Genomic DNA, 576,716 nt, shown 5'->3' with positions numbered 1-576,716 from the left:
ACATGAGCAATAATTACTGTTTCTTTGGATTTGGTTTCTAGCTGGAAAGCATCAGATCATTTTGACACTGTGGTAAAACCTCCAAGAGTTGCTGGGTTTTCGGTATGGTGATGAACAAATCGCCAATACAAACAAATATTGTAAGGCCAGCAGAGTCACAGCAGGGAAACAGCAACTACATTCCGTTTAAATGGATTTATGACAATGTCTAAAAATATATTCAGTGCCTAGGTAAATAACAAAAAGTTGTACACTTTTCCCTCTAAATATGATTTTAACTGGAGAGTGTTGTAACCTACTAAACTTTTGATATGTGGGTTGAAGCAAGATCTGGTAAGGTGTCATTTATATGCTTGTGAAACAATTCAAGCAAGCCAAATAAGGGAGCTTGATTATGCTGCTGGCATATTAAATGGGTTGTGTGCAAACCTGCCTGAGGCTGAGGTAACCTACTGGCCATCCTATCCACACCTATTGACCATAAGGGTATACTTCTGAGTAGAGATGCAAAGGATTGGGCTCTAAGGACCCAATCCTGAATCCTCCCAGCACCAGCTCTGGGTGCTGTAAATGTGCGTAAAGCACGTTTCTGGCACTGGGCAAGCAGGGAGTGCTTGCACTGGGCCTGTGCTAGTCAGGCCCTGGGTCCAGCATCGGCAGGAGAAGGATGTGCCACCGCTGGGGATAAGTGAAATTGTTGGGTGGCAATGTGGCCTCTGGGGGGCGGGGAGAGGGTGGAACGAGGGCGGAGTGAATGAGGAACCTGGGTGGAACTGGCAGGGCATTTCCTGAGTCTCTCAAGTCTGCACCAGTAAAATAGCTGGCACAGACTTGAGAAGCCCCATTGCGGAGCTTGGGGCTTTCCCCAGAGGAAGGGGACAAAAGTCTCCTTCCCCTGAGGAGACTCCCAATGGCTTTCCAGCACCTACTGCATACAGCGGTAGCTGCTTTGGCACCACTGCTCCAGCGGGCGCCAGGAAGCTTAGGATTGGGCTGTTACGTCATCTGACCCAGGGCTGTGCAAGAACCTTTGAGACGTAGTCAATGAAGCTGTGGGTTTGGATTTTTGATTTATTCTTCTGATGACTTAGGGCCCAATTCTGTCCAACTTTTCAGCACCAATGCAGTTGTGCCAACAGGGTGCACATTGCATCCTGAAGTGTGGAGGCAGTCATGGTGGCTCCCTCAAGGTAAAGGAACATTTATTCCTTTACCTTGGGGCTGCAATGTGGCTGCATTAGCTGGAAAATTGGATAGGATTGGGCCCTTAGCTAGTAGCAATGGTTTCATTTGGCACTGAAAACGGAGATGTTGCCTTCTGTTTAATGAGAGACCAACTAGTGAGTGCATCAAGGTTTTATGTGCAGAACACTTGAATAGGAAGTGAATTCACCCTGTTGCATTACAGCATGATTTCTGGAAGAAAGAGCATGGAATGCTGAGAAATAGCTAGTTTCAGAGTTTGCAACAGAGGGTAAAGAATTTAAGGAACACATTGTTTAGGTGGTGCAGGCTATGGACAAAGTAAATGAGAAGAGAAATCTGCTTGTGGTAGTATTGTTGCACTAGTCCTCAATGCTTTGCTGAGATAAGCCTGAAATGAATGCATAGATTTTCCATTTTCCTATCAAATTAAAAAAGATACCTTTTGGGGAATAAAGTGATATGTTTTTCTTGCATTTGTTTACTTTTCTGTAAGCTCCTGAGATGGCTAACATGCTAGTTGTTAACCGTGCCATCTGTTCTAGCGGTTCTTAGCTAAATGAATCAATTCATGCTTCCCCCCCCTTCCTTTTCTAAGCAGCTTTTTCTGAACAATATGTTTGTGTCTATTACCCCCATCATTTGGCAGTGCAATATGAGATATTTTAATTTTCCTATTTTGCAATCTCCAAATATTTTTTTTTAAAGTATGCGTACACCACAGAAAAGCTGTGTGTATTGCTTTCTCTAGCATTGCAAACAGTGGGGAAAATCTGTTCCTTTCTGCTGTTAAAATTTCAACCATCTGATTATATTGAAATGAGTTGTTTTCAATATGTTTCGTCTAAATGACCCTCTGTAGAAGGATTCATGTCTTGCACTGAAGATGGCAGTGGTGTTTAATGTAGCAGAGAAATCTATTCCAGCCCCTTCTCCCAACACTTGCAATGGAATAAATGAAAACAGAAACTCTTCTCCCTGCAACCGGTTTCTGTGTGTGTGTGTGTGTGTGTGTGTGTGTGTGTTTTGAACAGGTTGAAGTTTAATACGAATTGCCTTAAATCTTCTCTTGGAATGCAAGCCAAGCACTCTTGCGAGTCCAAAAGGTTATATGGTTTGTTGTGTTTATTCTTTGCATTCCTCTGTATTCCCTTGCTTCAGCTAAGACCAGCAACATAAATACCACAAGGGAGGTTGCTTCACAACAGGACCCACTATTGCCAAAACCCAGGCGTGTTTGAAACACCCACGAATGCAAGTGGATTATTGTTGGCTGCACACTTAGATAAGCTTGGATAAATATCCTCAGTTCTACAAAGTTGTTTGGAGTCAAAATATTCTTTGACCCATTTTTTTTTTACTGTAACTTAGAGGAGAAAAAAACACTGAATGTCCAGTAGGGGTAATGTGGGGGAGGGGGGAGAAGATTAAGAGCATCCTTACTCAGGCTCAAATCCCTGGCTATTGATCGACTCACTGGGTGGCCTTGGACAAGCTGCAAGTCATGCCAGCTCTTTAGCTGTAGCTGTGAGATGCAGTCTTGGTTTGGAGTCAAAACAGGGTTTGGAGTTTGGGTTGTCTACAGCACAATTCTTTCTAGTTGTTGGCTCCTTCCAGGGCTCGCATATCAGAATTACATCTGAATGTACTTATTTAGATATCTTACTTGTCCCACTCATTTTCAAAGACGGAGGCCAGCCATTGGCAGCAATGCTGTATTTTGGTGCATATTTATTTATGCACCAAAACTATTTTGGTGCATGTTTACGTATGCTGTATTATAGGTTACACTGCCTCATGGGTTTTGCTGTCCTCAGGCTCCATAAAATACTTGCTGTTAGGAAAAGGCTTGGCAAGAAAGGATTAACATTCCTCTTTTTCTTGAACCCCATTACAATCTGTTCCTACTCACTTTCACCTCTGATTGTATGTAGCAACAGTGGCATCACGAGGATTGGTGTCACCCATTGCGGTAACTGACTCTGCTCTGTCCTGGCCCCTCCCCACAGTGTGCAGGCACCCTGCATGGCCCTTCTCCTGAAGTCATATACCAAAAGGGGGGATCACTTTCCATCTGTACCCTTGACAAGGCTGTGGGGAAGTGTTTGCAGTGGTGTACCTGTCTATGCTCCCCCCCCCCCGCAGTGTGGCTTTTTTGGTAAAGAGGACAAGGCAAGGCAGCTTCTTTGCAGAAACCCCTTTGGGAAACTCACCTTGCACTGCTGCTAAGAGCTGGAGCCCAACTGATACCTGGAAGGAGACCACCACCTTTGCTGCTCTCTTGCATCTGCTGCAACAGCACAGAAATTCTGGGGGGGTGTAGCCCCAAGAGTGGCCCGCAAAGTGAGTTATCTACAGGGGCTTCTGCAAAGGGGCTGCCTTGCCTTGTTCTCTTTACCTAGAGAGCCACCCTGCTCTCCTCCTGCCCATTGTGCCCATGGAGGGAGGGGTGGCGGCGGCAGCACAGATGGGTACACCGCTGCTGGCACCCACAGGCTCGGGGCTGTGATTAGAGAGATAGGTCTTGCTAAACTCAGCTGTGGTTTCTTGGGACAGGGATGTAAAAATGGTACCTGGTTCACGTGTTTGGTTATGGGGCTTCCCTCTCCCTGCCCCAGCTTTCTCATTTAAGCCATTGCATATTGGAATGACTGGATAGGAAGGTGTGTAAGACTCAACTACAACCCAGTACAGTCAAGGCCAGAGAACTAGAGTAGACTCAGTGTTTCCAGCTGTCATGCCAGCATATAACTTTCCAGACACTGTCTTGAAAATGTATTCAAGGCTTCAGGTGTGTTTGTATGAAATATGAACACTCATACAGGATTAAACATACTTTTGGTACAAAACATTCTGTGTCTTTACATGACATGTTATAGAAATTATTATTATATTAACAGAACAGCCATAGCTCTTGGAACATACTACATTTCTAAAAGAGGTTTATTCATGTAGCAGTGATAAAATAAGGATTAGTTCTTTTCTGTCCAATTTTTTGTCTCAGCACAAAAAAGTCAGTTTTTTTAGTAGATTTTAACTACACAGCAGTGCAAACGCAACACAAGTGGAAATAAAAATGTGGCTGTGAGATCATTGTATTCCAATGAGCTATAAATAAAGCCCACTAATGTACACTGTATCTGTTAATGAACCCAATCCTGTAATGTTTACTCAGAAGTAAATCCCATTATAGTAAATTGAGATTACTCCCAGGAAAGTGTGGATAGGATTGCAGCCAATGTCTTTTAACGGGCATGCTTCTCACAAGCAAGATTAATCAAGCGGGCCAAATTAATGTGTACCAATCAAACATGCAAGGTGCAAGATTTCAATACAGAGGCAATAAAGTCTAGCCACTGTCATTAAACAAGCAATCCATTTCAAGACATCTTCCAAATCTCAGAAATTCAAACAAAAGTGCTGTTTTTGAAGCATCGGGGATTGAATCACAGGTCATATTCTTTATTTTTTCCAAAATTTCTTCTCTGATTTTTAAAATAATTGGACAGGCAAAAATATGTCAAAAAGACCCACTTTAGGTATATGACACTTCTAGAAACATTTAGCAAGCTGTATATGAGTTTCAAAGCACAATCCTGATGTGATAATAGGCTGGCAAAGGGTGTATCCTAATCCCCACTTGCAGGTCCTGCAGCTTTACATGGGCTGCTTGGATCCGAGTAGCTGCAGATTCAAGTAGCCCCATAGGGGTGGCCAGGGCATTCCTCTGGGTAAGGGGAAAAATATACATTCACCCCAAGTTGTTCTCCAGCAACCTCCTAACCTAACTAAGTAGTGCAGGCTACTTGGCCTGCCTGTTCCAGCACAGGTTAGGATTGGGCTGCTGAAACACCACTGAAATCATTGGCTAGATACCAGTGAAGCTGAAGTTCTAAAAAAGCTCTCTGTAACATTCACTAATATTTTTGCATACTTTGATCTTGGACCAGTCAATGTCTCTCAGTGTCACCTACCTCTCAGGGTTGTTGTGAAGAGAAAAGGGAGAGAAGGAACTAGGTACACCAGCCTGAACTCCTTAGAGCAGGGGTCTCCAAATCCTGGCCAGGGGGCCAGATGCGGCCCGCAGCAAGTCTCTTTCCGGCCCGCGGCCTTCCTCTTGTCCCCTGAAAGTCTCTGGCCCACTCAACTGAACATGAACAGAACTGTGCTCTGATTGTGTCTGGAGGGTGTTCTGAGGGCCAGAGAGGTTGAATGAATGAGCCTATTGATTCATTTATTCACTCATCTAAGTTCTATCTCTAATTTATTTATTTAAATTTTATATTTAAATTGTTTTTCCGGCCCTCCTTACCACGCCAGATATTTGATGCAGCCCTCTGGTCGAAAAGTTTGGAGACTCCTGCCTTAGAGGAAAGGTGGAGTAAAAATGTGAAAAACAATAAAATAAATAATAAATAGCCAGGACCATTCCATCTTGGTAGCAGGAGGGATTTTGTTTTAATAAAGACTATTTATTCAGCAACTAGTATTGACAATGGTGAGTTCTTGTTTGTGAAGTAGCACTGTCCCAATATAATATGCTAGAATTCATTTCTTTTAAGGGATACTAAAAGAACTGTTAATATTAAACTGATGTTCTAATCGACTCTATACACTTTATGTTTGTTTATTTATAAGATTTATACACCGCTTTCCCAGAAGCTTAAAGTGGAGTATCATAAAACAATAAGAATACCTAATACAGGTTGAGCCTCATTATTCCCATGGGTTCCTTTCCAAGCACTGGATGGCAAAAACCGCACTATACAAATCCATTTAAAAAACAAAGTTTCTTTGCTCCAGTGATTGAAAAACAGCCTTGTTGACCTTTGTGATGTAAGATAAGAGTCATTAAGAAGACAATGCAACTATTAGTCCTTCTCCAAGGGTTTCATTCAGTCCCTCCCTTCACCAATGCAAAGGGATCACCTTTCTTTCATGTGCTCAGGGGGAAGGGAGGGGTCCACTGGGGAGAGAAGGATTGATGGATTGTCAGCTACCCCTCTCTCTCTCATTAAGGAGGCTACTGTTAAAGGACTGTTCAGTTTTTTAAACTGATTTTAAACAGGTGTATTTTCCCCTTCTCCAGGGATCAGCACATTCCTTCTCATTTGCAGTAGCCATTCTTTTTAGTCAAATTCGTGTATAAAAAATCATTGTACAACAAGGCTGGACCTGCACCATATAAAAATAAAGATAATAATATAAGAACAATTAAAAAGACAGGAGCAGATAAAAAACATCTAATGACAGTTTACTATAATGTTACTTCAGACTTGCAAATATTGGAACTTCTCATACTAGTGTTCAATTAAGTCGGGCTTGTCATTTGGGTGTGGACTGATTCTGGGGTGTGAATGCTTCAGGAGGAGTTCAGTGTCTTTGCAAGAATGACGATTTTCTTGTTGTGCCTGATTCTTCAGTTGCTGCTGGGTTCCTGGTGATTGACAGCTGTGAGTGCATTCACAGGTTCTTTTCCTGCAAAGATGCCTGGATGTACTTAAGTTTGAGGGAGTATTTTTAACATTGACAAGATAAAAATGTAAAAGTTGTGCTCTGTTCTCATACTCAGTGTTGAGTACTCACTGTTCTCATACTCATACTCAGAGCAGTGGGTGTTACACTCCAGCCAGAACAACAGAGGTATAGATAGAAAAGAAAATGATACAGAGACATGCCCACCTACTTTACTTTCAAAGCAGAGAACCTCACCTTTTCCTACCCATTTCCCTCCTCTCTCACCCAAACATTTCTGCCCACTCTTTGCACCTGGAAACATGAACCTGACTGAACCAGTTTCCTTCAGGCATGGTAGCTCAAGTTTTACCTCTCCTTAGTGTGGTTTCCTCATCACACAACTACTGGCTCTTTCACCTAGTCTTGAAATGAAGGTACAAATGTTGGGGAGATCAGGACAGGGTGCACTGCAATAGCCATACAGATCAGGGGTCAGGAGACTTCAGGGGAGATTATCAGAGGTGTTTATATTGAATTGGTAGGAGAGCATAAGAACTGTAAACTAGAGATATAAATTGATCCTTTATTGGCTAGAGATGTCTTCAGGGAAAGTCAGGTATGTGATTAGGGAAGACCACCCACACTCAAACAGGTAGACTAAAATATTCATTTGCTACACAGTGGCGTCACTAGGTGGGTACAAGGGGTGCAGACCACACCAGGTGACACAATGGGGGGGGGGAATACCAAAATCACTCCACTGGGGAAAGGCAAGGTTCAATGAACTCCTGAAGAGACAGATGGGGAGTGTCTATGATTGCCAGTTTGCCCCCCAAAATTCTGCTTTTTCTGCTTTTCTTAGGACACAACCTTAACATTTTTCTTTTTTATTAGGCAACCCTAATATTATTCCATACTTACTATGAATAAATAAAGAAAACATTACTATGCTATGGAAAAAGTCTCCTTGCCCCTTATACAACTCCTAAACCTGCAGACTGAACTGATCATTTTGGCAAGAGATTTTAATGCCCTCATTGGTGCAGACAGGATTGGGTGGGAAGAAACACTGGACAGATTTGGTCATGGGAGATCAATGACAACAGACTGTGTCTGCTGTACTTTGCCGCCTTGAACAACCTAACAGTAGGTAACAGCCACTTCCAGCACCCTTGCAAACACCAGTGCACATGGTGCAATCCATCTGGCGAAGACTCGGCCGTCCTGGACTACATCCTGATCAACTCCCGGTTTGATCATCAGTTAAAGACGTACAGAGGACCTGACTGTGGATCTGATAACTATCTTGTTCATGCTAAGGTCCAGCTGCAACTACGTTGGGTAAAATGCAAGGCACCCCCACCAATCAAACTGAGCTGGGCACGTCTGAGGAATCCGGAACTCAGCCAAGAATTCCAAATCGCCCTATACAACAAATTTATAACACCTGAACCATTGGATGATGTTGATGCAGAAAAAAAGCAGACGTCAGAGTCCATCCTAGAATGTGCTGCCCCTGCGTGCCCAACCATCTGTCACTGGACACAGCTATGAATGTCAGATAAGTGCCTGAATCTGGTGGACGAACGGAAACAAGCCAAACACATTGACTTCAAACAATACCCGATAGAGGTTAGACAGAAGTTGAAGGTGGAATGGGAAGCCTGTTGGAATAGTGTTGCAGCTGAGCTGGAAAAGGCAGCATCCAGGCATGAGTACCTGATGCTGTATTGGACCCTCAGGAGACTGAATAGTAAAACTAAGAGCGCAATCCAAAGGATGTGCTGGGCCAGTGCAAGTCCCTTTTGCTGGCCCAGGACTGTTGCAAACATGCTGTAAGGCAGCCCCATGGGTGGGAGGTGGGCTAGCAGGGGCAGAGCCAAGATCCAGCACTTATGCCGGATCCTATCCCTGTTCCCAGGCAGCTCGAAGCAGCTCCAGGTTGCTTGGATCTGCACCACTTCTTTAGGTGGAACAGATCTGAGTAGACCCATTGGGGCTGCAGTGGCTCTCCCTGGGAAAGTGATTCTCCTTGACTCGGGCTGAGCTGCTTTCAGCCCCAACTTCACTGGATACAGGGCAGGCCTGCCGGCCTCCCCATTCCAGTGCAAGTTAGGATTGCACTGCTTGTTGATCAGTGACAACACCAAGGAAGTGGATGGCATCTTTGTGAGTTCCCTGTGAACACCTGCCATGGTGGAAAGAATTCTTCCAACAACTATATAATCACACCCCACCCAAGGGACCACCACCAGAGCCACCACCAATTGACCTGTCTGAGAATCCATTCCTCGATGGTGAGCCAATGATTGATGGAGAGTACTATAAGGTCATTGAAGAATGGAAAGGCACCTGGAGTGGACCAAGTCACTGCTGAAATGATCGAAGCTGGGGGAGACATCCTGCTGCAATGTCTCCACATCCTCCTAACATTCATCTGGTGCTCAGAATGCATCCCACTAGCATGGAAACAAGCCATCATTGTGCCAATCCTGAAGAAAGGTGATAACCAAGAATGCAAGAACTTCCATTATGCCTAATAAAGGTTTTGTTTACTTGACTATGAACAGCATACCAACTAGGCTGTAGAAACATCATGAACAGACCAGCTGAGAACAGCAAGCAGGACTCAGGCTGCATCAGGGCTGCAATGATCAAATATGCGTCATTGTGGAGTTCAGTTCATCATAAACAACTTTCTGACTGACTTCACGTTTGCAGACGATCATGCTATATTTGCTGACACAGATGCAGAGGCCACTAATTACCACATCACCCAATCCTACGGCCTAATAATTAATGTGGATAAATCTAAATTTATGACCTCAGATGGATCACAGACCACCTCGCTGGAGCCCAAACTGAGCAGGTTCAAGAATTCAAATTCCTGGGATCGCTAGTATAGGAAAAAAAAGTGGTGTCCATCACCGAAGTCCACAGCAGGATTGGCCAGGCAACAGTAGCATTTGCTTCACTCAAATAATGCCTCTGGAAGAAGACAAATTTCTCCATTGAGACCAAAATTCACCTCTTCTGAACACTGAGCCTGCCAATTCTCCTATGTGGTTCAGAAATATGGACTCTGCTCAAATCAGACATTAACAAGCTCAAGGTCTTCCAAATGTGATGCTTGAGACAGATCCTGGGTGTCTCTCTCTTGAAGACTGACATCATAATGAGGTAGTTCGGATACAGTGCGATCATCAACCATCAGTTGAAGAACAAATCCAAAAACACAGACTGCAATGGTTTGGCCATGACTGCAGAATGAAGGCTAGTCGGCTGCCATACCAGCTCCTCTGGCATGAGCAACCTCCCTATTGGAGGGTTCAACGGGCAGCAGCAAAGAAAACGCGGCTCAAACACATTGAGGAAGACTAAAGGAACCAGTGTGTGACCATTGACGAGACTAGAAACATCGCCAACAATTGCAAAGAGTGGAAGTGTGTCACACACAGATCCTAGTAGCACCTACAGCAGCATATTGGTTGAGAGAACAACCTGCTCCCCAAGCACCAGCTAAGGAATAAAGCAGAATCTTTTGTATGCACATCATGGCTCGCCCAATGTTTAGGAACAGCTTCTGCTCTCCCCTAGCAATTATGGAGTCCCAACTGGAAACATGAGAAATTTGCATTGTCCCAACTGTAATGCAGTATCTTGCTTTGCAGATCATAAGAAAATAAGAACAGCCCCACTGGATCAGGCCATAGGCCCATCTAGGCCAGCTTCCTGTATCTCACAGCGGCCCACCAAATGCCCCAGGGAGCACACCAGATAACAAGAGACGTCATCCTGGTGCCTTCCCTTGCGTCTGGCATTCTGATATAGCCCATTTCTAAAATCAGGAGGTTGCACATACACATCATGGCTTGTACCCCATAATGGATTTTTCCTCCAGAAACTTGTCCAATCCCCTTTTAAAGTCATCCAGGTCAGATGCCATCACCACATCCTGTGGCAAGGAGTTCCACAGACAAACCACACGCTGAGTAAAGAAATATTTTCTTTTGTCTGTCCTAACCCGCCCAACACTCAATTTTAGTGGATGTCCCCTGGTTCTGGTATTATGTGAGAGTGTAAAGAGCATCTCCCTATCCACTCTGTCCATCCCCTGCATAATTTTGTATGACTCAATCATGTCCCCCCTCAGGCGTCTCTTTTCTAGGCTGAAGGGGCCCAGTACTTCAATACTCAGGGGTTACATTGGTACAGCTCCAAGTCCAGGCTTAGTCCTGGAAACTGTTTTCAGTGCCCGTGCTTATTCTTGGAACACATAATATTGTCACAGAAAGTTGGAGTAAGCAGTCCTGATAGGAGTAGTGTGCGTGGAGAGGCTGTCCCTGAAGCCAAAAGAGTTCTGGAAGCCTGCGGGCCTGTGGGGTGGGGAGGGGAGTTTCAAAAGACAACGCCTTTGAAAAGACTTACAGAGATACACAAGCCTGGTATCTTGTGATCGGTGGTTGACAAATAAAACTTCCATTGTTCTGAAACTGGATCTTTGCCATCTCTGAGAAATAATCTCCTTAGATGATCTACTGCAGTAGGCTGCAGAGTTTAGAAAAAAATAAGTATTGAAGTGAATACTTCTGAGCATGTACAAGGTATATCCATTATGGGATGGAAGATGGGGAGGACTTCCAACTCAGAGGGCCCAGTCCTATCCAACTTTCCACTGCCAGTGCAGCTGCGCCAATGGGGCATGGACAGTCACAGAGGCGTCTTCATGGTACGGGAACACTTGTTTGCAGCTGCACCGGTGCTGGAACATTGGATAGGATTGGGCCTCCAGTTATTTTCAGGTGTGTAAATAGTACTATACTTAAAACTGACTGAGAATCCAATGGTTATTCTATCTAATGTTATTTTAAAAAAAGAAACACACCTTTTTTTGGTATTTATTGCATAAATAAATAAATGTGTGTGTGTGTGTATAATATTATTAAAACATGTAATATTGAGTTTGCATTAAAATAATGGTGTATTTACTGTGCAGCTTGGAGATGTTGTGTTCTGTATTAATACAGTGGTTTAATTTTTTGTTTGGAGTGATACTATTTCTTGCCAATTTTCTGTGACAAGGCAACTCTTGGATTTATGGCGGCATGGTAAAGTATGGGGGCTTGGGATAAGCATAGGCCCTCAGTTTGGCTGTACTTGTCCTAAGAGGTGACTAAACAGCTACTGGGTAGATGGAACTCGTTAGCCTGGGAAGGCAGCTCATCTGAGAGAAGGAAAACTCTGATCCCAAAACTCCACTGCCTTGTGGCTACATCCAGTTATGGAAAAGTCTCCAGGAGTCAACCTCGAGGCAAAATCCGGAGCCGGAGTCCCTGAGGCAGTTCATGGCTGAACACAGTCACGTTCTGGCAACTCCTGCGACGCCGCTGGAGCCAACCGTATTGGCCTCTACCTTTCCATTGGACCATTTCAGCGACGTGGAGAGGGGGGATTTGCTGCATGGGAAACAGTCTGTCCTCCATATCTACTTTACCCAGGCTTCGCACACTGAAGAGGGCACTCTGTTTCAGAACCACCATTCAGAGCACGATACCATAGTCTTCTGAGACTGAAGGATGCCAACATTGGCAAAGTAGAGTTTATCTAGTGAGACAGACTCAGGCCAAACTCTGTATTTCTCTTCAAATTTCTGCTCTTGTGGCTGCGTGCTGTTGGTTAGCTCTATAGCTATCATTGCATTCTCTTTCCCCTCTTTTGGGCTACTTGAGAGCGAACTGAGCTTCAAGCATCAGCCAAGAAATGGACTTGTTATATCTGTAATGCAGATAGTGTGTTGTGGAGAGATTAATGACCCCAGACCGAATTCTTTCGTACTCTTGTATGCCAAACCGCATTTCTCAGCAGAATATAGCTATGCAGTGTTCTCTTTTCCAGCATAAGGCAAGGTAGCTTTTATTTATTTTTATTTTTTTAAAGATGGAGTAGAAATACTCAAAAGTTTAACCCAGATCAAAGCACTTTTACATCTTATTGATGTAAACAGAGAAGTTAAGTATTTGTTTAAATTGTCCAGTTCAGTGAGACAGTAATGCTTAACATTGGTTAGAAATAGTATTTTTTGTTTTCTGGGTGTGATCTATTCTGTTGATAAGCTAGTTTAGGAATTAGAGGTGAACCTCTGGAAATTCATTGGAGACCTTTTTTTGGTGCTGAAAGTTTTCATGCACTTTTGTTCCTCCCACCCACCCAGTCTAAGTATTTTGTCTGTCTGCTTGTCATCTGCTACTAGATCCTCACAGCAGCAGGTATGAGAACCTCCTGGTTGTATGAGAACCCTCCTGGGCTGCAAAACAACTCAACAACCCTGGGCTGCAAAAAAAGAGGTGCTTGTCCTGAACTGCCTATGAATCTAGACTAGAGCACTGGTTCCCAACCCGTGATCTGGGGACCACAAGTGGTCTGCGAGACTCTGAAAAGTGGTCCATGAAGTCGCAGGGAAACAATCACTTTTGATCACTTCTAGCATCTCACTGAGTGAGCCACTCTCCCATGGATCACCAGAGAGGGTGGAGAACGGACCTCCTGCAGCTACAGCTGGCAGCAAACCACACATCTTCTCTATAAATAGTAATCTCTAATAAAACTTTTCTCATTTCAGGCAGTCCACATTATATGCGGGTTCAGTACCTGTGGATTTAACCTGAGCTCCGGAGGCTGTTCTGAAGCCTGCAGAGGCCATGCATGTCTGCCAAATGAAGCCCAGAATAATTTAAAGGCAACTTCTGGTTTTTGGTGAAAATGCACAGATGCACGCGGCCTCTGTGGGCTTCAAAAGAGCCTCCAGACCAGTACTTCTCACATGTTTAACACCAGGACCCACTTTTTAGAATGAGAATCTGTCAAGACCCACCAGAAGTGATGTCATGACAGAAAGTGACATCATCTAGAGGAAAAATTTTTAACAATCCTAGGCTACAATTCTATTACACTTACCCAGGAGTAAGTCCATTTACTATCATTGTTAACAATAACAATTAATAATAATAATATACCACTTTTCAACAGAAAGTTCACAAAGCGGTTTACAGAGAAATTAAATAACTAATGGCTCTAATGGCTCCCTGTCCCAAAAGGGCTCAGATCTGTAACATGTCCCCAAATGCAGTCACATACAATAGTAGCATCAAGTCTATTAAAAATTAAATATTGAAATGAATGGGGACCCACCTGAAATTGGCTTGCAACCCATTTAGTGTGTCCCGACCCACAGTTTGAGAAACATTACTCTAGACCATCTGAAGCTCAGTTCCAGTTGGGTTCGGGGAAGGGGGTGGAGAAAACTGCAGAGGGAGTAGAGGGGTTCATCCCATATATCTTTGTACTCTTCTTCTTTTCCATGGTTCTGTCTCTCCCCAAGTTTCTGTAATCACAGGTTATGGGAGCCCTCAGTTGTCTACCTTTTCCCCTCACTGACACTAGTAACTAGGCCTTTAAACCTGCTGGGGCAATTACTGTTTGCCTGGGGCAATGCACCTCCCCTCCCCACCCCAGGAAAAGGACCAGCTGGGATGCCTGGGTTTCTTTGGCAATGTGGACCTACCATTCATGTCGATCAGATTCTCAGACATTTGGAATCCCCATTTGTAGTCATGTGTTTCTCAGTTGATCTTGTTCCCTCCCTGTAGGAGAGCAGGCGCTGGTGGGGATTCCCTACTGCAACCCCTGATGGCAGGGTTCATGCTCCTTGTCCCTGCTGGGCACCATCTTTTTCAATGTATCCTTCCAGAAGGCACCACATGGTATCAATCATGAAGCCATCAGAATGGAACAAAAGCTATGAAGCAACACTTTCTGCGCTCACTCTGATGTCTTCCAGGAAACAGATTGAAAAACAGCATTCACAGGCACTGGGGGGAGGCATGACTGCAACCACCAGAAAGTTTGTGTCATTTACCCCTCAATTTGACCCCTCCAAAGTCACCAAAATCCCTCCCTGTTTTCATAGCCTTTGCATATTGGTTCATTTGAGGTGATATTTTGGTCTAGGCCCAGTTATTCTCGTCACTGTCAATACATAAAACTAGCAAAGAGATTCACTGGGTCTGCCTGTTATTTGTGTTCACAGACTTGATTAACATCTGTGATGTATTTTTAGACTTTGTTATGCTACTTCATGTTGCATTTTAAAACATTGTCTGGGAAAAATTAAGAATGTCTTAGAATTTCAGAAAGAGACAGAGTCAAACCATAAGGAATGATAAGATTTGATCTAGTTGCATATATGCATTGCTTTTGGGGTCTGGTGTCTCTAGACTGGGCCTGTGGCTGGCAAGTTCTGTTGCTAAACAGGCCAGAATGTCTTTATTTATTTAAGTAGAAAACCGATGTTTTCCTGATCTCATCAAGAGTCCTGAGGTAAAGAGGAATTTTCATCAAACCGATCAGAATAATAATGCTACAAGTCTGATTGTAATAGTTATGTCTATCATATGATACGCTCTAGCTCTACAGCGACTGACTTCTCTGTTTCCAGAGTAATTTTATTCTCCTGTAGTCCAGGAATGTATTTTGCCCCTTAAGTTGATCTCCTCAAGTTGATCTCCTCAAAGGTAGACAGATTCTATAATAAGGTTACAGGTTGAGACTAATTATTCACGTGGGTTCCATTCCAAGCACTCACGTGGATTAAAAAAAACGAACTATAGCAAATCAATTTAAAAAACAAAGTTTCTTTGCTCCAGTGATTGAAAAACACCCTTGCTGACCTTTTGACTCTAAGATAAGAGTCATTAAGAAGACAATCCATCAGCACTTCACTCAGCCCCTCCCTTCACCAACGTAAAATGATCACCTTTCTTTCACGTGCTGGGGGAAGGGAGGGGTCTGAAGGAGATTGATGGATTGTTAGCCTGCTGCCTCTCTCTCTCTCTCTCTCTCTCTCTCTCTCTCTCATTAAAGAGGCTGTTGTTAAAGGACTGTTCAGTTTTTAAAACTGATTTTAAAAGGATGCATTTTTCCCCTTCTTCAGGGATCAGCACATTCTTTCTCATTTGCAGGGGCCATTTGTGTTGAGTCAAATTCGTGTATAAAAAATCAGTGTATAAATAGGCTGGACCTGTATTTAGAGATGAAGGCTTCCCCAGTTTAGGTTATGGATAGGTACTCAGGCAAATATACATTGCTTATATTCGATATAATCCAGGTCTACAAAGCTTGCGTCCTGAGTACACTTCTGTACTGCAGTGAGTCATGGACTCTTCGCTCACAACAGGAGAGGAAACTGAACGCTTTCCACATGCGCTGCCTCCGACGCATCCTCAGCATCACCTGGCAGGACAAAGTTCCAAACAACACAGTCCTGGAACGAGCTGGAATCCCCAGCATGTATGCACTGCTGAAACAGAGACGTCTGCGTTGGTTTGGTCATGTCGTGAGAATGGATGATGGCCGGATCCCAAAGGATCTCCTCTATGGAGAACTCGTGCAAGGAAAGCGCCCTACAGGTAGACCACAGCTGCGATACAAGGACATCTGCAAGAGGGATCTGAAGGCCTTAGGAGTGGACCTCAACAGGTGGGAAACCCTGGCCTCTGAGCGGCCCGCTTGGAGGCAGGCTGTGCAGCATGGCCTTTCCCAGTTTGAAGAGACACTTGGCCAACAGTCTGAGCAAAGAGGCAAAGAAGGAAGGCCCGTAGCTAGGGAGACAGACTAGGGACAGACTGCACTTGCTCCTGGTGTGGAAGGGATTGTCACTCCCGAATCAACCTTTTCAGCCACACTAGACGCTGTTCCAGAACCACCATTCAGAGCGCGATACCATAGTCTTTTGAAACTGAAGGTTGCCAACTACTATATTTGATATATTACAGACATATATACAATGTAACATGAAAGGAGGAAGTCTATCTTTTTCTAACAAACAGGAAGTATTTTTGTTTTTCCTACAAGTTGTCCAGGTTTGGACTTGCCCAGGGTTTTGTTTGATGAGCTGGCTCCACCCAGCTTGGTGCCAGGAACTCAAGCTAGGTGCCGGGAATCACTGCGGCCACCACACTGCTGCTGCCTGAGCCGTTGCAGGCACCTGGTGAAGCAAGGGATACTTCCATCCCAAACGTGCCTCCTTTTTTATTGGTGCACCCAGCTCCTGTGCATAAGCTGATGGGTTGGGATCGCTGGCTGCACTCCCAGTACCTTTGGACTCCCTGGTGGCAGTGGGGCCAGCCGCTGTGACAAAGGAGCAGCTGATCCCAGGAGAATTGGAATGGAAGGTAGGTTGTAGTGAGGTGGGGCCCTGCATGGTTTATGAAGCCTGACCAGTAGTGGCTTAAGGCACACAAGCACCTAAGGCCATGATGCGAGACTGGCAGACGGCTCAGGGGTTTTAAAACCAATAGGTCTGAGGAGGGAGCATTGAAGCTGAGCTCCCCGGAGAAAGAAAACTGCCAGCCAGGGCAGAGGAGGACTGTTAGAACTCCCTCCCCATGCATGCTTTGAGGCTATTGTGGAGGCAGCCATAGCACAATCTAAAGGGCAGGAAAAGGAATCATAGAGTGCAACCCACCATTTGATGCAAGGCATGTGAAAGTAGGCAAACACTTCTGCATATTGAATAAAATTTAGTATTATGCAAGACATTTATATCCTGTCTTGCATAATACTAGGAAGACAGGAAGGACAGGAAGGACCTGTCTGTCCTTCCTCCAAGGAGTTCAGAATGGCATGCATGGTTTGCCCCCCATTTTCTCCTCCAAAAAGCTCTGTGAGATAGGTTAGGCCAGGGGTGTCAAACCCGCTTCATATAGTGGATTGTGCCTGCTGAGGGCTGGAAGTGACATCATTAAGCAGAAAGTGATGTCATTAAGCAGATGATGGCCAGAAATAAGCACTTTGTTCTCATATAGAAACTCATTAACTGCAAATGACAGAAGAGAAAACATGCAAATGTTGTTCATATTTTCAGGATATGAGAGAGCCCAATTATCACACAGCATCACTTCGCAGCTGTGGTCTGCAAAGTGACACCACAGCAGAAGTGGTGTTGCTGAAAGAGTGACTTTGGGAGAGCCAATTATGATGAGGGCCAGTTTAAAAGCTTCCAGGGGGCACATCTGGCCTGCGGGCCTTACATTTGGTACCCCTGGGTTAGGCTGAGAGGGAGTGATTGCCCCAAGGCCCTTTGGTGAACTTCATAGCTGTGTTTGAAGCTAGGTATCCCCAGCTCTACTGTGTCACAGTCTAACCATAACTATACAAAACGGGCTCTCTGGTAGTGTCATGCAGGGTCAAATAAAATTTCCTGATGGCCAGATGTGATCCATGAACTGCTAGTGACCATTTCTGCTCTAGACCTCTCTTTTATACAAGAGATCTGTTTCGCTGTCACCTCAGGGTGCAAACAGACTTACACAATTTTTGTGATATTCCAAAAGCTTCCCACATTAGAAGCTTACCATAGTCTTTCAAGACTGAAGGTTGCCAACAATACATAGAAAAATGCTATGGCATTTTTGACACATAGACACACCTTTCCATAAGTTTGCTCAGGAGTACCTCTCCTTCTGGTGGAGGAGAACTTCTACAGCAGAAGCTTTACTTGCAGTGTGCTGATTGATCAGCCCTGTGTCAATTATGAAGCTACTTCTTCCCTTCTCGGAGGATAGTGCACAGCATTGATTCAATCAGCCTAGGATCAATCACAAAGCCACTGCCTCACCTTCTAGATGTTTTGATAGACCATGTTTGAATCCATAACTATGCCAGGTGCTAGAAAGAACATCATAAAACCATGTGGATGTCCTGTGGGGCCTCATACCCCATTTCCTAATGGAGCAATCATACAGTTCTACCACGAGCAATAAGCAGTTATACCCTATTTGTATACTGAAACCCTGATTGCCCAGCTTCCCATACATATGGAGGAGCGCTATGTGCATATAGCTGTATGTTCAGCTTTAAAGGTTTTGAAGGACGAGAGTTATGTTTTCCATTGTTTTCTAAAGCCTGGTGACCCAAGTATTGAATTTCATTATCCCTATTTGCTTCAGTGCATTAATGTTGGCAAAGACAGGGTGTTTTCTTTACCTTTCCTTGTCCAATACATGGTTTACTGCTATATTAATTAACAAATTTAAGAACCACGATAGGCAAATCAACTTCTGCTAACTTCTATGTATGTGGTTTTTGAAACTTCCAGAGGTTTCAAGCTGAATGAAAGGAATGCAGTGTTTTTTCCGAGTTGGTTCCCACTGGTTATTGTGAATTACTTGCTTACACTATGCAGAGATCCAGCTGTTCTCCAGCTGCTTTGCTCAAAAGGCAAATGTTCTGGCTAAACGTACGTTTGATGGAAAACTGACGGCCACTTCACACATTACATTTTTAGGTGCAGATGTGAAATGCAGGATTGGCTGCAGCAGCCTTGCCTTGGATATGGTGATGGTGAGCATGCATTGGCCTCTTGTAGTGGATTATGTAAAGCACCCATAAATGTAGGCTTCATGGCAATTCTTTTGTCTGTTTCAGCAACTGGCATCTTCTGTTCCAAATCCATTCCTTGAGTGTTGCATCTGCTCCCTCTCTAACCACCAATCTCAAAGGGAAAAGGGAGGAGTATGGATGAGCAGTGTCTGAAACAATGGGACTCAACAACAGCCCATTGGGTTGCATGGAGCTCTGGTTCCACCCCATTCTCTTACAATGCCTACGCCTACCTATCTGACAAGAGCTGCAATTCATTTCCACCTCTGTACAGATGCCCATCCCGAACACTACATCTACCAGTTAAGTGGGATGTACTTCTGGCCAGTGTGCCAGTCAGGGGTGCCCCCACAGATGGAGGTTTCTAAGAAATGGAGGAGGACTCACATCTGTTAGCTGGTTCTTGGGCACCATAGAGGGGAAAGCTGATGTGCACACATGCTTTCCAAAGCAAGGGTGGAGTGTGCCGTTGGGGACCTAATAGAGCCTTTGCCCCAGTGTCCCCAAAAGCTAAAGACACCACTGATGCAAGTGCAGTATCATGAAGTATGCCAGCAATGCAGGCAGATATTTCAGCAGAAATATTTAGAAACAGGATATTCCTAGGTGGCTGTTAGGAAAAAAAAAATCGGAGATGCCATTATCTAATCATATTGTGGTTCATTCTTTTGTAGCAGTTTAAAAACAAACAAACAGAAAGCCCTGAAATTCATTAGATGCTTATGAAACACAGAAAATATGAGGATGATCAGAGGGGTGGAGGACAAGTCCATGAAGAGAGATTGGGGAAACTTGGTATGTTCAGCTTGGCGAAGAGAAAGCTGAGAGGGGATATGATAGTGCTTTTCAAATACCTGAAGGGCTGTCAAATGGAAGAAGGGACAAATTTGTTCTCAGCTGCCTCTGAAAGTAGAACTAGAACCAACGGGTACAAACTTCAAGAGAAGAGATTCTGATTGGACATCAGGAAAAAATTCCTGAAGGTAAGGGCAGTTCAGCAGTGGAACAGATTGCCGAGAGAGGTGGTCGACTCGTCCTCACTGGAGATCTTCAAGCAGAGGCCCGACAAGCACCTGTTGGAGATGGTAAGGCCACACCTGGAGTATTGTGTCCAGTTCTGGTCGCCGCATCTCAAAAAAGACATAGTGGAATGGAAAAGGTGCAAAAGAGAGCGACTAAGATGATTACAGGGCTGGGGCACCTTCCTTATGAGGAAAGGCTACGGCGTTTGGGCCTCTTCAGCCTAGAAAAGAGACGCCTGAGAGGGGACATGATTGAGACATACAAAATTATGCAGGGGATGGACAGAGTGGATAGGGAGATGCTCTTTACACTCTCACATAATACCAGAACCAGGGGACATCCACTAAAATTGAGTGTTGGGCGGGTTAGGACAGACAAAAGAAAATATTTCTTTACTCAGCCTGTGGTTGGACTGTAGAACTCCTTGCAGCAGGATGTGGTGCTGGTGTCTAGCCTAGACGCCTTTAAAAGGGGATTGGACAAGTTTCTGGAGGAAAAATCCATTGCGGGGTACAAGCCATGATGTGTATGCACAACCTCCTGATTTTAGAAATGGGTTATGTCAGAATGCCAGATGCAAGGGAGGGCACCAGGATGAGGTCTCTTGTTAACTGGTGTGCTCCCTGGGGCATTTGGTGGGCCACTGTGAGATACAGGAAGCTGGACTAGATGGGCCTATGGCCTGATCCAGTGGGGCTGTTCTTATGTTCTTATGAGATATTGTAGGAGGATTTCCTGCTACAGGCAGTGGGTTGGACTAGATGACCCCCTGATCGGCCCCCTTCCAACTCTATGATTCTATGTTGGTCCTGGAAAAAAAGGTAAGTTATGCAAGTCTACCTTATTGACTTGTGGAGGGAGTAACTGAAAGATAGCCTAGTAGATCCATCTAAGGAAATCTCAAGATTTCACAATGACTTTTCAACTCTTACACAATCCTCTAAGACAGGGACTTGGACTGAACTGGAAACTAAAGCAACAGAATATAGCAAGCAAGGCCCATGCCATTCCCACCTCCACATGGTTTATTATTATTATTAACTTTATTTTTACCCCACCTTTCTCCCCGGAGGGACTCGAGGCGGCTTACAACAAAGGTTAAAAACATACATTAAAAAACATAATTTAAAAACAGATAAAAACATATTTGCAACACATCTTGGTCAGATAAAAGTGTAAAAGAGCATAGAGCAGCAGTTTATAAGATCAAGGCCTGTAACCAGGTGTTTAAAAGGTATTAAAAGATGTTTAAAAGATGTTTAAAAGGCCAGGAACTCAGAAGGCTTGTCTAAACAGAAGAACATAAGAACATAAGAACAGCCCCACTGGATCAGGCCATAGGCCCATCTAGTCCAGCTTCCTGTATCTCACAGCGGCCCACCAAATGCCCCAGGGAGCACACCAGATAACAAGAGACCTCATCCTGCTGCCCTCCCCTACATCTGGCATTCTGACTTAACCCATTTCTAAAATCAGGAGGTTGCACATACACATCATGGCTTGTACCCCATAATGGATTTTTCCTCCAGAAACTCGTCCAATCCCCTTTTAAAGGCATCTAGGCTAGACGCCAGCACCACATCCTGTGGCAAGGAGTTCCACAGACCGACCACGCGCTGAGTAAAGAAATATTTTCTTTTGTCTGTCCTAACCCGCCCAACACTCAATTTTAGTGGATGTCCCCTGGTTCTGGTATTATGTGAGAGTGTAAAGAGCATCTCCCTATCCACTCTGTCCATCCCCTGCATAATTTTGTATGTCTCAATCATGTCCCCCCTCAAGCGTCTCTTTTCTAGGCTGAAGAGGCCCAAACGCCGTAGCCTTTCCTCATAAGGAAGGTGCCCCAGCCCCGTAATCATCTTAGTCGCTCTCTTTTGCACCTTTTCCATTTCCACTATGTCTTTTTTGAGATGCGGTGACCAGAACTGGACACAATACTCCAGGTGTGGCCTTACCATCGATTTGTACAACAGCATTATAATACTAGCCGTTTTGTTCTCAATACCCTTCCTAATGATCCCAAGCATAGAATTGGCCTTCTTCACTGCCGCCGCACATTGGGTCGACACTTTCATCGACCTGTCCACCACCACCCCAAGATCTCTCTCCTGATCTGTCACAGACAGCTCAGAACCCATCAGCCTATATCTAAAGTTTTGATTTTTTGCCCCAATGTGCATGACTTTACACTTACTGACATTGAAGCGCATCTGCCATTTTGCTGCCCATTCTGCCAGTCTGGAGAGATCCTTCTGGAGCTCCTCACAATCACTTCTGGTCTTTACCACTCGGAAAAGTTTGGAAAGAGTCTTCAGGCCTCGCCAGAAAGTTTCAAGATGGATCAGCTTTGCCTCCTGACGGCCCAGTCTTAAAGCTGGTGGCTTCACTGGGTACAGCGGCATCAAAATGGCTGCCACTGCATCCAGTGGCACCACTGAGGCTGCCAGAGGTCTCCTCAGGGGGAAGGGGACCCCCAAGGAAAGCCCCACAATGGGACTTCTCAAGTCTGGGCTGGCTATTTTGCATAGGCCTTCTTCCCCCTTCCCCGGAAGAGCTCCACCAGTCCCACCACCTTCCCACCCCAGTTCCTTCCCCTGTCCTGCCCTCCTCCGCTCTCTTCTGCCCACTACCTGCCCCCCCGCCCCGATACTACTTACTGCCACCCAGCACTGCTGGCACACCGGCCAGCTTTCCAAGCTGTGCTGCGGCTCAATGCCGACTGGCACTGGCCCAACACCAGTGGCCCCTCCTCTCTACCTCCTCTAAACAGACATGCCTTACAGCACGTTTGAGACACCCAGCACCGGTGCTTCTACTGTTTAGGATTGGGCCCTGAGTTAGCAATAAGAAGGCAAAGGCTTCAATGGTCCTGCTCAACAACACTGAAAGTAGGAAATGCCATTTTGTGCTTCTCCCCCTGACTTGTGTTTCCAGGCAGAGTCAGTTTCCTTTGAAAGTTACAAGCATTCTTTGAAAATCTATTTACAAATGAACAGGTTGCAAAGCAGCTCTGTTACAAGATTGCACAAGCAAGCACACCAGCCATGTCCAAGCCATTCATTCTGGCACCCTGAAATCGTGGAAAAACCATCATCTCCCAGGAATCTTCTCAACTCTGCATGCCAACTCAAAACTGTTACTCTTCACTGTTTTCCCACGTACATGCACTACATTAAGACACAACTGGCATTCAGAGACTATTCAGGCAGATAGATGTGACCCATATTTCAGCTGCCTAGAACAGCAAATGTCATGCTTATCAGTGCACGCTCACCATAAGAACATAAGAAGAGCCCTGCTGGATCAGGCCAAAGGCCCATTTATTCCAGCCTCCTGTAGCTCATAGTGGCCCACCAAATGCTTCAAGGAGCACACAAGACAGCAAGATGCTATGTGCATCTTGGTGCCCTCCCCTGCATCTGACATTCTGAGGTAGCCTTTATGCAGAGCAGAAAAGTAGGTGTTACACTACTTCGAAGATTTGCAATTTTCTCCCTTTTCATTGTTTGTGTGGTGCAAAGCAATGATGTGGCATATCTTTTGTTCATAATGTTACTATAAAAGTGTTTACATACTGAAATGTAGGATGAATGTTTTCATTCTTGCAGTCATCACAAGCTTTCCATTTATCTTCTTTCCGCTTGCCCGTCACATCCCTTTCATTTTAGCCTGTCATTCTTTGCAATGGCCTTTTAAATCCTTGTTTTTGCTGCTTTGTTGCATCTTTTAAAAAGCATGCTAAAAATATTGATTTCCTCTTAGAAAGTGAAGCAGGAGTAATAATTTTTGAAGGTGAGCAAGTGATATATTATCTTTTATTTAAAAAAAATTTACAGTCCTGTTTTGTATGCTTTTATTGTCAAGGCATCTCTAGAACAGGAAATAGCATGGCAACGGTACTGAATTATGGCATTTTATCTCACAGTGGCTTGTGACTTACAATTGGAGTGTACTTCCTAATTTGACATGTAAAGTTCAGTTATATCATATCACAAAACAAAGGAAGCCTTGGTTTAGTGAGGCGTGTTCGCTTCTCTCTCTACTGCTCATTATCAGATGATTAGGAGGAGAGTTCCTTGTTTACCAGAGATCTTCTGGCAAAATTTGTGTGTGTGTGTGTGCACAATATCTTCCTAGAATGATATGCTATAAAATACAGGGATAAAACTGAATTCTGAAAACTGAAAAGAAAAACTGTCTGAAGCATTAAAAATAGTTACTGTAGAATTTGCCTAAGTTATTACAGTCCGTTTTTGTCTTACCCTCACAAAATAGAGTAGAAGGAACTAACATCAGTTTCAACTGTTTCAGGAAAGATCAGAGGTGATTATGAATTTCTTTTCTCATGCCTTGACTCCTCTTTACCTGTACTCTATTCTTCTGAATGTTCATAAAATGTCTGAAAGAGAATGAGTTCAGTTTTTACTTCCTACGTTTTTTTTTTTTTGGTGACAAAAAACAAAACCACATTTATGCCCCAGTAACATTTCATCTCCCTGACTCACAGATGGGGGGGGGGGATACATGCTCAGTCCAATCTCCAGAAAACCTTATACTTAAACTTGTATTGCTACATAATTATCCTGTTTACAATGTCCTTTACATCTTTTCTCACAGAAAAATTTAGATTTGGATTCTAATCTCCTCATAAATGCCAGAATGCTTTGGCAAGGAGATGGCCTCTGCATACTTAGGAATATTTCATGGAGAAAAGAAATGTGTTTGTAATTAGGACCACGCAGAAGGTTTCTGACTCCATCTGAGTAAAGCCAACCAGCCTAGCCTTCCAGAGGAATGACTGGATAAGCTAAAGTGGATAAAACACGGCTTAGGTTAGAAGAATCATTCAAAGAAATCACCAGGTCCTCTCAGAATCTTCTTCACTTTCTGGTTTAGTGCCTTTCTTAACTTCTTCAGTGAGTATGAGCATCACTTAATTCCCCCGAGTTTCAAAAAATAAATCTGCAATGAGACTTAAATGCTCAGACACCAGAAGATAAAGAAAGACGGCTGTGTGGCACAACCATCTGTATGTTTACTTAGAAATAATTTTCACCATGTTCAAAGGGGCTCATGCTCAGGTAAGTGTGCAGAGAATTGCAGCCACACTGTATCTACAAACCTCATAAACCAAACTAATTATTTTGTAATTTCTGAAAGGTCCTTATCAAATGGAGAAACTTGTCAATGACTTGCATTTTAGCATCTTTTTTTCCTCCTTTCTTCTTCTCTGTCCTGAAGCACCTCACATTGGGCTGTTCCATACCTTTGAAATTCATTGACCATATACTATCTATCCTAAATACTCAGTTCAAAGCCCCCCTTTCCTCCGCCCCCACTGAGATTGTCTCCTTTTTATATCTTTGCACTAGTTTGTTGACGTTTTCCATACTAATTTTAAGTGCTTTACCCCCTCATTTCAGGCATTCTAGGTTGAAAGTTAGGGTAAAAACATACATTACATGAAAATGTTAGCTTGGCCTCTGAAGTTCCTATTACAATAGTACAGCACCCCCCACCCCAAAAAACAAACAAAGAAAAGACCCTACAACAAGAACTCAAAACCATGGGAATTTGGAGAGAATGTAGCACTTCACTCTGCTGTAATTCTAATCCAATCTTGCTCCCTCTGAGCTGTTTATAAAAACTTCCATTGCAAAGCTATGGAAGCTTCTTTTGAATTAAACTTAGTGTGCAGTGGCACCCTAAAAGGGGGGCAGTGTCAAGTTCCCCCCCCCCTGTGATTTTGTGCCATTTTGGACACATCTTTGTTAGAAAGAACTTTGGCAAAACCAAAGTGTTCATTGTAATGTGAAGTTTGGCCTGGAATTGAAGCCAATTTGGCTCATCGCCCACCCCCACCAATGACATGAGGTTTGGTGATTTGGATTAAAACTGACCACAATTTTATTGACTTTAACAATTAACATCTGAGTTGGGTTCTAATGCTCCTTCCTGCTTAAAGGGGGCTTAAAAGGCTACCTTGGAAGAGATAGCTCAGATGCGGTGCTCCCCTGTCCTTGCCTCTTTTCAAGCAACTCCGCCCACCAGCTGATGTATCTGTTGCCTGGAGTCACAGAACATTTTGGTGCCCCATAAGATGAAATCAAAATTGATTGACTGATTCAAATATATTATTAAGAAGTTTTACTACATCATCAATGCCCAGGCAGCATCAAGGCATATTAAAAATAAAAAGTGTTTTTAAAGACCTTCTAAAAATGTAAACCTTAAAAAGAACCAATTTACAAACAGTATCAGATTTGCTGCCCTTCCAAAGTTCCAATTAACCTTCCTCCTGGCACCTGGGTCCTGATTCCCGGGGTCCTGATCTCCCCTCCAAATCCTCCATTGGAGGATGTCAGACCAAAGCATGACCACTTCAGGTTTCCATTTCTGCATGTCTGCAATTCCCTAAGGGCTGGTAGTTTAAGGAGAAAATTCTCTTCTAAATGGACTACCAGGACAACTCCACTGGTAGACAAGCCATTCATTAACAGCCGCCTCCTAACCATGGACCAGGATTGGTCTCCCATGGTCTCCCATCTTACTGCTGGAACAGGGACACCTCTAGGTCACACCTTAGGGCAGTGGTTCTCAAACATTTCCAGCCAACGCTCCCCTGATCCTTCTGGCCATTGGCCAGGGCTCCCCATTACATCACCTCACCTCAGTTACCCCCAAAATGGGGATGAAGGTGTTATAATTATACACCAGAAACAAAAAAACCAGAAAAGCCAAACCTGCAGCAGAGCTGCCAGCACTCTGAGGCTGCAATCCTAACCTCACTTACCCGAGAGTAAACCCCATTGGACTTACTTCTGAGTAGACCTGGTTAGGATTTTGCCCTGAGTTTGTTAGTAGCACACCTGGAGGGTTTGGAAAGGGATGTTTTTTCTATCTTGTAAGGGGGACGGGGAGAAGTGATGAAATTTGCTGGGGGAGGGGAAGACTGTTTTGTGTGTATCTGCTAACTGCAAACTGATGTGAAACTGAGACCCAGAGACTGTTTGGCTGCAATCCTAACCTCACTTTCCTGGGAGTAAGTCCCATTGAACACAATAGGACTAACTTCTGAGTAGACCTAGCTAGGATTGTGCCCTTTGACTCATAATAGCAGCCAACTTGTGAAGTCCCCCCCCCCCCCCAAAAAAAGGAGGCAGGAGGAGAAAGGGGGATGGCTGAAAAGGAATGGGTATTTTTATTTTTTAATCAATTTTTGGAGACAAAGCCATCAAGAGTGGCTGTTTTTTCTTTTTTGAAGTGGGAGGAAAAAGAGAGCTCCCTCCTTCCCAAGTGGTGGAGCTCTCTCTAGGTCAGGCTTCCCTCCCAGTTTGAAGCCTGGCAGGTGCGTGCCCTACACTGATGAGATGCAGCACTTCTGCGGCTGCCCACTCAGCCTTCTCTTGGTTTGGCTTCCCTCCTGCTTCAGGGAGGACGTGGCCAGCAAGAATGCCCAGCACGAGGCAGCGAGAAGCCCTGTGCTTGCTGGCAGGTCGCCCCTGGAGCACAAGAGAAGCCCGAACCTAGAGAAGGCTGACTGGCAACGAGATTCAGCAGCACTGCGTGCTTTCTAGCCAAGCCTTCTCTGGTGCCAGAGGATGCCGTACAGGGCTCGGCTGGGAAGCACATGCAGCGCCGCCTGGCCAGCTTCTCCTGATCAAGAGGGAAGCCTGGGACATCGGTCACACTCCGCATGGCGCTCAGTGCAATCACTGGAAAGCCTTCTCCAGATAGGGAGGGAAGCCCAAGCACACACAGAGCAGGAAGCTGGAATGGCTGGACTGGCGACCTCTCTCACCGGAGGTAAGCCCGATGCACATGCTGGGGAGGCTCCACCACCTTCCCCCACCATGTTTCACATGCCCTCCCCACCTCACACTGCCCCACCTACCTCATTCACAGCTGCAGAAAAACAGCAAGTAGGGAGGCAGCACGTGCAGCTGAGCAGAGCAGCTATGGCCACCTTTCTCCACAAGATCCCTCGAGACAACCCTGGGGGCTTTCTCTGCCTTCCAAGGGAGTCTGGATGCACAGATTGAATACCTCAGCCTTAGAGGCAGGTACTGTTCCAGAGCTGGAACCAGGCACAGCATGAATGCAGCACCCGGTGCAATTGCACCTTGGGCCCTCTTCCTTTTTGGTTTCTCTTGGACTGCCATGAGCTGATACTGTAATTTCTTCCTGAATAGAAATATTCCCTTTGGCCAACGCATTCCCAGATAAATTCTTCTCAGTCTTGGCCAACAGCTCATTAGCTCTAAAAACACTGAAGAAAGTCATAAGGGCTGTTGCCTTAGATAAAATTGCTTTGTAATATAAGGAGCAAAGCTCCCTGAAAACCTCTGTGATGGCTAAAAGCATCTCAGGTGTAAACAGGCTCTTTGGATCTGTTTTCTTCTATCTTACCTTGCCTACCTTTGACCAGCTCAGTTCCTGAAAAATTGGACAGGTGGCTGGACCCTTGACTCTGTCCCTGGCAAGTGGAATCCCTAGCTGCCTGGTAGTAACACAAATCCATCCAACAAAATTTGACATCCAGGAGTCTTTCAAGGCATCCTTAGAAAACCCTTCTCTCAATTAATATTCCACCTCCCTATCCCAGTACTGCTGCAATAATATTGTCAAGCTCTCCAGTTTTTAATTGAACTGAGTTCCTTTTTCAGCTGTGAGCTCTTCCAGACCAGACCCCACTCTCTTGGCTTCTACTGTCCTTCCCCCCTTCCTTCCCAAACAATCTTCTGAAACATGTGGACCTAGGATGTATGGTTCTACACATTGCACAGAGATGCAAGAAACTGCAAGGATGCCACACACACCTACCCACATTTTGGTACTCCCAACAGATGAGATGGGGTCGAACCCTCTGCTCTGTTGCAGTTCTTGGGAGTTCTTGGAGAAGATGTAATCATTTGCCCATTATGCAGCCTGTCTTTCTGAATAGGCTGACCAGACATCATGATTGGAATCCACAGCTCCTTTTTTTACTTTGCCACTCCAGGAAAGAGTGAAAGTTGGCTCTCATGAAAATTGTAATTGGACATCAGTCAGGCCATTCTGGTTAAATCCATGAATGTCCTGTGAATAATGCGGAGATACTTAAATAAGTAGCTCAGGTACCCTAGCCTGCTGCATCTAGAGAAAAAAAAATCCTAGGTAAATAACTCACAAGGCCAGTGGGCCCAATTCTCTTCCCCTCCCCACAATTCTACAGTGCAGGGTCGCTTGAGATTACCAGTGCAAAACTGAGCAGGTTAGAGATCTCAGGAAGGGACCTGGATGACTGATGTTAAGCAGGTATTATGGTTACCTGTTGATAGGGGTATTGTTGAATGCATATTTTATACAATCAAGAAATTTCTCCTTGTGCCATACTAGATTGTACTCACAATTCCCACTCCCCCAAAATGAACTGAGGCCCCTTGTCAACAAGAGCATATGCTAGAAAGAAATGAAATAGTAGCGCTGCAGTTAACCATGGGGAGAAGAATGAAAATTGTTGGGTTTTTTTTTCCCAAAAGAGATGTTCAAATGCATCTCAAGTGATAGATTTATTGTCCCCCATTCAAATTTATGGTTCAGAATGCCCTAAATGGGTTTTGTACGACATAATGGACAGAGAAGTGATCAACCTTCACTCCTCTTCTTACACCCTAAGGCTACTGGTTCAGCTTGCCGGACAACCCACTTGAATGTCCGTGACTAATACATGCCTATGGAGACTTGGCCTCCATGCAGCTTTGAAGTGCACTCAGCCTGAACGGGGACTGCAGACAAGGAGTCCCTGAGTTATTTTGTCTGGGGAAGAAAGAGTTTGGGATTTTTGGAGCCAGAAGAGAAATGGGACCTTTCAATACATAAAGTTTTATATGCTGTGGTCAATGTTCTCTGATGCTTATACCTTAGCTCCTGCAGTGCTTACTAATTTATGTTCTTCATATAAAAACAAGAGCAATTTCTCAGGACAGAGGAATGGAGGATAAATATCTTTCATGGGTGTAAATCTGTAGAGCTGCTGAAAGTTGAGTGGTTCTTAGGCGGTGATTCAAGCAGCCTTTGCAGTCATTGTGGCGTCATGCGATTCCTACTCATGATCAGCCAGTTCCATACCCCTGCAGGCGCAATAATAAGCATTGTGCACCCTGCCATATCCTGCATATGGCAGCAGCTGTACACGTTTGGTTAGCCATAAGCAGGGAGCCAACTTGCACAGCAATTCCAGGCAGCCAGCATGATTTCAACAGTTGTCTGGACTTAGCAAAGACCACCAGACCTTCACATGCAGCCTTGATTCTTGGAAATGTCTCATTTTGTCATTCTATCCACACTTGTAATTCAATCCACACTTGCTCAGGAGTAAGCCCACTGAATTCAGTAAGACTTATTACCAAATAAACATGCATACGATTGCATATGATTCATAACTACTTTTGTAAGAAGCAGTGCTGGCCAACATGTGGCACAATCAGGTTTCCTCTTGGTTGCTCAGCTGTGATGTATCCAAGGGGAGCAGGAGCTACTGCTTACATATTGTGAACACAGATGAACTGCACACTACCCAAGTAATGGTTCACTGAAAAATCAAACTTCAGAATATCTGTTGCCTCGACAAATACTATGTATATGTCACATTTTTTTGTTTGTGAATGCATCTGTGAACCATTAACACTGTTCATTTATCAATGGTGTGTGTTTAAATGTTCTGTTATTCTGTTAGATTATATTGTGCTATAGGGTTTGCCCCCAAAGGATGTTACGCTCCTGCAAAAATTCCTTAAATTCAGGCAGATGCCTGTGGGATCATATAGAAGAGACTAGAAACATTGTGCTAAATTCCATAGAGTTACGCAAATATGCTGCAGCCTAACACTTCTGGATGAAAGGAAACTAAGGCAACTTTCCTCCCCCTCCCTACCAAGAAATGCCCCAGTCCTTTTACTTCCTCCCCATTCCACAGCCCGCTCCTCCTGCTGACTTACCATTGCTGGGCATCCAGGGTGGTGACTGCTGCATGGCCAGCACCACCTGCTGTTTCTAGCAGCTGCCTGGTCATGTGCTATATAGTAGAGCATCATGTTCTGTAATGCCATAAGTTGGGCTGCACTACCAGAACCTGAACTGCAGCAGAGCAGCCTGATGATATGATTTCTAGGTATGCACAAACTTCCTAATTTCTTTGTGGGTGATAAAGTGTGTGGCCAACCTTGGTCAGTTTTCTTAGTTTTGCATCTAGTTGATCATACAAAATGTTTCTGTAATATAAACTCATCTGCTAGGAGTGATCGGGAGAATCTTGCATTGATGTCTGTGGGCAGATGAGATGAATTTCTAGCCCTTGTTATTTTATCAAACACAGAACTGTTACATAGTAAAATATCTGTTTAGAGACCTATTCCCACCTCATCTTTTCATACAGCGAGAAAATGTGGTCAAGTTCATGAGTAAATATATGAAGTGTTATTTTGCACAACACCATTCAATGAAAGTGGTACTTGAAAACATCCTAAAAATCAATTATAGAGAAAGTAGCTTATTTCTTCTATATTGTTGTATATTGTATACTGCTAACTGGGTAAGAGACACTTTTTAAGTGGGTGCTCTTCTTTTATTTAGCAGGGAGGAGAGTAACTAGCCCTCCTCACCCTAGCACTGTCTTTTCTAGTGGCTGTTTGCTGGTGTTCTTTTGCATCCTTTTAGATTGTGAGCCTTTTGGGATATCCCTTTTGGGATATGGAGCCATTAGTTGTATGTTTTATTTTCTCTGTAAACCGCTTTGTGAACTTTCCATTGAAAAGCGGTATACAAATACTGTTAATCATCATCATCATTATCATCTAATGGCTGAAAAGCTATCAACTTCAGTTTATCTACGGCTGCGATTTTCAACCTTTTTTGTCTCACATCACTTTGACAAAGTGATAAAATTGTCAAGGCATACCATCAGTTTTTTGATAATTGACAAGGCACACCTATGCTGCTGGTGCGAGGCTCACACTCCCAGTGGACCCACTAATAAATGACACTCCCCAAACTCCTGCAGCACATCCGCAGACTATTCGTGGACACCAATATGCAGTGGCACAATAGTTGAAAATTGCTGATTTACAATATACTCCCAGTGAATTTGGACATAGTATTTGTTTGAAGAGTGCTGGAGAATAACTGAAGAATAGCCATATAAGGTCTGGTTAACTAGCACAAACCTAGTTCAGTAGCCTGTTCCTGCTATATAAGTTTTCAGTGGGTCTGTCACACTGGCCTAAAATATTGAACAGCAGCATCTAGTTTCTGTAGTCTGGAAGCCCAGTGTTTAGATACAACTTTCAGTGAAAGTCTGCATGTCCATAAATATTCCAGTCTTTCACAGATTCCACTTAGCAGGGTTTTAAAATCACAGCTCTTGTGGTGAGTCATTGCTTAAGTAGGGGATGGGCTGGCAGTTGAGGGAATGGAATCAGGGAAGAAGACTTGTCAATTTGACCCAAGAGCAACCTATGAGAAATGGGCAGGGATGGGCAGAAACCCCTTGAGAAAATGCATTTCTCTGACAGAAAACTCATTTGGGTTCTCTAGAAAATTCTTAAGTGTTTGGGAGGAACCCTGAAATTTACTTTGAATGTGTGAAATTTGAGTATCAAAGGGGGTCTCTACACATGTTGCGCTGCACAATTCCATCAAGGAAGTGGAGAGAAACACAATAACATTTTTCACTGGTTGCCAGCCAGCTTACAAACACACCTACATTCCTTTTATGCAGAAGGGAGCTTTCAACAGCAAATATTGTTACTTCACTTATTGATATACAGTATATTGAAGCAACCTTTCACTGTAGCTTGACAATAAGTTCCCAGCTATGAGAGACTACGAATTGGTGCAATCATCATATGTAAAAATAGTTGTGGTTAGTTTCAAGAAATGTGGTGAAGCGTTTATTTCTGGAAACAATTAAAAGCTAATTGAGGCTTATCCTTTATAGTAATTACTTGCCACCCATGTCTCCCTTTCTCCTGGTGATTTTATTTCATTCTTCCCCTACAGCCCCCAGTCTTGATTGTAGTGGTTTTGGTCGCGACTTCGCCTTTCTGCTTTTGCGCATGAGGCTTATATGATCCTTCTTGGGGATTGAAAGAATGTTCTTACAGACATTCTATATTTATTTAAACTTCAGGCTTCCTGATTTGGTGCCCCTTTTGTCATGTCACTTCCTCCTCATTAAACATTAGCCATTAACATTGGATGCAATCATAGCTGTAGACATGTGCTCCGATTATGAAGTTACTTTCCCAGTGCCACCAATACTGGGCTGACCCTAATAGCTGTGGTTACTTCTCCATTCTCCTCTCCTGTTTTGCCCACCTAATGTAAGACCTACCAATGCCACTGTCATTCCCCTTGTCTAGCCCGTATGTGAATGTTTTTTGTACTACTTACACTGTCTGTTTAGTCTATTAACACCCCAGTGTTAGTGAGAAGAATGGTTGATAGTTTGTGTTTGTTCAGAAAATGGGGGGGGGAGGCGAATTCCATCCATGGAAGAGGCAAAAGCATATCTACTTCCTTATAAATGCCTTTCTAACTCACAGTACTTGTGTAGTACTGAGTTGGTAGTTATGATATACCTGCAACCCTTAGTTGTTAGCCATTTTAACGATACTGAGCACACATTTAGCTAAGCATCACATATTTACCTTGATCAATAATGACTAAATTTCAATACCATAGGGAAGCATTGATAATAGCAGTATATTGCAAATGTCAGCTCTGATGCTAGATGCTGGGTCTAGAAAGGGCAATAATGTGACTCATTTGCATGATGCGTAGGACAAACAGCTGGGTGACTCTTCACAGTGTAAAAAAAGAGCCATCACAAATGGGGACTGTAAATCTATGGGGCTGATTCTTTCCTCAGCATTGGCATAAGATCCAATGTATACTTACAAGTGCAGGAAAGCCCAGGCACATAGAGCTGCCAGTGGCGCAAAACGCTAATGATCCAGTCCTTGGGTCTATACAGGTATGAAACACCCTATCCCATGCTAAAGCTAGGGGAAGTACATGCCTGAAGAAGCTCCATCATAGCTGCCCAAGACAACCCACTCCATCCAGTCACATATCCAGTGGCCCATCTTTCACTGAGCAATATACCTAGATGGCCCAAAACTTTCCTTAAAGAACTGCTTTGTACTGTGTCAGACTACTGGTTCATTTAGCTCAGTACCATTGATACTGACTGGCAGTGGCTCTCCAGGGTTTCAGATGGGTCTTTTCTACCTGGAGTTTGAAACTACTACTAGTGCCAAACCCACCCTCTTCCCAGGCCTGATCCACCCTCCTCCGCACCCCCTTTGTCTCCCCATTCTGCCCACCTGCCCCGCCTCCTGACTCCTGTGCAGGCTTCCCTGAACAGATGGGTGTCTGTCATTGCGTGGACTCAGCTGCTGGCTGCCTGTAGCAGTGGTCAGGCTGCGTTTGCTGGCACTGTCGCATTTGTGACAACCATAAGGTTGATTACACCATGGGAATATTTGTTCTGGTGGCATAAATGGTCCATAGGATTGGGGTGTAGGTGTAGCATAATTGCTAAGAAAATACACTATGATTCAGAAGTCACATCTCTGCCTGGAACCTACCAGGTAAGGCATGCTCAGGCAGTCTCACATCCAATGTAAACTGAGGATAATAATACTGGCCTACACTACAGGGCTGTTGTAGGCTTATTAAAGCCCAAATCCTAACCAACTTTCCAGTACTGGCATAGCTGTGCCAATGGGACGTGTGCTGCATCCTGCAGTTGGGGGGCACTCATGGAGGCCTCCTCAAGGTAAGGGAATGTTTGTTTCCTAACTTAAGAGCTGCACTGCCCTTATGTCGGTGCTGGAAAGTGGGTTAGGATTGCTCCCTAAGATAATGTATGTACTCTATGCAGATATGTACTTACTTAAAATTGTGTGCCCCGCCATATCCTCATTAAAAAATGTTACCCAGGGCAGCATATGTGAATTGCTTTGAACAAATAAATATTATTTTTTTAAAAACTGACTACTGTTCCTTACTTTTAATAATATCTCTAACTACACAAGGTAGATACTTAGATCAAAGATTTCTTAAAGCTTTGGAGGAGTTGAGGGGCAGGCTTTTTTTCATTCCATCATGACATACTTTGAGAATTATAATGATATTTTGAAAACAGTGATGGGATTGGAAAGTGTAATAATGGGGATGGCACCTAAGCTCATACTTTACTTACTTTACTTTACATACTTTAAATGGCATTTCTGTTTAGAAAGAAACATTAAAAAAAACTGGCCTTTCATACAGAAGTTGCATTATACAAGTTACATTTTTCTATTTTTTTAATACCACTACTGAAAGATGCTTTTCTCACCTGCAAACCAATATTTTATTGATGCATCAAGCATTCCAAACTGCACTTGCTAAAACAAAGCTGCATCATTCCAGTCTTCTTGGTTTCCTGACTGCTATTATATCAATGTAGGCAATAAAAAAAAAGAAAGAACTTTGCCTGTAAATACTTTTCTCTGGCAGTTTTCTGGGACTAATTAAATATTTGCATGGTTCAATTGCAGCCCTGTATGATTAGATTCAAGGTCCAGGAATGCACTGAAGTGCAACTCAACACCATCAGCTGGTAATTTTTCTTTCTTCGTTTGTATGGTAAAAAGAGATGGAACATTTGATAAACACCCCAAAGGTATACCATCAGTACATTAGTGATTGTGTGAGTGTGTATGTATCTCCACATTTTCCTTTCTAAAAATACATTTAAAATACAGTCTCTTTCTGCATATAACTTAATACATTTATTCTAATTAAAATAGTTAAATTACGTGTATTCATTTAGGAACATGTTCATTATTCACGTTCATGACTACATGGTGTTGAATGACTGTTCTTTCTTGAATAGAAAAGAATAAAACAGAAGTTCTATTCAGTAATTCTAAAACTGAATACATTATACTCATATAGAGAAGCAAATGGGAGAATGCTGGCTAGCTCTGTCCACCCCCTCCCCATGCCAATATGCTCCTTAGCTCTGGCCCTGGTCTTCCCAGGTTCCTGCTTGTCTGAAGAAGGCTGCATCGAACCCAGGGCCACTTTCTCCATGTGATTTCAGTACAGCTCAGGTTCAGTGCAGCCCTTCTCAGACAAGCATTGATGCTCATGAGAGTAGGCATGTTGCTGCAGGGCAGAATGGTCCCATGTCCCAGTGGTTCCCTTGAGATGCCCTCTGCCCCATGACCTTGGGGCAGAGGGGGACACAGACACGACAACCTCCCAGAGCCTCAGCAGAAGCAGTGCTGCTGAAAGGGCAGCACTGAGAGACCCCAATTATCATGTGGGCTGGATAAGGACATTCTGTGGATTGGATACAGCCTATGGACCTTATGTTTGACACCCCTGCTTTACGTGTTAATATTTTCCATGAACTTTTTGATCCTTTGTTATAAGAATGTGCATTATCTCTCCTGATGGCAGCATTACAGAAGTCAGCTTTGTGAAGGAATAAAAAGGAGTTTGTATTGAATTTGCTGAGGATATCTATGCAGTGCAATCCTATCTTGCACTGGAACAGACACCCCAGCGCAAGATAGGGACAAGAAGTGGCTCAGCCGAAGGTAAGGGGAAACGCTTCCCCTTACACCCAGGTTAGCCACTGAAACCCTAATGAGTATTCTTGGACTAGCACCACCTCAGGAGGTGGCATAAGTCCGAGGAGAGAGCGGCTACTGCGCTACTTGGGGAATGGGGTTGGGATCCACATAACTGCTGGTTCCCAGCCCTGCCTCCTGCTCCCCACCTGCCCGCCCCTGGGACCGCCCTCCCCCTGCCACAGAATGCCTCTCTCCCACCTCTTCCCTGCCTTCCCTAGACCCTTGCATCAGCTGAGCTCAGGTGACACAACCCCCCCTGCCAGAGTCAGCACGGAGGCTGGATGCAGCCTCCGTGGCCTGGTACACTTCCCTGCGCTGACCCAGCTGACTCTTGAGGAGGGACAAATGTGCTTTTGATCCTTCTCACCGGAGGCACTCAGGATTGTGCGTTTAGTCTAATATAGCATCCAAAGACAAAACAAAAACTCTGTTAAACCCATTTCTGCCCAGCCCACAAAGGTACACTTTTGATCCCTGTTGTATATATGCAATGTTGGGCAGAAGTGGTTTAATGCAGAGCTGAGGCACAAGGTTATGAAAATGTCAGTGCCACAAATGTCAGAGCCAAAGACTACAGAGCCAAAAAGTTTAGTTGCATCCCTAACTAAGGATGCAATCCTGGTAGAAAGACTCATTGAACACATTGAGACTTGGTTCTGAGTAGACATGCATAGGGTTGTGCTGTAAGCCTCACACTGAAACATCCCAGGATGATCTGTCAAGTGAATAATGTCATGAATGATCAGCTGCTATACGATGAAAGCATCACAAAGTGAAACATTTCGTAATCAGGCTTTTGCCTTGCCTACATAGGAAAAAGACACCCAAGTCGTCTCAGTGAAGAGCACAGCTTGTTGGCATCCTTCAGTCTCAGAAGACTATTGTGTCACGCTCTGAATGGTGGTTCTGGAACACAGTGTCCTCTCCAGTGCGCGAAGCCTGGGTAAAGTAGGTATGGAGGATAGGCTGTTACCCATGCAGCAAATCCCCCCTCTCCACGTCGCTGAAATGGTCCAATGGAAAGGCAGAAGCCAATACAGTTGGTTCCAGCGGCATCGCAGGAGTTGCCAGAACGTGACTGTTCAGCCATGAACTGCCTCAGGGACTCCGGCTCTGGATTTTGCCTCGAGGTTGACTCCTGAAGCCTTTTCCATAACTGGATGTAGCCACAAGGCAGTGGAGGTTTGGGATCAGAATTTTCCTTCTCTCCGATGAGCTGCCTTCCCAGGCTGACAAGTCCCATCTACCCGGTGGCTGTTTAGTCACCTCTTACGACAAGTACAGCCAAACTGAGGGCCTATTCTTAGGGGGCTGGGGAAGAGCACATAAGGAAGATGAAAGGCCTAAGAGACAAGGCATGAAAGATTGAATAGTTTTATACTTTTCAACTTCATTTTAGCAAGCTTTTCCTTCAGTTTCAGCCATGACTCTGTTTTGCCCACATGGGTCAGATGATAAGGATTAATTTACTGTGACCTATTTGTTTTAACCTTAATGTGACCTTTAAGCTTTTTTATCCCCTTCTCTTACACTCTTGGCCATTTATATTTATTTATACAGGTATTTATATACCTGTATATAATCGTCAGATTTCCAGTAATCGTCAGATTTCTCCTCAGACTTTAATCCAAGGCAGTTTACATAGGCAGGCTGTTCTAAACCCCCATAGGGATTTTTACAATGGAATAGCTCTACTCTTTCATAGAACTCCTCGTTCCAGCTGGATTCCTTCCTGGTCTGGCCTCTTTCTGGCCCTTCGCCTCCCACGCTCCACTTGACGGCAACTCCTCTCTGCTACCAAGGGTCAGCTCATCAGTATATCAGCGTGTCGTCAGTTCTTGGGTACTTCCGGTTGTTTCGAACTGGCAGCCTCAGATCTTCAGGCATACAAGGCGGCAGCTCTACCAACTAAGCCAGACCTCCTGCCATGACCTCCATGGCTGCCATGCAGCCCAAGTATAATTTCAAAACAAAATTCTCTGATACTTACTTCTGTGACACAGCCATTGACTGCATGACTACATAAAACCTTCCTTTCTCGTGAAACTTGTCACTCATCAGGAGGACCATTATGACATTTCAAGGTCACATAAGATTCAAAATGTGTTCTTCATTTTGGCCAGGATCCTCAAATTGTATGCATTTCATAATGCATAGACCATTTCAGATGATACTATAGTTCAGTTTTTCAACTAGTTCCACACTATGTCCACACTAAGACATACACACTTACAGTGGATACACTTCCTTACCCCTTCCCGCCTTCCAGTAAGTGTCCTTAATTAATTTGGAAAGTCAGTTGAGCATTAGAGGTAGAGAGTGAGTCAGACAACCTATTTTCTACCCTTCTCCCCACCAAAATTAAGGAAACTTGTTAGGAGCAGTGGTTGGCTGGGAGGATATACATGCACTGTGAGCGAGTGTGTCCTTAATTGCACGGGACTTGTTGGATAGAAAAGTAATGTCCAAACTGGCCCATCATTTGGTATACAGTACGTAGGATGGGCAAAAAATGTTTATTCTAAATTTCACTTCATTGCTCCCTTCGATGGCCTGATTAGTTTTATTGGCAAAGTAATTTGCTTTGCTTCATGCCTGACTCAGGGTGCAATCCTATGCTTGTCTTCTCAGAAGTAAGTCCCATTGTAGTCAATGGAGCTTACTCCCAGGAAAGTGGGGATAGGATTTATTTCAGTTTTGATTCCTTTCTTAACTGTTTTCCAGCAATCTCAACTGGCAACATTTAATTCTGAACAATTTTTAATTACTTTTCAGAATTCAATTAAATTTGGAGGGGTGGAAACGCTCCTAAGCCAGTTAAATTTTAACCAAAAAGATCGAGATTTTCATTCTAGGGCCCATCAATGTTTGATCAATTTGAACGGTTTCTGCTGATCCTGTCACACATTTTTTGTGGTCAGTCTGCATGACACATACTAAATGCAGCAATACCCCGAGGTAAAATCCATGCTAACTCTCAAAATGGCAAGTGCAGGGGTTATCCATAGCAATAGCATTGGAGGTTTTAGCTTATAATTATTTCTTTTAGTGCCCAATTTGCATCCAAGTCACTGGGAATGCCAAGCTGTCCCTTGGAAAGTTCCTTGGAAAATTTCAGAATGATAGATCCACGAGTTCGCAAGGAAATGTAATACTTTTGTGTATTATAGTTTAAATGCTGAGTCAAAAGTTAAATGAATACAGACACAGAAATGGGGAATAGGCTAGGATAGATGGCTTGAACTAGTTATTGAGAGAATGGATCTGTGGTCCCCGGAACACATTCAAAAGCTCCTGGAAACACTCATTCCAAGACAGAAGTCATATAAGGTACAGAAAGCAGCCCAAGACTTATATGGTTTCTCATTTTCATAGATCACACTGATTGAAAAAAAGGAAGGAAAGAAAGCCACAATTAGCACTTTTGCTCAGAGCTGTCAATCACATTGACCTCCCTGTCAGTCCTGAGCAGTCCTCTACTGCTCAGAAGCCACCTGTATGGAAGAGCAGGCTCCAGAATGTGCAAGACAGGCAAAGAACAGTCAAACAAAGCAGCCAACCCATCTGTTCTTTTTTTTTTTTCACCTTTCCAGCCACACACACAATGAGAGGGAAACTCACATAGCTGAGTGATTGCTCCCTTATCATCTCCTTCTGCCCTCTGCAACTGTGAGTGGTCTTTCTAGAGGCCTCTTCTGAGGAAGTCCATTTGTGGATGGGAATGGTAGAACAAGGTTGTGATGGAGGCAGGGATGCAACTGATTCTGCCACATATACATGGATGCTAAGGAGGGGGCTTTGGGGGTTGGTCAGTTATGGCTCCAGAGGTGAAAGGCCCACGCCCAGCTTGACCAAACCCTGATATCAGTCCACAGTGTGTGACACCCTGAGTCAATGCTGCATACTCTGTGGGTTCATTTGGATAAAGTTGTGTGAGGCACCGCCTTTCAAATTCCATGTACCACCTTTACATTGTTTGTTTTAAAATTATTTTTCAATTGTTTTTAATCTCTGTTTATGTTAGGTGCCTTGACTGATTGTTTAAACATTATTTGAACTAGAAAGGTCAAGTATGACTATCTAAAATAAAAAAAGAATTGAGAAATACACAAATGCATACAAATGTGAATCACCACATCAAAGTGTGACGTACACAGCCAGTCAGTGGTGTAGCTAATGAACGTGTAGCCCAGTACAGATCTCAAAATGATGCCCCAGAAGTGATGTCACAACCGGAAGTGACATCATACCTGGGCTTTTTAAAAGCACAAATTGGGGGAAACTTGCCGCCTCCCCCTAGCAGTTCACCACTCACTTGATCTGCCACCTCCCCCCAGCCAGTGGCGTAGCTAAGGCCCAATCCTATCCAATTTTCCAGTGCCGGTGCAGCTGTGCCAATGGGGCATGCACTGCATCTTGTGGTGGAGCAGCAGTCACAGAGATCTCCTTCAGGTATGGGAATATTTGTTCCCTTACCTGGGGGCTGCATTGCGGCTGCACTGGTGCTGGAAAATTGGATAGGATTAGGCCCTGGCATCTATATGCTACCTGGGATCAAAGAAGATTTTGTAGCCCCTCCATGACAAAATCAGATTTAATTAAGTAAATAAATAAACAGTGTGCCCCTTATTGGTTAGAGGCACTGTGCTGGGGTGAAGAGGGACAGTTATTCTCTCCATGCTAAATATAAGAGGAGCCCCACTTGAAAAAGTGCCTCCTTACCAGTTTGCAGGAGTAGCTGTATTATGATACATAGAAATATGAGAGCTGACTCATATTAACACCTTATTGGTTCTACGCAGTGTCATAATAACATCTCATTGGCTCCAAGAACAATCAGTCTCATAGGTCAGTTTTGAGTTAAAGAAATCCACTTTTTGTTCTAGGCAAACAAAGGCAGTTGCGCTTGTTTTCTGGTTAATTGGCCATAACTTTTGATAGAATACGAATATTCCAATGAGGTTTGTTTTGTTGCATTCTGCATTAAATTACCTTTCCGATGACTTATAACATGATGGTATTATTTGTATATAGCAATTTTTTCACAATTTTGGCCACTAGTGTCAAGCTCAGCTTGTTGCCCCCCTAAAGCTTGTTGCCCGGTGCGACTGCTACCCCCTGCACCCCGTTAGCTACACCACTGCAGCCAGTCTCATTATGAGCTGGAGGTGCTGCTCCAGCTTTCCACGTTACAAAGTCGAATGAGGTTTTCAGGAGTTAAGGTCTGTAACTTTGTTCTGATTGGTTTAGGTTTTTCAGGTACTTGCAATGTTGAAATGTGAATAGTACATATATCTGTCACATACACACACATATGCATACATGCAAGCACACACACATGCATGCACAAATGCATACATAGCCTTTTTTTCATGGGGAAAAATGTGTTTCTCATGCTCCTCTGGTCACCTCACCTGCACTCTGTTCATTAATCCATTTTATCTAACCCAACAAATGCCACTTAAAAAAATTTAGGCTCTCACAAAAATGCAGTGGTACCCAGATAACAGAGCACCTGATAAGAATTCGTTCCACACTGTAAAACTTCTCTGTGAAAGAACAGAACTTTCCTATTAACATACCTACACTTAAAAGGATATGTTTTCTGTGAAAGAGAACCCTGTTTTCATTCCTGTTTCTTCCTGTTAAGATGGTTCTGTTTTGTGTATTGCTATCACCTAATTCACACTCATGGGGTCACTTTTAAGTCCTCTTTGTCACAAGAACTTCTGCTGAACTACTATTATTTGATTTTCATATTCCGTTTCACTACTGAAATACCCTAGCTAAACAAGTATGTCTTTTAATGACAACGCATTATTGCTAGAGGTGTTTGTTTTTGTTAAAAACACATAACACCACATTTTGTGTTTCAAATGTCTGAATAAAGACAAGAAACAGTGCATTTTGGTGTTTAAGCTATTTTCCAGAAATTAAAATAGATTTCTTTTCTAGTTAGAAATAATGCTGTGGCTGCATTTGCTGCCACTATATCACTTTCCTAGTACACTTTTAAATTGTTTAAAATTAATAAAAATGAGAACGTGGAATAAAAACATGTGACACTGCTTTCTGCCTTTTTCACTTTTTTCAAATCACAAAATCTGCAACTAAACAAAACACCATTTTCAAACATGCCTAGTTATTGCAATAGTAAGTGATTAGCTCACAAGAGTTATGTACATAAAAGGGCAATAACCCCAGCTTGGTTCCTGGTAGATAATCTTCAATTCAGAGCGTAACCCTTGCGCTCAGGAGGCTTGCACTGTATCCAGCACAGAATTGTGGCCAGAAGCGGCTTAGCAAGAGGCAAGGAGAAACATTTCCTCTTACCCCTGGATAAGGGCTGGTGTCCCCAATGGGTCACCTCCTCTAGAGGTGGCGCAAGTCCAAGGAGAGCGGAGTGGCTTGAAGCTGCTCCGTTCTCCCCAGGAACAGGGGTTGAGATCCAGCAGATACCGCTGCCCGAACAGTCCCTCCTGACCAAGGAATTAAGTCAGATAGAGGTTAAAAGAGAAGATGTTTCAGACCTAATTGATAAGTTAAAGATCAATAAGTCACCGGGCCCTGATGGCATCCACCCAAGAGTTATTAAGGAATTGAAGAATGAAGTTGCTGATCTCTTGACTAAAATATGCAACTTGTCCCTCAAAACGGCCAGGTGCCAGAGGATTGGAGGATAGCAAATGTTACACCAATCTTTAAAAAGGGAAGGAAGGGAGACCCGGGAAACTATAGGCCGGTCAGCCTAACATCTATACCGGGTAAGATGGTGGAATACTTCATCAAAGATAAAATCTCAATCCACATAGACGAACAAGCCTTGCTGAGGGAGAATCAGCATGGCTTCTGTAAGGGTAAGTCTTGCCTCATGAACCTTATAGAATTCTTTGAAAAGGTCAACAGGCATGTGGATGCGGGAGAACCCATGGACATTATATATCTGGACTTTCAGAAGGCGTTTGACATGGTCTCTCAAAGGCTGCTGAAAAAACTCCATAGGGAATTAAAGGGCATGTCCTCTCATGGATTGAGAACTGGTTGAAGACCAGAAAACAGAGAGTGGGTGTCAACAGGCAATTTTCACAATGGAGAAAGGTGAAAAGCGGTGTACCCCAAGGATCTGTCCTGGGACCAGTGCTTTTCAACCTCTTCATAAATGACCTGGACACAGGGGTGAGCAGTGAGGTGGCTACGTTTGCAGACGACACCAAACTTTTCTGAGTGGTGAAGACCAGAAGTGAGAAGTTCTAGAAGGATCTCTCCAAAATGGCAGAATGGGCAGCAAAATGGCAGATGCGTTTCAATGTAAGTAAGTGTAAAGTCATGCACATTGGGGTAAAAAATCAAAACTTCACATATAGGCCGATGGGTTCCGAGCTGTCTGTGACAGATCAGGAGAGAGATCTTGGGGTGGTGGTGGACAAGTCGATGAAAGTGTCGACCCAATGTGCGGCGGAAGTAAAGAAGGCCAATTCTATGCTGGGGATCATTAGAAAAGAAATTGAGAACAAAACGGCTAATATTATAATGCCGTTGTACAAATCAATGGTAAGGCCACACCTGGAGTATTGTGTTCTGTTCTGGTCGCCACATTTCAAAAAGGACATAAAGTGTTGGCAACCTTCAGTCTCGAAAGACTATGGTATCGCGCTCTGAATGGTGGTTCTGGAACAGTGTCTAGTGTAGCTGAAAAGGTTGATTCGGGAGTGACAATCCCTTCCACACCGTGGAAGCAAGTGCAGTCTGTCCCTGGTCTGTCTCCCTGGCTATGGGCCTTTCTTCTTTGCCTCTTTGCCTCAGACTGTTGGCCAAGTGTCTCTTCAAACTAGGAAAGGCCATGCTGCACAGCCTGCCTCCAGGCGGGCCGCACATAGGCCAGACTTTCCCACCTGTTGAGGTCCACTCTTAAGGCCTTTAGATCCCTCTTGCAGAAGTCCTTGTATCGCAGCTGTGGTCTACCTGTAGGGCGCTTTCCTTGCACGAATTCTCCATAGAGGAGATCCTTTGGGATCCGGCCATCATCCATTCTCACAACATGACCGAGCCAACGCAGGCATCTCTGTTTCAGCAGTGCGTACATGCTAGGGATTCCAGCTCGTTCCAGGACTGTGTTGTTTGGAACTTTGTCCTGACAGGTGATGCCAAGGATGCATCGGAGGCAGCTCATGTGGAAAGCGTTCAGTTTCCTCTCCTGTTGTGAGCGGAGAGTCCATGACTCGCTGCAGTACAGAAGTGTACTCAGGACGCAAGCTCTGTAGACCTGGATCTTGGTATGTTCCGTCAGCTTCTTGTTGGACCAGACTCTCTTTGTGAGTCTGGAAAACGTGGTAGCTGCTTTACCAACGCGTTTGTTTAGCTCGGTATCAAGAGAAAGAGTGTCAGAGATCGTTGAGCCAAGGTACACAAAGTCATGGACAACCTCCAGTTCATGCGCAGAGATTGTAATGCAGGGAGGTGAGTCCACATCCTGAACCATGACCTGTGTTTTCTTTAGGCTGATCGTCAGTCCAAAATCTTGGCAGGCCTTGCTAAAACGATCCATGAGCTGCTGGAGATCTTTGGCAGAGTGGGTAGTGACAGCTGCATCGTTGGCAAAGAGGAAGTCACGCAGACATTTCAGCTGGACTTTGGACTTTGCTCTCAGTCTGGAGAGGTTGAAGAGCTTTCCGTCTGATCTGGTCCGGAGATAGAAGCCTTCTGTTGCAGTTCCAAGGACAGCGAAGAAAATCCCAAGCAAGGTTGGCACAAGAACACAGCCCTGCTTCACTTCGCTTTGGATGTCAAAGGGGTCTGATGTGGAGCCATCAAAGACAACAGTGCCCTTCATGTCCTTGTGGAAAGATCTGATGATGCTGAGGAGCCTGGGTGGACATCCACCCAGGACATAGTGGAAATGGAAAAGGTGCAAAAGAGAGCGACTAGGATAATTACTGGGCTGGGGCTCCTTCCTTATGAGGAAAGGCTACGGCGTTTGAGCCTCTTCAGCCTAGAAAAGAGGCGCCTGAGGGGGGACATGATTGAGACATGCAAAATTATGCATGGGAAGGATAAAGTGGATAGAGAGATGCTCTTTACACTCTCACATAACACCAGAACCAGGGGACAGCCACTAAAATTGAGTGTTGGGAGAGTTAGGACAGACAAAATATTTCTTTACTCAGCATGTGGTTGGTCTGTGGAACTCCTTACCACAGGATGTGGTGATGGCATCTGGCCTGCATGCCTTTAAAAGGGGATCGGACAAGTTTCTGGAGGAAAAATCCATTACGGGTTACAAGCCATGATGTGTATGTGCAACCTCCTGATTTTAGAAATGGGCTATGTCAGAAGGCCAGATGCAAGGGAGGGCAGCAGGATGAGGTCTCTTGTTATCTGGTGTGCTCCCTGGGGCATTTGGTGGGCCGCTGTGAGATACAGGAAGCTGGACTAGATGGGCCTATGGCCTGATCCAGTGGGGCTGTTCTTATGTTATTATTGCATAACCACCGGATCCCAGCCCTGCCTCCCTCTCCCTGCCCTGGGGGCCACCATCTGCCCACCCTCCCCCCACCCAGGAATACCTCCTTCCCTCCTCCTCCGCACCTCCCCCACGCCTACCTTTCATCCGAGCTGACGCAAGGAGCTGGGGGGAAGCCTGCACGGAGGCTTATGTCAGACTCTGCAGGCCGGAGCTTCTCAGAGCACTGGCTTGGCTTCCCCTCGAGGAGGCACAAACGTGCTTTACAGCATGTTTGCGACCCTCCCAGGCTGGACCAAGGGACTTGGGCCGGCATAGGGCGCAGTTAGGATTACACCCTCAGGCGCACCTTTTTCTCACCAGGAAAAAAGCCTCAGCTTCCCTTGGCCTCTGTTCAAAAAAAGACCTTCATTTTATATAAGGTTTTTAAAAAGGAACTGAGGCTCTCCTCAGGTTACATTCTTTAAAGGTGAAATAATTAATCTGGGGTGACATTTCCTGACGTAACAAATTAATACTTCTGGTTACACTCTCTAGTGTCATTTAGAAACAAACTTCACCCTCAGGCTTAGGGGGAGAAATATACATCATGCCGTCATCTTGCAATCACTCTGGGTGCAAGTTCAAAAGAGAGGTTGAATGAATATCCTCATCTTAAATATGTTTACTTGGAGGTCCTACAAGTTCTGCTGGACCGTCTGCTGAATATGTTAAATTCTGTAGCCTCTGTATGTTGAGAGATAATTAATAAGTCATGGAATTCCAAAATTTTGTTTCTTTACAAAATTTCTAAACTGCCCTTTACCAATGCACACAAGGCAGTGACCAGTTTAAAAAAAAAAAAAAAACCTGTACAAATGCAGTACTCTAAAAATTTACATACAACCGTTAAAATCATTACAAAACACTGCAAGATTACAAATTAACAATACTTCTGTAATAGAGAATCTATATTCTGCCTTTCCCCTTTCAAAATGGAAGTGCTCAGCATCACAGTATTGTATCAGCTGATGCTTATACAGGGAGAAAAAGTGCTTTTATTTGTTGTCTAACACAGTGCCTCCTAAACATTTTAGCACCATGACCCACTTCAGGAAAAGAGCTCCTTTCTAATATTAGTAGAAAACAATATTTAGCATTGGTATATTTAGTATTGTATACTCAGAACTTTTTGAGCATACAAAGTGGTTCACATGTATTATCTCTTTGCTATAATTATAACAATGCTGTAGGGTAAGCATTATTATTGCCATATTGCAGCGGCCGGGGGTGAGGGGGGCTGAGGCTGAGAGAGTGGTTTGCTTAAGGCCAGCTGGTGAGTTCATGGCAAAGAATTTGATCTGAACCAGGGAAGTCCTGATTCACATATATGTTATATTAGATAGATACAGTACAGATATAATGAATAGTGATAATGGAGAAATACATCCTGAGAATATGAAAAGTGTCTTTCCTTCCAGTTTCACCTAGGGGTCTACCAGTGGGAACAGTGGGGGAGGGGGTGGTGAGCTATGTGTCTGAAAATGCTTGCCATTCTCTCTTTCTTCCACCCCCTCCCCCAAGCTGCTTTGCATTTTTAGAAGAAGTCAAGAAAAATAATAATGGAATTACACATACTATGTAATTTTGCCCTTTGGCAGTTATGTGACTTTTAATAAACCTATAGAAGGCTTTTAGAAATAAAATAGTCATATTTCTTCATGCATATTTGTGTCAGAGGCTATTGTGATTCAAAAAGTTCTGTTATCTGTAGTAGTATCTAGACAGAGGAAGGGCTTCTTTTATGTTGGTTGCTCAGGTAAAGCAGCTCTTTGTAAAGCTGGGTAGATGCATCATGCAAGGAATGAAAGAACAAATCTTTTGGTCTCGCAACACACCGCACGACGACGATGGGCTGGAGATGGTCCAGTGGAAGGCGGGTGCATTAACAGCCACCAATGCCTTAATTGAGGGGTTTTGTGAGAATAAAACTTTTCTAGAAATACTATGTAGAAACACATATGCACACACAACCAGTCTGAAAGCTGTGGGCATGCATAATTAGAACAATCTGTAAGGGCTTCCTGTCTGTGGCTAATGGGATGTTTCACCAAGCTTTGTCACCATGGCAAATACTTCATAATACATAAACATTTGCTGCGCTGAAAATCCACCCACTCTTGCTGAAAGATGGCCAGGTTTTGTAAGGCTGCATTCCAGCTACCCTGCTGACTTTTAAGATAAGCCCTTTCAGTCAACATTCCGTGAGTTTAAGAAAAATGTGTGAAGAGTACCGTTTAGAAGAACATACATGATTTTTTTTACAGCTCAAGTTTTATGTTTTCATGCGAGAACCTAGTTTTAAAACACACACTCACTTTCTCTCTCTCTCTCACACTACACACACACACGACTTTTCTTCACGGAGTCCTTTATTTTTCCTTTTTCTAGGGACAAGCCAGAAACTCTTTGCCAAGTTTCCAGTTTCAAATTTTTAGCTTTGGCAGGTGTTATAGGCCTTCTCCAGCTTTTAATGAGATCCTCTTGCTTAGGGTTTTGACTGTGCCTCTATTGATATACTCAAAGGCCAGGTCCTTCAGTTTTCAATAATCTGGTCTAGCAGCAGAGCTGGAAAGCTATTTCTAAGTAAGTTTTATTTTTATTTATAAGCGGAAAAGGATCAAGAATATGCAAACACTGTATAATTTTAAATCTCAAATAAAATTAAAACTCAGATTACTTCTGTAATCTCCTATTCCACCTACTGATTAAGAGCCACTAGGTAGAATGAAATGATGATGTGTAGCTTCCTTTTCACATGCCATGTGGGTGTTTGGTGCTGGGGGTGAGAATGAAAACAATCTAGTGGCAGAATGAGACCGTAATTAATGGGAGGCAACTTCAGAGAACAGTTGAAGGATAAAAGTGCCTTACAACAAGAACCCTCAGAGTCCAATAACTTGCATGCTTGCAAATTGTAGATATTTTAAATATCATTTTAACTTTGTCGGTCATGGAAAAAATCAAACAAGATCTGTGCCTCTTTATCATATGGCAAGCCTCCCAATTCAGACTTACTGGCCACATAATGCACTCATGAATCAGTGGCCCATAAATACATTATTCACAATAAAGTATTGTTTTTCTTTGCTGTTTTAGTTTCTCAAGTAGGCGCCACGCTGTGAAGGGTTGTTATTTCTTTAAGCGCCGCAATCCTTTCCCAGTTCATTTTTTAAAATGAGTTTGTCCCTAGAAGGCCCTGGTAGAAAAAGGGAGAGGGGGAGGAGAAGGACCAAGGGAGAGGAGGAATGGAAAAGAGAAAGGAGCAAAAGTTATAACAGCCATCTAAACCAGGAGCCTCAAATTCATTTCATCCAGCAGGCTGAATAACATTCATGGCACCTGCCGGGGACAGGAAGTCAAATCATTAAGCAGGAAGTGATGTTATTATGCAGGCGATGACCAGAAATAAGCACTTGGTTTTCACTTAGGAACTGCTCCTTCCCAATAGCCAAACTATTGACCAGTATGTCTCCCACTTAATATATTGCCTTCCTCTGAACAAAGATGCCTATACAGCAGTGATTCTCACACATTTAGCACCAGGACCCACTTTTTAGAATGAGAATCTGTCAGCACCCACCGGAACTGACGTCATGACCGGAAGTGACATCATCAAGCAGGAAAATTTTTAACAATCCTAGGGTGCAATCCTACCCACACTTACCCAGGAGTAAGTCCCATTTACTATCATTGTTAAAAGAATATACATAGTAGCTTGTTAAAAGTACAGATCTGTAACATTTCCCCAAATGCAGTCACATGCCATGGTAGCATCAAGTCTAATATATTAAAAACAAAATATTGAATTGAATGGGGACCCACCTGAAATTGGCTTGTGACCCACCTAATGAATCCCAACCCACCGTTTGAGAAACACTGTTATAGAGCAATACCTTGCACTTTTGTCTGGTTAGGGACCAGAGCATGGATGAAAGTAAAAAAGGGATAGAAGCCAAAGCATAGCGTTATTTAGGTTGCAAATTTATTTTGGCCTGCAAAAAAAGTCCATAACTACTGTAACTATATAACACATGTAAATGCATGCAAAACCTAAATAAAATCTAAAAAAGCCTAAATAGAAATAAAAGAAAAATAAACATAACAATGTCAGAGAATGTTGTGGAAGGTTGGATGAAATCGGAAGAAAGAGGAAGGCCCGTGGACAAAATTTGTAATGTGGTTATAATTGAAAACAGCTGAAAGAGCAAAGTGATAAAATTAAAGAGGGTGAGAGTCAAGGTATTGCTATATGAAAGTACAGACATATTTCAATATTTGTCTGTTAATATGTAGTAATGAGTTTGGATTAGGAGGATTTACTCCAAAGAGCCCCTGGTTATGGGATCTCTCTCTCTCTCTCTCTCTCTCTCTCTCTCTCTCACACACACACACACACACACACACACACACACACAAAGACACACAGAATTTTACTAAAGCTCTGGAACTTACTGGCTGGGTCGGGCCTTCCTACCTGTTTGAGAAGTCTCAGGCATCATTCAGTCTCCCAAGCAAGTGCTCCAGCCCTAAGCTTACACCAATCTGCTGACATATATCCAGTCCACCAACAGAGAAATACAAGAAAACATTACAAGGCACTAGGTAGCCACAACACACACACACACACACACACACACACACACACACAGAGCGCATTCCATGTGTGGCACATCTCCCAAGAGTGGTGGGATGTGGGCACCTCTTCGCCAGTTATAGAAGTATTGCCCAATTTGTCTTTGGGTCTACAGCTGGGTTACATAGTTAATAACATAGTAATTAAGGGTGCAATCCTAACACGATGTTAGGCCAGGAGTGTCGCAAAAGTGCCGTAAAGTACCTCCAAACTCTGGAGGCAGTTAGGCCTTCAGCCTCCCCAAGCTGTCGCGGGTTGCAGTGACTCTCCCCGGGGTTAGGGGAAGCAACTCCTCTTGTCCCGGGATGAACCACTAAGCACCCAAACCTTGCACTGGCCACAGCGCAGGTCCGCTGGCCTGCCTGTTCCAGTGTAAGTTAGGATTGCGCTGTAACAGTGAAAATAAGACACCGATAAGAGAAACTTATGGTAGAATGTAGAGAATAGAGAGGGGGAATCTTAGGGTTAAACTACACATTACACTAAATACAGAATTTGATCTTGCTTGCTTCTTTTCTGACTGAAACAGCAGTGAGGTCAGGATATGGCATGAACAGAGGTGTGCTTCCCCCACTATCATGCTAATCCCAACTATCCCCTTTCCCCTGACAGCTTTGCTCTTGTTAGATAAAGAAACAATCTTTATTTCCAAATAAAGGGCCAAGATATGTGTTTTAACATAACCTGTAGTTTGTCTTTAGTAAAAATGAATGTTTTTATTTTTTGTGGGATCAACATGGCAACATGGACTCTGATAGTCTGTTCCTGCAGTTCCATATGCACAAATCTGAGAGAAAACCTTCAGGCTTATTTCTGAGTAAACATGTGTAGGATTGTACTCTAAGCCTGCAGTCCTAACTACACTTTCCTGAGAGTAAGCCCCATTGAGCAAAATAGGACTTACTTCTGAGTAGACCTGGTTAGGATTGTGCCCTAAGTTGCTTAAAAGCTACATTCTGAACTAAAATGTGTTATGCAATCCTGATGCTTTTTTTTTTTTTTAATGCAGCGAATGTACACTGATAGCAACAATGCCATGAGTGCCAACTAGATGAAAGAAAATCACATTCAGTTAAAGTCAGCGGATGGGTTTTGGTCTGTTTGCCATCATTGGGTTAGGGAGAATGTGTTTTTCCTCTTGAATCTAGTGCAGAAAACTTCTGTAAGGCACTGAAAGGTCATACAAACTAGCCCTCAGCTTTTTTTAAAAAATGGATCCCACAGTCATTAGGTGTCAATAGAAGGAATCCTAAATCTATCACAAAATCCATTTTCCCTTTTCTTTCAGTGTGAAGAAGATACATGCACCAGATGGCACCATTACAATTTACTGTTCAGCTTTGGCCAAAAATTCCCTGCACAGGAATTTCTAATGATAAATTGCTTGTGGGAGCAAGAGACACTCGAAACTAGGCCATTCTGAGTCATATCTTACAAACCTTCCCTGTGAATTTGAATTTCGGAAGCACGCTACCAGTGCACCAGCAATAACACATGGGCTTGTTAGCTGTTCCAAATAAAGTCTTCTACTAAGCTTGAGAGGCATGAATACACCCTGTGTGGCACTGTGATTTCTTCCTAGAACAAGATTACTGAAGTACAACAGGCAACAAGAAACCTTTGTGCAGAACACTTAGATCATCTTTAGATATTTTTTAAAAATATGATCACTATTGAAATATTCATTTCCTAATTGCGTAACACATGAAATCCGGGGTCCACTCGTATTTTCCAATAAACAGCACGCTAAAAGCTTTCATGGAAAGCACATCTGGTGATTTGTTACCTCTTTTCAATACTAATTTTAACAACTCCCAAATGTGGGTAGAAATACTACTTTATACTTTTTTTAAAGTTCATTTCCTGTCCCTAGGATATTTATTGACCCTTTAATGCTGGCCATTTCCACTTTTCACTTTTCCTGTGAGTCTTATAGTAGTTTTCAGTGAGTTCATTCCATTCTTGACCTCTCTTCCCCTCAAGAAAATTAAACACAGCCCAAGACATGTTGGACACCAATTAGTTTTACAGCTCTTCTTACCTCCCCTCCAACTGCATTCTTGAGTTCATTGAGTCCACTCATAATGTTACACTTCAAACCATTAGGAAAAAAAAAAATACAGCCACACTGCAAAATACGGGTAATTAAAAAGGTTTGAGGCAGTGAAACAAAATTCCGTCTGGGAAAAAAAAAAACCACAAAGCAAAATCATGAGACAAACAGTAGCATCCATCAATAAAATTTGGAAAAATAATGATTTTCCAGATTCTTTCCTTTCTTTTAAAAATGTACACTGTAGCAAAAAGCTGTGCATAATAGAAAGCACTACTACAGCTATTGATGCAAAAATAGAATAACTACTTTTAAAAGGGAGGATTTTTATATTTTCAAGAATAAACCACAATATTGGTTTATTCCTGAAAATGAAGTACTTCTATAAAGTAGACCCCCTTTTTTAAAACTGCACTGAATAGTTCACAGTGATAAATACTAGTAATATTTTAGACTGGACACTCCTTGGGCAACTTTTTTGTCTAATGCTCTCTAAAGTATCTTCGGCATACTTACTTGGAACAAACAGTGCACGCTTGTGCGCATCTACTCAAAAGTAAGTCACTGAGTTCAATAGGACTTACTCCCAGGTCAATGTGGATAGGAGTGCAGCAGAACAGTGCACGCTATGCATGCCTACTCAGAAGTAAGTTCTATTATGTTCAATAAGGCTTACTCTTAGGAAACTGTATATGATTGCAGCCTAAGGGCCCAATCCTACCGGGCTCACACCAGTCCAGCGCAGGCGCTCCATGTCACAAATGTGCTATAAGGCATACCTGAGACACTCTGTGCAGGTCCAGCGCAGGCGAGCCCGTACTGAGCGAGCCCGTACTGAGCCAGCACCAGGCGGAAGACGGAGGACCGCAACCTGGAGCTCCAGGTGAGCACCGGGTGGTGGAACTGTAAGTCAGGGTGGGAGCCTGAGCTCGCTCAGGGTGGGAGGAAGCATTCTGGGGTGAGGGAATGTGGGAGGAAGGAAGGGTGGGGGTAGGAGGGGGCAGAAATGGTGGCAGGCCCTGCTGCCATATCCTAACCCTGCTGCCATATCTGTGCCCAGGAGACCCGACATGGGTTTCTTTGAATCTGTGCCTGCTCAATAGTGAGCACAAATCTGAGGAGACCCATTGGGGCTGCCTGGCCACTACACAGGGTAAAAGAGCATAAGCTGCCTTACCTCAAGTAGCCCCAGCTCTGCTTCCCAGTCCCATCGGATGTAGCGGTAGCCACTTCCGTGTTGCTACAGCCCTAGGGTCCAGGAAGCATAGGATTGGCTATAAGTCTCATTCAACTCACTAGGGCTTACTTCTGAATAGATATGCATAGGATTGTGCTGTAGATAGGTATAACCATGCCATTCTTGGCTTCAGTCTCCTTCCATCTGCAATATGGAAATTCTTGCTTACTTTATAGCATTGTTGCAAGGATTACAACAAACTAATGTGTATGACAGATTTTGATCACCCAAAGCATGATACAAATACAAATATTACAGTCGGCCTGCATCTTATGCAAGGGGCACATTCCAGCCAGTACATAAAGCTAAATTCACATATACTCCAAACTATCTTGAAAATCTCACATCAAAAAAGTAAGTATTGTCTCTTTAAAAATTACAAAATGTAGGCAGGAACTGAGACCATCTGAGGGATCACCAGCTTCATTCTCTGATCTCAGACTCATTCGGGGACATGTATTTAATAAGTGGAATGTCTGGCAGAATTGCCTATGTTATTTAAACCTTTGTTTTTATTTTTTTGTTTGTTTGCCAAGTGCATGTGGTTGAATTTGTGCGAGTAGAGTGCACATAAGATGCATGCCGATTGAATTATGTGCCCTAATATTTCAGATCAGTATTATGAACTTTAGTGCTCTAAAATAAGGAGCTTGTATTACCAAAGGGAATGGAAGAAAGAGTGCCTATACCTTTAACCATTGTATAGAAAGGGGAATTTTGGCAGATGCAGCTCAACATGAAAGGGTTTAGAAAGCTGCAGCTTCCCAAATTCTTTCCTCTCTACAATGGTTAAAGGCAGTGGTTCTCACATTTTTAGCACTAGGACCCACTTTTTAGAATGAGAATCTGTCAGAACCCACTGGAAGTGATGTCATGACCAGAAGTGGCATCATCAAGCAGGAAAATTTTTAACAATCCTAGGCTGCAGTCCTACCCACACATACCCAGCAGTAAGTCCCACTGACTATCTTTGTTAAAAGCATATAAATAGTAGGCTGTTCAAGGTACAGATCTGTAACATTTCCCCAAATGCAGTCACATACCATGACAGCATCAAGTCTAATATATTAAAAATAAAATATTGAAATGAATGGGAACCCACCTCAAATTGGCTCATGACCCACCTTGTAGGTCCGACCCACAGTTTGAGAAACACTGATTAAAGGTATAGGCACTCTATCCTCCATTATATTTGGTCACTCTGTGTATTACATTATAGGGGATTGTGCTTCAAAACAAACAAAAACCCTTCTTCCTACTTGGGACATTTAGCATCTAGTTTTGAATAGCTGAAGAATAACAAAAAATGTTATTGTGGGGGAAAAGATTTAGTCTCTGGAGATATTCTAAGTTCAAAGAAACAAGCATGTATGCTAGCAATATTAAAGCAGTTCAAATGTCTTTAATTCACATTAAGATCTATATAGTCCATTACTGCTTCCAGAAGGGGTTGTAGTTCCATAGTAAATCATCTGCTTTGCATGCATAAGTTCCCAGCTTCAGTACATAACAGAAAGAGTGTGGAAAGCAGTGTTCCCTCTAAGGTGTGTGGCCAAGTGCTTGCACACCTCTCATTCAAGCTTGGTACAGTGCTGAGCTTGGCAACCTGGAAGTTCAGTGATGATGTCATTGCTGAATGTGGAGGGGGACAGTGCCCCCTGATGCTGAGCTGCCCAGCTGCAAGAAGGGATCTGCAGGCTCACTTAAGAAACTAGGAAGGTATTTGGCATTAATTTTTGCCATGTTGAAAGGCTCCCATTTGAACTGCAGGAAAGCTCTGCTTGTCACTATAGAGAATACTGGGCTAGATGGACCAAAGGTTTGACTCACTATAAGGCCATTTCCTGTGTCCCATTGTGAAAATTTAGGAATGAAAATTAGTCTGGGGAACTTTTAAGAACATGAGCAAGAACTTTTAAGAACATGAACTTTTAAGAATAGTAAAGAAAGGGCCAGCTGGCCCAATAATATGAAGCAGGGTGGAGTCACTTCATGAGACACAATTTGCAAAGTAGACAGAAAATTAAGATAGTGGTAATTGTGCCAGAATAAGCCATCAAGTATCAATTGAATATTATTATGCAACGAGATTGCTTTTCTCTGGATATGAAAACTCTTATGAGCATGAAGATCCCAGTGGAGTTATATGTGCAGCATAATAAGAAACCACCTACTGTAAGCAGTAGAGTGAATATCAGAGACAAGGTTAGTGGAGCATGACTGGCTCTTAAAATTCTAACTCAGAATTTCATCTAGAAAGTTGAAACCTAAAAACACAATCAAATGTTTTGACTGCAAGGGGTTTGGAGGAAGGCAGCCCTTGAACCTATACCAGCTATTTAACTGGCTTGAGTCTGAAGAGAGTCAGGGGGTATGTCAAGCCAGGAAAAGGGGAATAGGTTCTTGGCTTGCTCTACTGCTGCTGAGAGTCTCCTGCTCCTACCAGTGGTTTGGACTGCTCCCTGCCCTGATCCAGCCCTGCTGTCACCTTACCTTCTGTGGAACTGGTGAACCAATGATGCGCAAGTGGGGCCTCCAGCTGTTTACACTGGTGGCCTGGACCGCACACCACTGGAATGGCTTTTGCGCCACCAGACCAGGTGTTATGACAGTAGAATGCAAGCTCTGCTGCCAGAAGCCCTGGATAGGATTAGGACCTCAATATGCTAGCACAGCTCTCTTTAACAGTGCTGTACGTGACCTAATCTCATCCATATGAAGGAAATTGGGAAACATGACAAGAATTAATGCCAAATATCTTCCTAGTTTCATAAGAGTACAACCCTTACCTGGAGTTCAGGTGGTGCAAGTCTCAGGAGTGTCGTGAACATACTGTAATGCACATTCGCAGTGGCATTGCTAGGAGAGTGCAGGGGGTGCGGGCCACACCGGGTGATGCGCACGGGCAGGGGAGTGATGCGCACTAGTGACCAAAATTGTTAAAATTGTGATTTGTAGGAATAATACCATCATGTTATATACCATTAGAGGGCTGGCAGGCTTGGATAATTTAGTGGGTCCCAGTGATTACTCCTGATGTCAGGCAGGAAGTTTCACCCCCTTTTAAAAGTGCTGGAGGCTAGTGTGCCCCGTGCTACAGTTGCCCATGATTCTCACCCAGGATGACTTGCATTGGCCATTGCTACTCCTAGTCTCTGGTCACCAGCCAAATTTCTGTCCTGCCAGTGTCCTACACTTTCTAATCACCTCATCATGCTATTAAATGTTTATTTCTTATGTTATTTTTAGGGTCTTTTTTTGTTTTGGGATCCTAGATCCATATCCCCCTCCCTCTTCCCCCTCCCCAACCAACACCCTATGAATCTCCTTCATTAAGCCTCACATGCCTCTCTCACACCTTCTTTGGAACTTCTTTGGAAAGTTGACTTTAAGAAAGCATGCTTCAAACTCCCCATGTTAATTTGAATAAGGTGAGGCTTTGAATAAGGTAACGTTAGCTCTGCAGCAGTTACTTATCATTAAGGTGGAATCATTCACCTTTTCTGGACTGGGGGGGGGGGCGTTCCTTCAGTTAATATTTTTCTGAATGTCTGCACAATGTGCTGTTTCATTTAAGCCGTAAACCAAGTTTATTCAATGTCTTAGCACTGCATCCACACAGAACATTACAGCTTATTTGCCCAGCTAAGAAAATGAGGTTCACCCTCTTTTGAGATACTGTGGTTCTACAGTATGTGATGTTGCTGTTTGTTTCCCATTGAAACATGAAGTCAGTGGCCATCTTCCTTTACACCCATTTCCAGAGGTTTCCATAAATAGTCCAAGAGACCGCAGTGACCCCTGGTTCTGTCAACACTTGTCTTCTTGGCAGGATCCTGTTCCAGGGCCTCAAGAGTTTTCACTGCCGGATGATCTTCAGTCCTAGCAATTCTAATTCTTGAAGCCAGAAAGTCAGCTTGTCTGCTCTTGGCTACATTGGGGCTGCCAGTGTCTCACGATTGTCACACAGTATGGAAGATTTAGGGGAAGGTGAATATAATCTCCTTGGGCAGCAAATGCTTAATCAAAAAACAGCATTTGTGATGTGGGGCTCAATCCTATAGAATTTTTTAAAGACGATTTTCCATAAAACGGCACATTGCTGCTCCCCTGATTTTCACAATCAGTTCTTCAAAAGATGATCTCCCTGCTAAAAGGCCATGTGAAATAAATGGAGATTCACCATATAGATCAGGAGTGTCAAACATAAGGCCCGGGGGCCAGATGCGGCCCGCAGACGCTTTTTATCTGGCCTTCAGGCTCTCGGCTGCTGATCAGTGCTGAGATGTTACTGCTGAAAGGGCAGCCCACGTGAAAATTGTGCTCCTATCTCTTGAAATATAATCAAGGTTTGCGTAATTCCTCTTCTGTCATTTGAAGCTAATGATTTCCTAAGTGAGAAGAGGTTCTTATTTTTGGTTATGATCTGTTTAACGACGTCACTTCCTGCCTGATGACATCACTTCCGGCCCTCAGAAGGCATCTTGAATGCTACTTGGCCCTCTGTATGAAATGAGTTTGACACCCCTGATATAGATAGTTTACAGATGATTGCATTAGTTGCCCGTTTGACTAGAGCAGGGGTGTCCAAACTTTTTGGCAGGAGGGCCACATCATCTCTCTGAGACTGTGTTGGGGGCTGGGAAAAAAAGTTTATATTTCAAATTTGAATAAATGAATACATTAGATAGAACTTATATGAATGAATGAATAGCTCGTGACTGCACAAAGCAAGGCCAGCCTTTCCTTTGCTGCCACTGCTGCATCACAGACAAGCAGTAGAAGGAGACTTCGTCCCACAGTTCACATGAGAGGTTGAACAGTTGGCCGTCATGCTGAGAGCAGTTGCGTCGGGCCAGCACGGGCTCCAGCAAGTCTCCGAAGGGCCAGAGCTCATTGGAGACTGGGGCTCCCAGCGGGCCAGATTGGGAGTCCTCGAGGGCTGCAAGTGGCCCCAGGGCCGGGGTTTGGGCACCCCTGGATTAGAGGATAACCAGAATTCTGGGCTGCCTAGAGATTGTAAGGGACAACCACACAGAATTTGCAGGGGAAGGAAAGGTCTGAGGAAAGGGAACCATGATGACTGATTCTGAGGAGGAGTATTGGAAACAAGAAAAACTACTATCACTGAAGTTTTCTTTCTCTAGTCAAGCACAAAATTTATTACATACACTCATCCCTGTGCTAACGAGTCCAACACAGCATCCAAATGATTATGGGGAAACATGATTACTCGATCCTCTGCAGTGTAATATGTAAGGTTCCATCTCAAATGACTTTTTATACTCCACGTTCCTGGTCACAACATCACGTTTTAACTCTGGGTAGCATGAATAATTGTTGTTATTGCTTGTGCTTAATTATTGTTGTAAGGCATTGGTTGAGGATTGTGCACTAAAGGGCAGGTTTTCAATAAAACAAAAACTTCTATACCTGTAGTCCCAGTTTGTCCACCTAATCATTTAGATACAATACAGTGGCAATTCTATACGTTGAAAGAAAATGCACCATGCCTGTGTGCGTTAGAGAGTATTATGATGGTTTTGTCATCTCACCGTCATTCTATGAAGTGCTGCAGATTCCCACAGCAGCACATGAGCCTCACCTTGAACAGTCCTGCTGGAGACACCTGACAATGACATAATTGTTGAGAGCCTCCCAGGCAGGTGTAATTGACAGCTCCTCAGCTGTTCATCAGTTGAAACTCAAAAAGGGCTGCAACATACAGAGGGGAGAAGGGAAAGGAGAAGGGGGACTAAAAGGCGAGGCAAAGAGAAAGGGAAGAAAAAGAGCAAGAGTGGGTGAAAGAGGAAGGGAACAGGAAGAAGGGAAAGGGGGAAACCAACCAGCTAAAGGTTGGGTAAGGACTAAAGCAGCAGGTGCCAAACCCCTGCCCATGGGCCCAATCAGGCATCCCAAAAATGTCTTTCCTACATGGCATGGCACTTACCATTCCATGCTGCAGCTGCTTCTTTCCAGTTGATCACTCCAGAAACTTGCACTGGGCTGCCACTTCCACCCGGAAATCCAGGCACATAGCCAGCTGGGGTGATGGGCAGTAGATGTGACTGCCCTGTGCAAGTTTCTGGAGTGACTGGCGGGAAAGATATGTGGCTTTGGCATGGAACAATAAGCACTGTGCCATGTGGGGAAGGCATTTTCTAGATGCAGTGGTTCCACTGTTTGGAGACAGCTTGACTAAAGAATCAAAAGTCCCCAGTAAGGCAGCCCTGAAGGCAGAAGGAAGTTTCCTGGAAGGGAACCAGGAGGGGAGAGACCAATTGCCAGCAGCTCAGCTGACCCTCTGAGGTTCACCTACTAGAGGTGGAGGCAAGGCAGGGTCACATACCTGGCTGACAAACTCAGGCTTTTTCAAAATAAGAGCACATCTGAAGCAGGTAAAAGCCTGCAGTGCAGAGGAAGGCCCTGGGACACATTTAGCCAGGCATGTTGTGTGGACTTTGCAATATTCCTGTTCTGTTTGGGGCCCCTGGCTGTGCAAAGCCTCCACTTAACAAGACAGGGAGCTGGTTAACCTAAAGAAAGAGAGTGATTACAGTGGGGTTGCATATCAGTTATAAAAGTAATATAATCTCTGTCTGTATTTATTACCCTGACTTGGATTTTATCATCCATCTGTCTCACTCCTTTCCAGACTTTGTCTATCAATATGGTATACCATCTAGAAAAGATTAAGTCCTGAACAACTGATCATGCATGTTCCTTCACAAGACCTAGTTCCATGTGAACCTCCATAGCAAAATAATGGAGGAAAGTATGTGGAAAAAAAATAAATCCTCTGAATTTGTATCTTACTTTAGTTTGAACTAAAGCATCACTAAAAGGTAATAATAAGCTTCCTTTTGGACCGAGAAGGTAAGCATGAGCAAAATGTATACTAATTAATGTTTATGTAGATACAATTGGAATTGCTTCAGGAAGGATATGACTAATGGTGGCTATTTGCCATGATAACAGTGGAATCTCCATGGAAATAGGCAAGTCCCAGAGTACGATCTGAAGGGACATGATGCAGCAACCTTGTTGAAGCTAAGTAGGTTTAGCTCTGGTTTGTGACTGGCTGGGTGACCACAACAGACTCCCACATATACCACCTAGACAGTAAACTTCAGAGATGCTGGTGCTAGAGACATGCCACAGATAAGGTTCTCTCTTTACCCCTGCTAACTGGGTAAGAGGCACTTTTTCAAGTGGGTGCTCCTTGTTTATTTAGCAGGGGAAGAGTAACTGGCCCTCCTCACCCCAGCAGTGTCTAGTGGCTGCTGGTGTTCTTTTGCATCTTTTTAGATTGTGAGCCCTTTTGGGACAGGGAGCCATTAGTTATTTGATTTTCTCTGTAAACCACTTTGTGAACTTTTAGTTGAAAAGTGGTATATAAATACTGTTAATAATAATTAATAATAATCTCAATCATGTGTGGATGAGCTTTTAGAAACATCTGGGTGGCTGTTTGGGGGAAACAAAATGCTAGACTAGATGAATCCTGGTCTGATCCCTCAAGGCAAGTTGTATTCTTCAACAGAGCACTGAATACGAATGAAGATGATGGATACAATAATCACAGCTTCTTTATTGACAAAAGGAAGAAATGAACAACCCAATCCTATTAGGACCTTCTGCAACCCAAACAAGCATTCTGACAGCAGGAGGCCTTTCACAACTGTTGCAAAACATGGCACTCCATTTAGTGCAATCTGGCCATTGCTGTAAGCAACAAGCATTTGGGACTGTGTACCACTAGCTAGAAGACACAAGCCTGCATTGGTGAGTCAGTGCAGGGGGTGGGAGGAAGGCGGGTCAGGGGGCAGAACAGGACAGGGAGGGGGAGATGATGGGGTTGGAAGGGTGGATTGAGGCCAGCAAGGGAGTGATAACAGCAGCACTACCTATATCCTATCCCCCTCTAGCCTCAATCCTCATCCTGATTCCCCAATCCTCATCCCTGTGGATGTGTGCCAGTAAAATTGTTGGTGCAGGTCCAAGTAGACCCAGCAGGCTGGCACAGACTTACACAGAGAAGAGGCCTACAGGACCCAAAACTCCCCTGTAGGATACAGCACACACGCCATCAGCACTGCTACATTGTTGCATGGGGTATTGTGTAGGATTGGGCTGCCTGAAAGCATTATTCATTCAAGATAAGCAAAAAGTCTTTAAATCCTCATATCCTGCACTGTAATAACTGGACGAAAATGATGTGACAATGACTGGGTGATCTTAGTCTAAGATCTAAGGCATGAAACATTATGCATATTAACATTCACTTTTTTCAGGGGAAAAAATAATTTCAATGCATGAAACATTAGTAAAACATTAGTAACACTTCTCTATGCTTCTGATGTTAGAGACAACCAGAGCCATTTCATTTGTATTTTGTCAACTCAAAGAATAAATGAGTGACAAGAAGGTGACTGTAAAACCACTCCATAATTTCTAAAGAATGGCTTTCCTCCATAAAATGTGGTTACAGAAATCTCTTTTGAATTACAGTTCATTCTCTGAATGACTCAGGGTTTGGGGCTTTTGTTCAATTGGTTTGTGCTAGATTTTGTGTACTCCAAATTCCACACAAGCATACTTTGAATAATCAGGAAGCCTTCCAACAGCCTGTAGTCTAGTGCATTAATCAGAAGTGGAGCAGCCAGATGGCCACTACCCGATGACTCTCAAGCCCTGTGCAGATGGCCAAGCTCTGCCAAAATTAATTCACGAAGTCGAGCAATGGAATCGCACCTGCTGGCCCCACCTGCGACCGCTGACATTGATCATCACTTGGGCACAACAGCCTGCTTGTGAACACTGCAGTGTATGTGGGCACCAAATGCGGGATACAGAGCATACATTACGAGCCTGTGTGTGTTGGGAGGCATTCACACAAGTTCTGATCAAGACAAAGAGGGCTGAGGGAGCGAGGCCAACAGAAGCTATCCTGTTCCGTCCCTTACTCATGCGTTCTTTTCCATGTTGTTTTATTTGATGCAAAGGTTTCAGGGTTATTTCTGATTTTTGGTCAGTATAAGAATTAAGAAACATGTAGTTGCTTTTCAAAAGCACTGGTTTTACTGAAAGGTGAAAGAGGTTAACTTGTATAGGTTTATATATGTACAACACACGGTGGCAGACCTCCCCAGTCCTGTGCCCTGAGGCAAAGGTCCACGACGGCGCCCCCCCATGGGCTGTTACCACCATCCCCTGCACAAATCCGCCCCCCCCCCCATTCACCTGAGGCTCATGGAGCCTGCAGGCTACCTTGGAGAAGCTTCCTAAGGCTTCCCCGAGGCTTTAAACTGTGCTTCCGCTTTTCCAGAAGCACAGTTTCTGACCCTGTTGGGAGCCTCAGAGAAGCTTCCGTGGGGTCCTAAAGACTCACGCCCGGGGGATTTGCCCCATCAATATGATGGGAGATCTGCCACTGACAACACAATACTCAGTTCTAGTAGTAGGAAATATACCCGCCTGGAAATAAGGGCTAAACTATGTGATATGCTCAGATTTGTATAGGTTGCCCCAAGTATTTTTTTTACATGGAATAGAGCCACAGAGATGGCAGTTTAAAGTGAAAGGCCTGTGCAAAGGGTTGAGGATCTTAGTGCTTTCCCCTTCCACAGTTATTCTTCTAAACATCAATTCTCCAAGTTGTTGTTTTTTTCCTCATGGAGGGAAAAATATGGCTATTGGAGTTATTTTTAAGTCATTTCTGCCCAACGTTGCATATACTCAATAGGGATCAAATGTGTTACATCTGTGGGCTGGGCAGAAATGGGTTAAACACAAACCATAACTGGGGGGAAAATTAATAAGCCCCCGTCTCCTTTCCAGTCCCCATGTCAGCATGCATTTTCGACCACTGCCTTTTGTAAAACAAACCAACCCAAAAACAACATGTGGCCAAGTGCTACCAGTTTGACCTTGAGCCAGACAGAAGTCAAGAGGCTTTCATCCATTTGGGCTGTAACAGAGTTTTCATAATTCCCCACTCTTACTCTGGATGAGTTCATCTGAAATAAACGCTATCATCCACCCTGATTTGAATCACGACTCTGTGAGAGAAGGTATATTTCAAGGTAATATGACAATATAGCATTGCCCATCCATCTGCCTGTTGATTAATGGATCCATGCAGATAGAATGAGCTCTCAAACCTGAAGTACATAAATGAGGTTAACCCCGCCAACTCCTGCTTGAATTATTTTCTAGTTTTCCTTAACTAACAAACTTTTCATCTTAGAAATGCAACAGAATATGAGATATTCTTGTGACTGGGACTCTCATTACACTTACAGTCAAGGTCATTCTTCCTGAAGGTTACAGCATTGTAAGTAACTAACAGCTCGCAAACATGCAAATAGAGACATTGCATTCTGAAACCTGAAAAGTGGGACTTTCAGAGCTTAGATGAACACCTCTCAGCCTTACCATGATTCAGGGGATCCCATTTCTCACTGCAACCTTCTTCCACACTGCAGGGATTTAGGTGGGCCACTACCTCCGTTTTAATGAGTGCTAATAGGATTTACCTATACTGTGTAAATCCTTCTTGTATCAGTACGGCCTATTTGAAGAATGTGCTCCTGTGACCCCAAACTATATTCATACAGTTGCTGGAGGCCACACATTCATGTTTAATTCAAACAACAGATGATCCAAAGAATTGTCTTCATCTTTTGCACCATTTGGAATCCTTTCTTTAAAAAGGTTAGTTTCTTCTCAAGCTACCATTGTTATCAGAGTTGTTTTTTTTTAAAGAAACCTATTATTTTTTATATATTTATTTACAAATTTGTGCCCTACTTTATTTCCCTGACCAGCATTCAAAGCGGCTTACAAATATCAATCTCACATACTCTGTGTCTAAACACACAATTTTCATAGCCAGCAGTACCCATACATTCACATATTTTAAAGAACAAAATACGCTACAGACTCTCTCTCTCTCTCTCTCTCTCTCTCTCTCTCCACCAATTGCAAAAGATGAACTATCTCCATTGCCTTGGTCTCTAACCTAATGGACAAGAGCATAGGGTGATCTTCACACCCACCACACTTATAAATGGAAAGACACCAATTACATTTCTCAGGGTGCAATTCTAATTTGTGCTGGAACAGGCAGGCTGACTGGCCTGTGCTGTATCCAGTGCAAAGTAGGCATAGGCTGGAGCGCAACTCAGAATTTTTTACCCCTTACCCCCTGTTGCATGCCATCCACCCTATGGGGCTCCTCAAATTTGCACCATGAATTCACTGACGCAAATCTGAGTGACCCATGTAAGGGCTGGGAGTAAGGGGTTAGGATTTGGCCTATGGTGCCTTATCTGATCTTGCCCTCCTCCCAGGCTCAATCTGCCCACCTTCATCCAATAATACCCGCTCTCCATTTCAGTTCTGCCTTCCTGCCACCCTCTCCAACCCCGTATACCGGCCTACTTCGGCTGGCACAGACTCATCTTGGCTGGGTATGGATATGGCACAGGGAGGCTGGCTTGCTTCCTCAAGGCCTATGTGACTCCAAGGTGGTGTGAACATTCTTTATGGCATATTTGCAACACCCAGAAGGCGATGCAAGTCTGTTGAGCCAGCCTAAGTGCTGGATTGTGCTATCATGTTTAAACATCATGAAGATGTATGCCATTGATTGTCATGCATATCCTCAAAAGGTGCTCCTTCAAACAATATTTTTTCCTCAAATGAAGAAACTTTGACTGCTAAAATAAATATTTTTAGTGTGAATCTAATTTGAAAACCATACTGAGTTATAGATTAACACAGTAGCAAAAGCCTTTCTGAGATGTTATTTCTTGAATTAGCATCAGTATGAAAATGTTACAGAGTATCATTTTTATAAGTTGGGGTTAGGGACCAGATAGCATGGACTGATAGTGAAATAACTTATAAAGGACAGTTTTCCTCTATAAGAAATTAAAGTAAAACAAGGTAATTGGGGCCCTACATATATCCATGTTCTTCATTGGACTTAAAAGAGGTGAATTTTATCCACAAGAAACAATGAAATAAGGTAGGGATAGGGACTGTAGAGAGTGGTGTGCCAAAGGTATAAACTAATGGCTGGTGGAGGGTATACTGAGAGCCCACAATTCCCAATGTGGCCAGAGGAGGAAATGGCAGTATTACTCAATACTGAGGAAGAAAGGGAAATATGGGCTTACCTCTAAACAGGGTAGGGGGGCTTCTTTCCCTCAGCAGCCAGCACCACTGCCACCACTGCTGCTTCCTCTGATGGCTGCTGAGATAATGTTGGGCTCCTAGCATTCCTTCCATCAGACATCAGAACAGGAGGCAGTGGCAGCTCTGGATACTGAGAGGAAGATGAGGAGGGCTTACCTTCCTCACCATCCAGCTCCGCTGCTGCTGCTGCTGCTGCCTCCTCCTCCTCCTCCTTCAATGGCCGGCAGGAAGAATTCTGGGAGCCCAGTATGTCCTCTATGGCCAGTCGAGGAAGTAATGACAGTGGTGCTGGATGCTGAGAGAGAGAGAGAGGGAAACCCCCAACACTTCCCTGCTTCACTTACATCTCTCCCTAAGTGTCCAATGATGATGATGATTCTTCTAATGGTGACAATGGGGGTCTCCCTTTGGAGGAGGCCGCTGTGGCACTGGAGTCTGAGGGAGAGAAGTAAGCCTCCTCATCTTCACCTGTGTTCAGTGTTCACTGCAGCCTCCTCCTCCTCAAAGGAACCCAGCATTCCCTCTACGGTCATTAAAGGAAGTGGCAGTGGCACTAGATTCCAAGGGCGAGAGAGAAGTGAAGAGAGCAGATGCCGGCAGTTACTCTTTTTGTTATTCCAGTTAATGGCAACAATAATGTCAAAATTGACAATACTATAATCAATAATGTCCCTTAAGAATTTGGAGGGTATGGGGAAGAGAAAGAAGAGTATGCAGGCCCAGCAGTAGCAAAATCTAAATATCAGGGATGTTCCTTTAAGAGTTTGAAAGGGTAAGAAGATATGCAGGCAGGGTTGCAGCAGTAAAGGATGTAAAGATGGAAATGTTTACATATGTTCTTCAAAAAACTGAGGACTGAAATGCAGGAAATGTAGACTTGGGAGACTTATAACAGGCACATCTTATATCTCTCTCTATATCTCTAATAACCCAGTCATTTTGGGACTTTCATTTAACTGATACCAACTTGCTAAAGTCTAAATCCAAGGCACTCCATACTATAAAATGTATCCATATAATACCACCATTTATTTACCTATTGGGAGTAGTTTCAAGTAGTAGATCACCAGGTTGTGTTGCTCAGGTGTTAAAATAAACATTCTGGATAGTGTTGCAGAAGTATTTGCAAATTTGGTGGAACCTTGCATGTGAAATTCTACAGGAAGGTAGTTACATTAAATTTAGGAAGGTAGTTACATTAAATTTGATCTAGCTCAAATTCCTGTATGTATTAGCTTAAGAAACAACCAGCCAGCCAGCCAACCAACCAACTAAGTGCATGATAGAAGTTTATAAAATTAAAAATTGCTTGGAGAGAGTAGATTCTCATTCTCTTTTTAATAACTCAGGATCACCCAGTGAGGCTGATTTGAAATAGATTCAGAACAGGCATGATAAAGTAGTGGTTTTTAGCTTAGATGACTATTTAAAATGGTTTAAATTCCTGGAAGACTAGCAATGGTTAAACAGAACCCCTGTGTCCAGAGACAATATACCACTGAATAGCCATGGTAGAGACATCCAAAAGGAAAGTGGTTTTGCTGTTATGGAAAACAGGATGCTGGACTAGACAGGCTGTCAGGCCGATCTGGCATGGCTCTCTTCTTGTGCCTGTTCAGCATCCAAAATAAATGGAAGTGGAAAACTGGTCCTCTATCCCTTGCTCCACATGGTTATATGCTATGGATAATAATCCTATTTCGTAGTCTTGTGATGAAAGGTGTTCACTATCCAAACAGCGAAAGGAAGGGAAAATGTCCCTTTCCAGCTGTTTCCATGAAAATGAATACTTATATTATGCTTGCAATGAATACTCCCTGTTGGCTATATGGTTGTGCAACAACAAAGCACCTAAGCAAGGCACAAGACCATCGCTCAGCCTGCAGAATCCCATAGGAGAAGCAGAAACAGCAGCAACTCCTATGGTTCAAGTCTGCAAATCACTTCCCCCAGCAAAAGCTCTTTGGGATTATTCTTGAGTGAGTGGTTTGTGGACTAAAGCCTATGTAAAGTTTCTGTCTTTTATAAAGCATTTAAAGACTTGGGTCAAGTGACTTGTGGCTTAATCTTTTAATTCTATTGCTTGATAAGATTCTTTGTAGGTTCATTGAACAAGGAATGCAGACTTTTTCTTGTCCCCTAAAAGGAATTACCCACTGGAACCACTGGAAAAAGAGTTGTACTCATAGAAGGGACTTCAACCGATTCGTTTCAATAGCAAGTTTTGGGGGCTGAAAAAACTTTCATGCCTCCATTCATGACCTTTTGAATAAAATGAAGACAATACATGGGGAAGGGAAGCCTGCAGGAGGCCCCAAATGCTTCTTGTGATTACAGTCCTGAATAATCACAGCAAAACCATCACTTCATTTGGAATCTTCCCTATAAATCTGTGCTCTCATCTTTCTCTCTTGCTTCATTTTGTGCCAAGTCTTCTCAGTTGTCTGATTTAATAGCCATCACTGCCCCATCCATCCCTGTCCTCCAAAAGTTCTTTCCTCCTCCACCTCTTTTATTCCCCTTCCATCTTTCTCTTATTTTGTTTCTATTTTGCTTGAAGTGGTTTAAAGTGGATATAAATTCCATTCTTTCTCATCTGAAACCTACTAGCTTCTTTGATCCTTTTCTTTCCTTCCTTCTTTCCTTCCTTGTGTATACAATACATGCAGAAGGAAAGCCTGCAGAAGGCCGCAAATGCTTCTTGTGATTACAGTCCTGAATAATCACAGCAAACCATCACTTTATTTGGAGTCAGTCTGTCTGTCTGTCTGTCTGTCTCTTTTTTAAAAATTTTATTTATTTATTTCAGATACGGGGTAGGGATATCAGAAAAACTAAGGTATAGGGTTACACAGGTTACATAACACAACAGGATATTGGCTACTGGGCCACAAAATGCATTTTAAAACAAAATTTATACATCAAAATAAAACTAAATACAAACTCATCTATATAAATCATCACTGCATATAACATTTAAAATGCTTAACTTAGGGCCCAATCCTATTCAATTTTCCAGTACTGGTGCAGTTGTGCTAGTGGGATGTGTGCTGCATCCAGTAGTGAAGGGGCAGTCACTAGGACTTTCTTAAGGTATGGGAACATGTGTTCCCTTATCATAGGGCTGCATTGTGGCTACACCGGGGCTGGGAAGTTGGATAGGATTGGGCCTTTAATCTACTTGACCTATAATATTTATTCAGTACTATCTATCCAATCATAAAATGGCTTCCAGTATCTTCTTACTTTATCTAAATCTTTATCTTTCATTCTTTCTGTTAATACAACCATTTCTGCAATTTCATAAATCTTATCTATTAATTTTTCTCTATTAGGAATATCTAGATTTCCATAATTGTGCATACAATATTCTTGCTGCTGCATTCAGTGGCGTCACTAGGGGTGTGTGGGCTGCACTGGGTGACGCACACAGGGGGGGTGACGTGCTAAAATCATGGTGGTTTGGGTAATACTGTCATGTTATATACTGTTGGATGCAGAATTTCCAGTGGAATGCAATGCAAAAAACCAGAGTGAAATATCTCCTTTCTATCAAAAGTTATGGACAAAAAACTGGAGAACAAAAAATGCACGGAGCCCTATGGAAAGTGAGCTGTATCATGTGCTTACTCACAAGTAGGTGAACATGCCTTAGTCTGTCGGAAAGGGCAGGCTAAGAGGAATTCAACCACACCAGAATAGTCCTGATTCAATGAATGCAGCCCCCCCCAAAAAAAAACACCTGAGAAGGAAGTCCCTCCCTCCAAGCAGATGACTGTATTGAGCCCTATGGAAAGCGAAACTAAGCATCACTGTTGCATTTACTCACAAGTAAGCAAATGTGCCTTAGCTGGTGTGGAAGATCAGGTGAAGGAGATTGCAAGGCTACCAGAATAGTCCTGAACCTATGCACCTGGAGCTAAACAAGTGCTCCAGAAGGCAGCCTCCCCCCACTAAAAACGATCAAAACAGGTTTCAGCTGAGAAGGTGAACCTTTTTGAGACTTGCAAAGCCAGGTGGATCCTGACAGTGATCTGATTTAAACAGAAGATCTTAAATTGAACTGGACACTGGGTAGGGCTGAAAACCTTACTGGTTTTGGAGGGTGGGATATTATTGCTGGCAGGCTACAGAGCAAATTCACTTGGTGGACCAGGGTTGGCTTCTGCTTATTTAATTATTTGTTTAATTATTTATACTTATTTATTTTGATTTGCCTGATGATGTCACTTCCACCATAACATCACTTCTGGTGGGTCTTGGACAGATTGTCATTCTAAAAAGTGGGTCCCAGTGCTAGAAGTTTGAGAACTGCTGCAATAAGGTGTTAGTAAGTTGACACCCTGGGGGGTGTGACACCACTAGTGACCAAAAACACTAAAATCAGAGTTTGGAAGAATCATACCATCATGTTACATATCAATCAATATGTAATTTCATGCTGTGTGTGTTCTATCTTTGTTCTATCAAAAGGTACAGCCAAAAAACCAGTGGGGGCAGAGTGATGGTACATTACCATGCCCACCACCTGGGGTATTGCCCCACCCACTGCATGGGGGGGGTGATGCACTGGCATCCTGCACTGGGTGAAGGAACCCTAGTGATGCCACTGGCTGTATTAATCTGTATAATACGATATTTCTTTTGTGAGTCTTTAATTTCTGACATTATATTCAGGAGAAATATTTCCGGTTTGAATGGTATAACATTAAATATCTCTTGAAAATTTTTTGTATCATTTTCCAGTATATCTTGGCTTTTTCACAAGTCCACCACATATGATAAAAACAGACAGCCGTCTGTCTGTTTCTACTTGGTGGATACCTAGGCAGTTTTACTCAGAAGTGAGTTCCTTGAGTTGAATAGGATCTACTCCCAGATAAGTGTGTATAGCATTGCAGCCTTAGGCCCAAATCCTAACCAACTTTCCAGCATTGGCATAGCTGTACCAATGGGGCATATGCTGTCTCTTGCAGTTGGATGGCACTCACAGAGGCCAAGTACGGAAATGTTTGTTCCCTTACCTCGGAGCTGCATTGCCCTTATGTCAGTGCTGGAAAGTGAGTTAGGATTTTGTCCTTAATTACTTACTGAATTTATGTCCCACTTATGTAGATAAACCAAAGCAGCTTACAGGACATAGGATAATACAACAATAAGAACAGTAAAAATTATGTATAACAACTAATCAGTAAAGCATACAGGATATAAATGAAAATCAAACCAAGCTTTGGTTTGCTTAAAAGCTCTCTCCAAAAAACTGTCTCCAGCCAGCAATTGAATACTAGCAAGGAGAGAGTCTTGCTGGGTTCTGATTAACTTCTTTCTATCAGCTGGCTCATATCCTTCCCAGTTTAAGAGTTCTGGCATCCAACTATCAATGCAGGGATGAGAATGTTTAGGCTGCTGTCAGTTCCACCTTTATTCCTCAGTATGTTAGATGTTTTAGGATCCTACCATAGTTTTAATGGAGAACTTCTCAGGCCTTTCCATAGAAATTCTTACTCTGGAACAATTGGCAAGGAAACCCACAAACCAGCTTCTCTAATTGCATCTGGCAGCCTTCTGCCCTTGGTGCTAATGAAACTATGTAGCCTACGTGAATTGTGGAGGATGGCCAAAAAGTGGAGCCTTAGATCCAAAGGCTTGTGGAGGTAAGCGCTGTGCTGTAAGCAAACAATTCTTCAGGTAGACCTTGACTAACAAAGGCTTTCCTAAGAATTTTCCAATGAGGTTATTGTCAGTACAATAGCTGATTGCCAAGAGGTCCAAATGAACCAAATAGTGTTTAGCCACAGAACATGCTCCAAACACTAGTTTAATGTTTGCACACTAACCACTCACTTGCCATCATCATCATCAAGCAATGAGTTCAGTTCTAATGCATGCCCCCTTCTGCAAAAAGCAAGCCACATCTTCTTGATACATTATGCTTTCAGTGTTGATGGTTGCTTGTTTCCTCACTGAAGCAGAACTAAGAAATTTCTGAACATATTAGAGGGATTATCCTATTACTGTTTTCTTGGCAGTGCCTACAACGGCACTTGTAAGCATAAAGGAGAAAGATGAACAAACAACAAACCATGGGGTCATCATCTTCCATTAACAAACAAATTACCAAGAGCCATGACTGTAATGGAAATGTGCAAGATCCCTCGAGGAGATAGGATGTGGTGTCAACAGTGGCCCCTTGCTCTGGCAGGTCTGGGAAGCATGGGGTTAAAACCAGAGCCTTAGATTGCAGTGAAGGTGCTACATAGCTGCAGTCACTTAGAGGCAACAAGCCCCTCAGGGATAAAAGGAGCACCTGGAGGAGGGAGAGTTTGTGGGTAGTAGAAGGAACAGAAGGTTGGAGGAAGGACTGATTGACCTGGCTAATGAACTGACCAACAGGCCTGCTAACTATTTAACAGGCTAACTGAGTGGCTGATGGACTGATCTGACTGGTGGCTGATAGACTGACAGACTGGTGAATGGGCAACTGTGGACTACTGGAACTGTGATGGCTGGAGACTGCTGGTTGGTGGAGAACTGGGAGGAGCTAATTAGTTTAAAAGCAAACCTAACTTCTTTGGGAAGTTTGGAGAGGGGACTTGGGCAAAACAGTGATATCCCACCATGATGCACTGTAGCAAGGTAGGGACCGGCATGTTGGTGAACAGTGAAGGGTTTTCTGGTTGCCCAGCTTCCGCACAGTTGCTCAAGAGAATATGAGAAGGGATGGCTGTGGCAGTAAGCTGGAAGCTTACTGTCTGACAATGAGACAGCAAATTTCTAAGACTAGTAGGATGCAGTAGCATAGCTAAGGGGATGCAGGGGGTAGCAAATGCACTGGGCTACAGGGTGGGAGGGGCTACAGTGCACAGGCTACGGGGGGGGGCTACAACACACAGGCAACAATGCCCATGTGACTATCAGGCTACTGCAAGGCATACACAGGAGGAGAGAGGCTGCTGCAGGCACGCAATAGGAGATTCTGAGTAAATCGTTGACTCACTCACTCACTCACTCCTCACTGCCATCCCCTACCCCAGTGACTTAGATTGAGCTGGGGTGGGGCAGCTAGCCCAGCAGCTGAGATGGTGGTGGCAGCAGGTGGGGACTGTGTGGTCCGCTGCTGCTTGCCCTTAGCGAATGCTGTGATGTCCATCAAGAAGATTGATCTCCCCTGCCTGCAGGAGCAGGGGGTGGGGCAACAATTTAACTCCAGAAAAGCCCACAGGAGAGAGGAGAGGCTTAGAAGCCCAGCCCTATGCATGTCTACTCAGAAGTAAGTCCCATTATAGTCAATGGGGCTTACTCCCAGGAAAGTGGGGCTAGGAAAGGATCCTGAGAGCCCAACCCAGGCATGTCTACTCACAAGTAAGTCCCATTATAGTCAATAGGGCTTACTCCCAGGAAACTGCATAGGACTGTAGCCTAGGTTCTGCTGCAGGTGCAGACTGCCAGCCAAGAGAGAACTGCTTGATGTTGCTTCTCTTCTGTTCTCCCCTTGCCTTCTCTCCTCTCTGTCTTCCTGGCTGCTCTCTCGCAGTGCCAGTTACAGTGGGCTTGGGTGCTACAATCTTCCCCTCCAAATGTTGTCAGGTGGGAGGGAGGAGCTGGCAACCAGACACTCTGCACTGGGACAAGTGCGAGGGAAGGGGGCAAAATTTTAGCCAGTGTGTGCCTACAACTGTAGCCCAATCTAAGTTGCTCACTGGGGTTGCAGTCGTATGCACACTTTCCTGGGAGCAAGCCCCATTGACTATAATGGGACTGACTTCCAAGTAGGCATGTATAGGCTTGGGCTCTCAGTTGGCTGGCTAGCTGTGATGAGTTCCCTGCACAGGAACCTGAAGAGGAGAGCACACAAGGCAAGGCAAGACAAGGCATGCAAGGCAAGCTGCAGGAGCACTGAGCACTCAGCACTCAGAGCAGGCCTGGCCTGGCTGTTGCAAGGTCAAAAGCAAAGTTCAAAAGCAAACTCAGTAAGCAAGAGTGGTGACTGTCTGCAAGCTTTATTTCATTGCCAGCAATGGGCTTCTCAGGGACTCCTGTCCAAAGCAATGAGAGCCATGTGGGAACTCTCAGAGCCCTCAGAGAAAGCAATTTTCCAGTGTGAACCTCTCACTTATATTTGATTCTGGCTCCTTTGTTTGAGGAGTCTTACACTTCCCATTGGCTGGTGTGTGACATCAGAAATGGGGGCTTTCTTAGGATTGGCCACAGATAACTTTACAAGCATTTGATTGGTTGGTTTCAAGTTACAACTCCAAAAAAGCAAAATGTACATTTGAGACATATAGAAAATGTTGTTTCCAACAACCACTAGAAGGCACTCTTTGCTCATTTATTACTGGCCTTTAGTATGCCTTGTGCTTATTTCTGACTTTGACAGAGTTACTAGTGTTATCTTTCCAAATTCCTTTCTGTCTGGTCTCATCAATCACTGTGGGTTTTCTGCTAACCTCTGTTTAAACTAAGCCTTTTGGTCTTTCCTTTATATTCCATGTGTAATTCTCTTTATGTGATCTGTATAGTGGTGTAATTTCATTTATTTAATACAGGACAAACTAAACTCTTATTGTACAAAAGGATTCTCTTTTAGAACTCTTTTCTTATTTAAAACAAATCTCATTTCCCTCTGTGTCAGCTTAAAGGCTCTCATTATGTTTTGGCTTATTTAGGGGACTTTCTCTGGAATGTTCCTGCTTATCTGTTCCTGCCAAACAAGAGACTGTCTGCTTAGATCTCCTCATTAAAATGCTTCTAACCTGTGTATAACCTTTAGTTTTATCATTTCTTGGTGCCAAGAGATATAATTTATTATTGCACGTGCATCCTGGCTACTCCTTATCTGTCTTTCTTTGAGTTGTAAATCTGTCTCTGAGTTGTAATCTAATCTCTCTTTGAGTTGTAAATCTGTCACTTTGAGTCTACAGAGTTCTTATCTGTGGGGAGTAACTTTTCTGAGTCTTTGTTAGACTCTTCTGATTAACTTTGCCAGACATCTGCCTCCTCAAGGTTACATTTGAATTATATTTTCAGACTTGTGGCTTTAAGCCTCTTTAATAGTTTTCCCCTTTTCTTTGTATTTCATGCTTTGATCTAACTATTCTGACAGCTAAAAATTCACTACTATGCCTTTATATATTGATTACATTTTTAAAAACAATCTCTATAACTATTGAGGCATTAAGGAACTATTGGCATGCAAGCATGCTAACTTAGTAATTTATTTGCCACTTCTATGCTACTCTGGTGTAAATAACTCTCTCATTATTCATTTAAAATGGCAAAACTGTTTTTGTTTTCCTTTTTGATTTAAGGAAACTAATAGAATAATAGGTTTAAAAGGGAAAGCCTGTTTGAATTGCATTTTAAAATCCAAAAAGCCTTTTCTTGCCATGGGTATCATCTGTTCAGTTTCGTATCATACTACTAATTAAGCTTGACAGATGGAAATTCCAGCCTCTTACTCCCTTTTTTCATGAAGCGGATCACCTTATCTGATGTCCTTGACAGTTTACCAAGAAACATTCCTTGAGACTAATTTACAGCCTTTCTGCTGTTTGCAAAAATGCTTTCTTTGTTCCAAACATATAAGCATGCTAAACATAACATTTTTTTCCTATTTCTTAAACATAGAAACAACTACTTTAGCTATAAACACCCATAACATAGCATAAACATTTGCCTTCATTAAACTTGTAAACATTTGAACATTTTTCCTCTTAAACTGCTAAGCATTTGCTCTGTTTAAATGATTTGTTTTAACATAACTGGCTGGCTTTCATTAGCCTGTATCATGGCCTCTTAGTAATCATCATCATCTCATCATTTATTTGTAATTCATCTATCCCTATTCTATTCCAATTCTTAAAGGTCAGCTGCTGGCTCTTATGATTGTCTCCAGCTCCCTGCACCTCTCAAACTGTATATGCACACTTTCCTGGGAGTAAGCTCCATTGACTATAATGGAACTTACTTCTGAGTAGACAGGCACAGGTTTGGGCCCTAAATTAGATATGCCTTTTAGATTTTTGGAAGTGAGAGGGGTGGTGGTTTGAAAGAGGGCCCTTTGGTTTCCTCCCTTTTTAGAAGTCTCCAGTGATCTCTAAAAACTTTTCTATTTCAGCAAGCCTCCTAATTTTAGTCTTCTCTAGTACCTGACACCTGCTACTTTTATTGATGGTTTTATGATATATCATATTTTATGTGCTTAAGTGTTCATCCTTTATGCCTGTGATTGTTTGCTGCTTTTTTTATATTGCATTTTACAGTTTTATTTTAGATGTATGTATGTTCAAATTGTTGTAAGCCACTTTGGATGCCCCTCAGAAGAGAGTGGGATGAAAAATTAAATAGAGAGATAAATAAATAACTCAGCTTAGTTTTAAATCATACTACTTATGGCCCAATCCTGGTTGGCAACCTTCAGTCTTGAAAGACTATGGTATAAGCCTACAGCACCCGGTATTCCCAGGAAGTCTCCCATCCAAATACTAACCAGGCCTGACCCTGCTTGGCTTCTGAGAACAGACAGGATCGGGCACTAACTTTCAACAAATGCTTGCTTTTTCAAAATATTAACTAACATTTCTCACTCACTTTAATTAAATAAAAAAGACCCAATTTAATTAAATTTGATTTTGTTGTGGGGGGGGGGGCGCTACAAAATGTTCTTTGCACTGGGCAGCAAATGGCTTAGCTACAGCACTGGTAGGATGTAGTTGAATGTGTAAGAAGGATTACACATAGTGATTATGTGTTACCTCCAGATTCAGAAGCAACATGCCTTTCAATACCAGTTGTAGGGGAGCAGGGCTGATCCAAGACCTCCTGACACCTGAGGCAGCATACCAAATGCTGCCCCCTTACCTGATGATGTGCCAGCCTCTTTTCTTTTCACTTTTCAGTGTTTTAGCTCAGCTCTCCCCTCCACATTTCTCTTACCTCTCTGTCCTCCTCTTCCAGTTCAGGGAGTGGAAGGAGAAGCAAAGGGAGTAAGTGGGTGGACAGAGATGGGGGCCCTCCCCAGCAATTTGCTGTTTGAGGCAACTACTTCAGTTGGCCTCACGAGTGGGCTGGCCCTGCAGGGGAGCAAAGATGGAAGAGTGGGCCACTCAGACACAACTGAGTTGTGAGCTACTGTAGACACAAGGAACTTGAGGGGACTTTGATTTAATACAGCTGGGCTCTTCTTTGTTCTATTTCATATGCTCTTTTGCTGATTCCTCTGGACCATGTATTTTTAGCCCTCCACTGATGGGACTTCCACTTGCATCTACACAAGTCCAACCAGTTTAGTTGGAAGTGCTGTGTTGAACTATATTCGATTAGTAAAAGGCTTTTTTGCAACTTGGTCTACAGGGGAAGCAGGTGCAACCCTTAGAAGCTCACTGTGAGCAATTTGCTGGGCACTTTGCTGATAGAATCCCAAGCATCTGTTCCAGCCTGGATTTCAATGGTGCAGTGGTTGCCTTTGAGGCTTTCAGAGTACCCCATTTCAGGTCTGATGGGCTTCTTTTCAGTTTGCTCATTCAGGGCAGGGGTAGGATGGCTCATGGAAGGTTAGGCAGGCAGGGTTGGGGGGGGGGGTCAGGGACAGGAGCAGAGGCTGCTGCTGGATTCTATCCCCCTTTCCAGGCCCATTCCACTGACATGGGGTTGCACGTTCCTACACCAGTGATTTTGCTGGTGCAGGACCCAGTAGCCCAATAGTAGCTGCTGGGGCTTTCCTTGGGGCAAGAGGATAAACATCCCTTACCTTGGGAAGACCTCCAGTAACCTTTTTACTCATGAAGGATACAATGGCGGCCATTTTGGCGCTGCTGCATCACGGCATGAGCAGTGCGGTTAGGGTTGAGCTGGCCGAGTGAGTTAACTATATAGATGCTGCTGCTGCCTTCAGAAGCAAGGCGCATGGCAACTGTAGATAGGAGCTTTTTTGTTTTTGCACCCCAGTGTGGATATTGGCACCTGTCTTATTAGCTTTTTGGTATCAAGGTCTGACATTCTTATTTTCCTGAGCTTTTAATTATTTTATTCTTTTACTTCCTGTGTTTGCTATTTTGTGGTTTGTAATTTTTTTTAATTTAATTTTAATTGCTAAATTAAAAAAAATTATATTAGCTACTTTGGCAACTTTTCCACATTCACTCTTTCACTACAACTTAGGCCCAAATCCTAATCAACTTTTCAGGACTGGCATAGCTGTCTCAATGGGATGTGTGCTGCATCCTGCAGCTAGGTGTCACTCACAGAGGCCTCCTCAAAGTAAGGAAACGTTTGTTCCCTTACCTCCGAGCTGCATTGCCCTTATGTCAGTGCTGGAAAGTGGATTGCGCCCTTAGGCAAACAATTCTAGTCCACACTTACAAAGAATGAATCAAGATGAGTGATGTCAAGGATAGAAATCTTTTGAATAAATAAATTGAAACAATAAAATTATTCCTAGCAATGGAATAGCTGAATGCCCTCTGGGGTAGAAGAAGAATTAGAAGAAATAAACTGATTTGGCTCCATAATAGGGAATCAGAATAAGGCACAATTGCCAATCTCTTTTCTGGTAGCGCTCCTGCATCTTCAGTGCCTTTATAACAGGTGAACGTTGTAGCAAGTAAAACTTTCCCTTGGCAAAGTGATGAGTATCCCTTTAACAGCTAAAATGTCCTTTGTGCAGCTGTTAAAGGTATGGAACCCTGCTGGAGAAATGCCAGACCTACATACTGAGCATCACTTGACCCTCCAAATGGCTCCAAGAGTTGCTTGGAAGGCAGAATTTCACTGGGTGCAACTTTGTCCATCACAGTGATGCATGCTGGGTCAGTGATCAAATGTTATCATCTTTTGAAGGTACTAAATCTTCCAGGATGTGAATCTGGGAATGCTATCTCGCCCTTAGTAATGCACTCTATGTGGCGCTGTGCTTGAAGACGGTTCGGAAGCTGCAATTAATGCAGAATGCCACAGCCCAGATGGTTACTGTAGATAGGTAGTTTGAATCGGTTGGACTGCTGTTTCAGTGACTGCACTGGCTGCCCATTCATTTCCAAGCCCAATTCAAGGTGCTGGTATTGAACTTTAAAGCCCTTCATGGTTTGGGTTCAGGTTATCTGAGGGACCGCCTTCTTCCGTACATTCCAGCCCAATCCCTAAGATCATCTGAGGGAGCTCTCCAAATGCCATGTTAATCCCAAATTAGAGGGATGGAAGCACAGACTGCCCTGTAGTGGCACCACAACTGTGGAATTCCCTACTGGGGGAGCTATCCCCTCCCGCATGGTTTTACGGCAAGGGCTCAAAACGTTCCTTTTTAGTCTTGGGTGGTGTGATGTGTGGTCTGTCTACCTCCTGTGCCTCTGTATGCCCTTATTTTGTTTTTATTTAATGTTTTATTGTTGATTATATTTTGCTGTTTATTTGTTTTAAAGTCTAAAATTGTAAGCTGCCTTGGGCATCTGCTCTGACAGAGGAAATTCAGGGTATAAATCTATTAAATAAATAAATAATAAAACTGTCATGTATCAAACCTGGGGAGAGGGGAACAGAGAAATCACCAGTCTCTCCAGGTTTCTGTGGAATGAATCATATGATAGTGAAACATTTTTGCATACTTGGGATACTATGAAAATCATAAACAGCCAGGTTAATCAACAGGCCTTTTTAGTAATAGCTGATATGCGATGAATTTTGTCTGACAGCTTTTGAATCATCTAGATTCTCATACTGAGTTTCCAGATGTGTCTTACTTGAAAGTAATTTGTCTTTTATTCCAAAATATGTCAGCAACATGGGAAATAAAGAATGTCCCTTGTTCTGATGTTATCTGGATCCAGAACATGCATTACAGTACTTATTTTTGGAACTTTTATAATAATTGCAGCTGGTGTGATAGACATAGCATAGCAGTTGTGGGAAAGAGGAATCCAGTTAGGCTATGGCATTAGGGCAAGGAGAGTTCACCTTTTCCCCTGAGCTGTTTTCCCACTACAAATCATTGCCCTCAACCTACTATTTGCCTGAAGGGGATAAACATATTGGTATCAGTTGGGTTGCTATGTGTTTTCCCCAATGAGTTTTCTTAAGTGCATGACTGTCCAAACTGCTCCTTTTATACAAGCTTGTGAGGAGCATATGTTCAAAGCTCCTTTAAACACTCAGAGGAGAGGGATCAGGACACGCACATGCTATGAGCTCATGTAGAGTCATTTAGATTATTTACAGCACAATCCTATCCTTTTCCCCAGTCATGCCAAAAACAGGCATACTGTATCAGGGGAAGGGGAGGACTGAGAGTTGTAATGGAAGGGTGCAAGATCCCTTCAGGAGGTAAGGTGTTGTATGGTGTCAACAGTGGCCCCTTTCTCTGACAGGTCTGGGAAGCATGGGGTTAAAAACCTGACTTTTAGCAATAAGTGTGCTGCATCGACTAAAGGCAACAAGGTCCTCAGGGATATCATCAGCACATGGAGCAGGGAGAGTTGGTGGGTGTAGAAGGAAGGAGGTTGGAGAGAAGTTGGAAGTTGGAGAGACTGGGAGAGAGGAAGGAAGGAAATTGGAGGAAAAAGGATGGACTGACTGATGGGCTAAATGAACAGGGACTGTTAGAACAGAGACTGGTATGTGGCTGTCATATCCAGGAGCTGCTAGGAATTGAGGTGTTCTTGCAGTGGCCAGAGAAGCTGCTGGTAGGAGAGGGAAGGAAGGGGGATCTCTGCAGGTTGAACAGGTGAGCCACCCTGGTGGTGGGGTCCAGCAGTACTTTCTGCAGAATTAGGGCTATTTCTAGTGAAGAGGGGCACTAATTAGCTTAAAGTGGGCATAAGTTCTCAAGGCCACATTTAGAAAGGAAATTTGATGAAACAGGAATCTTCTGAGGTGAAAGGGGATTTAAATCCCCTTACACTTCTGTCAGCCTCCCACTATGTAATTGGTCTCCTCAGACCTGTGCTAGCAATTTTGCTGGTATAAGTCCAATGAGAGAAAGGGGATGGGAAGGCTGAAGAAAAGGGGGACCATGATCTGGTGAGTGCCATGGCTGTCATATCCACCCCCTCCAACAGCCTCTCTGCCCCATTCTGTCCTCCCTCACCTGCCTCCTCCACCATTCCCAGGCAGCTGGGGATTTGCTGGCACGTACAAGAAGGCTCTTATCTTCCCGACAACACTCGCCTTCCTGATAATACACTACTAGGCATGCTTCAGGGGTGCACTTTATGGCCATTTTCCATCAGCCTCCACCAGTGGAATGTGCTTTCCACTGGCAGTGAGCCCATAAAAGGCCGTAAAAGTATTGCCCAAACCAGACCCATATCATGTGTTTTAATACGTGTTACTGGGAGAGAAAAGAAGAAACAGAGCTGCTATTTTCCCAGGCAGCCACACAGCTCTTGTAATGCATTGTACCACCAAAGTGTCCAATGCTCTTTGTCTTATAAAAGGGCAGCAGTACAAACATTGACCATTCGTAGTCATAGTGCTCCATCCCAGCACCCAGATATTCTGTGAAAGGATAAGGTTCAGGCGTCGCACATGTTGTTGGCATCCTTTAGTCTCAGAAGACTATGATATCGCGCTCTGAATGGTGGTTCTGGAACAGTGTCCTCTCCAGTGCGCGAAGCCTGGGTAAAGTAGATATGGAGGATAGACTGTTATCCATGCAGCAAATCCCCCCTCTCCACGTCGCTGAAATGGTCCAATGGAAAGGCAGAAGCCAATACGGTTGGTTCCAGCGGCGTTGCAGGAGTTGCCAGAACGTGACTGTGTTCAGCCACGAACTGCCTCAGGGACTCCGGCTCTGGATTTTGCCTCGAGGTTCACTCCTGAAGCCTTTTCCATAACTGGATGTAGCCACAAGGCAGTGGAGGTTTGGGATCAGAGTTTTCCTTCTCTCAGATGAGCTGCCTTCCCAGGCTGATGAGTCCCATCTACCCGGTGGCTGTTTAGTCGCCTCTTACGACAAGTACAGCCAAACTGAGGGCCTATTCTTATCCCCAGGCCCCAGGGGATATAGGTATTGCACATATAGGTAGTCATAGTAGTAGTAGAGGAAAAGCATGACTGTGCAGTGTTATATGTGACATGTAGAAGTGGCAAGAAGAGGGTTATGTGGTGAAGTCTAGGTTAAGCGTTCTCAGGGCCCAATCCTATCCAACCTTTCAGCACAGTGCAGCCCTGAGGGAATGGAACAAATGTTCCCTTATCTTGAGGAGGCCTCCATGACTGTCTCCCCACCACAGGATGCAGGACACACCACATTGGCTTGGTTGCATCAGTGCTTGAAAGTTGGATAGGACTGGGCCTTCAGTGAGGCAGGTTGTCATGACAGTTCACCAAAATTAGACCCCAGCCAGCACAGTTAAGGATCAACTGGGATGTGTTTTTCAACTCTGTTCAGCATTCATTATCTGTTACCATTTGGAAATCCATATTCATGTTAATGTTGGTAATTATAGTCCTGCTGCTGCTATTTATTTTGCTGTAGTATCCAAGCTGTGATGAACTCTACCCAGCTAGGCATTTAATCAAAAAGCATGTCTCCTCATAATGATTTGAAATTGGTGCAACACTGTCTGGATACAAGGTCACGTTACTTAATTCTAGAGATGAGAGTTCAGGATTTGTAAGAGATGGTTAGTGCTAAGTACAGGCTAATGAGAAAGCTGCTAGCGTATTATGCCTTCATGTTTTGTCCTTTGAGAAGTCCTCATATCGTTATTATGGGTCAGCAGAAAGGAAATCTCAATCTTCATTTCAGAATTCTTCTCAGTCTTAATGTTGAGATGATCTGCAGCTTTGAGGATTCTCCAAACAGGGAATATTTAGGCAGGGCCTTCTCAGGACACCAAATGATGCCCCTCCCTAGGGCCTATAAGAGGAATTTTAGCAAGGTTTCTTCTGGGCCCCTTCCCAAAGAGGAAGGGGAGCAATGGGGGGGCAAAATAGGGCAGGGGAGGGTGCTGACAGCCACAATAGCCTTTGGAGCTCAGGCCTACTAGGCTTCTTGATGCAGAGTCCAGGTTCTACCCAACCATGCAGCATTAGCAGCTAAAGTAATATGGAAAACAAAACATACTCCTAAGTCTCTCTAAAATTTTTGAAATACAGAAAAATGGATTGCAGGATATTAGCATTATTGTATTTAGGCACACACAAGAATGGATCAAAATGAACTTTTGCAGCAGCTGTAACCCCACAGCTGGGTCCCTGAGCTTCTATACACTCCTTCATGGTTATGGGAGCCACAAGCCAAACAGCTACTGTGGCAGGCCAGTTTCCTCCCAGATTTGACACTGTGTTAAGGAGGGTCATGGATACTTTCCTGGGCCTGATGTGTATGGCTTGCAGCAGCAGTTAACACTTCATGCACATGGTTGTACCCCAGCATTATGCTCTGGCAGTTAGTTCAGGTAAGATAAGAAAATGTCAGGTCTCAGGAACTTTCTGGGCCCCCTCCTTTGGCCCCTGGGCCCCCTTTCTGACCCTGGGCCTGGGTACAAATTACCCCCTTCACCCCCCTCTCCTATGCCCTGCCCCTCCCTTACCAGGTGGTGCAGCAGCCAGCACCTCCACTGTTTCTCCTTGACCTCTTACTGCTCCTGGCTTTGAAAAGGAAGAGGGTAATGATGCGAAAGGAACATGGTGCTCCCACCTGTGGAGGACAGGAAACTGGTGGGACACTCTTGTTTACCACGCTCCTCTCCTCCATACTTCCTCTTTCATTCAGTTCTCGGGATGGCAACGGGGGTGAGGAGGAGGAGGAGGAGGAGGGTGCATCAGGTCTGGGAAGTGGACAGTGGCGTCTACCGAATCTGGAACCCCTTCATTGGCCTGATCTGCCTTCACTGGTCAATGCAGACTTGCACCACTGATGTCACTAGTGCAGGTCTGAGTTGGCCCACCAAGCCTGTAGGGGCTTACCCTGGGGTAAGGGAACAAATGTTCTTTTACCCTGGAGAGGCCTCTGGAGGCCAATATGTCCCTACAGGATTTAGCAGATGCCACATTGGCACTGCTACATGACTGTGCAGGGCATTCAGGTGGCCTGGGCTGCACCAGGGACAGTGAGACCTTTTGAGACTTTGTAGGGAAGGGAACTCAAAATGCAAACGTCCCTGTTTGAAAATGATTTAGCTGCTTTACCCATAGCTGACATAGAGCATCAAATGGTGCTCGTTCCTTTCTCTTGTTTCCTATAACTCGATTCTTTCCTTCCTTCGATTTCTTTTACCTTTTTCTATTAGGAAAGCAAGAGGAAATGCACAAAAGCTGCCAGGGCACCTTCATTCTCATGCTATCTGTGCCAGAAGGACTAACCTTTGGTATCTGAAAACTGGCTCAAATCTGCTGCCGTTTCATCCTTCTCCATAGTAAGTCTGTCCAAGGTTACAGTAAGTTTCATCCTTCTCCACAGTAAGTCTGTCCAAGTCTGTCCAAGGTTGCTATATCTCTGTACTGATTTTCTTCACTGCCTCAGAGTACTCATATGCACAGGATGTCAATCTTAGTTCATTTTGAAGAACACCCATTAGTTTCTGTCTTGTCTCTCCCACCTTGAATCATAATGCATTTGTGGAATCATTTGAATATTTTCTGTAAGTCTTTTGGGTCTTAAAAAATGGTAATAGGGCAGCTGTAATTCTTTAAAAATTGTAAGCCATTTATCTTACACTGATGTCATTTTGTCTGGGACTGCAGATATTTAAGGTCTGTGAACATGCATGTACACCCTACTGCTATCCCAGTTTACTCTGCTGAAAAAACAATATCTTGACAAAAGAGCGCTGGGGAGTCTTCCAGAGGCTATGGCTGTGTTCAAATCCATGGAATTTCCTGCCAAAATCAAAACCATTTTAAGAAAGCCAGGTTTTAGAACAAAGCTACTTAATGTCATGCTGTTAGAAGTGACGGTTTTGTGGACAATATATGCATCTACAAAATACAATTCTTTGACATTAAAAGTGTGATTGTTGGAGTTGTTTTTTTTAAACAGATTCTTTTTAATTCTCATTGTGTTGGAGCTACAAAAACTTGTTACATGCCAGCAAATCCCTGAATTTCTCACGAGCCCTTTGTTAGGTTTTGGGTGTTGGTAACGTAAACAAACTGCTGTAGGTCTTTTCTGATGAAGGAGCAGTCAAATGACACTGTCCTGAATGCTGAATGGGAAACCCCTTGGAAAGCATTTGCAAAGCTCTTGATATCGTTTTACCATGACCTGAGAAACAGGAATGAACTGGCTAAATAAACAAGTAGTAAATTTAACCTCTCTTCAGCTGCAAGCAGAATGCGATTCAGTGTCTCTTTCAGCCTTGTTGTAATCCTGTGTCTTCTACTAAATACATTCCCTACTGTAGGAAAAGCTCACCTTTATATCTGAAGAGGAAAAAAAAATCTCAAAAGGAACTTAAAGACAAATAGAAGTTTATATCAATAAATGCTAAGCTGTGTGCATTAAGTGCATGAAGCTAACTAGTATTGAAAAAAATGTCTGGGATGTGATAATGGAAAATAGATAACTCTTGAGAGTAACGTGGTTACTTTTACTCTGATTAGCAAAGAACAAGTAAGAGTCTGACATTTAAGAACAAATACAACCAAGATTAGTACTTTCTGCATTTCTTAAAATTTTTAAACTTCCAATAGAAAACATTTTGCATAGCACTGATTTGCACATGAACCCTCCCCAATATGTTGATATGACAGGCGAACAAAGCAAAGCAGCAAGTTACATGAATAGATTAAAATTACTTGACAAAGGAACATTGGATAGTAATTTTAATACTATTCTAGGGCACCTGGTGTTACAGACTGCAATCCTAGCATGCTTTCCTGAGAGTAAACCCCATTGATTGCAAAGTGACAGTTTTTAGAGATCCTTACTCAACCCTTCTGGGACAAACAGTTTGTAGGCTTCCGTAATTAGCCATACAAAATTGACAAAATTCCAACCAAGAATGTTCTTTTAGTCCCATTCTTTTACCTGAACCCATGCTGCTCATTTCTAGTTATACTTCCATCTCAAGTTTCATGTCATGGTCATAACTTTCCTTTCAGAGAACGTTTCCAAAGTCAGTTCCCTGTCGAGCACATTGCAGTAATCCAGATAAGATGCAATTATGACAGGGGTCATCTTAATCTGCATTCTAGAGGAATGGATTCAACTGGTGTACCAAGACTGGCGAAGGCACCACCTGAACTTCAAGTTCACAGTGATGTCCAAAAACATCCCCAGACAATGAACTTTTCAAAAGTAGTACTACCCCATTCAAAATGGAACCCCTCTCCCGGATCAGCAGTTTTACTGGAGAAAGAGAAAAGATTAAGCTTCAGTTTGTTTGCCACAATCAAGTCCTTTACAATCTTCAGGCACCTCAATAGGTTCAATGGAATATGACGGAAAAGTGAGCTAGATTTGGGTGCTATCTGCATATCAATGACAGCGTGCTTAAATCTATCCCTCAGCAATTTTCCTTAGATATTAAGCAGCTTGAACATATAAGATGGAACCCTGTGAGACCAATAGCCAAGGCACTGTGGATTAGTCTCTAGCGTCATTGATTTGAAATTGACTCTCCAGGATCAAAACCAATGAAAAACAATTCCCATCCTGACCAGGTGGTCGAGAAAGGTTTGATAGTTTAAGAAGCTGCTTAGCAGTCCAGCAGAACCGACAGAGACATAGTGACCAGTTTCCAGGATAATTATTTACCCTGTTGACCAAGACCTGTTCAGTCAGGCAGTGGCAGACCTCCCCAGCCCACACCCCAGGCAAAGGTCCATGATGGCACCCCCATGGGATGTCATTGGCCCTGTGTGCAAGTCTGCCTCTGGTAAGTTCCACTTACCTGGAGCTCATACAGCCTCGCATGACTCCAGGACATGTCAGGGAAGCCTCTCTGAGGTTCCCCGACGCTTTAAACTGTTTTTCCGGAAGCACAGCTTCCAACCCTGTCGGGAGCCTCAGAGAGACTTCCGCGGGGTCCTAAAGGCACGCAAGGCTCCATGCCCAGAGCATTTGCCCCATAGCTTCAATGGAGGTCTGCCATTGCAGCCAGGCATGAACTGAGATTAAAAATGATCTGGAGCTATATTTGACCACAAATCTTGTCCTTTTCAGAGAAGAGTGAATGAAATGATATAAAAATCTTTAAAAAAATCCAGTTATATAACACCACCAAAAAGGTCTCCCTTATCTGCAGGCCTGGGGCAAATAATTAGGATGTTTAAATTCTACAAAGCCTATAAATATGAAACAATTCTTGCTACTAGGAAGTGACCAGGATGGACATCTTCACTCTGCACTGGACCAGGAAGGGATGAAAAAAAATTAAGCATAGGCGCTCCATTATCCCAAATTGTGTAACTCATACACAGCTATTCTCAGGAAGCTTGATCCTTACCTAACCAAGGACCCAATATTAACTGCATGCTGTGTCGGCAGAATGTTACTATCATAACACTTTTTCCCTTCCTGGTGTATCCTGGACATTAGTGTGCATCAGTACGATTCTATGCATGTCTACTCAGAATTAAGCCCCATTCAGTTCAATAGGCCTTACTCCCAAATAGAGATGTTTATGATTGTACCCCTTTTTGCTTAATGTGCCGTACAATCCTATGCATGTTTACTTGGAAGTAAGTCCCACTGTGCTCCCATGTAAGAGTGTATAGGCTAGCAGCCCTGGAGTATTTAACTTGCTTCAGTCTATCCTCAAGGGAGAGTTATGCTGACCTGCCCTTGGTTGGTTTTTGAGAGATAGAGATCAAGGAAAAAAAAAAATCAGTACCATAGATCCCAATTAATAGTGGGATTAATTAGTCCTTTGCACATCTCCTTTCACCTTACACAGAGAAAAGAATTATTTCTGTCACAACATTTAGATAGACTGCCCCAAATACTATATTCAAAATTAATGTATGCGGGGTGTGTGCATATCTCTTGTCCACTGGTCTCAGAGCTCATGAGAAGATTCCAGAGAGAACAATTTCTTCTCTTTCTCAATAATGAATTACCTGAAACAACATAAAGTCATTTGTGCATACCGTAGCATATTTTATAAGTATAACCTTTTTCAAATATATGCCATCCCAGTAGTAACATATACTGTGTTGCTATTTTTATCTCCTTTATGGTTACAAAAGAAAATAGAGCACTTAATTCCCGCTTGTTGTTGCTCATGCTCCTTTCATTTCCAAACAAATTGGAAATAAGTGCTGAAAAGAATTCTGTCAGAAGGGCATGCCACACATAATAAAAGTGACAGATTCTGGAATCAAGGTGAAACTGATATTTTCTTCTAAGTCACAATTTTCCCTAGACAGTTTTATGAAACTTTGCTGCATCAAGGTTAGTTGAACCATAATAGCCAGAAATACAAAATGGAGAACTTGTATGGAAGTGTAAAAAAAAAAAAAAAATCAGGAATTTCTCGGATTGTAGTCGACTGCAGGTAATCACTTTAACATTATTGTTGTTGTATGGAGCTCACCAAGAAAATACTTTAAACAATCACTGAACCATATTATTCCAAAAACGAAAGTTCCTTTCTGAAACCAGAAACGCCATCCCTCTGGAAAGTCTCAAAAGATGACTTTTTTTTTTTCCAAATGCAGCATAGCTGCCTTTAATTGAAGCAAAATTTTGAGCATCACAGAGAATGTGGAATGTGAAGCAAACAAATTAAGGGACACACTTTTTTAAAGGAATGTTCAGAAAAAGCCTTTGCCCAAATCCTTCAGGAAACACTTGCTACCTGCAGGAACCCATCACCCTTTGAGTCATGATATGGAGCCCAACTTTATGCTCCTTTGTTTAAGAAATTAGACTGCAACAGAACAGTGCAGGGGTGCTCTTTTGGCTGTTGCTCAGCAAATGTGGAATGCCCTGCCAAGGAAGATTAACCTCTTACCATCCTTCTATTGTTTTAGGATGGCAATAAACATGTATTTTCACCAAGACTTTAGTAGTGCTTGTTAAATAAAGAGTGGTAAGTTACACTCAAATTAAACATAAAGGCTTGGTGTTTGGCTCTGACTTCTGATAAGTGGGTCCTGCATTTTGTATTTCAACTGATTAGTTCTGATTTTTTTAATTGATTATACAATTTCCTATGTTAGAGTTTTCTGGTGAATTTGTAAATCGCCTTGAAAGCTGCCTGAAAATGTGGGGCTTTTAAGAAGAAGAAGCAATTTGATTTACAGTGCAATTCTAGGCATGTCTACTCAGAAGTAAATCTCATTATGTTCAAAGGGTCTTACTTCCAGGTGAGTGTGTATAGGATTGCAGCCTTAGATATGATGGAAGTTTACACTGCAATTCTCTGCATGTCTGCGCAGAAGTAAGTGCCACTGAGTTAAAGAGAGCTTACTACCAAGTAAGCGTGCCTAGGATTGCAGTCTTGTACTCCAGTTCTATCCTTGGCTGGCCCACAGCATGCAGCAGTGGAATTCAGCCTCTGCTGCATGCTATGGGCTGGCTGGGAACCAGCCAGTGATGGTGAGTAAAAACACTTTTTTACCTGCCTACCCTGCTGCTGCTTGGTCCCCAATGGGACTACTCTGATCTGCACCAGCTCTTTGGTTGCTGTAAATCTGAAAGGGTCGAAGGGGGTATGTCAAGGCCAGGCCTTGATATTGGATATTGATATTGATCCTTGATATAGGATATCCTATATCCACTACCAGCCCATCCTCAACATGTTCCCATCTAGTCCCAATCCCTGCTCTGATCTTCCCCCAGAACACCCTCTCCACTGACCAGTCTGCTGTAGTGGGGGGTTGGTATCCTTTTGGTGCAAGTGAATTCCCTCAGTGCATGTCCTGGTTAGGATTGGAGCTCCCTGGCATCTGGCCTTATTTTTGCTGCACTATAACAGTGTCCCAGATGAGAGCCAGAAAGACTAGGTGATCTGGAGACCAATAGGAGTGTAGCTGGCCCTAGTCCACTATTACTTCAGTCTGAGCTTTATGAGTAGCCGCACAGATTGCCTTGCCTAAGCCTCTCACTCCCCTGGACTGCTACCTTTGGGAAAAGGACTGTCTACGTGGCCTGACTATGGATTTATGTATGCCTCCAGAACATTACTTGTGCCTCACAACTAATCCGTGAACCTGGCTGTAGCATGAGAGCAGCACATTAAGACTTCCTTTTTTGGGTTTGCTTTTTGTAAAGAGGTTGTTCAGAACCCATGATTAATTTTAAATCTGTTGAATATTTTAATATTTTAATGGATGTTTCTATCAGTGTTATTGAACCAGACAGTAACAATTGAATAAGTATGCTTAAAAAAGAGATCAGGATCCATCCGTAAACCAGTCTCAGTTCTTCTTAAAAAAACCCAATTTTGGTTGCCCCCGCCCCAAAGAAAGGTCTTTGATTCAAAATACATTGGCCTTAAACTGTATTTTTTTTTGTCCACTTTGAGAGTTTCTCTTCTCAAACCACCATCTTCTGATTCTGACGTTTATTAATCTAAAAAATTGCCTGTGATCAAATTAAAAGAACTACCAACTGGCAATATTTACCTGTACACTTACATGGTACTTTGCATGTTCTATCATAAATCTGGAATGCTGAAAGTAAGAAGAGATTCAAAGTTGAATCAAATGCCATTATTAAATATATATACTGAAAAGGACAAAGATTTCTATAAAACATCAGCACCCAAGGCTCGTGTGTGTGTGTTTAAAGGATCCAGTGAGAAGGGTTTACTTAGCCGAAGGTGAATTTACAGTCAGCATTTTTCATGGATCAAATATCATTTGAAAAGAACAGTAGGGGAAAAGGTTATTTTAAGGGTTTTCTATTTAAACTAAATAAAATATTTATGCAGGCAGGCTTCTGCACAGAACATAGAAGCGAGTATTCATGGAGGGATGCTGTCTGTTTCTCTAAGCTTAGTACTACAGCAGCAAAGTGATGACTCATAGACCAAGAGCTCTCTTTTTACCTATGGATTTAGGTCCAATTCCACACTTTATATGGCAAATAGGTTTGCCACTTGTCCACAATATATGCCTCTGACAATGCTATAATGCTGGAAGGGGAGCCCCCTCATGGAAATAGGTCACATATAGTAGATTGACATGGAGTTATTGAGATTGTCAAGACTTTCCAGCAGGAGTGGCAAACTCATATGCCACACAAAGTGTGAATTGATCTTTGGTTACACATACACCTTCACATATGTTCCACATTTATACTGGCTGATTGTGACCAAGTGATGGCCGCTGTATGCACATGCTATAGCAGCCATTTTCAACCACTGTGCCGTGGCACATTGGTGTGTCGTGATAGGTTCACAGGTATGCCACAGGAATTTGGGGGAAGGTCATTTATTAGTAAGACCAATGGGGGATGTGAGCCCCCCACTGGCAGCATGGTGTGCCTTGCCAATTATCAAAACCTGATGGTGTGCCTTGAGAATTTTAATGCCTTCTCAGTATGCTGTGAGATGAGAAAGGTTGTAAATGGCTGTGCTGTGGAGTAGCTGCACAGGAGCTTGGCACACGCAGTGGAATATTCAAGGGATTCATGCCTTTTCCAATCCAAAAGTGTGATCCTTGCCAGAAAATCATGTATGTGGTCAGTCAGGGCCATTGCATACACTGTACAGAAGCAAATCCATGTTTGCCAACAAATGTACACTGAACTGGCAAATTGTAGTTCTTTGATAATAATAGTAATAAATAATAATAATAATAAAACTTTATTTCTATCCCGCCCTTCTCCCCAAAGGGACCCAGGGCGGCTAACAACATATAAAACAGATTAAAACATAATTTCACAAACAGATAAAAACACATTAAAAAACACATTAGCAGAACCCATAAAAACAGTAGTCAGATAAAATAAATGCCTATAAATGACATGCCTATTTGCAAAAATCATATGTGTTTGTTGAATCCATTCTTTATATTTTTAGATGTTCCCTTAAAATATCTCAGTGTATTCCTAAAAATGTAATGTATGAAGTGTTTCTGATAGTGATGTGTTGACAGGCTATATATCTGCACATGGATAGATGCATGAACATCTTACTAAATGCAGTAGGAAGAATCTGATTTTTACAGCTACAAAAAGGAACTATGTACCAAATTCTTGGAAGGTGTGGGTCTTAAGAGTTATTGTGTAGCCCTCAGAAAGAAATCAAGGCCAGTGGATATTCCCATCTATACATCTAAATGTAACTGTGCATGTGTGCAACAAGCCTGAATTTTGACGGTGTTGAAAAGTCCAACTGGCATGCAAAAGAGAGAGGCCAGGAGAACCAAAATGTTATTGCCTTATTCCAAATTTCTTGTCTGGTACAAAGTGGGCATAGAGTGTTCAAGGAGGAGCAGGAGAAAGACTGGAAGGAAAGAAGAGGTTAAATTTAGAAACCAAGAATATTTTTGTTTTTCTTCTCATTCGGTGCTCCTAGGAAGTGAAAATGGAATGAGTGCTGTATGTAAATAGTATGCTTGCTCCACCTTCCTTATTGAGTTCTAGGTATCCAAGATAGGAATTATTGACTAATAGTTCAGCTTGAATCAGTGGCCATTTCATAGTAGCAAGCAGTGTTTCTACATGTTTGTCTGTTTGTCCCTTGGAATACACATGGTTTCTGTTCATGAAAGCAATACACTTGAAAATGTAGATGTCAGGAATGGGTCCAACAGATATGCCCCAACTTGCGCTCCATACAGGCATGGCATCAGAAGTTGATCAGGTCAGGGACTGGCCAAGGGCTCAAACCCATCAGAGGGCACACCTGTCTGGGCTTACCCTAAATTCTCTGGACTGCAGCAATGGTAGTACTCAGTGTGCCATCTAGGAGGGCAGGTCCTATAGGCTTTGGGACCTGGGGTTTGTCCCGGGATTTCCAACAACTTGGGGCTGGCATGCCTCCATGTGTTCATCTAGGCATGCCTAGATTAATGCACATGAAGCTAAAGTGTATTGGAAGCGGGGCATTCAGGCACTGGTGATGAAGGTAGGAATGATGTAAGGATATTAGACTGTGAGTATTTTCATCTCAGAAATGCTGGAAGGTATGTAAAGCCCCAACAGAAGATCTACTCTGAAAGAAACTTACCCTGGAAAGGAGGCCCTGAATATGTCACTAGTTAAAGATTATGTTGAAGGTAGATGTTAAAGAGAAGGCTTCTAGTGAAATTATACTCTGCCTTTCTGGTAAAGGAGACCTATATTGAGTATCATGCTTATCTGGATGCTGAGAGACGTGTTCTGTTTCAAAAGGGAGGGGGAATGCTCACCCTGTGACACAACCCAGAACAGGTCATGTTTTCCTTTTAAAAAAGGCTTTTGACAACTGAACTTTGCATGGAATTTAAGGTCGAAAAGAAAAGCAGGCCTTCATGTGCCACAGGGCAAACGAGGTTGTACAGGTCGTGGAAAACTGTTGTTGGGGAAAATCACATTTGCTTGAACAACTAGAAAATTAGTGGGCTCTAAAAAAGGAAAAATTGCAATTACCCACAAAGTGTTGCTTTTCCCCCCTTTGGTTTTTTGGTAGCTTATGTAAAGAATTCTCAAAAAGAAAAAAGAAAAAGCCCTATAAGCAGCGCATTCACAATCCATGCATTCCTGACCTTCGGGTTTTCTTATTACAACTCATTTTATCTGACAAAAAACCACATGCCCTGAAAAGCTTCCAGCTAGTACAAAGTGCAGCCGCTCCTTTCGTTAGCAAAATATGTCATCAATTCTGCCTCTCCCCCAACAAGCACATTCCCCAGCTACTTTGTGCTGGTTGTGTCTCAATCAGTTCTGATGAGCCCTTGCTTGCTTCAGCAAATGCGTGAAGACTACCAGGCAACTGTGGAGCAATATTTTTGCCTCGGCGGCAGCTGATAGAAGAGTCCTACCAGCTGGGAGTCCTGATTGTGAACTCTCCAAAGGCAGCTGGTGGGCCACTGTGGGAAACAGGATGCTGGACTAGACGGGCCTTTGGCCTGATTCAGCTGGACTCTTCTTAGGTTCTTCAGCTCTGCACTTTTGCTACAGACTGGTCACTCTGAAGGAAAAGAAGAAAATGATTTTCCACCAGACAAGGCTTGGTATCTGAGAATGTATTTGATTAGGACATCAAATATGGTCGGCTGTGAAAATCACAGTGTGGCTGTGCAAGCTACCACTAGCTACCAGGTAAAAAAGGACCGGGCCTCTGACAACGGGGATACAAGGAGAAAGTGTCCCAAGTTTACAGTAGTGCACAGGCAAGTTGGTGTGGGAGCAAGTACTTTCTCTAGCCAGGTCTCAAGCCATGTAGGGTTTCAAAGGCAATTCAGAGTATCCAGCAATACTCTGATTAGTGTTTGGCAATGAACTGTGAGCCAATGCCGCGGCTTAAGTTTTGGTGAGATATATTCCCAGAAAAAGGGCCACCTTGGGGGTTGTCAGGCACAAGCATTATGGGAGCCCCATTTATATGCATATGTCCCAGAACCTGACAAGAGACAGAGGAGAGGTCTTCTCTCCCCCCCCCCCCAGAACATGACAAGATACAGAAGAGAAGTCTCCTAGGTGCTGCTGCATTTGTGGTGACCTGAAGGAAAATTCTATCTGTCGTTACTGGTACCCCCCTCACAACCTGACTTAGCATCCCTGACTTATTAGGTGTTGGTGGGGAGCAGTAGCCTCAGCAGTCCATCCCCCCAAATTCCTGGGCACCATTTAAAAATTCCCAGATGACCTACCCCAAAACTGTATTGGAGGCAGGACATCCAGAAATGTTAAAAATGATACCTGGAAAGAAGGACAATGGACTGCCATCACCCTGTAAGCAATAGGGGTGAGTACAGGTGAGCTCCCTTATCCACAGGGGTTCTGTTCTGGAACCCCCTGCGGATAGCTGAAACTGCAGATATGGGTGAGCGTCCATCCCACGGTCCCAGGGGGCTGCCCCCCACCCCCCGGAGGTGAGGAGAGTTGTGCTCCCCTTGCCTCTGGAGAAGCCTCTGAGCTCAGCAGAGGCTGGGACATAAAAAACGCAACTACTGGTTTCACATCCAGAAACACAACTTTTGGTTTAATGCCTCATAAGGCATTTAAAAATGTCACTTCCGGTTTCTCCATGAAACCAGAAGTTGCCATTTTTTTTTACCTCAGAGCTCAGAGTCCACTCTGGAACCAAGGGTAGTAGAGTTGCCCTTGCCTCTGAAGGGGTTGCATGCGTGGGGAGCCCCAGACCCAATCCACGGTTAAGTGAATCTGCGGATATAGGATCCACAGATATGGGGCCCCCCCCATACTGTGCAACGAAAGGGAGCAGAAATAACAATGGGTCTGCCACCAGGGACAGGTGAGCATAGGCCAGCATGGATGGACTCTTAGGTGTGGGCTCTTAGCAGGTGTGGGCTCTTAGCATGTTCCCAGTCAGGCCCAACCTGTGATACTGGCCCTGGGATTCCCATCCCCTGTCCTACTTAGCAGCCTAGTGGTAGCACTTGGAACTGTGTCTCCAAACAGCTGCAAAGGAAGCCTCGAGTACAATGCATTGCAATAGTCTGTTCTGGATTTTAATTGATTTCAGAACAAGGAAGATTTGGCTATTACCCCCAAATAGGTAGTAAAGAATAATTAGCCTCACATAAACCAGCCTGTAGAGATCTATCAGCAGAGCTCAACTATAAAACAGTCGCACTGATTTCAATGGCCCAACTCCAGCCCAGTGTTTTTGAGACAGGCCATATGGCTCTTGGGAGGCAAGTTTACCCTCACAGTTGCACAGGTTTCCTGTAAACAATCACTTATGTGCCTGTTCTATGTAAATGAGATTTTAAAAAATAATAATATACTTAAGTCCTGCTGATACGGTTTGCAAGTTTAGTGTTGCAGGTCTGCTTCCGCTTTCACAGAGCAATAATGAATTCTGTACAAGAGCTGCTATATATTACCAGAGTGGGAGCCACATGACTTTTTAAGGATCATGGCCAAGAATACTATTATTTTTTTTTTCCTGTCAACATTGAGCATTCCCAGGCAATTACCACTCATGCATATTTTACAGTGTTAGCTTTATGAGAATGCAGATTCTTCTGAAACGGCTCCCTGGCCTGTAATGTTGCCCAAAGATGCACATGGTCCCAGACACCGCAGCCTAGTTTTAGATTAGCTATCTTCATTTTAATTGTAACAGGTTTTTTTATTTCTTTTATTTGTTTACTCATTTTAGCAAAGTCTAGCAGAGTGATCCTAAACTAAAGTTATGTCCACTGAATTCTCTTCAGGAGAATCTCTACTAAATTATCTTGCATAATATAATGAAATGCCAAGCATGGCTAAACTATGCTTCCACTTTGCCAGCACATTTTGCTTCCATTTCACCCCTGGAGGTTGGGGGATAAGAATAGGCCCTCAGTTTGGCTGTACTTGTCCTAAGAGGCGACTAAACAGCCACCAGGTAGATGGGACTCGTTAGCCTGGGAAGGCAGCTCATCTGAGAGAAGGAAAACTCTGATCCCAAACCTCCACTGCCTTGTGGCTACATCCAGTTATCAGGAGTCAACCTCGAGGCAAAATCCGGAGCCAGAGTCCCTGAAGCAGTTCATGGCTGAACACAGTCACATTCTGGCAACCAACTGTATTGGCTTCTGCCTTTCTATTGGACCATTCCAGCAATGTGGAGAGGGGGGATTTGCTGCATGGGTAACAGTCTATCCTCCATACCTACTTTACCCAGGCTTCGCGCACTGGAAAGGACACACTGTTCCAGAACTACCATTCAGAGCGCGATACCATAGTCTTCCGAGACTGAAGGATGCCAACATGCAACATTTTGCCAGTAGTATGCTATCCCTGGTGACACTTTGACCTTGCTAGGACAACCTCAGTACAAAGGAGGAAAGGGGATGGAATTTGGGGCATGGCAGGGAAAGAGAGGAGGTTAGGCACAATCTGGTCTTTGCACAGGACTCATTCCTACCCTCCCCCCATGCCAACATAACTTTATGCCTACAAAAAGTGGCTGAACTCTCCCACTGAAATCAATGAAATTTCCCACTGTTCGTCAATGGACTGAGGACCTTTTAACTCTTATCAACATTTGAATCTATGGCTTAGACTACTGTGAATGGATATATTTGTGGACATTTGGAAGCCCTTTTTAGAAGCTTTTGCATAGACTGTTTATCAGTATCCCTTTTATAGATGGATATGCTTCTATAAAACTGATAATAATATTGAATATAAGTATGTATTGAGCATATTATGAATTTTTAAACCCCTTTTTTCTCTTTTCCTTTATTTTTTCTGCACTTATTATAATGTTATTTTCACTAATAAAGGAGTAAAAAATAAAAAGAACTTAAGGGTGCAATCCTATGCATGCTTTCCTGGAGTAAGCCCCACTGAACTCAATGGGGCTTACTTCTGAGTAGTCATGAATAGGATTGGGATGCAAATGGTGTTACATTGGACTGGTTCACATATTGGTCACATAACTGTATTCTGGCAACTTAATTAGCATTATCCAGTGATTCACTGCCCAACAAAAAACATTTTTTTTTTGTTGGGATGCTTCAGAAGTTAGACCAGGGGTGTCAAACATAAGGCCCGGGGGCCAGATGTGGCCTGCGGAAGCTTTCTATCTGGCCCGCAGGCTCTCAGCTACTGAGCCATGCTTAGGTGTTACTGCTGAAAGGGCAGCCCACTTTGAACTCTCCCATTGAAAATTGAACTCTCCCATATCTTGAATATGATCAAGATATGTATATTTTATCTTCTGTCATTTGCAGCTAATGAGTTCCCAAGTGAGAGAAAGTGCTTATTTTTGGTCCTAAACTGTTTAATGACACCACTTCCTGCCTAATTACATCACTTTCAGCCCTCAGCAGGAATCATGAATGCTATTCGGCCCGTTGTATGAAATGAGTTTGACACCCCTGAGTTAGACCTAATCTTGGATATATTTGGGGCTCTGGTTCCAAAAATGGCATCAATTTAGCCATATCAGCTCTAGTACTGGAGATATGTCATACCCACCTTAGATGCTGATGTGCAGACAACTGGTTGAATCATCATATAAGGTGGCTGTGCTGTATCTTCAAAACTAGAAATGAAAGAGCAAACTGATGTCATTTTTGGAATCAGTGCCCCAAATATATCCAAGAATAGGTCTAACTTTTAAGGCACCAAAATGTGTTTTGGGCAGTGTTATATTGAATCTTTTAAAAAATAAACCTCCCCCCCACCCGGAGCTAATGTCCTTTTCATTACGTGCATCATTCCTATCTGAAGCTGGCTTTTTAAGAGTACAGAATAAATGAAGAATCATCATGAGTAAAACTTACTGGTTTATGTCATGGTCACACCCTCTTATTTTCAGACACATTTTTTCCATAGGTTCACAGCCGGGCAAGCGAAATTCAGTGCAGCTGCAACTGCTCGATAGCATGTATATTCCATGGTCCTCCTGGATGTTTTGTTGTCTGTTGTTTGTAATACAAACTTGGAAGTTTCAGTGACACCAGATGAAATGTGCACAGTTTATAGGTTCCAATGTACAAATCAGATTCTGTGTATCTGTTCCCATGGAACATGCTAAGGCAGAGGTTCTCACACATTCAGCACTGGGACCCACTTTTTTACAATGAGAATCAGTCAGGACCCGCCGGAAGTGACGTCATGACTGGAAGTGACATCATCAAGCAGGAACATTTTTAACAATTCTAGGCTGCAACCCTACCCACTCTTACCCAGGAGTAAGTCCCACTGGCTATTATTGTTAAAAGATTATACATATTAGCTTGTTAAAAGTACATGTCTGTACAGGTTCCCAAATGCAGTCACATACCATGGTAGCATCAAGTCTAATATATTAAAAATAAAATATTGAAATGAATGGGGACCCACCTGAAATTGGCTCGCAACCCACCTAGTGGGTCCCAACCCACAGTTTGAGAAACACTGTGCTAAGGTGCCTGTACCCATTGAGTTTCTACAAGAAGACTGTTTCTTGTAATAACAGCTATATTAACTTCCTTTTTAAAAAAAAAACAGCATTTATCAAAATAATGTATGTCCATGCCCTCTACATCTGGGAAAAATGTTAGTTATGGCTTTGGGTGACAGCTTAAAAACATCAGTAAAGACATTAGTCAGCCTCCACAGTAAAGCAGGACTGGTCTTTCATGTTCATTGTTTGGGTTTATTAAAAAAAACAAAAACCTTCTTAACACTCATATTGCTCTGAATGATATATATAGGGCACAATGCAGGTAAAGCTAAACTTCCTGAATTCCATTGAACATGGGAGATAATTAAACATGTACTTGGAAGTCCATGGGACATGCAGCTCAATTCTATGTCATTACTCCCTCATAAGTATGTGCAAAGATGCTGCTGTGCTCCTCTGCAACTCCAAACTAATTAGTAACCCATGGCTTATAAACTGGGCCTTTGGTTTGAGGTTTTGCTACACAGTTCCTACATGCTAATTCATCTGATAATCTCATGATCTGTCTGGACTCTTATGTTATACAGTAATCAGTGTTATCGCTAGGGGAGTGTGGGGGATGCGGGCAGTGGGGGGTGACGTGCACTGGGGGAGTCACGCAGTAAAATCATGGTTTTTAAGAATAATACCATCATATACCGATGGATGCGGAATTTGCAGTGAATAAAACCAGAGTTAAATATCTCCTTTCTATCAAAAGTTATGGCCAAAAAACAAAAAATGCATGGTGCCCTATGGAAAGTGAATCTGAGCCCTATTGTGCGTTTACTCGCAAGTAGGCAAAATTGCCTTAGTCATAAGACTAAGAAAGAGCATAAGAAAGGGCAGGCTGAGGGAAATCCAACAACACCAGAATGGTCCTGATCCAATGAACGCAGCCCCTCAAAAACACCCAAGAAGGAAGTCCCTCCCTCCAAGCTGACAATGTATGGAGCCCTATGGAAAGAGAAATTGTTCACTTGTGAGTATGTGTTTACTCATGAGTAAGCAAACGTGCCTTTGCTCTGCTCAGGCCAGGCAACGGGGATTGTGAGGCCACCAGAGTGATCCTAATATGATGAAACAGGAGCTCCACAAATGCTCCAGAAGGCAGCCCCCTCACACAAAGAATAAAACAGAGGCTTCAGCTGGTAAGGTGAATTTTTTTATCTTTTAGATTTGCAGAGCCAGGTGGATCCTGACAGTGATTTGGTTTAAATATAAGTACTTAAATTGGACTGGGCACTGGGCTGAAAAGCTTACTGATGGGGGAGGGGGGGTATTGCAGTCAGGATGCAGAGAAAATTCATTTGGTGGAATAGGGTTGGCTTCCCCTTTTGTATTTGTTTTACTTTAATTTCCCTTGCAGGGTATAAACAATAATAATAATAATAATATATCAATCAATGTGCAATTTCATGCAGAGTGCAATGAAACAAACCACATTGAAATATCTGTGTTCTATCAAGCCAAAAAACCAGCAGGGGTGTGGCAATGGTACATCACCATGCCCACCACCCAGGGTGTTGCCCCACCCACTGCATGGGAGGAATTCCATCATGGGGGTGACGCACTGGTCTCCCGCGCCGGGTAATGCGAACCCCAGTGACACCACTAACGGTAATCCATTATTATTACGAAATGATCAACTTTTGTATAAGCAAGAATACATTTGAGCTGCAACCCCCTCCCCGGAGAGGAGCAGGGTTTACTCATGTGCAAGCAGACGCAGGATTGTTGTTTGCAGATCTGGTGTGTTTGATGGTGGCATCTGACTTTAACCCTGGTATTTCCAACTGATATACATCTATAGCTCTCTCCTGATATCTATTCATCATGACAACAATCAGAAATCCTTGGTGTCTTTTATGACTCTGATGTACAGCAGGAGAAATGAACGAGGAACTACATGCCAAGAAGTTATTGTATTTAAAGCGTAACTTACTGTCCCTTGTGAATAGCTAAAGAACGTGGTTCAGTGTGAGGTCACTTTGGAACCCGGACTGTAACAGGCATACATAACAGCTTGAAAGGCAGCAAAAGGAGACTTTATTCGGGAATGGTGAGCATCGTTGCCAGAGTAACAGAAACCTTGTGTGTTTTCACAAGGAAATGAGTCACTTGTTTCTGTTGGCCAAAACTCTGTTTTCTTTTCATTTCATATTTGAGCTGCCTAATATATTCTGAAAGAGCCCAAGCTTTTCAGTCTCCTGACTGAGATAACTTGTTTAATTAAATGCTCAGCAGAAGGTTTGCATAGTAATAACACAAAACCAAATAAAAGCAAGAGTAAATAAAGCACTCTTCCATGTCGCAGGCAAAGAAATGGAGCAGCTGAACTTGTCATTACTTACTAATACTTGGTATAATTATAAGAACGTCTTAGAAAGATGAGGCATAATTCTGCCAAGGTTAAGTGCTTTCAAGTCACACTGTTTCCAGGGGGAATGATTTAAGCATATGCTTAACTCTTCAATGAAAACAAATGGCACTTAAAAGTATTCACTTTGACTCGATCACACCCATGGATTTCAATACATGTTCCTCATTTCTGCTTTCTGCTTCCTTCAAAATAAAACTTTCTCTAAACTACAGTCAGTTGTTTTTATATGCAAATTCACTATCTGCAAATTGGCTGATCCATGATGGGCAGAATTACTACCTTCTGTTGCTCTTTTCTTGTTATCTGCTATGCAAAGACCTTCAGGAGGCTGCATGGGCCATCAGAATGGTGTCTGTGACCTGCGGACACATTTAAAATGGCCAGTGGGAGCATCTGCTGGTCATTTTAAAGGAGTCTGCACTGGTTGTGGGAGCCATTCTGAAAGACCCTGCAGTCTCTGGAAGGTCTCTGCTGCATTCAGAGATATTTTGGTACTTCCAGCTGCACTCTGCTGGCTTCCTGAGGGTCTCTGCTGGATTCTTCTGATGGCAAGGGTACCCCTTGTACCTAACCCCATTAATCCCATAGGATCAATGGTTCATTATCAGCGAATTTACTATCCGCTAACCCTAGCAGATAACAAGAACTGACTGTATGTAAATCTTTGCATTCATGATCGCACGTACCTAATCAAGGAACATATTTTATTTTATTTTATTTTATTTTATTTATGCTTCCATTTCTATCCCACCTTTCACTAATAAGACTTAAGGTAATGAAGAATATAAAAACGATTTACAATAAAATAGCTTTAAATTTTGAAAGGAATCAAAATATAATAATACAATACTCCAGAAACATATATAGTCAGACAGTTCTCTTTAAGGGAAAAACCACTTGCAGTACCCAAGGAAGATAGAAGGGGAAGGAGGAAGGAACCTGTATTGAAATCCAGAGGGTGTGATCTAGCTATGAAATAAAGGTTAAGTTCAACTAACTGTTTCAATTAACTTCAAAAGATGTGATACCATTGCAAAAGCAATTTGTGATTCTTTTATGTATTGAAATTGAATACATTTTGGCCTGGTACTGTTTGTGAGCAAAGGACCATTGACTCCTGTGTTTTTTGTGAGCCTGGAACACCAACAGCACAAGACTACACAAGTTTACTCAGAAATAAATCTCACTGAGCTCAATGAAAATTATAGCCGTGTCTCACCTAACTCCCCATGCTGTGATGCAGCATAAATTACTGAAGGCTTCACAGGAAAAGAAATGGACAGTGGAGGACAATAAAGCTAGAATTCTGAGACATGTTCTATGGAGATTGAGGAAGAAGAGAAAAAAGAAGAATTGTCAAGGCAAGGTGCGGAGACCGGCTGGTGGACGCGCCTATAATTAGATTCAAGATTTGGGAGAGACAAATAAGAAGGTTTCTGTATGGAATAGACACCATCTGATAGACTATTGTTAGAAACAAAAGAAAAATATATTAAAAAATGTATATGTTTTTATTGGATTTTGAGATGTAAGAAAAAATAATGTAAGATAAAATGGGGATAAAATATAGACCATAATATCACAACAGATCAATGGGAACAGATCTAGAAGCATGATATAAAACTTATTAGAGCAACAAATTTTAAAGAAAAAATATATGTTTTATAGATGGTACATGACACCAAAAAACTGATAAAAATGAAACAGAATATATCAAGTAGTTGTTGGAAGTGTAAATGTGTGGAAGGAACATGTGGTGGATATGTTAAAAAATGCAAATCTATTGGAGAATGGTAAGAAATGTAATATAAGAGATTGTTAAATTTATGACATCGCTGAAACCTGAATTATTTTTGTTTATTATTATTTTAGATCAGGGATGTCCAAAGTTTTTGGCAGGAGGGCCACATCATCTCTCTGACACTGTGTCAGGGGCCGGGGAAAAAAAGAATTAATTTACATTTAAAATTTGAATAAATTTACATAAGTTTACATAAATGAATATATTAAATATGAAGTTATATGAATGAATGAAGGTCTTGCAATAGCTAAGGCCTATAAAAGGTCTTGCACAAAGCAAGGCTGGCCTCTCCTTTGCTGCTGCTACTGCATCACAGACGTGAAACAGCAAGCAGTGGAGGAAGCCCTCATCCCACAGCTCATCCCACAGACTCATCCCACAGCTCATCCCACAGACTGTTTGAGAGGTCAAACAGTCGCCCTCATGCTGAGAGCAGTTGTGTCGGGCCAGTGCAGGCTCCAACAAATCTCTGGAGGGCCAGAGGCTCAGTGGAGACTGGGGGCTCCCTGAGGGCCACATTGAGAGGCCTCGAGGGTCGCATGGGGCCCCAGGGCTGGGGTTTGGGCACCCCTGTTTTAGATGTTATAGATAAAGAAAACGATGTGTATTTAGTTATTATGATTTAACTGTAGTGAGGATTTTATATGTTAGATTTTGGAAGGATTTTAAAATATTAATGAAAGATGAATTAATAGAGAAAATAATGAGGCAATGGACAGGCATTCAGAAATTTTGGATTAACAAAAACCGACACAAATTGTGTAATGGAAATCTTTTCATTCTTGGTTGAAAATGAAGTTTTAGAAATATATGATAGGGCATTTAGATGATTGTATTATATATATTATATTTGATATGATACAATAGACGAAGGATAAATGAAAAATGATAAATTTAATATACTGATAAATTATTTAATATAAATGATAAAGAGGTAAATTTAGAAGAGGAAATTGATTAAGATATGTAATGATTTATTAGTTGTAGTGATATATGATAATGATATATGATTTCCTGCACCCCTTTTTTTGGTGTGTGTAGTGGTGTTATGTTTTTTTGTGTTATGTGTTATGTGTGTTTGTTTATATTTTTTTTTGGGGGGGGGGAAAGGTTAAAAAAAAAGAAAGCATTATGCAACCAGGTAGCCCGCAGCAGCTCCTCAGGGGAAGGGAACTTTTGTTCACTTCCCCTGGGTAAGGGAAGTAGCCCCACAACGACTCTTCTTGGGTCAGGCTGTGCAGCCCAACATGGGCGTCAAGATCTGGTGGAGTCAAGCTCCACTGGTCCTGCCCTCCTACCGCCCCACTCCCTCCCCCCCAGTGAGTGGTGGGTATGGGGGGAGGTAAGGAGGAGATGTTCTGGAGTGAGGGGGACGGAGGGTGTAGAGGAGGTATGGCAGGGGGAGGGAGCAGAGTGGGAGGAGGGCAGGACTGGTGGAGTTTGGCTCCACTGAATCCTGAGCCCCATGTCAGACTTCGTGGTCAGACACGGGACTCTCTGAGTCTGTAGCAGCTCCAGAGCTGCCATAGAATCAAGTAGCCCCATTGCAGACAAAAGTCTCCTTTCCCCGAGGAGCCACCGCAAGCTGTCTGGTTGCACGCAGGATACCACAGCAGCCAGTCCTGCACGCCGGGCAGGTCAGGATTGGGCTGTTAATCTGACCTCCACCAAGTGGCAGAGCGGGATACTACTATCAAACTAGGGTAGAGAACTTTCTTGGGTGTCTTATTTTTCCAGAAATAATCCCACACCACACATTCCCATAAGACCTTAGGTGCAATTCACAATTTGGGAATAAAACAAAATCACTAAAACAATTTAACAACTTCATCAACAATCAGCTCCTAACAACAACAAAAAAGCCAAAACAGCAACCAGGTCAACAAATCAGAGCAGCCAATGTTAGTAAGCAGTTCAGATACACACCTAAAAAACGCCTTGGCCAGGAGCCCAAATGGAACTGGGAAACTGGGTCTCCCAAGGCAGTGAGTCCCACAAGCTTAAAGGAGAAGCATTGTTGGCCATCTTCCCCTCTGTTCCTCATTCTGCATATGATTGCTCATTTGGAGTACCTATGTGTCTGATGACCTTCAGTTAGTTCGGCACATTGGCAGACACTGAACATTGGCAGACACTTTTCATACACACACACAGAGAGAGAGAGAGAGAGAGAGAGAGAGAGACTACGCTGCCTGCAGCACTTCCTCACCTTCTTTGATGACTACTTTGTCACTGAGAGACATCTCTGAAATGGTTCCTCCCTGCTGGGTTTTCTCTGGTTCCCAATGTATCACAAACATGGCTTCCTTCCACCACATACACCCCCTTCTTCCATCTTGGTTGCTCAGTACTAAACAGAGGAGAGGGATTTCTCCAAATCAAACAAGACAGGATGAGTTTCCATCCTGACACAAATCTGATGAGACAAGACACCTGAATTTCCCTTGGGATTCAAAGCCTGTGAAATTTTGCTCCAAGCCTACTAATGAGAACAATTATTGTAAATATATTCCACAACATCGTTGTGAATGTGAAATTGCAAGCACTTAATAGCTATGAGTGAATATTTTAGCCTACAAAGTCTTTCACTACAGGAATTTTAAGTAGATTATAATATAGTATATATGCACAACTGTCAAAGGACTATATAGACAGTACGTAATCACTTGTCAAAAATATATTGTTACAGTGTTAGATACTCCTATATCTCAGTGTGCAAATATACAGAGATCAGAAGTTCACATAGTCAATGCCAGAGTGCAGGAAGATTTGCAACTACAGTGTCACCAAAATATAATTTTCCTATGGTTCATACCGTATCATCTTATATTCAAAGGAGACAGCCTTATGATTCTCAGTGGCTGGTTTCAGAGATATCTCGAAGCCAAAGTTTATTTAGCTAAACCATGGTTTATTTTCAATTCTGAACCCAAGCCTACCCACAACCTGTGGTTTGTTTGGGACCAACAAACCAGGATCAGAAAACATGAATTGAAGCTGGTTTGCAAATCACAGTTTGTACTAACTGATACACCTGAATTCATAGATGGTTGAAAACCACAGTTAGAGCCATTCCTTTGTCTCATGAGGACTGCTACACCATGGAAACAAAGTTGCTCTACCTTAAGAGGCTATTACATCACCATGGAGATGGGAGTGAATTTACGAGACTGAGTCCTGACCAGATGGGGCAAAAAAAAGGTCAGAAGCTCTATGCCATGAGTTGGCCATTGTTCATCTGGAAGCTTGAACCATGGTGTGGGTTCTTAACTATGGTTCACAAAAACCAAGTTAAAATGAAGTACAGTAAATGTAACATATATAGAATATGTTAATCACTAGAAATTGTGCAAACATCAGGACACAGCTAAATCTAACGAACTTTTTGAAATATAGTAATGCTGATCATGAAAGTCTTACAAGCCTATAGAAATAATTGTTGAGCAATATGTGCTACGGACACTCAAAAATACTATATCAGCACGCAGTAATATTATGTCCATGTAGGCCTGGATCCTAAGTATTTTTTTTTCAAAAGTTTTTCTAGTTTGAAACAGATCATAATCTATGACATGTTTACTCTTGTATAAACTTTTTAATTTGAGAGGAATTGATTTAAAATTAGAGTAGATTAAAATTCACCCTTGTACATTTTTCATATAATACTATTGCCAGGGCATGTGAACCAGCTACCATGGGTTGTTTCTATCATGCAAAGTAATTACCTAAAATGGGAAGGAGGACAAGGAGGAGATGAAATGATTAAATTAACAGATGTGTCACAATGAAACAGTAGCCAACCATACCAAGTTTAGCTCCTCCCAGCTCATTTTCATTTCTTTGGTAGTTACCTAACATGATTAGAGGTAATTATTTCTCTAATTTTGTGCTAACTGGTGATAATAGTTTTATATGCTCAGGCCATCAAGTGACACCTTCAGTTTATCTATTTATAATATTACTATTCTGCCTTTTCCCTGCTAATATGGGCACTCAAGGCAGTGAACATAAAATATATATAGGAAATGTATACAACAATAAAATTGCATGTAAAATAACCAACCAAAGCAGTAGATGATATTGAGACAATATACAGAATTATCATTCTAGTAACTGCTGATACTACTGTGGTTTGTGAATACCAGCTTCTTATCCCAAATCCCCCAAATGCTCTATTTCATTGATGAAATTTTTGATATCCCCTTGCTCGCCATGTTTCAGGACTAGTATTGCTCAACAAATGGATATGGCCCACAAGCCAATAATAACATAGATTAATCATCTTGCCATAGAAGATGCTGGTAAACATTAGATACCTGGGAGATGGAGATGATTGTCAAGGACTCAAGAACTTCCAAAGGTATAGTCTTGTTTGCAGAAAAAGCAGCACTTTAAGAGCTCTGTCCCATACTTACTGGCCATAAGGATTCTCTGCTGTTGCTGAATGTTGTGAAGTAGTCAGTGACAGTCATATAAAGAGCTTCAACAGCACACTACTCAGTGCGCTACTGTGAGTGCCATAGGAAGGGTAGCACCTTTCCCCCCAGCAGTGTTAGCTTTTCCATCACTTGCATAGCAGGGAAAGGCAGGAGGGGGAGGGCAAACCAGGGGCAGGGGGTGAAACCGAGTGGGAAGAGGTGGTGAGATGAGAATATTGGGTCAGGGAAGGGAGTAGGTTTGGAGGCAGTGGCGGCTGCCAAATCCGAACCTCCTTCCCAGACCTGATCCCACAGCATGGACCTGCACCAGCTATTTAGCTAGCACAGGTCTGAGTAGACACCCCCCCCCATTGCACTATGGAGGCTTACCTCTGGATAAGGGAACAAGAGACCTCTGCTGTCCCCCGCCACAGGATGCAGCAGTAGCCATTTTGGCACCGCAGCATTGGCAAGGGGGAAGGATGGGATTGGGCTGTAAGTCTAACAAGTTTATTGTGGCATAGGTTTTTGTGGACTAGAGCACAGTTCATCAGATGCTGCAATGCCACATGAACAGTAGCCCTTATATACTTCTGTATATAAACCTCTTGGTCGCTGCTGAATTCAGCATCCTGTTTCTATAGTAACCCACAAGCTTCCTCTGGAAAACCCACAAGCAGGGTAGGAAGGTATAGCTGTCTCTCACCATTGCTCCCCTGCAATTGAAATGATGTGGTTCAACCCAGTATTGCTGTCCTTTCATGATTGCCCAGAAATCTGATGAGTCAGAGGGATGGTAGTGCTGGAATTAACCTCATGGTTGGAGATGACACCATCCTCTCAGTCTGGTAGCAGGCACCAAAGATGAAGCTTTTTACTGTATGAGTGAAGCTTTTTACTGTATGAGTCTCCCCAACTGGTTCAGGATGTGGACTCACCTCCCTGCATTACAATCTCTGAGCATGAACTGGAGGTTGTCCATGACTTTGTGTACCTTGGCTCAACGATCTCCGACACTCTTTCTCTCGATACTGAGCTAAACAAGCGCATCGGTAAAGCAGCTACCACGTTTTCCAGACTCACAAAGAGAGTCTGGTCCAGCAAGAAGCTGACGGAACATACCAAGATCCAGGTCTACAGAGCTTGCGTCCTGAGTACACTTCTGTACTGCAGCGAGTCATGGACTCTTCGCTCACAACAGGAGAGGAAACTGAGCGCTTTCCACATGCGCTGCCTCCGACGCATCCTCGGCATCACCTGGCAGGACAAAGTTCCAAACAACACAGTCCTGGAACGTGCTGGAATCCCTAGCATGTATTCACTGCTGAAACAGAGACGCCTGCGTTGGCTTGGTCATGTCGTGAGAATGGATGATGGCCGGATCCCAAAGGATCTCCTCTATGGAGAACTCGTGCAAGGAAAGCGCCCTACAGGTAGACCACAGCTTCGATACAAGGACATCTGCAAGAGGGATCTGAAGGCCTTAGTGATGGACCTCAACAAGTGGGAAACCCTGGCCTCTGAGCGGCCCGCTTGGAGGCAGGCTGTGCAGCATGGCCTTTCCCAGTTTGAAGAGACACTTTGCCAACAGTCTGAGGCTAAGAGGCAAAGAAGGAAGGCCCATAGCCAGGGAGACAGACCAGGGACAGACTGCACTTGCTCCCGGTGTGGAAGGGATTGTCACTCCCGGATTGGCCTTTTCAGCCACACTAGATGCTGTGCCAGAACCACCTTTCAGAGCGCGATACCATAGTCTTTCGAGACTGAAGGTTGCCAATGCCAAGACTATATAAACTTAGAATATCATCAAAGGGTCTTGAAAGAGCTTATGTGAAGTTCTGAACAAGAGATTGAGCAAACTTCTCTAGATTGGGGAGCCACTTTACACACACAATGCACTTTTGTTGGGTTGAAAATAACCTTCGATGAGCAGTCCTCTGTTGAGAAGGGAGCCGTTGGATCCAAGCTAGTACTTACAGAATTCTACTGGTTACCTGGCAACTGTAAAACCAGCCCGTTTTGATCATCCACTCTTGCTCTTTACTTTCTCCCTTTATAGCTGAAGTACCAGAAGTTCCCTGTGTTTTTCGCACTGTTTCGCTTCTCATAGAGCATAATTGGAAGTCATTCATATGCAGTAGGGATCCTAATGCAAACGCCAAGGAAAAGGTCCACATGGCTTTTGACAGAAGATGATGAAGTCTAAGCAGCACAAATACACAAAATTTTCCTTTATTTTTACTACAGTTGGGGCATGCACAAAATTTGCCTGTTAATATGCAAGATCAAGATGTGGATGATAAATATGCAACAGTGAGACAAAAGCTCTGAGTTGCTTCACAAAACAGGCATGGTTATCCTCAAATGTTTTATTTCTTGCATTTGCACGCAACAAATAAATCATGTGTGTTCCTGTTGTTTGCAAAGTGCTGAAGTTACACATTATGGACGCCAATAGAGCATGTTTTATGATTGGGCCAAAAGATTTCTTTGCAGATTTCACCATGGGTTGAAAAGCAGGTAGCAAAAATATGCTTTACAAATTGCCCAAAAGCCACATTGCATCAAAAACAGCCAGTTCAGCTTCTTGCAAATTTACAAAGTAGAAGAGAGAGGGAAAGGCATCATCAAATCCCCAGTATTGGTGTTAATAGGCTCCCTGATGTTGTAGATGAAAAGTCTTAGATGTTACATTGTCTGTTTTGTGGTGGTGCCTACCCAAAGACACAAGGAAATAATATTCATATTTATTATCTTTGGATCCTTGTTTCAACCTAGATTGGAAATATCAATATAGTTTTCTTTTTCTATGCAATTTCTAGTCATCTGTTTCAGACTGTTTCTGACCACACAACCGTTTCCCAAAGTCTTCACAGTTTTCTCATTGCTAATCATATTCCTGATTGCATTTAGCATTCACTCCACTGGGTTTACCATGCATGGGTGAGGAAAAATGAGAACATTATGAGAACACAGATACAAACAGAAAAATGAGAATTCCATGACATTTAACTGTGCTGGGGGAAAAAAAAAAAACTACACCTCTTGCAAGGGTTCCCCTGATGGATACATAAAAGTTAGATGGCCAGGAGTCAAGAAGGGAGAAAGCCAGGAGGTGGAGGCAAATGCTGCTAGCTGTAGTAAGTAAAGGGAAATGAGCCAAAGTTAGCTTCAACAACCAGGCAAGTCTAAACAAAGCACAAAGCTTGAAGATGAGTCTGACTTCTTTCATACTACTACTACTACTACTACTACTACTACTAATACTACTACTAATAATAATAATAATAATTAATAATAAAACTTTATTTCTATCCTGCCATTCTCCCAAAAGGAACCCAGGGCGGCTAACAACATATAAAACAGATTAAAACATAATTTCACAAACAGATAAAAACACATTAAAAAACACATTAGCAGAACCCATAAAAACAGTAGTCAGATAAAAGTCAGAATAAAAGAGCATAAAACAGCAGTACTTAGAGGAATCAAGCCTGTAAAAAGCAACTAAAAGATGTATAAAAGATGTTAAAAAGGCCATGAAGTCAGAAGGCTTGAGTAAACAACAAGGTCTTCAGGCCTCACAGAAAAGTCTCCACAGAGGGAGCCATTCTCAAGTCAAGGGGAAGGGAGTTCCACAACATTGGTGCCACTACTGAGAAGGCCCTATTTCTTGCCGCCGCCCCACGTACCTCCTTAGGTGGCGGCACTTGTAAAAAGGCCTTCTCTGATGACCTGAGAGGACGAGCCGGATTGTACGGGAGTAGGCGATCTCTAAGATAGCCTGGCCCAGAGCAGGGCTTTAAAGGTCAAAACCAGCACCTTGAATTGGGCCCGGAAACGAATGGGCAGCCAATGTAGCCCCCGGAGAAGCGGACTGACAGAGTCAAACCGCCTAGCTCCAGTGACCACACGGGCCGCCGCATTCTGCACTAATTGCAGTTTCCGAACCGTCTTCAGGGGCGTCTTTCATGAGAGATTTGCAGATTCCACACTGACTCACTGTACATTTTCAATCTGTGTATCAATGGGAGAAACATTGATGAAGCCTAGGATATTTGTCCCTGTTGCAGTTAATATGAATTGATACTTCCACTTGTTTTGAACCTGCTGTACTTTGAAATGAAAAAGTCCCTCATTTACGGAGATAAAAAAGTGTAAAAGGCTTTTAAAGCAATACGAGGGATCTGTATACATACACATGCAACTGCTTATTACAAAGCAATTCTATGCATGCCTACTCAGAAGTAAGCCTTGTTGAATTCAACAGGACTTACTTCCAGGAAAGTGTATAAGATTGCAACCCTAGTAGATCTTGTTCACTATTTTTTACACTCATTTCAGCAGCTTTCTGAAGCTTCAAAAAAGGATCTTTCCCAGTCCTGACTGGAAATGTCAGGGATTGAACCAGAGACTCTCTGCATGCAGTGTTTCCAGCAGATGGACTCAACTACCTAGAGATGTTCCACATGTATTCATGCAGATCTCCTTCAAAACATCTATAGAAAGCCGAATGATATAATATAATATAATATAATATAATATTATATATAATATAGCTTATGTTGTAAGCTAAATATATCATGACATCCTCGTAGGGCAGACTGCTAAAATCAATAAACCTGGTTGTGCTACCTGCCTGGAACGGCAAGGATGGGGTACTGGAGGCTCTGTTTGGCTGGGTGGACCACCAGTTGCACAGGTATGATTTGCAGGAAGTCTCCTTATCTAAATCGCTGGGGAAATCACCTGTGTATTTCCATGAACACAACAAAAAATTTCCTCTGTTTTAAGCATGTTTCCCTCCACTTTGCCCTTCATCCCACTCCTGAGGATTCATATTTCTGGAACAGAGCTGCTGCTGCCATAGCCTGAAATGAGCGCATGCATTTTTTATGACATAATCTCTTGTATAAATGCATCTTCTGGAACACTGACAACCCAATAAAAAGATCTGGCTGTGCAAGAGGAACAAATAACTTTTGATATCTGGAAGCCCAAGAGAAATGTCATTAAATAAGACCTGAGATTTTTGCTAATTCAATTTCTTTTTTTTAAAGGAGCATTCCTAAGGCTATCAGTCAGACATGATATTACATGAGAAGAAGGTAGGCTGTTCTGAAATCTAAAAGCTGTGAAATAAAATGGAAATGCTCAATGGAATTGAGAAATAGGCTCTGAAATCTCTTCAGTGCAGAACACACGGAGGAGTCAACGTTTTTCTTCTGCAACATTGACGTGCATATAGATTAAGTTACCTTGTACTCTGTGGAGTTATGATGGGAGAGGTCTGTACAATCTCAGCATTATTCCTTTCCTAGGTCTGTTCCTAGGTTAGGTTACAATTTAAACACACAGGAGAACACTTCTGAACCCCAATTCTGGCACTGAAATGGCCCCTTTGTGGAATGGACCTGTCACTTTAAGTCATGTAGAACCCTATCCCAGCAATTTATTTCTCTGGAAAAAGGAGGGAGAGCCATATGAGCAGGGCCTCCTTGTGAACACACATTGGCATGGACTATACTGCTTGTATTTCTCCTGTATGGCTATGGCCACAGGGATGCTCTTGTTATCTGGTGTGCTCCCTGGGGCATTTGGTGGGCCGCTGTGAGATACAGGAAGCTGGACTAGATGGGCCTATGGCCTGATCCAGTGGGGCTGTTCTTATGTTCTTATGTTCCTATGCTCCATTTTAAATATACGAGCAAAGCCTTAGTCATTGCTGTAGGTGATTCAGGTTGGGGAGACTCATACAGTAAAAAGCTTCACTCATACAGTAAAAAGCTTCATCTTTGGTGCCTGCTACCAGACTGAGAGGATGGTGTCATCTCCAACCATGAGGTTAATTCCAGCACTACCATCCCTCTGACTCATCAGATTTCTGGGCAATCATGAAAGGACAGCAATACTGGGTTGAACCACATCATTTCAATTGCAGGGGAGCAATGGTGAGAGACAGCTATACCTTCCTACCCTGCTTGTGGGTTTTCCAGAGGAAGCTTGTGGGTTACTATAGAAACAGGATGCTGAATTCAGCAGCGACCAAGAGGTTTATATACAGAAGTATATAAGGGCTACTGTTCATGTGGCATTGCAGCATCTGATGAACTGTGCTCTAGTCCACAAAAACCTATGCCACAATAAACTTGTTAGACTTACAGCCCAATCCCATCCTTCCCCCTTGCCAATGCTGCGGTGCCAAAATGGCTACTGCTGCATCCTGTGGCGGGGGACAGCAGAGGTCTCTTGTTCCCTTATCCAGAGGTAAGCCTCCATAGTGCAATGGGGGGGGGGTGTCTACTCAGACCTGTGCTAGCTAAATAGCTGGTGCAGGTCCATGCTGTGGGATCAGGTCTGGGAAGGAGGTTCGGATTTGGCAGCCGCCACTGCCTCCAAACCTACTCCCTTCCCTGACCCAATATTCTCATCTCACCACCTCTTCCCACTCGGTTTCACCCCCTGCCCCTGGTTTGCCCTCCCCCTCCTGCCTTTCCCTGCTATGCAAGTGATGGAAAAGCTAACACTGCTGGGGGGAAAGGTGCTACCCTTCCTATGGCACTCACAGTAGCGCACTGAGTAGTGTGCTGTTGAAGCTCTTTATATGACTGTCACTGACTACTTCACAACATTCAGCAACAGCAGAGAATCCTTATGGCCAGTAAGTATGGGACAGAGCTCTTAAAGTGCTGCTTTTTCTGCAAACAAGACTATACCTTTGGAAGTTCTTGAGTCCTTGACAATCATCTCCATCTCCCAGGTATCTAATGTTTACCAGCATCTTCTATGGCAAGATGATTAATCTATGTTATTATTGGCTTGTGGGCCATATCCATTTGTTGAGCAATACTAGTCCTGAAACATGGCGAGCAAGGGGATATCAAAAATTTCATCAATGAAATAGAGCATTTGGGGGATTTGGGATAAGAAGCTGGTATTCACAAACCACAGTAGTATCAGCAGTTACTAGAATGATAATTCTGTATATTGTCTCAATATCATCTACTGCTTTGGTTGGTTATTTTACATGCAATTTTATTGTTGTATACATTTCCTATATATATTTTATGTTCACTGCCTTGAGTGCCCATATTAGCAGGGAAAAGGCAGAATAGTAATATTATAAATAGATAAACTGAAGGTGTCACTTGATGGCCTGAGCATATAAAACTATTATCACCAGTTAGCACAAAATTAGAGAAATAATTACCTCTAATCATGTTAGGTAACTACCAAAGAAATGAAAATGAGCTGGGAGGAGCTAAACTTGGTATGGTTGGCTACTGTTTCATTGTGACACATCTGTTAATTTAATCATTTCATCTCCTCCTTGTCCTCCTTCCCATTTTAGGTAATTACTTTGCATGATAGAAACAACCCATGGTAGCTGGTTCACATGCCCTGGCAATAGTATTATATGAAAAATGTACAAGGGTGAATTTTAATCTACTCTAATTTTAAATCAATTCCTCTCAAATTAAAAAGTTTATACAAGAGTAAACATGTCATAGATTATGATCTGTTTCAAACTAGAAAAACTTTTGAAAAAAAAATACTTAGGATCCAGGCCTACATGGACATAATATTACTGCGTGCTGATATAGTATTTTTGAGTGTCCGTAGCACATATTGCTCAACAATTATTTCTATAGGCTTGTAAGACTTTCATGATCAGCATTACTATATTTCAAAAAGTTCGTTAGATTTAGCTGTGTCCTGATGTTTGCACAATTTCTAGTGATTAACATATTCTATATATGTTACATTTACTGTACTTCATTTTAACTTGGTTTTTGTGAACCATAGTTAAGAACCCACACCATGGTTCAAGCTTCCAGATGAACAATGGCCAACTCATGGCATAGAGCTTCTGACCTTTTTTTTGCCCCATCTGGTCAGGACTCAGTCTCGTAAATTCACTCCCATCTCCATGGTGATGTAATAGCCTCTTAAGGTAGAGCAACTTTGTTTCCATGGTGTAGCAGTCCTCATGAGACAAAGGAATGGCTCTAACTGTGGTTTTCAACCATCTATGAATTCAGGTGTATCAGTTAGTACAAACTGTGATTTGCAAACCAGCTTCAATTCATGTTTTCTGATCCTGGTTTGTTGGTCCCAAACAAACCACAGGTTGTGGGTAGGCTTGGGTTCAGAATTGAAAATAAACCATGGTTTAGCTAAATAAACTTTGGCTTCGAGATATCTCTGAAACCAGCCACTGAGAATCATAAGGCTGTCTCCTTTGAATATAAGATGATACGGTATGAACCATAGGAAAATTATATTTTGGTGACACTGTAGTTGCAAATCTTCCTGCACTCTGGCATTGACTATGTGAACTTCTGATCTCTGTATATTTGCACACTGAGATATAGGAGTATCTAACACTGTAACAATATATTTTTGACAAGTGATTACGTACTGTCTATATAGTCCTTTGACAGTTGTGCATATATACTATATTATAATCTACTTAAAATTCCTGTAGTGAAAGACTTTGTAGGCTAAAATATTCACTCATAGCTATTAGCATATTGGCAACCTTCAGTCTCGAAAGACTATGGTATCGCGCTCTGAAAGGTGGTTCTGGCACAGCGTCTAGTGTGGCTGAAAAGGCCAATCCGGGAGTGACAATCCCTTCCACACCGGGAGCAAGTGCAGTCTGTCCCTGGTCTGTCTCCCTGGCTATGGGCCTTCCTTCTTTGCCTCTTAGCCTCAGACTGTTGGCAAAGTGTCTCTTCAAACTGGGAAAGGCCATGCTGCACAGCCTGCCTCCAAGCGGGCCGCTCAGAGGCCAGGGTTTCCCACTTGTTGAGGTCCATCCCTAAGGCCTTCAGATCCCTCTTGCAGATGTCCTTGTATCGCAGCTGTGGTCTACCTGTAGGGCGCTTTCCTTGCACGAGTTCTCCATAGAGGAGATCCTTTGGGATCCGGCCATCATCCATTCTCACGACATGACCAAGCCAACGCAGGCGTCTCTGTTTCAGCAGTGAATACATGCTAGGGATTCCAGCACGTTCCAGGACTGTGTTGTTTGGAACTTTGTCCTGCCAGGTGATGCCGAGGATGCGTCGGAGGCAGCGCATGTGGAATGCGTTCAGTTTACTCTCCTGTTGTGAGCGAAGAGTCCATGACTCACTGCAGTACAGAAGTGTACTCAGGACGCAAGCTCTGTAGACCTGGATCTTGGTATGTTCCGTCAGCTTCTTGTTGGACCAGACTCTCTTTGTGAGTCTGGAAAACGTGGTAGCTGCTTTACCGATGCGCTTGTTTAGCTCGGTGTCGAGAGAATGAGTGTCGGAGATCGTTGAGCCAAGGTACACAAAGTCATGGACAACCTCCAGTTCATGCTCAGAGATTGTAATGCAGGGAGGTGAGTCCACATCCTGAACCACGACCTGTGTTTTCTTCAGGCTGATTGTCAGTCCAAAATCTTGGCAGGCCTTGCTAAAACGATCCATGAGCTGCTGGAGATCTTTGGCAGAGTGGGTAGTGACAGCTGCATCGTCGGCAAAGAGGAAGTCACGCAGACATTTCAGCTGGACTTTGGATTTTGCTCTCAGTCTGGAGAGGTTGAAGAGCTTTCCGTCTGATCTGGTCCGGAGATAGATGCCTTCTGTTGCAGTTCCAAAGGCCTGCTTCAGCAGGACAGCGAAGAAAATCCCAAACAAGGTTGGTGCAAGAACACAGCCCTGCTTCACTCCGCTTCGGATGTCAAAAGGGTCTGATGTGGAGCCATCGAAGACAACAGTGCCCTTCATGTCCTTGTGGAAAGATCTGATGATGCTGAGGAGCCTGGGTGGACATCCAATCTTGGGGAGAATCTTGAAGAGGCCGTCTCTGCTGACCAGGTCGAAAGCCTTTGTGAGATCTATGAAGGCTATAAAGAGTGGCTGTCGTTGTTCCCTGCATTTCTCCTGCAGTTGTCTAAGGGAGAATACCATATCAGTGGTGGACCTGTTGGCTCGGAATCCACACTGCGATTCTGGATAGATGCTCTCTGCAAGTACCTGGAGCCTCTTTAGTACAACTCGGGCAAACAGCTTTCCTACAACGCTAAGGAGAGAGATGCCGCGGTAGTTGTTGCAGTCACCCCTGTCACCTTTGTTCTTGTACAGCGTGATGATGTTTGCATCCCTCATGTCTTGAGGTACTCCACCTTCTCTCCAGCAGAGACAGAGGATTTCATGCAGCTCAGTGACGATGATCTCTTTGCAGCATTTTAGGACTTCAGCAGGGATGCTGTCTTTTCCAGGTGCCTTGCCAAAGGCAAGGGAGTCCAGGGCCACGTGAAGTTCTTCTAGGGTTGGTTCACTGTCAAGCTCTTCCAGCACAGGCAGGCACTCAATGTTGTTCAGTGCTTCTTCTGTGACTACATTTTCTCTGGAATATAGCTCAGAGTAGTGCTGCACCCAGCGTTCCATCTGCTGCGCCCGATCCTGGATGACCTCGCCTGTGGCAGACTTCAGAGGGGCAATTTTCTTCTGTGTTGGACCTAGGGCCTGCTTGATACCATCATACATCCCCTTGATGTTGCCCGTGTCAGCTGCTATCTGTATCTCGGAACAGAGCTGGAGCCAGTAGTCGTTAGCACATCTCCTGGCAGTCTGTTGGACTTTGCTGCGAGCAGTTCGGAGGACCTGCAGGTTGCGCTCACTGGGACAGGCCTTGTATGCTGCTTGAGCTCTCCTCTTTTCCTCAATGACTGGTGTCAACTCCTCAGAGTGGGCTTCAAACCAGTCTGCCGCCTTGTTGGTCTTCTTGCCGAATATGGACAAGGCGGTGTTGTAAACGGTATTCTTGAAATGTTCCCATCTGTTGGATGCGTTTGCGTCGGCCGGGCCTGGAAGAGATTCCTCAAGCGCTTGTGCAAATTCCTCCACTTTTCTCTGATCCCGGGTCTTGCTGGTATCAATGCGAGGTCTTCCTTCCTTTTTCGTGTGATACAGTCGCTTTGTTTGCAGTTTCACTCTGCTGCACACCAGGGAGTGGTCAGTGTCGCAGGCAGCACCATGATAACTGCGTGTGATCTTGATGCTGGGAAGGCCGGAGCGTCTGGTGAGGATCAGGTCGAGCTGGTGCCAGTGCTTTGATCTTGGATGTCTCCAAGAGACTCTATGTTGGGGCTTTGTGTTGAAGAACGTGTTGCTGACACAGAGACCGTGATGACAGCAAAACTCTAGCAGGCGTTGGCCATTTTCGTTCATCCTCCCAGTGCCAAACTGACCTAAGCAAGTGGGCCATGAACTGTTATCAGCACCAACTCTAGCATTGAAATCGCCGAGGATGAACAATGGCTCTTTTACAGGGATTTTCTTGACAGTGGTGGCCAGGTCATCATAGAATTTGTCTTTGGCTTCTGCTGGAGACGACAGAGTTGGTGCATAAGCACTGATGAGAGTGATAGGTCCTGCTGATGACTGGAGCTGCAGGGACAAAATTCTTTCACTTCCCACAGTAGGTGGGATGATGGATTTCAGCAGGGTATTTCTGACCGCAAAGCCAACGCCATGTTCCCTGGTTTCGTTTGGTGGTTTTCCCTGCCAGAAAAATGAGAAATTTCTCTCCTTGACAGATCCGGAATCTGGCAGCCTAGTCTCTTGAAGGGCGACGATGTCCATCTGCAGTCTGCTCAGCTCCATGTCGATGACAGCTGTTTTGCGTGCGTCGTCTATTTCTTGCAGGTCATCAGAGAAGCCAGGTGTCATCGTCCTAACGTTCCAGGTGCCCAGCTTTAGGGCAGTAGTTTTCTGTTTTCTGTTGCATGGTGCAGAGTTGTCGATCCGCTTGTCGGTTTTCACCCTAAACCCCACGCACCCCATGAGGTTAACGGACCGTGGCGAGGCAACACCTTACTGGCTGGGGACTGCCCAGCTTAAGGCGGGCGGTAGCTGCCCAATGAGATGCAATGATCTCTCCCACCGTCGGAAGCAGCCCCTGGCGTCATGCTCTACGCCAATCGAGCAAAGACTTATAACCGGTAAACTGCTGCTTCCCGTGTTGTGCCGACGCCGTATGGCGAAGTTGGAGTGTCCTCTCCAGTGCGCGAAGCCTGGGTAAAGAAGGTATGGAGGATAGGCTGTTACCCATGCAGCAAATCCCCCCTCTCCACGTCGCTGGAATGGTCCAATGGAAAGGCAGAAGCCAATACGGTTGGTTCCAGCGGCGTCGCAGGAGTTGCCAGAACGTGACTGTGTTCAGCCATGAACTGCCTAAGGGACTCCGGCTCCTGATTTTGCCTCGAGGTTGACTCCTGAAGCCTTTTCCACAACTGGATGTAGCCACAAGGCAGTGGAGGTTTGAGGTCAGAGTTTCCTTCTCTTAGATGAGCTGCCTTCCTAGGCTGACGAGTCCCATCTACCCGGATGGTATATATATAGTCTACCTTATATCATTCCTGTTTGCTGTGTGCCAGGATTCAGCAACAGCCTACACTGTGAAGTGAAGGGGAAGACAAACAAAAGCAACTTGCCCAATTCCTTTCCAACTCCTTCCCTTCTGTGGTCTTCCCCACAGGATGGGGAAGACATCCCCACATCTCCCCAAGTGGATGTTCTGCTTTAGGCTTCCTCCACTAAAGCAACCCAACACTTGGGAAAATTCTAACATTTAGGTCCATCCACTTCACCTATACTAGACAGGGTGGGACTGCCTATTAGGTGCAGGGGGGGGGAATAAATAAGAATCTGAGTTTGCAATCGATTTTGACAAAGCAACTGCCAATCAGAATAAACACAGCTTCACAAGCCAATGGTCTGATCTCATAAGGCAACATTACATATTCATATTATGTTCAGTACTGGTCCTGTGCTTTGCAACACAACACTTCCAGATTGCACAATCATTTCCTTTTTTTGAAATCTGTCTTCTTAATGAGTTGCAGGTGCCACAACTTTTGCATTCCCTAAAGCGCAATACTGCTTCTGAGATGTACGGTGGAGCAGTTGGCACTCCATAAATTATAAAGTGATAATTATATTTGTGCCCTTGAAACGAAGAAAATCCTCTGCTAACAACAGATTCCTTCCAAAATGTGGTAATGAGATGTGCTACACCTCTTGAAAAGAAACCTGCAGGATGACTCTTTGGCTTCAAGCTTACAGATCTATTTTTGACTCAAAGCTCTATGGTCAGAGTGATTGTTTAACTAGCCAATCCAATAAATGCTTATTGTCCATCAAATATAATACCTTGATATAAAGTCACATGAGCCCAACAGAGCTATATAATGCTATTGAAGGTAGATGCTGGAAGCAAGAAGAGGTAAATATTTACAGACTATATAGAACCACTTTCTAATTAGAACTGAACCAATGTATTCTGGTATTTTTAATTGTTACATTTTGTTTAATCCCACTTTTCTTCCAAACAGCTCCAGTGTGTAAATATTTCCTTTCCCTTTTTTATCTTCATAAGAAGTCTGTGACTTAACTTTACCTGAGAGGCAGTGACTGACCCAAAGTTACCGTAGCTGCAACCCTGCACACACTTTCCTGGGAATAAGCCCTACTGAGCAGAATAGGACTTCCTCCTGAGTAGACATGCATGGGATTGTGGTCCCAGCAAGTTTCATAACCAAGTGAGAATTTGTACCAGGGAGGCAAGGAAACCCTGTCTATTTCACCACTGGTGCTGCTTTACAAATGTCTCCTGTGTGTAAACAACCCTGTGAAAGCTTGTGTAAAAGAGTAGTATCCTTGAAGGCTTAGGATGCTTCTTAATTCTAATAAGCTCCTTTAATACACTGTTTTCATCTAATAGCTCTCATCAAACAAGTACCATTCAAGGTCAAGCAAAGTTAATGTGTTTTCAGCGACTGAAACTTGAAGAAATAACTTAAGCTTCCTTTGCTGATTACCTTTAATTTCTTCTGAAGAAAATAGACACTTCTAGGTCATGATCGTTATGAAGAATTGCATCTGCCAGAAAGGCTACAGTTTTTCTGATCAGTATAAATCAATACAAAATTCACTCACAATTGTTAAAAATGCCTTATGTGTGATGGTCATCCTCAAATTTATTTATTTATTTATTTGTTGGGAAATGTACATTTGGCCTTTTAGCTCTCTCAGAGCCCAATCCTGAGCTCGGTGCAATGGCTTTGTGCCACCGTGCACTGTCTGCATCTCCTACTGCCGGGCTACCACCCATGCTAACCCAGCGCTGGCCGGTGCTGGGTTAGCACCGGGCAGGCGCCTGGCCTCCGCTGCTCGGCAGTCTCAAGACTGCCAAGCCGCGGCACGGTAAGCAAGGGCGGGAATAGGGGCAGGAGGAGGCGTTCCTGGGAGTTTAGCATTTGGTAGTTACAACTAAGATGTGCTTTGGAGGTATGAAACAGTTGCACAAACCTGCTACCATGGACAGAGCTTTCATTTAATGAGAACACAGTATCTACCAATGGAAACAAGATTCTCTCTGATCATTGCCATCTCAATGGATGACAGGTGATTCTAAAAGTGCTGTGGATCTGGCACGGCATTCCCTCCACTTGGAAAAAGCTTCCTAGTGCCCAAGACTTTTGTAACTGGCCTGCAAAATTATATTGAAGCCAATCTGCTCTCTAAGCATAATTTCTGTGACCCTGTCTAAGTGTGTGTCTTAGAATTCATTATCTCACAGTAGACCTGGGAGTTCACATCTCCATTTTCTCCCATCCCATAGCATCCTATTGCTACTCTATTGTGCAGTCCATTATTGCTCAATAAATGCATTTACATGTTATTCTTAAGTGAATCAGCTAAATAATAAAATGATAATTTACTGCACAATTCTTTCCTGCACTGGAACAGGCAAGCCAGGAGGCTTGCACTACATCCAGCGCAGGATAGGGGCTAGAAGCAGCTTAGCCAGAAGCAAGGGGAAACATTTCCCCTTACTCCTTGGTAAGGGTTGCTGGCCCCTATGGGTCTCCTTGGACATGCGCCACCTCTGGAGGTGGCACAAGTCTGAGGAGAGCAGAGTGGCTTGAAGCCTCCGTCTCCCTGCCTGCCTACCCCCGGGGCCGCCCACTGCCCATCCTCCCTCCCCCCGCCCAGGAATGCCTTTCTTCCTCTTGCTCCCCGCCTCCCCTACGCCTACTTTTCATCCTTCCGCCGGCTCATCCGAGCCAATGCAAGGAAATGGGAGGAAGCTGGTGCAGAGGCTTCCGTCAGCCTCCGTAGGCTGGTGCTTCTGGGAGTGCCGGCCTGGCTTCCTCCCGAGGAGTCGCAAGCGTGCCTTACAGCATGTTATGTTAGGCACTCCATCTTAGAATTGCGCCCATAAATAATGTATTGAATTTTTAAATTCTTTAATAACCTGAATGGGAGTAAGGCAGAAATGGCAACAGACCAGTACATCTACAACTCCCCCCATTTAAATATATTTTTAAGATGTCAGTACCTAATTAATTTTTCTAATAGCTATAAAGGATGAACTAGCCAAAGTTAAATGCTTGTGAAGTTCCACTTTTTTAAATAGGAGAATTCTGCATGTGCTTAGTAGCATGATCTTATGCATGCTTACTCAGAAATAAGCCCCACTGAGTCCAGTGGAGCCTACTCTCAAGTAAGTGTGCACAGGATTGCCACTTAAAACCTCTCCCATTGAAATCAATGACCTAAAAACTTGCTTAGCTTTGCCTGTCATATTGTAGGAAGACAATGCAGTTGCCACTGGAAGATGAAAAGGCATTCTTCCAGTACTATGTTTTGTTTCTCACTATGGATTTCATATAGACAAATGACCTGCAGATATTTTCACAACTGTAATGAATGGCCTCAGATGCACAGAGGGTAGAAGGGAAAGGTATTATTTAAAGGCACATATTGTCCTGCGGAATGTCTTCTGGGAAGACTCTATGCAGAAATGCATGCAAGCCACCTAGAGGCTGAGGAAAGTGACACGAAGTGAGCGAACACAAGTTCAATATAGATGTATGATTTATCAAGGTAGAGTTATTCTAACTCATGCTATTTACTGAGCTCAATAGTTTTCTTTGTGTGCCAGGGCTGATTGGAAGCACTAGAACATACTGAATATCGTTGGGTGGTAATGTGTTATTGAGGAGGCCTGTTAATGGTTTCTCAAGATAATATTAACTACTTCCCTTGGAACTGTTCCATCATGTGGGTCATAGTATCTAGAAAACATTACATATTGGTGAAGTACAACCAAAATGTGAAAATGTTTCCATCACTAGTTGTTTTAGAAAGGCCGGCCATTATCAACATTTTGAAGCAGGGCATAGCTCAGGTGTTGTTTGCAGTTTGTGGGCACTATCAGTGGCATCACTAGGGTTCGCGTCACCCGGTGTGGGAGGCTTGTGCGTCACCCCATGTAGTGGGCAGGGCAACGCCCCGGTGGTGGGCGTGGTGATGTACCATCACCCTGCCCGCACTGATTTTTCAGCTGTACCTTTTGTTAGAACATGGATATTTCAATGTGGTTTGTTTCATTGCATTCTGCATGAAATTACGCATTGATTGATATATAACAAGATGGTATTATTCCTCCAAATTCTGATTTTAGTGATTTTGAAAACTTGTAGAGTCACACACACACACACACACACACACACACACACACACACACACACACACACTCCCTGTCAACTTACTAACATCCTAATGCAGCAGTTCTCAAACTTTTAGCACTGGGACCCACTTTTTAGAATGACAATCTGTCCAGGACACATTGGAAGTGATGTCATGGCCAGAAGTGACATCATCAAGCAAATTAAAATAAATAATTGTAAATAATTACAGTAAAATAAAAGAAATAATTAAATAAGGGGGAGCCAGTCCTGTTCCACCAATTGAATCTACTCTGAAGTAAGTCCTACAGTGGTCAATGGAGCTTACTCTCAGGAAAGCATGGGTAGGATTGCAGCCTGTGAGCCCAATCCTATGCATGTCTACTCTGAAGTAAGTCCCATAGTGGTCAATGGAGCTTACTCTGTAGTCTGCCTGCAATAACCCCCCCCCCCAAAGAATCAGTGAGATTTCCAGCCCTCCCCAGTGCCCAGTTTAAAGTTCTTCTGAAGACCCACCTGGTTTTACAAGTGCAAAATAGTAAACATGCCCCTTACCAATTCAAGCCTCTTTTTTGTCCTTTTTAGTGGGGGAGGTGAGGCATTTGTTTCTCCAGCTCCATCTGATCAGGACCATTCTGGTGTCTTCACATTCCCCTTTGCCTGGCCTGACCACCAGCCAAGACACATTTGCCTACTCATGAGTAAACGTGACATGAGGCTGCTTCACTTTCCATAGGGCTCCATAGACTAGTAGCTGGGAGGGGGGACCTCCTTCTCCAGTGTTTTGGTGGGCTGCATTCATAGTATGAGGACCATTCTGATGTCCTTGGAGCCTCTCAGCCTGCCTTGACTAAGGCAAGTCCACCTACCTGCGAGTAAATGTGGCCACCTGGCTTCCTTTTGGCTCAGACTCGCAGCTGGGGGAAGCTTCTCGGGTGTTTTGGGGGGGCTGCATTCATTGGATCGGGACCATTCAGGTGTCATTGGATTCCTCTCCGCCTGCCCTTTCTGATGGACTATGGGAAGTACACCTACTCATGAGTAAACACACGATACGGCTCACTTTCACTTTCCATAGGGCTCCATCCATTTTTTCCTTCCAGTTTTTTGGCCATAACTTTTGAAGGAAAGGAGCTGTTTCAATTTTGTTTATTCCATTGCACTCCGCTGGCCATTCTGCATTGAACAGTGTATGGCACGACGTGGTAGCTCCTAATGCCGCGGTTTTAGAGCATCACCCCCCCAGGGCATGTCACCCCCCCAGGCGTGTCACCCGGTGCAGCCCGCACCCCCCTAGTGATGCCACTGGGCACTATACAGAAATACACTGTACACTATACACTATATACTATACACTATATCGCTGTGAAAGCTGAACCATAAGGAGGGCTGAGCACCGAAGAATAGACGGTTTTGAATTATGGTGTTGGAGAAGACTTTTGAGAGTCCCCTGGACTGCAAGGAGATCAAATCAGCCAATCCTACAGGAAATCAACCCTGACTGTTCATTGGAAGGACAGATGATAAAGCTGAAGCTTAAATACTTTGGTCATCTCATGAGAAGGGAAAACTCTTTAGAAAAGACCCTGATATTGGGAAAAATTGAAGGCAAAAGGAGAAGGGGACAGCAGAGGATGAGATGGTTAGATAGTGTGACGGAGGCAATGAACATTAATTTGGGCACACTCCAGAAGTTAGTGGTAGACAGGGGGGTCTGGCATGCTGTGTTCCATGGAGTCACAAAGAGTTGGACATGACATAATGACTGAACAACAACAATACACAACAAACATTGGGCAGTGACTCACCCAAAAATGGCATCACTCAAAAATGGTCCAGTTTCAATGTTGTACTGTAAATATTCACTGACTTCTGATATATGTCTGGTTGTGAGAGGCAGGTAGGTAGATTGTTTTGCAAAAGATTTCAATGACTGTCTGCAACCATCTGGGATTTAGTCATGATTTTGAAACAAGTTGTCAAGATCCAGGTCTACAGAGCTTGCGTCCTGAGTACACTTCTGTACTGCAGCGAGTCATGGACTCTTCACTCACAACAGGAGAGGAAACTGAATGCTTTCCACATGCACTGCCTCCGACGTATTCTCGGCATCACCTGGCAGGACAAAGTTCCAAACAACACAGTCCTGGAACGTGCTGGAATCCCTAGCATGTATGCACTACTGAAACAGAGACGCCTGCGTTGGCTCGGTCATGTCGTGAGAATGGATGATGGCCGGATCCCAAAGGATCTCCTCTATGGAAAACTCGTGCAAGGAAAGCGCCCTACAGGTAGACCACAGCTGCGATACAAGGACATCTGCAAGAGGGATCTGAAGGCCTTAGGAGTGGACCTCAACAAGTGGGAAACCCTGGTCTCTGAGCAGCCCGCTTGGAGGCAGGCTGTGCAACATGGCCTTTCCCAGTTTGAAGAGACAATTGGCCAACAGTCTGAGGCTAAGAGGCAAAGAAGGAAGGCCCATAGCCAGGGAGACAGACCAGGGACAGACTGCACTTGCTCCCAGTGTGGAAGGGATTGTCACTCCCGAATCGGCCTTTTCAGCCACACTAGACGCTGTTCCAGAACCACCTTTCAGAGCGCGATACCATAGTCTTTCGAGACTGAAGGTTGCCAACTAACTGTCATATATATGTAATTAGGGGACACATGCAGATAAAAATGGAGAATTCCTGTGCTGAGTAAATGCATGGGCAAGTTGGCCACAGTAAATGTTTCAAGCAAGAAGGGTTCAGCTAAAAGTTCTCAGTGAAGAAATTTTGGCTTGAATTTTGGGAGGGACCACAAACTCCCCTCCCACAAATACACCAGTTTCAGGTCATGTGGTGAAATTTGCCCAAAGGTTTCTATGGGGTTTATGGTAGTGGTGGCAGCAGGGGTTATTTATTTTACTTTCTCTCAGTTGCAATCTCCTGGCAGGTATCATAGCACAGTGTTATTCTGAAATATTCTGGGGGGAAAAGATGCCCAAAAAATGGGAGCCACTGCTGAGAGGGATTCTTTGCCATCTCTTGTGCTGGCAGAAACTGAAGCATGAAGAAAGAGAAAAGAGTGATGATTACTGTGCTTGCCATTTCTGTGGTAAGCCTCACCAAAACATGTCTGCAAATTTTGCAACATCCTCCATCCCAAATCACTGTAATGGTCATGTAAAATTGGAGAGGGGAGAGTATTTTCACTGAACGCTTGGTTCATCTGATGATTAGGTAGCTATTTCATTTTTTTACGTGGAGTAGATAGTCATACTCAGTGCTTTTTTTGTAAAAAAAAAAAAAAATAGGTGCAGGAACTCACAACTTGTTAATCTTTTATTTATTTATTTTTAAACCATTTTTATTGGCGAAATAAAATATTTTTAATGTGCTTCCCCCCTAAAGACAAACTTACTTCTGAGTAGTTATCTGTTGGCAACCTTCAGTCTAGGTATCGCGCTCTGGATGGTGGTTCTGGCACAGCGTCTAGTGTGGCTGAAAAGGCCGATTTGGGAGTGACAATCCCTTCCACGGTGCAGAGTTGTTGATCCACTTGTCGGTTTTCACCCTAAACCCCATGCACCCCATGAGGTTAACGGACCGTGGCGAGGCAACACCTTACTGGCTGGGGACTGCCCAGCTTAAGGCGGGCAGTAGCTTCCCAATGAGATGCAATTATCTCTCCCACCATCGGAAGCAGCCCCTGGCATCATGCTCTATGCCAATCAAGCAAAGACTTATAAACTGCTGCTTCCTGTGTTGTGCCGATGCCGTATGGCGAAGTTGGAGTGTCCTCTCCAGTGTGCGAAGCCTGGGTAAAGAAGACATGCATAGGATTGGGCTGTCAATCTCCACATCCCCTTCCCCCTAGCTACGTTTTCTACACATGGGGAAAAATATTGTACAGGTGCACTTGTAGTGTGTAGTATGTAGTGTGGCACTACTTCGAGGAAAGGAAGCAGTGAATGGATTCCAGAAAATGGCTTACATGAGTTCCCCATAGTAAAATTACTCTAAGCAACTGTGGGAGTAAGAACAAAAAAGGAATTCTTACACGAGAGGGGTCCTTCGGTGCACATAGAAACAGCTACGTTTGTAAACAAGCGATTAAATATGGTTTAATTCAGGTATCAGAATACTCTGTGTCTTTGGGAAGTCGCGTGGCATGCAATTGTATGTTCTCTGCTGCCCTGAGCAGCTGCTGTGCATTGCTGGAGAGGAGCTGCAAACACTGGCTGGTGGAGGGCATGCTTGTGGGGGAAGGATGAGGAGGATCTCTGGCAAGACTGGACAGCACGTTGTACACACGTAGAATCCCTTTCCACCTGCCCTTAGCATGTGAAAACGGGTGCAGATATATATCTCTGCCAGGATTAAGAGCCCAATCCTAGTTATGTCTACTCTGAAGTAAGTCTCATTCTAGTCAATGGAGCTTACTCCCAGGAAAGTGCCTAGGATTGCAGCCTAAGAGCCCAATCCTATGCATGTCTACTCAGAAGTCCACTTTAGTGAATGGGGTTTACTGTGGATAGGATGGCAGCCTTAAAGTCCAATCCTGTACCTGTCTACTTAGAAGTAAGTTCCATTATAGTGAATGGGGCTTACTGTGGATAGGATGGCAGCCTCAGGGCCCAATCCTGTGCCTGTCTACTCAAGAAGTCAGTCCCACTAGAGGCAGTGGGGCTTCCTCCCAGGAAAGTGTGGAGAGGACTGCAGCCTCAGAGCCCCTCCTCTGCCTCTCTCCTCAGAAGTCAGTCCCACTAGAGGCAGTGGGGCTTCCTCCCAGGAAGGTGTGGAGAGGACTACAGCCTCAGAGCCCCTCCTCTGCCTCTCTCCTCAGGAGTAAATCCCAGTAGAGTCAACAGGGCTCACTGCGCCCTGCATTTTTGAAGGTTCAGAGCACTTCACATACATTCTCAGCAATCCTTAGTACAGTAATGTGGGTCAATGTGATCCACATTTTGCAGATGAGGAACTGAAGCTGAGAGAACAGTGGTTTGCCAAAACCCACTGAGGTCATATTGATTCATTCTCCAGCAAATCCAGTCCCATAATCTGGAAGAGGAGTTTGATTCTGCACATCTTCAACATCCAGCCATGCAACATCTGAACATTGCCTAACCATGGGGGCTAGATTGTTCAAACCACTTCTCTTTCTGCAATCTGCATAAACTATACCTGCGACAGCAGCAGTGTACTGGGTGATGTACACTCATACTTGTCCTTCATTTGACTGGACTGGACCAGGCATATCATCCAAGCTGGCCCACTGTGGTAAATAAAGGATTTCCCACTCTTAGCCACTATACTGCATTTGAATTAGGCTGCTCCCAGTAAAGCATCACTTGAAGCCAGAACATCTTGTGAGGCTGGAAAGGAGGACTGAACACCATGGGGACTGCCTAACATTTCTCTTTTGTTGCTGTCAGTGCCTCCTTGGAGGCAGTGGTATAGCTAAGGCATCCTACACTTGGGCGCACAAAAATTTTTTAACACCCTCCCACATGGCCTCTCCAGGCCTTGTAAGTCCATTTTTTTTTTTTGTCTCAGGTGCCATCAAGGGTGCATGTTGGCATCCTCTCAAGGCATGGTACCTTAGGCAATGTACACCCTGATACCCTCCCTTAGCTACACCACTGTTTGGAGGATAGATAAGTTCATGTTACAATACATTCATTGCATTGTTGGCTTTGTTTTATTGGACTCTGTTGACAATGAATTGTTAGCAGAGGTGTTTCTAAGTGTAATGTTGTAGTGTTTGATTATTAGGGGAAAGCAGTAAATAATAATAATAATAATACAGGTATTTATATACCGCCTTTCTAGGTCCTCAGATTTCTCCTCAGACTTTATTCAAGGCGGTTTACATAGGCAGGCTAATTTAAATCCCTGTAGGGATTTTTAGAATTGAAAGAAGGCTCTATCTTTCAAGAGCTACAACAATTCCGATGTTTCGTTCTGATCTGGCCTCCATCCTGGCCTCCATCCTCCCATTAGTATACAACTAATTGAAACAAATAACACTACCCACCCCAGTTCTGGCATAGAATGCAGAAATGGTGACTGTTTACAATCCAAGAACAGTGAAAAAAAGCTTAAAAGGAATGACAGAAAGTCGTGATTTGAATGTCCTGAGACTTTATACTGTAATGCATTTTGAGTACGAGAGTTCAGGTTTTCTTCTGAAATAATAGCTCACTTGGAGAAATACCTCCTACTATATATCATGGCTATTACTCTGCTTTGCCTTCAGAACAAACTTCACATCAAGGTTCTTAGAACAGTTTTAGCTGCTTTTACAATCCTGATCCTATCATAAACAAGGTGCTTACAGTCTGCTTTTCTGAGGAAATGCTCCCTCCCCTCAAAAATCATCCACGTTAAAGAGATGGTACATGTACCGCAGCTGAAAAAGTAACTTATTTTGCTTTTTTCCCCCCTGTAGAACCAAAATGGGGAATTATGGGTGTTATTTCATTGACTTGTTAACATCTCCGTATTCTGCAGGTCAAAATGGAGATGTGTCAACTGCTTTTCAGGGTTAATACTGCCCAAAGATAGCTGCAATCAATATCTTATTGTGCCTCTATTGTAGTATGGCTCTTGCTTCTATCATGTGTACTGTCAATTTATGGGGAATGGCGTACACAGTATTAACTTAAGCAGAATCTTACCATGCTGAGAAAAGTACCAGTTTGTAAAGTGATAGCCACAGTTCAACATTTTTAGCAGTAAAAACAGGCTATACGGGCACAATTTACTCTTCTTGTAGGTCAAATGTGAAGAATGGAACTATTTCTAGTGGGTGAGCACATGTTTTGCATACAGAATGTGCAAAATCTGTAGTTTATTGGAGATTCATAGTTTAAAAATCTAGAGTTTTAGATTAAACTCTTTTTAAAAATTAAATTTCTAGTTGAAAAAAACTAGTTAAATCTCTAGTTTTTTTTAAAAAAGGATCTCAAGTCAGTAGTCTTTCTCTGCCTTACAAAAGCCTTGGAGAACCACCATGAAGTCTGGGTTAGAGGACACCTAACTTTGTTTGTTTGACTCAGCATAAAGCAGCTCCACATGCTGACTATTATTTTTTATTATTAGCTCAATTACTCAGATTCAAGTTGCAATCCTGTACATTTACCTGGGAGTGCCATTAAATGGAATGGGGTTATCTTATGAATAGACATGCATAGGATTGTCCTACCAGTCTCTTACGATCTCCCCAGTTTTAAAGAAAGGTATCAAAGAAACAAGCAGTCATTCTTGTCCAGCAATACACAGTGGTCAACCGCTTTCTGACAATTGCTACCATCACTTGGCTGTATCCTCTGCGAAGCATAGCAGCTTCTGAACAGGTAAGATTCTGCAGTGTCTGTCAGTTAGATGTCCAGAGCTGGTCTCTATCCATACTATATTGTCTCCTCTGGATTTAAATCATGGCAGAGAGATAGAGCAAGCATCCTAATCCTCCTAAAAAGACATGTTGCATGGGACTTTTCATATTACCAAAGATAAAGATTACCAAAGATAAATACAGGTACTGTATTCTTGATCTTGAAAGAGATTACTTCTTCAAGGCCATGAAGATTTAAATGATCCCTGGAAACTTGCTGCATCCACTGCAGTGGTGTTCCCGATTGGGGGGGGGGCAGCACTGTATTTTGTAGGGTGCCTCAAGGTGCCATGTAAGCTGCTCCTCCTGTTTGCCTTTGGAGCCATTCCGGGTAGCGAGACTAATGTGGAGGAGATGCCACATTATGCTTTTCTGTTATAGAAAAGGGGATTTTGGCAGGTGTCGCATGTTGAGCTGCACCTGCCAAAAGTTCCTCTTCTATACACTGGTTAAAGGTATAGGCATTCTGTCCTCCATTGTATCTGGTCACGCTGAACATGTTGGCGAAAGATCAGGTGATCACAGTAAAGCTCTACTCTTCAGTGGAGAAAGTGGGTTGTTGGATATATGGCAGAATCCCAGAAACCAGCAGAGGTTTATGGTGGATACTACAGCTGTGTTATTTATATTCAAATGATATTCCTACCTGGTGCATTTCCAGCTTTAATGAGGTTAAATGGGAAATGCCCCAGAAGGCAATTTCTTGGGATGAGAATTCCAACTGTAGAGCTGGAAGTTGCATCATACAAGGACCCTGGACTCTGTGGTGTCTGATAGGAGGCACTGACTAGAAAAATATAAAGCAAGTCCCTGCTGACCCTACTGACTTGCAGGTACTTCAAAAGTATATCCGTACACAGGACTACTTGCAGAATTGGTGTGAGGATATGAGATAATTATTGTAAAGGAAGCAGAGGAAACATGCTAGAACATGATGAAAATATTGTTGGAATAGACAAAGATTGGAAGAAGAAAGAAGTGGACAATGAGAAAAGGACAGAAAAGGTTAGAAGAAGAAAAATGCTAAATAGAGGAAAAACAAAGATATAAAAGAAAACAAAGAGAAGAATAATTGAGAAAATAATAGTTAATGGGCAGACCGAAAATTACCCAGGCCAGCAAATTTGAGGATCAGAAAAACATTTTTCAAAAGTTTTGATGGTTTTATATGAATGTGGGATGCTGCTTCAAAAAATGGCATCGGTTTTGTCCTATCACATTGGAGATACAACATAGTCTCGTTAGTGAATCCACATCCTGAACCATGACCTGCGTTTTCTGAAGGATGATCGTCAGTCCAAAATCTTGGCAGGCCTTGCTAAAATGATCCATAAGCTGCTGGAGATCTTTGGCAGAGTGAGTAGTGACAGCTGCATCGTCGGCAAAGAGGAAGTCACGCAGACATTTCAGCTGAACTTTGGACTTTGGTCTCAGTCTGGAGAGGTTGAAGAGCTTTCTGTCTGATCTGGTCTTGAGATAGATGCCTTCTATTGCAGTTCCAAAGGCATGCTTCAACAGGACAGCGAAGAAAATCCCAAACAAGGTTGGCACAAGAACACAGCCCTGCTTCACTCCGCTTCGGATGTCAAAGGATCCCTGCATTACAATCTCTGCACATGAACTGGAGGTTGTCCATGACTTTGTGTACCTTGGCTCAACAATCTCCGACACTCTTTCTCTCGATACCAAGCTAAACAAATGCATCGGTAAAGCAGCTACCACGTTTTCCAGACTCACAAAGAGAGTCTGGTCCAACAAGAAGCTGACGGAACATACCAAGATCTAGGTCTACAGAGCTTGCGTCCTGAGTACACTTCTGTACTGCAGCGAGCCATGGATTCTTCGCTCACAAGAGGAAACTGAACGCATTCCACATGTGCTGCCTCCGACGCATCCTCGGCATCACCTGGCAGGACAAAGTTCCAAACAACACAGTCCTGGAATGAGCTGGAATCCCTAGCATGTATGCACTGCTGAAACAGAGACGCCTGCGTTGGCTTGGTCATGTCGTGAGAATGGATGATGGCCGGATCCCAAAGGATCTCCTCTATGGAGAACTCATGCAAGGAAAGTGCCCTACAGGTAGACCACAGCTGCGATACAAGGACATCTGCAAGAGGGATCTGAAGGCCTTAGGAGTGGACCTCAACAGGTGGGAAACCCTGGCCTCTGAGCGGCCCGCTTGGAGGCAGGCTGTGCAGCATGGCCTTTCCCAGTTTGAAGGGACACTTGGCCAACAGTCTGAGGCAAAGAGGCAAAGAAGGAAGGCCCACAGCCAGGGAGACAGACCAGGGACACACTACACTTGCTCCCAGTGTGGAAGGTATTGTCACTCCCGAATCGGCTTTTTCAGCCACACTAGACGCTGTGCCAGAACCACCATCCAGAGCGCAATACCATAGTCTTCAGAGACTGAAGGTTGCCAACAGGGGGGCGTTAGTGAATGGTTCAGGCAGCTTCCTCATGAGAAAGCCATGGTGAAGGCTTTCTCACGAGGAAGTTGCTTGAACCATTCACTAATGAGGCCATACTGTTCTCTGAAGCTAGAAGGGCAAAACTGATGCCATTTTTGGAAGTAGCACACCCCCCCCCCAATATACTCAGGTATAAGTCTAACTTTTAAGGCACCAAAATGTGTGTTGGCCTGTGTCATTAAACTGACTTGCTCTTTTATCAACCACCAGATATGCAAGTTGTGTTTTTGACTTGTCACTTTGGGAAGATGATATTAAAACTGCAAACCAAATCTATGGTACCCCTCAAAAGTCTTTTAGTATACTAGTGAAAACAAGAGGGTTTTTGTTTTGTTTTGCTAAATGGGACATTAATTAAACAAGGACAAACCCTTTTAGCATAACCCTATGCATGCCTACTCAGAAGTAATTTCTGTTGAATTCAATAGAGCTTACTTCCAGATAAGTCTGCATAGCATAGGATTGCAGCTTTTATTTGGCTGCCTGTGGTAACTTAAAGATTTCGGGCCCAATCCTAGCCAATTTTCCAACGCCGGTGCAACTGTGCCAATGGGGCATGCACTGCATCTTGTGGTGGGGCAGCAGTCACAGAGGCCTCCTTGAGGTATGGGAACATTTGTTCCCTTACCTTGGGGCTGCATTGTGGATGCACCGGTGCTGGAAAATTGGATAGGATTGGGCCCTCAGGCTGCAATCCTAACCACACTTTCCTGAGAATAAGCCCCATTGGACAAAATAGAACTGACCAGTGGCATAGCTAAGGGGTGCAGGGGGTAGCAGTTGCACCAGGCATCAAGCTTTAGGGGGGCAACAAGCTGAGCTTGACAGTAGTGACCAAAATTGTAAAAATCTTGGTATGTGTGAATAATACCATCATGTTATATATCACTGGAAAGGAAATTTAATGCTGAATTCAGTGCAACAAACCGCACTGGAATATCTGTATTCTATCAAAAGTTATGGCCAATTAACCAGAAAATGAAAACACAACTGGCTTGTAGAACAAAAAGTGGATTTGCTTAACTCCAAACTGACCTATGATTGTTCTGAGTGCCAATGAGATATTATGATACAGCATGGAACCAATAACTTTTTATTTACTTAATTAAATTTGATTTTATCATGCAGGGGGGCTACAAAATCTTCTTTGACCCCGGGTAGCAGATAGATGCCTTAGCTATGCTACTGACTGGGGAGAGGCAGCAGAGCAAGTGGGTGGTGAGCTGCTGGGGGAAGGAGGTGGGTTCCTCCCAATTTTCACTTTTTAAAAAGCCCAGGCGTGATGTCACTTCCAGTTGTGACATCACTTCCAGGGCAACATTTTGAACTTGGCACTGGGCTTACACAATCATTAGCTATGCCAATGGGACTTACTTCTGAGTAGACCTGGTTAGGATTGTGCCCTCAGTTTATTTTAGATAACTATTTCTTCTTCATTCTGGTTATTAAAAATATTTATTAGAAATGTAAGATTTCATTCTCAGTTGTTGACTTTAAGTAGTAAATCATTATTTCATCATGTGCTTTTGCCCCTGTGATCTCAGGGCAGATAAAAGCAATTTTAAATGAGGACATGGATTCCTGTTGTGGAGTGAGTCACACACTGAACTGTGAAAAGTATACCCATGATAGGAAAGTACTGGGTATAAGTCTTTTAGAAGTTTTCATGATTTCTTGGTAGAAATAAATTGTTTAATAGCCTCGAGCAAAACAATTACATTATTGTACTTATGAATTGTGTAGGTAAAACAGAAAGTAGTTCATTGCATTACCTGTGTTATCAGTTCAATTTTGTTTTAAATGTGTGTACTGTTTTCTAATTGCAACAGTATACAGGCTGGGTAAGGTATTCCACCACTGGGCTGCTGTCAAGATATGCCTGTTATGGAAATATGCATGAGAAACTCTTTTGCTGATAACCTAGGGACAGGGAGCCAGTTCATACAAAAAAACAACCAGTGCAGAACTGAAGCATTTTGCAAGTACATGGAGACCTCATTGTTTTGTGGGCTTACTTGCTTTAGTTTTGCAAATGGAATGTCTTTGCTTCTCTTAATACCGGAATTGCACTCACCAAAATATCATGAAAAACCAGCCCATTTTTGAGCATTCTGGACTATGCCAAAATCAGGAAGTGCTAAAAATATTTTTGTCAGGTTTGCAATGTTCCCAGCCTAAAAGCTCGTGAATGAAGCATCTGAACTGGATGTCCCTGCAAACCCCTTTTCGTTATTGTTGTCCATCAAGCACCCTGAAAGAGAACTTTAAAAACAAATTGAACTTATTCCATATAATAAGCTTATTCCACTCAAGCTTATTCTCTTCATAAAAGCAGTCCCACTGCTAATTTGCAAGTTTGGATCTCTTTCTTCTTTTTGTAGATTCAAATGTTACAGTTACACTGCAGTGATTCCTAGACTGTGCAAGAAAACTGTTGTGTTGTACATTACATGTACTAACTGTTGTGCAGTACATTAATTCAGTCATCAGAGGCTTGTGTGAGCAGGGTCTCCTTTTCCAAAGGAGGCTGCCCACTGCACTATGTGATTTTGCCCTTTTTGCTTTCCAGTCAGTCTCCACTTGGGCTGGGTGGTCATTCTGCTACATCATCCATCACTCCTGATATGCATAAAAGAATGTCCTGCTCCCAGGGGAGGCTGTTGTGTAGTGCTTCTTTAAAACAAGCCAGGAAAGCCTCTGGATGAAAACACAATGTGAAAGAACTGGAGAAATAGTTTCACTTTTTCAGCAGAAGCCTGTGTGAGGGTTGGGTCTGCAGACTCTCCTCAAAGGCAGAGCAGCCCTACAGCCCGATGGGCTAGAAACTAGAAATATCTGTAGACAAGCTGCTGTTTTGTTGTTTTTCTTTTCACAAACCTAAGTTTTTCTGCTCTGGGCTTTTCCAACTGTTAGCAATTGGGTGTGTTCTATTTTTCTTGCATATTCAATAAAAGTATAGGCCCCAAACAGTTACTAATACAGAAACACAGGGGGCGAGCTCTTACACATTCTAAAAGTATACCTCTGGGGATGTAAGAGTGAAGGCTGCCTCCAGTTTCAATTCAGGAAAAAAAGCGAACCTGTCATGTTCTTTATGTGTTACAGCAGTGCCTGTGCTTTTCCATGGGCTGAGCCCAAAGGGCTGCTGTAACATTTAAAGGCTCACAATCATGTGGGTGGAGCTGATCACATGGGCCTTAAAGTTTATAAAACACATAATCCCAAAGACATTTTAACAGAAACATTAAACCACCTCCTCGAGTATAAAAGGAAAATAATTTCAACTGCTTGTATAACATTACAGTATAACTCCTTTCACTCTTCCTTTTCTCAATTCCTTAGTACAGTCAGTTTTCTTTATATGCAAAATCGCTATCTGTGAATTCACTTATCTTTGAGGGACAGAATTACCACCTACCTCTTGTTATCTGTGACTCTGTTCTCATTAGCCCCCTACCTGAAATGCACTGGCACAGCATTTGTGGATAATTGGGGGGGGGGGTGTTGCAATAATTGTGTCCAGCCAATTATACTCATTTTTTTAGAAAGTTGCCTGGACTGGGTCAATTTTCTGTATCAGACTTGCCCATGGAGAATCACTGGGCACATTTGTATCCACTTGCAGACTTGTTCTACCATCATGGGCACCTGGTCAGCTGAACAGCCTGATGAGAGGCTGATGATGAAAAATATCTGGAAGGCTACCTGAGGGTTGCTCAGGGGCTGGGTCAAGCACAGGGAAGGAACCAAGCAAACAGTGGAGAATGGGGATGGGTGAAGCAACTCCCACCCCACTGCTGAACTCTGAGGTCTTATTGTTGGGCCAGCAACCGTGAACACTGAGGGATATCCAGCATGGAGGAGGAGGAAGTATCAGATGTTGATGAGGCCTTATTATCATCAAGCCCCATAAAGTTAAAATTCAGATTCGTAAAGTGTATGGTCAAGAGGGTGCCGTGCAACCTCATTTTCCCCATAAGCTCAATGATTCAGTTTCTGCTAATTTGGTGTCCACTAGGTTTTCCAGGAACCTATCCCTAATGAATAATGAGAACTAACTATTAAGTTGAAAAGCATATTCCCAGTTCCTCTCAACCCTCTTTTAGTTGTTAGGTCCTCAACAAGTTTCCATTAAAAAACAAGAAAGGAAGTTGTTACAGTGAAAAGCCTAATCCTATACGGGCAGTATTTGCTTTGAAACCTAGTCTCCTTCCAGTTTTTATAGAGGAGTGTCATCAGGAGTTGTTCAGGTCAGGCACTGGTCCATGGTCCATGTACATAAGAGAGCCCAGCTGGTTAGCTTGACCCCTGAACCCTGAGTACAGGTGGCAGCAGAACCATCAATGCACCATTATGGAGTGGGCAGGGAGAGTGTGGACCTTTTACGCCAGGGCCTCAGAACCTTGGTACCAACATCTCTTCAGAGACTTATTGTAGTTAGGAGATAGAAAACATGTCCAATCCTATCCCCCACCACTGTACACGATGCAGCCATGCTGATAGAGCACAAGTTGCATCCAGTCGTGGGAGGGGCAACCAGAAGCTCAACCAGTGGCAAGTAAACAACTTTTCACTTACCTCTGGGTAGGCCTTCTGGGTCTCCTTGGACTCACATCAGCTATACAGCAGGTGTAAGTCTGCTCAGAGAAAGAGGGTGGGGCAGGTTGGAAAATGGGGGACAGCATCTGGTATGCACTTTTCCTACCCAAATCTACCCCCTCCAGCCTACTTCCCATTTTCTGCCCTTCCCCTTCCCACCCTGAACCTCCCCGTCCTGTCAAACTGTCCCTTTCCATGAACCGTCCCCTCTGCCAACATACCTGGGTCGGTGGGGACTGGACTCTCAGTGGCAAGCACGTGGAGCTGCCAACCAGCTCCATTGGCAGTTCTGAATTGCCTGGCAGCAGTGCACCATTTGCAGCAGTGCTGCTGCATTTATGCCAGTGGAAGGTGACTTCCACTATCGTAACTGGCCTGTAGGATTGGGTGATTAAGGGCACAACCTGAACCCACTTTTCAGCACATAACAGTAATGCAGCACATAAGGGCAATGCAGCTCCAAGGTAAGGGAACAAACATCCCCTTACTTTGAAGAGGCTTCTGTGAGTGCCACCCAACTGCAGGATGTAGCACACACCCACTGGCACAGCTATGCCAGTGCTGGAAAGTTGGTTAGGATTTGGGCCTAAATCAATTCTTTATGTTCCATTGGGTTCCCAACCTTATTTCCACATGTTGTCATCTTCCTCCTCCCGAAAAATCTTACAAATTGAGGGGGACAGATATTAATAATTTAAGTAATGTATTACTTTAAATATCTCTGCAGTGAGTCTCACTGTGTTTAATGGAACAAACTCACAAATAAGTTTGCCTAGAAATTCAATCTTAGTCTGACATTTAAGCATTTTGCTGTTCTACTCTTGTATGAAATTGAAACCACACGATTACGGGGGGGGGGGAGGATCAAGCAGAGAATGGAAGATTGCAAATGGGAATAGGAGGGTGAGGCTTTAAAAAAAAAGACAAAAAACACAGGCGTGCCCATATGAGATGGTGATAATATCTGATTTGTGGGAATTCTATTCACACACATTCCTGCTATAACCATCATGCAAGCCAAATCAGGAAAAATAAAGCCTCTCAAATAATTCTAGTTTTCAAAAGAATCCAATCACATAAGATGATTGAATAACAGATGCCCAGTTATTTTTAGTCCTGATGTCCCATGTCAGATGCACATTACTAAGATAGTAACTCACAGAAAAGACCTTCCTGGTCCTGGTTCACACACGTGAGTGTATCACTTGACTTCTTCCTCTTCATTAGGGGTGTCCAAACATTTTGGCAGGAGGGCCACATCATCTCTCCGACACTGTGTCAGGGGCAGGAGAAAAAAGAATTAATTTAGATTTAAAATTTGAATAAATGTGCATAAATGAGTTTATTAGAGATGGAACTTATATGAATGAATGAAGGTCTTGCAGTAGTTCAAGGCCTCTAAAAGGCCTTGCACAAAGCAAGGCTGGCCTTTCCTTCACTGCCAATGCTGCATCACAGACATGAAACAGCAAATAGTAGAGGGAGCCCTCATCCCACAGCTCACGTTGTGAACGAAGTTGAACTGTCACCCTCATGCTGAGAGTGGTTGCATAGGGCCAGCACGAGCTCCAACAAGTCTCCAGAGGGCCAGAGGCTCATTGGAGACTGAGGGCTCCCTGAGGGTTGGATTGGGAGTCCCCAAGGGCTGCAAGTGACCCCAGGGCCAGGGCTTGGGCACCCCTGCTCTTGATTATAGTTCTCAGAGCCCTTTTCAAGCCATCAGCAGGAGAGGGATCCTGCCTTCTGTTTCTGCTCTTCAATTTTGCACTCATCCAAAGATCTAAGTAGACCCTGCTCCCCATGTAAATGTGAACAGTGTAAAAAGGCAGTCTTGTACACATGTGGATACTATTCAAACCTTCAGATGAATGCATGGAGATCAGCAGAGAAGGGGTGATCCAGCTCTCTCAGCACTCATTCACTAAACATTGGAAATAGGCTTAGATGAATGGTTCCCAACCCGGGGTTCTTGCCAGGACCTTTAGGAGTACTTGAAAAAGAACCGGATAATGGCAGGAAAAAGCAGGTCTGTATTAGAATGCTTTGCAGGGCTGGCAAAGTGGCAAGGAAGGCAGCTAGCTGGCTGCAAAAGCCCCGGCTACTGATAGTTTCTGGTCATCAGTGTGTATATCATCAGACATGGATCAGTAGTTGAAAAAACATAAATTTGAAATAACAGCAACTACATATATTAATTACAAACATTTTGCTAATATGAGGGGTACAGTTTATTGAAATGGGTTGTCAAGGGGTTGTTCTGCCAGATTCCCAGTCCAAGCTCCACCTGGAGAATTATGCCCACTTTAAGCAAATTGGCTCCCCTTCTTCACTCAAAAAATGACTCTGGTTCTGCCCTGCAGTCCTGCTGGATTCCACCTCCAGGGTAGCTTGCCTGTTCAACCTGCAGAGGTCCTCTCTCCTGCCAGCAGCCTCCAGCCACTACAGCAGCCCCTTGGTCCTCAGCAGGTCTTGGGCACAGCAGTCGCACACCAGTGTCTCCAGCAGTCTCCAAAGGCCATTCACCAATCAGTCCATTAGCCATCAATTCCTTAGTCCAGTCTGCCCTTGCTCAAGCTTTCCTCCTTCTGTTACCCACACCAAACAATCCCTTCATTAGGTGCTTTTATGCCTGACAGCCCTATTGCCTTCAAGTGGCTGCAGCTGTGCAGCACACTCTGCTGGATGCCCAGACCTTACCCTTAAAGGGGCCACTGGTGACACCACATCTACCTCCTCGCCAGATCTTCCTCAATTCCAATACGGGGTAAGCAGTTGGGAAACACCGGCTTAGATGACAGCCAGCTCAACTGACAAGATTGAAAGCATTGGGTTTGAGGTGAACATTCAATTCCATTGCAGCAGCTTCAAATATTTTTGCAGCAATATCAACCTGGGTAAGTTGAAGTGAGGGAAGCCTGGTAAGGAATAGAACATTCCATTCCATTCCAACAGCTTCAAGTATGTCTGCAGCAACACCAACCTGGGTAAAGTGGAAGGAACAGAAGCGTCACTTGGGTTTGCACCACCTGGTGCAAGAACTCATAAGAACAGCCCCACTGGATCAGGCCATAGGCCCATCTAGTCCAGCTTCCTGTATCTCACAGCGGCCCACCAAATGCCCCAAGGAGCACACCAGATAACAAGAGACCTGCATCCTGGTACCCTGACATAACCCATTTCTAAAATCAGGAGGTTGCGCATACACATCATGGCTTGTAACTCATTGCATCACCCCCATGTTGGACCTCCTCCCATACCAGACCATACAGAATAAATTACAATATCATGCTCACAACCTAAATGCAAAGGCATCACTAGGGTTAGTGTCACCCCCATTACCTTTATTTATTTATTTTAATATATAACAGTGTAGGTCACACAACAAATCAGTAACCAACTCAAAACCAGTGGCCAACTTGATGACACTCACAAAACTGAATAAGAGGCAGGAGGTCTGGTCTAGAGGGTAGAGCCTCCGTTTGCCTGAAGATAACATCCGAAGGTCACCAGTTCGAGGCCACCGGCACGGTGAACAGCGAGACCTTGAAGCAGCTGACAAGCCTAGCTGAGTTATGCCGAGTTATTCCACCTGCTCTTTGACTGCTGTCAGCCTGTGTCGGAGGAAAATGGAGGCCAGAATGTGATACCAGATCATAAAAGATCCATCTGGAATGTTGTGGTTCTTGAAAGACAGAACCTTCTTCAATTGTAAAAATCCCTATTGGGATTTAGTATAGCTTGCCCATGTAAACCGCCTTGAATTAAAGTCTGAGAAGAAATCTGATGACCAAGAAAGGCGTTATATAAATACCTGTATTATTATTATTATTATTATTATTATTATTATTATTATTATTATTATTATTATTAGTTTTAATATTTGCTGTGATACATGGAAATGAAAGCTGACTCATACTAACGTCCTGCTGTGCCATAATAGTACCTCATTGGCTCTCAGAACAATCAGTCTCATTGGTCAGTTTTGAGTTACAGAAATCCACTTTTTGTTAGATAAGGCAGTTGTGTTTTCCTTTTATGGTTTTTTTTGGTTTAACGTTTGATAGTTAAAAGCGGGTTGTTTCAGCAATTGTTTCTTTCTTTCAGCATCGAATGATATATAACATGATGGTATTATTCAAAAATACCAAGATTTTCACAATTTCGGCAGAGGTAGTGTCACCGGTCCCCCCCAAGTGCATCACCCAATGTGATCTACATCCTCCTAGCAACGCTACTGGAAGGGAGGGAAGCCCAGTATGGAATGGAATGTTCCATTCCATTGCAGCAGCTTCAAATGTGTGGCATGACCATAAAACGCTGCTTGGGTATTTCATAGATTCAGTTACCAGGGCTCCCCATACACCCTCAGAATCCCCCCTTCTCACAGTTTTCAGTCTGTGTCTCCCTTCAAATGTGCCAGGGCTTCCCAGGGACCATATGGCCCTTATTGAGAGTGGCTGAACTAAACTCTAGTTTGAGAACCGTAAAACCTGATTTGGAGTAGTCTTCTAGTTCAGACATATGTTCTTGCATGTAGCATGTAATTCCCCTGAACGAATGCAAGTCAGTGACCCTGGAATACATCTCCCCAGTGCTTTCTTCCTCTTCCATCGTATGTGATATGTTCTATTGTGTACATTGATATGTTCTATGTGTACTAAGGGCGCAATCCTAACCCCTTATGTCAGTGCCAATGGGATATGTGCTGTATCCTGCAGTTGGGTGTCACTCACAGAGGCCTCCTCAAAGTAAGGGAATGTTTGTTCCCTTACCTCAGAGCTGCATTACCCTTATGACAGTGCTGGAAAACACTGACATAAGGGGTTAGGATTGTGCACTTTGTCACACAAATATCTGGCTTCGTAGCCTATTATCAGAAGAGGGTGTGAATGGGTGAGAAGCTGGCTATCTTCCTGTGAACCCACATCTGATGACTCAGTAGTTCATAGATCTTTAATATCAGCTTATTTTAAGGGAATCAACAAGTCCCTGATTAAGTCATACCCAAAGTGGGGTGGGGAAGAATTGCCTCTTCCCTGACCAATTAAACAGGTTATGACTGTTAAAAGGATGGCAGTAGTGTTTCAAGGGAAGCCTATGCCTATGTAGACATGTAAGTTACACCAGCTCCAAAGGTGGCATCAAGGGCCAGCCAAGTCAGGCACTGGCCAAGGACCCAGGACCAGCAGCTTGCCCACACCCCAGCCCTGAGGCACTGCCAAGAGATCAACTTTGAGCATTGATGGTTGCAGTATGAGTTTGTCCAGAGTGCTTTGCAGTGGCCAAATTGGCTGTCACCATCTTTTTTAACAATGCAGAGCATGCCTCCCGTTGCCATGTTTCTGTGGGGTCCAGTGCACATTCGTGTACACCATCAAGAGAGGGAGTGAGGGCCCAGCATTCCAGTGGGGAGCTGAGGATAAGGCTTTGTTCTAGGATCCACAGCCTACTGCTGATCCTGTAAACTCTCCTTCCTCAAACCAGTGTATTGGCTTGTACAGTGTACAGATGTATGGCAGTGCTGGTAACAGGTTTCTTAGGGCCAAGGAGCAAAGTCCTACAAGGTGGCTCTCAAGTCATCTCACATGCCCTATGATGGCATATTGGATGCTGCCACTGCTAGTGATGGCTCAGGTATTGGCCTGGCCATGTGAACCCTATGATAGATATGAGTCCTTGGCCAGTGTCCAACCTGACTAACCTCTGACACTACTCCCTAGTGCAGTAGTTTCCAAATGTTTTTGACCAGTGACTCCTTTGACCTACTGGGCCATTGGCCATGGTTCCCCATTAGAGCTACAATCCTACACATTGTATAGGGTGGAGGTCTGGTCTAGAGGGTAGAGTGTCCGTTAGCCCAAAGATAACATCTGAAGGTTGCCAGTTCGAGGCCGCCGGCAGCTCCATGAATGGTGAGACCTTGAAGCAGCTGACAAGCTCAGCTGAGTTATTTCACCTGCTCTTTGGTGTGAGCGAAGTGTCTTGGCTGCCCTTCAAGTGAGAGATGAAGGAGCTGCTTGTCAGCCAGCGTAGGAGGCAACTGGGGGCCAGAAGTGATACCAGACCATGAAAGATCCATCTGAAATGTTGTGCAGTTCTTGAAAGACAGAACCTTTCTGTTATTGTAAAAATCCCCTTGGGGGTTTAGAGATAGCCTGCCTATGTGAACCGCCTTAAACAAAGTCAGAGGAGTAATCCGATGACCAGAAAGGTGGTGGTGGTGGTTTTTCATGAGGATTTTGCGACACCCCTCACTGCTTTCCTTGGTTTCCCAAGGAGCCACAATTTACAGTTTGGGAACCATTGCCCTAGTGTGTGTTCATCATGAAGGGCCTTCTTCCTCTTCTTCGTCTTTTGTCTGTAACATGTGCCCTTCTTTGAACAGGAAGAACAGTGAACTTTTTCCCTGCAGCAAGGAAGTAAAGTTCTCCTGACCTGACCAATATTATTGAGTAAGAAAGGCCTGCGTTGACATTTGTTTTTTAAAAAAAATTTCTTATCTTTTTCCAACTTTTAACCACGTAAATACTATTTTTATTTCTGGGGAGTCAAACTCCATATTTCTCCTACATCACTGCTGGGCCTATGCTGCTAGGATGGTTTGAACCACTTCCTAAAAGAGGGGATCTTTTAAAAGGATTCTGGATTCTTCCTTAATTATTGGGGTCCTGTGTGGTTCTGTTATAAAAGATGTTCTGGCAGCCTTAGTAGAAAGTGTTGGGTGGTGGCACTGATAAGGGCTAAATTTGCCCTTACATAAAAGACACCATCTTATGTGTTTCTCCAGCAATTGGTGGTCCCTTGTATCCTACCTTTGACACTCACTGTGTATTAGAGGGGGAAATGTAGCAGAAAACTCTATGTGCTGAGCATAACTTCTGCTCTTTGGGGAATTCTGCATTTGGATGGTCTCTTTGGCTCTGGTTTTAACTCATTACAACAGCTGTGTTGTCAGACTCCCTGGGGAAACTGTCGAGAAGAAAATTTCAGTTTCCCTTACCCATTTAGAAAGTGTTTTTCAAGTGAACCTGAAGACAACATTATTATTTGTTTTCCTTACTGAGTCCACTTTGCTGATTTGGGATTTTAACAAACGTAATGTTTGTTATTTCTGGTTTGGTTGCAAGAGTGTGGAACAACTGAGGAGTTTTTAATAAATGAGCAATCTGATTTCCCACTTAGAATGAATTTTATTCAGTATTCAATCATAAATGTTTAGGGGTTTCTTTATGACTCACTCTAAAAGGAATGTCACTGCCTGGGTGATTGTTTAAAAAAGCAGCTTTATAGTTCTGAAAGAGAAATATTATCTAAAGGGCTGGTAACCTTTTGAGGGTTTCATGCAAAGTAGTGTGCATATTGGAGGCATAATGATGTTTACAATGTCTACAAATTAGAGGACCTACAAGGCAAGAGAAAGAGCTAGCTACAACTATATAAATCATGTAACAGAGAAAAAAATGTAGAAATTCACATTAATCTGAAGGCAGAAAAGAGTGGAGAGTTAAGAGAAACCAATCTACAGATTGAGGGCCCAATCCTAAACACCGTGAGCACCAGTGCTGAGCTCCAGTGCCGGCACAGGGTTCACAAATGTGTGGTGCTGCTGGGCCTCTGGGCTCTAGACCTCAGCACCAGGTGGAGACGATGTGGGAGTGCCCATAGGTAATTCGCATTCCTGGGCAGCAGTGTGGGTTTTTGTGGCAGGGGGAGGCATTCTGGGTGGGGGAGGGGGAGGGGGAGGGAGTGACTGATGCAGGATGGGAGGTGGGACCAATGGAGCAGGGCAATCCTATCTTCCATGTTGGGCTGCAAAGCCTTACATGGAGGTTCTGTCATCTGCGCTGGCAGAATAGCTGGTGCAGACATGAGAAACCCCATTGCGGGGCCTGCGGCTTTCCTCAGGGGAAGGGGATGAAAGTCGTCTTCCCCCAAGGAGATCTCAGGCTCCTTCCCAGTGCCTGCGGGAAACAGTGTTACCATTTTGGTGCTGCTGTTCCTCTGGGCACTGGGAAGCTCAGGATAGGGCTGTGGATCACAGGAAATACAGAACTTACAGAAGGTGCTATGCCATCTTCACTTACGTATTTTTGAATCAATTGGCATGAAACATTTTTAGTAATTTTAATTTAATAAAGGTATTTATATACCGCCTTTCTTGGTCTTTATTCAAGACGGTTTACATAGGCAGGCTATTTAAATCTCCATAGGGATTTCTTTCTCCATAGAGAAAGAAGGTTCTATCTTTCAAGAACCACAACATTCAGATGTTTCCTTCTGATCTGGTTTCACATTCTGGCCTCCATCCTCCCATGCTCAGAGCAGATGGAATAACCTGCTCAGCTTGTCAGCTGCTTCAAGGTCACATGGTGCCAGTGGCCTCGAAACGGCGACCTTGTGGATGTTATCTTCAGGCAAATGGAGGCTCTACCCTCTAGACCAGACCTCCTGCCCAGGAGGATTCAGGGATTCTTCTATGTTTCCCAAAGATCTGGCCTACCAAATTTCAGACAGAATAGGAAAAAGATGCCCTGTTTTATAGGAAGTTAAAAAGGCATACAGATGCACACCAAAACTTCCATCTAAATCAGTGGTTCCCAACCCTTTTCACTTAAGTACCCCTTGGCAGCCTATTTCCATAAATTGTACCCCTCACATTAGCAAAATATTAGCAATATTTTGTAATTAATATAGTTGCTGTTATTTCAAATTTATATGTTTTCAATTAGTGATCCATATCTGAAAATACACAAATTGATTACCAAAAACTAGCACTTGGTGGGACTTTCATAACCAGCTAGCTGCCTTGCTTCCTGCCTTGCCAGCCCCGCAAGTCATTCTAATGCAAGTCTGCCTTTTTCTGCCATAATTCTTTTCAAGTACCCCTAAAGGACCTGGCAAGTATCCATGTGGGTATATGTACCCCAGATTGGGAACTACTGACTTAGATCAGTGCTTCCCGAACTTTTTAGCATCAGAACCCACTTCTTAAAATGACAATCTATCACAACCCACTAGACAAAAAAAAAAAAAGATATAGAAAGAAATAATATTTTTATTTATTAATCATAATAAATAGTACAGGGTGCTCCCAAGGCTGCTATATATAGCATGTGTGCATAAACATTTGTTAGACTCTGTTGAGTACGCAGCCGGAACCGCAGCTCCAGAGACTCAAGGTCAGGCAGATACTCCCGGAAAATAATGAGGCACAGACACGGCAGTGCTCCACCAACAGATGTCCTTTACCTGAAGTTATATACAGTATTTACAGTGCAAAGGCAGCACAGCAAGCAAACAGCAAAGATAGCACTTTTCTCAACTCCAATCACCGACTCCACCGACATAGACACTCCACATAACATCTCCCACATGGCAGCTTGCACAGGCTGCAATATATATAGGCACTGGCCAATGGGAAGCAGGGTATGATGACTCATTACAATATGACTCATGGTCTTGTGACAGAGCATTGCAGGGTGTTGCATCATCCCTGCTGTGCCCTGTTGCATCAGTCAATCCCATGGTGCACCTGGGCTACACTGCATGTATGCAGGCCAAGACATCAGGGCCTAGCCTTGTCCTATCCAGCCTGTAAATTCACTGTAGGCCTGGGGCTCATATCATAACAGAGTCTCTCTAGAAATTGAGTTCAAGGACTATTGCCTCAAACCTTTACATTCATTCCAGGGTACCCGGAAGGCTGAACTGGAGAGCAAGATGTGAAATTAGGGACTTCCAGGCCAAACAAAAGGCTGAAACCGGGTTCCCACATGATCAATGGCATGCCAATTACTACTGAAAATTGGAAAATGTGACATTTTAATTTGGGGGTATGAAGATTATCTCATACCACAAGTTAGCATTTTAGCAAACAATTTTCTTCTGTAAAGCTTGCGAAGTTGTTGTTTCTTAATGTTTCAAAAACTTTCCACAACCCACCAAAACTCAGTTTGCAACCCACAGTTTGGGAAATATTCATCTAGATTAACTGAATTGGATCCAAAGAACTGTACACAGAAGGAGAATAATCACTGGCGCTGTTCTGCAAATCCTTGCACAAGAGCTTGGGCTATATGCAATGCTCTATGTAAGTTGTGCAGTAATTTTCATGATTCTGCTTGTGCAACAGTTTGACCAACCTTTTTGTGCAAGTGGAAGAGAATCTTTGGACTTTGTTTCACTTTTCTGGTGCAACATTCTAGCGCTAAGTGGAAGCCGCCCTTCCATAAGTGGAAGATACCTTCCACCTGCTGAATCATGTATTTGGACCAACCCCATGTGAAGAGAGCCAAGAACGGTAGATCTGCACATCAGACTTCAGCAGCAGGCACTCACTGAGGCAGTCCCAACAACCAGGAAGAGAGAAGAGAGTTTGCAGAAGGGGGTTCATTGTACTGACAGCCATAGATTCAGAGATTTGGAACAATGTCTTGTGAAGAGCTATGGGGAATTTAGAAAGAATAGCCAATTTCACCATTGTTTTGGAGAATATACAAGGCTAAGAAATGAGCTTACTTGTCAGATCAGAAATGGGAAGTTCTTAAATGTTGGACCTTAGCACTGGATACATACAGGTTGAGTCTCATTATTCGAGTGGGTTCCATTCCCAGAACTCACCTGGATGGCAAAAATCAAACTATAGCAAATCAATTTAAAAAACAAAGTGCCTTTGCTCAGGTGATTTTAAGACAGCCTTGCTGACCTTTGTGATGTTAAGACAGAGTCATTAAGATGACAATCCAACAATCTCGCTCCAGGCACTTAGATAGTATTATCTTTCTTTCAGGTGTTCAGGAGGAAGGGAGGGGGTAGCTTGGAGAGAGAATGATTGATGGATTGTCAGCTGGCTGCCCTCTAACTGTTGTAAAGGACTATTTTCTTTTAATGTAAAGGCCTTTCTCATCATGTTCTGATAAAAATTTCTACAACAGTAAGAAAAGCTTTTTAAAGGGGTATATTTTTCCCCTTCTCCAGGGATCAGCACATTCTTTCTCATTTGCAGTGGCCATTCCTGCTGAGTCAAATTCGTGTATAAAAAATATGTGTATAACAAGGTTGGTCCTGTATATGAAAAATTAGCTCTCTCATGGTCCAGTCCTATTGAAAGCCTGTGCCAGTGGAATGCATGTTCACCAGTGCACACTGTTGCAAAACTGCTGTAAAGTGCTTTGCAACAGCACAAGACCCAGGCTAGCTGGTAGGAAAGCCAGAGCCTTCCTGTGCACACTAGTGGAGCAATGGAGGTCTGCCTGAGCTGGTGAGTCCAGTGCAGGGGCAAGGGAGGGCACAGCGGCGAGGAATTAAACAGGGCAGGGCTAGAAGTTGGCAGCTTCAGAATGCCTGATACAACAGGATGCCAGCATTTAGTTGTCTTGTGTGCTCCCTGACGCATCTGGTGGGCCACTGTGAGATAGAGGAAGCTGGACTAGATGGGCATTTGGCCTGATCAGCACGGGTCTTCTTATCTTCTTATGGGGGAGGGCAGAATGAGGTGAAAATGGGGCCGGGGTGGCTAGATCAGATGCAGGAGGGAGCAGGATCAGTTGCACTGGTGTGCACCATTTCCAAACCTCCTTCCCAGACCTGATCCACCTGCATGGATCAACCCAAACTTGAGCCAGCAACATTGCTGGCTGATCTGAGTTGACCTGTTTAGGCTGCTGCAGCTTGTACCAGGGCAAGGGTGCAAATGTCTCCTTACCCTGAGGAGACCTCCAGAAGCCAAAAATCCCCCATTAGATACAGCAGAATCTGTGATACTGCATTGCTGTGTGGGAATTTGAATAGAATTGGACTGTCAAATTTTCCCTTTATGAAAATCAAGAAAATTTTTTAGAGTTAATGTGAGATTTTTTTAAATATATGAGAAAGGAAATATCTGATTTTTGCAAGCTGAATCATTGTTTCAAATGTTGATATTGTGGCTCTCCGAGAGCTTAAGGGATAAACATGTTGCCAATAAAAAGAGAACAGAGGTTAAATTATTTTTGGCCTTATTAAAAACTGCATCCTAGAAAAAAACTGCAAAGGCTGGAAATTGTGGGAGGAAAATAGTGAGAAATGGAAAATCAGTAAATGTTGATGTTAACTAATACCAGTAAGATTTTAGGAGATTCTGGCTGTATAGCAGAACATCTCAAAAATGACTGGGTTTTAAGATTTGTCTTGGACTTTTCACGAGGTGACTTAAATGTCATTCTTTTCTGGTAAATGGCAGCAATGAGAAAGGAATTGGATCCTTTATTTTTTAAAAATTCGTTGGTCTTGAGATTTACCCACAAATGTCAGAGTTTAGCACCAGCCTCATCATCATAAAAATTAATGGAAAGCATAACCAAGATAGCTGCAGCGTTTCTAACACTGCCCATATCATATTTGGAAATGGCTTTCAAGCTGCCTTTTGCACAGAACATCCTTTCCTCAGACATAGGGAAAAACATCTGTACAAGCCCCCGTTAGAATCAATGGCAGTTCTTCAAAACTTCTGCTCATTTCAAAAAAGCTGAAAGAAGGAATCTTGGAATATGTCCTTAATCTCTTGATGACTTAGTGGAGATGATGAATTTATTTTATGAATTCCACAGGGGTTTCACAGTCAAATTATCACATCAAAAGAACTTGGCAGCTCTTTGGTTTGTTTGTTTTGCAAAAAGAGATCTCTGTAAACTTCCAAGGAAGTATATCATTTTATCAAATTATGAGTTTATGCAGTGTCAAACTGTATGAATTGCCTTTCTACTTTTCAAAGTGTCCCCAAATCTTAAAATTGGAGTAAAAAATATGTTGACCAGTGCCTGTTTTAATCTTTTTAAAGTAAATATATGGTATTTTAAAGTCCTGAACAGAAAACATAGAGGCTGTGGCTGAAATCCTACACACACTTTCCTGAGAGGACACCCCACTGAGGACAGTGGGACTTACCTCGGAGTAGACAAGCATAGGATTGTGCCCTGTGTTAATTAGATGGGTTGGGGGGTAACCCCTTCCTACATGTTCTACATTTCCAGTTTCACAAAAGCCACTTTCTATCTTTAGTTGTCATACTGAACACAGAATGTTGCCTGCTCCCCAGCTGAAATCTGAAATATCATTCCTATTGCCACATCTTAAGTGGTTTTCAAAAACTTATTTTGGCTGTAATTCTGCGTACATTTAAGCACTTGAAATTCTACAACTTCATTTGAATTTAGGCATCATCCTGCATGCCAGGATTGCAACTTCTGACATTAATTGTAATTAAGCTTTAATTAAGTAATTAATTAAACAAATTAATATTTGTTTAACTCATTTTAAACAACAAATAAACAAGTTGGCATAGTAGAGAGAAAGATTCAGTTCCAAAAGGGTTCAGAAACTTAACATCTGTTAATATCACCTCAATGTTTCCAGTAATTCAAAACTCTTTTATAATGTTAAGGATATTCCATTGTTCTCCTTTCTTGATAAAGAAACAAAAGGATTGACTCATTCAAAATGGGGAGTTTGTAGTGAAATCAAATTCTGTAGTGAAGTGGTGGGTGGGGAGAGGGAGGCGGGGCTGGGATCCAGCAGTTATGCTGGATCCCAACCCCTGTTCCCCGGTAGTTCGGAGCAGCTTGAAGCTGCTCTGCTCTCCTTGGACTTGCGCCACCTCAGGAGGTGGCACATGTTCGAGGAAACCCATTGGGGCCAGGGTGCCTTACCCAAAGGTAAGGGGAAAAGTTTCCCCATACCTCTGGCTGAGCCACTTTGGGTTCCTAACCTCTTGGCTTGCCTGTTCCAGTGCAGGATAAGATTGCGCTCAAAGACAGACAAAGACAGGGGAAGAATACACAGTTATTTCAGTTACATGAGTTAAAATGTGGTTATAGTAGAAATGCAGGCTAAGGCATGTTGTCAAATTCTTCACTGAAAAGAAGGATGTTCAACAGAGTTTTTAAACAAGTGAATAAAGAAGTTTAAACATAACGGAAATCCATCTTTAAACTTTAAATCTAAAGTTTTCACTGTTAACTTTAAATCCCTCCCATCTCACCACTTTGTAGGAAAGTAGTGATAGCTGCAATTGTTTCCACAGGCCTTCCATGTCTAATTTGGATCTTGGATTAGCTTTCGGTCACAAGACAATCTTGAATGAATTGGGCATCTTGTACATTCTTAACCACATTCCCAAGTTCCTTGGTCAACATTTGTAAACTGTTGAAGTCATTGTACTTTATGTTTAACGAGGAAAAATAGTTAACCTTTTTCATTTGGCAGATGCTTTGATTTTTATTCCAGACAGATGTTGATTATACCTCATATTTTAGATGACAAGCAGCCCAATTCTACCCTTTTCCTCACCATAGCATGCAATCAGGCTCCAAAACAGTTTCCGCAACATGCTACAGTGGTGTATGTGTGTGTGTGTGTGTGTGTGTGTGTGAGGCTTGGGAGAAGTGAGGGAAAGTATTTTCCTTTATCCCTCCATTTGCCCCTCAATCGCCAATGGGGCTCCTCAGACCTGTGCCAACTCTTTAGCTGGTGCAAGTCCAAGAAGACAAAGTGAGCATGCCAGCAAGCATGTCCAGAGGAGATAGCATCTGGCACAAGTCACTTGTGCTGGGTGTCATCCGTTTCCACCACTGACACACTCCTGTCTTCTCCTTAATCCATCCTGATCATACTACCCCCCACCCTGTTCCACCCACCCCATGGTGGTGTTCCTCCTCACTGTGGCTTTGCATGGGGTCCTTTCCACTGGCTGTGGCAACAGCCTGGAAGTGCGTGGCTAAGTGCACTTCCGGAACAGCATTTGTGATGCTGTAAAGTGCACTCCACCATTGGAACGCCAGTTCCTGTGGTGGAACTTGCAGATAAGATTGGGCAGTTATTCAGTGCAACAGTTAGTACCTTGAGAAACCACCTTTTCATTTCAGTGCCTTCATTCTCTCCTTTGTACATGCAGGACACCTGCCACACCATATTTGGAAGTCAAAGTATTTCAGTCAAGACTCCTGGCACAGTCCAGCCAATGATATGCTTTCAAGGGACACTGACTTCTATGGAAGAGATTTAAACATATGATTAAACCTCCCCTTGAACTCTGTGAGACATAAACTTTGGCCAGATTGTTTCTTTTATCATACAAAACAGACCCAATTTTTGTGAAATTATAAAAGATACCCTGACAGTATCTAATCCATTTAGGGGGAGGAAAATCCTGTACAACTTAAATTGTAAGGGGAGGATTAATCATGTTTAAATCTCTTCCATAGAAGTCAGTGTCCCTTGAAATGGACCAGCAGAGACCATTTTTGCTGCAAAAGGTCTTTAGCATTATACTTAATGTTCTAGCTGTCCATGTTAGGATGACATGCAAAGATCTGAAAAGCAAGCAACTCAAGGAAAAGGAGCTTTTAAAGGAGCTGTTGCTGTCATTGTGATCAAAATCATCTATACTGGCCAGATTAATCTAATCCACTCTATGTTTCTAAGGCCAAAACCTCCATTCTCAAACAGAGATTTTGCAGGTTATGTGCATGTGTTTAATTGTTGATCACTTTCTTTCATTTAGTAGACCCTTAAATCTCTTCCCCTGCCATCCCATCCTATTACAGTAGTTAAGTTTTGATCTTAAGTTTTGAGTAACTTGTAAATATTTTTTAAAAATTGTCCCATTTTTGTTAGAAATTTCCTAATTTCTGCCAGCTGCAATGTGAAGGATCTCTGTATTTTTCTTCTGACTAATTGCTCCACACATTGCTACTTAGTTCAAATTCCCCTTCCTTTGAATGAGGAGCAGAGATCTTTGACTGACACGTTCCTTGATTGGCTGCCTGTTACAAGTCTGGTGTTGCACAATCTTGTTTGATACATATTAGTTCAATTTCAGAAAGTGGACTGATAATCTCTTTTCCTTATAAAGCTCCTTCTATTAAAGCAGAGCATTTGGGATATTTAAAGAAGATTTTGCATGTGGGACTGGCTTATTTGGAGTAAACATCCTGCTTGTTTCTTGCTTAACAAAACCTGTGAAATGATTTAAAAACAAATAACTTTTGGAACCATGTAAATTGGGGGCCATGCTTGGAGTTGTACCTTTTATCAGGCTATGTAGCAAGGAATTTGGCAATTTTGTACAAGTAGTTTTCTCCTTACACTTTCTTCCAGTTTTAATAAGTACCCCATTAAATCTGATTCCCATTAAAAGAAAGTCAGTTTTACTTTTTAATGACAATATAGTGCCTGGATTTTTCATTCAATCTACTTAACATTATTCCTTTATCTAATTTCAATAAGCTTTAAATAAGATATTTCTGGGGACCTGGTAAATGATGGCAGATGATTGTGGTTCATATTAGGGCTGAACCATAGGCAGCTCCTGAGTGGGAGTCAGAGACTACTCCTGGGGTCAGGCCAGAAGGCCAAGCTGGGAGATTTCTATGCACATTTCCTTGGGAGTAAATCCCACTGAACTCAGGAAGAGCTTACTTCTGAGTAAACATGCAAAGGGTTGTGCTGTCAGAGAATACATCCAGGATCAGAAAGAGCCAGGAAAGACTATCATTCTTTGATGTATTCATCAGTCCCAGCCTGAACTGGAAGCCTTTATAATTGAACAATGCCAGTGACCAGTCTAGGTGGGCAGAATCACCTGGGAGCCCTTGATAATTTGGGGAGATGCAGCAACCTGTAGGTTTAGTGGCTTACCACATGTAGGTTTAGTGGCTCACCACAAGTTGTACTTAGAGCCTGTTCAGGGATTCCTGGTTCTAAGTTCTGACAATTTATGTGGAATCTTTGTGAGAACATACATGGATGTAAAGGCAGGAGACTAAGAAAAAAAACACTGCATGTTCATTTCAATGACTTGCATATGCCCATATTAATTCCCATCTGCTAAGGCAGATTTTTGATTCCATGATTGTAACATTCAATGATTGTTATCCATAGTACTTATTGAGCATTATTTTAAACCAAGTACTGTAGTCACAAAAGATGTTTAACCCATAGAAAGAAATAATCTCTTGGGTAAACACATGCTCTTGGTATCGCTTGGACGAGACCAGAGCAGATTCATGTTCTGCCAGGATGCAAGCATCAAGTGTGCCTGCAGAGTCAGAAATGCTATGTGCGTTGACAGTTCACTAAAAATCCTTGCGTGTGTCTTTTACACTTTGGGTTTCATTTGAGAGAGGAAAACATGGCAAAGCAGCACGTTATCCAGCGTTATCCAGCAAATATTTAATTTGTGGGAATATGCTCATTTTGATTTTTTTTCCCCCCAGTGGTCTCAGTTGGTTGAAAAGAAGAAGCAGACAGTTGGAACGCAAAGCATTACACTGCATGGGAGAGAAGTGCCACAGCACAACAGAAGAACAGACAACTGGTTGTGTCTTGGCTAAAAAAGGAAATGAAAAGGAGCGTGGATATGCAGATGCCTGAATTGTGAAGAATTACCAACATTCCACTCGCGGTCTCTTGCAGAAACAGTAGCAGTTGCGCTATTTGAAATTGTACACATGGGTCATTTTGATAAGACAGTAGCAGTAAGAGGTAACTATCATGGTAAAGGGTGAGGAGACAGGGGACAGCAGTCATCCTATAAAAGGGCTTGTGGAAGACATTCTTGCCTGTCTTAGGGCCCGATCCTGAACAAAGCATGCCGGCACTGTTGCAAATGTGCTGTAAGGCACACCTGTGACAGTCTCTGCTGGTCCAGTGCTGGAGCAGGCTCAGTGTGAGCCCACGCTGAGCCAGTGCTGGCCAGCGGACGGAAGACCGCCACCCTGAGCTCCAGGCGAGCTCCAGGCAGCAGAGAGGTGAGTGGGAGTGTGGGGGAGGCGTTCTGGGGTGGGGGAAGGCAGGACAGGGCAGGGGAGGGAGCAGGACGGGGGTGGGACCAGCACAACTCAGCTCCGCTGGATCCATAGCCCTGTGTTGGGCATCCCAGCTCTACTCTGCGCTAAATAGCCTGTGCAGAATTGAGTAACCCCATTGCCGGGTCACTTCACTTCCCTAACTCAGAGGAAGGGGACAAATGTCCCCTTCCCCCAAGAAGGCATTGGGAGCCGCCTGCAGCTGCCCAATACCCATAGAATGCAGCGGCAACCATTTGAGCACCGCTGCAGCCTTGGGCACCGGCAGCTCAGGATGGGACTGTTAGTTTTGCTGTTTTTCCATTGCAATGTTTTGCAGCACCACATTAGATTCACCAATAATTATGTTCAGTGGTAAATAGAATTCCACACATCCTCAGTTACGTAAGACTGAACCTCAGCAGATTTTACAGGAAATATATTTGCATTACATTACATTAAATACATCAAAAGTTTGGGATTAGTTTATCCTGACCTTGCCATCTTTGATCCTTCTCATTCTGGGCATGCTTCATGTCCTACACATACTCCTTTCAAAAAGCTCCATGGTGCCAGTTCAGACATAGCATTGTACATCTGCTGACCTTTGTAAATGCCAGTCACAGAGACATGCTGTTCTAATGCTGTGAATCTCAGGATGGTGGTGAGAATTTGAGGAGGGATCAGCATACCTTCTTACTCAGAACTCTTGATAAAGCACATCTCAGTAGTGTGGCTGTACTCTTTAACTGATTAGATTTGTTTTTAATCAACTCAAAAACCATTCCTGATTATTCAGGCAACACATTTTTGTTTTTTTTTAATGTAGTTATTTTTTGATACAAGTGTTTGTAAACATCGTAGATGGCAAAAGCACCACCATGCAGGAAGAAATGGAAGAAAAGCTCCCATTGGTGTCCCATGTATATTAATTAATTTATTTGGTATGTACTTCAATTTCTGCATTAGGGCCAGGACCAGGAAGTAACTCTTTCAGAAAAATTCAATACTAGCCTCAAGTTTGGAGTGTGTGCCAAGAAGAGCCTCTCTTCTCTCAGGGTCTGCAGCATTCCATGACTCCTTAGGCTCCAGGGAGGCTATTCCTCTGCGGTCACAACCCCACAGTTCTCTGCTGCTATGGTGAACAGCAGACAGTTGCAGGGTGATGGGGAGGCCCATGTACTGTAGCCTCCCAGGCAGGTGTGCTTGCTTGCAATGATGCAAGGTGTTAAATACAGGATGAGGTGTTCTTTGCTTGTCTCCTGCGGTGGCTGGGTGATTAGTAAGCAGCTTTGTGGAGGAGGTGATGTGAATTCTAGACCTGCTTCTTCCCCTTCTTTTGTCCTTGCCATGAGTGTTTCTGGCCAGTCATGCAAAAGGTGAGTGCCTTGGCAGAGTTCAAATCCACCTTAATCCATCTTGCCCAACTTGCCTGTGTCTTTATGCAGTGAATGACCAGCAATCTGTTTTCCCTGAATGCTGCTGAGGCTCCCCTTGTGTCACATACCAGTCCTTCCCTTGCCCCCCCCGCCCCCACCCCCTGCTTGGTTCACCCTGGTGGCAAATCTCTGACCACTGGTGTTTAATGGATGTAGTGACTATGTGAGTCAGTATGTGATGGCATACTGACTCTGCAATGATGGTAGACGGCATCAGTGGTCAGAATACTGCTTCATAGATGATGGGCTATTCTGGGGGTTTCCATGGGCCCTGTTGATGTTACTGGGAGGGCATGGACGGGCTTAAGATACTGTGGTTGTCATATTGGCATTTGTGTCCATTAGCATGGCTTCTGAATAGGATTGGGCAATTAATCTGATATTAAATTGTCATTTTATAACACATTTTGGGGTTTTACATTTGGTTTCCTGCCCTCATTCTTTGGAATGGGGCAGGGTTTAAATAAGCCAATAAATCAATCAGTACACTAGACAAACACTGGCAATTATTTCTCATTGATGGCAATGACACACCCATTGGTCAAGCAGTCTGTTTTGCACTGATCAAAGCAAGTCTGTCCCAAAGCATTTTATATAAAAGGAAGCCATTATATAATCTGTATCTTAAATCCATTTCTGTGCAGTTTAGCACAGACTTTCTGGCTTTAGTCTTGTGCACTTAATCATGCTTAAGTCACATAAGTCACATTGTCTTGGATGGCACTTCTGTGCAATTGCGTATATGATCCAAACCACAATCTTTTATCTCTTCAGTGGAAGCTGAAGAAAGCCTTTACAGCCTTTACATCTCTTAGATATGTTCTCTCTCTTACAGAGACATATAACCTGCCTTTCAACTATATCACTATTTTCTTGGCTAGCCTTTTTGTCCAGTCATTCCCCACATGCTATATATTCTAAATCCTTCATCGTTTTTGGTCTTTTCCAAAGCTTTGAACAGTGTGATTCTCTGCACAAATTCTTAGAAGTAAGCCCCTAGAATTAAATAGAGCTTATTCCCATGTAGGTATACATGGAATTGCATCCTAAACGTGCCTGCATCATCATCTTTCTGTTGTGGTACCCAAAACTGTGACAATGTGACAGCTGAGGCTTTCCATGTGCTCAGCAAAGAAAGGCCATTACATTACATCCTACCTTAACGCCAAATGAATTCTCTTGAAATGATACCAAGAGATGCTGCACCTAGGCATATTTTATTATCACTTAATCCTCTCCCTGCTCGTTCATTCCAGGCAAATATTACTGTCATTACAGTAGCTGAATAGAAAGTGATGAGAATGAACTCTGAAACAATGAGCTGTACCGGAAGTTGGTAAGAGATTGTGGTAGTAGATGATTACAGATAGTCATCAGGAAAAACTGAGGAGTGCAACAGCAGGAGCCAATTTTCAAAATCATGAACACTTCAGAATGGTAAAGGATCTCTGTTTTGATGATGTTTGTAATAGGATTTTACTACATCTAAAGGTAAAGTAGCAAGCATAACAGGTGGACACACACGTGCTGAGCAGGAAGTCAAATCAGAGAAAAATATATTGTATTGCAAAATATGGACTACAGGCAGTATTAATAGTCATTCTTCAGTTCTGTCCAATTGCAGTTAGCTTGGGGAAAGTGCTGAAAGAATGACCATGTAACACAGTGATTTTTTTGTCTCATGGCACACTGACAAGGGACTAAAATTGTCAAGGCACACCATCGGTTTTTGGACAATTGACAAGGCACTCCTTGCTGCTGGGGGGGGGGCTCATATCCCCCAATGGTCCTATTAATAAAGGACCCTCCACCAAAGTCCCACAGCACACCTGGGGACCACTCGCGGCACACCAGTGTGCCACCAGTGTGCACAGTGGTTGAAAATGGCTGAACAACTATAGGAGAATGGAAGTGGGGGCTCTCCAGTGGCATTTGTGACCCACGCATGTTCGATAAGGAACATTTTAGATACCCCCCCAATGAAAGAATGAAGTGGAAAAACAAACCCCAAAGTCACTTTGAACATGTCAGCTCAACCCTATGCCTGTCTGCTCCAAAGCCAGTCCCAGTGCAGTCAATGGTGCTTGCTCCCAGGGAAGTGGGGCTAGGATGGCAGCCTCGCCTCCACTTGCTTCTGGCCAAACAAATGAAACTGAAAGGGAGAGAGAGACTTCCAGGAGGCCTTCTTCAGTCCCACAGGAAGAAGCCCACGAAGGAGCAACCCCAGCAAGCAGGTGTCTTCGGGCTCCTGCTTAAAAATGTGCAAGGCGCGCGGCAGAATTTTCCCTGCAAGCGGAGCTCCAGGGACGCCACCACCTGCAAGCTCCACCGCCCCAACCTTGAGGCGAGTCCCAGCCTGCCTGCCTGGTTTCCCCACGACCTGCGCGTCGCCTGCTGGCCGCCTCCTGCGCTGGGTCTCCTCGCAGCGCTCCAGTGCTGCTTTTCCTGGACCTGCTGCTGCCGCTGCTTCCACCGCCCCCCCGTCAGTAGTAGTGGAAGCCCAGCCCGCCCCTCCAGCCCTGGCTGGGCTTAGCGCCGCCTCTTTGCCCTCCCCCCCCCCGGCCCTGGCACAGCCGCAGTTCACACTTGTTTTGACCGCTTTCCAGGCAGCGCGTGCAGGGCTCTTGGAACTGTCCGGGCGCCGGCGGCTGTGCCCGGGCTGTGGGGAAACTCCTGGCGCGCGCGCGCGCGCGCGCACGCACGAGGGAGGGAGAGCGCTCTTGTCCTTGGTGCCCTCTGCAGCTTCTCCCCGTCTCCGCCGAGTGGGGCGGTTCAGCTGAGGAAGGAGGAGCAGAGCAGCAGCTGCCGCCGCCAGGAGAAAAGCAGCCTCGCCAGGGACATTCGGAGAGCGAGCGAGTGAGCGAGAGCCCCCTCCCTTTCTTCTCTCTCCCCCCTCCCCTTGCCAAGCGCCCTCCCTCGTCGCTGCTCTGCGCTGCGGGCTCTCTTATTCCAGCTTCATGGGCAAAGTGTGGAAACAGCAGATGTACCCCCAGTACACCACCTACTACTACCCCCAGTATCTGCAGGCGAAGGTACGGTACCGCCCGGCGGGCTGCTTTTGCTTTCCTTGCCAGGGGAAGGACGCAGGGCTGGGCTGCAGTTTGCAGGCTTGCTAACTATAGCTTGGGAGGAGGAGGAAGGGGGCTCCTGGGGGCGGGGTGGACGGGGGCTCTGGGGGGGGCATCAGGTTACAGGCGCGCGTTCTCGCGGGCGCGCACACGCGTTCTCTCTCTGACACACGCACAGAGGAAAGCGCCTGCAGCCCTTTGCTGACTCTGCCTCCTCTCCTACTCCCTCTCAGGATAGATCTGAGTGTTGGGAGCGTCGGGAAGAGTGGGGCAGGCTCCCCTGCTGAAACTAGCTGGGACTGAGCTCCACAGCCGCCTCTTGGACCCCCCTGTCTTACGTTGCTGTCATCTCCCAGCCTTCCCTTTCTTGTGCACGCCTCTGACTCTGGAACCTTTTCCTTCTGCCCTCCCCTCCCTTTTCTGGCTTCCACCATCCTCTTTATCCCTCCCCTCTCCACACTCTTCTCCAGAGAACATTTGATTTTCCTCCTCCTTCTGAGGTATCCTCCTTCACAACCCTCCCCCCCCTCCTCCATCCCCGCAATGTTAAATAGAGATCAGTGCAGCAAGGGGCTTTTCACTGCCTTGGATTTTTTAAAAACTTATTTGGGAAATTTAGCCAAGCTCTCCTACTTTCACTCATTACATCAGAAATAAAATGGGATCAGGTTTAATCAGCCCTCACCCACATTTTATTACCTTTTCCCATTATAAATGCATTGTAACTTCCCAAAAATCTAAGGATACTTTTAGCTCCTAAAGCAGCTAGATCTTAATAGAAAATGAGTTAAAAATCAATAAATGCATATTTTCAATAAATGTTTTTAATAAATGTTATATATTAACTAGAGTGTTTAATATCAAATTGGTTGTCACTGTCTTGGTCTTACATCTTCAGGAAACTCAGATTTATCTGTCTTTTCCCCTTAAATTCCTGAATGATTAATGAGGAAATAGTGATGATGATAGTCAGTCAAAACTCTTTCCAGTATCACTCTTTTCAGTATCATTCTTTTCATGGTATCATTTTCAATACCATTCTTGCTAGTTTGTTTGCAGACAGGTTTGTTGTTCAGTTTGTTCTTGTCTAAGTGCATTTGTATTTCTTGTCTCCGGGTCTCAAAAGCCAACCAGTATCTCTGCTTTGGAAGCATCACTCTGCAAACTGGCAAATGCATATCTGATTGCGTTGACTGCTTGGGATATTTAGCATCCAAAATACTCTCCAGCCACCAGGATGACACAGGACACACAATTCATTTATAATTGTTATAATTATGGTTTTCTAGGTGATATATTTTAAATTACAGTGATGGCCAATGTGAGTGTGATTCACATGCGAATGCTGATGATCTCAGACAAATTGGAAGAATGTCCAAAATCTTAGATGTACACTGGTGAAACCGGACCCTCACCTACATGTGACTGTCAGCATTAACTGGCCTGCATAAAAAAAATGGAGATACTGTATTCACAAGAGTCATCTTTGGTTGACAGTATTTACATGTGAAAGTTAACAGTCATCAAATTAGGGCATTTATTGCACTCATACACACACACACATTGTTAAGTTTTTAAAACCATTCTGGGTTATGTACTGCATGAGTGTGTGCACACACCTGTGAATGAGAGAGAGAGAGAGAGAGAGAGAGAGAGAGAATCTTGATTCTAACAGAATAGGTGCAACATACACCTTTCCCTCTTATTAAATTATAAAATGGAGTGACCAGACAGAAAAAAGTAAGCATGAGTACTATGATAAGAGGAAGCAGGAAGGAGTGCTAGCATCCTAGCTTGCATCCTAGCAACTGTGTGTGGCTCCTTAGGAAACCCTTGGCCTCCCACTTGGAGAAGCATGGAGTTGAAATATCTTTATTGTGGTGTCAGTGGCAGTAGGGAACTTTGAAAATTCCTATCTACTGTATTATTAGAAATAATACTGTTCTGGTTGTGTTTTAGAAATCAGCTGGTGTTGTGAATTGCAATATTTCGTCAGAAGGAAAATTACATTTTTAAATGTATCAGCATTTTTACACTTCAAAATGAAGTTATAGTATTTAGGTATTTAGACGTTCTATATGAATTGTATCAGTTCTCTCCTTTTAAAGATAACATGCATATGTGGCGTGTACATTGATTTCAGTGGAATTTACTTCCAATTAAAAAGCTTTACAATTGCAGTGTTCATGGATTAAAGACTTTACTCTTTCAGTAATTTGGAATGGGTGCCTAAAGAGTATTGCTTTGTACTGTTCAACACATAAGTTTGTGAATAATAAATACATTCAAGTGGGAAAAAAAAAAACATTTGCATGAAAATATTTGCCTGAATTATTTTTTGTATGCCATTAATAACAGAGAAACCAAGCACATAATAATTTAATATAGCTAATACAGTTCTTCTTGCCTTTTTGCCCTGTAAATAATTGAAAAGGGAGATAAACTGTAATAAGGTTGCACTTGTAATTAGGGTATCATCTAGAGAAAAGCCTTAAGGACCATCTTCTGAAAGTGTGCTTCCTGTATAAAGTATTTAATATTGATTTATGCTATGATCACTGACATCTTCAAAACATGTCTTGCAGTCATTCCTATAAAATTATAGTCCAAAATCACATTAGTCTTCATCTCTTTGCTTCATAAGAGAGACACGCACATCCATTTGACCTACGTATATGAACTCTGAGATTTGATGATTGTATCCAAATTTCCTGTTTCAGTGACATCCTGTTGTTGTTTTTGGAAGAAAAGGAAAATTATAGACAGTTGCAGTTGGGAAAGGGCAGACAGCTACTTTATATAATTCAGTAAGCAATTTCTCGTCTCTACATAAATCTGGTCTGAACATGTAGGCAAATTGCTTTCAACTACAAAAGCTCATTTGCACTGTAATTTAACTTAAAAAGCACGCTCTCACCCAAATAGGTTTAAATTCTCTAATAGTTCATTTGAATTTTATCAGACAACAGCAATGGTGCTGCAGAAGTTTCATGCAGTACCTTAAAATAATGTCTAATAATAACTTTTTATTGCATCCAAATAAAAATTAAACAACTATGAAAGCAAATGGTTGAACAACCTGTAGTCAATAGGTGTCTGGAATTAGTTTGATTACTGTTTTAGTAGAATTGTATCAAAAATAATCATTAAAAACTGAAACACACACACACACTCATACTGTCAAATATTCTTATACGATAGTTTAAATGACTGTAAATGAGTTCACTCAGTTTAAAATGTATGAAGCAATTGAAGCAACCCTATCTCCATTTTTAATGTGTTTGTTGCAGTTAGTCATGAAACAGCTCATTATTTGTGCAAGTTGGTTATGATATTGGAGCAAGGGGTAGTATTTATTATTACTATTATTATTAACTTTTTTTTACCCCGCCTTTCTCCCCGGAGGGACTCAAGGTGGCTTACAAACAAGGTTAAAACAAATTTAAAAACATAATTTAAAAACAGATAAAAACATAAGGACATATAATAAAAACAGTAGTCAGGGAAAAGAGCATAGCACAGCAAATTAGAAAAGGATCAGGCCTGTAATTAGATGTTTAAAAAGATATTAAAAGATGTTAAAAAGATGTTAAAAAGGCCAGGAACTCAGAAGGCTTGTCTAAACAGAAGGGTTTTCAGGCCTCGCCGAAAAGTTTCAAGAGAGGGAGCAGTTCTTAAGTCAAGGGGAAAGGAATTCCAAGGCCCTATTTCTTGCCGCTGTCCCACGTACCTCCCTAGGTGGTGGCACTTGTTAAAAGGTCTTCTCTGATGAACCAGATTGTATGGGAGTAGGCGATCTCTAAGATACCCTGGCCCAGAGCAGTATAGGGCTTTAAAGGTCAAAACCAGCACCTTGAATTGGGCCCAGAAACAAATGGGCAGCCAGTGCAGCTGCTGGAGAAGTGGACTGACGGAGTCAAACTGCCTACCTCCAGTAACTACACGGGCCGCCGCATTCTGCACTATTTGCAGTTTCTGAACCGTCTTCAAGGGCAGCCCCACATAGAGCGTGTTACAGTAATCTAACCTCGATGTCACCGTGGCATGGATCACCGTGGCCAGGTCTGCATGATCCAAGTACGGCCGCAGCCGGCGCACCAGCCGAAGCTGAGCAAAGGCCCCCCTAGCCACAGACCCCCAAGCTGCAGACCTGCTCCTTCAGGGGGAGTGCAACCCCATTCAGTGCAAGCCAATACTCCATCACCTGCATTGAGGATTTCCGAACCAGGAGAGCATCTGTCTTATCCAGATTTAATTTCAGCTTGTAAACCCCCATCCAAATTCTCACTGCCTCCAGTCAGCGCTCCAGGACCTCAACAGCCACCCTGGAGGAAAGGAGAGATAGAGCTGGGTGTCATCAGCATATTGATGGCACCCCACTTCAAATCCCCGGATGACCTCTCCCAGTGGTTTCATGTAGATGTTAAATAGCATGGGGGACAGAATTGAACCCTGTGGCACCCTGCACCGCAAGGGCAGGCATTTAGATCGAACAGGCATTCCCCAGCACCACCATCTGGGACCAATCCTCCAAGTAGGAGAGGAACTACTGCAAAACAGTGCTTCCAACTCCCAACTCGGCCCAACTCGGCCCTGAAGGATACCATGGTTGATGGTATCGAAAGCCGCTGAGAGGTCCAGCAGGACCAACAGGGATGCACTCCCCCTGTCCAGTCCCTGGCGTAGATCATCCACCAAGGCAGTTTCTGTCCCAAAGCCCGGCCTGAAACCAGATTGAAAAGGATCCAGATAATCCGCTTCATCCAAGACCCTCTGGAGTTGATATGCCACCACCTGCTCAATTACCCTGCCCAGAAACGGGATGTTGGAGACTGGCCGGTAGTTGTCTAATACAGTGGAATCCAGGGAGGGCCTCTTCAGGAGGGGACGAAACACTGCCCATTTCAAAGTGTGTGGTAACGTCCCCTCCATCAAGGAAGAGTTGACCACCCTCCCTGTCCACTCAGCCAGTCCACCCCGGGCAGCTCTTATCAGCCAAGCTGGGCAAGGGTCAAGCAGGCAGGCAGATGGCCTCACACTCCAAAGGAATCTGTCCACATCCTCAGGCTGTACAAGCTGAAAAGAATTCCACAACACCGGACAAGCAGTTGCCAAGGGGACATCATCAGACATTGTCAATGTGGCATCCAAGTCGTGACGAATACAATTGATTTTATCTGCGAAATGTTGTGCAAATACGTCACAGCGGCTGACCGTGTGTTCCTCCTGGTCTACTGGAGGGGCCTGATGGAGGAGGCCCCATACCACATGGAACAGCTCTGCCGGACGGTTCTCAGCAGACGCAATGATAGCAGAGAAGAAAGATCTCTTCACTGCTACCACCGCCACGGAATAGGCTCTGTAATGAGCTCTACTCCATGTCCGATCGGATTCATCACAAGTTTTCTGCCACCGTCGCTCTAGATGTCTGCCCTGCTGCTCCATCATTCGCAGCTCCTCAGTGAACCAAGGAGACACTCCGAGTTTGCGACGTGGCAGAGGTCGCTCCCGAGCAATCTCATCCACTGTCCTGGTTGTTTCCCCATTCCAGAGGTCAACCAGGGCCACAGATGAGACACCAGTCTTGGCAGTGGGAAAATCCCCCAGAGCCCTCAGGAAACCTTCAGGATCCATTAGCCTCCAAGGGCAGAGCATAGAATGCGGTCCCCTGCCTCTGCAAAGGTAAAAAGCCGCAACAAGCCTAAACTTTACCAGAAAGTGATCTGTCCATGACAACAGAGTGATCTTAACCTCTTCTACATCCAGATCACTACCCCCGTGCCCAGCTGTAAACACCAGGTCCAGCACGTGTCCTGCAGTATGTGTTGGGGCCAAGATCTTCTGGGACAGGCCCATGGTTGTCATGGCAGCTATGAAATCCTGAGCTGCACCTGCTGCAGGGGCCTCGGCATGAACATTGAAGTCCCCCAGCACTAATAGGTGGAGGGACTCCAATGCTACCCCCGAGATCACCCCGGTCAGTTCAGGCAGGGAGACTGTTGGGCAGCAGGGCGGGCGGTACACCAACAGAATCCCAATCCTGTCCAGCCTTCTTAACACAACATGCAGGCACTCGGACCCAGCAAACTGCTGAATAGGGCACCTGGTAAGGGAGATGGGGTCACGATAGACCATTGCAACTCCCTCTCCCCGTCCCTGCAATCTTGGCTGCTGCAACACCTGGAAACCTTGTGGACAAAGTTCGGAGAGACTAACTCCTCCTGCCATGTCCAACCAGGTCTCCGTAATACATACCAGGTCGGCTTTCTCATCCAGGATTAAATCCCGGATGATGCAGGTTTTGTTATTCATTGACCTGGCATTCAAAAGCAGCAGCTTCAGATTCAGGGACTCACTGCCAAGACCACCAGGCATCCGAGAATTGGGGGAAGGACCAGAAGGAGAGATGATCTGCCTATGATGGATTCTCCTACTGTAATGGCCTTTCCAACCCCCACCACCATATCTCCCCTGGCCCGTCACTCTCTTGATAGTGGCACCCCTCCCTTCCCCTGAGCTCCCTCCTAAGAAAAAGCACGTGGCGAGGCCCACCTTCTGAGACTGGCCTGTACAGACAGAGACAACCAGCAGAGCTGCTTATAAAAAGATAAAAGCAGGCCAAGCCTAATACTAGATGTCTCACAGGCCACTCCTCTGCTGGAAAAAGACTATGCTGCCCTAAGGATTTACAGTATGTTGCTCCTCTCTCTGCCTTTAAACAGAAGGGGAGGAATAATCCGACCGCTGTTTCAGTTCTCCAGGAAGGAAGGAACCTCGGTCCTCTGGGCACGATCCCTGTGCTAAGAGCCCTTTGGCTTGCGCCAGAGGCTTTAACAGGTTACCTGCAGAGAGAAGGAGCCAATCATCAGTCTCAAGAGTCCAACACAGGTGTAAGTAATAACAAGCTCCTTCCTCCACCCTCCTGGCAGCTGGCCCCTAGCTCACTGAGCCCTGCTCAGTACAATCACAACCAGTACAAGTTGCTGTGTTTCAGTATCCTCCCTGCTCTCCTTTTCAGATTTAGATACTAAATGTTGTAGATCAAGAACACAACAATCCCTCCCAAAACAGAAAGAGAGATATATATGAGTTTTGAATAAAAATTATCCACGGTTGTTAATAATAATAATAATAATAATAATAATAATAATAATACAGGTATTTATATACCGCCTTTCTTGGTCATCAGATTTCTCCTCAGACTTTATTCAAGGCGGTTTACATAGGCAGGCTGTTCTAAATCCCCGTAGGGATTTTTAAAATTGAAGAAAGGTTCTATCTTTCAAGAACCACAACATTTCAGATGGATCTTTCTGATCTGGTATCACATTCTGGCCTCCAGTTTCCTCCCACGCAAGCTGACAAGCAGCTCCTTCATCTCTCACATGGAGGGCAGCCAAGACGCTTCCTTGCTCACACCAAAGAGCAGGTGGAATAACTTGGCTTGGCTTGTCAGCTGCTTCAAGGTCTCACCATTCACGGCACCGGTGGCCTCGAACTGGCGACCTTCGGATGTTATCTTCAGGCAAACGGAGGCTCTACCCTCTAGACCAGACCTCCTGCCCTATTAAATAGGAAGTTATTAGAAAGTGAATTTTGCTGGGCACTCTCCAATCAGAGTTAAACAAAAGTCCTATTTAGGACAACTAAGCATGTGATTAAGTGATTTCTACCCAACATTGCATATGCACAAAAGTGATCAAATGTTTACACCTGTGGGCTGGGCAGAAATGGGTTAAATCTTGCCCATTAAACTCAATGGAATTTAATTTTGGATGGATTATGCCCATAATGTGTATATTGTATTGTAGGACTTTTGTTACTCTGCCTAACATCTGATCCCCAAAATAAGCAGGAATAATGGAATGGAGTATCTTCCTGTACATACAGAGTAGATAATTATTTACACTTTATTTTCCATGCCAAAACTTCTGGACTTTTGAAACAAGGACAGATTTTGTTGTAGAATTCCCATAGGAATATATGTACTTGTTCCTGCTACATGTTGCAACGAAAGTACAGTTTTTAATGTAGTTTTGTGCATTTGATGTCAGATCCATTCCTTGGACCCCAATCTTATCATTTCCCTCCCCTGCCTATGCAGCCATTCCTCCGGACCGCATGCTACATCCTGTAGGAGGGCAGTCCTCTTACCGGGGACTCCTCTTACTGGTGGGCAAGTCTCCAGTGTCAGAATAGTCTACTTAGACCTGCACCAGTGATTTAGCTAAGTGGCTTTGGGAAGGTGGATCAAGTCCTGGATATCAGAGATGCTGCTGCCACCCACAACACCTCCTTCCAGTCCTTGTTCTGCCCTCTATTCAGCCTCATCTCTTCCTGGGTCTACCCGTCCCTACCCCATTCTGCTCCCTCCCCACCTCACTCCCACTCCCCACTCCCACACTGACTTACTGACTTACTGACACAGGGAGATGTGGAGGATCTGCTTGCAGGCCATTGTCGTTGCTCACCACTTGTAGTGGTTCCCCAACTGCTTCAGATGCTGTGTTGTGTCTGCAACATCTGTAAAGAATCTTACTCCACCGAATGCTAGTTCTAATGGTGTATGATTGGGTTGCCAATTAACATTTTTCAGGGTCCACTTTCAACAATTGATTTTAGCTATATATAGCTAGTAATATATATAATGTTATATAATATAATGTAGGACTACAAACCAGACTTTATACCTATATAAGCATAGAGCTAACTGCAGTAATGCGAACAATATTTGAGAGCAATAAAAAGCAGATATCCTAGAGCTGGTTGAAAAGATAACCCTATATATTTTCTTCTCCTATACTGTATTGGAGATGGAGGTGGGATAAGGCTGCACGAAGATATTCTTAGAGAAAAAACCATTGATCTAGCCCAGAGATGGTCAACTTATCTATGCTCAGGGGCCACTATGTTCTCCAGACAGTAATTTGGAAAATAAAAAATAAACCCAATTTCTCCCCTACCCCAATAGTCAGAATATAGTAACATAATATTTATGTAACATATTTGCATACAGGAGTAATAGGTCGACTGATGATGCCATCTCTTTTGTTTTACATACAGTCCTGCGTCATTTGGAACAACGGGGTACATATGCACGGCTGTTATTTGTGGATTATAGTTCTGCTTTTAACACCATTCTACCTAGCAGGCTGTTTTTTAAAATGACTAGTTTGGGCATCCAGCAAGACATTTGTCTGTGGATAAAGGACTTTTTGACAAATAGGCCACAGTCAGTTAGGATGGGCTCTTATCATTCTTCCACTCTGATATTAAATACAGGAGCTCCCCAAGGCCGTGTGCTGAGCCTTTCCTCCATTTCTGTATACACATGATTGTACCCCATCACATAACACCAATGAAATTAAAATTTGCAGACGATACTACAGTGGTGGGGCTTGTTAGCGGGAATGATGAGTCTGCTTATAGGAAGGAGGTACAGGAGTTGTTATTGTGGTGCAAAGAAAATAATCTCTCACTTAACATCAAAAAAACTAAAGAACTTATAATTGACATCTGGAAAAAGAGGGATGTACACACACCATTATACATAAATGGTGAGGAGGTGGAGAGGGTTGCTAGTTTCAAATTCCTAGGTATTTACATCACAGAGGACCTCTCATGGACTATTAACACCAGCATATTGATAAAAAAGGCACAAAAGCGGTTATATTTTCCGAGGAAGCTTGGGAGGTTAAATTTGTCACAGCAGCTGCTTGTGTCTTACTATCGTTGCACCACTGAGAGTGTCCTAACCTATGATATCTTGGTGTGGTACAGAAATTGCTCTGCAGGGGACAAAAAAGCTCAGCAGATAATTATTAAGATCACACAGCACATCATCAACCTTCATCTTCCAGCTTTGGAGGACATCTATATATCTCGCTGTCTGCAGAAGTCACATAGTATTCTGAGAGACCCCCTCCATCCGGCTCATAAGTTCTTTGAACTGTTGTCTTCGGGTAGACGATACAGAACTATTAGAGCATGCACCACACGATTCCTGAACGGTTTTTAATCCCACAGCCATAATTACGTTGAATAAGGTGATATAGTTGTTACCATGCTGCTGGGCATTATGGTCTGTTATACTGTTTTTATATTATGATGCATGTTGTATAGAATGTGTGGGTGAGTGTGTTGAGTATGATTGTTGGAATTGTAGTATATATTTATGCTTGTATCTCTAAGGTGCATAAATTTCGTGGTGCTGTAGCACAATGACAATCAAGTTACTGCTACTACTACTACTACTACTACTACTACTACTACTACTACTACTACTACTAATTGAGTAACTATGAATTAAGTAATTTCATACAAAACTCAGGAAGGGTACATGCAACTAAATTCTTGCAATACTTTTTCCTTCTGAATCGAACGGATCCGGATTTTTACCCAACCTTGATTAAAATTGATAGGGCAACCAACAGCCAGATAAAAGTATTCTCCTTACTGGACTTACCATTCTGTTCTACACTTTCCAGACATCAATGTTTTATCCATATAGTTTGTGTTGTTCATACCATGACTTGATGCATGTCAGACTTGGTTTCTAGCAACAATTGCTATATGTGTGTTGACCTTTTCACCTACCCTAAGTAGAAGCAGTGGCTAGGGCTTTAAACTTCCTACAATTACAACAGCAGTCAAACTGCATAGTATTATCTTAGTAGTCTGTGGCCCCAGTTCAAATGAAGTGGCGTGCCAGCGGAGCATGTGTGTCACAGGCCATCGTACTGTCACAAAAGTCTAGTAAAGTGCTTTGCAACTGCATAAAGGATAGGTGCACTGGCAGGAAGGCCAGAACCTTCCTACCAGTGCCAGCGGCCACATGGATGCCCACTGGAATAGGTAGGTCTGGCACAGGGGCGGAGGAGATGGGTGATGAAAGCAGGTTGTGGGCAGATCAGGCACAGGATTAGGGTGGACTGGCTTTGCTACCTCTCACTGTATCCTGTCCCCGTTCCCAGGCATGATCCTTCAACGTGGATCAACACAGACTTGCACCAGCAATATCGCTGGATCCAGGTTGGCCCATTGTGGCTGCTGGGGCTTACCCTGGAGCAAGGGGACAAATGTCCCATCATCTCAAGGGGACTACCAGCAGCCAAAATTCCTCTGTGGGATTCAGTGCAGCTGGAATCAGTGCTGCTGTATCGGCGCAGAGGAATTTAGTTAGGATTGGGCTGTGTATTTATATTGAAAAAGCTACAGTCACACCAATGATGTACAAACACACGTTCAGCAAATGATAATGAGACCGGCTATATTATTGAAATTTTTCTTTCACATATGACTTGCTTTTTCTGACTCCAAAATCAGTTGTGTCCCTAACTAGCTCCCTTGACAGAAGACAAAAAAGTACTTCACCCAATATATCATTGATTAATGGAACTCACTGCCACAAGATGTTGTGATGGACATAGTTTACCTGGCTTTGAAATGGGATTAGGCAAATTTGTGGGGGGTCTTTCAGTGGCTACTAGTCATGAAGGCTGTATGGAATCTCCTGGCTCTGAGGCAGTGCCCAACTAAATGCCAGATGCTGGGGCATAACAATTTCAGGAAAGGGCCATCACCTTTATGGCCTATTGGATCTTCCCAGAGACACCTGATTGGCTGTTGTGGGAAACAGAATGCTGTAATTGATGGACATTCTGTCTGATCCAGCAAAGCTCTTCTTATGTTCTGTGTACCTACCCGTAGTTACCTGCAGGTTCTGTTGAACCCTAAGAATCACGTGCATCAAATTGTTATCTTGCAAATGGCAAATGTAATGCCAGACATGATACTTAAGGTGCTTCTATTCTGGCATTTAATATTTGCAAATCTGATTTCTAACAATGTTGTTAAATCTTTTGCATAACATCCAAATGCCAGCTTCTTATTTAAAATGACTCCCGAACTTTATAAAATGTGAATAAAAACTACCAAATATTCTCTAGGTTATAATTTGCATAGCAAGCTGGCTTTGTGTTTTCATAATTGCCATTATAGTGCAGATTGACTTTACCTTATAATAAGCTACTTTTTGTCATAAGAACTGTAAAACCTAATTAACATTCATATTGAACTATTTAGCTGCTGTCAAATCCATCTTTTGTTTTTATCTTCTTCAGCAATCTCCAAGTCTTCTGTGCTTAGGTAGAGAACTATGTAGGACAGGGGTGTCCAAACTTTTTAACAAGAGGGCCACATCATCTCTCTGACACTGTGTCGAGGGCCGGGGGGGGGGAGAATTAATTTACATTTCAAATTTGAATAAATTTACATAAATGAATATATTAGAGATGGAACTTATATGAATGAATTAAGGTCTTGCAATAGTTCAATGCCTATAAAAGGCCTTGCACAAAGCAAGGCCAGCCTTTCCTTTGTTGCTGCTGCTACATCACATATGTGAAACATCAAGCTGTGGAGGGAGCCATCGTCCCACAGCTCACGTGAGAGGTTGAACAGTCGGCTGTCACGCTGAGAACAGTTGCATTAGGCCAGTGCGGGCTCCAGCAAGTCTCCAGAGGGCCAGAGGCTCATTGGAGACTGGGGGCTCCCTGAGGGCCAGATTGGGAGTCCTTGGGGGCCACAAGTGGGCCCAGAGCCAGGGTTTGGGCACCCCTGATGTAAGATATAAATAAAGCCTATAGATTCAAATGTTTTAAGGTCTTTTCACAATCTGGGCATCTGTTTCTGATAAAGTTTTAAAGAATCTTATATAATAGTTTTGAAAATCTTGCTATAGCATTTGGAGTCAATATTATTTAACAATGGGAAACCAGTGTCCCTTCCTTTCTATAGCTCAGGGGTGCCCAAACCCCGGCCCTGGAGCCACTTCCAGCCCTCAAGGACTCCCAGTCTGGCCTTCAGGGAGCCCCCAGTCTCCAATGAACCTCTGGCCCTCCGGAGACTTGCTGGAGCCTGCACTGGCCCTACATGACTGCTCTCAGCATGAGGGTGACTTTTCGACCTCTAGTGTGAGTGTGAGGAGTGCTTCCTCCACTCCTTGCTGTTTCACATCTGTGATGCAGCAGTGGCAGTGAAGGAAAGGCTGGCCTTGCTTTGTAAGGCCTTTTATAGGCCTTGAGCTATTGCAAGACCTTCATTCATTCATATAAGTTCCATCTCTAGTATATTCATTTATGTAAATTTATTCAAATTTGAAATGTAAATTAATCTCCCCCCCCCGGCCCTCGACACAGTGTCAGAGAGATGATGTGGCGCTCCTGCCAAAAAGTTTGGACACCCCTGCTATAGATGAAGTCAGTGGTTCAGAGGCCACTATATGAACAAGCACTGGTTATTTTTCAGTTACTAAACAAAGATGAGTTACAGAGGCAACTCTGTAAGATAGATCTATATTTTACCTTGCATTTTTTTAATTTTTAGAAGTGAGGCATGTTCTAACCATATGTTATTTTAGAATGCAACAGTAGATTTTAGAATACTTTATGCTTTCAGAATGGCTACAGCATTCTCTTGTAAGTAAAGCATTGCTGTGTTTGCATAATGGTTTCTCCCAGTGATTACAAAGTTTGTATTGTATCATGGAGATACTTTTCCTCCTTGTAAATTATGCCACCATGTTTACAGTTTGAAGCTGCAAATCACCACTCTGGTATCTTGTGTAACTCAATTTTATTTTTCCATGATTGAAGGATGTTAATGTAATTAGAGCCTCCACCCCCCATCTTAGGTGCAGTTGACTTGCACAAATTCAATTTTTCACAGTTGGCAGACTAAAACAAAGAAAAAGGGAAACACCAGTTTAAATAGTGAAGGTGATTCCACATGCTATTCCACTAAATGCATACCCCTGGGACTGAAGAATGAGCTCCTGTTCCCTCAGTTCCTGCCTGCCTCGCATAACTTTTAAAGAGACAATACATATTTTCCAGATGTCAGGGATTTTCAAGGTAATTTTGAATATACACAATTTTAACTTTACATGCTGACTCTGGAATGTAACCCTTGCATAAACCTTGCATACTTACATTAAACCATGAACAGCAAGGATAAATATCAGATTATCAGGAATCCACAAATTTTGGCTAGCCTTGGTGGCAAAGCCAAAATCTGTGTGCCAAGTCATTGTCCCTCCACTAGCTGCAATCCAAGTTCATGTTTACTCAGAAGTAAATTCCATAGCCTTGTGGCTATATCCAATTCCATAGTGTTCAATGGTATTTAGACCCAAGTAAATGTACAATGGACTGCAGAATTCATTCTTGATTTTGTGCTGCATTTCTGGGTGAAATCAAGGACAGTCTCCTGCTTCCCTCCCAGTTCCCGGTTTGAAACTGGGAAGAGGTAATGGGCAGATGGAAGTCCCTGTAGTTGTGTGGGTGAAACCTCCAGAACTGATGAAACTATCTCTGCCCTCCACCCTTCCCAAGTCCAAACTTGGGTTACTACCCAAACCTATCCCCCGCCACTCCATAGTATGCAGCAGCGCCAACAGAATATATGCTTCATACTGTGAGGGGGCAATCAGATGGCCAGAAAGAAGTAAGTAAAAACACTTTTTTAAAAACTTACCTCCTGGTAGACTGTCTAATTACCTTCTTGGACCCATGCCAGCTATTTTTGCTGGCGTATGCCCTAGGAGAGGAAGGGGGCAGGGCAGTTGGAAAACCAGGGATAGGATCCAGCATGTGCTTTTGCTGCTGAGATCCACTCCCTCCAGCTCACTGTCCCTGCCCTGAACCTCCCACTAATTCCCACCAACCCATTTCCTTGGACCAGCAGAAGGTCCAAACAGTTCTCCCATGTGTGTGGAGTCACTGTCTGTTTCCATCTGCTGCTCCTTTGCATGCAACAGCAGAGTGACATTTGTACAATTGCAAGACCGTTTACAACAGTGTATCAATAGAGTGACCATTTCAGTGATGACTGAAAAGTCATGCCTGAATCCATAGGAAGGTCATGGTAAAGCTGAGATTTTGGAATGCAGTTTCTGTCTCATAGCTCAGGCTTTTAACCATATGCTATACCAGTTTCAGCTTGTGTATCTTTTATACACTGCCTAATGTCATATGGTAAGTTGCAGTTAATGATTTATTTGTAAAATCCTGCTTTTCCACCCAACTCTACTGTGTAAGAAGTGGAGAAAATTGACTGAGAATCAAGTTTTTCTTTTGTAATTGTCCTTACCTTATCTGTAGTGATGGATAAGAATAGGCCCTCAGTTTGGCTGTACTTGTCATAAGAGGCGACTAAACAGCCACCGGGTAGGTGGGACTTGTTAGCCTGGGAAGGCAGCTCATCTGAGAGAAGGAAAACTCTGATCCCAAACCTCCACTGCCTTGTGGCTATATCTAATTATGGAAAAGGCTTCAGGAGTCAACCTTGAGACAAATTTTGGAGCCCCTGAGGCAGTTCATGGCTGTGTACAGTCACACTCTGGCAACTCCTGAAACGTCGCTGGAACCAACCTTATTGGATTCTACCTTTCCATTGAACCATTTCAGCGATGTGGAGAAGGGGGATTTGCTGCATGGGTAACAGTCTATTCTCCATACCTACTTTACCCAGGCTTCGTGCACTGGAGAGGACACTGCAACTTCTTCACCACCATTCAGAGTGTGATACCATAGTCTTCTGAGACTGAAGGATGCCAACACTTCGGTGACATTTTTTGTTTTGTGTTTCAGAAAAGGATAAAGCACAGTTGCTGAGGAAATGCAGCTTTTAAAATTATCTGTTCCAGAAACAACCTAGGATATAAAATATACTGAGCCCCAAGCCAGCCAGAACATAAAATTTAGAAATCCTGCTCAGCTGTCAGATCTTCAGTGTCTAGACCACCAAGTTTAGCTAAATGCTTTGATTCTGGGAAGTTTTGGAATAGTAAATTCTAAAAAAGTTACTAGGTTTTACTATAGCAGAATGAAGTTGCCTAGCTCAGTGTTGTGGTGCATATGAGAGAGAGAGAGAGAGAGAGAGAGAGAGAGAGAGAGAGAGAGAGAGAGAGAGAGAGCTGAAAAGCTGAAAGGAAGGTGGAAGTAATAGGCTTTATTTATGGAACTTAAGATCTTTCACTTAGGAGAGTAGCCCTCCTCCAAGGCTGTTCCACTTAGGAACTTTTCAGAGGAAAACCACTTCAAGACAACAAAGAGAGCAGATGTTAGTATCTTTTTTACATTACCTGCCAATGCACAGTCCCACTGTCTTCTTGCTTCAATTGTCTGCATCTTGAAATTTACTTTCCTTCTTGCTTCAGTCCTCTGTAATAGTTTACATTCTATAGCTTCCCATGAACTAGCTTCCCACAGCCCAATCCTATTGGGTGCTTATGGCAGTGGATTGCGTGATCCACCATTGTAAGATCCACCATTGTAATTTGCAGTGTGGCACTGCAAATGCCACACCGTCATTGCTCACTATGGAGCCACCGGCATAAATGGTCAGAGAATTCATACGCATGCCAGTGACTACCAGACACCCTGTCAGAGCAGTTAAGGTAGTGGAGGGAGTAATTTGGAGAGTGGCAGAGTGTGGGCCAAACTGAGAGTGGGAAGGGAAGGATTTTGATGTGGTAGTGCACACCAAGATCTGCCCCCCATTTCCTGACCTGGACCTGCCCCCAGGAGTTAAACCAGCAAAAGAGTTGGTGCAGGTCTGAGTAGATTCATTGGAAGCCAGGTGGCCTATGCAGAGGCTGTCTGACGCCCCCTCCGTAACATGTTGTATGCTTTCCATCAAGATACCAACATCAGTGGAAAGGAATGCTGTGTGCTAGCAGAGGATAGGATTGGCATTGAATCTTGTTGAAAGATTCAAAGTTTCAACAGATCAGTTGAATCTGCAATATAGTAAAAGTAGATCATTCTAGCAGCTAGCCTGTTCAAGGCAAAGTAACCATCTCCAAAAGGATTGGGCTCATTGGTAGCTCTGATCTCTGGTGAATTTTTTACTTTTGAAAGAAAGGTTTGTTTGGATAGCCTTCTTTGTCTGGCTGGAATAGCAGCAGAATTTCTGAGTTATAGGAGCCCATTTCATCCATCCTCAAAGAAGGAAATATTATCTGGCATGTGGAATATTTTGGGAGTTTTATGGATGAGGTGAATGACTGCAGCCATCCTGTGAGATCTTATCTTTGGGTAGAGTTCAGTCATGAGCTAATGTCTTGCTCAGAGTTGATGGCTCCTTTTCTGTTTGTTAATTGTGACATATTTAGGATTTCCTTGCTTGTTTCTTTTGCCTCTGAGTAGGAAGGAATCTTGCATTGATTTTGAATGCCAGGTAGGGCTGTCATCATCCAGCCTGGAACTTGCTATCTGTTTCTGCCAATTGTATAGATCTGTGGTTCCCAAACTGTGCCCTGTTGCAAATTGCACCTTTGCAAATTCACAAGGTCACTGCTGGATGTCCCCAGTCAACTCTTCCAGCTCTCCTGGGTACTGTCATCTGGGATTGTGTGAAATCTTGCAAGAATTGTGTGAGATCTCACACAGTTCAATATGGTGGTGACAGTCTTCCCTGCTCTCCTGGGAAGATCCTGTAGTGCCCCTGTGAGGTCACGGTTTGTGGCTCAAGAGAGCAAGGAAGAAGAGGCCACCTTGAAAGAAGGGCACTGCAACCACTGATTGTTTGGAGATCACCTTTATATACCCTTACCAGGGAGTAAATGTCATTGAACTAAATGGGCTTACTTCTGAATAGACATGCATAGGATTGGACAGTTAGTTTTCAGGAGTGCATGACAGTGAAAATGCATTCCTGGTGGGAAAACACACCCTATTTTCCCACTGATTTTTTTGTCCTGCATCCACTATACTTGTACTCTTGGTGTCCTGTTAGCTTCAGTGTACAGGAGTTCTTTATGGATTAGAATAGTCTGATTTAGTGCATTGAAGTTGGAGTTTTTGAGTTGATTGAGGAATCTGTTGGAACCAATTCCTTCATTTGGCAGCATGACTGATTTTGCCTCTTTATCCATTATTTCTCTCCATGGATCCTAACTATGCTTCTAGATTTTTCTAAAAAGACTAGCCAGTTGTCCTCATGACCTGTCTGCAAGTCAACAACCTTCCTTTTAGCTCCTTTGGATGAATTTCTCACAGTACAATTGGAATTAATCTGGCATGTGTACCCACCCACAAAGCTGTTGTACTCTGTGATGAATCACTGATTATATCCAAAAGACTTTCACTACCTTAATAGGATGATTTATAGATTGCTTACACTGGGTAAATCTCACTGAAGTCTACACTACAGAGTGTCTTATTGCTCTCTGTATGAAAACTCTGGTATTATTAAGTTTATTTGGGCAAAGTCACATAATAAGAAATGTAAGCAAGATAAAAAAAATGAATCCCTTCATGAATCCCCTAACCAAGGTGTTAAAGCTTATATCTACCAGTGATAACTTTAAATGCAAATCTATTCATAAGAAAGAAGTATGTGGAGTACCGTTCAATGGAATAGTCCCTTGAACATTGCTAAATTAAATGAGTATGTGCAAGGGTCAAATTTTATCCACATATGAACAATATGTCATTGAATCATTTCAATGGAGAGGAAGAATTCATTCTATTCTAGGAAGCATACATTTTCTTAGGTAAGCATTCATAAGAATGGAATGTATCTTATGACTAACATGTTGCAAGGAATTTAGAATCAAAGGTTGCCATTGAAATGATTTAAACACAATCTTTTGCAGGGAAACATACTTTGCTAAATAAATAATGAATGTTCTCCAGTCATTTCTTCAGAAACCCATGTTTTAAAAAGTGAATGGAAAATTTAGAGCATAATCCTATGCTTGTCTAGTCAGAAGTAAGTTTCATCATCTTCACTGGAGCTTACTCTCAAGAAACTGTGCATAGGAGTGTAGCTTAGTGTAGTGTTCTATTCCAGTCGCATCTGGGAGGTGTTCTGTGGCTTGGGGAGGCGTCTGAAAGGAACTTCTGATGAAAGACTTTTCACAGATTTAATTATCCACAGAAATCTGTATCTGTGAGAGTGGTGGTGGATACCAAGGGCCCACTGTACAGCTTTTCAATTCTATGACATTAACAGCCCAATCTGCTGACAGATTCTGCTGACAGACTTACTGTTCTGTCAGTGGGAGGCTTTCCCATCAGTACCGTGGTTGCAGTGACAACATTTGCACTGGAGCCGCCAGCACAGAAGGATGGCAACTGTGCTTGCTTCCTGGAGCACCCAACCGCTGCTGGAGGAGACGGGTTGGTATGGTGGGTGGGCTGGCATTGGGGGCAGAGAGAGGAAGGATTGAGGTGGACACGTGAGGAAAATGTTAAGATTGGGGCCACTGGGAGTTGTGTCAGGGAGAGCAGGGGATGGTTATTAGCTGCAGCATCGCTGTCAGTTTTCTATGCCCCTGCCCAGCCTTGCCACTCTCCTTGGATCCACTCGGTCTTGTGCTAGTAGTCAAAGTCCTGGCACAGATCCTTGTAGACCACTGTTACCCAAACTGTGGGTCAGGACCCACCAGTGGGTCTTGAGCCAGTTTTGGGGGAGTTGCAAAAAATTTTGAAACATTAAAAAAAATTGCAAGAACCCTTGCCTAGTTTGCAAACAAAAATTGTTAGCTGGAATGCTAACATGTGTTATGAGGTAATCTTCATACCCTCAAATTAAAATGTCACATTTTCCAATTTTCTCTAGTAATTGGTGTGCCATGGATCATGTATGTATGTATGTATGTATGTATGTATGTATGTATGTATGTATGTATGTATGTATGTATTTAAAATTCACTCAAATATTTTATTTATAGAAATATCTTTTAATTATTGCAAGTAAAAAAACAAAGTCCTGTGCTGATTGGATAGTAAGTATTTGAGAGGAAATTTCACAGCTCTACTGGAATTTTTTGTTTTCTGCAGTTATTGGAGCAACTATACATTTGACATTTTGACTGCATACGTGATATCTTCTCAACAATAAACAAATGTTTTTGTTTCTGAATTGTACTGTTCTTTGTCCTAAAACTCTCCACCTACACACCCAGTCTGCAGTTATTAATAACAACTCCTTTACTAGGCCTGTGTCTCTCCTTGCATTTTTGGCCACAAACTGGTATATATCAGAATAAGAAGTTTTTAGATTTGCCATTGTGGTTCATAGCTGTAATGTAGATTAATACTGTTTAGAATATGCATGATGTGCAAATATGCCTGCATGTGACAGCAACTGAAATATGTACAAAATATATAGGCTTACTTTTTAACAATTTCATAAAGTCAGGCATTAACTTGTAAATAAATATCTCTGCCAGGATAAAGAGACAGGACAAGATAACTTATGGGGGCCTCTATTCAAAAGAAAATTGTCAGTACATGAGAGCATGTTGTGGAGCTGTATATGGCAGGTTTTAATTGTGTCCATGGAAAAGGTCATCAGAGGTATAAAGTCACAATATGTAATCCAGGGTAAAAGAAATGTAATTCCGAAAGAAGTAACTGTCATTTTTGGTTAAACCCATTATTGTGCTGTTCCTGACATTCAGTGTTTACAATAAGATTTTGGAGATTTTCTCACACTGGAGAATATACAATTAAACATAGTTACACAGTTTTCTTGGATCAGGACACAGCTAAAAGGCCTCCATTATGCTCATATGATAGTCATTATATTTCACATAAACAGGAGTATAAATCAGTCATCTGTAAGTATTTCCTCAGCTTTCTGAGTACATGGAGAATAAACTTTTACATCTGAACTATAGAAACCAGAAATTAAGCAATTTGTAATAATTAACTGATTAATATATGTCCCAGAGTTGTGTTTGTATACTTTGATTTGTTAGCTACAGAGTTGGTAGTCAGTACTCATCCCCTATGTATCTATTGTAAAAATAATTTTTATTCCATTGCTCTATCTGCCCCACCAAGTGCAATTAAACGTCAACACATCTGTCCTTCCCTCTTATGAGTTACTCAATAATATAAAATATGATATCCCTGGAAGCCAGTATTCATGTTTTATTGAAGCCATTTTAATTAAGTTATATTTCAGCACTGTTGACAGCTGACTATTCTGTTGATATCTATTTTGTGAAGTGCTGGTTTTCTTGTTTAAAAAAAAAATTCCAGAAACAGAATATAAATCAAAAGTAGATATGAGTATGCCCAGCCTTACATCCATAAGCCACTAGCATTAGATAATGAGGAAAAAGCAGATCCTCCACAAAACCTAGAAACTTGTTTCTAGTTTTCATTAGCGTGAACAGAGCTTAATGAAGAATTTTGTGTGTACTGCTCACAGGACTGTGACCTTAAAGTTGTGTGTTATGTAATTCAGACCTTTGGAGAATTGAATTCTCATGGGCAAGTGAGTTTATCTGAAGGAGTGAAATGAGATTCAGTAGTATCTAAAAAGGATAAATGTGTACTTTACAAACCAGAGAATAATTAATTTTGTATTAATTAAACTGCATTAATACAAGATAGTGCCAAACATTGTGGACTGTTTGATCCTGGAGATCAAAAGGGAGAGCATTAATACAATGTAATTTTAGATAATTGTACATTTTTCCCAATTATATGTTAAGTAGACTAGAGCCATGTTTAATTGAATGAAAGCGTAAACAGAAAGTGATGTGCTTGAGCTATGTATACTCTTCAGTTGAAATTATATAAGATAAGATTTTAAAAAACTGCAGATGCAAATCAATATAATTGTCATAATATCTGTCTAAGTTAATAATAGAACTTTCTGCCCTGAACCATAGCTGTCACAATGAGAAATAATAATCAGTTTAGGCCGTGCTGTTAGGCTCCTGTTGTTGTGGAACAGACCACATAAATGTAGGATTGTTTCTTTCACATCATTACAAAATCTAATTTCGAACTAATCCTGTAGTTCAAACAAACATAAAATACCATTCAAGTTGACACAGACTTCGTTACTGTTATTTCTTAATGGCAAACTAAGAATACATTATTCATGCTCTGAAATAATATATATGTATATGCAAGAAAGAGTGCACGTGCAGGAGTTCTCAAAATATATCATTGTAAGCATTGCTCATTTTTTTCTGGAGATTCTTAGTAATCTTTATTATAACAGATGGACCCAAACAAACCCCATTGAAGTGAATATTACAGTTACAGATACATACACAGCGTGCTTTACAGCTGTCACAAAAGATGAAACACTATAGGGCACAGCCAGGCTGCTGCTACAAGCAGTGAGGAGCCGAAGCTGTGCACTAGTGGACCCATGAAAAGCCCCAGCACCAGTAAGTCAGTGCAAGGGAAGGGGGAGCGAGGAGGCAGAGGAGGAGTAGGGAGGAGTCTGGGGCAGGGAGGAGAATATGTCAAGGCCAGTAAGGGGGTGGTATTGGCAGCTGCAGTGCCATCGATATCCAATCCCTTCCCAGGGATATCCTATCCCTTCCCTATCCCTCTCCCTTGATCCATCTTCCACTCAGATTTGCGCCAGCAAAATCACTGCTGCAAGTCTTGGTAGACCAGGCAGTGGAGGCTTACCCCTGGGCAAGGGAACAAATGTTCCCTTACCTGGAACAGACCTCTGGGACTGCACCTCCTGCAGGATGCAGCACACGCTCAGGTGGCATAGCTGCATTGTCCAAGGGGGGCTTTAGATAGGACTGGGCTATCAGTTACATAAACTGATCATAATATGGATGCTGCAGAATTACAATCAGAGGTTCATTTCTAAAAAAAAGATGGGGTAGGGCTCTTCCATCCTTGCCACAGGATACATTCTCTCAACCTTACCTGATAATCCCTGATGAATGAGGACCGGCAGTAGTTATGTAGTGTTAATGGAATGGCTTTATGCGCTTGTTTAGAAGTGCTCTCTTCTTCTATTCCATATGTCCTGGGTCTGAAACCTGGCTTTCAACACAAAACATTGTTTTGATTTCTAGTGAAATCTGCTCAAATTAAGACCTAATAATTCCAGTTTGATTATGACACACGTCATATGAAATAAAAGTACTAGAAATTTCTGTGTTTGCTTCATAATTTAATAATCTAAAACAGCTGTATTATGAGAAAGTATAACTATAGTAATGCCTTCAATAACATGGGGAATATGTTCCAGGACAGCTGAGTGCTGTGCGAAACAGCAATATAAGAGATGTCACTGACAATAAGGTTGAAAATTAGTGCTGGTTGGCCAGAATATTCTGTTGTAATTGGATGCAGTAGCTATCAATCAACCCAGAATGAAAAATGCAGTAGTGAACAGCACTCAAAGAAGCGACATTATTGGAGGTATTGCTGTATTTACCACCTTACATCTATCTTAATGAATTCTATATTATGTGAACATTCTTTTTATTTTATTCTCTATCTCTTGCCAGGGACCTTCAAAAAGACTTAATAACACTCACTGGTAGCTACACAACACAACCCTTTTGTTCTAGAATCATTCATCCTGTGAAGATAAGAGGTTGTCATTGTTTGTCCAATAAATTGTTATTTGCAAGGTGAGAAGTGGATGCTTGTGAGGTTTGCAACTTAGGAAAAGAGATATGACTGAAGAATGAGTTACAAAGGCAGGGAAAATGTTTTGTGGTGTGTTCATGAATTGGATTAGGGCCACCATAATGATTTTCAGAATCTGCTTTTGGAGGGGGAATTATCACAATTTTAAAAAATTACTCATTTTAACCTTTGCTCCCAAAGTGTTAGAGAACAACATTACAGTAGAAGTGTTTTTTTTTTAGCTCAATCCTAAGTAGCTTTCTAGCACTGATGCAGCCTTGACAATGGAGCAGGAGCCGCATCCTGTGGTGGTACGGTTTTCTCGGAGGCCTTCTCAAGGTAAGGGAAATTTTGTTCCCTTACCTTGGGGTTGCATTGCAGCTGCCTTGGTGCTGGAAAGTTGGTTAGGACTAAGCTGTTAGCGGGGAACTCATAACTTGCTGAACTCTGCCTGCTAGCCTCTGCAGTTCTTTCTTGTGGATCCACATGCCACTATGCAGAAAATATGGAAATTATTCACTGTTGTGGCAAGATGTGTAGAATCTGTCATTCATAACAAAGCCTTCCATTGGTTCAACACGGTAGCTGAATGCCAATACTGAATGCCCAATCCTATCCAACTTTCGAGTGCTGATACAGTCATGCCAGTGGGACATGCACTGCATCCTGCAAGGGAGGGGGAGTCACAGAGGCCTCCTCAAGGTAAGGAAATGTTTGTTGCCTTACCTTGGGGCTGCATTGCGGCTGTATCAGTACTGGAAAGTTGGATTGGATTGGGCGCTAATAGATATTGGGGACAGCACTCAGCATCTTTCATTGCTTTGATATGCAGTTTACCCATGAGAATAGTGAACTGTCAAATTTTCAGTGATTTAAATCAAACTTGATATCGAGACTACTTACACGGTTTGTTCGCAGCATGTACAATACTGGTGGAAATGAGCTCTCACTTGGACTTCATTAGTTGCTCCAAGCTTCAGGCAAGCTTCTGCTGGGCTTTTACTGGGCTTCTCTATCTCTTAGGGATCTATAGATCTTCTGAAAGGCAGTATATAAATCATCTGAATATATAAATGAACTCTGAAACCACTGAGGTAGTTAAGAGATAGAAAAGTGTATCATTGTCTCTGCCCACACTGAAGTTGATGGTTACTCCAGTGCCCTATGTGATATCCACAAAGCTTCTCCTCTCTGTTCTCTAAGACCATTACACAGGCCTACAAAATTGAGGGTCAGAAAAGTTTTTCCCAAACTTTATGGTGGTTTGATATGAATTTGGGGTGCTGATTCCAAGAATGGCATCCATTTTGCCCTATTGTTACCAAAAGGGCTGTTTTGTTTAGGGGAATTTGTATACTACCCTTTTTGGAACTTCAAGACCACATGCTGGATAAACAAGATGGCGTAATGCAGAGAAATTCCTTATTTAGCTTAAGGAGGAGACTGGGAGAAAGATGACTTCTAATAAAAGATTATAATTTTATTACAAAAGCACGAAGGTAAACATAATGCACATGGAAAAATGATAAGTATATGTTTCTAGTACTTGTATCTAGTGTACCTAACTTATGGTGGTTGCATGTGAGCAGTATTTGGTGCATCCGAGGAAATCAGGAAAAGGGAAATTTGTAGGGGAGGATTTTAGGAGTCCCTGGTCTGCCGAACCCAATTGCTAACTAGAGAAGGGGAGAAATAGGTGGGAAAGAAAGAAGGGAAAGAGTTCCAGAACGCAAGATAGTTACCTGTCCTGAGGAGCAGATGGATGGGGGGGGGAAGAGTCCTGGGAGGAGGACCTTCTGCCTTGGGTGAAGAGTCAGAGAGAGAGAGCACATGGCCGGAGCCCTCTCTTAAAAGGGTTTTTGCTGCGACCGAAATGGGCTGGGTGCTGAGCTGGGGGGAAACTGCCACCCACCAGGGTGTTTGGGGTCAAGATGTCCCTTATCAGCAAGATCCAGTGTGTCTAATGGCTGGTTTCCTAGCTAGGGGAACTTACACAATAAGCAGTGATTGAGTTAACAATACAACAATAGGAGACACTTAAGCAACGATTTACTATTCCAGCCTAGAGAGGTAAAAGTTGTGTTGTAGCTTGACCAGGGATTTTTGGAAGTTTGGCCTGTGAGAAGTTTAATGTGTTTGCATAACCAGTGCTTGGATTAGGAGACACAGTGAGTGGGTTAAACAAATGATTTGCTCTTCCAGACTTGTTTACCCTTGGGAGGGGGATGTTGTCACCAGGAGCTTGACTTGACTCCTTTTGTGGCCTGTATGGGAAGTTTGGCCTCCATAATAACATAACCAGATTTAAAATCACAAAAGGAAAAAGGGGATTTTCAAGTAAGACTATCATGTCTAGTTTTGGAGATACAGTATAGCCTCATTAGTGAATGGTTCAAGCAGCTTCCTCATGAGGAAGCTGCTTGAACCATTCACTCAAGAGGCTATGCTGTGTCTCCAAAACTAGACGTGATAGGGCAAAATGGATGCCATTTTTGGAATCGGCACCCCAAATATATCCAGGAATTGGTATACCGTTTAAGGAAGAAAAATGTGTGTTGGCCTGTGTTATCAGAGGCCCTGCTATTGATGTTCCTGCTGTCAGTGATCAGGTCAGTGGTGATCACTGGACTTGGTGGTCGTGGTGGTGATATCCCAGTTCTGGGGTATCCTCTCCAAGTCTGCATGCCTAGTGCCATCTTAATTGAGTTTCAGGTGGTGTGACAATGGGGGAAACAAACACCCTGTGCATCATACGTCATATGCATTCTGAAGTTCATCTAAGGTAGGTCCAAGGGACACCATGGCAACCTGACCTGACTGGCGGCAGAACAGGGGTGAAATTGAATGGGGAAGGGGAAGGAAGTCCAAGGAGAGAAGGGTGGGGAGGCTGCGGGAAGAGTAGATCTGATAGCAATGGTGTGTGCTGGATCCTGTCTCCTCCAGTAGCAACCTCTCCACCCCTTTCTCTCCTTGGACTTGTATCATTGAAATTGCTGGCACAGGTCTGAGAAGACCCATTACAGAGGTGAAAGAGGATTTAAATAGAAATATGAATACACCACCACCCCTGGATACAGTGTGTGCCTTTTTGGTACAGCTGCACCAGTGGGTAGGGGCGGAATAGGATTGGGCCAACAGTCTCTATATCATTCAATTGCTTTTTAGTGAAACTAGCATGTAAGGCTACAATGCTACACACTTTCTTTAGAGTAAGATCTGCTGAACACAATGGAACTTCATTCTGAATAGACATGCATAGGATTGCCCTGTAAGTGTTGTTACCGTTTGAGGCAAGGTGTACAAAAGCAAAATTCAAATTAATTGAGAATCCACATCTGAAGAAGTTGAAAATTGTTCTCTTGATTAATGGAAACAGAGCTAGAATGCTGAGCTTCATATCTGCGGTTAGTATGTTTAAAAGGCTGTGACAGGGTGTGTGGCTATTAGATATTGGCATGCTTTGGGTACATAGTGAGGCACTGTGCCAAAGGGAGAGTTCCTTTCCTCCTACACTTGAGTTGCTGTTTGCCTGCCTTCCCTGCAGTGGAGCATTCTGTTGAAGCTTTAAAAAGATACTTTTAAAAACAATATAAGATAGATCTTAACAACAAGCCTGAAGTTTCCTTTGAGTTGATGGAATTTGCATCTTAATACATTTGTTAACATTTAACATTTGCATTCTTGATATATAAAGAAAACAGTGAAAGATATCATTTAGCTCAATGTATTCATGCAATTACATCAATTCAACCAATTTGTTTTCCCACTCTTTTTGTTGCTGTGGATTATGGAATAGGAAGGATTCTTATAGGAATAGTAATAGGAAAATGCCAAATAAGGGACTGGGCACATAATAGCAAGTCTTCAGGGGGAATCCCAAATTTTTTTTTTTTCTTAAGAGTTGAATCCTCAGAACACAGCTCCTGATTAGGAATACTTTCAGCCAGGGCTTTTCAAATTGGGCAGCAACTGTTACCCTGCAGATGCCTGATCTTGTCTGATCTCAGAAGCTAAGCAGGGTCAGGCCTGGTTAGTACTTGGATGGGAGACCGCCTGGGAATACCGGGTGCTGCAGGCTTCTACCATAGTCTTTCGAGACTGAAGGTTGCCAACCCATTTCCAACTGGGGCGTTGTGATGCCCCAGCCTGAGGACCCTGGCCTCTGCCTCCTTAATGGACGGAGGCAGGGAGGAGGCAGGGAGGAGGCAGCAATGCAATCCCCAGGATTGCATTGCTTAGGGGGCTGCAGGGGCTTGGCTGTACTTACCAGAGCCTCCTGCAGCCCCTGGGGGTGCGGGGAGGCCTGCACAATCATCTGCAGGGCTCCCTGAAGCTTAAGAAGTGAAAGTGCTGCTAATTGGGTAAGAGGCACTTTTTCAAGTGGGTGCTCCTTTTTTTAGCAAGGGGAGAGTAATTGGCCCACCTCACCCCAGCACTGTCTGTTCTAGTGGCTGTCTGCTGGTATTCATTTGCATCATTTTAGATTGTGAGCCCTTTTGGGACAGGGAGCCATTTAGTTATTTGATTTTTCTTTGTAAACCGCTTTGTGAACTTTTAGTTGAAAAGCGGTATATAAATACTGTTAATAATAATAATAATAAAGTGGAGTGATTGTGCTCCACTTCTGGTTTTGTGGAGGTGGAGCACGATCGCTCCACTTTCACTTTTGAAGCTTCGGGGAGCCCTGCAGATGGTCATGCAGGGCTCCCTGCACCCCTGGGAGGCTGCAGGAGGCTCTGGTAAGTACAGCCAAGCCCCTGCAGCCCCCTGAGTGATGCGATCCTGGGGATCATGTAGCTGCCTTCCCCCCGCCCCCATAAGAACTTAGAGTGGCTCAAACTCTCCCAGAGTTTGAAAACTGCTGCTTTTTAGCTGTGACCACATATCTAAGTTCAGTGTGAGGGATATAATGTACCTCTTTGTGATTCTAAAGAGTCCTAATTATGGGAGTTTAGTATTATTGAAAGTACAGTGTATTGCACTCCAGCGAACATCATATAATTTCAGCCATTATTTGAAGTTTCTCAGGTAAGAAAAGAAAGAAAAATTATTTCTATGTGTCTTTGGATGGCACAAGTAGTACTGCTGATGGCTGCTTCTAATGTTACTATTTTTGTTCATGGAAGTGCACGTGCCAGTGACTACTGTTACAAAAATAGTAATATTAAAGCTTGTACTCATGCCTTTCAAAAGCCACAAGAAGAGGGTCCTCATTCCCTGTGTCAGAGGTCATGTTCCCATGAACATTTAAGTAAGTTTAGCAAACCCTTAACACTGGCTGTCACTGATGTTAGAGGGAATGAAATTTTCCTGAGTTGTTACAATTCACACACACACACACACACACACACACACACACCATTACAAAAGCAGGGTACGTTACCATTCTTTTCATGGTGCTTCTGCCCATGAAGAAAGGCTATTAAGGGCAAGGAAGATTCCTGCAAAAAATGGAAGCCTTGTCCTAATGAGGAAAATAAAATGGAACACAAACTCTGGTAAAAGAAATTTAAAAAGACCATATGGGAGGCCAGGAAAGACTTTGAGGAGTGTATGGCCAGCAGCATTAAAGGGAATAATGTGTCAAATATGTTAGAAGCAAGAAACCTGCCAGAAAAGTGGTTGGCCTGCTAGATGGTCAGGGAGGGGAAATCATCTGTGGAACTCCATGCCACAGGATGTGGTAGTGACATCTGACCTAGATACCTTTAAAAGGGGATTGGACAGATTTATGGAGGAAAAGTACATCACAGGTTACAAACCATAATGATTATATGCAACCTCTGGGTGCTGGATTCATAGGAGTGGCAACAGGATACAGTTATCTTGTTGTCTATGTGCTGGGTCACTGTGAGGAAGCTGACTAGATTGACCTGATCCACAAGGGCTTTTTTTTTGCTTCTTATGAAGGCCCTCTTTAGGAAGCTGAGCAATCTATTTCTTGGCATGACTTCAGTGAACATGACCCTCCTCCTGAGTGCAAAAATAAACCTTGCTTTTCTGAGTGAACCCTATAGAAGTAGTTGTTGTTTGATTTTGGATTAAGGTGAACATAGATTGAATAGCTAATAGACAATGGTGTAAATCAGTGATTTTTCAACCTTTTTCGCCTCATGGCACACTGACAAAGTACTAAAATTGTCAAGGCACACCTTCAGTTTTTGGACAACTGACAAGCAACACCATGTTGTTGGTGCGGGGCTCATATTCCCCAATGGTCCTATTAACAAATGACCCTCCACCAAACTCCCGCGGCACACCTGGGAACCATTCACAGCACACCAGTGTGCCACGGCAGAGTGGTTGAAAATGGCTGGTATAGATTCTGATATTTCACTTTTCTGTTAGCAAAGTAACAGTTGCACACTACGATACAAAAAATTCTAAAGTCTAGATTACACATAACCATTACCTATAAAATAACAAATGTTTTAGCTCCCTTTCTCTTGTTTTGTCTCTTTTCTCTCCCCAGAGAGAGGAGCAAAGTCTGTATAGCAAAAAAAGAAGCTCTTCACAACCTCTATGATTCCCAAATAAAGCTGATGCTTCTTGCTTCATTAGGAGGATATGTATACTTGAGTCTACTCCTAAATTTAAGTGAACGTGTCACTCTCAAACACATTTTTCCTTTTAAAGTTCTAGTGTTATGAAAAATATTGTCTTGTCTTGTGTCTTGCCTAACTGTTGCTGTTCTTGATTAAAAATAGAATAGCTGCATCCTACTAAACATAAGTTCAGTTTGGGTGCAATCCAGATACATTCAAATGTGGACATCTTGCCATAAATTTCCAGGGCATGTGAATTGCACTCTGTTCTTCTTTCTAAGGGGGGAAAAAAGAAGATAATTCACCAAAGAAAAAAAATGCAACTAGAATTTTATCTCAAAGGGGCTAAAGTTCAGGCTAAATGTGCAGATATTCCATATGAGAACACATCCATGAGTTTCCAACTCATGTGGGATTTGCAATCATTGGAAACTAGTGAGTCTCTCCTCCAGCACTGCCAATCATCCTTTTGCAGACTTCCTGCATCTGCAGGTATTCCTTCAGCACTTGCCAGCTGAAATGGAACTTCCCCCAAGGCTTTGCCCTTCTGAGGGCAGTAGATGGCCTGCTCTTGCCAGTGACAGCAAGATTCATGTGCTGTTTGTCTTCTCTGCCTCTATCTGAGTAGGCATGCATAGAATTGTGACAGAAAGCACCTTTCCTTGCCTGTGGAGAAAAAAGTGTGACTCTCTCTTGCTCTGTAAATCAGTTGGAATATTGGTTAGGGAGGAGGGTTGGAGGAAGCTTCAATCATTTCCTTCTGGACAGAGAGAACAAGAAGTAGTCATGGCACACACACACGCAGACACGGGAAGGGGAGATGGATAAGAGCAAATGGAAAACATGGGAGAAGAAAGGTGCCATCACCTCCTCTTAATTCTTTCTGCCTGGGCTACCATCCTGTACACACTTTCCTTGGAGTCAGTCCCATTGAATAAAATGAAATGTACTTTTGAGTAGGGCAGGGTATAGGTATATCCTATACATATTGTAATATAACCAGGTGGTATCTCCCCCCTCTCTTGCCAGGGGAAGAGGATCAACTACTATTGACCTTCTCATTCTGCCTCCCCCCCAAAGCAGATAGAGCAAAAAATCAAGCCTAAGCTGCTTTTGTTGCTGTCTCTCTTACATGTCACAAGCAGGGACGATAGATCATTTTCTTTTAAATACGAAAACGAGAAAGCAAGCTGTGACAAGAAAGTTCAAACTTTTGCTACAAATCAGTGGAACTGTCCAACAACCACAGTAGCTTTGGTTAAGTAGTTACCTTCTTGCTAATGTTCTTCTTGGCTGTGTCTGGCCATGCCAGAGAGGTTCTATGATCCATACAGTAGTTCAAGCAGCAACCTGAGTTGCATGCAGTAATTTATTTTTCCGATTTCAGTACTGAGTGGTTTTCCCTTGGAGTTCCTCAGTTGTGTCTAGTGTGATGGCACAACCAAACAGGCCAGAGAATATCAGGCTTGCTCCACCCTGAAACATATTGAAACTTCTGACCTAGTGTTGAGAAGTTTATCTGGATGATCTTTAATTATCTTGTAACCTTACAATTTCAAGAATGTATACTTTGTTTTCTTGAGCTGACTTAGCATTGTGGTTAACGGCCCAATCCTATAAGGCAGTGGTTCTCACACATTTAGTACCGGGACCCACTTTTTAAAATGAGAATCTGTCAGAACCCACCAGAAGTGATGTCATGACTGGAAGATACATCATCAAGCAGGAAAATTTTTAAATTCTAGACTACAATTCCTACCCACACTTACCCAGGAGTAAGTCCCATTTACTATCCTTGTTAAGAGCATACACATAGTAGCCTGTTAAAAGTACAGATCTGTAACATTTTACCAAATGCAGTCATGTACCATGATAGCAACAAGTCTAATATATTAAAAATAAAATATTGAAATGAATGGGGACCCACCTGAAATTGGCTCGTGAACCACCTAGTGGGTCCCAACTCACAGTTTGAGAAACACTGCTATAAGGGTCCTATATATGAACACTCATTCTGCTGCTGGCTACTTCTAGGAAAGACGGGGGGGGGTAGGATTGTGCCTTAAGGCAACAATCCTATACACATCTGGGAGTGGTTGGTTGGCAACCTTCAGTCTTGAAAGACTATGGTATAAGCCTTCAGCACCCGGTATTCCCAGTTTTATCAAACACAATGTGATTTATTTCTGAGTAAATCTCAATAGGATTGTGATGCAAGAGACTGAACTGTGAATTTGGATTTTCCTGGTTAGATTTTTACCTCTGCGATGAATTCACTAGGTAGGACCTTAGGCAAGTCACTCCTTCCTAGCCTCAGCTACAATGAGTATGAGAATAATAATATTTACTTCCTTTGCAGGGTGACATAAGAATTGCATCAAGATAAGTCATGTGAAACACTTTGCACACTCAGAAATTACTATACAAATGTTAAGTATTATTACTGATCCATATGCCAAATTAGCCAATAAATTAAGGAGTACTTTACTTCTATGCTTAAAGAATGAGAGAAATTTGCTTTAAAAATGACCTTTGAAACACAGTCAGACATTTGCTTTTATTTTTAGGTTTAAGAAAGCCAGGTTAAACAGAAACATATCTCAACAATTGAGGCACAGGCATACCTCTACTAAGGCAGTACAATATGCTTAACGCTCTTGTGTCATTTGATAAGAGCACTCATAATCTTTTTAATCATACATTTTATGGCCTTTGCTTAAAGTCAATATTTTAATTAGCATGATTGCTATGTGCCAGATTCAAAGCAAATCTTTGGCTAACAGAGTTTATGTTTAACTTCTTCCACTCAAATAAAACACTGGATTGCCACAGTATGACAATATTTTCTAACTGTTGAAAATATATGAATTGAAAACAGTACTACCTTGATATAACAAAAAGAAAATTGGCTAAAGTTATGCTGAAAGATAATTCATCTGTGACACTGTCATGAAAACATGGGGGAAATTAAAGAAGAAACTGACTTCTCTAATTTCATTATCTTTTCTTAAATAATGAAAAATTTTACTTATGAACCAGTCCTATCCCTCCTCCCCCACTGGTGCAGCCACCATTTGGGGGAGATGTCAGAAGGGAAAGGGGATTTAAATCCCCTTTAAAAGGGATTTAAATTGGAGTAGGCCCATTAAGCAGTAGAAGACTTACAGGAGGAAAAGGGACTTAAATGGTCTACTCTGACCTACCCCAATGATTTCATTTTCACAAGTCCAGTGAGAGAAAGAGGGTGGGGAGCCTGCGGATAAGGATGAAAGAATCAACAATGTGTCATTGCTGCTAGATCCACCCCCTCTCACAGTCTCCCTGCCTCCCTTTCCTCTCCTTACCCAGTTTTGCTCCCTCCTTGGTCTGTTCTGCCCTCTAACCACCCCTTTCGTCCTCCATGCTGGCTTTTCTACTCTGGGGGGGAGCCAGTGCAGCAGCAATACACACAGGAAGGCTATGATCATTGATTGGGGCATTTGGTGGGCCACTGTAAGATTCAGGAAGCTGGACTAGATGGGCCTATGGCCTGATCCAGAGGGGATGTTCTTAGGTTCTTATGATAGATTTCAGCTATAAAATTCAGAAATATGTCTACTGTTTTTATAAATACTTAGGTCTGTATATTTTGCAGATTTATAAAATAAATAGTAAATTATGACCAACATTTATATCATTAAAAAAATGAAATGCCCAGTCCAGCATGTGCCCGCTTTTTTAAAGGTGGCACACAGTGCCCCTACACCAGCGGTTCTCAAACATCTTACCTTTGCGACCCACTGTGTTGTCTGCAGTGGGTCCCAGGTCCACCATGACCAGGAAGCTGCAAGGCATGAACCTGAAGCCACTTCCGAATCACACCAGCCTGTAATGTGCGTCACTGGCTGCATTGCGCCATGTCACACTCTGGAATGCCTTGTAGGCAGCTTCCACAAGGCATTCTGGGACATGATGTGGTGTGACGTGGCCAATGACATGGGTTGCAGGACTGCACAACCCAGAAGAGGCTTCCAATCACAGAGAGCTCATGATCCACCAAAAATTGGGTCACAACCCACCAGCGGGTCATGACCCACAGTTTGAAAAACACTGCTCTACCCATTTCAATAATAGTTCTCATATAAACATATTATTCATAATATGAATATAAATATGAACACATAAAAATATGTGATTATTTTTGGCCCTGTACAAGTGGGTCTTCCATTCACCATATATACTGCAGTTGTAATTTTATTGTGGCTATGGCACTGCATGGAAATATAATCTAAGATTAATTATATTTATTTTGTTAGCTGCCTTGGATACTTGTTCAAATGGAAAGGCAAGACAAAAATAATCTTTTAACTAAAGGTCAACCAGATGTGTTGTGTGAATGCCTCAAGGCTGTCCTGTCCTGCTCTACATTTTTGCTGGTTTCACTGGTTTGCTTTTCTCTTCGGTTTTTACACAGAGATAATATGCTACATTCTACTCTTGTAGTACTCTAATGCTCTTGTTTACTTAATAATAGATTCAGGGCCCGATCCCATACAACTTTCCAACAACAATGCAAGCACAATGCAGCCTCAAGGTAAAAGAAAAATGTTCCCTTATCTAGAGGAGGACTCTATTAACTGCCCCTACACTGCAGGATGCAGTGCATGCCATGTTGGCAAGGCTGCATCACTGCTAGAAAGTTGGATAGAATAATCCTCAGTTATCAAGCTGATGTGTTTAAATATGAGGAACTACATGTATCATATCAGTAATGAGTAAATGTGAGCAGGATAGATTTGAGGAACATTGCATTCTGCTTTGTATTTGATACCCTTGTATTGACCTAATGTAATGAGATCTGAAATTATTCTTTTTTTTGTACCTCTAAACATGAGCAATAACCTTATTTAGAATGTTCATAAACTGCTTTCCCTATTGGCTCAGGATGGGTTAGAAAGGCCTAAAAGCAACAGGACAAAAGAAGAAGAAAAAACACAAATCAGCATGGTTAAAAATAAGACTAGCAATGGAATTATTAACAGTATTTATATACCGCTTTTCAACTAAAAGTTCACAAAGCGGTTTACAGAGAAAAATCAAATAACTAAATGGCTCCCTGTCCCAAAAGCGCTCACAATCTAAAAAGATGCAAAAGAATACCAGCAGACAGCCACTAGAACAGACACTGCTGGGGTGAGATGGGCCAGTGGGAATAGTGTGCAGGGTCTCTGATCTGATCAGAGTGGTGTACAGGCTGATTGTGGGAAGTTAGTCCTTTAGGTGTGTGAGCCTGAAGCCCCTTAGAACCACTCATTAAGATTAGAACCAATCCATAAGCCAGTGTAGTTGACCCAAAACAAACTGTATATGATTGTTTCTGTCCACTCCATTAGAAGAAGTGTAACATTCTGCACTACCTATAACTTCAAAGTCATTGTTAAGGAGAGCTCATTGCAGACCAATTATAGTAGGTAAGCCTGGAAATTAGGAAAGTGTGGATCAGTATGGCAAACTCAGCCTTGTCTAAAATGGGAAAAAAAATCTTCATACACAGTACAGATGGTAAAAACAGCTCTAGGTTATTCTTCAACCCTGGATCCAACAGTTAATGTAGTTGGATTTTTAAAAATTTATTTAATGCATTTTAACTCTGTCTTCTCTCCAGTTGCATAGCTGAGGGGGCACAGGGATACTATGAGCCAATGCTGCCTCTGCTGCAGCTCTGCAATCTTGCCCCCCTCACCCATATATGAGCCACTCAGAGAAAGTCTGACTACTTCAGCAGGCCTCATTCTGAGCAGCACACAGCGGAGGCTAGGGAGGCTGCACGTGACTTCTCTGGCCCTCAGGAGGCCTTCTAATGTGTCACTCGAGGTTTTTACTAAAAAAATCAGAAGTGATGTTTTAAGGCCTTCCAGAGGCTTCAGAAGGCATTCAGAACACCCTCTGGCCTTCAGAACTCCTTGGCCCACAGAACACTCTCTGGATGCGTCCGGAGCATGTGACCGGTCACGTTTGGAGGGGTACAGGTAAGGGGGCAGCCCTGGAAGGTGTGCCCTGGGGCAGCACTATTTCCGGCTATGCTGCTTCCGCCCTCCCCCCACAAAGGATGCCCAAAGCGGCTTACATAAAATTAAACATTATTATAAAACTATTATTATAGAACAATATAAAAACAATGCAGCAACAAAATAGCAAAAAGCCAGAGTTGGACAATAGACCTAGACCTGTCTACTGTATGCATGTTAAGTTCTTCTGTTGCAGTGGTTCTCAAAGTATGCATCGTGATGCCCTGGAGCATCTCAAAACACTTGCAGGGGCATTGCGGGTTGCCAAAAGAGAGACCACAGCATGAACCTCCAAACAGCAGAGGGAGACTCAGCACAGTAGGCAGAGCTGCAGCTCACAAAAACCACACACTGGGAAAAGCCTCCCACCCATCCTGACCATCTTACCGCTGTTTGGAGGCTTTAGATGCCCTTCAAGCCCAGAGGTGGTGGTGACATTACTGTATGATACATTTTACGTCATCATCACTTCCTTCCTTCTGGATTCCAAGGGCATTGCAAGCCGGGGAAGTTTGGGAAGTGTTGTACTATTGGACAGGCAGAAACTCCACAAAGAGTGCTTTCTAAAATGGTACCCTCTTATATTTAGCAGTGAGAGTGTCTCTGTCCATGCCAGCATAACATGGCAGCTTACTGGTGTTTTTATAATGCCTTTTTTAGATTGTGATCCTGTATGGAACAGTAGACCATTTATGTATGCATTTATTTATTATGTAAATAGCTTTGTGGACTTTTTGGTTGAAGACTGGTATATGAATATTCTTAATAGTAATAATTAATTGCAAAAAACAAAAAGGCCTGGGGCTTTTGGCACAAATACAGCCTGTAAACTCATAATAATTTAGGCACCTAGACATTCACTGTGCATCTTTAAAATTGCTAAAGAAGCAGTAAGTGAAACAGGCATGGTTTCTTCCCGTGGGTCCTTTCCTTGTTATTTTGCCTCTTACCTCCCACTTGGACTGAACAGGCCTCCAAGTGTGCAACTCAGGTAGTAGGGGACTATGACAAATGGAATAGGCAGTAGGAGCAACAGTTGTTTCATTTCCTTATTTTTCCCAGTAATTTTAAAGGAGCGAATGAGTTTCAGGGTTGCATCCTAGTGACCTTATCATAGACCGCTGCTACAATGCACTTGGCTATGTTGGCAGTCTTGGCTATATTACCTCATTATCAATGATGCATGCTGTTCCACCAGTGCAACCAGCATAATGCCACAAGTTGAGACTTTCTGGTAAAGCCATAATCCCTTATTTGCTTGTACAGCAATTCACAGGAATGGTCAAGTAAGTCATCTTAACTGGCTTATGGATCATTGCCATAATGATTTAATGTCAACATTCTCATTTTATTCATTCATTCATTAAATGGTCCACCGTTGACTGACCTGTCAACATAAAAATCAATTCTTGCTCTTCTATTATATGTGGATAAGAGTGTTTAGATGAAATAGTCAGAACAAGTATTGCTTAAGTAAAGATGTTGATGTAGTGGAAAGGCTTCCTCAAAGCCTTCCTCACGGAGGCTTCCTCAAAGTAAGGGAATGTTTGTTCCCTTACCTCAGAGCTGCATTGCCCTTATGTCAGTGCTGGAAAGCACTGACATAAGGGGTTAGGATTGCGCCCTTAGGGATGCAACCTTTGGTGGGATCTATAAAATTTAGCAAATAAATCTTTCTAGCTGTTTCACCCTAGCTTTTTCCCCCAGTTGCTCTTAATACTAAGATTTTGAATCTTCAGCTCCTTTGTCGTCATAATAATTCTGAGGCAGCATCAACTACTATTAACAGATAAGGAACTAAAACAGATATTTGAGCAGATCCCCAGAAATCCTCTCCAATGTCCTTGCTTCCCACTTCTGTCAAGTTCAGGAAGCCTGGGGGAAGGGTCAGTTTCTCTGTGCTGCTGTTGAAGTGAATCATGCTGCTTTGGCAAAAGCCCCCTGCACAGTGAAACAAGACCCACTCCTTTCCTGCACTATCTGCATGTGCCAGAGAACTCCAGGGGAGTGGCTGGGTCTTGTTTCACTTTGCACAGACCTACTGCAAAAGGCAAAAGTGCTGAGAATCTCTTACACTTCTGCAAAGTCAACACAAAGTTGAGAATCTGACTTTATTCCCCCAAATTCTTGGGAATTCACAGAGAACTTGAGGGAGGGATGTGGGACTTTGTAGAAGGTAAAAGAACTGTCTTTCATGCTTCTGCAAACCCAACATGAAGCAAGACATATATCCCTCGGCAGTTCCCTCTGTTTTGTCGGACTGAATAACTCCGGAATAACCTACAATTCTTACTGTTTAGATAGGAGACAGCTTGTTTTTTTTCTAGCTTTTCCAATAAATGCCTATAAGTAAAGTGCAGATTCTAATCCATGTTGAATGCAATCACTGAGGGGAAAAGCAACAGGCAGCAGCTAATTCTAATTAAAACATACAAGTGTATGGTCTTATGTATGGGCTGAAAGAGTACTGTTTTATACTATCCACTTTTTATACCAGCCATGGTGATTTTATATAGTAATGACCCATAATATTTAGGTCACTGCCCTTATAACAACACCCCACACCAAGACATACAGCCCAATCTTACCCAAAGGCAGTGCCAGTATTGCACGTGCTGCCCAGGAGTCAGCCATTGTGGAAGTAAAGCACTTCACAGCTGCCAAAAAGAGAGAGCCATTGGTGTGAAGGCTAATAGAGGAAGGCACTGGTCCTTCCTGCCAGTTTTAGGAGCCCTGGGAGCCGTTGGCAGTAAGTCTGCCATGGTGTTCTGGGTCAGGGAGAAACTGGGCAGGGGAAGGCAGCGAGGAGGAAGATTCAGGCCTGGGAGAAGGCAGGGATGGCAAAGGAGGCCTCTACTAGATCTTAACCCCCCTCCTGGGCCTGAAAGTCCTACATGAGGTTACTCGCCAGTGATTGAGCTGGTCCAGATTCAGTAGTCCCATTGGGCAGTCTAGGGCTTGACACGATAACGTTCCCTTATCTCAAGGTAACCTCAAGATTCCTCTGGCTGCCTCCCTGCCCATGCAGGATACAGCGCTGGCCGATCAGCACTAATGTATTGTGTCAGGGGAGTCCCATTAGGATTGGGTTGTTAAACAGGATAACAGCCAGACTGGCCTTACCATAAAGCAAGGGGAAATACAGTAGTCACTTTGGGCACCAGATTTTACAAGGGTGGGGACAGTATACTATTTGCAGTCTATCTGGCATTTTACAAATAATAATAATAATAAAAAATTAAATTTTAATTAAATAAATTAATATATATATATATTTTAATCCACACCCCAGTCAAGAGAAGGGTGGGGAATGTAACAATGTCTACTTTCTTTTCTACTGAACGGTAGAAGTCACACAGATTACAGTGTGAATTTGCACTTTGTGCTTTTAAACACTTGATTGAAGAGTGTGAGATTGTTTCATTGAAACAATTAACCAGAGGTCTGAGCTTTTTTCCCATACTTCCAGCTCAACAGTTAAAACAGAGTATGTTGTCTTTTGTGGTCTCAATTACATCCTGTGTTAGTAGCCGGCAGTATTTCCTCTGTAAAGGCCCCACTCTCCTTGCCCGGGCACATTTCTGTACACATTAAGAGAACAGCAAGGGGAAGATAAAAAGCTTAGGAGCATGATTTCAGTACTAGGCAAAGCAAGAAATGTTCCAGATACACTCCATTATTCTGGATTTCTTTTGAGTTCTATAGTAACATGAAAAATAGCTAGTACAAACTGTTAAAAATATTTTATGACAGTTATTTTATTTGTTTGTGAAGACAATGTATTTACCTGCAGCCGTGTGAAGAATAAGATTCAAGTTTTTATTTTTTAATTTGTTTTTACAAAAGCAAAACATGAACTTGAGGTTTTTGAAACTTTTTTGTTTTATGGCTTTATTTCTTGATAATGGTGAACCCGTTTATAGCTGAGTTCAATCTGGACTAAACTTGTTTCCAAGAAATAGTGAAATTCAACTAGGAGTTTGTTGATGTGAAACATCTTCCCAGATCAAATCTGGAAAGATCCTTTCTATCCTCCCACATTGTTTATGAATAGAACATATAATGACCTATTCCAGAGAAAGTCAATCATTTTTAAATTTCATAAATGGGACAAATTAGTTGCAGCTAACAACCCTCCTTCATTTCAATAAGCACAACTAGCTTTTATTCTAGATGAAGAGTTAATTTGATTGGTTACTTGTATAAAAGTATTTTATAATATATTTGTAATCCTCATAGGCTAAGAAAAAAGTCACTTATATGAGGAACAAACAATTCCTGTACATATTCATACAGCTAAATCAATTTGATCCCATTCCTACCTCTTTCTCTTTTTTCAGAATTGCACTTTTTTGTTTTCTTATACTTCTTTACAGTCCAGAATAAAAGTTTTGCAACATGTTTTCCATTCCTTACCTAAACTAAGTTGCCTTGAGGAGCTTTGTTCATAATTTGGCACGTTCTCTTCCCTCTTCTCTTCAACAGTCAGGTGCTAAGTAATGAGAGGGCATTCAAGACTTGTGATTCTTAGAAGGTGCAAGGAGGGAGTTATGGCACACTGACCTACCCATTGTGGCACAATGGCATCATACTTCAGTACTAATATCTTTCACTGCCTAGGAATCGCTTTCACTTTCATTCTAATCTCTTAAGGGGAGATCAGCAAAAATTTCCTTTCCCCTTGTGCAAACAGAGCTTCTTCCCCAAATTCAAGAAGTTCTTGGCATGCAACTCATACTGTATAACTCCATAATTAAAACTATGGACTACATCTTTCATTCAGCACTAACATTATGCAAGTCTCCCACCATGAAATGAAACATACAGGTATTTATTTTTGCTCACTGATTAACAATGTTAGCATTACTCTGGACTTCAATAGGAAAAAAGAATCATGATTAATTTTATTCTAAAGCAGGGGTCTCCAAACTTTTTGACCAGAGGGCCGCATGAAATATCTGGCATAGTGCTGAGGGCCAGAAAAAAATTTAAATAGATAAATTAGAGATGGAATTTAGATGAATGAATAAATGAATGAGTGGGCTCATTCACTCAGCCTCTCCGGCCCTCAGAACACCCTCCAGATGCAGTCAGAGCACAGCTCTGGTCATGTTCAGTCGAGTGGGCCAGAGGCTTTCAGGGGACTAGAGGCTGGCCGCAGGCCAGATATAGGTTTACTGCGTGCCGCATCTGGTCCCCGGGCCGAGGTTTGGAGACCCCTGTTCTAAAGTGATAGACAAGTACTAAGAAATTCAACAAGTCAAGTGTTTCCTTATAATTTTATCTTCCGGTCACAAATTTATCTGGTTAATTTCTATGTATAAGGTGGATGTTAAAAGACACAGGAGCAGGGTGAGAAAAAAAAGTTGTGAACCTTAGCAGAAAACCACTTTTTCTTTTCTTTATTTGATCTGTTTGTTGAGGACTTGAAATACTGAAGTACAGTTCTGAAACAGTATTCTCTATTCATTGAACTAGCTCACATTTCTTGCATGCAATGTGTATTTTTCACTTTGTAAACAAAGTGGCTTTGTAAAACTCTGCTGACATGATCCAACATGATTTTTATTAATTTCTTTTCGAGTTAAAAATGCCTGTGTAGTGTAATTTACAGCAGTGAAATGTAGTTACTTGAAATAACATATATAAGACATGGAATTTAAAGCACACTTGTGGCAAGTAAAATAATACTTCAGAAGTGTTCAGGTCTCACCCACATCAATCATTTTAACTAATAGTGTGCCTGGATGATACTTGGTGCTAAATGTCCCAACTAGTTTGATATCTTGACTATGAAAGCCACAACGGGCCCAGTTTTGACAATTCAATAAACTGAGCCTTGTTGGATCACTCAGGAATACAGTAGGAATGGGCTTGAAATCCATGTTCTCCTCACCTCTGGCACAGAGACATGATAAAGAAAGAATCCTAGTTACTTAGGTCTTAGAAAGTAATCCTAGTTACTTAGGTTGGGTCAGGGCCAAGCTTGGAGTTTACCACAAGGCCAAAACCATGCAAAGAGAGACTGTCTTTGAAAGCCTCCCTCCTAGTTATGTGGCAAACTCCCCACAAATCTGTAGTATATAGCCCATGGTCTATGAGGCCTAGCAATACTCTCAGACTGTGGGCGCAATCCTAACCCCTTACATGCACTGACATAAGGGCAATGCAGCTCTGAGGTAAGGGAACAAACATTCCCTGACTTTGAGGAGGCCTGCATGAGTGACACCCAACTGCAGGATGCAGCACATGTCCCACTGGCACATGTCCCACAGTGCTGACATAAGGGGTTAGGATTGCGCTCTGCATTCCTATCCACACATACCTGGGAGTAAGCCCCATTGACTATAATGGGGCTGACTTCTGATTAGACATGCATAGGATTCTCAGTGAGTTCAGTAATCACAGACAGGCAGCAAGTTAGCATAAGCAAACTTTATCAAAACAACAAATGGGGGGGGGGGAGGATAATGCAAGGAGCAAAGAATTAACCAATTGAACCAGAAAATAGCTTGGACATTGGTAGTGCCTGGGGGTCGGTTTTAAGCAAAGAAACACATACAATTACAGGCGAACTCAAAAGCAAAGTAATTCCCTATTACATTGAAATAACAATAGGCTTTCCTGTAGCCCAATGGAGAGAGTGCTGGGCTGTGGAACACAAGGTTGGAGGTTCGAATCCCTCCCTAGCCAGCAGTGCGGGGTGGTCTAGGCAGGGAAAAAAGGTGGGGGCAGGGAGCAGGGTAAAAAAGGGGACGGGGCGGTCCAGGCAGGGAAAAAAGGTGGGGACAGGGAGGAGGGGAAAAAAAGGTGCAGGAACGCCGTTCCGGTGCGTTCCATTACAAAAAAAGCCCTGTGTGTATATGTATATGTGTGTGTGTGTATATATATATATATATATATGTATGTATGTATGTATGTATATGTGTGTATATATATATATATATATATATATATATATATATATATATATATATATATATATATATGCCTTTTGAGATTTTGCAAGTAAACTTTTGTCACATCCACTGATAATAACAAAAAAATCACACGAAACTCAACTTAGGGCGCATTCCTACCCCCTTATGTTGGTGCTTTCCAGCACCAACATAAGGGCAACACAGCTCTGAGGTAAGGGAACAAACATTCCCTGACTTTGAGGAGGCCTCTGTGAGTGACACCCAACTGCAGGATGCAGCACATGTCCCATTGGCACCACTATGCCAGTGCTGGAAAGCACTGACATAAGGGGTTAGGATTGCGCCCTTAGTATGATTAGAACAAACAAAGAGACCTACTGGACCAGGCCAAGGACCCATTGAGTCCAGCTTCCTATATCTCACACAGTAGCCCACCAGATGCCACAGACAACAAGATACCTGTTCCCTGTTGCCACTCCCTTGTACCTGTCATTCAGAGATAGTTTTTATTACTCTCTTTTGCATCCTTTCCAGATTTCCAGTCCAGAAATCTATAGATTATAGAATCTACTATAGATTATAGAAGGGAAGTGCCTCAGCAAACTGATCATTCATTAGTTCCTATCATCTAAGGCTCCTCTTGTTCTGTGGACTACATGAAGTGAGGCAGGCCATCTGGGATGCAGCTATTATCTGCATTATTGTCTCTCATCGGGGTTTATATGCTGATGTGGGGGTGTGCTGCAACTGGATGCTGAGGTAATCTGAATCCTTTGCTCCATCATAGCAGAGTGGAATGCAGTGTCCTTTCACTCTCCACTGAGTTGAATACTCTTAACACACTCACACCACCACCCTAGCTGCACCAGCAGTAGCGATATATCAGTATTCCACTGTATCCCCAATCTTATGCTGGTGTATTGTCCTCTGCATTGGTGTATCTCCAAAATTGGTGTATCACCAGAGCAGGGAATTTGGCTGGCATAATTTTGAGATTGGATTGTGCACGAAGTAGCTTTCTGGATTGTAGCCAGTATTAATTGAACAAGGCTTTCATAAAGAAATAGCATGAGTTTTAGAATTTGAGTTGAGCACTTCTGAATCTCTAAATGGATTTGGATTTCACAGAGCACAGACATGGTAAAACTAAAAAGTGCAATTACACTATTTTACTGCTTACTGATCATCTGCTTATCCTATTACACTCTCTGAACACAGATTTCTATAAGGTAGTCCTAAGAGTGGCCACCAAGAAATAATATGGGTTTAGATACATTTCTAGTATAATACAAGAATTAACATCATGAGTTCAATTATAGTTTAAGGATGTCCTAGCCCAAAACTTCTGAGTTTCTTTGGCTGTTTTCACATGTAAAGGTAAGATGTTGTGTCATGAATTGTGTTTATCCAATTTCTCAGTAAAATGTTTTCTCTAATGGGCTTTAATTAGTGTCATCTACTGACCTAATGTTTTCTCAGATTTAAGGCCCCAGAATGTGCATATACAGAGAAATTTACTTCATGAAGGCTGCAATCCTATATACACTTTGCTGGGAATAAATCCCATTGAACTCATTGGGTCTTTCTTCTGAGTACATCCATATAAGATTGCAGTGAAAGAGAATATTTTAAAGGAATCATTCACTGAAAATAAATTTCATATTAATGATCGCTACATAAGTGTTCCTTCCTGTAGTGAGCAAAAGCAGCAGAATTAGGATGAAACTTCCTGAAGGGGAATAACTGAAATACTGAAAAATGGTGTTCTGTGAAAGTGAACGACGTTTGGTACTTTAGATTCAGGGAATATGATTCAGAACTGTTAATCTATGGTTATTACCACAAGTCAGCAACCCCAACTTGTTAGATATCCTGCAGCTCATAACTTTTCTAAATTATTGCATACATTGCTATTTTTGATTCATTTTAACATTTTCTCTCAGCTTCTGCTCATAAGTTGTCTCAAGATACGAAATAGGGGTGGGGCTTCTCTTAAATCCTAGCTTTTATTCTTGACACAGATAACAGCATTCAACAATTTCTTTGCGTATGTGAAGAACACCAGCACACTGATAGACAGCATTAAAAGAGATGGGTACCTAAACACTATTGGGAGCAAAAATGAAGAAACACATCTCTCACATGTATATCTTCACACAAAACTGTAGTTTGGGCACAAGGTGGGATCTTGACTGGAGTTTTTGGTATGAAGTCAAAGCAAGTGACATAGATCATAGCTAAGTGGCTCTCAAACATTTTTGACTGGCAACTCCCTTGACCTACTGGGCCATTGACCGCAGCTCCTCATTACGGCCAAAAAGAGTGGTGGATTTTTGTGAACCACTGCCATAGTGTGATAATGTTGCTGCACTGAACGATAGGAGAGGCAATTTGAAGTCTTAAATGCAAATTTTGGATGGTATACTATAGTTCATTGGTTCATGGTCTTCCACTGAATAAATTTTTATATGTATTAACTTTTTGGTCACTATTTAGAGGGTTCTTTCTTGTTTCCCTAAATCCCCTGGCTATTCTTTAGTATTCTTTATTTTTCAACAAGAAATGTGTTCATATTGTTTTCTCATGTAGGCATTATTCCTGTTTACTTGCTACCTCAAAGCAATTTAAAGAATTAAAGTTTAATCAAGGATAATGGTTTCAAAAACACTTCTCCAAGGACTTCCATTGCTGTTCTTGTCCGTATTGCATTTTATTATTTTTCATGTTTCTCATTTTTTTCGTGTGTGTAAGAACTTGATTACTACTAATTTGCCTTTTCGTGTCATCTATAACATATAGTTTCAGTACTCATGAACCAAAATCTTCAATGAAATCTTCTTGTAATTTATTTCACTTTTGTTCCATTAAATCTGTTCTTGTTTCTATATTTTGAGAAGGGAGTTATGTGCCAATACTGAACTGCTATTTGTTCCACTACCTCTGTGGATAGCATTTTTTCATGAGATATGCCATATCTTATATGTTAAATATTTGCTAAACTAGATCAACAAGGCCATCTCTAAATGCACCTTTGTAGACTCTTGATAAATAGCATACATTACATTGAGATATTACTAACAAATAGCTAAACAATTAACAATGTCAAGAGCCCAATGGACAGAAGTTGTTCAAAGGCAAACTATACATTAATTTTAAATAGCAAAAATTATTTTTGTTTTTAGAAATTCATATCCTACCTCACTCCCAAAGAACTCTCAGCCCAAGCCTATCCACACTTTCCTGGGAGTAAGCCCTGTTGACACTAATGGGACTTCTGAGTAGACATGCATAGGATTGGGCTGTTAAACTGCTAGCCTGATTGGAATATGCTTTCATAAACTGAATCACAGCCCTAGTCCTATGCACATTTATTTAAAAGTCCCAATAAATACCTCTGATGACTTACTATGCAAGTGTACACACAGAAGCCTGAGGTTGCAGTCCTGTGCACATATATTTAGGAACAGATTCCTCTGTAATCACTGAGGCTTACTTTGAAGAAAACATGAATAGGATCTGACTGATTTAATTTTTTTTCTGTGTTTTTTTTTACTGGCATCACTGAAACTCTTAAAAAACTAAAAGGAAAATCCTTTTTGGCAGACAAGGAAGTTTTTTTGCAAGATGCCCACTAATCTAGCAGCTCATTTTTATGGGGGTGTTTGAAGATCAGTGCTGTACACCTGTTGACCTTACTTGGGAGTAAGCTCCATTGAACACTGTGTCTTGCTTCTCAATAAACATGTGTAGTGTCAAGCAGGTGGGCTGCAGTTTGGACTCTCCTGAAGTCCATGGATTTCTAGTTCACCACTATTACACTATTAGTGTCCATATTAGAAAAGTCACCTTGTCACTCTGGAACCAAAGTTGCCATGCATGGCATTCTTGCTTAGCAGTGATTCCTGCAGTAATCTTATCTACATTAGGGGTTGTTTTGCAAGAATCCCATTTTGTTTTCATTACCAACGTATATGTCTGTTCTTTTCTTGTTTTTAAAGGAAAGGTATGGAGAATGGAGATAATAGTTTTAATCCTTCTGTCCCCAATTTTAACTTAATCAGGCCTAGATTTTGGGGGTGAACCAGGGTTTTTGTAACCCCCCCATCATTTATTTTACTTAACAAGTGAAACATATGTTTAAAAAAAACAAAGCAAAAACGACAACAACAAAGCAAAATAACATTCTTTGATCTTCCTTGATTTGCTTGTTTTGAGTGGTGATGGCTCTAGGCGAGTTATAAATCTAAATGAGGTCATTATTATTATTATTATTATTGCTTTAGTAAGGAGCCTATTTACTTGAAGGAGCGGGGTTTGGAGCTTCAGTAGCAGTTTCGCAATCCCAGTGTGTAAGGATCATATTACTGGCAATCACAAGGGGTTAGCACCAGCTCAGTCAAGAGTTTCTACGCACCGCACATTCGCTTTTCTGCCACTAGAGTAGCGCGCAGTTTCCACGTTGTGCGAGGCTGGGTGGGGGAGGAGAAAGAACAGAGGTTTCGGTTTGTCTCCTAATGGGGCACTACTCCAAAAATTTAGCCCCAGGTGAATCAAAGGCCCAAGTGAAAGGAGCAGGTGATTTAGGCTGCAACCCTGTACACACTTTCCTGAGAGTAAGCCCCACTGAACACAATGGGGCTTACTTCTGAGGAGACATGCATAGGATTGCACTGTCAGCGCCCAATCCTACCCAACTTCGCAGCTCCGGTGCAGCTACAATGCAGCCCCGAGGTAAGGGAACAAATGTTTCCATACCTGAGGAGCCCTCAGTGACTGCCTCCCCACAGGATGCAGTGCACGCCCCACTGGCACCACTACACCAGCACTGGAAAACTGGATAGGGTTGGCCCCTCAGGCTGCAATCCTGTCCACACTGACCTAGGAGTAAGCCCCTTGACTATAATGGGAGTTACTTCTGAGTAGACATGCCTAGGTTAGCTCCTCCAAAGCTCTCCCACTTGTCTAGAAGTGGTTCTTTTCCAGCAGTGTAACTCAAAATGCCTTCTCCTCACCTACCCTCCCCTTCTCCAGGCTGAAGTCAGCAGAGTTTCTGCAGCTATACTAATAAACCCCCAACGAAGGGACGCTTTGCGCTCAAATACTTTGCCCCCCCCTACTCTCTCTCCAGTGCCTCGCCACTAGTTGGCTGCCCCCCTCGTCCTGTTGCAGCCTGCAGATCTGGAAGGTCTGCTCTTGCTCCTTTGTTCTATCTAGAACGAAGCGGGGGGGGGGCAGACTCGCCGCGTGCCCCCCCTTCACTCAATGCCCCGTGCGCGCGCCTCTGGCTGTCCTTCCCCGTCTACCCATCCCTCGCCAGGGAGCTCTTGGCGCAGCAGTGCTGCCGCCGCTGGTTGCACACCGAGAGCCAGGGAGAGCGCGCTGAGTGACTGACTGGCTGCCCCGAGGAATGCACGGTATGCAAGAGGCAGAAGCAACCATTCGGAGGCACGGCGAGGGGGGAAGAGGAAGGGAGCGGCCGCCGCCTGCTGCAGGCAGAGCCCCGCGCACTTGGGGAGCAAGCCGCCCGCGCGCGCCCCGGCGACAAAGGCGAGCGCGCCCAGTGCCCAGCCGAGGCTCGCCTGTCTGCGCTGCAGCCAAGTGGCGCGTAGGCGGAGTGGTGCCTGCTCTGGGTTGCTCCCCCACCCCTCCTCTCCCGGTTGCGCGCTCTCTGTCTGTGTCTCGCTCTCTGGGCGGTGGTTGAGGCCGCCAGTAGGAGGGACGGCTCTGCTGCTCCTGGGGAAGTCGCCACTGCCACCAGCAGCAGCCGCCAGATCAATGAAGTGACTTTTGAGGGCAGGCTGGGTGGCTGGCTCCAGTGGTCCAGCCCTGCTCCGCTGCTGATCCCTGGAGAGGGAAGGAGGTGGAGGGCTCCAGGCGCATTGCATGAGAGATCCAGCCAGCGGAGAGGGAGGAGGCGCCGCCGCCACCAGCGCCGAGCCAACCAGCGGGAGAAGCAGCAGAGGAGCCCAGTCCCAGCAGCCGGGGAGAGGCAGCTTCCCTGCCTGGCCGCCTCCCTGCCTCGCGCGCCAGCCAAGTTGCCTCCAAAGTTGCTTCCCATCCGGAGGGGAGGCTCGGGCTTCGGCTGGGCGATGATTTTCCCCAACAGTAGCAGCAGCAACTCTGCGGGCGGAGGCAGGGCTCCCTATAGGAAGCAGCAGGTAAACACAATGGCAAAGTTGCAGGGTTGGTGCGTGGGTGGGAGCGAGGGAGGAGGGCAGGGGAAGCGTCAAGTCAGAGCGAGTGTGGGGGGAGAGGGGTGGGGACTCGCGTGACTTGGGACTTGCTCTTGAGGAGCCACTGGACGGAGGCTTTTCGACCCGCGTCCGCCCCTCCTTCCCTCCCGCCTTCTTTTTCTCCAAGGTGGCGTCACGTGTGGCCTCCCTTTTAAAAGCGCCTGAGAAGGGAGAGCTGGGCTTCAGAGTAGCAGTTCAGCTCGGAGGCTTCCTCTTGAGTAACTAGCAAGAGCTGGTGTGCAACAATGTTGTTGCTGCCTGCCTGCCTGCCTGCCGTCAAGGGCATCGAGATCGGGCTGCTGAGTTCCCTCCACAAGTGTGTTGAAGAGGGTGACTCGGCTTGGTGACGACGCGAATTGGAAAATGAAACTTTAGGCGGCGGTTTCCGCTTCTACCCGAGCAGCCGGAGGGTGCGAGCCCACCTCCCAAGCCAGGCAAAACGCTGGTCCTCCAAAAAAGATGTTGTCCGGGCATTGGACCCCTGCCCAGAAGGGAAAACAAAACCCTCCCCCTAATCAAAACTGATTTGAGATGTCACCCTTTCTTTGCTTTAGTATACAAATCCACAAGTGAGCATACAAGTAATTTCACATGATCTTTACACTTTTAATCTCGAAGAACAAAAAGCAGGGTTAAAATATGCTAAGGGGGGAATCTGTATGAAATTATCTTGAGCATGTTTTCCTTCTCTTCCCTCCCTTCTGTCCCCCTGCAAGACTGCAGGAAAATCTGATTCTAATAAATGTTCATTTTGTTGTCTCAGCTTCACATGTTGATTTAATTGTACTCGAAATGGAGTATCCTAGTAGGCTGAGCTCCTAGAATGGGTTGGCCCAATATCATGTCCTGAAAAGGGGATATCGAATGCAAAGAGAACTTCTGACTACCTTCTGAATTCCACATGATTCCTTATTTTGAAAGCCATTCACTTTCAAATGATTTTGACTTTGTTCCTTGTCCACAAAATTAGTTTGCTTGATTTCTCTTTAAAATTCTTTTAGAGGAGATTTGGCAAGAAACTTAGCTGAAAACAGCTAAAAATTTTTTCTGGAGGGTGGAATTCAACCTTTGTCTATTGCTTAAATTAGAGGGAGTGAATCAGTGACTGTGATGAATTGCTTGAGTGAGATTAAACTAGTGTATGGCTTCGATCCTATCCTCACTTTCCTGGGAGTAAACCCTTTTGACTATTATGGGGCTTACTTCTGTAATGCATAGGATTTGGACTTTCAGCAGTAAAAGTAGCTTAACTATGCTAAGTAACATTACAACCATAGTATAATGTTTATTTCATTAATTTGGATTCCTTGTAAATGAATTGGAGAATCCCTGGTGATAATACACAATATATGCCTCTGCTAAAGGGTTTCATGTACTGAAGTTGTGATTTAATATTTAAAAATGTTTTTTTTCCCTTCGACTATTTTTGAAGATATTATGAATTCTAGAAAGCAGTGTGATATTTGAGCACTGAGCAATGCAAAGGTTATTTTTAGTGAACTACTAAGTGTTAGAAACTTTCATGGTTTGAGACTGATGGATTAGTTTGGATAGATTAGTTAGTGTGGGCTCCTCCTCCTATTCTTAGAGAGAATAGTTCTCTGTGGCTGATACAGTAAGGATAATATTATTGCTCACCATTCTGCAAATAGTATGTAAACAAATACTTGTTGAAGTCTGAAGAGCTGGTTAATTAAGTCAGGCACCTTTTAGAGTCTTGTGTGTTCATTGATTTGTCAGTGGCACCATGGGGTGCTAGTGATGAAAAGGGGGGAAAGCACAGAGGGCGAGCCTTTTACTGGAAGGGCTGTATGTTTTGCATGCGGATGTGAGTCGGCCTGCTGGTCTGGAACACACCGATAAGATGCTCTTCTTTTCACAGTGCACTCCTTGAATTCAAAGAGCTAAAAGGGCTCACTGAATCAGAAAAACAAACAGACTTCTCTTTCAATGGAGAGAGGAAAAAATGAATGTGTGGTCATTATGTGGTCCTAAGACCCCGGGTACCAAAGGTTCCTTTTATTGGCAACAAGCCATTCTTTAGAGAAACACTTCCCACACAGGGGGCAGGGAAAGGATGAGTGTGCCTGCATTCTAGTCTGCATAAACTCCTGTTGACTTTAATTGGGGCAAACTGTGGCCAGTAGTCACTCAAAAAGTATTTCTTATGATCTCATTTTTTGCAGCAATTTCTCTCATGCCATGTTGCAAAATGTTATATGAAGATAGGTTCATCAGAGTTGATAACAAGTAAAACAAAATCTGGTTTTCTGTGTTAGCATACTGTTAGTGGTGCTTTTTAATTTTTAAAAAAAGAAAATTCAATGACCTGGGCTTAGTTTGTAGATATATTTCTCTACTTAGTTTACTAGGTTGTTTTTAGTTTTAAAAATGACGTAGAACTATACATTAAATTTCATACATTGCATACAACTTTTTTTTTAAAAAGGATATAGTGTAGTAAGAATTCAGATATTCCATTTTAAAGTGTGTTTCTATACGACAGCATTTTTTTATATTATAAATGCAATCCTGAAGTTGAATCAACAACAAGAAAAATATATGGTCTTGCACTAACATTCGAAAACAGTTCACAGATTTTTGTGACCTTTGTTTACTATTTTAGAAGCAAGTTTTGACTTGCTTCTATAAAATATAAAATAAATAATTTTATTAAGGTGTGTGAAGATGGTAAAGTAGCTGTCCCAGGTGGTAGAGCTGGCCTAAATTGTAGTTGCTGACAATCTGATGCAGTGTAAAAGCCATAGGCAAGATGTATTTGATCAGCTATAGTGGATACAAATTTCAGTGTAATTCTGTGTTTGGAACTATGTCCATGTGCTTTCCATATGCCTATTTACATATTGCTGCTTAAATAACCTGTTCATGTTACAGAGGAATGTGTAATTACAGGATTTTGAATAAAGACCTGCTATGCTGCTTTCAGTTTTTCTCTGTCCCATGTTAGTCATAGAAGACAGTTACCTCTTTTTTCCCCCTCCTATAGATCAGAAAGAGGTAGGTTGTGCCTAATCTTTTCCTGTGCTCTAGAATGTTATGGTGAGCACTGATCTCTGAAGTCATCTGTTAAACAGGATTTTCCTGCATCATGGGCAGAGGAAAGCACGCTAAACTACTTTGCTTGAGCTCAGGTCACAGTTGCTTTAGAGCTGTTAGGGCAATGGAGTACAGTCGACGTGTGCATATATTCTGCCTCTTCCTATTAGGGCTTATATTTTAATAATAGTGATGTGAACCTGTAAACTGCTCATTCCAACCAATAACATAAATAAAAAGAACATTTTAACCAATAATGAAGGAGCTTGCATGTGAGTAATATTGGCTCTTAAACTTTTTCTCAGAGATGCCTTTTAGCAAATAGTTCTTTTTACACAGTCCAACTTCTTTGTTCACTTTCTGAAAATCAGAGCTGCTTCAATGGGCAAATCTGATAAGGCATTTTTACAAGCATTGCAAATAATATTTTTTTAGCCCAAACTTTTATCTCTTGTGAGATGGAGGTAATTTTTCAATTGATTCACATGAAAGTTGCACATTTGAATTGCAGATGCAAGAACTGATTTAAATATTACTTTCGATAACAAGGTTTGTTGCCAATTCTGTATTCAGTTGGTGTTCGTCAAGCTGGTGGAGAAATTTGATTAAGGGTTTCTAAGTCATTGCAGGTGCTGAAGTTACAGTTTTCTCAGAGTTCTCAAAAAGGAAGGCTGATGAGAGCATGTGCCTATGATAGTCCAATGGATCCCTTTTATTTTGGCCTGAAAATGCTACTGGAGATTAAGATGGTTATAAGTTAGATGTTTCTTTTTATTTTTTCATATTGTTAGCTTTGCCAGGTAACAGTCATTGCTGCATCTTCTTATGTTTTGATGAGCGTAATGTTTATCTTACTGGTGTAAGTAGATTTACATAGTTTGCTACTTTCAGGCAGATTAACTGGGTGTAGCTGCATGTGAGGAATTTAACACTGATTCGGTACTTGACCTTGTTTAGAAACTGATGTGCAAAGCTGTTGATTAATCTTTGCATGGTCTGTTCACAGTGTTCATACCTGTGTGATACGAACACCGATACTGTGCCTAAAAATCCAGATATTGATTTCATGATGTCATCTAGATTTTAGAATCCAGGTTTCGAAATGTGTGCTGATTGATTCTCAAAATTTTGAGTTTCAATCATGGCATCAAAGTGCCACATCTGTTTGCTATTCTTATCCACACAAAGTTTCTTCTTCAGTTTGATTTTTCTAAAGCATTTAGATGCAGTGTCCAGTAATCACATTTCGCTTTAGGGTGGGATACTTAGTAAAATTTGAAACGTAAAACTCTCCTATACAAGGGATAACAAATCACCTGGTGATGCATTTTCACTTAATTATGTACAGGAAGTTACAATCGAAAAGCCCTCACATACCCATTTTGATCTTGAAAACTTAGATTTTTAGATATTAGATTTTTGTAATCTCAATAAAACCTGTAGAAGTATATGTAGATTATACAATTATTTTCTGGGTTAGCATTTTAGGTTTCATCCACAAATGATTTACTCAGGAATATTTCTATTAAAAAGAGTATTCCTTCAATCATCAGTCTCCTGCACAGCTAGTAATTTCAGGTTGGGAAGGAAGGCAGGCAGTCATTGTATGGTATTTACACAAGCCTCTGTTTTGATCCATGCAGAGTGCTGACGCAGTGCCCAGGTGTATATGCTTCCCAGCCAGGTGTATATGCAAGATTATTTACATGCAATTCTTTCCATATCCTCTCTTTCTGTGTAGGCCATTTGCAGTGTCTAAAGTCACGTAACTCTGTTATGATCTGTGTTTGTTTCTTGTTCTAAGGAGCAGAACTAGTTATCATTCTAAATCAGTATGAATTGAACATTGTGAAGCTGCTGTATATCATCAGACTGTTTTGTCCATCTACCCCAGTATTGTCTGCACTTGATTGTCATTGTCTCTTTGGAACTCAAGCAGACCTGATACTCTTTTAAAAAGGAGTTGCTGGACTTTGAACCAGGGACTTTAAACATGCAAAAATGTTTTTAGGCAAGGACCACAGAGCTGTGGCCCTTGCCAAATTACTTGCCTGCTATGCAGGGCTTTTCAAACCTGGGCATCATGATGCCCCAGCCATAGGGCTCTGGCCTCTTTCCCCTTAAGGCAGTGGTTCTCAAACTTTTCCAGCTCGTGCCTCCCCTGATGCTTGTGGCCATTGGCCACAGCTCCCCATTACAACACCTCACCTCAGTTACCCCCAAAATGGGGATGAACGTGTTATAATTATACACTAGAAACAAGGCTGCCAGCACTCTGAGGCTGCAATCCTAACCACACTTACCTGAGAGTAAGCCCCATTGAACAAAATATGACTTACTTCTGAGTAGACCTGGTTAGGATTGTGCCCTGAGTTTGTTAGCAGCACACCTGGAGGGTTTTGGAAAGGGAAGGGGAAGTGATGAATCTGTTGGGGGAGGGGAAGACTTTGTTTTGTGTGCATCTGCTAATTGCAAACTGATGCAAACTGAGATCCAGAGACTGTTTGACTGGAATCCTAACCCCACTTTCCTGGGAGTAAGTGCCATTGAACACAATAGGACTTACTTCTGAGTAGACCTAGCCAGGGTTGTGCCTTTTGTCTTACAATAGCAGCCAACAGAGTACCCCCCCCCCCAAAAGGAGGCAGGAGGAAAAAGGGGAATGGCTAAAAAGGAACGGGGATTTTAATTTTTAATCAATTTTTGGAGACAAAGCCATCAAGAGTGGCTTTTTTTCTTTTTTGAAGGGGGGAAGAGAACGGTGAAGATCCTGGGTTAAGCTGACACAGACCCCAAGCCTATGTAGGTCTACTCAGAAGTAAGCCCCATTTGAGTCAATGGGGCTTACTCCCAGGAAAGTGTGGAAAGGATTGCAGCCACATACAGCAAGATTACAACTCACCCCAAAGTAGGCTTACACACATACACCCAGCATGCAGATGCCACCCCTGTTTTCCCAGGGAAGATGGGGGGATGCAGGCTGAGGCATTTGCGCCCCCCCCACTAGGAGCAGAGGAAAGCACTGCACTGCCTGTACTTAACTCTTCCCTCCCATTTTGAAGCCTGCCAGGAGCGCCCCTGTGCTGATGAGATGTAGCACCTCTGCACTCTTCTCTCCTCCAGCCTTCACTAATCCCAGGATGCCCAGGGCATAAGAACAGCCCCACTGGATCAGGCCATAGGCCCATCTAGTCCAGTTTCCTGTATCTCACAGCAGCCCACCAAATGCCCAAGGGAGCACACCTGATAACAAAAGACCTCATCCTGGTGCCCTCCCTTGCATCTGGCATTCTGACACAGCCCATTTCTAAAATCAGGAGGTTGTACATACACATCATGGCTTGTAACCCGTAATGGATTTTTCCTCCAGAAACTTTTCCAATCCCCTTTTAAAGGTGTCCAGGCCAGACGCCATCACCACATCCTGTGGCAAGGAGTTCCACAGACCAACCACACGCTGAGTAAAGAAATATTTTCTTTTGTCTGTTTTAACTCTCCCAACACTCAATTTTAGTGGATGTCCCCTGGTTCTGATGTTATGTGAGAGTGTAAAGAGCATCTCTCTATCCACTTTTTCCTTCCCATGTATAATTTTGTATGTCGTATATGTAGTTCTTGAGGAGTTACTCAGAAGTCAAATGTCTCCATCCTGCAAGAGGAACTTATTACTGTCCCTGTAGGAAATGGACAGAGTTATCCTATTTGAGTTAAACAAAAAGGGTTTGATATTCAAAGTAATTGACTGTGAGACTGGTGGTGAGTGTCAGTGGAATATGAACTCCTCTTGTACTGAACAGGCTTATATACCACAATGCAGTTAAGAGCTCCTGCTTTGTCTAGTCAGTTAAATGTTCCTGACAGGGGTGAGTCCTGGTGAAATACCCCCAAAGTTGCAACTGTCAAAAAAATGTTCATGTGTATAAAGTCCTTGCTTTGCTGTCTTAAGCAGCTGTTTTCAGTTTATGAAGGGAGAATACGTGGGAGAGTCTCGAACAAAAGAGCATATTTCAGAAATATTCTTTTTCAAAATAATGGAAATTTTCTGCATAAGGAAGGATTCTTGGTGACTACTTGACTGAATGAAAAGAAAGGTTTGAAGCAATTGCCACAGGGGAAGGGTAAGTTTGATTATTGCATTGCACAGTGGTAAATTTAGCTGCGCCTTGCAGAAGCCTCTCTATTTGCAGTTTCCTGATGCAACAGGAAAGGGAAGGGATGTGCTGCAGACAGAACAGAGAAGTGGGTGGAGAACAATTTGTTAATTCAGCAGGGAATATAAAACTTGCACTGTCTCTAACTAGAATACTGCAAGCCTCCTTGTACCTCCTTAATTACAATCATACTAGAGCTGGATTCATGTAGATGCCATCTCCTTCTTCTAAACTTACCGGATCAGTTTTGATCACATAAGATCTGAAGAGGGGGGAGAGAGAACTGACAGGGGATCACATTACAATATATGGTTTAAGTATGTTTAAGAGCATCCAAAGAATTTGGCACTATGCAAAACCCAGCATTTTAGTTTATACTGGTTGTAAGCGTTGGCTGATCCTGATTTGGGAGTGAGCTTATTCGGACTTTGTTCTGTTCTATCCTATATTGTAGTTAACAAATTTTAAATACACAACTTTGTTAGAAAAAAAGTTTAACATTAATTTCATTGTCTTAAAAAGAGACCTGCTACTTGCCAATACTCAACTGTATTCATAAAAACCCACAAATTAGAATGCTTTGCTCACGTATTGAAAAATTACAAAGGCAGTAATTTTTTTTAGCTAAACTGTCAGTATTTGCAGACACAAAGCTATGTTAGTACAGGTTGAGCATCTCTTATCTGAAGTGCTTGGGACCAGAAGCATTTTAGATATAGGTTTTTCTGTATTTTGGAATACTTGCGTATACATAATGAGAGATCTTGGAGATGGAACCCCATTCATTTATGTTTCATATACCCCTTATACACATTGCCTGAAGGAAATTTTATACAATATTTTATACAATATTTTAAAATAATTTTGTGCATGAAACATGGTTTGTGCATGAAATACAGTTTGTGATTTTATTTCTTTAGGCAAAAAAGGAAAAAAATCTCATGTTGGTGTTTTTAAAAAGTTCCATATTTCAGAATACGGTATTTTGGAATTCCAGATAAAGGTTGCCCTTATTCAGATGCGATCTGTCTGGAGGGATGTAATAGGTGGCGTGTTCATGGCCTCATTTGGGTTATGGAAAGAGGCCTAGGTTTTTTCCAAGTTGCATAGACTTCCTGATGAAGTGTTACCTTGTAACAGTTCTTCCTTTCCATTGTTTGCCTCTTTTCAAGTCAGCATTCATTATGTGGCATTGGTGAAAAAATTGAAATCAGCCACTAATAACTTGTATCATTCGCTTCAATTCCATGAGTTTTAATGGAAATTAGAAATTCTAACTTTCTTAGGAAACAACCCTAACTTTCTTAGGATACAATGTTCTTGATGCACAAATTTTAAGTTATCTCTTCCGCTCCTGTCTTTTTTAGAATACCAACACTGAATACATTAGCACCTGATTAAATATGTGGTTGAATGAATATATGTGATATAAAATTATCTGCCCTTCCCTTCATATTTTAAATAATTATACCAAACGTTCTGGGATAGTGAGAGATGGAAAATAAATGTCTTGGGCAGGGGTGTCAAACTCATTTCATACAGAGGGCCGAATAGCATTCATGATGCCTGCTGGGGGCTGGAAGTGATGTCATTAGTCAGGAAGTGATGTCATTAAACAGTTCATGACTAAAAATAAGCACTTTTTCCTCACTTGGGAACTCATTAGCTACAAATGACAGAAGAGTAAATATACATATCTTGATCATATTCAAGAAATGGGAGAGCTCAATTTTCAAGTGGGCTGCCCTTTCAGCAGTAACACCTCAGCATGGCTCAGCAGCTGAGAGACTGAGGGCCTTATAAAAAGCTTCCGTGGGCCGCATCCGGCCCCCGGGCCTTATGTTTGACACCCCTGGTCTTGGGGGTGAGGGGGAGAGAACTTGACTAGTTCTTTGTTGTACAGCATAGAAATACTTTCAAGTCTTTTATGCAATTACATTTTTGCTTTAAAAATCCTTTACCTGATGCCTGAATTTTTCCTATTCCACACACAACTCCTCTCAGATATTTGTATCTGCAAAGAGGTGACCTGCCTGCTGATATTCTGGTTGAAAAAAAAGAAAGGAGCAGGGCAGAGCTGGTCCATAAACACAAGGAAACTTGAAGTTCACAAGTCTTTGTTCCCTTTTCTTCAAGTCCTATGTATACTCTCTCTTTCAAAAGATAAAAGGGGAAAAAACAGCAGAGGGTTATACCTGCTGGTAGCAAATGCTTCTCTCCTGCCTGGAGTATAAAACAGGTGGCAACATTTGTTCTGAGAACATATTACCTGAGGTGTGCATTCTATAGAGCAGGGGTGCCCAAACCCCGGCCCTGAGGCCACTTGCGGCCCTCAAGGCCTCTCAATGCGGCCCGCAGGGAACCCCCAGTCTCCAATGAGCCTCTGGTCCATCCTCAGATTTGATGGAGCCCACACTGGCTCAATGCAACTACTCTCAGCATGAGAGTAACTAACGTCTTGTATGAGCTATGGGATGAGGACTCCCTCCACTGCTTGTTGTTTTACGTCTGTGATGCAGCAGTGGCAGTGAAGGAAAGGCCAGCCTTGCTTTGTACAAGGTCTTTTATAGGCCTTGATCTATTGCAAGACCTCCATTCATTCATATAAGTTCATCTTTAATATATTCATTTATGTAAATTTATTCAAATTTGAAATGTAAAATTTGAATTTTACATAAATTCCTTCCTTTCTGGAGCTCAGGGGTGCCCAAACCCCGGCCCTGGAGCCACTTCTGGCCCTCAAGGACTCCCAGTCTGGCCCTCAGGGAGCCCCCAGTCTCCAGTGAACCTCTGGCCCTCCGGAGACTTGCTGGAGCCTGCACTGGCCCTACACGACTGCTCTCAGCATGAGGGTGACTGTTTGACCTTTCATGTGAGTGTGAGGAAGGCTTCCTCCACTCCTTGCTGTTTCACTGCAGCAGTGGCAGTGAAGGAAAGGCTGGCCTTGCTTTGTAAGGCCTTTTATAGGCCTTGAGCTATTGCAAGACCTTCATTCATTCATATAAGTTCCATCTCTAATATATTCATTTATGTAAATTTATTCAAATTTGAAATGTAAAATTTGAATTTTACATAAATTCCTTCCTTTCTGGAGCTCAGGGGTGCCCAAACCCCGGCCCTGGAGCCACTTCTGGCCCTCAAGGACTCCCAGTCTGGCCCTCAGGGAGCCCCCAGTCTCCAGTGAACCTCTGGCCCTCCGGAGACTTGCTGGAGCCTGCACTGGCCCTACACAACTGCTCTCAGCATGAGGGTGACTGTTTGACCTTTCGTGTGAGTGTGAGGAAGGCTTCCTCCACTCCTTGCTGTTTCACTGCAGCAGTGGCAGTGAAGGAAAGGCTGGCCTTGCTTTGTAAGGCCTTTTATAGGCCTTGAGCTATTGCAAGACCTTCATTCATTCATATAAGTTCCATCTCTAATATATTCATTTATGTAAATTTATTCAAATTTGAAATGTAAATTAATTCTTTTTTCCCCCCGGCCCCCAGCACAGTGTCAGAGAGATGATGTGACCCTCCTGCCAAAAACTTTGGACATCCCTGCTCTAGAGTCTAGACCTTTCTACTCATACTCAAGGATCCTTAAATGAAGACTGCCCAGTGTTGCATATATGCAGTAGGGACCAAATGTGTACACCTGTAGGCTGGACAGAAATGGGTTAAGGAAAAAGGAAGATCTGTCCTTTCAGCAGAGTGCTTGTTTGGGTGCTTGTTAAATTGCATGTCCCCATCTGCATGAGTTAGGGCGCAATCTTAACCCCTTATGTCAGTGCTTTCCAGCACTGTCATAAGGGTAATGCAGATCTGAGGTAAGGGAACAAGCATTCCCTTACTTTGAGGAGGCCTCTGTGAGTGACACCCAACTGCAGAATGCAGCACATTGGCACTGCTATGCCAGTGCTGGAAAGCACTGACTTAAAGGGTTAGGATTGCGCTCTTAGTTGATCATCGGAGTATGTTCTGTTGGAAGCAGTGCAGTACAAATAGGCAGGTTGCTGTTTCATGTGGATTGTATCTGGATTAAGCATAAAAGTATGTGAAGCAGGAAGGTGAAAGGACACTGGTTCTCTTCTTTGCCCTTTACTCCTCCCAAATTATTTTTTGTGGTTTTTTTCCTCTCCCCCCCCCCCAATTATTTTTCATGGATTTTTCCTCTTCCCCCGCCTCATTTGTTGACCATATTGATCAACTGATGCTGTGTGTTAACCCTTGGTTCTGGCAATACAGTCTGTGTTCTCTGTTGGCTAATGACAGTGTCTTAAAAGCATTATTCACAGTCTCATCCTTGCAGTGATCTACTGTAGCAGCCCTGGCTTCATGGCCATTATTTGTTCATTATTAAAGGCCCACAGCTTTCTTCATAACTGGAATTGCTACATGAAATTCCAACTGGATGATGCTTGATGTGCAAGAAACATGTATTGAGAAACCAATAAATATCTACAGTTGAAAAGTTAGAATGAAAAACATTTTGTTAATGGTGTGACTTTGAGCCCTCTTATGCAGGTCTTTCGTATAGAAAGTGTCCCCTGCCAAGTATGCTTTCATGTCTTACTCAGAGGTAAAGCTCTTGTCACTTCCATCCTACATATATGCTTTTATTCTTTAAGTATCCTCTGCACTTCTTAAAGGGAAAGGTCCTATCAACATTAGAGTAACATTGTTCTTTTTAACAGGCATCTTAAAGTAGGCCAGTATTTTGTAGACAGAGTTCAGCTAGTTTCTTTGCAGTGCTGCTTCCTTATGTTTACTGTAAAAAGGTTTTTAATCACTTTGAGATAACTTGGCTTCATCATTGCCATGGTTCTACCTCTGTTTGACACTAACAATTTGTAAGGGCGTATATAACATATAATTAATCTAATGCAACCATTATGAAATATTATAGGGATTATATGCTATGGTCAAGTTACCTGCTGATAAATATGTTCGGGATTACAGCAGCACCAATCACTGTTGTGATATAATGAGAATGCCTTCGATTCAAAGTGTGGATGCATCAGAGGTTCTGTGGGGAGAAGATAAACTGGATCTGCTCGTAGATCTGTGAAGAATGGCATTTAGTTTAACAATAGTAACAAAATGGCTTTACCCCATTAAATTAGGCTTGTTGGAATGAAGAAGGCTTGAGAGAAAACTAGGAGTGTGTGAATTTCTGTGTGAAATGAGACTGTGACTTCAGCTCTGGTATTGAAAACAAATTCCTAGTATGAGCATGTACTCGGAGAGGTCCTGTTCATTAATCCTGTGTATTCCTAAAAAAGTATACATGAAAGAAGCATGTACAGGTATATACCACTTAATGACAGAGATACGTTCTCCATTTCCTGTTGCTATGCAGTTAGGTTGTTAAGCAAACATTCAGCCCAATGTAGTGCCTTTGTGGTGTAAACAGACACTCCCTGTCAGACACTAGTTGACTGCACAGGCTACTGGAGATAGATTGCCTCTTCTTTGCATTCAGAGCCTCTTTGTTGTGTAAACGGTCACTGCTGCAGGCTGTGGGAGTCCTAACTGCCTCATTAAGTGCCTCTTTGTTGTGCTTTTACCACCGCTGTATATGCGGTCAGTTGTTAAGCGGAAGGTTGTTAAACGGTGGACGTCTATATCAGAAGTGGTCAAACTCGCTTAATATAAGCCACATACAATAAACTTCAGATGTTTGAGAGCCACAATATTTACTCCCAACTTGTAGTTTCGCCACTCCTGCTGTATTTAATACTTGTACGCACTAAAGTCCCAGAATTGGCTGTAGCTTCCTTTCACGTGTACAGTATGTGGCAAATGTGAATTTGTGCCAGTGTGCCAAATGGGCCTAATAAATAGTCACAGTGATTAACTATTATTATTATTATTATTATTATTATTATTATTATTATTATTATTGAATGGAGTTCTGTGCATTGAGGAATATTCATGCATAAATTGCATGAATGTTTAATACTCAAAACTACACTATGCAGCACCCAATATTGTCTTGTGTTCTTCATTACAAAAGTACAAAATAGGTAAAACGAAGCAGCATAGCAGGCTGATGCAGAGTCCACTACTTGTGGGGACGCCAGTGTGCACATTACTGTGTTTACAGTGATAATGTAGTTGCTACATCACTGCTTTTCTGAATACGCTTGAGAATTGCAATTGCAACCATGTATACTTCACTGTGGTGTACAAGACCTGTTTGGTGCTAACAAGAGCACAATATCCCTATCCGCTTCTAACCCAATGGAATTATAGCAGTTCATGCCAGCTGATAATTTAGTATGTAATTGCTTCAAGTGATGTGTCTTCAGATAATCACACATAAAGGTCTGTTAGTCTTTTCATTTTTAAAGATAATATCAATTGTAAAGAAGATAATACTCCATAGCTGACTGCTCAGATGTTTGCTATAATACATTTTGAGTGTCACTCAGCTTGGTTGAATAATGCACCAATAAAAACTCTATAACTTGCCTGATATGCTTTTTTCCTCCTCAATATCTTCACCCTAATTTTTCAGTTAATGATGCAATTTAGGTTACTTTGTGCTTAGTTGCATGCCACTTTGAGAAATGGTTACCTGAACAATTCCGTTAAATAGCTAAAGAATTATCTAAAAATAAAATACAATAAAATAAAAAATAAAATAAAATAAATAAATATAAAATAAAAAAATAAAATAAAAATAAAATAATATAGCCAAGATCAGTGGTTCCCAAACTGTTTAGTACTGGGACCCACTTTTCAAAATGACAGTTCTATCAGGAGCCGCTTGGGTTTATGAGACTTTTAAAAAAAGTTTCACTTTACCAGCAGCTCAAATTTCTGTTTTTATCCTTTTTATTTTGGTTAGGGAGGGATCCATGTTCTGAAACATTTGAGGTCCGTGTTCATTGTATTGGGAGTATTCTGGTGGTGTTGTGTTCCCCCTTGGCCTGCCCTTCTAAATGGACCGAGGCCACAGTCACTTATTAGATAGTAAATGTGTATGTGCTGCTCTGTTTCAGCTTCCCCAGGGCACAATATATTTTCCTTGTTAGCTAACAGCTTTTTGCTTTTGTGACCCACCCAAAATCTGGTTGTGACCCATTGGTGGGTCCCAACCCACTATTTGGCAACCACTGACCTGGATAATAATTATTGAATATTTACTCAGATAATGACATTTGGGGGTGATTTTATGACTATATATTGGGGTTTGTTGTTTTTTTTAAGTTTCTAGGCTTAAGTTCATATTATTGTTGGGTAAGTGTTTAACTCTACCAGGAATAATGCTGTTGCCAGCAAAGTTCATTTCAAAGGAATTGACACAGGCCTGGTGCTCTTTATATCCTTATGTTGAATTTCCAGCTCTTCTGCTGCTGTGCTGTGATTCATAATTTCAAAGTAAGGAGGAAGTGTTGCAATGTCTTCAAAGAAATTACTAATGCCAGAGAATTCTCAAAGTTAAGGCACTTGGCTGATACCCAGAAAGAGAGGTCGGCCCCAAGCTAAACATCTGAAATTGATGAGTGCTCTAGCACAATTTTTTGATACAAGTACCTAACTAGGCTTGGTGTAAACTGAGGGTATTTGACACATGTAATCTCTAGGGGTTTAATCCTCATTAAACTCTATACCCTCATTTCTCTTTAATACGAAGTAGGCATGTAGTTGTGATTGGTCTACTTGTCAAACTTACTAAACAAAGGACAAGTGACCCTTCAAATTACAATGCAATGAAAACCAATACCCTTCCCTCACTTGCCCTGTATCTTTTTAGTATGTATTCTATAATGTCTGTCTCATACTTTGGCTTACAATTTTGCTGTTTTGCAAACAACATGCAGGCATGCCCTGGTATCCACGGGGAATTCTGTTCTGGAACCCCCTATGGATAGCTGAATGAGTGGATACTGGGGATGCCCCCCCCAGGGGCAAGGGGAGCACTCCTCCATGGTTAACTGAAACAGCGGATACAGGATCTGCAGATACAGGAAGGACTCTGTACTTACTTCTAGTTAAGAATCTGCTGTTCTGCATAGACTAGATGTACTCTTTCACTCATGAACCCTACCAATTTCCATGTAATAAAATGCGGACCTCTATGAGTGGATCTGCCGGGAGCCCAAACAAGTGAAGGATAATATTTCTATAGGTAATTTTAGAAGAAAATATAATTAACAAGTGTTATCTAACCCCTTTATGTACATTTAGAGCAGGTGGGGTATAGGACCATTACATACAGGCGTGTGTCACTTAACGATGGGGATATGTTTTCCAATCCCTGTTGTTATGTGATTAGGTCATTAAGTGAACATTCAGCCCAGTCAGGTGTGTTTGTTGTGTAGACATACACTCCCTGCCAGACACTAGCTGACTGCACAGGTTAATAAACATACACTGCCTCTTCTTTGCATTAAGAGCCTCTTTGTTGTGTAAACAGACACTCTGCTGCAGGCTATGGAAGATCTGACTGCCTCATTAAGAACTTCTTCATTGTGCTTTGACCACCATTGTATATGCAATCTGTCGTTAAGCGGACGGTTGTTAAGTGGCACATGCTTGTGTATGTAAATGATTTGGGTTTTTTTTTTCTGAAAATCTAGATAAATAATAGTTGCAATGATAATGGATGTTAGGTTAGGGGAAAAGGGCCAAAATACTGTCACTTATAGAATTCTGAACTCAGATCTGTGTTCAGAGCCCCACTTATTTGGGAAATGAACTGAGTGACTATAGCTGGTCGCTATCTCTTTGATTGACCTAACAAGGTTCTTATGAAGGAAAAAAATGAGAATGCCCAGTGTATGCTACCATGAACTCTGTAGCAGTCATATGACATTCAAAAAGGCTAGGAAACAGGGTTTCTTTATTCCAGTTTCTTGTTTCATAGTGCTACAAGTTTTAGAAACTTAAAAGATTCCAGTTCAAGGCCCATTGATGCATAGTGTGTGGTTCATATGTCTGCAGTGCACTTCAGGTGTGTAACAGAACAATCCTATGCAGATACTATGCTAGTTCACACTGATGCCAGCACGGTGTCCATCATTGTGCCAGTGCCAGCACTAACAGCGCACTGATGATGGCATAGCGAAATACCAAGCATATCTTGGCAAAGCATTGCTGGTGCAGCCCTTCCCAGTAACACCCCCAGCATCCATGGAAACACTGGCACAACCTGGAGTTGTGCCTGGAGCAGTGTCCTGACATTGGTGCATCATCGCCATGTGCAACATCTGTGTGTCAGTAGTATGACGTCCAAAGAATAAGTCACTGCATCCAATCAGCCCCAACACTGGCAGCTGGATAAGTGCCCCCAGGGTGAATTGAGCAAGGGGAAGGAGAAGGTGCAATGCCAGTGAGTGGTCAACATTGGGGAGATAGCCCCCTGCCAGCTTCTAGGAATGAGCAACAAAGCAACAGACACCACCTCCAACCATGGGAAGGTGCCCCAGGGACGAATGCACATACACACATGCAACATGACACGGTGATGCCATAGTACCCCCACCTCCTACAGGAGTTATGGTGGCATTGGCAGCAAAGGGGCAAAAGCAAAGAACTGTAGGAACCCCTGGACCCACGCATCCAAGAAATACTTTTTTGAGCAGAGCAAGGGTGGAGAGATAGTGCCTTTGGAACAGGACAGGTATGCATGCACACTGCATAGCAATGTGTCTGTGTGGAGACATTCCTCAGCTGGAAGGAGTCCTTATGCTCAGGAAGTAAAGGGAAGGAATAGAACGTGTTCCAAGGGAAGCCTCAAGAGCACTTGGGCAAAGCAGGGTGCTGGTAGCCCACTGTACAAAGGTATAGACTGCAAGCCAGACAAGCAAAGTGAGACCAGCAAAGTGACTTGCCCTCAGGAGCAAGGCACTCACCGTTTGCATGGCTGGAAACTCTCATGACAGGCACAAAAAGGAGAAGGCGGGTGGAGAATCCTACCGGTTACTCCACAAAGCTGCCCCTAAAACCCGGCCACAGCAGGAGACAGGCAAAGAGCACCTCATTTGGCATTTAGCACCTTGTATCGCGGCAAACAGGCACATCTGACTGAGAGGCTGTAGCACACGGACCTATTGGAGAGAAGACTACATGGTAGTGACAAGGCACCTTTGCAGCTGTCTACCTAGCTAGCTATATCCACGCATACCCTATGCACTTTGCTTCAATGCTGGCACAGTTGCCAGCACGGCTGTTGGTATGCTGTCCCTCCTGTCCCTGCCCGTCATATACCATGGCAGCAGAGAACAGGGGACTAATGATCAGTGAGAAACCTTCCTTCTCCCCCTCGCCCCCAAGAATCCAATAAGTCATAGAGAGAGTGCTGCAATCTCTGAGGGCAGAGAATCCTCTCCCCCTCTCCCCCACCACAGAGTCCAACCCTCAGGCTTTCTGAGGTAAGAAGCAGCTAGGGTGGGAAAAAAGAATTCTTATCTGCTAATGAAGAGACAATATGTGTGATCCCGTCAAAGCTCTTATTGAGCTTTATCAGTAAGACTGTTGTGCCATTGCAAGGTATGCATCAGATAGTTAAGTAGCAAGTGCCTGTGAGAGCTGACTGCAGCAGTTGGTTCATTGTCTGCTATGGAGTTTGCAAAACCACAGGGGCCTGACTGGAAGGAGTAGGTCAGCAACCTTGCCAAGCAGCAGCTGGGCTCACACTGGGCTGTATTGCCTGCCTGCCTGCCTGCCTGCTTGTAGGCATTTTTGGGGGTCTGCATGATGTCTTCATCAGTAGAGAGCAAGGAGAAATGGAGAGAGCATAATAAGGAATCACCAAAGGAGTCAGTCAGATCTGTTTTCTGACTTGACTTGCATACTTGAAATTTGTGAGGGAATGTGGTGTCACCAGGGTGTACATGGAGTTGTGCCCTATAGGGGGAGAGATCATGGTGGCTTGGGACATTACCTTTCTGCCTCTGGGCTGGGGGGGATAGACACTGCAGTGATGTTCTACCTAGGACCACCATTCATTCCCTTATGGCAGGAGCGTCAAATTAGTTACGTATAATGGGCCGAATAGCTTTCATGGTGGCTACTGAGGGCCAGAAGTGACATCATTAAGTAGGTGATCACCAGAAAGAGGCACTTTGTTTTCATGTAGAATCTCATTATCTCCAAATGACGGAAAAGAAAATGTGCAAATGTTGCTCATAGTTTCAAGATATTAGAAAGCCCAATTATGCTGGGAGAGCCCAATTATAACAGGGGGCAGGAAAAACTGCTTTTGGTCTGCGGGCCTTATGTTTGACACCCTTGCCCAATGGCAGTGGTGAAGTCCTGAAAAATGAAGGAGATTCTGATGAGTGTTTGTTCAACAGTAGCAGTGGTTGCAGGTTTTGGTATTTGCCAAAAGAGAGAATACACTCTTGGCTCTTAGCAAAAGGAAGGTTTTTCCTTTTGCTAAGAGTGAAAAACCTTTTGCTAAGAGTGGTTGGGCAACACAGTTGATAGCAGAAATACATGGGATAATCCTGAGTGCTCAAGAGGCATGGGGGGTAGGGTATGGGGTGTGTTGTCTTTCCCCCCTTGGAGTGGTGAGATTAAGGTTCTAATTGAGTGCTTGTGTGTGGAGACCTCCTGGGGCAGAATATCTGCAATAAGATTTCTGAAGAGATGCATTTTAACAAGCTGTTTTGTCATACGTATAGTGAGGGACAAGAAGTTGTTTGTGCTACATATTCACTTTGTGATCTAAGTGCCCTTTCACCATAGTTTCCATTTGAGAAGCCAGAGAAAGTATATCCCCATGCTGCACATCTGATATGATCTATACTGTAGTCTTCCTGCCAGTGGCTTTAGTACTGGAGTTGGTGTACTATGATTGGCTGCCAAATGTAGTCTCTATCCTATGCTTCATCATAGGAAAGTGGGTGGGGCAGGAGTTGACTGGAGGTGCAATTTTTAACTGTTTTTCTCGTCTTCGTTTTTCCTTATGAGTTTGCTTCTACTTACATCAGCTCTGTTGTTGGACTAACTTTTTCTGGCATCAGGGCCATGCCTTTTATCTGAATGGGGGGTATGTACATCATGTACATTGATGCACATTGATGGCTCCATGTCCCGTCCCCCCCATCACACCCCAGGTGCCTCCCTATTTTGGCCCTTCTGCTGGTGGAGTTGTGAATAGTACTCATGACTCACATCATTAAGTAGGAAGTGATGTCATTAAGCAGGTCATTACTGGAAATAAGCACTTTTTCTCATCTAGGAACTCCTTAGCTGCAAGTCAGAAGAGAAAATACACAAATCTTAATAATATTTTCAAGATATGGGGGAGCCCAATTATTATGCAGGCTGCCCTTTCAGCAGTGACACCTTGGCATAGCTTGGCAGTAGCTGATGGTGGTGCTGGGAGAGGACAAGGGCCAAATAAAGAGCTTCTGTGGGCTACATCCTACCCCCAGGTCTTATGTTTGACACCTCTGGTTTAGGGGCTTAGCTGAAACTCCAAATCATTAAATTCATCACAGGCATCTGGCATGAAATTCAGCACAAATGTTTAACAAACTCTGGTTGTCATGTTTTACTGTGATAAACTTGTATTCAGACAAAAATTGTAGAAGCATAATAGTTACTTCTGAGTCTACCAGGAAGAGGATGCGAAGGTTTTGTGTTAAATGGAAGCAAACACAATGGCTTCGGTTTAGCCTATCACTGGTGCTTGCATTGAATTGTGTCCGAAAGAATTCAGGCAGAAGCCATGAAATTGTCCATGGGAGGCTCCATGATGACAAGTACAGATAACCCTGTATTAGTGTCCAGATAATTTTTAGTACATTTTTAATGAGCAACTAGCTTGGTCAAACTCTATTCACATCCTCTTTCCTTTGAAATGGTCTTTGTGATGTAAATCTACCACCGGGAAAATGGGGCTCATTAGCCTGGGAAGGCAGCTCATCTAAGAGAAGGAAAACTCTGATCCCAAACCTCCACTGCCTTGTGGCTACATCCAGTTATGGAAAAGGCTTCAGGAGTCAACCTCGAAGCAAAATCTGGAGCTGGAGTCCCTGAGGCAGTTCATGGCTGAGCACAGTCACGTTCTGGCAACTCCTGCGACGCCGCTGGAGCCAACCGTATTGGCTTCTGCCTTTGCATTGGACCATTTCAGTAACATGGAGAGGGGGGATTTGCTGCATGGAAAACAGTCTGTCCTCCATATCTACTTTACCAAGGCTTCACGCACTGGAGAGAGCACTCTGTTCCAGAACCACTATTCAGAGCGCGATACCATAGTCTTCTGAGACTGAAGATGTAAATCACAAAGATAGCTATTATAAGATGTATCTGCCTCTTTAGCAAATTCCACAGTGTTGGTTGCATTGGGATTGTTGCTAGGTTGTTTGTCTCAGGATTAGACCATAGGATTCTGGCTGCCACAGGATCTGCTATGTTGACTTATTTGTGTTGGAGGGGGAGGTCTGTGCTTGAACACATGGGGATGAAGTTTTATCTGCACAATAACATTGCTAATTTCCTTATTCCTGTCGTTCCTTCAGTGATGGTACAGTGACATACTGTTCCTTAAAATTTTTGGAACTGCTACAGTGATGCTGGATACAGCTCTACTCTCCACTACCTGGTTGTTCCCATACAGTAACAAGTCATTCTTTGTACACACACTGTCTTGTGTGGGGGCTAGTTCACACATAACACCTTTTGGCAGTTTTAATTTGCTCCCAATGGTAACTGTTTCCACTTAGTAAGCACCAGGGAAGATCAGGAGCATTTTCTTCATACCATTGTAGGACTTTGGAATGGTTCTCGAATTGTGGCAAAGTGTTGTATCTGAATGACTTGCTGCATGGACCAGCTATATCAGGTGTCAAAGCAGGCTCAATATGGTGGCTATTTCTGTGTATACTAGCTTATAGGTGCCCCTCTTACCTCCCTATTACTACTTCCTTCTACGTCTCATTCACCTGCCTGCTCTTATTTTAAAACTAGAGTGGAAATTTTTTTCCTCCACAGTACAGGCACATATTAAATTATGTTCCTGCGCCTACCCATGCAGTAGGTTTCCCTTGATGAAAATTACTACCAACATGACACTTGAAACACAGTAATTCATTGCTATTCAAGCACAAGCATTTCAATTTGGTTTTATAGAATTGGAAACTAAAAACAACATAACATTTAAAGACCCACACAGCTTATTTCTGGGTTTATACTTGCATTAAAAAAAAAAGTCAGTGGTGTTTAGCAGTTTTACTCTCTTAGAGTTTTTGTTTTTAAGCATATTATGGAATAGCTTCAAAATGCTTTCTTAAAAAAAAATGCCCATATAGAAGCAAACATAGTTTGTTATGCTGTACTGTCTTACAAATAAGTCCACAGTATTTTAATGAGATTTTCTGCCTATGCATCTTAGGGCGCAATCTTAACTTCCCGTTAGGCCTGTGCAAGTCCCTTGCGCCAGCTCAGGAATGTCGCAAACATGCCATAAAGCACATTCGTGCCTCCTTGGGAATCAGTTGGGCCGGTGCAGGGACACATGCCAGCCCACAGAGGCTGCATCCAGCCTTTGCGTCGACCTGGGGAGGGAGGGTTGCATTGGTTAACCTTGGCCAATGCAGGGGTCTTGGGAGGAGACAGGAGGGAGGTGTTCTGGAGCGGGGGAGGGTGGGCGGAGGGTGTTCCAGGGGCAGGGGAGCAGGAGGCAGGCCTGGTACCCAGCTGTTATGCCAGATCCCAACCCTGTTCCCCAAGCAGCATGGAGCGACTTGAAGCCATTCTCCTCAAACTTGTGCCATCTCCTGAGGTGGCACAAGTCCAAGGAGATCCATTGGGGCCATGGTGGCTTAGCCCAGGGGTAAGGGGAAGAGTTTCCCTTTACCTCTGGCTCAGCCACTTCTGGCCCCAATCTTGCGCTGCATAGAGCGCAGGCCTCCTTGCCTGCCTGTTCCAGCACAAGATAGGATTGTGATGTTAGTGACTTATTGACCCCTTCCATCTCCACTCTGAAAACAAAGAAAGTAGGGTTACTGAAGATTTTCTGTTTTACCACATGGAGAAGGGGGCATGGAGTAGGTGGGAGGTGGGGAGGAGGTGGTGCCTCCCTCCATGGTGGGAGGTGGGCAGTTCAGTCCCAGGAGGGAGCTGGGACATATAGGGCTACTTCTGTACCAGCAATTGAGCTGATGCAGTTGCAGTAGAGCCATAGAGGCTCCTGGGACTTGACAATCCTTACCCAGGAGTTCCTAGGAATGTCGGTTTGGAGCTTTCCAAAGATACCTGGTTGACTGCTGATGAGGTCAGAAAGGCAGCCTGCATGGACCTTTACTTCGGCCCAGCAGGTCTTGTTCCAAGGTTCTTTTAAGGTGTGTTCATTGCCCTTCTGCACAACCCAACCCATCTCTGCCTGCCCGCCTTTTTGTCCTCAAAGATGTTCTTAGCCGGGATCTGTTTGCGGATGATTTTTCTGAAGCTGGTATCTCCTCCTAGTTGGGCTACCTGGGTTTTGCAGATCTCATTGATTATCTGTGCACTGTTCCACTCAGCCACTGCCACCTTCCACAGCCTGTCTCTTTCCTTTTCAGCACTCTTCTTGGGTAAGCAAGTGACGCACAAGTGCAGCTCTCTAGCAGCAATAGAGCTCCCCACCCTATTGACTTTCTCTCCTATCCATCATTCTTTTTCCTCCTTTCTCCCCATCTACATACCCGAGCAAATCAAGCAGAGTAGGTGTGGCTGCCCTGAGTAACAGTGTTAAAAACTTGGGAGCCTGCTGTGTAAGGAGTAAATCAAGAAAGAAAGGAAAGAAGGAAAGAAAATCAAGTAAACCAGTGTTTCTCAACTTTTGTCCTCTGCTGTACCACTTCACATGGTGCACCTTTTTGAAGTACCACCAGAAATAACTGGTGATGACCAGTTATGTCTGGGTTAGGAGACCAGATGCAATGTGACAAACACCAGTAAGAGGCTCAGGATGGAAGGAAGGACCTTTTTGAGTATGCAAAAGCATGCTTTGGAACCTCCTGCTACTTTTTGTGTCGCATTCCTGGTCTCACAGCGAGGTGGCAAGTGTCCAGGGGTCCCACGAGTACCACCAGGCACCACCTTAAGTACCACTGGTGGCACCCATACCGCTGGTTGAGAAACACCGAAGTAAACCTTAAACTCCTGTAGTGCTCTTTGTTATTATTTAAATATTTTTCAAAAATATATGGTGATTTTGTGTGTGCCATTCAGAAAGTGTCTATGTGACACTAATGGCATGCATGCTAGGGGTTGGCCACCCCTGGTTTAACACCATGCTAATGGCTTCTATTTTTGTTAACTCTTTTGTTTTGATGGCTTCTATCATTTTGTTATCTGCCAAATGGGACAAAGATGTGCAGCTGTGTAGCAAGTTCATCTCTAATATTGGGCATGTTTTGTCTGATCCAAAATTACAGTCTCTTTCATAGATGTACCAAATGGTATTGGTTTACATACTTCACTAAATTGTATATAATGCACTTTTATATAAACATGAAGTTTAGATTTGGCAAGTATTGCATATAGCTTTTTCTCAAAATATTTTTCCCACCTGTTCAACAGTTTAGGCCTTGTAAATCGTGCCTTATGGCACATTTGCAGTAGTGTGCACTGGCGGTAAACCAGCGTGTCGAGCCCAGGATTGGGCTCTTAGTCTGCAATTAGTGTTAGTCAAACAGTATAATCTCAATAAAGCGATCTGGTAGCATTTGAGTGAAGGAGTGATTGTTATTTCATTTCACGTTCTTTATCCAATTCAGAGGCTTTTTGTTCATATTGGATGTTTTAGCCTAGTTTAATCACTGGTTAAGTCTCTTGAGTACCCACCTTATTTCATCTTCATACCCACCTAATTTCATCAGGTTTGGAGAAGAGAGGACTTCTTTCATACACATGCTTAAAAGCAATAACTGCTGATCTTTAGTGTACCAAACACTGGGTTAATGAAAGTCACAGAAGTTAAGTGGATTAAGCTAGATACTTCACATTTAATTCTTTATCACAAGCTGAATGCCAGTGGCAAAATTTTCTTAAATCATCCTAATTTTCAACCAGCATGTCATTCTGACATGATTTTCATTTAGTGTATGTAACATGCAGTCTCTATTTTAACCAAATAATGTATTAAATGACATGGAGACTAGAAGCAATTTCTCCCTCCCACAGTTCAGAAAATAGAATTAGACTTGATGTGCAGCTTCTTAAATGTAATAAACAAGCATTTGCTTTTAGAGAACAGTAGATTGCTGTCATTGTTTCCATCCTAGTATGCAACATTTCAGATGTAATTCCATGAGAAGATACTGAAGTCATAAATCAGTAGCTAGTTCAACATTGTGAACTGTCATAATTTTTTTGGAACTAATTCATCTATTGCAACTAGACCAGTGGTTACCAAACTTTTAGCACCAGGGCCCACTTTTTAAAAGGACATTCTATCAGGACCCATCTAGGTTTACCAGACTTTTTAAAAAAAGGAAATCTAGAAAGAAATGTTATTTATTCATAAATAATAATAACCAGAATAAAGACCCTCAAACATTTTCTCCTATGTTTACACATGCTTGCAAACTGCCCTCTTTGGAGGGTAATTAACAATTACAGCATCTAATTTTTGAATAGCCTCAGGGCTGGAGGCAATTAATTATCTGATCTTTCCATCACCCTTTGGCAATCCACCAGTGGGTCTCAACCCACAGTTTGGGAACCCCTGATCTAGACATCAGGCATTACATTCTCCTTTTTGATTTCAGGGAACAGTAGCCCTTAAATAATTCACCTAATGCCAAATTAATCTAGAAATTTCTGATGTGTCCTCAGTGTAGAAAACAGTGTTTTAGTAGTATTGTAAAAGGTAATAGTAGTAGTATGACATGGCATAAATGTCTTTGAGTACATACCTATGATTCAAACTCATTTGAGTTTTATTTTGTCACAGCTTTAAAAAGTTGTAGTTTGATAGTGGTGCCAAGAATCTGTTAGATCCCTAGAGTTATATATATATATATATATATATATATATATATATATATATATATATATATAATAAGAGTGTATACTGCTTTTCAACATATGGGGTAAAGATTGACTTTCTAACTAATTTAAATTTTGGTGTAGATATATCACATGAGTAATACATTTGCCATTTTATTTTTATTTTAAATGATTTGCATCCTGCCTTTCTCCAGAGATTCAAGGCAACTCAACAGAAATTAAAACACAATAAAATGTAATAAAATCATAAGAAACTGGAGAGCCCGCCATCACTGAATCAACATTTCTCTTGCCTAGAACAGCCTCCATCTTGCCACATTTAATTTCAGCTTATTAGTCCATATCTAGCCCTTCACCATCAGAAGACACTGATTTGGAACATCTGCAGTTTCTCCATTTGGAGATGGCGGAGTTGTTTAGGTTTGGTATTATCAGCATATTGATGACACCCCACACCAAAACCCTGAAGGATCTCTGCCAAAAGCTTCATGTAGATGTTAAGCAGCATCAGAGACAGAACGGAGCCCTGCTGAATATCAGAAGGGCCATCAAAGAATATCAAAGGCCAGAGAGAATGGCCTAGAGCAGGACACCCTCAGCACCACATTCTGGAACTTTGCCTCCAAGGAGGACCTGAGCAACCACAAAAACAGTGTCCCCACCCACTTTGTGATCCAGGAGGAGTGATAAATAGTCACTGAGAGGTCCTGTAAAATCAGCAGGGATTCATTCCTCCTGTCTAATATTAATGCAGATCACTCAGTAGAGTGACTACAGCTATTTTAGGCCCAAAACAAGGTCAAAAATCATACTGAAAGGGATCAAGGTAATCATTGCCGTCTAGGAATGTCTGGAGTTGAGTTGGCACCATGTACTTGAGCACCTTGCCCAGGAATGCTTTGTGCTTTTACAATCAAGGCACACCCTCATTCTGTATGAGTGGGGCAGTTCCTTAAATACATTAAACTTAAACAGTGCTTAAATACATTAAACTGCTGCAGTCACATCTAACCCTTGCTTGTGGTGATTTCCATGTGTGAAAAGGAATGTCAGGTGGGGAAAAAAAATCTGCTATTTGTCTGCTTTTTAAAATCACTATGGAGCTAACCTGTGCTATTGCACTCTGCTGCTATGTAGATTTCTGGAAATTGGTGCTTCTCACAGTTACAGAGGTTCAATATACATTTTGATATGTGACAAAATGCCATCATTGTTAAGAGACTACTGATCACTAATATAAAAACAGACAGAAGTTGGCTTTTCTCCTGGAAATCTAGGATTTTAAAATAATATACTTGGTGAAGAAAAATCAGTGGCATTTAAATCCTGTTTCTAAACTCCATAGGTCGAGGTTTCTTAGCCCATGGTGTGCATATACCTTTTTGTCATGGAAATATCACTGATAACACGTAGGAATCCCTGACTAAAGATAATTGAATTTTCATATTTCTAATTTATTTACAGGTCATGCTTCGTTATCCACTGGGGTTCCATTCTGGAACCCCCAATAGACAAAAAAAATCAGTGAATACTAAATCAGTGAAAAAATCTTTAAAGACCCACTTCTTTCTTTTTTACCTGCGGCAATGGTTATGTTCCAGCTGCTCTGGAGGCATTTAAGGGAAAGATTCTTTCCCTGGTCCTTTATGGCTCTCCCGTCTGGTATAAGGCTATTACCCAACCATTAGAACGCATTCAAGCCTCCTTTCTGCGGAAGATTTTGGGTTTACCCAGGTGCGTTCCCTACTCGGTTCTGTGTCTTGAGGTGGGGTTAATTCGGCTAAAGACGACTGCTTGGCTTAGATTACTGAAATTTTGGTTTAGGACTTTATTTAACCCTACCTCCTCTGGTCTAATGCTCCAATTATTGTCGGATTCAGTCCTGCCATTAGAGATCACTGATCTTCTAACCAAGCTCAAGTCAATAGGGCTGGACACTGCAGAGCTAGGCATGATAGGGTGTGCTGCTGCTTACAGAATCGTCAAAGAAAGAATTCTTGACATCGAACAACAAGAGCTGTTTAGTGCCGCCAGAACCACATGCTCTCCACTCTATCTCCATGTTCCAATCAGTTTCGGGAAACTGGCCTCCTTCTTTTATCACCTGGAGTGCCCACAGGCTCGGAGAGCATTCACACTTGCAAGATGTAATGCTCTTCCATCAGCCGTGTTATCGGGCAGGTTCAGTGGTATTCCCTACTCGGAGAGGAAATGCAAGTGTGGTAGGGATTGTATTGAGACCATAACACATACCCTTTTCTACTGCCCACTTCATGACGTCTCACGCAAGAAATATCTAGGCCCTTTGCTAACTAGGATGCAGGGCTGGGAGGACTCAATCATGCTTCAGTCTCTCCTTTCCACATCTGACTCTGAGACCCTTGATAGGGTCGCTGCCTTTTTATCTGGGGTAATTGCCAGGCAGAGCTCTGGAACTCTGGGCAGTATGTGAGGAAAAGACTGATGTCTATGTTGTGGTGTCTTTGTATATTTTTGTTTTGTTTTGTTCTTTCTCTGTATTTTATGCCAATAAAGGTCTACTGAACTGAACTGACCCACTTCCAGATTTTTTGCTCCTCCTTTGTTGCCGCAGAATGCAGATGCTTTACTGCATTCAGCCACTACATGAATAATGAAATCTAGTGGAATGAAATTATAGTTATTTAACTGCTTGATTTTGGTGCTTTTTTTCTTGTTACAAGGCATTTAAAGATGGACCTCAGTATCAGTAGTGAGTTGAATCAGTGGATACCGTATCAGTGGGTACTGAGGTTCCATCTGTATTTTATTTATTTGAAAAAAATTATATTTTGCCCTTCCTATGCTGAAGCAAATGCTCAAGGCAGCTTACAATGCTTCGTAATAAAAGTACAATGTATCACAATAAGTAAAAAAAAATACTGAATATTTAAACATTAATCTTAACATTAAATGCTAAAACATTACAAGCATTAAAACAAAGCAAAACTGAACCTAACATACATGATCAAGCAGTGGGGGTGGGGAAACAAATTTGTTCAGGGAACTAGCTCCATAATAAATGTACAGTGTATCACAGCAATAAGTAAAAAAGAGAAACATCAAACAAAGCATTAAAACATTAACATTAAACATGAAACATTATAACAGAGCAGAACCCAACACATATTGTTGATCCTGGGAGGATGGGGACAAATTAGTTCAGGGAAGCAGTCAAGCCACAGCATTACTGCAGAGTACAGGAAGCAAATATCCACCCATCAACCAGCCTTCAGGAGGTACAGAGCAGATTTACAAAAAGAAAACTGTGACCCAAAGTTCATTCTGAAGGCATTTCTGCTGCTAGAATGGAAAAGTTATTGCACTGTAAACCACCTGGATGGAAGACTGAGCTCCTTGGAATTAGAGAATTAGATATGAAAAATAAATCATGCTATAACCATATGGAGGGAGAGGCAGTGAACCAGTAATATTGGTGATTTCTATAGAAATCTATACATAAGAATCAGACAGATAGATAGATTAGAACCTTCATCGGTCAGCATAGGGAGGTGGTCAAAATACAGGAAAAAAGGCATTTAAATATCATGTTTAGCTCCCAGGACAACAAATGCAAGACCGAGTTATTATTTAGATTGGATTTTTAAAAGGTTTTATTGCAAATATCAATGAGAATTGATCCCCTTGTGATGCTTACTATTTATATCATCTATATCTATATCAAGAGACAGAGAATAAACAGCCCACAATCAGTGTTTAAAAAAACCCCTGAAAATTCATAAGCTTAAAAAAAATTGTAAGTTAAAAAAAGTACTTGGTTTCATAGCAGATAGGCAGACCAATGCCATCCCTTGCCAGCCCATAGCATGTAACATGTTACATAGCCTGAACAGCTAAAAAAACCACTTTTTTACCTAGGCTGCCTGGCTTCCACTGCATCTCCTCAGATTCACTAAATGCCAGAAGGTGTTTGATATGGTCCCTCGCTAAAAGCTGTTGAGAAAACTCCACAGTCAGGGAATAAGAGGACAGGTCCTCTCATGGATTGGGAACTGGTTGAGGACCAGGAAACGGAGAGTGGGTGTCAATGGGCAATTGACAAAAATAGTGGAGAGAGGTGGAAAGTGGAGTGCCTCAAGGATCTGTCCTGGAACTGGTGCTTTTCAACATCTTCATAAATGACCTGGAAACAGGGATAAGCAGAGAGGTGGACAAGTTTGTGGATGACAGCAAACTTTTCTGAGTGGTGAAGACCAGAAGGGTTTGTGAAGTGCTCCAGAAGGATCTCTCCAAACCGGGAAAATAGGCAGAAAATCAGCAGTTGTGTTTCAATATGTGTAAAGTAATGCACTGGTGATTGGAACCAAAGTGAAAGGATAGTGTCTTCACTATGCACAACCAACCTCATGTCCTTCACAACTTGGTACATGCCCAGGTACAATCGACAGCTGGCGCAGGTCTGTCGGCTATGTGCAGTGTGCCCACCTATAAAAACCCTTTCACACAAGCATTAGCAGGCGTAGGGGAGGGATTGTCACGTGGCTTCTTGCTTTTCCGAGATGGGACAAACCAGACAAAACACACGTCCACAGTATCACGTTCAGTGGGCAACTTATAGAGGGTAAATTAATACTCTGTGCAATGATCTAAGTGGTCAAGATACAACTTACGGAGGTGGTCAGTATAGAGAGGTTGGTCTCCCATAGTGTATGTGCAGTGTCTGTCCATACTGTGAAAATTAGGTCAACTTGAGGTGGTCAATATAGAGAAGTGTTCAACTTTGGAGATTCTACTGTATATAAAATCGTCTAAGACTTTGGAAGAAGAGCATAGGATTGTGCATTCTCTCTGCCAGACTTAATCACAGGTTTAAGGATTAAAGGATGTAGCAACATCATGGTTCCCTTTTAACTAGTTGGCTAGCTTCTACCCTTGCTTTCAAATCTAGTGTTATCCATAGTTAACGTTAAGACTGATGAAATGTGATTGCCAGTGGTGGATTTTGTTTTAAAGTAGTAAGAGACTGGTAGAGAGCATATAAATGATGCAACCTCTGTGCATGTGCACCCCATAAATGGGGCGGGCTCTAGATTGACTTTCTCTGCCTACTTGGTGTCTTTTCCTGCCCACCTGGTAGAGAGAAGTGATTTGGAGTCACTACAGCCTCCCCCCCCCCCACACACACACTTCTTCCTGCATAAGTGCTAGAGCAGGAGGCTGCTGCTGTTACAACCTTATTCAGATTTACTCTCAGCAAGCCCCGCTCCACCAGGTCCAATGCTCCGTGTCAGGCTGAAAAGCCCATAACGGAGCTCTTCTAGTCTGCACTGGCAAAATAGCCAGTGCAGACTGGAGGAGACCCGTTGTGGGGCCTGTGCCCTTACCCGGGGGAAGGGGACAAATGTCCCATTCCAAGTCCGGTGGCTGCCATGGAACCTATAGAATTGTAGCCATTTCAGTGCTGCTGCTCCTCTGGGCTTTGGGCAGTTTAGGATTGGGATGCCCGATAGCATGTTTGACTTTAGCTGGGTTGTACGCTTGAGGTCTTCAAAACAGTGATGCTTGGGACCCAGAGCCTGTCAAAAGTACAAAGCATGAATGCTTCTAAGCTCCAATTTTAAGTTCATAATGGAAGTGTTGAGCAGTTCCTAGCTCCAGTAGCACCACATACACTTTTAGAGCAAACTACTTTACTATACTATACATGGAGTAAATTCCAGCAAATTCAGAGGCCTCACTTCTGAGTAGACCAGCTATTTTCAACCACTGTGCCGTGGCACACTGGTGTGCCACGAATGGTCCCCAGGTGTGCCATGGGAGTTTGGCAGAGGGTCATTTTTTAATAGGACCATTGGGAGATATGAGCCCTCCACCAACAGCATGGTGTGCCTTGTCAGTTGTCCAAAAACTGATGGTGGGCCTTGAGACAAAAAAGGTTGAAAATCACTGGAGTAGACTGAGTAAACTGCTAACATTTAGGGATTTAAAATTTATTCATAGTGAGAGAAAGTAGGTTTTTGTTTTGTCTTAAGACAGCAGGTAATACAGTATAGGCAAAAATCTTTATCTTGATGAACATATGAGGTGCGTCCAGAAAGTAATGAGAATGAAGTTCCTATGCTTGAGAAGGGCTCTGTGATGGGAGAAGTTGGCCAAGGGTACTTGGGGTGGGGTGCTCGGTATATGTTAGAAAACCGATCTGTTGCGTTCCAGCCCTGTCAGAGTCGAGACATTCTTTTTTGTGACACCCTGTACAAGTGCCTTGTATTAAGAAAAATGCAAGCGAATTTGGAACAGTGGTACATGATAAAATGTTGTGTGGAATTGGGTAAAAGTGCTCAGAAACTTTGGAAATGGTGAGGAAAGCTTATGGAGAAGTTGCACTATCATCTGCACAAGTTCTTGGTTGCTTGAGACAAAGAGTTTTTCATGTTCGTCCTGAAATCGACTCAACTTGAATCCTTCATCACAACAATGCACCAGGTCACAGTGCTTTGGCTGTCAAGAGTTTTTGGCTGAAAAACACATCATGGTGCTTCCCCATCCACCCTACAGCCCCAACTTGGGTCTTTGTGACTTTTTCATATTCCCAAAGATGAAGAATGGTTTGAAAGAACACCATTTTGATAGTATGGATAACGTCCAAAGAGCCACTACACAGGCTCTGAATGCCATCCCGCTTGAAGACTCCCAGGGATGCTATGAAGAATGGAAAAATCACTGGGAATGTTGTGTACACTGACACGGTGCATACTTTGAATGAGACAATGTTCAGTTGTAAAATTTTTCAATAAAATAATTTTTAAAATAACATTCTCATTACTTTCTGGACACACCTCGTATATATCACTTAAAAATTGAATTCCTTGTGTGCATCTAAAACTGAGAGAACTACATCATACACAAATAGCAATTGAGTTCATTTTATTATTGTGCATCAAATTCTCCATAATAAATATTTCAGTGAAAAGGATGAACATTTAAAAAAACAAGAACCAGTTTCTAGATTGACAGCATATATTAACCCATCTGTTCTTGAGCCCTCCTTCGCCTTGTGGTCTTTTTGGAAAAAATACTTTTTCTTAACGTATGTGTTTGTGCTTATGCCTTCATATGCAATTCACTGATGTTCCTTTTCTATCACCCTGCTGTATTTTAGTTTATTTAGCTGTATTTTAGAGTGGTGATAGTTAGTCCCTCCCCCCTTCTGGATTGGTTTAGGCTCATTAGGTAAAAAAGCTAGACCACGGCACCCAGCCCGAAAAACTGTTTATAGTTCAATACCCTGCTGTATATTTGTCTCAAAACTGGACATAATCTTTGTTGATTTATGTATTCATTTTACTTTTTTTCCTGCTCAACATGTCAATAGCAAGTTTTTTATTTTCTGCTTTTTATATATTTGTTTAAAAGTTTATAAACATTCTGGATCTGTTCCTACTCACATCTAAACCCTGGATTTATGTGTTAGTGCACACAAATTGGAAATAAATGAAGCAGTCTGAATTAGTCCTCACATTTGGATTTTCATTGTCACCTGCTAATGTTGGTTTATGGAGTGATTATATCTTCAATGGTTGGCAACCTTCAGTCTCTAAAGACTGTGGTATAAGCCTACAGCACTCAGTATTCCCAAGCGGTCTCCCATCCAAGTACTAACCAGGCCTGACCCTGCTTAGCTTCCAAGATCAGACAAGATCAGGCATCTGTGGGGGATAAGAATAGGCCCTTAGTCTGGCCGTACTTGTCGTAAGAGGCAACTAAACAGCCACCGGGTAGTTGGGACTCATCAGCCTGGGAAGGCAGCTCACCTGAGAGGAGGAAAGCTCTGATCCCAAACCTCCACTGCCTTGTGGCTACATCCAGTTATGGAAAAGGCTTCAGGAATCAACCTCGAGGCAAAATCTGGAGCCGGAGTCCCTGAAGCAGTTCATGGCTGAATACAGTCATGTTCTGGCGACTCCTGCGACACTGCTGGAACCAACCGTATTGGCTTCTGCCTTTCCATTGGACCATTTCAGCGACGTGGAAAGGGGGGATTTGCTGCATGGGTAACAGTCTATCCTCCATATCTACTTTACCCAGGCTTTGCGCACTGGAGAGGACACTCTGTTCCACAACCACCATTCAGAGCGCGATACCATAGTCTTCTGATATTGAAGGATGCCAACAAGGCATATCTTCAAGCTTTTCCTGTTGTATTATTTATTCTTAGTAGAAAAAAGACATAAGAGGCATGTAGTTTTCTTATAAACATTACTAATTGAATTTTATAATGTTCATTTAGGTAAAATAAAATAGACCCAGTGTCGACTTAGAAGGAACTAATGTAGGGCCCAATCCTATCCAACTTTCCAGCTCTGGTGTAGCCACAGTGTAGTTCCGTGGTAAGGGAACACATGTTTCCATACCTTGAGAAGTTCCCAGTGGCTTCCCCTCCACCACAGGATGTAGCGCGCACCCCACTGGAGCATCTGCACCAACACTGGAAAATTGGCTAGGATTGGGCCCGTAGATGTTTAAAAAAAAACAAAAAAACACATCCAAAGTAGTATGGGTGAAACAAATTCAGTCACCAGCACTTTGGTTTCTGTCAATAAGACAATGTGTTGTACCAGCTTCAAGTACTGACTTTAAAGTTGTCAATAGGTTCTTGGAAGCTGCAAGCTTAAGCAAAATGATTTATAACAAAACCAATTTTACCATAGACTAATTAATATATGTAAACAAGAGTTAGGTTCCTATAGCATATTTCTGAGCACGGAAATGTCACCAAATGTCTAAATAAAGACCCAAACACTTGTAATATTAAACATTGAAATAAATATGAGCTTTCCAGGTCACAGAAAACCCACTGAGACGTGGGGAGAATGTGCAAACTCTATACAGACAGTGGTCATTGCCAGGAATCAGTTCTTTTCCCCTCATCGAGTTTATAACGAAACAACTCTGAATAAAACGACTTTAAGTGAGAACTTGCTGTACTTCACAGAACAGCAAAGCAAACATGACAAATCTTGCCTCAGGGAGTTTACATTTTGATGTGGAGGGATGACACTGCAATAGAGTAAGGGAGAGAGAAGGTGGAGTAACAAGGGATGAATGTTAGCAAATGCAGTTATATGCCTATATACTTCAAACAGGGGTGAGCCATTCAGCATGTTATACTGGTTTGTCACTGCCGGGCAGAAAGAGGTTGAAAAACCTAACTAGGTCATCAAGCAAGTGTGTTGCCTCTGTCTGGAAGTGTTTTCACCCCCCACCCTTCTTGCCACCACAGTAAGAGTACTAAGGAATGGATATATTTCCAGGATAATAGAGGCAGGCCCTTCTGTTTTGTGTGGTGTCTTTCCATGGAACACAACTGTAGATTATCTGCAACTCATACTGGAAGCGAAGCTGCTTCTCATCGTATTATGTTGTTAGCCTTGTTAAACAGCCACAGAGATCCTCATCATAACAAGTGCATGTTCTTCTCACTTCTTTTAGCTTCCCTTCACTTACATAGATAATATATGGAAGGAGTCATGTAGGAGGAACCCAACTTTATAGAAGGAGCTACCAACTTTATGGTTCTCTTACTGTACCATGTGAGGACCTCAAGCACATCCTTTGAGTTTATAATTATAGGATGTGTTTGAGGTCCTCACATAGTACAGTAATAGAACCATAAAGTTGTTAGCTCCTTATATTAAGTTTATTATTGCTTATGATGGTTACTGAGCTTCCATTAGTCATAAAAGTCTTTAATATTTCATTGCTACTTACCCTTTCAAAGAGTAAATTATTCCTTTCAGCTGACGTGGTCTTACTAATAACGAATTTAGAAAAAACCTACTTGATGCTATATACCAGTGGTTCCCAACTTACTGGGGTCCCAGCGCACCACAGCCTCTCTTTCCCAGCTCAACCAGGTCTGCAATCTTGGATCTCGCAAAATCTTGAAAGATCCAAGACAGCAGTGCCCAGATCTTGTGAGATCCAAGTTGATAGTGCCCCAATCTCACAAGATCCAAGATAGTGGTACCCAAATCTTGTGAGATTTGAGTGCCACCATCTTAGATCTCATGAGATTTAATGAGATCCAAGATAGCAGCGCCTGGGAGAACAGGTAGGAGGGGTGACTGGAGACATTGTGTGGTGCCCTGCAAGTGTACCAGAGTGCCCAAAGGCACTGTGGCACAGAATTTGGGAACCACTGCTCTATGTCATTTTTTGAAATGGGTATAACCCAATGAGTGATATATTTACAACTCAAAATCCTTGTTGTCTATTTTTACTGCTTTGCAAGGCTATGAGGCATATTTCGGAAGGACAAAGGTGGGCCACAGAAATGGCCACAAAGCACTGCCCCTCACTCAAAGCATCTGATTGGATGCAGATTGTCCCTTGCTTTGTGCAATGGCAGAGAGGGGCAAAAATGCTCCTGTTGCCAAGGAGGGAGCGGGAGCAGTATATGTTAAAGTACTGTGGGAGCATGTATATTTGGAACATAGGAGTCATGACACCAAAGTTCTGTGTCTTTAGAATGTCAAGATGCAGTAAAGTTTGTATTGTATGCTCTAAAAAATGACTGTTCTTATTCTTCCTTCTGATGATTTTGTCTTTTGCTTTGCAGCAGCCCATTGTGCCTGCCCATCCAATGGCTCCTCCTAGCCCCAGCATAACCAGCAGCAATAACAACAGCAGCAGCAGCAGCAGCAACTCAGGATGGGATCAGTTAAGTAAAACAAACCTTTATATCAGAGGACTGCCTCCTAACACCACTGACCAGGACTTGGTAAAACTATGCCAACCGTAAGTATACATTTTCAAAATGAAATCAAAAATATGTTTTTATGTTTCTGTTTTAAATATTTTAGTAAACAGTTTCTCCATTGCATGCAAAAAGTGACCAAATTCCTTTAAAAAAAAAAATGCTAAGGCAAGTGGTTCATTAGAATGCTGAGCCTACTCATGAATTGCAGAGAATTGATGGATCAGATGAACTAGTCATCTGTGAGAAACTGTTACATGTATGTTAGTTGTATTTAGAAAGGATGCATATGAATATGGTGCAAACTAATTTGGTAAAAACTGTTCAAATTGTGGCCAATTCTGTTGCTCATTTAGTAAGAGACAATGCATTTGTGAAAGCATTGAGTTGGTTAGGTGAGCCTTTTCATCGTGCGACTGTTTTGCTCAAGCAGAGTAAAGCTAGATCAAATGATATTCTTCTGAGGGCCTAAGATCTAGTGCAACATTTTGCAGTTTTCATGCTTCCTATAATGCTCCAAAACTTTTCTGTTAATAGTACCAAGTGGAATTCCTGTGCAAGTTTTGCACAAGTATTTTCAAAAAAATGTGAATGCTGTTTTGCTTCCAGTTGTGGTTCTTTGTTATCCATTCCCGTAACTTTATCACTGGCAAATGTGTAGAACAAATGTAGAACTGTTCTGAGGAACTCGGGAAGATCTCCAAATAGTTACATGAGGCTTGGATCACTTCAGGCAAAATGTGCCTGAAGGCCTGCAAGTGAATCATTTTTGATGATATCTGGAAAGCATGATGTCTGGCGGCATCATGGAGACTGACTGGCATTTTATGGCATCTGAAAGCTCATGTCACAATAAACTGATAAATCTCTCTGGTGTCAGTTCTGTTATCTTGCTGCTATGAAACTAACTGCCAAAGAAAAGAAACACTCTCTTCAGGAATGGGCAATAACAAGATGAATAGTTTTAAGGTGCTGGGCATTAAAGGGTATGCATAGCAATTGGTTCAAATGTTTGTGCAAAGTCAAGTTTCACACAGTACTACTGTGGTTTACTCGCAATTCTAGTTCTTTGTGCCACACTAAATGAGAGAGAGTACAGGGGGATCCCCATATCCGTGGTGTCACATATCCACAGATCGGGTCTGCGGGGCCCACCCACACGCGCCCCCTCTGCAGGTGAGGGAAGCAGAGCTCCCCTTGCCTCTGGAGGGTGTTCTGAGTCCACCAGAGGCGTCACGTCCATCCATGGCCTCTGCTGGACTTAGACTGACTCTTGGAGTCAAAAACACGTCTTCCAGATTTTCAAAAAAACAGAAGTCATGTGTTTTTTACTCCAGGAATCAGTCTGAGCCTGGCAGAGGCCATGGATGGACATGTGCGGCTTCTGTGGGCTCAGAAAACCCTCTGGAGACAAGGGGAGCAGAGCTCTGGTGGTGGGTGGGCTTTCGCCTGTATCCATAGTTTCATTTAACTGCAGGGGATTCTGGAACTGAACCCCCGCAGATACGGGGGCTTGCCTGTATTCTATAACAGTGGTCTTCAACATTTTCATGCTATGATCTCACTATATATAATAATAATAAAGTAAGTAGGAGAGTGGACACCCATCGTCAATCCAACCTCTCCCAGGATGCTGTTCCATCCACTCTCCGCTCCCATAACAGTCTCCCAGCATCGTTCACTGTAACCAAATATTCTTATTAGAGAGAGCAGAAAGAGTTACCTTAAAGCCTGGCAGTAGTGAAAGCTGTTTTAGCACAATTGCTAAGAACTAGACAGGACTGGGACGCAATCTCCTGGTACCTGAACAGGTACCGCAAATACCTTCCACTTTACTTAGTCATGCTCTAGCCTGTGGGATTCAGACTTTTTCATTCCCATAAGTTGCCGCAACCCCACAACTGAGAATTTGTGACCTCATTGGGGTCTCGACACCAAGGCTGAAGAACACTGTTCTATAGAAATCATAATTGGAATAGAAGTAAAACTGATAATCAAATACAATTTAAAATAGCCTACTTGATTTTACAAGGAAAACTGCTGCATTTGTGTGAAATCTTTCTATATCAATTTCTTTTCACTCTCCATTGCATCATTCACTGTGTTTAGCTTTGCTTTTGTGTGGAGGTTCTAGTAGTGATAAACTTGAACATATTTTTTACATTTTTTTAAGTTATGGGAAGTTACTTGAGAGAGAGCTTATCTAGTTGCAGAAATGTTGCAATTTTACCATCTAATTTATAGCAGTAGCATTATAATTTAGATTTTTTTTAAACTGCTTTGGGTGCTTTTTTATTGATTAATGTGAAAAAATACTTTTGGTGTGGAGAGCGTTGCTTGTTGTCAGTATGTTCTCTGTTTGGACATCTTCCATTCTCTACCTCTCTTCGTCTGTTCTTAACCTATATACCACTTGTACTATTCCTCCAAGATTGGAACAGACTTCTGTGTGGTATATGTCAAAGTCTCACCTGGGAGAGCAGATGTTTTCAGATGGCATTAGTGTAATTCTCACTTCAACAAGAAGAAAACTCTGATTTCAATAGCCTTTTTGAAAGTCTTTGAAATAGGCCTATTTTGAAACTAAGGGCCCAATCCTATCCAGTTTTCCAGTGCCAGTGCAGCCATGCCAATGGGGTGTACACTTCATCCTGTAGTGGGGAGGCAGTCACAAAGCCTTCCTCAAGGTAAGGGAACATTTGTTCCCTTACATTGGGGCTACATTGTGGCTGCACCAGTGCTAGAAAGTTGAATAGGATTGGCTGCTAAGTGTACCAGTCTAGTCTTACATTATGAAAGCCAGTTCATCCTCCTGTACTTACAGAGACAAATGCTGAAAAACCAGAAAATGATTTTCGGATTGTGTTGAATTGGTTCTTTTAGTTCACATATTTTCATACAAATGCTTTATTTGAAAATGCAAACTCTTCATGGTTTTTGGAATGAGAGGATTGCAATGAAATAAAAGATGACAGGGTAGAATGCTGGTATAAATCTTTTTAGAATCTGAAACCTGGGGAACATGTTATATTTTTGTCGAAAGCCAAGAATTCTTACATCTGGTGCTTTATTTTGATTGTCTTTCCCAGTAGCAACAGTTCCCACACAGCCCTTCCTTACTTGAGTTCCATAGGGCAGAACTGTACATTTTAAGAACATGGGGCTGTTGTCAGAAACAATAGCCTTGTGTGGAATTCTTTCAAATTCATATAATGTGTAATAGAACTCGTCATCGCTGGCTGAAGGGGTCACTGGATTATGGAATACTGTTAGGCAATAGTCTGAAAAATAGTGTGGGAACAAGTGTGGTGGTCTGATCCAGGCTCATATCTTGCTTCAAACATACAGGTTTGTTATGCATGTGTGTTGTTCAAAGCCTGATTTTTATTAAGAACTAACTCTGCTTAAGTTCTTCTCTTCATTATAATACTACTGTCTTGGGTATCACGTAGGCATTTAACTGGATTATAATTAGAAAAGCAGCTGGTTTAAGGTAATAAAATTAGTGGTGTAATTACAACTGCAGATAGCTCTGTTCTTCCAGGCTGGATGGATTATGGTGTTGTAAAGGCTGACCTAGTTTTAAATGAACTTAAAAGAAATGTTTTGCAAAATTTCAGGTTTTCAGACCTACTGGTGTTAAAGAAATATGTTTGAAAACAATAATCAGGGAACATCAGGGAAACTGAAAACATTTTTGTAGACAACTAGTTCTAGCAAAGTCCTAAAGAGAGTTGTAGTAAATTGCCTGCATTCAAAACATTCAGTTGTTGCAGTCAAATTTGCTTTGAGAATAATAAAAAAGCTTATTCTGCAGTTTCCTAGAATCTTGTGTAGTACAACACATTGTCTCACTGTCTTCACTTCTGCATGAGTAGCTACATTTATGACCTTTAGGCTTCACCATTTGTCTACCTACCTCTTTCCATGCATGGATCTAATTCTGAGATGAAAGCAACTACTAAGACTTACAGCACAATTCTGTGCGTATCAGAAATCTCCTTTGAGTTTAATGGGATATATCCTAATGACCCTAAGGACCTGGCAACCTTAGGGACCAATCCTATCCAACTTTCCAGCATTGATGCAGCTGTGCCAACAGGGCATGCACTGCATCCTATGGAGACTTCCTCACGTAAGGGATTATTTGTTTCCTTACCATGGGGTTGCATTGTGGTTCCATCAGCATTGGAAATTTAGATAGGATTGGGACCCCAGTTTCTCATAAAAGCTGCTGTTGTTCCTGCCATTTAAGATCCTCCCCTGTTTCCTGCAAGAGTCTATGATTTGAGCATGTCTCCAGATTAAGTCATTCCTGTCCCAGAGACTCATGCAGGAGTATAAAGGACAGGCTACTTTGATGGTGGGTAATCCTGCTGTGATTTGGAGTTATCAAATCATTCAAGCTCAACAATGTAGAGAAGCAGCAAAAATTACTTGTCACTGACAGTCTGACTGTAACAGCAAATCATGCAGAGATTCAGCAAGCAGTTTATTCTGTGGGTGATATTTCAGGTTACTAGAAGCCTGCAATAATTTACAAGTAATATCAGTCCTTATAAATGCACTGCTATGCTCTATGCAATTTGGACATAATATCAGTCGTAATATCAGTCGTAATAATATAAGTCGATATTATCAGTCGTAATATCAGTCCTTATAAATGCACTGCTGTGCTCTATGCAATTTGGACTAGCAACTTTTAAATAATAAAGTAGAGATTCTCAGGAATTCTCTCACCAATAAACACCATGTTTCCACAGTGCTGTTGCAAAACAGTTGCAGCCTGATGTCTCTGAATAAGCAGAGTTCTTGAACTTTTTTGCTAGAGGCCCTTGTTTAATAAGTAGGTACTACTGTCTATAAACCACTTTACTATACAGTGGTCCACACAACTTTCTTCACATATTTTGAGTGAGAAATTTGAAGCCTGGATATAGCAATTTTGTTGATGTTGCATTCCCTTAATTGCTAATGACCCAATCCTATTTGAGAGCTGCACCAATGGCCCACCGGCACCAGTGCAGTGACTGATGTATCCTAAACCTTTCCAGACTTTCATGCTGGTGCAGCCTTTCCCAGTAACACGGAAACCCTAACATAGCCTGTCATCCATAGAGCAACAACTTGACATCAGTGTTTCATTGTCATGGGGCATTATTGGCCTAATTATTGGGGCATTATTGGCCTAATGTCATTATTGGCCTTGGACATTAGTCCAATAATGTCCATTATTAGCCTAATGTCCAAGGAGCCAATTGCTGCATCGACCTAGCCCCAGAAAAGTGCCTCCAGGGTGAATTGAGCACAGGGGTGGGTTGAGGAGCTAATGAGTGGCCACTACTGATGGATTCCTCCCCCCCCCCCCCCCACCACCACGCTCACACACATGCCAGCAACATAAGAATGGAGCAACATAGCAACAGGCCTCTCTGGAAACCATGGAGAGATGCTCCAAGGAACACACACATGATTCAAGGATTCCAGAACGTGTATCAGCCCATAAAGGAACTTCTGTACTTTACGGGTACAGCCTGTAAAGAAGCAAAAGGGAAAGAAGCAGAGAACACCCAGGAATCCCAGTACCTAGGGTTCGAGCCCTTTATCTCACTCATAGAAACACACACATCAGGAATAACTGATTGAGCAAAGCAAGGGTAAAAGGGTAGAACTCCCTTGGAAAAGGGCAGCCTTTTGAAACAGAGGAGCCCCTGCACTGCAAGGGTTTGAGTCCATGTGGGACATCCACCAGCTGGAAGGAATGCTTGTGCCAGGGCTGGGGCTAGAGCAAGTCACAAAGGGAGACTCAATGGCACTTGGGCAAAGCAATGTTCTGGTAGCTCACTGCACAAAGTTATAGGCTGTGCAAGATGGGTTACAAGATGGGTTTGAGCCTAGCCAAAGGACTTGCCTTTACAGCCGGATGCTCACCTTTTGCATGACTGGCCAGAAACACCCATGATAAAGTACAAAAGGAAAGGGGGCGGTGGCTCTAGAACCCACATCAGCTATTCAACAAAGCTGCTATCTAACCACCCAGCTACAGAAGGAGACAGGCAGCTTCTCCTGTATTTAACAGCACTGCAAGAGTCACACCTGGCTGGGAGGCTGTAGGCCTATCAGATGGAGCATTCCATGGGCCAGTCTTTGATACAGAGCTTCTACTGGAGCAGCCCTCCCATCTGTCCTCACCCACACAAACATCAGTATATGGTGTACTGATGCCTGTGGCATGTCGGTTAGCCGGCAGATTTCTGTTCTGGCAGAACCACTGTTGTGCCTGCATATATGGAGATATACTGCTGTATCTGGAGTGTCAGATTGGGCTGTTGATCCATTTGAGAATATTTGATGCAAACTTTCTGAAAAGTGAAGTGCTTGCTGAATGAAGCAGTAGTATATTTATTGCACATTTGCGAGCATGTCTCTGTTTTGCTCATTTGAGAGTATGTCTCTATTTTAATATATGAGTTTAAAAACCTGATATATTAAATCTACATTTAGTGTATAGCCATTTAGAAAATTTATATTTAATGTAGTGACAGCTGCATTTGATGTCACTAATTTCCGGTTGACTGACACAAAGAACAAGTTGTGTAACAAAATTAAAAGCACTTAGCTGTGCTTGGCCCCATGAGGAGACTATCACTTCAAGACATGACTGAGGGTTTGGTTTGCATTAGATTGTAGGGTGAGTTACATTTTTGTTAAAGTGTTGTTATGATGGTGCAAGAACACCTAATGCGCTTACTATTCCACAGTAATGTATATGCCAATTAAAAAATTTTCTTTTACTTGTTGTCATGCAGAAATACTAAACAAAAGTGTGGAAAGGAGACTGTCCTGTTTTGGCGTCCCTTAAACTTAGCAAGTGCAGAAGCATGGCTATTATTACATACTTTAGCGGAAGAATTTTTGTAATGGGTTCCAGTGTTCTTAAATTTTAAACATTCCAGTTGCACATCTTATATATCTAAGGGTGCAATCCTACCCTGTGCTGGAACTGGCAAGCGAAGAGGCTTGCGCTGCCCAAGGCGGGTTAGCCAGAGGCAAGGGGAAACTTTTCCCCTTACCTCCGGGTAAGGCGCCTTTGCCCTAATGGGTCTTCTCAGGCACCACCTCCTGAGGTGGCGCAAGTCCGAGGAGAGCAGAGTGGCTTCTTACCGCTTGAAACTCCCCAGGAAGGAGGGGTTGGGATCCCAGCCCCATCTCCTGCTCCCCCCAACTGCCCCCGGGGCCGCTCACCACCTGCCCTCCCCCTACCTCCTCCCTGCTCACCTCAGAAGCTTGCATTGGTCCAGCTGGGCCAATGCAAGCCAAGACAAGGAAGCCAGTGCAGAGGCTTGTGTCAGCATCCACAGGCTGGCGCACCTCTGAGCACTGGTCCAGTTTCCTCCTGAGGAACCCTCCTGAGAATTGCACCAGCCCATGGGCACCTCAGGATTGTGCATCTAGGTCTTATATGACATATATGTTATATGTATTCAGTTTAATAATAATTGTAAAAATGGTTCCCTCTTCAGCCTATTGAAGGGTTTTTCTACATCCAAGAACAGAAAAAAATTGAGATTAAATAACCCAAGAAGTGAATTCCTGCGTGGTTTAAATTTTTTTCCACTTTGCATGGATCCTGTTTTGATCTTGATTAACGTATCTAAATGTTATCTTACTCAGTTCTGCAGTTACTACTGAAGGGGGGATACTTTGAAGTCTTAGAGACTGAGTAATTTTATACTGGTCAGTGCTATTCAGGATAGGATAGGTCTCTTCCTGTTTGCTCAACTGAAAGTACTTTGCTCTCTTTCCAGCTTGGAGGTGCCATTTCCTAACTGGGTTCCTCCTTTAAGTATGTATGTCTTTGCTTCAGCTATTATATATTATGGCAAGGCAGTTTTCCCAGCAGCCTCTGAGGGAGTTAACTGCTGATGTAGTTTCAGTTCTGTGCAAATTACTTAGCTGTAAGGGACAGTAGGTTCCAGGAGAGAATGTCAGGAAGTTGACCACAGCTGTCATCAGAGGATGGCATCTGGAGGGAAAGCCAAGACACCAAAGAGTATAAAGGTTGTAAGGGAGTACTGAAGAACTTACCTTGAGGGAGGGAGGACAAGATATCCCTTCTCTCAATAATATCAAGATGGTTGTACATAGTGGTTGGTGAGTGAGACAGACTCTCTGCGTTTCTGAGGCTGTTCAAGTGCCTCCCCAGGCCAGCTGTGCCTTGATGGTGCCACTGCCCCAGGAATAGGAGGAGCCTACTTTGTCATTTTTGTTGTATTTTAATGGCTAGACTATCCATTCATGGTGACTTGTTTATATCTTCCAGAAGAGTTTATAAAGTGTTTGGGAATTCTAATAATACAACCTCTTTTTGTTTGTGGAAAAATTGAAAATAAATCATTTCTTCTCAAATCTTGCTTTTTCCTGGGAATTGTGACCCATATTGTGTTTCAAAGCATCCTGATTGTTTACAGTATTTGGTTGCTTTCTTGGGTGTTTTAGCATGACCATAATCCCTTATAACTAGGAACATCAACCGTTGTCCTTTTAAATTAGCTTTCAGGCTTTTTGCCTTCTCAGAATATATTTTGCGTTAAGTTTTCTGATCTTTCTGTCTGAATGTAGTTATTTAGGTTGTGTTGCCTTACTCTTAACATTTTCAAAAATTATTAAGGTTTCAGTCCTTTACACACTTAACTGAGAGTAAGGGCCCAGCGTTCTATCAAACATTCCAGTGCTGATACAGCCATGGTATAAGGGCAGGTGCTGCATCCTGTGGTGAGGCAGCAGTCAAAAGGCCTCCTCAAAATAAGAAAACATTTGTTTCCTTTGCCTTGGGGCTGCATTGCAGCTGCATCATTCAGTGCTGGAAAGTTGGATAGGATTGGGCCTTCAGTTCCAATACTATAGGTTCTTGGGAGTCTCAAGAACCTGTAGTATTTGGCATTCTCTTGCCACAGACTGTTGGTTTTTCCCCTCTCCATTGTGGTGGTATAGCCTTGTATCACCAGAACACCCTCAAATGCACTTTCTTGACACCAGCCATTCATAAAAAATCCAAAGCCATCCCATTCACAGCACCTTACCTGTTGGCCGGTCTCAAATCAGTAAGGTGTACAGATTACAGGTGATATCAAAAAACTACTATGCAGTTTTCGCAGTGAAATCAAAAGGATATCAGTGTTCTAGTACCAGATTTGCAGGAGGAGAATAGTTTCATATTTCCATTCCTAATCACTTCCAGCATCTTAACCTTAAGTACAAATTACAATGTAGTCTGTGCTACTTTTGAATTAACATAAATTTGTACAGCATATGTACTTGTTGCTAATTTCTCTTGCAGCTGTACTGTTAATGTTACAAAAATCCTTGCTGTCTCCCTACCAGCGTCACAAATCAGTTATTTTCATTATTCTGTAATTCCTTCCCCAAGTTAACACTTGTAGCATGATCAGTTTACATTGGCCTCATGCACCCAAGCTTCAAAACCTCTACAACATGTAAATCCAAGAGGCTCCTCTGGTACAATCCCAATCCTGTTACAAAATAAACTGATGAAGCAGTGCATCAGGAGGCTAGGAATTTAGCCTATTTTATTTATTTTTGTTGATGGGTTTCTTGTAACAGAAATACTCGAGCCACAGTTTTAAAGAGACCATAGCATAAGCATGTCTGCATAGGGATTAGTTTTTGCAGTCACTACAGAACACTTCCGAACCCATAGCCTGCTTTGTGACTGTTTGAACAGCTTCCTCCAGCAATCTTCCTCTTTGCAGCCTAGTTCAATCCACTTTGGCCATATCGTAAGATTGGATTTTCATAGGACTTCGTAGTTTTCTACTTTTCTCCCGGATGGTCTGTTAGAACTGGCTGTGTTATTTCTCAAGCCCTGAAACTGTTCCAGAATGAAGTCCATTCCCTTACTAGAGCAAAGGCCTTGTAGATGATGATGATTAAGAATACTTATATACCACTTCTCAAACAAAAAGTAGTTTATGAAGCAGTTTACATAGCAAAAGACACTGTGCTGGGTAAAGAGAGACAGTTGCTCTCCCCCTGCTAAATATAAGAAGGCACTACTTTAAAAGGTGCCTCTTTGCCCAGTTAGCAGGGATATTTGCTTGCAGGATTGTGCCAGAATAATCATGTTATAAAGTCCTGCTCAGATGTTGGAAGCCCTCATTATATTGAGCTGGTCTTAATTTTCAAAGTAAGCTTTGGGATTTGGCATTGTCTTTTTTTTCTGTTGCAATAAGTAGTGAATGCCGACAACTTTCCCTTCTGGTCTGATAGTTGCCTAGGAAATGATAGCATAATACACTTCAATGAGTTTCTTCAGAAGGGATCTTCTGTATACCGCACTAGAGCATTGTGTGAGAAAAGTCAAAATCCAAAGATAACAATAATGTGAACTTTTATAGAACCTACCTTTTTATTGTCCTCTGTGAACTCTTTAATCATTTTGTAGAACAGTGTTAGTGATTTTTTCCCCTTCAACTTTCTGTTTATTGGACCCAACTCAATGACCAGAGTATTAGTGTCATTCATATCCATACACTGTGTTCTGTGATTTCAAAGAATATAGTGCAGTATTCTTCAAATAACTAAAGTATGCTTTGATGTGTTTTGCCTTCTGTTCGTTGGAAACTTTACATTGGCATATTTTTTCCTACAACAAAAATCAATGGATTCCCTTCTGTAAACTTGAAACAGATCTTCTAGACATGATTAGGAAATGTTCTTTGAAGTGTTTATCCCAAATGTCCAAGAGATAATTCTTTCTTTCCTGTTCTTCTTAATGTACCAAAACATACGCCTTATATATTGAAACAACTAAGTTTGACTGTGACCAAAAAATGGTGATTCAAAGTTAAGAGAATGCGAGGGTTCTCACATCACTAGCTGAATTTGAAATATAAAAGCTGATACCTGATCTCCATAAACAAGAGGAAACAAACATTTCCTGACTTCTAAAGCATTTTCCCTTTCCTCTCATTCGTACATCCCTTATTTCCTATGCCAGAATTACTGTGCAGCTTTATTTCTCCATAGTAAACTTTGTATAGACAACGCTCCTCTATTGCAAGCTTCTCATTCCCTTTCTATAGGAAAAATTTTGTATATGACTTTCATACAAATTCAATTCAGCAGAAGTTCTCCACAGAAAATTTTTAAACTCTTATTTTATATGTATGTATGTATGTATGTATGTATGTATGTATGTATTCATTCATTCATTCATTTGATTTATATCCCACTTTTCTCCCTGAAGGCGACCCAAGACAGCTATGCAAGTGTGAAGCATGTAGTTACAATTTCCTTATCCCTGAAAGGTTAGCATAAGTAACATTTAAATGTAGCATTTGAGAACATTGTAAGAAGAAGAATACGGGGGGGGGGGCGGCGGCCATATCCATATTCACTTATACGTAGATCAGGCTGGCAGGCCCGCCTGCAAGGTCCATCCTCTGAGTACAGTAAAGGCTGCCTCCCGGGCCTCGTAATGCCTTATAATGCATTAAAACGTCACAGAGAAATCAGGTTTTTCTCACTGAAAGGCTCCATCTGAGCAAATGTCCACTGCCTCTGCTGGGCTCAGAGGACCCTCTGGACCCTCAGGTGGAAGGAAGGCGTTTACCTGTATCCGCAGTTTCATGTAACTGCGGGATTCCAGCATGGAACCTCTGCAGATACGGAGGCATGTCTGTATTCAAATAAAGTTCATATTGGTACAGTGGTTCATTCAGTCCTCTTTCACACAAGTTTACACATGTCTGAATTCTGCTTTATAACTGAATTCTTCTTGGTTTATATCCAGTTGCCTCTGGCTATCAGTTATATGAAAGTCCCCGCTGAAGAGCCCCCACCCTCTCTCTTTGCATTAGATTTCTCTTCATCCTTCCTTACATTTTGCTACTTTTTGTATCACTTTCCCTTTTCATGAAATATTGAGAGACAGCTTTTCAGAATGGCAGGTTATGTGGGTCAAGTCTGTTTGGAAACTATTTTCCCCATTTCCACCTGAATTTGAGTTCAGTGGTGAGTAATGATTCACAGAAAGTTACCTATCAGTTCACAAACAGAGACTGACAGGCAGGAATAATGTGTAAACCGTCCTGGACTCCAGCAGTATTTCAGATCTTTAAAAATCTCTCTTAGTGGTAAGAGCACATGTCTGCATGCATGTGGTTGAAGCAAGGTTGAATTATCTTTGCATCATAAGCCATTATCTTGCCTCAATGCAATGTGTGGATATAAACATTGCTGGCTTGTTAGAAGTCCCTTTGCATGCACACATATGAAATATTGGGATAATTTTGCCAGCTAAAGCAAAGTTATCCCTGATCCAATTTGCAATATGGGGACAGTAATTCTAAGCAACCTGCTTCTTACCACCTAGTCCTGTAAGCATTTGTTGGACAGTTTTTCCCCCCCATATAAAAATATAAGAATTTGAAAATGAGCATGAACTTTTTCCTTTGCTTGTACTTATTCCCCCTTTCTTATTCTTCTATGTTATTTCCAATGAGCAGCTGCCAATATTACTGCTTAAACCAGTGCTTCAAAAAAAAAAAAAAAAAAAAAAAAAAAAACCCAAGAAATTGAGTATGCTAACAAAATAATGACTCTCTTCCCTCATCCTGATTCAGTACTAGGGGTCAAGTTTAGAAAGCAATTTGAGCTCTTTGTCCAGACTTCCTTTTGCATCCCATGCTACCTCCATGCCTCCTGCCATTTTTCCAGACTTCTGGAACATCCCAGTAGTGAAACCTAAGGAGACCACAACTATTAGTTTACTTACTATGTTTTAAAATGGAATTCAATGGATTGTATCACCAGGAAATCACAGGATTATTTTGAATTTTGAAGATAGGGTATATCTGGTTAGAAGTATGAGACTGAAATACTTAGAGCTGGAATTTGTGACTGGAATGGAGAATGTCCAGATCGGAGCGTAACATCTTGAATGTGGTGGTTCTTGAAAGAGAGAACCTTCTTTCAATTTGTAAAAATCCCTGCGTGGATTTAATAAGCCTGCCTGTGTAAACCGCCTTGAATAAAGTCTTGAATAAAGACCAAGAAAGGCGGTATATAAATACTGTATATTATTATTATATTATGTCTTTTGGAGATTTCTTCATCAAATTTAAGTGCAATTCTGAAGTTTTCAGTAAGTGTATTAGAGTACTGCAGATATTGTGTGTGTGTGTGTGTGTGTGTGTGTGTGTGTGTGTGTGTGTGTGTGTGTGTGTGTGAGAGAGAGAGAGAGAGAGAGAGAGAGAGAGAATTGGAAAACCGGAAAACATATTGGGAGCAAAAGTCTTGTATTGTGGTCATTTCTTTGTATCTAATCTACCTTCATAATAGTAAAGGCTTTATTAAAAAAATAAAGGGCTATAAGTGACAATGTAGCTATCTTTCCATAGGCAGATAATATAGAAATGGACTCTGCCTACAGTTCTGCAGAACATGCCATTCCTGTTGAGCAAAATGTTGCTTTACAACATAATCTCCAACATAGGGCATTTTATGCTGTAGTCTTATCACCAGGACCTACTTTTTAGAATAAGAATCTGTCAGGACCCACCAGACGTGATGTTATGACTGGAAGTGACATCATCAAACAGGAAAATTTTTAACAATCCTAGGCTGCAGCCCTTCCCACACTTACCCAGGAGTAAGTTCCATTTACTATCATTGTTAAAAGAATATACATAGTAGCTTGTTTAAAAGTACAGGTCTGTAACATTTCCCCAAATACAGTCACATGCCATGGTAGCATCAAGTCTCACATATTAAAAATAAAATATCTAAATGAATGGGGACCCACCTGACATGGGTTCACGACCCACCCAGTGGGTCCCGGCCCACAGTTTGAGAAACAGTGCTTATAAGGAGCTCAGGGTAGTATACATAGTACCTCCCCTCCTTTTATCCTCACAACAACCTCGTGAATAGGTGCGGCGGAGAGGTAGTGACTGGCCTGACGTCACTCAGAAAACCTCATAGATGAGCAGGGATTTGAACCTGGATCTTCCAGGTCTAAGTCCAACTCCCAAACCACTACACCATTCTGGCTCTCATTTATATGGTACTTTCTGAGTGTTCAAAGTGCTTTACATGTACTATCTTGATGTCCTTCCATCAATTCTATAAAGTTAATAAGTATTATTACTCCATATTGCAGCTGCAGAGCTGAGGAATGGCTTGTCTAAGACCACCTCATAAAACAAGATTCAAAGCAGGAGAGTCCTGATGGACAGCTCACCTCTTAGCTACTACACTATATCAGCTTTTGGCAATTTTGTATTGCTTTGTTTTTAATATTGGTGATTGTTGTTTTTACTGGTATTTGTTTTGTGTCTTTAAAATAATGAACCACTTGGATCATGTCAGGGAAAGGCAGTATAGAAGCATATATGAACATCGGTGATAGTGAAAAAGTATGTTGAATCAGTTTACAGTTGCTTGAATTCCTTCTCTGACCTTTGCAATATTTTGCCTTTCAAATCATGTGTAGAGGAGTGTTTAGAATTTTTGGTTTGAAGTTTAGATTCACATTTCATCTGAGTGATCAAGTTCACTAGGTGGCCTTGAATAAATTGCTCCAAGTCAGCCTAATCTACCTCATAGGGTTGTTGTCAAGGTTAAAATTAATATGTTTCCCTAGAGCAGCTGTCTTGAAACCGTGGAACTGCAGTGCAAGGGGAAAGCCTTTCCCGTCGTGACCGGAACTTACAATTCCATGCAGCACCATCATGTCTTCCTTCCCCATTTTGTCAGGAAATTGCTTTGGCCAGCCACTTCTGCCCAGAAATCCAGGTGAAGAGCTTGCTGGAATGATGGAACGCAGAAGCAACTGGCCGGAACAACTCCCTGACAAAATTGGGACGGATGATATTATGGCACCATGCGGAACGGTAAGCTCTGGACATGACAGGGATGGTGTTTTGCAGGTGCTGGATCTGATCCCTGGACCAGAGTTTGATACCTGCTTCCCTAGAGGAAGATTGGGGTACAAACATGTCAAATAACAATAAACAGACATCCAGTGTACCCCAAGGTGGACACAAACCTTCTGCTGGATTATTTTGGTATCAGGTATAGAGATCTATGTTCATGATTCTTGGCCTGCTCTGAGCTACTTCAGTGTGGAAGGAACAGAGCAAGGATGTGAATCTTGTGCAGAAACTTCCCATTCATAAATTTTTAAGACAAGCTAAACTGGTTTGACTTGCATTTCTTGAGTGTGATAAACACATTACAAAGCAATGCTTATTCAAGGATCTAATTTCAAGTAAAATAGCTTGACTGATGTTACCTTAAAGCAGTGTAGACTTGAAAACAGCAAGAGATGTGTTACAGAAAGCATTACATATGCTGTATTGTATTGCACCCATTAAAAGGATATGCTTACGTCAAACCTTCCCTTACCCTTTTTATCGAAAGTAATATAGAACATGAAATATTTATAAGCTGTGCATAGACATTGTACAAAATGGAGTATACAAAGAAGAGGTGAAATTTAGATACATGGGTATAATTGCAAGAACAAGTCATAGTGTTCATTTTCTAAAAACCATCTCCCTGAAATTTGGTAAACAACACTGGATTCATGTCCTATCTCTTCCAGGAAGGCATAATCTCTTAGCTCCCATCACCAAATGAAATAAAGCTTAAGGACCAAATTAAATATTTGGCTAAACGCATTCAAAAGTGGCATGCTTAAAATTGGAAGAACCTCTTGTAAAGTGGGGGAGGGGAACAATAATACTAATTGGGACCACTATACATAATTAGGAAGATACTGATTATTTCCCCTCACAGCATTTTCCTGCTGAAATCCCTCTCCCCCCATATAAATGGTTGTTTGCTACAAATAGCTGCTTGAGAGGGGGGAAGAAGAGACAATTATCTGTGAGAAAATAGCAAAATCGTTTTAAGTTCAAGGACTTTTTTTCTATGTGTCATTTCCAAGATCCTGATCCTTTATTCTTACTAGGCATAGACAGCAGAAGGTAAGATCCTGTGCTAACAAGTTGAAAAATACACAAAGGGATTTTGTCTACTATGGCTGAAGCCAGTTAGAGCCAGCTGATCACAGTTGCTACTGCTCTGGTCTGACTTTGAGTGTGGATGGAGTGGATAGAAAATGATGTTCTCCTGGTACATGTTCTCTCTTTTCATTCCACCTTGAGTCCAGGCAAGAAGGGTACCTCCAATTGTTTTAACACTGTGGAATGTAGGGGCTTTGTCAAAGGCTTTTCCACCTTCTCTTTAATACAGGGGTCTCTAAACTTTTTGGCCAAAGTGCTGCATCAGATATCTGGCACAATGTTGAGGGCCAAAAAAAAATTAAATACATTAGAGATAGAACTTAGATGAATGAATGGGCTCAAATGTCCAGGATTTCTCCAAGCACCAACACAGCCCAAGAAGTAAAGCACACACTTAAATGGACTCCTATTCCCCCACCCCACAAGCACAATTCCGGTTGTATTTGGTCAACTGAGTCAGAGGCTCTCAGGGGATCAGAGGCTGGCTGTAGGCCAGATAGAGGCTTGCCGCAGGCTGCATCTGGCCCCCAGGCCGGAATTTAGAGACCCCTGCTTTAATAGAAAATGGTTAATACTAATCCCTTCCTACCTTTTACAGGATGTCAGTATACCCATTGTGGGGCAAACCTCTGTTTGCACTCTGGTTTCTGTAGCCGAAGGCCTGATAGGGCTCTGCTCTGGCCAGTATTGTGCTCTGATTTATAGGTTAAAGGTTAAGTAAATGCTTTTTCACAAGTGTAAGGTTACATAGCAGTGTTGCAGTTGTGTTCTTTGTACTGGAATTTCATGAGCATAACTTCTGCTTTTTTCCTTTTTTTAAAAAAACATTTCAGATATGGGAAAATTGTATCTACGAAAGCTATTTTGGATAAAACAACAAACAAATGCAAAGGTATGTTCATTGTTAATTCCTTTGACATTATTATTGGATCTGATTTTATGAGTATCTTTACACTTGGTTTAAAAATCACTGAAGTTCTTTTAAATACCAAAATGTGAGCCTCAAATTAGGCTCAAGCATTACTTCCTAGTAGAGTTGGCATGTACCCAGCAGTAAGCAGAGTGCCAAAGCTTCAGATAACTTGGGTCAAATTTAATATGCATGGTACTGGTTGGCATTTAGCCTCTGCTTCAGAGAAGAAAAGGGAGTTTGAAAATGGTTTTTCCTTGCCTGCTGAGATGAGAACTCTATACAAAAGACCATTTGACTGCACTAAGTATCTGAAAAGATTACATATTGTGTAAATTGGCTTTATTAATTAGAATGGACTAGTGTTAAGCAGTTCTTAATTGCATGTTCCAGTGCTCTAATTGTATTTGTGTTCGGTTCCTTCTTGAATATAATGGAGAGAGAGGGAAAGGGTTTCATTTTCACTGGCATAATTATAGCTAGAAAAAATAATAAACTTCTTTCTGAGACACTAGATGCATTAATTTTGTTCAGTGACCTTCAGTTCGATGTAATTATGATTAGATCATTTCCCAACAAAATGAGTGGTGGGCAGAAGTGTAATAGCAAACACTGACATATCAGGTTTCAGCCCTGCTTTCCAAAAGGGGAGAACGCTTTCTAAGCAAATGAAAAAGTCAGCCAACTAAGCAATGTTACTGTTGACTCCCCCTCCCCCCAAACAGGGACAAAGTTGACCAGCAAGAATGAGGAAAGTTCAAACTCATCATTTAATTGAATCAAAAAAATTCCTGAACTTGGTGGAAAAATGTTAGGAGGATATTTTTTCAAGGAAATGTAAAGAAGATTATAGTTTCGAAGGCAATGCTGTTCGTCTGTTCATCAATACTTAGAGCCCAATCCTATCCAGCACAGGAACAGCGATGCTAATTGGCTACCACTGCATCCTGGATCTGAGCAGTCTGAAAGTCTCCTCAGAGGAAGGGGAAATTTGTCCCCTTACCCTGAATAACAGGCCAACCTGCTCAATGGGGCTTCTCAAGTCAGCACCAGTAATTTTGCTGGTGCAGACTTGAGAAATCCCCATGTCGGGCTTTTAAGCCCGACAAGGGGAATAGAATTTGGCAGAGGCCTGTACTCTCACCCCCACCTCCTTTCACCGCCCTCCCCACACTCTCATGCTGCCTGGTTCGTACCTTAACTCCAGTGGCAACCAGGACTCTATCGATGGGGCTGCACAAGCTGGGACCACCGGCACTGAGGCACCTTTGGATTGGGCTGCCCTTTTTCATGCTAGAGTCATGAAATAGATCTACTTGGGAATGAGAGCATGAATGGAAATAACAGAGAGTTTTACTTAAACTAAATTAAAGTAATATGCATTTTTGGTCATCCCTACCACACATTTTATCCTTTGCATTCCTGTTTTGTAGACTTTTGCATATAACAAAATGCCAATTTTTGCATTTTTTTTGTTCTAGTTCCTTGAAAAATGGGGATGTTTTGTGCAAGTATTCAATAAAATATTATAGAAAAGTATTTATTTGGGGGAATTACAGAAGAGCCTTTGTCAAAAGACATTTAATTTACTGAAGAAATTCATCTATTGTATTAGTTAGAATTTCCCTAGTTAGTCTACATACTACTCTCATGCATTATAAAAATAATCATCAGATTATTATGTGAAATAGTCACGGACACTTTGCCTTCCTATATATCTAAAAACGTTAAGGCTATGGTAAAAGATAAAATTCGACTTTACCATATGAGACGTGACTTGTGTGATATTTCTAGCTCACCTTACTCATCTTGGCTTCCATTGTATAAGTTATCATTTGTTTCAGAAAATTATTTAACTTATCTTACAGTGCCAGCATTGCGCAAACCCTTTACTGCCTTGCACTTTCAGTGTATGCAGACTACGGTCCTTGAAGGCAGATATAAAAATACTCCCTACCATCTTAGGACTTGCATTTGCAACTCTGGTGAAATAGAGGATATTTCCCACTATCTATTAAAATGTCCTTTATATGAGCTTCCTAGATCAAAATATCTATTTAATATTATTGCTCTGTTCCAAGAGAGATCTACCTCAGCTTTGATTTGCTGGCTTCTCGCTGACTCTGACCCTGATGTCACTTATAAAGTGGCTATCTTTGCCCTTGTGGCAAAGAAAATACGAGCCAAATTTTTGTTGTCTTAAACTCAAATTTCTTTGTCCTCTTTACTAGTTGGCAAGATCCCAATAATGGTTGAAGCTTCTTTTATCTTTGAACTATTCCAAAAAATATCCTCCATTTTATGGTTCGGACCTACGCGGAGTACTAAAATCTTTTGCCTCATTTTATGTGTTTGGAAGGCTGTAATGTTATTGTCTGTTTTATATGTGTATATTGCAGTATGTGCTTGCATACATTGTAATGACCTATGGTTATATAATAAATTCCTAAATTTCAAATCATATTATTATGAATACTTTGGAAAACAATATGATTGAACAATATAATTTGAAAACAATATAATTCTCTAGTGTCAGGAAGATATAGCTCTCTCTCCTTTTGTCTATGCAACACTTGAGGGCTAGGTACTTTTTTTTTTAAAGGCCTGGAGTTTCAGGTTTCTTACACAAGTTTCCTGAGTACAATATATCATATTTTTAAATAGTATATAGCGGTAGTATATCATTAACATGAAATGTAGCATTGTTTATTCTGAAATAACCAATATGTGGTCAGCCATTTTAATTATTAATGCATACTTTCTCGTGTGATTCATAGTCTCAAAAGGTGGACAGCCAGAATATCCCAAGGGCTAAATTCTTTCCCTGCCCCTGAAAAGGTCTTATAACAAGTTGCAACATACATTTATTTACAAACGTATGAGTATTTATTTATTTTAATACTTGTGTACTTCCAAATCCCAGTCAGGATGTGGTGACAGTCTCCAATTCAAGCACACTGTCTGCATTCTGTCACAGTGCTGAAGTACGTATAGAGACAAGGACATGAAAAAGACCCTCAGCCAAACCCTGAGACCTTTTCATTGTACTATATGCAATTGCAGCACATTTTGGGGTGCAAGGAATGTAGAATTAAGTAATTTTAGACATTTTCCTCATGAGTTGCCACCATTCATTTATGAATGACCAGGCCTTAGGAATGGACCTCAACAGATGGGAAACCTTGGTTTCTGAGCGTCCCGCTTGGAGGCAGGCTGTACAGCATGGCCTCTCCCAGTTTGAAGAGACACTTGGCCAACAGACTGAGGCAAAGAGGCAAAGAAGGAAGGCCCATAGCCAGGGAGAGAGACCAGGGACAGACTACACTTGCTCCTAGTGTGGAAGGGATTGTCACTCCCAAATCGGCCTTTTCAGCCACACTAGACGCTGTTCCAGATACACCATTCAGAGCGTGATACCATAGTCTTCCGAGACTGAAGGTTGCCAACTGATTGTATACTTAGTGGATATACAAATAAAAATTATAAACAAATAAATGTAAAAACAGTGACTTTATCCATGGGAATGAGTGGCAGATGAATGAGTGAAAAATTTCTTTCCCAAGTGAAAAATGCTGAACTAAACAGACATCTCAAATTGTTGTTTTTAGCTATGTGATACTTAGCAACTCTTTTCAAAGAAAGGTATTGGCTCTTTCCTAGTGGAAAACGGTATCCTGTTAAAGATAAATGGCTTCTGGAAATGAAGTGAGTGTGTGCTAATTTTAATCTTCGATTCTGCTGAATCAGAATCACTTTTGCTTTAGTTAATGGGTCTTGGACCTAGAATAATGTAAGATGATAAAGTGTGAGCCAGTCAAATTTTACTAACACTAGCACTCTCTTAAAATTGATACAGAGACTTTAGCATAATTGTATGAGTCAAAGGCGTGGGGCAGACGGGCTCTCTTATTTACAGGGTAACTGTTCTTCTAGCTCAGGGGTGCTCAATAGGTGGATCGCAATCTACCGGTAGATCGCGAGGCAAAATGAGTAGATCGCGGAGTGCCGACCCCCCCCCCCTTCAGGTGCCTCTGGGAGGAAACGCCGGGAGTAAGGCCCATTGTACTCAATGGGGCTTACTCCCAGGTAAGTGTGGCTAGGATTGCAGCTTCACAGCCTAATCCTAGGCATGTCTACTCAGGAGTAAGTCCTGTTATACTCAGTGGGGCTCAATGTACACCAACATATATTGTACACATAAATGTTATATGTTATGATGGCGCGAACATTGTAAAGAAAACTCTGGTAGATTTCCGGGCCTTGCTGGGTTTCAAAGTAGCTCTAGAGCCAAAAAAGTGTGAGCACCCCTGTTCTAGCTGATCTGCCCTAACTTCCACAATCCTTATGAATAGACAAAGAGAATAAGTTCATGTGAACTTATTCATGACAACACTGTTCATGAGAACATCACTTAAGCCTGTAAAATACTTTCAACCAGCTCAATGCATATAATTTAAAATGAAGTCTAAACATAGGAGAGTCAGGGCACAATCCTATTGTGCCCTGGAACAGGCAAGCCAAGTGGCTTGCACTGTATCCAGTGCAGGATTGTGGCCATAAGCGGCTCAGCCAGAGGCAAGGGGAAACTTTTCCCCTTACCATGGGTAAGGGCTGCTGGCCCCTATGGATCTCTTTGGACTTGCGCCACCTCTTGAGGTGGTGCAAGTCTGAGGAGAGTGGAGCAGCTTGAAGCCGCTCTGTTCTCCTCGGGAACGGGAGTTGGGATCCAGCATAACTGCCAGATCCCAACCTTGCCTCCTACTCCCCGCCTTCTGGCCCCTGGGGCTGCCCACTGTCTGCCCTCTCCCCGCCCAGGAATGCCTCCCTCCCGCCTCTCCCCACCTACATTTCTTGCTTGTGTCAGCCTCCGCAGGCCGCCGTTTCTTTGAGCACCAGCCCGGCTTCCTCCCGAGGAGGTGCGAACGTGCCTTACGGCACATTTGTGACCCTCCTGGGCTGGCGCAAGGGACTTGCATAGGCCTATGGTCGCCTTTGGATTGCACCCTTAACTTCAAATCCCCACTCACTCGTAACACTTGGTGAACAGTATTGAGTAAGTGAGTACCCCCAGGTTCATATTGGTTATGTTCTGAAGGTTTATCCAGAGGTCAGATTGTGGTAGGTCAAAACTACTGCCTGCTCAAAAGTACCTGTTTGAAAGCCCTGGTTCAGTCACTCATAACTCGGACACCAAGTCAACACTCAACTTTTTTTCCCCCCACAGGATGGTTCTGAGGGTAACATGAAATTTGCATATATTGCAAACCCTGAGCCTTGGGGTTGTGGGAAATAGGTATCTTGACTTTTGTTAGCCAATCTGTAAACTGTATTTTAAATTTCAGGTTATGGCTTTGTAGACTTTGACAGTCCAGCAGCCGCACAGAAAGCAGTATCTGCTCTGAAAGCCAGTGGAGTGCAAGCACAGATGGCAAAGGTAAGATTCTTATACTTTGATCACTGAAAGAGTAGCAACAGATGGAATCTCTGGACTTTTAAAAAATCCAATTCACTGTAAAACTCATAAGAAAAGAAGTGCTGCTGAATTGGACCAAGGATCCTTCTTAATCCAATAGCGACCAGCCAGATTCCTCCATAAAACCCCCAAGAAGGGCATGAATGCAACAGCCCTTATTTATTTTACCTCAACATCCAGTGGTACATGGCTTCTCAACATGGTGTTGCATGACTAATAGCCCTTGACAGATGTATAGGAATTTTTCTAACCCATTTTTAAATCCACCCGTGCCACTGGCAGTTGGTACATCTTATGGCAGCAGTTTCAATAAGCTGTTAATGTAGTCATTGTCTCAAAGTTGCCATTCAGTTCTGTTTGTGCTGAATTCAGCAGTCTCAAAATGCCTTTTGTCACTGTAATAAACTACATGGTATTTAATATAAGCATTCTTAGACTTAAAATATTTCGAAACCATATAATGCTGAATAAATTTAAAACTCATGTTAAATTTCAGCAAGAAACAGGTTATATCTGGCATAGCTTATTATATTCATGGTTATCAGAAACAACCTTAAAAAACAATAATCTGTCCATTCTGGTGATAGTAGGCCCTTATAAATAGTTGGCACTAAACTGATATTGCAATGGATATCCATTTCTTAAGCAGCACATCTCATGTGTTTTCAGTGTTCTACTTTACAATCTTTTTTTTTTTTTAACACCTCTATATTCATGGCATAAGACAGGGGTTTCCTAACTTTTTGGCAGGAGGGCCACTTCATCTCTCTGACTGTGTTGGAGGCCTGATAAAAAAGAATTAATTTACATTTAAAATTTGAATGAATTTACAAAAATTTATACAAATTAATACATTAGAGATGGAACTTATATGAATGAATGAAAGTCTTGCAATAGCTCAAGACCTTTAAAAGGCCTTGTGCAAAGCAAGGCCGGCCTTTCCTTCACTGCCACTGCTGCTTCATAGATGTGAAACAGCAAGCAACAGAGGGCGCTCTCAGCCTGCAGCTTGGTCAAGAGGTCGAACAATTGGCCGTTGCACTGAGAGCAATTGTGTTGGGCCAGTGCAGACTCCAACAAGTCTCCGGTGGGCCAGAGGCTCATTGGAGACTGGGGGCTCCGCATGGGCCGGATTGGGAGTCCCCGAGGGCCACAAATAGCCCCCCGGGTCAGGATTGGACACCCTGGCATAAGACATTATACAGCATCCTAGAATAAATGTTGCCAATATTTTTCTTGGACAAGTTAAATTTTTCTTTCCTTGAGTCAGTAGTGACTGGTAAATTCTTATTTGAAGAGGAGCTCAGCATTTGTCTCTGAAGGTATTCAGCACTTTTGGTAGGTTTATAGGGTATGCCTGGAATAATACCAGAATACTGTGATACTTGTCATGCAGCTTCCTTTAGTACTATTTCATTACAGCACTCTTCAAGCTGGGTCGATTGACAGCTCTTGTAGCCAATGAGAGCACAGCATTCTGGCCAGTCGGCATCAGTTTCCATCAATAATATCTCCTATAGCACTGTTTCAGATATCTCTTGGCTTTTCAGGAAAGGATTTCCAATATTATTGGAGGTGTTGTTGATATTACTCGAGCTATAGTGATTTACAAGCTATAGTCCCTCAGCATCTTGTTATAGGACAGTGAGATGTGGTAGCTGTCAGATGAAAGAGCAGCTGTCATCTTTGTTCTTTATGCAGTGTCCTTGTCTTTTCCTGGCAAGATAAGCAATGCAGCTTCCCCAAAATCTTTTTACACATCATCCTGCTGTCCTTGGAGACAGCTGCATTGCTTGGCCTTGTGGATAATTTGCAAGAGGTAACTCTGCGGTGGGACAAGTAGTGTTCTGCAGCTGATGTCAGCAATGCTTTGATATAAGGATGCTTGCCATATGACCTAAAATGCTTTGAACAATGTAAGTGAGTAGGAGAGATCTTGTAATTAGTAGGAATGCCAACTGTTGTAATGATGACCTGAAACTGACAATAAATTGAGTTGTTTCGCTGTGGTCTTTATTTTTTGTCAGGTCCTGCTGATCTAGGATTGGGCTTTTCAACCACTAACAGAAATGTAATGTGATATAATCTAGGTCACCCAGAGGAATGCTGCAAACTTTTTCTTCTTGCAGATGCCAGAGGTTGCCAATTGAATGCATGAAAAGACCACTCTTAATTACCCCCTCCAAAATGAAGAAATTATACAGTTCAGCCAGGTTAATACTTTAGCATTATATGCACAAGCAAGCATGAGTCTCAAGCACGCACATACAACCATACCCTTTGTCATCTTTTACGAGTGAGGGAAAGAGATTTAAAGCTTCTGTTACATAAGAACAGGCCTGCTGGATCAGGCCATAGGCCCATCTAGTCCAGCTTTCTGTATCTCACAGCGACCCACCAAATGCCCCAGGGAGCACACCAGATAACAAGAAACCTGCATCCTGGTGTCCTCCCTTGCATCTGGCATTCAAAGGAAGAGGAACAACCCAGATGGGACCAGAACTCACAATCCCCAGCTCACAGTTTGGAACAAATTGCAGTTTCCTATTTTGTCCAGATATGGGTAACATGGTTTATTCAAGCTAAGCTTAGCCAATACACCAGCTTAAAACTATGATTGAAATATCATCTCATCATGCATAAAGCAGGAAGAGTGAGGAGGTACTCATGGTTAAGACTGCTGCACCACGTAAATGCAAAAACATGATTTAAAGTTGTATGTGAAGACATACATAAAGTTGTTTGTGAACTAAACTTCTTTCAGAATCTGAATCCCATTATACAGGAAACCTCAGTCAATTTCTGGGAAAACTTGAACTGGATGTAACTATGGAAAAATGCATCTACAGTTTTGTGTAGCATGTTTTTTCCCCTCCACGGAGCTTGTTCCATTGCTTGCCTTTTTGTAGCTGTGACATCCCTGTTGAAACTGATAGAATATGGTTGAAGAGTGTGAATGCTTGTAAAGTAAGGTTTGTCTGCTGCAAGTCTAAGAAGGCATACAACTGACAGAGCTCCTCAATGCACTCTCTTACTTGCGTGTAGCAGACTCTTTTCTGACCAGTGAATGGGACAAAAGTATTGGTGGAAGGGAGGGAAGGACAGATGGGAATTGGTGCATGTCTTGAGTAATATATAATTTGAACATTACTTTTTTGTTACATTCATTTTCTGTTGAATTCCCTGTTGATGGCATATCTTGTGCATATACTTTTCAATTCTTAGAATTAATCATTCCAAGTTTAAAAATTTAGTGCTTGAAATATTCAAGTGATTAAATAATATGAATGCTGTTCAGAGTGATTGAATGTGAAACAGACCAAGCAGTACTTTAGTATTAATCCTGTTTGTTCTTATGTAATGTATAGGCCTGGCAGATTTTTTCATTTGAGACTTTTTTTCCCCAGTTTCTCAACTGAGGAACAGTGGAGCTAATAACCTGAAATGTCCTTGGATAAGTTCCAGGGCAACAAAATGAAAACCATATGTTTATTACTTAATGCACATTTTATCACGTGCATACACACATGCACTTATTAAAGTAAAATGAAATGTCTTTGCTAATGTACAGTTGTTCTGTGTTAATTGTGTTGACATAATAATTGATATCTATGTGAGTGTGAGATAGTGAAAGGGCACACAACCAAAACAAAAGTTGGAAATTTTGTACATTATCTTTTTGGTATCATTGACACCCTGCACCCTCCCACCCTCAGTTTGAATTTGGTGGAAATTCATTTCAAAGCAACAGGGCTTTTCTTCCCCAAACATTGTGGGTGTGTCCCCAGGTCTGTAGTTGTGGGAATGTCCCCCGTCCTGAGCTACCCGCGCCCAAGGCTGCAGCTGTGCAGAAATGGCTGCTGCTGCTGCATCCTATAGACACCAGGCAGCTGTGGGTGGCTCCTGATGCCTCCTAAATATCTGGCACAGAGTAAAGTAGTCACATGTCAGGCTGAGAGTAGTCCCGCTGTCCCTCCTGACCTGCTCCCTTCCCCTGCCTTGCCTTTCCCCTTCCTCCCTTTGCCCTGGAACACTTCCCTCCCCACCCCGACTTACCCCTCCTCCCAGCACTCGTACAGAACTCCAGGCAGCATTCCACTGGCCTCCAACTGGTGCTGGCCCAATGCGGGCTCACACCAAGTCTGCTTTGGCACTGGGCTGGCACTGACTACCACAGGTGTGCTTTACAGCATGTTTGCGACAATGCACACCAACAGTGGGCCCGCGTGCCTTGGTCTGGATTGGGCTCGAAGTGTCTGAAAAATCTGAGCAGCCTCCACACCTACCTGTCTGCCTGCCTTTGTATTTGGGCAGGGAAGACCATTTGGTGTCATAAAATGAATTATTAATGGGTGCTTTTTCAGTTCATAATGATAAAGCTATAAATGTGCAAGTGTTTATCTTTAAAATATTTTTTAAATTATCTTTAAAATAGGTAGGGTTCAATGTTGATTATGTTAGCTCAGACTCATATGCTTCTTCATACCAGTATTAACCAAGTCTTTTGAAAATTAACTCTGGTGTAGGGAAAAGCAGCAGTGTGAGCTCTCTCCATGTAGTCTAGGTTTGCCGCTGTTACACTTTTTATACCAATTTCATATAAAAAAAGACTGAAACCTTTTGAAGGATGAAATATGAAGGATGCTCAACTATCTTGTCAATGAAGGCAGTATTATTGCCTATCAGATCTGCTGTATGCTGTTTTAGGCTTATTAAGTCACTGATATTGTGATGGCTTACAAAATGTGAACGGTTGCAGAAGCCATTGTTGTGCACAAAATTCTGAATTTTTGCATTGCTTATTGCTACAAAAAAAGGCTTCAGAAATATGATCTAATAGTACAGGATATGAAAAACATTAAAATTCTACGTCCCCTTTATTTTGAAAATATAAAACAAATTCCTATTTTTATCCCCACGTAATTCTAGAATGACATAGAAAAATATACAGTTACAATGGATATGGTGGTTCCACAATACACTACCCACACTATGTGCATTTGCTTTTTCAATAAAATAGTGTAGCAAGAGATTCCTCATATCTCACACGCCAGCAGGTTTAGGTTTGCCACAGAGTGCATGTTGGAAGGTCACCCTTCCAATTCTGGATGTCTGACTGTATGATTTATCTGTTTTTGGTCACTACTTGGTACATTAGCATTTTGCTTTTTTAGATAGTTATTTACATACATTATGTGGGAAAAGACCTTCAGACTGAACACTCTGCTTACCAGCCTGCATCAAGAAACAGATTTGGTTTAATCTAAATGGTGGTTGAAATTATCTGCCAAAAGGAAGAGGCTGCAATTTTAAAGTTGTTTTGACTGTGGAAGGCTATTGGGAGCCACTTGCCAATATAATTATTAAAATGTCAAGTTTTCAGAAGTCAACAGTTTAGGCAGCTGCTCAGGGTGTTACCTAAAAATGGGGAATATTTCCAAAGGTTCCTAATTCTCAGTTTGGGATGGGAGGAATTATTTTTCTGTCCAATAAAATTATTGAACATTGGGTTAAACATGCATTTTTGATATAAGATTTTAAAATGTTTAATAGAAGAGCTCTAGTGCCTCTAATAATGCAGTATTGCTGCACTATTTCTTAACAAAGCTCTGAACCACATCTTCAGACAAAGGATTGTCCTCCTTTGTCCTAAGGGCACTTAGGAATGTCTCCATTCTCAGGAATTGAAAAGAAACTTTGTTTCAGATTTGCTCAAATATGTTCATGTACCATGATCTGGCAAGAAATAAAGGCTCCTTTCAGCCATGCTTCTTGTCTTGTTTGCCACTATGATCAGGAAGCAAAGACTGCCTTTTGTGTATATAGATCTAAGAACAGTATGAATGGTACACTATTTTTCTTTTTAAAGAGAGCTTACCAGCATCAGGCTCAAGTTCCATTATGACATTAGATTGAGGGACCTTGTGTTGATGGCAAGGCATTCCTTGCCTCCAGTACTAGATTGCTCTAGCCAGTGCTGAGTTGAAAGTTTAAGAACCGTTTGACCATAATCCCACCAGTGTGCTCAAAATCCAATATCATTGAGATACTTCATGCATTTTCCCTGCATGTGTACTCATACCATTGTCAAGGAGGGAAAATGTGTAATACAGTGTTTACATGAGCATTTTTGACGTTGGTGTATTAGGATACAACTACCTGTTTGTTTCTCCCATTTCCAGTTAATCTATTTCTATGAACTACTCCCTCCCTTCTGCTTAAACGGAGTTCCTACTTAAATTCCTACTTAAAATGTTTCAAGACAATATTAACTATTTCTGTTAGCATTTACATTTGACCACCTACAAACACCAGGGAGAAGTAGTATCTTTGTATAAGATTTGGATTTCATAGTATAGTATTATCACACTTGACCTCTTGTTTAGCACAGAACAAGCTTAAAGATTTGCCATTTTAATATTGTTTAAAGAGAATAAAGATGCTGACACGTCAACAGTTGGTTTTCATTTCTATTCCACTTTTTCTAGGCACCTGCCATGTGCTTCACACTATTAGCAAAATCCAATTTTGAAACAAAATTAAAGCAATAAAACATTAGCTAAAGAATTGACTAACTTGTAATAATTTAAGGGATTGCTAAGAAATAATTGTAACAAACAAGCAGGTTTGGGAACTCAAGTCAGTGTCTCGGACTTCAGTCGTGAAAACACATGATTTTTGCTGACTTGGTGACTTGTGAGTCACGTGTGGAAGACTGTAAAAGATTCAAGTCAGGCACCCCCTGACTTGGCACTCATCATGCTGACTCAAGTCTGCCTGTGTCTGGGTGTGCTTGCTTACTGTTTTCGCAGTGTGAAAAACCTTGTGGGGCCAGCATTCTGACCTGGCAAGCAGCAGGGAAGTTCTATCCACGAGACAGGGAAGAGTTAATGCTTCCTTTCCCAGATGAGTGGAGGGAGGAGCCAGGAGCGGGCTTTTTGCCATCTCTGATAGGAAGGAAGAAACCGATTATCATTGGACAAAGGATGAGTGTTCTCATATGGTCTTTGGCTGAAGGAGGGCAGGAGGAGGAGCCAAGTGCGTTCTTACCTTATGATTGGCTGCAGAAGCCCGGGGAGGATGGGAAAGAGGTGGAGGTTTGTAGCATCAATCACACTTTCTACCACATGGCTGGCTGCTGCTGTAAACTGAGCTCTGTTGTTAATTGGGAGGGAGAAGCCTCATTGAATGACTGGCTACAGTGGAACTACTTCTGAGTAGAGCTGCCAAGGATCGAGTCATCCTGGTAAGCCTTGCAGCTGCTGCGCATGACCATCCTCCCTCTTGCTGTTTCTGTCCCCAATCTCTCACTGTCCTTCCCACCCCTCCTGCCCTCTTTACAAATGGGCAGGGTCATCAGGAGAGTGTCTAAAGCGAACTCACACACACCTGGCAGCAGCCCCGTTTTTTTAGCGGAGCCATGGCAGGCTTTTTAAGGGGAGGTGACACAACTTGAATCTTTTAAAGTTGCTAAAGGGTGACTCAACGACTCGGAAAATGCCCCCGTTATGACTCATTTCCAAGTCGAGTTGTGGGGGCAGTGACTCTAGACTTGACTCGAGCCATACTGAGTTTTCCTATCCTTGCGAACAAGGATGTCTATGTACAGAGGGTAATCACGCCTAAATGTAAGGATGGCTGGAGTAGGGGGAGTTGGGCTGTATTCTTGCAGAAAAATGTTGGTGACATGCACACACACACACACACCTTGAGAGATGGGATTGTTAATGCATATTGCCCTCAACTGGCCAGGGTTGGGATTGGACACACTGAAGGGAACCTTGAGCTTGTTCCTGTTCAGATTGGGTCCAAAAGGTGAATGGGAACATTTGACTCTATGGACAAACATCCAGAGGTATACGTCCTCCAAATCTAATTTGTTCCCCAAACTTTGTGCATTTGCCAAAGAATCTTCCAAGCTGCAATAGTGACTGCATCTTGCCAGTCAAAGGATCTTCAATGGGGAACATATTTGGTATTAGATGATGTACTCTCTCAGCCCCACTCCTACTCCTTTCACCCATGAAATTGTCAGAAGTTATCTCCTTTGATTGTTATGCCTTTTAAAAAATGATCTTCACTTTAGCAACTTTTTGAAGAATCAAATCAGTTTGTATTATTAAGGAAGGGAGGGAATAAATTATGTAGGTGCCATGGTAACAATCAGAATAATAGAAATATTGGTGAGGTATATAACTTGGTTTAATTTCAAATTTATACTGCAAACCTATAGGCCAGTGGTTCTCAAAGTGGTGGGTCGCGACCCACCATTGGAACCGAAATGGGTCACTTACCCCTTCAGGGGAGTGACCCATAAATTGGTGTCCTGACTGCACCACAGCAATCACAGTGCTGCGGGCACAGCACCAGGTGCATTTCTACATACCTGGGTGACTGGAGGGTCCTGAAGGTTTGCAGCCCCCTCTGTGAGCCTCCACTGCAGTGGGGTCCAATTTGCAGTCAGAGCCCACTTCTGGCTTCAAAAACTCCATGCTCTGGAGCTTCAACCACAAACCAGAAGTGGGCTCCGACTGCAGGTCAGAGCCCACTGCAGCAGAGGAGAGGCTCACAAAGGGGGCTGCAAGCCTTCAGGACCTACTGGGAGGTTGCACAGTCCCACCAGGTATGTAAAAATGCACCTTTGTGCCCACGGCGCCATGATCACTGTGATGCCATTGAGACATTCCCCCCATCACATTCCCCACCCCCGTCCAGACTTACCAGTGCTTCTCAGACTCCAAGAGAGTTTGAGAACCATTGCTGTAGACCAGGGATCTCCAAACCCGGCCTGGGGGCCAGATGCGGCCCACAGCAAGCCTCTTTCTGCCCCGCGGCCAACCTCTTCTCCCCTGAAAGCTTCTGGCCCACTCAGCTGAACATAACCAGAACAGTGCTCTGATTGTGTCTGGAGGTTGTTCTGAGGGCCAGAGAGGTTGAATGAATGAACCCATTCATTCATTTATTCACTCATCTAAGTTCCATCTCTAATTTATTTATTTAAATTTTATATTTAAATTGTTTTTCTGGCCCTCCACACCACGCCAGATATTTGATGCGGCCCTCTGGCCAAAAAGTTTGGAGACCCCTGCTATAGACAATACATGGAAGGCAATATGTGAAAGGCATATGTTGTGCTACACAAAGTCTGAGAAGATGGAGTTTTAGTGGAAGGAGGGGCAAGCTTCCTTTGTTGTCTTTTATTCCATTTTCAGCATTTTTTGTTTTGAAATGTTGCAATTTTTTATAAGCCTTTAGGAAGGAGCAGGATAAAAAGTCAGACAAATAAATGAGGGCTATTTTAAATTGCTCTAGCTACTAACCTCCTTCTCCCCTTTACCAATATCATAAAGAGGGCAGGAGGGAATGCTTTTGTCTGGTTGCCACAGGTGAGAATATAAGTCCAGTGCTCCCAGCCACAGAAGCATGCTGAGCGCTTCTCTTAACATGTCCAGTTAAGGAAATCTGTACTAATCCCTGCTAATCCTTTTGAACTGTTTAGGGGTCAGAGCTGTGGATTTTTCTCCCTTCTGTTCATTTAAAAAATTAAAGGTTGCTTTTCGTAGATAAGAAAAAGTACTCAAAGCAACTTACTAATTAGTTAAAACCAATAGCTAATGTAAAACTACGGTTGGTAAGAACAAAAAACTTTTATCAACCATATTAGTTAAAATTTTATTCCATAGATTGCCTGTGGTTAGGGAAAGCCTTGTAAAATTGCATTAATCTGTCAACAGAAACTGTAGAAGGGAATTGTCCAGCCTGTCCTCTGGAGGGTGGATGCCAATGAAGGAAAAGTCCTTCATCCCAGTTAATCTGTCATGTGTAAATGAAGGAATGTGGGCTAAAACTGCATCCTTGAATCCCAAAGAACAGAAGGAGATATTGAGGGTGGGTGATAGCAGGCAACTAGTCCATTTCTGGGTGCAATTCAAAATTGATAAGGGCATGCAAGAGGTCCTCCTCTGTTGTGACACCCAGAATGTGGAACTCCCCACCTTCAGTGTTCTGCCATTGGCTACAGTTATCAGCAAACAGTTTCAGCAAACTTTTAATCTGTTTGCTGCTTAAGAAAGATATTTTTATTTATCATTTGGTAGTTTTCATTCTGTTATCTTTTAATTTGTTTGATGTTTTTATTATTTTTTGATCGTTTGGTTTTATTTTATTTATTTATTTTATTTTTCACATTTTTATACCGCCCTTCCTCCAAAGAGCTCAGGGCGGTGTACACAACTGCTCCCCTCCTTCTTGTCCTCACAAGAACCCTGTGAGGTAGGTGAGGCTGAGAGAAAGTGACTGGCCCAAGGTCACCCAGGAAGCTTCATGGCTAAGGGGGGATTTGAACCTGGATCGTCCAGGTCTAAGTCCACCACCCAAACCACTACACCACCGTAGCTCTCTTTTAGTTGTGTAATGACACTGCTCTGTGCATGTTTATTCAGAACTAACTCCATTATGTTCAGTGCGTCTTACTCCCAGGAAAGAGTGCATACAACAGCAGTTTATTTATTATTTATTTGATTTGTACTCCACCTTTCTGCTCAAAGGGCACTCAAGGCGGCCAAAGTTTAACATCCCAATCCAATGCTTCCCAGCTCCCAGGGCTCCCACCCCTGCCCTGTCTTCATGTCACCTACCCCCTGCCCCAGAACACCTCTCCCCTGCCCCCACTCACTGTTCTGCTGCCTGGCACTCAACCAGAACGCCAGACAGCATTCAACTGTATTCTGCCCAGCGCTGGTTCAGCACGGGCTCATTTTGAGCTGGTGCCAGCCCGGCAGTGAGTGTCACAGGCGTGCCTTTTGTCACATTTGTGATACTGAGTACTGGTGCTGGGCTAGCGCAGACCCGATATGATCAGACCCTAAGCCACCTTGAATATTTCCATTGGATTTTGAAAGACAGGATAAACAATACTTCTAGGCAGAGATGACTACATTCTTTTTGTCCATTTTATGTATCCGTTGTTTTATGTTCCTGGAGGCATCCTAGAGGCAATAAAGACAAGTTTTTGCAGTCCTCCAGTTACTAGTGCATATAGTACTAAACTTGTTTCAAAGAACAAGGTTGGAGCATCTAATGGTAAAAACTTGTTTTTGTTTTATAAGCAATTTTGTAGTATGACTGTTTTGACTCTTTTAGTCAAGCTTCGAATAGGGTTTCTTAAAAAGAAAAAAAACAGGATGTGGAAGAGGAGATTCATAGATTTAAACAATTAATCTTGCCATTAGTCTTACTACAGTATTAATTGCAACTAAATAGTTCCTTTGGGGAGAAGGGCGGGATAAAAATAAAGTTGTTTATTATTATTATTATTATTATTATTATTATTATTATTATTATTGTGAGCCATAAATTATTAAATAGCCATGTTATTTTAGGAAAGGAAATCCCAGGAAAGTAGACTTAATCTAAAGGAAAGTTTTAGTCTTGTGTCCTGTCCCGTCCCCAGAAATAAGCATTTCATTTTGCTGCCTGTAATTGTCTAGTTCAGGGGTGCTCAAACTTTCAACTTTAGGGATGCTGGACCTTTAACAAGTGTATAGAAGAGAGAATTTCAGCAGGTGTAGCTTGTCATCTGTGGGATGACAAGTTGCACCTGCTGCAATTCTCTCTTCTATACACTTGTTAAAGGTCCAGCATCCCTAAAGTTGAAAGTTTGAGCACCCCTGGTCTAGTTTATGGTGTGATCCTATACTTGTGTTTGTTTCTGTGGGTAAGATAGGATTAGGCTGTACTGAACACATTGTGTCTTACTGAACACAGTGGGCTGAGTAAAATAAGTAACACCATTTCAAAGACCTCTATGCATGTTTACTCAGGAGGAGGTCCCCCTGATTTCAGTAAATGTGCTCAGGATTGCACTTGAATGAGTCAGAGCAAGAATTGGCATTACCAAAGCTAAACATGCAAACAATACTTAAGAGGTGCATCTTCAGTGGTGTTCAACAATACTATCCCTGTGGAAGGCAGACCAGGATTTAATCTGTTTTTGTCGGAGGATCTTCCATACTGTCAGCAGTTCCCAGTCACATGGTTCTGAAAGGTTGTTTGTTAGCTGTGACCCTTTGCAAAGCAAGAGAAAACAGATGTCTTGTCTTATGCTGCCAAGTTGTTGGGGTTTTTTCCCTTTGCATGTCAGGAACAGTTCCACACACAGGGAGTTTTTGTTAATTAGTTTCAGATGATGACTACAAGGCGTACACCATGTAGGACCTCCAGTCACTACTTTTTCTGCTCAAGTGACTGCTCGTAGCTGTTTGTCCCTGTTGCTGAATAAATGCTGAATGTTGCTTTATGCTTATTAGATATTTAATCCCTCAAATGCCTAAAGAGGAATAACATGCGCACGTATAGAAGAGCACTCATCTAAATCAGCCTTGTTTTGTTATGCTTGAGGGAGAAACAAATAAGTGAACTCAGCAGTTTGCAATGCTTGAAAGTAAGCTTTTAGTGCTAAGTTTTTATTTTAATAGCAACAGCCCAGCACATTATTTTTTTCCTGCGATGTGCATGAGAGTTTTTATGCACCAAAGCACAAAGCAGTACAGTGTCTGGTTTTTGTGTTTTTAAAGGTCTGGACAAAGCATGTTACAGGTTCTTAAGGTGATTTGATCTCCCATATTTTGTCTTTCCTGTAAGGAAATGGGTGCATCTCCAGCTTCTTTCCTAAGACATGATCCAAGACCATGTTGGATCTTGTCAAATATATTAAGGCTTCAGAGCCGTTTATGCTATTCTGTTTTTGTGTATGAGAATTCATATTCTGCTGATTTATCAAGGTTTTCTAGAAGCTTAAAACAAAACTGACTTTTTCATAGTTGGAACTTTCCTGACAGACTGAGAATAAGATGTAATATATGGAAGTTTGCTTGAGGGAAAAGATCATGAAATAATGAAATTTGAGATCTTGAGACAAGGAAACAACTTCCAGAGGCATGGTTGTGTCTGTTGCAGCAAAAACAACAGAGCCTTGTGGCACCTGAAAAATGAACTCAACACTGAAATGTGCCGAAATGAACAAGTTAGTCTTCGAGATGCTAAAGATTAATTGTTTTTAAGAAAAGGAAAGAAGAAAAAGCAGTAGTAAGAAAATGCAGTTATTTTATTAGTAAGCATAGCTTTGTATATTGTATTGTATTGGCAACCTTCAGTCTCGAAAGACTATGGTATCGCGCTCTGAAAGGTGGTTCTGGCACAGCGTCTAGTGTGGTTGAAAAGGCCAGTCCGGGAGTGACAATCCCTTCCACACCGGGAGCAAGTGCAGTCTGTCCCTGGTCTGTCTCCCTGGCTATGGGCCTTCCTTCTTTGCCTCTTAGCCTCAGACTGTTGGCAAAGTGTCTCTTCAAACTGGGAAAGGCCATGCTGCACAGCCTGCCTCCAAGCGGGCCGCTCAGAGGCCAGAGTTTCCCACTTGTTGAGGTCCATCCCTAAGGCCTTCAGATCCCTCTTGCAGATGTCCTTGTATCGCAGCTGTGGTCTACCTGTAGGGCGCTTTCCTTGCACGAGTTCTCCATAGAGGAGATCCTTTGGGATCCGGCCATCATCCATTCTCACGACATGACCAAGCCAACGCAGGCGTCTCTGTTTCAGCAGTGAATACATGCTAGGGATTCCAGCACGTTCCAGGACTGTGTTGTTTGGAACTTTGTCTTGCCAGGTGATGCCGAGGATGTGTCGGAGGCAGCGCATGTGGAAAGCGCTCAGTTTCCTCTCCTGTTGTGAGCGAAGAGTCCATGACTTGCTGCAGTACAGAAGTGTACTCAGGACACAAGCTCTGTAGACCTGGATCTTGGTATGTTCCGTCAGCTTCTTGTTGGACCAGACTCTCTTTGTGAGTCTGGAAAACGTGGTAGCTGCTTTACCGATGCGCTTGTTTAGCTCGGTATCGAGAGAAAGAGTGTCAGAGATCGTTGAGCCAAGGTACACAAAGTCATGGACAACCTCCAGTTCATGCGCAGAGATTGTAATGCAGGGAGGTGAGTCCACATCCTGAACCATGACCTGTGTTTTCTTCAGGCTGATTGTCAGTCCAAAATCTTGGCAGGCCTTGCGCTTGTTTAGCTCGGTATCGAGAGAATGTGTGTCGGAGATCGTTGAGCCAAGGTACACAAAGTCATGGACAACCTCCAGTTCATGCTCAGAGATTGTAATGCAGGGAGATGAGTCCACATCCTGAACCATGACCTGTGTTTTCTTCAGGCTGATTGTCAGTCCAAAATCTTGGCAGGCCTTGCTAAAACGATCCATGAGCTGCTGGAGATCTTTGGCAGAGTGGGTAGTGACAGCTGCATCGTCGGCAAAGAGGAAGTCACGCAGACATTTCAGCTGGACTTTGGATTTTGCTCTCAGTCTGGAGAGGTTGAAGAGCTTTCCGTCTGATCTGGTCCGGAGATAGATGCCTTCTGTTGCAGTTCCAAAGGCCTGCTTCAGCAGGACAGCGAAGAAAATCCCAAACAAGGTTGGTGCAAGAACACAGCCCTGCTTCACTCCGCTTCGGATGTCAAAAGGGTCTGATGTGGAGCCATCGAAGACAACAGTGCCCTTCATGTCCTTGTGGAAAGATCTGATGATGCTGAGGAGCCTGGGTGGACATCCAATCTTGGGGAGAATCTTGAAGAGGCCGTCTCTGCTGACCAGGTCGAAAGCCTTTGTGAGATCTATGAAGGCTATAAAGAGTGGCTGTTGTTGTTCCCTGCATTTCTCCTGCAGTTGTCTAAGGGAGAATACCATATCAGTGGTGGACCTGTTGGCTCGGAATCCACACTGCGATTCTGGATAGACGCTCTCTGCAAGTACCTGGAGCCTCTTTAGTGCAACTCGGGCAAACAGCTTTCCTTCAACGCTAAGGAGAGAGATGCCGCGGTAGTTGTTGCAGTCACCCCTGTCACCTTTGTTCTTGTACAGCGTGATGATGTTTGCATCCCTCATGTCTTGAGGTACTCCACCTTCTCTCCAGCAGAGACAGAGGATTTCATGCAGCTCAGTGACGATGATCTCTTTGCAGCATTTTAGGACTTCAGCAGGGATGCTGTCTTTTCAGGGCTCCCCACAGCTTTGAAAGCAAAAGTGGAGTGATCGCGCCCCACCTCCACTAAGCTTTGTATATAAAGATTCTGTTATATGTGAATAGCAGTGGTTTTCACACATTTAGAACCAGGACCCACGTTTTAGAATGAGAATCTGTCAGGACCCACCGGAAGTGACATCATCAAGCAGGATAATTTTTAACAATCCTAGGCTGCAATCCTATCCACACTTAGGCAGGAATATGTCCCATTTATTAACATTGTTTAAAGAGTATACATAGTAGCTTGTTAAAAGTACAGGTCTGTAACATTTCCCCAAATGCAGCCACATACCATGGTAGCATCAAGTCTAAGATATTAAAAATAAAATATTGAAGTGATTGGGGACCCACCTGAAATGGCCCATGACCCACCTAGTGGGTTCCAACACACAACTTGAGAAACACTGATGTACAGTGTTTTCAGGGCTTTTCAGACTGGGGCATTGTGACACCCCGTCCTGTGGGCCCTTAAGGGGCGGGGGCAGTCAGGAGGCAGCAGCATGATCCCCAGGATTGCACTGCTCAGGGGGCTGTAGGGGCTTAGGTCCACTTACCCGAGCCTCCTGCAGCCTCCCAGGGGTGCAGGGAGCCCGGTGCGACCTTCTGCAGGGCTCCCCACAGCTTTGAAAGCAAAAGTGGAGTGATCGCGCCCCACCTCCACTAAAGCTACCTTCCCCCCCACAAGAACTCTCCCCGAGAGTTTGAAAACCGCTGGTGTAGAGTCCCCGTTAGCAATGCCCATAAGCACACATAAATATCCTCAAATTGACACCATAGGTTTGGTGGGATCTTCTTGTGCTGCTTTTCAGGGGAATTGAGAAGCTGGTAAATGCAACATGTGCATACATGCAGACAGAAATGTTCTGTATTTGTGCAGAAGTATCTTTGAATTCAGTTTTGATGCTGAATAAATGTGATTGATTATTTTGAATTAAATAAGGTTGGAGGGCTGAAACAGCAAAATACCATAGAATTTTGAGAATTCTGAAAGGGATTTTTCCCCCTCCCCTCTCCCCAAGTGCATTAGTTGCTCCTTGGTGCTTACCTGTCGATCATCATATTTGGTCTTCTAAATATACTAAAAAGAGAACATGAAGGGTGAGTTGGTGAGTTTTCATGAGAAAATTGTTCTGAGGGAGAAGGCTAGACCTTCATGTATGATCCCAGAAAGAATACTTTTCCTATCCCCATGACTGCATTTGTTAAAGAAGCAGAGGAGGGGCCAATCCTACTTAGGGCACAATCCTAATTTGTGCTGAAATGGGTATGCTGAGTTGCCTGCACTGTATCCAGCACAAGGCAGATGCAGGCTGGAGGTAATTGGGGGCTGCTCAAATCTGCGCCCGCAGTTTCATAGGTGCAGATCCAAGTAGCCTGTGTAATGCTGGTCAGGCCAGGGACGGGTTCTGATCTAGCCTGTACTACTCCATCCTGTCCCCCTCTCAGGCCTGATCTGCCTCACATCTTCCTTCTGCCCCAAATTGTCCTCTCCTCTGTTTCACCCTCCTGCCACCACCTCCCACCCCTGTGCCAGCCTGCGTGGGCTGGCACAAACTCACTTTCTCCAAGACTGGATTCAGCTTTGGCAAGCCAGTGAAGGTTCATGCGCTGGCTCAGCCTGCTCCCACGTAACTGCGGATGCACTTTATGGCACATTGATGGCACTTGGGAGCCAGTGCAAGGGACTTGTGCTGGCTCAGAGGCACGCTATGATTGCTCTGTCCATGACATAATACACATTGTATGTGGTTTGATACTTACGTCAAAGAAAGAACTAGTTTAAAATGTAAGTCAAAGTCAGGCTAAATCATGGTGGGAAAAGTCATAAAACCAAAGAATCAAAAAGTCAAGATAATCAATACATGTGAAGTGCTTTGCACACTGTAGAGGCCCTGGCCCCATTGCCCTCTTCTAAGGCAGCAAGTTGTGTGTCATACAGTGATGGAAATTCTAATGGTCCATACTCACCAGGTGCCGGTGGATGGACAGAGGAACAGGACATTGAGTCAGGTATCAGTCCTTTGGTTGTTCTTGTTTACAATCCGGCAAACTGGGACTGGAAACAAAAAACTGTACTTTCCTAGATGACTTCGCTTGGTCTTGTTCTGTTCCCTTACTGTTTACATTCACCAGGTTGTTGCTTTGCCCCATAAAGGGCTCTGAGGTAAGGGCTCCCTGGGGTATTCCCTGGCTCCTTCCAATGCCTCTCCATAGCAGCTTGGTTGCCCTGATCTCATTGCCTTGGCTTGGGGGGGGGTCACCTTCCCTTTCTGCTGGTCTTCGTGCTCCACTTCCTTCTTCCCTTCACCTCTTTCTTCAGGTTATCTTTCCCTTTCCCTTTCTTGCCTGTCTCTACCACCTCTTCATCTACCTCCTCCTCCTTCCTCTGCATCACTTTACCTCTCCTTCTCTCCCTATCATTCCCCACCAATTCTCCTCTGCCCTCTCTCGCTCATCCCATCCTGCCTGTTGCCTTCTCCCATCCCTGTTCTGCTTGCTCTGACTCCCTCTCTGCTTCCTGCCTGTCAATCTCTCCTCCTAATGTCCTCCAAGTCTCCTCCACTCCCAGCTGTCATGTGTCTTTTCTCCCACAGCACCTAGCATTGACATTGCTGTTAGGCAACATGGACTGCAGTGGTTTCCTGCCTTTTGGTAATGCCAAAAGGTCACAGGTCACTACCCACACTTAGAAAATGGAATACAAATTCTAAGTAGTATTATTATGAGGAAAAGGGAAACTTGATCCAAGTTGTTTCAACCTGATTCCATTTATCTGTGAATGAGTGCCTTGGTGTATGAACTATTGAATATCACTTAAACTTGATTCTGAAGATTAAAGCAGAATTGCTCTAATGTCTTCCAGTAAAAAGGGTCAGAAAAGTAGTCTAATAGTTACTATTTAGTTTGTTATCTACACTAGAGAAAACAGCAGCCCAAATATGAATTGAAAAGCACCTGGGGGGGGGGGGAAATGAAGCAATTATGAGTCTTTGTGAAGAACCAATCTGACTAGAACAACCTTGGGCCCAATCCTGTCCAGTATTCCAGCACTATGCAGCCATAGTGTAGCCTTGAGGTAAGGAAACAGACATTCCCTTACCTTGAGGAGGCCTCTGTGACTGTCCCCCTACCACTATATGCAGCGCATGCCCCATTGCATCAGAGCTAGAAAGTTGGATAGGATTAGGTCCCTAGTTTCTTCTGAATTGAACAGGTTTAATAGAGAACAGAACTACAAACACTAGTACAACTAGTGATCTAGAGCAGGGGTGTCAAACTCGTTTCATAAAATGGGTGTCAAATTCATTTCATAAAGTGGGCCAAATAGCATTCATGGCACCTGCTGAGATCTGGAAGTGATATCAGGAACTGATATCATTAAGCCGGTGGTGACCAGACATTTTTCTCACTTAGGGTGCAATCCTAACCAACTTTCCAGCACTGCCATAGCTGTGTTAATGGGGCATGCGCTGCATCCTGCAGTTGGGGGGTAGTCATGGAGACCTCCTCAAGGTAACGCAATATTTGTTCCCTTACCTTGGAGTTGCATTGCCCTTACCTTGGTGCTGGAAAGTTGGTTAGGATTGCGCCCATAGGAACTCATTAGCTGCAAATGACAGAAGAGAAAATATGCAAATGTTTTCAAGATATGGGGGAGCCCAATTATCACATGGGCTGCACTTTAAGCAGCTCTTCTTCTGCTAAGGCGTTGCTTTGCAGCTCAGCGGCTGAGAGGTGCTCTTCAGAGTGATGACAGAAGAGGCACTGCTGAAAGGGCTGTGCTAGGAGAGCCCAATTTTCATGCAAGCAGCCTTTTCAGCAGTGATACCTCAGCGGAAGCAGCAAGAAAAACCAAGCAAACTTCCATGATTTCAAAACTAATTTCTAAAATATTCTGAAATACGTTGCATGTTCAGCACTGTGTAAACCTCTAAATTTTGCTGCAGAATTTCATGTCGTTCATGTATGTGCATGTTTAACACACTTGCCTTATATTCTATAAGTTATTGAATTTCTTTTTTTTTCCTTTTTAACATCAAGCAGTTCCAAAGAAATTATGAAGGGATTGAGAATTAAAACTGTGTGCCAAGTTAGTGTTTGTGTGTGGTGGTATTTTATTTCACAAAGTACAAGCTCCATGATTAGCTGGAAATAGTGACCATGGTGGCCAATTCCTATTGCTTGAATCAGTTGCAGTTGTTTCCTGTGGATGTAAACAGAGGTCCAGTTTAGAAAGGAATTCTCCTGACTCTTCCTTTGCCCTGATTAAAATGACCCTTGCTCTCTGAGCAGGTGGGGTGTCTTGTGTGCTCCATGAGGTATTTGGTGGGCCACTGTGAGATACAAGAAGCCGGACTAGATGGGTCTATGGCCTGATCCAGCAGGGCTGATCTTATGTGGTGCTTCCTCAGTGCTGCTTTACTATGTAAATTAAGGGGGAACTTACGTTCATGGTGTTTTTCTACCCAAGATGTTTATGTGAATCAGCCCTAAATTATGTGTTACTTTTCTTGCAATATTTTTTCGTGGGTGGGGAGGCACAAATCAGTAGCATGACAACAAACCTTCCCATTTTGATTTCAGCTGCCATTGTGCTGTACATACTTTCCCCTTGTACTTGATTTTTAACTTTGAAGCCAGTTTTGAGGTAATAATAAGTTAAATTGTCAGAGGAAGGAAGAGCTTCATGTTGCAACTGTTATTAGCAATGAACAGATGTAATCGTACACTAGACCACAGTGATTTGTCACAGGAGTTTTCATTGATCTCTCAGTAAAGTCTGGGAGATTGCTGTTGAACTGTTTCAGAATTAAAGATTTATTGGTTGTGGCCGAGAATGTTGCTGGAAATGCTTTTTTTTAAAAACCCTTTAGTATGCCTTTTTATGGTCAAAGTTTCCATCACCCTTCTGAAAACTAATGGTAAACTTTTAATTGCTTTTCAGCAACAAGAGCAGGATCCAACTAATTTATATATTTCCAATTTGCCACTTTCAATGGATGAGCAAGAACTTGAGAATATGCTGAAACCCTTTGGACAAGTTATCTCCACAAGGATACTTCGAGATTCCAATGGCACAAGTCGTGGGGTTGGCTTTGCAAGGTACATAGTAGCTGTTTCTTTTATATATATATATATATATGGCTTTACCCAAAATGTGGAGCTTCATAAATGGTATCTCTGTCTCAATGGTGATAAAATAAAACAAAGAAAAATTATTTAGCTAGGAAGAGGAAATGAAATGTAGATGCTAGGTTTGGTCATTTGATCAGTCAAAATATACTTGCTCAGTTAACTGACCAATGGCATTCGAAGTAATTGTAGCATACATTTGTTAATACACATGTGGCTGTTACTGGTTTCTATTCTGCATCTTGTTTTAGATTGTGCACCTTTGGAAGAAGGGAACCATTTTATTTTGTTAACTGCTTTGTGAACTACTTTTTGTTGACAAGAGGTCTATAAATATTCTTGATGATGATTATATGCAGCCACCTTATACTGAATCTGGCCATTGGTCTATCCAAGTCAGTATTTTCTACTGTGATTAGCAGGGGCTTTCCAGTGGTTCCAGTGAAGGTATTTTGAAACACTGCCTGGAGATACCCAGGGTTGAACCTGGGACCTTTTTTTATGTAAAGTAAGCACTCTGTCACTGATGTTTAGTCCTTGTCTAAAGTGTAATAAAGAATTGTGATAACTGCAGAAATTGGTATTGGTCATTAAAATTAGGAAAACTGAAATTTAAATTTTAATAGTAAATTATTATTTATAATAGACAGTGTTATTTCTATATTAACAAAATATAAGCTACTAAATAGTTCCTGTTTGACTTTTTATTCTGGAGCCTTGGGAAAAGCCCAAAAAGTTTCAGTATGAAATAAAACAAATACTTTTGCCATTTACAGCTGTCGTGCATGTAAGACTTTAAAAATGGCTAAGGTTATAGAACAGGATATACATTCATAAACGAAATGAGTGTTAGCAATGCACTAACAGGTTGTGGCTTGCCCTATAAGTCCTCAGGGCTTTTTGAGTGCTCTCATTGAGAGCTCAGAAAAGACTTGAGTAGCTTTTCAATTGCTTGATTGGAGCACTCAAAAAGCCACCGATTTAGCCATTGCAGCTTCCCCCTTTCACTTGGCAAAAGAACAGCTTAGCTAGAGGAAGAAGAAAAGAGAAGTGGCAGTGGCTGGTACTTCAAATAGGTGTACAGAGCATGTTTTCTTACCAGGTACTTGGAATTTGAGTCTCAGGCCCCAGCAGGAAAAGACACTCCATGTATCTAAGGTAGCTAGATACTGCCTACCCCTAAAGCTGCCTACCCCTACTTCTTGGGAAAGAGGGAAGTGGCTGCAGCCACTCTGCACTTCAGTGAAACAATGGTTTCCCTGCAATTGTTTCTCTGCAATGGAAATAGGACTGGGACTACATGTCCCAGAATTCCTGTTGGGCTGATGTCCTGGTTCCCAGGAGTGGGACTTCTCTACGAGGTCGTAGTCAGGGCTCTGTATGCCAGACAGCCCAATCCTAATCTGGACTGGCACAGCCAGGCTGCATGGCTGGCACAGTATTCAGTGCAGGTTCAAAGGCAGCTGGAGGTCTCATTTGGAGGTTATTTTTCCCCTTACCACATGTTGAGCCCCAACCTGACCTATGGGGCTTCTCAGATCTGTGCCAACTATATAGCTGGTGCAAATCTCAGAAGCCCAGTATAATGTCAGGAGGAGGGGTTAGGATATGGCAGAGGAGGCCTCTGCTGATCCCACTCTCCCCACAGAAATGCCCCCTCCCTGCCACACTACCCATGCCTCTCCGCCACCTGGCACAACCTTATCTACTCTGTCTGGCTGCTTGACAAGATGCAGTATCAGCGGGGCATCACAGCCTTCTCTCCAGGTGCAATGAACATGCTATATAGCGTGTTTGAGGCACCTTTGGCCTTCACAGTAGTCACTGCACCAGCTGAGAGCGTAGTTGGAGTGCACTCCCAGTCTGCTCATGGGCAAAGGGAGTGTCAAAGTTGGGGCTTCATCCACATGATACCAAATCCTAGTTTGGTGTTATGATTCAACTGAGCCTGAAAGTATAGTAATTGCAAAATATAGACACCAAAGCATGTTCTAGTTCAGGGGTATCCAAACATTTTGGCAGAAGGGCCACATCATCTCTCTGACACTGTGTTGGGGGCTGGGAAAAAAAGAATTAATTTATATTTCGAATTTGAATAAATTTACGTAAATGAATATATTAGAGATGGAACTTGTATGAATGAATGAAGATCTTGCAATAACTCAAGGTTTATAAAAGGCTTTGCACAAAGCAAGGCAGGCCTTTCCTTCACTGCCACTGCTATATCACAGACGTGAAACACCAAGCAGTGGACGGAGCCCTCATTCCACAGCTCACACGAGAGGTTGAACAGTTGCCTTCAGTTGCATCGAGCCGAGCAGTTGCGCAGTGCCAGCATGGGCTCCAGCAAGTCTCTAAAGGGCCAGAGGCTCATTAGAGAGTGGGGGCTCCCTGCAGGCTGGGTTGGGAGTCCCCAAGGGCTGCAAAGGGACCCGGTCCGGGGTTTGGGCACCCCTGTTCTAGTTAATAATATGCAGTTTTATCTTTATTTCACAGGATGGAATCAACAGAAAAATGTGAAGCAGTGATTGCTCATTTTAATGGAAAATTCATTAAAACACCGCCAGGAGTTTCTGGTATGTTTCTTACCTTGTCTTGAAAACCTACAGCAAAATATTACTCTAAAGCACATTGATATGGTTCTGATATTTAAGGTGAATTTATACAGTACTCCTTGAACATGCAAGCACCTTTAGTACACATTTCTGTGGACAAATATATATTTTGAAAATTGGGCAATAGTGGCTGGCACAACTTCTGTGATTGCGACAGACGTTTCTTACACAGAATTTACCGTAGATACGCAAAAATCAAAAAAATTCTGCCAGTAAACCAAGAGTAAATCATTTCCCCACCATATCTTTGGGTCACTCAGAGATCAGGGCTGTTCAGGCAGGGGGGAGAAACTCAGAGTGCAAGAGGACAGTGCAGAGATAATTAAGGGCTATTAGTCTCCAGGGCAACCAGGGCATTCGTCTCTGCAAGCTGCAGCCAAAGTTAACTGTTTCACGCATTCCTCCTGAGAAAAAAGTAAACCAACAACCTCAGCACTTCCATTTAAATCAAGCAAGCCTCCTTCTCTTTGGCAGGTTCACACTCGACCCTTCTGCACCCTCCGTCCATTTTGCAAATGTTTGGCAGAGGTCTGGTTTTTAAAACACCAGGATGTAATCCTCATTTCCACCTGTAGTCCCAGGCTACAATTCAGTGCACCATTACTTACGAATAACACCCATGGAAAGCATTGGGTCTACTTCTGAATAAATCGGGTTGCAATTGTGTGTAGCTGTACTTGCTCATGCCCAGTCCTTTTTGCTTATCTCTCTGCTGTGAATTGAATTGCACGCTCAGTTATGTGTTATATGTAGAGCCTTTGGCTTAACACTAGGCACCTTAAAGAAGGATTTGAACAACTGGTATGTTGTTTACAGTGCACTTATTCTGTTAATGTTTACAAAAATGTTGTGAAGAACAAAATTTAGAAAGTTAATGAATAAAAATGCATCTTATGATCTCTTACTAAAAATTTTAATAAATTAGAGACTGAACAGTTCTTAGGTAACAATTACTGGAAGGTTATTTTTCAGGATAAAATCAGGTAAAATCAGACAAAATTATAGTCCGACACCCCCCTATGTTTAACCCCCCAACTTATCCAAGAGTCATAGAAATTCCTTGATTTTTGGCCCAAAACCTGCCCTCAGCTTATCTGTGAGATCATCTTATACTCAAGTATCTACAGTATGTTATGCAGAAAAAGCACAGAGAATACTGCAAATGTGACAAGGGACACTAGCTCCTATAACATGTTTAACCTGCAATCCAATTGTGCTGCTCTATGTTAACAGAAAGAGTAAAGCATTTTTACTTCCAGGGATAAGCTATTCTGATACAATTGCATTTTACAAATGTTGGCACATTTCCTGTAAAACTAAACTAGATACGGGGGTGGGGAGCGTATCTGTGGATCCCATATCCATGTTTCACTTAGTTGCAAATCAGGTCCACAGGAAACCCCTTTGCATACTCCCAGAGGTATGCAGACCCTCTGGAGGGTCTTCTGAGGCCTGCAGAGGCCATGGACAACTGCTTGCTCGTTGGCAAAAAATGGCAAAAAAGAAGCTACTTCCAGTTTTATCATAAAACCAGAAGTAACTTTTTCTTACCTTTTAGGCCATTCTGAGGCCCGCAGAAGCCATTGGTGGTCACACGCGGCTTCTGTGGGCCATAGAAAGTCTCTGAAGGTGAGGGAAACTGGGCTTCCCTCACCTCTGGAGGGCAGGAAGGGCACCCCAGTTATCTGTGATTTCAATTAACTGGGGGGGGGGGAGCGGACAAAATCCCTGTGGATACCAGGGCACATCTGTACCTGAAATATATGCTTTTAATTTAATATAAGTTTTTAATTGTTGACAGGCTGGCTGGCTTTCTTGCTTTTTTATATGAGAATCCACGGGGTTTGTTTTTAGATTTTTAATTATTTGTAAATTGTTTTAATTATTGTTTTTAATGTTGTATTTTTAATTGCTGTAAGCCACCTTGTGTGCCCTTTGGGCATAAAGGTGGGATATAAATTAATAAAATAATAATAATAATAATAGCTAATATGCTGAGCCTATCCATGTGAAAGTTACACCAAACTATGGTCAGATTTTTGGCAAAGATCCTCATAACTGCAGCAAACAGTTCTGGCGAAGCTTTATGAGAGAGCAAGTAAGTCATTTTTCCAGTCCATGAAGATTTTGTTCAGTAGTGTTGCAGATTCATCTTCATTTAAAAATCTAATGCCCGAATAAAAGGAGACTAACCGCACTGAAACTTGCCCCTACTGAAATCATTTGGTGCATAGCCATTGCAAGCAAAAAAGCCTCAAGAGTGTCTATCCATACTGTTTTAACTTGCTCATTTGCTGCTGTTAAGAGGCCCAACCCATCTTACCATAGGCAGCTGTCAGCTAATGATAAGTGTCGCACTGCCTCCCACGGGCCTTTTGAGGACTAGTCAACACCCTTGCAATACCAGCTTCAACCAGGTAGGAACAGAGAGTTGCTGGGTAGGGTTAATAGAATCGGTGAGGCAGAAGTGAGAAAGGCATTTGCTATACCAAATACCAAACCGAAGGTTTCTCCTTCGCTTTTTAGGAACAGTGAAATTTTATACCACAAAAAGGAGACAAAATACATTTCAGGGTGCAGCTAAAATATTGCAAGTAAAGCTAGTTTAAAAGCTCTCATTCTTTTATGCTGCTTTGGTTATGAGCTCTGTCTGTGCATTCTTTCAACCAGGGTAGTAGGAACCCAGAAGAGGCAAAATTCTTCCTGATTTTCCCACTGCATGGAATAAATCTGTTCACTTCTACGTTCCCCACACATTCCTGTTTATGTTATAACTCCAAGATTTATAACCCAATCATATACTCATCCTCTTAGCTCCTTTTCCTTTGGCACTGACTGCTGTAAAACAGTCAGCACCAGTCACAAAAGGCACTTTATCCACATGCCACTTTGTATGCTGTTGGCAGTGCTTGCAAGAAGGCCTGTGCCTTCCCATCCACATTGTCATGTCTCCTGCCAATTGCTAATAAAGGTAAATCAGTGGGGGTGGGGTGAAGTGAAATGGGGCAGGGGAGGGCAGCAATGGGGATGGGTGGATTGGGCCCAAGTGGTGCCAGTGCCGCTGATATCCTAACACCCTTCCTAGACCCAATCCTGCGGTGCAGCTCCACATGGACCTGCATCAGCTATTTAGTAGTCACAGGTCCAAGTAACCCCCACCCCCCCATGCCACAAAGGCTTACCCCTAGGTAAGGGAACAAATGTTCACTTACCTAAAGAACGCCTGAACTGCTCCCCATCATAGGATGTAGCAGTCGCCATTTTGGTGCCACTGCTGTCACCATGGGGGAGGGGGGGTAATGTGCTGTTAGAGACCTAAATGAAACTCTCCTAACAACCAGCTGCTTTTGATGGGCCTGACCTGCAGGATATCTGATAAGCTGGGATAAGATAAATGAATCTGTGTTGTGCCATAGTGTTACATTATACTCTAGCCAAGAAACAGTGGCACCCTAAACATTTTTATGCAGACGAAGGAAGCTTAGTTTACCATGGCTATTACTGAGTTCATTAGGACAAAGTAAATGAACTGCAGTAAGCACCATGTGGCTGGTGTACGTATTTTACAGTTGAACACCAAAGAGTAATATTGACAAAGAATCTCCCCCCCCCCCCCCGTGTATGTGAATGACTACTATTCATGAAGCGCAGCACTTGTGGATAATGATGTGGGGGCCCTGTCCCTGGCACTGAAGAACTTGATTTCTGGGGAAAGGGGACCCATGAGTGTGCATCAGTATACACAGGACTATGCAGTCTAGAGGCTGTCTCTCCATCCTTCCCATCTAAATGGTGGGCACTTGCTAGTATATAAGGAACACCTATGGCCCCTGCTTTGAATTCAGAGAGGAAATTCATGTATCAGATGAGCTCTTGTGTCTGTGACTTTATGACTAAAGAGTTGATCTAATTGACTAGATTCAACTGTCTGCTTTGTCATTTGGTGATTCAGCAGATTGTATTTGTAATTTTTTAGTAACTAAAGTGAATGCAGGGAGTTCAGAATTTGCAGACTCTATAGGAGCATATTTGCACTATAGTTTGCAGTGGCTAGGCACAGATCAACCTCAAATAACCAGATGATCTACATAGAAACCTATGTGACCCACCACATTATCCAGCACTCACTTCTCCAACTTGGACATCAAAGCCATCTTCTTTTTTTGATCCTCAGAAATAAAACCTGTATGGGGCATTCAGCACCTGAGGATTACTGAGCATAATGCTGCTTAAATATAAAATAGGCATTGTAGACCAGAGTGTATGGAGACCAAAACATATGATTCCTCAGTGGCATTGTCTTAATTCTTTTCTGAAAGATGAGTTAAAATATCTTCTCCCTTGCCCTAAAGTCTCTTTTCTGCTTTTTCCCCTTACATCTTGTTCAACAACTTGCTTTTTTTGCAAGAGGAAAAAATGTATTTATTCTCTCATTTCCATTTACTACCCTTCACCATAGGAAAAGAAGTATTGTTTCTTTTCATTTGCTTCTCTCACATAGTCCCACACACCTTGCTTTATGTCTACACATGTTTGCATACACAACTTTAGTCCTGCTTGTTCTGTTGCTGAAGATGGCTTTGAGAGGCCAGATGTCTTTCTCATTTTTGTTCTTAGCCTTAACTCTGTTTCTTGACTTTTTGAGAGAGCAAGCTTCACTTGGCTCCAGTTTCAGGAGAGGTGGGTGCTTGACCTACTGTTGTGTCCATTAGTAAAAATCCCCGAGTAAAGAACAAAAAATAAATACGCATAACAGAGAAAATAAATCTGCTACAGTAGAACTGTGTGTGACACCAAGTACAGCAGAAACGTGGGTCAATCAGCACATCTGAGTTGGATGGGAAAACACTGTGAGGACAGAGAAGCCAGAACATAGAAATGAATAGGTGTGGGAGGAAGAACATCTGTTTCAGAAAAGCATGCCGTCATAGGGCAGCTTAGCTGAAATAACAGAATTTGGTATACAGAATACTAAAACAGGTTTATAGGAAAGAAGCCTCGAACTCTTGGATAGCTTGAAACAGATCAGGAAATGCTTGTGCAAACAATGCTAAGGAGACTAGGCTAGTATGGTTTTTTTTAATATGTATATTTATTTTTAGAATTTCTAAGGAGTATGTATGTGGAAAAATTATGTTAACACCGGGGTGCACAGAGATTGCAGTCCTACTCACACTTACCTGACAGTAAGTCCCACTGAACGCAAAACAGTTTACTTCTGAGTAAACATGCACAGAATTGTGCTGAAAATAAAACAGTCTGAAGGTTACACCACCACTACCTTATGCATTGCATGCAGCAGCTATGACAACAGACTCCCTTCACCCCAAAAGACAAAGATAGCCAAAAGACAAAGAATTAGTACCCTTTTTGTTTTGTTCAAAGAGGAATAAGAAACTTAAACTCTGGTTGTAATTAGAAGTACTGCTAAAAGAAAGGGATTGTAATAAGTATAATACAGTGGTTCCCAGCCTCTTGTCTCTTTAAGACAGAGTTGGGACCCAACAGAGGACCACTTCTGGGTTTTCACATTGCATACTCAAACAAACCAGATAAGTAAGAAACCTTGTTAAAAACTCCTTTACTACCTCCCTGTAGTCAGCAGCAACTGAACCTGGGAAGAACCTGGAAGTGATAGGTACTGTAGCCTATCACTGGTTCTCAACCCCCACTTAAGTAAAAGGATTTTTTGAATGCAGTACCTGGGATCATGACCCCAGGTTGGGAATTGCTGTGTTAAGGTTGGGATGGTGTGTTCCTGTAGCTAGGGAATAGAACAATAGTACAGGTGTGTGTCACTTAAAACTTGGTTACATTCTCTGATCCCCATTGTTACATGGTTAGGTTGTTAAGCGAACATTCCACCCAAACTAGTGCCTTTGTTTTGTAGACACTCTGCTGCAGGCTATGGGATACCGGATTGCCTCATTACGAGCTTCTTTGTTATGCTTTGACCACTATATATGGTCTGTTGTCGTTATGCAGCCTGTTGTTAAGTGGTGCACGCTTGTATGTGGAAGAAAATAATTGTACATTTGTTTTGATTTTGAATTTTCATTTTTATGGTTTTCGAAAGAGAAGAGATAAATCTTTTTTTGGAACAGCAGCACCTGACAAGAGTTCCTTCACATATTTGCTTCCTTCCAGTAGCCATGTTTTTTTTTTCTCTTTATTGCCTGTGATGCAGTGTTGTTATAGGGTTGTGTAGGTTTAAAAAAAAAAAAAGACCACTGCCATGATGGTGACTGAATGGGATTCTGAAAAACAGAGCCTTCCACCTATAAATGTCTGGGTCTATTTGTTTCAAAACGAATGGAACAAGATACTAATGGAGACATTTCCAATCCATTTTCATTTGTTCCATAAGAATCTGTTTGGTAGCAGAACGCTGTGCTCATGGTGGAATAAAAGGCTATACCAGAATACAAGACACAAAAGACTTCATGAAAATAACATTAAAAGAAGGTTTTAAAGTAATAATTAACAAATACAGGGCCTCCCACTGTATCAGCCTCCAGAGGGTCCATGTGGGTCCAACCCACCAGTTCAGGGTCTCGCAGTTAATGAAATCTATGGGTCCGAATCCGTGGATACAGTGGGCCCACTGTCCTGCCACTTGGAACTAAGGTTGGAAGGACTTTAAGGAACTAGGCAATAAAGACCCTCCAAATGAGACTGGGCCTTGCTGCAGGTTATTCAGGAATGTGTTAACTCAAATATCAGTGGCATCCACATGTGTTTAGGCTGGATAAAATCAGGCTCACTGCATGAGTTGCTTCTTTCATCCTCATTTAAAAAACTAGCAGAGCAATCCTGTTTGTGTCTGCTCAGAAGTAAGCCTCATTACAGTCAGTAGGATTTACTTCCAGAGAAATGTATATAGGTTTTCACCCTAGGATTCGTGCTTTGGTCTCAATGTAATTGAGCCCTCTTTGAGTGAAACCCAGTAGGAGAATCCTAGGAGTAAATTTGTATGCTTATTATGCAAACTTTTTGTAATACCTGGGCTCCCAACAATTTATTCGTGCTTAAAGTATGAATCACCTGAATCTGGCAAAGGTAGAGGGCTGGAGGGCAATAAGGAAGCTACACATGGATTTCTCATGCTTTCTAATATCCTTTTGCTCTGCCTGCTGCACTTAGGATGGGATATGGCATTTAATTATTCCAAAGTATTCTGATATACAGCACTTCATGGATCATGCCTGTTATGTATGCAAGTTATGCAGGATCGAAATCCTGCAGAACTGATTGGCCCAGACTTATGGCTGGCCAATCGGGTGATGGATCAAAATCCTACCGTCTGATTGGCCCTCTAGTTAATGTTTCAACTGCACCAATCATGGGAAATCTGGGCGGAGCTAAAGGGTATAAAAGCCAGGGGTGTTTGCCTTGTGTCAGATTCATTCAGATTCATTGCCAGGTCCTGTTCTGAAGATGGAATAAACGTATTGAGCTGTTATCTCTATGCCTTCCTTTATTTGCATGGACCCACTATCTAACAATGCCTATAGTACATCACAAACTTTCATAAATATAAATGTTGAACACCCAGCATTGTTAATTTATACCATATTGGATGGTACAAATTTATTCCCATATTGAATAAAACATTTTTTTTTATTTTGCCACTTCTCTTTTTAAAAAAACAGATATTTTACTCCTTTTCCTTAAAATCTTGTTTTGATTCTTTTTCCTATAACTTTGCCAGTATCTCTCATTAGGTTTCTCTCGTCCCAGTCTAGTTAGTCCTCACTGTACTTTCCTTTAAATCTGGTTTGGCAAATAACTGAACTCTTGTCATTAGGATAAATGAGAGTTTATCCCATTTATTCCAAAATTACAGCGTTTACCGTCATTCCATAATGTGACTAGAAAAAAGCCAGGAACATACAAGTATATGAGTACTCAAACCATATTGTGTTCTACAGTCTGTCCTCACTGGAACAACTGAGAAAATGAACCTTTTCCAGCTCCATACATCGTTCACAGTAGAAACTGCCAAGTATTATGCACTTGGAAGGTTGAATTTTGGTGTGTTTTTGTTTTTAAATAGCGTGAGTATCTTGGAGTCCTGTCCAGATGTTTCTTAGTAGGAGCCTCAAAGTGAGTAAAATTCCCCTGAAGCAAAGCAATTCTCTCCACTGACATGCCAAACTGCACTTTGTCCCTTCAAAATGATAACTTTAAATTATGGACCCTCACACCCTTATTAGGGAGGAAAAAATAACTTCCAATCAAGGCTGTACCACATTTACTTAAGCTTGTTATTTCTGGACGCCATGACCAAACGCTGTCATTCTTTTTCAAAGACAGACCAGGGTGTTCAAGTGTAATGAACATTACAGTCTGAATTGGCTGACACATCCTCCCTGCTGTAATGGCACAGGAAAGGGCTGCACCTCCAAGGTGTGAGTTGAGATTTGCCCCTGGTAAGTAGTGTCTGAGTAGGCGAGTAGTGTAAAACTACCCCTTTCCCCATGATCTCCATTTTTTTTAAATAAAAGATCAAACCAGTCTTGTTTTGAGCTTATAAAGTAAATTGTTTTAAAAATGATACGGAAAAACTGGAGATTCCATAACATGTTGATACTGTTCAGTGTAAAGATTTGTAATAAGGAAGCATTTGAAGAACAAGAATATTCAGTCACATTCATTGGAATACGAGTTACCCTTCTTAACGCAAACCATGCTATGGTTGAACCTGCATCTAGGATTGGACATGACAAGATCTTGGAACCTTCAAGCTTATGATTGAGTTGCTTTGATTCTCTGTCACTCATCATGTTTTTCTTCCTAACTTTTGCACCCTCCATATTTTGAGATGAAACAAGCTTCTGTAGCCATCTTTGTGAGTCTAGGATGTTACCTAGTTGAAGATTTGTGGAGCAGGAATTATGAGCAAAAAGTGTTGAGAGCCAAGTTAATAACAGTGGTTCAGGATAGTGAGTGAACCACTCAAGGGAAGGGCTGTCTTTCAGTCTGGGAGTCAGAAAATGTGATAATTTAGGTGATAGAGTAGGATTGAGAGAAACATTCATGATGTGTTGTGCTTTGGAACTATGTAAAGCTTTAACAGTGCAGTGAAGGGCAAGAGTACTTGACTTGAAAATTGAAGATTGGGTTAGAGGTTTTACTGGCTTTTTTTGAGCGAGATGTGATCTCTCAGCCAGAGTTCCACTTCAATATAATGGGGAATAACATTCACATGGTTCAAAGGTTTATCTTGTCAGATGAAATAAGGCATGTGCTCTGTACTAAAAGTTTCACAGAATGATATACTAATGAGCAGGGTTGAGAACTTGAGTCAGGTGACTCAAGTCTGAGTCGAGAAAATGTGCCTTTTTCGCTGACTCATGGAAACTTGAGTAACGTGCATGGAAGACTTGGCAAAACACTCGAATCAAGGACCCTTTGACTTGGCACTTGTCCCCATGCATGCAGACATGAATCTGGGTGTGCTTGCTTACTGTTTTCATGGCATGAAAAACCTTGTGAAACCATCATTCAGACCAGGTGAGCGGAGGAAAGTTCTAGCCAGGAGGCAGAGAACGGTTAATGTTTTGCTTTTGCATCTGAGCCGGAGGGGGGAGGTGAGAGCGGGCTCTCTTTTCCTTTAATGATCATTGGACAAAGGATGGGAGATTGATTTTTTTTTGGCTGAGGAAAGGCAAGAAGAGGAACCCAGGGAGTTCTTGCCTTACAATTGACTGGAGAAGCCCAGGGAGGGGGAAGAGGCAGGAAAACCGGGAGGGGGGAGCCCCACTGAATCACTGGCTACAGTGGGACTACTTCTGAATAGAGCTACAAAAGGTTGGGTTGTTCTGGTAAACCTTGCAGCTGCTGCATGTGACCTTCCTCCCTCTCGCTGCTGCTGTCTTTGCTCCTACACAGTCAGTCCCAACCCCTCCTGCCTTGTGTACAGATGGGATGGGGCAGCCGGGGAGTAGTTAAAGAGAACTCTGACACACACACCCCACTGGCAACAGCCCTGTTTTATTTCCACAGCTGGCTTTTAAAAGGGGAATGACTTGAGATTTGAGTGTTTTCGAGTAGCAAAAATGCTCCAGGCGACTTGGAAAGTGCCCCCATTATGACTCGTTTTTGAGTCGAGTTGTGAGGAGCGGAGACTTGTGACGTGACTTGTCAAGCTGTCCTGGATTTGCCCATCCCTGATAATGAGTACTGATTATCAAACCAATCCTGATTATCAAATGATACCTCAGTATCTTGTTTTTCATCACTTTGCTTTTCAGCCATTTTCAATCATAACCACATTTCCAATTTTTCCTGTATGTTTTTCTCTTCCATTCAGTTTTATCCAACCTTCCATGATGTTCATCAAAGTTTTTATGTTTAATTTTTTAAATTTCTGTTTGTTAAGGTTTTGCATTCATTTGCATATATAGTTATTCACATTTTTTGCAGGCCAAAATAACTGTGTAAGTTAATAAGGCTATGCATTGACTTTCATCCATTTTTGACTTTTGACCATGCTCTTGTCCCTAACTAGATGAAAGTGCAAGGTATTGCTGTATCTGTATAGAACAATAGGAAATATATACCCAAACTATCTGATACATAGAAGTCAAAGTAATTTATTCTCAGACAACCCTTTGCTGTAGGAATCTAGTCTATCCGTATGCAAGTGAAGTTAATTGTATGCACCTGTATCTCATAAAGACTGCTTTCTTTAATGAAAGAGGCCAGACTTGGAAACCACATAAATGATTTCAAGGCTCTCAGCCTGCTACTTCAATCTTGAATGGCAGAGCTCGGAATTAGCCTAACGATGATATGATATACATGCCAGGACATACATGGTGTGTCATAGTAATTTATAGTGCCTTCATTTTAAAACTTAAGCACATAATCTAGTTGGAGTGCTTATGTAAATAATATTCAGTGCGTACCTGTACCTAACAATGAGTTCACGTCATGAAAGCTATAAATATATTGTGTCATGTTACGCAAGACATGGTCACCATTTTAAACTAGTTGTTGCTAACAGCACATTTGGCTGAAGTCCTAAACCTCCCACACAGGTTTACGTTTCACTTTAGTGACTGGCATATCAATCCTAACCTGTTTGGAAATAAACTCTTTTTATTTCTGTGGACATACCTGTTCGTTTTTACACATGCATGTTAATCACTTAAGTGCCAAGTGATTTGTATGTGTGAATGAACCATCATATATTTAACATCACAAGTATAACTTTCAGATTTCCTCAGGTACAGTGTTTTTTTTAATTATTAATTTTTTTAATTTTTCCAAAAACAAAAATAACACACATAACACATAATACAATACATACAATACATAAACACAGTATTAGAGGGTGCAAGATATCATACATCACTGTAACTAATAAATCATTACGTATTTCCTAATCCAGTTCCTCTTCTATTAGCCTCTTAATATCATTTATCTATCATAGCATATCATATATGATATATCATATATATAATACATTCATCTAAATGCTTATACTTCTACAACTTTATTTTCAACCAAGCATAAAATAATTTTCATTACTCAATCTATATCGGTTTCACTGTTGATCCACCACGTTCATTATTTTCTCTATTAATTCAGCTTTCATTGGGATCTTCGTGTCTTTCCAATATCTAGCATATAAAATCCTCACAAAAATTAATATTTCTCTAACATCCAAAATTAATATATCCTCATGACTAAATACATAAACATATACATAAACATCCAAAACAATGTCACCTAAAATTAATTCTAATTCATTAAAATTATCCTCTAAAATTCTAACATCTATTAATAACAAGCTAACAAATATTTATACATATTACATATCACCTATAAAACTTATATAAATTCTCACTGATATCTAATAAACTTTAATTTCTAACATACAAAATTAACACATTACTGTCTTTTTATCTATTCCCTTGTCTCCAACCTAAATATCCACAGGTCTGCTAAATCTCTTCTCTTCTCTAGACTTTAACTTTCCATCTTTTTTTCTAATAAATTTCACATGAATGCCTCTTAACAGATCATGGTTTAATGTACTCGTCCTTCTTGCTAAATCAACATCTTGATAAGTCATCTCCTTCACTTGATCATTCCAATCTATGTCAGTTGGTTGAAGTATTTCTTCTCCCTTCACTTGATCAATCTGCATCAATTAGTCGAAGTATTTCTTCTCCTTTCGGGTCTGGTGACTTGAGTCTTTATCTTCCAAGCTATCTCCATTAACATTGTCTCTTCCAATGGTTTGTTTTATCCTGTGTCCAGTGTTTTGGATTTATCTTCCATTTCTTTGCTCTTTTGTTGATCCTCTCCTGCTTGTTGCGTATTAGACTCATTTGACTGTTGAATGAAGATTTCCAGGCTCATTTAGATTTGTAGATATCGATTTGCTTGTTGCTTTCCCATTTCCAATACTTTTTCCATAATCCTTTGTTTTTTCTCATGTGATTCTGTATTGGAATCTCCGTAGATCTGGTAAGGAGGTAGGGTGTAGTGTCAGCAATGGCCCCTTTAAGGGTAAGGCCTGGGCATCCAGCAGAGTGTGCTGCACAGCTGCAGCCACTTGAAGGCAATAGGGCCCTCAGGGATATAAGGAGCACCTGAGGCAGGAAGGATTTGTGGGTAGCAGAAGGAGGAAAGCTTGAGGAACTGGAGACTGGATTAATGGACTGGGATTAATGGACTGAGGAATTGATGGGTGAATGGACTGCTGGAGACACTGGAGTTTGGTGTGTGGCTGCTGTGCCCAAGAGGACCAAGGGGCTGCTGTAGTGGTGGGAGGCTGCTGTCAGGAGAGAGGACCTCTGCAGGTTGAACAGGCGACCTACCCTGGAGGTGGGGTCCAGCAGGACTGCAAGGCAGAACCAGGGCCATTCTTGGGTAAAAAAGGGGAGCTAATTAGCTAAAAGTGGGCATAATTCTCCAGGCAGAGCTTGGACTGGGAATCTGGCAGAACAGATTCAGAGATAAAATCTTTGAGTTTCACACTAAGATCAGTTGTATAGTTACACATCCAAACTAGTTTGAACCTGCAGATATTGATTTGTTTGTTGCTGTCCCATCACCACTAATTTCTCTATATTGTATTGTCTGCTTCCATTCTTTCTCTTTCGGTTCGTCTTATGTTAGTTTTCTCAAGCTAGACTCCGGGGCAGAAGAGCTCCTAACTTTCGCTCCTTTTCCTGTCATCCTTTTTCTTCCTTCTTATATTCTCTTTCTTCTTACTTCACTTGTCAAGTCCTGTTCTTGTCCTTGTAGTATCTTTTGTTAAATGATTATACCTGAAGGGGAGGGGCCTGAGGTGGCTGAGTAACTGTGTTTTTCTGAGCTCCTGGAAAGCTCTTGGAAAACACGCTATTTCTTCCCAGAATCGTGGATCTGATGAGATCCGAGGATCAGTGGCCAGGAGAGGCCTTGATCCTACAGATGGTGTACGGTTTTGGAGAAGAAGGGTCCAGCCAGATTCTTTTATTTTTTAAATAAATTGTACATTTTATTATGGAATTGTGTAAGCAACCTTGGGCATTTGCTTTGGCATGGGAAAGCGGAAGATAAATTTTTTAAAATAAATAAATAAAATATCACACTTACCATTGAGCACTTACAGACCTTGTCTCCTATCCAGAAGTCTGTTTAACTGATATAATCTAAGGAGCTCCTGCAGTTCATTGAAAATAGCAGCTTTGCATGTACATCCTTCCACACCTGTGAAACTGGCTTTTTATTGAAATCAATTAGCAAGTTGCTGCTCTGAGAGCACTGTAGTGCCTATATTTTATATTTATAATTTCAAATTTTGAGTCATAGGAAAATAGACATGGTTCAACAAAATCTTGACACTTGTCATTCCAATACAAAATAAACAAAAGCCATCTATCAGCAAATCAGTTTGTCTGGTTCTTATAATAGTAACATCTCAAAAAATAGGTCAGTTTTACCGACATAGCAATGGCCCAGATTTTTTTATCCAGTCTGTTATGGGCAGTGCTTCTGGATTCTTCTCATTTTTTGCAGCACAGATTTTAGCAGCAGATACAAGATTTAGTATGAGCCCTAAACTCATTCATTCAATGTCTTCTTCTAGGTCCAATAATAACATTTCCTTAGTTTGTATTTTGTTGTATATCTATCTAGTCATATTTTTTATAATTTTAAGCACATCTTTCCAAAAAAATACTGACAACTCAGAAACATATGTAAATAAACATTTGCTTCTGTATACCTCCAGCATTTCTAACAGTTGAATAAATCTTTTGACGTTTGTGGGTATCTGTGCTGATGACAAACTTTTTAAAAAGCATTCTTTTTAATTTAACGTAATTAAAATCCCTGAGATATTAAGAAAAAATTATTCCCCATCCATCTCCTGTTAAGTAACAATTCCACTTGTACCATTTCCTTTTTATCAGACTACAAACATATATTACACCTAATTATTTTACCATATTGTATAACCTATGATTCAAAAAATATTTTTTCCATATTCATTGATATGTAGTCATCATTGACTACTATGCCTAATCTGAAACTACCAAAATAATCATGACACACGACCTGCCAATCCTTGCCACATGATCAAAGAAGATATTTAACTATACACTCAATTAACATTATATTATACTATTATATATTATATTATTATGTACTATACATTAACAATACATTCCATCCAAGATAATTTTATTCCATTCCAGTTTTTACAGCTTTTTTCTATGTTTTTCATGATGCAGTTCATACATATTTTACATACCCATTGGTATCCAAACTCCCAAGCGTTTGATAGACCCCTCTTGTCCAAGATATGGTAGTCTCCTTTTTTTAATTTGTGACTTCAGAATTTACATATAATACAACCAATTCTTTAAAATTTATCTTATATCCTGATAGAGAGGTAAATTATGTATTTATGCTGTTGCAAACTCTTTGGATTTTCCCAGGGCAGGTGCAATGTCATCTGATTATTAACTAGTTTTAAAGGGAGATAAACATACATTAAGGCCACAATCCTATCCTGCACTAGAAAAGTCAAGCCAAGAGGCTTGCACTGTATCCAGCACAGGATAGGGGAACAAAGTGGCTCTGCCAGAGGTAAAGGGAAACTTTTCACCTTACCTCTGGGTAAGGCACTCTGGCCCCAATGGGTCTCCTTGGACTTGCACCACCTCCTGAGGTGACACAAGTTCGAGGAAAGCAGAGCAGCCAATGGGTCTCCTTGGACTTGTACCACCTCCTGAGGTGACACAAGTTTGAGGAGAGCAGAGCAGTCACTTGCCAACTCACAAGGAGGCGCAAACATGCCGTAAGGCATTTGCACCGGCCCAAGGGCACCTCAGGATTGCACTCTAATTCCCATATTTTTATTAAACTTAGTTGATATCACCAAGAGTTCTGATGTTGAGAGAAACATGATTGGAGATAAAGGAACTCTTGATTGAGGATACCTCTGTGTATCATAAGATATAATAAGCAACCATTAACCGAAATCCTTACCAGATATTAATCAGGTTGATCTTTTCTCTAAAATGTCCTCCCAGTTTAGATTTCTTGTATTGCCATTCCTTGTGATCAATCACCTTTTTTGCATCCATAAACATCAAAGCACAATGTTGTTTCTTTAATTTGACTACTTTCATTGCATAAATAGCTCTTTCCATATTTGATCATCTCTTCCTGTTTAAAATGAATCCTACCTGGTTCGGGCAGCTACATGAAATAATTAGTATATTAATGGTGCAATCCTTTGTATGTCACCTCAGAAGTAAGTCTCTTTGTGTTTAATGGAACTTGGTTCCAAATAACTGTGCACGGTATGCAGCCTAATTATTTTTTAATTGAACAGAAACAATAAATGGAAGCTCTGAGGTTAAAAAAAAAATCTCCCTAACACAGGGCCCAATCCTAACCAATTTTTCAGCACTTGTGCAGTCGCATTTCAGCCCTGAGGTAAAGGAACAAATTTTCCCATACCATAAAGGGGCCTCTGACTGCCTGCCTACCATAGGATGCAATATACGCCCCACTGGCACAGCTGCACTAATAGGATATATATAAAAACCACAACACACATATACACGCACTTTTAAGAAAACACTGCAGTGATACTTTTTCATGTGGTGGGCAGGAACATTTAAAATGCCATTACAGGTCCAGCCTATTTACACACGGATTTTTTATACACAGATTTGACTCGACACGAATGGCCCCTGCAAATGAGAAAGAATGTGCTGATCCCTGGAGAAGGGGAAAATGCATCCCTTTAAAATCAGTTTTTAAAACTGAACAGTCCTTTAACAATAGCCTTCTTTATGAGAGAGAGAGAGAGAGAGAGAAAGGGCAGCTGGCTGACAACCCATCAATCCTTCTCTGTCCAGTGAACCCCTCCCCTCCCCCTGAGCAGGTGAAAGATACCTGATCACTTTGCATTGGTGAAGGAAGGGGCTGAGTGAAGAGCCTTTCTAAGCCTTGGAGGAGGACTGATTGATGATTGTCTTCTTAATGACTCTTATCTTACATCACAAAGGTCAGCAAGGCTGTTTTTAAATCACTGGAGCAAAGAAATTTTGTTTTTTAAATTGATTTGCTATAGTGCATTTTTTGCCATCTACCGTGAGTGCTTGGAACAGAACCCACATGGATAATGAGTCTCAACCCGTATTTTGAAATTCCAAAGACAATTTTGTAGAGTAATCTAAGGAATTTTATTTTAGTTCCCGCAGAACCTTTATTGTGCAAGTTTGCTGATGGAGGACAAAAGAAGAGACAAAATCAGAACAAATACATACAGAATGGCAGAGCATGGCACAGAGAAGGCGAGGTGAGACTTGTAAGTCATCTTTTCAACCATTAAAGAGAGTGTTTATTTTGTCTTGTATGTGTGTGCATATTTATGAAGTTGCATAGAGATACAATGCCTTGGTATCCTGTTATATTGTGCAATAGGATTTATAACCCTTTGTGCCCTTCTAGGCCAGTCATTTTACAGTTTTACCTCAAACTAATTGCAACAGAAATGATAGCAGTTTTTTCCGCCCATACTCAGGAAGATAGCCTGATCAACATATGCAAAGCCTAACAAATCAATGTTTTACTCCAGGTAACATAATCTTAGAAAAATGCATATAACTAACTTTATTGGTCTGATTCACTTAAAACTTACACCCAATTAAAGATGAACAAATACTTAGTTACACCTGATATCACTCTGAGAGTTTATCTTGAGCAGTTTTCTCTAATGCTACTCAGAAGTGGTTGTACAATGGTCCCTAATTTGCAGCCCAATCCTTCCTGGAACCCTTTCTGGCAATGCAGTAATGTCGGCTGCGCCACTTCCCGCAGGAAATTTTTGGCTGCTGGATATCTCCTCAGGGTAAGGGAACATTTGTCCCCTTGCCCCAGATAAGGCGCAGCAACTGCAATGGGTAAACACAGACCTGCGCCAGCAATATTCATGCTGGCGGATCAAGCCCAGGAAGTTTTGTGTGTGGTATGTGCTGGTGCTGCCAATCCAGCTCACCTCCTGGGCCCAGTTGCCACTCCATTCCACCCTCCAGAACAATCCAGATAACCGAAATATACAGGAACATTCTTCACCACCATCAATTCAACATATAGTTGCTGCAAGTTAACTTGTAAATTATACTTGAAGAGTGTTATGCAAATATATTGATATATTAAATAGACAGTATATTCCAAGAAACTCTGTGGGACATTTTTTGCCATTTGTATAACATCCAAAACCAGAATGGTTTGAAGGACCCATTCAAATAATATACACAGGTTGTTACCCTGGCAAGTCATCCATTATCTTTTTGCTTTTGATAGACATGGATCCCGTCATTATAACACACGTATATGCAACTCTCACTTCTTACCAACAAGGTGAACAGTGCCACCCTGTTAGTCACATTTGATTAACCATTGTGGTAGAAGGCTTTTGCCATTTCAAGAGCCTAAAACAGATGGTTAGTATATAGAGATGAACTAGCAGGGATGCCTAGGTCACCTCCTAGATGGTTCTGAGCTAAAAAACATTTCAGATGTGATATATGCCAGTAGGGTATCTACTTGGTAGCAAATCATTGGCAAGCTGATGATTGGAGCTATCCTTTCCATTTCAGTCTAAAAGAGAAAACAGCCAATCTCTAGATAGTGCTATGTTTAGTGAAGGAACAAATGCAGCATCAGGCATATATGATATATATATACTCTGTCATGGAAGGTGGCAGCAACCTCATTGCAAGTGCTAAACAGACATATAGCAAGGTTATGTCAGGTACTAGCATGGATGATGAGTCATGTCAAACTTGCTAGCATTAAAAAGCAAAATAGAACTGGAAGAAAAAAAAAACACTAGTAAGCTGACTCTCTATGTATTCAATGCATGATCATAGTGCACATGTATTGAAAAAGGATCTGTGCCAAGAAAGCAAGGAAGTAGGATCATCATTTGCTTTCTCTGAGAGAAAGGTTTCAGTATTTTGCTGCAGCAGGTCACAGCTTGTACACTGAAATTAATCATCTTCTTGTCCATAGCATGTTCCAACAAGGTCTGCATTTTGTGTATCACAGTAATCATTTATGGGCAGTTCCGTTGGCTAATCTTGTGATTGAGTAGCACTGATACGGAGCATCCCACAGATTGAGGACTGATAAGAGGATGAGGAATGACAGAAATGCAGTGGCGTGTCTGAGTTCAGTTAGTGGAATCCTGCATGGAAGTAAACAATGCAATGCAAGAGTTCACTGATATCATGTGAAACACATGAGAACAATGCCCTCCCTCCAAAAAAATCTCAAGTAAGGAACTCCCTTGATAATTTTTTTTTAACTGACTTTCCTAGAAAACATCAAGTCATCATGTCAAGACACATAGTGATGTGTCTTTGCCCAATGGAAGTGGTTGCTCATGAATCAGGCAGCGTAGATAGCGCTGAAGACGTTGTCTGCAGTGGGCAGAGTGGGACTAGATTACCTCCAAAGTAACTTCTAAAACCAACATTATCTGATCCTAAATAGGTGTTCAGATATTTCATACTGAGAAAAGGCTTTTTTCATTTAAGTGGAAAAAGCAGGCTCACTTTGGGAATTACGAAGAACAGAGCAGTACATCAGGAAATAGTCCAGACTGAACCTCAACTGCTATTTCAATGACTCAGTGTCACAGCAAAAGGAGCTTTAATAACAGAACTTATTAGGTGTGAGTTATGCAACTATCCAGCTTCACTGTTTAATACAAAAATACAACTGATGTTGTGCCAGCCTGGCAACCTCTATGCATCATGTGCGTGAATCCTTCAAGACCACCTTTGCCTTGTATGTTATACAAATGATGAAATTTCCCACAAGACATCTAGCAACAGCTTCTTGGAATCTGTTGCATATGTAGTCATAATCATTTGTATAGTGCTTTTTGAGTGCACAAATAGCTTCATGTGCATTCTTGATGTTATTCTTTCAACAACCTAATACAGGAAGTATTATCTCCGTATTTCAACTGGGGAACTGAGGCTGAGAAGGGAGAGGATTGCCTGCCTAGTGTGTACATGGCAGAAGAGAGATCAAGCCAGCAAAATCCTGATTTAAGTGCTCAGTGTCTTAGCCATCAGGGTATACCAGTTCCTACACTAATAAGTTTGCATAAACAACTTCAGCTATGGTTTACAAGTTAACTTGCAGCCCCAGTCTGAACTCCCAGATCTTGGCATATAGCAAGTTGAATTTATGTATGTCATGTTGAAGGAGTCCATTATTTGTGAGGGTAACAATCTCTGGGTATCATGTGCATGAATCTTCCATACTATTCTAGTCTTGGATGGTGAATAAATTTCCACAATATATCTGACAGGAGTTTCTTGGAATGTTCTGCATTGTTCATATATCAATATATTTACATAAGGATCCTCAGGTAGATTTGCAAATGATCTTGTAACCCAAGCCTAGATTCCCAGGTCCTGGTAGCATAAAGCCATTTCCCCTCTAATGTACAAACTAAGGCTTCTGTGGCCAGAATTGTCACCCAAAGAGAAATTCATTTGTGGGTTCTCGGGCCATGTTCTTGAAGTCTAAAATGTTTCCCATTTTGTTTCCCATAGGAAACTTTTTAGAGTTCTTGAACATGGCCTGAGAACCCACAAATGAATTTCTCTTTGGGTGACATTTCTCTTCTTTTCCAAAAATCTTGAGTTGCTTGAGTTTCTCTGTGGTACCAGTTAGTTCATTTGAACTGTACGGAGAATGAACAGTAGTGAAAAATTTAATCAATGTGCAAATAGCATAAACCTATCTGCATTGTGTATAAAGTTATAGTGAAAAAGACCAAGTTTAGGGACTGTTGTATGACCATTTCCTCAGCAATTCTGCATATATATCTCTAAAGAAAACAGTTCAAGGCAAGATTTTGGGACAGTCAAGAAGAGTTTGTTCACCTTTAACTTAAAACTTATTTGAAATTAATCAGACCAGCAGTGATCAATGCATAAGGATTTGTTTGTTTATTAAACAATGCATCAATCCAGATACCCAATTGTACTCCAGTTAGTGAGCAGTGCAGTGAAGCTGCATAGTGCTTTGAGGACATTTGTGAAAACAGTCCTTGACTTTGCAATGAATGGGGGAAGTCCCTGTATAAGCATAAATTCTGTGTATATGCCAGGAGTCTTTGGATTGGGGCTATCATTTATAATAAAATTGGTAATCCCTAAACAGAATACATACTGCATATCACTTGTGCCAACAACATTTCACAAAACATAAGGCTATGCTGGCATTGCAGTAACTTTGACTATTGCAGACAGATGGGCTGGTGCTAATGTTTTGGTTTGGGTTGGAAGTTGGTCTTTCCATTGATACATATTTTCTTCCTCCCTTAAAGGCTGGTATGACACTTACTTATGATCCAACTACAGCTGCTTTACAAAATGGGTATGTAAGACTGCACATGTCATAAATATAAGATATTCTGTGGTACCTGTTAAAAGGATTAATAAAGATGTTTGCATCTTTTTAGATTTTATCCTTCACCATATAGTATTGCAACAAACAGAATGATCACTCAGACATCTATTACGCCATATATTGCTTCTCCAGTTTCTACATACCAGGTCTGTATTTCAAGTTGAGCACAATAAATGATACAATATTGTAACACTGCAAATCTGTGCATGCTTACTCGGAAATTAATCCCACTTTGTTCTATGGGGCTTTGTCCCAGGAAAGTGTGCATAGGATTACAGCTTAAATGTATGCATGTTTCTGGCTGTGGCTATTATATAATTAGAGCAACAAAAAAGGTACAATACCAAATTCTACTTGACCTTAGTGTGAATTCCACATGCATTCAGCACAGAAAGTGATGTGTGAATAATGACGAAATAAAGATGAAGACACCATACTTAATCTCTGCTTTAGCAATAAAATTATCAGGCTATATTGCAGGGAGCACTCAGGTGCTTATCAAGGGATTTCTAATGAGAAACTGAACAACAGACAAACTTTCATGAAAAACAGCTTTGCTCATCCCTGCCAGATTTCCCCTGCATGTGCACAAAACTCCAGAAATGGTCAGGTTTTGCATGTGCATGTTGCCTTCCTCAATTGAGCGATGATACTCCTTGTCTACTTGAGAGTTAATCCCTGAGTACTACACAGGCACAAAACCAAGACCAGGATGAAAGTTGGTTGGTGGAAAGGAGGCAAGTGCCCTGCTGCTCATTTTTCTTTTCTTCAGCTGAACACATGAGTGTTTCCATAATGGGTGAGAGGCTATATTAATCCCTTGAGCCCAAGGGAAGGGGAGCAAGCTCATTCCCCACATCTTTTAGCCCCAAATCCACATCTATTATGTGAGAAATTCAAAGTTGAGGGAATTGAAAAGAGAGGACAGCAATTACTTTCCTTGATTTACTCTTCCCTTCCTTTCCTTGTGAGTTCATAATTGATTCTATAATTATGAAATCATGTGTCTGCATGAGTTTGGAAATAGGAGATTGAAATGAGAAAAACCTCTGGGTGTGACAACCTGGCTGCAACAGTAGTCAGATAAGGCAGGAGAGAGATTCCATGAGTGCATGTGAGAAGAGCTGCCTGTAAACAAAAGATGAAGAGTAAGATCAAAGAGAAGCATCCCTTCCTGGGATTCATCTCTTTCACCCAATCCTGTGTGCGCATGCATGTGTATTTGATGTGTAGACAGAATGATGCATGCTCATTATAACAGGAGTGCATTTTTTTTTGTTTAAAGAAAAGTATGATTCAAGCATTTACTTCCCTCCTCAGTGATTGAGTTTACAGTTTCCCAAACCTCCAACTTTTGAACTTCTCAGTGTGTTCTTTTATACTAGCCATTCAAAGAGAAAAACAGCATTTAAACACTTGCTGGTTATTGAACTAGAGCAGGGGTCTCCAAATCCCAGCCTGGGGGCCAGATGCAGCCCACAGCAAGCCTCTTTCTGGCCCCCGGCCAACCTCTTGTCCCCTGAAAGCCTCTGGCCCACTCAACTGAACATGACCAGAACTGTGCTCTGATTGTGTCTGGAGGGTGTTCTGAGGGCCAGAGAGGTTCAGTGAATGAGCCCATTCATTCATGTATTCACTCATCTTAAGTTCCATCTCTAATTTATTTATTTAAATTTTATATTTAAATTTTTTTTCCCGGCCCTTCACACCACACCAGATATTTGATGCAGCCCTCTGGCCAAAAAGTTTGGAGATCCCTGGACTAGAGGAAGGTCAAGAATCTCCAGGATTTGCAGCTGTTCCTTATCAAACCTGAGGCGTGGTTTTCTCCCAGGTCCTTGCATATTACAGCAGTCTCACATAGGAACAGCAATATTGACCAAATTCCCCCTCCAAATAAAAGCAGATTAGCTGTACAACATATTTATGGGAATTTTCTAAAGTTAACCTGCCATCAAACCTGGGCATTCTACCAGGGCTCATAATGTAAATCTCAGTCTGAGAAAGAGGAAACAGATGTTATCACTTAGCAGAGCCACTCCCTTCTTTTGCTGTCTGAGAAAAGTGTACAGAGATCACATCCTGTACTCTTGCTGTCTCTGTGATGTCTGATTAAGAGTGTTGGTATTCAGCTAACTGCTTGCTGAGTAAAAATGAATATCCAACTGAATATCAACCGTTTCATTCCAGTTCTTCCTAAGAGCGCACTCAGGGAATCAGAGGCAACCCTCTGTAAACTTCATTTTTACTAAACTTTTTTACTATACTTCTCTGGCAACACCTCAAAACCTTCTGGAGAATTTATAATTTTTTGCTAGTCAGTAATTGACCAGTTGAAATAAAGGCATTTTTAACAAGTGTCCCTCATCTACTACTGTAGCTGAAGCTTTAGTCTGTGTAACTGAAACAGTTGCATGTACTTCTGGTTTACCCTACCTCCATTCCCCTTTCCTTCCTCCTTTTTTTTGCCTTGTGTCAGTATTCAGATCAGGTGTTTTCAACCTTTTTCATCTCACGGCCACGGTGAGATATAGGAAGCTGGACTAGATGGGCCTTTGGCGTGATCCAGCAGGGCTCTTCTTATGTTCTTGCATACGGCACACTGACAAGGCACTAAAATTGTCAAGGCACACATACACCATTGTTTTTTTGGCAATTAACAAGGCACATCACACTGCCTGTGGGGAGCTCACATCCCCCAATGGCTACTATTGAATGACCTTCACCCAAACTCCTGCAGCACACTTGTAGACAACTCACAGCATAATGTGTCATGACATAGTGGTTGAAAATAGCTGAGGGCCCAATCCTATCCAATTTTCCAGCACTGGTGCAGCGAATGCAGCCCTGAGGAAAGGGAACAAATGTTCCCATACCTCAAGGAGTCCTCTGTGTCTGCTGCCACTCCACAAGATGCAGTACATATCCCATTGGCACAGTTGCACCAACGTTGGAAAATTGGATAGGATTGGGCCCTTAGATTGTATGTATTTTGGGGAAGGCGCCTATCTTGTCATGATATTAAAGTGTTGTTTGAATAGATGGTGCTATCTCATTGCTAGATATTATAATTGTAAAGCCATGAGCAAGGAATTACATTGTCTGCTACAAAAAAGTTCATTCCCTGGAATATTTGTCTCCTAAACAAATGCAAGCAGCCAAAGCATGGTTCAAGATTAAAATTATTTCAAATGTGTCTAAAATAATTAGCATTAAGATTTTTTAATACAATTTTTTTTATTACCTAGGTGCAGAGTCCTTCATGGATGCAGCCTCAGCCCTATATAATGCAGCATCCCGTAAGTTGGCATACTTTCTCCTATGTCACCTTGGGCTTAATTGGGGTTCAGTATTACTATTTGTCCCAGATTTTTGTCAGCTTTGTTACTTTTTCTGTCATACCCACATTAAATATTTAGTATGGCTTAATATATCTTCCCAAGTGGTTACACATGGTATGTGGATACATAATTAAATGAGTAGGTACAGCTTAATGTAAGTTCCCCTAACCTGAACAGTAGGATTCAAGGTGAATTGATTCAGAGAATATAAAGCTCTTATCCAGAAAGCAAAGCCATAGTTAGGGAAAGATAGAATGGTGCACAAGAAAATATTTAGCTGAAAAGATAAGTGGGGTGAAACAGAGAAAGTGATTGGAATTGCTTTTTGAAGCATACATAGTAGGGTCTATAGAGCAGGTAAAGAATGTTGCTTTCTCATTAGCATCAAGTGTGGCATTTATATGGCCTTGTTAGAATTACCATTTTGAACATATAAAGCTTGTTACCATTACTAATGTATATTCCAAATAACTGTATATCTCTAAGGGCACAATCCTAACCAACTTTCCAGCATTGGCATAGCTGTGCTAGTGGGGCATGTGCTGCATCCTGCAGTTGGGGGGCAGTCACAGAGGCCTCCTCAAGGTATGGCAATGTTTGTTCCCTTACCTCGAAGTTGCATTACCCTTATGTCGGTGGGTTAGGGAAAGTGGGTTAGGATTGTGCCCTAAGTGTCCCATCCCCTACTCAGCTTATGTGTGGATAACATAGTCAGTGTGGAACCACCTTTGAAAATGGCACTGATACAGTGGGCCCTCGGTATCCATGAGGAATTTGTTCCAAGACACTCCCCCCCACGGATACCAAATTTCGTGGATAATGAAATCTGCATGGGGCCTGCATGCTGCCAAGTTACTTACCTGGAGGCATGTCTGGAAGTTGTGCACAGCCTCCTGGCCTCCTCAAAAGCCTCCCAGAAGAAACTGGAAGGCACTTTCAGTTTGTGCTGGCAGGTGCCAAGCCAGTGGATAAGGAATGTCCACTGTACTTCAATTGGTCTAAAATGTAGCAGGCCAGGTCGAAGGGCTAGGGATGAAGGGCTAGGTGTTGTCAGTAGTAGTGACCATACTGTGGAATTCCCTTCCCAGGGAGACCAAAATAACCCAGACATTGGGGTCTTTTAAACTCCTAGTAAAACACCTATTGCCTTCTGGCAAGCATTTGATGTATGACTATTATAGTTTTTAACTTTCTTATTTGTGTTAGCATCTTCCTTTTAACCAACTTTCATTGTTGTGCTCTTTTCAATTGTTACTGTCTTGTTTGGTATTATCATTTTAACTGTTGTGAGCTATTCTGCAGGGCGGGAGGCTGGGATAAAAATATGTTTAAAAAGTAAGATCTCTGGCAGAGGGTTTTCCCAGCTCTACTGCCCAATATTATTTTAATTGGAGATGTCACTCAAGCTTTTGCCTTAGTAGGGCTACGAAAGTAGGGCTTAGTAGGGCTATTAAAAAATATGGATTGGTCTCAAGTAGTCTACTTATGGGTTTAAAGTTTCAGTAACCTGCTTAAAATGTGTATTTACACTGTACACCAATCAGAAGTAATGTAGATTACTCCATACATACATACATATACATATACATATACATATACATATACATATATATATATATATATATATATATATATATATATATATATATATATATATATATATATATATATATATATGATGAGTAACTTTATAATAAACATCATTTTTATTTATGTATTCTACTGCTGAATAGTAGGTGCAAATAGTAGGTGCAAAAGAGTTTCATTCATACAGCAGTAGTATTACAAGTAGAGATTCAAAAATAGAGAATCTCTATTTTTCTTTATATATACTTTAAAACAAGTACTTTATATATATATACTTTAAAACAAGTACTTTATATATATACTTTAAAACAAGTACTATTTTGTAGAGATACAAAAATAGTAGGTGCAAAAGAGTTTCATTCATACAGCAGTAATATTACAAGTAGAGATTCTCTCATTACTGGATACAGTACTACAATAAATGCATGAAAATGATAGACTTCAATCCATCAAAATATGAATTATCTTTGATACATATACATAATTTTGTTTGAAATTATTTTTTGATACAAAAAAGATGCATATCTTTGGTAAGATGCATATCTTGCTAATTGGGTAAGAGGCACTTTTTCAAGTGGGTGCTCCTTTTTTTAGCAAGGGGAGAGTAACTGGCCCACCTCACCCCAGCACTGTCTGTTCTAGTGGCTGTCTGCTGGTATTCCTTTGCATCTTTTTAGATTGTGAGCCCTTTTGGGACAGGGAGCCATTTAGTTATTTGATTTTTCTCTGTAAACCGCTTTGTGAACTTTTAGTTGAAAAGCGGTATATAAATACTGTTAATAATAATAACTGTTAATAATATCATTTTTACATATGGAAGCATCATTATATCCTCTTGATACTTGCTGTTAAATATTTTGTCTCTTATATAAAATAATAAGGTTTAACTAGTATTCCAAAAATGTAATTTTTGAACGGGAGGCAACCCTTTATTGATGGGCCTTTGTTTGTAGGCATGTTATCTCTAATGTACTTTCATTCCTCTTATGCACAATGGAGACAGACAGAAAGCTGCAGGTCTGTCACAAATGCAAATACACAAATCTTCCTGGTTTACCCAACCTGTTCCCCTTTCCGTCCTCTGTTTTCTGCCTTGTGTCAGTATTGTACATGTTTTGGGGAAAGAGCCTATCTTGTCATGGTATGTAAAGTGCTATTTAAATAGATGGTGCTCTATGGAAACATATTATACTTGTAAAGCCTTCAGGGAAGAGTTTGAATCACAGGCATCTTTGCAAAAAGAACCCATATTAGGCCGCGATAAACCAAAAAGAATTTGAGAAAATACGGTCTAAATATTATTATTCTACTCTTGTAGGGTGCTGTATTAACACCTTCCATGGACCACACCATGTCATTGCAGCCTGCATCAATGATAAGTCCACTGACACAGCAGATGAGTCACCTTTCATTGGGCAGCACTGGAACAGTATGTGACAATTCTAACAAATCCTAAGAATGAGAACTAACATGAGCTGACAATGATTATTATATAGTTATCTGTGGAAAAAGTATTTTATTTAGTTAAAGTGGGAAGGACTACTGCAGCTTTTGCCACAAAGAAACCCCTGGATTGGTCTGAATATGTGGTTGCAAGTCTCATATATATTGATAATGATAATCATGGATGTGACACATGTCTGGTGGGGGCCTTAGAGGGGAAGGAAGTAAGGGACATATCAACTGCATTTCTTTTAGTTTTGGGAAGCTTACTAGAAGAATGGTCAAGAATACAGGCCATCTGTATTACCCACAGATTTGAGAACCACAAATTTCATCCACAGGTCTTGATTCAGCCCAACCATAAAAGTATTATTTTAATTGGAGATGTCACCCAATTTGGCTATGCTCTGGTCACCTCCAGAGGGCGTTCTGAGACCTGTGGAGGTCTCACACTGTAGTGTAAAGATGCTGTAGTGTAAGTGGAACATGTACAGCCTCTTGCTAAAGAGCAAAAAAACTCTACCTGTCCTATCATTGTCTGAACTCTTGAGAGAGCCTTTGTGGAACAGCCCTAGTAGTAAATCTTTGTGTTTCTTCAGATGCGAATGTATTCTTGCTTGTATTAGATTAAGGGCGCAATCCTAACTTGTGCTGGAACAGGCAAGCCAGGAGGCTTGCAATGTATCCAGCGCAGGTTTGTGACCAGCAGCGGCTTAGCCAGAGGCAAGGGGAAACTTTTCCCCTTACCCCTGGGTAAGGGCTGCTGGCGCCTATGGGTTGGACTTGCACCACCTCCTGAGGTGGCGCAGGTCCAAGGAGAGTGGAGTGATTTGAAGCTGCTCCATTCTCCCTGGGAATGGGGGTTGGGATCCGGCATAACTGCAGGGAACAGGGGTTGGGATCCGGCATAACTGCAGGATCCCAGCCCCAGCTCCCGCCCGCCCGCCCCTCGCCCTCCCTCCGTCCTCCTCCCCGCCGCCCGCCTGATGCCTACCTTTTGTCTTTGCATTGGCTCATCTAAGCCGACGCAAGGAGCTGGGGGGAAGCTGGCACGGAGACTTCCGTCAGTCTCCGCAGGCCGGTGCTTTTCGGAGCGCTGGCCTGGCTTCCTCCCGAGGAGATGCAAATGTGCTTTATGGCACGTTTGCAACCCTCTCAAGCCGGCCCAAGGGACTTGGGCCAGTCTAGGGCACAGTTAGGACTGCGGCCTAATTTAGCTAAATGGCTTATCTGTCTTTCTTTGTAGTACATGCCTGCCACAACAGCTATGCAAGGAGCCTATATACCCCAGTACACACACGTTCAGACAGCAGCTGTTCCAGTTGAGGTAGGTAATTTCTATTGTATGTAACCCTTCAGTAAGTTTACCATGCTGAAATATCACTGCTACTGTTGAAAGTAAATAAAATTTTAAACAGGAATCCTACATATGTCGTCATGAGCTTTTTGGAGAAAGGTGGAATAAGACCATGATGGATTTATGTAGAAGCAGTGAAAGAAATCAAATCCAATCAATAACTTTCTGCTTCATGTGGAAAATACTAGAATGCATTTTATTGCATTGCCTTGTTAAATATACTGTAACTGTGATATTTGACATTGAAAATATCTGAATCATTGCACCTTTTGGGCTGACCCAAGAAAGGTGAAGTGTCACACATTTCCTAAATTTTAAGAACTTGTTGGAATTTCATCTCATACTCGCTATATTTTACAGGAAGCCAGTGGTCAACAGCAAGTTACAGTAGAGACGTCCAGTGATCATTCTCCATATACTTATCAGCAAAACAAGTAATTGTGAGGTAAAGTAATATTTCATGTAGCTTGTGTACAAATACTACAGAAGAGACTAACTCATCATTTTTTTTAGTCTAAGTACAGGTAGTCCCTGACTTACAGATATTCGACTTACAGACAGTGTTTTTATGAAGGCACATGAGCTTGTTCTTTCGCACAGGTATGATAGCACTGAGCCAGGTTGGGTCTGCACTTTCACGCAGGCACAGTCCATCAAGTCTTGTGCTTTTGCAAAGGTGTGATAGCACTGCTCAGTTCCAACTTCTGGATACACTTCTGGAACAGAACCACCATGTAAATTGGGGACTTACCTGTATTGGTACAACGAAGTAAGGAAGTGCATGCATATTATATTGATGTCATACTTGGCATACTGTGTGACTTCTTAATGCCAGTGATTTACCTAAGTTGGTTTGTACAGCACATCAGGTTGTCAGGGCACACAATTCTCCTTTTCATCATCTCACTATGACTTAGCAGAATGTTCTCATTGGTTTGTTCCCATTGGTTTGTGTAAGAAAGTAAGATATCTACTTGAGCCCCCAGTCTTCAATGAACCTCTGGCCCTTAGAAGACTGTTGGAGCCTACGCTGGCCCACAACTGCCAGTCGCAACCGCCAGACATGAGCTGTGGGCCAAGTTAGAGCAAGGCCTTTTATAAACCCTGAGCTCACGTGAGACCTCCAGGTCTCACGTGAGTTCAAGGCCTATAAAAGACCTTGCACAAGCACAAGGCCTGCATTTCTGCTGCTGCTGCTGTTGCAGCATGTGGTTCTATATACCTGTATTATCGTTTTCATGTGTATTATAAATACGCTTAGTAAAATTCATTCATTCATATAAGTTCCATCTCTAATAATTTATGTAAATTTATTCAAATTTGAAATGCAAATTAATTCTTTTTCCAACCCCAACCCCCAACACAGTGTCAGAGAAATGATGATGTGACCCTCCTGCCAAAATGTTTGCCCTTCCCTGGATTAAAAAAATGCATACTTGGAATCTAGCCATGTTGCAGTAATATTTTAGATAAAGGCATCTCTTAAACATCTCTTAAATAATTCCATAAGAAGGCTAGTGCTTGGAAATGTTGACTACTGAAGCAAGGAAAGAAAGCAAATTCCTCTGGAACGAAGAAATAGTAACTCCTGTTTCCAAATTTAAAAATATAAAAAGTTGACATCAAATGCTACATAGCTTCTTCAAGATTCTATAAGCAACAAAATTTAAAATATTGTAGTATGGAATTTTGTAGGACGATTGCTAACATAATGATCTAGAATGGCAGCCACTATATTTTAATGGCCATTTGCCATTTTTGAGAATTGCCATTATCAGGGTATACTGGAGATAATCAACAGAGAGAATTACTTTTGGCACATCACAATTCAATTTTACTAGACTCATTGCTTGATATTAAACAGGTACCCCTTCATTTTGCATGAATGTTATCAAGATACCTTTTGAAATTAAATTGTTTGAACGTAGTGTCATAAATACAGGCCATGCAACCCAGTAACTTTTTAAAAAATGTGTATGTGACAACTGTCTCTGAACAAAGTCCTCAAGTTCTGTTCCTAAGCCAACATTTTACTTCAATCCCAGTAATTCCTATTTGCATAGCCAATGGATCTTACTGGTATCAGATCAATAGGAAGGAACCTATTAAATATATGCCAAATCAACAATCAATGTGAACTTTTGAGAAGCAAATTATGCATCTTCTGAGAATAGACAGAGGGTCTTCTGGTAATAGAGAAGTGTGAAAAATAGTGAAGTGGCAATTTGTAGATACAAAAAAACTCATCTTAAAGCAAGGGATAGCATACTTTAAAAAATGAGTTTTGAGAGTGGGAAACGTACTGTGGCAGAAATGACACACTATAGACCTAATGCAAAAATCTTTCCCGTGACAACATGGCCTGTACTGCAGTGGTGAACTAGTTTTGAAAGTGGTGACTTGCTAGGGAAGGAAGATGTGAGAAAGAAGGGGTTACGTTCAGTTCCATCCAAGCAGGGCTGTATTGGAGCATGCAAGGCTGCAGAGTGAGTGAAGGAGAGATCAGAGAAATTCATATGAACTTGTGCGAATTCAAGTGTTTTCAGCTTGTGGAAGAAAAGATTAGGATACAAGCTTACGACTATGTATTAAAAGTGAGGCAAGTACAACTGTATTATCTTTCTTCTCTCTCTTTCAGATATGTGGAGATGACCTTTCTTAGAGGCTGAAACAATCATGGATTTTACTGATCAATTGTGCTTTAGAAATTATTGACAGTTTTGCACAGGTTCTTGAAAACGTTATTTATAATGAAATCAACTGAAACTATTTTTGCTATAAGTTCTATAAGGTGCATAAAGAAAAAAGAAAAATCCTTAAATTCATCCTAGTCGCTGGTTTTCCCCCCTTGAACAGGTTTATTTTAGTAAGAAATTTTTTATCAAGTATTATGACGCAAAAAAGAAAAAAAAGAAATAAAAATATTTCTGGCCATGCACAGATCGCAGTGGAGACATGTTTGCGTGCATGGCAGAATCCGTCTCTTGGTTTTATTTTTATTTGTTTTAATTGTATAAGATTTTCTTTTGGGTTGTTTTTTTTCCAAGTTTAAACTAGTAAAACATCCACGCTGATGTTCTGTGCTTGCCATGTGCGTGTCGCTGTAGTGCAGTGTTGCAGTTGTAGTGTCTGTTTTTCATAGCTTTCTGTTTTTTTTCCTTTGACGGTAGTGTGAAGTGTCTTATCCTTTTTCTATCAATTCCAATTTGCCTTAACTCTTTTAATGCTGTAGCTGTTTCAGTACATAGTCCAAACTAATGGTGTAGAATGCTTTTGACCAAATAAGCTGGTCTATTATGCCTTGTAAAACAGCAGGATAGGGCTTTTAAGAGGTAGTCAATTAAAATTGCTGAACAAAATCTGGCTTTTTAAAAATGTGTAGTAGGTGTTTTTAATGATTTTGTTTTCTCACATAATAATGTAAGGTTGTGAATTGCAAGATTTGGGGGTAGGGAAATGTTTTGTGTGAAACACATTTTCTGATGGGGGAAATTTTAATAGGATAAATTGTTTGTAAGGCCTTATGCCAATAGTTTTCCTCTGCTAGTTAGAAACTCTGCTGTATGATGCAATGTAAAAATCTTTTTGCCTTTTTCCAGAAGCTAATTGATGTTCTAGTTTTAGGTTGGGGGTGTTTGGGGGTGGGAAATCCGCAGAATGTTTCTGTCCTTCCTTTTGAGTAATGATAGTGCTTTAGAATGATGCTGTGCTGAGACCTAGCAAATAGAAGCGTTTGCTTTTAAAGCAAAGGCAAAAGCGAAAGGACTTCTTTTCAAACATAAGCTGAGATGTAAGTAGAAAACATACTAGATTGGGTACTAGCTCTCTATATTAGGTAAATAAAAACTTGGCACTTTTTAAAGGTAACTTTACCAAAGAACAAAGAGCCAGTAACCAATAATTCTGATTTGTCTCAGCAGTTACGTCTTCTGTACTCTTTATTTTTTTGCCGGACCAGTTTGCGGTTAGAAGAATGTGCCTTTTTTTGTACATTTGCATTTAGGTTTTATAATTTTTAATTGATGTATGGACACAAAACAAAAAGCATGAAGGAAGACTTGGATCCAAGCAGTGCCACGCTTTACATCATCACTACAAGTGTTAAGTGTAAAGGAAAAAAAAAACAATTTTGAAACTATGAAATTCCTGATTTCACAAATACACTGTTATTTGTACTTTTTACATATTAGATAATAACTCACTGCTACTAAAGCTCGTTTTATTATGATCGCATGTGTATTAAATCAAAATGGTAAATTAAGTTGTCTTCCAAAACTGTGTACTTGTCTGGTCAGCTGTGTATGATCAGTTATCTACCTCAAGGCTTATTTCCTTTTGTAATGGGACAGGTTGCTGGCCCTCCCTGTTTCCACAGACCAAATCATCCTAGCTCAGGAGCTAGGCCTAAGCAATTCTTTCTTTTCAAGTATTTTTTTTTTAGTTTTTAAATTTTATGTGAGTATTCAAGTACAGATGTCAGTGACATTTCATAGTTTCAAAAGTCAATGCTGCTCTGAGAAGTGTAGATTCTAGTAAATTACATAGTCATAAGAAATGTGTTTTTTGGGTTTTTGGGTTTTTTATTTTTTAAAGAAAAAAGTTGTGGTATTATTGGTTCTATGCTCCCTGGAATATTACTGCTTTGTCAAAGTTCAGACTTCTAGTAACACAGTTCCCCGCAGTTGGCATATTTCCAAACCTGGAAGAAAGGCTGTGTTTGCTACTTGATATATATTTTTTTTTCAATTAGCTAAACATTGAATTAGAGGGAGGGGAATAGATGCTGTTGGAAAAGTCTGAACTAAGTGCCATACTCATTATCTGGGTAAGATTTGCAAAACGTAACCTCTGTACATAAAGAAATAATCAGTTAATTAAACATCACATAGTAGACAGCCATTAAATTATAAAAAAAATAATTTATGAAGAAAGACCTTTTGTACAGATTGAAAAAAAAGATTTTCATAGAGATATCTATATGATCAAGAGAGTTAATTTTTTATTTTTGTTTTACTAGTGCCACAAACTTGCCAGTGGTAACTTATTTGTCCGGTTCAAGATAACTCTGTCATTTTGTTTCCTAGGACTTGTTGGAAAATGCCAAAAGACTTTTTTGAACTGTACATTTGATTAGATTGTTAGCTTTTTTCTGTTTTGTTTCTTTTGAAAACTTTTGAATAAAAAAGTCCAAAAAATAAAATATGACTGAATTCTTTTGTTTTACAGCAAAGGGAATCTAGAAGCTTTTCTGTCATTCTTAGAAGCTTAGAAATGTATTACATTTGCTTTCAGCATTTGTGGATGCTTAAATGAAATTGATATTAAATTTTTCCAACTACCATGCATTATTTTCAAGAAAAGTGAAATTTTCTTAAGTGGCAATAGATAGAAATGACCAACTGGTATAACTGTATCTGACTTAACAGTGTTCAGATATTCCAGACCTACCAATGTCTTAAAATCCTAGAAATTTAGCACAAGTCACATGAACACGGGACATCTGTGGTCCGTTCTTTGTTTTAATACTAGTAAAAAAAATAAGATGGATGGTGTGGGCAAGTATAGTGGAGGCTGTTTCCCAGATATAATCCCTTGTGCAGGTTTGGTGCATGTTCTGGTGTACCACACTGTTCGCTCAGAGAGACAATCAAGACAGGAGGAGTCTGACTCTCTAAGCCAGTGATTTTCAACCTTTTACATCTCATGGCACACTGACAAGGCACTAAAATGGTCAAGGTACACCACCAAGTTTTTGACAATTGACAAGGCACACCATACTGCCAGTGGGGGCTCACATCTCCCATTGGCCCTATTAATAAATGACCTTCCCCCAAGTTCCTGTGGCACACCTGTGGACCACTCGCGGCACACCAGTATGCCACGGCACAGTGATTGAAAATGGCTGCTCTAAGCAAATTGCAAGTATACTCTAGAAAGCCAATTCTGAGGGTGCTTTGTTTCCCCTTCAACTTCTAAATCAAACAGTAGAGCAGAAGGAAGTGATGAGTGAGGAAGAGATTTGTTGGTGAACTCTTGTGCGCTGGTCTCTTGATGGGTAGAAGGCAGGTATAGAAGGAATAGCACTTCTTTCACCCATCTTCTAGACCTCTGTTGCCACAAAGGGACACAGGCAATGTTTGAAAACATTCCTTTTCCAGCCGAAGTCATACTCTGTTACACTTATTTTAACTGGGCTGCCAGGTAAATAAAATCCAAAGAGGCACTGAGTGATCTAATTCTGTCCCTCTCCTTCTTATAAATTATATATACATGTTCCTTTAGGTACTGTAACTTCACCATATATAAATTGTCATTTTACCTTCATTTTGGGCATGGCTGAGATAACCACACTTGCATTGGTAGAAGATTTTGCTGTTCTCAGGTCTGGCATCAGCGGTTGGCAAGATTGTGTGTGTGCTGAAGCCCATATGGACATGATAAGCCTACTGATGATTTGGAGATTCTGTGGCATCTCCAATGGCATCCCCCATTTATCAACGAAAAAAATTGCAGAAGTAGAGAAGAGTGTGAGAATGATGGTCCCATTGAGAAATGCAGGATTATCCCATAGCACACTCTGTGGCTATTTCCCAATTTTTTTTGGGGGGGGGGGGGTGAGCTTCAGAAAACAGCAGTGCATGACTGCTGCTCTTTTTGTTGTGCTTGTACCAACATGAGAAGGACCCTACTGGATCAGACCAAAAGTCCATCTAGCCCTACTTAGGGACAAATGAATCCTCATAGGATGCTCCAATCCCACTATCAGCTTGGTTGCCTTCTTCTGCAAAGTTTCCAGCTCTCATATGCTTTGGGGGGGGGGGGGTGAACTGCACACAGTATTCAGAATTTGACTGCAATCTATTTTTTATAAAGACATAGTAATACTTGCCGTTTTCTTTTCAACCCCTTTAAGAACATGAAAAGAGCCCTCCAGGTTCAGGCCAAGGGCTCATCTAGTCCAGCTTACTGTGTCACAGTGGCCCACCAGATAGCTCAGGAAGCACTCGAGATAGCCGTACCGTGTTGCCACTCCCTTGCATCTGGCATTCAGAGATAAACATAAATTAGCTTTCCTTATAACATGCATGGTATTTGCCTTCTTCACAGCTTCCACATTTAATGTTTTCATTTTTTTATCTACTTGGTTTACAGGATCTCTCTTCTTGGTTACTATTCCCTGGGTTCAGCCCATCAACCCATTGTTAGTTCATACCAACTTGTTCTTATGTGAAGTTAGTACAAAACAACTGGTGTTGGCAGGGCCATTTTATCCTTGCAACAACCCTGTGAGGTACATTAAAATAAGAATAATTTTACTGGTGAGCTACTTCGCTGAGCAGGAATTTCTACCTGGTTCTTTCAAGTCCCTGTAAAGTCTCTCACTATTACAACACGTTGGCTTTTGTTATTTCCTGAATGTTGTTGGCCATGAGCTCCTCAAAATCATTCTTAGCCTCTTGCATTGTCTTTTTACATTTCTTTTCTTAGAATTTGTGGGGGGTTTTTTTCCTCATTAAGGTAAGACTTCTTATAGAAGGAAGCCTCCCTCCTCTTTATAGTCAGTCATGCTGGCACCCTCCTACACTTAGCAGAGCCCTTTCTCCCTCGTGGTATACACTCAAGCTGGGCTTCTATTATTGTTTTAAACAGCCTCCATACACTCTGGAGAGATTTGACCCTTTTTAATGTCTCTTTCAGCTTCTTTCTAACTAGCACTAGTCTCATTTTGGAGAAGTCCACCTTTGGAAATCAGGGTTATCAAGTCAGATTTGCTTGGCACTTTTCTCCTGACAGGAACTCTTCATGAACTATGAATTCCACATAGTTTGTACTTAGGTTCATATTTTGTTCAAGCAAAACATATTTTCTCACCAAGTGAACCTCACATGCGATGCTACATTGCTGAATGCTTTTTTGCGTTAGATTAACACCAAAATGGTGTTAATTTGCTTGTAGAACACAGGCTTGCAAAATAGAGTGCAGGTATGTAACATTCCAGTGCTGTTTTTATTCTGAGTGGGCTGTGCTCCTTTGTTTCTATCTGCTGGTATTGGTTGTAAGTAAACATGCAACATCATAGTGCTTGGATCAGAAATTGCTTGAGAGGTTATTGCTGGTTCAACCTTTCCTAGAAAAGCAATTATCTACTTCAAGAAATCCTCCAAATGCTCCAGAAAAAAAATCTTAATGCTACCTGGAGAACCTCTTATTCAGAATGCCTTTTGAACCATACCAGGTGTTACATTCTGATGTGCCTCTTGCCAACTGAAATGGTCATAGAATTACAGAGTTGGAGGGGGCTTTGCAGGGCATCTAGTACAACTCCTAGATCAATGCAGGAAATCCAGAACTAGAGAAAACCCAACAGCTGGGTTACTAGTCTCTGCCTGAAGACCTCCAAGGAAGGAGAGACATCTCCCCCCCCCCAGTAATCTCTTTTATTGTTTGAGTCTTACCACTGTGAAGTTTTCCTAATGTTCAAATCAAAATCTATCTTTCTATAACTTAAACCCATTAGATCTAGCCCTGCACTTTGGGGGAGCAGAGAACAAGTATTGACCTTCCTCTGTGTAAAAGCCTTTCAGTTTATTTGCACTCAGGTATTTTACTGAAAGACATGTTCTGGTTTTTTATCGATTGCATTTTACATTTCTGTTATGGCCCATGATTGACAGGGAAGTAAAACTGAACAGTTACTTCACATGTTGAAAACTTGACCTAAGCATAGAGGATTCATCACACATTCTTAAGGCGATGTTAGAAGTGTAGAGACTGTTGAGAGAAGGATATTCCTTTAGTAGAAAAGGGGGGGAGGAAGAAGCTTTTGATCAGTTCCAGTCAATTCCCTTCTTGCAAATATTTTGCTGATGAAATAATCCTCCAGTTATCTATGGGAAAGCAGTTCAGGACAAAGAGAACACAACACCGCCTGTATTTGCAACCAGTAAATGTGAATCTCATTGATTCCAGATGGTAGTCACATGACCCGCACAAGAACGTACAAAGAGAGAGATCCTTTATGAAAGCTGATGTGAATTCCTAAACATAAATATGAGGGGGACTTGAGGGCAAATGTGAAAACATTCCCTTCTCAAAAGGCTCTTTTGCCTTTAGGGCTGCATATCCCAGAAGTGCCTTCATCTTAGCAGCAGGATAGAATTTTCCTCTGAGCTATTTTGGGAATACAGAGGGGTAACGGCATGGAATAAACACATTCTCCTCTTCCCCAAAAGGGAATGGGTTTGGAAAGCTTTACTCTCATTAGCCACTAGAGGGCAACTACATTTTATTAATATTCAACAAGGCACTGTTTCTGCATTTATATGTCTGCAGTATCTATTTAGAGGCCTGTCATTAGAAAGAAAGAAAAGCAAATGTCTATAGAGAAATATCTTACAATATAGAACACAGCATTACCTTCCATGGTTTCCAGAAGCAGAATTTATCCATCCTACACTGGAGGGAAAAAATTGGCTGGAGGAAATACTTTTGAAAGAACTGGATAAAAGTGCTACAATGTCTTTTAACTCATTTGGCATACAGGTCCAACCTTGTTATACACGGATTTGACTCAACATGAATGGCCACTGCAAATGAGAAGGAATGTGATGATCCCTGGAGAAGGGGGGAAATGCACCCCTTTAAAATGCTTTTCTTACTATTGTAGAGATTTTTATCTCAACATGATGAGAAGGGCCCTTTAAGTTAAAGGAAAACAGTCCTTTACAATAGTTAAAGGGCAGCCAGCTGACAATCCATCAATCATTCTCCAAGGGACCCCCTCCCTTCCCCCTGAACACATGGAAGAAAGATAATCCTTTCTAAGAGCCTGGAGACTGATTGTTGGATTGTTCTCTTAATGACTCTATCTTAACATCACAAAGGTCAGCAAGGCTGTTTTTAAATCAACGGATCAAAGGGACTTTGTTTTTTAAATTGATTTGCTTTAGTGCATTTTTGCCATCCACTTGAGTTCTGGGAACAGAACTTGAGAATAATGAGATTCAACCTGTACTTGTGTGTCCTCATCCGTCTTCCCCCCTCCCCCGACTTTTGATCCCAATACAAGTTAGAGTCCAGTCCCATTCTTCCCCCTGCTGATGCAGCTGTGCTGGAATGGCAACAGCTGTATCCAGGGGTGGGGACAGATGCAGAGGTCTCCTCTAGGTAAGGAAACAATTATTTCCTTACCTTGGGGTAAGCCTCCATGGCACAGTGGAGTGTTTATTCAAACCTGGGTTCGGTAAATAGCTGGCACAGGTCTCTGTGAACCTGCGCTGCGGGATCAGGTCCAGGAAGGAGATTAGGATTCAGCAACCACTGAACCAGCCCCCTTCCTGGATCAGATGTGCCCATCCCCTACCCCATTCCACCCTCAACTTCCACCTCCTGCCTTTCCCATCGCTTTGTGTCTGCTGTCACTATCTCCATGTTGCTCTGGAGCTGCTTTACAGCAGTCAGTGGAAGAGATGCTACAACGCTGGCTGGAGTAAGTAGGATTGGGCCGCCTGTTATTCTTTAATGATAACCCTTTCTCTTTATTAAACTCTCATTTATTTGGTGAATTATGGAATCAGAGCCTCTTTTGTAATATTTTTTTCTGTATTAGGAACAGTTTTCTCCGTTTGTTCGTTACATTCAACTGGTTCTTGGAAACATTTTAATGTGCTGCTCTCCCCCCCATCTATGTCTAAAACTTTCATTTGCCCTGGGATTTTCAAGTTTTTCAGCCAAGTTTTTCAAGTGTTTCAGCCATGACTAATACAAAGAACAATGCCTGGGGGCCAACATGGTAAGGCAGAGAAATAAAGCTCCAAGAGTGACCAACATTACAAGTCAATTGAATTTTTTTCCAGACTGACATTTTACACTAAGGTAAAAATCAGAATTTTTTCCTTAGAAAAAAATACCTTAGAATTCCAGTTTGAATGTTTGAACATCATTAGATTTTGGTTCAGAAATTCTGACTAGTCAAGGCTATGTTAGGAGAAAAAAAAACCCTTTTTTGATTAATTTTAATTAATAGCAATTTTCAAATTGCCAAATTCAATTATTTTTCATTCTTTTAAAAAGTATCTAAAAGTATCCCTGATTAAAAACACTGGGATGAAGGGCTGCTCTAATTTGAAAAATATAAACTAGAACTCCAGATTTGGAGACTTGGAGAATGGTTCTGCTGAAATCATTTCAAATATAGCATAACACATGAGTAAAATCAAAACCAGCCAAGTTCAGCAAGATCTCTTCTGTAACCAATGTTCCATATTCCTCCTTGGACTGCTAAACATAAAGCCCAAAATGGCCCTCTGGTGGTCATAATAAAAAAGCTCTTCCATTTCTGTCAAAAACCTTAAGGCAGGAGTATCAGTCGCAAATGGGTTGAAAAGCCAAATTTCCTGCCCAACAGATGCTCTAGGGGTGACACTGATCATTTTTCATGTCAATGCCAAAGGAATTTTATCCCAGCTATCTGTTGTTGGCAACCTTCAGTCTCGAAAGACTATGGTATCGCGCTCTGAATGGTGGTTCTGGCACAGCGTCTAGTGTGGCTGAAAAGGCCAATTCAGAAGTGACAATCCCTTCCACACTGGGAGCAAGTGTAGTGTGTCCATGGTCTGTCTCCCTGGCTATGGGTCTTCCTTCTTTGCCTCAGTCTGTTGGCAAAGTGTCTCTTCAAACTGGGAAAGGCCATACTGCACAGCCTGCCTCCAAGCAGAATGCTCAGAGGCCAAGGTCTGTTGAGGTTCATTCCTAAGGCTTTCAGATCCCTCTTGCAGATATCCTTGTATCGCAACTATGGTCTACCCGTAAGACGTTTTCCCTGCACAAGTTCTCCATAGAGGAGATCCTTTGGGATACAACCATCGCCCATTCTCACAACATGACCAAGCCAATGCAGGCGTCTCTGTTTCAGCAGTGTATGCATGCTGGGGATTCCAGCTCGTTCCAGGACTGTGTTGTTTGGAACTTTGTCCTACCGAGGATGCGTCAGACGCAGTGCATGTGGAAAGCGTTCAGCTTCTCCTGTTGTGAGCGAAGAGTCCATGACTCGCTGCAGTTCAGAAGTGTACTCAAGATGCAAGCTCTGTAGACCTGGATCTTGATATGTTCCATCAGCTTCTTGTTGGACCAGACTCTCTTTGCGAGTCTGGAAAACATGGTAGCTGCTTTGCTGATGCATCTGTTTAGCTCAGTTTCGAGAGAAAGAGTGTCGAAGATCTTTGAGCCAAGGTACACAAAGTCATGGACAACCTCCAGTTCGTGTGTAGAGATTGTAATGCAGGGAGGTGAGTCCACATCCTGAACCATGACCTGTGTTTTCTTCAGCTATCAATCCCCCTCAAATTACATGCTACATTCAGAAATATTAAAAACTTGTTCCTTCAGTTTCGACAATGAATTTGTTCTTCAACATTTGTCACATGAATCTGAGAATAGTAGCCTTTTGTTACTGTAAATATATGTATACCTGTACATTGAAAACACATTGCTGAGGCATGTAATAGCAGCCATGGGTAGGTCAGGCCACTTGTCTGTTAAGAACATCAGTCCTGAAAAAAAAGAAAATTGTGATGAGTTTGGTGCAATATTAAGAAGCCCTAAAGGTTCTGATAAATGGTTGATAACTTTGCCTCCATGGGTTGCAGTGGGGGTGAGATATAATGTGAACTGTAATACACATTTGGATTACAATGCATTTAGGATTATACATTTAATTTTAGGAGTTAGGGAGTGATATTTTTCAGGGCTCTGTTTTTTCAGGTTACATTATTATTTAGGCGCACCCTTTTTTTGCAGGATCCCATTCATAGTGGTCAGACTAATTTTTGTTTTTCATTTCTTTCATTTTTAGAACTGTTTTAGGGTGTGTAATTGTGTTATTATATGTTTAAGGTTTTGTGTGTTTGTGTTTGTTAATTTTAGTTGTATTGATTGATTGGTAGATTCTATATATAGATAGATATAGATAGATGTTCATTTTATATAGATATAGATATATAATATTGTTTTTGTGTGTGCTGGCAGCTCATTATAGCAGGGGTGCCCAAATCCCGGCCCGCGGGCCACTTGCGGCCCGCTGGAGGTCCCCATCTGGCCCCCAGGGGGTCCCCCCCACCTCCAATGGGCACTCGGCCCTCACCCCAGCCCGCGCTGGCCGTCGCATGAGCTCTGTGCCTTGTTTTCCCTCTCTGCTGCTGAGCTCAGTGGCAGCGAAGGAAAGACGAGCCCAGCCGGCTTGCAGGGCCTTTTATAGTGGGAAGGTAACGGGAGACGTGCAGGTCTCACGTTACTTCCCACTATAAAAGACCCTGCGTGCTTGCGTGCTAGTCTCCTTTCTTGCCCAGGGGCTGGGCTAGGCTCTGCTCTGCTCTGTTTGGCTCAGCTCCCCTCCCCTCTCCTCTCCTCCTGCCACCTGAGCCAGGGGAGAGAGAGAGATCACAAGGGAGGGGAACCCAGCCCAGCTCGCAGCACGTCTCCCTCTGGAGCGAGGGAGGGCTGGTTGGCTGGCCGGCCAGGCAGGCAGGCGGCAGCAGCAGCACATGGGCAGGCAGGTAGGCAGCCCAGGCAAACGAAGGAGGGGAGGGCGAGGGGGCAGGTGAGCAGGCAGGTATGTGAAAGTGTGGAAGATCCCCCCTTCATGTTTGTGTGTGTGTGTGTGTGTGTGTGAATGGGATCATAAGCTGGCATGAAGACCCCCCACCCCTTACTAGGGTGGATGGGATCATAAACTGGATGGAATTCATTCGTTCATTTTCGGTCTCTAATATATTCATTTATGTAAATTTATTTAAATTTGAAATGTAAATTAATTCTTTTTTTTCTGGCCCCCGACACAGTGTCAGAGAGATGTTGTGGCCCTCCTGCCAAAAACTTTGAGCACCCCGATCTATAGCTGCTATAATCTGTGTGCCCCACTTCGGTTAAAAAGTGGCCACCACCATGAAAAATATGACCATCTCCACTGCCCCCCAACAAACTCTCACTTGTTTCCAAGCCCATTGGTTTCAGGACTGAATGGACACCATTGGTTTGGGTTCCGTTCATTTCCAAAATGAATGTACAAGAACGTAGTCTAGTGGTTTATAGGAGAGAAGACGCTCTCACAAGTATGCCTTGAATTAAGATTTGGATTTCATTGTTTGACCAACAGGAAGAAATATAAATCGGAAGAAAGAAATTTAGCAGTGGAAATCTGCAGCTAGTACAGTGTGGCTATTTGACAATAAATAAATTAAATAATTATAATTAAATTTAACCCAAAGGAAGGCAAAGGGGTTGGAACAAAGACTGGGGTTTGCTATGTTGGACCATTTGAGGGGCCATGTTAGTTTTGATACCCATTTTCTTCTTTTCTTGTCTGCCATTATTCACATTCTGGGAAGCCCCACCTACATAAAGGCTACTGAACCTTCTTACTGCTCTCAGACTTTTTCCTTACCCTTAAATCTTCTGCAGACATATAGATTATACCAGGGGAGGCAAACTCATTTCTCACAGTGGACCAAATAGCATTCATGATGCCTGCTGAGGACTGGAAGTGATGTCATTAAGCAGGACATGACCAGAAATAAACACTTTTCTCTCTCTTAGCAACTCGGCTACAAATGACAGAAGAGAAAATACACAAATCATGATCATATATTCAACATATGGGAGAGCCCAATGATCATGCTGGCTGCCCTTTCAGCAGTGACACCTTAGTACAGCTCAGCAGCTGACAGTAGCTCATGGTGGTGCTGGGAGATCCCAAAGCCAGATAAAGAGCTTCTATGGTCTGCATCCTTATGTTTGGAAGGACCTCCAGGTGAACTCTGAGAATCATTTGCTACAAAACAAAACATGCCAGAGTAAAGTGAGAATTTCTTTGAACTACTGGTCGTCCACCATCTTGTCACCAGACAGCAAGAGACAAAACCTCTACTGAGCATGAGTACTACAGGATAAATCCTTAAAGTACAGGATGTTTAAGGATTAAACAGTAGAGGTTTTGTCTCTTGCTCTCTGGTGACAAGATGGTGGACGACCAGCAGTTCAAAGAAATTCTCACTTTACTCTGGCATGTTTTGTTTTATAACTAATGATTCTCTGAATTCAGTTGGAGGTCTAGAATTGGATTTGATTTTGTAGAGGAAAGCAAATCTAGAATGGGACCAATTTTGATCAGAATTCAGACCAAAAGGAGAGGAATGGTTTAAAGTGGAATTGTATTCCAGATTCTCTTTCCTATTGTTCACTTTTAATGGCTGTGCCTTGGATTATAGAAATGGCTGAACAATTCTGCTCTGGTACAGACAATACTTACAAAATCTGCCTCTTTGTGGATGTTTGCACAGGGAATGCATTGTGAAAATGATGCTCCCTCACTTTTTGGTGTGCCAGATCTTCTTAGCTTTATCATGTGTGTGTGTGTGTGTGTGGGAACAGTGGATGTGAGCACATGCGTTTTTTAATGCATTGGATCAGCTAGGCACTAGAAGTATCATCTGAACTACTTCTGAGGCAATCATTCTCTATTCTGTTACCTTTTATTTACACATGATTGTTCATTGCTTGATCCCCCTTGTGTGGTGACTCTTGTCACTGAATGTACAAACTGACACTCATGGTTTGTCCCTTAAAGTTGCAATCATAAAATGATAAACAAGAATGTGTGATCAGCTCTTTAGTTTATGAACTCTCAGGGTAGGGATTATGCCATTTCTGTATGCTGATCTCAACAGCACCTGCCATATTTCTGATTCAGAACAGTAGTAATAGTACAGTATAGTGCAGTGGTTCCCAAATGTTTTAGCACTGGGATCCACTTTTTAAACCATTATCAAAACCCACTTAGCTTTACAAGACTTTTATTTTAAAAGTTTCACTTTACCAGCCTCTCAGACCTGTGTTTATCCCTTTTACTATGACGGAGGGACCACCTTCTGGAACGTTGATATCCACGTTCATCAGATCGGTGGCCTGGAAGTATTCCTCTTCTCCTGGCCTTCAAGAAGAGCCAAGGCATGTTTGCCTACTCACAAGTAAGTGTACACATCTAGCTCAATCTCACTTTCCAGAGGGCTCAATACATTTTCCTTGCCTGCTTGAAGGGGGAGGGATTACTTGAGAGTTTGTTGGGGCCTTCATTCATCAAATCAGGACCATTCTGATGGCACTGTGTTCCTCTTGGCCTGCCCTTCAAATTAGCCTGACCCTACTTGTGAGTACACATGCTGCTCCATTTCGGTTCCCATAGGGCTCCATATATTTTCCTTGTCAGCAATCAACCTGTCAGTTTTGCAACTCACCAAAAATCAGGTCGAGACCCACAGTTTGAGAACCACTGGTATAGTGTATACTATGCATATTCATATAGATATATTAATATCTATATTCATGCACACAGTGCAGGCTGAAGTGCAAGTAATCCTCCAAATTCAACAAAAAGGTTCAGAATCTTCTCTAAGATGTTCTGTGCGTGGGGGCTGAATGTGTAGTCACAAGTACTAAAGAAAATTCTGATCTGTTCATCCTGTGTTCCCTTGATCTGAAAGCATTTTCTGTGGCAGAGAAAGGCCTTTAGTCACAGTCGTTCAGTGAAACAGGTTTATCAGCCGGCTGCCAGTAACTTATCTGACAGGAACTTTACCATCAATAGGATAACAAAGCTATCCCACTTGACTTGTCCACAAAAAAATGAGTCATCTCTCTGTCCAGTCAGCCACTGATCTGACTACACATTGCTGTAAAAAGTATGCCTCTCCAACAAGCATCTGCTATGCCCACCCGAGCATTCTTTGTTTACAGTAAGTTTGAATGTATTCGACTAGCACATAGATCTCCTCCTCCTCCTTACTTCCACTACATCTCCTGTATAAGTAATACGTTGGCATAGCTTTGCCATTTGTCAGCCAGCAGTCTGTGAACACATTTGCTCGTCAATCTAATTTTAACCTTTTCTCATGCAAGCACTTGTAAACCAACCAGGCTTTCTGTCGTTCACTACTCCTTAGTCTTTCATCTAGTCATCTTTTTTTTTTCTTCAGAGAAACTTCATGTGCTTTATACAGCGAACTCCTCTTGACCATGATGTTGAATCTCTTACATCTAGACTGCTAATACCAGAATTCTGAGACTCTGTTTATTCTGCACCAAGGAGAAATGAATGCTACTTCTGGCAAAAGTAGTTGATAATGGATACCGCTAATGCATTCCAGCACTTTCCAAAACGAAAGGCCTGCCCACCTTGAAAGGTGAGTACTTTTATTAATGCATGGCGAAGAGACTCATTGCAGAAATGTCCAGATCCGTTCTTCTTGTCCCTGAAATGTTTCACTGGGGTCATGGGGGATGAATTCGGCAATGTATTTATAAATATAATCCCATTTTGGTTTATTTTAGTTCAGAGTACATTCTTGGCATTACTGAAGCAAAGGGAAGCTTGGCCCATTTTTATCTCCACATGAGCTATTAGTGCTAATTTCCCAAAGAATATATTACATTCTGAAATACACAGAACTTGGTCTGCTTTCTGTGAATCGTTGCTTTCAGCTGCTCTTGCTTCTGGATAGCAGTGTGCTGTTTAAATCAAAAGTTTCCCATAGATCAACTTTTTTCCTCTGTGAGCACAATTTGGTAGTAAGTCTTGACTATTGAATTCCAGTTATCAGTTTTGATTTGTGTCATGAGATCCCACTCTAATATAAGACTTTATTTTCACTGAAGAAGTGTCAAGGGATAAAGGGGCCCAATCGAACAGTGGGGTGTGCCTGCCCCATTGAGACTGGTGGAAATGAAGCATGCAGTCAAACTATTCATGGCCATTGATTTTTCACAATTACCTTTGGGTATTTTCAGACATTCTGTTACAAACAACTTGTTTTATAATTATTTTAAAACTTGATCGGAATAATCAACAAATCCCACACAGGACCTTTTTTTTTTTTTTTTTTTAACCTGCAGCTTTGGAGTGAGTGTTCATTAGTTTATTATTTATGAAAACAAAATGCTTCCTCGGACTGAGTCAGAGCCAATAAATGCATATTTTATGGGCTGAGGTGCAAAGTTACATGCATTACGAAGCTTACTAAATACTTTAGTACTAAATACTTTAGTCAGGCTTATAGTAGTAAAGCGTTTGAGTAATACTCTTATCGGAATATGTTCTATTTTTAATCATTGCTCTAGGCACCACAATCCTAACAGGGTATAGGACTTGTACTCAAGCTTACTTCCTCTGCTGACTCACCAAATCTACCTACAGTCATGGAAAGATTTCAAACTCTATGTACACTTACACAGGCCACAGATTGAGACCCATTTCCACATGCACATGCTCACAGATTTCCTTCCAATGTTTATTATCTTTTTTTTCTACTTAGAAACAACTTTAATGCAGAAGAAAGGCCATATGATTAGCTTATGTGATTGTCATGTGTGCCTCTCTTTTGTGGCACACTTCAGGTGTATGCTTTTTGCTAGTGCTCATCATAGCCAATTTGGGATTTGGATTAAAGGAAAAGGTTGAGGATATAAATCATTTAAAATAAATATTTATGATGTTCCACACTGGGTTTTGAGACATTTTCTTACATGGAAATGCCTTTGGTGTAAGGAAAGCATGACACTTGCAATGTTCCATAAATGCAAATAACAAAATAGCACATATAGTCACATAACACACCACAATTCAAACTCACCAAAGGAATTCTGATAATAAATAAGCCATCATTATTCTATATCTGGTACTTTATGTATAGCTTGGTCAATAAATCTAAATAATCAACTATAAATCATCATTAAAAAATCATTATTAAGAATATTTATATACCACTTTTCAACAAAAATAAAGTTCACAAAGTAGTTTCCTTAATAAATATTTATGTATGCAAACATCTTTTTTTGTTAACATGTTTAGGCCTAATAAATATATGTTGCTTGGACAGAGACAGAATCTGATGACATGAACAAGAAAGTACAAAGTCTGTCTTCATTCACCTAAACAATGGCCAAATTCAACAAATGCTGTTAGCATGCAAGGTATCTAGTGTTCTTAATTCATCTGGGAATTTGAATATTTTGGCTATCATTTTTTTTTCTCAAATAGATGCAAATTACTCTATATAAATGTCCAAGTAAAAGAGGGGAAATTGGTGCTTGTTTTGTTGAAAAGTACTATATAAATATTGTATTTTAAATAATTAATAATAATGTTTGTGTACAATTTAGGTTTTCTCATTTTGTTAGGTGTTATTTGTTACAACAGGTTTGGGTTTTATTCTTGCCAGCCGAATGACAGATGTCCCAGTTCTAAACCTTATTTAATATGCACATAAGAGTATCCCCTGGGGCCTGGGGATAAGAATAGGCCCTCGGTTTGGCTGTACTTGTCGTAAGAGGCGACTAAACAGCCACCGGGTAGATGGGACTCGTTAGCCTGGGAAGGCAGCTCATCTGAGAGAAGGAAAACTCTGATCCCAAACCTCCACTGCCTTGTGGCTACATTCAGTTATGAGAAAGGCTTCAGGAGTCAACCTCGAGGCAAAATCCAGAACCGGAGTCCCTGGGGCAGTTCATGGCTGAACACAGTCACGTTCTGGCAACTCCTGCGACGTCGCTGGAACCAACCGTATTGGCCTCTGCCTTTCCTTTGGACCATTTCAGCAACGTGGAGAGGGGGGATTTGCTGCATGGGTAACAGTCTATCCTCCATATCTACTTTACCCAGGCTTCGTGCACTGGAGAGGACACTCTGTTCCAGAACCACTTTTCAGAGCACGATACCATAGTCTTCCAAGACTCAAGTATACCAAAGTAAGAGTATCCAACTTTATACCAAAATGAACTGCTTTGTTGTTGACTTGGAAAATTGAGCGTCAGGAGCATACTGTGAGTCAGCTTCTTGAATTTGCAAGTCCATTACGATCAAAGATGTATGTGTCCAGAATGGAAGGCAGTATTTGATCTTGTGTGAAAGCTTAGGTGGAAACAATGTTTCGAAAGGAAAGTGACCCCCCCATTTGTATACCAAGAATACTTACATACTGAGGCTTTTCTCACAGCAGGCTGTTTGGTCTCAATCAGAACACCTATCATTAGTGCTGAATGCTTACTTGTTTGCCGGCTCTTTTGATACTTTATTACTTTATAAGGGAAAGCACTAGAGTGTATGTAGACACTAAATAAGATGCACATCTTTGTATTTCATTAGCATCTTTTTTTCTCCTGAGTGCACTTCATTTATCAGTTTGCATTGCATGAAACTAAGAGGTCAGATGAAATGGCTTGAGGTGTTTATAATTAAGAACATAGGAAATGTCTTGCAAAATTGAGCTGCATCTACCTCCAACAAGTCCAGCAATCTGATTTTTAAAATGACAAGCCATGCCCCCAGAAGTTCAGAAGAACTGCCTCACTAGAGAGATCACAACTTGAGAAGCAGGGGATTTTGAAACAGAACTTCAGGATCCAAAGAATTCTGCACTTTGCAAACTTTGTCATACTCAAGATAAGTACAGGTGGGGCCTCAGTATCTGCAAGGGATCTGTTTTTGGACCTCCAGTGGATACTGAAAACCATGGATAATGAAATCCATGGTTTTCATTCCCTTAAATCCTTTGAAGGTATTCAGAGCTGTGCTTTACGAAACTGGAAGTCATGTTTTTTCGGTTCTACAAGCCATTCTGAAGCCCGCAGAGGCCATGGGCGGATGTGTGTGGCCTCTGAAAGCTTCAGAAAGCCCTCCTGAGGCAACTGGAGCACAGCTCTGGCTGCCTTCAGAGGGGTTGGGAGGCTGAGTCTGGCTCAACACGGATCTGAGGAACATCAGATCCGCATCAGATCTTCAGATGTAAAAACTGTGGATTTTACAGGCTCTACCTGTAGTAGAGTAAACAGAGTAATATATGTTATATGTATATGCATTAGCCACTGGAAAGCTAATGTGGATTGGAGATGGAGATATGCCTCACCCAAATGCTGTTGTACTGTCATTTGCTTCTCCAATATCTCAAACCATGTAATCTGAGTGTCACAGAACATAATTGGAGAAGTAGATTATCTGAATAGGACAAATAAACTGATGACCAGTTAACTGTCTAAGGGCGCAATCCTAACCAGCAGCTATGCCGGCATAGGAGGCCCTGGAGTGTCGCAAATGTGCTGTAAGGCACGTTTGTGCCTCTGTGGGTGGGAGCCGCATTGGCGCATTCAGATGCACCAACGCGCGGAGGCAGGCGGAAGCCTCCACGGTGGCTCCCACACTGCCGCTTATGTCGGTGCACTCACGCCAGCACAAGCGGCAAAGGTAGGCATGCGGGGGCATGGGGAAGGGGTGGGAGGGGGTGTTTCTGGGCAGCGGGAGGGCGGGCAAAGGGCAGCCCCAGGGGCGGGCACGCGGGGAGCCGGGGGCGGGCCTGGGACCCGGCAGTTATGGGACCCGGCTTCCAGCCTCTCCGCTCTCCTCGGACTTGCACCACCTCCAGAGGTGGCACAGGTCCAAGGAGACCCATTGGGGTGTGCAGCCCTTACCCAGGGGTAAGGGGAAGAGCTTCCCCTTGCCCCTGGCTGAGCCACTGCAGCCAATGAACCTGCGTTGGATGTGGCGCAAGCCTCCTGGCTTGCCTGCTCCAGCGCAGGTTTGGATTGCGCCCTTAAAGTCATCCAAGGTGGATCATAGCTGGTGACCTATGAGACCATGTCTGGGAGCTAGTGTAATATAGTGGCTAAGATACTGAGGGTCCTATCCTATTTTCCAGTGCCAGTGCAACTGTGCCAATGGAGCATGCACTGCATCTTTTGGTGGGGCAGCAGTCATAGAGGCTTCCTTAAGGTATGGGAACATTTGTTCCCTTACCTTGGGGTTGCATTATAGCTGCACCTGTGCTGGAAAGTTGGATATGATTGGGTCCTGAGCTGCTAATCAGCACTTATTAAGTTCAAATCTCACCTCTGCCATGATAGGTGGTGTTAGGTAAGCCATTCCCCCTCAGCCATATCTACAATATGGAAGTAATAGTTCAATTCAAATGAATGCACCAAGGCCAAGATGAGCAACCCTGTTGTCTCCACACTAGAATGGTGTGCTTCCCTCCCCCTAGGCCTGATTCATGCTGGAGCACACAGCGGGAACTGATGAGGTCTCTGCTGTGTTTCTGAGCCTGGGAGCACATAATTCCTAACCAACGGCTATTTTGTTCTTCTTCTTCTAAATTGACCTTCTCCTGTGGTTACTTTCTTCTTTGTGTGAGGATGGGCTTTAGGATACAGTGCTGAATGAGCTATTTTGCTGTCTTTCCAATTCTCCTTTCTGCATTTTTTCTTAATTGTCATTTATCTTCCCTATTCTTCCACTCACTGATGTTTCTCAAGCTTGTGTATTCAGGCTTCTGGTTTTTATTATTTGTCCTTTGGATTCTATTCTTCTGTCTTTTTGCAGAAATATCTATGCTGACAATATTGATTTCTTGGCTTCCATTGACTCCCCCCCCCCTTTACTACTCTTTTATCTTGTCTTCTTGCTATTTCCTCTTGGCTGCCTGCTCACACTTTGAAGGTAAATCTTTCCAAGATGGAATTCCTTATCTTTCCTCTAGACTTGTCTTCATTCTGTTTCTTTAGCTCTTGCTGACATTAGTATTTTGTCTTCTCTCAAACTAGAAATCTTGCTACCGTCTTTCTTTTCTCTTTTTCACCCTACATATTTCACCAGTAGTCATATTCAATCATTTTAAGGTCTTAATTTTTTTAAAGGTCTATTCTCTCTTTCCATACTCTATTTCAGTGATTACCAAACTGTGGGTCCGTGACCCACCAGTAGGTCATAACCCAATTTTTGGTGGTTCACGAAGCTGACAAGGCAGATTAGACTATGTGCATCAAGGGTTAAACAATCTGCTACTTGGGGAAGGAGCACTGCTTGCCTATCGCCATTATAGCACAAAGGTTTGAGTGGTTGATAAAGTGAAACTTTTTTAAAGGTGGGTCCTGACACTGGCATACCTAGGGATTCAGGGGGGCAAACACCCTGGGGTGCCACCCAGTGGGGTGTTGGAAAATGCTCCTCACCACCCATATTTTTTTTTTCCTTAAGGCCCCTCTCCTTAAAAGATGTTCTGGAAGCCACGGAAGGTCTAAAAACATCACTTCCGGTTGTCTCAGAAAACCAGAAGTAATATTTTTAGGCCTGGGGAGCAGCATTTTGTGGTCTTGGCATGGGGCCAAGATTGCAGTTGGATCCTGATTCTAAAAAGTTTGGGAACCACTGAACTAGTTTATTCTCTTGTTCTGTCCTATTTAGGTTACTGTATTTTAGTTGGCTTAGGGCACAATCCTAACCCCTTATGTCAGTGTTTTCCAGCACTGACATAAGGGTAATGCAGCTCTGAGATATGGGAACAAACATTTCCTTACTTTGAGGAGGCCTCCATGAGTGCCACCCATCTGCAGGATGCAGCACACATCCCATTGGCGCTGCTATGCCAGTGCTGGAAAGAAGTGGCATAAGGGGTTAGGATTGCGTCCTTACTCTTTTCTGTCATCTCTGTGGTAATACCTTCTCTATGGTATGGTGCTACCTCTATGGTGTGGTGTGGTGCTGCCTACTATTTTTCTGCATGTAAGTATGACATTTTTCTGTTCTGGCTGCCATTGACTGCTTATTTTTTTACCCTTCATATCCAATTCAGAATTATGTGTCTTATAAGTTTGTTCAGTCTTATCTCCTGTTAATCTTTCAGCTTTGCTTTCTCTTGAGTCTCCATTGCAGTCCTTCAGGGGTGGCACCAATAAAAAAAAGGAGAGCACAGAAGGGGCAAAGTGCATTTCAGTGGAGGAAGCTTTGTTCCACATGGTAGTTCTTTGAAAGAAAAATAAATGTGTATTTCACAGTAATATTTATTTATTTAAAATGTTTCTGTTCTACCCTTTCTGCAAAGACTGGGGCACACAGGGCAGCTTACAACCATAACATTAAAATGCATTTTTTAAAAATGCTCTCATATTTACTTTCTCAGTGAGCCAATGGAGAATGTCCTTTTTATAAATAGATTTGTCTGTGTGTGTATTTGCACATGCACACACATGAAACAAGAGGTAGCTAAAAAGCACATGTGAAATGTTCTACAAACTATCACAGAAATCAGTAGTGGTGGAGAGCTTTTGTAGAACCTAAAATAGGATGCAGGTCAAACTGGGGCTACTGTGAGGGCATTTGAATGCTAAGTCTCAATGGGGAAGTCCCTTCCCAAAGGCTCCTGAGAATGTGTTGTTGGGAATAAAAGGGCAGGTCCAGCTTTTATGCACTAGAAATTGGTTGAAGAACAGGAAACAGAGTGAGTCTAAGTGGCAGTTTTCAGAGTGGAGAGAGGTGAAAGTGGTGTGCCCCATGGATTGGTCTTGGGATTGGTGCTTTTCAACTTGTTCATAAATGGCCTAGAAGTGAGGATAAGCAGCAAGCTGACCAAATTTGCGGATGTTATGAAATGTTTCCAGATGGTGAGGACTAAAATAGATTTCAAAGAGCTCCAGAAGGATCTCTCCAAACTGGGGGAATAGGCAGTAAAATGGCAGATGCATTTCTATGCAAGTGTAAAATGATACACACTGAGGAAAGACATCAAAATTTCACATATACATTGATGGGTTCTGAGTTGTCTGTGATGGATCAGGACAGGGTTTTTGGGGAAGTGGTGGACAAATTGATTGACAAAAGTGTTGACACAGTGTGTGTGTAGGCTATAAAGTATTAGTATTAGTATTTATATACCGCTTTTCAACAGAAAGTTCTCAAAGTGGTTTACAGAGGAAAAATCACTGAGTGTGAACTCTGCCTGGGTGTTAACACTCAGTGCAGTAGCAGGGCACCTGGGAGGACTCCCGGGGAATTGCTAAATAAATGTGCTAAATAGAGGACCTTAATAATGAGGAACTCTTCGTTGCCAAGAAGAAGGAACAAAGGCTGAGAGCGTGAACTGGGACTATCTCTAGAAACGGCAGTTTCAGAGATATCCCGATTTTGTTCTATGCTGGATCATATCGTATCCCGGTTGCCATCTTGGAGAGATTCGGTTAGCTGGTGACTCCCCTCCACGGCCCACTAGATACAACATGAGAGCGAACAAAGGTTTTAAACCTACAGATGGCTCCCTGTCCCAAAAGGGCTCACAATTTGAAAAGATGCAAAGGAACATCAGCAGACAGCCACTAGAAAAGACACTACTGGGGTGAGGAGGGACAGTTATTCTCCCCCTGCTAAATAAAAGAGGAGCACCCACTTGAAAAAGTGCCTCTTACCCAGTTAGCAGGTATACTGAGACATTGAGAATACAACAGCCAATATTATGCCACTAAACAAATCAATGGTAAAGTCACATCTGGAGCACTGTATCCAGTTCTGATCACCACATCCTAAAAGGATGTAGTGAAACTGGAAAAGGTGCAGAAGAAAGTACCAAAATATTTAGTGGACTGGGGCACCTCCCTTATGAGGAAAGGCTACAATGTTTGAGGCTCTTCAATCTCAAAAAAAAAAAAAGGTGCCTGAGGGAGGACATGATTGAGACATATAAAATTATGCATGGGATGGATAAAAGGAAGTTCTTTTTCCTCTTGCACTAAATCAGAACCAAGGGACATCCATTAAAATTGACTGGGAGAGTTATAACTATAGTATAGCAAATGGAACTATAGTATTTCTTTACTTAGCATGTAATTAACATGTGGAACTGTCACAGGAGGTTGTGATGGTACCTGTCTTACATGTCTTTAAAAGGGACTGGACAGATTCATGGAGGAAAAGTCCATTGCCAGTTACAAGTCACAATGATTGTAACTTCCAGGTTTTAGAAGTAGCCTATCTCTGAATACCAGGTGCAAGGGAGTGGCAACAGGATGCAAGTATCTTGTTGTCTTGTGTGCTTCCTGGGACATCTGGTGGGCCACTGAGGAAGCTGGATGAGGTGAGCCCATGGCCGGATCCAGCAAGACTCTTCTTATGTTCCTCCCTAAAAAGATAGCAGGTTTTATCTCCCTGTTTGAATGAGTTCAGGTCCAGTCAGCAATAAAGAATAAAAGGCAATTTATTGACTCACAATGAAGACCTGAGTCATCCTGCTAAGTTTTATTAAGTGAGCTCATCTCTCACTCAATTTCACGCACACACCGCCATACCCACCAGGGCTACTAGATGCACATGTGATTGAGTTACTGTCCCAGGGAAGGACAGAGCCAGCAGTTTGGGATCTCTGTCAGGTTTCATCAGCACCTCGTATTTTAAACACAAAGAAGTGTACTTTGCTGTCAAAATTTCTCTTTGTTTTGGAGGGGGTCTTTGGACTGGACTAAACTAGAATTTGGAGACTTTTGCTTTCCCTGCCTTCACTTAACCACTCCTTTCTCCTGATCTTGTGGAATGTGCATCTTGGAAACATGTACATTGCCTTTCTCCTCTTTCTTCAGCTCTCCCTACGGCATTTGGGTTATGCATTTCTGACTCTCTCTCTCTCTCTCTCTCTCTCTCTCTCTCTCTCACACACACACACACACACACACACACACACACACACACACACACACCCCATTGTGCTAACCCCACTTCTATACAAGGCAGACAGGCAGAGAAGTGGGGCAGAGAACCCCACTTCTGTACAAGGCAGACAGGCAGACAGACTTGTTGTATCAGATATTAAATAATAAGCACAAAATTCATTTTGCCCCAGCTTTAGCAGAATGGTAACACTCTGGTTCATTTTGATCCTGACACAGTAAAGAGGCAAGCTATTTAGAAAAGCTACTCAAGGAAAGGGACTCCTAGGAGAAGGCCAACTGACCAAGAGGAGTAGCACCTGGTGGTTGGACCCCTTTCCCATTACTTAACCAGCAGCTGAATGGGGAAAAAACCTTGGTAGCTGGTATCTGTTGCCACCATCTCAGACTACAGAGACCAGGCGGAGAGGAGCTGTCTGAGAAAATCCCTTTGCCCAGAAGAGCACTGAATCCCAAGAGTTATTAAAAATCAAACCCATACTGGCATTAGGGTGAAGAGACATAACAATTATTAAGTTATCTGTGAACACAGGCCAAGCACATGAAGGGTCAAAAGGTACCAGTTTATTAAAAATTTAAATGAAAGGGGAATTAAATAATACGGGAAGAGAAAGGGGATAGTAAAAGTGCAGTGGGCCCTCGATATCTACAGGGGATCCATACCAGGACCCACCATGGATACAGAATTCTGTGAATAATGAAATTCACATGGGAGGCCACACGACACCACAATTCCTTATCTGGGGACTGTGCTCAGACCTCCAGAGGTTGTGCATGGCCTCTCGGCCTTCTCAGAAGCCTTCCTGTCCTTGCTGGCAAACCAGAAATGCCTTCCATTTGCATCCAGGAGGTCCTCTGAGGCCCTCCAGCCATGGGCTCAGCATCCATGGATATTCAAATCCACGGATGCCGAGCCCATGGATAAGAAGGGCCCACTGTACAAACAATCTGATGGAAAATGCCTGAATTTGGCCAGAGTAAACACATCCAGCAGAGGGAGCAAGGAGTTTACTCAATACTCTCTGCCCACAGAACCCGCCCATCCACCCAGCCTACAAGCTGCTCCCTAACCAGTGAAGCTTGCAAGTGGGCTGACTGGAAAGAACAGACAAAGCAACACTAAAATCCCCAATTGCAAGCTTAAGGGCGCAGTCCTAACCAACTTTCCAGCACTTGGCCTAGCCTCAATGCAGCCCCAAGGTAAGGTAACGAATGAGAAGGCTTACCCTGAGAAGGCTTCCTCGACTGCCTCCCCACTGCAGGATACAGTGCACACCACATTGGCACAGCTATATCAATGCTTAGGATTGTGCGCTAAGGGCACGATCCTAACCAACGTTCCTGCACTAGCATAGCTGTGCCAGTGGGGCATGTCCTGCATCCTGCAGTTAGGGGGCAGTCATGGAGGCCTCCCTCAAGGTAAGGCAATATTTGTTCCCTTATCTTGGAGTTGGATTGTCCTTACCTTGGTGCTGGAAAGTTGGTTAGGATTGTGCCCTAAGTTACTTAAGCTACTCAAGGAAGTCCCAGACCTTGCACATGTGGGTGCTCCTCTCTAAGCTCCCAACAAATGGGCAACTCAGCAACTAACAAAAAACAACAGTCACTAACAGAAGAACAACAAAGACCTCCTAGGGGTTAAAAAATAAGAAAATTAAGTCTTCTTTACAAATGATTGGAGGAGTTGAACCTTACCTGGTGTTTCCATTCCATTCCATCTCCTAGACCTAGCAGACAGGTTTGCTACCCAAAAAGCAAGGTAGCTCTGTTGCTAAGCAGAATAGTTGCCCCAGACAGGAAGTTGGACCCTGAATCCACAATCAGCCCACATCTCGGGAATAATAGAGTTGCCAAACAAAGGACAAAGGCTGCTTGCAAAGGATGCCCCAGCAGTTTTTAGGCTGCTAAATCTGCACAGGAGTTCCTGGAGAGTTAAAAGTGTCCACAAGCCAGAAAAAATGGCAAAAATAGGGGAGGGGCAGTACATCTATCACAAGGTATAAATAAAGTACCTTCAGCAAATATGATTAAAATACACTGCTTTATTAAAATGCACTGTGCCTTAACTAGATGATATTCAAGAGTGAACTCCTTTATCTCTTGCTGAGAAATTTTTCCCTGTCTTTTTGCTTTGTCCCTAGTGAAATCTGAAATGGCACCCTGCTCAGTGGGTCAGGGCTGATGCAGCTGTACTAACCCTTCGCCCCAGCCTTCCTGCAAAACTCACAAGGGTCACTTTTTCAGTGCATAAATAGCCAGTCACATCTGTTCCTGCTTGTTTGCTATTCTGAACATCAACTTGTGCCCCTATAGATGCTGTAAGGAGAGGGCCAGTAGATAGAAGAGCATGGGGGAGAATATTGTTGGACAGCAGGAGTTGTGTGGGAACAGATCTGTGAAAATATTAGGAAGGAACCCATAGCAACACCCAGAGACGTGGCTAGAGTAGCCCAGGAATAACAAAAAATGAAACATATGGAGAAACTGCCCATGTGTAACATACAATATGCAAAGACTTATAACTTTAGAAAACCCACCAGATGCTCAAGCACTGTCTTCTTTGTGAAATATTTTCTCTTCTGCACACTACCTTTTCCCCAGCTGTTTCATATGTTTGGGAGATGTGGAGAGAACAGTTGTTTGTCTTCATGACTTAGGAGTTGTAATTGCATTATCTCGTTTTTAATATAGCTGAACACTTCTTTTTCTTTCTATGCCCAGAAACTTTGCGGTGGAACTGAAGAGAGATAACAATTCTAATCTCACAAAAGGGGAATAAAGGTAGAATGCATTGTCCTAAAAAAGCCCCAGAGGGTGATATTCCAAGCACCCCGGTATACTGCATACTTGCCCGGTAGCTCTCTTTGTACCTCTTGGTGTCCCCTTGTTGTCACAGAAATGGTACCATAGCAACACAGAAGTGGTTGTATATGTAATGATATAATTAGGCGGCCACTGTATGAATGAAATGCTTAACAATGCGAACAAAAAGCAGATGAGTTCATAAAAAGAAAGTGGTACAGTAATGTAATGTTTGTAAAGGGAATGTCAATCATACTGTGTCCAAGTCCAAGATGTTAACTAATGGCCCAACCCTATTGAAGGCCAGTTGCGGCGGAATGTGTGTACTGCGTGCACAGGCATTGTAAAGTGCTTTGCAGCAGTGCAGGGAGCCAGAGCACAGGCAGGATGTCTGGCAGAGCAAAGGAAGCCTGCTGCAGCAGGGAAGCCCGGTGTGGAAGTTGGAACAGGGCGGGAAGGGGGAGGGCAGAATGGGGAGGAGAGGAGGAGGTGGATCGGGCCCAGGATTGGCTTCCATGGCAGTAGCACACAGTAAACACAGGCCCAATCCTCCTGTAGTCTATTATAAGTCTAGTTAGAATAGCCTTTTATTTGAGCTCTTACAGGATTTGCTTGCCCCAGTGGGATCTATGGGGGTTCTTCATAAGATCAGGACAATTGGCGTTAATGCAGAGGCGCTGGGTGCATTGCCCTTTATGCCGGCATATCACTTAATTTCAAGGAGATTTCTGGACATCCTGGCCCAACTCCTTTACAGCCCAGTGAGTCAAGTCCACAGAGTTTTCAGATTTTTACGAAAGCAGGTGTTATGTCATCATATTAAACTTTGTTTTTGTGTCCTTATGAGTGTAGGGCGCTCACATTGGCTAGATGCAATTCATTTCCAACCGCTGTGCTATATGGAAGATACAGCAGCTTCCCTATAGCGAACGTCTCTGTAATTGTGGGTTAGGCTCAGTTGAGTTCCTCATGCACATGGTCTTACATGGTTCACTATATCAGTCCTTGCGCAACCAACATCTCTCCTTTTTTTATTTTGAACAAATGGGCTGTCTGCTTGGATGCCATCCAATTGAGAAATCTGTAGTCACCTGTGGACCCCACTATAAAAGAGGCCATGGGGTTCTTTTCAAAGCTTTTAATGAGATGCCGTAGTTCTATATGTAGTAATGGGGAGCGTAACCCCTCCTGATTAATTGCCCTATTTGTCTCTGGATTGTACACTGTATTTGTCTCAGTATTTATTTATTTATTTATTTATTTATTTATTTATTTATTTATTTATAACATGCCAATAAAGGTTCTGAATCTACTTCTCCTGCACAGATCAACTTGGACTTATGCCAGCGATGTTGCAGGCACAGGTTCGACTTGACCTGTTACAGCTGCTGGGGCTTACCCTAGAGCCCTGCGGAGAGTTCCAGCAGCTAAAAATCCCCCATGGGATGAAGCATAACCCATGCCAGTGCTCCTGCACAGGGATTTAGGTAGGACTGGGCTGTAAAACTGCATCAAAAATGTCCAATGGAAAGTATTAATAAAACAACACATCTACAAAGGGAAAATATGGGGTAGGATTGTTATTCAGGATAACTTATCACATTCCCTTAATACTTTTATTACCTCCATTCTGACATTGATTTTCTCAGAGTTGTGAATCTCTCACTCTCTCTCTTGTTTACACAAACACACACACACACACACACAGAAAGAGAGAGAGCATGCACGCAACTTGTTTCACAACTTAAGGGTTCTCCTACATCTGCTATTACATTGTTCAGCTCTGATGCTCATTTGATAATTTGCAATTTGTGCAAAATTGCAACATCTGATGATGATATCATTTGACATTCATTAGACCATTTGTTCAATTTGATGCCAAGTCTCAGTGTCATCTCAGGGATCATTGCTTCTGTTCGACATCTTTTCTAGCATGATGATGACCAGAAAATAATCTCCAGAAGCCAAGTGGATTTAATTCAGTGATTAGCAGGCTCATGTACTATAATATAGCTGTTTTGAAGTATACCACTTCACACTGTAGGTGGGAGACTGATTGTTTTAGTGCTCTCCCTATAGGAACTGAAACTCCCTTCAGAATTAAAACTTAGCATGTCAGGGTTTGCCCACTTGCAGTCTGAAATTGCATAGTCCAGCAACCATTCACTAGGTACATCTTCTAATCAGGTGGCTCAGTTCTCACTTCTCATTCAGATTTACTTGTCAGAGATCAACTACTCCCACGGTATAGCTATATCCAGCTGGTAATGTCAGAATCCAGTTGCTCTAGGAGGAATGAATGATTAAACAAATACTGCTGATGATTTATAGGAAGTTCCATATCATGAATCAATAATTTGGCCTGAATGGCCAATCTTTGTTCATTATTCCACTTACAGAACAAACCTGTGTATGGCCAGCAGGGATAGCAATGCTTCTGGATTTACCTGGCAGCATTTCTGCCCTGGCCAGCTATCCTGACCCCCAGGTCTTCTGGGACTGATGATGACAGGCTGGCCCTACACACGACACAGCCTGAACTTTGAGTCAGGTGGCACACCTGATGATAGCCAGGTGGAGGTAGACGGCAAACACCGATTCCCCTACTTTAGTACCCGCACAACCCGGGGGATTGAGTTAGGGCCTGCTGCAGTTTTTTCTGTATTAAATAATTAATAGTGCGGCCCAAGTTTTTAATTCCAAGCATCTGTCTCGCATCTTATGGGGAGCACAAGATAATATCTATAGCTTGAATCATGACAGTTGTTAGCAGTGGCGTCACAAGGGTTTGCATCTCCCAGTGCAGGAAGCTAGCACATCACCCAATAATGGACCTTCTCTCATGCAGTGGGTGGGGCAATTCCCTGGGCAGTGGGCATAGTGATGTACCATCGCCCCACCTCATTGGTTTTTTGAGCTATAATTTTTGATGGTATAAAGATATTTCAACGTGGTTTGTTTCACTGCATTCTGCATGACATTATGCATCTATTGTTATATAACATAATAGTAATATTCAAAATACCAAGATTTTAAAAATGTTGGTGATAATAGTGTCACCCCCTGTGCGTGTCACCCAGTGCATCCTGCACCCCCCCCCCGCACTCCTCTAGCAGCGCCACTGGTTGTTAGTGGTGTAGGAAAATTTCTGCAGAATTTTTAAAAATGAAAACTGGTAAAATAGTCTGGAATGTTTTTTGTTGTTCTACATTGAGACATCACAGGAAAAAATTTCAGAAGATCCAGTATATTGTTGAATTCTTTGCACTTATTAATGGAGGTCATTGATATGAAAATGGTAATCAATCAGTTGCTCCAAAGATGGTTGTGGCCGATCCGAGTTCTACTTCCTCTAGGAAGTTTAATATACATTAGTATGAAAATGTAGTTCCAGTATCAAAAGTAACATACCAGCTGGGTTCAGATACCATGTGCAACTGTAGTTTACTTTCACCTCTAAATCCAAGCCAAATTTGCAATGTTCAAGAATGAGGCATTCCAGATTTATGTTGGGTCTATGCTCTTTTCTAAGATTAGACAGTAGAATGAGGGCCCAATCCTATCCAACTTGCCAGTACTGGGGCAGCTGCAATGCAGCCCCTAGGTAAGGTAAAAAATGTTCCCATACCTTGAGGAGGTCTCCAAGACTGCCTTCCCAACACAGGAAGCAGTGTTTATCCCATAGGCACAGCAGCACTGGCACTGGAAAATTGGACAGGATTGGGCCCTAAATCTGTTTTGTGGAAGCATTTGTAATTTCTGCACTGATATCTGACTCTTGATATATTTGGATTTTTTGTTTTGTTTTGTATGTTTAACTTGAATGGCATCTTTTAAGCATCTAACAAGCAAGGCTTTCAAACAAGTGATCCAGAGCTTACCAGGCATTTTGGGGTCCCTGACATCCCCATTGCATTCCTACCACAATCCACACAAGTTTACATCAATACATGAAGTGCTTTGTACACTCAAAAAGCACTATACTACATATCGGTACAAACCATCTCCCCCCAGATTTGAAGCAGATGATCTTAGTATGGCTGATGATCAGAACTGCCAATGGCTGCCTCTGTGCCCCAGCTTCAGCCTGTTCTAATTCCATTTAAATTAACAGTGCAAATTTTAAGTGTGGAATTTGCAATTTGCCAGTATTAGCAGCCAAGGGACAATTTGTGTGAGTGGTTGTGGAGTGACAGGGAAAAATTTGTCAAGCGATTTTTGAACTTGACAAAACTCTACAACAAGGTATTCCCCTCTGATTTCTTTCATATCTTATGGGGACTGGACGTAGCACTATAGGGAGATGAGGAGGATCACACAAGAGGAAAAATGCAGTTTGGGTGTACCTTGTGGATATGTGTGGATAAACTATTAGAACAATTCTTGGAATGCCAGTGGAACATTGTATCTGCAATCCAACACAAAGTCAAATACACACTATTTCAATCAAAACCTGTACTGGATCATGGCCATGTATCTGAAACAATAGACCATGGAATTAATATTACTAATGGCCTACTACTTCTAACTGCCTAAGTTCGGGGACCTAAGGAAATTCCCCTCCCCCAGTGCTTAAATATGTATTGTAAATCATTAATTCTCAAAACAGATTGTGAAAAATAGCAATTGCTGAGGGCACTGAGAACATTGTGACAGTCATTTATGTATTCATACAATGATCTCATGTCTGAATCTTTTCTAGGCAAACAAAAGTACAAAAAAGATTATATTTGCCTTTTGTAGAAACTGACTCACACGTCTAACACTCTTGCCTGAATCATAAATAAAGGGAGCACTCCTTATTACATTTTATCTATGTTTGCTATTCAGGCATTTATTTCCTGTTAATCAGGTGGAACGTTAACTCTAGCTGACTGACTCTTTTTCTAACATACCGAATATTAAGTGTGAATGATTCAGCAGCTATGTTGACATACAAAGTCAATCTTAGAATCAAGACTGCATAACACAGACAGTCTTCTGGTCTTGATGGCATTCAGCATGCCTGAAACTCATCAGCCCCATTCATTTGGCAAATTGTGTCAGATCACTGAAGTGAGCAAGGAATGAAAATATGCACAGCAAACTCTCTTATACAGCACATCTACACATTTCAGACAGGTTCTCTCACACTCCGGGAATGAAAAAAAAAATTCCTGACACAAACCACCAAGTAGCAAGTGGTTAAAGCCCACCTTACAAAAATGTCTGCTGTATGTTGACTGTAAGGAACCCTTCCACTTATGGAAGAACCCCTGAAACGTTAAAATGTATCTGATTGCATCTCATATGACAACTGGTGATTATTATGATGCCGTAAAAGAAGTTAGGTCTCATTACCAGCAAATTGTAGAGAACTGGCAAATGGAACCAAATTAGTTTATCCCTGAACCAAATGTCATAGCAGCCTAGTGAATGGACAGCAATGTACAGTATGTTAATTTGAAAATGTGATTGAGTTGAAAGCTGGATTTCTACCTGAATTTTGCAAGAACGGCAAGCTGTGTGGCTTTTTACAGTAAGTGTTCTAAGGTACTCTCCTCTTGGATTGTATCAATTTTGCAAACCCAATTTAAAAAGAAAAATACTGCTTACCCACTGTATATCTTTCAAAAGTCCCATAGCAATGTCAGCCTTTATCAGTATGTGCCACATAGTTTTCCAGGCACCACAAAAAGAAATAAACTAGCCCTAACTCCTGGCCCAGGTTTTTAGGAGAAGGAAACTGCACTCCTAGGCGTATCTACTCAGAAGTAAACCTTATTGAGCTCACTGGGGCTTACTCCCCAGGACAGTGTGTATAGGCTTGCTGCCTTAGTATCAGAAGCTGCATGGTTGTCTCTCTTCTGCTAAAGAGCTAGTAGAATGTAATGGTTAGAATTTTGAGCTAGAAGAGACTCTGAAGCTCACTGAGCAACTCCCTATCTCTCTCTCTCAAGATTACTACCTCACAGAGTTATCATGACGTGAAAATGGGGAAGGGAATCCTGCTTTGTTCTCCTTGAGGAAGGACAGGACAAAAATGCAACAAGTAGAATAAGCATCCTTTTCTCTCTTTTTTTGCAAACATCTTACTGTTCTGAAACCCATAGCTCTGCTTATCTGTTTTTTTAAAAAAAAAATCTGCCCTTATCAGATACCGGAGGTGAGTAAGAGTGAATCTGCCTGTAATTAATCTTGTTTTGGTAATTTTGATTGGGCATAAGGAGGCAGGTGTCTTCTTTCAAGGTTTAGTAAGGGAAAAAGTCAAACTCCTGCCATGTGTATACAGTACACAGTTTTTCCAACAGTATTATGGTCCCCAGATGGAAGTGAGATTGTGTTGGCTGCTGAAACATAGTGAAGAAATATGGTTGTGATGGTGAAGCAAAAGACAATACAATGGGGATGCTGCAGAGTGGGAAGAAATGCAAGGAGAGCTAGAACTATACTTGGGATGTAGGGGCAGTCCCAGCGAAGGAATCGGTCTGCATGACAAGACTTGCAAGCTGTGCAGGTGTGGTTCTGGAGAAATGGGAATAAAGCTGAATAGTATGGGGCCAATATGATAACAGTACCCCAGATCACCATGTCCAATTAACTGTGGGTTTCTGGTACTTGGATAGATCTTCATGATTTTGTCTGATCTTAGAAGCTAAGCAGCATCAGGCCTGGTTATTACTTGGATGGGAGACCACCTGGGAATACTGGGTGCTGTAGGCTTATACCACAGTCTTTCGAGACTGAAGGTTGCCAACCAACCAATTAACTGTGAAAGAGTTTTACTGAAAGCAATGACTCAGCTGTCTGTTTCCGGTCTTACTAAGCACAGAACTGGTATGCAGACTTTGGATCAATTTTCTGCATAGATAATGTTTAACTAAGTAGCTAAACTACTTTCAGGAGGAAACAATGAAACATTAAACAGTAACGGACTAGCTAAGTTGCAAAAAGGAATCATTCTCTTTGCTGTCACTTGTCAGTAATTTTTTTTCTACTGATACCTGTGAGAGTTCTTCTGTTTTCAGGTTACCCCATAGTTTCTAAACTGTAATACTATTAACCAGTACAGCCATATCTTCTGTAACACTGTTTTCTTTAGCACTGATTTATTACAGTGTCCTTTTTCCTAGCATAATTGACAGGCATTCTAACCAATGGGAGCAGTGCATACTGAGTCAAGCAGCACCAATTTCCTTCTTTTTAGATTGACAGAGTCTTCAATAGCATTGTTTCATGCAGCACTTGACTTTGGGGGCATGCTAATCAAGAAATCGCTGTAGTCTTATAGTAGAAATCTGGTCATGTCCCAGAATCTAATGGTGAAGAGCATTTGAGAATGTAGGCTTATTTTTTTTAAATCTCTATGATAAGGCTCTATTGGCTAAAACATAAATTGTACAATAATGATTTGCTCCTTATTACGATTATGCAGTAGTTATTCACCACATCTCCCATATGAACACTGGTGATGTAATTCTGAACTTGAGGGAATCTTTGATAAGCAAATCCTGCAGATAATTACCTCTTTGACTCATCATACAACCTGTGTGTGCTCCCACTCTCCCCAAGATATCCCTCTTTCTCTATGAGCAAGTTAACACCCGCACAGTGCATCATGATACTAGAATGCACGAAGATGTAACCACTGCCAAAGGCCTGTTACGAAGCAGGTATTCATGAAGTTCCAACAAATATTCTGTGATTACCCTTACAGTTTTGATGTGCAGTAATGATTCTTACTGTCAGGGTTAGAACATAACCCAGGATAAATTTGCAGGCCTGAATAATGTAGGGCCTAATGTATGCAGAGTCACCAGGACTCAGGTGTAGAGTGAGCCAGCTGATAAGGCATGCATCATGAGACAAGGTGTGGCAGGAGGAGGAGATACCACCCATCCTGATTCCTGTACAGAGCTTTATAAGAGACTGTGAGAGCCCCCATGTGTGGGTTGTTGGTGGTCATGTGTGTTATATATTTTGCTGTCTCTGCTTTGTTTTGCTATACTGCTGCTATTATTGTAAATTTGTAAATACAGACTGAAATGGTAATGGATTTCCTTGCGTCTGTGTACTCTCTACATTGTGGGCTGTGTCCTTGAAGCTGCATTCCGCTGGACAACCAGATAAGGAGCTCCTCCCTCCTCGACACTTACAGTAGGTTCATATGCAAGAATTGAGTTGCGTGTGAACTCTTCTAAGCTTTTAATCAATAGAGGATCCCTTTGTGTTCAACCTCCTGGTAAGCTTTTATCTTGTAATAGCTCTACAGACTGTGTCTGTGTGCTTTTCATTGCTTATGCAATTATATACATTCTGAAGTAAATCTAGGCAGTTTAGACATAGGATGTTTTCAGCCCCAGAAACAGAAGATTGAGTGAAACAGAAAGCAGCAAGGGGAGTGACAGCCCAATTCTATATTTCCTGGTGCCCAGAGGAACAGCGACACCAAAATGGTGACCACTGTATCCCGCAGGTGCCAAGAAGCCACTGGAGGTCTTCCTGGGGGACGGGGACTTTTGTCCCCTCTCCCTGAGGAGAGCCCCAGGTCCCACAATGGGGCTTCTCAAGTCTGCACTGGCTATTTTGCCAGTCCCAGCTATTTTGCTGGCTTTTCAGCCCAACACAAAGGATAGGATCTGGCAGAGCAGGGATCCATGTCTCACCCCCTCCTGGGTTGCTTCCTTCCCCTACCCTAGAGTGCACCCCCCCCCACCCTGAAAGTCTGCACCACTGCCTGGAGCATCCACTACGTTCCTCCGGGTGCATTCGTCCAGCATTGGGCCCCGTGCTGGCCCAACGCTGGCGGTCCCTACAATGGGTGCCGTAAGAGTTCTTTACAGCACGTTTACAACACCCAGCACCAGCACTGGAGCTTCGCGCCAGGAAAGGTGTTTGGTGAAATGAACTCTTCAGTTTTAGGAAACAAATATGTTCCCTTGAGGTTAAGACAGATGACATTGATAAGCTAAGAGAGACAGCAAGATATGTAGATGAGACCTTCATCTTCATACTGTGCTGGCTCTCTTAGCTTATCCATGGACACACACACACACACACACACACACACACACACACACACACACACACCCCTCTTTTCCAAGTCTCAATTTCCTCATTGTCCATGACAGCAGATGGCCTGTCAGCCATATACTGTATATATGGAAGTCCACCACATTTGATTTCAGAAGAGGAAGCTTCTCACAAATGAAGATTAATTTAAAAATTGACAGGGAAAGTCAAGAGCGTCAAATCTTTCCAAGAGCCTGGAGATTACTGAAAACCATGATAATAAAAGCTGAGATAGAAAGGATACTGGGCTGGTACCAGTATAGTGAATGAACAGTCAGGGAAACTAGAAAAGGCAAGAAAGCTTCTTTTAAAGAGAAAAAAAAGACAAAGCAAATGTAAGTTGATAAGTAAGGAAGAAAAATGTGATTTAAACAGTACGTTACTAAAAACACTAAGATCAACACGCTGTTCTTTAAATTTATTAGAAACAAAAAAAATCAGTCAGAGAGTTGAGTGGATCATCAGATCAAAAAAAAGTGAAAGGATTGCTAAAAGAGAATAGGGAAATTGCAGAGAAGCTTAATTCATTCGGTGCATCTGCCTTCAGGGGGCTGGCATTATTGGGCATCTACTACCCCCCATAAAGGGACCTCTAGAGAGAGAAGCCTTACTGATGCTACTCCTTTCAGTCATCCCCTGTTTATCTTTTCCAAATGCACAATCAGAGAGGAAAAGGAGCAGCAGTTTCCATACAGCTTGCTCTCTCCTTCGGGGTGGTGGCACTGAATGCCCACAGATATGGGGCAATTGAATGGGAGGCAGCAACCCCATCAAAGAGGGTGGGATCTTGCCCAAGGGCCCCCCAAACCTGGAAGGCACTTGTCAAAAATATTCAACTGTAGAAAATGTTGGGCAGACTTTGCACCCGAACCAAATTTTTGAAGGAGAAAATCAGAAGAACAGGACTGGAGAGCGGAGGGTTTATCAACACATTAAAAATTAACAAATCCACCCAAACATTTTTAGGCACAATTTTTTCAGTTGGGGACCTAGTCAGTAAAATTCAATCATACGCAATACATGACTCAACCTCTTTGTGGTCAAGAGCCAAGTTCCTTATGCAGCTAGTTAACCTTTAGCTGATTATTCAACCAACTGAAGCCTGCAGCCTAAATATTATTAAAAGCCTGGAATTCACATCAGTGCATTGTGTCCAGGAAAAACAATCAGGAAGGTCCTCCAATGACAAAATTCCAAATGCCTTTCTCATAGGAAGCAGGTGGAACAGCAATTCAGCTTTCGCTTGGTCTTGCTGAGTCAGGGGCTGGATAAGAAAGAACCAGCCTAGGGTTTTGTTCCTGTGGATAATTTAGAAACTGCAGCTGTTGCAGGATGCAACTGTTCACCCACACAGTGGCTTGGGCTAAATTGCTTTCCACTGAGTGTGCTCCCAGTTACAGATAGTAGCCTAGAATGACAAATACCAGGTCCCAAAGATCAGGCTAGAACATTGTATAGCATCAAGCCATCTTTTGAGCTCTTCACTCCTTGCCCTGCTTCATCTTCCTATCCCTTATTTCAAAATGTCACAGGGCCAGTTCTTACAATACTATTGCCATGTCAGAAAATATGGGAAATGCTTCCTCATGCCAATGAGTTACATGCAGCAGTCCACACCAGTAACCTGATAGTATAGCAAGTCATCAAGTTAAGCAGGGCCTAGGAGAGGGGGGTAAAGGGGGTAATTTGTACCCGGGCCCAGGTCAAAAGAGGGACCCAGGAGCCAAAGGAGGGGGCCCAGAAATTTACTGGGCTCTGACATTTTCCGATCTACTCAGACTTGTTGCCCTACGGGATGCTGGGAACGCTAGCATGACTGGAGAAACTACTGATGCCACATGGGTGGATAGACCTGGGCTCCAAAGACTTTTCCAACTGTCTCTACCCTCCTCTCACCCTGTTTCACCCCTCCCTGCCCCTATTCTGCTCGCTCGTCACCCCTCTCCCCTGCTCTGTTTCACCCCTCTCCCTTTGCAAAGAAACTCTGTACCCCCTGATAAAATTCCTCTCAGAGGCCCTGAAGTTAAGTATCACCAGCCACCAGAAGTGTGGTGTGCAAGCATGGAAATGATTCAGGCAGTCTGAGTGATCCACTTAGCGATCTGCTCTCATGCTATGACTGCCTGGGAGAGTTATTATCACTAGGTGAATGCTTTGCCAAAGGGTTCCCTATAGTATTGGTAATGTAAGAATTCCATAGACCCTGAACGATATCCCTTATTTTGAAGCATGAAGTCTCAAAGAATGTCTGATATTGCAGAGCTTTGCCCCAGGATAGCCAACAATCTGGTGCTGACACTGGTTGCTCTCCTACAATAGTCAGAGACCAACATTTTGTACTGGGTATTTTGTTCATTTCTTGGGTTTCATTTTACAGTACAGGTGGGACCTCAGTATCCACTGATTTGGTATCCACTGATTTGACTCACCGCTGATACCAAGGTCCACCTGTAAATGCCTTATAACAAGGGGGGGGGGGGGAAAGCACCAAAATCCAATTTCCTACCTTTGCACTGTTAAATAATTATAATGTCATTCCATTAGATTCCATTATTCACCCCATCTAGTGGCTGAATGTGGTATAGTGTCTATACCAATGCACTCGGGGGTGACAATAGAGAAGCAAGAAAACTGAAAATGGGTCTTTAAAGCTGTTTGGTATCCACTGGTTTTTCAATCCACTGGGAGTTCTGGAACAGAACCCCCATGGATAACAAGGCAAGACCTGTACAGATGGGCCCTAGGTATTTGCGGGGGTTCCTGTTCCTGAAACCCCTGCGGATACCAAAATTCATGGATGTTCAAATCCACAGATTTTGGGTCCCCAAGCCCTCTGAACCTGACCAGAATTGGAGTGCAGAATTTGGAAACTGCAGATATTCAAATCCGTGAATAATGAGGGCTGCCTGTATTCTGTTTAGCTCAGATAGAAATTCTCAATCACAGATACTTGGGCAGAGTGATAACTTTTTTTAAACTTTTAACTTTTTAAATGTTAACAAAAGTTAGAAAGTTTTGTTTGTGAAAGCATATGCAAACTTTTGAGTTCCATGAGGAGAGCTTGGTGATGTAACTAATGCTATCAAGACTGCAGTGAGAGAGATTACTCGCAAACGCAAATTCTTCTAGCCACTTCAAACAGCAGCAGCCAAATAGCAATGCTTTTAGGGCAGGGGTGCTCACACTTTTTTGGCTCAAGAGCTACTCTGAAACCCAGCAAGGCCCGGAGATCTGCCAGAGTTTTTTTACAATGTTCGCGCCATCATAACATAACATTTATGTGTGCAATGTATGTTGGTGTACCTTGAGCCCCACTGAGTATAACAGGACTTACTCCTGACTAGACATGCCTAGGATTAGGCTGTGAAGCTGCAATCCTAGCCACACTTACCTGGGAGTAAGCCCCATTGAGTACAATGGGCCTTACTCCCGGCGTTTCCTCCCAGAGGCACCTGAAGAGGGGGGTCGGCACTCCGCGATCTACTCATTTTGCCTCACGATCTACCGGTAGATCGCGATCCACCTATTGAGCACCCCTGTTTTAGGGCATCAAATAACTCACAATACAATGTTGCTATGATGCAATATAGCAAAAGCCCTTTATGCCAAACCACTAATTTGTTTTTGATCTCCATGTGTGGGGTGAACAAGCAGGAGAAAGCAGCCCTCAAGGAACTGAGAGAAGCAAGATTGTAGCTATATGTATATTTTTTTTCACAACAAAAAATGAAATGGAGGAAATCCCCTGGCTAGACCTACCAGCTGAAGGAATGTTCACATTGCCCGAAGCACACAATTCAACACTGGCATGCCAGACAAGGTGAAAGTATCTTTGCTTTCTCCTGCAGAAGGAGATGTATCACCAGAACGCAGGTGTACCTACCCTGTCAGCCATTTAATTAGATTAAGAACTTGGCGTTAAGAAAAACATCAACATTTTCAAACACAGAAAACCTGTTCAAATTATTATTGTGACCTTAAAGATTTTATTCTTCATTATGGTTGCCTGACCATTAATATTTTTGACAATGCATCACCCTTTAATTGCATCAGTCTTTAATTATATAGCAAAATGATATGTTTTTTGTCAGCAGTTGTTGCAAAGCATTTCCCTATCTCTTATACAGCCATAAGGTGACTACTGCTTTGTGAACACTAGCTACCAGTTTGCCTGTGTGCATCCAACATAAGTTAGCGCTTAAAGCTGTGTTAAAGTGAAGGGACAAACAAGACCTTTCAATCTTATGCATGGTTACTCAGAAGTAAGTTCCGGAGTGTTCAGCAGGGCTTACTTGGAGGCAAGTGTGCATCGGACTACAGCCTAAATGTCCTCTGACTTCTAATAAATGCTCTAGTGAAATTGATGTTGCAAACTGAAATCGTGCATAGCACATTTGTCTGTGTTTGTGCCGAAATTCACAGTGCAAACCAGATCTTTATGTGCAACCAACTAGAGAGCAGAAAAATAAGCCTTCCAAATCAGATATCCAATTAGAGATAAAATCTGTTGCTGCTACTTCAGATTATTTTTAACATCAAAAAGTTGTACTGAGTTACTGAAGGATATTTTACTGGAAAGCATTATAAGGAATATGCGATGAATAACTTCTAATAACATGTAATCTATCATTTGGGTGAATTCCCACAATTACTCTCCCTCGACAGCTACTATGGGATAAGCCTCTGCCTGTGGCTTGATCAGATTTCATCACTGATAATTGCTACTCCCCCCCCCCCCTCAAGTACTGGCAATGAAGCAGTAGAGCAGGACATTCTCTCTCTTGTTCAAGGGCCAATTTCAGTCAGCCAGTGAGCGGATTTTTCAGCAGCAGGAGGATTCTTGCAAAAATTGGTGCACAAAGTAATTGCTCCAGCTCATAACTGAATCAACATGAATATCTGTCATGAGCAGAGGTTAAAACCTGCTTCCTTTTCTGTTTGTATAATGTTGGTCAGAATTCAAGTTATAGGTTTCCCTCCAAAACTATTTAAAACAGGTATCAAACATAAGCCCCATGGGCCTGATTCAGCCCGCGAAAGCTCTTTATCTGACTCTTGGGCTCCCTCAGCACTACCATGAGCTGCTGTAAGCTGCTGAGCAGTACTAAGGTGTCACTGCTGAAAAGGCAATAATTGGGCTCTCCCATATGTTGAAAATATGGTCAAATTTGCCCATTTTCTCTTCTGTCATTTGCAGCTGAGTTCCTGAGAGAGAGAAATATGTTTATTTCTGGCCATGTCCTGCTTAATGACATCACTTCCTGCTTAATGACATCACTTCCGGCCCTCAGCAGGCATCATGAATGTTATACTGCATGAAATGAGTTTGACACCCCTGATGTAAAAAGTACAGGAAGAGCACTTGCATGTGAAATGCCCTCCCAAATGGGCAACTGAAAGGGGAAGAAGCTAAGCAACCCTAAATTGCAAGCTTCTACCCTAGCTTCCCAGTTAGTCCTGTTAATCATGTAAGGGAATAGTTTATCCATAAAGGTAGCTTTAGTAACACCTGTAGTAGCTTTGGATGACTTTCCCCTCCCTCACAATTAAATGAAGTAACCAGTTTAGGAAGGGAAGAAGCAGAACAGGCCTTTGGGTAACAAAGTAACTTCTGAACTGGCCCAAAGAAGTGAATAACAAGGGATAATATACATCTGGAAACAACTAAAAACAGGCCCTAGCAGAAAAGACAATAGAAGTTTCTGAAAGACTGGCCTCTGAGCTATTGCTGGTGTTACAGTATCATAGCATGTTAAAGTTGGACAGGACCTTGGAAGTCACCTAAGCCCCAATCCAGTTCAGACATTGCTCCAAAGCAGGAGCCTTCTGCTTTGATAACCCAGCTCTAGCATTGGCTGTGAAAGAGGCTTTACATCTTCCCTGGATCTTCAGGGATAATGTAAACCCAGCTAGGGGATGTCAAAAGAATCCTTGGGAAAATAATTACAATAGTTTTAAGTTGTTATGTAAGCAACGTTAAGGGAATTTGAAGCCGCCAAGGCAAGAATGCAGGAACCCTGCTAACAAAGCATGCTTGTCCAGATGCCTTTGCAGTCCCTCTCCTGAGCTGGAGACAAGCCTCAGGGTCCTTGAATAACAGCAGGAAAAGCAAAGATGCTGGACTGCTCTGAAGAATGTGCAGTGGGCTGTGATTTTTGACCAGGGGCCCACACAGGATGCATTTTTTTTGTATTATATTAATCAATTGTTAGTAGGCAGTAGCGTTTTGTAATGTCCCCTTTCCTTGAATGAATTGTGTCAGACCCAACTGGGGCTCCATATGCAGGGTTGTCTTGGCAACTGCTAGACCTGGATTAGGCCTGGCAAAGGATGGGCCCCATGGCTTATATAAGATGGCAGCCATCCCAGATGCAAGTGCCTCCGCCATTCTTTGAGCAGAAAAATCTGGGAAGATTCATCTCCCTTTGATAAAGCACCTCATTTTGTGGATTGTGGAAGGGAAGGATAACGACTAAGGTAGTGTGACCAGTGAGGGCATCAATCTTCATGAAGATTACTCATATCTCAGGAAGTTATACGATTAGGATGAAGGTTAATTGGGACTTGGGAAGGGCAGGTGTTGCAGTGGGAGGGGTGGTTATTCCCCTTCCTGACTGGTATGTCACTCCAGACATTCTTTATAGTCCAGGTAGTGCTGGAGTACATTTCCCCACTGGGGACAGGGATTGTTTCACTGTGAGTCCTGCAACAAGGCCTTTGTGACTACTGTTGGCAGGTTGGTACAGGGGAAGCTAAGCTCCAGGTGTGGCAAGGATAATGTGGGACAGGAAGTAGGAATAAGAATTTGGTGTGCACACTGAGGTAAACAAGAGTTGTAGAAGAAGCCAGAACTTACTTGAAAAGGCTGTCCAGCTCTGGGATGCCAGCTGGCATGGACTTGAACTGCAAAGTCGACCTCAAAGGCTCTCCAAGGTGATGCACTTCAGCTTCTTCAACCCACCTTGGGAGTTGGTGTGGAGAAGCTGGAACCACCATCAGGCAATCTACAGCTTTGAATCAGAGTGAGAATGCCCAAAGGGGGGATAGACAGTGGCAAGCAATCTCATATAAGGTAGATGCCTGCAGAGTTGTGTATGGAAATAGGATTCACTGCAGGGTTTACAGAGATTGTCAAATGGCATTTATTTCAATGAGTGTAGCCTAGTTTTAATCAAAAGCTTGTCTTATGTATTATTGAGGGATATCTGGGCAAACAAAACTGAATACTTTGCCAAATCAAACCATATAGCAAACTGTATGGGCTGGGTATTTGGAGATTCAGGTTCAGAATGCAAAGCATGCCACTCCATTGTTCCCTGCCTTTGTATGGTTGATACGCAGCCATGGCCATACTAAGCATGGCAACTTTGCAGTGAGTTGTAAACTAGGTGTATGATGAAGCAATCCCACCAGCTCATCAGCATTCAGCTAAGTACTTGAATCCACTCAACCTATATTCTTGACATGCTGGATTTGGTGGTGTGAACTGATCCACATAGTTCACATTTTGAATTTCAATTTTCAATGTAAGTACTCTGTGGAAGCAAATCTGGAAGCAATTATATTGAAGAGGAATTGTACTGCCTTCACCACATGGTGAAGTAGTAACCATAGAAATACAAACTGTACTCAGTCCCTGGAAGAAAGTATGGGTGAACGTAGCATTTGTTTGGAACGGGATTCAGCATTCCTGTTTCCATCATTCCACCTAACAGCTGCTGAAAAGTAACTTCACAGTCCTTACAAGAATATTTGGCACTGAAACTGAATCAGCCATACAGTGGCGTCACTACGGTGTGGGAGGCCAGTACGTCACCCCCATGATGGATGTCCTCCAGTGAGCAGTGGGTGGGACAATGCCCCAGGCGGTGGGCATGGTGATGGACCTTTGCTCCGCCCCTGTTGTTTTTTTGGCTATACCTTTTGATAGAATACAGCTATTTCAATGTGGTTTGTTTCCTTGCATTCTGCATGAAAATATGCATCAAATGATATATAACATGATATTATTCAAAAATACCAAGATTTTAAAAATTTTGGCCAGTAGTACTGTCACCCATCCTGTGCACATCACCTGGTGTGAACCACACCCCTCTAGCAACACCACTGCAGCCATATGAATCAATCAGAACGATGCACAAAGCTTAACATTACAAGATTGTACTAGTCATGCTTGTAAACTCCCAATAATAAGTTTCAAAGAAAACAATCACAAAGAGACACTTGTGGCACTTTAAAGACTAGCTGATATACCATAAGGCATAAGCTTTTATGAAACTTCAGTTCATCAGATACATATAGTTCTGTTCTCAATTGACAGGTATACATATGCACATGGGCAGAGTGAAGGTATTATTAACAGTGAAATAATCTTTCATGCGTCCCAGGAAGTGGACTCTCATCCACAAAAGCTTATGCTCTAATAAATGTGTCCATCTTTCAGATGCCACCATACTCTTTGTTTTTGCTGCTACAGGCTAACACCCTCATTCCTGGCCTTCTCAAAGGAACACTGCACAGTAGTTTTGCCTGTCAAGCATTTGCATCACCAGAAGATGGCAGCACTCTGTGTAAACACAATTTATATCCCAGACTTTTCAGTGAAAGAGCAGATCTGCTGATTTAAAACTCTGAGATCATCCAACTGTACTTCAGTGCCACATCCTTAAAACTCCAGGGGCACAGGACAAAGTGGTTGTTGGGTGCCCAAAGGACACACTGCATTAGATAAATCACAGCTATCCAGTTCTTTTATTGTTTTATTTTATTTTTGCACATCTTTATATTGCCCTTCCTCCAAGGAGCTCAGTGTGGTGTAAATAATTCCTTCCCTCCTTTTGTCATCACAACACTCCTGTGCAGTAGGTGAGACTGAAGAGTGACTGGCCCAAATGTCACCCAGGAAGCTTCATGACTGCGTGGAGATTTGAACCTGGACCTTTCAGGTCTAACTCCCAAGCCACTACAACATTCTGGCTTTTGCCCAACAACCTTAACTAGTGGTCTACAGCAGCAACTGGGAGGGAAAAACAGGGTCAAACTCTTCAGACCTTGTACAAGTATTGGAGCCATGTCACCATCTGGGGCATTCTGCAACTTGGAAAATGTATAATTCTGGCAAATTATTTTATTGAATTGCAAATCTGTGTATGAAGACTTTACCTCCTCATATGCACAAAGGATAGCTGTCTTTTGAAATAACCCAAATATGAAATTTAAGATTGCCATCTGAGAACTCTGTCTCACATTTGCTCACACTTACATCCGGCAGATCATAAAGGCAAGATGTAAATGTTTTTGTAAGACTTAAAGGTGAAATATAAATGTTTTAAACAAACAAATCAATCTTCAGTGCTCCACTCTCAACAGGCCCCAAGTCTGACAGCACACCATCACTCATCATCATCATCATCCCTGGGCCTACATAGTTCTACCTCATCTCCCTTCTTGTTTGCTGTGTTTATGATACCTTTGGCCAAGATTATGCAGAGATTAATTACATGCTTGCATCAGTTAGTTCCTTTCCAGGAAGAAGATGGGAGACAAGCTATCCTTCCTTAACCCTCTTCCCCACTGAATGCACTGCTACCCTTTGTGAGTCTGGACCTCATTCTCAAATTGGAGCCAACAGTATTTGTGAGCCAGTACACTCCAGTCTGCTGTGTGAAGCAGGAGGCATCTGGAGGTGTGCTGCTCATGCAGGAGCACATGTGCTAGAATGGACAACTCCAACTTACTGCTTGCAAACGAGAACTTTCCTGCTTGTAGATCTGCTTCCTATAAACTGCATCATTTCAAGGGGGGCTAAAGCCTTTCCAGTCAGCGGATTCACCCAGTTATGACTTCAGTCTGCAGCTTCAAATGACAATCTGATTTGTTTACTTATGAGCAGATCCAGAGCCCCTCATGATGTCTGTTCAACATTGCACAGAATCTTGAAAGATAGATAATTCCTTGTTAAAGGAACTAACACCAAAAATAGAGCACTGATCAGTAGAGGTGTTTGTTTCTGATGACTACTATAGGTTTACAGTCTAAGGGCGCAATCCTAACTGTGCCCTATGCTGGCCCAAGTCCCTTGGGCGGGCCTGGGAGGATTGCAAACGTGCTGTAAAGCACATTTGCACCTCCTCGGGCAGAAGCCAGGCTGCCACACTGAGAAGCGCCGGCCTGCAGAGGCTGACGGAAGCCGCCGCACCAGCTTCCCCCAGCTCCTTGAGTCTGCTCAGATGAGCCGATGCAAGAATGAAAGGTAGGCATGGGGGGCGGGGAGGAGGGCAGAGGAAGGCGTTCCTGGGCGGGGGGAGGGAGGGCGATGAGTGGCCTCGGGGGCAGGTGGGGAGCAGGAGGCGGGGCTGGGATCTGGCAGTTATGCCGGATCCCAACCCCCATCCCCAGGAGGAACGGAGCGGCTTCAAGCCTCTCTACTCTTCTTGGACCTGTGCCACCTCAGGAGGTGGCACAAGTCTGAGGAGACTCATAGGCCCCAGCAGACTTTACTCAGGGGTAAGGGGAAGAGTTTCCCCTTGCCTCTGGCTAAGCTGCTTCTGGCCACAATCCTGCACTGGATCCAGCACAAGCCTCCTGGCTTGCCTGTTCCAGTGCAGGATAGGATTGCGCCCTAAGTCTTACTGAATGCAGTGGCCTGAGTAAAATAAATCACATCATTTTCAAACACTACTACATAAGTGACTCCATCCAGGATACACATTCCTAGCATAGGTCTCAAGGATGCCAAAATAAAAAGATTAGGGGCCCAATCCTATCCAATTTTCCAGCACTGGTGCAGTCGCGATACAGCTCTGAGGTAAGGGAACACATGCTCCCTTATCTTGAGGAGGCCTCTGTGACTGCCTCCACAACACAGGAAGCAGTGCATACCCCATTGGCATAGCAGCACCAGCACTGGAAAATTGAATAGGATTGGGCCCTAGGTTGCCAACAATACACCGGCAGTGCACGACTTGTGATTTATCAAGCTGCAGGCAGTGATGACAGAAGCCAACAGGTGTTTAACAAACCACCTACTTCTGCTGATTTCCTAGGACTACAAAAGTTGCACCTGTAAAAGGTTGGATTGGTGGCACTACAAGTACACCAGTGATGCTTTCTTCTTCTTCTTCTCCTCTTTTGCTACCCAAAGCCTTGTAATGGTTCTGTTATAGTGCCTAATCACAGTTGAAGACCAGAGAAGTATTACCTAATTAAATCTGAATCCACCCAAGACGGGAGTACAGTATCTGTCCAGTGGGCAGGAATCCAGTGGGCAGGAAGTGGGCAGGATCCAGTGGGCAGGAAGCAGCTGAAGGTCTTGGGGGAAGGGGACTTTTGTCCCCTTCTCCCAGGGAAAGCTCCGCAATGTGGTTTCTTAAGTCTGCACTGGCTATTTTGCTGGCACAGACTTGAGAGACTCTGTTTCAGGCCTTCTGGCTAGACACAGAGTTCAGGACAAGGATACGGTTGCACTTATCCCCAGTGGCAGTGTGTCCTCTTACTGCAGGTGCTGGGCCCAGCACCAGTGCTCCTTACTTGCTGGATACCATAAACATGCTTTATGGGACATTTATGGCACCCAGGCTCAGTGCCAGTGGTGGCTGAGCTTAGGATTGGGCCCTGAGACAGGTAGCCTCTGAGTTATCTCTCTCCTATGCAATACACTGCCCCTACTGTCCTGCAGATGGCATTGCAGCTACTTTTCATCCCAAATTCTTGGAGTTGCAATCTTTGAAACAAATAAATGAAAACTGAAAATGCCCCCAAATAAGTATAAAAAGTGTAAGAGTGCCAGCCTATGAATATTTACTCAGAAGTAAGTCCCATTATGTAAAATGGAATGTACTATCAGGTAATTGTGCACAGTATGCAGCTTTTAATAGAACAAGAGCTGTCTCGATATACTGTCTCTCCAATAACCTGGAAAGTCAGTGGCCACCCTAGACATTAACATATGAACCTTGAGTAAATTTATTTCCTGCTGAGCCTGATGCTTCTTGTCTAGAATACTTTGAGTGATGTTTCAAAGGCAGTGCTTCTGCTGATGATGTCATCACTCCTGTGTGGGAGAAGTCCTGGAACTCCACTCCCCACCCTACTCCTCCTCAATTACACTCATGTGTGAACAACTGCACATGCATCGGCTCAGCCTCTATGACGGGAAACTCCGATTATTCAGCAGTCTAATTGCGTGAAGAGAAAGCTGCAAATGTACAGATGCTTACACAGCATGTAGACATGCAAACAGGCATGAGTAGTTTAGGTTCAAAGTCTGTTGCCATGATTCTGCACCCCATGTACGCATGTTCATTTACCATGAATTTTTCATGAGAATGGGAATACAGGAAAAATGGGGATAGCTGTTGTTGATGGGCTTGTCTTCCCAAAACACTGAAATTCACTGTTAGGAATCACTTTTCAAATCGAGTTCTTAATCCTGGAACACGTACAATCACAAAATAGCTTTAGCATGCACAGATCACAATTGCCTTTCCACAGCCAGATCTTCCTCTACTTGAGGAATGGGAATGTTCCAGTTCAGACCTCTAGGGAAACCTGAGTCCTTGTATTTGTCTTTTAAGAAGTCAAGCACTGCCCGCAGGCAAGAACACTTGAGACAGAAAAATCCTTCCAAATGCAGGTTCATGCACATCTTACTTTGAAGCTGTCATCATATGATGCCTATCCTACAAAGTGCATGAAACTAAAACCCAATGTTCAGCATCCTGCTTCCTTCATTTCCCAGAGTTTCTGCTTACCAGATTACACTGCCTGTGTTTCCCTAGAACAAGGACATGTCCGTCTTCTTTCTTGAACCTTCTGCAGGGCATTTAGGCACACCTCCCTAGTGTGGCTAGGAAACAATTGGGGATGTTTTGAACCACAGTTCCTTAGATAATTTCCTTGGGGCAGTGCGGAAAACAACAATGAATGTAGGAATGCTATCTCTTGAACTAAAAAACCTTGGTACCTGGACATGCCCCAGGGTGAACTGGGGCCCCCAGGGCCTGAGGCAGAGGCAAGAGCAAGTCTGGACCCTAAGGCAGATCCCAGTGGCTTGGGAGTAGGTCTGTGACAAAGCCATACACAACAACTGTCTTTAAAAAAAACAAAAAACTAGCTAAGTAGGGGAAATTGAGCCTTACCACATACTCTCCTAGCACAGGGGTGTCAAACTCATTTCAAACCGAGGGCTGAATAGTATTTATGATGCCTGCTGAGGGCCGGAAGTGATGTCATTAGGCAGGAAATGATGTCATTAAACAGGTCATAACAAAAAATCAGCACTTTTTCTCACTTAGGACATCATTAGCTGTAAATGACAGAAGCGAAAATATGCAAATCTTGATATATTTCAAGATATGGGAGAGCCCAATTTTCATGTGGGCTGCCCTTTCAGAAGTAACACCTCAGCACTGCTTAGCAGATGAGAGCCTGAGGGCCAGATAAAAAGCTTCCGTGGGCCTTATCCAGCCCCCGGACCTTATGTTTGACACCCCTGCTCCTAGCAGCTGATGTGAAAACAAAAGAAATGATCAGGTCAATTTTTTTTATTTTTTTTTTTGCCAGCTGGTTACTTTCTCTTCACCAGTAAATAATCATGTGAAATCAGGGCTCTTTTTCCCCTCTTAGGGAATCAAAATCACCACTGCTTCCAACTGAGGTCACACTCTTCGAAGCAGAGGAGCTGAGATTATTTCCTGTGTTTAGTAGCTTAGGTGAACAAACTAAATAATAGCAAGCAACTAAATGCCTTTGACTAAGTGAGATAATTTAACTCCCTTAGACTCCAATTTAACTTCCTTCAGCTGGATTGTATAATATTGCCCTGTGCCCATTCACAAGGGTGAGCAAAGAAATAAACACCTGACAATAAAATGGATAAAGCACACAGGCTTTTAAATTATTGATTATTAAATTGTTAAAATTATTGATTAAGAGCCCAATCACCGCCGGTGCGCACTGTCGCAAACATACCATAAGGCGCATTTGCAGACCCTTCCACCCAGCGAGTACCAGCCCTCTGCCACTCAGTGGTCGGGTGGACAGCCGAGCAGTGGAGAGGTAAGCAGAGGCATGGGGGAGGCGGGGAGAAGGCATTCCAGGAAGGGGGAGTGAGCGGTGGACGGGCAGAGTCATGTCAGGAAGGCAGAAGGCGAGGAGAGGTCGGGGGGATGTGCAGGGGGAGGGAGGGAGGTGGGACCAGTGGAGCTTTGCTCCACCAAATCCAAAGCCTCCATGTTGGGCTCATTGCCTGACACGAAGGCATTGGATTCACCGCTGACCTTTGGGTTGGTGGTGAATCAAGTAGCCCCCTTGCGGGGCTACTGCGCTTTCCCGGGGGAAGGGGACAAAAGTCCCCTTCTCCCGAGGCAGCCATTTTCAGCACCACCACAGCCCTGCACCTTGCACAGTTCAGGATTGGGCTGTAAGCCTATACACATGTTCCTGTGAACACAATGGTACTTACTTCTGAGTAGATAGGCATAGAGCTGAGCAGTAAGTAATCCAGTTCCAGACATTTCTTGTCCATAGGCTTCCTTTCTGTGCCTCCCTGTTCTTGCTTTTAAAATACTTATCTGGATTGTGTGGTTTGATAAGGTGTTGGAGCAGGCTTGATGGCATGACATACCTATAGTGGAGGAATATCCCCCCCCCCATTAAAGCCTCTAGGCTTGTTCCAAAATCAGAGTAGTGCTGGGGCTGACCTGGGGCTGATTCTATAACATGTAAAGCCTCCTGTTCTTTAAATGTTGGCTCAACAAAGCAGGGGTGTCACTCATTGCATACAGTGGGCTGAATAGCATTCATGGTACCTGCTGAATGCTGGAAGTGGTCATTAAGCAGGTGATGACCAAAAATAAGCACTTTGTTCTCCCCTAGGAACTCATTAGCAGAAAATGACAGAAAAGGAAATATGCAAATTTTTATCATATTTTCAGCAAATGGGAGAGCCCAATTACTACATGGGCTGCCCTTTCAGCGGTGCTACTTCTGCCAAGGCATCACTTCACAGTTCAGAAGCTGAGAGGTGATCTGCGAAGTAACAATTCTGCAGAAGCAAATAACTGGACTCTTCCAGTGCCTCAGCAGTGTCTCCCTTCTCTCTCCACACCTCTTGGAAGCAAACAGATGACAAAAGAATTACCCCTGTCCAGGGTAGGGAGCATTCACATGGGGCCTTCTTTCTTTCTTGAACGTATATTTTCTGCACATCCAATCCCTTCTTCACCAGTCTTTGTGGCAACATAAATGTGGCTCCCTTTGGGACAGTACAGACAAGGTGCAATTTCATCAGCAGTCTGTCCAAACGACTACTGGACAGTTTGCGTTAGGGGAAGTGGGTCTGCCAAATCTCTTTATCACTCAGCAGCTTCCAAGACTATCTACTATGGCATCCTTCTGCACAGGCAGGCAGTTGGAGGCTCTGCCTTGATGTAGTTCAGTTCCTGTCTGCCAGATAGTTCAACACAAGAAGACCATTGATCCTCCATAGGGATTGTCCTGTGGGGTCCCTCAGGGTTCACTTTAGTCTCTTGTGTGTGTGTGTGTTTAACACACACAGTTCTACATGCTCTGAAATCATAGTGGCTTGGACTTGCAACACCATCAGCATGTTGATGGCACTCAGCTCTAGTTCAGCTATTCATCTCATGAAGGTTGGGATGTGACCACCTTTAATGAATGCCTGATGTTGGTAATGGACTGACTCCTCAAAAGTGAGTAATTGAATCTCAGTCCAGACAAAATAGAGTTTATAGTCTCTGTCATAAGAAATCATGGGACACCCATGTGCACTGTGTTTGTTTTTTAGATTTTCTTTTAAACCTGAATTTTAATTGTGAATTGTTCTAAATATTTTTTTAAACTTTAATCATCCTGGAATCTCTCTCTCTCTCTCTCTCTCTCTCTCTCTCTCTCTCTCTCTCTCTCTGTATGTGTGTGTAGCATTTTTATGTATAGGTATACAGGTCCAGACTCCATATAGGTAGATTCAGGACCTGCAGATTTAACTAAATATGAGTTCCAAATCCGCAATGGAGGCTAGATTTGAATGCCTGGGCATGACCAGAGATATTCTCCAGTTGCATCTGGGAACCTTTCTGAGGCCCACAGACACCTCCAAATGGAGAACATCTCTGGTCACGTCTGGAGATCCTAGGGACCAGACCTGCAGATTTGTTTATCCACAGATTTCAGTATCCACGAGAGGTCCAGAAATGTATCCCCCACCGATACCGAGGTCAGACTGTATAGTGCATAAATAAGTAAATAATATCCTTTGCTGAGTCAGGGTGCCACACAACAGAGCACTGTGGCAGAGGGCATTTCAGGAAAGTCCCTCTCAAATGAGCTATTGAAATTACTATGACTCCTTCTCCTGACTCACATTCCTACCCATTCTATAAAATCAGGAAACTCCAGACTCTTAATGTGGGGCAAAAGAGATCGTCTGACCATCCCAGCTCTGATCATTCAGACCTCTCACGGTGAGTCAAAATCCCTGGTCTGCTTGTGAGAGAACAAGCTCAACATGAAAGAAACAATTCAAAATAACAGCATTGTAATCAAGCAACTGGTTGACAAAATATGAGGGGGGAAAGTTGAGATTGCAGGTATGAAGGGACGGTATAGACAAAGTTTGCAGTGGGACATTCACGGATCAGTGTAAATCAATAATGTATTACTTGCACTTATTGTAGTACTTTCTTATCTTTACCTCCTGATCACTCAAGGAGTTTGGGAACTGAGGTAAATCTTTGTGAGGGAAGGGCAAAGGCAGCTATGCGATCACCAGGATCGTGCTGTTGCCAGGGGTGAAAGGAGGGGTTGCACTTACCAGAGACAGTGCCATCCCAGGATGTGGGGAGCTAGCTAACACCTCCGAGGTTACCTCCATGGCCTCCACTGACACCTCCACAGGACTCTCAAAGCCTCCAAATCCCTAAAAATAGCTATCACGACCCACTTCTGGGTTCACAATTGCAAGCTAGAAGTGGGTCATGAGCACTATTTTTAGACATTCTAAGGCTTGGGGAGCTCTGGAGAGGTGTCCGCAGGATCTCTGCACCCCCAGGAGGCTAGCACTATCTCTAGTAAGTGCAAACCAACCCTTTCACCCCTGGCAGAGGCAAACTCTTGGTGATTGCATCTCTACCTTCTCCATTGCCCATAAGGGGACAGAGACAGGGCTTCTCTGGCTGGGATGACATGACACCTGTTTGGGAACCTCTGCTATACAGTAATAGTATTATGAAATCAGAATAATCACCTTTGATCTTTTTGGAGCGAAGGGACTTGTGTTTTCTCTGTGTTTATTTAATATACTATAGACCAAAAGTTCTTCAACACTTACATGCCTGAACTACTAATATGCTACAAGAACTGCTGCTAGTATGCCATGAGAAATAAACTGAGAGCACAAGCCTTTGCCTTTCTACTCAGAAGTAAGTCCCATTGTGTTCAATGAGGCTTACTTACAGGAAAATGTGTATAAGATTGCAGCCTGAATAAGTAAAGATTCTCTAAGTGAAAAGTTCACCCATGGAGAAGGTATGTCTCTTTATGATTTACTACTGGTTGTATATTCATCCCATCAGCTTCTGTTATGGCTGTATAATTCTGTCCTTGCAGCAGACATGGTTAAAGCATTCCTTTATGGCCAATAAAGACACAAGGCAGAATTACCTACCCTGAGGGAAAGTTGCATGTGCCACTTACTCTAGGCTTGCCTCCTTCCAGTCCAGAGGTATGTCCAACTCCATGACCCATGCAGGAAGCGAGCTTCTCTGAGAATGGGTATTTCTAGCACTTAGATACTCCAAAAAGAAATGAAGTGTGGTTCTCTGCTTTTCTATGCCTGCTTTTCCACTCTTGTAGGTGTGCTTCAACTTTCTGACATTTGGGAAGCATTAACATAGTCCCATGTAATCATTTACAAGAATAGACATGCCATATTTAGAACCAGGAAGCTGGTTAGAGATATCAATGCACTTGAGAAATTGATAAATAATCATGTTAGCTGCCTAACCCTGAATGTATAGGGTTGTATATGTTAAAGAAGCAATAAATTATGTATTATTATATGAATTCTGTCAGTGGTTTCCAAATGTTTTAGCCCCAGGACCCACTTTTTAAAACAATACTCTGTCATGACTCACCTGTTCATGATACTTAAAAAAAGTTTCACTTTACTAGCTACTCAAGCTTCTGTTTTAATCTGTTTTACTATGGTTAGATTTGGACCATTCTGTTGGTCTTGTGTTTTCATTCACCAGACCTTCGATAAAAGCTGAGGCACAATTGCCTACCTGGGAGTAAATGGACATATGTGGCTCAGTTTCACTTTCCATAGGGCTCAATACAGTTTCCTTGTCAGCTTGGAGGGGACACTTCCTTCTCAAGAGTTTATTGTGGCCTGTGTTCATCGGATTGGATTCTGGTGGTGTTACATTCCGCTCAGCCTGCCCTTCAAAGTAGACAGAGGCATTCATGGTAAACACGCACATACTGCTCTGTTTTGGTTTCCATAGGGCTTGATACATTTTCCTTGTCAACTATCAGCTTGTCAGTGTTACCATCACAATGAGGGTGGTTGGCTTTTTGCAGCTCACCAAAAATTGGGTCACAACCCACTGGCGATCCAAGACAGTTTGAGAACTGCTGAATTATGTTATTTTACCTGACAATTTGTAAGACCTTCCAAAGGCTCGCAACAATTAATTGGGGTTGCCAACAAATAAGGGGGGGAAAAAAACACCTTGGCCTACTCCTGTGCCTTTAATAGCAGTATGGTTATTAGAAATCAGCAGGTGAAGCTTTTCAGGGCAGGGAGATGGGTATTATTACCTACTCATGTATGTGGATAAAGCTGCTGTTAAAGGCACAAGGCTAGGAGCCATTTAATAAGCTGGTAACATTATGATTAACTTTAAAAATAATGATATAGTGGACAGGAAGTGACCACTGTGGTTTCACAATCCAAATGGCTAAGTAGTATATGGAGAGTACTCTCCATTTTCACAAAAGTGAGTAGCTGAGCTATTGTTTTCTCCAAGGGGGGGGGAGGAACCACATGCTCCAGAGCAACCTGGTAAGAACCACTCACAGCACATGCTGGGGGGATATGATAGAAATCTTTTTTAAAGTGTGAAAAATAGTGAGACAGTCTTTATCTAGAAACTGCCACTCCTGTCAGTGAGCTGAATTACAAGGCTGATTGAATCTGTACTGGAAACAGTGTGTCATATATCTTTAGCAAGTTCTCAGATGTTTCCCCAAAGTGATATCAATAACACAGGCCTACAAAATTGAGGGTCAGAAAAGTTTTTCCCAAACTTTATGGTGGTTTGATATGAATTTGGAGTGCCAATTCCAAAAATGGCATCCATTTTGCCCTATTGCGTCTAGTTTGGGAGATATAGTATAGCCTCATTAGTGAATGATTCAAGCAGCTTCCTCATGAGGAAGCCATGGTGTAGGCTTCCCCATGAGGAAGCTGCCTGAACCATTCACTAAAGAGGCTATGCTGTGTCTCCAAAACTAGGCATGATAGGGCAAAACGGATGCCATTTTTTGAATCGGCACCCCAAATATTCCCAGGAAGTAGTGTAACATTTAAAGAAGCAAAATGTGTGTTGGTCTGTGTAATTGGTCATTTAACTGAAATACAGGGCACAATCCTAACCAGGTCTACTCAGAAATAAGTCCTATTTTGTTCAATGGGGCTTACTGTCAGGAGAATGTGGTTAGGATTGCAGCCACAGTTTTACAAATGGAGGAATACAGTTTTACAAATGACAACAAGTGAATTGGAAATATACTAGTACATGAGAGTTCTGATACATGAATAACATGTGGTTCTGTGCTTAGTGGGCTACTACAATGACATCTACAACAGCAGAACATTTTCCTTAAGACTGTCTCATAACTCAGCAGCAAAGTAGGTTGTATCTTCGGCCAGGGACTCCTTTATCTATTAGGCAAATGAAGTCCATCACAGAAGTTGTTCAGAATGAGCTAACTCTTTGCTAAATGCTCTCAAAATTTGAGGCTGTGGCAGGCAAATCAATAAATGGCTATGCGGGTACCTTTAGATACAGTAAGTCAAAAGTGTCAAAAAGTGGGGTCAGATGTGGACCTCATGCTGTGCTCTGTTTGTGTAATGTTTGGGCACAAGCATGCCTATGTTGCTGGCTGAGTTTGCACCATACTGAAGATACCATAGCTCAGTGGCAGAGCAGACACTGTGCAGGCAGAAGGTTCCGGGTTCAATGCTTGGCATCTCTAGTTAAGAGGCGCACCCTCACCTGAGGACCACTTGTCAGGCTTAGTAGATAGTTGGTTTATATAATGGTGATTTATTTTTTTCCTTTTCAGAATTGATTTGTTACGGTTTGGAAAAAAATGGAATTTATACAACTCTCCAGGTATTTTATCCAAATCACTGTACTGTATTGTCATTCAAGTAATATAGTGAGCTAAATTTTTAAAGGATGATTCTCAGGCCCATATAAGAATCTCAAAAGTATTACGTTCAAGAGTTTATGTGTACCTGGTGAAGCTCTCAGAGCTCTGTAAGACTCCTCCTGTGGATTTTTAAAAAAAGTACACACAGTACTGTACCTGTATGAATTTCCCCACCTTCTTCTGACTATACCTGTCTTCCTTATAAGGGGAACAAGGAAGTAAGATAAAGAACTGTGTTGGATTCCATAACCATTCCGGTAGCTTTACAAACAGCTTGCTGTCTACCTAACCAGTATTCACTTTTTGTTCATACTAATCCAGTTCTGGTAGCTTAGTAAAAGTTTTATCCTGAAAGGTTTGTGGGCTGACGTTCTCAACAAATACATTGGAATACTTCATGACCTGAAAGTTTCTGAACTGATCCTGTTAAGCTGGATGTAATTCATTTTTGATATGTTTTGTATGCGCAGCCAGAACTGAAAGCGAATGGGGATTGAATTGATTTGCCTTTTGTTTCTATTTCTGCAAAGAAATAACAATGTACAAGGTAAGGCTTAACAGGTGATGAGTTACCTATTAAAAGCTTGTTTTCCACAATACACTTGTTCACTATTTTAAGTTCGTAAACTGCTCACATCATGCATGGAACTCTACTTTCTGCTTGATTACTGTGTGTGTGCTTTTTAATTGAGTCTAGATTGTTTTAATTGTGTGACCATGGAACCTACACCAAATGTTTGTTTAATTTTACAAACGAATTATGTGAGAATTTGCAGCATATCTTCTACTTGCAGTGCGGCTGAATGTTTGCTGTACTTGATACTTTTTCAACTTTCAGAACAAATACATCCAAATGCAGACAACTAATGTCTAGGATACAAAGAGGAATCTTTTGCCAATCTGACTGCATGAAGAATTGGGTTAGTTAGGACACAAAACAGGTTAAAAATGGGGGGAAGAGGTATTCAGTAAATATCTGCCTTATTCTTATTCTGGTCTTGGAAAAAGATAAATTCAGTTCAAATTGTTTTTAACATAATTTTGTTAATAATGATCATATTTTGCATGGCATTTTCGGGCATAGTTTTGGACATAGCTGTTTTGGGCATTTTTTTTGGCATAGTTTTGCTTTATTTGATTTGGCAGCCGACTAGTCTGCAAGCAGTTTTGTGTGAAGGCAGGACAACCCAGGTAATGTTTCATACCTGGAATAATTATCCAGCCATGCGTACTAATGTTTTCTGCTTTCTTACTCTGAAATATAGGGAATTGTGATCCCGGGAGTGCAGTGACTTGTGAAGATTGTTTGTCTTCTGGACCACACTGTGCCTGGTGTTTTCAAGAGGTAAATTAAATTATCTCAAACATTTGAAAGCAATGAAAATAACAGAGGTTGACATGACAAGGTCTGCCTCTATCTGAAGCTCTCTTCAAATCCTGCCCTGAAGCAGGATTTAAATCTACATTCAAAGGCGTCATCAAAAAATCTACCCTAGACCCAAACTGCCCAAGGATCACTGTGCACACCTAGTGAAATATTTGCTTATTTTGAATTCACAGCCGACCCCCAACCCTATTGCACAAGTCACATTTCAGAGTTTGGGGCTCCCAGCTTGGGAAAAAGGTGATTAAGGAGAGCAAGACCAGGGCATATTATGTATGGTATAAAGAGAATGGGGGGTGGGGGGGTGGAAGAGTTCTATTTTCCCAGAACCCAGTTTTTCTCCATCTCTCACATTGTTAGGCCAGTGGTCATTCGATGAAACAGATTGGCAGCAGATTTAGGATGGACAAAAAAGAACTTTTTCACACAATGCATAATTAGTTTGTGAAATTAGTTGCCACAAGACGTGGTGATAGCCAGGGTCCTGAATGCTTTAAAAGGATATTGGACACACTCATGGAGGGTAGATCTGACTACTACTCATGGTTATGATGTGCCAGCTCTGGTTTAGCAGCTGTATGCCTTTAAATATCAATTACAGACAAGCAATGACTGGACAGTAATGTGCCTTTTTTCCTGGTTGTGCATTTCCCAGAAGCAGCTGATGGTTCACTCTGAATAACAGGATGGTGAACCTAATGGGCCCCCTTTGGCCTAATCCAGCAGGGCTTTTCTTACATTCTTGAATAGATTATCCTCTCTGTGGCACTATGGCTGACTTTATGTTTGAGAGGCACATGTCCAAAATCAATTTGGGTGTATGCACTGTAGGACTAGCTGGTTAGGTTATTATTTTTTTTAATTCTGGTCAGAATAAATAACTCGTATTGATTATTAACATTTATATCCCACCTTTCATCTCCATTGATCTCATGGCAACTAACAAAAACATGATTTAAAATATTATGGGCGCAATCCTAACCTTGTATTAGGCTGGCACAAGTCCCTTGCACCAGCCCAGGAGAGTCACAAATGTGCCATCAAGCATGTTTGTGTCTCCTCGTGAGTCAGCTGGGCTGACACAGGGATGTGGGCCAGCCCATGGAGGTTGCATACAGCCTCTGCACTGATGCAGAGAGGGAAGGTTGTGTCGTCTGACCTTGGCCAACGCAGGGGTCTGGGGAAACCGGGGAAGAGGTGAGAGGGAGGTGTTCCAAGGCAGGGGAAGGTGGGTGGAGGGCATTCCAGGGGGCAGGCGGGCGAGCGGGTGGGGAGTGGGAGGCGATGCTGGCATCCGGCAGTTATGCTGGATCCCAACCCTATTCCCCAAGCAGCGCAGAGCAGCTCCAAGCCACTCCATTCTCCTTGGACTTGTGCCACCTCCTGAAGTGGCGCAGGTCCAAGGAGACACATTGGGACTCTGGTGGCTTATCTGGGGGTAAGGGGAAGAGTTTCCCTTTGCTTCCAGCTGAGCCACTTCTGGCCCCAATCTTGCTCTGGATACAGCACAGGCCTCCGGGTCTGCCTGTTCCAGTGCAAGATAGGATTGTGCTATAAAACAACTTAAAATCATACAAACACCTTCCTTCCAAAACCACCACATTTTTTAAAAAAGTTTCTTTTCCAAAAGATTGATCAACATATGCATTTTATTCTAACTCTGAAATTTGAGGTTTGCATGTTTTGGAGGGTTTGGGATAAGTAGAACATGACATAGCTGTGTAATGGGTGCACACCAGAAAAATGTATGGAGAAGTGACTTGAAGCAGAGGCATAGAGATAAGAGGACATGACTAGAAAAGGTTTGTGAAAAGGATGGAGACCTAAGGAACCTACAGAAGCTACATGATATATAACTAGTGCTTGATCAGGCATGTGCAAAAATAGGTTCTGAATCTGATCCTGTTCATATTCAAAAATGCTCTAAGGTGGACTAAAACAAAAGAAATCCAACACCTGGCAAGGAGATCCTCACATACAGCCTGGAAACTTGCAAAGGTGCTATTGTCATATTTTTAAATGTGTCTGCCTAATTCAGACAGCTGGAAACCTCCGATATGAGCCAGCCAAAAGTAAGCATTTGTAAGTTCAGTTTATTTTGATGGGAGATTTTCAGCAAATGCTAAACTTGCAAGTATTGAAATCAAAGGGAATTGAGTGAGCTCTACAGTGACTGAATTATACCCCTCCTTTTCTTCTGAGATGAAAGGAGAGTTTCTCTGATTCCACATACTGGTTTCCAAGTGCATGCTCAGAATTGCCAAAAAAATTAGTACCTTTGGCTATGAAGGGCAGCTTCTAAGTAACAGCATCAGGCATTGTTTTCACAACATATACAGTACTTAGAGAAAGCATTCTGTAAAACTGTTTCTTATTCAGGATCAGGTTCAAAATATCCAGTGCAGAAATTATGGCCTACTGGGCATTGCTCAGTATTCCATTACTTGCATTTTCACGTTCGATCCTAAACCTTGATGCTCTAGTCTGTCCTCTTGAAGGCATTATCAGGTTATCTGAGGGACCGCCTTTTCCCATATATTCCAGCCCGCCCTCTTAGGTCATCTGAGGGGGCTTTCCTGCAAGTGCCGCCATAGCAGTTGCCTCTGCAGCAGTTCCTTGAATATTTTTGCCCGCCTCCAACTGGTGTTCCCCCCATTGTATTTTCTTTTTCTATTGTATACTGTATTTTCTAATTTTTTTAACTCTATTGTATACTGTATTTTTATTTTTGTTTATTTATTTTTGACTCTATAAATTATAAGTCACCTTGGACATCTGCTTTCAAGGAGGAAAGGCGGGGAGATCATTAGAAAAGGTATTGAGAACAAAACAGCTAATATTATAATGCCGTTGTACAAATCTATGGTAAGGCCACACTGGAGTATTGTGTCCAGTTCTGGTCGCCGCATCTCAAAAAGGACATAGTGGAAATGGAAAAGGTGCAAAAGAGAGCGACTAAGATGATTGCTGGGCTGGGGCATCTTCCTTATGAGGAAAGGCTACGGCGTTTGGGCCTCTTCAGCCTAGTAAAGAGACGCCTGAGGGGGGACATGATTGAGACATACAAAATTATGCATGGGAAGGATAAAGTGGATAGAGAGATGTTCTTTAGACTCTCATATAACACCAGAACCAGGGGACATCCACTAAAATTGAGTGTTGGGAGAGTTAGGACAGACAAAAGAAAGTATTTCTCAGCGTGTGGTTGGTCTGTGGAACTCCTTGCTACAGGATGTGGTGATGGCATCTGGCCTGGATGCCTTTAAAAGGGGATTGGAGAAGTTTCTGGAGGAAAAATCCATTATGGATTACAAGCCATGATGTGTATGCGCAACCTCCTGATTTTAGAAATGGGCTATGTCAGAATGCCAGATGCAAGGGAGGGCACCAGAATGAGGTCTCTTGTTATCTGGTGTGCTCCCTGGGGCATTTGGTGGGCCACTGTGAGATACAGGAAGCTGGACTAGATGGGCCTATGGCCTGATCCAGTGGGGCTGTTCTTATGCTCTTATGAAGACATCTTTTAAATAAACAAATAAATAAATTTTCAGAACATTTTCTTTGTATTGGGTGGCATCAGTGGTGTAGCTAGAGGTCCCACCTGGTTCTGTGTATGGGACTTTGGAGCTAGACAGGGCAGTTCCACACCTCTTCCCCCTTTTTCCCTTTTTCACTCTCTCCTTTGCTTGGTTTTTTGCCCCCCTTCTCTATGGTTTTGCTCTGTTCTGCATCTATTTCCTCTTCCTTTTCCTTCTCCTCCTGATCGAAATAGAGGTTTCTCAGGGCTCCTTTATAACTCCCTCCCTCCCTTTCCATATAGTTCTTTATTTGCTGCTTTAATCTTTTTCTCCCAGTCTTCTTCCTTCTCCTCTTGTGTTTCTTTCCTTCCAGCCTCTTTGTCCCAAGAGTGGCAGCCCTTTCTAAGAGCTGATACAGCCAGAGCTGGCCCAATGCAAACCATTTTTGTGAGGGCACCCACCTCTGCAGGGCATCCCTACTCACAGGATGAGCAGCAGGGGTGAAGCAGGGGTAAGGCCACCAGCAGCTGTGTCAGTGCCAACTGCTTGGGGGGGGCACGATTCCAAGCCATTGTACCCAGGGGCAAGCGGGGGGAAGGGCTGCCCAGTGGAATGCTCTACTCACCACACTCTCCTCACAATGCCACAGCATGGACGATTCCATGCCAGAATATCAGCTGCAGAGCGAGATAATAATAATAATAATAACAGGTATTTATATACCGCCTTTCTTGGTCTTTATTCAAGACTTTATTCAAGGCGGTTTACATAGGCAGGCTTTTTATTTAAATCCCTTATTAAATAGGGATTTTTACAATTGAAAGAAGGTTCTTTCTTTCAAGAACCACTACATTCAAGATGTTTCATTCCGATCTGACTTCACATTCTGGCCTCCATCCTCCCACGCTCAGAGCAGATGGAAATAGCTCGGCTTCAGCTTGTCAGCTGCTTCAAGGTCGCACGGTGCCGGTGGCCTTGAACTGGCGACCTTGTGGATGTTATCTTCAGGCAGATGGAGGCTCTATCCTCTAGACCAGACCTCCTGACCAGATGCTGAATATGGCTGCAGGTGCTCCTCTCGCTGCCCCAGGTTTGGGGCCCCAGTTTAGCCAAACTGGTCAAATTGCCCTAAGGCTGGCCCTGATACCAGGTGTCTACCCTTCCTCACAGTATATTCTCAACCGTTGGCACCTGGCAATGATATCATTGTCAGGCACTGTGGGAGCCAGCCTCTGAGCGCAGCCCTGAGCATGCCTTGCCAAGCCTCCAGGGGCTGCTGGGGATCACAGGGGGAAACAGTACTGCTGTCAAAATGCTAAGGACGCATTCACACATTCATTTTCTCCTTGAATGCAAGGAGCCACAGAACATCAGGCTTAACTATGCTTGTAATGGCCTGAAATCAGGCAATGCATGGATACACCGGGGCAGCATTCTACAATTAGAGCATTGCTTTTTTTTTCCAGCCACCATGATCATGGGAACATTTCCAGTTGCATCTATGTACAGCTCATATCAGCTAAGTATGAGGAATACATTTTTAAAATTGGAAAGTGGTTTTGGACAGACAGACAGACAGACAGACAGACAGAGTCAGTCCTACTTTCCCAGAACTCAAATCAAGACAAGTTCACAGGTAGCATGAGGGACCATTGCAGCATCCCTCATAGAGATTCCCATATCTATAACATTTCATTTCTGTGCCATGCAAGTTCTCATGCGACTGTTTCCTACTGCAGGCATTGATATTAATTCCTGTTTGATTAATTTTAGTTCAGCTTTGTGATAATATGTGCATATTAAAACACTGAGCAAATTGACAACACTAGACTGTCAAGACTTGGCCAAACAATCAAGTCCTTCATCATATGCTGTCCTTCAGTGTAATCTAAAATCTTTTGCACAGGACAAAAGTTAATGGAATCAGTCTTCAAAGAGTGTTTTGAATCACCATCGTTCTTGAGACTGCCACATAGGGAGCTTCTAACATGCCCTTTAGTAGCAACACATTTTTCTCTCTGTTTCTGGGTTTAATGGTTATCCTGAAGAAGAGTCTTGTGAACACTTTGTGACTTTTTGATACTCCCAATAAAGGCATTATTATATCAAATATATTTGATTAATGACACTTTATTATACCAATAAAGGTACAGCTGCTGTTTATATTTTTCTAAGGGATGAACACACTGCTTGCATTTTTTGTTTTTTTACAAGTGCCCTCACAGTCTGTTGGGAAAAGTACTGACTCAGAGCATCCCTATAATATGGACTAACATTTTAAGGCGTCTTTCCTTAAAAACCAGCAGATTAAGAGTATTTTGCAAAAGGTAATCATACATTTCTGTCTCTAAATTTTTTGTAGTGGTAGGTGACTTTTACATACAGGAATCCTGATTCTATTGTGGGAGCTTGACGGTCAACTCAAAAAGAAGCAAAAGAAAATCCCATTTGAATACCTCTGTGCAAAATTTGGTTTCTGGAGGAACAGCAATCCTGTTTTAAATAAATTCTTATGTGTTGTAAAGTCTATGTTTATACCAGTGGTTCCCAAACTGTGAGCAGTGGCTCTCCAGGGAGCTGCAGAAACCAGCCAGGGGAGCCGCAGAATATTGCAAAAAACTCAGCACCCCATACAGTGTATAGGATTTTAGCCCTAATGGGTAACTGCAGTCAATGGCCTGTAGGTCAAGGGAGCTGCCAGTCAAAAACGTTTGGGAACCACTGGTTTATATATTATTTTGAGGGTGGATTCTCAGTGAAGTTATTCCAAGAATATTTCTAATTCAAAGGCCAAGCTTCTCTTTTGGGGAGTTAAACAGCCAAGTGACACAGCTGCCAAGAACCATGTGGAATTTCAGGCTAATTTAATCTTGAGAAAAGCAGAGACTTAGCCTTGTCAGAGCATTAAAATGACTGGTGGCCTAATTTTATCCATGGGCTTTCAACAGTGGAACAGAGTTCTACTGTTGTAAAAGGTCATATGGCAGCACACACAGTGCGCCACTAATGGGTATTTTGGAGTGGTAGGTGTGGAGTGGTAGGTCACCACAAAGCAGGTAAGCCAGTTTGGGGGGAGGGGGGATTGGGCAGCATTCCAAGGGAGAAAACTGGGGTGGGGAAGGGATGGTTCTGGCAGCAACAGCCCATGCAGGATCTTATCCCCTCTTCTGAAAAACCTTCCACCCCTTTTCCCTCCTCAGACATGCCACACATGTCAGACATGCCAGACATAATAGGTGGCATATGGCCTGTTTGCCTTCGGGTGCAGAGTGTGCCTTTTTGGTGCAGCTGCATCAGTGCTGGTGGTGGGAGATAAGGTTGGGCTGTGAGTTGTACAGGCTTCTTACTCCAGACTAACTAAAACAAGAAATGTTACAGTGGGACAAAAATGGCCAACTCATAGTCAAAAGGACAGTTAAAGTTGGAAACCAGAACCACCTCCATCTCCAATTATCCTGTCACTGGTTGCTTCTGACATCAGATATTCCTCCAAAAGAGTACTTTTAAGAATTAGTCTGGTGCAGTATTTTTTGCTCATATGGAAATGGTCTCGTCAGACCGTTTTTTCTCACAGCATTTCCAGGAAAAAAAAATACAGCTGTAATTGGGCTACTACTAAGCCTGAGCTTCCTGGAGCCCGCTGGAGCAGAGGTACCAAAGTGGCTACCACTATATCCAGCAGCTGCAAAGAAGCAGCTGTAGCTCTCCTTGGGGGAAGGGGACTTTCATCACCTTCCCCCCAGGGAAAGCCCCAAGCCGTGTAATGGAGCTTCTCAAGTTTGCACCAGCTATTTTGGCAGAGCAGACTTGAGAGACTTCGTGTTGGGCCTTTCAGCCCGACATACAGTTCAGGGTACAGCGGAGCAGAGCTCTGCCATTCCCACCCTCTTTCTGCCTCTGGTTCCTCCCCCCCACTTCGCCCTCTCTCCACCCCCCAGAGGCCACACTGCCACCTGGCAGTTGCACTTATCCCTGTCGGCATCACATTCTCTTCCTGCTAGTATAGGGTCTGGTGCCTGACTGGCATGAGTCCAGCACCAACACTCCCTACTCACCAGGTGCCATAAATATGCTTTCTAGCACTAGGGCTCAGTGCCTGCGCTGGGCCAGTTTAGGATTGGACACTAAGGCTGCAATCCTAAATACACTTTCCTGAGAGTAAACCCCACTGAACAAAATAGGACTTACTTCTGAGTAGACCTGGTTAGGATTGTGCCCTAAGCCCATAATTCCTGTTCATAGAGCCTTCCTGATAATGCACTCAGATGATCAATTCTGACATACTATTTTTCTGAGTACCATTTCAAAGGCACTTCCAAGGAATAAAATACTACATCAGAACATCCTCATGTTTCTGAACAAAAACTGTACAATGCAGCTTCATATGTTCAACTTACATTGTACCGTGCAAGAGTTACATCCAGTTCTTTCACTCTTTGCTTCAGAATTTTACTGACCCATCTGAAATTCATCTAAGGTGTGACACTCCTGAAGAGCTAACATCGAAAGGATGCCAGTCAAATTTCATTGAATTTCCCGTTTCTAAAGTAATGATCCACACAAACAAGCCCCTTAGTGAAGGACCTCAGGAAAACAGCTTAGACGTTACGCAGATTTCTCCTCAAAAGCTAACTCTTCTGCTGCGGCCAGGTAAGTTATGCAGTTCCTAAATGTAAACTTTCCTTTCGTAGCATAGAGCCCAGTCCTTTTGGGCTGCTGCACCACAGGAACTTGCGTTCTGGCAGGACAGCATGGTTTATGGCTCTTGCAAATGGTGATACACCATAGAGCATAGCCCACCAAGGAGCCCTGGCACCAGAAGGAAAGCACAGGGGGTGGGTGGGAGGTGGGAATCAGCAGCATGGAGTGGGAAGGAGGGCGGATCGAGGCCGGGAAGGGCAGCAGCACTGCTGATATTCATTCATATTTTTTTTTCCTAGACAACCACACCTTATATCTATGCAGGTGAAGATTTAGTTCTTCCTTTGTTCTGCTCCCACTGCAACATTTGTTTGTCACACACAACATGGAAACTCCATATTGTTTGTGCAGTGAGCATTGCAGATTATAATGTAATCAGGTGTATGCGTTACCAGAACACATTTGATAAATAAATTCCATAACTATCAATAAGAACAGCAATTGGCACATGGGTTCACTGGAATGATATCTAACCTTCACATGTAACCAACAGTCTCATGTCAGTAGCAGCCCCCCCCCCCCCCAAATCAATGAGACATAATCAACATGCTTCTCTAGTTAAGCGTCAGACTTCTCAAAGACATTGTCTATCAATGTTTTTCCTGTGTGACTCTCAGGATGCTTTGCTGGCATGGTTAGAAGGCAGCTTCATATGTTCTGTTCACAATCTGGTTCCCTAGGTCTGTGTGCAGAACACAATGTCTCCAGGTCAGGTATGCAGTGTCGCTGGACACTTGGCATTTAGTCCCCAGGAGCTGTACATGCATGAAACCTCTTTTCTGCTACTTGTCTACTGAATAGATCCCATTTTACACATGCCGGGGAAAACCTCATACGTGAAGTAGGCCTGAGACTCAGCTCCCGAAAGGCCTGTCCTGCCAAGTTCAATCTACTTTGTTACAATTTTGTTATCAAAAATAATACTGTGTAGCATCAAAAACAAACAGATCCAATCAATACTGTATTTCCCTTTTCACTCTCTAACCATAGCTGTGTTAATTTGTTTTGTATTTCCCCTGTGGCTCAACAAGGAAATGAAGCAATGATACAGATCAGTGTTCGTCAGACAGAGGATTATCCAGTTGACCTCTATTACCTCATGGATCTTTCGGCTTCCATGAATGATGATCTGAAAACCATAAAGGGACTTGGCTCTACCCTGTCCAAAGAAATGTCGAAGCTTACAAGTAACTTTCAGCTGGGTTTTGGGTCTTTTGTCGAAAAACCAGTTTCACCATTCATCAACACGGTGCCTGAAGACATACAGAATCCTTGCAGGTTGGCAGCAAAAATCAATGACTGCTGGGGCCAAAATCCCTCCTCCATCTCTCTTGAAGCATTTCCAATGAATCTGAGTGCAATTTTTGGCTTTAAACATAAGTTTGATTGATTTACTTCATGGCTTTAATGATTTAAAGTTTTGCCCTTTTCTACTTGCTCTTTTGCATCTTTTCTTATATGTCTCTGATAAAGTCTAAGGTTTGGAACATTTTGCAGTGTTGTTTTATCTAAAGGGGGAGGGAATCATCCAAGTGTTAGTCATTTGTTGTGCCTTGTAAACCATTTACTTTAGCAAATGGTAAAGCTAGGAGAAGCATCGCAGTCTGATGGATAATTGGTATGCCTGGGAAGGGCAGGTTTGAATCCCTCTTCATATACTAAGTCTCAGATAGACTTGGGAAGTCTTGGTTACCCTCTGTCTGGCATGGTAAAAATGCAGTACAGAGCACCGGAAGCAGTGATGTGACCCCTCCATATATATGTCGAAGGTCCTTCATCTGATCTGCAGCATTGTCCTATGATATATATGTGTACGACATTTATTTTACAGAAATGTACCATATGATTGCTCACCAACATTTGGATACAAGCATGTTCTGCCATTGACAAATGACTCTGAAAAGTTCAACGAAATTGTGAAAAAACAGAGAATTAGTGCAAATATAGACACTCCAGAGGGAGGTTTTGACGCAATTATGCAGGCAGCTGTTTGTAAGGTAAGGAAATAAATGGACTTAATATTCATTTTTGTGGACCAATCAAAACTATCAAGTTAATTTTGCTGCTACTTTCACCTTGGTTAAGAAGTCCTCACAAATTTCAAATTCATCTGAAATAATCAGAATTTAATTCTATTCTTTGCTTCCATTTTATGCATTCTGATGAGTCCAAATCTGATGAAGCCATTCACATCAGAATTCACATCAGAATCAGAAACAGGCCTTAATCATCAAGTTTCAGAAAAAACAGAAAAGAACGTCTTACTTTACACTCTGTTCTAATTCTAATGTTACTTTGGAATAAGGCATTATTAGTGTGCCTAGAGAATATTTAAATGTTTCAATTATATGTTTCCAAACAGCATAATTAAATCAATTTAGGACAGGAAACCAGGCTTCTGTCTGTCTCCAGGAGGAAACAGGCTCACAGACTCATCCATTCTGACCACTTCAGAAACAAATTGAATCCCTTCTCAAAAGCAGCCTGTGGATCTGAGACCCATCTCTCTTTGTATAACTACCCAGTAATCTGAAAAATCTGATCTCATAAATACTTGTAACTAAAATTCACATTTCCCGTGATATTAATCATCCAGTAAGCATCCATAGATTTTAATATCTTTATTTTATTTTGTAATCATATTGACATTTGAATTCTTATATTTCTCCAAGAGTAAGTTCAAGGTTTAAAATAAAATAATAAATGTGTTAGTTACAATAAACAATCAAACTTTAAAAACTCAGTTGTAGCAGTAATAATGCAAAACATTTTAAAGGCAGTAACTAAAAAAAAATACATTTTAAAAGTGCATGCTTAAAACTGGGCAATGAAGAGGTCAGCCAGATCACCTCCTTTGGGAGGTATTCCATAAAGTGGGCAACATAGCCAGAAAGGGGATCTTCCTTGTTCCCACTCCCTAGGCTTCTTCAGTTGGTTAGCCACAATGAGAACACTAGGAGAAGCTGAAAGTTCTTGAACAGGAATATAAAGAAGGAGCAGATTCCTGAGATATAACCAGAGTAACATCATGGGTTTTCCAGATCAGGCACTGTGCAATGGTTTACACTCACCGGAGGACCCTCCTAATTAGGCTGTCCCCTGAACCCAGTGATATCATGGCAGTGTCCAATGCACTATCAGAGGAAAATAGAGCACTTGGGGAGCCCACTGCCCCAGAAACCTGGCAGCAGCAGTGGTTATAGCCAATATTGATACACTAATATTGGCACAATATTGGTGAACATATGGATTAAAGATTGATTAATTAATTAGGCATATTAAAGTCTCTGACTTGAAAAGAGATACAGTACTTTCAATAGGCAATTAGGTAGTTTATGAATTCTAGTCAATAATATATAATTCCAGCCGGAAGGCTTAACAGTGATAGTCTCTCAAGAGGGACAAAGAACTCTTAATGGTCTTTCATCTTATCCATGAAAAACCATCTCACATTTGGCAATCACAAATAATGATGGCAAAGGGAGAAAACATTATTAAAGAACTAACACAAGGATGGATATTGATTTAAAATTCACTTTCCTTGTTTCATCTGCTAGTTATTATCCTTTAGACTCAAATTTGGGAGTGCAGAACATTATAGACAAATTACAGTTCTACACATTCATTTATTTAACAATATTTGTAGTATATCACTTTTCAACCAAGGCAGTTTTCAGAGTGGTTCAGAATAATAAAACCTGATTTATAGGTGTATTTTGCCCTCACAGTTGCAGACCCAGGTGCAGTCAATGGTATCAAAGAATGGTATCATCTGGCTCTTGCCTCTGTTTCTCTGAAAGGAAATACTGTAGAAGTATTTTGTGCGTAGGTTTATGCCACGACCTCTGTCATTATCTGAATGCAAACCATATTTGTTCACATCTTATTCTAGGAAAAAATTGGGTGGAGGAATGGTTCATTGCATCTGCTGGTGTTTGTGAGTGATGCCGATTCCCATTTTGGGATGGATAGTAAACTAGCAGGCATTGTTATTCCAAATGATGGAGAATGCCACTTGGATCACAATAATGAATACTCCATGTCAACCATGTTGGTAACGTACTTCATGTTTTTACACATGTCCCTCATCATAATGTTTTTAACTGTTCTTGAAATGAATTGGGGAAAGTCAACACAGATTGCTTCCAAAAGACAGCCTCATAGAGAACTTACTGCTAAAGTAAGAAACTTTAGCAGCTATTGAGAGAGAGAAGTGATGGGAACTGCAAATATATCACTTGATTAATATGTGCTAAACTGGTGTTAAAGGGCAGTAAGAAAGTGTGTAGCTCCTCAGTGGGAAAAAAAATATAAGGGATGTTCTTAGTTCAGTCTAATGGTGAGCATGCAAAAGGGTCTCAATGTCTAAGTTTTTCTCTAAGGTAAACCAGTAGACAATATGCAATATTTCTGATTCACTATTTCAAGTTTAACAGGCCCATTGTTATTATTATTATTATTATTATTATTATTATTATTATTATTATTATTATTATTATTATTATTATTATTATTATTATTATTTTTGTCTTCAGGAATATCCAACATTGGGACAGCTTATAGATAAAATTGTGCAAAACAATGTGTTACTCATTTTTGCAGTAACAGAGGAAGAAATCCCTTTGTATGAGGTGAGAGACATACATATTACTTTATTAATCTTCCTCTTTTGACTATTTATTAAAGACTACATTTGTATAGCACTTTCGGAATGTGCAAACACTTCAAATACTGTACATTATCTAGATCAGTGGTTCTCAAACTTTTTAGCACCGGGACCCATTTTTAGAATGACAATCTGTCGGGACCCACCAGAAGTGATGTCATTAACCTGGAAGTGCCTAATGTCATTAACCTGGAAGTGATGTCATCGGTTTAGGTTTCAAACCTAAGATGTGATCAGCCAAATGTCCCATTACACAGCAGACTTGTGTTGATTTTGCATAGCTTGGAATTCAAACATTCCAGCTTGAAAGTCAAAGCAGAACACAGACCTGGATCTTTCTCCAACCACACAGCCCTCCCCCCATCTTTCCAGCATCCCATATTCCCACCTATTCAGGGCAAAGTACCATGCCTCTCTCCCATCGGGAGCCTACCCTGCCCAGCAGCTCTGTATCCTGTATTTTCCAGCTTTGTATTGTTAATGGTTGCACTATATCAACCAACCATTGACAATACAGAGTTGAAAATACAGGGTACAGAGCTGCCTGAAAATACAGGGTACAGAGCTATATATATATAGCGCGTATATATTGCAGAAGTGCCTTCTGCTGTCGTTGAGGTTCTGTGTGTTAGCCCAATCCTGTGCAGGATCCTGTAAGTCTCTAAGCTACACTAATTGAAAGATGAGAGCAAATAATGAGATTTTAATATGAAAAGCAGCCTGTAAAAATTCCAACATTTTCCAATTTAAAGACCATCTCGTTAAAGTAGGGCAGATTCAGCACGCATAGACGCTCCGTGTAATTCAGCATTGAAAATATGGAACCAAGAGTTATTCAGCAGAACAACTGCATGCTCCACAAAACACAAAAAGTAGTGGCAGTGTTTTATAACAGGAAGGGAACAAAAGTGCTACAGAAGGTATAACAATAGAATGGGGGTTCTGTACATTTAAAAAATGGTATAATGTTCCTGAAGAATAAAGGAAGTCACCTGAGAACTCTGATACTAGGATAAAACTGACCGAGAGATACTGAAACATGATGCTGTTTTATATCAGTGGTAGCCTGATCAGACAGTGTAGTATGTAGAATTCTAAAGGAAAATGTGATTTTTTGTCGTCACCAAGGGGTGAGTTTCAGGATGAAATAATACTACAATGACCAAACAGAAGCCAAAAACTCCTTATCTAAGAATGTTTTCATCAAATATTTTTTTCTTTTCAGTTCTGAACACGCTGTGTTCTTCTGGATAGCGAGTTCAGTGTATGCTGCAAGTGCTTTCTAAACAAAATGGTCTTTAGACCACTTATCTCCCATAGTAATGTTGTATATGGCTTGGTAGATTCTCCTCAGCATTCAGTAATGCGCCTCCAATATATTACAAAACAATTAGGGCTTCTGTGGCAATTTGATATACAGCATATTCAGCATAGATGAATGTGGAGGTACCATAGATTTCTGTAGTGGCCATCATAATGCTTGCTCTTTTCAAATCACTTTTCTAATCGTTCTTACTTCCAGGTTTTTCCCTTACCTCCCCATAAGCCTCCCACTCACCAATTGGACCTCCTAAGATCTGTAGCAGCTCTAGTAAGTTATAAGAGAGAAAGAGGGCATGATGGCTGCTGTCAGAGGTGATAGCATCCAGCACAAGTCACCCGTGCCAGGTGCCACCCCCTTCTACCTCCATCACACCCTCAGTCCCCCCCACTTGCACTCTGTTCCACACTCCTCTCCCCCGTTCCACCCTCCCCACCAACCCACCTTCATCAGCAGGCGCACTCCATTTCCCATTGCCATGTGCAGGGCAGCTCCAGCCTCTCTGGCAGTGTTCCAGAAGTGAATGGAAGCAAACTTCTCTGCAAGCTTTTGGGAAGGCCATTTATGACAGCCATAAAATGCGCCCTACCACAGGAACACTAGTTCTAGCAGTGAGGAAGGGGGATAGGATTGGGCTGTAAGACATTTTTGAAAGAAGCAGCCATATCTCGTTTTGTTACCTCTATGATCCAACTATAAATTGGATATGTTATTAGACCAAATCTACCTTGAGCTAGTTTAAACCCATCCCTGTTCAGAAGCAACAAAATCCTAAAGTTCTTGTATAACTAGGATATAGTCCCTTGTTAATAAAGGTTGCACTGAGAAGCTAGTGCCAAGCGAACTAATGAAGCTGTTATACAGTACATGAGGTAGATGTGGTACATTTTCAGGAAGGTGGTGCCTATGAAAAGAGAGACCTTCAGATCTGAGTCATTTTGAGAAGATGAGTCATGTAACACTGCGACAGTAAGAAACCAAACTCTGCTACTCTTGTACAATTAGGGATGAAGATTACTTGTTAATAAAGAACTCTTTGTTTTGTAAGACACAATAGCTGATGAAGCTAGACCATAGATGTCACTCCTTATGTGGAGATATACAATGGAAGCTCTCAGTGTACCTATGTGAACTGATTTGAACCACCAGGTATGAATGGAAACAGGAATGTTTGCCTCAGAAAGCTCAATTTCCAGCAAGTGTCAATCAATTAGTATTGGCTCAGTGGCAGGATTTCCTGAGATAAAAAGGGGCGTCTTATAGAGAGAAGTGGAACAAGCCACAAGTCCTTTTCATACAAATCTCATATAGACACTAGCACAGCTGAAACAGACTAGAGCACAGATACAATCACTGTAATAAAATCCAGTTGTCTGAAAGTGTACTATAGAAATTGTTTTATATTATTGAAACTGTAATAGCAGATTTTGTTTCCTATTGGATGATTGAGAGTAGAATAATTGTTAATAGTTTGTGATGTCTTGCTTCCAATTTCTAAAAAGGAAACACTTGTCAGATTCTCATATACACAGCAGCCTTGTTCAATTAAATTCTGGGCATTTAAAAGCCAGCTATGTTCTTTAGTGTTCTTCAGATGAAGATAGGACCTATTTAAAAGAGATACTACAGGTTGAGTCTCATTATTCACAAGGGTTCAGTTCCCAGAACTCACAAAGATGGCAAAAATCGAATTAAAGCAAACCCATTTTAAAAACTATGTCCCTTTGCTAGGTAATTTAAAAACAGTCTTGCTGATCTTTGTGATGCATCAAGCAATCAGTCTCTCTCCAGATGCCCAGAACACTTGGAGCTGCAGCAGCGTGGGGGAGGGGAGGTGATAATCACTGCCATTTAGCATTCTTTCACAAGCTGAGTGGCAAGGGAGGGGTCACTTGTATCTGAGTGATTGATGGATTGTCAGCTGTCTCCCCTCTCTCGAATTAAAGAGGCTATTGTTAAACAACTTTTTTTTCCTTTAATTGAAAGGGCCCATCTCATTGTGTTGAGATAAAACCACAGGTGAAAAATCCGTGAATAATTAGGTTATACCTCTAATTAGAAATTACAGTCTCTCTGAGTTGCTGTGTTTTGCTCAGGGAAGTGCTTGCCTTCCCATTATTTCTGTTGTGAGCAACATAACTTAAGGTATGGGCTTCTTTCTTTCCTCTCTATGTAGGTTAATAATTTCAGTTGCCTCTCAGGGGTTTGCATGTGCCAGTGCTGCTGATCCCACCACCTCCTCTCCCATCTCCTCCCTGTTCTGCCCCCTACCGTGTTCAGCCCTCTCCCTGCCCATATGTTGGATTTACTTGCTCCATGGGTCTCTGTTGCTCTGCTGGCTCTGGCCTTCCCACCAGTTTGCCTGGGCCATGTGCTGCCCAAAGCACTTTACAATGCTTTTGCAGCATCACGTGCTGGTGGAATGTGCATTCTGCCGACAGGCCCTCCATAGTATTGGCCATTAATGTAGATATTAAGGCTTCTCATATATGTTAAACCAGTGTTTCTCAAACTGTGGGTTGGGACCCACTAGGTGGGTCACAAACCAATTTCAGGTGGATCGCCATTCATGTAAAAATTTTATTTTTAATATATTAGACTTGATGCTACCATGGCATGTGACTGCATTGGGGAAATGTTACAGACCTGTACTTATAACAAGCCACTATGTATATTCTTTTAACAATGACAGTAAATGGGTCTTACTCCTGGGTAAGTGTGGGTAGGATTGCAGCCTAGGATTGTTAAAAATTTTCCTGCTTGATGATGTCACTTCTGGTCATGAATCATTTCCAGTGGGTCCCGACAGATTCTCATCCTAAAAAGTGGGTCCCGGTGTAAAACGTGTGAGGACCACTGTGTTAAACCATATGCAGGTACAAATGTACAATACTGGGTACAATCATTGTCAGTCTGTGTACAGTGTACACAGATCTGTAAGAATGAACCCAGGTACTGTCATTCACATGCACTTGGGTACAGACATCAGCACTTATGTGAAATGGTCAGTGTCAGGAGCTATAGAAGGCCTTTACAGGCAATAAAGTAAGAACTCACTGCCCTGCCCTGTGATTCACTCTGAATGTCTGCAACATTCCACATGTACAGAGACATTTCTGAACATGAAGAGGTGATCTTGCCTAACAGCCTGTGACATACAACCCACTATGAACTTCTATACTTTTCCTTTGAAATCCATTATAGAATTATTTGCTGTTTTGGTAATGTTGCAATGCCTGTAATGGAGACCATTCATTTCCAACCAAACTAATGACACACTTTTACTGAAGAATAGGAATTAACTTGACACTGCTCTCCAATACAATTGTTTTGAGTCATGTTTTACAGATAGGGAAACTTACTTCTGTGTAATTGGAACTACTCAGAAGAGAATACAAACGTGTGTAAAACAGGATGGAGAGTTGATGTAATAAAACAGAGAGGATGCTACAGACTTTAATTAAAATTAAAATTACTGTGCACTAATTTTTTTTTTAATTGCAGGTACTGTTTAAGTGCTAGCATTCTTGACCTTTAACATTTAATGATCTATTGACATCTCTTCCTGACTTTTAATCACTTTCTGTTGACCTTTCAGCTGTTCTTGATCTTAAAGGTTAAAGATCCTTGGGGCCTAATCCTATCCAACTGTCCAGTACCAATTTAGCTGCAATGCGGTCTTGAGGTAAAGGAACAAATATTCCCTTACTTTGAAGAGGCCTCTGTGACTGCCCCACCACAGGATGCAGCTCACGCCTTGTTAGCATAGCTGCCTTGGTACTGGAAAGTTGGATAGGACTGGGTTCCAAATCCTTCCTAAATAGTCACCAGCCCTGCAAAAGTAAGTCATGATTAAGCCTGCAGTTCTACACACATATAATAGGGAGTATGAACATACACAGGACTGAACTCCACATTCCATTGAAACCAGTAGCCCAGTAGTTATTTGGAACTAATTTATTCCACTAGTTTCAATGAGATTTAGTAACAACTAACTTTAGCTGGATTGAGACTAGGCATATTTTTGAAAATTTCACACAAAATTCTTTTTGCTGGAATTCAAGGGATATGTTTATTTTTCATCAAATGTCTAGTTGATGTCATGAACTACCTGGCTGTAATTTTTTTGGGGTTGTGATTGCATTTTGCAGAAATATGCTGAATTTATTCCTGGAGCTTCTGTTGGACGACTTCAGGAAGATTCTGGAAATGTCCTCCAGTTGATCATTGATGCATATAAGGTATTTTAATCATCATCATAATGTTGTTGTTTTTTTAATATCGTTATGAGCTGCACGATTTGGTGTAAACACACAGATTGGTCAGGCTCTTGTATTGAGTCTGACAGTTTTGTTGTGCACAAATGTGAAGTAAAGAATCCATTAGGAGAATAGTTCCAGTCTGGAAAAAGAAGTAATATGCTAAGCACTGTCACTGATAGTTTTCCCTGCTTCAGCAGTGTGGTGATGATGCCTCAGGAGTCTGTTTTAATGTTTTTAATAGAGGATTAAGGCAAGATCTCAGCGTGTGTGTATATTGTCAGAAAAAGATTGGCAGACAAGTGCAGACATAAAACCGGTGCTGTCTTGCTAGTATCTTTGCTAATCAACAGTTTAGTGTACACACTCTTTGGAGTCAGTGCCCAGGTAGGCAGGACAACTTCATAGCTTTGGTAGAAAAATTGGATAGGGATCTGTTCAGTATCTCCTATTTCAAGGGAAGGGTTACAGGAACAGCAAGTTAGTAACTTGCCCCACCTCTAGTAAAGCTAACAGCTAAATTCCTTTCCCCAAATCTCCATCCACATTGGTGCAATGAAATGACAGTAATACGAAACTACTGTATAATATTAGATAACCTGAGCTGAGACCTAGTGTAGTGCCACACAGTAACTAACAGTGTAGTCCTGTCATGTCTACTCAAAGGTAAGTCCCATTAAGTTCAGAAGGACTTACTTCCAGGTAAGCGTGGATAGGATTTCAGTCGAAGGAATAAGTTTCCCTGATTCACGTCTTGGCTCTGCCATGAATTATCTAGCTGGTCTTAGGTGAATGGCTCCTTCTCAGCCCTGCTGCAGTATAATAACACCAACTTCCCTTACCTGTATTGTAAGAACTACTTCAAAGTAAAAATGTTGTTTGCACACTGAGAAAGTGCAGCTAAATATTATCATTGGCATCAGAGGAAAGCTGCTGCCCTGTCTGGATTAACGAATTGTTTGTCCATTGCCACTGTGACAATTTTTTTTCTTCAGAATTCTATGATTCCACAGCTCAGTATTTACATACCTACAAGAAAAAAACATTTCTCTCTCTCTCTCTCTCTCTCTCTCTCTATATATATATATATATATATATATATATATATATAGAGAGAGAGAGAGAGAGAGAGAGAGAGAGAGAGAGAGAGAGAGAGCTTTCTGCCACATTGAACCTGTAAGAAAGATAATTTTTAAAATTTGTGTCCCCTTTCATATTGATGCCCATTTACCCATACCCTATATCAGGGGTGCCCAAACCCAGGAGCCTTTTGTGGCCTTCGGGGGCCCCCAATATCCAATGAGCCTCTGGCCCTTCGGAGACTTGCTGGAGCCTGCGCTGGCCTGATGCAACTACTATCAGCATGAGGGACGACTGTTCAACCTCTCACATGAGCTGCAGGCTGAGGACTCCTTCCAGTGCTTGCTGTTTCACATCTGTGAAGTGGCAGAAGTAGCAAAGGAAAGGCTGGCCTTGTGCAAGGCCTTTCATAGGCCTTGAGCTATTTTGAGAGCTTTATTCATTCATAGAAGTTCCATCTCTAATATATTCACTTATGTAAATTTATGTTAATTTAATTTAATTTCCCCCCTATTTTTAACCTATTTTTCTTTTGTTTGAGGACACTTGTCACCTCCCAGAAGTTCTGTAGAGTCCCAGCAGCCTAAAAGAATTCAACAACCTCTTTCTCTCCTACAACATAAAAGCTGCAGGAATTGCCTTCTGAAGCTCTCTCCATATCAGACAGGTTTCACAGCTCACCCCAGACAAAGGGGTGTGGCACATTCCAGAAGCCTAAAGTCACTTCCAGTGCACTCTTCAGCCTATTTAGTGTCCCTCTGTGTTCAGTGGGATTTACCCTCTAGTAGACATTTTCAAGTCAGGTTACAACCTGAACGAATGACTATTCTGAATGATCAAGATACAGCAACTCTGTTGAGAGAGTTACTTACATAAGACTGTGTTACTAATACTATTGAGACAAAGGTTTATGCTGCACATTTGTCTACTTTGCGTTAACTTTTTTTCTTTTAAAAAAACACAATTTTTAAAGAAAATTTGCGGTTGTGGTTGGAAGCGGATTTGTAAATTGTGATTTGGGTTTCCTGTGATTAGCAAGAGGGCTGACACAATGCCAACAATTGTTCAAGATTGCAAGGAATGTCCACAGTAGAAGGAAGGACAGAGAGTAGCCTGTGAGCCTATGATGCACACCTGGTAATCTGGTCATGGTTAGCAGATATGACAGAGTGTTGTGTTCATAGCAGGCCAGTATATTCCCATTCACTTCACTCTGGTCAAAATTAAATCTCAGTTCAAAACTGTGTGGCTCCTCCTCAGTCATTCCACACGCCCTCTCCCAGCCGTGCATCTGCTCATGCTACACAATGCAGTAAGGTGCCCCAAGAAAAACAACTTCAGTCTTCTACCGCATTGTGCATTTTTTAAAAAGAAAAAAAAAATACGAATCAGAATTTGTCATTTGCCCTCAGAAGAATAATCATGTTGAAATTTCTTAAGCGTTTAGGGCTTTCCACTTCAAAATTTGTGGCAGAAATCCAAGGTATTATTATTCACAGATGTGTTCACTTTTAAAATTCTTCAGAGGAAGGAAGCATATGAGGGAACTCTGAGATGTCAAAATATTTGTTGTAAGATGTTCTCATATTCCCTTCCAACGTGAGTCACAGCCTTCAGCAAGCATGTCAGTACATGCCTTGAGAGGTTAAAAACTGAAGAAAAAACCCTCCCAACTAATGTTTTGTGTCTTGAAAGTGTTCATTTCAATCAGAGCCTATGTGAAATTGAAACTGGTAGAATGCAAAGTTGTTAAATGAGGGTGGGAAGGGGAGATGCACTCTTCAGCAGTTAAAGTCATTCAGCAGTGAAGTTAAAATGTAGACACCTGAAGAAGAATTCCTTTGCATATTGTTTCATTCAGGAACCTTTCGGCTATAAACACGTCCATAGGAATGTTGTAAGTCTCACTGAGCAAAATATTTCTGCAGCCTGCTAATTTATATCCAGGAAGCCAGAGGAATTTCTTTCCCTGGTTTTCATGAGAGGGTCACTAAGGTCAGATAGGAGCAACATATTTTAATTCATCCTAGCCTTTGTTCGATAGCCTCTCTCATCGCAAAGGCAGAAGAAGAAAGCACCTTTAGGGGTTTTAACTTTAGCCACCCCTAATATTAGCAGTCCAGGGGGGCGACACAAAAACTCTTTATAAAGACAGATGCAGAACATAGATTTATTAAATCCACGTGCAAGTAGAATTATCCTGATTTCAGGCGTTAAAAAAAAATAGCAAGCCACAGCTTATTTCTCACATGAAGAGTGCAAGTGACCCTCTTGAGCTTCCCTTGAAATTGCATTCCCTGATCTAAAAGCCCCTCATGCCTGATCCACAGTATTCTTACTGTGAATGGAGGGGGTGACAGGAAACACCCCATAACCTATGCTTGGTTTTTTGAATATGTACAGGCATCCCTACATGTACAGTTTAATGTGTGACTGCTCCTCGCAGAGGTTCAAACGAACATGCAAAGGACTGGGTCAGAGCCTGCCACACTGATGCCATCTCCCTCCTCCCCATACTCACACATTAAGACCATAGTGGGGGCACACTTAGGACACATTTACAGCACTCAATGTGCTACAGTAGGGAGCACAGGCACTGGCCTTCAGTGCCGAAGAATCTCCGCAAGAGCGCTGGGCAGTAACTAGCCCTGCTGGGCAGTGGTGCAACTTTTCAGGCGGGGCAAGGTAGGGGGAGGGCAAAACTGGGCAGGGGGAGGGGAGGATCAGGCTCTGCCACCATATCCTGTGTTCCCTCCTTGGCCAGGCAGCCTGACACAGGCCTCCTCATGTCTGGGCCTGCTCAAAAACAGGTGTAGATCCGAAGAGGCCCATTTTCTCCATGGCGGTGTTATCCAGGGTAAAGAAGCAAATGCTCCCTTATCCCAAGGAGACTCCCTGTACTAGCCCAGCACCCATAGGATGCAGTGGTGGCTATTCTGCTGCCACTGCCTCCCTGGGCGCTGACGAGCATAGGATTGGGCTGCCCACCCTTTCCCCTGGGTCATAGTTCCATTGAAAAGTATGCTCTCCCCAAAGCTGCTGTACCTATAGCAGCCTTCCTTCCCAGCAAAAAGTAACTGAGGGAGGGACAATTTTCATTGGGACTGCAGTGTGGGGGGAGGATTAAAAGCCCTTCTCCACACACCATGATCTTGATCTGGGCCAGGATCCACCACAACTGATGTTAAACAGACCTTTCAATTTTTTTAACATTGTCTAGTTAGACCCTAAAAAGGGTTCTTATAAGGCTGGCTGTGAGTACAGAATCAAGAGGATCAGGCATTCTTAACATAAAACTTTTCTCTTTTGTTTAGAACATCAGATGTTTCAGAACTTGGGCCTTGAATTATGGGAGGGCAGAGTTTCAGTAGCTAGTTCAAAATTTGACCTGATTACCATTCGAAAACTCAAAAATGACAGCAAGCCACTCTTCCCCAATGTTCATCTTCTGCTTCATGATAAATACAGTAGTTGGAGAGGGGAACTGCACCATCTGTCACACAACTATCAATCACTCACTCCCAATGACCTTGTGCCAACCATTCTGTCTTTAAGGCTCTCCGATCTGAAATCGAGTTGGAAGTGTTGGGAGACACGGATGGACTGAAACTTGATTTTACTGCAATCTGTAACAATCGCACTGTTTTTCCACATCAGAAGAAATGTTCTCACATTAAAGTGGGAGAAACTGTAAGCAGATGATGATTTGATTGATGTGGGTGGGGGAAAGGGGCTATACCTTTGTGGTAGAGCAAACACCAGCTATGCATACAGAAGGTCTCGTGTTCAGTTCTTGGAATCTCTAGGAAGCTGGGCCAGTGCTCAGAGGTGCGCCAGCCTGCAGAGGCTGAAACAAGCCTGTGCGCCAGCTTCCTCTGCGAGTCTTGCATTGGCCCAGCTTCCTCCAAGCACCTTGAGTCAGCCTGGCTGCGCCTACGCAAGGCTCTGAGGTAGGTGTGGGGATGGGGAGGAGGTGGGAAGAGACGTCCCTGGGTGGGGGAGGGTGGGCGGTGGGAGACCCCGAGGGCAAGTGGGCAGGGAGTGGGAAGCAGGCATGGGATCTGGCAGTTATGTCAGATCCCAACCCCCATTCCCCGGGAGAATGGAGTGGCTCCAAGCTACTCCACTGTCCTTGGACTTGCACCACCTCGAGAGGTGTCGCAAATCTGAGGAGACCCATAGGGGAAAGGGCGCCTTCCCCAGAGGTAAGGGGAAAAGTTTCCCCTTGTCTTTGGCTGAGCTGGTTTTGGCCTCTATCCTGGCTTGCCTGTTGCCTTTTGGTTTGCCTGTTCCAGCGCTCTTAGGGACATGTCTAGTTTGGCTTTTAGATGTGAGTGCACCAAAGCCATGTGTTGGGACTGAGATGCTGCCAAAGCAGGGGTGAGGAAGATGCAGAGTGCATTGAGGCAAAGGGTGAACCAAACCTTGCCTCTATTCATGTTTTTTACCCCCAAATGACTTTTTCACAATTTTTTTTTCCATGTCTCTGGGAAAACTACTTCTAAAACTGGAAGTATCCCAAAGAAAACCAGTTTTAAAACTAGTTTCAGAAGGAAAAATAACCAGGGGGAGTGTTTGGCTTCCCCTGTCTGTTCATGCTATGCTGTAAATCTCTCCCCATCCCTTTCTCATCTGTGGCGATTCAGCATGGCATCGTTGTACTTTTCTACTCAATTGACAAAACTTAGCTTTTTTTCCTTATTGCTATTTCTTATACCAAAGAACTACCCAGCATCTGAAGCCAATCTGTGTTTCTACGGCAAAGTTTTATTGTAAACTGTGCTCTTACATTTTATTTGAAAGCTGCTTTGAGTTTAAATGAAAATTGGGATAGGAATAAATTAAAAAAATAAATTTTTTAAAAAAAATAAATACATGATTCTGAAAAATAAAACAAGAGGAATCTGAATCTCTCCAGGCTGGCATTTATCTGAAGCAAGGAACCTCCGTCTGTCATAAATTAAATGTTTTGGTTCCAGGAACCCTTTTAAGCTAGCTATATGCAAAATACATCAGTCACTATACAACAGAAGTGTCCTGGTAAGTAAGTACAGGCTCCAAAAACATTGCTGACACAGAGCAATGGTTTCTAGCAAACAGTGACAACACAATCCTAAGCTTCTTCTGTGCTAGTAGAGGAGGTGCTGCAATGGTGCAGGCTCTTGCAAAAGCGCCATAAAGCTCTTTGCAACAGCATAGAAGTTAGTGGTGCTGGCAGGAAGGCCTGTGCCATTCTGCTGGTACCAGTGCAGGCCTCAACACGCACTGGAGCAGTTAAGCCTCTTGCTGGGCGGCAGAGAGGCAGGAGGATGGCAGGGAGGAGGTGTAATGGGACAGGGGATGGGCAGGCAGGGGATGGGCAGACTGGGTCCAGGGAGAGACGAGATCAGCGGTGCTTGCCACACTGTAGCCTTTCCCAGTTCCCAGGCAATATACGATCCACTCAAACATGCATCAGCAATTTGGCAGGTGCAGATCCAAATAGACCCATTGCAGCAGCTGGGGCTGTTCCCAGGGCAATGGGACAAAAGTCCCCTTACCTTGAGGAGACCTCCAGACTTCAAAATTCCACTGCAAGATACAACACAGCCTGCGCTGGCCCCACTGCATTGGTGTGGGGGAATTTCAGTAGGACTGGGCTGTAAGCCACCTTCATAATACGAGAAGAAGTTTCAAATACAATACAATACAAAGAGAAGTTTCACAGTTGGAAAATATTTGTTGGCTCCAACTGCCCACAGAATGAACCAATAAATGTATTTCATATATAATGCAATTAAACTAACAATGGGGTCTTCCTTAATAGGTTTCTGGAAATTCTTTCCCGTTTTCCTTTTGGATGCTTGCACCGCTGCACAAGTTGTGCCACTACAGCTGCATGTGGAAACTTTGGCACGATCTCCAGAGTTCTGCAGCCAGACAACTCAGATATTAGATTGAGCTGAATTTTGAACACTGTCACGGAGAATAATTTATGGCCTCCAATTATTGTCTGTATCACAAAAAGAGAGTTATCCAAATATTACTTTTCAAGCTTTATGGAAACGAATGCCTGTACAATATTTTCCCAAAAAAATATTTAGGCTGCTATCTTGTACCTGGAAGTAAGCTCTATTGAACACAATGGAACTTACTTTAAACAAACCTGCACAGTATTGTGCTCTATGTCTCATATCACTCCATTTCCACCTTAGAGCCATTGATGCTTCCTATCAGTTGTCTGTGTTATGTCCAGTACTGAGACTAATTTCTCTGTAGTCCTCTCTAGAGTTGCGAGCTCTGTTTGAAGCTATTCTTAGAGATTTTAATCCCCAGCATAATGTACTGTTGGATATTCCTAGAGGCACTATTAAAATCTCCAGGATTGCTTTCAGTAGTCACATGGAGATTGATGTTGATTCCTAGATGCTCCAGACCGACCCCTGGAGGGTTGGCAATCCATATTTCATGTCATATTTCATGTTATCCTGTCATATGTCATGCTTAATTTGGCCTTTCTGATTGTATTTGCAAACAATTCAATAAACTGTAGAATTCTGAGAGTTTAGTATGTATTTTGTCTTCTTGTTCTTCTGCATTTGTATACCAAAACAGTTAAACACATATTCTATTTTTTATCCCTAGGTCACCTTCAATGTGACTTTAAACCTAGCAGCTTGTGAAAAAAGTCGGAGGAAGATCCTCATAAAGCCTGTGGGACTAAGTGAAGCTTTGGAAATTGAGATCCAGCCAGAATGTAGTTGCAGTTGTCAGAAGGAGGCTGAGGTGAACAGCTCGAAGTGCAGCCATGGAAAAGGTTCTTTCAAGTGTGGGGTGTGTGCTTGCAATCCTGGCTACATGGGGCATCAGTGCGAATGTGGTGAAAAAGACTTCTTGACAACTGATTCCTGCAAAAGTTCTCCAGAGCAAAGTTCTTGTAGTGGGAGAGGCGACTGCTATTGTGGACAGTGCATTTGCCATTTGTCAACCTATGGAACTATTTATGGGCCATTCTGTGAATGTGACAATTTCTCTTGTGTGAGAGTTAGAGGATTGTTGTGTGGAGGTAGGTAATTTTAAAATATCAGAATTTAAAATATCAGAATATATTATTTAAGTTCCAAGGATGATGATAGAAGGTCTATGTTTTGTAAAATGGTGTAATGCAATGGAAACCCTTTTATGCATCAGAGCCAGGTGCAATCACCACATCCTGTGGCAAGAAGTTCCCCAGACTAATTGCACACTGGATTAAGAATATTTCCTTTTAGCTTGAGTGCCTGGCCTGCCGCCTCTACTCACATGCCACTAGTTCACCATACTTCATCCTACTTTCTCCCCCCCCTTTTTTTCAAACCAGGTGTTATCTTTGCATTAGCTCTCTACATCCTCCTGTCTGCTGTTGGTGTTCCCATTGTATCCTTTCCTCACCATGGCAGTTTCCATACCTCCTCTACTGACATTTCCATCTTTGACTTCTGGGTTCAGCCAGCATCTCATGCCAATGTTCATAAGACTCCTGTCCATTGTTCTAGCATATTTGGTCACCCCAAACCACACCAATTGTAGTGCCTTTCCTGCAAACTCCTCCATGGTGTCACAGGATAAATAGCTTCTGTGGACAGGATCTGACTGGTGGGTTATATGTTTTGACATCCCAGAACTAGTGAGTTTCAACTAAAAATAAGGAAACATTGTACTGGAAGCTCAACTGATGTCAATTGGTACTGTTATATTATTTATGTAGCATGACTCTTAATGTGGTGTTTGCAGACTGAGGGCTCAATCCTATCCAACTTTCTAGCATCAGTGCAACTGCAATGTTGCCTGGAGACAAGGGAACAAACATTCCCTTACCTTGTGGAGGCCTCCAAAACTACCCACCCACCACAGGATGCAGGACACATCCCATTGGCATGTCTACACCAGGTCTGTAAAGCTATAATAATAATAATAATATACAGTATTTATATACCGCCTTTCTTGGTCTTTATTCAAGACTTTATTCAAGGCGGTTTACATAGGCAGGCTTATTAAATCCACGTAGGGATTTTTACAAATTGAAAGAAGGTTCTTTCTTTCAAGAACCACTACATTCAAGGTGTTACACTCCGATCTGGTTTAACATTCTGGCCTCCATCCTCCCACGCTCCGAGCAGATGGAACAGCTCAGCTGCAGCTTGCCAGCTGCTTCAAGGTCACACGGTGCCGGTGGCCTCGAACTGGCGACCTTGTGGATGTTAATCTTCAGGCAAATGGAGGCTCTACACTCTAGACCAGACCTCCTGCCCTAAAGTTGGATAGGACCCTAAGACTGAAATCATTTCCCCACTTTCAGGGGAGTATGACCTGTTGGGGACACATGTTATTTCCATGAAAAACATGCATAGGATCAGACTGCAGTATGCCCAGTGGAAAAGACCACAGCTTGAAATAACACATATTGAGACGAAAAAAGCAATAACTAGTCTGAAAATATAAAAGTCATAGTTATTCCAACAAATCTTTTCCTGTCTTCAGACTGACATATTGCAGATGGTTGTTCTATCATGTTCACTCCAACAACAGCTCCCCCCATTTTATTTTTCTCTTCACTGCTGAGTTCTGTGAAACTTAAAAGCTAGCACACTGTTTTTTTATGTTAGATGGTTCTAGTAACATTATTAGGATACTGTTCCTATTTGGATTTCTTCAAATTATTGGATAAATAACTTTTAATTTTCATAGATGATTATCTCAGCGTAGCAAGGAGTACGGGGTTGTGGCAGTGGTTCCCAAACTGGCGGTTCCCTTGACAGTTGGCTGTGGCTCCCTATTAGAGCGACAATCCTATGCATTGTATATGGTGGCAGGTTTTTTTTGAGAGGATTCTGGTGGTTCCCCTGGCTGGTTTCACCATTTGGGAACCACTGGATTATGATAATGGTATGACAGGGATATTTCAGGCCTTCAAGACTTGGAATGGAGTAGGATAGAAATAATAATCAACTTCCATGATCTCCCTCAGGGAATGGAGTCTGTGACTGCACTAGATGTCTTTGTCACAGTGGCTGGACAGGTGAATCCTGCGACTGCACTATGGATACTGATAGTTGTGTTTCTGATGATGGCACGATATGCAGCGGGAGAGGTGAATGCGTTTGTGGAAAATGTGTGTGCAGAAATCCTGGCGTTTCAGGGAACACCTGTGAAAAATACTCTCCCTATGGTGATCCTTGCAGTTCCAAATGGTAATTTTCTTCTGAATACTTATAATAATCAATTTCTGTCACATATCTAAATGTAGAGTAGTATTTCAGGGTTGCTGGGTTTGACTCACCAAACCAGCATTTCCCATACTGTTAACTTTCAATACCTTTCTCTGACTTTCACTGAACTGTCTGTGTTTTGTATATGTATTGTACCACTTTCTCAAAACCCACACAACTAAGGTTGTACTACTGAATGTTTCAAACAAGGCCCAGTATCAGTGGTTTTCAATTTCCTTCAGTAAGCGACCAGAATTCATGCTTACCTGGTGTGATCAAGGAATTGATATTCATGAATGTCCACAAACTCTTGAATCCCCAGTGAAGTTACTGCCTGACAGACCAATCCTGAGCTGCCTGGTGCCCAGAGGAGCAGCGGGCCAAAATGGCTGCTGCTGCATTCTGTGTGTGCCAGGTAGCCACCAGTGTCTCCTTGGGGAAGTGGACATTCATCCCCTTCCCCTGGGTAAGGGCATAGGCCCCACAATGGGGCTACTCAAGTCTGCTATTTTGCTGGCAGAGTTGACAGTCCCTGTGTCAGGCCAAAAGCTCAGACACGGGGATCAGGATATAGTGGAGCAGAGCTCTGCTGGTCCCACACCACTCCCTCCCCCACCCTGCACCACCCTTCACCACTCTGGAACGCCCTCCCTTAACAAACCTCTCACCACTCAGAGCTCTTCCCTAGCTCCGAGCGCGTGCTGTGGGCTTCTGGCTGGCACTGGGCTCAGCACGGGCTGGGGCTGAGCCAGCACCACGGACATTTGCAACACTCAGTGCTGGCATAGGGCTGGCTCTAGGAGCTCTGGAATAGACTCTGAATCACAATTTAGTCTCCTAGCCACTTGCTACACCAGCTATTATGAGAGCGCATTTTTTAAATTTAACAAAAATCAAAACAATTAAAAACATCAAGAAACCAAAAACATTTAAATTTTGAAGCTTGGGTTTAAAAATTCACATTCCGCATGAAAATTTGATTTTTGTGGTTAATTTCTCATTCAAAAACGAGGATTGCAAAACTGGAAAATTTGTCAGATTTTTGAATATATGCAGATATATTTCAATGTAAATTCCTCATTTTTCACATTCACTGAATTGCTGAAAGTCAGCCAGTAATGCTGCAATGTCATGGTTTGGCTTGCAAAATCAAGGCAAGGTCATAGACCATGAAGTTACGTAACTAATCAGTCATTTTTGTCCTATACAAAACACATCTTTTTTGGCAAAATTGCTCATAGCAATTGCTCGTAACACAGCATACCATCCTTGAACTCTTGTTCAGCATTATTAGATTAGTCATCTTTCTTGAAGGTTATATGAAAATAACCTTCTTATATTAATGTAATTAACTATTTTTCCTCAATCAGGAAACTCTAAGCTGGCTCAATTCCCAGATGAATCATCTATAGCAGGGGTGCCCTTTTTGGCAGGAGAGCCACATCGGCTCTTTGACACTGTGTTGGGGACCAGGGGGAAAAAAAGAATTAATTTACATTTAAAATTTGAATAAATTTACATAAGTTAACATAAATGAATATATTAAAGATGAACTTATATGAATGAATGAATGTCTTGCAATAGCTCAAGGCCTATAAAAGGCCTTGCACAAAGCAAGGCTGGCCTTTCCTTTGCTGCCACTACTGCATCACAGATGTGAAACAGCAAGCAGTGGAGGAAGCCTTCATCCTGCAGCTCACGTGAGAGGTCAAACAGTCACCCTCACACTGAGAGCAGTTGCGTCAGGCCAGTGCGGGCTCCAACAAATCTCTGGGGGGCAAGAGGCTCATTTTATACTAGGGGCTCCCTGAGGGCTGCATTGAGAGGCCTCGAGGGCCGCAAGTGGCCGCAGGGCTGGGGTTTGGGCACCCCTGCTCTATAGCCTTTCTCCTACATGTTAGATCAATTCAGAGTTTTCTTTGTTGTTTACCTGTCCTAGAGCCCAGTCCTGAGCTCCTGTGGCACATGGCTGTGGAGGCACTGAAAATGGCTACCGCTATATCTTGCACTCCCACAGCAGCCACTGGCAGCACCTTGGGAGAGGGGGACTTTTGTCCCCTTCCCCCAGGTAAGGGAAGTAGCCCCACAATGGGGCTACTCGATTCACCGCTGACCTAAAAGTTGTCAGTGAGGGAAGAGCCTTCATGTCAGGCAGGAAAGCTCAGGATCTCGTGAAACGGAGCTCCACCAGTCCTGCCTCCCTCCCTCCTCACTTCCTCCCCCTGGCACGCCTCTCCCCTGCCCTCTCCCCACCTCCCCCCTCCATGGAACGCCTCCTCCCCGCCTTCCCCCACGCCTCTGCTTACCTTACTGTGGCTCGGCAGTCCATGCGACTGCCAAGCAGTGGAGCTCAGGTGCCCGCCTGGTGGTAGCCCAGCACCAGGAGGTAGTGGGCTACCACCGGTGCTCGCCTGGCGATAAGCCTCGCGGTGTGTGCCACAGTGAGCCAGGGTGCCGAGCCCAGGATTGGGCTCCTAGTCTTTTTATAATGAATTAAATGATACTCCTTCCAATTTATAGGGCAAGTCTATGCATGCCTACTCCCATTGAGCGTTACTTCCTATTCAGCCCCAACGTTGTCCTCCCCTGCCCCATTCCACCCCCTTCCTGCCCTCCCTCTGCTCTTATGCTGTACTTATCCAATTTGAAGGGTATCCTTCACTCTAACAGTGCTGGTGCACCAGCCAATAACGCTGTTGCAAAGCACTTTACACAGTGTGACCAGATGTCATAACCACAAAAGAGGACAAGGCACCACAAAATGTAAGACATCCAAGAAAAATGTAGGACATAACAAAATAAAAGCTAAAAACACTCATATATGGATTTCATGTGGTTAATTTAAACACTGTTTTACTTATGATTAAATTTAAAACTATATTATGTATAATTTATTACATATAATTTATTAATTAAAAGATGGCTATTCACTTCCTGCAGGGATCTGCTCACAGGGAAAAAGAGGACATTTAAGTACTTTTCCAGGACACGAAGCTAAAAAATAGGAAATGTTCTGGAAAAAGATGATGTCTGGTCACCCTGACTTTACAGAGCTTTTGCAACAGCGCATGACAGCAGAACACACGTTCTGCTGGTGCTACTAGTGATTAAGATTTATGTATGCATAGTCACAGACATGAATGATGGTGTCTTGTATTTTGTTCTGTATCGAAAAAGCCTGAGGGAACAGAAAGAGCAAGAAAGACTGAACGACAAGACATTTATTCTGGTTTTTAAATGCAGTGCAAAGAAAATAACGGAGAACTACTTATTGACCCCAGGAGCCCTTTTGTAAGCTGCTTTTAAGCTGAGGACTGCATATGTATTCCTGGTGCCTTCTAACTGACAGAGACTGATGAGCTGTTGAATCATTTTTCGTAGGAGCTGCATAGAATGCTATTTAGCTTCTAATGATCAGTCACAGGAAGAATGCACTGAAAAATGTAAACTGGTTGATGCGACTGTCAGTAGTGAAGAAGGTTGGTGCATTTATTTGTTTCACTTATTGCTTTGGCTGTTTCAGTTGTAGACTTATTTTGGTAGGATTTCACCATCCTTGTATTGGGATGTATTGCATTTTTTTTAGTCATTAGATTGTTTCATGGTATTACATGTTTTTAATTGTTACTATGGATTTGAATGCTTTATTGTAGTGGTTCCCAAATTCCTACAGGGGAGCTGAGAATCCGTGAAGTGTTTGCATAGGTGGGGAGGGGGCAAGGAGGCGGGCAGCAAAAGCACAGCTGTGATCGTGGCGCTGCCGGTGCCAAGTGGCATTTTCACTTACCTGGGGGGCAGTGCTGGCCTCCTGTGGGGTCCTGGGAGCTCTCAGCCCCCTATGATCTCCACAGCTGCTATAAAAAGCCCTTATCTCCTATCTAAACTACTTTATCTTTTCCCTGGAAACCAGAAGCTATCTCCTGTTTTACCTGAAAACTGGAAGTAGTTTCAGATAAGAGATAAGGGCTTTTTACAACAGCTGCAGAGGGGGCTGAGAGCTTTCAGGACCCTGCAGGAGGAGAGCGCTATCCCCCAGGTAAGTAAAAAAAACCCTTGGCGGGAGCAGCACCATGATCACTGAGGCACCATCACTGCCATCAGAGCAGGGCCACTCCCCTTAAGGAGAAATGCCCTGCTTCCAGTTCACCTAGTGGGTCACGACCCACTGGTTTGGGAACCACTGCTTTATTCCATTGTACCTTGCTGATAAGCAACAGTTTGCTGTTGAGAATTAACTCTGAAACCTTATAAAATAAAAATATAGAGGCAATCATTACAGTGATAATACCAGTGGTGGCATTCTTCCTAACTCGTTAGCAAAGTGTAACCAAAAACTATCGTGGGCAGCCCGATCCACTGCAGTTCCTGGCATGATGATGCAGCTGCACCAATGCAGCATCTACTGAATTCTGCGCAGGAATTTTGGCCTTGGAAGGTCTCCATGGGTAAGGGAACATTTGTTCCCTTGCCCTAGAGTAACCCCTGCAGGCCTGGTGGGTTAACTCAGACCTGTGCCAACAATATCGCTGGCATAAGTCTGTGCTAGCCTATGAAGGCAGATCAGGCCTGCATAGAGGATCAGGATTTGGCAGGTACCACTGCTTCTGAACCTGTCCCATTCCCACCCTTCTCCCCACCCTTGTTGCCACCCTATTTGCCCCCCATCTGTTCCACCCCACTTCCATCCCAGCCCCTGCTCAGCCTTTCCTTAGGTGGTGGGTGACTGGCATCTATAACCACACAGACTGGCCACTCACTACTTGTGGAGTTGGCCGTGCCACACTATCTGGCAGAGCCACATTTATGACAGAGCCACAAGTGCGTTCTGCCAGCCGAAAGTGTCCTTAGGATTGGGCCATAATTTTATTTGAACAGGAGACACCAATACAGACATTTTAAAAATAAATAAAACCAATATTAAATCCTTTACACTTAGATTAGAAGCAGGCCCAATCTAATTTACAGGAATCTGATCCAATGTAAAGGAAGTTGGAATGAACAGATTCATGGCCCAGTCCTATCATGGAACATAGAACACAGTTCCATTCTCATAAAATGGCCTCTGGAGGCAACCATTTTAGGTGAAAAGTAATTGCATAAGTAGTAATCCTAGAGTCTCTCTGGATTGAGAAGAGGAAAGAGGAACTGAGCATATGGTAGCTTTCCTTAATGCTTCACACACTCAAAGCTCTTCCCAATACCCCACAGTTCCAGTCTGACTCTATCGTGCACAAATAACAGGTGCCCTTCCTTGTAAGGAGGCCCCTGCATTTACTGTCAGACATCTGAATTATAATAAAGTAGTCCTGTGGCATCCTTCTAGAACAGGGATTCTTAACTAGAGATATCCATACGCCTTAAGGGTATGGGAACCAAATGATGGTGGTATGGAACTCAATCAAAAGATTAAAAAATTGCTGTTAGATTAGATTATTAACTATCACCATTATCAATAGGCATTCTGTTCTTTGATGTCCATATATAAACTAAAACCAAGCTATTGACATCGTTTGAAGTCATAGTGGAACCTAACAGGGCTGGTGAGAATGATAATTTTGACAGTCTGGTGAAGGGTGTCTGGGGACATATTGGGCAATCCACTGGGGGTCTGTAATTTTAAATATGGTAAGAGCCCCTGCTCTAAAAATCTCTGTGTTTCATTCTGTTTTCAATGGTGGGGTGCCATGAGAAAGGTTTAAAAGGTACCTTCAAGATTCAGCATTCTTTTCCTCCTGAGAATACATCTGTAACAACTTCGGGAACACTTCACATCTATGTATTAAACTTTCCCCCCACATTTGCATATTAAACTTTGCCGTTGAGCTGCTGACTAAGAAATACATTTTGGCTAAAAAGAAAGAGGATGGTTTTTTGCTGTTATTTTAAATAGCAATGTATATGAATACCAGGCATAACTGCAGTTCTTGAGATCAAGCAAGACAATCAAGACTGCCATCAGCACTGCACAGACATGACTTCACCTTTAGTTCAGACAGAAATAACAGTGAGATCAAACACTCAAATTTGGCGTTTCTAGCATAACTACATAGCTTGAAGGTGGTTGCCCCAAATTGCTAAGAGTGTACCAAAGGCTTTGCAAATGGAAACAATCGAGGGTGCAATCCTAACCCCTTATGTCTGTGCTGTCCAGCACTGACATAAGGGCAATGCAGCTCCAAGGTAAGGAAACAAACATTCCATTACTTTAGGGAGGCCTCCATGAGTGACACCCAACTGCAGGATGCAGCACATGTCCCATTGCTATGCCAGTGCTGGAAAGCACTGACATAAGGGGTTAGGATTGCGTCCCCAGTGATGTTTACATTCTGTTCCGATAGCATTATTGCGAATAAAATATATAACAATATTTTTTTCTAGGAATTGGGAAAATATTGATGTTTTAGTTCAAAGTTAATACTTGTGTGGAAAAACATACTGTTATGAATGAGGGCTGAGCTGAAAAAATGGGGTGTCTGTCCCAGCCCACTGTTTGCCCAGCCACTTCTCACAGCCTGTACCCCAACCCCTTCTTGTGCACTCTCCTTGCCTGGGCCCATTCACAAGCTATTTAACCTGGAATTATCTTAATAAGTTACTTTGCCTGATGTGGCCATAAATTTCAGAGGAACTTCAACAAGTCATGAAGCCTTAGTCAGGACACTGTGTGCTTCCAGTCTTCCTGACATCAATTGCTTGCGGTTTCAGCCTTCTTATTTATTTCTATAGTCTATTATGGTTCTCTCAACCATATTTCACCCCTTCTATGGCCTCATGAATGAGCATCTGGGGGCAGGGGTCCTGCACAAGGAAAATGAAGTTTTTTTGCAGAACATGTTTTGTAATTTTTTACATTTTTTTGCAGAAACATGCAGGAAGGCAACTAAAAACTGGGAAGGAACACCTGAGGTTCATCTTGGGTTCCTTTTAATCTGCTGTTCACTGAATAGCACTAGAGTCATGGCACAGCTACATTTTTGTTCTAGTTTGTTATGGATTTATGTTTGTTATGACAATGCATGTCTCATTAATCTTTATAATGGCATTTTGGAAGCAATAAATAGAATCCCTTTCAAAAGGATCAGTATGCTTTTAGTATGGAAAAATGCAACATTGAAACACAGTCTAGACATACTACCAGGAGCAAGAAGACAAAGTGAACATATTGTTTACTTTGTACTATAATCAGGGCTATTATATTCTCTAGATAGCTATGGCAACTCTCTTGGAAGTATTTCCAATTCATTGAATTTCAAATTACAGCAGACTTGATGGGTGCTCTTGATGGTCAACTCAGATTGACAACACCTGGACCTTCTCATCTGAAACCTAAGTGCAAAATGTAACAAAAACGGCAAGAAAAAAAAAAGACTTTTAGTGGTAGAAGTATTGTATGAAATTCTTTTAGGCAACTTAGCTTTTTTCCTTACTGTCTGTTGAAAACAGCCTAGTGTTATAAATCCTTTAATCTTAATGCTTACTACTTGATGAATTGTTTTTGATCTGCAAAATGTGTGTGTGTGTCCCCTCACAGGTATCATGGAAGATAAATCTATTCCTTGTTTGTTACAAGGGGAGAATGAATGTGTTATCACATTTCTAATGGCGACTGATGAACAAGGAAAAACAACCATTCACAACATAAAGCAGAAAGGTAGATTATACGGCCTGCAGTCCTATACACATTTACCAGAGAGCAGGGCTCACTGAACTCAGTGGTGCTTACTTCTGAGTAGACACATAGGATTGCACTGTTAGCCTTCTTAAATTAGCTCTTACATATGTTACATATGGGAATGTATTTTAAAGATGTTAAACATTTTTCATCTTGTCTTGTACCATTATGTTTTAGAGCAGGGGTGCTCACACTTTTTTGGCTCGAGAGCTACTTTGAAACCCAGCAAGGCCCGGAGATCTACCAGAGTTTTTTTTACAATGTTCGCGCCATCATAACATATAACATTTATGTGTACAATGTATGTTGGTGTACCTTGAGCCCCACTGAGTATAACAGGACTTACTCCTGAGTAGACATGCCTAGGATTAGGCTGTGAGGCTGCAATCCTAGCCACACTTACCTGGGAGTAAGCCCATTGAGTACAATGGGCCTTACTCCCGGCGTTTCCTCCCAGAGGCACCTGAAGGGGGGGGTCGGCACTCCGCGATCTACTCATTTTGCCTCGCGATCTACCGGTAGATCACGATCCACCTATTGAGCACCCCTGTTTTAGAGAAAATTCTGTGACTAATTAGGAAATATGCTTCATATATTTTGTTTCTTGTGGCCACTCATAAGCAATGTAAAAAAAATATGGAAAGTTTATGAACCAGGTAAATAATGTAAATGAAGTTATTTACAGTCAGTTTAGTGATTTATAGTTGGCGCCCCCAAAGGGTGAACCATTTGTGTCAATGGCAGTGACAGGTCCACATGTATGAAGACTTCATGCATGAAGACTTTCTATCTCTGCTAAAGAGAAGGGGATAACCAGCAGAAGGAACTCTGTGTGCACACAGAAGTGTGTGCAGGGGTCTGGCTCAGGGTACTTATTTGTAAATGAAAACAGCATACAGCCAAAAATTCTAGCTCTTCTGTCAGACTTGTATAGTAGTTGCATTTACTACAACTACTACAACCACCGTCACAGCTTTTCTGTTTGTTTTTTTCTACAGACTGTCCACAACTTCCAAATACTACAATGATCGTGCTGAGTGTTACAATTGCAGTCGTCCTCATTGGGTTTATCTTGCTTTGTATATGGAAATTGTGGATTTCAATTCATGACCGAAAGGAAGTTGCTAAATTTGAAGCTGAGAGGTCAAAGGTCAGATGGCAAACGGTATGGATCATTTCATGTTAGACCTTTTTAGTTGCAAGTTGGTAACTAACATATTTAGTTTAGATCTTGTACTTCAGAAAAGATCTTACTGTTTTTTGCAGTAATCCATTGCCTAAATCTATACTACACCTTAGGACACAAATGTAACACAAATGTAAGTCAGTTGCTGCTTAATTTCTGGTTGACAGCGTAATGTGTAAGACTAAGGCATGGAGCGTTTTTCTTCCACAGTACTCCAGATACAGAACAAATATTAATCTCTCCAGTGAACATCAGTGGGGCTCAGACAGAACATAATGACAGAACATATGTATAACACGAAGCTGATTCTTTGAGAATAGTTGGAATCTCTTTAAACCATCGCAGCTTGTAGAAATGTTGCAGACCCAACAGTTCAGCATGCCTCTGCTAGTCCAGAAGGTATATGCCTAGTTCTCACTGTGTTGATCAACCTGTGTTTGGATTCTGCCACTTCAAAGTGAAGTTAAAGACTTACATAACTGAATGTTCCTCCATTTAAAAAAAAATAATTCCTCTGCATAGAAAACTTGATGTCAGTGGAACAATTCTAGCCTGACATTCTCCCTGATGTGTCATTTTCCCATGTTCTAGGACAGTGTTTTCCAAACTTAGCACTGGGACCTACTTTTTAAAATGACAATCTACCATGACCCACATGGCTTTACCAGACAAAAAAAGTGATGTAGAAAGAAATAATATTTATTCATAGCAATTAATAAATTGCTATTTATTAATAGCAATCAATAAATTATTAATAAATATTAATCAGGGTCCTATGCTCCAAAGGCTGTTAGAGGCCTAACATATAGTATGTATGTAGACATTTGCTATTCTCTCCCTATAAATTGAATTTGAGGACTGTTCCCCCAAACCTTTACAGTCATTTCAGGGTACCCAGAAGGCTGAACTGGATGTGCAGGTAGGAACTTCCAAACCAGACAAAAGTCTGAAATTGGGTTCACACGATCTATGGCATGCCAATTACTAGAGAAAGTAGGAAAATGTGACACTTTAGTTGGGGGTATGAAGATAGCCTCATACCACAGGTTAGCATTCTAGCCACATGAGTGATCTCTCCTTCCGGATTGTCCATTGCTGCCACTTTCTTCTGCAAACTGGGCAAGGGTGCTTGTAAAGTTTTAAAAAAATATTGCAGAAACTTTTCGCAACCCACCAAAAATTAACTTGCGACCCACTGGTGGGTCCTGACCCACAGTTTGGAAAACACTATTCTATGAGTTTGTACAAAGCAGCATTCAGCTATGTGATTCCCCCCCCCACCTGCATTTTAAAGTGACAGGGCCCAGATACAGGTTTGCCATCTCAGCAAAAATTTGGCCACAGAAAGTTACTGACAATCTCCTCAGAAATTGTCAGGTGATTGTCAGCACTGAAATGACAAATCACATAGTCTGCACTGGGAGGAGAAATGAGAAATTCTTGAAGTGTTGAGCCCTTGATTTCAGAACTAGGCAGAATTAACCAATGTTCTGAAAAAAATTTTGGGCTTGAAGGTACTTAGTTTGTATGGTACAGAAATGTGTATCTTGAGCTTTGGTTAAGCTCTGCTTCTATTTTTCAAGAGCTCAGCATGGCTCAGAGGTGCATAAGTAGGACTGTGTTCTTTTTTTAAAGAGTATTATAGAAACTCTTATGTTGAAGGTGATGAAGCTTCCATATACTTCCACTGGAACTTGCACTGAAAATACTGTTGGAGGCTGCTAGCTGAACACAGTTTCTTTACTATAACTGTTATCTTCAATCTATTGAATACATTTTTGTTTCTCTTTTCTAGGGAATAAACCCACTATATCGAGGCTCAACAACAACATTTAAAAATGTTACATACAAGCAAAAAGAAAGACAAACAGGATCTGCTGCAGATTTTTATTAGCACACCAGATAGTTGGGGAAAAAATTATTTGGGAAATAGTAAACAACAAAATGTACTACATTTGTTTTGAATGAATTACTTTAAATGGAAATTTGTTAACATATTATAGTAGTACAGTACAGTAGTTCAAGCTGAGAAAATACATATTTTTTTTTAATGCCTGGAAAATTCTGGAAAGCAAGAATTAATCTGAGTGGTGGAAGTCATTTTCAGAGCCAGGCTGCTCAGTGCTAGAAGATGTGAAAAGAAAACAAAGCAGGGAATATCTGAGCATGTGCTGAGTGCTTCTTTCAACAGCTTGCATTGCAACAGTGCACACCATTTGAAATTGGCATTCAGGGCTTCAGAAAATATATAGTTCAGAAAATACATAGTCCTGGCACATTTATCTTTGGGAGTGAACTATACCTTGATTAACTGTGTTAAGAATACCAAAGAGAGAGCACAGATTCAGAAATTAGTCAGTGAATTTTTGGCACCAATTTAATTTAAAAATTCATTTCATTAAATACATAATGACTCCAATCTGTAGGCTAAGGCTGCAGTCCTATCCACATTTCCCTGGGAGTACGCTGCATTGACTATAATGAGACTCTTCTGAGTAGACATGCATAGGATTGGACTCTAAATCCTCAACTTCTTCCAAAACTATGTGAATTTACCTTGACCATTTGTGCAGCTTCAGAAGCAGTCTCAAAGGCAGCAACAAGTGTACTGGCACACACATCCTCTATCCTACTTTCTGTACTGTATAGCTGATGATCAGCCATGCAAGATACTAACATACATGTATATTTTGCAGCTTCTCCCTCCATTGTCCTACATCACAAACCTAGGTATGACTACTCCGAAGCTCCATTTTTTTTTTCAATGACACTTACTCCTAGGTAGGTAGGTATAGAATTGGTGCCTTAAGCCAACTTTCTCTTTGGCAGGGCTTTGCTTGTGTTGGAATGTGCACAAAGGAGTTCCAGCTGTGGACATTACTTTGTACCTTTAAATAACTTTGGTAGACAGGTCGTATAACTGACAGATGAATGCTGTCTTACCAGTAACATAGCTAGAGTGGGTGCAAAGCACTAAGTTTTGCACAGCATCTAACTGCAGCATACAAGCAGCCCCTCTCTTTTGGAGCCATTCAGGGTCGTCAGAGATGCCTCTGTTTTGTTCTAGCAGCCCAGAATGGCTCTGAAGGGGAAGGTAATGTCACAGTGACGTGATGTGCAAAACTTAGTGCTTTGCACCCCCTCTAGCTACATGACTGTATCTTGCTCACCTTTCCTACCTGCATTTGTTGAATCTATGTGCTTACACAGGTATAATGTGTACTTATATCTGTGTACCACTTCTTTCTTGTTTCCATCAGAAAATAGTTAAGTGGTCTTGCATTCTGCCAATTTTAGTGGATCAACCAATTCGAAAACATTTTTTAAAACTATATAAATTCCAAATGATAAATAAATGAAACAGGTGGTATCTTTACTCGCAGGTAATTATGACCTCAGTAGCCAAAGGTACCCTATTTGGGCTAATAGCTGCACAACAGACAGAAATTCAACCTTTTCAGATCACTCCATCTCCATCTGTTGATTTCTGCTTGAGAACATGCATCAGTTAAAATCCTGCGAGAAAATGAAATATCCTGGTATCCAAAGCACAACATGTTTCATGAAAGAAAAGATTTCCATGATTCCAACAACAACTAACAATATAATCCACGTACTGGGAAATACGTCCCACAGAATTCAATGAGACTTATTTCTGAGTTTGGCTTGTGCTGCAGCTGTTATTTTAAATAAAATTCTAGTTGCAAGCTTTCTGAGGACATCTAGGGCATATATCAACCAGACTGGAGTGCCACACCACTAAGATAAAAGAGCAATACGTGGCTCTTTTAGTTGCATTTTCTCACCATGAAGTGGTACATTGTCTCTTTTTTTCAAAGCAAAGTTTCATTATAAAGTTGCTCAAACTATGAATGTATGTGTGTCTTTGACAAAGACACTGAAAATGTTGTTTCATTATTTTTGTTGAAATAGTTTTGACCCGAGGCGGGACCTTAAGTAAGGCCAAAACATTTGTCAATAATTGTAATACCAGTCACTGGAGATCTTGGGCATTTTTCTTTTTCTTTTTTTTCTTTTTTTAAAATAAGTATGTGTGAATGAATGGCATGTGTTAAATAAAAAAACTGAAACTGTAAGTAGTTTGATTTTAATGTTGATATATAAAGAGAATTGCTGCAATTATGTGTTTTACATGGATTTTCAAACATTACGGGTGCTAGCTTAAGTTAGGGATAACTAAGGGCCCAATCCTATTGAGCCCAGCAGTGGTAGTTTGCTTGTACCACCGGCACTGGGTGTCATGAAAGTGCTGTACAACACTTTACCACCTGTGGGAGACACTCTGAGCCAGTGGAGAGGCCAGCACCAGTCAGCGCTGAACCTCAGCACCGGGAAGATGCTGAACTGGAGCAGCCAGAGGTAAGTGCTACCGCCAGCCAGCAGTGAGGCATTTTGGGGAGGGAAGGAGGAAGGTGAGAGGAGGGCAGAACTGGGAGGGGTGAGGTCAGACCAAGGGGAGGATCTGGATCAAGAGGGAGGTGGGGATAGTGGCATAGTCTGCCGCTGAATCCTATGTCCCCTCCCGTGCCTGAAAGCCCCAAATGGGCCACCTCAGCTCTGCACTTACTAAGTAGCAGGTGCAGATCTGAGGAAATCCATTGCTCCCAGCAGAGCTGGTGTCCCCTTACCCTGAGGGGCTGCCCCAGTCCTGCAGCTGCCCCAGTCCTGCAGGATTCAGTGGCAGCCATTTGGTGCCATTGCACCTGACAGCAGCAGCAGGGCATAGGATTGGGCTGCCCATCTCATTGATTCTTTCTAAGAGCACAATCCTAACCTTGGGTTAGGCCAGCGGAAATCCCTTGTGCCAGCACAGAAGAGTCGCAAAAGTGCTGTAAAGCATGCCGCCAGCCCACAGAGGCTGCATCCAGCCTCTGGGGCAGGGGGAGGTTGGTCCTGAGGGCAGGTGGGCAGAGAGCAGGAGGCAGAGATGGAACCCAGCAGTTTTGCCAGATCCCAACCCCATTCCCTGAGCAGCATGGAGCGGCTTGAAGTCACTCTGTTCTCCTCGGACTTGCGCCACCTCCTGAGGTGGCACAAGTCTGAGGAGACCCACTGGAGCCATGGTGACTTACCCAGGGTAAGGGGAAGAGTTTCCCCTTGCTTCCGGCTGAGCCACTTCTGGCCTCAGTCTTGCACTGGATACAGCACAGGCCTCCTGGCCTGTCTGTTCAAGTGCAAGATAGGATTGCACTGTATGTTGGTAATGGCTAACTAAGCTGAGAATGCAACGCAATAGCTGTATGGCTGAAGGAAGGACCCAAAGGTCATAAAGTCAGATGTCTTGGCTTGATGAAGAACCATAAAGACTAAAATAGACTATGCTACAGCTTTTCATACTGCTATACAGGCATGCCCCTGTGTCCATGGGGATTCCATTCATGTGGTTACATGAAATTGTGGATATGTTTGAATGTATGAGGGGGGTGATGGTGCTAATCTTAGGTATGGGGCAAATGTCACAAAGTTGATGTTCCCGCCCACCCTCATCTCCTTACAGCTCCAAATGGAGCTATTTTGGGGGGCAAGGGGAGGGGGTAACAGCACAGGAGGTGTCATGCTGCTCTGTAATGTCACCCGGCTCCAGGTGCCACTGGGGCCTGGCAATGCAACTGCACACAGCCAACTGTTTTGTGCTATTATCTCTCAAAAAAGTAGAAAAGATTCGAGACACAGTGTCACGTAATATAACTCATTTGAGACACTGCGTCACATATTATAATATGTAAACTGGGGAAAGATTACATATCTGCTCCTTTGTCACACAGTGACTTGTTGCCACCTGAATTGGGCATCTGATTCAAAGCAGAAAAATTTCCCACAAGAGCACAAGTTCAAAATGTGTTGGCTTGAGCCTGTGTCCTCCAACTTCAAAAATTCCACTATTCCTAACAAACCCCTCACACTGAATTTTTATTTTCTCCTCCTGCTTCCCTCACAATTATATCCAAGATCTTACACTATTGATCATTCTGGTGTACATGCCTAAGACTCTAATGTTGTTTCTCATTTTTCATACGCTTTACAAATGATTTTTTTATAAGTATAGGCTTTTGTAATCAACTTGCTTTTCCACCCTATTACACAGTTATGTTTAATTGTTGATTAGGCAAGACATTGAATTATAATGACCATTTCTGCTCTGTGGTATTGGAGAAATTACAGATTTTCCCCTCTATGTTGGTTCTCATTTTTCTTCTCTAATACAAATTCATATGTATTGTTATCTTTGTGGCCAATATCCTGCTGTGATGAAGAGCACATTCCTTCTCTGTCTTTGACAGGGGCTATATTGCCACTCTATCATACTTCTCAAGCACACTATGAGAACGCCAGCTTATATTTCACAGTGGGATGTGAAAGCTGAAATTGATTTGGTTCCATAGTGGGTATCTGTGGTATGTAATTTATAGCAGATCCTGCCTATAGCAACGTCTCTGTAAATCTTCATTTTCTACATTTCCAGAAAATGATCCACATTTTGGAATCTTTTTTTCTATCTTTACATTTTGTCACCAATTGGCAAAGATAGATAGCTATCTACAAAAGAAGCATGATTATAAGTGTCAAGCATGATGAAAATGCATTAGCTTGCCAAAGATTTTCACAAATTTGGAACTTCTGAGCAACGAAGCATGCTCAATTACAAATTTTTCTCTGTAATGATGAAACATAACCCATACAGATCAAGGATCTGATTCAAATGAGACACTGCACAGTATAATTGGAGCCTGATAATTTAGATCAGGGGTGCCCAAACATTTTGGCAGAAGGGCCATATCATCTCTCTGACACTATGTTGGGGGCCAGGAAAAAAAATTAATTTATATTTAAAATTTGAATAAATTGACATAAATGAATATATTAGAGATGAAACTTGTATGAATGAATGAAGGTCTTGTGATAGCTCAAGGCCTATAAAAGACTTCGTGCAAAGCAAGGCCAGCCTTTTCTTTGCTGCCGCTTCACAAATGTGAAACAGCAAACAGTGAAGGGAGCCTTCAGCCCACAGCTTGCATGAGGTCAAACAGCCAGCCTTCATGCTGAGAGTAGTCATGTCGGGTCAGCATGGGCTCCACCAAGTCTCCAGAGGGCCAGAGGCTCATTGGAGACTGGGGGCTCCCCGCAGGCCAAATTGGGGGTCCCCAAAGACATGATTTATGACATGATGAGCTGTTTTCTAGGGATGGGAACTTGAGTCAGGTGACTCAAGTCAAAGTTGTGAAAATGCATGTTTTTTGCTGACTCATGTACACTCTAGTCACGCGTGTGGAAGACTTGGCAAAACAGTCAAGTCAAGGGCCCCTTGATTCGGTACTCGTGCCCACTTATGCAGACTTGAGTCTGTCTGTGTCTGGATGTTTTATGTTTAATGCTTAATGTTTTTGCTGTGTGAAAAACCTCTTGGGGCATCATTCAGACCAGGCAAGTAGCAAGGCAGCTCCAGCCAGGAGGCAGGGAAGGGTTAATTTTTTCCTTTTGCAAAGGATAGGAGGCGGGAACAGGCTCTCTTGTCCACCTCTGGAAAAGCAAATGATCATTGAATGAAGGATGGGAGGTCTGATACTTTATTTGGCTGAAGAAGGGCAGAAGGAGGATCCCAAGGGGATTCTTGCCTTGGGACTGGATAGAGAAGCCTAGGGAAGGGGATGAGGTGGTTCATAGTGATCACACTTTCCTCCTCATGGCCTCTTTGTTAGTTGGGAGAAAGGAGCCTCACTGAACAACCAGCGCAAATGGGACAACTTCTGAATAGAACTGCAAAGGATTGGGTCAAAGCCTTGCAGATCCTGCACGTTATTCTCCCCCCTCTTGCCATTTCTGTCCCTGTTCTCTTGCAGTCCATTCTACCCCCTCCCACCTTGTTTGCAGATGGGCAGGGACAGTAGGGGAGTGTTTAAAGAGAACTCTCACACCCACACACAGCCTGGAAGCAGCCCTGTTTTTACCCAGAGAGGGCTTTTTAAAAATATGACTCGAGTCTTTTCAAGTTGCAAAAAGGTGACTCGGAGACTCAGTCGCAGGGGGTGGAGACTTGTCAAGCCGTGCCTAACTTGCCCAGCCCTGCTGTTTTCCTAAAGAATCTCTTAGATGTGCAGCAGAAATTCCACCCTGGACATTTCTTTCAATTTTTCTGTCCACAGCCTGCACAAAAAATATATTAATATATATGGCCTGATCCTATGGTGTGGCAATAGATGATGTTCACATAGGAAGGAAACATATCAACATTCCTGTGTGAATTACTCATAAACATTTCAATGTGAATTTGCCCTCCACCACGAGGAAGCAGCTCTCACACCAGTGTACACAAGTGTGAATCAGCCCTAGCTGCAGCTTTGGCTAGTTACTACTTCCTGTTACTAATGGCCGCAATAAATGCCATTTCTACATTGACAGCTGGTTGACATTCCTACATTGTAGGAATTCCTACAGTGTAGCTGGTTGACAGCTACATTGACATTCCTAGAAATGATGGCTTTAGTACACTCTGATAAAAAGCATCCTGCTGTACAGTACCTTAGATACAACATGTAGATACCTAGCAAAATATGACTAATTGTTGTACCCTTTCCCCACCCATTGGATAAGAAAGAATGCTTAGTTGTCAACTTTTGCTTTTAAAAAATAAAATGCTTAGTACAGAACTTATTTCACACAAGGAAAATGAAATTCGCTTCCAAACAAGAAGCTAATAGCAAGGAACCCTCAGTGCACATGCAGAGTGTCTTTATTTGCCGACAGGTTATCCATTAGTGTTGTAGATCTTGTTTCTTGCCCATTTCCCCTTATTCTTCCTGCCCCTGCTGCATTATAGAATATCCTGGCTCATGCCATGTGGAACCAACACTATTGTCATCATGAAAAGTATTTGCCTCCCAAAATATTGCTTCCCTGTTTGGTTATGTAGAACAATCATGTACTGCCTTAGTGAATTCATCCTCCAAAATGGTACTAACCTGTAATGGAAGATCAGGAGATCACAGGGCAGATGATGTGGTGTTGGCAGCTATTCCCATGTTTTGACAGTTGGTTGACAGCTCTGGGAAGGGCAGGGTTAGTGTCCACAGCTGTAATCAATTAAGGCCAATGGAGACTTTGATGGACATAAGGACAGCCCCACTGGATCAGGCCATAGGCCCATCCAGTCCAGCTTCCTGTATCTCACAGCGGCTCACCAAATGCCCCAGGGAGCACACCAGATAACAAGAGACCTGCATCCTGGTGCCCTCCCTTGTATATGACATAGCCCATTTCTAAAATCAGGAGGTTGCACATACACACCATGACTTGTAACCCGTAATGGATTTTTCCTCCAGAAATTTGTCCAATCCCCTTTTAAAGGTATCTAGGCCAGATGCCATCACCACATCCTGTGGCAAGGAGTTCCACAGACCAACCACATGCTGAGTAAAGAAATATTTTCTTTTGTCTGTCCTTACTCTCTCAACATTTAATTTCAGTGGATGTCCCCTTGTTCTGGTGTTATGTGAGAGAGTAAAGAGCATCTCTCCATCCACTTTATCTTTCCCTTGTATGTCTCAATCATGTCTCCCCTCAGGTGTCTCTTTTCTATGCTGAAGAGACCCAAACGCCGTTGTCTTTCCTTATAAGGAAGGTGCCCCAGCCCAGTAATCATTTTAGTCGCTCTCTTTTGCACCTTTTCCATTTCCACTATGTCTTTTTTAAGATGTGGCGACCAGAATCGTACACAATACTCCAGGTGTGGCCTTACCATCAATTTGTACAATGGCATTATAATATTAGCTGTTTTGTTCTCAATACCTTTTCTAATGATCCCAAGCATAGAATTAGCCTTCTTCACTGCTGCCGCACATTGGGTCGACACTTTCATCGAGCTGTCCACCACCACCCCAAGATCTCTCTCCTGATCTGTCACAGACAGCTCAGAACCCATTAGCCTGTAAGACATAGACAGACATAGACTGAAGGGGTAGCTCACATCTGCACCTTATTACGATGATGGTATTCTGCATGGAGGAAAGAGGTGGCTCACACCTGAGCCTCATTTTGGATAACCAGAACCTCCAAGAATAAAAAGCAGCCCCAGAAGGTACGAAGGACACAGAGGAGGGGAAATACTGGGACTCTGCTAGAAGAACATGGAGGGGGATGTCAAGATTGAACCCATCTAAGGACAGATGTTGGGATGCTGTTGGATTGCCACTGGGCTGGGAAGAATCTGTTGGACTGTGCTGTAGACTTGCTCACCTCCTAAGCTAAATGAAGTTTTGGGGGAAGGAAAAGCCTCTGGACAAGAGGCATTGCCAGGGAGTGTTTGTATAGCAATAAATTGTGTTAATTGCTCTCAAACTACAGAACACCACTATCAGTTTGAGAGCAATTAACACAATTTATTGCTATACAAACACTCCCTGGCAATGCCTCTTGCTCAGAAAGTGGGCACAGGAAGGGAGGTGGAATATTTTGGACAGGACACAACCATATTCATGCACCTCTTATTACAGTGCTTCATGGAGTAATAAGCATAGCACAAAACATCTGCAGCTGATGTAGGCATGCAGCAAACATAGACCTGTATCCTACTGCCACTCCCTTACATCTGGCATTTGGAGATGGGCTACTAAAACCCAGAGGTAACCATGACTTGTGATGGACTTTCCCTGTATAAATCTCTCAAATCCCCTTTTAAGGGCATCTAGGCCAGTTGCCATCATAATGTTCTGTGGCAAGGAGTTCTACAGATTAATTAAGTGCTAGGTTAAGAAATATTTCATTTTTTCTGTTCTGTCTCTCCCATCAGTCAATTGTAGTGGATGACTGCTTCTAGTAATGTGCAAGAGGGAAAAGAACTTCCCTTGAAATCTCCCTGAAAATAAATCTCAAGGAATAGTTTCAACTGGAGTTGGCAACCCCACCAACCTGACAATCCTACCCCACCCCAAAATAGCATACTATTGTAATAGTCATGTGGAAATGTTAGTCCTTGACTTCCTCGAACTTTGGTTCTTGAGACATCTCCTTTTGCATACAGGGATGATTATGTGGCTTGGGTGTGTGTCATACATTCATCTGGAGCTAGGTGATAAAATGTTACCTTTGAGAATAGTTTCCATTTTAGGGGGGAACTAGCAGGTATACTTAGAACATCTGTTTTACTATTTATAATGAATACTTCTTATGGTACTGTCTGCATGTTTTGGTTTATTCAATGATATACGTGTGCTGGTGCTAGTAACTTGTGGTCAGTGATGCTATAGGAATATTATATCCTGTTTTCTTTCCAAGAATACAATCCAGTTTGCTGAAAAAGCCCCTTCTCTTAGTGCAGTGATCAAGCAGATGGGCCTGGTATATTCATCAAATGAAATCCATCTCCGCATAACCTGCCAAATAACGAATGCTGTTTTAACTTGTAGCAGAAAACCTATTAACCAGGTTGCCTGGCTCTGAACCTAAGCACTCCTACACTTCCTTTTTTCATTTTTATTTTTCACTGTAGGTACCTCCAAGTATTATCTGGAATAAAGATGGAGGCAGTTTTTTCTACAATTTCCCTTTCTCCCTTGAAAGGCCTGCTTATATCTTGCAGCCCAAGACTGCATGTGTTTCCTGAGAAGTAAACCTTGCTAACTGTGAAAAGAGGCACCTTTGAAAGTAGTGGCTCTCTTCTAATTGGCAGGAGGAGAGCAATTGTCCCTGTTCATCCCAGGAGCTGCCTGTGTGTTTCTTTATAGATTGTAAAGGCCCAGTCCTATCCAACAGTCCAGTGCCAATACAGTCACAACTACAAACATTCCCTTACCTTGAGGAGGCCTCCATGACTGCTCCCACCATCATAGGATGCAACTGATATAACTGCATCAGCACTGGCAAGTTGGATAAGATTGGGCCTTAAGCCTCTTTGGGACACAGAACTATCTTCTCACCCTTTCAGCTGTGTAAACTGCTTTGCAAACTTTTTTGTTTGTTGTAAAAGCAGTGTGTAAATCAATGGGAGATGTTCCAAGTAATGGTTCTTCCAGGCCTGATGGCAGAGGTTGGCTAAAGGCCCAATCCTATCCAACTTTCCAGTCACAATGCAGGCCCAAGGTAAGGGAACAAATGTTCCCTTACCCTGAGGAGGCCTCCACAATTGCACCCCCAACTGCAGGATGCAGCGCATACCCCATCTGGCCTGGTTGCATCAGCATTGGAAATCTGGATAGGATTGGGCCATAACTCAGGTTTCTGTTGGGGCTCACTATGGAGCCCCTGAAATTGTCACTTTATTTTTAATTTTACAATTAAGGGAGGGGTCTTTCCAGGCTCAGTAGTACACAATTTAAAAATCCAGCAACTGGGTTTCCATGTCTTTCTGGATGGCTCACTCATGCAATGCAGGAACTACTAAAAAGAGTGGCAGGCCTGATTTACCCAACAAAATCTCCATGTTCCCAGTGGTGACACTAGGATTTGTGTTACTCAGGGTGGGAGGCCAACGCATCACCCCCATCATGGACTTCCTCCCATGCAGTAGGCGGGGCAAAGCCCCAGGTGATGCACCATTGCCCCACCCCCACTATAGAGGTATTTCAACACTCTGTGTGTGTGTGTGAGAGAGAGAGAGAGAGAATGCATGGGGCAAAGTATATGACAGTACCAGGGCCCATAGATTTTTCTTGCTGGGAACTGGAACCCATAAAAACAGGAAGCCAGCACTGTATGCACAGGACTACCACCTCACAGCCCAATATTAACCTAAAGTTTCCAGTGAATTCACTGCCACTGAGTTCATATTATTAATTACAGGACTATTTTTATTTTTTGTATAGTTTGTCTGACCATTTTTGATAAACAAAAAATAAATAATAAATTAAATTTCAAGGAAAAACTACAAAGAGAGAGGCTGACTAATTTTCATTTTCTGGGACCGCTTTACCAGAAATAAATGCAACTAGTATTTGTAATGTAATTTGCATCATATGGTCAGTGAGGCAGCAATGACAATGTTGGGTATTAGAAATTAGACAAAAAGAAAACCAATGGTCTGTCCCAATCTTAGTATTGTATGGTGCCCCATTCACATTCTCTATTCAAAATGGGCACAACAGAATATGTGGGAAAATACAGATAAGAGCAACACGTGTAATAAAAAATATAGAATACATTTCCTTTCAAGAGAGAGACAGATACCAGGGCCATTCAGCTTACAAACAATGAAACATGACATGGTTGGCACATATGTATAATCATGAATATAGTTGAAAAAGGCAATTACAGAAACTTGTTTCTTCTTGCTTATAATACTAGAACTAAAGATACTCTAGTAAGTTAATAAATACATGATGGAATGCACTATAAGAAGTCCATAAGTAATAAGGACCAACAATAAAACAGAGTTCTAAAAAGACAACTCAAATACATAAAAAAGCAGTTAGATAAGATACTTGGGCCATCCTTTCCAAAATGCAGTTTGTCAGTCCAATTCTATGCATATTTACTCAGAAATAAGTCCTATTATAGTCAATGGGGCTCACTCCCAGATAAGTACACACAGAATTGCAGCCTGTATCTGTTTAGTTCAGGGGTCTCCAAACCCTGGCCCAGGGGACAGATGCAGCCCATGGTGAGCCTCTATTCGGCCCATGGGCAACCTCTGGTCCCCTGGAAGCCTCTGGTCCCCTTGACTGAACACAACTGAAGCTGTGCTCTGGTTGCATCTGGAGGGTTTCCTGCACATAGCTTCAGAACTCCTTCCTAAGGCCTAAAAAATAACTTCCTGGTTTTCCTAAAAAATGAAGTAACTTTTTGTGTCCCCTGAAGGCCTTAGAAGGTTTTCTGAAGGTCGGGGAAGCCTCCCAGGCTCCAGGTGTTTCCTGTGATGTGCTGGTTCTGAGGTATTTACTATTGTATATTTAAGTAAGCTGCTTGTGGGGTGAGGGGAATGGAGTCTATTTGAGTGTGTGCTTTATTTCTGTGGTGTGCGTTGGTGTTTGGAGAAAACCTAGAAATTTGAGGCCATTTATTCATTCATCTAAGCTCCATCTCTAATGTATTTAAATTTTATATTTAGAATTAATTTTTTTTCTAGCCCTTGACATCATGCCAGATATTTGTTGTGGCCCTCTGGCTGAAAAGTTTGGAGACCCCTGATTTAGTTCAAAGATCGGTGGTGAGGAAAAGGACTGAAGGCCAGTTCAATTTGAAGTCTGAACAACTTGGTTTGTTAAGAAAAAAAAACACACACACACACACATGAGAAAAGCCCACACAAACTTTGCCCACATAGGTTAGGCTTTGTCTTAGGGTGGGGGGATTCAATGGGCTAGGGCAGTGGTTCTCACACAATTAACACCAGGACCCACTTTTTAGAATGAGAATCTGTTGGAACCCACCGGAAGTGATGTCATGACTGGAAGTGACATCATCAAGCAGGAAAATTTTTAACCATCCTAGGTTGCAATCCTACCCACACTTACCCAGGAGTAAGTCCCATTTACATTCATTGTTAAAATAATATACATAGTAGCTTGTTAAAATAATATACATACATTGTTAAAATAATATACATAGTAGCTTGTTAAAAGTACAGATCTGTAACATTTCCCCAAATGCAGTCACATACCATGTGTTTAATATACCATCAAGTTTAATATATTAAAAATAAAATATTGAAATGAATGGGGACCCATCTGAAATTGGCTCATGACCCACCTAGTGGGTCCCGACCCACAGTATGAGAAACACTGGGCTAAGGTAAAGATTAGGGCATTTTTTTTCTGTGAGCAATTTTGCATTGGTTTTTTTCATAGAACCAGCTCTTGAGATAGGGCATACTATATGTCAGCATAAATATGCCTTTGTATTAATTGCATCACCTGTGTCACCAATTACTGAAATTCAGGATGAGGAGCAGAGGCTATACCAGAGATTACTGTAAACCAGAATATGCCCTTTGCCCTAGAGGGAAGTGGTCAAATATTGTGTTTTCCCCAAAAGACACTGTCTTATTTATTTTTATTTTTTTTGGCTCAAAAAAACACACTAGGTCTTATTTTCGGGGTAGGTCTTATTTTTTTAATGTACAACAATCCACAGTCATTCATATACAAAAATATCCCCTCAGCACCCAGGAGGATGCCTGCCTCCCTTCCTGCCTACTCAGAAGTCAGTCCCTTTATAGTTAATGGGACTTACTCCCTGGAAGGTGTGGAGAGGGTGTTCCCTAAGCACCCAGAAGGATGCCTGCCTGTCTACTCAGAAGTTAGTCCCTTTATAGTTAATGGGACTTACTCCCTAGAACTGTGGAGAGCCTGGTAGGCAGGGTTGCCTCACTTGCTGCTTCCCACCTCAGCTCCTCCTCAGTGTCTTCTGCCCAAGGCAGTGCAGTGGGAGCTTTCTAGGTGGTGCCTGGGAGTGCAGCGTTCAGGTCCATCCACCCCTCCCACCCCAGTCCTGGCCCTGATCACAACTAGGTCTTATTTTCAGGGAAACATGGTAGTTGCTGCATATGGTTCACAACTTCTCCCAGCTGTGTATTGGTGGTCACACCCAGATGGTGTGACTGGGTTTGCTGCCCAACACCACACTGTCCTGGGTCTGCCACTGCTCTAGAGCTCTTTAGGGAGTCTTTTACTGTGCTGTATCACAAGGTTCTTGCAAACCAGATAGTGTGGGACTTTCAGTATTTCAGTACTGTATTTAATTTATGTGATCCCTTTACATAAAACTGAAGATTCTACACTTTTTGGTTTAGGTTGGGGCACATGAAGGAGCTGGATTAAGGCAGCTCATGACTGTCACAGGCTGGAGGAAGGTGGTGAAAGACTCAGGGGGAAGGGTGTCCTGAATCTGCTGCTCCTTCCTTTACCATCCACCAGTGACATCAGCTTACTTCATGACTGGGCTGGCCTCAACTCTGTCTGCATAGACAACACCACAATGCTGCAGAAAGCAGGCCAGCAACAGTTTGGTGGGTAATTCAAATTGTTGGGAAGGATTACTGTGGGTGAATCTCTAGACTTGTGCAACCCACAGGGCTGAGGCCTTAAAAATGCTACGTTGTGCAGTTATTTTTTTCCCCCAGGCAACCTGGTACAGTATGTTTAATGAAGACATTCCTCAGTCACTGAAGGAGACCAAAAATGCCCCATTTTCTTTCTGCAGAAACTTGCAAACAGGGGTGCCATTTCAGGCACTGGAACCGGCAAGGAAGCAAAGACATGTCCATACACAGCAAGGCTTAAAGGAATATTGGGGGGGGGGGGAGTTAAGGCTTTAACCCAGTGATTTTCAACCACTGTGCTGTGGCACACTGGTGGGCCATGGATGGTTTGCAGGTCTGCTGCAGGACTTTGGGGAGGGTCATTATTACTAGGGCCAGTGAGGGATTTGAGCCCCCTACCAGTGTGCCTTATTAATACTGATGGTGAGCTTTGGTAATTTTAGTTACCAAGTTAATTTTGTTAATTTCAGTAATTTTGTCAGTGCGCTGTGAGGAAAGAGATTGAAAATTGGTGCTTTAACCGTATGCACAATTCTCTGGGAGAACACGCCATTGGTTTAGGTGGGACTTACTTTGGAGTAAGCTTTCACAGGCTGGGACTCCACACTGCAGATAAGCCCTGCATTACTTTTTAGAGGAATGCTTGTAAGGGAGGGGGATTCCCTAAGCGGCTAAAGCCCAAGCGCACGTGTGCAGTGTTCCTTTCTGGGCGCCACACCTGGCCAGCCAGAGCCCACTGAGAGCCCGATCCTCTGCAACTCTCCAGCTCTGGTGTGTCGCCACAATGCAGCCCATGTTCCCATACCTTGAGAAGACCCCAGTGGCTGCCTCTCCACCACAGGCTGCAGCTGCGCCAGCAATGGAGAACAGCGCAGGATCGGGCCCTCGCTTGGCTGCACGTTCCTCGCGCCCACCGGGTGTCGCCCCTCAGCAAGGCGGACGTGAGCAGCCGGGGTGGGACTGCTCGGTTGGCCTCGCTGGGGCCGCGGGACTCGCCTTCCCCAGCCCGGCGCAGGGGGCGGGCTGCCAGTTCCGCGGCCTCCTTCCTGGGCAGCTGCTTCCCCGCGGGCTCAGCCGTTCCCTCCCCGCCGGGTGTTGCCAGCTCCGCGCTGCGGAAATGCATTGCGTGAAGTTCCTGCAACTCCTCCTGGCTTGCTCCACGCTGCGCGCTCGCTCCAGCCCGGCAGAAGAGGAGGAGGAGGCGGAGGCGGCGGCCGCTTTGACGCAGGACCGGGTGCCGGGCTTGTTGAGTAAGTCAGCGGAGCAGCCTTTGTTCGCACAGCGCGGCTCGCCTGCCTTCGCGCTCTCCTTCTCCCCTCCGCTCTTAGGTCTGCGCCCCGGGGAGGTTGCAGTCCCCAAGTCTGGCAGCGCAGGGGCGGGCAGACTTTCAGCTTTAGGGATCCTGCACCTTGAACAGTTGTGTGGAGGAGGGATGTCTTGGCACAGATGATAGGCTTCCCTCCTCGACACAATTGCTCAAGGTCCAGGATCCCTAAAGCTGAGAGTTTGTGCTTCACAGATGTGCTTGTTGTGTGTAGTCGCTTTGGGGACTCCCACTCCAGAGATGACTTGCTGATTCACTGCTTCTCAGGAAATCCTTTTATTAGGTGATACATGCACTGCTCAGCAACTCAGAACTGGCCAGAAATCCCAGCATCTTGAAGGACTGTAGTTCAGCGGCTCTGAACTTTTTCTCCACCTGCACAAGGTCCCACCTGCCATTCTTGGTACCTTCAGGTAGGGTTGGGAAAACTCCCTGTTGGCTACAGCCAGTTAGCATTTAGACCAGTGGTTCCCAAACTGTGGGTCAGGACCCACTGGTGGGTCACAACCTGATTTTGGGTGGGTCACATACGAGTGATGGAAAGACCAGATAACTAACAGCCCAATCCTATCCACCCTTTCCTGGGAGTAAGCCCCATTGACTCTAATGGGACTTCTGAGTAGACATGCATAGGATTGGGCTGTAATTGTTTCAAGCTCTGAATCTGTTAAACAATCAGATACAGTAGCTGCTAACTGCTCTGCAAGGAGCTCCTGCAGTTCGCAAGCAAACATAAATATAGGAGATAAATGTTTTAGTGTCTTTTTTCTGGTTCTTATTACTTGTAACTAATTCATTTCTTTCTAGATCTATTTAAAAAAAAAAAAAAGTCTGGTAAACCCAGGTGGGTCTTGATAGAGTGTCATTTTAAAAGTGGGTCCCAGTGCTTATAGACAATATAAACCTAGATGGACAACTGGTCTAACAGCACAAGCCTATGAGCATCTATTCAGAAATAAGTGTAATTTAGTTCAATGGGACTTACTCTCAAGTAAGTGTGTATAGGATTGCAGCTTAAGGCAACTTCCTAAGTGTCTCTTGCCAGGAAATAGCATTTTGCTTGCATACCAGTGTCCTGTGTGTGAACATTGGAATGTTCAACCTAGTCCAGGCACTCCCAATTCCCCAGAGCCTCCATTACAGTTTTGAGTGTAATATGTACCGGTTGCATGTAGGCATGCACTCTTGACTAATACTTGTGGCATTAGTGATAATTCATGACATACTCTTCTAACATATCTTTAGAAGAGCAATCTTTCAGTCGCTAGTTTGAAAACTTTGATGGTTTCCAATCTAAATGTATTTTTTTGACTGTTCTAGACTAGAGGATGAGCATTCTAGCAAGAAAACTTGTTAAAGTGTTACTTTAAAAATAAATAAATGACAACTCTGACAATCCTGACTCTTTCCCTGCATCAGTCCTTATCATTTTTAAGTACTGTAGTTTTTGCTATCTTGTTTTCAATGTTGAAGCATATATCAATTCAGTTTTTCTAAATAGCAGATTGACAGTCACACCTTGCTCTCCAGCCAGCCAGTACAATTACCCTCTCTACAGCTGCTCCCACATCCATTTTATTGACTTGATAGCTTTATTTTCATTCCAAGTGATTTGCTGGAATGTATCCCTCAGCAGCATAGTTAAAGGGGGGGGGCGATGACTGGACGATGAGTGGGAAGGGCTGCGTACATGTCATATTGCGGCACCTGCAGTACTTACCATTTTACTCCCATCTAGCTACACTACTGGTATCTGTCATATGGAAAAGTTACAAAAAAGCCCACCAACTAGTCCATTCTTTTTAGATTAAAAAGACTCTTCAAACAATTCATTCAAAATCCTTCTAAGTTCTGGTGCATTCTGGCCTGCATCTAGAAATAAGGCTACCCTTCTGGTCCACTAATCCCAGGCTTGGATGTGAGGAACTAGTCCACGTTTTTCATGCATTCTTCCAGTTCTCAACACTTGTTCATGGAGGTGCTCTTCCCTGAGCAGTACAGAGCGTTGCCTTCTCCTGAGTGGTGTGCTTGCATATCTGCTTTCTCCCAATGCCTACAACAGGGATTCCCAAAGTGTGCTTTGTGACAACTTAGGGCAGGGATGTCAAATTCGTTTCATACAGAGGGCCAAATTTAGCATTCCTGGTGCCTGCTAAGGGCTGAAAGTGACATCATTAAGCAGACAGCTACATCATTAAGTAGATGGAGGCCAGAAATAAGCACTTTGTCTTCACATAGAAACTTATTAGCTGCAAATAACAGAAGAGAAGAGAAAATGTGCAAATCTTGTTCATATTTTCAACATATGAGAGAACCCACTTATAGTGAGGGCGGGATAAATTGCTTCCAGGGGCTGCATTCAGTCCACAAGCCTTGTGTTTGACACCCCTGCTTTAGGGTGTTGCAGCACACTCACAGGGGTGCATAGGGGTCCACAGTGGCCCCTCCTACCTGTTTCCCAGGTACCTCCATCTTGGATCTTGCAAGGTAAGTTTGGGAACCACTGGCCTACAACAATCTATGGTCTCTCACTCATTTATCTGAGTTAGAGATAACTCCACTTCTCTTGGGTTGTACTCACACTGGTGTTTACTGTAAGAAATGTCTCCATTTTATGGTTCCTCCCAAGGTATCTCGCTGTGCCAGGTGTCCAGTGAATGTTGTTCACATTAGTATTAATTGGAGGTTCTCTCTGCAAGACAGCTGATAAATTTTAAAATAAATGGAAAATCCAGATTCAAACTCAAGACCAGTGAACTATTCAATAGAGGTGATCTTCAAAAAGCCACTTCATGGCAAGCCAGTCTTATTGTGAATTTGAATAAGGGAAGGGTTTTAGAACACAGTGTACACTAAGCATTTTATGTATCTGATTGATAATAATCCAGTCATTATAATGGAGTAAAACATTTTTGTTCTAGAAAAAGGGATCTTTGTTATCCAAAGCGAATATCTGAAAACATGCATTAAAGCTGATGGTTCCAAACTTATTCTTGAAGCCTGCAGTCAACTTTCCAAATACATGCTGTGGAAATGGGGCTCTAAGCAACACCTTTTCAACATAGGCAGAAGCACTTGTCTAGGGCTCAACATCAGTAACCAAGAACAGCCATTGAGTCTGGCAGAATGTGATTCAGCTCAACAATCACTATGGTGGAAGTGCCACGGAAAGGTATTGGTTGGTGCATCACAGTACAAACTAGCAGTTGAACGTGACAAATTTGTTGTGGCAAAAAGAACTTCGAACCATGACTGGAAACGGTTCATGGCATACGATGGAGATCTTTGCGAACCTGCATTTGAAGGTAAACATTGGTTTTCTGCACTTATTACCCAGGAAGGTGTCTTACATGTCCATTCTCAGTAATTTATTTATTTGTTCATTTACTGTAATTATACCCTAAGGGCACCCAAGATGACTTGCTATTAATTGTTTTTGTTTTTAAATGCTATAAGACAATAAGTAAAACTAGAGAGCCCAATGGATCATAATAATTAAACAACCATTAAAAGTGGCATTAATTTAAAATGCCAGTGAATCATGTCAGTCATCAAATGCTATCCTAAATAAAAATGTTAAAAGGTCCTGCTGAAAGGTATCCAAAGAGGGAGCAGTTCTCAACTCCAAGGGGAAGAGAATTCTATAATCAAGGTGCCACCACCGAGAAGGCCCTATTCCTATTATATGGCAGAGCCTAATCCTGTCCAACTTTCCAGTGCCAATGCAGTCCCAAGGTAAGGGAACAAGTTTTCCCTTACCTTGAGGAGGGCTCCCTGACCTCCCCCACCGCAGATTATAAATTGACCATTATAAATATAGATGTGTCATTGGGTATATGATTTTAGCCTCCTTCAGATGCAATCCAGTCCGAATCCTTCACTTTGCAAATACTGTTAAAGAACAGTGATCCTCCATTTGGCATTTCTTACTGAAGAATGCCTATTAATGTAGGGTAGTGCAGGGCTTTCATAGATAAGTATCTGTATCTGCATTTGTAAGATCTTTGTGGATGTGGCCCCTCGACAGTATAACTATTGTTCACGTCATCAAAACCACTTATCATCTCTTTGAGTTGTGAAACAGATCACTTTTCAGCACCACTTTCAAATTCCATTTTTCACTAACAAGGACCTTCTGCAAGTCAGTTTCATCACCAAAACCATAAAATGTGCATCTGCTTACAAGCTAAAATTCCAGGGCTTCCCATAATTCCAGGAATGGTTCATTATAACTGTGCCTGACTTACAAGATGCCACAAAGATGGATTTGCTTTAATGCGATTTTTACCATCCACATGAGTTCTGAGAATGGAACCCGCGCAAATGCCGACACTCAACCTGTAACTCACTTAATTTTCCATTACATTTACAAATCAAATATCGTATTGCAGTGGTTCTCAAACTTTTTAGAATGTCAGGACTGACCAGAAGTGATGTCATTACTGGAAGTGACATCATCAAGCAGGAAAATTTTTAACAATCCTAGGCTGCAATCCTACCCACACTTACGCAGGAGTAAGTCAATCCCTCCTTTCTAACTACTAAGAGTCTATGGACATTGTAATGATACCTTAAAAATCTTGCAGTATTATAAAATACATACATATGGGGAAGCACAAAGGCAGTTAAGCAAACACCATCTTTGTACAGTATATCCAGAACATATTGCTATCTTGTTGCTCATGCTGCATTTAAGAATAGATGTATAAAAAACTTAGAACTGTTAAGCTTAAACCAATTCTGTTCATCCCACATTTGATGAACATTTGATTCCTGTTGCATATACACAGTGTTGGGCAGAAATGGCTTAACATATGTCATAGGAGCAAGTGAAATATGATAGCAATTGTTTTTTTCAATAAGTGGGTGAAAACTGTTTTTGGAACAATACTGTTCAGTTTTAATAACTTCACTACTCCATATTACACAAAATTATAATAATTTTTATAGTGTTTATGATATAACTTCTCCTCCCCCTACAATAACATAATAAAGATAAATAAAACTAGAAATATAGAGTAACTCACAGACCTGGTGTTAAAAAGGCCTGCTTGAATTGTTGGCTCTGGTAATATTATAGCCCAGTCCTTCACATGGAATTGGAAGGCTTGGAATGTTTACTTAAAGGAAGTATCACTCATTTCAAAAGAATTTGTTTCTATGTGTATGCATTTAGTATTGCAACACAAACTATAAGGCTTTTTTGTATCAGAACCTGGCAGAAAATGCAAATTAGAGGGTTTGAAAAACTGTTTTCTGTGTTCTTTCCAAGTGTGATTTATCCTCAGTGTTTTATTTCATGCAGAAACATATACCCTGTTGGGAAATTCCCTTGGTTTGCCTTGTGTTTTTCCATTTAAATACAACAACAAATGGCACTATGATTGTATCAGAGATGATAGAGAAGGCGGATATCCGTGGTGTGCCACAACCAGCCAGTATGAGCATGATGAAAAATGGGGCCTTTGCCCAAATTCCGGTATGTGGTGCTGTTAACTAATACAGAGCTATCCAGTTGTGTGATTTGACTATCCTGACTATGTTCAGCATGTGTCTTGCCTTACACTGTCAGAAGCCCCAAATGAGCCACTTTTCCAGTGTTTCCCTGCATTTCCTCTCTAAAACATCACTTTCAAGAGAAAGGGTACCAGACTACATTCAAGTGTGATCCAACACATCCCACTAATTTCAGTGGAAGAAGGTAAGAATATACTTAATTCTTCCATTTAAATTAATTAGATTTCAAGTGCTGGGTTATGCCCCTTGCTGTTACAGATTTTGGTAGTTTATTGTTATTGCACCAAGGGTGGTCTTCTAAAACTGTTCTGTATGCTCACTCAATAAACACATACTGTAATTCTACATGAAAATATAACTTTTGATTTTTTTTTCCAATCTGATCATGTTTTGGCCTTCCTGGTAATCCATTAAAATATTGGTAACATGCAGAAGAGTTGCTACTACTGTATTGTTGTACAAGCTTCGTTGCTTTATTTTCTAAACTCCTTCAATCAATACCTTTTAAACTCCTTCAATCAATATCTTCTCAACTCCTTCAATCAATAACTTTTGATTCTTTTTCCAATCTGATCATGTTTTGGCCTTCCTGGTAATCCATTAAAATATTGGTAACATGCAGAAAAGTTGCTACTACTGTATTGTTGTACAAGGTTTGTTGCTTTATTTTCTAAACTCCTTCAATCAATACAAAAACATAATCATTTTCCACATCTCGGTTTCAAATGTTTAGCACTTCAACAATCTAATAAGAAAGATTTGACTTTTGGGAAACTCCAGTTCTTCTTAAAATCAACTAGTGTGCAGCCATGTTTTATCTGTGATGTTTAAAGCAGTAGAAACCCTGCCTTTCTCTAGGTTGAAAAAATGTAATGCAAGTAAATCTTAACTGCACCTAGGAAAAACGTCGCTACCTTTCACTATTTTTACTCTTACCTTTCTTGTTTGCAGTTTTATCAATTCCCTCATCTTCTCAATTGCTTGCTAATCTGAGAGTTTAAGCTGTTTATTGATGCAGTTACCACAGCACATAGGGACTCGGTTAATTTAAATGCGTATTGGTGTACGGATGTCACAGTAATGGTTTGGTCAGTAAGGAAGAAGAGATGTAAGTGTTTAGCTGGATCCTACTCACTGATCAAGTCACTGTGTGCTTCACTGTTAAACTTGTATTACTCATTGACATTATCAGACATGAGTAGTTAATGCCTATGTGTGAAGATAGTTTTTCCTTTTAAATTTCAGACTGCATCCTATTTCCTGATAGTAGTTTGACACCAGAACACTGAAAGTGAATTCATAATCATATCATCATAGCATTTCCATTTATTCATTCGGTGTTAATTAAGCTAGATTGTTATGCTTGGGTGTTATCTTCCTTAATTGCTTTGTAATATCATGCTGTTTTAACTGATCTCTTTTTTCACACAGAGGCTGGCTGTGATATTTTCTGGAAGAAGAATTCTGACACTCAAGTTTGTTACCAGTTCAATCTTTTTTCTGTTCTTTCTTGGAATGAGGCACATGTTGCATGTCAGAGACAAGGAGCAGATTTGCTAAGCATTGTGGATATGATGGAACAGAAGTACATTGGTGAACTAACTGGTAAATGTAAAACGACATTGTTAAATTAAAGTTTCCATTTTTCTCTGTCACTGAATTGGAATGATAAATCTGTCAATCATAGCAGAATCCTACATTCTCCCCTGTCCAAAGCTGCTAACATCAGGTAACTTGATGACATAATCAAATCTAGGGGCCCAATCCTAACCAACTTTCCAGCGCTGATGTAGCCATGCTAACGGGGCATACGCTGCATCCTGTGGTGGTGGGGGGCAGTCATGGAAGCCTCCTCAAGGTAAGGGAATGTTTGTTCCTTACCTTGGGGCTGCATTGCAGTTGCATTGGTGCTGGAAAGTTGGATAGGACAGAACCCTAGGTTACTTAATTGTTTTCACTTCCAAGCCAGCATGCAAACTTCACCTAGTTTAGTAATGCAACACTGTTGGTGACCACCATTCAGAGCGCAATACCATAATCTTTCGAGACTGAAGGTTGCCAGCTAACTAACTGTTGGTGGGAGGGGAGAGGAAGGGTTGGTGGGCTTTGTTCTTGACTAGCTCCATCTGCTGGGCTTAAATGGTTACTGTAGCTAAGACTGCAATCCTGTTCACATTTACCTGAAAGTAAGGCTCACTGAACAAAGTAGGGTTTCTTAGTAGATATGCATAGGATTGCGCTGTAATTTGGTCAAGGTTTTCTCTGTGTCCATCCCACCAAGTTTAGGCATTTTCTGTCAGGCAGCTTATCTATCCTTAATTCCTTTTCCTTTGAATATTTAATTAAGTAGTTACATTTTGACTTTTGCCTGCCTATGTCATATTAGCAAGTAGCTTAATAAGTTGTTGCAAGTTTTGCTTTCACAGGCACTTCTGTGGCTTTCATTATATGAACCTCTGGGATTCAGTATGGTTTCTATTCACTACCACCATTCCAGGCTACAGAGATCAGGCAGAGGGAGAGACTTGTAGGAAAAGCTCCTTCCCAGGAAAGCACTGAACCCAGAGTGTTCAGATAGAAACTACCAGTTTCCCCCATTCAGCTCTTGGTTCAGTAAAGAGAAAGCAGAGAGCAGGAAGGGGTGCATGCACACTAACCACTAGGAAGTACTTCCCTTAATAAACCTGCCTTCTCTTGGGTGTTTTTACATAGAATTTTAACATTATTTCTTGGGTGTTTTAACATAGAATTAAACATTCTTTCAACAATGAATGAAAAGTGTCCTCTTTTCATTCATGCCACTACCCACTGAGACCATTAAACTTCCACTGGCATTGAGGAGAGATTAGCAAGGCATGCCCATGGAGAGCTGGATTGATCAAAAGCATCATTCTGTCTAGACAGGCAAGTGAGTCTTTGTAGCTGGAAGGGCATGGAAGGGATCAGAAGAAGGCCACAGGCCTTGTGTGACTGACCTGCAGTCACAGAAGGCCACCAGTTTTCACTGGGTGTTTACTGAATGTCCATTCAAGGTATCACTTACTCTGCTACACATCTGTCAGAGCTCTGCTCATGAGATGGGACTGAAGAGAAGAAAGAAGAGAGAGATTCGAGGAACAAATTATTCCCATTATGTGGGCAGCAGTTACAGATTGCATGCTCCTTGCCAGGGCCCCTGAAAGGAATTTTATCAGGGAATACAAAGTTTCTTTTGGGCCCCTCTACAAAGGGGGAGGGATGAAACAGCAGGGGAGAGTGGTGATGAGTGAGCAGAATGTGGGCAAGGAGGAGTGAAACAGGGTGGGGGAGAGTGGATACCAAAGTCTTTCATAAAGGGAGGACAGCTGGAAAAGTCTTTGGAGCCCAGGTCTACCTACCCATGTGGCTTTGGCAGCTAGATACAGGAAAACCAAATGCACTCCTGAGTCTCTCTAAAATCTTTTAAATATAGAAAATCATGTAGAACAGATGTTCTCAAACTTTGAGGGAGCTTTACTCCTTCAGTAAGTTCTTGTTGGGGAGGGGCTAGGGCAGTGACGGGGAAGGGGCTAGGGCAGCGACGCTAAAAGGGACGCTTTGCACTTACTTCAAGAAGGCAGGGCTGCAGCAGGCTGCAGGAGGTGCGGGGAGCCCTGCACAGCACTTCCTGAGGCTTGGAATGTTTGCTAAAAGCGGGTGCAAAGCAGCTCCTGCAAAACGTCCCTTAAAGGGATGGGAGGAGCGTTACATGAACTGGTGGATCATGACCCACCAGTTTGAGAACCACTTATGTAGAAAATTAGCATCATCATCATATTTACACTCACACTAGAATGGAAAGTGTCCTGTGCGTAACAAAACTTGCTTCTGCAGCAACTGTAACCCTACAGTTGCAGGGCAGGAGGTCTGGCCTAGAGCCTCTGTTTGCCTGAAGATAACATCCAAAGGTTGCCAGTTCGAGGCCACTGGCACTGTGAATGGTGAGACCTTGAAGCAGCTGACGAGCTGAATTATGCCGAGTTATTCCACGGGCTCTTTGGCCGCTGTCAGCCTGTGTGGGAGGAAAATGGAGGCCAGAATGTGATACCAGATCATAAAAAGATCCATCTGAAATGTTGTGGTTCTTGAAAGACAGAACCTTCTTCAATTGTAAAAATCCCTATTGGGATTTAGTATAGCCTGCCCATGTAAACCGCCTTGAATTAAAGTCTGAGGAGAAATCTGACGACCAAGAAAGGAGGTATATAAATACCTGTATTATTATTATTATTATTATTATTATTATTATTATTATTATTATTATTATTATTACAGCTGTGACACTGAACTCCTATACACTCCTACATGGCAAGCAGATCCACAAGCCAAAGAGCTACTATAGCAGGCAGATTCCTCCCAAATTTGATATTCTGTTAAGGAGTGTTGGGTATGTTGTGTACCCATATATGGGTTGCCAGCAGCTTGCCAGTAGCTGTAGCCGCACACTTATGGTAGTATCCCCAGCATCCAGTGTGGGCAACAAGTCTGAGTAGATAAGAAAATGTAAGATCCCAACAAATTTCTGAGCCACCTGCTTTGGCTCCTGGGCCTACTTTTTGACCGTGGGCCTGAATACAAATTACCCCCTTTACCCCCCCCCCCCAGGTCCTGCTCCTTGCACCCGCTACCTATGTCTCATGCTTTCCTGGCTGTGATGTACACCACGAATTTGAGAACTCATATTGATGAGGTTGGTCTGCACTGGTATTGTACTATCAAACTCTTTATCTTTCATATTGCAGAGCAGCTGAAAACAAAAGAAGTTCTACTGTGGATAGGCTTAAATCAGCTGGATGAAGCTGCTGGTTGGCAGTGGTCAGATGGCGCACCCTTGGCATTGGTGAATTGGAGATCTGGTATCTGGTCCTCCTTTTGGATATATATTGTAGCACTGTAATCCCTTCAACTCAAAATATGGATGGAGTAAGCTATACAATTTGCCAGTGTAGAAAGCAGAAGGATCCTAAAAATTGTTTCTTGATCAAAGTTATTAGGATTCAGAGGTGTAATATGATCCAGAACCAACCAAGGGCTCATATCTGAAGGCTGCATGAATGGAAATCAGTATTCCTAGAATATATGATAGCCCATTAATGTATTTGCATATCTTATCTTAGGCTGAAGAGGAGCAATTTTGCTGACCCTGAAAGCATGCAGGCTCGACATTGCTGTCTGTATTTGATACAGCAGCATATTATAAATTATTTAGTGTTATTGAATAATTGAGGCCATATGCAGTGTCTGTGTTGCATTCTAAGAACTAAACATGAGTGGATAGGGAGGTGGAAACTCAAAGCTTGATGTTGCTAGATTTTCTTGTAGCAAGCAATACCTAAAAAGTGGAAACTTTTTATTTGTCATTTTATGTATTCTAACAACCATGCCGGATTAAATGTAGGTGTGATTTTATACCAGGGTTGCACGTATCTGAGCCAAAGTTTTAATTAAAAATGCACACCCTGGAGATATTGCTAAGAATCTCCCATACATACATACCCATGTATGACTCAAAAATAATTTTCATCACAATTTGGGAATAACCTGTGAAGTAGTGGAATCCCCATCATTGTGACAGATGGGGGTATGTGTGGAAGATGGCTAGTATATTGTAAGAATTCCTGGGTGGTGCAGTGCAACTCTCTCTGTGTGCTTGTACTAATGGGGACACATTTCACCCCACCCCCACCCCCGTGGAACCATGTCAGTGGAGGCTGGATTACCCAGTTTCATCCTGTGTAGCACTCTGCTTTTTGCCATAGGAGTGAATTGAAGCAATTGGCATATATGGGAGAAAGTAAAAGAACAGCACCAGGATGGGTGCTAAATCCATTCCCTGCCTCTATAAACAGCCATTGAAGCTACAGAAGCCTCCTTCTATCTCTGTAGCCCAGTAGTTCCCAAAACTGATGGTTCCCTTGATCTACTGGGCCACTGGCCGCGGCTCCCCATTAGGACTACAATCCAGGGTGGTGGGTTTTTTGTAGGATTTCTGTGGCATCCCTGTCTGGTTTCCATGGCTCCCTGGAGAGCCACGGCTCACAGTTTGGGAACCACTGCTATAGCCCCATCCTTTGTTTTGCTTCTTGGTCTCGGTCTAGTGAGGGAATGTTGGTAGAGCAGGACAGAATGTCAGCAGTTGGTCTTTAAATATCAAGGTGAAAAATAAAAATGCTTAGAATGTAGATATTAGAATGCCTTTGGTATACATGTTATTGTAAGTTTAAAATATTTTTACAGATCCTACTGGCGGTTCTGTTGGGCAACATCACTGCAGAGTATTTAACACAAAAGTACAGCATGACTGGCAGAGTTATTCCTGTGAATCTGGATTACCATACGTATGCAAGAAATATTTAAATGCTACTGACCATGAAGCATTTGGTGAGTCTGCACAGCAATATAATTTGATTTGAGAAACTTTTAACAGTTGGTAATTTTTTTAAAATAAAGGGACATGTATTCTGTGTTGATGCATCATAGGTTTTCAGCAGTTAGTTATTTGGCATTTATTCTCTGAGCAGTTGTGGGTTCCCACTGAATGCAGGAGAATCATAAGTACTATTTATGGTTCAGTTTCCATTTGTTTTAAAGTAGACTTTGAACCCAAATAAAATTCTGAGCATGCCCCTCTTTTCCCATTTGAGGGCAAGGAGCACATTCATTTCTTTAAATGAGAAATTAGTCCTACAAAAAAAATTTACTATGTAATGGAGAATAACATTCCAAATTTTATTTTATGCTTTATACACTGTCCTGGTGTTATACATTCTAAGCTAAGGCCAGAATCCTAAGCACACTTTTGAGAAAATGAGTTCTTATGAAACCTACCGGACATACTTCCTCATAGGGCAGAGGTTTCCAAATTGGGGCGTTGCAAGGCCCCAACCAACAGAAACCTGTTGCTACCCCCTTAAGGGGCCTGGCAACATCACACTGGTGGCAATGGCACTCCTGGGATTACACCACTGCTGTAAAAAAGTATGTTTTTTACACATACTTGGGGGTAGCACAGGCCCTCTGGAGGGTGCAGGAGACCCACGGCCCCCTCTGCTGGCCTCCCTGCACTCCAGAAAAGCTCCCTAATGTGATTGCGACCCACTTTTGGTTTTCATCCCTATTTAGAACTGGATGTAGGTTATGAAAGCAAAAAAAAAAATTTTTTTTGTTCAGCATCAAAAATTATGTTTTAATTGCAGCATGATATAAATGCATATTTGTGTGGTTGCAGTCTAGACTGGCATTTTGGTTACTGCTTCTGCCTTTCAGAGCTCCCTCCACAAATGGAAGCATTTTCTGTAAGTGTCCCGCTTGTGGGAGAGGTTTGTGGGCAAGCTGAACAGTTCCTTGCATGAGTAAAATGCTCCTTCCATTCATGGAAGAAGCTTCCATTTGTCATGGGAGCTCCTAATGGCAGAAGTGCTAGTTGGGGTGCCACCCACAGGCATTCATTGATATCTACTGTTAAGGGTGGTAACTGCTCCATGTTGTCACTGAATTTGTGGAGCATTACTATTCTCAAGTTGTTGTTAGACTTGAGCAGACTAGCTCAGCATCAAAGCTAGTCAATGGTTAATTAAATTTAGAATGTATTTAAAATAATTAGTGTATGCAAAAGCACATGTGTCCTTTTTTTCTAGGTTAACTTAAGTAGTTAACCAGTGTAATAAGTAAAATCTCTAAAATCAATCTAAAGATTTCACTGGACTTTTATTAGATCTCAAAAGTGGAAGCATGTATGGATTTTTAATTTACTCTGAGTCTAGAATAAATGTTAATTCCAACTGCAACATTCTGCATTATATTGAGGTATTATTCCAGTTTGTAGCTAAGTACAACAGAGACTCCTTCTGTGTTGTTAGCCACTGTATTGATTGCTACTTGATAGAGCTTCAATAAAGACTGACCTTGACAGCTCATTATTTAAATATTTGCACGTAAAATAACTGTTAGGAAGTGTGTGGGGGGTATGTTGAGAGAGAGAGATGACTATTACTACTACAGTCTTGTTTCCCCCCCCCCCTTCATTTTAATTGAAAAGATTCATGGAAATTTTATCCCACTGATTGTGACTATAATTGGTATCCATACAATCGTTACTGCTATAAACTTCATAAAGAAGAAAAGAACTGGAATGAAGCTTTACTCTCCTGCCAGGATGATAATAGCTCACTTATTAGCATAACTTCTTTGGCTGATGCAGAGATCATTATTAACCTCCTTGAAAATGGTGAGTTTTCATAATTAGTTCATGTTTAATGTTATTCTAAGGTACAGGCAGTTTGGAGTTTGAGGAAGCCACTATGGAATTCTTTATGTCAATTGCAAGGATACAGATCTGGATTTTGGACTTCTCCCAAGAGGTCTGGATTTTGAGGACCCTTGGCTGTTTGTTTGGCCCAATATTCTACACTGATAATGCTGACTCCGCATCACTACAGAAAGATCAATTATTTCTGATAATGGCCATGGAAAAGACATGGATGTCCTTTCCAGGGCTGCCCTAAGGAAGCATTTTTCTGGGGAGGGGGGAGATTTACAGGCAAGATCTGTAGAATCTTGCAGCACAATCCTATGCATGTCTGCTCAGATATAAGTCCCAATGTGTTAAATAGGACTTACTCCCAGGTAAGTATGTATAGGATTGTAGCCTTAGAGATATAAATGCAATTTATTATACACTTGATATCTCTATGGTAGAATGAAAAGCAATCAATATATGTGCTTAAAATGTCCATGTGAGTTAATGGACCAAAAGGATCTAAGGACTTTTTAATATAAAATTGCATACATGTAAGTTTACAAGTCAACAAAGTGTGTAGATTATCTTTGAAAAGTAAATAGGAAACCACTTGTTTGTGACTGTGAAATGGTTTTGTAAAAATATTAATTTTAAATAGACATTTTCAAAATGTCTATTGAGTGTGTTATTGTGTGTATTTCATAAGACTAGAGTCAATTGCCCTAGTGCAGGGAACCCTTAGGAACAGGGTCTAATTGTGAGCAATTTGTCCAACTGGCTTAAAGTCTACCCTAGTGCAGGATGTATCTCATTAATGTTGAGCGACCATACACAAAAATGGTGGATGTAACCACAGATCATGCTATTTATTTGCTATTTATATATCACATTTAAATCCTATTTGTCCTCTAAGAAGCTTAGGGTAATTTTCATATGAATGCATAACTTTTTCAGTGCATGATATTTTAGGTTAAAGGATAATGACTTTCCCTGAAACCACACATAGTAAGGCTGCAACTTTATACACACTTACTTTGGAGTAAGTCCCATCGCACTTAAATTCTACTTTGCCTAACTACAGAAAAGACATAACTTGTTAAAGGGCTCAGGTGTGGAAGCAATCTAGGAAAGAGATGCTGCCCCCCCTCGGGCTAAGTTGTTGAAGGATGACAGCCAGATGTCATCCAGAGCTCACACAAGAGCTGACAGTTACAAAATTGGAAAATTGTTGAGCAAACAAGAAAAAAGTACCTGTGCATGTCTGGAAAGCTTTGAGTGTTTTAAAGGGGTACTAAATTATGTGTCTAGGGTAAAAAAAAAATGCTAAGACTGACAATATTTGAAATGTAAGTTTGTTTTAAATTGTGCTGTTAGTGAAAAAACATCTGGTTTTCCAAATCCTCATCAAATGCACTTAATAATATACTGTAGAAAATGTGAATGAAACTTGGATTGGACTGCACAGTAATAAAACTCCAGTTGAGTTTGAGTGGTCTGATGGAACTTCGGTGACACACACTAGCTGGCACAAACAAGAGCCAAATATTCATCAGAGAGAAAGCCAACATTGTATTTCAGCTCAATCACATGTATGTTTTCTTTCTTTTTCTTAAAAAAATTAGTAAATATTTATATCTCTTGATGTTGGACTTTTTGTCTTTTCTTTTTGACTTGAAGGTAGAATACTGTGTGGTTCTTTTAAAAGTATATTCTGAGACAATTTACATAAAGATTGCTTTTTCACATAACTTACTTAAGAATGGACCTATATACACCCAGAGCTGTCATGCCTATCTAGTCCACACCTACCATCAACAGCATATATAGCACTTAGCTCTATAGGACTTATATATAAGCTCTTATATTCAAAGAAAGTAATAATTACTAAGTTCCATTGAAATTAACAAGATTGACAGCACAATCCTAGCCATGAATCCTAGTCTCTCAGAAGCTTAGCCAGTCCCTGAGAGAGTTCAGAAAGGCAAGCAGGTAACAAATGTAGTGTAGAACAGGCAACAAGCGAACAAAAAGCAGTATAGAATATATGATGATAGATACTTCCAGAATTTTATCTTATTTATCTTAACTAGTTCTGATTTAATTCAAAGCTTTTATTCAATAAATGTAAAATATAAAAATAAAAACCTTATGATGACATCTAGCAAATACTGAAGCTGACACTACTGATGCACTGAATAATATGAGATTCTGCGGGGGGGCGGGGGGTCCAGAACCACCCATAACCTCCTCTGTCATTTAAAAGGCATTCAAATTGACTGAAAAGCAAACAGTTTTCTGCCTATATGCATATGAATAAGTTCATTAAACTGATGAGCTATTTTGAAATAATAGTGTTTAGGATTTTTTTTTTTAACTAGGATGGACTCTGGAAAGTTAAAAGTTGTGAAGACAAATATTTTTATATTTGTAAAAAAACTGGAAATGTTGGAAATTTTATTTCTGAAGTGGAATCAGGCTGTCCAGAGGTAAGCTGACTATGCTTTATTTAATGCTTTATATAAAACGGTAAATATTGGAAACATTTGAATAGGTCTGGAGAGAGTTCCAGGATGTTTAGGATTTCACATTTTCACATTTAACAAATTAAAATGGCAATTTCCTGAACATATTTTGTTGCTATGGATATCTTGAAGGATGTATTAGAGATTAGCACCCAAATTCAGTGACTCCTTGCATAGGCAAATCATCTGTGTATGCATGAGGATCCTGCTTATATATCCATTCCTCATTCATGTTGATGGAATGGTCAAAACTATGTCTCTCCACTGAGACGGATGGGGACCTCTTATGTTGGTGCTCTATCTGCACATTAGATCACCTGAAGATCAATGGATTGATGGCACAAAGTTTTCCTTGAACTCTTTTTGCGGAGCACTTGTATTGTCAGCAGTTTTGACTAAAGTTCCTGTATCTTTCTACATCAAAAGGCAAAGTACCTTTATACACCATCTGTACAAATAACTGTTACACAGTGCCTCATCTCATGCATGGCTTTCATGGTTTTTCTAAAGGAATGTCAGGGTCAGAAACATCTATTTCTTTGGCATGCCGAACTGTTTACATCCTTTGCCTTTTGATGTAGAAAGATATAGGAACATCAGTGCTAACATTATGTTCGTGAAACAAGGTAGACTCTAGGAATGATTGGCAATTAATTTTTTCTTTGGAATATTATTAATTTGGTTCACCTGCTTTTCCTCTTTTCTGAAAATAATTACAGCAGTATAGTTATTTAAAAGCAACACTTGAACATTCATGGAATTTAACATTTTGAATTCTGTTGCAATCTATGATATGGGGCCCTTAAAAATACTTTGCAAAATATAGACACACACAGTTGAAGAAAATAGTAGATTGTAATGTAACTGTGACAAGCTTACCTGATACGTATTCTGACTCTCACATGTGATTTTCATCTTTCAAGGCATGATTGTACATGTTGCTATTCCTTGTGTTCAACTCTCAGGGAGAGTTTGGGAACCAGTAAGTGTCTGCAGGAGAGAGGAGGAGGAGGCTGCAACACAATCGCACCATTGCAGGGGAGGAAAGGGGTGGTTTGTTTTTTTTTTAACTTATGTGGGAATTGCTATGGCACTTCCAAACAACTGTAAAATGAAAAAAAAAACTTCCTGTTTTACAACAAAAACCAGAAATGGCTTTTTTTTTCTTTTTCTTTTTTGCATTTTACAGTAGTTTGGAGGCACAGAGAGGCCTGCAGAGGAAGTCTTAGGCCCCTTGGACCCTCCCCCGGGGCTCCCGAGGGACAGCGACAGAACTTCCCTGGCTGGGGAATTGTGATACCCCTGTTTTGAAGCCTGTACTTTAGTTGTTTAGTTCCCCGGAGGCAGTGATAGAGCTTCACTGGCTGGGGTGTTGCAACACCCCAATTTAGGAGCCTCTGCTCCTACCTGTATTCAGATTCCAATTTAATTTCAATGGTTCAAATATATGATTTTACATATTTTCCTCTAGGAAGATGGTTTTTTAACATCTTGGAAGTTAAATATAATTATACATAGCTGAGTGACAGTGTTTAACTCCATGAGATTGCTGTGAAACAACAGCCCGTTCTAGTGCTGTCTGATAGTCTACTAGGCCGACATGTCAAAGATAGTCAAAGAGGCCAACATGCATGGGCTTTCTAACTTGCTGCAATATTAGGACAGCTCTATCTATATCTATTTTGTAGGTAATAACCAGCACACCAAACTGTGTCTAGAAGCTAATAAATAGCCAGTGCACTTGGAACGAAGAGGTATAGTATGTTCACTGTAGCCTACAGTTGCAACAAGATATACTGGTGCAGGATGCAACTTCCACACAGTCTTTAAGGGGAGACCCATGCTAAACGCATTGCAGCAGTCTGTTGGCACAGCAGGAACAAATTTGTATAGTGTGAGTTATGCACTGTAGAGGACCAGCCAGCTGTGTCTGGTCTCAGACATCAGAGTTTTGGCCAGGACTCAAGATAGTTTCACTAATAAAAAGAAAAAAGTAGCTAAATTTATATTTCAAAATTAGGTTGTAGTTTTATAAGCTACAGAAAGTCCTCCATCAATTGGGAGGCACTTTCTTACTCCAGGGTGTGTCTCACTAGCAGGTTCTTGAATCTGCAATCAGTCCTCTGCAGTGGAACTTTCCTCCCTGAAGAGACCTGTTGGAGAACAACTCTGCAGGGCTTCCACATATTACTTCAATAGGCTCTTGACTGAGGTTGTGTGATACAGCTGTCTTCATACTTTGGGTTTATTGCTATTTTTTTTAAACTATCAAATGCTTTTATAAAATGTCAGAATGATTACTTCTCTGAGCATTAATGAAAAATCCTTAGGCTTTGATCAAGGGACACTACATCACCTTTCACCAGCCCTGCCACTGCCCACTAGCCATGATTACCTGTGTCATCCCCTAGCAGCCTTATCCCTTGCCATCATCCCTGTCACACCCCAGCAGTCACTCTGCCCCAAATCCCAGCACTTCAAATCACCCTGCAACCATTTTCGTCCCTCTTCCTTTTGTCCCGAATGTCTCCTCATTTCTGCTTCCCACTACTTTAATAAACAGAGAGGATGGGGAAAAGAGGGATGAAATTGGGAGATGAGGGGACACTGGCAGGCCTGGAGCCACTCTAGTCTTCCTTTCCTCACCTCTTTAGAGGGCCAATCCTATCACTATTAATAAGTGCATCATTATCTTTTTTTCTTTCTCCTCATTCATAATTTTCGTTGGTTTAGACCAGGGCTCTCCAGACTCTGGCCCATGGGCCAGATCCAGCCCCTTGTCTAATCCCCCACCCCCATGAGTGGCACTTACTGTTGAGCCACTCATTTCCCTCTTGATTACTGCACAGGGTTGCCTTGGCAGTCACATCAACTCTGTCATCATGCTGCGCAACCTGCTGAGACACTGGGCAATAAACACAGTTGCCCAGAGCGTCCCTGTGCAGTTGTGGAGAGCAATAAGGCACAGCGCTGGCTGGGACAGGGGAGGGTTTTGCCGGGACACAGCGGTCTTTGGAGTCTGCTGGTTTAGACCAGTGAGAGTGAACCTTTTGGGCTTGGCATGTCAAAAATTTGGAATATGCCTAATCTGCTGGTGTGCCACCTCCCCCCAACAAAAGAGAAACAATTCTTTTCATATTCATTTATGTAAAAAATACAGTCCAGTCATGTGTGATGCTATATATTACATAAAGAAACGTCAATAATTACAAAAAGGAAATATGAGTAAAACCAGCTTGGTGGTTGTCCAGTGTTGGTGGACACTGGTGTGTCACAGGTTTGCCATCACTGGTACAGTCTTTAGGCACATAAAAGCTTGAAAACATTATCTTGCTTTATTTGTCTTTATTTTTCAACAATTCCTGACAAATTGATGATTCCATATCTTAGTAGACGTTGCAACAAAGTGTTCTTTGCTCAGCTGGCCATGTGCCATGTGATTTTATTACTAACTGAAGAACTGTTTTTCCCCCAATCTATAAACTACTAACAGAGGGCAAATGTTTTGTTACTAAGGTCAAATTCCTTAAGCTAGCTGTCTAAACACTAAAACAATGATTATCTCAGCACTTTCCCTAAGCCAGCCTTTGGAATGGTATTATGGAGCTGTCAGATGCTTGATGAAGAAGAAGGGAAGGAATGTTGTTTATGAAGCTGACAACATTTAGGTTACCCCAGGGTTATAATACTTATATAGCATCAATTGAAATGCCATCATTTTAGACCAGTAGCGCAGCACAAATCCAATTAAACCAGCATAGTCCATTGACATCAGGGGAAATAAATTAGTTAATTGGATTGAGCTGAAAAACATCTAACTTGGCGATGATTGACATGATTTGTTTTTCAGCCACAATGATGTTCCTCATACACTGTGTAGCTTAGACTGTCCAGGATCATAGCTATTTTTTATGTTGCATGGAAATATGTAGTTAAGCAAAGTTTCTTATACAGTATGAGACTATAGTCTATGTGTAGTGCAATATTTTTACCTTTTCTGGGTCTGACTTTTTGTCCTTCTAGTGTCTCAGGCAGATGTCTTTCAGAACCTATATCACTTTATTTGATAACAAAGAAACATTTAGTGTAAACAATGGAAAATGATTCCATGTGGTGTTAGCATTTTACTCTTATAGGAGAAACTGGGGTGCTTTTAAACATGGGAATCTGAATCATTGCAGTATTCTTAGAAATGGGATGCCAGTTAATCACCAGCTTTATGGTAACAATAGGACACAAAGTGTATCCTATAATAATAATAATAATAATAATAATAATAATAATAATAATAATGCAGGTGGTATCTTGGTATCCATTGATTTGACTCACCATTGATACGGAGGTCCACCTTTAAATGCCTTGTAACATGGAAAAAGCACCAAAATTCAATTTTCTACCCTCACACTATTAAATAATTATAATTTCATTCTGTTAGATTCCATTATTCACTCCACCTAATGGCTGAATGCAGTATAGTGACTATACCAATGCACACTGGGATGACAATGCAAGAGCAGGAAACCTGGAAGAGGGTCTTTAAAGTCATTTTTCCACTGATTGGTATCCACTGGGTTGTTTTTTTTAATCCACTGGGGGTTTCAGAACCCCCCCCCAGTGGATAACAAGGCACGACCTGTATTTTGAATTTTAGCAAAGAAAGGAAAAAATAACATATAAAAAAGTATACTGCATACTCATTAATACAAACTGCTAGGGAGAAGTAGGTAGTCCGAGTGATAACATTTGTAGAAGGAACTATACATATTTAATATAAGTGAAATGGAATTGCTCCTTTGATGATTTTAACCAGTGAATAATGAATTTTAACCATAAACGAACATTAAAATTTTAAAAAATCCTTTATAAAGTGTGACTCAAATTGTCAAATTATTCGAGAAGTTACTATAAATTTATTTTGACAATTCTAGTTTCTGGAATGAAAATTCAAACTGCTTCCGTTGTGAAGTTCTGTTCTGGGCCTTTTACACTCAGGTTTTCTATGAAGTTTGAGATCTGATCATACCAGAGTGCAACCAATTTAAGATGGCCTTTCCTCTTAAAATATACAAAGACTAGTATTTAATTCAATCATGGGTTTCTTGTTATTACAACATGAGGCTGACAGCAAATTGCACTGAACAGAGTTCCCTCATGGAATCGGCTTCAATTAATTCAGGAGTCTCTAGTAACATTTCAGTGTATTTGATACAGTTAACTATGTTTAACTCTTTTGGTCTAGGGCTGTTTCAGATTATAGAATTTTTGAGTGAAGGAGGTCATGTCAGTGGTAATAACAATCTACGGTACACTGGGATAGCGAACTTCCCAATCTGCTGATTTACATTTCCTTAACAGTCATGCATCTTTCAGTACTTGATAAAGTTCACTTCTACCTATGTTGTATAATATTTTTAAAGTAATACGGCACAATCTTATATTCCCAAAGATGAAAATGTAGGCACAATACAGTTAAAGCCAGAAATTTATATTTAAGGTAGGAGAAGGACTGTAGTTAGGGGTCATAGCTCTGTGGTAGTATATACTTTTGCATATAGAAGGTACCAGATTCAGTCTCTTCAGATAGAACTGGGAAAGAACCCTATCTGAAGCCCTTGCTACCAGTAAGTTTAAGCAATATAGAGCTGTATGGTTCAATGGCCTGTCTTGGTGTACGACAGGTTCCTGTATAAGTCTGAGCTCAGCTTTTTTATTAAAATAACTGAGATCTAAAAGCATGTGAGTATGGTTGGATTGTGTTCACTATGTTAATGTGTTTATGTATGAATTGAAGTTGCATCATTAGTGGCTAATTCCATGCTTGGGATTATTAGAAAAAGTATTGAGAATAAAACAGCTAATATAATAATGCCGTTTTACAAATTGATGGTAAGACCACACTTGGAGTATTGCGTCCAGTTCTAGTTGCCACATCCCAAAAAGGATATCGTGGAAATGGAAGGAAAAGAGCAACCAAAATGATTTCTGGGCTGGGACACCTCCCTTATAGGGAAAGGCTACAGTGTTTGGCACTCTTCAGTCTAGAAAAGAGGCGCCTGAGGGGAGGCATGATTGAGACAAACAAAATTATGCAGGGGATGGATAGATTGGATAGAGGGATGCTCTTTTCCCTCTCACATAACACCAGACCCAGGGGACATCCACTAAAATTGAGTGTTGGGAGAGTTAAGACAGACAAAAGAAAATATTTCTTTACTCAGTGTGTAGTTGGACTGTGGAACTCCTTGTCACAGCATGTGGTGATAGCATCTTGCCTAGATGCCTTTAAGAGGGATTTGGACAAATTTCTGTAGGAAAAGTCCGTCATGGGTTACAAGCCATGATGGGAATGCACAACCTCCTGATTTTAGAGGTGAACTACCTCAGAATGCCAGATGCAGGGGAGGCCACCAGGACGCAGGTTATATCTTGCTGTCTTGTGTGCTCCCTGAAGCATTTGTTGGGCCACTGTGAGATACAGGAAACTGGACTAGATGGGCCTATGGCCCGATCTAGCTGTGCTCTTTTTATGTTCTTAAGTGGTAAAATAAATGAATGAAGAGAATGAATGAAGAGAATGAAGAGAGGGACCATTTCCCTCTGGCATGTGTTTGGGTAACATATAAGTAATTGTGTACAGATATCTGCACTTACAGAATGTACTGTATCAATAATTATGTTTATTTTTGAAGGGATGGGAAAGGCATGGTGGATATTGTTACAATATCGACAAAACCCCTCGAAGTTTTCATCACGCATCCAGTGGCTATTACTGTCCCTCACTTGCAACAATAATGAGCAGGTAGCTAATTCTATTGGACCATCAAAAAATTATTTAAGAAGTAAAAAAATAAAGATTAACTCCTGAGTGTCATTGGAGGAGAAACCAAAATGAAACAGCCAATTATCAACTGGTTTGAATCTTAGGTAAATTGCTAAGACTAAAACATTCAGTTTGTTGTTGCTTAAATCAGGCTGTGACTGGATAGAATTAATCAGTTGTCTGCTAACTGGAATTGAAATACTATGAGACATGTCATTATTTGTGCATGCAAGCATTCTGACATTTTAATTCATTTTGATTTGCAGAAGTTTCATTGTAGAAAGAGGTGGAAAGCTTGCTGACAATCCTGACACATATGTTCTCATTGATTCCATATGGAACTATATAATGTGAACTGTTAGAATTGTTTTGCTTTAACAGCTGCTTTTCAGTGAAAATGATAAAAAAGTCTTTGCATCTGTGTATGTGAATTGCATAAACAAGAGGATGATTAAATTGGATCATCTACTGTTAAGTGGCTGGATTTTCTAATGGTTTATTACACTTTGTTCTCATTTTGACCAAATTCCTAAATGGTTCTAAACTGTGTGCTGAACTTCTGATTATATATGTGACTAACAGATGGGAACTAGATAGTTATATAGAGGACAGGTCTATCAGTGGATATTAACCAAAGGTAATTAATTGAAACCTCAGGTTCAGAGTTAGTATTCCTCAGAATACCAGTTTCAGGGAGGTGGGGAACAGAAGGAAAAGCTAGAAGCTTCTAGATGGCTATAGTTGGAAAGAAGATGTTGGACTAGAGAACACTTGATCTGATCTGCCTGGGCTCATCTTACAATTTTATATTGCCAAGAAATTGTTTTTGCACATTTTGATCGGCATAATGCTGATTATGATATCTTATTTTTATTCAAAATAAAAAGTGGGAAGTGTACATTATATCCTTGGCTGAGATAAACAAGTATCACAAAGCAACTAGCTATAGTAAATACGTAAAGCAGGGTGCATTGGTTCCCCTCTCCGCATTTGATTTATGGTTGTTGGTTTGTATTATTATTAACAACAACAACAGCAACAATAATATTTATATACCGCTTTTCAACAGAAAGTTCACAAAGCAGTTTACAGAGAAAATCAAAGAAACAACTAATGGCTCCCTGTCCCAAAAGAGCTCACAATCTAAAAAGATGCAAAAGAACACCAGCAGACAGCCACACAGCAGTAAATATTTTCCACTAAGTACTTGCACTTGTTTTAAAAAAAAAAAATCTTACAAAGAATCTGAAAGGAGCTCATGCTTGGGGTTTGACAGCCCTTAAGACAGCGGTTCCCAACCTTTACACAAAGGTTGGGACCACTGCAAATATTTGCAGTGCAGTGACAGTGACGACAGCACCTCCTGGATTATGCCATCGCTTTGAAAAAGGGTTGTTTTTTTTTACATACATGGGGGTTGGTATAATCCTCTGGAGCGTGTGAGAGGCATGCCTCCTTCTGTGGGTCTCCCCTCACCTCAAAACTGCTCCCTAATGCAGTGGCATACATGAGGAAGGTCAAGGGGTCCTGGGGGGGCAACATTGCACTGCCATCCTCCCTCATCCTGCAGTGCACCCCCCCGTGCCATCCAAGGCCTTTTGTACAGAGGCATTCTGAGGCATTTTTAAGCTTTTAGAAGACCTTCTGAGGGCCAGGGATGCCTCCCCAGTATGCCTTATCAATGCCTTATCAATGCCTTAGAATGCCTAATGCCCTAGAATGCCTTCTAAGGACATTAAAATGTCACTTCTGGTTTCCTCTATGAAACTGGAAATTATTTCTTTCAACTCTCTGAGGCCTTTACAATGCTTCCATAAGGGAGCAGGAAGCGGCAGCTTGGCAGGGAGAGCAGCAACCTGCGGACTTGGCCCCAGGAGCTACTGGGGCCAGGATCGCCACTGCTCTAATGCAATTGTGACCCACTTCTGATTTTTGATATGAAATGGGAAGTGGGTTGTGATCATGTTAGGGAGCAGTTCTGAGGCATGGGGAGGTCCACAGAGGGGATCACAGGCTCCTGCGTTCCACAGGGGAGGGCACAGGCTCCCACACCCTCAATAGTGACCCCCCAGGTATATAAAAAAAACAACAACCCTTTTTCACATTGGTGGTGCAATTCGGTAGGCGCTGTTGCCATCATCACTGCTATAGACACTCTGCTTAAGGGGGAATGCAGTGGTTCTGGTTGCCCTGGGGAGGTCGCAACCCCTAGGTTGGGAACCACTGCCTTAAGAGAAAGTATGCTTAAGAGCTACAGAACTACCACCAAGAATGACTTTCTGTGTGGTCTTATTGCTCTGAGTTGATGCACAAATGATATGTTTAAGAGGGTACTACCAACTGGTCTTCAGGATTATTATTGGGCACAGGGAAAGCAGTGGTCTCTTGGGTACATACATTCCAAACCATTATGACTTATGACCTAAAACCAGTTTCTTCCATGGCACAAGTATTCTATGTTTATGCGTGGTGCCTGCTATAATATCAACACAATCCTCTTATGCATGTCTACTCAGAAAAAAATCCTACTGTGTTCAGTGGGGCTTACTCTCAGGAAAGTGTGTAGGATTGCATCATAAAAGAGGACAAAGCACAGTATGTGGCATGTAAGGAGCTATTTGAAATTATATAAAGAACTAAAATAATTCCAGTGACATCTAGCACGTGACTTTACTTGTACAAAAGGACCAGATAGCTGATTTCCTGGCAGAATTACTTGAACATGGAGTCTGTTTAGCATCACAGCCTACTCTTTGTGTCACTGCAATTAATATAGCCCAAGATTAGACCATTAAGTGCTTTGTTTGTTCTTGTTTTTCATTTCATTCAGTTTCAACAAGTTGCTCTTAAAATAGGCTATTCAAGCGTTTTCCCCATTGCTTGAAAGGATAAATTTTAAAAATGCCTGCTAAATTTTAAATTCAGATTTAAGGAATCTGATTACTTATTTTTAATTCTTAAAGGTTTGAACAAGCTTTTCTCAACAGCTTGATTCATAACACAGTGAAAATCGATAACACTTACTTTTGGATAGCCCTACAAGATATGAACAATACAGGAGAATACAGTTGGCTAACTGAAGATGGAGGACCTCACTGTTTAACATTTGCAAACTGGAAAAAGTATCAGCCCAGTAAGTTGTATCTTTTATGGATCATTTATCTACTTGGGGCAACATTGTGATTAAATTTCTTTTGGTTTTCATTCTCTGTTAGATAATGCACGATCAATTAAGGTTGCATCATGTTGCAGTTCTGTTTACTTGCTCATTTCATATACTGCATATCTTGTCCTTCAACAGTGACCTCTACTGGTTAAATACAGGGAAAATATTAACAGATTTCAAAGGCATAGCTTTTTGCTGCTTTATAGGCTTTTCTTAAATAACTAAGGACTCAGTCCTATCCAATTTTCCAGTGCCAGTACAGACGTGCCAAAGGGGCATGCATTGCATCCTGAGGTGAGGAGGCAGTCACAGAGGCCTCCTCAAGGTATGGGAACATTTGTTCTCTTACCTCGGGGCTACACTGCAGCTGCACTGGTGCTGGAAAGTTGGATAGGATTGGGCCCTAAGGCTACAATCTTATATACAATCCTATATATGCAAATAAGTCCCATTGAACTTGGTAGGGCTTACTTCTGAGTAAACATACATAGGCTTGTGCTGTAGGGCTGCCACTTTTCTTATAATTTCCTACAGCAGTGGTTCTCACACCGGGACCCACTTTTTAGAATGAGAATCTGTTAGGACCCACCAGAAGTGACATCATCAAACTGGGAAATTTTTAACAACCCTAGGCTGCAATCCTACCCACACTTACCCAAGAGTAAGTCCCATTGACTATCATTGTTGAAAGAATATGCATAGTAGCTTGTTAAAAGTACAGGTCTGTAACATTTCCCCAAATGCAGCCACATATCATGGGAGCATCAAGTCTAATCTATTAAAAATAAAATATTGAAATGAATGGGGACCCACCTGAAATTGGCTCACAACCCACCTAGTGGGTCCCAACCCACAGTTTGAGAAACACTGTCTTAGAGTGCTTTGGTATAGTTATAACTTGGTAGCAAATATGGGTGTTTCATTTACATTTTGGCATTATTTGTACCACCAAACAACATTTCTCTTGCAATGTTTCATATATTCTGCCCTCTGGAGGGAAAAGTCTAAAAACCAATGCTTCACTTAAATAATTTTACTTGATATTGAAGGCCTTTTCCCCCTGTTTTAGGGCATCCAGGAGGGTGTGTTGTTATGCAACAGGAGGAACCTACTGGCCTTTGGGAGGTGAAAAACTGTACGAACTTCAAGGCTATGTCACTCTGTAAGCAAGAGGTCCAATCCCATGATGAAAGTGAGCCTAATTTTCAACAACCACATTTTCAGCAATCACGTATATCTTGTTTGTCTGGATGGGAATCAGACCATCATCTGCTTAGCTGCTACAAGGTAAAGAGAGGACCAAGATCTTACCAAAAACTCCAGTGAACTGAACTTAGGAATCCATTATTATCATTATACTTTGTTCCAAAATAACATAACCATGTAATGTAAGCCAGAGTGATGTATACCTGGAACAATTCTGATTTTCTAGCACCTGTATCTAATAAATCATTGTCACTATTTTTTCCCCTTTTGTGGATGCTTTATCAACATTTTGTTAGGTCTCATTCTTTAGGATTAAGTTCCCTCCCTAGGATTTCTAGAAGGTACATGTCTAAGTCTATGCATCTTGTGTCTAAACCATTGGTTCCCAAACTGTGGGTTGGGACCCACCAGTAGTTCGCAAAACTGACTAGCTCAGTGGTTCTCAAACTGGTGGGTCACAACCCACCAGTTTGTGAAAAGGTTCCCCTGTCCCTTTAAGGGGCAGGAGAAGGGGAAAGGCAGGAATACTATCCCCAGGATTGCATCAGTATGGGGGGGTGAGGGGGAGCTTTTCACTCATGTAGGCAAGGCTGCAGGAGTCGGCAGGAGGTGCAGGGAGCCCTCCGCAGCCCTCCCCAAGGCTTGGAACATTCAGAAAAAGTGAGTGCAAAGCACTTCTGTTTTGCAGGAGGTGCTTTGCTCCTGCTGTTTCTGAATGTTCCAAGCCTCAGAGAGTGCTGCAGAGGGCTGCGCAGGGCTCTCTGAACTCCTGCACCCCGTTGCAGCCCTGCCTACATAATGTGAGTGAAAAGTGCCTCCCCCAGCAACATGATCCTGGGGATAGCATCACTGCCCTAGCCCTTCCCCCACCAAGACTTACTGAGGGAGTAAAGCTTCCTCAGAGTTTGAGAACCACTGGACTAGCTAATAGTTGACAAGGAAAACGTATTAAGCCTCATGGAAGGTGAAACGGACAGTGCAATCCTATGCATGTCTACTCAGAAATAAGTTCCACTGTATTCAATGGGGCTTACTCCCAGGAAACAGTGTATAGGAGTGCCGCCAGAGCTACATGTGTGCATTTACTCATGTGTATGGCTCTTTTTAAAGGCCAGGCAAAGGGAAATGCAAGGTCACCAGAATAATATCAATTCATTGAATTTAGAGCTCAACAAATGCTTCGGAAGGTACCCCCCCCCCAATGGTAAAAGGATAAAAACAGAGGCTTGAGTAGCTGGTAAAGTGAAACTTCTTTTTTTTAGTCTTGTAAAGCTAGGTGCATCCAGTGGTGGGATTCAGCAGGTTCTCACCTATTCTATAGAACCCCTACCTAATCCAGCTGTTGGTTCTAAGAACCGTTTGCTGGCCAGGGAGCTCACACCTTGAAATGTCAGGGCTAACCCTCCTGGGGGAAGCAGCCATGTGGGGCCAACCCATCCCGGGAGGAAAGGGGGTCGCTCCCAGTGGGTGCCAAGGCTGCTAGGGCTGAAGGGGCAAGCCGGACGCGGCCAACTGGAGTCTCGCCCGCCCCGCGCTGCGCCTCCCCTCCCTGGCTGAGCTGGCTGACTGGCGAGTAGACTGCTCCTGCGCCTGGAGGCTCCTTGGGCTCAGCTCTCCATGTGGGTTGGGGGTGTTGGCGGGATGAAGAGGAGGGTGCCAGAGCAGCTCCCGCCCAAAGAGCCCCCACTGCCTTCGAGGGCGAGCCCCCCCCCATGTCCATGGACACACAATGGAACTTACCTCTGGGTAGGCACTGAGCACAATCCTAACCAAGTCTACTCAGAAGTAACTCCTATTTTGTTCAATGGGGCTTACTCTCAGGAAAGTGTGGTCAGGATTGCAGCCACTGTCAATCGGAAGGAAGCATCTCATCCTCCCCACTGAGGCTGTGATCCAATCCACACTTTCCTGGAAGTAAGCCCCTTTGGCTATAATGACTTACTCCTGAGTAGACATGCATAGGATTGTGCTCAAAGGCTGCAGTCCTAGCCACACTTTCCTGTGAGTAAGCCCCTTTGGCTATAATGAGACTCTATAATGAGTAGACATGCATAGGCTTGGGCTCTCATGCTGCAGTAAGCTCTGTTGACTATAATGGGACTCACTTCTGATTGTCCCTACTTCCCTACTTACATAGGGATTGTGCCCTTCCCACAAGCACAGGACTGCACCATGGGGTTGGTTTTCATCCTTGGGGTTTGGGAATGCAGTTTTGTGCCTGGGATCTTTTCATTGCAATACAACGTGTTGTTGCACAATGATTGTATAATACACTATCAGACACATAAAGGCGATGCTCCCACAGCTGAAATTCCTCAGGTTAAAAAAAGGCAGGAATGTGGCACAAAACATTACTTCATTAAGGGTACAATCCTATGCAGGTCTTCTCAGAAGTAAGTCCTGTTGTGTTCAATGGGTCTTACTCCCAGGAAAGTGTGGATAGGATTGCAGCCTTTGAGCAGAATCCTATGCATATCTACTCAGAAGTAAATCTCTTTATAGCCAATGGGGCTTGTTCTCAGGAAAGTGGAAGTAGGAGTGCAGCCTTAGGGCACAATCCTATGCATGTCTACTCAGAAGTAAGTCCTATTGTGCTCAGTGAGGCTTTCTTCTAGCACCTGTGCAGTCACAATGTAGCCCTGAAGTAAGAGAACAAATGTTCCCTGCCCCCCACCACAGGATGCAGTGCATGCGCTATTGGTACAGCTGCACTGGCACTGGAAAATTGGATAGGATTGGGTCCTAAGTCCTCTTAACTGTAACTTTCCAGCACCAAGTCCTGGAGGTCTCCTTGTGACAAGGGAATGCTTGTTCCCTTACCTCGGGACTGCAATGTGGCTGCATTGGCTCTGGAAAGTTGGATAGCCCTTAGGCAACAATCCTACTCACCTGGGAAGCAAGCCCAATTGACTATATAATGTGATTTACTCCTGTGTAGGCTTGCATAGGATTGGGCTGCTATTCCCAGGTAAGTGTGCTGAGGATGGTACAGTTAGCATTGCTCCTTCTCTAGCAGAAAAGTTCCTTTAGGTTATTCTCCCCCCCCCCCCCCCCATGCAAGTGAAATGGCAGGCTGACTAGAAATTGAAGATTTTTTGAACAAGTTTGCAAATTGGGTTTAGGTCTTATCACCTAATGAAGAAGAACTGGAGAAGCACTGGGAAGAACTTGTGATCAGGGTGAACCTCAAAACCTGCAAGGCTTGTTACATGTGCTGTTAATTTTCATTTTTAGGCTGGGTTGTGGGTGCTTGGGCACCTACACAGCTGCAACACTTTCGAAGGACTATGGCGGGGAGGTTCTGTCTCACCTGCCTCCCCACCCACTGCAGGCCCCTACTTTGCACTCCCTGGTCAGTAGCAGCCCTCAAACTTGTGGGAGAATCACCACTAGAGTAGACCAAAGTGATGGGTATCTGCTGTTGCCTGTCAGAAAGCAACCTAGAAGAACAGTCCCCTCATAGTACTTTTTTGCTCATTAGTGAAACTGTCCTTCAAGGCTGCCATTGTCTCTCAAACCCTGGAAGTCAACAACTCCCCTTGAACTTGTTGGCCTTCTGAGTAGACGTGCATTGGATTGCAGAATTGGAAGTTGGAGGGGGAAGCTTTAGAGTTCACTGGAATTCTTTTTGGGGCTGGGTGGTAAAAGCAATAGATCAGCATTTCTCAACCAGTAGTACTCATACCACCAGTGGTACTTGAGGTGGTGCCCAGTGGTACTCATGGCAGGACCCCCCTAGACCTCCACTGCCTGGCAGTGAGACCAGCAATAAGATGCAACAAACAGTGGTAGGAGGCTTAGTTCTGCTTTTCTTGCACTCAAAAAAGCCCTCCCATCTACCCTGGGAGCCCAATCCTATGCATGTCTACTCAGAAGTAAGTTCCATTATAGTCAATGGGACTTACTACCAGGAAAAAGTGGATAGGATTGTAGCCTGAGCCTCTCTCTTACCGTGGTTTGTTGCATCATGTCTGGCCTCTTAGTATGGAAATAACTGGTGAAAAAGTCATTCCAGTTACTTCCAGTTGTACTTCCCAGAGGTGGGCCATGCAAAATGGTACAGCAGGCAAGAGGCAGATGCTGAGGAATGCTGTAATAGAACAAAGAAGAAGGGGAGATATAAAGATGTTACTATGCTGTTGTTGCTTTTGGTTGATGATGAGGTGTCAGACTATGTGCTCAGTGCACTTTTGCTGACCAGATGTTCACCACTAAAAGTGAACCAGATCCTTGAGAGGATTGACTGCTCTGGTAAAAATCACCAAGTTCCCACTGAGAAGGATGGTGGCCCAGCTCAAAGCCCAGTGCAGCAAGTTGGTTTGTGCAGATGTGAAGGTGCTATGCTGCTGTGGTGTCTCCAGAGGTTTGTAACCTGGAGCCCTGGCAGTTCCCACCTCCTCTTCTTGGTGCCTTCCTGATTTCATTATACAACTGCCTTGAGAATTCAAGAAAAAATGCCCATTTGAAGTGTGCATTTCAGCCGCATGTTTATCCTCCTTGGAAACTAGTGGCCAGAGGCCTGTAAGTGTGACTATAGAGGACAGAATTGCAGCCTTGCAATTTGGATTTAGACATTGGGTTAAAGTTACAGTGCAATCCTATGACTGTCTACTCAGAAGTAAGTCCCATTATGTTCAATGGGACTTACTCCCAGGAAAGTGTGTACTGTACAGTATAGGAGTGCAGCCTTAGTCTTTCAACTTCCTTTGCGGCAAGCAATTGAAGCTGAGTTGCTCATTGCTCATTAGGACATAGAACCTGTTGTTAATTTATTTGAATCCCACCACTGGGTGCATCCCAATACAGTGTCATTTGAAAAGGTGGGCCATGGTACTAAAATTTTCAGAAACCACTGGTCTAAGTCATGTACAGATGTTCACATGAGTACTAAAGTACCATGCAATACAGAGTCTGCCATTTCACATACCATAGTAGCTAAGATAGATTTGAACCTCTGATGGTATATTTTCAGACGATTGTGTTTATATGAATAGCCAAAAAGAACAGACATCTTGGTATCATAATTAGTGCAGGGGCAGATTATAGGAGAATACATCAGTATAGCATATAGCAGTAGATTAGAGCTTTTAGCAATGTGTAATAATTGGGGGGCTAGGCTCAGTCAGTAATACTTGGTATGAACAGAGGTTCCATTCTTAATAATAATAAAAATATGTGTGTCCCTGCTTTCAGCTGTGAAGTGTTGAAGTTTAGAGTGACATAGATACAGAAAACAAAGGTGGCATAACATGTTTCTTCTGGATTTTTTAAATCATATGTATATTTTTTTCCTTCTGTCTTTTTTCCCTTTTCATATGATTCTTTGACAATGTGTGATGTGAACTATTTATTGTGGTGTTTATTTTATTCACAGGTGTTTCACAGTGAAAAAGTACTAATGAAAAGATCTTGGGATGAGGCAGAAGCACTGTGTCAAGATTTTGGAGCACATCTTGCCAGTTTTACACATGCTTTTGAAGAGGATTTTTTGAACAAACTCTTAAACACAATGTTCCATAAGTAAGGCTATGTTTAATATCAGATGATTTTTTTTCCTGGGGAAAAAAATTAAAGTGGGCTGTATGAAACAATGTTTTCTTTAAGATTCTTTTCCTATGATGGGACAAAGAGCTAATGTAAATCTTTTTCTTTATTTTGAATTTGTAATTTTATTGAAGAATAGGATATTTCTGCTGTAATGATATTCTGTATAAATCAAAGAGAATAACAGGATTTAGACAGAAATGTCAGAGACTGTATGTCTGTCATCTCATAGTATCTTGGTCTCTCTCTCTCTCTCTCTCTCTCTCTCTCTCTCTCTCTCTCTGCCATTAACCATTCATTCATCTGGAGAAGTAGACTCAACACAATGCTTCCATACAGTTGTATGGAATATGCCATTTGTCCCCCATTTTATTACCTTTTTTCTCCTTGAAAGATGAAAAATTTCAAAAAAGCTCAAAGATGACTCAAACATATTAACAGCTATTTCAGCACAGCTTCAAGTGTGCATCTTATCTTGATGTGCAGTAGATTAAAATGGTGGCTAATGCTATCTATCTATTACCTTGTTTGATTGTTTTATTTTTAATCACAGTGTTGAAGAGAGAGAATTCTGGATTGGACTTAACAAAAGGAACCCATTATCTGAAGGATCCTGGGAATGGTCTGATGGAACTCCTGTAAATTATTTATTTGCTCATTACCTTACAAGCTTAACAAAGTAGAGAACAAACTATTCCTCCATTCCCATTGACAATAAATTTCCTGCCCATTCAAAACTAGTCTAATTCCATCTCTTTACCATTTTTTAAATGTTGACAAATGCTTACTGTGGCACATCAAGTAGATTTTAAATGACATTCAAAACAAATTTAAAATGTCATGTTCAGATTGAAGCTTCTAGAGTTTAAATTAAAATAAATACACTAATTACTGTACAAAAAATACTATATTTGGGCTACAAACCTTGAACCACTTATTTCAGAATTATTTCACTGAATAAGGAGCATTTCCCCCAAGACTACTCTAGAATAAGAAGTCTAAAGGTGCAATCCTTACCCTTTATGTTAGTGCTTTCCAGCACTGACATAAGGGCAATGCAGCTCTGAGGTAAGGGAACAAACATTCCCTTACTTTGAGGAGGCCTCCTTGAGTGACACCCAACTGCAGGATGCAGCACACACCCCACTGGCACCGCCCCCTTCCCCTGGGTAAACCAAGTAGCCCTGCAATGGGGCTACTCTATTCTACGACAATCCAAGGATCGGCATAAAATTTAGAGTCTCCATGTCAGATGGATGGCTTGACAGGGCTACTCAGGAATCAGTGGAGCAAAGCTTCGCTGGTCCCGCCTCCCTCCCACCCTCCCCCAGCATACTCCTCCTTGCCTTCCCTCTGCCTCCACCTGCCCCAGCTGCCTCCGCACCTCCCCCACGCCCCCACCTACCTCTCCATTGCCCAGTGGTCCATGCAACCACCAAGCAGTGGAGGTCCAGTGCTTCACTGGCGCTGGGGTAGCATCGGCGCTCCACTAGCGCTAGGGCCCACAAACATGTCTTACTCTTTAGGATTGGGCCTTTAGATGGTAGTCTGTGTGCCTACAATAAATTGCAAACCATCCAAATACTATTATGTGTTATTATTTCAAAGAATGCTTCAATGAACTAGGCATACAAAGCTAAGGGGATATATCTTTTAAGTTTAAGGGGAGAAGTGGTGAATTATACATGTGCATCCTTCACAGTACATGTGTAACTGGTTAAGAGACACTTTTTCAAGTGGGTGCTCCTCTTTTATTTAGCAAGGGGAGAGTCACTGGCCCACCTCACCCCAGCAGTGTCTTTTCTAGTGGCTGTCTGCTGGTGTTGCATCTTTTTAGATTGTGAGCCCTTTTGGGACAGGGAGCCATTAGTCATCTGATTTTTTTTCTGTAAACCGCTTTGTGAACTTTTTGTTGAAAAACGGTATATAAATACTGTTAATAATAATAATAATAATAATAATTATTATTATTATTATTATTATTATTATTATTATTATTATTATTATTATTTTGTAGACAGATATTTGGGTCTATATACAGAATGCAGCTTGAGGAGATGCCTTTAGAATGGCTGTAAATAATCTTCCCCGCCCAAAAGGGTGGAACAGGCATAGATGTCTGCCTCTTTTCATAAGGTGGTTCAGATGCAACACTAAACTATTATTTAGCAACCAAAAGCCTCAGGCTCGCATGGTCCCTCCTTCCCACTCTGCTTATTGCTGTGGTTAAGTTTTTTATATCGATTCGTGGCAAACTATATCCAAAACTGATTATGTATGGTTCAGTCAAACCATAGTCTTGTCTCCAAACTGGGATCAAACCATGGTTTGATATCCCGGTTTCTGGTAAATTATGACTTACTCAAACCATTGTATTTTGGGTTTACATGAACGGCAAGTTGTGGTTTGCTGCAAACCAGGATCAGAGTGTTCTAATTGTGGTGCAGAAGGGGAGAAGAGGGAAGGACGGATGTGTATGAGCTGAAAGTTCATGTCTACTCAAGTTTGTAATGTTAAACTATGGTTTAGTGTTATGTCTGAAGGCAGCCGAAGTCTCTTATATCCTGATGTACTTAAATATGTGCCTGAATTGTATTTAGATTGTACTGTTCTATGCAGGTTGCATCTGCCTTTTTAGAGAACACATACATTGAAGATGATGTGAGAAACTGTGCTGGATACAGAGTTAATGGAACAGTCTTGCCGCTACATTGCAGTTCAGAGCGTGAATGGATATGCAAAATACCAAAAGGTTAAAAAATGCATTAATCATATTGCACAGTATATGTAGTTTTTAGAATGGCCGTGATTATTTTATTTTGAAAAAGTGAATGAATCGAAATGGAACTTGTCACAGTCTGGACCACAGGGGAAAGGCTCTTTTTGTTATCCCAGAAGCTACACCTCTGTTTGCAGAGGACAAGAAGGGACACAGAAACAGACTGGCAGCCTAATCCTATTGGTCTGCCTCCTGGCGGAACTAGTGTTCCATCAGTGCTGACCTCCATAAGGCAGGTGTAAAGTGCGCTCCAGCAGTGCTGGAGTGCCAGCAGAAAAGCCAAAGCTGTCCCAGTGCAAGCTGCCTATCAGAGCAGGTGGGCCATCATGGGAGGCAGGTGGGGGGAGATTGGAGAGGGGAGCAACTGGACAGGGAGGAGGAGGAGTAGAGGCAGGGAGGCTTCAGGAGGAGTGGATCTGGCAGCAATGGTGTGCACCAAATCCTATCCTCCTTTCCTGCAGCATCCCTGCCTCCTTTCTCTCCTTGGACCTGCTCTAGCGAATTCACTGGCACAAGTCCATTGAGACCCATTGTGGGGTGGGAAGCTTAGAGAGAGAAAGGGATTTAAATTCCCTTCTTCCCCTGTGTCTTCTTCACCTCTCCCTTCTTCCCACTCTTCTGGCTTCTCCCCTCTCCTGTTGCCCAGCTCCCCAGACCCTGGAGCCTTCTCCTGAGGTAAGGTGGGGGCCTGGCTGCAGGGTGGGGACCCCGATAGGTTGATATAGATTTCCCAGGCTTTTAAAAAATTGAACATTATTTCTATTACAGGTGTGAAACCAAAGATTCCACAGTGGTACATGAACGGTATGGAAAAAAAATCAGCTTTTTGAACACATACAAATACCAAAATAACAAAAGCACATTGTGCAGGAAAGTCCAGTCAGGAAACTTTGTACTAGGCTTGTATTCAAAAGTCAAAGATAGCTTTATTTAAATACATGGAGAAATACATGTTTGCAGGAAAGGAAAAGATGGAAGTGGATCCTCCAGCTACTTGTCTAACTTCATGTCTTCTCTTCTAGACGAAGGAGCGAGAGAAAGTAGAAAGAGGCCTAAAAATAGCGCTCTGGGTAACTACAGAGCATGCATGATCTGAGAACATAAAAGAGAGAACACCCCTCTGGAGATAGCTTTATTGGCCCTTTAGGAATATGCAGCAATGTGGTTTTGTTGCACCTGTACAACCAAGTCAAAGTAACTGGAAGTTTTGCAGGGATGACCAAGATACTTGTTAACTTTCAAAATTAAAAAAAAATTTCTAACAGTACAATTATATGCATGTCTACTCAGAGTAAGTCCCATTGTTTTCATGGGGCATACACTAAAGGCTACAATCCTATCCACACTTTCCTGGGAGTAAGACCTATTGACTATAATTAGACTTACTTCTGAGTAGACATGCATAGGATTGGGCTCTAAGGAAAGTGTATATAGGAGTGCAGCATAAGCCATCATTCTGCAGAGATTATACTAAAAATATCATTCCTTGGATGTTCAGAGCAGCTTTAGCAAATCCTACCACCAGGTCTGCATCAGTGTCCCTACCTGCAGCTTCAAACCCAAACCTAAATAAAGTGCTGCAGAGGAACATCACTGAAATGTGCAGTTTTATTAAATTCACGTATAAAATATTTAAGGCATGATCCTTCCAAAACAAAGGCCATTTAAATTTAACTGGGAGCAAACTGAACATGTAATAGCTTTTCCACTGAAATCATTTGGATTTAAATACTGTATGTCTCCATTATCTCTTACTGTGTTATTCATTGTTCTTTACACAGCAAAAAATGATTAAAGTGGTGGAAGAGGAGGAGCTATCAGCAGTAACAGTTACCAGGAAAACCTATACTCTGAGACATTAAGGGCGCAATCCTAACCAACTTTCCAGCACTGGCATTGCTGTACCATTGGGGCATGTGCCACATCCCGCTGTTGGGGCGTGGTCACAGAGGCCTCTTCAAGGTAAGGCAGTGTTTGTTCCCTTACTTTGGAGCTGCATTGCTCTTACATCAGTGCTGGAAAATGGGTTAGGATTGCGCCTTAGTGGAATAGAGTCTTTCAAATATATGTGTTCTATAAACCCAGCAATTTCAAGGAGAAAAAGAATGTTATGTACCTACATAGTAGTTCAGTTATAGTTTTATCATCATGGGGTTTCAGTGCTATGATGTATACTGAACAGTAATAAAATTGTATTAACCATTGAGATTCTGTTGTATATGTATTCGAATGGATTATGTTTTCACTTGTAGAACCATCCTGGTTTTATTATCAAGGAGCAGAATACTTTTTCCATGTAAGCGCCTCAGACTGGGCCACTTTTCAGTTTGTTTGTGGTTGGCTCCATGGAGATATAGTAACAATACATTCCTCTAAAGAACAGGAATTTATTCAAAACAAAATTAAAAAGGTAACTATTTCTTTTTCAAGTACCTCATTTTCAAGGAACAGCTTTTTTTCCCTTTGATTTTATATAAAGCTTGGGAATTCAGTTTAAAGGTGTTTTTTAAAGGAAAAATTCTAAACACTTACCATCCTTATGTTGATGGTATCAGCTCTATGTAACATTGCCTGCAAATGAGTTTGCCTACAACTGCGGTTTTCAAACTCTCCAGGAGTTTGAAACCCACAGTAAGTCTTTGCGGGGGGGAGGAGGAGGCGGCAGGGGCAGGAGGAAGGCAGCAACGCCACCCCCAGGATCGCGTCACTCAGGGGGCTGCAGGGACTGGGATGCATTCACCAGTCCCTGCAGCAGCCATCCCTGTGTGCGGGGAGCCCTGCGCAAGTGCCTGCAGGACTCCCCAGGTCAGGGAAAGGGAGAGTGGAGCGATCTGCTCTAACTCCGCAGAAGCAGAGTGCGATCACCCCACTCTCCCTTTCCCTGACCTGGGGAGCCCTGCAGGCGCTCATGCAGGGCTCCCTGCACACAGGGATGGCTGCTGCAGGAACTGGAGGGTGCACCCCAGTCCCTGCAGCCCTGTCAGAAGGGAAAGTGGAGCAATCGTGCTCCACTTCCAGTTTTGCAGAGCGGGGCGTGATAGCTCCGCTTTCACTTTTCCTTACCTGGGGAGCCCTGCCGAAGGTTGCACAGGGCTGCCCACACCCCCGGGAGGCTGCAGGAAGCTTGGGCAAGTGCACCCAAGCCCCTGCAGCTCCCCTGAGCGGCACGATCCTGTGGATCGCGCCACTGCCTTCCCCCCTGTCTCCTGGCTGCCCCTGCCCCTTAAGGGGGCAGAGGCCAGGACCCACAGGCTGGGGTGTCATGATGCCCCAGTTTGAATACCACTGGCCTACAAGAAAGGAAAGGGGAGGGGGAACATGGAAGTACTTGGCTTCCTTAGCAGTAAGCCATTTGTTTCAATACACTTGGGTATTATTATTATAGTGGCAAACAAAATTTTTCTACTGGCCTCATAATTTTTGTGGCATAAGTAATTTTCATTTAGTAACACAATATACAGTTTCTACTTTTTTTTGTTTCCTTTCTATTACTGTCTTGATGGGTTGGCCCATGTAAATAACACAGGAACCAATTAAATATGTTATATACCAATATGGAAGAAATGCAAACTCTTTATAGTTTCAGAAAAACTGCATAATTCTTTAAAAATTCTCTTACAGCTATCAAAAAATACTAACTGGTGGATTGCATTGCATTCAAAAGTACCCAGTGAAGGATTTAGGTAAAACTGTCTTATTGTGAACATTTATACTTCTCCCATAAGAAACCACCTCTGTCCACTTCCATTCCTGTGCTTTCTTTCTAGCTGCTGCAGTTGTGGGGGCCAAGTCCAGCAACTGTGTGGTTGCCACATGGAGAGAAAAACCAATGAGCAGATTAGACCTGTAGGTCACTCACTGTCACTCTAAGCAGCACCATGGAGCCCAGTTATTCCTGACATGCCACCCAGAAAGAGAGCAAGTGCCAGATGTGCTGCCTCTTCCCACTTGCTTGTCATCTTTCTTGACAGTGCGGGAGCGGGGATCAGACAAGGAGAAGTGGGGTCCGTGTCATAAAATATCTGCCATAATCTGGAATTGGCCCCAGTAATGTTTCCAAATTATTTCTTTCTGGGGAAAACGGATATTCCGAAAGAGCCAAAACAAGTTCCTGAACACAAAATAAAATAGTTATATTTTGGTGAAAAGATTTTCTCTCTTCTTTGTATTATTTGTATGCTTCTACATTTACAGAAACCTTACGTTTTAATAGATGTCTCTGTCTGAATCAGGCTCTCACCCATGCAGGCCTATTCAAACTTTCAAAATGTGTACACAAATGCACCAAGGGAGCGCCAAGAGCATGCTGGCAAGTCCAGGCACAAGGCTCTGAAGCCCCACACCCCCACCAGCCATGAGAAATGCTTCACTTGGGGAGAGATCCACCCCATAATTAGGGACATTGGGCAACCAGCACCCCTAATCACAGGGAAGATCTCTTCCTGCTACAATGTTTGCGACTTCAGGCAAACCCTATACTCGGGTTCAGTGCAGGGGCAGGGTTTTGGAGCATGTTGGCATGGGGTAGGGCTTGCTGGTTCTCTCTCGCTGCTGTCTCTGCATGCATTTATGTACATATTTTGAATGTCTGTGTAGGGCCTTATTTCAGAAAACAAAACCATAGCATTATAGAATATTTTTGAAGTCCATCATCTCAGGAAGATTACAGCTCTGTCGAATGTTATGGTGTTGACCACTCAGATCCTACCCCTTCATTTTTAAATGTTTACCTAATAATTATCATTACTATCCATGACAAATTTTTGCAAGAGAATTATAAATACAGAAGGTGCTAATTCATAACCAGACCCAGTGAAGCCCAGTGAAGGTGCTAATTCATAACCAGACCCAGTGAAGCCAATGTAACTATTCTTGACTAATTGGTTTTGACTACCATTTACAACTAAATATTTTCACATTTCTTTTCAGATGGGCAGATGGCTCCCCGTTATTACACCAGAACTGGGAAGAAGAGGGGGAGAGATCTATTTATGCTCAGGGAGAAAAATGTGGTTTTATTTCTTCACTAACAGGTGCAGGTTTATTAAACATAATAAAATGCTCACTGTTGTTAGATCTGTATGCACACAGTAACATTAGTTTTATTAACAGTTACGTAATTCTATTTAACAGGACACTGGGGTTTTACAAACTGTACCATTTCCCTTCCTTGTATCTGCAAACGAAAAAAGGTATGGGTGATTGAGAGACAAATACCCAAAGAGAAGAATCCTCAAGGAACATGCCCAAAAGGATGGTTGTACTTTGGATCCAAGGTACTTTTTAAATTGTCTATAACAAATGGAAATCCAACATTTTATTTATGAATATGCATTCAGACAGTGCTGGTGTTTGAAAGCATTTCTTTACACAGTTTGTTCCCATGGATTTGTAGGCAAATTTGACTAGGTTAGGTCAGCAGAAAGACAAAGTTTGGAATATGTGAGGCAACAGAAGATATGGCAAAAAATAATCACTTCCCTGAAAATGGTAAAAGCTTGTATCAACCTGGTGGGAAGGGTCAAATAAATCAGAACTGTGTTATATAAGGATAAGTATCTCTCATATTGAAATTAAATCCAGGATTCATGGAGAGGAGGTGTGAATGGGAGTACTGCTACACCAGCTATAGAATAATTAGTGTCTTGTGTTCCTTCTGATAGTTGTTGCAGGGCTAATGAGAATCCACCAGCAAGCTCCATCCCACTATGATCTATAGATCATTCCTCCCCCCAACCCTGCTCTCCCCAGAGAAGTGTTTTCCTTAAGAGAAAAACACTGTGCCTAGGGAGAGAATATCTCTATGATCTGGAGCACATAGTGCTGATACATGTGGCACTCCCTTAATCATTAGGAACTGCAAGTTGTTATGGCTTCATTTTCCTTTGTCTCATGAACAGCTGCAGCTAGTGAGATGGCTCAGTAGTTGAAACTTCTGGCAACTGCTGTGTGGCAACTGAGGGAGTGGGAAAGTAAATACCTTTAGGTGCTGGCAGGCAGTAGTGGAGATGAGGAGGGAGTTTAATCCCAATTCAAGACCATACCTTCTCCAGAGGCAATTATCCAAAGCATGTGCTTGTTGGATGTGTTGACTAAAGCTTGCCCTGCCTCTGCTGCTGCCTCCCAGGCCCTAAAAGTAAAGGCGGGAATTCTCCTCGTCACTGATCTAAACCCGGCAGCTGACACTAGTTTGAGCTAATAAATTGTAACATTCCACTTAAAAAGAATATTTTGCATTTTTTTCCAAGTATGATTTCCCTTTTCTATGTCTAGGTACTTCACTTCATGTCTAGGTATGTCTCCCTTCATACTTAGCAACTCTTCCTTTGTTTTTTGGTTTCTTTTAAATGCCACCTTGCTCACCTCCGCTTTTTCTTTTCTGAAGGGTTTGGTCTGCTGTTGCTTTCATTCCTCCTTTGACTCACTTCTCAGTTCTTATCAAAATTATGCTTTTCTACTAAAAATCCTATATTGGTGTTTCAGTTGCTAATCTATTTCAGATTATATTCCGCACACATAAAACATAAGCTTATACACGATCATAAGGGGGTGATCCATAGCTGCCATTGTCCGTATGAATTAGATTTTCAGTCCATGAACAGACAGCTGTCGTTTCCCTATCATCCACCTTATTTGGCAATACTGTATTCTAATCTAGAGTAGCTTCCTCTCAGCTATCACAAATTTCATCCTAAAATTTCCAGTTATGTAACTTTTTGTCTTCTGCAAATAGTGCTTTCTAGTGCAGATTCCAAAGGATCCAGACCATCTGAAGAGCTGGTATTCAGCCCAAACATCCTGCAGTCACTATGGTGGCTCGCTTGCTTCAATTGACAATGAAATTGAACAAGGTACAATAGTATTTATACAATTGTATAAAGTTATAAAGATTATCACCACCCATGCCGTGGGCGGGGCAACACTGGCGGAGGCCTTGGTGATGCACTATTGCCCCGCCCCTGCTGGTTTTTTGGCTATGACTATTTATAGAATATAGATACTTCAAGACGGTTTCATTGCATTCTGCATGAAATTACCCATTGAATGATATATAACATGATAGTATTATTTGAAAATACCAAGATTTTAAACATTTTGATCAGTAGTGGTGTCACCCCCCTGTTTGCATCACCCAGTGTGGCCTGCACACACACCCACCAGTGATGCCACTGTCTAAAGATTTTATCTTTGGAATCTTAAACCGTGGTGGATATCCAAGATCAAAGCTCTGGGTGAGTTTTAGGCCACAATCCTATACACGCTTATGTTGGAGTAAATTCCATTGAATGAAGCTGGTCTTTCTTCTGAGTAGACATGCATAGGATTGTGCTGTTAGTATTTTTGAAGGCCCCAATACGTATTTCAGTGCTCTCAAGAACTGAGGAAGAGCTACAGTGAAAGGATCCAGAGTAAAATGTTTAAATCGCATCTATTTTTCTTAGTTTTTGAGGAGGAGTAATCCCCGAGATGACCTTTTTTAGTCACTGTTTGAGTTTTTATGCTACTTTTATTTTTTTGATTTTATTTTATCTGCTTTAGTTTGAAAGCACCTGTTGTTGTTGTTGTTATGTATTGTAGCATTTTAAATTATGTTTTTAGTGTGTGCTTTATGCAAATTTGAACCACGGAAAAGTGGCACAAAAATAAATAAAAAGATCCCAAACTGCCCAATTCCATCCCCCAGTATTGGCAATGAGGTGGCCATGCTAGCAAAGCATGTGCTGCATGCAAAGATTTTTAACTACGTAGAGAATGCATAGAAGTAACAATCCTGTGCACAGTTGCATGGAAGTGTACTCATTGACACTTACTGTACTTCTAAATGAACATGCATAGATGGAGCTGTAAACCTCTGCTGCTGTGCACACAAGAGGAAGAAGACACCAAATTGAATGTGGGAGGGAAAGACAGAATTACTCAGACAAAAGGTTTAACTGAAAACCATACTATTTTGGAATTTCCAGCTGTCCCTATTGGTCCACTTTCACTTCTCACTTCCATTAAATTGTCAGTAGAACTTCTTGTTTTGTTTTTAGTTTTAATGAATTAGCAAGTCTATCCGTTTTACTATTTTCTTATTTGGCTTGCTATATGTCTAGAGGTGATTTATTTCTGAACTGTGTTTGCTTTTCCAGCTTTCATAACCATGAACTTGCTTGGACATAAATCTAATGTCTGGATCGGTCTGCAGAGTAATGATTATGAAAAATGGGTTAATGGGCAGGGAGTAGAATATTCCAACTGGTATGCAGTAGAAGCTATGCATGTGAGTGTTTAAATGATATAAAATCTTTATATCATTACCTTGTGTTCGTTTTTGGATTGGTCTCTTTGTGTGTTCCTCTTTTCAGTGCTTTCTAGTAAAGCTGTGGACACTGTTTACTGCACAGAATGCATCATTTATTCCACAAAATGTGGAGAAAATGTTGTCTACAGATACAATGATGTTACACAAACCGCATGTCCATTAAATATAGGACTAAATCAAATGGATGGGGTGAGGCGTTTGATCGCATATAAGCGCCCCATTGGCGATTTTTCAGGTGGCATTGTGAAAGGGGGCAACAACATTTATAGCTCATTTTCTCCCTTTCTGTAGTCAATTTACTAGAGTTTTTCCAAGAGAGAGGATGGGATTGTAATGTGCATCACCTCTAAACTGCCAAAACATTTTCAGGTTGGCAGTTTAAAGAAAGTATTTCTCAGTACAGTGCATGGCATGATCTTTCTTTCTTGTTTATCTGCAAGCTCTGTGGCTGCTTAGAAGAACGGCAACGTTACCTTGATTAGTTAGGGCGCTATTGTGACTAAGTCAGGTCTTCACTTGAACTCATCTACATTTCCTCACAGTGGTGTTATCACACTCAGGGCTGACCCATCCATGAGGCCAACTGAACCTGTTGCCTTAGGCAGCAGAGAGCTGGAGGAGCAGAGGCTGGCACACCATCGGGTAAGGGGGCAGCATTTAGTATGTTAGCTCAGAAGGTCTTAGGCCAGCCATAATCTTGGGTTAACCCCACCCTCATTGTGCGGTCCCTAATTGGTTGAGGTCAGTCTAGGAAGGGAAACTTGGAGAAAAAAATTATACTGAAGCAACAGTTGCCCAAGTTAACAAAGGCTGTGAATACCACCGATAAAAAGTAAGGACAACTATTTAAATATAGTTGTTAAATATATGAATAAAAGGTAAAAACGACCATTGCCTCTTTCCTGAAACATGTTTGACCTGAAAATATTTGGCAATGAAGACCCAGTGCAGCCTAATTAAATATCAAAAGTGTTTCCTTACCCTGCTATTTTTAGTCAATTCGTAGAACATTCCGTCTTTTGTAGACTGGGAAAAATAACTTCAGATGTGCTGTTGTAACCTGTTTTTCACACCAGCACAGGTGCATGGTGGGACGAGGCATTCCAGAACAGAAAGAGTGTCCTCAGCCCTTACCAGTGATCATGAATTTATTAGTCTGCATTCTTAAATCTGAGAGTACAAAGGACTTGCTTCACCTGGCAGGCTCTAGCCTAGCTCCATCTAGACCTGCCACAAGGTCTGAGCAAGAGTAGTCTGCATGCTGCTTTGAATGCCCACTAGGGAGATGAAGCAGGTTATAAATTTGTAAATAAATAAATATGCTCAGACCATCTGGATCTGACTGGTTGAATAAGCCTGCCATTGTTACATCACATTCTTGTGTACAGGGTTGTGTACATAGAACATGTCCAGGAATCAACAGGGGTTCAGTGCACATGCTGCTACTGAGGGGCTAATTACAGAAACTAGTGGTACCATATTATCAGCTTTTTGGGTCCATTTGCTCATATGGAAGCCTCCACCCCACTGTTCCTTCTAAGTTTTGCAGAAGCACGGGTGTGCACTTCAGGCGTCTATCTTATTGATCTCCCTCTGCAGAGCCTGCTGAAGAATTACCAGGCCTGAGGAATTTCCAGGCCTGAGGAGTGATGTAATACTGGGGGCATATTATCCTCCAGACCAGAAACCAGAAGGGGACCTTGAAATGAGGAAACAGATCAGGGAGGTGTCAAGGAGGGACAGGGTTGTAATCATAGTAGACTTCAATTATCCTCATATAGACTGGGTCAATTTGTGTTCTGGTCACGAAAGAGAGAACAGATTCCTTGACATGCTAAATGACTGTGCCTTAGAGCAGCTAGTCATGGAGCCCACCAGAGGACAGGTGACTCTGGATTTAATATTGAGCAGTACTCAGGACCTGGTTATAGATGTCAATGTTACTGAGCTATTGGGGAACAGTGACCATGCTGCAATCTGCTTTGATATACATGTCGGGGACAGAGTACCAGGCAAATCTGTCACAAAAACTCTTGACTTCCGACGAGCAGACTTCCCTCAAATGAGCTGGTTAGAAGGAGATTGAAAGCAGTGGCGTCACTAGGATTCGCGTCACCTGGTGTGGGAGGCCTGTGCGTCACCCCATGTAGTGGGTGGGGCAATACCCCAGGTGGGTGTGGTGATGTACCATCGCCCCACCCCCACCGGTTTTTGGCTGTATCTTTTGTTATAACACAGATATTTCAATGTGGTTTGTTTCATTGCATTCTGCATGAAATTACGCATTGATTGATATATAACATGATGGTCTTATTTCTCCAAATTCTGATTTTAGTGATTTTGAAAACTTGTAGAGTCTCTCTCACACACACACCTGTGTCAACTTACTAACAACTTATTGCAGCAGTTCTCAAACTTTTAGCACTGGGACCCAATTTTTAGAATGACAATCTGTCCAGGACCCATTGGAAGTGATGTCACGGTCAGCAGTGACATCATCAAGCAAATTAAAATAAATAATTATAAATAATTAAATTAAAATAAAATAATTAAATAAGGGGGAGCCAGCGCTGTTCCACCAAGCAAATCTACTCTGAAGTAAGTCCTAGTGTGGTCAATGGGGCTTACTCTCAGGAAAGTGTGGGTAGGATTGCAGCCTGTGAGCCCAATCCTATGTCTGTCTACTCAGAAGTTAGTCCCATAGTGGTCAATGGAGCTTACTCTGTAGTCTGCCTGCAATAACAACCCCCCAAAAAGAATCAATGAGATTTCCAGCCCTCCCCAGTGCCCAGTTTAAAGTTCTTCTATTTCAGGCACATCAGAATAAAGGCCCACCTGGCTTCACACGTGCAAAACAGAAAACTTTTCCCTTACCGTTCAAGCCTCTTTTTTGTTCTTTTTAGGGGGTGAGGCTGCCTTCTGGAGCAGCTCCATCAGATCAGGACCCTTCTGGTGTCCTCACATTCCCCTTTGCCTGGCCTGACCACCAGCCAAGGCACGTCTGCCTACTCACTCGAGAGTAAACGCGACTGTGAGGCTGCTTTGCTTTCCCTAGGGCTCCATACACTGGGAGGGAGGCAGTTGGGAGGGAGGAACCTCCTTCTCTGTTTTTGGGGGCTGTACTAATTGGATGAGGACCATTCTGACGTCCTTGGAGCCTCTCAGCCTGCCTCGACTAAGGCAAGTCCGCTTACTTGCGAGTAAATGCGGCCACGTGGCTTCATTTCGGGCTCAGACTCGCAACTGGCAGCTTCTCGGGTGTTTTTGGGGGGCTGCATTCATTGGATTGGGACCATTCAGGTGTCTTTGGATTCCTCTCAGCCTGCCCTTTCCAACGGACTATGGCAAGTACGCCTATTTGCGACTAAACGCGTGATATAGCTCACTTTCACTTTCTGTAGGGCTCCATGCATTTTTTTTTCTGGTTTTCTGGCCATAACTTTTGAACAAAAGGAGCTATTTCAATTCTGTTTTTTGCACTGCACTCCGCTGGCCATTCCGCATCCAACAGTGTTAGGCATGATGCAGTAGCTCCCTGCAGTAGTTATGGCATGATGCAGTACTATGGCATGATGCAGTAGTAGTAACCCTGTGATGTTAGCGCCTCCTCCCCCCAGGGTGCGTCACCCCCCCAGCGTCACCTGGTGTGGCCCGCACCCCCTAGCGATGCCAGTGATTGAAAGGGAAAGTAAAAAGAGTCCAATCTCTCCAGAGTGCATGGAGGCTGCTTCAAACAACAGTAATAGAGGCGGAGCAGAAGTGTATACTGCAAAGGAAGAAGGGCTCAACTAAGTCCAGGAGGGTGCCCGCATGGCTAACGAGCCAAGAGAGAGGCCGTAAAGGGCAAGGATTGAAACATACAAAATTATGCACTGGAAGGATAGAGTGGATAGAGAGATGCTCTTTATAGTCTCACATATCACCAGAATCAGGGGACATCTGCTAAAATTGAGTGTTGGGAGAGTTAGGACAGACAAAAGAAAATATTTCTTTACTCAGCGTGTGGTTGGTCTGTGGAACTCCTTGCCACAGGATGTGGTGATGGCATCTGGCCTAGATGCCTTTAAAAGGGGATTGGACAAGTTTCTGGAGGAGAAATCCATTACGGGTTACAAGCCATGATGTGTATGTGCAACTTCCTGATTTTAGAAATGGGCTATGTCAGATGCAAGGGAAGGCACCAGAATGCAGGTCTCTTGTTATCAGGTGTGCTCCCTGGGGCATTTGGTGGGCTGCTGTGAGATACAGGAAGCTGGACTAGATGGGCCTATGGCCTGATCCAGTGGGGCTGTTCTTATGTTCTTATGAGGATTGTATGCAGATTACTGGAAGAATGCTTGAAACAGCCAGACCTAAGCGCAGATCATTGAAGTGATGCCTCAGTTGGCTTCTTCTTCTGCATGCTGTGCTGATTAGAAGTGGTACAACAGGCCTTCTGTTTGTGCCATCTCAAAAAGATATTGTGGGACAAAGTACAAAGATGGGCTACCAAAGTGATTGGGGACTTCTTAGTATGGAGGAAAAGGGTGGGGGAAATTCAGTGTGGAGAAAGAGACGTTTATAGAAACATGTATATACTGTATGCAAAAAAAAAACGCAATTACAAAGAATGGCTACTAAAATAATCAGGGACTTTTTAGTTTGAGAAAAAAAAATGTGGGGCTGGGGTTGGGCACTAAGCCTGAGGAAGAAGAGAGAAGTTTATGCATAGTTTGGAAAGAACCTCAAAAAGTCACAATAAAAATTAATTTAAGACTAACTATAATTGACAAAATCATAAAATCCAAGGTATATCCTTCCAAGCAACTTATATCAAACATTTGCTGGACATATTTGCTCAGGTTAGGAGGAGTAAATATGATTTAAGTCTTTTTAAAAACAATGTTTTTTCATTAAACAGTTTCTGCTTTTTAATTTTTTTTAAACCTATCTTTCTTAGAATAAGTACCTTTTTTTTCCTAAAGTGCATTTTTAGATTACTATGTCAGAAGATTGATCTTCTGTATGCTTTCTCCTGATTATCATATTTATTGATAATGTCTTAAAAAGCAACCTAAGTAATTTGCATCATAATTTTCTATGTTAATTACAGAATGTCCATAATTACAGTGCTGAAACTCAAGAAAAAACTCCACTATGTACTTCAATATTAAATAACCCTAATTTCAGTTTAATGGGAAAATGGTACCTAGAAAATTGTGACAAGATTTATGGATTTGTCTGCCAAAAGGCTCAAGGTAAATCATTTTTTGTTTGTTTGCCTTATTTTTTTTTTTAGTTAGTGCAGTCAGTTTTATTATCTCTTTAATGTGATACATGATATGACCTCATACATGTAAATGACATCCTCCATTTCAGCTCATTTTCCTGGACCCAAAGAACCCAAAGCAAGTAGGGTTTGCAATGCTCAAAAAAGTCTACAAGAACACATGTGCTCCATTCACTTCTATTTTAAAGAAGGCTCATGTGCACAGAGTTCTCTATGCCACTTAGCATGAATACAACACCCCCATTCATGAGGAGATTCTGCATGAACACTACACCCTATTATGTGTGTACTGGCACTGCCTACATAATATATATCCATACTCCCTCATGAAAAATAACAAGGACACACGTAGGGTTAGTTTACAGTTTACTCTAAAATAGTCACCTCCATTCCTGATACAATGTGTGTATTTTCTGTAATGAGTTGTTAGCAATATCCCATATAAGATACTCCTGTAAATTTTCTAAATAAACTTCTATTAACAGTACAGCACTGATGATAAGATGGCATGAACTAATATACTAAACAAATGGTTCCCAAACATTTTTGCATCAGGACCCACTTTTTAAAACAACAGTCTATCAGGGCCCACCTAGCTTTACAAGACTTTTTTTTTAAGTTTCAGCTTTACTATGATGGGGGGACACCTTCTGGAGCACATATTGAGCTCCACATTCATTAGATTGGAACCATTTGGATGGCTTTGCATTCCCCTTTGCCTTTGATAGGAGCTGAGGCACATTTGCCTACTTGTGAGTAAACACATATGTGCTGCTCCATACCAGTTTCCATCAGGTTTAATACATTTTCCTTGTCAGCTTGTAGCGGGGACTTCATTCTCGAGTGTTATGGGGTCCTGAGTTCATTAGATTGGGACCATTCTGGTGGTGCTATATTCTTCTCGGTCTGCTCTTTGAAATGACTGAGGGCCCAATCCTATCCAAATTTCTAGCACCAGTGCTGCTGCAATGCAACCCCAAGGTAAGGGAACAGATGTTCACATATCTTGAGGAGGCCTCTGTGACTGCCTCCCCACCAAAGGATGCAATGCATGCCCCATTGGCACAGCTGCACCAGCACTGGAAAATTGAATGGAATTGGGTCCTGAGGCATGGTTGCCTGCTCATGAGTAAACACACATGTGGCTCAGTTTCATTTTCTATAGGGTTCAATACATTTTCCTAGTCAGCTCGCCAGTTTCACGACCCACCAACAATCAAGTCGCAACCCACTAGTGCAGTGGTTCTCACACATTTAGCATCAGGACCCACTTTTTAGAATAAGAATCTCTCGGACCCGCCGGAAGTGATGTCATGACTGGAAGTGACATCATCAAGAAGGAAAATTTTTCACAAACCTAGGCTGCAATCCTACCCATACTTACCCAGGAGTCAGTCCCATTGACTATCATTGTTAAAAGCATATACATAGTAACCTGCTAAAAGTATAGAGCTGTAACATTTCCCCAAATGCAGTCAAATACCATGGTAGCATTTCATACCATGGTATTGAAATGAATGGTGACCCACCTGAAATTGGCTTATGACCCACCTAGTGGGTCCCAACCCACAATTTGAGAAACACTGCACTGGTGGGTTGCTGCCCACAGTTTGGGAAACACTGTGCTAAACATATACAGCAACACTTAAACGAATGTTTAAAAAAATAATTCACCAAGCAGTTTACGGAACAAATTAAATGGACTCCAGAAAAAAACCTTCCTGTATTCAGGGTTTGAACCAACTGTCCAGTCAACTTTGAACAGGTCTGCCAAGATTATGATACTTTGAACAGATCTTTGAGAAGGATCTGAGACCCCAGCTCAGTGGAACAATAGTGGACATTGCTGCAGAGTTGGCCCAAGGGAGAGGAGCAATTATCAATCTTTAGGAAAAGAGCTAGACTTACATTGGGATGTGCTTCTGGAAACAATTCTGCAACATCAGGTTGAAACCCCATGAGCCCTACCCCGGTCATCTGCCGTCTAGAATTAGGATGGGGAGACAAATGAGTAAATGTTGTCACTCATCAAAATTGAGCAATGTTTTCAAATTCTGCCAGAAGAAATTAGGACGTTTCTCCAGTTTGATAGAGTCACAACCCCAATCAGGAGACATGGCAGTTGACAAGCATATCACAGAGGAAGTGGCAAGTTAGCCTAAGTGAAGTGGTTGTCAAGAGGGCACCTCCACACCTCATATGCAATCTCTTCCAAAACGATAGCAGCAAAACTTCTCTCCCCCCCCCCTCAATTCCTGGACTTTGTATTTCAAATCTTAATATGGATAAGAAGGAAAGTCTTAGTACGTGCAGTATGGATAAGTCAAAATCCTTATAGCGAACGTATAAAGAAGGAATAGTGTAATTTGTCATTTTCAGAGATGGCTGAAGCTTTTAGAAATGTTTTAAATTATGTTAGTGTGTACTAAGGTGGAAAGTTTGAATGACTGTTTAAGTGAAGTTTAAGTGACTTCTTATCTCCTTTTCTTGTAACAGATACATCTAGGTATGTCATAGACCCGTCAGTGATGTATCCAATACCAGATACTTTAGAATATGCAAACAAGACATATACATTAATCAGTGGGAATATGACTTGGTACATGGCTCTGAAAGCCTGTAAGGCAAATGGAGCTGAATTGGTCAGCATTACAGATCACTATCATCAAGCCTTCCTGACTGTCATCATAAATAGACTGGGCTATCCTAACTGGATTGGATTGTTCACTTCAGATGTAAGTATCTAAAATCTGTGCATACTCAGTACAAATTGAGCATATATGTTCAGGTGTAACTGAAGTAAAGATGTACTGTTTAAATTGCATAGATGTCAGCAAAATTGTATATGACAATGGATTTCAAATTCAGGTTCATTTAAATTAATATCAGAGTGCAGAAGTAGATCACAAATATCTCATTTTGTCACACAATTAGTAGTAATTGATACACCTCAGCAGTAATTGATGCACCTTAATTAGTAGTAATTAAGATACACCTCAGGCCTCACTAACTCACCAGCATAGGGCGCAATCCTAACCAACTTTCCAGCCCTGGCACAGCTGTGCCAGTGGGGCCTGTGCTGCATCTCGCAGTTGGGGGGGGTAGTCACAGAGGCCTCGTCAAGGTAAGACAATGTTTGTTCCCTTACCTCAGAGTTGCATTGCCCTTACCTCAGTACTGGAAAGTTGGTTAGGATTGTGCCCATAGTCATTCATGTATCAAAGTTAAATTATCTCAGGATGCAATCCTAGAAGGCACTTGGCAGATGCAAGCCTAGGAGTGTTGCAAATGTGCCGTAAAGCACTTTTGCGCCACTCTTCCAGGAGATGGCCAGCGCGCATCCATGCACCAGCCACCCTGTGCTGCCATGGGCCCTGGGGACAAGATGAGTTGTTTAGGCTGAGTTTGGCTGTCACAGGGGTCTGGGGGAGGCATTGGGAGGGCAAGGAGGAGGCAGGAGGGAGGTGTTTTGAAGTGGGGAAGGGCAGGTGGACAGGTGCTACCAGGGGTGGGCAGTCAGGGAGTGGGAGGTGGGACCAGGATCTGGCAGTTATGCTGGATCCTGACCCTGTTCCCAGGCTGCTTGGATTTACACCACCTTATCAGGTGGCACAGATCTGAGTAGACCCATTGGGGCCGCTGCAGCATGACATGGGTTAAGGGGAAACCTTTCCCCTTGCTTCAGGCTGCACCGCTTTTGGCCCCAACCTTGTGCTGGATGCAGTACAGGCCCAAAGGCCTGCCTGCTTCTAGTGCAAGTTAGGATTGCGCTTTCAATGAGATAAACCCCTGAAATACACATGGTGTTTACACACATGTAGTCCACAATACCCTGATTGCTAGAAGCATCTGAACATGAGACGTTTGTGTGCTGTTCCTCAATATGGGGGGCTCTATTTTTCTAAATGGCCAAGGTGCCACCAGAAACACCTAAGAAGCTGAACTTTGGCACATGCTGATTACTGAAGAAGTCTACTTCTACCAGCTGAAGTCTACATGCTGAGTACTAGAGAATCTTAAAAAAACAAAAAAGGAGACACCAGAAAACTATCATTGGCAAAGATGCTATGCTGGAATGGATAGGGACACTTGCTAACCCCTGCTAAATAAAAAAAAAGAGCTGTCACTTTAAAAATACCCCTTTAACCAATTAGGGGGCTTTCTTCACTATTGGTTTAGGCTCCTGCCATGGAAGAGAGAGGTTGGATTTGGAACTTTATGAAAAAGTGCAACAAATAAACATTTGCTTAATGAGAGCAAGATAAAGCAAGAGTTAATCCAATACTATTTGTGGCAGAGTGGGCTCAACTTTCAGTGGTCAGATGGTACCAAGCCATTCCTTACATTCTGGGCGGACGAAGAATCACAGACATTTGGAAGCTGTGTTTACATTGATATTAATGGACGCTGGAGAAGTACCAACTGTGAGAAGCTTTTGAAAGGAGCAGTTTGCCACATTCCACCTAGTAAGTCAGTTTTTTATACTGAACAATGGATTCTGCAAATCATACTCTCTGCCTTTTACATGACTTTTTCAAAGCAGAAGTTGAAAAGATGCAAGGACCCTGTTTTAGGCATTCCGTATTGCATGACAATTGGTTGCAAATATTCAGACTTTGTAATTGCATGCCAACCTAAGGAAAGAAGACAACTATCCCCAAAAACAAATGAAAAATGCAATGTTTCTATAATAGCACGGGCTGGCTTTTTTCTTGCAGGCAAGCATAAAAGTGATCAAGTGCAATAGCATACTTTAAGGCTATGGGGGGCGGGGTTACACAAGAAAGCACAGCATTAACTAAAAGCATAGAATTGCTCCATTTCCTTCCAGCTTTGTTAATTAACATAAGATATAGAACATACAGAATCCTGTTGTACAGTGTGGGACTGACACTGAGGGTCAAACTTCTTACTGGGAGTTCATAATTTCAATTAATAAATGGTATGTGTGCAGAAAATAAGGGTAAATGGTGGTGGAGGTTAGGGCGGTTTTAGAATTTTGTTCCATCACTGTTCTGACTAAGATTGCATTCTCCCTGTGCATATTTATGAGAGAAAAAACTTTTCATTAGCCAACAGAAGCTCTTTTTCTTCTGTAAGCAATGTGGGGAGGGGAGGAGACATGCAATTGGAGTCAGAACCATAGGAGAGGAAAAATTCAAAAACCTTCCTACTCCTTGCTGTGGTTTCTTCCATTTCACATGCCTGGTCCCCTGCTATTTAAAAACAGGCAGCCCAATCCTATGCTGTACTAGCGCCAGTGCTGCAACTGTAGGTAAGGGTAAATGTGCGTAAGGTGCATTTGCACTACCTAGGGAGTAAGTGATGCCAGTGGGAAGGCCTGCACCGCCCCTTCGATGCCACAGTCAAACCCTTGGCCACCAGCGAAGCCAAGGTAAGTGCCAAGCAGCATGAGGTGGGTGGCAGTAGGGCATGGGGAAAGTGTTCCTGGGGAGGGGGATGGCGGAGAAGAGCAGTATAGGGGTGGGACAGGTTGGGATGGGGTGGGAGTGCTGTGGTCCTCCTCCACTGAATCCTATCCTCCCTCCCTGGCTCAAAAAAAATGGGCTTCTCGAGTCTGCACCAGCTATATAGCTGGCATGGGTCTGAGAAGCTCCATTAAGTAGCCTGTTCAGATCCAGCACAGGATGCAGTTGTAGCAATTTAGTGCCACAGCTCCAGTGCTGGATATGATTGGCCTCTGAAAGGGGCAAAACACAGGCCAAATTATTCTTTCCCTATAACATGTAGTATTACCAGCTTATAATGTAGCTGTCTCAAACCATTGCCAAAGTTATAGGACCCTAAGAACAAGGCCCCCCCCCCCCCCGGCTGGGGCTAAACTCTTATTTCTGTCACAGAGCGAAAACCAACTGACTATAACAGATTGTGCAACAAAAGAGCCATCCCTTGGATAAAATATGAAAACAGTTGTTACAGCTTTTCCACAGTTTTAGAGAACTCAGACTTTGATGAAGCACTTGAATTCTGCAAAAAGCAAGGTAAATTGTATTTTAATTATGCAGTGAACAGTTAGCCAAGGTTTTATGGCCCTACTTTTTAAAATATATAATGCTCTTTTCACAGTTTAAGATATGTTTTGTAGAGAAATATTGATCATTTGTTGATGATGATAGCTGCAGTGGATACAATCCAGAGAAAGCTAGGTACATCCCAGTCTGTGCCAACATAGTGAGACTGGGACATGTATAAGTAAGATCATGACTGTATAGAAACAATGAAGAATGTTTTATCCAAATGCATTCGGCATTCCAATGAATTAGCATTTCTGTGTTCCACTTTGGGGCTTGCTCCTCTTTTTCACTCTGGTGTTGCCCTGCTTCTGTTTCTATGCCACACATAACATTTTTTGTACATGAGACTAGGTTCCCTATAGAAAATATTTATTTATTTAAGGAATATATATCTTATACATGCAGCGCAATCCTATCTTGCGCTGGAACAGGCAGGCCAGAAAGCCTGCACTGTATCCAACGCAAGCTTGGGGCCCAAAGTGTCTCAGCCAGAGGTAAGGTGAAACTCTTCCCCTTACCCCCAGTAAGCCACTGCAGTGCCAGTGGGTCTCTTCGGACTTGCGCCACCTCAGGAGGTGGCATAATTCCGAGAAGAGTGGAACCACTTGCAGGCGCTCCACACTGCTTGGTAACGGGCTAGGATCTCGCATATCTTCTGGGTCCCAGCCTGCGTCCTGCTCCCCACCCACCTCCAGGATTGGTGGTAATTTGTAGGGCACAGGTGTGGAACAGTTAGTTGCCTTTTTCTCCTTAAAAAAACCCTAAATAAATGGGTGATGCCTTAGATGGAATTGAAAGCAGCCCTTTCAATATGTAAATAAATACCTTCCAATGAAATGTTCCTGATATTCTAAACATAATCGTATAATGACACATCTGGTACACAAATATTTTAATCTTCAGGTTCTAATCTTCTGACTGTAAAAGATGAAGATGAAAATGCCTTTCTTCTGGAAGAGCTGCATTCTTTTGGATCCTCAGTTGAAATGATTTGGCTGAACATCCAATTTCTTGCTGAGAGTAAGTATAGGAAAAAGAGAGAATTGATCAGTTGCATTAGTCCATATATGGCTATTGGAAATATTTATGCCATTTCTTTATGGGTAAGTTGTCTGGTATTGGCCAACCAATAAAATTCTTTACCACATTCTCGACTACTTGATCACTTAGTTCTTTCGGATATCTGCCCACGAAACAGACTGATTTCTCAGTTTTATTATGACCAGCTAGTGAGTTCCTGGGCTCTAAATATTATGCTTGATATATAGATACCTGCTGTCAGGGTGCCGTCCGCCCCGCCAGACCCGGACTTACCTTGCAAGGGGGCCAAGGAGACACAAGGGGAAGGTAGCTTGGCCAGGCAAGAGGGAGAGCCGCCTGGCTCAGTCAAGTCTGCCTAACAGCCTCCCACATCCCCAGCTTGTGGGAAGAGGCCTGCTGACAGGGCACCTCTCCCTGACTGGAGCACCTGGTGTTGGGGAGAAGGAGGGAGGCCTGAAGGACCTGAACCAGTAAGAGGTCAGGAAGGAGGGGGAGACAAGGGAGGTAATACCAGGAAGAGAGGCCCTGGGCGGGGTCCCTTTTTTGCCCTTCCCAGTAAGGAAGGGGTGGGGCTGGAGGAGGAAGAAGCCTATATAGGAGGCCCATGATGAGGGCAGAAAAGCCAGGACTGGAGAGGCAGGAGGCTGCCGCCTAGGACCCAGCCTCAAGGGTTATGCCAGGGAGGAGGACCAGGGTGACTTAACCCCCTCCCCCTGAGCCAACCTGAGGCCTCCTGAAAGGCCCCAGACCGGGACCATCCCCAAGCAGATTCTCCCTCAGCCCGCCTGACACCCTCACATCTGCAAAGAAAATCAGGTCTGCCCACCCCCAGGACTGCCCCCCTTGCTACCAAGCATGCTCTAAGACAGAGGTTCTCAAACTGTAGGTTACAACCCACCAGTGGGCCACAACCCAATTTTTGGTGGCAGTCAAAAGATTTAGAATCACTACTCTAAGAGATATGTAACACATGCATGCTGGGGAAATCTGTTGTGTGTGCAGGGACTAAGTGCAGTGGCTCATGGCACGACTCAATGGAGTGGCATGGAATTAGGAGGGAGGCAAAGTTAAAGGTGAAAGGATAGGTGGCTTTTATTGTGAGAATAAGAAATCAATAACTTTTCTTTTGGAAAGAAAATGTAATTGGTGCACACAACAATCATTCACACAACTAGGCATCAGTGGTTTCTAGGTTAGAAGGAAAGAGAAAATCCTTATAAGGATAAGAGGGTATGCTGTGGCACAGAGGAGGAAAGATTGGAGGAGAAGCAAATGTAGGGAAATTAGGAGTGTACCCTGAATTGGGGGAAGAGGAACTGAAGAACCAGGGATTATGTGGTAGTGGGAAAGGAGGGGGAGGAGAGAGAGACAGGCAGGAGAAGTTGAGAGCACTCAGGTTAGACCTAGACTCCCACATGCACACGAAAAGTCACATAAACCAAAGGGGGGAAAAGAAACACTAAGCATATTATTAGTTGCTCACAAAACACAGAAGATGGAAGGAGTTTGCAGGCCAGCAGAGTTGGTTACCAAAAACCAAGGTTACTTATCCGTATCTGCTAATGTGAGTTTGCAGTGTTGCAGAGACTATGGGGCTGGAGTGGCAAGACACAGCAGCCTCATGGTTGAAAGGTGGGGAGAATGGCAAGAAAAGGCTTGAAAAGCAAGCCCAGGAGGGCTAGGCAGTAGCCTATGTTCAGGGAGGAAAGCAAACGAGGGAGCAGAAATTGCTTTCCGAAAGCAAGGATTCATTGAGAGTTGGCTCAGTGGGTGCATGAGCAAGGGCTGGTGGAAGAAATGTAGTTCAGCAGGAGCTCAAGCAGCAGCCTGCAGTAGCACTTGAGAGAAGGGTGCAGAGAAGAGGAAGGAATGGTTTTGTAATACCTGTCCTGGGTGCTGGTTAGCACAGAGGTTCTCGGGTAGCAGAGAGAGTGAGGGGGGGGCACGATGCAGCACCAGCAGATTACTGAGCAATCAGAAGAACATAAGAGGAGCCTTACTGGATCAGGTCAAGGGTCCATCTAGTCCAGCTTCCTATATTACATAGTGGCCCACCAGATACCACAAACAGCAGCAAGAATGGGTGAAAGATGGGTCATTGCCAGTCAGTGCGGACAAAACTGAGCTAGACAGACCAGTGGTCTGACTCTGTAGAAAGTAGCTTCCTATGTTCTTTCCCATCCTCCAGGATATCCTGATGGACTGGAAATGCAAACAGAAACACTGTAGCATCTTGCCTCTGTGTCCTCCTGCAATAGTTGGTTAAAATACATTTAAAATGGTCCCTATTCAGAAAACAATGTCCTAAATGCATCTAGTGCGAATTAGTATTCTTATAGGTGCTAGCAATAGAAAGATATGAATTTTCAATTCTGATGTAAGCAAATATTTGGATAGGAAAAAGACAGCAAAAACTGTGGGCCCTGGCATTCTGGGATACACACAGGCTATTCAGTTACTTCAATATTTTTGCTTATAGATAACACAGTTGAATGGTTTGATGGCTCTCCCATCCGATATTCAAACTGGGGCATCAAGAAACCTGAACTGGGTCAGCTGAAAGGAAATGTTTGCATTGCTTTGAGGACCTCAGATGGAGTCTGGCAATTATCACCCTGCCAAGAAAAAAAAGGATTTGTATGTAAAACCAATGCAGGTATGAGTCCATCTTTAAAACAGCCCACAACTGTCTTCCTCTGTACATTCTAATATTCCTCTTCTCCTTCAGTTAATTTCTTTTACACCTCTGATAGTTATTGGGCATAGTGACAATGATTATCACTGCCCCTTCTTTCAACATTTAACCTATGCCATCCTGTTTCCTAAGGGGCATTGGTGCTATTGCAAACAGTCCGGAATCAGAAATATTCCTCTCTAGAAAAAACTTAGCAATGATCTGGGTTTCTCTCTAAGAGAAAATGAAAGGAATTCAGTTTTAATTTTTTTTTTTAAGTATAATTTTTATAGCACACCTACTCACTGGAAGAAATAAACCCAATCTGTTTTCATAAGTGCTGACTTGTGAGTTACTGCTTTCTTTAAAATCATAAGTTCTTTGTGGGTGTGTTCTCTAACACACAGACAAACCCCAGTCCCTTTTCTGGCTTTTGAATGTACTATATTCAGCTCCAGAAACATATTGATGAAAATCATAGGCTTCTGCTTAGATTAATGGAGACATTTCCATTGGTGTATTGCTATTTATAGTTTAGTCATATCCTTTTGTGAAACCTGTTGGGCCTCTAATTAAAAGAAGAGAACTTGGTACCTAATACTGTGAGAAACAGCCTATTACAATGTATTGAATACAAGAGTGACCTTAATCAAATCACCAAGATTTTCTCTTTCTTGGTGCACCACCTATGAAATGGAATATTTAGCACATTCTGCCATTATAGCACTTTCATGCCATTTACTTGGTAGTGACCAAAAATCAGCTCTAATAGCATGCCAACTTCAGGGGGAGCCCTATCTGCATGATAGATTAACTAGCAAGATACCCATCAAATGATGGAAATGTGTTTGGAAATGTGACTATAAAGCTGAATTGTTCCAGGGTGAGGTGGGTGGATAAACTTCCCAGCTGGCCTTGTCCACCTTTTTTATATTTTCTCCCTGTCTATGTCTGGATTGTTGCCAGTGCTTCATCTGCACCTTTAGCTCAGGCCCTGTGGCCTTCTTGTTTTTTGTACCATTCAGTTGTAGCTCTTTATGGCCACGTTAGCAAAATAACCAGTAATGCATTGGAATATGTATTGAAATGTGGCTACAGAAGTGGGCAGCAAGTGAATGGCTGGATGAGTGGCAGACCTAATTTCCCTCTACAGCTAGCTTTGCATCATCTTTTCTTTGATTCTTGCATCTCTAGTAGGTTTGTCTCCTTTTTCCCCCCAGGTGGTTTCTTAAATCTTTTAAAGTCTCTGACAGACAGTACAGGTTACTGCAGCTGTTGTGGAATTTACAGTATGAGTAGCTTAGCAGTTGGTGTTTGCAGTTTTTGGACATGCAATTCAAATAAGGCAAAGAGAAGAGGGAGTAGATTGATCTATGGGCTGGTGATGTCATAACTGCACTTCACTTTGCATTGAAAAGCCTATTTATTTCTGCAGTTTCTTGAGTGATTGGGAAAGTGAGAGGACTTTCTTCTAGGCAAAAAGATATGAAAACACAATTGTTATCTTTCTGTCTTTCTCAGCTACTTACATTACTTCTCTTGCCCACACTGGTGAAATGGTTCAAGGGAAGGAAGGATGATGAACAGAATTAGATGCAGTTGCAAAATGTGTGATGAAATGGCAATTTCATTGTTACATTGTGCACTAGGTCATAGCTAAGTGCAGGAGTTGTTTTTATACAGTCACCCTATCAAACCCTGACCCTGCACTGATTATTGTGTTTGCTTGAACAGTAAAATTATACTTCACTTTCCAGTGGGATTCCCTCTCAAATAATTCCTAACTTCCTCAAATCATTAGCAGTTATTTTCATTCCAAGTAATGTATTTAGGACTGGAGTGCCAGTTAGTTAATTTTTATATACTCTGGGTCATGCACTATATATTAATCACAATCATAATTAAAATCAAAAGCATTTTTATTGATAAAAGGATAGATAACAGGCAGCCCAATCCTGAGCTGCCCAGGGCACCCAGGCACGGCGGCACTGAGAATGGCTGCCGCCGAATCCTGTGCACCCCAGCCTACTGTGGGAGGCACCTTGTCTTTCGTCCCCTTCGTCCCCTTCTCCCGGGTAAGGTAATCAGCCCCACAATGAGGCTACTCACTTTACCGCCGACCAAAAGTTCGGCAGTAAGGTAAAGGCGCTCGTGTAGGGCACCGAGCCCTACACGAGTGCCTTGGATCCTGCGGAGTGGAGCTCTGCGGATCCGCCTCCCTCCCTCCCCCAGGCACGCCTCCAGCCCACCCCCTTCCCACATCACGCCTCCACGTCTCGCCTCCTCACTCCTCCACGTCATGCCCTCTCTCTGCCCCCGCTGACCTCCCCCCTCCCCAGAATGCCTCCTCCCCACCCCCGTCCCGCCGCTACTTACCGTACCGGGGCTCAGCAGTCCATGAGACCACCGAGCCTCAGAGGCTGGGCTACCACCCTGCACAAGCCCAGCACCGGCCAATGATGAGGCTCGCAAATGTGCCGCCGAGCACAGGATTGGGCTCTTAGTAACAATTTTACCAAACGTTGTTAAACTGGAACTGTTTTTTGCCTGTAGTTCAGGCAAAAGTTGGTGTTAAGGCAAAAGTTGAGTTTGGTATTGACTCACCAGATATGTCCTTTTGGTGTTCTAATTCTGACAAATGTAGAACTTTTTGTTGGTCCATATTAACATTTTCTCTGCATATCTATTTTAAGCAATGAATTGTGTAAGCCAACTTCCACACAATGTTCAACAACGCAAGGAGTTAATTTTGGATTCTTTTTCAGATTATCATGAGGTTACAATAAAAACAGTGCAAGGTATGTTTCACAGTAACTTTACGAAATTTAATCATAGCATAACAATTGTAGCTAACACTGTGTTGTATAATTTCAGTTGCCAATGCAGTATTTTTTCTTCTCATCCTTTTTTCAGTGTCGTATCACAAAATTGCAGTCATGGCTGTATTGACAACATTGGTGACAGCTATCAGTGCTGCAGCTATATGTTGGTGGTGCATGCACAAACCCAGTGGTTTGACCACTAGGAGAATCCTGCAGTTCAGAAATGTTCGTCCTGTAGAAGCAAAGGCTGAAGTTCCTATGATTGAAGAAAGTATCCTCATTTCTGATCTTGAGAGGAATGATGATCTTTAATGCTACCATAATGAGGACTGTATGAGCAAATATGTTAGAGCGGATCTCCTATTTAATCAGAGGAGCAACTGTCCCTCTTCACCCCAACATCTTTTCTAGTGGCTTTTCTAGTGGCTGTTTCCTGGTGTTTCTTCTGCATATTTACAGGTTGTGAGTTCCTTTGGCACAATCTATTGATTGATTTAGCTATGTAAACCACCGAGTGAACTCTTTTTGTTGCAGAGTGGTATATAAATATTTATAATCATCTCTTTTTAATAAAATAAAGCTTTCTACAAATGGAGTTAATTTCAGGAACTGTTTATAGCTTAGAATGAGCTCATCATAGGCATCAATCAATGTTAAACTAAAAACATTTCAGTATGGGATGATTCTGTTCAACCTCACCATGCTATGTTCATTGCAGTATACAGACTGAAATTTCTGGAGGCAACTGCATGACTGGAAATATTGGATGTTATCAGTATGTAGTGTCCTGTGTATGCTGGAAGGGTGTTTTTTCGTTTGTTTGTTTTTTTGCAAGATCAAGGTTCTTGGAAACTTACCTGCACTTTTTTCATGTTTACAAGCTCCTGATGATATGCATTTGTGCATGTGTATCTGAGCTGTAAAGAAAAAAATAAAAAGCTTCTTTTAAAATTGTGAAGAACTTTTTCTGCCTCTTCAAGCATGTCCCAGGAGGCAAAATTCTTTTGATATTAGGATGACAAATACAGCTCATTTTTCCTATTGCCAGTGACACATATAAATAGTAGAAATGGATTAATTTGGAAACTTTAAAGCCATTATTGTGAAAACAGAATTGGGCCGCGTAACCTTGTTGTGATACAATTCTGCATAATATACAGCAGATGTGCACACATGTGCACACACCCCCAACCAAAACAAAGAAACCCCCAACCTGAAAACAAAACAGCCACTGGTGTTAAATACAGCAATCACTGTCTCATTTATTACCCTAGAAGGGTATAAAATTCCAAGTTAAGGAAGATATGTGGCAAACATATCTTTGCAGCTTAGAAGAATAATTGGTCTATCTATCCAGATGGTAAATGAGAAGACATACAATTAAAGTTCTGTGCAAGTGGTTAAGTTCTAATGACTAGGCCTCCAAGGAGGGAAATTTGCATCAGAAGGAAGGGAGTAGGGGTGAGTGCGGGAGAAAAAAACTACTACAGGTTAATCTGTACTTGTCCTCCATTTAGAAGTATTTCATCTGATAAGCACAATACCCAAAAATGAATATGCAACCAAGGCATATATTGTTTGACTACAGCTACCTTTGTTGTGGCTGACAAGAAGGGCTGCATTCGGCAGGGGAAAGTATTGTCAAAACTATACAGATGACACATGATGTCGGTTTGGCTATGGCTAAAACGTAACTGTAACAAGGATCAAATAAGGTCAGTTGAAAAGTGTGGTTCAGTGTTTTTCATAACAAAACAGATGTTTTTACACACACTGTGTGTGAAAGAGAAACTGCATTCTTCTGTTTGCTTGTATAGTTGACGTGGGCAAGTGTAGACAGGAGGTCCTGGAGGCCAAATTTAGGCTATTAGGTAGGAAGCTAAAACCCAGCACCTCAAAGGTAGCGTTCTCAGAAGTGCTTCCTGTTCCACGCGCAGGGCCAGCTAGGCAGGCGGAGATCAGGGGTCTCAATGCATGGATGAGACGGTGGTGTAGGGAGGAGGGGTTTCGATTCGTTAGGCACTGGGGAACGTTTTGGGACAAGCGGGATGGGCTTCACTTGAATCAGAATGGAACCAGACTGCTGGTGCATAACATTAAAAAGGTGGCAGAGCAGCTTTTAAACTGATCCCTGGGGGAAGGCCGACAGGAACAGAGGGGCATCTGGGTTGAGACTCCTCATCCCTATGGGACGAGGATGGGGAGGTTAGAGAACAACAAGGTAAAGGCAGAGTAGGAGAAGAAATTGGGAATGGTAGCATGATGGGATGTGATAGACGGTTTGGCACAATGAGAGGATGCGGGGACAAAGGAGCTAATAAGCAGCCCATCCTGGGGCATTCCATGTACAAATGCTTTTATGCAAATGCCTGAAGTGTCCAAGCAAAGTTGGGAGAACTGGAATGTCTGGTGACTAGGGAAAACATTGACACAGTGGGCATAACGGAAACCTGGTGGAATGCGGAGAATCAGTGGGATACCGCAATCCCGGACTATAAACTCTACAGGAGGGACAGGGAGGGACGTGTTGGAGGTGAGGTGGCCGTTTATGTTAAGGAAGGGATAGAATCCAGCACAGTAGAGATTGAAGGCAGGTCCGACTCCACCATAGAATCTCTGTGAGTTAAATTACCAGGCCTGAGGAGTGATGTAATACTGAGGGCATACTATCGTCCTACAGACCAGAAAACGGAAGGGACCTTGAAATGAGGAAACAGATCAGGGAAGTGACAAGGAGGGACAGGGTTGTGATCATGGGGGACTTCAATTATCCTCATATTGACTGGGTCAATTTGTGTTCTGGTCACGAAAAGGAGACCGGATTCCTTGACATGCTAAGTTACTGTGCCTTAGAGCAGCTAGTCATGGAGCCCACCAGAGGACAGGTGACTCTGGATTTAATATTGTGCGGTAATCAGGACCTGGTTAGAGATGTCAATGTTACTGAGCCGTTGGGGAACAGTGATCATACCGCGATCCATTTCGACATGCACATTGGGGGAAGAATAGTGGGCAAATCTCTCACAAAAACCCTTGACTTCTGACGGGCGGACTTCCCTGAAATGAGAAGGCTGGTTAGAAGGAGGTTGTAAGGGAAGGTAAAAAGAGTCCAATCTCTCCAGAGTACATGGAGGCTGCTTAAAACAACAGTAATAGAGGCCCAGCAGAGGTGTATACCACAAAGAAAGAAGGGCTCGACTAAATCCAGGAGGATGCCTGCATGGCTAACCAGCCAAGTTAGAGAGGTCGTAAACAGCAAGGAAACTTCCTTTCGTAAATGGAAGTCTTGCCCTAATGAGGAGAATAAAAAGCCACATAAACTGTGGCAAAAGAAATGTAAGAAGGTGATACATGAGGCCAAGAGAGACTATGAGGAATGCATGGCCAGCAACATTAAGGGGAATAATAAAAGCTTCTTCAAATATGTCAGAAGCAGGAAACCCGCCAGAGAAGCGGTTGGCCCTCTGGATGATGAGGGAGGGAAAGGGAAGATAAAAGGAGACTTAGAGATGGCAGAGAAATTAAATGAGTTCTTTGCATCTGTCTTCACGGCAGAAGACCTTGGGCAGATACCATTGCCCGAACGGCCCCTCCTGACCAAGGAATTATGTCAGATAGAGGTTAAAAGAGAAGATGTTTCAGACCTCATTGATAAATTAAAGATCAATAAGTCACCGGGCCCGGATGGCATCCACCCAAGAGTTATTAAGGAATTGAAGAATGAAGTTGCTGATCTCTTGACTAAAATATGCAACTTGTCCCTCAAAATGGCCACGGTGCCAGAGGATTGGAGGATAGCAAATGTCACACCGATCTTTAAAAAGGGAAGGAGGGGGAACCCGGGAAACTATAGGCCGGTCAGCCTAACATCTATACTGGGTAAGATGGTGGAATGCCTCATCAAAGATAGAATCTCAAACCACATAGACGAACAAGCCTTGCTGAGGGAGAATCAGCATGGCTTCTGTAAGGGTAAGTCTTGCCTCACAAACTGTATAGAATTCTTTGAAAAGGTCAACAGGCATGTGGATGCAGGAGAACCCGTGGACATTATATATCTGGACTTTCAGAAGGCGTTTGACACGGTCCCTCACCAAAGGCTACTGAAAAAACTCCACAGTCAGGGAATTAGAGGGCAGGTCCTCTCCTGGATTGAGGCCTGGTTGAAGACCAGGAAACAGAGAGTGGGTGTCAATAGGCAATTTTCACAATGAAGAGGTGAAAAGCAGTGTGCCCCAAGGATCTGTCCTGGGACCGGTGCTTATCAACCTCTTCATAAATGACCTGGAGACATGGGTGAGCAGTGAGGTGGCTAAGTTTGCAGAAGACACCAAACTTTTCCGAGTGGTGAAGACCAGAAGTGATTGTGAGGAGCTCCAGAAGAATCTCTCCAAACTGGCAGAATGGGTAGCGAAATGGCAGATGCGCTTCAATGTCAGTAAGTGTAAAGTCATGCACATTGGGGCAAAAAAGCAAAACTTCACATATAGGCTGATGGGTTCTGAGCTGCCTGTCACAGATCAGAAGAGAGATCTTGGGGTGGTGGTGGACAGGTCGATGAATGTGTCGACCCAATGTGCGGTGGCAGTAAAGAAGGTCAATTCTATGCTTGGGATCATTAGAAAAGATTTTGAGAACAAAATGGCTAATATTATAATGCCGTTGTACAAATCGATGGGGAGGCCACACCTGGAGTATTGTGTCCAGTTCTGGTCGCCGCATCTCAAAAAAGACATAGTGGAAATGGAAAAGGTGCAAAAGAGAGCGACTATGATCATTACTGGACTGGGGCACCTTCCTTATGAGGAAAGGCTACAGCATTTGGGCCTCTTCAGCCTAGAAAAGATTGAGACATACAAAATTATGCATGGGAAGGATAAAGGGGATAGAGCGATGCCCTTTACACTCTCACATAACACCAGAACCAGGGGACATCCACTAAAATTGCGTGTTGGGAGAGTTAGGACAGACAAAAGAAAATATTTCTTTACTCAGTGTGTGATTGGTCTTTGGAACTCCTTGCCGCAGGAAGTGGTGACGGCATCTGGCCTGGATGCCTTTAAAAAGGGATTGGACAAGTTTCTGGAGGAAAAATCCATTATAGGTTACAAGCCATGATGTGTATGCGCAACCTCCTGATTTTAGAAATGGGCTCTGTCAGATGCAAAGGAGGGCGCCAGGATGCAGGTCTCTTGTTATCTGGTGTGCTCCCTGGGACATTTGGTGTGAGATACAGGAAGCTGGACTAGATGGGCCTATGGCCTGATCCAGTGGGGCTTTTCTTATGTTCTTATAGTTGGATCATTTAGCTTGAGAAGTATTTTTTAAAAGTTACTAGGCCTTATAATGCACAGGTTTTTCATCTCTACTGCTCCTACTCTGCATGCATAATTTGTAGTATTTTCAGAAGCAATGTAGAATCATGTATTTACTTAAATTATAATACATGCAAATTTCATTTTGTTTACCTTTCCTTTTGAAAATAAATAATACACACAGACTATCAATAAAGACTGCTGTTCTAGTCTGCACTTTCACCTGCTCTCATCTCTCATTGTTGACTTCGCTAACGGGATAAAGAGGGATCTTTTAAGTGGTTGTTCTCATATTTAGTAGAGGAAGAGCAACTGCCTGCCCAGACAATGGCCATTGCAAACATGCTATAATGCATGTTGAAGCAGCTGGGAAGGGAGAAGCACCAGTGGGGAGGCCAGTGCCAATCGGTGCTGGGCCTCCATGCTGGCGCAGTACGCTGGGTACCCGTGAGCAGTGAGTATGCTGCTCTGTGGAAAGGCATTCCTAGGTGTGGGGAAAGGCAGAGAGGAGTGCTTCTGGGTGGGGGTGGGCAGCCTGTGAGGCAGTTCAGGCCCTGGAGGGGAGAATGGCAGAGTCTGTCACCTGACCCTCTCCCCTCTCCCACATCTGAAAGCCCAACACAGGCTATTTGAATCTGCACCAGTGATTTTGCTGGTACAGATTCACGTAGACTCATAGGGACTGCAGGGGTGCTAGTTGGGGTAAGCGAACCAATGTTCCCTTATCCCAAGAAGACCTCCGGCTGCTTCTCCTGCCCACAGGATACAGTGGCAGCCATTTCAGCACCATTTTACCACTGGGTGGGCAGCATAGGATTGGGCTCTAAAACAGACAATTTCAGCTTCGTCCAGAAACAGCTAACCAAGTAAGGAGCTGCAAGCCCTATACGTACCTCTGAGCAGTGTCCATTTTTAGCATAGCAGATTTGGAGGCTGCAATTGTAAGGCTCAGCTGCTGGAATAAAAATTCCTCTGACTCTGCCTGATGTCAGATCATCTCTTTCTAAGGAACTTCATTCCCCCTTTCAAGTATTTTGTGCTGCTTAGGAGGGCCTGCCTCTCAGTTTGAGAACTACCACCTTTGGATCAATTTTTGTAAAAAACCAACCCACCTACCTAAATATAGGCTATTGAACACTTCTGTGTGACAACACTACACATCACATAATTATTCCTAACCATTTGCAAGATCTAGAAAAATCCACAAAACCGGCAGGGGAACATTGTCACTCTTGTGTATGTAGAGCAGCCATTTTCAACCTTTTTCATTTCATGGCACGCTGACCCGGCACTGAAATTGTTAAGGCACACCATCAATATTTTGACAATTGACAAGGCACACCACACTGACAGCAGGGGCTTGCATCCCCCAGTGGCCCTACTAACAAATGATCCTCTCCCAAACTCCCACATTGTAATGGAAGATCAGAAGATCATCAGGTGGATGATGTGATGTTGACAGCTCTGGGAAGGGAAGGGCTGGCTCCACAGCTGTAATCAATCAAGGCCAATGGAGACTCTGATGGACACCTGAGCTTCATTTGACCTTGATGGAACTTTGAATGGACATGGACTGAAGGGATGACTCACCTGAGCCTAATTTGGACTTAACAAGGAGCTAGCTCACTGCTGAGCTGCATTTTGGATAATGGGACATCCAAGGATAAAAGGCAGCTTCAGAAGGAGCAAAGCCCCAGACCAAAGGCTACCCTGACCCAGAGGGAATCTGACCAAGAGTGACCTGATCCAGACTTATGCTATACCAGGACTTCAGACCTACAGGACATGGATGGACCAGGACCTACAGGAGAAGGGGACTGCCAGGACTCTGCTACAGAGGAAGGGACTCTGCTGCAGTGGACTGCTACAGGAAGGATTGGATTGGATTGGACTGGACTGTGCTTTGGAGACTAGATTGGACTTTGACTGGTGGCTTCAGACCTTTACCCACTGAGTTAAGTGGAGTTTTGGGGAGGGAAAGTTTCTGGACAATAGGACTTGCAGGGAGTGTCAGTGTTTGTAGTAATGTGTGTGTTGGCAACCTTCAGTCTCGAAAGACTATGGTATCGCGCTCTGAATGGTGGTTCTGGAACAGCGTCTAGTGTGGCTAAAAAGGCCGATTCGGGAGTGACAATCCCTTCCACACCGGGAGCAAGTGCAGTCTGTCCCTGGTCTGTCTCCCTGGCTATGGGCCTTTCTTCTTTGCCTCTTTGCCTCAGACTGTTGGCCAAGTGTCTCTTCAAACTGGGAAAGGCCATGCTGCACAGCCTGCCTCCAAGCAGGCCGCTCAGAGGCCAGGGTTTCCCACCTGTTGAGGTCCATCCCTAAGGCCTTCAGATCCCACTTGCAGATGTCCTTGTATTGCAGCTGTGGTCTACCTGTAGGGCGCTTTCCTTGCACGAGTTCTCCATAGAGGAGATCCTTTGGAATCCGGCCATCATCCATTCTCACAACATGACCGAGCCAACGCAGGCGTCTGTGTTTCAGCAATGAATACATGCTAGGGATTCCAGCACGTTCCAGGACTGTGTTGTTTGGAACTTTGTCCTGCCAGGTGATGCTGAGGATGCGTTGGAGGCAGCGCATGTGGAAAGCGCTCAGTTTCCTCTCCTGTTGTGAGCGAAGAGTCCATGACTCGCTGCAGTACCGAAGTGTACTCAGGACGCAAGCTCTGTAGACCTGGATCTTGGTATGTTCCGTCAGCTTCTTGTTAGACCAGACTCTTTGTGAGTCTGGAAAACGTGGTAGCTGCTTTACCGATGCACTTGTAGCAATAGATTTGTTTAATTGCTATAGATAAGGAGTTGTGTTCCTTTCTTTGCACACCACAGCTGTGTCTAGAGATAAGGACGTGTTAATTAGCCAAAAAGTGGGCATTAGAAGGGAGTTGGAATATTTGAACGGGACAAATTGGCGTAGCAGGATAGGGAGAATTTGGGCAAAACAACCATCTGTGGTACACCAGTGTTTCACAGTGGTTGAAAATGGCTGATGTAGAGCATTTACTCTACCCCAAACATGCCATAATGTTAAAATTTGTGTTACTGATCCTTTGCATTTCTGCTATTGTATTCTGCAAAGTTTTATACATTCATTCTCCAGCCACATGTCAGCATTTTGGGAAAGTTTCAGTTTGATAATCAGTCAAGCTTGCCAGCATCAAGCTATTTCAAATGAACAGTGAAACAAACATCCTTGAAGCCTATGCTAAAGAATGCTGACTAAAGAGAATGCATCTTTTGTTTAGTTTTCAAGTCCAGCATCATGCTTTCTTACTTTTTTGGGTTACTTAAAACCTTGTTTATTTAAGAGGGACTTATACAGCACGTACACCACATTAAGAAAGGCTCAAACAAGCCCATGAGGATGCCAGAGTGGTTAATAAGCAAAGTAAGGAAGTTATGAAAGGCAAGAGAACTTATTTTATCTTGTTCAAATGATGGAAATAAAAAAGAGCATAATCCTATCATGTTTATTCACAGTAAGTCCCATTGTGTTAAGTGGGATTTACTCTCAGGAAATCATGTAGAGGATTGCAGCCAAACTCTAACACAGTACGTTTTAGTTGATAATAAGACAAGCTAAAAAAAAATATGAGGAGCAAATTGGTATTCCAATAAAGAAGTAAAAATTATGTAACTATTTCCAAAGCAGCAAACCTGTACATTATTATGGTTTTTATACAGTACTTGCATGGGGAACTGAATGCTTGAACTGCCACCTAGTTTTTTCAGAGCACGAACTTGACGGGCTTGCACCAGCCCACTGCTGGTGTGCATTGTCACAAACATACCATAAGGCACGCTTGCAATAGCCAACACCAGCTCAGCACTAGAGCTGGCTCAGTGTGAACCCATGCTGAACCAGTGCCAGTTGTAGGCCATCCAGATGCCGCCTGGCGCTCCATGAAAGCGCCGGGTGGTGACATGGTAAGCCGGGGTGGGGAGGGAGGCCTTCTTGGGCAGGTGGAAGGTGTGGTGAGGTGGGAGGGGGTGGAGATGGTGGCAGATCCTGCCACCATATCTTATTCCCCTCCTGGCCCAGGAGGCCTAAAACAGGTCTCCTCGAATCTGCGCCAGCTGGGCTAAGCTGATAAGGTTCTTCTCATATTCTTACACTACAGTCATATTTTCAATTCATTCATATAAGGACATTAATGAGGAAAGTCATTGATTTTTTTATTTTTAAAAGGGGAAATAAGAGAGCCTAAAAGACATTTACCTATGGTTTCCAAGTAACTATAAGCCTAGCTTCTCCTCATCTTCCTGTGTTGCTGTTGATAACCTACCTGGTAGCTTAACACTTATTAGCATCTAATTAACTACAATTATGACCATATCCATCACCTATGGTCTTGAAACTAACCTAATTCCAATCTTTAAAAAAAAAAAAAATTGAAAGGTCAATTCACAGATGGCATAGAAAAAGGAAAATTAAATACATGTTACGGATGAGTACTCTTCTTCAGGAAGAAGTGAGTGCAAAATCCATAGGCAGCACTTGTACAGGTCAGATCAACATTGGCTTCCTGAAGAGATCAGAGGCTGGAGGGTAACAGTGAGGAACATGGCATCTGAGAGGAATTTTATCAGGGGGTCAGGTTTATTTTGGTCTCCTTCCCCAAGGAGGAGGGGAGGCATGAAACAGCAGGGAAGAGTGATAATGGGGTGGGCAAAAAAGGGGTGAGGAGGGGGCAAAACAGGGCAGGGGAGAGTGCTGACAGCTGGAAAATGTAAACCACCTTGAATAATATCTGATTAGTAATCTGATAAGAAAGGCAGTATATAAATGCAGAAATAATAAAATACCATAAATAAAAGTCTTTGAAGCCCAGGTCTACTGGGCTTCTTGATGGGAAACCCAGATTTATCTGCCCGCACAGCACCAGCTGCTATATACAATAATAAGGAAAACCAAACACACTCCTGCATCTCTCCAAAATCTTTTAAATATAGAAAATCATTGCAGAAAACTAGCATCATAGTGTTTAAGCTCACTCAATAATGGAAAGAGTCCTGTGTGTACCAAAATTAACAATACTTCCTGCAGCTGTGTCCCTTATACATTCCTTCATGGTAAGCAGATCCACAAGTCAAAGAGCTACTGTAGCAGGTCACAGCCCAGTCCTAAGCTCCCGTGGCACACAGCTTCAGTGGCACCAAAAATGGCTGCTGCCGCATCCTGTGCACCTTGGCTACCGCAGGCAGCACCCTGCCTGTGCTGGGGAAGTAGCCCCGCAATGGAATGGGGCTACTCAACTCACCGCTGACAAAAGGTCGGCGGTGAGGTAAAACCGTTCATGTCGGGTGCCAAGCCCCACATGGATGTGCAAGATCTGGTGGAGCAGAGCACAATGGGTCCCACCTCCCTCCCTCTCCCTGCACTACTCCCACCTGCCTGCTCCCTGCCTCCTACCTCCTGTCACACCTCCTCCCTGCCCACTCCCCGCCCTCTGCCTGCCTCTACCCTCCCCAGAACACCTCTGCCTCCCCCCACCCCCACTTTCATACTATGGCTTGGTGGTCTGTGTGAGCGCCAAGCGGTGGATTCCGGGCGCCTGCCCAGCGCTAGTCCAGCACCAGCTAGCATAGGCGCTCACCTGGTGGTAAGCCTTGCAAACGTTCCTTATGACATGTTTGCGACAGTGTGTGTTGGCAGTAAGCCACTGCGTCAAGCTCAGGATTGGGCTCCCGGTTGCCTCCCAGATTTGACACAGTGTTAAGGAGAGAGTCACATATGCATTTCTTGACCTAGTGCACACGGCTTGTCAGTAGCAGCAGCGTATACCCACAGTTGCACCCCCAGCAGGCAGGTGCGTTTACAGAAGGATTCAAGCCAGCATTCTGCTTTGACCTCCAAGCAGGAATGTCTGAATTCTGAGCTATGCAAAATAACAGCACTATGGGACCTTTGGCTGATCGTGGATTTGAAGCCCAAATTGATGGTGTCACTTCTGACCATGACATCACAGCCAGTGGCTCCCAACAGATTGTCATTCCAAGAAGTGGATCCCAGTGCTAAAAAATTTGAGAACCACTGGTCTATGGTATTTCTCCAGCCAAGTTCTTTCTTTGCAATCATCTTGAATTATGCCTTGAGTATACAATCATGCACCCTACCATGCGAACCATCAACATGCCTTGATTCTTCTCAAGCCCTCCATCACCACCACTACATTATTCCGACTGGCTTGGCACAGGGGGCACCTTTTTGAACCCTTGCAAGAAGTTCTGACAGTCTATGGTAGAAGGCAGTCGAGGCTTGAGAATCTATTAATATGTGCTGGATCAGGCCAGCTCCAATCATTTTGCAAAGCTCATTCTAACAGCCCAGTCCTATCCACACTTTCCAGGGAGTAAGCCCCACTGACTCTAATGAGACTTCTGAGTAGACATGCATAGGATTGGGCTGTCAATCTGTATTATGCTCTCATTTCTTAACTACTCCACAAAGAAGTTTTGCTATGACCGGAGTGAGGGCCCAGTCCTATCCAATTTTTGGTGCTGCTGTGCCAGTGGGCTGTGCACTGCATCCTGTGCTGGGGAGGCACTCACAGGGGTCTCCTCAAGGTATGGGAGCATTTGCTCTCTTGCCTTGGGGCTGCATTGCTGCTGCACCAGTGCTGGAAAGTTGGAAAGGATCGGGCCCCGAGAGTCCAGTCCTGGGCCTGTCTACTCAGAAGTCAGTTCCATTATAGCCACTGGAGCTGACTCCCACTAAAGCGAGGACAGGACCACATCTGACTTCCTCTCCCTTCTAAGGCAGCCCTCTAAGGCGCGCTGCCCTGAATCTGGGCGTCGCCACTTGGCAGGCTGGACACCTCCTCCCTGCTCTTCTCCTGGCAACAATTTACCCAGCGAGGCGAAGCCGGGGATTGGTGCAGGGCCTCCACCAATAGCTCGCGCTCAGCTGGTATAGCCTCCGGCGCTCACCGCGGGGGAATGTAGTCGAGAACCTGGGCGGCGCGCGACGGGGGTCTCTGTGCGGAGCGGTGGTCGCCCGCGCGCGCGAACAGTCCCACCTGCCGCCGGAGGATGCGGAGGGCGCTTCGGGACGCCCTGCCCACCTGCTGGGGGGCTCTGCTCGCCGCCCTGTGCTGCTGCTCCTGCGTAGCCTCAGGTAACACAGCTGCACTTTGTTGCGCACCGACGTGGGGCTGCAGAGCCTGGGCAGCCCCAGCCCCCCGACGCCTGCTCAGCCCAGCCTAGAAGCGGCGGGGAAGGGGGGAGCTGAAGGGGGGGGAGCCTGACTGCTTCTGGTGCTTGGCACCACCGGGTGGGCTCCTGGGAGGGAACTGGGGGGCGTGCGCCTTGGGGAGGGGAAGGGGAAGGAGAGCCTCTCTCGGGAGAGTAGTTCAGGGGCTTTTCCTTCTTGAGGGGTCTGCTGCAAGGTGCAGGCCCCCGGGGGAGCGGGGAGTGTGCCCCCTACGCACTTGAGGAACCGAAAGCGCCCTCTTGGGAACCGAAGCGCTCCCCAGAGGGCGTCGCGTGGGAGGGTGGTGGCGAACTTCCCCCTGAAGAATGTCCCCACTGAGCGAAAGGTGGAGGGAAGGGAGGAGCGCCTACCTCCCCGGGGCAGCAGACCCCCCGCTCCCCGGGTGCCCAGGCTCCCTTGTGCAGGAAGAGCAGCAGGCTGGGCCCCCGGACCGTGCGTGCCAGGCGAGGAGCGGGTCTCCCCTCCTTGGAAACCTTGGCCGAAACGCGGGGGCACCGTCTGGAAACTTCCCCTCTCGGCTGTTAGGAGGGAAGCTCCTGCTTTCCACCCCAGAACAGGCGCGACAGACAGCCTTATGCTTGCCTGCTCTGAAGTAGGGGGCTTACTCCCAGGTAAGTGTGGATCGGATGGCAGCCTTAGGGCCTTATCCTCTCCACACTTACTTGGGAGTAAGCCCCACTGACTATAGTGGGACTTATTTCTGAGTAGACAGGCATGGGATTTGGCTTTGAGGCTGCAATCCTGTCTGCACGTTCCTGGAAATAATCCCCATTGACTATAATGGAATTTACTTCTGCGTAGACAGGCATAGGATTGGGCTCTAGCCCCCTCCCCCCAACAGCCTCAGCAAAAATTCCCTTTCACTTTCTCTTCCACAGCTGCTGGGTGTTTAAGTTGGCAGCAACCTTTCATGCTCCCCTTTTGCAGAGTTGTTGCTGTGTCCTGGAGTATGCTCGCCTGCCCTGCTGCTGACACCGAATCCTTGTGCAGCATGACTCAAGGGCCCAAAGGCTGGCCATGCTCCAGTTCCCAGCCAGTTCACTTCAAGAAAGGAGTACAGAGGGCGGGAGGGCTTTAGGGGAATTCCACAAACTGGTTTGGAACTCTTCAGAAAAGAAAGTGGTAGAAGAGGAGGCAGAAAGCAGGTGGATTGATCTGCTGCTATCTGGGCAGCTCTGGAAAAGCAGGTTCTTCTGAGGTGGAGATGACACTGCCCCCAGCCTTGAGAAAACTGCTCTACTAAAGAAATTTAAAAGAGAGCGATTACTAACTTCCTTCTGTAGTGAAAGGTCAGAGGTGGTGGCACATAACAGGTTAGATTCTATTTTGACACTGTTAGGATTTGTCCACCCATAATTCTCATGACTGAGCTGTATTAATGCAGTGGTTCTCAAAGATTTTAGCATCAGGACCCACTTTTTAGAATGACGATCTGTCAGAACCCCCCAAAGTGATGTTGTTAACCTGGAAATGATGTCATGGCTGCAAGTAACATCATTAATTTGGGCTTCAAACTTAAGCTGCGATCGGCCAAAAGGTCCCATTGTGCTGGTGTTTTGCATCGCTTGGAATTCAAATGTTCCATTGTGGAAGTCAAAGCAGAATGCAGACTTGGATCCTTCTCCAACCACATAGCCCTCCTGCCTTGCCAGTGTCCCATCATCCCACCTATTCAGGGCAAAGCACTGTGCCTCTCTCCCACCAGAAGCCCGGTCTGCCCAGCCGCTCTGTACCCTGTGTTTTCCATTCTGAATTTTCAATGGTGGCTTTCACGAGGTGCTATGTGCCCCTCGTGAAATTGGCTTGTGACCTACCTAGTGGGTCCTGACTCACAGTTTGAGAAATGCTCTATTAATGTATCAGATCCTAAATCTGGTACACTTGGCAGAACTAAACTACCAGGACCTCCTTTTGCCCCACAGCAGTTTAATGACAGGATTGGCACAAGTTTCATAGAGCTAAATTATGTACATGTATGTGCAAAATTGAGGTATAATAGTGCTTGGAGAAACTTGCCAAGCCACTCATTATGCTGGTTCAAGCCTCCAGTCCTAGAGTTCCCTATAACAGTCTGGTAGCGGAGAGAGTGTTAGTCATTGCCTTCCATTTTGAGATTTGGGAACTCTTGGCAAACTTCAGGAGGCTTTCTTTTACTGGAGGAGGAAAGGAATAACTTGCAGGGCTTCAGCTAGTGTCTCTGTGTTTCCATCTCAGTACATGGAGCTCACAACTGCAGTTTGAACAAACATTCTGTTAGTCTGTAGCTGCAGGACCCACGTGCTTCAGCTAACTCCCAGGACCCATTTCCACATCCTGATAAGAGAAATCTAGAAAAAGTCATTTTCTTTCTAGCTGGAAGTGACTGGCGCAGACTGTAGTGCAGGTGCAGACTGGAAGGAGAATGCGGCTAGAGCAAGACAGGAACAAGGGGTGATGTTCAAAGCAGCCCTAATGTAATTATTTTACAGTACTCAAGCCACTTTGGGGACTTCTGGATGAAAAGATGTGATAGATATCAAGATGCATAAGTAAATAAGGATGAAGACATTTTGCCAAGCACTTGAACACATATGCCATAAATCAGGGATCTCCAAGCTTTTTGGCCAGAGGGCTGCATCAGTGGCTCAGTGTCAAGGGCCAGAAAAATAAATAAATATAAAATTTAAATGAATACACTGGAGATGGAACTTAGATGAATGAATAAAGGAATGAAAGGGCTCTAAATTCCAGGATTTTTCCAAGCACCAACACATCACAGAAATAAACTATACACTCAAATGTATTTCCATTCCCCCCACCTCATTACGGCTTACTTACACGTACAGGAGTAAATACCTTGGAAGCAGCACATCACAGGAAGCACCTGGAACATGTTCGGAGGGCCAGGGAGACCTGCCCACAGGAGACCAGAGGCTTGCTGCAGGCCGGATAGAGGCTAGCCACAAGCTACATCTGGCCCCCAGGCTGGGGTTTCAAGACACCTGCCATATACTGCAAAGATATGTTGTGATACCCTTCCTGTGAATATGCAGGAACAAGTGTGGAGGTGTATTTCATTGATTTTACTCACAGAGGGACTTGTGATTTCCAGAATTGATTCTTACATTTGCAGGAGTCTGATCTCCCTGTCAGTCTTTACAGACTCACTGGCTCTTCAAAGATGAAAAGCGAACATGGGAGTGGCACATGCATGCAGTTGCACAGCTCTGTCTAAACTTCAGGCAAAGGTTCATCTTGAACTCTGCCTGCAACAGTAGTCAGCTAAATGACACTGATGAGAATGACGTTTGGCACGTATATAGGCAGTTTCCTGAATATTCTATGCCCTTCATGTACAGTAACCTTTCTCAGTGATCTTTTCAACTACCCTGCAGGACAGACATCATTATGTCCATATTGCAAAAGGGGAAGTCTGAATAAGGCTACTTAACACTTGTGGTCTCAGTAACATTTCAGAAGGGAATTTTTTGGTTTACCCTTTTAACCACTGTATTATGTCTTAGTAGGTCTTGGCAGTGGCATCACTCGGGTTCGCGTCACCCAATGCGGGATGCCAGCACGTCATCCCCCATGCAGTGGGTGGGGTAACACCCCAGGTGGTGGGCATGGTGATGTACCATCACTCTGCCCCCACTGGTTTTTTGGCTGTACCTTTTAATCGAACAAAGATAGAACGCATTCTGCATGAAATCATGCATTGATTGATATATAACATGATGGTATTATTCCTCCAAACTGTGATTTTAGTGATTGTGTCACTCCCCCCCCCCCCCCGTGTGTCAACTTACTAACATCTTATTGTAGCAGTTCTCAAACTTTTAGCACTGGGACCCACTTTTTAGAATGACAACCTGTCCAAGACCCACCAGAAGTGATATCATGGTGGAAGTGACATCAGGCAAATTAAAATAAATAAGTATAATTAAAGTAAAATAAATAAATAAGCAGAAGCCAGCCCTGTTCCACCAAGTGAATTTCCTCTGTAGTCTGCCTGCAGTAACACCTCCCCTCCAAAACCAGTAAGGTTTTCAGCCCTACCCAGTGCCCAGTTCAATTTAAGAACTTCTTTTTAAACCAGATCACTGTCAGAATCTACCTGGCTCTGCAAGTCTCAAAAAAGTTCACCTTATCAGCTGAAGCCTCTGTTTTGATCCTTTTTAGGGGTGGGAGGAGGCTACCTTCTGGAGCATTTGTTAAGCTCCATTTACATCAGATCAGGACCATTCCGGTGGCTTCACATTCCCCTTTGCCTGACCTGACCACCAGACAAGGCACATTTGCTTACTTGTGAGAAAACACAACAGTGAGGCTTAGTTTCGCATTCCATAGGGCTCAATACATTTGTCTGCTTGGAGGTAGGGACTTCCTTCTTAGGTGTTTTTTGGGGGCTGCATTCATTGGATCAGGACCATTCTGATGTCCTTGGATTCCTCTCAGCCTGCCCTTTCCAATGGACTAAGGCAAGGTCTCCTACTTGTGAGTAAACATGTGATATGGCTCAGTTTCACTTTCCATAGGGCTCCATGCATTTTTTTATTCTCTGGTTTTTTGGCCGTAACTTTTGATAGAAAGGAGATATTTTGCTCTGGTTTTTTGCATTGCATTCAGCTGGAAGTTTTGCATCCAACAGTATATAACATGACAGTATTACCCTAACCACTACGATTTTAGTGCATCACCCCCCAGTGCACGTCACCCAGTGTGGCCCGCACCCCCTAGCAATGCCACTGGGTCTTGGTTATCCAAGAGAGCTCACTAAAAGGACATAATAGAGCTGGCAATGCCCTGATTTTTCTTCCAGCACCTGACACGCAGACACATCTGATTATGAAGTTTCTGTTTTTTAAAAAAACTTTTTAATTTTTTTAATGTTTTATGTTGTGGCAACCCTACTGGGGTGGAGGATGGAGAAACTTACACTAGAGTAGCACTTCACTAGAGAAGCACCTGTCTTGTAACTCTGCCTGCCTTCTACAACAGTTCTGCCTTTTTTCTTTCATTATTCACATCATTGGAAATATCTCCTCTTCCAACATTAGCCCTATTCACATTGCAGTCACACTCCGAGCATAATGTTGAATGCTTTTGTATATGGTTTTGCTTTTGAAAAATTATGTATACAGTATTTTCCTGGCATTTACCAAAAACTTAGTAATTGCATGTCAGCCATGAACAACTTTTGATGGTCAGTAACTGGATTGCCACTATTTCCCCTGAGAAGACTTTCTACAGAAAACCAAGAAGTCCCCATCTAGTGTCCTCCCCCACATCTAAGGCAGGAGGAATTTCCAGCAATCTCAGCTGTTATCAGCAGCTGATTGTTATCAGCAATCTCAACTGTTTTAATAGTTAGACCATTGTGAACTCCTTGCTTTGATATGTTGCGTTTGGGAGTCAGAGGCTGCAATCCTATGCACATTTATTTATGAGGAAGTCTACTTGAATGTGGTAGAACTGAGTAAACATGCATAGGCTTGTGAAGTGAGTGGTTATAAATGGTGCTGAACTGAGGTGAACTAACACATATTTGGCTTACCATGTACGTGGCTCACCATTGAGACTTCTTTGTAGGCAGGTAATGTATATTTCTGTAAAGCTCTGACGACAGAATTGGGCCACATGGGATGGTTGCCCAAAGGGCTCAGGATGTGCTTGCTGTTTATTGCTGAGTGCAGTCTTGCTTAAAGCTACAAGCAGATATGTAATCTCTAATAAATGAATAGGGTCTTCCTCCAGTTTCAGGGAGCAGCAAAGCAAAAAAGATTCTTTTGTGCCTGAGGAAACATCACACTGGTTAAAATAAATCTTCCAGTGGCGTTCTTTCCCTTTATGAATGTCCTTTTCTGAATGTGTGGCCAGCCACAAGGTTCCTAGTTGTTTTAGTGGAGCTCTTAAATGTTTTTTGTTCTTGCGTTTGCATTTTCTTTTATTTCATATTATGAAGGAAGCCATTATTATATACACACTGTCAAAGATAGAGGTTTCAGTCAATTTCTGCCTGTTCCAGAAAGGATTCACTTAGGGAGGGTTTTGAAAACCAATGCCATCATCTTTTGCAAAACAGAACGTTGTTGTATTAAGACTTCTTTGTTCAACTACCAAAATACAATCTTTGATAAGCCACCAAATAGCCATTAAAAATAAAAGTAACATAAGAACAGCCCCACTGGATCAGGCCATAGGCCCATCTAGTCCAGCTTCCTGTATCTCACAGCGGCCCACCAAATGCCCCAGGGAGCACACCAGATAACAAGAGACCTCATCCTGCTGCCCTCCCTTGCATCTGGCATAACATTGCATTCCTAATGAGACAGTTTTATACTAAGTCAGTAAACCCTTCACGTGTCTATGCTTTTTTGCCAAGTTAACAGTCTGACCACTGATCGCTTTTTTACTCTTCCACACCCCCCCCCCACACACACACAAACATTATCTGTGAAGGATTGGCTGGGTTCAACCAGTTCCAACAGTGGCTGACATTTTAGAAATGACATACGACTTGTACTGTGCGCTTCAGCTGAATGTTTTAAACACAGCACAATTGTTTTCTTCTAGTAAATTAAAGGCATAACTCAAGGGAACATGCCCTGAGTGGGCCGTGAGTGCACAAATATGTTTTTCTCCAGCTAAAATCTTTATATGTAAACCACCAGCATTCATGCTACATACTGAATAAATATTTCAAATCCCAGCTAACGTTTAGATGGTTTCAGGGAAGGTTCTGTTTATGTTATGTTTAGCTTTCTTTAACAGAACAATTATTATTAATTCAAAGCTCTGATAGTTGACTGATGTTAAGTTTACCCCTCAAAGAATATAACACACAGAACCTTTCATATATGAGAAAACTAGAGGTTAATCATCCCAGTGTGAGGAACCTGCAGCCAATTCCATAGAATTCAGTAAGTATTAAGCCACATGGCATTGTTCAATATAACCTTGACAAACAATGTAAGCTTGCTACCACTCAACCTGTGTCCTATTATTTTACGATAGTAAATGCCATATTGGCTTAGTGCAGTGGTTTTCAAACTCTCATGGAGAGTTTGAGCCACTGTAAGTGCTTGCAGGGGTGGGGGAGGAGGCAGCAGGGGCGGGTGGAAGGCGGCAGTGAAAGTGACCGTGGAGCGATCACGCCCCACCTCTGCTAAAGCGCAATTGCTCCGCTTTCACTTTCACTGCTGCGGGGAGCCCTGCCAAAGGTCGCACCCGGCTCTCCGCACCCCGGGGAGGCTGCAGGAGGCTTGGGTAAGTGCACCCAAGCCCCTGCAGCCCCCTGAGCGGCACGATCCTGGGGATCGCGCCGCTGCCGCCGCCCCTTAAAAAGACAGAGGCCAGGGCCCACAGGCTATGGCGTCACAACGCTCCAGTTTGAAAAGCCCTGGCTTAGTGAGATAACTTCCATGATGATCTGACTTTTTAGAAGTGCTTCTATCAGATTTATTAAAAGTCTGTTATGGCATTTTCTAAGTATCATCATATGTGTGCTAGTATATTTTAGCTCTGGAATGTTGGAATATTTGTTTGCAGAACGGAGTGACTTACCTGTTTATGCTAAGTTAAACAGTCTTTCACTGAATTTCATATAGGGCAATGTTTCTCAACCAGTGGTACAGGTACCACCAGTGGTACTTGAGATGGTGTCTGGTGGTACTCACAGGATCCCGTACACCTACCGCCTGTCAGTGAGACCAGGAATACAATGCAACAAATAGTGGTAGGAGGCTTGGCTCAGAGGGCAGAGTTCCAAAGCCTACTTTTCTGTGCTTGGAAAAGCCCTCCTGTCCACCCTAAGCCTCTTACTGGTGTTTGTCATGTTACATCTGGCTTCCCAACAGTGAAGTAACTGGCAGTAATGTCAATGGCAGTTAACTTCTGGTGGTATTTTGATTAAGTGGATCATGTGAAGTGGTACGGCAGAGGAAAACCTTGAGAATCACTGATATAGAGCTCATTTCAGTGGAATTTATTTCCAAGTTAGTACGCTTAGGGTGGCATCCTTATTGTCATTTAGGGTGACAATGGGTGAATGTCTGTTATGTTGCAGAAGACTTGTTAACGTTATAAACGGAAATGTTGTCGAACTAATAGTCCTTTTCCAGTAAAGAATTCTATAAGTTGTATCCAATATATAGTATTATATTTTACTGCAAATCACATAAGAAAAATCACAAAAGCAAATGCTTCTTTTCTGTGCAGATAATGTCTTCACCATCCGCCATGAAAAGAGCAACCAGTGCATCCAAGTAAAAAACCTGCAGCTCTTAGCAGGTAATTGCCAAGAGACCAAAGAAACCTTATGGACGTGGGTTTCCCAACATCGCCTTTTTAACTTGGGATCTCAAAAGTGCCTTGGACTAGATGTTTCCAAATCCAAGAATCATGTGGAAATGGTGGGTTGTGATTCAAGATTTGTACTGTGGTGGCAGTGTGCCGATGCCTTGATATATTCAGCATCTAAGAACAAGTTGGCTTTAAAGGATGGAGTTGTGACTGCAAGCATAGACTCTGTCGATACCTGGAGAAGAAGTAATTCCAGTGATGTTGTTTGTAAACACCCTTACCACGGTATGTATTTTCTTTGTAAACAGGAATTTGAATAAGAGTTTCAGTAAGTAAGTGTGTGGTAAATGCTTGCAAATTGTGCAGAAGGAAAGACCACTTCAAGTATTACACAGAAGCAAACTAAGCTTGCTATCAAGTGAACATTAAATGGAGTTGTAGCCATAGCCAGTCATAGCTCATCGACAAGCATACAGTAATATCTCATATAATACTGTGGCTATTATCCTGGAAAATGGAACACTCTATAGGAAGTAATTGCAACACTATTTTAATGCAGATTAGTTCTCAGTGCTGTACTTGGCCAGTGCATTAGGTTAGAGCTTCTATGTAATTGATCACCACTGTTAATACTCCTCCTACATGGAAGCAATTTTAATCCCAAGTTAAAATCCCTGTTCAGTCATTAAATTCCCTAGGTGACAAGACTCTGTCAGCTAAACCTACTTCCTAGGGCTCCTAAGATTTATTTATTACATTTTTATACCACCCTTCCTCCAAAGAGCTCAGGGCAGTGTACATGGCTGCTCCCCTCCTTTTCCCCCCTCAGAACAACCCTGTGAGGTAGGTGAGCCTGAGAGAAACTGGCCCAAGGTCACCCAGGAAGCTGAACAGTAGGATACTGCATAATCCCTGCTGGAACAGCGGTCCATCTTGCAACAGACTTCACCAGCACATTGGAAGAGATCAAGTGAAGCAGCAATAAGTTTTTGTTGTCCTCCTGCTTCTATCCCTTTTACTCCCTTCATTATCTATGCGTTTATCTCAAAGAGATGAACAATAGCATGATCTTTGTGGTGTTATGTATAGCAAAGAAAATGAGAACTACTTTCCTTGCATTTTTCTACTTGTTGAGTTATCGCAATCACTTCCATGGAAGTGTGTGAAACTTCAGAGTTCTTGTTTTGTTGGATTGTGGCAATATTTTAGACAAGGGGTGTCAAACTCATTTCGTACAGAGTGCTGAATAGCATTCATGATGTCTGCTGAGGGCCAGAAGTGACATCATTAAGCAGGAAGTGATGTCATTAAGCAGATTGTGACCGGAAATAAGCCCTTTTTCTCATCTAGGAAATCCTTAGCTGCAAGTATCAGAGGAGAAAATACACAAATCTTGATCATATTTTCAAGATATGGGAGAACCCAATTATCAGTGCCCTTTCAGCAGTGACTCCTTGGAACAGCTCAGCAGCTGATAGTGATGCTGGGAGTGGTCAAGAGCCAGATAAAGAGCTTCTGTGGGCCACATTAGGTCCCTGGGCCTTGCGTTTAACACCCTTGTTTTAGACTGTTATTTGAATAAAGTAAATTGAATGGGTTGCATCTGGAATTGTGCTCATGTAATTTGCCCAAGTGAAAGGCATTTTCTCCATCCTATTACTTCTTGCTGAAGATCCTTAGCATACAAAACAGCCAGTTCTGAAATTCAGGTGCCATAGGCGGTGGTATTTAATGTAGCCTGGGGGGTTAACCTGAGGCCAGAAAGTTAACCTGAGATTTGATGTATAGTGCCTAATTAATGTAGGTGTTATACAAATAAATAATAGTTAACCAAGGACTGGGATGGCATAGTGGCAAAAAGACTGATAACCCAGTCCTAGCTAATCCCTTGCATGGCAATGCAGCCTCCGCTGTATCCCACAAGGAAGGTTTGGATGCTGGAAGTCTCAGGGTAAGAGGACATTTGTCCCCTTGCCCTGGGGTAAGCTCCAGCAACCACTGCAGATCAACTTGGACCTGCACCAGCAATATCACTGACGCATTGATCCATGAAGGCAGATCAGGCCCAGAAAGAGGGTTAGGATTCACTGGGCATTACTGTTGCCGCATCTGCCCCCTTCTGGCCCGATCCGCCCATCTCTTGCCCCTGTTGCCTACACATACCACCCTTCCTGTCTTTCCCATGCCATCTTACTTGCCTCAGCAGATTCTCAGGGATCCGCCACTGTATGTGGCAGCCAGTGTTGCCAAAGTGTGCTTTATGGCTGTTTTACAAAAGTAATTGCCAGCGGAACATGCGTTCCACCGACAGGTCAACCCAATAGAATTAGGCTGTGAGTTGCATATTGGAATTTCTTTAGTTCAGTTCTTACCTCTGCCATGATCTCACTAGGTGACCTTAAGCAAGCCACTCAGTCTCAGCTAGCCAGCAGCAATATGAGGAGAATAATACTTATCATACAGGATTTTTAAGATAATACATGCAATACAGTGCACAATATACATGAAGTGCTTTGAGTACTCAGAAAGCATTATATGAATGCTTCTGTTTCTTTTGTCTTATTTAGAGGACAACCAATGAGAGTCCACAGGCTAGAGCTGTCTCCCATGGCAATTTACAGCACAGTCCTATTTACTTTGGAAAAGGCAGACCAGGAGGCCTACATTGTATCCAGTGCAAGATTGGGGCCCAAAGTGGCTCAGCTGGAGGAAAAGGGAAACGCTTCCCCTTACCCCTGGTTAAGCCACTGCAGCCCCTATGGGTCTCCTTGGACTTGCACCACTTCTGGAGGTGGCATTAAGTTCGAGGAGAGTGGAGCGGCTTATAGCCGCTCCATGGTGCTCAGGAACAGGGGCTAGGGTCCGACATACCTGCTGGTTTCCAACCCCGCCTCCTGCTCCCTGCCCGCCTGTCCCCATGACCACCCTCCCCACCTCTTTCCCGCCCACCCCAGAACCTTGCATTGGCTGAGCTTGGCCAACACAAGACTCCCTGCCTCATTTGGTGCGGAGGCTGAATTCAGCCTCTGCGGGCTGCCACCCATCCCTGCACCGGCCCAGCCAACTCTAGAGAAGGCCTGAATGTGCTTTATGGCATCTTTACAACCTCCTAGGTCGGCACAAGGGACTTGTGCCAGCCCAAGAGCAACCTAGGATTGCACCCTTAATGTGGTTTCTCGTAGCCTTCCTAAATTTAAGTAAGGTGTGATAAATACTTTCTCCACACCTTTTCTCCCTAGAAAATTACAGCAAAATTACTGAATTATTGATAGGAGAATGAAAATCAAAACGGTCTCTCAATACAAGAATTTGCCTGGTTTGCATAAGAGAACCAGAGTGGACTGAACCTGACTTGAGAACCAAACAGGAAAAAATTGTATACCAAGTGTAGTAGCAAGCAGTGAAAGTTTTGAAAATGTTTTTCATCACAAAATATTTCCTGATAATTGTTTTCATGTTGATAGTAGGTGTTACTCCATAGGCACATATTTCACAAGTGCAAATGAAAATAGAATACAGTGAAACTGACATAAAATCTGCTCTGTCCAATGAAGGCAAATATATATAATGGATTGTTTTTCATTATTTGTTGTAGTTGACTTATTGCATGACATGAATAAGGCAAAAATTTCAGCTTTCCTGCAATGTTTCACTTGCCAATTTCTTCTTCCACATGCTTCAAAGAATATTTATAGCATTGATTAATCTTATCAATTTATAAATTTATATATAGCCAGATTTTTATGTTTCAGATATGTATTAAACATTTGGCTGTTTTTGGCAGAGATTTATACCAGAGATGGAAACTCCTATGGAAAGCCATGTGAATTTCCCTTTCTAGTTAATGAGACATGGCATCATGACTGCATCCAGAATGAAATGTTCACGGATGGTGAATGGTGTTCCACAACTTCCAATTTCAATCAAGATAGAAAATGGGGCCTGTGCTTAAAACAAGGCAAGTAGCATTCCTAGAACAACATCCTGAGAAATTGTTTTCATCCCAATGTGAAGCATTAAATTTTGTATTCCATATGTAGAAATCTGGTGACCAAATTTTTATATCTATGAATGTGTTTAATGTTCCATAATAAAACAAAATTTATTATAACCGCTTGAGTTTTTTAAAGTAATTAGATTTCAATTTCTGGTTTTTCCAAGAATTCTAGCTTTATGGTATAAACATATTTTTTTTTGGGGGGGGGGCAGCTTCTATGTTCTTAGGATCTGATCGCACTTGTGCTTTCTGTACATGCACCTGTCCACTTTCCTTTGTCAGGGAAGCATAGAAAATAGGTTGAGCCTTCCCCTCTCCATCCCATTAGTGAAAGCACACCTGCATATGTGTAGGCAGTACATGGAGCATTGAAGAATGAAAAGCCCATGCATATCCCCCACATCTCTATCCCTCATAACTTGTATGGCAGAGAGAGAGGAATCTGGATGGTCATATGGGAGGTATAAGCTCTCTTTCTGTCCAGTTCTCTCTTGTGCTGTCAACATATATGCACCTGTTGTGGGGGTGAGAATAGGGAAAACGTATTGTGCTTGGTGGGATTTCTTTGCATGTAGCTTCTGTACCTGACTTGACTGGCAGCCCAATCTTAGGTATGACTACTCAGAAGTAAGTTTCATTGAGTTCAAGGAGACTTATGTCCAGGAATGTGCAAATAAGATTGCAGCCTTTATTATTATTATTATTATTATTATTATCATCATCATCATCATCATCAGTATTTATATACTGCTTTTCAACTAAAAGTTCACAAAGCGGTTAACAGAGAAAAATCAAATAACTAATGGCTCCCTGTCCCAATAGGGCCCACAATCTAAAAAGATGCAAAAGAACACCAGCAGGCAGCCACTAGAAAAGACACTGCTGGGGTGAGGAGGGCCAGTTACTCTTCCCCTGCTAAAAAAAGATGAGTACCCACTTGAAAAAGTGCCTCTTACTCAGTTAGCAGAGGTTAACTGAGGTTAACTGGGTCCAACTTTTTAATTACTTTTTTTGTTTTCATCAGAGGATGGTTGTCAGAATACATGGGAGCATGATGCAAATTCTGGAAGCTGCTACCAGTTAAATACACAGGCTGCTCTTACCTGGAAAGAAGCTTATGTATCATGTCAGAGACAAGGTGGAGATTTGCTGAGCATCAGCAATTTAGCTGAGTTAAATGACATTCAAGGTAGGTGCAAAATTAATCATAACTGAGTATAATTACTTCCAGGAGCTTAGTAGCATTGGAATATGACCAATAGGGAAGCTTGACAGAAGGGATATTATCAATTGCTATCTTGCATCTTTTGGATATGATGTCTTGTGTACAGTGGAAGCTTCCATTCTATGGACCTGGGTTATCCACAACTCTTTTTACCCAAATGTGCTTAATACTGGACCCTTAGGTCATCTGAGGGAGCCCTGCTTCATGTGCTGCCATTTAGTAGAAGTTAGAGGGGTAGCAGCAAGAAGCAGGGCCTTTTCTGTGGGGATGCTGCTGCTATGGAACTCTCTCCCTGGGGGGTTAAGAACAGTCCCTTCCAGTGGGGACTGAAGACATTTTTATTTCAGCTAGCATTTTGGAGGAGAGAGTGGGGGTGAGTTGATGGATTTTTGTTGGAATTATGATTTTTATGGTTTTATTGCTGCTTTGCCTATCTTATTTTGGAGACTTGCTTCTAGTATTTTTATATTTAAATTCTGGCTGTGGTGGTTTATGGGGTATGCAGTACTGCTTTTGAATTGTGATTATGTTTTATGATATTTTATAATAGTGTTTTATTGAACATGAATTTGTTAGCTGCCTTGAGCTCTGGCAAGGTGGGTTATAAATCTTCAAAATAAATTAATACCATTTTTAAAAAGATGCCCACAGAAACTTCTGGCTTCAGAATATGTTTTTACTGTCTTTTTTCCCCTTTCACTCTTCCTTCTCACTCTACTTCATCTAATTTGCATAGTGATTGAATGTCAAATTATAAATAATCAACCTTTTCCCTTTCTTAGCAGTTACAGGCTCCATTTGTAGAACCCAATCCAAAACTCTCAGGGTCAAATTAGGTGTGATATGGCAGATCAATGGATGGGATCTCCATTAATGTATATGTGAGCCCTGAATCTTATGTGTACTTGAGTCAGACCTTTGGGTTACTTGGGTTGTGTGCTCTGAGTGACAGCAAAAACTCAATAAGAAAGAGGTAATTTCAGCCCTTTAAATTAAGAATTTTTAAGCTGGAGATGTCAGAGACTGAATCTGGAACCAGAGCACCATGTTTTTAGGTGTTGAATTCTAAGCCTTTCCCTGTTGTAATTTAATTATAGTAAACTGCCTGACAGGAAAGGTAGTTGTGAAACAAGCAAAACAGTAAAATATCAATAATGATGAGCTGCAGATTTTTGTCTGTCTTTCCAGATGTCTATTTCAGATCCTGTTGAATATTTACGTTCCCTTCTGTTTTGGTCTTGCAACTTTCTGTTCTTCTGTTGATGTGCCTACTGTTCTTCTCAAGTCTGTTTCCAAGCAAGATAAATGTGCTTGTTTGCAGTAAAGCACCACCATATATCACATTACTGGCTTCTCAGAAGCCAGAGAGGCATATAACACAAAATTGTACATAGATTTTACCCTTGGTCTATCATACGGCTTTTTATTATTATGCATGTTTATGTCTTGTTGCTGGGTAAAGTGCAGCTTTTTTCCCCCGTGAGCTAGGATGACAGTAGTGATAGTAAGTGCTATATAGAATGTAGTTTTGGCAGTCTTGTTAAAGGCTTGTTAAAGCCCTGTTGTTTAGTGCCTACTACTATAGTACTAGCAGGCAACCCCCTTCATGTCCATGTGAGATGGAAAAAAATTTCTTTATTTTTAATCATTTAAACACAAAATATGCCAATATGGTGCTATATAAATACAGGAGAGTTCATGTAGTCATTTAAAAAATATGTGGAATATGTACCAGGAAAGCTACGTCTTAAACCTTTGCACTCACCAGCAAAGGTTTTTATCCTTACTTAGTCCTCTCTGAATGGTAGCTTCATAGAAAGAGATCTCAGAGTGCCAAGTCAGGATCCAATCCATTGCCTGCTCTTTTGCATCTGTATTGTATTTAGCTTTTGTAAGGCTGTGTACCCCCTCTTGCCCATACTGGAGCACGTAGTTTATGCATGGAGTTCATAAAATGTGGAGCAAGCACAGTTGTCGTTCCTGCCCAAAATATAGCTCCTCTTCTTGGCTTTAAGTGGTGATAGGATTACTAGTGCTGTATTTTCTACCTTTAACAAAGCAGGAGACTCTCAGTCACAGAAAGCAGAAGTATAGGAACACCGTAAGCTGCCTTTTATGAATCTGACCATTGGTCCATCTCGCTCAGAATTGTCAGGGTTGATTGGCAGTGACCCTCCTGCATTTCAGACAGGATTTTTTCTGCCCAACTGGAAACACCACAGTTTGAATCTGGGACTTTCTGCATGTGCTCTAAACCAAGATCTGGCCCCTTCCTTAGATAAGCCTTGTGCTTTTGTAAGAGACTTGTGTCTAAAGTAATATTAAGAACTCGGGAAGCCCAAAGTACAGTATCAAATTTTAGTGGTAACAGAAGGTAGAAAATTAAGGAATTCTACAATGTCTTGAGTAGTCTATGTCTGCAATGTCTAGGTTCAAACTCCCAATACTTTAGGAATAATAGTTTGGTTGTATCTGAGACCATTTTGGTTTTCTTGTGAAGATACTCTGGACGTCCTTTAGCAACAGGCTAGGCTATTATTATTAATTATTAACAGTATTTATATACCGCTTTTCAACTAAAAGTTCACAAAGCGGTTTACAGAGAAAAATCAAATAACTAAATGGCTCCCTTCCCAAAAGGGCTCACAATCTAAAAAGATGCAAAAGAATACCAGCAGACAGCCACTAGAACAGACAGTGCTGGGGTGAGGTGGGCCAGTTACTCTCCCCCTGCTAAAAAAAGGAGCACCCACTTGAAAAAGTGCCTCTTACCCAATTAGCAGGGGTTAATTAGCAGGCTTACCACAGATACCCAATTAGGTAATTACCTCTTACCAATTAGCAGACTACCACAGATAACATTTTATTTAACATTTTTATAAATTGTATTCATCTCTCATAGTCATTATCATTAACCTAGTCTATTGCAAAGACCACAATGTCCTATACTCATTTAACAGATGGGGATGGGCACAGTGGCAGGCAGGCAGGCAGGCTCTGCAGGTGGTCCTTACCATGGAACATGGTCCGCGGGGGAAGCAGTGGCTGCTCATGGTGGTGCCAGGCAGGTCTTCTGGGCCATGGTGCTTCCTCCCGGCTGCGAGCTCCAGGCTGGCCTGGCAGGTGCCTGGGGAGGCTGTAGGTGCAAGGCGAGCCACTGTGCGTGGGAGCCAAACGGGCGCTGCGCCCACAGCATTGCAGGGTCACATGGTGAAGCCTCCACCGGAGCCCAGCCTGGCTTGGCAGGCTTGCTGTGGGACTTCCGTCTGGGCCCAACCAGTTTCACTTTCCCAGCAGCGCCTCTATGGAGGCGCGCCTTCTTCCACCTGTTGTGCCGAGGCTCCCTGGCTGGAGCACATGGAGGTCTCTCCCGGGCTGCACGCTGGGGAGGTGCCGGCTGGCGCTGGCGGCTCAGCTTGGCTCTGCGGGCACGCAGGGCTGCCTGGTGCTCCCCAGAGCAGCTTCCTGGTGGGGACCTCTGCAGCCAATGGACACCCTGTGGGGTGTGGCCGTGAAGTTTGTCCTGTGAGCGGCGTATTAGCAAACAGTTCGCAGAACGGTTCGCTACATTAGGTAGCGGTTCTGCAGAACCAGTGCGAACCGGCTGAATTCCACCACTGGATGGGCAGTACTAGTTTCAAAGGGGGCAGGATAGGCTTACCGTGCCATGTCACCAAGTTTTGAATCTGGGACCCTCAGCATGCAATTTGAAGTCTTCTCTTTACAACAAAGTTGAAATAACTTAGGAAGGACTCCTAGATAAACATTGCATTTTATTAACTGCTAATGTCTTCTCTATAGGTAAAGATGGCATTGCAGAGACATTTTGGATTGGATTAAACCAACTAGATATTTCTGGAGGGTGGCAGTGGTCTGATCATACACCACTGAACTTCCTTAGCTGGAGTCCAGGTAAGTGTATTATCAGTCTGGTATTACATTTTGTTTTATAAAACTTAATATAGAACATTACACAGACACACACCAGCTTTTAATGTATACGGGGGGGGCCCCATATCCCTGGATCCCTTATCCATAGTTTCATTTATCCGCAGATCAAATCCACCCCCCCCCCCCCATGCACTGCAAGCCACTGAGGGTTTCCCCAGGCCTTGTATTGCTTTATAAGGCATTTAAAAAGTCACTTTGGTTTTTTGAAAAACCAGAAGCTTTTTTTTTTTTCATCATTCTGAGCCTGACAGAGGCAGTGGGTGGATGCACATAGTTTCTGCCAAGCTCAGAAGAGCCTCAGGAGGCGATGGGAGCTCTTCTCGGCTCCAGAGGGTGGGGGGCTCTGTTCCTTTGTATCTGCAATTTTATTTAACCATGGGGGGGTCCCAGAATGGAACCCTGGTGGATATGGGGGCACGCCTGTAATCCATTGCTGTTAGGCTTGTGTTTTGCTTGTGTAATACACTGATGAATTCAAACTGGGTAGCCTAGCAGTCAGACTCTGGTATCTTATCTGCAGTGCCTTTAAGGGCACCATCAAACCTGCAGTACCAGTCTGCCTGAGTATTGAGACAGTGGACCCCCAGGCCCAGTCACAGTACGCTGAGCCCTATAAAGCCTCAGAGCTTGATCCTCAGACTGATTTGTCTGTGGTATGATGACACTGCCCAATCTTCTGCTTGCTTTTCCTGATTTGTATCTTGACCCAAGCTTGGCTTTGTCCACTCACCCTGCCTGCCAAACCAGTCCTTCTTTGCTGTTCTGGAGCTGAACCCCTGACTATTTTGAACCATGTTCCAGGCAGCCAAGTCTCCCAGGTCCTAGAGCCCAACTACCTGACCCTTCCTGATACTTCAGAGTTTTGTAGCTTCCTCTGCTGCATAACTGCTGCTATTATTGTGTTCCATTCAATTTTACGAACTTTTTATTGTGGTTTATATTTGGGGGCAGGTTGTAAACAGCCTTGAAAATTCTTGGGATTATAAGGTAGGATATCTTTTTTTTTTAAAAAGACGGAATAAATGAGGTGCTCCCTTCCAGCCCTGTAGTTTGCAAAACTGTGATTTTTCTGCCCTTATATTCTAAGAAACAGCCTTTATTCTTCTACAGAGATGAAAGATTCATCTCCACTAGATGGTTTTGGTTGTGTTGCTATGTCAGCTGAATCAGGCCAGTGGAAGAGTTATCCCTGTGAGACTGCACTTCCTTATGTCTGCAAGAAGCAATTAAACAAGACCAAGTCAGAGTTTCCAGGTAAATTGGAGTTGCATCAAAGTTTTGATGATTTTTTTTTTTCTGGATAGATTGCACCTATTTAATGACCTATATTTGTGACTGCTGCTTTCTTTATCTGGCCACATTGTTCTTTAAACAAACAAAAACCTCTTACCAAATAAAATGGTTCCCACAAAAGCTCTCGGTGGGTGGGGCATCATAATGTATGTTTTCAGAGCTGATTATACGAGTAACATGTAAAGGGTAGTAACATGTAAAAGGTGGGCAGGAGAGTATTGATTAGAAGGAAAAATGTTTCCAGAACTCATTGCTTGTTTTTTCCATTCCCAAAATTAAAGGAAGTCTGTTAGTGCTTAGTCATAATTGACACTAACAGTGGTATCCTAATCATGTTTCTTTGGAAATAAGTCCTGTTATGTTCAATGAGGCTTACTCATAGTAAATATACCTAGCTTTGTAGGTTGTGCACCTCACTGAGAATAAAGTCAGTTGAATTCAGTGGGCCTTGCTTCCAGATAAATGTGACTAGGTTAGTCTGCATGAATACCTTTTGGACTGCAACTGATTGTGTTAACATAAGACGAAGTTTTTTTGAAGTGTTGTCTGCATTGGTTTACACTGGAATTAGAGATGTGATACAGAAAATTCAAAAAGTTTAAGCTTCACTTGCTTACAGGGAGTTAAAGAATGTCAGCACAGAACAGGATTTTCAGAGGTGAGCTATATTAAAGTGCACCTGAGTCCTCCAGTCCTCATGATTATGGGTTTTCACACTACATTGCTCTCCTACCTGTCTTAATCCCAGGCAGACCAATAGAAAAGTCAGACGGTATACTTCCCAGAAAGCCCAAAGTCTGATGTTAATGTCCATTATCCTGCACTATATTATGTCCTATTCTCCAAACCTCAATATTGATGCAAAAGCAGGAAGTAGATTAATCTGTGCAGATATTCCTTTTTCAGTGTTTCTTTATATTCCTTTATAATGGTATTTCTCAATCAGTGGTGCCGGTACCAACAGTAGTTCTTGAGGTGGTGTCTGGTTGTACTCACTGGATCCTTGTACCCCTGCTGCCCAGCAACAAGAACAGAAACATGACACAACAAATAGCGGTAGGAGGCTCAGCTCAGTGGGCAGAGCTCCAAAGCATGTTTTTATGTTCTTGAAAAAGCCCTGCCACCCACCCTGAGCCTCTTACTGGTGTTTGTTGCATTATCTCTGGCCTCCCAACCCAGAAGTAACTGGATAATATCGCCAGTTACTTTTGGTGATACTTTGAATAGGTGGACCATGTGAAGTGGTATGATGGAGAACAAACATTGAGAAACATTACTTTGTATAGATTCTGTGTTTGAGGTATTGTCAGGTTTTTGTCATATTCTTCTAGTTGCTCTTTTTTATTTTAGCGTTTATATTTGTATGCCCCCTCGCCAGGTGTACATTGCCTGGAAAACGATTAACATACTGTATTCTTTTATTCTCAGAAGTTCAAAGCTATGTGGAGACCCGGTGTGATTCTAACTGGTTTCCTCGCAATGGATTTTGCTATATCCTAAGCAACAACTCTGCTACTTGGAATGATGCACATGAATCATGCAAAAGAAGCAATACGGACCTAATCAGCATTCATTCCTTAGCAGATGTTGAGCTCGTTGTAAAACTTAATATTGGTAAGTGCCTAAGAGTGGGATAAAGATACTTAGGTCAACTTTAAGACTGAGTGATACACTGCAAATTCATTATAGATGAGTGGTAATATCTATAATCCTTCCTCCATGGCTAGGTTATTTTGAAATCGAGACCAAATGATAAAAATACAGATGTTGGAGATAAAATTCATTGTTTTTGTACCCTACACACACACACACACACACACACACACACACACACACACACACACACACACAAGTGGCATTAGATCAAATACCTTTGGAACAATGGACCATGTTATTGGTCCTCATTAAGGGCTCCACCACTCCCCCCAAAGTGTAGCTACTTTGGAAGTGACAGAGCATTAGCACCATGGCTCAAATCTGGAGTTGCTAAATGCCACCCCAGCTTCTCCATGCCAACCCCTGGCAAAGGAGTTGAGGCAGCCAAGTTGCTTGGCTGTGCCAAGCCCAACAACCTTTGAGATTTCCCAGTTCAAGCCCATGAGGCCACAACCTGTCTGCCAGAGCCAGACAGCCTCTTGAGACCAGTACTGTTTCCCCAGTGATTCTTGCTCACCACAAGCTTCCTTTCCTCATGGCTAGATTTTTTACAATTCAGAATTTGAAATCTAATGTTAAAACAGGTAGATGTCAGAGATAATATGCATGAAGTGTGCTGTCCACATCTCTCCTAATCTCTGTACAGTAATTAGGATACATTTTAGAATGTTTCAGTGTTTTATGAAAAGATAAACATGTTTGATTACATAACTACCGTTTTTTGTCATCTTGGCCTGCCTGTATTTTGGCTGTATAGCAACCAGTAAATTGCTTATTTCTCCTGTTTCATATAGAAGCAAATGACAAAGTGTGGACAGGTTTTGTGAATAAGGAAACACCAGCCTTCTTCAAGTGGTCTGATGGTTCCAAAGTGGTGTTTACTTACTGGGATCAGGATGAGCCAAAAATTCCTTCCAATAGCACTCCAAACTGCATAGCCTATTCAGCAGAGGTAAGGAAGTTTCGTATTCTTTTGATTACGAAATGCCATTAATGCCAAATGCCATTAATTATTGGCAGAGTAGTTATTCCCTACTCTGAACTTGGCAAGGCATATACATTATCATATATAAATAACTTACTCTTACGGACAGAAAAGAACATACTGTAGTCATTGCAGTAAGTGAGAAAGTAATAAACCTCAGAACTTTAATTTTGGTATGGGCAAACATACCTTCCTCTTCACAGTTTTCTGAGCAGACATGTGCAGCTATTTCTGTCAGTCTGGGCTAGGGAAGAATACTGTAATTTTTATTATTTTTTTGGTACATGAAACTTAGGACCCCAATTCTATTCTGCACCTGTGCCAGCTGGACACATGTTCTGCTAGTATACATTGCTGCAAAAGCACCATAAAATGCTTTGCAGCAGCACAAAACCCAGGAATGCTGACAGGAAGACCAGAACCTTTCTGCTTGTGCCAGAAGAGTGACAGAACTGCCAGGAAAGTCCAGGGCGGAAGGTGGGGAGGTGGTTGAATGGAGCAGGGGGAGGCAGAATGGAGAGGAGATGGGACAAGGTGAGTGGATCAGGCCCAGGGCAGGGCAAGATTTGGTGGTGCCAGCATGTGCTGAATCCTGAGACCTTTCCCAGGCCTGATCTGCCTGCATGGATCAACATGGACTTGTGCCAGCAATTTCACTGACACAGGTCTGAGTTGACCTGTTGCAGCTTCTGGGGCTTACACTGGGAACCCCAAGGACACCTCCAGCAGCCAAAAATCTCCCATGGGTTGTACTGTAGCTCATGTGAGTTCTGCTGCATCTAATATAGGGATTTGGGTTAGATTGGGCTGCCTAGTGTCTTCACATAGGCAACAATGATTATTTAGACTCTTTGTAATGGGGCTCTTATGCAGAAAAAAAAGGAACTGCCTTTATTAATGAAAAAATTGTTTTAAATAAAATTCCAGATCATAAAAAAATAGTCTTGGATTTCTGAAAATATCTTGTCTTTTCTTTTGCATATAGTTGGGTCGATGGAATGTTGTACCTTGTGAAGAGAAACTTAAATATGTGTGCATGAAGAAGGGAGAAATTTTAAATGAAACAAAATCTGATAAAGATTGCCCTTCAGATAAGGTGAAGTTATAACAATTCTATTTTAAACTAATTTGGGAGTCTTTATTTTGCTTACAATCCACTCAGTGTTCTTGCCATTTGTAGTCTCAGTAACAATACACACAAAACATGGCCTAGTGTTTTAAAATTCTGATACATTGAATAAAACGTTAAGCACCCTTCTATCTTTAAAAGGATGCGTCTAAAGTTCTTCATCTAATTTGCAACCAATTTTTGTACAGTGATAATTTTTTAATTTAATTTTCTAATTTCACATATCTGCAAAAACATAATGGGAACAAATGTAAGGCATATACTGCTTCTACCTTGAATTAAATGCTTTGCATTTTTCCAAATCTAGAACTGGAAGAAGCATGGAGATTTTTGTTATGAGATTGAAAAGGATGAGGTATCATTTGGAAAGAAATGCAATCTCACAATAACAAACAGGTATTGTGATATTTTCCTATTTGGAAGATAGGGCAAGGTGAGGTCTGAGTTGACCTGTTGCAGCTGCTGGGGTGTACACTGGGAACCCCAAGGACACCTCTATCAGCCAGATGATTTACATGCAAAAAAATCAATTTGATAACTATGCAGTGCTTCTTAAATGTGTGATTTAATCCCTCACAACGGGCACCAGTGCACCACCTTCTACATTCAGTGGAGCAAGTAATCAGGTGGCTTGCCAGATGCAAGTAAAAATATTTTTCTTACCTATGTGTAGGCCCCCAATGGCCTGTGGTTCTCCTCATATCCACACCAGCTATATAGCTGGCATAAGTCTGAGGAGAGAATGGGGACTGTGTGTGACCAAAAATGGGAAATAGGGCCTAGCATGTGTGTACCCTTACTTTTTTTTTTAAACTAACTTTACAGATTTGAACAAGAATTCATAAACAGTTTGATTAGAAAGTATGCCAGAGTTGAAGAAAAATACTTCTGGATAGGCCTGCAAGATATCAATTCTGCAGGAGAATATAGATGGGGAAGTGCAGATGGAAAGAGTGAAAGGCTAACATTCACAAACTGGAACAGTCTTCAGCCAGGTAATGTCTAGAAACTTAGTATTGGTTTCAGGATGCAATCTTGAACCTCTTCAATTTCTGAAAATTATATCAATCATTAACATATTTAATATATTGTCCATCTTCTAGCATTTCCTGGAGGATGTGTGGCTATGTCTGGTGGAAGATACCTTGGAAAGTGGGAGGTCCAGGATTGCAAAACATTTAAAGCTTACTCTATTTGCAAGACATACATCGGGCCACAAAAAGAACCAGAAGTACTGCCTAAGGTCTCTGATCCTTGTCCTCCAGGGTGGCACAATGGATCAGGACTTGCATGCTATAAGGTAGAGTATTTGTTATTTTTAAATATCCTGACTTTATTTATTTCAGATTTTTGAAAATTTAGTTTGCTCTCTCTCTTTTGGTCTTGTATCAGTACATTAGGTTGTATCCTAAGACACTCTGAATTCCTAAGTTCCATTGAAATTAATGAAAGAAAAGTCAGTCCTTCACAACTAGCATGTCTCATTCATTTCAGTGGTACTTGTTAGTCATGACTATGTACCACTGAAATAAATGAGATATGTGAGGGATTAAGTTCCGTTAATTTCATTTAGATTTAAGAATCCAGACTGTTTTAGGATACAGTCCATCATTATTTTCCTCATGATTTTTTTATCCTGGTGAGAGATCTAATGATTTGATCATGTGATGGCATTAACTCATCAGAATTTCTATTTCAATAATACTTGTATCAGTAATTGGTCAACCTCTATCAGAGCAATGACAAACAAATGTAAAATGCTATCCTGGACCAACTTATGTGACCAACAACCCAGTCCTAACTTGTGCTGGAACAGGCAGGCCAGCAGGCCTGTGCTGTATCCAGCACAAGTTTCAGGCTGTCTGAAGCTTAAACCAAGGCAAAGAAAAAATTTTCCCTTTATTCCGGGGAGTGCCACAGCAGCCCCAGTGGGTCTACTCATCTGCACCACCTAAAGAGGTGGCACAAATCTGAGAAGCCTGGGACTGCCTCGGGCCTCCCGGGAACAGGGCTAGGATTTGGCATAAGTGCTGAATCCTGGCCTGCCACCTGCTCCCCCAGAACCTTGCACCAACTGAGCTTGGCTGACACAAACTCATGGGGCTCGTTTTGGCACATTCGTCTGCCTGCCTGTCTGAAAAGAGGCATGAAATACTTTACAGCACTTTTGTGACACTCTTTGACCAGCGCAAGAGACCGTATCCCAAGATGTCTTTGTCAGAGAAAAGCAGGCAGAGTAGAATGAAATCTGCTTCCCTGTAACCATTTGGGTGGACTTTTATGTAATAAGCAAATCTTTGGCACCAAAAATTGGTAACAAGTTGTAATGTTTGTTTTCTTATTTAAGTTCTTTCATAAGGAAAGAGTGTTGAGAACAAGAACCTGGGAAGAAGCAGAGAGGTTCTGTGAGGCTCTCGGAGGACATCTTCCTAGTTTTAGCAACATGCTGGAAGTAGAGATGCTTCATGATACACTGAGAAACATCATCAGGTAATATTTTTGGAATGCCAGTATTCTAGTGGAAACTTGTTGATGTTGAAATCTTCATTCATATTTTAATAATACAGTGAATGGAAAGTGGCAAACTGACAAATACAGGTTCTCAGAATACCTGATGGTCAAAAGTGAAATCGTATTCTGCACCTCAACTTGTATTATTCTGTATAAAGAGAAGAAATATTTAAACCAAGTACCAGCAGGGAAGGGAAAGAAAAGGGGCAAGAGAACACAACTAAGAACACTTCAATTAGCGCTTCTATTACTTTGAGATCTTCACATATTTATGTGATGCAATAGAGAACTCGTTTGGTACGCAGGGAATAAGTACACAGAATAATAGATGTATGGAGAATTAAGTTGCAATCAAAACTAGTTTATTACACTGTAGGTAGCGGTGTTTGTTTCTGGTGAGTAAAATAGGATTACAGCCTAAGAGTATTGCTGAACACAATGGGCTCGCTTCTGAATAAAATAAACAACACTGTTCACCATTTTCAAACAGCAAGCTGGTAGATGCCAAGCAGTGTGGGGAGAGTGGCAAGAGGGCGGGGGGAGGTGTTCCTGAGCAGGGGAAAAGGGCAGAATGGGACGGAGTGGGAGCGGCAGGGGCCTCCTCTGCCAAATCCTAACATAGGGCTTCTCAAGTCTGCACCAGTAATGTAGTTGGTGCAGACTCAAGAAGCTCCATTGAGGAGGCTGGGACTTTACATGAGGTAAGGGAACAAATGTCTCCTTCCCCTAAGGAGTCCTCCAGCCTGCTCAGATCCAGCAAAGGATCTGGCCGTGGCTGTTTGGAGCTACTGCTCCTGGGCTTGATAGGAATGGGCCCTTAAACTCCTACATAACTGTGCTAAAATTCATATGCATTGGTGTCTTTTTGTTTGTTTTTTTTGGTACAGTGATGAACGATGGATCTGGGTTGGCCTGAATAAGAGGAACCCAGAATCTTTAGGATCATGGCAGTGGAGTGACAATAAACCTGTAAGTTAAAAAGACACCGCAAAATTCCTACACCATCCTAGTTGGGATAATTTCAGTAGATCTGAAAGACACTGGATATTTGTTTTAAAATGCATTCACACATGAAGTATGGAAGGAAAATACTCTGAAAGAATAATTTTAAAGAATGTAAAACAATTTTGTGAGCTAAAGGCCTTTAAAAATTTTAAATTCTTGATGCTGATAGCAATAGTTAATTATTATGCTTTTTCCATTCTAAAGTTTTTACATTTCACTGTGAGACAGAAGGGCCCACAAGAGTATTGCAGCTACTAAGTAGGAAATCTAGCACCCCCTCCTCTTTGCACAAGGAGAGAAGATGAGCAGCTTTCATAATATTAAAATGGTTCAGGCTTGTTGGTCGTGTTCCAGTGAAAACTCTATCTCCTGACATTTTCCCGAAAGCTTTGGCAGGCATTTTCAAAGGTGTAGGCACACCAGAGTACTCCAAACCATCCTGGTCTCCTGGGAGAAAGCTGCACTTACATAGGTGGTAGGCTTGGCTATTTGCTAAGAGAGATCATCAATTGACAGTGCTTCCACATGACCCTGATTGATTTTTGTATATGTGTTCACTGGATTCTTAAAGGAGAATCTGGCTAGTCTTCCTGCCTGTCATCCTGCATGTTCTTGAAGTCCCATATCTTCACATTTTTGAGGGCAGGTAGCCAGGCATTGCTAATTCTCAAGGTTTCTTCCTTTCTATTTATATTTTTATGTTTCTGAATTTCTGTCGCTTCGCTATAGGTTCACTGGTGGTATGGTTGGATTGTGGATAATACCTGGGTGTGTTCAGAATCATCTGGTGGCCCATTTTTAGGACATGTTCAACAACAGCTGATTTTTTTTCTGACTGTTGTAGATGGCAATGTCTCTCCTGTTCCTTTATCCTTGTGCTGATGCTTCTTTTTGTGGTGCCAATGTACCCTTTTTTCCTTTTTTTTTTTTTGCAATGACAGGGAATGTGATACTACCCTAGTTTTGAAAGCAGGTGTCTGGGATTTTTGACAGACTGTAGAACTTGCTGCACCTTACAAGTAGGCTGATAAATAGGTCTCAAATTGGCTTGTTCTGCCAGTATGATCTGTTACATACATGGCAAGAGCACTTTAACTCCTTGGTCAGGTTTTTCCTCAGGAATGTACCTCCTCACCGGGGTTGCATTGCTCTCCTGATTTCTGATCTGGAATATCTATTTTCCTGCAGAGTCTGTGTGAGATGGTAAAGCTCTGCCTGGAGATTCTATGGTTCAGAAATTTGTTTTGCACGGAATATTAGAGTGTTAATTAGTTCTCACTTCGAAGCAGGTTTCATTCATGGTTTAGAATAAACCGCAATGTTGTTGTGTCTAGTCGGTTAATGAGCCAGGATACAGGGGTCTTTATCAACCCTACTAGGGGATGTGTGAGATTAAATCTGAGATCTTCTGCATTCAAACAGTGTGCTGTGTCACTGAGAAACCATGATTAATATAATTTGCCACTCAGCCTTTTTCTTTTCTCTAGGTGTCTACTATTGTTGTGCCCCACAACTATCAAGATGACTATGATACTAGAGACTGCGCAGCTGTTAAGGTTTTTTGTAACACTTTTGAGAACTAATGTTGAAAAAGAATTCAAAATATGTGGAAGTACTTTGTGAATTTTAAAAATTAACTTGATATATATTAACTTGATATATAAAATTTAGATCAACTTTGTCAATTTTAAATTACTGGTTTACTAGTAAATTGTCAACAAGTTCCCTGAAGTCATTTTACTACCAGAGAAATGGTTAACTGCACTATGTTTGAATTGATAAGCTGAGCATAGAATTTTGTGCTTTCTTATGCAAATGGATGCTAAACCTTTTCCATATTTGCCACTTTTCAGCTGCAGTCCTCCCTCCCAAGCATATGGAATTTCTCCCACTTTTCCCACATGGGGTTCCAAACACATGTTTGCACAGATGAATAAAATGTTACTGTGTCCCCTCTATCAACGGCTTTTCTGTTGAAAAGGTCCCTGCTCAAAGCTTCTTCTCTGCAAGGAGCAGCCACTGCAATTTGCATACATATGTAATATTATGCTTAGTCTTTAGGCTGCAATCCTATGGACACTTATTTGCAAATACCTTGTTTTTTAAACAATCATGCTTGCCTCTGAGTAAACGGATGCTAGATCTTTTTGTACAGTTATTTGCTCTAATATACTGTCTATTCCACCAGCTATTCCACATTGCAAGAGTCGGGGCTGTTTAAAAAATAAGAAACTGCCCCCTTAATTGATGCAGGAGTTGGTACTGAATATGCCTCCCTATTCTTGTTTTTCTTGCTCATGTACAGATTCTTAAAAAAAAGCATAGACACTACTGGACTTTTGATCTTGAAGATAGAGAGGATGATTTCTACTTAAAACCGTTCCACTGCAGTTCAAAACTTGAATGGGTGTGTCAGATCACTAAAGGTAGACTACATAAATGCATTTGATTTGGCTTTTTATTTATCTAGTTTTTGAAACTAGCATGAGGGAAGAATCACAAAATGACCTGAGCGCAGGGGGGGGGGGGCTTTAGCTCTTAGCCCAGTAGCAATTCTGTCCCTTTTTGCTGCATCCTGCACACTGTTCATAGTTTTTAAAAGCTTCCACTGAAAGCCAATAGAAGCTTTTAGAAAAAACAAACTATACATAGCACGCATTGCAGAAGGCCTGATCAATTTGTGTGGCAACTTCTTGAGTTATCCTATTGCAGTAACATCTTCAGAATTTCCTGAAGATGTTTGATGCCTGCTCAATGCAACTGTTCTGCCCTTCTCTGGCCAGCAAAACATAGTGAAATAAAATGCATTGTATTTTACAACTGGCACTGATTGCTTTATGGCAGCCAGCGTGAATGGAAGAGGAGAGCCTACTTTGGATGTTGAGTATGATTAGTCTCTGAAAGAATCTCTCACTATGTTTAATGTGGGATTAACATTAATCTTTAATCACATTCTTGAAAATCGCACTAATCTTAAATTGAACACTAATCACACTCTTGAAAATTTCCCTTGTTTTGACCATTCAGTACCCCCAGTTACTTTATTTCTCCCACTTTATCAACAGGTAGTTCTCCAAAGACACCAGTATGGTACAAACCAGGTAACGTCCCATTTAATTCCCCCCCCCCAATTATATGAAGGAAATAACATATATTTAGTTGTTTGGTACACATGGTGCTCTAAAGTGTCTGTTTTCAAACAAAACTTGACTGCACAGTCTAAGTGCCTCACTTCCTGTGCCTTCATGGCAGCTTGTAAGCATAGTGAACTGTTGACCTAATTTCTGCTGCTGTGCAGCACTACCAGTTCATATGCCCCAAGAGTACACAGGAGCTTTCAGCCCAGTGGGGATCTGGTCACACAGAGAGCCAGAAATCCCATCTGATCTACTGGCCTGGATTCTCAGTCTAAGCAACCCATCACTAGAGTGCAAGCTGAACTGCTCATATAACTCCTTGCTGAATTAAAACCTTGCCTTTAGGCCACCAGTTGCAATCAGAGAGCAGCATCGGTGCATTACAAATATTAATACAATTATTATTATACCATATAAAGGCCAGTTGAAATATGGTATGTTGCTAGAAAGAGACTCTGGAAAAAAAACTTAAATTTGGACTGGATATGTTTTCAGGAAATGGATTGTCCTCGTATTCTAATTTGGTGCACTAAACTTAAAGGGGCACTTCACTTTCTGTGATGGAACATTGAATAGAAGTCATGCCTCAGAGTGTTGACTACTTTTTTTGACCCTTGACTACTTTCTGTCTATAAAAGTCACGTTAGCCATTTTCATTTAAAATTTTTTCAATTGAATTTCTTACAAAATTACTGTCACTGGCCTTGATACATTTCTCATCCACTTAGGACATCCTGCTCTGTATTATCAGATGATGATAAATTAATTTGGTTTCATTATTGCAGAGCTTCGGCTACTACAAGTAAAAGGTTCTAGAACTGTGAAGTTTATGGTGAGGGGGTTTGTATTTGTTGTATTTTAACATTATCTTCTGGTTATGGCTTATTTTCCTTGTAGATGAAGATGGAATTCATGGACCTCTACTGAATATTGATGGGTCTGAATTCTGGTTTGAGCCAAATAAGCACTTGAGCTATCAAGAAGCTGCTCTCTACTGCTCAAGGAATGGAAGTGATTTAGCTTATGTGACCTCTTACACAGCACTAGAAGGAATCCTAAACAGAATAGCAAATGTAATTATTGCCTTTTATCTAGGAGAGTTCTTATTGTGATACATGCCTGTGCTGAAATACATAGAGGCTCATAAGCTTTTTAGGAAATCTGTGGGTTGTATAGGGCCCATGTCTAGCAGCAGATATAGTAAAGATGTTTTCTTTCTTCCAGTAAGAAATTACTCTTTCTATATCCATCTTTCCCAACTTTTTCTATAGTATGAAATGGGGGAAGAGTAAGAATATAGAATAAAACAATCAACCTAATTCTCCTCTATCACACTATGTCTTCTTCAAGGCAGTCTGCTTGGAGCATCCATGTGATTTGAATGCAAGGGAAAGATTCGGAACGCTTTCTTCTCTTGTACTACAGATGATAAAACTTGTCCACCTTTCTGTGTGGGGTGCAGAAGAAAGCTTGCTTCAAGACTGATAGGACATATTAAGGCATGAACTTGCCTAACTTCCATTCTGGGGAGCTGTGGTTGAAGAGCCCAAATTGTCTTAATGGATAAATTGGCATTATACAGAGGCTTTCAGCTGCCAACATAGCATGATTTTTCCCTCCCCCATGTCTTATTACATGGCTATAATTTTAAAAGCAGACACCTGCTACAAAGTTTTCATATGTGCCTGAGGTAGCACACATGCAGAAAACTGCCCCAGTACACTTTCAATTGGAGATTACCATTAAAATTCTTTATTCAATTTATTGCATTATCTGAGCCACATATCTGAGAAGCTGAGATTGCAGGAGGAAAGTGATCTCAACAATGTAACTTTACAGGAAGCATGTTGCTCTGTTTTGTGCCATGCTGTCTCCAGACAGTACTGAAGGATGTCTGATAGACTGCCCTTGGCATTATGAGGACATGAATGATGGTCACCATATTTGCATCAGAAAAAGGACCTTAGCCACCTGGAAAGTCAACTGGATGGAAAGCATCCCTGTCCACTATGCTGTCCCATCCTCTGTTGCTGGTGAGGTGTCTAAGGGTGCAGTCCTAACCAACTTTTCAGCAGTGAGGTAAGGACAATTCAGCTCCAAGGTAAGGGAATAAACATTCCCTTACCTTGAGGAGGGCTCCCTGACTGTCACCCAACTGTAGGATGCAGCACATGCCCTATTGGCACAGCTATGTCAGTGCTGAAAAGTTGGTTAGGATTTGGGCCTAAGAACATCCTGTGTGAACAGCAGAGGCTGAACTTCACGGATAATGTACATTCAAGCTCAGAGCATGTTGTCGTTTGCATTTTCTAGTGAATATGGTTCATGGTCTAGAAGTCTTCATAAGTTTGTTTAGTGCATTCAGGCTGCAATCTGAACCACACTTTTCTGTGAGTAAGCCCTATTGAACAAATTAGGACTTACTTCTGAGCAGACCTGGTTAGATTGTGCCCCGAGTTTTATTAAGAGCTCATATGTGGTTTCAGAATTGGTGATTTCTTTGTATCACATTTTTGTAAATCTCACTTGTTCTTATTGAATAATGCTGTGGAGAAATTTTGTTGGCTTTTGAACATCTGAGCAAACTTGGTTATCTTACTTTACTCCCTGATGCTAAGAACTGTTGTACATAAACATGTCACTCCAGCAATTGTTAGGTTTAAGCCATCTCTGAAAATGATTTAGATTTTCTTTATGCATTTGTTTTATCCTAATGTCACAAAGATACATCTTTCAGTACAAGAGGTACTATTGCATTTGGTGCTAATGTCTTTTTTTTTTTTTTTTTTGCAGTTATCGGACAAGAATCAGAGCTGGTGGCTGAAGTACACACCTCGAACTCCCTACCATCCATTGTATGTAGTTCTAAAATTCTTTTGACATTCAGCTTATGAAAGTGATCTAGTAATATCAGGGGTGGCCCAACCTGAAATGCTGCCTGATGTTCAAGTTCACAACTGCCACTCATTTAAAAAAAAAAACTTTTTTTTTACAAATCTTCTTTACTTACTCTTTGTAAGTGGGCTCTTTGCACTCTGCACTGAAACCTGGAAGTGCTTGACTTCTGATGAAACCGGGGGTTGATCACTTTGTGGTTTCGATGCAAGGCACAAGGAATCCAGTAAGTAGGGGAATGATCGACTTTGCATCCCCTGCAGCACGAAGCCAGTCATTCTTTGAGGGAGGGAGGCAGTGAAAGTTGGATGGAGTTGATGGCAGTGACAGGCTTAAAGTGAAAAGCACTCTGAGTCTACTGCCCCTTCGGACCCCTCAGAATCTGCTGCTGATGCTGCTGAACCAGCCCTCAATGCTATCAACTTGTTATGTTGAGAAGTCAGGCACTCAAGTTTTGGGTCAGGATTTATTCATTTGGCAGCTAAGTAGCTGCTTTAAATCCAGCCAAAAGGAAAGCTGCTCGGCATGGGAAACTGGCTGTGTGTAATGGCTTATATCACATGGGACCTCCAGTTCTCACTGAGTCATGTGTGTAGTAGCATGGGAAGGATTTTCATATTTAGATCCCATCTTCCCTTGGGTAGCCCCATCCTAGTGCACGTCCCTGCTGGTAGAACTAGCATGCTGCCAGTGCTGGCTGTCGTAAAGCAGCTGTAGAGTGTGTTCCAGAAGAGTGAAATGGGATTAGGGGCAGGGGCAGGGAGGCTGTGGGAGGGGCTGGAGAATGTGGCTACAGTGGCATGCATTGGATCTTATCCTCCTTTTCCACAGCCTCCCTGCCCCTTTCTCTCCCTCAGACTTGTGCCAGCTAAAGAGTTGGCACAGGTCCAAGGAGACCCATTGTGGGGCAGAAGCCTTATTTAAATCTTCTTTCCTCTCCAAAACCTCCTTCTCCACCCACCCCCACTGGAATCAGCATGCACTTTTTCGGCACAGCTGCATCATGATTGGGGGGAGGGGGAAGGATAGAATTCGGCCATAAGTTACAGCTGGAGTACTGTGCTATACAGACAAGGATGTCATCTCTGTTCTGCTTTAAGTTTCAGAAAACAATCAGCTGTTTAATATTTTCGTACATCAGTAATAACTCAAATGTTAGTGTTATATGTACCTGTTTAATAAGACGTCAAAACTGGAATATTTGTTTTCTGCCTTGTGTCTAGTTTTTACCGGTACCGACATTATCATGAACTACACTTCAGGGATTGTGCACACATCTCTCCTCAGATTTGGAGCAGACGTAAGATAATTATTTTTAAAATGCTAAAAACTTGTTCTCTTGAACTCTGTAGAGCAGTGTTTCTCAAACTGTGGGTAGGGACCTACTAGGTGGGTCGCAGACCAACTTCAGGTGGGTCCCTATTCATTTCAATATTTTATTTTTAATATATTAGACCTGATGCTACCATGGTATGTGCCTGCATTTGAGGAAATGTTACAGACCTGTGCTTTGAACAAGCTACTATGTATATTCTTTTAACCATGATAGTAAATGGGACTTACTCCTGGGTAAGTGTGGGTAGGATTGCAGCCTAGGTTTGTTAAAAATGTTCCTGCTTTATCATGTTATTTCCGGTTATGACATCACTTCCGGTGGGTCCAGAGAGATTCTCATTCTAAAAAGTGGGTCCCAGTGCTAAATGTGTGAGAACTACTGCTGTAGAGAACAGTACATTTTTGCTTTCCTTTGTTTTACTTTAGAACAGTGGTTCCCAAAGTTCTGCTTGAACTTTAGGAACCCTGTAAATATTTGCACGGGGAGGGGCAGAGGGCAGTAACATGATCACCGTGCTCACACTGCTGCCAGACAGGAAAGGGGTGTTAAATTTACCTGGGGGTTGTTGTGGCTCTCTGGATGGTCTGGGGAGCCTGTGGCCCTCCTCTGCAACTCTCCCTGAGGCTTGAAAATGTCAAAAGAAAAAAAATCCACTTCCTATTTCAGGACAGACTGGAAATGGGTTTTTTCCTTTTAAAATTTTCAGTGCCTAAATAGATTACTGCATTCTGTTTAAAATATCCTATCACAACCAGATTTAATATTGTTCAGGAGATTGGATACAGGTCGTCTTTCGTTATCCACTAGGGTTCCATTCCAGAGCTCTTAGTGTAGTGGTTCTTGAACTTTTCCAGCTCACGCCTCCCCTGATCCTTGTAGCCATTGGCCACGGCTCCCCATTACAACACCTCACCTCAGTTACCCCCAAAATGGGGGTGAAGGTGTTATAATTATACACTAGAAATAAGGCTGCCAGCACTCTGAGGCTGCAAACTAACCACACTTACCTGAGAGTAAGCCCCATTGAACAAAATATGGCTTATTTCTGAGTAGACCTGGTTAGGATTGTGCCCTGAGTTTCTTAGGAGCATACCTGGAGGGTTTTGGAAAGGGAGGGGGAAGTGATGAATCTGCTGGGGGAGGGGAAGACTTTGTTTTGTGTGTATCTGCTAATTGCAAACTGATGCAAACTGAGACCTAGAAACTATTTGGCTGGAATCCTAACCCCACTTTCCTGGGAGTAAGTTCCATTGAACACAACAGGACTTACTTCTGAGTAGACCTAACTAGGATTGTGCCTTTTGTCTTACAGTAGCTGCCAACAGAGTACCCCCCCCCCAAAAGGAGGTAGGAGGAAAAAGGGGATGGCTGAAAAGGAATGGGAATTTTTATTTTTAATCAATTTTTGGAGACAAAGCCATGAAGAGTGGCTTTATTTTTTTTTGAAGGGGGGGAAGAGAAAGGTGAGGATCCTGGGTTAAGCTGACACAGACCCCAGGCCTATGTAGGTCTACTCAGAAGTATGTCCCATTTGAGTCAGTGGGGCTTACTCCCAGGAAAGTGTGGAAAGGATTGCAGCCACACCCAGCAAGATTACAACTCACCCCAAAGTAGGCGGGGGCTGCTCACACACACACACACACACACCCACACACCCAACATGCAGATGCCACCCCTGTACCCCCAGGCAAGACGGAGGAATGCAGGAAGGGGCATTTGGACACCCCCCTCACTAAGAGCAGGCTGGCTCCTTCCTTCCCAAGCAGCCTTGACCAATCCCAGGATGCCCAGGGCGAGGGGCACACTGGGAAACGTAGTCCATGGGGCGAGGTTGCACATGGAGAGAGCTCCATGATGAGATGCGGCACCTCTGCCTGCCCAGCCAGCCTTCTCTCCCACCTCCCCCCACCATGTTTCACACGTCCTCCCAGGCTCATGCTGCCCCACCCACCTTGTTCACAGCTGCAGAAAAGCAGCAAGTCAGGAGGCAGCACATGCAGCAGAGCTGCCTCGCCTCTCCCCCCCCCCAGATGCCTGGCAACACCCCTGGAGGCTAGCCACACCTCACTTAGGGAAGCAGGACACACAGATTGAATACCTCAGCCCTAGTGAATAAAAAACCTGGTGGATTAAAAAACAGTGGAAAAATAGATTTAAAGGCCTACTTCCTGGTTTCTTGCTGCTGCGCCCCCCCCCCCATTGCTCCTAATAGAATAAGATCTTGTCTTGACATCCACAGGAGTTTGATTCTGGGACTCCCTGCTGAAACCATAAAATGTGTTAAATAAAAACAGTTAAACAAAAACTCTGTCTCTTTGCAATTGTGGTTTGAAAACAGCTTTTCTTACTGTTGTAAACACGCAGCAATTAGAAATGCAAAGGGCCCGCTCCCTTTGCCTGGCTCAGCCGAAGAATGGAATGATCACTTGCTTAATAATAATAATAATAATAATAAACTTTATTTATATCCCGCCCTTCTCCCTAAAGGGACCCATGAAGAGAGACTTGCATGACTGTCTCTCTACAACAGTAAGAAAAACAGGTGTTTTTTTTTTAAGGGATGCATTTTTTTCCCTCTTCTCCATGGATCAGCACATTCCTTCTCATTCTCAGTGGCCATTTGTGTTGAGTCAAATCAGTGTATATAAAGTCCGTGTATAACAAGGTTGGACCTGTATTTCAATAAACTTATGATTCTGCTTCAAGAAGAGAATTTGAGTTTTTTACATTTGTTTTAGAATGCACTGTTTTAGAGTATGCAAGACTATTCTGTTTCAGAAGGTGCTGAATGTGAGAATATTGGAATCGGATGCTTGAGTAAACCAATATTAATGACAGTACTGTTTGACACCATTGTTTTGGTTAGAATTATTTTCCTTGATTTTTATATTACTTATCTTAAAATCTTATATTCATTGTAGTATTCACAAGACATTATAGTATTCACAAGACACGAACATGTGCCTTCGTATTAAACCTACAAAGCTGCCTTACACTGAAACTGGGCCATCTAACCCCATTCTATCTGTTCTGACTGGTAGCAGCAGTTGAAAATTTCAGGTAGAGGTCTTTTCTAGCCCTGCTATCTGAGATTCTTTTAAGAGGAAATGTCATGGGTTAATCCTGAGACCTTCTGCATACAAAGCATGTTCTCGATCCATTAAGCTAAGAATCTTCCCCCATTACTTGTGGGCAGAACCTATAATAAGATAATTGAACTATATTGTTCTTTATATTAATAATTTAATCTATATATTTATTCCTGAAGATGATGTAATAAGCTGCAGTACCAAACTTCCCTTCATCTGTGAGAAAGAAAATACATCACTACTGGAGACACATGATCCAGATTATAAACCGCCTCAGAAGAGATGTCTCAATGGTTGGACTGTTTTTCTGAATAAGGTAAAAAAAAAAAAGTTTTTTATTTTTGCATTTCAAACCATAATGTCTGTTATGAGGGAAACAACAAAGCAATTTGTGCATATTTGCAACTATAGTGACTTGAACTATAACTAGCTGATACTTGTAAAGTTTTTTATTATTATTATTACTGTGCTACTTTGTAAATTAAATCCAAATAGCAAAGCTAATTTGAAATACAGGTACCTTAGATTCAGGAATTTTAAAATGTTGTTTCAGTGTTATCGAACAGTGATCCCACGGAGTTTAGAATTTGAGAAAGCAATGGAATATTGTCACTCACTTGGAGGTATGCTTCCTACAATCCAAACTCCAGCTGAACAAGGTAAGACCATGAGTTGCACACTTTGGACCAAGTGCAATTTTGTCTTTTAGGCAATGAGGTGTGCATTATTGTTTTGAATTTTATAGGTGGACACAAAGAGCCTTCAGAAAAGCTATAGGAAATCCTGGGATGGGACTGAATTCATGCCTTCCCTTTGAACCACCTACCTTTCTACTTAATACTTGCATTAGGAAAAAAAAAGTTCACCTGTATGAGTTCATTCATTCATGCATGTAATATTAGTTGCTTTTAGTGAACTTATTGATTAAAGAGCATTGAGTGTGAGTTGATATGGAAGTTCCATCTGTGCTGCTTGATCTGTGATGGCTAAGTCATATATGCAAGTCTCATGTGATGAAGCAAAATAGAAAGCTTCCTGCTTCAGGTGAAGCTAGACTGAACTACTGTTGTTTATGACTCTGAGTATACTTTGCAGTTTTATAGTTATTATATCCCCACAAAATATGTGAGGTCATTGACCTCCTGTGATTCCTCCATGATTCCTGTGGCTGAAAGAAAGAGACTTGTCCAATGATTGTTTGTTTGAGTTGGCATTTGAACCTAATCGCAGTACTCTTTTGAACGCTTCCCAAACTTTTTAGCACCAGGACTCACTTTTTAAAACAATATATCACAGGGGTGGCTAACGTTTCAACTTTAGGGCTTCTGGACCTTTAACAGTTGAGCAGAAGAGGGAATTTCAGCAGGTGCAGCTTGTCGTCTTCTTGTTGACAAGCAGCACATGCTGAAATTCCCTCAACACAATTGCTAAAGCTCCAGGAGCCCTAAAGTTGAAAAGGTCGACACCTCTTCTCTAGCAGGATTCACCTTAGCTTTAGAAGACTTTTTAAAAAAAAATGTTTCACTTTACCAGCTGCTCAAGCCTGTTATTCTTTTTACTATGGTGGGGGAAAGGGAACTGCCCTCTATGTTTGAGCTCCAGCGTCACTGGATGGTGATTATTCTGGTAGCCTTGCATTCCCCTTTGCCTGCCCTTCAACAGGAGCTGAGAAATGGTTGCTTACTCTAGAGTAAATGCACACTTGGGCTTATTTTCACTTTCCATAGGTCTCAGTACATTTTCTGTGTCAGCTTGGGGTGGGACTTCCTTGTTGAGAGTTTATTGGGGCTTGTGTTCATTGGATTGAGACCATTCTGGTGATGTTGCATTCCTCTCTTCCTGGCTTTCAAAGTGGACTGAGACATGATGGCTTACTTATGAGCAAATGCTCACATGCTACTCAGTTTCACTTTCCATAGGGCTCAGTACATTTTCCTTGTTGGCTATCAACTTATTAGATTTGCAACCCACCAAAAATGGGGTTACAACCCACTGGTGGGTCCCAACCCACAGTTTGGGAGCTACTGCTCTATTCTATTGCATTAGTGTCTGGTTGAGCTCAGCATAATTCTGGAAAACCTGGTTTCAAGTTCCCAGTCTGCCATTTTTCTCTAGGTGACCTTGGGCAAGTCATTGTCTTTAGCTCCAATTTTCCATGAAATGGGGGAGAGTAGAAACCTAATTATTGTTCTGGAAGTAAATGTGAAAGATATTTGCAAAGTATGTTGCTCACTTCTAACTTGTAATAATAATAATACAAACACCTTTGGGAATGACCCAACTTGCGTTCATGGTGATGTGTTTGGGCAATTCTTAGTGACAGCAAGGCACAGGCATGGTAGTAAACATGTCGAAGAGGAGGGAAACAAATGTCTGAATTTGAACAAATGGAGTAAACTAGTCTATCCCTGTCTTTTCTTCAAAAATTGGGTATCTTCTTTGGCTGTGTCTAAGTACCAATGGATGCTCCTTTTCCATAGAAATTCAAGTTGAGTACTATATTTTAAAAGGGGGGGGGGGAGGCAGTCGGCACTGGCAAGATGCTCATTTTACCAGCAGGGCAGCCCAATAGGTTTGGGCCGGCAGTTAATGTAACAAGATAATGTATAAATAAGTTTATTCCAGGTGTCTAATCATAATTTTCAAATATTTATCTTCTGCCAACAGATTTTATAACATCCTTGCTTCCCAACCTGCCAGAAGCTATTTGGATTGGTTTGTCCATTAATCGGCATACATTTGAAAAGAAGTGGGTAGATGGGAGTGTGTTCGAATATAGCAACTTCCACCCATTGCTTCAAGATAAACTAAGGATGTTCCCACGTTTGGTAAGCTGTTGAGATTTTTTTCTGTTTTAAAAATATTCATCATTGAGTAAAAGCCATCTTCTCTGGTATGCACAGGTGACACCAGTTACCCAAGTGTGCTGGTTAACTAAGCTTTCCCCATCCTAGGGCTCTTGGCTTCCTCCTTATGTGACAGGAATGGTGATGTTTCACTCCTGCCCTTATGTCGCAGGAAGTGAAACTTCTAGAGCAGGGGTGTCCAAACTTTTTGGCAGGAGGGCCACATCATCTCTCTGACACTGTATTGGGGGCCGGGGGAAAAAAAGAATTAATTTACATTTCAAATTTGAATAAATTTACATAAACGAATATATTAGAGATGGAACATATGAATGAAGGTCTTGCAATAGCTCAAGGCCTATAAAAGGTCTTGCACAAAGCAAGACCAGCCTTTCCTTTGCTGCCGCTGCTACAAAGATGTAATGCACATCGCAGGTGTGAAACAGCAAGTAGTGGAGGGAGCCTTTATCCCACAGCTCACGTGAGAGATCGAACAGTTGCCCTCACGCTGAGAGCAGTTGCGTAGCCCAGCATGGACTCCAGCAAGTCTCCGGAGGGCCGGAGGCTGACTGGGGGCTCCCTGAGGGCTGGATTGGGAGTCCTCGAGGGCCGCAAGTGGCCCCAGGGCTGGGGTTTGGGCACCCCTGTTCTAGAGGCCTGCAGGCAGGCAGAGAGGCACTGCAGGGGGAACCCTGTCAGGTAAATGTTGGGGGGGCCTGCAGTTTGGGTGACTAATTGGCTGTTTGTTAACCAGAAAACTTGATTGATTGTCATCTCTGCCCACCTGAGGCAACAGGTAAAGAATCCAGTTAATCGAGTTTGTCCCTTAACCAGTTTCTGGATAATGCAACTTTTACTGTAGTTTGGTTAAAGGAGAAAAAAAAACCTATTATTTTTTAGGACAGAGAAAGATAGAGATATACAACAAGAAGTAAAACCTCTGCTGCCTTCTGGGTATTGTGTGTAGCTACCTTCCTCTTCGAAACAGAGCCGTAGAACTGCCTGATTTTTTTCCTTTTGCTAAATGATTCTTTGCTACAAATATTATAATTGTGGTAGCAATTAAAAACTGATAAAAGTTCACAGTAATACTATATATAAGATGAAAAGAGTAAAACTTTATAGCATTTTCATTAAATAAGTATTTCTTTGGTTTCATTTTGCATCATAGTTTCTTTTAATAGCTCTTCAATAATTACACCTGTGTCTACAGTAGTGCTTCACCATATTTCACAGAATATGCTATAGCAACCATCCCCTGGTTTGTTTGCTTTTCAGTGGTTTGATGACATCAGCCTATGTGGTGTTTTGCTCAACGATCCCAAGTTATCATATGTTGGAACTTGGAATTTCACTTCTTGCCAAAACGCTCTGTCTGTTGCCATATGTGAACAGGATGCAGGTACGAGTAAATATCCCTAATGAAAGATGCATACTTTCCATTAGAGAGCTGTAGGAAGTGATGGTGATACTGGAAAAGGTGTGTCCTCCACCTCTACATAGCTTTTTGGTCCCTTGAGAAACTGAGCACTTCACATTTTGTATTGGCAGCCCCACTTAACACAAGTGTACTAGTCTGCGGAGAAAAGAATGTTCCCAAACACTTGTGATTTCCTGGCATTTTTTCCCATTTGATTATAGGTCTTTGGCACTTGTCCATGCCATGCTTCCCACTGGCAATGTAGTGTGCCTTGCCAATTGTCAAAAAAAAGTATATGTAAGTGGTATGGTGGGTATGATTCCCTTTCCCTTCACTGCTTCTGGTCTTACACTCATAGAGCTTGATGTAAATGTCAATGGTTTAGCAATAACAGACTTCCCCCCCTATAATTTCAGAGCCATGATATGTCTTTGCTTTGCTCTTGACAAAGTGAATTTACTATGAATTTGGGGTGTAATAAACTAGTTTTTTCAAAGCTACAAAATATGGTCCTACTACAATTCATAACATACTCAGGAAAACCTTTTAAAAGAACATAGTGACCATATCGCAGAAAATGTAATGTACAGTACCATAGCTTTAAAACCATTTCATGAAAATTTAGGGCAAGCATTGCTGCTATGGCTGCTGTTAATTCAGTTGTTTGATGAATGATACCATTTGTCCTAGTCAGCTATTTGGTTTCTTCATTAGATGCTATAGAGAACCAGACACGGGAAGCATCTACTGTAACAGTCAACTATCAAAATGTCATATACACCATAATTCTGAAGAATCTCACATGGTTTGAAGCACAGGAGGAGTGCCTGCAGAAGAATATGCAACTGGTTAGCATTACAGAACAATACCAGCAGGCTTTTCTTGCTGCTCAAATGGCCCAGCATAATTACCAACTGTGGATTGGACTCTCCAGCAAAGACGTAAGGCTTTCTTCTCCCCTTTCAAAACATGACTCTGGGATACAAATAGAAACAGTTGGGTGTTGTAATCAACTGTGCATTTAGACAATGTGCACACAGGTGAAAATAATAATAGAATAATAATTTACAGTATTTATATACCGCCTTTCTTGGTCTTTATTCAATACTTTATTCAAGGCGGTTTACATAGGCAGGCTTATTAAATCCACGCAGGGATTTTTACAAATTGAAAGAAGGTTCTTTCTTTCAAGAACCACTACATTCAAGGTGTTACACTCCGATCTGGTTTGACATTCTGGCCTCCATCCTCCCACGCTCCGAGCAGATGGAACAGCTCAGCTGCAGCTTGCCAGCTGCTTCAAGGTCGCACGGTGCCGGTGGCCTCAAACTGGCGACCTTGTGGATGTTAATCTTCAGGCAAATGGAGGCTCTACCCTCTAGACCAGACCTCCTTCCAACTAACTGCCCAGTCCTAACCAACTTTTTCCAGCGCCAATGCAACCGTGCCAAAGGGCACATGCTCTATTTGAGGGGGGGGGGGAGTCATAGAGGCCTCCTTCAAGGTAAAAATATTTGTTCCCTTGTCTTGGGGCTTTCGGTCCTGGAATGTTGGTTAGGTTTGGGCTGTAATTCATGCTCGGGGATCTGGTGTAGTGGCCATAAGAACAGCCCCACTGGATCAGGCCATAGGCCCATCTAGTCCAACTTCCTGTATCTCACAGTGGCCCACCAAATGCCCCAGGGAGCACACCAGATAACAAGAGACCTCATCCTGGTGCCTTCCCTTGCATCTGGCATTCTGACATAACCCATTTCTAAAATCAGGAGGTTGCACATACACATCATGGCTTGTACCCCATAATGGATTTTTCCTCCAGAAACTTGTCCAATCCCCTTTTAAAGGCGTCTAGGCTAGACGCCAGCACCACATCCTGTGGCAAGGAGTTCCACAGACCGACCACACGCTGAGTAAAGAAATATTTTCTTTTGTCTGTACTAACCCGCCCAACACTCAATTTTAGTGGATGTCCCCTGGTTCTGGTATTATGTGAGAGTATAAAGAGCATCTCCCTATCCACTCTGTCCATCCCCTGCATAATTTTGTATGTCTCAATCATGTCTCCCCTCAGGCGTCTCTTTTCTAGGCTGAAGAGGCCCAAACACCGTAGCCTTTCCTCATAAGGAAGGTGTCCCAGCCCCGTAATCATCTTAGTCGCTCTCTTTTGCACCTTTTCCATTTCCACTATGTCTTTTTTGAGATGCGGCGACCAGAACTGGACACAATACTCCAGGTGTGGCCTTACCATAGATTTGTACAACGGCATTATAATATTAGCCGTTTTGTTCTCAGTACCCTTCCTAATGATCCCAAGCATAGAATTGGCCTTCTTCACTGCCGCCACACATTGGGTTGACACTTTCATCGACCTGTGCACCACCACCCCAAGATCTCTCTCCTGATCTGTCACAGACAGCTCAGAACCCATCAGCCTATATCTAAAGTTTTGATTTTTTGCCCCAATGTGCATGACTTTACACTTACTGACATTGAAGCGCATCTGCCATTTTGCTGCCGATTCTGCCAGTCTGGAGAGATCCTTCTGGAGCTCCTCACAATCACTTCTGGTCTTCACCACTCGGAAAAGTTTGCTGTCATCTGCAAACTTTGCCACCTCACTGCTCAACCCTGTCTCCAGGTCATTTATGAAGAGGTTGAAAAACACCGGTCCCAGGACAGATCCTTGGGGCACACCGCTTTTCACCATAAAGTGCCATAGGTGCACTTCTATGATTCATAGGTGCAGTTCTATGATTCAGTAGGGAAGGGACAATGGAGGCAAGGGTGAAAGGTGAAAGAAAGCAAACTTGATTGTGAGGATAGTTTAATAATAGGGAAGGGGAACTCAAAAATATGTAGTCACTATGTAGTGGGAAAGAAGGTGGGAGGAGAAGAGAAGCCCCTTGGCCAAGAAGGGAAAAGGGGTCACAAGATAGCTTGAGTGTGTGATGGAAAAGGAAGAGAAGGAACTGAGGAAATAGTTGTTCTAGGGAGTGGGGGGGAAAGGGAAGAGAGGTTTAAACTGAGGAATTAAAACAGTTCAGAAATAGACTAAGGGCCCAATCCTATCCAACACACGAGCTGCGACGCCAGATGGCTACCACTGCATCTTGTGCTGGAGTTGAGCTGGTTGGAGGTCTCCTTTAAGGGGATATTCATCCCCTTACCCCAAGTAAAGTCCCAGCCTTCTCAATGGGGGCTTCTTGGAACTGGGCCAGTTATTTAGCTGGCAGAGACTTGAGAAGCCCCATGTTGGACTTCTGAGCCTGGTGGGGGGGGGGGATAGGTTTTGGCAGAGGAGGCCTCTGCCTGTCCCCTCTCCCTCCCAGACCCTGGACAGTGCCAGGGCAGGTAGGCTGGTGTTTAGGGGCAGGCAGGGAGTGTGACTGGGTTGGGAGGGGGGAAAGGACAAGGCATGTCAGAGGCAGCAGGGAGTGAATCCAGTGGCAGCAACTTCTACAGAATTCTTTCCCTCATTTTGCAAACTGACAGCCCCCCCCCCCCCAGCTCTCCTCAGACTTGTGCCAGCAAAGTGACTGGCACAGGTCTGTGGAGATAATCAGTCTTAGTTACCTACTGGGAGGTAAGCAAAAAATACCTCCTGCAGGCTGTTCAATACTCCCTCCCACCACCACCATAGCAGACAGCCCATGCTCCATTGGCACCACTGCATGCTATAATGTGTTGGGGGTTAGGATTGAGCTGTTAGTCTTTTGCTTTATTGTACTAATACTCCTTTTTATGTTTATGCCATTAGGATGGAAATAATTATCAGTGGTCTGATGGAAAACATGTTCAATTCAGTCGATGGTCTAATGAAGATGGCGTTTTAGTTGATGATTGTGTGTATTTGGATAGCGATGGATTCTGGAAAACATCTGAATGTTACTCAAAAATACCAGGAGCAATTTGTTACTTACCAGGAAGTAGGAATCCTCTAATATGAATATGTAGTACTTAAGATGTATTTCTACTGCTGCTTTTGCTTTTGTAGGAGGGTGCTGCATAAACAGTTTTAAATAAATAAAATAAAAATATTTTCATTCCATTTTGTAAAACCAGAAATCACAGAAATGAAATATTGTTTCACTCCCACCCTTACTCCCCTGAAAATGGAATTCAGAGGAATACTGCCATCATGACTAGTAGTATTTGATAGAACTGTCCTCCATGAATTTGTAAGTTTCCAAGCTCATGGCCATTGCCACACTTTTCAGCAATCAGTTCTGTAGACTAATTATGCATTGTGTGAAGCAGTACTTCCTTTCTTCTGTCCTAAATCTCCTATCAATCAGTACATAATCATTGAATGATCTCTGGCTCTAGTACTGTGAAAAGGAAACCTCTTTCTCTCCACGTCCTGCATACTTGTACATGTCTGAATCATATTCCCTCCTTAATTGTCTTTTTTTCCCCTGATTGAAAAGCCCAAACGCTGTAGCCTTCTAAGCGTTTTGGTTGCACCTTTTCCAGCTCTTCAATATTTTTCTTAAGAGGTGGAGCATGGAGTAGGGCCTCTCAAATTGAAAATAATGAGTGGGCAGATGGCAGATTAATGTAGAAAGAAGTGGTTCCTCAAATATCTTGTTCCTGGGACAGCACTACCCAACTGTATCTATATCTCAGTGCTGCAGATTCAGTGCTTAGAACGTGGAAGTAATTGGCAATGACACATTGTCATCACCATTTACTTCTGGCTTAGAGTGATCCACAGAGTGACCCTGAAAACGGTGGTAAGGGGCTCAGGGAAGGCAGGTGGGCCCTTCCAGCCTGAAAACCCTCACACACGGAGTTCTGCTCGCTGAGCCTCTTACCACTGTTTTCAGTGTTGCATCAGGTGCTCAATGCAGGGCGGGAAACATCTCACAACATCTCACCCCTGCACTTTCACTGTGACGCCCCAAGGTGGAACCTGCCTCACAAATTGGGAACCGCTGCCCTAGGCCATTCGGAGCTTTAAACCTTGTAACCAATACTTCAAACAGGGCCTGGAAACATACTGATAATTCATGGAGATGGAACAGGGTGGGAGTGTTAAGCACCCAAACATGAAACCACACAAGAACCCATGCAGCCACATTCTATACAACAGAAATTTCCAGGAATTTCAGAAATTCTTCCTGGCGCTCTTCTAGGAATGTCCCACATAAAGCATATTGCAATAATCTAATCTAGCTGTGTCTAAGGCAGGTGTTACACTGGCCAGATCTGCCTTCCATGATAACAGAAATAAATGTTTTGATTTTAAAAATTTTTAATTCTAAATATTTTCTTTTTCAGATGAAACTGAAAAAACAGAAGTATTCAGCTCTATTAAATGTCCACACAAGATTAAGAATACACCATGGATACCTTTTCAAAACAGTTGCTACACATTCATTATAACAAAGAGCAGATGGAAAGAAATGAAATCAAATGAAGCCCACCATTTATGCAAGCAGATACGTAAGCAATTCCTGTGTAAACCTACTTCGTCCACCCATGTTTGTACAAAGCATTTAGATTTGAAGTACCTTCAAGCCCTGCTTATTTTCCCCCCATGTGATCATATACATGAATACGCAACTATGCATAGAGTGATATAAACTAAGCAATGCATAGAGACAGCTGGCAATCATTTTTACTATCACCACCTTCCTTTTTCTAGAGCTGCAAACATGGGTATTGCTGAAGCTGTCTCACAGTACAGTCATGTTATAAACTGTCCATAAAAGTATACAAAATTCATTAAATTATTTCACTTCTTAAATTGCTTCGACAGATCAAAATGCCTCTCTACTGAGCATCAAGGATGAAAAAGAAAACAATTTTGTTGTTGAGCAGCTTCAGTCTTTTGGTGGCTTTGTTCAGTGGTTGCAGCTGGGTCTGATTTATGAACCTGCTGGTAGGTTATTTGTGTATGTAAAACCCTGTAGTTATATGCATGTCTTTCTTAAACATACAAACAGATCAAAGCTATAACATCACTTGCATTCAGCTTTGATTTATGGAGGGAATTACTAAAAGATTTTATTTGATAAAAATACATTTTATTTGATATGCAGTGCAAGCCTATGTATGTCTATTCAGAAGTAAGTCCTTTCAGTGGGGTTTACTTCCAGGAAAGTGTACATAAACCTTCAGCCTCAGTTTTATAACTTACAAATAAAAGTTAATAGGAGAGATTCGTCAACTTCTTTAAGTCCTTTGAAAAATCATGCCTTAATTCAAAGTTATTTTTGCTATAGCAATTAATGACAACCTAAAGGCAACATGTACTAAGTTAGTCCCCCACAATAGTTAATGGTGGTTGTCATTATTGAACCCATGCAAAACAATAGATATTTAAAGTTTTTGGCAGATATTCATAGAAGTTGCTTCAAGTACAGTAACATTCCAAGCTCCTATATATTTAACTTCAGACTTTCAGGGCCCATAATTTCTGCTGTTCAACAGAGGAGAGATTCTACATTGTTTTCATGTAAATAAAAATTCAAGTTGAATCAATGGAGTAATGTACTTCTGGTTCCCTGGACTGAGCTCCATTTTGTCCCAATTCTTAAATTTTACAAGCATAAAATTACCATTTAAAAATTGTATGTGCATAGCTAATTGAAGGTCCTATCCAGCTTTCCAGTGCTGATGTAGCCATTTGCTAATGGGGCATTTACTGCATTCTGTGGTATAGGGCAATTTCAGAGGCCTCCTCAAGTTAAGGGCATGTTTGTTCTCTTACCTTGGGGCTGCGTTGGTGCTAGAAAGTTGTAAAGGATTGGACCCTGCGGCTGTTTGGAATCTCCAAGCATCAGTGTGCTACTGATAATGGATATTCAGCTTTTTGTTTGCAGTAGCATCATAGCAGTCACAAGAATAAACTTAATTCTTAATGGTTACATTCTATTCTAGAATCTAAATAGACATTGAATAGAATCAGATGCTTGCTAAAGAAATATTCATAACTGTATGCTTACATCCTAATTGGGACACTTTGTTCTTAAAATTGACACTGTAACCTAGCAAAGGAAATTATCCAGTCACTCACAAAAAAATAAACTTGGCCCTTAATCATTTTCTGTTTCAAGATTACCAAACTTTTTAAAGTCTTGTATGAGCAGTTTAATTTGGAAACTTAATGTTGTGTTTTCCCCACAGATAAACTTCTAAAGTGGTATGATGAAACACATTTGACGTATAATAACTGGAGACTGGGGAGACCTTCAATAAAGAATAATCATTTTGTTGCTGGTGTTAACTTGGATGGTTTCTGGGATATTGACAGTCAAGTTTACAGTCATATTGACCATCACCGCAGCATTCTTACCTGTAAAATAGAAATGGGTAAGCACAATAGTGGTGTTGGGGATCAACCAGGTCAGACCTTGGCCAAGATTCATCTGGCCGAGTCAACCCCTGTACTCACAGTACTACTGACAGCAGTAACATTGGGATGGGGCCATTGGGCTGTCGTAAGAGCATCTTATGCTCATCTGCAGAGCTTTGCCGAGGTCCCCTAACCAACCTGGTTCTGGCACCAGATAACCAATACTGTATAGCTGGGCCAGACCAAGGCCATGACTGTTTCAATTATCTGCAGATTCATGGTCCCCTGCCCACTCCCATTAACATTATATAATTGCTTACCAGGGTGAAAATGATTTTCCTTATACGGGTTGCTATAAGCATACAAGGCTACATCAACATGCAGGATGCCTCCTGGCAGCTTGAACGCTTGAAGAAAACCAAATTAAAGTTAACAAGAACCAGTTAACATCTGCTTCTTGTTAACCTCAGTCTAGTCTTTTAAAGCATTCAGATTTCTGGGAGGCAGGCTGTGTGTTGCTATAAGCTTGCATGAACTTCCAAACACCTTCTGACTTTTTTCTCATATGCCTAAGTAAGTTCAAGAGAACCTATAACATTTCTCATTGTCTTATTACTGAAACAGTTCCCAAAGAGGACAAACCACCATTGCCTAAGATACTAAACTATGGAAATGATTCTTACTGGATTCTTCAGAAAAAGCTCAGTTGGTTCAAAGCATGGGGAGAATGCAAACACAGTGGAGGCGATTTAGCCAGCATACACGATGAATCGCAACAAGTGTTTTTGGAAGATATTGTAAAGAGGGACGGGTTTCCACTATGGTTTGGCTTATCCAGTCATAATGTAAGTTTGGTCTCTGCTCTCATAACTATTATTGTTCTAATCATATTCCCGTGTGGTTGTCTTGGTTTTTATTTTTCCCTTTGCTAACTTTTTTGTAAGTTAATTGTCTTCACATAAGTTCTTTTAGGAGTTAGCAGGAGTGTGGGATGCGCTTTAATAAAGTATTTATGAGTTAGCTTTTAGGTCATTATTTTTCCCCCTACCCAGTGTCATTCTCACATCCCAATTAATTGCGTTTGGCTAGCACAGGGTGTTGAACTCTTTTCATACAGTGGGCAAAATAGCATTCAGGGTGCCTGCTGAGCACCAGAAGTTATTTCATTAAGCAGGAAGTGACATCACTAAACTATGACCAGAGATAAGCACTTTGTTCTCACCTAGGAACTCATTAGCAGCAAATGACAGAAGAGAAAATATCACATTGATCACATTTTCAAGATATGGGAGAGCCCAATTATCACATGGGTGCCCTTTCAGCAGTGCTACTTCTACTGAGACATCACTTCACAGCTCAGATTCTAAGAGGTGCTATGTGAAATGATGCCTGCCAACACTGCTGAAAGGGCAGCCCATATGAGTTGTCCCAGTGCCTCAGCAGCATCTCCTCCGTCTCTCACACCTCTTGGTCTGGCCCTTCCGAGTTCTGTTCCTTGCCTTTGGAGTCCTCTTTCTTTCCCTTCCAGTGCCTTGGCAGAAGTGGTACTGCTGAAAGGGTGGCACTGGGAGAGCTGAAGTATTACATGGGCCACCCTTTTTCAGCAGTGACATCTTTCCTGAGAAATCACTCTGCAGCTCAGACGCTGACAGCAGCTGATGGTGGCAGAGTCTGCATGATAATTGGGCTTTCCCAGTATACTGCCCTTTCAGCAGTTCTTCTACTACTAAGTTGTACCTTATAGCTCAACAGCTGATAGAGGCATAGGAAGAACCTAATTATCACATAGGCTGTATCTGTATTCAGCCCATGGAAGCTTATGTTTGACACTCCTGAACTAGCACCTAATTGTGTGTGTGTTCAAATCACTCTTTGAGTTTGATGGGACTTACTTCCATGTAAGCATGCATAGGATTGCAGCCTGATTCTCTCTTTGGCTGTAAGGTAAGATCCAGAGATAAAAAGACTAAGACTATAATCCTATGCTCACTTACTTGGGAGTACATTCCACTGAACTCTGCGTGACTTACTTCTGAGTAGATATGCAGAGGACTGCATTGTAAGATTACCAAAGCTGTGAGTAAATTGAAGAAGTTTAAATTCAGAAGGCAGAAAGCAAGTGTTCAAAGCAGCCAAAAGCAGGGTGTTCTGCTATACTGTGAGGATGTCCCCACCCATGTTAATAACTGGCTATAGCTACCTACAACTACCTAAACAAAATCAGAACCTGTCAGTACGTGATCTGGTGAACTACAGTACGTGAACAATATGTTAACTACAATGGTTATAAACTACTTTAGAAAAAAAGCTACCTGAATTATTCGAGTATCTGCACAAATCACCAAATGTGGTGTAAAATACCGTTTTGGATTCTTTTCCATTGTACTTCTATTGTTCCTCCAGAACAGGGGTGCCCAAACCCCGTCCCTGGGGCCACTTGCGGTCCTTGAGGCCTCTCAATGCAGCCCTCGGAGCCCCCAGTCTCCAATGAGCCTCTGGCCCTCCAGATATTTGTTGGAGCCCACACTGGCCCAAGGCAACTGCTCTCAGCGTGAGAGCAACTGTTTGGCCTCTCGTGTGAGGGCTCCTTCCACTGCTTGCTGTTTCACATCTGTGATGCAGTAGCAGCAGCAAAGGAAAGGCCAGCCTTGCTTTGTGCAAGGCCTTTTATAGGGCTTGAGTTATTGCAAGACCTTCATTCATTCATATAAGTTCCATCTCTAATATATCCATCTATGTAAATTTATTCAAATTTGAAATGTAAATTAATTCCTTTTTTCCCCGGCCCCCAACAGTGTCAGAGAGACGATGTGGTCCTCCTGCCAAAAACTTTGGACACCCCTGCTCCAGAACATGGCAAACTACAACATCTCACATGATAGCCTGAAGGCCACATTTACTCATTTCAAGCTCCAGATAGTCTCCGATGCCACCTGTCCCCTTTTCAGTTCCCGTCATAGTTTTTCTATATTTGGTGTTTTTCTACAGGATGAAAAGTAAACATTTCCACCAACCCACAGTGTCCAACTTCTGGGAAGCTCACAAGAAGGGTTTGAAGGCAATTGTTTCCTCAGTAACTGGTATTTAGTGGCATTGAGCCTCTGAAACTAGAAGTTCCAGATAGCCATCTTGGCAAATTACTTTGCAGCATTACTGAGGGCCCAACTTTCCAGCACTGATGCAGCTGTGCCACTGTGGCATGTGTTGCATTCTGTGCTGTCACATGAAGGTGCAGTCAGAGGCCTCCTCAAGGTAAAGGAACATTTGTTCCCTTATCTTGGGCCTGTGTTGCAGCTGCATCGGTGCTGGAAAATTGGATAGGATTGGGCCCTCAATCTGAGGACTTACAGGACAGGAAGGTTGTGTAAACACACTACTTGGAATCAAGCTCTATTAAAACCAGTGTGCTCCCTCTCTAGTGTTAATTCAATAATGTGATGAGAATCTTTTTGAAAATGCGTCTGATTATTGAAATGTAACATTAGAGGCACAACACATACAATATAGAACACAATCATCAGCACTCCCATTTCAACCTATTACCCATTTATCCTAGTTCTTACTAAAAGGATGAGTAATATCAAGATTTATTCAGTCTGAATTTTTCCTCTTTTTCAGGAGACTGAATCTGATTTTGAATGGTCAGATGAAAGCGCATTTGACTATAAGCCCTGGGAATATGAGCATTCTCGTTCTTCTGGAAATTGTTTTTATTTGGACACAAAAGGATTTTGGAATCGCAAGAAATGCATGGATAATGTTGATGGTGCTATTTGTTACTCCCCTTTAAAGAGTAAGTCTGCTCTCAGTTCTTTTTTTTTCATGTTATCATATGTCGTTCAGCACTGCAGACCATCAAGAAACATGAGGACAATCTTCTCTCTCTTCCCTCATCGTAAACTAATTTTCCTGGAAGAAAAGCCTATTGGTTTCAGACCTTCTAGGTCAGGGGTCTCCAAACTTTTTGGCCAGAGGGCTGCATGAAATATCTGGCGCAGTGCTGAGGGCTGGAAAAAAAATTAAATAAATAAATTAGAGATGGAACTTAGATGAATGAATAAATGCATGAGTGGGCTCATTCACTCAGCCTCTCCGGCCCTCAGAACGCCCTCCAGATGCAATCAGAGCACAGCTCTGGTCGTGTTCAGTCGAGTGGGCCAGTGGTTTTCAGGGGACAAGAGGCTGGCTGCGGGCCAGATAGAGGCACCACATCTGGCCCCCTGACCAGGATTTGGAGACTCCTGTTCTAGGTAAACATGTTGAGGACAGCCTTAGACAATATGTGTAGCTGAAATAAATGCCACTGAAACCAGTTAATTAACTTATTGTAAATTCCCTCAATCAAACAGTGGGTATGCAAAAGCAAGTATTCATATATGCAGCCTATTTGCATGTCGGTGTCAGTCCCCATAGTGGCCGGCTATGGGAGCTTCTGCTGTCCCATGCTTTTCAAGGAGAGCAAACAAGAAGGTGGGTTTACCATTTCTTTCTCCTCCACCTCCATTGTTTTTTTTCTCCCCTGCTGCTTCTTTTAAAGTGGCTAGGTAGGAAGACTGCTGGGAGCAGAGAGACTCTGCTTTTAAGATCTTCCCTGCCTAGCTATTTTACAAGAAGTGGTAGCAGTGGATGGTGTGGTGGGGATATTGGCATTTGTTCTAGATGGGGGTTAAACAGCAGCATTTGGTGTTATTTAAAGCCATGAATTGGTTTGGGCTGCCTCTACCTCTGTCTAGGGCCCCTTGCCCAGAGGAGACCCAGTGGGGCAGCGAGGGCTTATCATGGGGCAAGGGAACAAATGTTGCCCAGAGGAGACCTCTAGGACTGCCAAGGAGAGATTTAGGTATAATTGGGCTGTGTGCTTCTCTTTTAAGTGGAAATTTATTGAATTATAACGTTCCCATCTTTCTGAAAAGAATCGCAAACCAAACTTGTACAAGAGTGACGTCACAGTATTGGACTAATATATATGCACTACATATGTGTCCCTCATTTCTCCTGCAGTGTTCTTTTATGCCGCTGGGTGTGCTTCATGGGATCAAGACAGACATGTTTCCAACTTAAATGAAAAGTTACAATTCTGTAGAATTATTTTTATTTATTATATTTCACCACTCTGTGAAAGGAACATCTGGTGAACTGAGGATTCTGTGAGGCTTTTCCACAGATTATATTGTAAAAACCCATTATAAAACTCCTGGTTTAGCTTACCTGTGTAAACTACCTTGAATGCTGTGTAAAAACAGAAAGGTGATATTTATAATATACATACTTATTTATATATGTATATTTCTCACTTTTTAGTCTAGAATTACCTTTCAAAGCAGTTTACAATGAAAATTCAGTCTTATAGTTGGGATTTGTTGGGTTATGTACAGTGTGACTGTTCTGGTTTCTGAAACCTGATGACACAGTCTAGGTTTGAGACTTTTTCCTTCAGAGAAAGGGCTGAAGGAACTGCAGATGGACTTCAGGCTGTCTGCTAGTAGTGATGCCAGCCACACAATCAGACCTTCCACAATTCTGCAGTCTTCTGGCCTCTAAATCAGTTCTACTTGCATACTCTTAAGTGCATACTAGATACTTTTCCTAAGAAGCACTTTTCAAGCCATGTAAGAACTGTGTGCAACTTTCTGGTCTTGGGTGTGCTCATTTTGTATACTAGAGTCTCTTGGCCTGAAAATGTACTAGAGTTCTCTTGGCTTAGAAGTGCCTATGCACAAGCCCACCTTGATTCCCACTTGTCCGTATGACAAACCAAGGAATTGAAAACTGTATGCATCTCGTAACGTCTGCAGAGGGAATGACATACCATTGTTAATATAGACAATATTGTATTCTTGTGTAACAGTATACTGCCATATGAACCTTCCCATCCATTTATGATCTTTGGGGAAGGCTTCACCCCATGCTGCGCCATGACTGAGGTTTGATTGAAAAGCACATGGAACAGGGTGCTTTCTACACCCTAGACGTCTGTGGTGCCCCTTCTCTCCCAGTGTTTAACAGAGCCCTAAAAGCATTTCTCTTCTGCTCCCACCCTCTTTTGGTGGGGGCTGAGTAAAACTGCAGCTGTTGACTAACATTATTGCTTTTACTGACTAATTCCAGTATGGTTTTGTTGTATTGTTTTAACATTGCTTTTATCTTTTTGTGAGCCATCTTGAAATGTATGGGTGAAAGATGGAGAATAAATCAAAGAAACAAATTAATGCTTTTCAATTGAAATGTGTTTCAAAGGATGTACTGGTTTGAAAAAACTTCCCATGAATTGGTACTGTTACTCATCATAGGACATAATTGTGTCTGTCAGCTATCATCACTTTATTTTAACCTGAAAAACCCTCAACCAGTTAGCTAATTGTTGGCAGTTGATGTGATGATGATGATTTGCTTTTTCACAGAAACACAGTTAAAGAAAACGGAAAGTCCCACAACTTGCCCCAAAACTACTAGTGAATCATCATGGATACAGTATAAAGGCCATTGCTACGCATTTGACATGTCATTTTACAACTTCTCAATATATAATGCATTTGAAGCTAAAATGGTCTGCAAGAAGCTCGGTATGTTAAAAAATTGTGTAACACGGTATTTCTTAGAGAGGTCTCTTAATTTCACTTCGAATATTTAGGAAGTTTGGGATTAAGGAGTCCGTTGAACGTTTTTCTGTTTTGACCACTAACTCTCTCCTGTTAGATCCTTCTGCAACAGTTCTGACTATCAAGGATGCGGAGGAAAATAAGTTTGTGATCACACACTTAAGAGAATATTCCTTCATCACTGGAAGAGTATGGCTTGGACTGTTTTTTCAGGGTGAGTTTACAACTACAGAACAAATGTAATACTGCCTCTGTACAAGGTACAAAATACAATGTAGGTAAAGACAAGCATACTGAATGAAGGAGAGTTAACCATGCTCTCAAATCCTCTTGACTTCAGTGAAATGGAACTTCATTTGAACTTGTGTCTGTGGATTTATCCAGGTGTAGCAAGTGTTGAGTATGTTTTGAATTAATAGAATTCTAATTAATTCTAATAGAATTAATAGAACCTCTGCTAACTGAGTAAGAGGGACTTTTTCAAGTGGGTGCTCCTCTTGTTTTAGCAAGGGGAGAGTAACCGGCCCATCTCACCCCAGCAGTGTCTGTTCTAGTGGCTGTCTGCTGGTATTCATTTGCATCTTTTTAGATTGTGACCCCTATTGGGACAGGGAGCCAGTAGTTATTTGATTTTTCTCTGTAAACTACTTTGTGAACTTTTTTGTTGGAAAGCGGTATATAAATACTGTTAATAATAATTCAAAGAGATGGCATCCACTGTACATGTTCAGTGGTTTAAATTAGAGGGGTAGAAAATATTAAGAATCAGACTACTAGAGCCTAAGCTTTGGCTGATCATTTCAAGTCAATGTTTTCTCTCATTCTTACCTTTTGCAGCTCCTGGCTATGTGCAGCTGTAGATAGTTCATTCGTCTCCTTTCCCTTCTCCTTTCACCTGTTCCTTTTATCTTAATTCCTCTGGATGAATCGCATACCTTCCTTCTTAAGATTCCCCCTCCCTGTTTCCCTGGCGAGCTGCCTTCTTAGGCCTCTGTGTCTACTTCATCTCTCTGCCCATATTGCAGTTTTTTAAGAGCTGAACAGTTCAGTCAATTGCAGTTAGAATCCTACAATTAAAGCAGATAGCCAGTTGATAGCCAGAGGACCTTCTTGCCTCCCTTGCCTATCTGTGACAGAACAGCTCAGCCAATCAGCGTCAGAGACATTGCTACCATAAAATTCTTGGGTGCATTTCAATATAGATACTAGAGGGTAGGCATGGTGAAACTGTTTATTATGACTAGCATTTTATGCATTTACATTTCTAATTAGTAACATTTCAAAGTCTTGTGGAAGAGACAACAATGCATAACAAAAACGTATTCAATCGCCTCCCTGTCTGATTTTAATTGCTATCTTGTGTAGCTTCATGGCTATATAGCTAAATTTAACTGCAGAGGCATAAACAGTGGTTCCCACCAATGCACCTAAAACAAGAAGCCAAGCAGTCAGCTGTGCCCTGTGATAATGTGTCACCAATCTCATCAATGGAATCCAGGTATATACCGTAGTTAGGATGGAGATTACATTTGACAGCTTTATAATGCAAGGATCCAGTTGTCCTTAGATTATATTTCCAAAAATCACAAAATGTCCCAGCATTCTTGTATATGGTAAGGGAAAGCTTCCTGCTACTGCTCTACATATATTATACATCAGCAGCTGTAAACCTCAATCAATTCCCCCCCCCCCCAAGTGAATTCCCATTGCCACAAACTTTGGTTTCTTTTCTGGAAACATGCAGTTGTCATGTAACAGGATGATGTTTTCATTTATTTTGAAATAATCTGAATAATTAGGAGTTTCCTTATGAATTTACTAATTTGGTGTAGTTCCAACTCATCTGACCCCATGCTGACATTTGTCACACTGGCTATAAAACTCTGTAGTTATAGAGAAGCCATTTATATTTTATTTTCACATGTTCTTGCTATTTATGTGCCACATTCAGATAGTAAACTCATTTAGCAGCACTGGGTCAACCTTCAGAATACCAGAATTGACTAGATCTGACTGCTAGACAGTTATGGAGATTTAGAGTTGAATTTTAAGGATCTGCTTATAATAATAGCATATATTCTCTAACAAACTAAGGAAGAAATTCTTTTGGCTTTTGTTTGCAGCTAAATCCTCAAACTGGCTTGATGATGGCTCAGAAGTTAAATATACCAACTGGGCTAAGGGAAAGGCCAGTGGTCAGTGCAGCGTTATCTTTTCTACAAATGGAACATGGTCCCAGATTGACTGCTTAAGAGACAAAAGCAGAGTTGTTTGCAAAGCTCCTCAAGGTATAGATTTTATTTCAATTGACTGTACCTTTTTTGAAGATTATACAGGCAGCATGATCCTTTCCTCCCCAGGAGTAGAGACACAGGAGATGGGTGTGACTAGCATAAAGCCCACTAGGACCTTCTTTCTGCCCCCTTTCCGACTTAAATGTTTTATGAAATGCAACAGCACAGAGCCCTGGGGGAGGGGGAAAGATACACACATCTCCCATTGTGATCAACACCTAGTGCACTATAGGGCACTTGCAACTGTGGACCAGCTGAAAGGGAGAGGGATAGGGAAGGAGTCAATGACTCCTTTGCCGGTCATCTCCTATACATGTGAATTGCCCCTTCGGGCAGATTGTCCTCTTTAACTTTTTGTCTAATAAATATTTGCTGGCTGCATTTGCTATTAGGTTTACTAACGAATTATATAACCTTGCTATGCAGCTGGTGGATATCCCAACAGCTGGTCACCTTTATGACTTAAAATGGAAGCTAAAAGGATAAGCACTGCTTCAGGCAAAACTGGGCTACTAATATTCACTGCAGCCTTTCTTTAGAGGAAAACCCAGCTGCCTTAATAAATCCTCTCTTTTCCCAAACAAAGAAGGTCTCCTTGTAGTTCTGCAAACCAGGGATGGGCAAACCCAGTGTGCCTTGACTTGAGTCGAGTCGCTGCCCCCCTGCAAGGAGTTGCCCCCCCTTAAAAGCCTGCCATGGAAAAAACAGGGCTGCTGCAGGGGAGTGTGTATGTGTCTCTTTACTCACTCCCCTGATGTCCCCACCCATCTGTAAACAGGGTAAGAGGGAGGAGGATCATGAGCAGCAGCTGGGAGGCTTACCAGGACAACCTGATCCCAATCTTCGCAGCTCTGCTCGAGTCTTTTCAGAGTCTTACACGTGTGTGACTCACAAGTCACCCCAAATCACACATTTTCGCAGCTCGACTCTGAGTCATTGACTTGAGTTCCCAACACTGCTGCAAACACTATTGGGGTGAAAAGGAAGACCTGCATCTTATTTTCCTAGAAGCACTTTAAATTCACAAAGGGCTTTTGGGTGGCAGCAGAGAATATTTCATGTGGTCCTCTGGGTCACATAACACCCCTGTGTAGAATGTAGAGCTTTCAGTCAAGCTACTCTGGATTAATTGCTACTTTCCTCCCTCTTACAGTGTCTAACCATACAGGCGGAGCAATAGCTGTTGCTGTTTTTATTATCTTGGCCTTCCTTGCCGGATTGATATTCTTCCTGTATAAAAAGAAACGATTGCAGTGGCGCGGCTTCTCCTCAGTACGCTATGAACGGGGGATGCATGACGATGAAACAGATAACATGTTCACCAGAGATGGTGACTGAAGAACTAATCCTGCTGGCTTGAATGTAGAAAACGTCTGGATTGTTATTCAGCACCTTCTTACAGGTTTCGTTTTGGCAAGCCTGTGACTAATATATTATGTAGGAGGTACATTCTTGTTTCTGGGCATAGTATCCATGATGTGTGGTGTTAAAGTTTTATTGACAACAACATTTCTTCCAAATTTAAGAGTGAAATATCTTTAATATACACATCAATTATGTAAACTTTGCATGTTTCATGGTCTTAAGATTTGCACTTGAATTGAGGTAGGATGTATGTCCTGATGTTGATATTGGGACAATCTATATCTACCGATATGAAGTACAATAGTACATGCCCAGACTCAATTTTGGAATTTATCAGCCAAAATATTTCTTTGTAGCATCTGCCTTATTCAATTTTGCGTAAGAGTTATTAGGTAGAGTGGTTTAAAGTTTGAAAGGCCATCAAAATCATGACCTTTTCACAAAAGCTCCCGAGGTTCCTGCCATATTGCAACAGTTGAAAAATGGAATTTTGGTATTAGTTCAGTTACTTCATCTTTATTCTGTTTAAAGAATTACAAAAATACATGATTGCATTTTTCAGATATGTCTAACCAGAATAAACCATGTACCCTCTCCTCAAACATATAAATGGAAACAATCAAAGTGAATACAAGGGCTAAATACAGTACAAGGTTTTTTTTAAAACCCTAGAGTGAACATGCTGTAGTGAATAGAAGCCTAAATTATGCTGCATTTTGAGAATGCTTGAAATAATGCTTTTACTACTTCAAGAGAAGTACTAGATTTTTTTAATTTATTAAAATGTATTAATTGCTTGGATTGGAAAACACACACACAGAGACAGACAGACAGACAGACAGAAAGCATATACCCAAACACTTCCATACTTGTATTTAAACTTTTTTCTTCTGACTACAGCTCCTTGTACTCCATGGGACAGGGTAACTTCTTTTTCCTGTCACCTCAGATCCTTTTTCCACAAATGTCTGCAGTAGCATGGAGAATACCACCACATTTCAGGGTGAGAGCTTCTGCACACAGCCATCTTACTGCATGGTGACAACTCTCACATGGAGAAATGCAAAACAGCCTCCAGATTGTGACCATAATATGTGAACTAGCTCATAGAAACTGTGGAAGAGAGTAACTAAAATATCTGTGGAATTTCAGAGCTGTGATTTGTCACCTACTTTTAATTTGACAACATAAAAGACAAACCTTGGTTCTTACTGCTGTAATTCCATTAATCTAATGAAAATACAGTACATCAGGGAAATATTTAACCCATTACTTTGATAATACTACTGATTTTTTTTAAAGGCATATTACCAAAGGCATCAAATTTATTCACTATTTATCAAAATTTGGGCCTATTTCTGAAATGGGCCCAATCCAGAGATGTCATGCATGCCTGTAAAACAGATTTGGTGTTGTCACCTTTGACAGTCAGTCACCTGATAAGTGGTAGAAGCAGAAAGGAAGGCTGCAGCCCATCCATATGTGTGCACACAAAAAGAAAGGTGCCTGGAACTGCACATTCCTTGACCATATGTCAAATGGACATGCACAAACCTGATCCTACAAAGATTTCCGTATACATAGTTCCAGGTGCAAGACACTTGAGTTTGACCTTGTGTGTCACTTTTTGTATACGCTGTAATAGTCAGAATTTTCTGTAGTTTTCAGTTCTCCAAATACTGATTACTCATTTTACTAGTTGCACTCATAGGCTTCTTTTGATGTGAACCTACAAACAGAAAGTTTACCTTAAAAGTTATCAGGGTTATTTAATTATGCAAGATATAGATAAATATGCACATGTTCCTGTGTTTGTATATTATGAAATATGTTTTGGAAGTTATTTTTTTTCCTGGAATGTTAAGAAATGTTTTGTGAATACATTCAAATGCCTTAATATATCTAATTAGCCTTATTACTGGGAATTCATAGTGTAAACTACTGATGATCATGCTTTTAGAAATAGTAAGTTTCAACAGTGATTAAACAGGATTTGTACTGTACGTGTAAAAAATTTTAAGCTCATTTTTCCTTATTAAAAGCATTTTTGTACTCTTCAGTATTTTAAATAATTGAAATGTCTATGTTAAAGATTTAAAAAGTATTAAAGTAATATATTCTGATAGGGTTATTTTTTAGGAAGGCATTAACAATTTTACAAAGATTAAAAATCAAAACAACTTCTTGACCAGCATGGCAGGACAAGGCCATGGCAGGCACCTGTTCAGTGTTCCATTTTTTCTTCTGCTTAACAGATAATCAGTAGCACTATAGGCCCCTGATATCACTAAAACAGGTAGGAGGGGACACCTGGATCAAGTCTAGTCCACTTACTCCCCCTTCCCCTGCTTAACTGGTAACTGATGCAGAGTTAGGTGTGCTAATCAGCTAGGTCATGCTCTACCCACTTGTACACACCCTGCATGTCCCCACTTCAGATTCTGGATATTATTCTGCCCCCTTCCCAGCATTCCTTTTCCACAAGTAGATGGAGTGTTCCAAAACCAGAAAAGTCTTCCCCTTTTAGCTTTTTAGTTTAACTGAGGCAATTGTTTACAGACTTTAGAAGAAAAGGAATGTATGTGGGAACAGGAACAATGACGCACATAGGACTGCTTTTTGGTGATGTAGAATACAGCAGTGAAGATACAATCTGGATGTCAACTGATGTAAACCAGAGGCATACTTCTGTGTGAAACTGAAAAATAAATTATTTTAACCTTGCATGAATAAATCTATACAGAATGTTTTGACTAAAATTCTTGTTTGCTCATTTTGTAATTTAGAAAGAATTTTCATACATAGTTTATTTCCCCATTTATAAATTCCTCCAGATTAAAACTACCTTTCTCCCCTTTTGGAATCAGTATGACAGTTTTGGAAGCTGGCATTTCATAACATCAAAAACTGTTGTGTTTTTCCTTCCTTGGAATAATACAAGGGAGGCCGCCTCATTTACAGAAAAAGGATGCAGAGAAGGTTACAAGCAAGATGTTCTTATGCATCATTACCTAAAAGTGGAGTGGCCAAAGGTGAATCTCTTGCCAGTCTAGCCTGTGTTGGGGGGGGGGGGGGAAGCAGAGCAATCAGCAAAGCCACCCCTTTGCCTATGGTAGAATATACCACCCAGCTAGTTGCTATCAATTAAACTCAGCAGCTCAGGCTGGTTAAGATTTCATAAGAAATACTTAGAGTTTCATGATTGTATATACATCTTCTAAAGTATTGAGGGGTTCCTACTATTTTGGAATAGAGAACCCTAGAGCTGTCGTCTTTGTGTGGAAATGAAAGATAACCTGGCATCTTTCTGCAAGGATCTGGAAGGGAGACTGTGTGGGAAAGGTGAAGGAACAGAACTAGGGACCACAAGGTCCTCCTGCAAGGACCATAGAGGGCAGGCAAAGAGGACATTACATTGTTGTCTAAAGATCTGAATAAAAGGAAGTAATATCTGTTGAGAGATATATACTATTCTACAGGTTGAGTCTAGTTATTCGCAAAGATTCTGTTCCCAGAATTCACATGGATGGCAAAAATTGCATTAAAGCAAATCTATTTTAAAAACCATGTTCCTTTACTATGCAATTAGAAACAGCTTTGCTGACTTTTGTGATGTAAGACAGAGTCATTAGGCAGACAATCCTTCAATCAGTATCCCTCCAGGCCCTTAGAAAGGCTTCACTCTGATGCCTCCCTCCACCCAGAGCGCAGCACTGGGAAAGAAAGCAATGTTATCTTTTCACAGGCGGGAGGGAGGGGTCACTTGCCTTGGAGTGAAGTGCCTGGAGAGAGGGTGATTGATGGATTGTCAGTCGCCTGCCCTCTCTCACATTAAGAAGGCTATTGTTTAACATTTTTCCTTTAAAGGGCCTTTCTCATTGAGATAAAACTTCGGGTGAAAAATCTGTGGGTAATTAGGTCTAATTATCTATCTAGATAATCTAGATTATCAACGATCTAATGCAGAGATTAGTGCACTTTTATCCAATGATTTTGAAAGATGTTAAGTACTGGACTATCACAAACAGAACCTGGGGTAGGGGACTTGGAAGTCAGTAAGGGCATAATCCCAACCCCTACTTGGGCTGGCACAAGTCTCTTACAGTGGCCTGGGAGTGTCGCAAAAGTACCATAAAGTACTTTTGCACCACTACAGGGAGATAGGCTTGTGCGTGGATGTGTGCCAGCCTCCCTGTGCTGACACGGGCCAATACAGCTGTGGGGGGGGCATGGAGAGCAGGGAGGAGGTGGGAGGGAGGCGTTCTGGGGCAGGTGGGTGGGGAGCGGGGGGTGGGGCCAGGATCCAGCAGTTATACCGGATCCTGACCCTGTTCCCAGGCAGCACAGCGCGACTCCAGGCTGCTTGGATTCTCATCACCTCATCAGGTGGTGCAGATCCAAGAAGACCCATTGGGACCGCTGCAGCGCAACACGGGGTAAGGGAAGCAATTTCCCTTGCCTCAGGCTGCGTTGCTTTCAGCTCCAACCTTGCGCTAGATACAGCACATGCCTGCTGGCCTGCCTGTTCCAGCGCAAGTTAGGATTAGACTGCCCATGTATTATGAAAGGTAAATTAGACCTACATTATAACATGCTGAAAGAGCAATGAAAAGCAAACTGGAGCTTGGTTGTCCTGCTCCCTACAACTGTTATGACATTTGTATGTGCCAGTAATAGTATCTACCTGGCTTCACAAGTTCTTACTTAAAACAGGAACTAGAACTTCTGCTTTTCTAGGTAATTGAAGTTTTGCATCCAAGTGGTGACATAACTATTTCGTGGTCACATGAAAACCCAAAATTACACATTTTTCCACAACCTTCCTCTCCGCATTTCTTAATATAATTGCTTATGTATTTACTCAAGAGAATAGCTTCAAAAATTGTAAGAATTTTAAACTATAAACCTAAAATAAAACCCCCTGAGTTTAACAGGGGGGGTGGAGTGAGTATGCTCTCATAAATTGAAAGGGTGGGGTGAAACCTGGTTTGATGTGTGGTAATTGTTAAAGATTAGCTAGCTTGCATTCACAAACATTTGTTAATGATTAGCTAGCCTATATTCAGGTACAAATTAGATATTATATGGAAGTTTCATTACTATACCTCCTACCATTTTTTACTCTTCAAAAAGCAGCTGATGCCATCCTATAAAACAGCTCAATCCTATGCATGTCTACTCAGAAATATGGTAAGTCCCATTGTGTCCAGTGGGGCTTACTCCTAGGAAAATGGGTATAGGATTGCTGCTTTTTTTCAGATGACTACCCAAGATTTTAAGCATGCCCTAACAAGATCTGATGAGAAAACACATCCGCCTCAAGATTCCTAGAGTGGAGAAGAGCAATCTTTAACAGGAAGCCGGAAGTTACAGTCTTCCTTCAAGCCTATATATAGGCTGCCTGCCTCCTTGTCTTGCTATAAGCTTTCTGCTTATAGTGTTTAGTTAAAGCAAGACATGTTATCACTTTACTTAAATGTTATGAAGATAAATGAAGGTAATAGGCACAGAGAACCGATTCTATGTGGATAACCGGATCTACAGATGCCAGGGGATGCTTGCACTCATATAAGGCTTATTTGCCTGGGAACTTTGCCCTGCTCTCTCACAGCGTGGTAAGACCTTTGAGACAGTAGGATACATAAGAACAAATTGGGAGCATTTCTAACTCACTGAGAAATGTTGGGCCAGTGAACCAGAAGTGTGCATGATTGGTCAGGGACTCCCAGGACTGTGTCAGGGTCCCTCAGATACCCTGGTAACAAAGCTGTAAAGGGCTTTAAAGATAAAAAGCATCATCTTGAATTGTGCTCCAAAATGAACCAGCAGCCAGTATGGTCACAGGAGCAGCTGCCTGATGAAAATGAACCACTGAGCCCCAGTGACAGCAAAATATTGTTTTTAATTATCAATCAATGTTCTATCCTTTCCCAAAACTTTCCCACCTGGAATCATCATCCCCTAAGAACATGTTTTACAGATGTTTGGTGGCAACCCATGTATCGAGAAGAATATGCCGAGAAGGATCAAGAAGTTCTGCCTTAAGAAGCACAGGGCAGCAGCCTTTTAAGCTCCATCATGTCAGTTAGAGATGATGGCAAGGCCTTTTATGCTGCTTCACAAATTCTCTTGCTATACTCAAAGAAGAACAGAATTTAATTGTTTGAAAATATGGGTTAAATGGGAAAAGATTTTTAAGTTAACCCATTTTTGCCCAGCCCACAGGTGTGCACTGTAGCAGTGATTCTTTGGGAGCAACCAAAACCCAGGGGTCAGGTTGCTGGATTTAGGTGCAAGAGCAGAAGCAAATGAATGGTCAGACAGAAAATCAAGAGACAGCAGACAGATTGAGGGTTGAGAATGCAGAGAGAGACAAGCAAGCAAGCAAGCTAGCTAGCTGCTTGTACGAGCTTTCTCACTGCCTTTTATTGAACATTGCAACATCAGTTACATTCCGTTCCTAGATAGTGTGCCACATTAGAATCTCATACAGGGGCTTAGAACAATGGGTGCTTCTTCACAGAGTGCTGTATCAGCTATTGTCACACTTCGGCCTGAGAACTAGCACCCTTATCGGTTTGCCGTAACAAGGGGGGGGGGTTTGCCCGTTGACATATCATCAAGGCTTTCTGTGTGCTTCTGCTTAAACAGCACTAAAACACCACAGTGCACATATGGTCCTTTTTGTGTATATGCAAGGTTGGGCAAAATGGCTGAAACTAGGTACACATGACTGGTGCTGAACTAGTGTCAACAGGGATACTCTACCCCAATTAAGCACTTTTGAAGTTCCATGGATTGCAATAGGAAGTTACTACCAGTGAAATCAATGATGATTAAAGTTAGTTGACTTTGGTTCTGATGGTATCCATTGTTTTAGAAAATGTTATTGCATACTGCAAGTTTACTCAGGGAAAAAAAACACTGATACCCTCTGCTGGTCAAAGTACACATATTCACTCCTGAAGGAGGAGCATTTTGCAGGTATCACTTTCAAGTGTGCTAGTCTTAAAAAAGGGGGGGGTGCTCTAGACACCTACTCTGGTCAAAAGCAGTCGCTGCCTGTTTGGGAAAAAAAAAACCATTTTGGTTAATGAGTAAGTCATTTTCAGAAGATGAAATAGCCATTGGGGCCACATTAGCCCATCACTTGCGCATGTATTCATGGTTTAGGTGAGGAAGAACGCTATCAGAAGCTTGAATGGTTTTCCTTCTGATCTTCGTCTTACTGAGTTATACACAATGACATTTTCGTAGGACTACATTTTGTATCAACATACTACATACAAAAAGGCAGGGGTGGTAGAAGACAGATGGCAGATTGGTGATCCAGTAGAAACTAGCCAGTGCTTTACCATCAAATGCCTGGCAGTTGCTAAAATTCTTGCAAAGAATGTTGACGTGGATCTTGTACATACTTGGGATCACTTAATGCATGTCAGTAGCCACGTGCAGTCAAGCCAGTTGGCCCTACTGTCCCTGTCATCTATTTGATAAGGTGTGGGCAGCCAAAACTAGACGTCAAACAAGCATTTTTGGCAATAGCCCCCAAATTGTGAAACATTCTCTTAGAAGAGGTAGAAAACTTCCTTTCTACTGTCCTTTTGCAAGGGCTCCCCCCCCCCACTTTTGCCATGCCTCTGACTTAAAACAAAATAAAATCAACACTTTAAACCACAACATTTTCAAATGTTAAACAAAATGCCACCCAAAAATATAGTTTTATGGGTTATATGCTACCTTGAGCTTTTAGGAAAGCTACATTAAAATCTTTAAAGAAATAAGATGGGCAAAACTTCGCCAGTTGAATTTCTACCCATACAGCTATTTCAGGCAAAAGAACCCTACCAGGGCGGGGGGGATGATTGTGAACCTAAGGCAGTGCTTCCCAAACTTTTTAGCATGGGGACCTACTTTTAAATTACAATCTATCGCAACCCACTAAACAAAAAAGAGATCTGGAAATAGTATTTTATTCATTAATAATGATTAAGAAATAGTTAATAATTTGTGAACTAGAGAGCAAGATGTGCAGTTACAGACTTCCAGACCAAAGACTGAAACTGGGTTTCAGTGATCTATGATCTATGCATAGATCATGCAGTGGTTCTCACACATTTAGCACCAGGACCCACTTTTCAGAAGGAGAATCTGTCAGGACCAACAGGAAGAGATGTCACAATCAGAAGTGGCATCATCAAGCAGGAAATTTTCTAACAATTCTAGGCTACAGTCATACCCACACTTACCCAGGAGTGAGTCCCATTGACTATCATTGTTAAAAGCATATACAGAGTAGCCTGTTAAAAGCATAGGTCTGTAACATTTCCCCAAATGCAGTCACATACCATGGTAGCCTCAAGTGTAATATGTTAAAAATAAAATAGTGAAACAAATGGGGATCCACCTCAAATTGGCTCGTGACCCACCTTGTCGGTCCCCCACCCAGTTTGAGAAACACTGGTCTATGGCACACCAATTACTAGAGAAAATTGGAAAATGTGAC

The 576,716-nt window shown here is 42.5% G+C and overlaps 4 protein-coding genes and 1 pseudogene across 9 annotated transcripts; all 5 read left to right on the top strand.

Moving 5' to 3' along the window:
• Positions 1 to 160,973: 160,973 nt before the first annotated feature.
• On the top strand, positions 160,974 to 324,426 carry RBMS1 (RNA binding motif single stranded interacting protein 1). 3 transcript variants are annotated; one of them, XM_066612075.1, is made up of 14 exons: positions 160,974 to 161,211; positions 246,157 to 246,335; positions 263,183 to 263,241; positions 268,602 to 268,693; positions 288,748 to 288,905; positions 291,432 to 291,511; positions 308,266 to 308,372; positions 312,429 to 312,478; positions 312,564 to 312,657; positions 315,760 to 315,810; positions 318,758 to 318,868; positions 320,129 to 320,209; positions 320,600 to 320,684; positions 322,878 to 324,426. In XM_066612075.1, the coding sequence occupies exons 1-13, from the start codon at positions 161,137 to 161,139 to the stop codon at positions 320,675 to 320,677; spliced, it is 1,215 nt and encodes a 404-aa protein (XP_066468172.1). In that variant the 5' UTR covers positions 160,974 to 161,136; the 3' UTR covers positions 320,678 to 320,684; positions 322,878 to 324,426. The 3 variants fall into 3 exon arrangements, with proteins under 3 accessions (XP_066468172.1, XP_066468170.1, XP_066468171.1); XM_066612073.1 differs by having other exon boundaries at positions 308,266 to 308,381; XM_066612074.1 differs by lacking the exon at positions 160,974 to 161,211 and adding an exon at positions 210,180 to 210,340 and having other exon boundaries at positions 308,266 to 308,381.
• Positions 188,632 to 188,748, top strand: LOC136638061 (5S ribosomal RNA; annotated as a pseudogene).
• A 12,548-nt stretch (positions 324,427 to 336,974) lies between the features above and the next one.
• ITGB6 (integrin subunit beta 6) lies at positions 336,975 to 422,154 on the top strand. 4 transcript variants are annotated; one of them, XM_066612070.1, is made up of 18 exons: positions 336,975 to 337,026; positions 337,267 to 337,473; positions 378,989 to 379,038; positions 379,549 to 379,625; positions 380,344 to 380,423; positions 388,426 to 388,630; positions 389,713 to 389,959; positions 390,513 to 390,678; positions 392,574 to 392,735; positions 393,217 to 393,312; positions 398,820 to 398,909; positions 403,563 to 403,697; positions 406,632 to 407,052; positions 408,994 to 409,216; positions 412,616 to 412,713; positions 416,766 to 416,885; positions 417,905 to 418,071; positions 419,888 to 422,154. In XM_066612070.1, exons 4-18 carry the CDS (start codon positions 379,565 to 379,567, stop codon positions 419,984 to 419,986), a joined length of 2,370 nt encoding a protein of 789 aa, XP_066468167.1. In that variant the 5' UTR covers positions 336,975 to 337,026; positions 337,267 to 337,473; positions 378,989 to 379,038; positions 379,549 to 379,564; the 3' UTR covers positions 419,987 to 422,154. The 4 variants fall into 4 exon arrangements, with proteins under 4 accessions (XP_066468167.1, XP_066468168.1, XP_066468166.1 ...); XM_066612071.1 differs by lacking the exon at positions 336,975 to 337,026 and adding an exon at positions 375,025 to 375,099 and having other exon boundaries at positions 337,194 to 337,473; XM_066612069.1 differs by lacking the exon at positions 336,975 to 337,026 and having other exon boundaries at positions 337,194 to 337,473.
• Positions 422,155 to 438,348: 16,194 nt separating this feature from the next.
• PLA2R1 (phospholipase A2 receptor 1) lies at positions 438,349 to 497,818 on the top strand. The gene is made up of 29 exons (XM_066634222.1): positions 438,349 to 438,709; positions 440,710 to 440,883; positions 442,353 to 442,526; positions 445,682 to 445,795; positions 447,177 to 447,320; positions 448,978 to 449,166; positions 450,610 to 450,767; positions 451,557 to 451,664; positions 458,390 to 458,499; positions 461,484 to 461,653; positions 462,756 to 462,973; positions 468,267 to 468,412; positions 468,990 to 469,074; positions 471,056 to 471,188; positions 471,984 to 472,019; positions 473,468 to 473,625; positions 474,837 to 474,898; positions 476,145 to 476,248; positions 476,349 to 476,491; positions 477,949 to 478,066; positions 479,351 to 479,481; positions 484,616 to 484,760; positions 487,289 to 487,527; positions 489,090 to 489,258; positions 490,654 to 490,794; positions 491,731 to 491,847; positions 494,348 to 494,524; positions 496,130 to 496,150; positions 497,456 to 497,818. The coding sequence occupies exons 1-29, from the start codon at positions 438,427 to 438,429 to the stop codon at positions 497,674 to 497,676; spliced, it is 4,188 nt and encodes a 1,395-aa protein (XP_066490319.1). The 5' UTR covers positions 438,349 to 438,426; the 3' UTR covers positions 497,677 to 497,818.
• Positions 497,819 to 509,631: 11,813 nt separating this feature from the next.
• Positions 509,632 to 568,405, top strand: LY75 (lymphocyte antigen 75). Its single transcript, XM_066612065.1, has 35 exons — positions 509,632 to 509,798; positions 518,094 to 518,462; positions 521,962 to 522,135; positions 523,199 to 523,363; positions 527,201 to 527,311; positions 528,461 to 528,604; positions 530,072 to 530,257; positions 531,094 to 531,251; positions 532,270 to 532,380; positions 532,721 to 532,809; positions 533,239 to 533,408; positions 533,517 to 533,713; positions 534,761 to 534,903; positions 535,812 to 535,893; positions 537,417 to 537,485; positions 538,235 to 538,355; positions 538,995 to 539,030; positions 539,964 to 540,139; positions 541,860 to 541,921; positions 543,185 to 543,261; positions 546,566 to 546,702; positions 546,940 to 547,045; positions 549,054 to 549,214; positions 550,511 to 550,634; positions 551,367 to 551,593; positions 554,410 to 554,578; positions 555,933 to 556,097; positions 556,414 to 556,536; positions 557,784 to 557,969; positions 558,577 to 558,797; positions 561,571 to 561,745; positions 564,354 to 564,515; positions 564,649 to 564,765; positions 566,675 to 566,839; positions 567,999 to 568,405. Exons 1-35 carry the CDS (start codon positions 509,714 to 509,716, stop codon positions 568,181 to 568,183), a joined length of 5,148 nt encoding a protein of 1,715 aa, XP_066468162.1. The 5' UTR covers positions 509,632 to 509,713; the 3' UTR covers positions 568,184 to 568,405.
• The last annotated feature ends 8,311 nt before the right edge of the window (positions 568,406 to 576,716 follow it).

This window comes from Tiliqua scincoides, chromosome 1 (genome assembly GCF_035046505.1).
Source record: "Tiliqua scincoides isolate rTilSci1 chromosome 1, rTilSci1.hap2, whole genome shotgun sequence".
NCBI lineage: Eukaryota > Metazoa > Chordata > Lepidosauria > Squamata > Scincidae > Tiliqua > Tiliqua scincoides.
This window is presented reverse-complemented; position numbering and strand designations above follow the sequence as displayed.

What these genes read in the sequence shown, in the direction of transcription:
- RBMS1 (XM_066612073.1), top strand. Translation starts at nt 161,137, where the DNA reads ATGGGCAAAGTGTGGAAACAGCAGATGTACCCCCAGTACACCACCTAC. An exon ending in TTGGTAAAACTATGCCAACC is followed by an intron (nt 246,336 to 263,182) that starts GTAAGTATACAT and finishes AAAACATTTCAG; the next exon opens with ATATGGGAAAATTGTATCTA. An exon ending in TGCAAGCACAGATGGCAAAG is followed by an intron (nt 268,694 to 288,747) that starts GTAAGATTCTTA and finishes ATTGCTTTTCAG; the next exon opens with CAACAAGAGCAGGATCCAAC.
- LY75 (XM_066612065.1), top strand. Translation starts at nt 509,714, where the DNA reads ATGCGGAGGGCGCTTCGGGACGCCCTGCCCACCTGCTGGGGGGCTCTG. An exon ending in AAGATTGCCCTTCAGATAAG is followed by an intron (nt 532,381 to 532,720) that starts GTGAAGTTATAA and finishes TTCCAAATCTAG; the next exon opens with AACTGGAAGAAGCATGGAGA. An exon ending in TGTTTGCAAAGCTCCTCAAG is followed by an intron (nt 566,840 to 567,998) that starts GTATAGATTTTA and finishes TCCCTCTTACAG; the next exon opens with TGTCTAACCATACAGGCGGA.
- ITGB6 (XM_066612070.1), top strand. Translation starts at nt 379,565, where the DNA reads ATGGGGATTGAATTGATTTGCCTTTTGTTTCTATTTCTGCAAAGAAAT. An exon ending in TGCAGGCAGCTGTTTGTAAG is followed by an intron (nt 390,679 to 392,573) that starts GTAAGGAAATAA and finishes ATCTTATTCTAG; the next exon opens with GAAAAAATTGGGTGGAGGAA. An exon ending in AAGAAATCCCTTTGTATGAG is followed by an intron (nt 393,313 to 398,819) that starts GTGAGAGACATA and finishes TGCATTTTGCAG; the next exon opens with AAATATGCTGAATTTATTCC.
- PLA2R1 (XM_066634222.1), top strand. Translation starts at nt 438,427, where the DNA reads ATGCTGTGGAAATGGGGCTCTAAGCAACACCTTTTCAACATAGGCAGA. An exon ending in TACTGACCATGAAGCATTTG is followed by an intron (nt 447,321 to 448,977) that starts GTGAGTCTGCAC and finishes TTAATTGAAAAG; the next exon opens with ATTCATGGAAATTTTATCCC. An exon ending in TTAAACACAATGTTCCATAA is followed by an intron (nt 468,413 to 468,989) that starts GTAAGGCTATGT and finishes TTTTAATCACAG; the next exon opens with TGTTGAAGAGAGAGAATTCT.